This window comes from Balaenoptera acutorostrata, chromosome 11 (genome assembly GCF_949987535.1).
Source record: "Balaenoptera acutorostrata chromosome 11, mBalAcu1.1, whole genome shotgun sequence".
Classification (NCBI taxonomy): domain Eukaryota; kingdom Metazoa; phylum Chordata; class Mammalia; order Artiodactyla; family Balaenopteridae; genus Balaenoptera; species Balaenoptera acutorostrata.
The window spans coordinates 65,396,791-65,954,575 of record NC_080074.1 but is presented as its reverse complement, the minus strand read 5'-3'; the positions used below and the strand labels follow the sequence as shown (position 1 = coordinate 65,954,575).

Genomic DNA, 557,785 nt, shown 5'->3' with positions numbered 1-557,785 from the left:
AAGAGCATTTCATCCCAAGAAAAAGAGGGAAAGGATAAGGTAGGAAGTAACAGTGGGATATGGTATACAGGCCTGGTCTGATTATCTTGGGAAAGCTGTCTCCTTCAGCTGTCATCTACTTCAGTTCCTGGTCAATTTGATTCAGAGGTCTCCAGTGCTTGTACAGGACTGGATGTCAGTTGGAGCCTTCTTTAGCTGTGAAATGTGTACCCAAAGCTTGAGTCTCAAGTTTGGCCGTTCACCTGTGTAGTGAGGAGGACCTATTATAGTCCCTTCCAAGGAGTTAAGGGCAATTGTTGTTTTTATTGATTTGAAATCAGAAGGGTGAGAGAAATTGGAAACGTTAGTTTGGAGATTGGTAGTCAGATATATGATGAAACTAGAAGAGTTTAGGATCCAGTCCAGCTCAGGTGTATAACCTTAAAGATAATTAGCAGGACAAGAATCTAGTATCTACAAAGGTGCAAACATAATTTCTATCTTCATAATTATCCTCCTTTTTGTCAAAGATAATCATAGTAAAACTAATTTGGTTGTATTAAATTTGGCCTGATTATTTACATAAACACAGCGAGAATAGTGATTGATCATATAAGCTCTTTTTAAGCTTACCTTGTTGGAAGCTTGAAAGCAAGGTACTAGGCCAATTTTTACATGTAGTTCCTTAAAACTGTCTGATTATTTCTGAGTCTATGTATATCTCTCTTGAGCATGATAAGCTAGTTAAAGCCTTGGTAAAATAGCCAATATTTCCAATTGTTTTCTGTTACAAGGAGAGTAGATTTTTATTGAACTTATGCAAATACATATGTTGTGATTAACAATAAGAATAATGAGTCTGAATTCTGGAGGGATCAGGAAGGGGAAAAAAAGATATATGTTTGATCTTTGCTTACAAAGATATCTTTTACCAAATTGCTGTTAAGTCATAGATGCTTAAGAGAAAAAGTTTCCTTAAATCCGGAAAAATAAAACATTAGAGAAACAGCATAAGAAGTCAAAATTTATAATCATCCTTATAGGTTCATTTAGTCTCCTGTAATTAATTCTTGTTGATCTTGATCTTGGGTTAGCAACTTTATGAATCAATCAGTTTGCCATTAAAGTCTTAGAAATTTTTATCCACTTCTGTGTTATGATCTTAAAGTTATCAGAAACCTGCATTCCAGGGACTTCCCTGGCGGTCCAGTGGTTAAGACTCTGCACTTTCACTGCAGGGGGCACGGGTTTGATCCCTGGATGGGGGAACTATGCACGGCCAAAAACAAAACAAAACAAAACAAAAAACCCTGCATTCTAGAGTACTTGTCAAGGTCTTTCCCATGAATCTCTTTGAAGATGAAATTCCTTCAGGTTGTGGGAACATTTTTGCAAAGCATCAGAGTAAAACAATAACTATCTATAAATGACAAAAAACAAAAATAGCAAAAGTTAAAGATCTAAGAGTTCATTATAATGCAGGTGACAAGAGAATTTGGTTATTTCTTTGACATACAACATTTAAAGATAATAGCTGAAATTACAAATGATAACGTTATACCAGGACATAATCAGATCATCAGGAATGTCATATAATTTCTGAAACACTTATATACCTATATAGATGTAACGTAAAGAAGGCTTAGTATTATTTCTTTTTTTTTTTTTCAATTTATTTATTTATTTATTTTTGGCTGAGTTGGGTCTTCACTGCTGTGCGCAGTCTTTCTCTAGTTGCCGTGAGCGGGGGCTACTCTTCGTTGCGGTTTGCGGGCTTCTCATTGCGGTGGTTTCTCTTGTTGCGGAGCACGGGCTCTAGGCGTGCGGGCTTCAGTAGTTGTGGCACGTGGACTCAGTGGTTGTGGCTCGCGGGCTCTAGAGCGCAGGCTCAGTAGCTGTGGCGCACGGGCTTAGTTGCTCTGCAGCATGTGGGATCTTCCCGGACCAGGGCTCGAACCCTTGTCCCCTGCATTGGCAGGCGGATTCTTAACCACTGCGCCACCAGGGAAGTACAGTATTATTTCTTATTTGAAAGTGCTTCGCATGTAATTTAACATATCAAATAAGCCTAATTACTTTAATATCTTCCTTTTTATAAGGTAAGAGAACAGATCCTTTGAGATGCTCCAGGGGCCCTCTGGAAAAATCCCAGAGGTAGTGTAAGTTCAAAAAGTCTTCATTTAGAATTTGATTTGGGGGATGATTGTCAAAAAGATCAAAAGGTTTGGACACTTAACTAAATAGGATCATGGATCATTGTGAAATAATATTTAATTATTCATTTAACCCAAGTGACAAAAAGATTTCAAAAGCAATTATAGAAGCTTACCTAGCTGTAAGAAGCCTTAGCTCTTTTACAAACTGATTTTGGCAAGGGATCTTTTATAGCAATCTGTATTTTTTTCTCACAATTTCAATTTTATTAGTTAAAATATTGTTTTCTCAATTTCAAAAACTTACAAAGCTTATCTAGAGAAAAAATGATTCAAGGCAGTTGTTACAGAGTAATTTCAGATTTACTCTTAGAGGATAGCGTAATTGCCTATGCATTACATTAAATGAATATAAACTCCTTCTACATAATATAGTTAAACCATATGCTTTTTGGATATTACAGTGTAGAGGCTCATTCTGACATGGCTCTGCTTTACTGGGAATGATAGAACAGGGAAGGGCAACAGGATCCCTGCATTATTGCTGAAGAGAGTTGCTCTAAGATAAGTAGGCAGAATAAAGATTTGAAAGATGGGACAACAACTTCTAAACTGATGGCAGAGTTATAAATATCTGGTAAGCTACCAGCAGATTTCCCAGCCTTGCAATAGTTATAAGAAAGGAGCGGGGGTGTTCTTTTAAACAAAGATTGCTGCCTGGCTGTCAAGGCAACAAAGTATGAGCCTATCAGAGAGTGATTACCTCCTGGCCTTGAGGAGTTATCATCGATTATGTACAGGGCAGAAAGGGAAGTGGTTCTTGTTTTGGCCTTTTCAGCTGGCTGCATAGACCCTTTTTGTTGCTCAGTTTACTGTGGCATAAGAACAGTGGCTTTTAAATGTGTTGGATCATTTCACAGTAAGAAATGTAGTGTATTTATGGCCCAGCACATACTTACATATATAAAACCATATAAGTAACTGAAATAAAAGTTTAAGGGACTTCCCTGGTGGCACAGTGGTTAAGAATCCGCCTGCCAATTCAGTGGACACAGGTTCAAGCCCTAGTCTGGGAAGATCCCACCTGCTGCAGAGCAACTAAGCCCGTGCACCACAACTACTGAGCCTGCGCTCTGGAGCCCGCGAGCCACAGCTACTGAGCCCGCATGCCACAACTACTGAAGCCCACGCACCTAGAGCCCGTGCTCTGCAACAAGAGAAACCACCGCAATGAGAAGCCCACGCCTGGCAACGACACTCGCCACAACTAGAGAAAAGCACGTGCGCAGCAACAAAGACCCAATGCAGCCAAATAAATAAATAAATAAATTTATTTAAAAAAAAGTTTAATAAGCTGACATGTATTTCCTACTTTAAGTATATGCCATGCATGTATTCTAGTTTGCCTTTTATGAAATTATTCTTTTATTTATAAATAGATAACAAATATAAATCTATAAATTATAGATAAATTAAAGGTACATATTATCCATTTATCTATACAGATTAATATAGAAATATATATATTTTCTATTTAGGTACATGTTAATCATAATTCATCAATGTTCTGTGATCACAGTTTGAAAAACAAGAAATTACAGTAAATCGTCCCACAGTAGGAGAAAGCTTTCATGGGCGTTCCAGTGCTTCTTAGCTTCCAAAGGGGTGCTTGCTGCTTTGCCTGCATTTTCTCAGTATCAATGCACATAGTTTGTGCAGAGTTAATTTACGCTTCTTACTCAAAATGTTTTGACATTTTCTCTTTGTTTCATTTTGTATTCTCAGCTCTCTTTCTGACCTTTTTAACTATTTATAATCTTTGCTTCCCAGTGAAAACTAGAAAGCAGGCAATTGTGAACTGTCTATCATATATGAACATCCTGCAGTAGATTAGCAAACTTATAAATACATTTTAAAATGCTTCTTCATAATAAATTTTTTCAGTGTGGCATAAAACGTTTGTTAATAGACCTAAATATTTTTCATCTCTGTAAAAGTTAAAAAGCCAAAAGTAGATACATTTATGTTTACCATTTAATGTTTATTTTAGTTAGAAATGATTTAGATGTTCAGTGAAAATCCATTATCTAATTTAACTCAATAAACTTATTTTCATTAAAAAAAACACGTTTTTAACAGCGATGCTTGGATTAGACATTAAACAGCTAACCATCATCTTAGGTGTTTTTTTGTTTTGTCTTTTTGCTGTTGACAAATTGTGTAACAAATAGCATGAGCTCATTTGATCAGTAAACTCAGGTAGAAAAAGTTGTGTGTTTGCATTGCATTCAATATTGGTAACTCTGGAGACATGCCTATTTTCATTAAGCCAACAAATTTAAACGAGCTTTTATTTATCGAAGATTATCTCAGATCATGAGAACTTGAAAAACGTTTGGGTTAGTTTCTATATATCTGAGAGTGTACCTGATTTATATAAATACTTAGTTTTTCTTTAAGTCAATTAAATAGAGCTCTTAAGAAATTAATTTTGGCAATATCATCCAGAGGTAGAAAAATATCATATACTTATAATGTACACATATAGACATACATAATATACAGATACAGAGATCTGATAGCTTTTTTAAAAATTTTTTTAAAGTCAATTTATTTATTTATTATAAATTTATTTATTTATTTATTTATTTTTGGCCGCATTGAGTCTTCGTTACTGCACGCAGGCTTTTTCTAGTTGCAGCCAGCGGGGGCTACTCTTTGTTGCAGTGCGCAGGCTTCTCATTGTGGTGGCTTCTCTTGTTGCAGAGCACGGGCTCTAGGCACACAGGCTTCAGTAGTTGTGGTGTGTGGGCTCAGTAGTTGTGGCTCGTGGGCTCTAGAACTCAGGCTCAGTAGTTGTGGTGCATGGCATATGGGATCTTCCCAGACCAGGGATCGAACCTGCATCCCCTGCATTGGCAGGCGGATTCTTAACCACTGCACCACCGGGAAAGTCCTGATAGCCTTTGTTTTTTAAAAAATTAGCCATAAGGAATTCCCTGGCGGTCCAGCGGTTAGGACTCCATGCTTTCATTGCTGAGGGCCTAGGTTCAGTCCCTGGTCGGGGAACTAAGATCCCAAAAGCTGTGCAGCATGGCCCAACAACAACAAAAAAATTAACCATGTCTTAGGTATAAAACTCAAAGGAATAGTTGGATCCGAATTGTGTTTCTGGCAGATGGAATAAGTTAAGGTTACTTGCTCAGATGACCAGTTTTATTTTTTAATTAAAGTAAAAAAATTTTTGGCCATGCAGCGCCGCATGTGGGATCTTAGTTCCCCCGACCAGGGATCGAACCTGTGCCCCTGCAGTGGAAGCCTGGAATCTTAACCACCGGACTGCCAGGGAAGTCCCTCAGATGGCCAGTTTTTTACTAAAAAATTTTTTATTTGCATACTGTAAGTCATTTTGTTTTTTAAAAGCTTCTGCATAACAATCAAATAATGCATTCCACTGTCTCTGAGAGATTTGGGATCCTCTCTTTTAAGGGTGCCCCTTCAGGTGGACTTATCTAAAACATAAGTTCCCCAGAATGGCCATTGCAATTCCAACTTATCCAAAAGTTCACCTATTTTTCCAGAAAGGCACAAGAGCCTGGTCAAGGACCAGGTGAAACCTTTCTTGCCTTTGATTCCCTAAAACATCTTAATTATGAGGGCCCTTTTTTCCAACAGCTGTTCTAAAACACTGGGAATCATGTGTTTTTCCCCATTTTGAACAAAATGGGTGACTTACCAGGAAGCTTCATAAAAACAGATCTTAAATAAAGACAGAGAACTCAAAATGCAAAGAATGTGGAGCTCAGATCCAGAAGAGACTTACCCTCAAACTCCAGGGTTGGTGAGAAAGGAGTGAGCTCAATGGGCTCTATGGGTACTGGCACCCGTTTGCACACCAGCATTGGAGTTGTTGGGGGTCTTCTTTGGATCCCACTTCAGATCACCAAGTAATGTCAATCTCAAAAATAAAGCAGCCAGTTATTTTACCAGCAAAATAGGTTTATTTGGGAATAGCAGAGAATTGCAATTTGGAACAGACAGGCTGTAGGGAATCACAGGCAAGCCCAAAGAACAAAGGAGTGTGGCTGGCTTTTATTAGGTTTTAGGAGGAAATTGGGGAGGGTTGTTCTGAAGAAAAGTTCATTGGAGAGTTCAAGGTTGTGGCTGTTTTTCATTGGCTGCAAGTAGTGGATAGATCGTTGTTGTGGTATGGGGAGAGATCTTCCTTTTTTTTTTTTTTTTTTAAAGCAGGAGATAAAATTCCTCACTTGCACCAGAAGAAAAGTAACAGTTCAATCTTCCTTCTTCATGCTGGTTATGCAGGCTTCAAGGATGGTACTTACAAAAAAAAAAAGAACGGTACTACATGAGAGCTCCCCAGGACTTCAGGGTTTCCCGACTCCATTTAAAATGAGGTTTCCGGACTTCCCTGGTGGTGCAGTGGTTAAGAATCCGCCTGCCAATGCAGGGGACACAGGTTCAAGCCTTCTTCCGGGAAGAACCCACATGCCACGGAGCAGCTAAGCCCGTGCACCACAACTACTGAGCCTGAGTTCTAGAGCCCACGAGCCACAACTACTAAGCCCGCGTGCCTAGAGCCTGTGCTCCGCAACAAGAGAAGCCACCGCAATGAGAAGCCCGCACACTGCAACGAGAAGCCCATGCACCACAACGAAGGGTAGCCCCTGCTCTCCGCAACTAGAGAAAGCCCATGTGCAGCAACAAAGACCCAACGCAGCCATAAATAAATAAATAAATAAAATGAGGTTTATTTTATTTCACATTATGAGATAATCACATTGATAAGTCTAGTTACCATCTGTTACCAGTTAAAATTATTACAGTATCATTGACTAAATTGCCAGTTCTGCATATTACATCCCCATGACTTATAACTGGAAGTTTGTGCCTCTTAATCCCCTTTACCTATTTTGTCCATGCCCTGAACCCCTCTCCTCTCTGGCAACCATCATTGTAAACTGTCTGTATAATAACTGCTTTCTGTTCCTGTCAAGGTGGATTAACAAGTTATAGCTTAGTGCTAGGAGGCCCAGAATAGAGTGAAAAGACTAGTTTTTTTGTTTTGTTTTGTTTTGTTTTTTCTTTCTTTCAGGAAAATCTATTCCCAAACCATAAAATTCATTGTTATCCCTTGGAAATACATAAGGTGGTTAGTTAGGGTTAAAGTGTGGCTTTAAAATGGACCTAGCAGAAACCTATTCCTGTTACTATACTACTGAAAATATCCCCCCAGTGATAGTGTATTAGTAACAAAAAAGGTAAACACAGACTGTAAAAATTCATAGTTCATAGTCAGCTATTTTCTTATTTGCATTTGGTAAAGCTTTCACCCTTCATATCAGACAAATAACAAGCTTACACTGTTAATATGTGTGTAGTATATATATATATAAACATATACATATTATATATATATATATATATATATATATATATACACACATACACACACACACACACACACACACCTGGAATGCAAGCTAGGAGGCTCTTATTTATTTCTAATAAATATTTTTGTAGTTATGTTAAAAGGTTTTCAAGTCAAGATCCAAATTTGTTTTATTCTTTTTTTTTTTCTTTTTTTAAAGTTTTTGGCTGTGTCAGGTCTCTTAGTTGTGGCACGTGGGATCTTTCGCTGTGGTGCGCGGGCTTCTCTAGTTTTGGCGTGTGGGCTCCAGAGTGCGTGGGCTCTCTAGTTGTGGCGTGTGGGGCTTAGTTGCCCCGCGGCATGTGGGATCTTAGTTTCCCCAACCAGGGATCGAACCTGCATCCCTTGCATTGGAAGGAGGATTTTTAACCACTGGACCACCAGGGAAGTCCCAAGATCCAAATCTGTACACGTTTCCCAAACTGGGTCATTGGAGACAGGAATATATTTGAATATTGTCTCCCTTATTCTTAAAAGAAGATGGAAAATAATCAGCTTGCCTTGACTGGAGAAATGAATGTTAGGGAACCACACTGCTGAACTCTATTTTGTTGTCTGCTCTGGATGAAAGCCATTTGAAAGTAGGCACCTCCCTCCTCCTAGCTCTGCAGAACCTTAGAGCTTTCACTGCAGAGAATTTCTCCTGTAGGCCTATGTGTTTCCTCAGGTACCTTTCTAAAACCATTAGCTTTGCTAGCCTTGTTATCTGTGAATTCCCCTGTTGTGAATGAGGAAGTATTTGAGGTTTTTTTAGGTCCCTGATGATACCTTACATTTCAGAGAGTAATAGACCCATAAGGGACCTTTAAATATAATTTAGTCTGGTATCTTTATGCAAGAAAAATATTGAATAATGCTAAGGTATTTTATTTTGCTACCTCTTATAGTACCTGAGAGGAAAGTCTGACTTTTTTTTTTACCCATATTAAACTTACATGGGTCTATTTATGTATATTATATATAGATGTATACACTTTGTCTATATTTAACAACTAAATAGTAGTTATCTATTGCTGGAATAGAAACACAGTATTATCCACTGTCTTAACATTTTATTTATTATTTTTAAATTTATTTAAATTTATTTATTTTTGGCTGTGTTGGGTCTTCGTTGCTGTGCACGGGCTTTCTCTAGTTGCCGTGAGCGGGGGCTACTCTTCGTTGTGGCGCGTGGGCTTCTCATTGGGGGTGGCTTCTGCTGTTGTGGAGCACGGGCTCTAGGCGCCTGGGCTTCAGCAGTTGTGGCATGCGGGCTCAGTAGCTGTGGCTCGCAGGCTCCAGACTGCAGGCTCAGTACTTGTGGCGCACGGGCTTAGTTGTTCCGCGGCATGTGGGATCTTCCCGGGCCATGGCTCAAACCCATGTCCCCTGCATTGGCAGGCGGATTCTTACCACTGTGCCACCAGGGAAGCCCTTAACATTTTAACTGATTGTATAGGTATTTCATTTGTCAGACTGTTTCAAGGCCTGTAACTATTTGCTTTGAGTCTTTGATGTAGTGGGAAAACCCTGTGTTGGTATTTGAGCCTCCCATCTTTCCTACTTAATATCCTGGCCATTTGCTACTGTTCTAACAGTCAGTAACATTTTTGATAGTTCCATTTTGTGGTTTAGACACAAAACTTCACAAAGTATTTTGTTCATTTAACCAGCTCTATAAGGAAAGACAAAAATAATAAATAGAAACAACTCACCAAGCATCAACTATTTTCAAACATTTGGCCTTTTATTCTTATTTATTACATTGTTATAAATTTATATATGCCATTTTGCGTTCTGTTTTTTTCACAGATAGATGTATAGGGGAAAGAAAATGTGCTTTGATTTCAGATAGTACTAATTTCAATTCTGACTTTATCAGTTAATAGTGGTATGACTTTAGACCCTTTATTATCTTTCTCAAGCTTCATTTATGGACGGAAATCAGTATTAGCTTGGACTCATCTTTTTTGTTTGTTTGGAGTTTCGTTGTTGTTGTTGTTGTTTTGGCCCCGTGGTATGCGGGATCTTAGTTCCAGACCGGGGATCGAACCCGTGCCCCCTGCAGTGGAAGCGTGGAGCCCTAACCACTGGAGCGCCAGGGAATTCCCTGTTTGGAGTTTTGTTTGTTTGTTTGTTTTGTTTTGTTTTCTTTTTTTATTATTATTTTTTAAAATTAATTAATTAATTAATTAATTTTTGCTCTGTTGGGTCTTCATTTCTGTACGAGGGCTTTCTCTAGTTGCGGCGAGCGGGGGCCACTCTTCATCGCGGTGTGTGGGCCTCTCACTGTCGCGGCCTCTCTTGTTGCGGAGCACAGGCTCCAGACGCGCAGGCTCAGTAGTTGTGGCTCACGGGCCTAGTTGCTCCGCGGCATGTGGGACCTTCCCAGACCAGGGCTCGAACCCGTGTCCCCTGCATTAGCAGGCATACTCCCAACCACTGCGCCACCAGGGAAGCCCCTGTTTGTTTGTTTTTTATTTATTTATGTTTTCATTTGGAAATGTTTAAATCAGTGCAGTGAAACTGAATTTTAGAGACACTGGATGTCATTAGTTTGGATATCATTAGTTTATTATAAAAGGGAGACATGGAAATTGAAAGATTTCAGAACTTCCATGGAATGGGTGGCTTCACGCTATGCCACTTCAATAGTGATTTATTTCAGTCTACATACTTTCCAAGAATGTCACCATCTCTAGAAATAATCCTTGCTGTCTAGATCTACTTTAGCGCCTCCATATTCTGGGAGAAGGACTTTATCTCCAACTTTCATGCTAACTGGTTTCCTTTAGAGCCCCATCCAATAGCTACTACTGTTGCTTGCAATAATTTTCCTTGAGATTTTTCTGGAAGCATAATCCCTCCTTTGGTTACAGTTTTGGCTGTGCTCCTTTCAACTAATACTTGGTCAAAGAGGGGAAGAAACTTTCCAAATGCCTGTCCTGCCTTGACTGGCCCCTGCTGCAGTTCATACTCTGCGCCTCCACCGCGAGGAGAGACCCGAAGTCGGAATCATCTTTTTATCATGCTGTCACATTCAGTTCCATTAGTAAATTCTATCAGCTTTATCTTCAAAATATGCCTATTACTTTTTATCACATCACCTTATTTCATAGCACTTATAGAATATGAAATTACTTTGTTTGTATATTTATTTACTTGTTTAAAATTTCTCCCTAATTAGAATGCAGGCTCCATGCCTGTTTTTGTGGAAATCAATTTTGATTGCCCTCCCCAAAAACACTTTTTTCCATTATTCTTTGCCAAGATAACCCTCTTTTTTTTTTTTTTTTTTAAGCGTATGCACGTGCTCAATCCCAGGGATTGAGGGAACCCTGTTTCCCTTTGCCAGATACTTGCTTTCTCAGTCTCCTTCATATTTGGACCCAGTTCTGGCCAAAGGGTGTTTCTGGGAATGTTTTTTCTCCCTAATCGAAAAAGATTGCATCCTGAAGAAAGCTCTCTTGCTTCACTCCTATCCCTTGTTTTCTGCTTTTGGAGATGTTCTGTGAGGGTATGATGCCTGGAACCAACTTAAGACCTTGAGGGTCTTAATGCAAAGAGAATCAGAGATGCCAACTCAGTGCTCTCACATTGTGAAGCTGCTTAGCCAACCTTAAAACCACCTTTCTCCAGATGTATTACTACATAGTAGGTGCTTAATATGTAATTTGTTGTTGAAATGTTGAACTTGGTGATTGATTGGATATAGGGTATGAAGAAAACTGAGAAATGAAGGTTAATTTTCAGGTTTTTGGTTTAAATAACTGGTTGAATGGTGGTATTTTTCAATGAGATCAGAATCCTGAAGGAAGAAGTAGGTGGGAACTGAAGAAGGGACACAGGGAAAGCTAACAGTTTAGCTTTAGACACATTTTGAGGTTTAAGTGTTTGTGGTACATATACCTGGAGATATCCATTAGTCAGTCATATATGCAGATATGAAGAGAGGAGAGAGAGATATAGATTTGAAAAGTTTTCAACATAAAGATGATAATTAAGTCATGAGAATGGTTAAGACCACTCAAGGGGGATATGTAGAGCTAGGAGAGTCATGGTCTTAATAGAGAACCTGGCTTTAGTAGGGAATCTGAAGAATGACCATATTTGAAGTAGAGAAAAGGATTCTATAAAAGGAGTCTGAGAAGCAATGATCAGAGAGGGAGAACTGGGGGACTCTCACAATCCAAGGAAAGAGAGAGTTTCAAGATGGAGAAGTGGTACAATGTCAAATGCTGTAGAGAGGTTAAGTAGGATAAAGACTGGAAAGTGTCCACTGTGTGTATGTAGAAAACAATATGGCTTCTATTTTTATTTATTTATTAGACAATATTTATTGAGAGCCTACTATGGCAGGTACTCCTTTTAAGTGTTGGGTAGATATAACAATGAATAAAATATGTCCTTTCCTCATGGAGTTTATATTCTAGGAAGGAGAAAGAAAATGAACATATCCAAAGCAATATGAAATATAATATCAGGTACTAATAGGTGCTATGAAGAAAAATAAGTCTGGAAAAGAGACTGAAGTTACAGAGGGGTGCTATTTTAGATAGAGTAATCTGAGAAGGCCTCTCTGAAGAAGTAGGGTTTTTTGTTGTTGTTGTTGTTTTTTAAATTTTATTTATTTATTTGGTTGTGCCAGGTCTTAGTTGCAGCAGGTGAGCTTCTTAGTTGCAGCTCACCAGCTCCTTAGTTGCAGCATGTGGGCTCCTTAGTTGTGGCATGCGAACTCTTAGTTATGGCATGCATATGGGATCTAGTTCCCTGACCAGGGGTCAAACCCAGGCCCCTTGCATTGGGAGCTCGAAGTCTTACCAACTGCGCCATCAGGGAAGTCCCTGACGAGGTAGTTATTTGAACAAAGACCTGAATAAGTGACAGAATGGGCATTTCAAGCAAAGGGAACATAAGTACAAAAGCTGTGAGGTTGAGGGTGTATGTCTTTTTTAAGCAACATCAGTAAGGTCAATGAGACCAGAGCAGAGTAAGAGGGAGAGTTATGACATGAGCTCAGAGAAGTAGCCATGTAAATAGTCTAGATCATGGTAGGGTCTTTCATGTTAGCCATAGAAAGACTGTGTTTTATTCTAAAAATCATGGGAATCCATTACATAGTTTTGAGCAAAGATGTGACATATTCTATCTTATCTTAAAAGGCTTGTTCTGGCTGCTGTGAGAATAAATCATAGGAGGTTAGGAGTGGAGTAAGGAATATGAGCTGGAAGGGAATGCAGTAATGCAGATAAAATGTGATAGTTGCTTGGACCAGGGTGAGCCAGTCAGTGGGGGAGGTGGTTCAAAGTGGTGGGTTTTGGATGTATTGATATTTTGAAGGTGATGCTGACAGGATTTATTATTAATGCATTGAATGGAGGGTGAGAAAGAAAGAGAGACATCAATCCTGAGCCCAAGGGTTTGGGCCTGAGCAACACTGGGGAATACTGAAGGAGGAACAGGTATAGGGAAATGGAGGGAATCAAAAGTTCAGTTTTGGATGTTAAGTTTGAGATGCAGTATAGAGATGATGATTAGGCAGAAAGCTAAAGTGCAGAGAAGTCACGTTGGAGGTAAATTTAGGAATCATCAGAATAGAAACTGGATGAGGTCACCTAGGAAGAAAGTAGATTAAAAGAAGCCAACGGGACTACCCTGGTGGTCCAGTGGTAAAGAATCTGCAGGGGATGCGGGTTCGAGCCCTGGTCGGGGAACTAAGATTCCACATGCTGAGGGGCAACTAAAGCCCGTGCGCCACAACTACTGAGCCTGCACTCTAGAGCCCACGAGCCACAACTACTGAGCCTGTGTGCCTCAACTAGAGAGCCCTCATACTGCAAACTACAGAGCCCACGCGCTCTGGAGCCCACACGCCACAACTAGAGAGAGAAAACCCGCACGCCACAACTAGAGAGAGAAAACCCGCACGCCACAACTAGAGAGAGAAAACCCGCACACCACAACTAGAGAGAAGCCCACGCGCCTCAAGGAAGAGCCCACGTGCCCCAACAACAACAACAACAGATCCCACATGCCACAATGAAGACCCGACACAGACAAAAAAAAAAAGAGAGAAAAGAGAGGTCCGAGGACTAAATCCTGGAGCACTTCAGCTTTTAAAAATTAGGAAGAGGCTCCAGTAATTGAAAGTGAGAAGGACCAGATAGTGGTGCAGAAAGAAAATCATGAAGAGTGTGATGTTCTGGAAACCAAATGAAGAAAGTGTTTCAAGCAGGAAAGTGATAACGGTGTCAAATTTTTCTGGTAGTCTGGTTAAGATGAAGTCTGAGAACTGGCTAGTAGATTTGGCATTGTGGAGGTCACTGGTGACTTGGGCAAGAGTGGCTTCAGTGCAACAGTAGGGATGAATGAAGGCCTGATTGGGGTGGGTTCAAGAGAGAATGCAAGGTGAGGAAGTGGAGAAAATGAAATAATAACCTCTTCTGAGGAATTTTGCTTTAAGAGAGTAAAGGTAATTTCTCCTCTTTCTCCCCCTATTCCTTAATAAGAACAGAACCTTGATTTTGTTGAGAGCAGGGTTCTGAGCTTCTGTTCCAGCTACTCCATGGGCATCCATGTGACTAAGTTCTGGTAAGTTGTTAGTGGAAGTTGTTTGGTGGGTTTTCTGAGAAACGGGATTAACTGAGCTGGTGTATGTCTTTGGCCCTTTCTCTTTATCTTGCTTAGAATGTGGACATGATGACTGGAGTTCTAGCAACCATCTATGATAATAAAGTGATCTTAAGCCATTGCTAAGGATGGAGGAAAATGGAATCTAGATCCCTGATGACACTGTGGAGCTACCACATAAACCGTGGATTGCCTACCTCTGCACTTCTCATTATGGGAGAAAATAAAACAATTTGTTTATGCCTCACTGATTTTTTCCTTTTTTTCCCTGTGTGTGTGTGTGTGTATGTGTGTCTGTCTGTCTGTCTGTTATTTGCAGCTGTTTGTAATTCATAACTGACATGGTGGTGGGACCTTGTGGAATTTTTCTTCTGAATTTATTTTTCTTTTCTTTTTTTAAAAATGAAATGAGGAGGGGAGAAGTCATTGGCTAAATGTGAGGATTGGGGAGGGAGTGTTGGAGGTTTGAGGAGAGAAAATATATAAATTAGTCATCTCTGAGAGTAAATTAACTAGGGAAATAGAGTAGAATTTCCAGGTATTGTTGAAGGTATAGTAGGCTTTTTAGACATTTGTAGTTGTAAATATATATAAAATGAGATCAGTCATCCTGGTTATGTTTTTCTCTAGTCCGGTTCAGCTGCTCAGGTGAGGTATGAAGTAGGTGGAGAGTTGGATTTATTCAGGATCAGTGTTCTGCTAAAACCTACTGGTCACCATTGTGAAACAGAAGACAAGGTAGACTAGAGTCACTGGGAAGATAACTGAATATCTGAATGGATTTTTAAAAACATGTAATAAAAACAATAGACTAGAAAATAAAACTTAAACACATTTTTCAATAGGTAAAAATTTCCGTGATTCAAAAATTGAAGCGATAAAAAGATATATTGAGAAGTTTTGCTCCTACCCTGCAATGGTTAATTTTATGTGTCAACTTGACTGGGCCACAGGATGCTAAGATAACTGGTTAAATATTATTTCTGGGTGTGTCTGTGAGGACTTTTCTGGAAGAGATTAGCATTTGAATTGGTGGACTGAGTAAAGCAGATGGCCCTCCCTAATATGAGTGGGCATCATCCAATCTGTTGAGGGCCTGAATAGAACAAAAAGGCAGAGGATGGTTGAATTCACTCTCTGCCTGACTAGTGACTGAAGTGGGATCTCCTCCTGTCCTTTGTGCTCCTGGTTCTCAGGCTTCGGGTCCAAACAGGAATCTGCATCATTAGCTCTCCAGCCTTTGAACTACATCACTGGCTTTCCTGGGTCTCCAGCTTGCAGATGGACAGCAGAGTGAGACTTCTCAGCCTCTATAGCCAAAAAATCTCTCTCTCTCTTTCTCTCCCCACCCTCATTCCCATCCCACCAGCAGTTCTGTTTCTCTGGAGAATCCTCACTAATACACACCCATGTGCCCAATCATCCCATTCCTCCCCTCTGCCCCCTATTGATAAGCATTTGTATTATTTGTTGTGAATACTTATGGTTTCTTTATGAAAATACAAATATCAATTGATCAGTCTGTTTATTCTTTTTTTTTTTTTTTAATAAATTTATTTATTTTATTTATTTATTTTTGGCTGCATTGGGCCCTCATTGCTGCGCGCGGGCTCTCTCCAGTTGCGGCAAGCGGGGGCCACTCCCCGCTGCAGTGCGTGGGCCTCTCACCGCGGTGGCCTCTCTTGTTGCGGAGCACGGGCTGTAGGCACGCGGGCTTCAGTAGTTGTGGCACGTGGGCTCAGTAGTTGTGGCTCGCGGGCTCTAGAGCGCAGGCTCAGTAGTTGTGGCGCACGGGCCTAGCCGCTCCGCGGCATGTGGGATCTTCCCAGACCAGGGCTCGAACCCGCGTCCCCCGCACTGGCAGGCGGACTCTCAACCACTGTGCCACCAAGGAAGCCCAGTCTGTTTATTCTTATTTCACTCTGTTCTTACATACAAAAGGGTAGTAGCAAACTATAGTGCATGCTGTTCTGTACCTTGCTTTTTTCACTTGTCAGTATATGCTGGATATCTTTCCATATCAACACCTGGAGAGTATCCTCATTATTTTTATTTTTCATCTACAGAGTATTCTGTTATTATAGGTATATCATGATTTAGTAATATTTTGAAAGCAAGGCCTTTATTTGGAAGAACTAGGTTTTGTTAAGGCTTTGTGGGTTTGAAGGCGCTAGTATAGCAGGACTTCGCATGTATATTTTTTTTTTCTTTTTTTTTTTTTCTTTTGGCCACACCATGCAGCATGCGGGATCCTAGTTCCCCGACCAGGGATCTAACTCACGCATCTCAACCACTGGACCACCGGGGAAGTCCCAGGACTTCATATTTGAAATTTATTCCAGGATCCACAGAAATGTGAAGAATGCATGATGATGAAAAAAATCATTATATCTCCAAAAAGAAGTAAGAATTCAACCAACAGACAGGAAGTGGTGAATCTGAGGCAGAGTGATTAAGGTTTAGCTGCTTGTGGGTTCCCGAGACAAGATCCAGCATTCTTATATCTTACTCCACTGGGCCTTGGCCCTGGCAGTTGAGGTGAGGGTGGATTAGCCAGGTGAGGAGACGTTCTAAGCAGATAAAAGTTTTGCTTTCTAGGATATAGCCTGAAGGACTGCAAGACTCTTCAGGAAGTGCAACATCTAACATATTGCCTGAGCAGGGAAGTAGCCATGGCTGAGGGAGGTGCCTAGGCAGACTAAAAGCAATCTTACAAATTCCTTCACCACACCCCACCAAAGCACCTGAGAGCTCCCAAGTACCCAATGGGATGTGGAAGTTCTGAGAAGGCTGGCAAACTGAAAGAGACTTGGAGCTGGAATAAAAAGGACTTAGTCCAGAGGTCAAGGTAGGAACCCTAGATATCGGCACAAGAAGTCTAAAGATAGGTGGGGCAAACTACAGCTCAACAGAGGCCAGCAAGGACAGAAAGTACAGGGATCAGATTCCCTTCCTCCAATTCAAGAATTATACCCAAGCCCCTCTAGGAACTTAAATCACCTTAGAGAGGATAAGAGAAGGAGAGGGTAGAAGAGTTTAAATCTTGATTTTGACTACATATTCACTCAAATGAGACTATTCTAAACAAGAAGTAACTGATTTATCTTAAAAGTAGTATTTAAGTTTTTTTCAGTTGCTGGGGCTTTGTGAGATGATGAATTTCAGTTATAGAGAAGGGAAACCCAAATGAACTTAAAAAAAAACAGAAAAGGAATTAGTACTACTAATAGGCCTTTGGCAGAGATGTGGGAGCATTTGGAAAATTTTATATGGAAAATCAAGGAAAAGATGAGGCAGTGGACTTCCCTGGTGGTGCAGTGGTTAAGAATCTGCCTGCCAATGCAGGGGACACAGGTTCGAACCCTGGTCCCAGAAGATCCCACATGCTGTGGAGCAACTAAGCCCCTGCACCACAATTACTGAGCCTTTGCTCTAGAGCCCATGGGCCACAACTACTGAAGCCCATGGGCCACAACTACTGAAGCCCGTGTGCCACAACTACTGAAGCCCATGCACCTAGAGCCCTGCTTCGCAACAAGAGAAGCCACCGCAATGAGAAGCCCCTGCATCGCAACAAAGAGTAGCCCCCACTCACCCCACAACTAGAGAAAGCCCGCGTGCAGCAACGAAGACCCAGCACAGCCAAAAATAAATAAATGAATAAATAAATTTGTTTTTTTAAAAAAGGAAGCATGATTACAGTGCACTATTTGCTTCAGCAATGAATAATACTTAAATAATCATAATAATATAAGCACTGGCTTATTTAAATTGAAACTTTGTTGGTGAGATAGCCAGGAGGCAAAATGTGAGGAGTATAAAAGAACTAAGGTCTCAACTAATATGGTGAAAAGTAAATAGGTAATGTCTACAATTGATAAATCAAGACATAGCTGCATAGACACATTATTTAGAAATAAGTAGGTTAATTCCAAGGGAAATGGTTAGATGAATTGAGGGTAATTGCCTGTGGTGAACAGGTCTGGAGTAGAGGAGGAATGATACAGGAAAACCATTGTTTTAAAATAACTACTAGATTTGTGGTTTTCATAAATTTTTTATTGAAATATAACATATATGTAACAACCTACATACAGAAAAGGGTACAACTCATAAAAGTACAGCTTGATAAATTAACCTAAAGTGAACAAACCTGTGTAAATTAGCAACCAGATCAAGAATGTTTCATTTTTAAACCATGTACATATATTCTTTGACAGATATTTAAAATTAATAATACTAAAGAGTTAAGATATCAGGAGAGAGAAAAATGCTTTTGATAATACTGCTTTTGAAAATACTACTAAAATCTGGACCAGTGCTGTTCAATACGGTAACCTCTAACTGCATGTGGCTATTGAACACCTGAAATGTGACTAGTCTGACTGAGGAACTGAATATTTTATTTTTGTAAATTTTAATTTATTTAATTTTTTTCAGTGTTTTTTTCAATTTTTATTTTATATTGGAATGTAGTTGATCTACAGTGTTGTGTTAGTTTCAGGTGTACAGCAAAGTGATTCAGTTATACATATGCATATGTATTCTTTTTCAGATTCTCTTCCCATATAGGTTATTACAGAGTATTGAGTAGAGTTCCCTGTGCTATACAGTGGGTCCTTGTTGATTATCTATTTTATATATAGTAGTGTGTATACGTTAATCCCAACTTCTTAATTTATCCCTCCCTCCCACCTTTCCCCTTTGGTAACCATAAGTTTGTTTTCTAAGTCTGTGAGTCTGTTTCTGTTTTGTAAGTAAGTTCATTTGTCATTTTTTTAGATTCCATGTGTAAGTGATATCATATGATATTTGTCTTTCTCTGTCTGACTTACTTCACTTAGTATGATAATCTCTAGGTCCATCCATGTTGCTGCAAATGGCATTATTTCATTCTTTTTTATGGCTGAGTAATATTCCATTGTATATATGTACCATATCTTCTTTATCCATCCATCTGTTGATGGACATTTAAGTTGCTTCCATGTCTTGGCTATTGTAAATAGTGCTGCAATGAACATTGGTGTACATGTATCTTTCCGAATTATGGTTTTCCCTGGATATATGCCCAGGGGTGGGATTGCTAGATCATATGACAGCTCTATTTTTAGTTTTTTAAGGAACCTCCATACTGTTCTCCATAGTGGCTGTACCAATTTACATTCCCAACAACAGTGTAGGAAGTTTCCCTTTTCTCCACACCCTTTCCAGCATTTATTATTGTTTGTAGACTTTTTGATGATGGCTGTTCTGACAGGTGTGAGGTGATACCTCATTGTAGTTTTGACTTGAATTTCTCTAATAATTAGCAATGTTGAGCATTTTTTCATGCGTTTTTGGGCTATCTGTATGTCTTCTTTGGAGAAATGTCTGTTTAGATCTTCCGCCCATTTTTTGTTGGTTTTTAAAAAAATATTTATTTATGGGCTTCCCTGGTGGTGCAGTGGTTAAGAATCCACCTGCCAATGCAGGGGACACGGGTTCAATCCCTGGTCTGGGAAGATCCCACATGCCGTGGAGCACCTGGGCCCATGAGCCACAACTACTGAGCCTGCGCGTCTGGAACCTGTGCTCCGCAACAAGAGAGGCCACGATAGTGAGAGGCCCGCGCACCACGATGAAGAGTGGCCCCCACTCGCCGCAACTAGAGAAAGCCCTCGCACAGAAACGAAGACCCAACACAGCCAAAAATAAATAAATTTATTTTTTAAAAAAAATTTATTTATTTATTTATTTAGGCTGTGCTGGGTCTTAGTTGAGGCATGCGGGATCTTTGTTGCGGCGTGTTTAGTTGCGGCATGTGGACTCTTAGTTGTGGCACATGGGCTTCTTAGTTGCGGCATGCGGACTTCTTAGTCACAGCATGCAGACTTCTTAGTTGCAGCATGCAGACTTCTTAGCTGCGGCATGCAGACTCGTAGTTGCTGCATGCATGTGGGATCTAGTTCCCTGACCAGGGATCGAACCCGGGCCCCCTGCATTGGGAGCATGGATTCCTACCCACCCACCCACCAGGGAAGTCCCTTTTTTTTTTTTTTTTTTTTTGATATTGAGCTGCACGAGCTGTTGTATATTTTGGAGATTAATCCCTTGTCGGTCACATTGTTTGCAAATATTTTCTCCCATTCTGTGGGTTGTCTTTTTGTTTTGTTTATGGTTTCCTTTGCTGTGAAAAAGCTTTTAAGTTTAATTAGGTCCTATTTGTTTATTTTTGTTTTTTATTTTCATTACTCTAGGAGGTAGATCCAAAAAGATGTTGCTGCGATTAATGTCAAAGAGTGTTCTGCCTGTTTTCCTCTAAGAGTTTTATAGTATCCGCTCTTACATTTAGGTCTTTAATCCATTATGAGTTTACTTTTGTGTGTGGTGTTAGAGAATGTTCTAATTTCATTCTTTTACATGTAGCTGTCCAGTTTTCCCAGAACCACTTATTGAAGAGACTGTCTTTCTCCATTGTATATTCTAATTAATTTAAATTTAAATAGTCACTTGTAGTGGCTACCATATTGCACACTGAACATCTAGAGACTTGAGTATTTAAAGTTTCTGTACAGAGAAGAAAGGAAAGCTCAACTTCCTCAGGTTAAATGAGAACTGGTGACAAGGCATTTTGAAAGTAATGAAAATAAAGTACCAATAACAATTAAAGAGGATTAAGGAGAATATTAAGTAGAGATTAACCATGATCTGAATTTATGTATATGAACTATAGTCTATAAGAAAGGAGTACAGATTCAGAAAATAATTTAAAAATTGAGAAAGCAAATTCCTACAGTAGTTACAAAGGAAATACTTTTTTTTTTTTTTGGCTGCGCAGTATGGCATGCGGGATCTTAGTTCCTAACCAGGGATTGAACCCATGCTCCCTGCAGTGGAAGTGCGGTGCCCTGACCACTGGACTGCCAGGGAATTACCACAAAGGAAATACTTAATAGGCTGATGTTTACCCTGTGAAAAGAAAATGAAATCTCAATATTGACTGGTAAGATTTGTGGTGATTGAAAAAAATTTCCTTCTGCTTTTCTGTATTTAGCAAAATTTCTTTAATCCAAATGCATTACTTTTAAAAAAATTTTTTATAAATTTATTTATTTTTGGCTGCGTTGGGTCTTTGTTGCTGCACACAGGCTTTCTCTAGTTGTGGCGAGTGGGGGCTATCTTCATTGCGGTGTGCAGGCTTCTCATTGTGGTGGCTTCTCTTGTTGCGGAGCACGGGCCTAGGTGTGTGGGCTTCAGTAGTTGTAGCATGCGGGCTCAGTAGTTGTGGCTCGCGGGCTTAGTTGCTCCGCGGCATATGGGATCTTCCAGGACCAGGGCTCGAACCTGTGTCCCTTGCATTAGCAGGTGGGTTCTTAACCACTGCGCCACCAGGGAAGCCCAGGGGGACATCTTTTAATGCCTAAGTTAAGGATTTGCTTTTTCTTCTGCCAGATGCCTGGGGGCACTACCATTGTAGGAAGACTTTAAACTAAACTCGTGGCTTTAGGATTTTTGGAACACCCAAGTTGTGTGAATTAGAGTTGCAAATTCATGGAAGAGCTGGTTATTCTGGCCATTTCTCAGGTATTCTTTTTCGTTTGTTTTTCCCCTTTTACCTGCTTATATCAAGGCAATTTTCATTGCAATCCCCTGAAGAGAGGGTTGGGGTAGATTTACTTCAAGCTCAATGTTACACTGAAGGTTTAACCCTTCAGAGTGCCAACTTTTTATCACTTGAAAATGGACGATGGCAGATATCAAATTACAGTGTTTTAAGATTCTATTAGTTGTAACAGAATAGTGTAAGTTTTACTTTACAATGTCAAAATTTACAGTATGCTTAAAATTACATTCTTTTTTAACCACAAGCTTAACTTGAAAATTTTTAGGTATTTCAAAAAATGTGAAGACCACCAATTTAGAGGAATGGTCACACAATTGTTTAAGAAGACATTTATACCCATCTAATCTCATGGCTTTAAATATTATGTGTATAATGGTGAATACCAAATTTATATCTCCCACCCAGGCTTTTCCCCTATTCCCTGAAGCACATATCCAGCTGCCTACTCATCTCCAATAGGATGCCTTACAGGCATCCTAAATTTATCATGTCCAAAACAGAATTCTTGAATTCTACCCTCTCCCTATACAGTACTCACATGCACACAGTCTGCTCCTTTCCTCTCCTAGTGTTCTCCATCTGCGTACATGTTACCTCTGTTCACTCAGCTGCTCAGGAGTTATTCTTTTTTATTTTTTATTTTTTTTAAATTAATTCATTTATTTATTTATTTTTGGCTGTGTTGGGTCTTCGTTTCTGTGCGAGGGCTTTCTCTAGTTGCGGTGAGCAAGGGCCCCTCTTCATCGCGGTGCGCGGGCCTCTCACTGTCGCGGCCTCTCGTCGCGGAGCACAGGCTCCAGACGCGCAGGCTCAGTAGTTGTGGCTCACGGGCCTAGTTGCTCGGCAGCATGTGGGATCTTCCCAGACCAGGGCTTGAACCCGTGTCCCCTGCACTGGCAGGCAGATTCTCAACCACTGCGCCACCAGGGAAGCCCTCAGGAGTGATTCTTAACTCCTCTTTTTAAAATGTTTTTTATCATCTAATGCATCAGCAAATCGTGTCAGCTCTACCTACAAAATATATCCTAAGTTGTCTGTTATCTCTCTTCTAGATGTAAAAGTGGTCTACTCACTGCTCTCCCTATTTCTATCCTTTTTTTAAAAAAAAAAAAATTATTTATTTATTTATGTATGGCTGCGTTGGGTCTTCGTTGCTATGTGCGGGCTTTCTCTGGTTGTGGCGAGTGGGGGCTACTCTTCGTTGCGGTGCGTGGGCTTCTCATTGCAGTGGCTTCTCTTGTTGCAGAGCACGGACTCTAGGCGCACAGGCCTCAGCAATTGTGGCGCACAGGCTTAGTTGCTCCACAGCATGTGGGATCTTCCTGGACCAGCGCTCGAACCCGTGTCTCCTGCATTGGCAGGCGGATTCTTAAGCACTGCACCACCAGGGAAGCCCCGCTATTTCTATTCTTACCGTCTGTTTTTAAAAAGTGTTCCTTTAAAAATATAACTTTGATCATACCCACTCTGAAGGCTTCTTTTCATTCTTAGAATAATATCCAAATACTATACTTACACTGTTCTGAAAGGTTCTATGTGGTCTGGCTCCTGGCCGCCTTTCTGGCTTCATATTATATCATTTTCCCACTCACTCATTCCACTTCAGTTGCACTGGCCTTCTTACTGCACCTCGAACACAGTAAATATGCTACTTTGCCTCTACTTTTATAGTTCCCTTTGCCTAGTTTGCTCTTCCCCCAGATATCCACTCCTTCATTTCCTTAAAGTTTCTCCTTCCATATTATCACCTCAAACAGGCCTTGACCTTTCTTTGTAAAATAGCATCTTCCATCCCTTCCTGTTCCCCTTAACTTCTTAGCACATTTATTATTTGCTTATTTTCTACCTCCTCACTGGAATATAAGTTATAAAAGGGGAGTATCTTGTCTGTTTTGTTCACTGCCTTAACCCCAGCATCTTCTGTAGTAGGTGGTGAATAAACATGTATTGAATATGAACTGAATGTATAAATATGTATCACCCAATGCCCACCATAGGGCTATTTATATATTTAGTTTTGAAAAGATATTAAATGAATGAATGAATGGATATAGTATCACTCGTGTACTTCATTGTTTTCCTTTATTTGTGAAGATTACATTGTGCATAATGTGAGGACTGTTTCTTTCTCAGTTTGTTAGGTTTTGAGATACCAACCCAGGTTCTCAATCTTAATCCTCAGCACTTCAAATGACTTTATAGGGTCTCCATTCCCTAACTTCTAACAGTATGGACAGGAAGCCTGCCCAGTGAAATTTTAAAGGACAGACAGCGAATTATTTTTTAGATTTTTAGAGTTTAGATTAACTTTGTAAATTTTATTTTTGCCTTTCAACCTAATCAAAATGAGCTTAGGCCACTTTTCTTGCCTATAATATAAACATTTTTGTCCCACAGAAAATATTATAAAGTGATTTCATCTTGCAAAAAAGGAATTACTTGTCATTTTGGCACAATACAGGTTCAAGAACTAATTCTCATGTGTACTATCAAATAACACTCATTTCTGCATGATAGAGAAAACAAGGAATTTTTTTTTAAACAGTAAAAATATCAATCACATTATCAAACATAGTTGCACATAGGTACTATCCTTAGTAACTCAGAAAGAATAGCAATTATGTCGGGTCAGTAGTGAAAAAATGCTGACTTTACCTCTGGTGTTTTTGAAGAGAGGACAAACTGTAAAAATGAATGAGAAGCTGGTAATTTTGAAATATTCACTCAAGTTAAATTTCCATTAATGAAAATTTAAAACAATATATTTTATATATGAAGGAAGGGAATTGATGTTTAGTCCTATATAGTTTTTTGGGGGGAACTATCTGAGTAAGGCTTTTCTTTAAGATGAATGAAATCTATATCTCACTGACTATACTAGCTTCAATACTCCTAAAAAGTATAAATTGGGAGATATAAAATATGTAAGTTATGAAGACTGTTGGCATATTTTCAACCAACCAAAATATGATTCTGTAGGGGAAGCAGACAGATATTCTGCTTCTATATATATTAGGAGAAAATTATGCTGTGTTTAAATTTCCCATCTGGTAGAACTTCAAGTTCAGAATATTAAATAAGGATGCTTTAAAAGCTAACTCTCTCTCTCAAATTAGAACCTACCTTGCCCCTTTTAATACATTCTACAGAAGATGTCTTTTTTTTTAAATATTTATTTGGCTGCATTGGGTCTTAGTTGTGGGATCTTTAGTGCCGCATGCGGATCTTTCATTGCAAAGTACGGGCTCTTCATTGCGGCGCCCAGGCTCCAGAGCGCGCAGGCTCAGTAGTTGCGGCACATGGGCTCTTTAGTTGTGGCGCGCAGGCTCTCTAGTTGTGGCACACAGGCTGTAGAACACGCAGGCTTAGTTGCCCCATGACATGTGGGATCTTAGTTCAACAACCAGGGATCAAACCCGCATCCCCTGCATTGGAAGGCAGATTCTTAACCACTGGACCACCAGGGAAGTCCCTACAGAAGGTGTCTTAATGCTGTTCTCTACTGTAGCTGTAGAATAAAATATTCTACTTAATAAACCCAAGTAGGGAAAAATCCCTGCATCTTATCACAGATGTAAAAAGCCATCCCAGTGGAACGATCATATTGGATCCCTGATGAGTATAGAGAATATGTTGTGCAGCACAATAGTGTTCCTTCAGGGAACATTAATTATAACTAATACTTCTGTCTAACAATGAATAATATTGCATTTAACATCATCAAATAACTATAAAACATTGTTGAAAGAAATTAAAGATGATCTAAATAAATGGAAAAATGTTTAAGTATTGGAAGACTTACTATTGTTAAGATGGCAACATTCCCCAAATTGATATACAGATACAATACAATCCCTATCAAAACCCCCAGCTGGCTTCTTTGCAGAAATTAACAAACTGATCCTAAAATTTATATGAAAGTTCAAGGGACCAAGAATAGCCAAAAAAACTTGAAAAAAAACAAAGTTAGTGGACTCATATTCCCTGGTTTCAAAACTTTCTACAAAGCTACAATAATCAAGACTGTGTGGGACTTCCCTGGTAGCACAGTGGTTAAGAATCTGCCTGCCAATGCAGGCGACACAGGTTCAAGCCCTGGTCGGGGAAGATCCCACATGCCTCGGAGCAACTCAGCCCGTGTGCCACAACTACTGAGCCTGTGCTTTAGAGCCCACGAGCCGCAACTACTGAAGCCCGAGTGCCTAGAGCCCGTGCTCTGCAGCAAGAGAAGCCACCTCAATGAGAAGCCCGCGTACCACAATGAAGAGGAGTCCCACTTGCTGCAACTAGAGAAAGCCCGCATGCAGCAACGAAGACCCAACGCAGCCAAAAATAAGTAAATTAATAATAAAAGACTGTGTGGTGCTGGCATAAGTATAGATGTGTGGAATAGAATTAAGATACCACTTCACACCCACTAGGATGGCTACAATCAAAAAGAAAGATAATAAGTCTTAGCGAGGGTATAGAAAAATTGGAACTCTCCTACACTACTGGTAGGAATGTAAATGGTGCAACCACTTTTGAAAATAGTTGGGCAGTTCCACAAAATATTAAGCATAGAGTTACCTATAAACCAGAAATTCCACTTCTAGGATTATATCAAAGAGAAATGAAAACATATGGCCACACAGAAACTCATATACAATGTTCATAGCAGCTGTAGGGGAGGAAAAAAATATTTTCCTTTTACTCTTCTAAGTTCTTGGCTGGAGTTCTGTAACAAAAGACAGATTAGTAAGGGAAAAACAAATAGAAGTTTATTAACACATATATCTCATATATACATGGGAGAAACTCAGGAATAGTAATTTAAAGGTTTGTTTAAAACTTGGGCTTATATAGCATCTTAGCAAAGGAACAGATTTTTAGAAAAGTGACAAAGACAAAGAAAGGATCTTGAGTCTCTAGGGGTGGCAAATTGTGGGAAGGTAAATATGTGGGGAACTAATGGAAGATAAGGACTCGTCAGTAAAGTTGGCTGTAGAGAACCTCTGGTGCTGTCTCTGGGCTGATAAAGGTCTGGAGTTATCAGTGATTAACTTCTGTGCAAATTTATGTCCTGCCTGCTTTTAGGCAAATCGGGGAAAGCAGAGAGCTCTTTTTTTTTTTTTTTAATTAATTAATTAATTTATTTATGGCTGTGTTGGGTCTTCATTTCTGTGCGAGGGCTTTCTCTAATTGTGGCAAGCGGCGGCCACTCTTCATCGCGGTGCGAGGGCCTCTCACTATCGCGGCCTTTCTTGTTGCGGAGCACAGGTTCCAGACGCGCAGGCTCAGTAATTGTGGCTCACGGGCCCAGTTGCTCCGCGGCATGTGGGATCCTCCCAGATCAGGGCTCAAGCCCGTGTCCCCTGCATTGGCAGGCAGATTCTCAACCACTGCGCCACGAGGGAAGCCCAGAGAGCTTTTTTTTGTATCTGCTTCTTCTCAGTTGCCTTCAGTTCAAAATAACCTTTATGACAAAGTGGCATGTTTTGGGGTGGCAAATTCTGCTATCTTTCACAGCATTATTGTAATAGCCAAAAATTGGAAACACCCAAACGCCCATCAACTGATGAAAGGATAAAGAAAATGTTGTATCTCTATACAATGGAATATTATTTGACAATAAAAAGAAATGAAGTACACACTACAACATAGATGAGCCTTGAAAACATCATGCTAAGTAAAAGAAGCCACATAGTATATGATTCTGTTTACAGGAAATGTCCAGAATAAGCAAATCCATAGGTACAGGAAATAGATTAGTGTTTGCCATAGGCTAGGGGGAGGTTTGAATGGGGAGTGACTGCTAATAGGTACAGAGTTTAGGGGTTTTTTTTTGTAGAATATGAAATTGTTCTGGAATTAGATGGTAATGTTTGCACAACCTGGTGAATATACTAAAAACAAATTGTACACTAAAATTGTACACTAATTAGTGAATTTTATGGTATGTGAAGTATATATTGATTAACAAGGCAGAGAAATTGCTGTATTTTAAAATTTCTTGCCCTACTGGTGTTTCCTAACCCTATAACAGTCTGGAGTACTTTAAAAGAAATATTTCAAAAATATGTCTCCTTGGGACTTCCCTGGTGGTCCAGTGGGTAAGACTGCATGCTCCCAATGCAGGGGGCTCAGGTTCGATCCCTGGTCAGGGAACTAGATCCCACATGCATGCCGCAACTTAGAGCCTGCGTACCACAACTAAAGATCCTGAGTGCAGCAACGAAGATCCCACGTGCCACAATTAAGGCCCGGCACAGCCAAAATAAATAAATAAATAAATATTTTTTTTAAAAAAGTCTACTTGACTTTTTTTTTTTAAAAAAGGAATAAAGAAGCCAGTTACACCTACATATTGTGTACTCCATTTATTCACTTATTTACTTATTTCTTTATTTATTATTTTCCCCCAGGACTTTATTCTGTGCGCGTGGTGGGGAAAGGGAGGTGAGGGAAGGGAGAATGGGGCAAGGAAGACGCCCACCCGTGCTGCACTGGTGGGGTGGTAGCAAAGATTGTTGCCTTGGAGAGGAACATGGCAGGGGAGGGGACCTGTGGGTTGTTCTCTGCAGCCCCAGACGCCCAGAGTGGTGGAGAGAGGAGGAGGGTTCATGTCCATAAGGAACCGTTGGCTGTTGGGGAAACTTTCCTTCCAGGTCAGGCACAGCACTGGGGGCTGTGTTTGGAGCTTGGGTCTTCTTTATGAGTTTACTAATGTTTACAGAACTGCGCAGCAGGAAAATGGAAGACTGGGGGGAGGTGAAAATCAAAAGCTGGCCCGAAGGGCATGGGGAGCCCCTGATGGGAAGGTGTGCCTGTGGGCTTTCAGGACTCCATTATATGAAATGTCCAGAATAGGAAGCTGTAAAGAGACAGGAAGTGGATTAGTGGTTCTTTAGGGGTGGGGGTTGCCTAGGTTACAGAGTTTCTTTGCGTGGGAAGTGGGATGATGAAAATGCTCTAATATTGATTGTGGTGATGGTCACACAACACTGAATATACAGAAAATCATTGAATTGTACACTTTAAATTGTATGACGTGAATTATATTTAAATAAAATTGTTATATTAGGGAAAAAACCTACAAGGGATAAAGTGTGAGGGGCAGGCATTAACCTTGGGGTAGGGAGAATGGATGCTAGTCTATCACTGTGTACTCTGATTTTAATGTCTCAGGATACTTGAAATAGCTACCCAAAATGTCATCTGCTTTGCCTAAGACAGTGCTTAAAATTCTTCTCCTGGTGGTTTTTTTAAAAGTCAAATCTTTAGTTCCTAAAAATTCCCTGTTTAAATGCCAGTACTTTAGTAAAAGATGATATTTTAATTAATCAGTTACTATTTTTATAGATACTAGTAGGCTGTTGATAGAAATTAAAGCTTTGGGTAAGAGAAACAGAATGGGGTATTAGAGTATGGGTAAGGGTTGAGAGTGGCCAGTACCAGAAAGTGAGGTGCTGAATAAGGATTTGAGACTCTTCAGAAGAAAACTTCATTTACATCAGAGTATTCCTAAAGTTGGTGCTATTATTTATGACTACATTGCTTAAAACCTATACTCTTTTGATAAAATTAAGATTTTTTGCTCTTTACCAAAAAAACTGAAAGAATGAGAATTGCTCAGGCTCAAGGTTGCAGGTGAGACATTTGCTTAACATCTTTTTTTCAAATATATTTTTAAAATATTTATTTATTTCATTTATTTATTTGTTTTTTTGGCTGCGTTGGGTCTTAGTTGTGGCGTGTGGGCTTCTCTCTAGTTGTGGCGTGTGGGCTTCAGAGCACATGGGCTCTGTAGTTGTGGCATGCAGGCTTAGCTGCCCCGTGGCAATTCCCTGACCAGGGATTGAACCAGCATCCCCCGCATTGGAAGGCGGATTCTTAACCACTGGACCACTGGGGAAGTCCCATGATTACCACCTCTAATGTGTTCTTTTAAGTAAATTAATTCCTAATTCATTGCCACAAAGTGATTTATAAGATAATGATTTGGAGAGGTTCTTACCTGGGAGTGGCATCTAGAACATGCTAGCCATCAGCTATAAATAGACTTGTAAAACTAAGAGAGTGCATCACTGAGAATACCCTGGACTTTTTTTGACACCCAGCCTATATATCCAGTATAAACAGTTTTTTAAGTTCAAATCAGAAAAATTCCTTTCTTTTTAAACATTTCCTCTTTCCTTTGTTCTGTATACTCATTCTAGAAAATTCAGACAACTTAGAAAGTTATGATGAAAGTAAAGTTTACGTGAAATCTTGTCATTAGTAAAAATACTGTAATATTTGATAAAGATCCTTTTAGATATCTCTCTATGTGTGTACATATACGTACATAATTTTATATAAATGGATTTATACATACTATATATTGTGGAAAAAGAAGACTTGGAATTGTATTTGGTTATGAATCTGTTAGAGGCATTTCTTTTCTTTATTTATAATTTGCAAGCTTGCCAAGAGAAAACTAGATCCAAGATCTGTGATTTTTCTAACTAGGGAATCTATACAGCATACATGGTTATTGGCTAAATTAATATAAAGCTAGTAAGATCATCTTAATAGCTTATTTGATTAACGCTGGTACAATTTATAAACTAACAAAAATCTGTTATAGACATATTTGTGACTCTGTTTAGTTCTCTAAATCATATTGTAAAATTTTGCTGTTAGCCCAAGTCTTGGAGTGAAGGGGCTACATTCCAGAATGGTAAAGATAGACTCTGTAGCGTAACGGTTTGACATACACACACACACAAAATCCTTGTCTCTTTACATGATCTGTCAAGAAAATTGTCATAGCAGAGAAAGTCTGAACACAGAGAACAGAACATAGTCAAATTTAATCTTACCTAAGTCCTTCACCTTAGCCTGAATAGCCAGATAAAAAGGATCTGTATTTAGCTTTCTGAGTAGTAAATATTCTTATCCTTCAACTTTCTTACAGAGAAAGGCAATTTATAGCATAGTGTCTAAATAAACATAGTGCCTATGTAATTGATATTTACCCAAGCCTTAGAAGGATGAGGAATTCTGCTCTAGAAGAGCAGACCCCCTGAAAGCACTTTGTCTCATGATGCCACTATTCCCTGTGTTGTATAAAACAGTCCACAGGAACTTTTATTCATTCTGTATTAAAAAAAATCTGGTATGGTGCCATCTATGATATATGCTGTTTGTCAAGTGCATGCTTAGATGACATGTGCAAATGCACACACGGAACCTTTTGTGATTTTGATTGGAATTGCATTGAATCTATAGGTTGATTTGAGAAGAACTCACATTTTATTAGGTGACTCGTCCAACTCACAGAATAAGTATATAATTCCATGTATTTAAGTGTGTTTTAGTGTTTTTCAATAAAGTTTTATTAAAATATGTCTTGCATATTTTGGGTAATTTTATCCCTAGGCACTTTATATGTTTTTTGATACTGTTATGAACAATATCCTTTGTAAAATTAAAATTTCTAATCATTTTTGGTATGTAAAAATGTAGTTGATTTTTCTATTTTTTTTGTTTGTTTTTACAATATCTTTTATTGGTAATGATGGACTTGAGGTAATCAACAGTTCAGCTACAGTCTATAAAGGGTTTTTGCAAAAATGCATTCATTTTCTGATAATAAATAAATCCAGACTCTGTACAGTTTAGAAAAACTATGATGGTGGCAAATAGCAAAATAGAAAGATAATAAATCTTGGGTTCAAAATGAAATGATTAAATCAAAGAAGAGCGTTAAACATATTTTTGGAGTCCCCTCATTGGGGAGTCATGTAACGGACACCATTCCCTCTCAAGGCTCTCGAGTGGGCACTAGAATAATGTCGACTTTAAAGCCTTCTCCTCTAATGTCCCCTCTGGTTCAATTTTTGATTATGAAACAAATCCTTTTGGCATGAGATGAAAAAATAAAAGTGCAGATTCATTCAGGTGGAATTAGTTCAGTTAGATCTTTTGGTGTCCTAACAATTCAAACTGAAATTAAGGGCTTCCTACAGCATTCCTATAAGCTTCTGAAAACACAGCCAAAGGGCACTCAGAAAGATGAAACATTTTTCCTATTTCTGTAAATATTCAAGGGACTGAAAAATCAACACCTAGAAAAAAACAAGGCATAAATTCATCAGCACCAAGTAGAAAAGATCTTCAAATGTTGCAGGTCTGTTATGTGTCCTGATATCCTTGTGTTGATGAATAGGTTCACAATCTCCCCTCTAGGAAAAGTCCACTGCCTAAGGTTAACACCTTTAGGCAAAAGGTAAAGCTCAGCAAATGACTTCATTTTACATTTTGATTCATCCATAGTTTTTAGAAAAAAGGAATTTCAAGGTTTTGGCACGCCTTTAAACACATTTTCTTTGGAGGACGTATGGTTTCAGGTTAGAGTGTCTTCCTTCCCTACTTCATTATTTGTTCAAGTGGGAACTTTATTACGAGTAGTTTCAGCTACCATTTCAAAAGTTGCACTTAGTCACAATACAACAGCTTACATTTAAATGAGACTCTAGTAGTAGTTAAAACTGTTCAAAGGTGGCCATTACAAAATCCTGGTAGTCTTTCTTGCCTATCAGATATGATTAAATTGTTGGTGGCTAGAACTCAAGTCACATACAGTCAACCACATTATTGGATCCACGACCTACATCTTGAATTTGCCTAGTTAGGCACACACAGCTACACCTGCTCCAGCTCTGCAGTGAGACACAGATCCAACAAGCTCCCACCTGTTCAGCACTGGATCAAATGCATCTACTGTATTTAAGTATGCATTGCCATTATGACGACCAACTGCAAAGATTTTGCCCATCACTGTTGTGATCCCCACTCCACCCCCGGGAGTGGTAAGGGCTGCTACATAATCCCACTTGTTGCTTCGAGGATCATACCGCTCAACTGAACTCAGAGGAGAATTATCATCAAAACCACCAACAACATGTAAGCAACCATGGAGCTCACTAACTCCATTGCCTGCTCTTCGCTGACCCATCTCTTTAACTTCTATCCATTTATCGAGATGTGGATCACACCTCTCCACACTAGATAGAGAAGCTACTCCATCCTTGCCACCTACTGCATAAACATGGTTCACAAGAGTCACAGAGTCAACTCCTCCACGGGGAGTATTCACTGGTGCCACTGTACTCCACTGATCAGATTCTATGTCATATCTCTCAACATCGTTGAAGCAAGTGTTGTCATTTAACCTTCCAATTGCATAAATCGGGCCTCCCAAGGAGGCCAAGGCAATTCCTCACCTCTTTGTGTTCACTGATACCTTCATCATCCATTTAATAGTGAGACAATCAAACATCTCCATACTACCTAAATGTTCATTTCCATCATGTCCACCCACTGCATACACTTTACCTTCCACTGAGATTACACCCACATGTCGCCTTCGACTGTTCGTTTCTGGTCCAAAGAACCAACTGTTTTTGTTGATAGAATAGCATTCGATACTGCGAAAGGGGTCGCCTGATCCACCTTGACCACCTACATAAAAGAGCACACCAGCAGTATGTTTCCTTGGGGTAGTCCGAAAGGAGTATTCAAAGTCAGGTACTGCCCTGCTACTCAAGTGAAGGTGGTAATTTCTTGCTTCATCCAATAAATCTCTACATTTTAGGTTTTCTTTGACAATCTGTTCTTTTGCCACAGCACCCATAAGAAAATCACCTGGCAACAGCGGCAAATGAACAAAGTCTTCACACTCCACCACTTCAGGAAAATGCTCACAGGCATACTGATCCACCATGTCCATTAAGTCTGTACGACTGTGACTTTCTGCAAAGACTCTTACTGCCAGACAACTGGAGGGATGAAAATGTAACTTCATGTATTCACAACAAGCTCTAGCCACCAGTTCAACCTTCAATGTGATATCACAGAGTTCTCCATTTTCATAAAACTGAAGAAGAGAACCATGAAAATCTTTCCAAGCTTCATTTGTTTCAAAGATAAAGGAGTCTTCTCCATCACCATCACCAGGTGAAGATCTGTTCTTTATTTGCTGGTGCTGTTGCCTTTTCCCCTTTGTGAAGCGATTCCTAGCTTGTTTTGCATTCATAGATTCTGAAGCCATTTGTAACAACAGTCTTCTTTTAATACAGCTCTCTTCTCAAACATCCCATTTATTCTTTTGTAAAGGATGGGGAAAAGGCAGAACGTAGATGCAGTTCACTAAACTTAAGACATTTTCCAAAACCTACTTAACTGCCATTGTCCAGTTAGCTCAGTCCTCGGCTTGTCCCTCCGCTCGGTTCCTCCCGGCCTCGCCAAGGCTGCAGCCGTGCTACCAGGTTCCCGCAGCCCTGAGCGGCGCCGTACCAGCCCCACGCGAGCACCCGACGGACGCGCGCTCTTTTGCGCCTTTGTATATTTTTGTATCCAGCAATCTATAGTATTTTTTAAAGTATTGCCATCTGTTGTTCTCTTTTCTCTTCTGGAACTGCCATTATTTGCGTATTAGGTCTCCTGGATCTATCCTCTAAGTCTTGTATTTTCCATCATGATTTCTGTTTGTATTTAAGCTCTTTGCTTTGAGATAGTCCTTCTGCTTAATTTTCCAGCCACAATTCAGATCTGGACAGTAAACATTCTCTCCTTTAATTCATCTGCAAATTGTTTTCCTGGAAGATCATAGCTTTTCATTCCATAAATTCTTTATTTTTACCTGTTCTCATATATCCTTAAATGTCAGCTCAGTAATCTTTAGGATTTACCTTCTTATTTACCCTTTTTATTGCTAAATTTCTTCTTGCATATCTGTGCTTCCATTTAGGATTAGTTTCCTTTTATTCGAAGAATTCCCTTTAGTATTCCTTTAATTCAGGTCTGCCAGTGGCAAGTTCTCTCAGTTTTTGTTTGTCTGAAAATGTATTTAATTTGTCTTCTTCTTCTTTTTTTTTTTTTTTGTCTTTATTTTTGAAGGACATTTTTTTATTGAGTATAGAATTCTAGCTTGGCAGTTATTATCTTGCAACACTTTGAATGTGTCGTTCCATTATCTTTTGCTTTCATCACTTTGTTGAGAAGCCAACTGTTAGCCTTACTGTTGTTCCTTTGCGCAGCTTGCAGGATCTTAGTTCCCCAACCAGGGATTGAACCCAGGCGCCCTGCAGTGGAAGCAAGGAGTCCTAACCACTGGGCCACCAGGGAATTCCCGTTCTTTTTCTTTTTTATCTCTGTGAGCTTCAGTCTAGATGATTTTTCTGACCTGTCTTCTAGTTCACTAATTATCTTTTTATTTGTGTACAGTGTGCTGTTAAGCCCTGTTGAGTTCTTAAATGTGATTATTTTTCAGTTCTAGAATTTCCATTTCATATTTCATACAGTTTCCTCTACGGAATTTCTCCATCTTGTCATTTAATTTCTCAAACCTATTCATTATGGTTATTTTAAAGTTCAAGTCTGATAATTCCAGTATCTGGCTCTTCTGTGGATCTGTTTCTCTTCTCTGATATCTCTTCAGTTTTTGTCATTTGATCTTGTCTGGAATACTAGTAATTTGTTGTTTAATACTGAAAATGGTTTATGAAAAATTAAAGAGATAATTTGAAGCCCTGAATGGTGTAGTCTTCTTCTTGCAAGGGTTTGTTTTTGCTTCTGACAGTCAGTTAGGGTAAGCTTAGACTATCTTAATCAAGCCAGGGATTTTGTAAAGAGAAGTTGAGCTTTAGTATTTATAGGAGCTGGTCTCTCCTTAGGTGTAGGCCTTTGAGGGTTTCAACTAAAAGTAAAGCACGCTTGCCAGGGTTCCTCTATCTTGTTAGGTCCTGAACCTCCAGTTTTTTCCCCCCCACAAGCTCTGTAAGACTACAGGAAAACCAGTTTAGTTTTTCAGCCATTTAGCTACTGCTTTTTGCTCAGCTTCTCAAACTGTCATTACTACTTTTGAATCAGTAATGCCTTAAGGGGAAAAGAGGCACTGAATGTCAGGCTTATCTCTTAGAAGTTCTTTTCTGTCTGAGATTTTAGCCCCTCAAGTCCTTGCTGCCTTGGTACCTCTCTGATATCTACAAATAGATTTTTTAATTTTAAATTTTGTTCATATTTTCCAGTTGTTTTTTTGCTGTAGGCTTGGTCTGCAAGAAACTGCACCATTACTGAGAGCAGAACTCCCTACAGAATAACTTTAAAAATAAGACAATCGAAGCAAAGCAGTGATACTCAGAGCCTACCTTAAGTTATTTGCCTTTATGTAAATATTGTGTCAGTGTCAGCAAAGATGATTTTCTATTTACCTTTGAGACGTCTTGACTTTCAAGGGCATCAAGTGAATTTTTCTTTAAAAATCTCTCCTTTTGTTGGTCTTATTTCTGCTATATCTGTTTTCTTTATTCTCTCCCCCACTACTTCCTTCATAATTCTGAGAGTCTTCTAATTTGACTTAGACAAGATGTGTCTAAATTGTCCCATTAAATTGTCTCTGCAGGTGATAAAATGATGGCTCACTCTCTCCCTTTAGCTCTAGAGAATAAGGCAATCATCAATGAGACTGAGTGAAAACATTCCTTAGCTTGATTTCCCAATACTAAATCTCAAGTAATCTTTTTAGTTTTTATATAGTTGTAATAATAGCTTGATAGTGTATCTTTGTAACAAATTTTCATGTGACTAACAAGTCTACAACAATTTCCTATTCTCTAGAAGTGTCTAAAAATAATAAAATGTATTACATGATCTTGCCCCATCTAGCCAAGGCTAACAGACCCACAGGAGAAATTCTAACCCAAACTGGGCCAGTCAGATCATCACTGCCAGAAATTTGATATTTGTGACAATTAAATATAGGGATAGAGTTTTTAGATCTGAGTAATATGATACACAGCCTCTAAGATGGGGCCTCCATTGTACCCCTTCTTCTAGTATTCATGTCCTGTGTTCTCCCCTTGACAGTAGGCTGGGCCTAGTGAGTCATTTCTAACAGACTACAGCAAAAGTAATAAGATGTTGTTTCTGAGGTTAGGTTGGAAAAAGACTGTGGGTTCTGTTTTGAGGGCTCTCTTTTTCTCTCTTGCTCACTTGCTCTGAGGGAAGCCAATTGCCAGGTTGTGCTGCCCTTTGAAGAGGCCCATGTGTCAAGGAACACATGCATGCAGGAGGTCTCCAGCTAACAGGCAGCAAGGAACTGAGGCCCTCGATTGAACAGCTGTCCAGATACTAAATTCTGCCAACAACCATGGGAGTGAGCTTGGAATAGAATTCTCCCTCAGTTGAGTCTTCAGATTAGACTGCAGCCCTGGCCAACAGCATGACTGAAACCTCATGAGAGATCTTTTCTAGTAGAAGCCATTCTTGGCTGCACCCATATTCCTGACCCTCACTTCATCTCTTCAACTGCTTGCTGCTCTAATCTTTCCATTACGGCATTACAACTGATCAGCTTCCTTGGTTCTCACCATGTTTTCTTGTGTTTCCTTCATCAAGGGTTTCCCCATGAGTTCCAGTATGTAACTCATTTGGTATGCTTTCTTGTATATTGTCACTGGGCTGGGTCATTCCTTCTGTGATATGCTGCAGCAAGGATTTCTATGAATGCCACCCAGAATCCTGGGTTTGTCCTTCCTCTGTAGGTCAGACCTTGGATATCTTGGCCTTCAACATCCTGGACACTTAAAGGAACATTTAGCTGTTGTTTCCCTAAATAATGCCTAACATGGGAGCCAATCTGCCTAGCAGGCCTTGCCTGGGTCCCTGATATATTCTCTTTGAACTATCTGGGTACCTCACCTGATCTCTTCAAGCTCCTTTTTCCAGGGTTAGCTTCTCTTTGCCGTACTATCTTGGACCCTTCTGATTCATTATGCCTGTTACTCGATAAGAACTAGTTGTCTACAGTATTATCATTATCCTTCCAACCCTCTTCTCTACCCCACCCCATTTATCAGATGGAAGCCATGCCCTATGTCTCAGTCATTTTTTATCCAGACTCTACCCAGGTAGATTGTAGCTCAGGTTCAAATCACACTCACTTCCCACCATGGGTGCACTATTTATGATTACAGTTGAATACATTCAGCTGGTTTATGTATGCAACTATATTTTTATGACATTTTATGGTGTAGAACTTTGGGTTTGTTTTTGTTCATTCCTCTGCATATAATTTTTGTGTGTATACTTTCACATGTTCATATGTATATTTTTTTTGTGAAGAGTTTTGAAGAACCTTCAAGCACTACCTAAACTTGCTTCAGAGTAGAGGAGGGATGGTCCAGTAAGTTTTCTCATTTTTCACCTTAGGTTGTCAGTTGCATTAGATTGCTAAAGCATATGACCTTTCATTCAATTGCCAAATTCAGTAGCTATAGTCTACTTACATAGGGCAAAAGATTATAATCTTAAGCACATTACTGCTAATATCTATCAAAAACACTGAAAAAAAAGAATAATTAGGGGCTTCCTTGGTGGTGCAGTGGTTGAGAATCCGCCTGCCAATGCAGGGGACACGGGTTCGAGCCCTGGTCTGGGAAGATCCCACATGCCGCAGAGCAACTAAGACCATGCACCACAACTACTGAGCCTGTGCTCTAGAGCCCACAAGTCACAACTACTGAGCCCACATGCCACAACTACTGAAGCCCGTGAGCCTACAGCCCGTGCTCTGCAACAAGAGAAGCCACCGCGATGAGAAGCCCGTGCACCACAACGAAGAGTAGGCCCCACTTGCTGTAACTAAAGAAAGCCTGCATGCAGCAACGAAGACCCAACACAGCCAAAAAGAAATTTTAAAAAACAAACAAATAAAAACAAACTGTATATTTTCTCTCCAGATGTGTGGGTAAGCCCTGTATCAGATATCTATTGCTGTGTAACAAACTACCCCAAAACTTATTGACTTAAAACAACAATTATTATTTTTTATGATTATGTGGGTTATGGACAGTTCTGTTCCATGTGGTGTCATCTGGCTAACTCATGTAATTGCATTCAGCTGGGATTTCAGCTGGCGCTGGAATGCCTAGGACAGTCACATTCCCATGTTTGGGGTCTTTGTGCTCGCTGTTGGATGGGGTGTCCTGGTTTTTTTCCACATGACCTCTCTGAATGAAAATAAGCTGCCAGACTTCTTAAGGGCTTGACCTAGATCTGGTGTAGCTTCTCTTCTGTCACATCCTATTAGTCAAAGCAGTCATAAGGCCAAATGAGTTTTAAGGAGAGAGGAATAGACTCCACCTCTTTTTTTTTTTTTAATTTTTATTTATTTTTGGCTGTGTTGGGTCTTCGTTTCTGTGCGAGGGCTTTCTCTAGTTGCGGCAAGTGGGAGCCACTCTTCATCGCGGTGCGCGGGCCTCTCACTATCGCGGCCTCTCTTGTTGCAGAGCACAGGCTCCAGACGCGCAGACTCAGTAGTTGTGGCTCACGGGCCTAGTTGCTCCGCAGCATGTGGGATCTTCCCAGACCAGGGCTTGAACCCGTGTCCCCTGCACTGGCAGGCAGATTCTCAACCACTGCACCACCAGGGAAGCCCCTAGACTCCACCTCTTGATGGGAGACATAGCATGTACCTACAGGGATGAGAGAAATAGTTAGTGGCTGTCTTTGGCAATGGTCTACCATGAGTGTATTCACACAGAATTTTGCATACAACATCAGGGAGTTCACCAACCCATGAGAATCCTTTATGAAGTACCTATGTTTTGTTTATTTGTTTGTTTTTAAAATATTTATTTATTTATTTGGCTGCGATGGGTCTTAGTTGTGACACACGGGGTCTTCATTGCCGCGTGCAGAATCTTTAGTTGCGGCATGCGAACTCTTAGTTGAGGCATGTGGGATCTAGTTCCTTGACCAGGGATTGAACTCAGGCCCCCTGCATTGGGAGCACGGAGTCTTAGCCACAGGACCATCAGGCAAGTCCCTAAAGTATCTATGTTTTCCAGAGTCCTAGGTTAAGAATCTCAGCTTTAAAATATAAACCAAGTATAGTGTATCCCAGAAATGCAAGGTTGGTTTCATATTCAAAAGGCAATGAACCCAGTTCACCATATTAGTAGGATAAAGGAAAAAAACCCATGTGATCATTTCAGAAAATATTTTTGACAAAATCCAATATCCACTTATTAAAAAAAAATTCTCAGCAAATTAGGAATAGAAAGAAAGTTTAACCTGATAAAGAGCATATATGAAAAACTGACAGCTAACTTCATGCCTAATGGTGAAATAGTAAACATTCTCTAAGACTGGAAACAAGACGAGGATATCTGCTCTTACTACCTGTAGTCATTGAGAATGACCTCCTGCTTTAGATACTCTAAGTTCTATCTCTGAATTAAGCTTGGTCATCAAAGGCCTACTTACCTGGACTGCAAGATATAGGCTTCTGGTGGAATCACATTTTTTTTTCTGGAATGTACTCTAGTGTGATGTACAGTCTATATTGAAAAATACATAATATGACTCATATGGGGTATTTTTTCTTTTTAGATTGTACTTTATTTGGCAAAACTCGGAAACTAATAACCAATTCACATTCCCCTACCTCCTCTTTGAAGAAGGCAGTTCTCCAGAGACAAAAATTCTGTGGCTTGGGGATCATCCACCATCTCCAGGCTTTAGACTCAGGCAGCTGATGGCCTCGTGGTCAGGCCTCCAGACCCAAAGCTCTCAGAGACAATAGAAGAAAGTAAAAGGAAACTCTCATTTCAAAGACAGTGAAGCCTTCCCATTCCTCCTTCCCCCTGCCCACAACCTCCCACACTCCCAACCTAAATAAAAAGCTAGTAGAGGACAATGTATGAGTGTGAGAGATACTCACACACAGACCTTCCTTTTAGCTAAAAAGCTGCAAAATCCCTCCCTGGAAGGAGGACAATTAGAAACACCAATCAAGGTTTGGTGGCACAAGGTGATAGTTGGAAACATGTGAGACTGGTAAAAATCTAGGGAGAAAATATTTCACCTTCAGCCCATTCTCAGGACTCTAGTGAACTTATATTAAAAATAATATAAGACTCCAAAACATTGCTGGTGGGAGTGAAAATTCACATCATCAGATAGAATCTGGTAGCACATTAGAAGAATGAGTAATCACCATGACCAAGTTTTTTGTATTGGAAATGCAGTGATGACTCAGCATTAGAAAAGCTTTTAGAATAATTCATTATAATGTGCTGAAGGAGAAAAATCATGTCAGCCTCCAAACATTACTGGAAACACATTTAATAAAATTCAATATCCATTCTGATAAAAATTCTTAACATTATATAAATAAGATAGAAATTCTTACATTGAGATATATCCTTTCCATACATTTGATTAAAAAAATTACAAAACATATGTTGTCTCAAGGCCAAGAGTTACATTGCAATTAAAGATAGAGAAAAGGATAGGATGAGCACCATACTTTTTAATATGAAGAAATTGTTACATACAAGATAATTATAAAATTTATATAATGGTCTCAAAATATTCTTTTTGCTGTCAATTTTTTACATTTTGATTTTCTCAAGATTGTTATAACCTCATAGATTAAATAGCAAGATAAATGTGGTTTGTTTTTTTTTAAAATTAATTAATTTATTTATTTATTTATGGCTGTGTTGGGTCTTCGTTTCTGTGCGAGGGCTTTCTCTAGTTGTGGCAAGCGGGGGCCACTCTTCATCGCGGTGCGCGGGCCTCTCACTGTCGCGGCCTCTCCCATTGCGGAGCACAGGCTCCAGACGCGCAGGCTCAGTAATTGTGGCTCACGGGCCCAGCTGCTCCGCGGCATGTGGGATCTTCCCAGACCAGGGCTCGAACCCGTGTCCCCTGCATTGGCAGGCAGATTCTCAACCACTGCACCACCAGGGAAGCCCAAATGTGGTTTTTAAGAAATATTTATTTATCTATTTGGTGGCACTGCGTCAGGGGGGCTCCTTAGTTGTGGTATGTGAACTCTTAGTTGAGGCGTGCATGTTGGATCTAGTTCCCTGACCAGGGATCGAACCTGAGCCCCCTGCATTGGGAGCTCAGAGTCTTAACCACTGCACCATCAGGGAAGTCCCAAGATAAATGTGTTTTATTTTTTTTTTAATAAATTTATTTATTTATTTATTTATTTTTGACTGTGTTGGGTCTTTGCTGCCTCACCAAGGCTTTCTCCAGTTGCAGTGAGCGGGGGCTACTCTTTGCTGTGGTGCGCGGGCTTCTCATTGCAGTGGCTTCTCTTGCTGTGTAGCACAGGGTCTAGGCGTGTGGGCTTCAGTAGCTGTGGCATGCGGGCTCAGTAGTTGTGGCTCATGAGCTCTAGAGTGCAGGCTCAGTAGTTGTGGAACACAAGCTTAGTTGCTCCATGGCATGTGGGAATCTTCCCTGACTAGGGCTTGAACCCGTATCCCTTGCAATGGCCGGCGGATTCTTAACCACTGAGCCACCAGGGAAGTCCCAATAAATGTGTTTTAATACTAACAACCCAATTTAAAAGTGAGCAAAGGACTTGAATAGACATTTCTCCAAAGAAGATATCCAAATGGCCAATAAGGACATTAAGAGATACTAAACATCAGTAATCATTTGGGAAATGCAAATCAAAACCACAATGAGATACCACCTAACACCCACTAGAATGGCTACTGTAAAAAAAAAAAAAAAAGAAAAACAAGAGAAGTTCTCTGGTGGTCTAGTGGTTAGGATTCCGACTTTCACTGCTGTGGCCCAGGTTCAATCCCTGATCGGGGAACTGAGATTCTGCACGCCGTGCAATGCAACCAAAAAAAAAAAGAAAGAAAGAAAAGGAAAGAAAAACAAAACAGAAAATAACAAGTGTTAGCAAGGATATATATAGAAAATGGAACTTTTATACACTGTTGGTAGGAATGTAAAATGGTTTAGTCTACATGGAAAATAGTGTGGCAATTCCTCAAAAAAAATTAAACATAGAATTACCATATATTATGATCCAGCAAATCCACTTCTGGGTATAAAACTCAAAAAATTGAAAGCAGGGTCTGGAAGAGATATTTTATACCCATTTCATGACAGCATTATTCACAATAGCCAAAATGTGGAAGCAACCCTAATGTCCATCAATGGATGAATGGATAAACAAAATGTAGTATATACATATAATGGAATATTATTCAGCCTTAAAAAGGAAGGAAATTTTGAAAAGGAAAGAAATGTTGACTATATTATAACGTGGACAAACCATGAGGTTGTTATGCTAAGTGAAATAAGCTATTCACAAAAAGACAAATATTGTCTGATTCTATTATTTGAGGTACTTAGAATAGACAAATTAAGAGACAGAAAGTGGAATAAGTGGTGTTACTGAGTCTAAGCTTGTACTGCTTGCCATACCACAAGCCAATATATCAAGAGACACTTTGGCGCAAGGAATAGCGACTTTATACAGAAAGCCAGCAGACTGAGAAGATGGTGGACGAGTGTCCCAAAGAACCACTTTCCCCGAGTTAGAATTCAAGCTTCTTTTATACTAAAAGGGGAGGGGGGGTGGTTGGTTGCTGCAAACTTCTTGGTGCCAGAATCCTTTGTTGTTGCAACTGTCCACATAGGTCTGGTCAGAATTTTCCTATAAACCTCTGACAAGACAAATGTTATTCTCTGTTATGCAACTTTTTAAGTTTTTAATAGAAGTATAGGTGATTTACAATGTTGTGTTAGTTTCTGGTGTACAGCAAGTAATTCAGTTATATGTATATATTCTTTTTCATATTCTTTTTCATTATGGTTTATTATGGGATACTGAATATAGTCCCCTGTGCTATATAGAGTAGGACCTCGTTGTTTATCTATTTTATATGTAATAGTTTGTATCTGCTAACCCCGAACTCCTAATTTATCACTACCCCACCTCCTTTCCTCTTTGGTAACCATCAGTTTGTTTTCTATGTCTGTGAGTCTGTTTCTGTTTCATAAATAACTTCATTTGTATCATATTTTAGATTCCACATATAAGTGACATCATATGGTTTTTGTCTTTCTCTTTATTATTTTTTTTCACTGTTTTTTAAGACTGTTTTTATTTTTTTTATTTTTGGCCATGCCACGTGGCTTGTGGGATCTTAGTTCCCTGACCAGGGATGAAACCTGGGCCCTTGGCCGTGGAAGCGCAGAGTCCTAACCACTGGACGGTCAGGGAATTCCCCTGTCTTTCTCTTTCAGACTTACATCACTTAGTATGATAATCTCTAGGTCCATCCATGTTGCTGCAAATGGCACTATTTCATTCTTTTTTTATGGCTGAGTAGTATTCCACTGTGTATATATACACCATATCTTCTTTATCCATTCATCTGTCGATGGACAGTTAGCTTGCTTCCATGCCTTGGCTATTGTGAATAGTGCGGCTATGAACATTGCAGTGCGTATGTCTTTTCGAATTAGAGTTTTCTCCAAATATACGCTCAGGAGTGGGATTGCTGTATTGTATGGCACCTCTATTTTCAGTTTTTTAAGGACCCTCCATACTGTTTTCCATAGTGACTGTACCAATTTACATTCCCACCAACAGTGTAGGAGGGTTCCCTTTTCTCCACGTCCTCTCCAGCATTTGTTATTTGTAACCTTTTTAACGATGGCCATTCTGACTGGTGTGAGGTGGTACCTCATTGTAGTTTTTTTTTTTTTTTTTTTTTTTTTAAATAAAGGCTCTTTTCTTTAATTTTTTTTTTTTTTTTTTATAGCTACTTTATTTATTTATTTATTTATTTATTTTGGCTGTGTTGGGTCTTCGGTTCGTGCGAGGGCTTTCTCTGGTTACGGCAAGTGGGGGCCACTCTTCATCGCGGTGCGGGGACCGCTCTTCATCGCGATGCGCGGGCCTTTCACTGTCGCGGCCCCTCCCGTTGCGGGGCACAGGCTCCAGACGCGCAGGCTCAGTAGTTGTGGCTCACGGGCCCAGCTGCTCCGTGGCATGTGGGATCTTCCCAGACCAGGGCTCGAACCCGTGTCCCCTGCATTAGCAGGCAGATTCTCAACCACTGCGCCACCAGGGAAGCCCCTCATTGTAGTTTTGACTTGCATTTCTCTAATAATTAGTGATGTTGAGCATCTTTTCATGTGCCTATTGACCGTCTGTATGTCTTCTTTGGAGAAATGTCTATTTAGGTCTTCTGCCCATTTTTTGATTGGATTGTTTTTGATTTTTGTTATTGAGCTGTATGAACTATTTGTATATTTTGTTCTGAAACTTTTTATCTCTATAGGAATAGAAAAGATTTATACCTTTGAAAGTAAGAACATTGAGAATGGGCTATCCTGTATATTTCAGGCTATAGGCAACATTCTTTTTTTTTTTTTTTTGCTTGTGGGATCTTAGTTCTGTGACTAGGGATCGAACCCGTGCCCTTGGCAGTGAAAGTGCAGAGTCCTAACCACTGGACAGCCAGGGAATTCCCGCAACATTTTTTTTTTTTTTTTGGCTGCGTTGGGTCTTTGTTGCTGCACATGGGCTTTTCTCTAGTTGCGGCGAGCGGGGGCTACTCTTCATAGTGGTGTGCAAGCTTCTCATTGGGTGGCTTCTCTTGTTGCAGAGCACGGGCTCTAGGCGTGCAGGCTTCAGTAGTTGTGGCTCGCGGGCTCTAGAGTGCAGGCTCAGTAGTTGTGGCACACAGGCTTAGCTGTTCCGCGGCATGCGGGATCTTCCCAGACCAGGGATCGAACCCGGGTCCCCTGCAGTGGCAGGCGGATTCTTAACCACTGCGCCACCAGGGAAGCCCAACATTCTTTCTTTCTTTTTTTTTTTTAATTAATTAATTTATTTATTTATTTCTGGCTGTGTTGGGTCTTCGCTGCTGTGCACAAGCTTTCTTCAGTTGTGGCGAGTGGGGGCCACTCTTCATTGTGGTGCGTGGGCCTCTCATTGTTGTGGCTTCTCGTTGTGGAGCACGGGCTCTAGGCACGCAGGCTTCAGTAGTTGTGGCACATGGGCTCAGTAGTTGTGGCTTGCGGGCTCCAGAGCTCAGGCTCAGCAGTTGTAGTGCACGGGCCCAGTTGCTCCGCGGCATGCAGGATCCTCCCAGGCCAGGGCTCGAACCCATGTCCCCTGCATTAGCAGGCAGACTCCCAACCACTTTGCCACCAGGGAAGCCCCCAACATTCTTAACTTACAGAAAAAGTAATAGAATACAAAGGTTGAAGTAAAAGAAACAGATCCAATATGGAGTCAGATTTGTTCTTCTCTACTACAGTGGTTGCCAGAGGCTAGGGGAGAGTGGAGTGGGGAATTATTGTTCAATGGGTATAGAGTTTTAGTTTTTCAAGGTGAAAAGAATTTAGGAGATTGGTTGCACAACAATGTGAATGCACTTAACACTACTGAACTGTACACTTAAATAATGGTTAAGATAGACAGTAAATTTTATTTATGTGTATTTTACCACAATTAAAAATAAAGTAAAACAGGGAATTCCCTGGTGGTTCAATCCTGGTTGGGGAACTAAGATCCCACAAGCTGTGTGGCAAAAAATAAAATTAAATTAAATTAAAATTAAAAAAATAAAAAATAAAGTAAAATAAATGATATATTAAAAAAGTGTTTTAAAGTTATTTAAATTCTAATCCTAAAAATATTTCCTTATAAATTTATAAAATTTATTTTAAATTTATTTGTAGCAGTGTATTTTATGTGAAAGTAGTTTGTAATTGAGAAAATATAAAAGCCAGAAGTTTAAAATCTCATTCTTGAAGGTTTATAAACTGTTTAAAAATGCTGTGTCATCATCAATGTGCTCCTGCTTACGTTCTATTTAGTATCCATATATTTGTTCATTTTTTCCCTCAGTTTTTGTTGTTCTGTGTTTCATTTTTTTCATTTTGGATACTTTTTATTGTTATGTCTTCAATTCATTAATCTTTTCTTCTGTTGTCTAATCTACTGTTCATCCCTTTTTTTTTCTGGCCTCACTGTGTGGCATGCAGGATCTTAGTTCCCCGACTCCCTGCCCAGGGATCAAACCTGTGCCCCCTGCAGTGGAAACATGGAGTCTTAACCATTGGACTGCCAGGTAAGTCCCCTGTTCATCCCATTTAGTATTTTTTTTTTAAACCTCAGATATATTTTTCATCTCTAGAATTTTGGATTGTTCCTCATATCTCTACTTTTTTTTTTTTTTTTTTTTTTTTTTTTTTACCAGTAACACTTTTATTATATGATTTTGCAGGTAAAGCCAATTTGGGTTTTCAAGTGATGAAAGTAAAACTGCAGCTGTAAAAGAGTGCTGGGTGGGGATGATTTTATTAGTTGAGACTGTTAGAATTAGTGCTTGCCCTGTGGTCTTACGATTGTTTTAGGATTGGCATCTCCTTCCCCTCCCATCTGCATGGCCAATGTGAGTCTTATCCAGTAATTCAATGTCACCTCAAGTACGTAATGTTACCCGATTCCTCCTCCAATCTGGGGCATGTCACTGACCTCTTTCTAATTGTAGGTATAGTGTGTTATTATCTTAGTTACTGTATGTCTTTCCACCTATACAGTAAACTCATGAAAAGCAAGAACTATTTTGATAACCTCAGTACAAAACACAGGACATGGAACATGATTTACTAATTAACCATGTGAAAACTCTCTTTATAGAAGAAAGACTGGTAAAGAATGAACCTTTCTAATTTGCCAGACCTTGTTCTACAACAATTTTTAGTTGATGAATTTTGTTTCATTTCTTTTTTTTTTTTTTCACACACACACACTGTATTTTATTTTTACAAGAGATAAATAGACTGACACCAAGCATTGTACATGGATGACCACAACAAAAGCAACAATGATTGCAATTACCAAACATGAAACACACTCATACTATGTCATAATATTGACATTCAGTCCAGTAATCCTCCACTGTAACAGCTCCTTTACTTTGCAGTGAAAATTGATTTGTATATTCTTTGCCTCTGAGTCCTTGTGGGATTTTTTTTTTTAATTCAGACAGAAAGACACAAAAATTATACTCATCCTCATCAGTTCACTCAGTCCCATGTAATTAATTTTACAGCTTGGTTTTTTGGAGTTCCTTTTCTTCCTTAGGCTATATACTTACTATGGATATACAACCAAATTACTTTCTTTTTTTTTGGCTGTCCCCCCCGCAGCTTGTGGGATTTTAGGTCCCCGACCGGGGATCGAACCTGGGCCCTCGGCAGTGAGAGCACAGAGTCCCAACCACTGAACCGCCAGGGAATTCCCAAATTACTTTGTTTTTAAGTCACTTGAAATAATTTTCCAGTTTGTAATTAAGCCACCAACTTCATACTTGGTTAGATTCACTGGTTTCATTTTGCTTTTAATTATTAGATATTTTTTCCACCTTGATTTAATTCTTTTGTATGATACATAATACAGTCACATGTTTCTACAGTCAAATACAACAAATACATTCAAAGAAGTCTGGTTAGACCATATTCCCTTCCCCTGCAGGTAATTTTTAAAAAAATTTTTGGTTTATGCTTCCATTGTTTATTGAATTGTAGTAAGATATGCAAACATGGGCTTCACTGGTGGTGCAGTGGTTGAGAATCCGCTTGCCAATGCAGGGGACACGGGTTCGAGCCCTGGTCTGGGAAGATCCCACATGCCGCGGAGCAACTGGGCCTGTGAGCCACAATTACTGAGCCTGCGCGTCTGGAGCCTGTGCTCTGCAACAAGAGAGGCCGCGATAGTGAGAGGCCCGCGCACCGCGATGAAGAGTGGACCCCGCTCGCCGCAACTAGAAAAAGCCCTCGCACAGAAACGAAGACCCAACACAGTCAAAAATAAAGAAATAAATAAATAAATTTATAAAAAAAAAAAAAAAGATATGCAAACATAAAGTTTACCATTTTAACCTTTTTAAAAAACTGAAGTATAGTTGATTTACAATATTATACAAGTTTCAGGTGTACAACATAGTGATTCAATATTTTTATAGATTATACTTCATTTAAAGTTATTACAAAATATTGTAAATTAACTATACTTAAAAAATAAAAATTAAAAAGTTATTACAAAATAATGGCTATATTTCCCTCTGCTGTACAATATATCCCTGTTGCTTCCATTTTAACCCATTTTTTATTATTATTATCATAATTTTATTTTTTATTTAACATCTTTATTGGAGTATAATTGCTTTACATTGTTGTGTTAGTTTCTGCTGTATAACAAATTGAATCAGCTATACATATACATATATCCCCATATCCCCTCCCTCTTGCGTCTCCCTCCCACCCTCCCTATCCCTCCCCTCTAGGTGGTCACAAAGCACCGAGCTGATCTCCCTGTGCTATGCGGCTGCTTCCCACTAGCTATCTATTTTACATTTGGTAGTGTATATATGTCAATGCCACTCTCTCACTTCATCCCAGCTAATCCTTCCCCCTCCCCGTGTCCTCAAGTCCATTCTCTACGTGTGCGTCTTTATTCCTGTCCTGCCCCTAGGTTCAATTCAGTAGCATTAAGTACATTCACATCATTGTGCAACCATCACCACTATTCATCATTCCAAACAGATGAAACACTGTATCCAGTAAACAATAACTTCCTATTATATGCTTCCCCCCAGCCCCTGGGAACTCCTATTCTATTTTCTGTCTCTATGAATTTGACTATTCTAGTTACCTCATAAGTGGAATGAGACACTATTTGTCCTTTTGTGTCTGGCTTATGAATGATGTCCTCAAAGTTCATCCATGTTATAGCATGTGTCAAAATTTCCTTCTTTAAGGCTGAATAATATTCCATTGTATGTATATTACATTTTGTTTATTCATTCATTAATTGATGGACATTAGGGTTGCTTCCACCTTTTGGCTATTGTGAATAATGCTGCTATGAGCATGGGTGTACAAATATCTGAGTCCCTACTTTCAATTCTTTTGGGTATTTACCCAGAAATGGAATTTCTGGATCATATGGTCATTCTATTTAATGTTTTTAGTAATTTTTACATTCTTTTTTAAACTAAACAAAAGCCATTATGATCTCATGGATTTTAACAAATTTTGTATGGTTCAATACATTGCAGTCAGTATTGTTTTCAATACTTACGTTGTACCGTCAGTGAGAGCCCCTTCAACCTGACTCCTGTGTCCCTTTGATTTGGCTTTAGTCTTTTATATCTTCCTTCCTTTCTGGAATGAGAAAATACTTGGGCTGAACCTGTATATTTCCCGCTCCAGGCTTGGAATTAGTCATTTCTCTAAAATGTCCTGCTTCCTTTCAGTGAGAAATGATATTTAGCGACCACCATCTGAGTGCTGGGGATACTACTGTTACATTGGTTCTAGGCATTTTCAGTGGACAAAGCTATAAAATGTTTTTTTTTTCTTTCATAATAGAGAATGTATAACAAATTCATACTGATATTTACAATTGAGATTAGGATCATAGGGCTTTTATTTAACTTCTATGATTTTTATATTTGTATCTCTTTTATCCTACATTTTACTCATTCAACCAATAACCATTGTACATCTACCATATCCCTTATATTTTGCTGTGTGCTGGGAATGTACATTAAAAACTGACATTTGATCTAGTTGCCAAATTGTTTTGGGGGCCCTGCCGTGCAGCATGTGGGATCTTGGTTCCCCAACCAGGGATTGAACCCATGCCCTCTGCAGTGGAAGCGTGGAGTCTTAACCACTGGACCACCAGGGAAGTCCCTCCACATTGTTTTTTATCTGAATGAGCAAGACCTTTTACTCTTGTGCATCAGATCTGTTTGCATTAGCTTTAATTAAAACTGAGCAATTCTGAACTGGCTTTCAAATTAGTTGATCTTTTTTTTAAAAAAAAATTTATTTATTTGGTTGCACCTGGTCTTATTTGCAGCAGGTGGGCTCCTTAGTTGTGGTTCACCAGCTCCTTAGTTGTGGCGTGTGAACTCTTAGTTGCAGCATGCATGTGGGAATCTAGTTCCCTGACCAGGGATCGAACCCAGGTTCCTGCATTGGGAGCGTGGAGTCTCATCCACTGCACCACCAGGCAAGTTCCTCAAATTATCTGATCTTGGCTTATTTCTTCTTCTTCATTATCTCCATTAACTTACATTAAACTCAGATTCCAGTACTACAATTCTATTACACCCCTTAGTTGGCAGTGCCAAGGAAAAAACAGATTAAATAGGCGGTTAATACCAAAAAAATCTTTTCATCATCACTGGGTATTATCCCAGAACAAGATAATGTGATGGCACAGAACAACTTGCTGTTCCTGGGTTCTTAGCCTTTTGGTCATTTGGACTGGCAGCTGAACTCTATTGCTGACAAAACCCCTTGGTCCAAAACTGTTTCATTCACTGTGTTGGTTGTTGATGCCTACTATTACACTGTTAGAGTTTTGTCCTTTGAAGTTATTGGCCCATATTAAAATAAGAATATCCTTGGAGAGTTAAAGTTCAGACATATAACTAACACATTAGAGTGAATAAATGTATCAGGCTTTTCCAGTGTGATATTCAGCTGAAAATAAGTTTGGAGAGAAGAAAGTAAAGAACTAGGTCTAGCATAGTAGGAAATTGCTTGGAGAGAAGACTACTTTTGAGAACCCAGGGCAGAGGAAGCATGATGGCACTAGACACTTGCCAAGGAGATGAGGGGCATGAAAATAAGCTTATAAGACCTGATGATGCATTTGGAATATTCACCATTTTATCTGTTAGTTGTATGAGACTCAGCAGTCAACCAGATTTTGGTTGTGCATTAGCAAATATCAATTCTCAAAGTACTAGCAATTTAAGTAACTATTATAATGGAGTAAAAACTTAAAAGTAGCATGGATGTTATCTAATGGTAATCTTTACCGCCTTTTTTTTTTAATCGATTTTTAAAATTGAAGTACGGTTGATTTACATCTAATAGTAATCTTTAGATATGCATGTTATATTTTATACATAAGTTTTATAATATACTAAGACAATTTAAAATTAAAAAATAAATCATTGCATACAATATGTATAAACCACAGTCAATAGTTATTCTTTCTTCTCAATCTACTGAATAGACAAAAATTTTCAGACACCCAAATAGAAAGCACAAGACTGAGCTCATTTAAGACAGGGAATACTTTATTCAAACCCACCAGAGAAATGGATAGCTTGGAACTATAACAAAGCATCGTGTTTTAAAGCATAGGTCAGTAATTGTACATGAGTATACACTGCTACATACAAATTAACTGATCAGACCACAACTTTTCAACGTTTAAAACAGAATAAGTTTCCCTGTAAAAGCAGCACCTTTGTGACATTTTAACTTTAGTATTCCTCTCCTTCTTCCTCTCCCTCTCCTTCAACAGAATCCACACCAACCTCCTCATAATCCTTCTCAAGGGCAGCCATGTCCTCACGGGCCTCAGAAAACTCTCCTTCCTCCATGCCCTCACCCACGTACCAGTGAACAAAGGCACGCTTGGCATACATCAGGTCAAACTTGTGGTCCAGGCGAGCCCAGGCCTCAGCGATGGCTGTGGTGTTGCTCAGCATGCACACAGCTCGCTGTACTTTGGCCAGGTCTCCACCAGGTACCACAGTGGGAGGCTGGTAATTAATGCCAACTTTGAAGCCAGTGGGGCACCAGTCCACAAACTGGATGGTACGCTTGGTCTTGATGGTGGCAATGGCAGCATTGACATCTTTGGGAACCACGTCACCACGGTACAACAGGCAGCAAGCCATGTATTTACCATGGCGAGGGTCGCATTTCACCATCTGGTTGGCTGGCTCAAAGCAAGCATTGGTGATCTCTGCTACAGAAAGCTGTTCATGGTAGGCTTTCTCAGCAGAGATGACAGGGGCATATGTGGCCAGAGGGAAGTGGATGCGGGGATAGGGCACCAGGTTGGTCTGGAATTCTGTCAGATCAACATTCAGGGCTCCATCAAATCGCAGGGAAGCAGTGATGGAGGACACAATTTGACCTATCAACCTATTCAGGTTAGTATATGTTGGGCGCTCAATATCAAGGTTTCTACGACAGATGTCATAGATGGCCTCATTGTCTACCATGAAGGCACAATCAGAGTGCTCCAGGGTGGTGTGGGTGGTGAGGATGGAGTTGTAGGGCTCAACTACAGCTGTGGAAACCTGAGGGGCTGGGTAAATGGAGAACTCCAGCTTGGACTTCTTGCCATAATCGACAGAGAGACGTTCCATCAGCAGGGAGGTGAACCCGGAACCAGTTCCCCCGCCAAAGCTGTGGAAAACCAAGAAGCCCTGAAGACCTGTGCACTGGTCAGCCTGTTAGAAAAGAGGAATAGAAAAAACATAGTTATTGCTCTTTGTGATACCATCATAGTAATCATAGTAAATATTTTCACTTTTCATATTAATTACAAAGATTTAGATCATATTTTGACAAGAAACAGTTTTTTTAAAAATGTAGACCTTCCTTACTCAGCATCTTTATCAAAAATATCTTTATTAATATTTATAAAATGACATCAAATAGTTCATATTTTAACTGAACTTTAAAAAAAACTTTAAAGGAATAATTAACCTCACTATTACATTTCAATTCTGTGTGAAAAAAAGAGCATATTCCAAATATCTCCCTTAGGTTCATTAATTTACTTTATTCTTGAGAATAAACATACCAGTTTCCGAATTCGGTCCAAGACGAGGTCAATGATCTCCTTGCCAATGGTGTAGTGACCTCGGGCATAGTTATTGGCAGCATCTTCCTTGCCTGTGATGAGCTGCTCAGGGTGGAAGAGCTGGCGGTAGGTGCCAGTGCGAACTTCATCTGGAAAAGGAAAACGAAGCAGCCACCCATCACTAACAACCTGCACAAGGCTGCTCGACCCCAGGGCATCAGTGGGGCCCCCAGGACACACCTCCTGTCCCAGACCCCCGGGATCTCATTGGGGTTACTGAGGTCAACTCACCAATGACCGTGGGTTCCAGGTCTACAAACACTGCCCTGGGCACATGCTTGCCAGCGCCTGTCTCACTGAAGAAGGTGTTGAAGGAGTCATCTCCTCCCCCAATAGTCTTGTCACTTGGCATCTGGCCATCAGGCTGGATGCCGTGTTCCAGGCAGTAGAGCTCCCAGCAGGCATTGCCAATCTGGACACCAGCCTGGCCAACGTGGATGGAGATGCACTCACGCTGTGGGAAGGAACAGAGAAAAACTGTAAAATTAGTTATATTAGCATTTTCAGTTTTCAGTAAATTTCTAAAACTAAGTAATGTAGAAGTATTCTTCAAATTTATTTGAGGTCATATCCATAACACAATAGAAACAGTTAAGGAAAACCACCTGCTGTGAATGCTGCAGATGCGTGTGGTCCGAATAATAATGTTGCACTGTTTAGCACATGGTGCAAGCCCATTGTTCCAAAAGCCATGATTGAATAGAAGATTTCTCATATTTAAAAAATATTCAAAGCACAGAATTTGTAAAATGAAGTAAATTCAATCAGTAATTAACTGTAATCAATATTACTGCCTCCTTTCCCTTTAAATAAAGATGAGCATTTCTGCTAAATAGGACTTGGTATTCCAACATGGACATCTGTACTGCAGCTGAGGCTGGAAGCCACACCCTTTTTCAGTCTTTCTGCAGAATCCATCAGTACTAGCGGGTTAGAAGCTAAACAAGGAATGCCTCCTGCATTGCTGCATTGCTGCGTTTGCTGTGCCTGGTGCCAGCCTGTACTGTCTGCTACATTATTTACCAGAACAAGCTCGATTTCCAGCAACTGCCTGCATGATCTCATTGTGCTATTCTGCCAGTTTTCCTCCTCTGACCCAGCCTGGGACCATATGCCTACATTGAAATGAATTAATGAAGATGCACTAGAACAAAAGACAGCTGCACAAGAGTATGTCTTCTTTGTCTGCAGCATTTTCATTACTTAAAAAAAAAAAAAAAGTTTTCCCAGAATCTTCTCCACTGCAAAAAACTGAAAAATTATTAGTATCTTTAAAACAACGGTTCCTAAATTACAAATAAATAGCACATGAGAAGCTACCAAACAAGGACTAAAAGCCCAGTGAAGGGATAATGAAATATTATTTAAAACAAAAAACAGTATTTTCATTCTGAGATTCTGTAACCATCACAGAATACAGAATATTCGTACTCATTACCTTCAACAGAGAGTGTCTTCTCTATGGCTTCTATGGCTACAGCTTCCTTTGTCTATCCGTTGTCTATTCACTGACAAATGGGGGCGGGGGTGGGGGTGGGGGGAGGGAAGGGCGTTTCCCTGGGTCCTCCGCAATACAGCACCCTGGCTCACAAAATCGACTTTCTCTCTCGCTGAACGTGCGGCGAAGACGGACACACACGTGTCAGTCAGGGCTGGGCGGCCCCAGACCAGACATTAAAGGGCTTGTCAAGTGAATTGTGATTTTGCTCCTTAAGAAAAAAAAATTTCATCTAAGTTTTAACAGTGAATGAAAAACCTTTTAACGCCTACGGTTCTGCAAAGATGAAAGGCTTATTAAACGTCTTCTCCTGACAGAGGAGGCTTAGTGAGGGCGAACCCCGCCCTGTGGTTCCAAGGCCAGAGAAGCAAAAAACAAACAACTCCGCCCCTGCGCCGCCGTGACGCCGGCCGCCACGGGTTCCAACAGAAACTAACCATCTTCCCCGTTAATACATGGGTATCTTTCTAAAACGCCAACGAACTGGCGAGGGATCTTTTTATATTAACACGAAGCTCCGCTTTGTTCCTTTCCTTCCCTCCACCTCTTCTTCCCAGCAACACCCCCCGACCCCCGACTTTTTGGTCGACTCCGCCTCTCCCTGTCCCTGGGGAACAACGCGAGGAAGGGCTCTTCGAGTCACACGGATACCGTGCGCACACACAGGGGCCGAGCAGGCGCCGCCAATATCGCCTTCCCTGCCCCAGACCCTTTCATCACCGACAGATGAGCTGCTTGCTGCCACGAAGGGCTCGGATAACAAACACTCCCTCCGCGCCGCCTTTGTTCTCCCCTCACTGTTCCGCTGCGCCCTGGACGCGGTTCTGGCTGGGCTCCTGCACCCCGCACTGCGGCGGCGGCCGGGCTCAAGGATTTGGGGCAAATCTCCACCTCGCAAATAAAGCGTAAAGCTCCACTGATCCAAACGAGTTGTAAAGGAAGAAGGGCTTAAGATTTTCCAAGTAGACCCTGGGAGGCTGACCCCACCCAACGGTCACAAAGAGCCGGAGAAAACATTCTTACCATAGTTGCTGTTTTGTGGCTGCCGAGCAGATGGCGGAGAGGAGGAGGAGAGGTTGTTGCTTCTTACAGCGCGACTCTTAGGCGGTCGATGTAAGAGAACCTGCGGCACATGGGCGGATGCGGCTCCCTATATACAACTCGGTCACCATGGGGATGGGCTGGGGCCTTTTCCTGTTGGTCCAGACCCCTCAATCTGCCCAGAGAAGCCACGACAGAAGAGTGGTGATTGGTGCAAGCGACATGGGATGAGGTAATCTCTCACCCACCCCTTTTTCCCTAGCATCCATAGACTGTTTGCATCCCTCAGACAAAGAGACCGTGCAAAAACAGTCAGCCGAACATCCATTATGGGGTGGGGTTGGGAAGGGGTGAGGGGAGGGAAGAAAGAGAACTGGAGTTGGATGATTTTATATTGTTTAAACCTCAAACTACAGTTAAAATTACCAATGTAAGAGTTTTTTTCCCCAACATGTAATCGCAGAATTTGCGATGAGATATTTAATGGAAAATTATTCCCAGCCTCTCCCTCAAAGTATACTAAACTGCATTCGGTGAGGATTCAACATCTAATTGCTTTAAAAATAAAGTAGAAGAGAAGATGGGAATGTTGCTTAAAATGGCTTGGGTAAATGTAATTTTTTTTAATTAAATAAGATTCAATAATAGGACCATCCAAAATGGTTTCTCAGGTTCAAGTAATTTATTTTCAGACCTTTCGCAACCCTCTCCCTAATAGTTAAACAAAAACAGAAGATGGAAAGAATAATCATACTAAATATGGAAGCACACAAGTAGTTCTAACATGAAGATAATTAAGATCTAATGAACATACCTTACTTAGTCTGCTAGAAATATTCCTTTACCAGAAGTCTATGTAATATATTTTATGTAATGTATTGTTCCTTAAAATGAATCATCTTTCCTAATAAAGAACTGAGAAAATACAAAGAGAAAGAACTGAGTTCAGAAGCTAGTACTACCTGTGCATGCAGTTATATTCTGCATTGTTCTCTCTTCCGGAAAGAGAAAATTAAAAAGGAGGAAAGCTGTATAGTGTAAAAAAGAAAACCGTTTTGTAATATTGTCTCCTTCCACAGATGACCGTGTAGATGTCAGCTCAATAACTGCATTTCTTTTTTATGTAGCTCTTATGTGAATTCAGTAAATTCTCCTCCTCTAAGATTGGGCTTTTAACTGTGGGAATTGTAGCCAGCCTCATACTGTTGCTATTCAACTAGAGACTCTGGTGGTTGCTCAATTGCCTCTTGGGACAAAAGGCTTTGCTTTCAGCCCTAGGAAATGGATTGCAGTAACATTCTTTTGCTATTTAGAAAGGTTCCATTACCAACAAAGATGTGGTATGCAGAATATGACTCTGACTGGGTACCATTTGACGTTGCTAATGAAATTTCATAGGTAAAGAAGTTGGTTATTGCCACCGAAGTTGAAAATTTGTATTTTGGTGGATAATTTTTCCTTTTGGTTTTTAGCAACAGATTTTCAGCGTCTACAGCACCATTTATAGTGCTCTGCAGAGCCCATTCATTCCTGCTGGGCTGGCAGGCAGTGCTTGGGCGTGGGAGGGAGGGACTTGAGACAGCTGCTGCAGGTTGTGGTGTGACAGTGGCGACCATGGATTTTTCTAGCCTGCCAGCCACAGCTCTGCTTTACTTGTTCAAATTTGCTGCAGTAGTCATCCCTACAAAAAAATGAGACCCGACACACAAATAATTTTATCTATTTCTTGCATATTTTACAGGAAAAATAATCTTCATTATCTTGTGTCTATCCCTTTAGCAAATAAAAGTATATTTCAGTAAAGAGACAGAAGGGTTAAGGATGACTTGAATACTTTTTACTGAACCAGGAAATACACTTAACAAAAGTAAGAATTAAATGGCATAGGGAAGTATAAGGATTAATAAGTAGCTCATTGAAAATACTTCTTTCAAAAGTTTAATAAAGAAATAAATTACACACAACTGGACCATGGTAAAGTGTACAAATCTCCTTTTCTGGAATGAGAGGCACAGTCTTGAATTTTATTTTCTTTACAATTCGAAAGCAATATGTCATTTCCCCAATAGTCTCAGTTCTTTATTGCAATTTACAGAGGATTAAATAAAAGAGAGGAGGGTTCATGCAATTGATTCTTTGTAATTCTATCTCAGAAGCATTCATGAAAATTAGGATTTTTTTCCCTCCTCTTGGACATAAGTAACAATAAGATCTAGGTCAGAAATAGACTATGTGAGCACTGTTAATCTTAAATATATAAGTGGGAGAGGAGGGGAAATAATAATCTATTCTTTTTGTTCCTGATTATCTGACTTAATAGCATACAAGCTATGGGAAGCAAAAAAAATTTTTTTTACTAGATCATTTTGTTTTTTAATTTTATTTATTTTTGGCTGCGTTGGGTCTTAGTTGCTGTGTGCGAGCTTTCTCTAGTTGCAGCGAGCAGGGGTTACTTTTCGTTGAGGTGCAAAGGCTTCTCATTGCAGTGGCTTCTCTTGTTGCGGAGCATGGGCTATAGGCAGGTGAGCTTCAGTAGTTGTGGCTCGCGGGCTCTAGAGTGCAGGCTCAGTAGTTGTGTCGCACGGGCTTAGTTGCTCTGCGGCCTGTGGGATCTTCCTGGACCAGGGATCGAACCTGTGTCCCCTGTATTGGCAAGCGGATTCTTAACCACTGCACCACCAGGGAAGTCCTACTAGATCATTTTTTTATATTTACTGCCAAATTCTTTAACTTACATCAGTATACATGTATAAATATTCTACTAATGTATTCTTTCTTGTCCACAGTAAAATTAGTATAAAACATTTTTTCTTTCATAGTATTTGTGGAATTTAAATTATTTATTTGGGTGTCTACATCTCCTCTCCATTAAAATGTGAATCCTAGTCACAGATTGCCTAGCATATTGTAGACATCATATACATGTTTGTTGAATTAAATGAATGATTTCTGTCTGTGCATATTTTCATAACTATTATCATGGTTAATAATTTAAAGGTATTTAATAAAGTATCTTACCTTGCTTATTCAATAAGCATTTACTTGCTGTCTGCAATAAGCCCTGGACCATCCAGTGTAGCATGGAGAATTCAGAGGTAGTAATGTGGTCTCTTTTCTCTAGAATCTTCTGGTCCAATCGAAGAAATAAAAGAAGTACAAGTACATAGTTTTGAGAATGGCATGTGTTTCTGTGTGTGTATGGGGAGGAGCCTTGTAGAATCCATTGCATGACCCCATGTATCATAACTTATGTAGGAAACAAGGGAGTTGTCTAACAATTTTTCTACTTCTTCACCTCCTATTTATCCCTAAATACATTTCAGTCTGGATTCTGCTCCTACCACTTCTTGAAACCAAATGCCCTCTCCATTTGTTGCTAAATCCATCGGACACTTTTTGGTTCTTGTTGACCTGTGATAAGCTTTGTCACAGTTGACTGTTATCTCTTTCTTGAGACGTTTTGTGCCCTTGGCTTCAAAAATTCTCTATTTTCTGTGTTTCACTCCTACTTTTTTGTTTCTTCTCAGCTTCTGCTGGTTCTTCCTCTTCTCCTAATCTTTAAATGTTGGAGTTCCTCAAGGTTCGGTCCTAGACTTTTTCCTAATTTTATTCTATGAATCTTACCCTAGTGTCTAGTAAGTGTGTTCATTCCCAACGCTGCAGATCCTTTCTGTATGCCAATGGCTCCTTGACATCTTCTTTTTTTTTTTTTTTTTTAATTTTTTAAAACATCTTTATTGGAGTGTAATTGCTTTACAATGTTGTGTTAGTTTCTGCTGTATAACAAAGTGAATCAGCTATATGTATATATATATATATATATATATATACTCCCTCTTGCGTCTCCCTCCCACCCTCCCTATCCCACCCCTCTAGGTGGTCACAAAGCACCGAGCTGATCTCCCTGTGCTATGCAGCTGCTTCCCACTAGCTATCTATTTTACATTTGGTAGTGTATATATGTCAGTGCTACTCTCTCACTTCGTCCCAGCTTACCCTTCCCCCTCCTGTGTCCTCAAGTCCATTCTCTACATCTGTGTCTTTATTCCTGTCTTGCTTGACATCTTTTAGATCCAGATCTTATAGTAAACTTCCAATCTCTGGCTGGGTTTCTCACATGTATCCCAAATTGAACTAGTTATCGTCTCACAAATATGCACCTCCTACAAGTTTCTGTTGCTCAGTAAATAAAGCAGCACACATCTGTTTTCTCAAATCAGAAACAAGAATTACTCTTGACATCTCCATCTCCTTTTCTGAACACCATAGAATTAATTATTAAGTCCTGTCAAGTCTACCTCCTAAATATCTCTCAAATATTATTCTTTTCTCTTCATCTCTATTGCCTCCACTCTAATAAGTACATCATCCCTTGCCCAGAAAACCTCAGTGCCCTTCTAGATTTCCTCTACATTCACTCACTCTTACCCCTGTCCAGTTCAGTCTCCATACAATAGCTGGAGTGATCTTATTGTAATACATATCACTGATCATGTCGTAATACAGTTATAATATGTTAATTTTAACAGTATAAACTCATGAGTTCATAAAGTTATCCCCACAAAGCAAAAGAAAATTAAAAAAAGATAAAAGTGAATTAAAAATAATCATCTGATACCATTGCACCATTGGAAATAACTAGGGCACCAACTGCATATTCTATACACTGGCAATCATATAGTCAAATAAAGAATTGAGCATTTGTCCTGCATTTCCTGTACAAATTGTATTTCAAGGTGACCAAATGGCCCTAGTTAACCAGAGAAAATCATTCTTTGCAGAATAATGCCAGCTTGTAAATGTGGAAGTAATAATAGAGTTAGAAAAATCACCCTTTATATCCTCTAATGAAATAATTTATTTAGGCAAAGATTATCAGTGGATGAAAACTCAGATAAAATATTGATGGGGAATGTTTTAATGGAAGGATAGGCTGTTGCCGTCTGAACTCACTAGTCAATCATAGCATCACTAAAAGTGGGACAATCACACCCTGTGAACCTAAGATGTGATCCAGTAGGAAGTACACAGCATCACCTATGAAGTGATCTAGCAGAAACAGTTGTGCTGAATCTAATTAAGCCTTTAGAGCCAACTTCCATTTAGTCTGACAACTTCAACTTCCGTGAAGTCAGATGACATCACGAGGAGGAAAACAGACAACTGCAGAGTGTAGGACATTCTACAGCACAAATTATCTTGTTTCTGCAACAAGTCAATGGTGGGATGGGTGGAAAAGGTGGGAAAGGGGGACAGCTCTAGGTTAGAAGAGATTTTGGAGACTAACTACTAAATGTAACAGCAGATGTTGTTTGGATCCTGATTCAAACAAACCAATGTAAAACATTTTGAAGATAACCAGGGAAATTTGAATATGGACTAGTTATTAGATAATACCAATAAATTATTATTAATTTTATTAAGTGTGATAATGATAGTGTGGTTATGTAAGAAAATTTCCATAATTTTTAGAGTTGCATGCAGAAGTGGTAGGTTAAATGAAATAAGGTCTAAAATTTGCTTTAAAATACTTCAGCAAAGAAAAAGGGAAACGATGATAGATAAAAGATTGTGGCAAAAATCTTGATAGTTGTTGAGTTTTAATAATGAGTATATGGAGTTCATTATACTTTTTCTCTATTTCTGAGTATGTTTGAAAATTTCTTAATAAAATTTTAAAGGATATAAAAAGAAGAAATTGTGAATGCTGAAGACAAATTTTATCTACTTCACAATTTATTCTGTACTGCCTTAAGTGGAAAGTTATAGAAATTTAAGAGGGAGGAAAAAGTCTTTATATTATGATCTATGGTTTATCGTGAAAACCTTTATTGGGAATGGTGGCTTTTAACTGAATGGGTTGGGAGTAGAGTGAGTACTTTATTATTTTATTTTATTTTAAAACTTTATTTATTTTATTTATTTATTTTTGGCTGCGTTGGGTCTTCGTTGCTGCGCACGGGCTTTCTCTAGTTGCGGTGAGTGGGGGCTACTCTTCGTTGCGGTGTGTGGGCTTCTCATTGCAGTGGCTTCTCTTGCTGTGGAGCACGAGCTCTAGGTGTGCGGGTTTCAGTAGTTGTGGCATGCAGGCTCAGTAGTTTTGGCTCGTGGGCTCTAGAGTGCAGGCTCAGTAGTTGTGGCGCATGGGCTTAGTTGCTCCACGGCATGTGGGATCTTCCCGGCCCAGGGCTCAAACCCGTGTCCCCTGCGTTGGCAGGTAGATTCTTAACCACTGCACCACTAGGGAAGCCCAGAGTGAGTACTTTAAATAGGGAAAATAATATTAGCAAAGACATAGTATGATGATGATATGGTGCCTGTATAAGGGAGGGCAAAGAAATTGACTTGATTAGGGCATGCAAGAGAATTGTGGGTGGGCTTCCCTGGTGGCGCAGTGGTTGAGAGTCTGCCTGCCAATGCAGGGGACACGGGTTCGAGCGCTGGTCTGGGAAGATCCCACATGCCGCGGAGCAACTAGGCCCGTGAGCCACAATTACTGAGCCTGCGCGTCTGGAGCCTGTGCTCCGCAACAAGAGAGGCCACGATAGTGAGAGGCCCGCGCACCGCGATGAAGAGTGGCCCCCGCTTGCCGCAACTAGAGAAAGCCCTCGCACAGAAACGAAGACCCAACACAGCCAAAAATAAATAAATAAATAAATAAAATTAAAAAAAAAAAAAAAGAGAATTGTGGGTGATGTGTTATATGAGGAGAGTGGAGCATTTTGAACCCCAGTCTGAAGAAGGAGTTTGGGCTGAGTTCACACACATAGACTGTGTGAAGCCTTTATATTCTTATAGAAAAGAGTGGAGGGAAAGGAACAGCATTTTTGTAAAATTAATCTGACAGGTAAGTGGAGCAGGGAAAGAGACTGGGGATAAGTGGATCAATAAGGAGGTTATGGTAATAATCTAAGCAGAAGGTGTCAAACCATTGTAATTACAGTAAGAATGGGTAGAAGGTAATAATAGAAGAGACCATCCAAAGGAAGAATCCCACTGGTGATTGGTTAGACATGAGGTAAAAAGGAAAGAGTCAAAATTAACCCTTAAAGTTTTGAGCCTGGAGAACTAAGAGAATGAAATGGTAGTGCTGCTTTTTACAGAAATAGGGAAGTTGAGAAGGAATACATGTCTAAGCAGGAAATGCGTTTGTGTGTGTGTTTTGGGGAGGGTATTAAGGGCAGGACCCATCAGTCAATGTGATCTTACAAGTTGAATGTTATACTGTTTGAGGTGATAGGTGGATTGAGTGGAGAAGTCGTAGAGGCCACTGGGAATCTGAGATTGGCACTGCTCAGAGAGAGGTCAGCATCAGAGGTGTGACAATGTATATTTGGAACCTAATGACAACAGCATTATGTGCCAGTGGTGTGGTATAAGAATAGAATTCTCCAAGTGTAACCCAGAATTTCAAGTTGTGCTGTTGAATGGGCAACACAGGTACAGTTATGTTCACCAAGTGAAGAGCCTTTCTTTCTTTTTTATTCTTTATTTTGAAAACTTTTTATTGAAGGATAACATACGTACATAAATTTTCACCAATCATAAATGTACAGTTTTGCAAACTTATGATTACTAGTGTAACCAGTATGCAGATCAAGTAACAGAACTATCTGAGAGGCCTCCCTCTGGTTCCCCTACCCTGTCACTATCTACTCTCAGTAATCCCCACTGACTTTTAGCACAATGGATTTGTTTTGCCTGTTTTTGAAGTTTGTATAAGTGGAATATACTCTTTTATATGTGGGTTCTTTTATTCAATGTTATGTTTGTGAAATTTACTCATACCATTGAATGCAATTGTAAATTGTTCTCATTTCTATGTAGTACCCCATTGTATGAATATACTATAATTTATTTATCTATTTCCCAATGTTAATGGATATCTGCATTGTTTTTTGCTATTACAAATGGCATTGCTATTAGCATTCTTGTACATGTGTTTGGGTGAATATATTTACAAATTTCTGCTGTTTGCATTTCTGCTGCTAGGAATTTCAATTCCTAGGAGTGGAATTGTAGGGTAATAAGGCATGTATATGTTCAGTTTAGTAGAAAAAAATGTTAATTTTTCCAGAGTGGTTGTGGTTATGTACACTCCCACTAGTAGTATGGGAGAGTTCTGGTTATTCCTCATCCTCCTTCACTGTAGCCATTAGGAGAGTTTATAGTATATCTATCACATTGTGACTTAAAGGTTTTTTAATATTTATTTATTTATTTATTGGCTGCATTGGGTCTTAGTTGCGGCACACGGGCTCTTCGTCACGGTTGCATGGGCTTCTCTCTAGTTGTGGCACGTGGGCTCAGTTGCCCCACGGCATGTGGGATCTTAGTTCCCCAACCAGGGATCAAACTGGGGTCCCCTACATTGCAAGATGTATTCTCAGCCACTGGACCACCAAGGAAGTCCCGTGACTTTAATTTTTAACTAATGAGGTTGACACCTTTTCATTTGTTTATTTATTTTTTTATCTGGATATCCTCTTTGCTGAAATGCCTGTTCAAGTCTTTCTCATGTTTTCTCATGGATTGCCTGTTTTTACCAATCTTAAGCGTTGGTAGGAATACATTATATATTATGAATAAGAGTCCTTTGTTGGATTTACAGATTGAAAAAGAAAATCTTTTCCCACTCTGTACCTTCCCTTTTCACTCTCTTAATGATGTCATTTGATGAGCAGATGTTCTTAATTTTAATGTAGTTCAATTTACCATTTTTTCTTTACTGTTAGCATTTTTTGAGTTATAATTAAGAAATCTTTGCCTACCCACAAGGTCATTAACATACTCTCCTAAAGGATTTATTGTTCAACCTTTTATATAGTTCCACAATACACATGGAAATTGATATTTTTATGTGTGTATGGTGCAATGTAGGGATTAAGATTTATTTTTTTCTCCTTATGGATAACGGTTGACCCAGCACTATTTATGTAGAAGACCATCCTTTTCCCACTAGACTGCAGTGACACCTTTGTCATAAATCAAGGTACCATATATATATGGAAAGCCTCCTTTCTTTCTAGCTCATATGTATTCCAACTTAATCATTTTCTAAATTATTAAAATATTTTTTAACCCAAGTGATTAACTCATATGGATGAACAACCCTGTAGGCTTCACATCTTTATTCATTTGTTTTCTTTCTGGAAACATATTGATTGCCTTCTAAGGTGCATATATTGGGCCAAGCATAGTCTAGGGTATTAATAGGTGCTTGTTTGGCTAAGATTTAACTGGACATAATGCATTCTGATAAGTCCCAAGGAAGAGGCATGGCATGATCCTGTGCAAAGAGATATGTATTACTTATAATCTCCAGGTCTTTGGGGGGTGGTGTGGTGTAGAGGATGCAGGAAGGCTTCCTGGAAGAGGTGATACTTGGGGCTGTCTTGAAAAATGAATAGGAGTAGTAGGTACAAATGCGGAGGAGAGTCCACATGGAAATACGCAGACAACTGGGTGAGTTTCGGAAACTGGAAGTGGTTTGTTACATAAAGTATAAGGCGATTGGGGAGTACTAGTGTGGAGGATTATGCAAAGACCTGATTATGAAAGGACCTTATTCCAAACTCAATGAGAGCCATTAAAGGAAAGAGGAATAATGAACTTTGCATTTCAGCAAGATCCTGACTGCTCTGTGCAGAGAGAATAGATAGAACAAAGTTGGGGATGGAGGAACACGAGGCAGGGAGACTGGTTAGAAGGTGGCTGGTTAGTTGATGATAACACTAATTTAAGGAAGTGGTAGTGGCAATGGAAAACAGTGGATATATTTGGGAAATATATGGAAGGTTGAATCTAGAGGAGCTGGTGATATGTAGGAATGAGGAGCAGCAAGGAATGAAGCATGGGGCTACTGCCTCCAGAGCCAGGCAGCCTTGGGCTTAATTCTCCTTTTTGTCATAATTTAGACCAGATTAGAAAGACCATTATGGATTTAAAGAATGAATTGGAAGCATTTGAGATGGAAGACAAGGAGACTAATTAGGAGGCTATTGCAATCATCCAGGTTTTATGATGAAAGTCATGGGGATAGAGGGAAAGAGAGTGGTTGGAAGGAAAGTGATGGATTTGGTGGATATTTTGGAGTTTGACTTACCCGATTTGGGAATAGACTTAGTAAATTAAAAACAGAAACTTTCCTGGTGGCGCAGTAGTTAGGAATCCGCCTGCCAGTGCAGGGGACACGGGTTTGAGCCCTGGTCCGGGAAGATCCTACATGCTGTGGAGCAGCTAAGTAACTAAGTCTGTGCGCCACAACTACTGAGCCCGAGCGCCTAGAGCCCGTGCTCTGCAACATGAGAAGCCACCGCAATGAGAAGCCCGCGCACCGCAATGAAGAGTAGTCCCCACTCGCCGCAACTAGAGGAAGCCCGCGTGCAGCAACAAAGACCCAACGCAGCCAAAAAATTAAATAAATAAATAAATAAATAAATAAATAAAAAACAGTAAAGGACTTCAAGAGAAAGCAGTGTCAGAAAAGGACACACAGATGCACTGGCCAAGAAGGAGGAGAAAAAGCAGAAGACATTGATGTTATAGAAACAAAGGAAGGACAGTGTCAGGATAGAGTGCTGAGTAACAACAAATACTGTAGAGGGGTTGTTAATAAGGACAGTAGAGTGTTCGTTGGATTTAGCTACAAGGAAATAAGTATACAGCAAGGGCTTGGCCAAAAGACATAAAACATGTTTTCTGGCCCAGAGGAGTTCAAGGTCCCAAGAATGGAAACTGTGTTGAGTGCTGTGAGAGAAAGGTCAGTGCAGGAGCTTTCACACACAAAGAACTGTGTCACATTTCCCCACTTCATCCCACTATGGTGTACACTGCCTCTGCATCCTTTTGAAATGACCATACCTGTCCACCTCATGCTGCCTTCCTCATGTAGGTTTGATTGTAAATGGATAAATTCAAACAACTAAGTTTCCCTTGAATTCCACAACAAAAACACACCTCAAATTCTAAACTTAAGCAAGGAGGTGAATATGATTATGCTGACATGCTGAATTTACATTTATCTTTTTTTTTTTACATTTATCTTTATTTTAGGGTTCAGCACTGATCAAGGTATTGAGTGAATTGGCTCTCACTAAGTATGGCCTTTAAAAACTATCTGCTGCAGTCCCCTTGGCAAAATTTCAATGGTAAGGTCTAGGTAAGAATATGACCCTACACCTGAATTCAGAGTTTTATTTAAAGCTTAACATTCACTTTTTCAACCTCTGGGCAACAAATGCACTATTACTAAATAATAGTTTTTTTCTGGATAATGGTGGTTAAGAAAATTATCTGTGGTGATTCTGGTACCTGAGTTTCATCTGTTTTGGGAAGGACGTTTATGTGTAGTATAGCAGAGGTAAATATTAATGAATTTCTGTTCCAGAAGTAAGACTTATAAAATAACACATTAAACACCTGTACTCTGTAATATGAAAAATATATCTCTGGTATTGTAGTGCAATGTTTTGAGGTCACTCACTGATGTTCAGTCATTTACTGAACCACTGTTTTTAACAAAATATTTATGTACTGAGATACACATTTTAATTTGTAATTTTGCTCTGGTACATTGAGGAGGTGCTTTACCCAAGTCTACTGATGGAATCTGACATTTGGAAAAAGGGGACAAAACTTGAAGAGGCTCAAAGGCATCCTGAGAAGAGAAGAAAGAGAAAGAAGTGTAAAAGACAGTAGGTAATCTCAGTTTTCCATGAAACACAATTTATAATTTAGTTGCATTTCATTAACCCAAATTACGTACACTCACAAGAATGCACATTGAACTGCCTCAGTCCTGCCCCTCTACCTCAAAGCAGATGGAAATTAGGTGTCAGACTGGGAAGGTTGCCATGGTGTACTGTCTACAGGGATTTAATAGCAATCAAAAAAAGCTCCAGAGTCCCTTCCCCCAACCATCCAAATGTGCGTTTCTCTTTTTTTCCTCTCAAGTCCTTGTCTTAATTAATTCCATGTTATAGAGAAATCAGGGTGAGACTGATTTACTAGTGAGAAAAAATTTTTATTGCCTCCAAAATTGTTTATAGATGCATTGATATTGTTAGAAGTAAAATACTGATGAATTATAACTGGTCCATTTTTACGTAGAGCTAGCCACACAAAAAGTAAGAATTTATTTTTTAAAAGTCTTATACAACATGCCCCCATCTTTGAGACTTATATTTCTTACTGGTTTTTATCCCCCTGGATGACCAGCAGGCATCTCAAATTCAATATATCTAAGTGAAATTAGTTATTTTTCTCCATTACTCTCCTCAGTATTCTATACTCTCAATTATTCTATTCTCAATATCAGTTCATTGTCACCATCTTTCTACTCTATCAAGTGAGATTAAAATAATAATAACTTCATATAATATTTACTATGTGCCAGGCGCTATTCTTAGCACTTTATATGTATTATTAACTGATTTAAGTTAATCCCAACTAATCACTAAATTCTGTCAATTATATTTCAAAATTATCTTAATAAATATTTGCAGGATGAACAAATGACTAATCATCTAAAGCTTGACCAATTTTATTAGCCAAAGGGCTTAGCTCAAGGGGAGGATGTGGCAGAATATTTAGGAATTGGTCTTTGAAGCTTCCTCTTTAAGCATTACATGTATAAATCCATGAGCCAAAATAGTAGAAGATAACCCTTTGTAACATGTTGGAATCATCCACTACACCAGTGTTTCCTAACTGTGCTGAAGTAACTAGGGTGCTAGTTAAAAATACTGATTCCATTTCCTGCATTGAAGTCTGATGCAGTAGGTCTAATTCAGTAAATAGTATTCTCTTAGAATTAATAATTTACTGCTTGGAACTAAAGAGTTTTAATGCTTTGGAGTAGTGTGATTCAGTTACTTCTAAATTCTGATAACCCCTGGATAAATTGACGGAGAATTACTCTCCAGACAGTCGTAATCCTGAAAGGCGCAACTCCCAGTGATGTCCAGCTGCAAAAGGTTTTGAGAAACATTTCTCCATCTTCCTTTAGATTTAAAAATCAATTATGCATGTGCAGAAGAGAGGAAAGGCTGCTCAGCCTAAAAGATCATTTCTCTATTCCCCTTAAACATTGATTATGCACGTGTTGAAGAGAAAGGATTAGAAAAGGCTGCGGGTTTTTTTCTTCATCTATTTATAAGAACAGCAACCTGTTATTTAGTATACAGATTATAAGAGATGTAGAGGTTTACTCAAGGTAGCATGCCCTGAAATAAGTCCCTCCTCATGGTAAGATTGTCTCTGGATTTAGCATACTTTACTAAATAAGCCCAGTATTAATATTTTTAAATGATTTCAGTATTTTTAGGTATGTAAGAGAGACTTCACTCTCACCCTTCGTGTTACTAAGCAACATATCATACAGTTGCCAGGAGACAGACTAGCAAGCTAGGGGGTAGTTCAGTTTTCCCTCATCACTTTGCATACCACATGACTGTACCCTAGAGAGGTTTACAGGCTTAGAGAAAAGAGAGAAAAGTTAATGGCCCATAGAAAGGATGGAAAAAGAGACCAGGATGAGGGAATAGAATAAGGAAAACAGCAAGGTATTTGAGAAGAGTGTGTGAGGTTGGCCGAGGAAGGCTATTATGCAATTTCCTTAAATGAGTCATGAAAAAACCTTAAATTGCCAGTGCTCTATTTCATATTCTGTATGCTTCTATCTTTTCTAAAAGCATATTAGACAGTAAACTTGGAGAAGAGCTTTCAGATAATATTCCTGAATATTTTCAGAAGGGTGCAAATCAATTGTAACTCTTACAGAAGACTGCCAATTACAAACACATTAAACAAGTCATACATTATTTAAAATTCCAAAGTCAGATATACAACACTATTTCCTTCCATTTCTCCCTCAAAATAGTAAAAAAAAGATAGTAATAAGAGGGAGGTTATAATATAAATGTTCTTGGACAAATTTAGAAACAAGGTGGTTATATAGGCTCCTGGGCGGTATGTATTTCTGTACAAAATTTAACAAATCTAAATAAAGAAGGGAAAGAAGAAGCTATTGTGCTCTACCTAGAGGACTCTGGTATCTGAAATAAGAAACCAGGCTCTAGGTTTCATTGTGTGCATGTGAAAGGTTGAGTCTTTGTGTCTCTGTGGTATTTACTGTTGCTGGCAACCAGGAAGCTCCCTAGCGATTGTTGCTAGGTCCTCAGTGCCTCTGTTTGCCTGAAACCTTAATCAATGCCAGAAAGACCAGAGATAGAAATCGTTGCGCAAAATCCAGAGCCTGTTGTCCCCAGTGGTCCTGCTGCAAACAGTCCATCTTGTGTTCAGTGAAAATCAGTGTAAAATGGAGACTTCACGCAAAGAGTTCATCCTCAGCTTCCTCTTCATGAATGCCAGTGCTCTCAGTGCAGAGCACCAAGAGGACCCTGGGGGGATGGTTTAATAAAATAAGGTTTATATTCTGGTGTCACCAGCTTTGACTAAATACACAGCAAAGAGTCTGAGATAGGGAACACAGACAAGAAAGATTTTGTTAGATTTAGATGACTTCCTATTCTGAGGTAGGGTGGTCCCCTTAATGTTTGCTGACAGCATGACACCGTAGTGACCACAGAAGCCGTGGTGCCAATGATGGCACCATTTCAAATAGGAATCCAGAAGATTCTGTTAAAGATCCATGTCAGCTATATTCAGTATCTTGTAAATATATATATATATCTGAATCACTTTGCTGTACAACTGAAACATTGTAAATCAACTGTACTTCAATTAAAAAAAAAGATCCATGTCAGCTTCACCCCCAGAATAACGGACATTGTCTCTTGAAATTAAACATCAGCTCTTAGATGAACCTCACAATCAATACAGCCCACTTACTTAAGCCATCCTGTACAGATGCAGGGTTTAAATTTTGTTTCCTGTGTAACACCTGCCCAGTCATAGACAGTTTTAGCTCTGAATTTACCTGGAAACAATTATAAATCTGGGGTGAGATTTATTATAATGCTAAGACATGATATCTACTTAAAATCAGGTATCTAGCCTCCAAAAGTAAGACTGAGAGTTATTTATTATTGTCATTATTACTAATTTTTGAGCACCTAATCAAGGCTAAGGACTCTGTATGTATTATCTAACTTAATCCTTAAAATAATTCTAGGAGGTAGGTACAGTTATATTCACTTTTTTCCTCAGTTGAGGAAACTGAGGTTCAGATAAGTTAAATAATATGCCCAAGGTCTCTCACAGCTAGTAAGTGGCAAAATGATAGTTTAAACCTGGACCTATCCTGCTCCAGCTTTTGACTCAGAACTACTATTCTATGTATTCCATTTATTAGAGAATGCTTTTCGTGTGGGAATAAATTGTGTAGTACATCACTGTGTCAAGGTGAAGAGTATAGGCTCTGGTGTTCCTCTGTTCCCTTGTAGGGTAGTTGAAACTCAGAATGTCTGCTCTCTGTGTGGTTGGCTTTGCCATAATGGCCCTACCAGGACAGTCCTCCAGAACCCTGCAATTCCCCATCCTTGCATTTCCCCAAATCTAGGTTATTCCATATGTAATAACACCTAGTGGAGTCTTTAGATGGATGGTTCAGATTGGGCTCTGCAGTCCCAGTCCAGTCAACCTGGCAGTTCTTTTTCAGTGTGAGGAAGGCTTGCCTCTAGAGCCTTCCTGTACTCACCTGATCTCTTCTTCTCATTTCCTTATCTAATAAGAACAGGAGATCATTTTTAGGGGCTGTTTGGTCTGAATTCTAATTTAGAAAAGAAAGCCTTTTAAAAGAACAATCTGGAGAGCTGTAACATTTTACATTATCCAGAGTGGTTTAGTGCCTTGGAGCCACATTGTCTCAAAATCTTCATTCCAGGGACCTCCCTGGCAGTCTAGTGGTTAAGACTCTGTGCTCCCAATGCAGGGGGCATGGGTTCAATCCCTGGTTGGGGAACTAAGATCCCACATGCCGCATGGTGTGGCCAAAGATTTTTTAAAGAAAAAGAAAATATTTTTAAAAATCTTCATTACAGAATAAATCTTTCTCTTTGCATAACCAACTCCATTGAATTGATATTTCAAAGCAAAGAAATATTTGATGATTAAAAAATATTTTATTTAAAAAAGCTTTCATTCTTCCACACGCACTGGGCAAAAAGCTTGAAATAGTTACATGCAGGTGGTGTGCGGTGGTCTGCTTGTAAGGGCTTGTGAGAATTGATTGTATGTACCTCTTCCCAGTTCTGTATTTAGTGATCAGAATCACATTGGTAGCTTGAAATTGGTCATGAGGGAAGAATTTACACCATGGAAACTGGCCAGTGCTACAAATCAGGGCTTTTTTCCCTCTCTGAGAGCTAGTTGTTAAACATTTACTAGAAAACCACTAAGAGAGGAGTTCTCAAAAAGCAATGCATCAACTGTTTAACTTCAGTGAAATATAGTCAATCCTTGTGTTACTGGCATAATGTTGCTGAACTTCTCCTGTATTGTATAAATGAAGTCCTCAGCTCAGTGATGTGTACTAGTACAAGTATTAAATGAGGGCATACAGCTTATACCCTTCAAGCATAAGACTTGGTAGAAATTATGTTCGATATTTGACACAGAACAGGCTATGGTACGATCCACATCTTGTCAGAATGTTGGGTGTATCTGGGAATGTCTAAGAGTGAAAGTAAAAGCAGGTTGCAGGGACAGCATAATTTCTCATAACAACATCTGTAGGTAGCTTTTGGATTCTGAGATGATAGCCCAAAGAGTCTTTATTGAAATCTATAGATGATAGGCCTAGTCTATAGACGATGGGCCTATGTGTGAGAAGCCTATGACCCAACTTAGAATGGTAACTGTCAGAAAAATGGAATTTTCTATTGCTAAATGATGTGAGAATATTTATTTCTTAATTTATTACTATGTGCCAAATATGCACATTTTACAGATGACAAAATTGAGGCACAAAATGTTTATAAGTAAGTTGCTGAAAGACACCAAGTATATATTAGAGCGAGAGTTCAAACCCAAGAAATCTGAGTTCTAATCCTTTATAGGCCTTCTGGTATATATATATATTTTTTTTAAAATATTTATTTATTTATTTATTTATTTATGGCTGTGTTGGGTCTTCGTTTCTGAGCGAGGGCTTTCTCTAGTTGCGGCAAGTGGGGGCCACTCTTCATCGCGGTGTGCGGGCCTCTCATTATCGCGGCCTCTCTTGCTGCGGAGCACAGGCTCCAGACACGCAGGCTCAGTAATTGTGGCTCACGGGCCTAGATGCTCCGCGGCATGTGGGATCCTCCCAGACCAGGGCTTGAACCCGTGTCCCCTTCATCGGCAGGCAGATTCTCAACCACTGCGCCACCAGGGAAGCCCTCTGGTATATTTTTTTATGTTAAATGTAGATCAAGATTAACATTTAGGTTTAACATAATATATAGAATACCACTAGTTCAGTGTTTTCAACCTTTGACCATCGACCCATTGTAAAAAATACATTTTGCATTCATATTATATATCCGAAACAGAATAATACTCTTACTATGCATAATATCATCTGGTATTTTCTACCTAAAATTCTATTCTATTTCACCTTTTAAATGCTGGCCACAATTCACTAAATTGATTTCTCGACCTACTAATGAGTAGTAAACCTACTGTTTGAAATTCACTGTACCAGATTTTTGTATATGTGACTCCATGCCATGGCTCAGTTTACTACTGGGATCTTATTTTAAAACAGAATTTACAGTACTCTTATTTCCTTTCCAGTTACCCTATGTTCTAGTAGCAAAGTCCCTTGAAGATGGACATGATTTTAAAAGATCTAAGAGGTAATGAAACCTAAATGAGGCTGATGGCAGTGAAAATGGAGAAGAATCCAACGTGAGAGATTTAGAAGCAGATTTTTCAGGATTTGGTAACTGATAGGACTTGAGTGTCTAGTGTCCCTCCCCAGATGGTACAACTCATAATGTCCTAAGTGTTGAGGCGGGGCAGGGAGGTGAGATATAGGGTATGGAGTCATGGGGCAATAGCCAGACGCAGTGACCCATCAGGTTTCCAGGCAAGTAGAGCTTAGGTTACCACATTCTAAAGCTGAATTGCTAAATCCAAATGGGTGAAACAAGAGGGGAGGCAAGACCTGAAACAAACAAGATGGAAACCCAGAAGAACCCCTGCCTGCAGAAATTCTAATGATCTGAGAAGACAACAGAAAAGTGAATCTTGAGGAAAAAGCAAGCAGATGATTCCTATCTATGGGTCTGAGTGTTCCCTGAGAGTTTAAGTAAAGGAGAAGGTGGTAGGCTCAAGATGTGCTGGACACTGTCTGGGACTCAAAGATTAATACATGGTTTCACTCCTTTAGGAGCTCAAAGTCTAGTGCAGCATCTTATAAAGGAGCATCATTAAGGAAAAACTTTTACTTTTTTACCATCCCACAACACTAGGAATAATGAATTTGTGTAGTGCCTTATAGTTTACAGAGAGCTTTCACAAGTTATCTCATTTAATCCATTCAACAACCTTGTGAGATAGATATTCTTCTTATCTTCATTTTATACACACAAGAAGACAGAAACTTAGGTCTTGAGCTTAAGTATATCTAAATTTAGGTTTCATTCTCTTTCTACTAATTCAGAGCTGCTTATCAACAATAAACTGTAACCATTAAATGAAATTTACCTGATAAACTTTCCTACCATAGAATATGTGTTGGGAAAAGAGCGTAGTTGCTAGAAGATTCTATGATTAAAAACAAATGTCTAATACCATATCACACACATTAGGATGGCTATAATAAAAAACACAGATAATAACAAGTGCTATTGAGGATGTGGAGAAACTGGAACCTCATACATTGCTGGTGGGATTGTAAAATGGTGCAGCCACTTTGGAAAACAGTTTTGCAGTTCCTCAAAATGTTAAACACAGAGTTACCATATAACCCAGCAGTTCCACTCCTAGCTATATACCCAAGAGAAAAGAAAACAAATGGCCACGCAAAAGCTAGTTCACAAATGTTCATAGCAGCATTATTTGTAATAGCCAAAAAGTGGAAACAACCCAAATGTTAATCAACTGATGAATGAATAAATAAATTGCAGTATATCCTTACTATGGAGTATTATTCAACAATAAAAAGGAATGAAGTACTTATACATGCTACAACATAGATGAACTTTGAAAACATTATGCTAAGTGAAAGAAACCAGACATAAAGAGCCACATATTGTGTGATTTCATTTGTATAAAATGTCCAGAATGGACAAACCCATCCATACATAAAGCAGATTGATGGTTGCCTGGGACTGGTAGGGAGAGGGGGTATGGGAAGTGGTTAGGGGAAATGGAGAGTGACTTCTAATGAATACAGAATTTCTTTGCAGGGTGATGAAAATAATCTAAAATTGATGTGACAGTGGTTGCACAACTCTGTGAATATACGTAAAACCATTAAATTGTGCACTTTAAGTGGGTGAATTTTATGGGTTAGATATAATTGAATGGGTTTATTATATCTAAATAAAGCTTTTTTAAAAAAGAAAGATGGGGCTTCCCTGGTGGCGCAGTGGTTAAGAATCTGCCTGCCAATGCAGGGGACACGGGTTCGTGCCCCGGTCCGGGAAGATCCCACATGCCGCGGAGCGGCTAGGCCCGTGAGCCACAACTACTGAGCCTGCGCGTCTGGAGCCTGTGCTCTGCAACGGGAGAGGCCGCAACAGTGAGAGGCCCGCGCACCGCGATGAAGAGTGGCCCCCGCTCGCCGCAACTGGAGAAAGCCCTCGCACAGAAACGAAGACCCAACACAGCCAAAAATAAATATAAATAAATTAATTAAAAAACAAAAAAATAAAAAGAAAGATGATAGCCTTGAAAAAAATTATTTCCTGGTTCTCACTGAATAGGTCTAGAAATAATTACATGCTAGTAGCAAACAGCTCCCTTAGCACCAAGATTGTAAGTTGGAAAAACCATTTCAGAACATTTAGGAGGTCAGAGAATCCTAGAATAGAATGTGATAAAAGGATCTAGCTGTATGACAAATGTATGAGCCAACCTCTTTGAAAAGCATGGGGAGAAAAGGTGCTGATCTAAGTAACTTTGGAAATGAGTGTAGTCTGTATGACTAAAAGTGAAAGGAGTCGTACATAAGTACTGTACTCTAGTCAATAAAGTTGTTTCCCACAAGGGTACAGGTTAACAATTCCGAAACCAGTATACATCCATACTGGAACTGAACAATCAGGTAAATGGATGGAGAATGGTGAGAGCCAGATTTCTTCCTTAGTGCTGGAGTTGGAGGTTACAGACAGCAAGAGGAGAAAGCTAAAATGATGCATGTGATAATGGATTAGAGTTCGAGACATCAGTGTGAACTCATTTTTAGCTTGATATAGATACAATGGTTACATATAGAAATATTAATAAATATGTGTGTATATATACAGATTAGTATACATACATATATTTCCTTTCTCTGTCAGCTGAGAGTGCCTAGAAGCAATGACACACCCCAATATGAACAAGCACACCTATCTTGTATTTCTAATAACATTCTCTGGTAAAAGGAACCAGAGCTCCTTGGAGAAATGGCTGATTCTAAGACTAGGGCAAGAGGGCTTCCCTGGTGGTGCAGTGGTTAAGAATCCGCCTGCCAATGCAGGGGACACGGGTTCGAGCCCTGGTCCGGGAAGATCCCACATGCCGCAGAGCAACTAAGCCCGTGCGCCACAACTACTGAAGCCCACGCGCCTAGAGCCCATGCTCCGCCGCAACAAGAGAATCCTCTGCAATGAGAAGCCTGCGCACCGCAAGGAAGAGTAGCCCCCGCTCACCGCAACCAGAGGAAGCCCACGCGCAGCAACAAAGACCCAACACAGCCAAAAAAAAAAAAAAAAGACTAGGGCAAGAAATATACAAGATGATCCTGGAGCATCTTGTAGTGCCAGAAAGTAATAAAGTGCTCAAGAAACCCCACAATGATGGGGTTATGTCAAAGGGACATAGGAGTGGACTGGAAGAGCCCAATGGCCAAAGCTGGAGCAATCTGAGCACAAATAAATAAAGTAATATTGGATTAAAATCCAGGATAGGGCTTCCCTGGTGGCGCAGTTGTTGAGAATCTGCCTGCCAATGCAGGGGACACGGGTTCGAGCCCTGGTCTGGGAGGATCCCACGTGCCGCGGAGCAACTGGGCCTGTGACCCACAACTACTGAGCCTGCGCGTCTGGAGCCTGTGCTCCGCAACAAGAGAGGCTGCGACAGTGAGAGGCCCGCGCGCCATGATGAAGAGTGGCCCCCGCTCGCCGCAACTAGAGAAAGCCCTCGCACAGAAACGAAGACCCAACACAGCCAAAAATAAATAAATTAATTAATTAATTTTAAAAAAACCCAAAACACCCAGGATATAAAATCAATATCTGATAATTGAATGAATAAATAAATGGAGGAGAATAGACAAAGTTCCTATGCAGAAGAATTCCAAAGAATTTATGTAGATACTTCCCCCTTAAGGAGATGGAACATACCTTACCACTCCTTAAGTGTGGGTTGTGCATAATAACTTCCTTCCAAAGAGTACAGTATGAAGAGGGAGGAGAGGAGTACCTTTACAGTGGAAAAACCTGACAAACATTACCTCAGCCTAGTGATCAACGTTAACATCATCGGTGATAAGTCATGTTGACAGCATGAACTTCTGTTACGATGTGATGAGAACTGCATTTTACCGCTGTGGTCTTCCTCCTCAAGCCCCACAGTCCCAGGGTAATCATGAGAAAAACATCAGACAAATCCCAATTGTTGGACAGTCTATAAATATCTGACCGTAACTCCTTAAAACTGTCAAGGTCATCACAAAGAAAGTCTGAGAAACTGTCATAGCCAAGAAAAGTCTGAGGAGACATGTTGACTAAATGTAATGTGGTATCATGGATGGGATCCTGGAACAGAAAAAGACATTACATAAAAGCTAAGGAAATCTGAGTAAAGTATGGACTTCAGTTAATAATAATGCAGCAATATTGGTTCATTAATTGTAACAAATATACCATACTAATGTAAGATGCTAATAATAGGGGAAACTGTACGGTGTATATGAGATTTTTCTCTGTACTATCTCTACAATTTTTTCTGTAATCTAAAACTATTCCATAACAAAAAGTTTATTAAAAAAAACACAATTTCCTACTAAAAGGAAGCAGAGCTTTTTGGAGAAATGGCTAATTCCTTGTCTGGGGAATAAAATGGACAGTATGAGCCTGAGATATCTTGTTATTCCAGAAAGCAAGTAAGTTCTCAAAAAATTAGTTGGATTGTGTCAAAAGGACACAGGAGCTAACACGAAAAGACTCTTCTTGGTAAAAAATGGGACACCATAGCATTCAAAAGAACAATTACTGCAATTGATGGAAACACACTGATCATATTTTTAAAATCATGATTTCATGAAGAGATTTTACAGAGAGAAAGTGAAAAACATTCATCGCTATATTCTGAAAATTGGCAATATAAAGGGAAAGAATTAAGCTTTATCCTATCTTTTCCATATAAACTATGTTTCAGGCAACCAAATAGCACTTCTTTACAAAATAATTTTAGCTGATAAATGTAGGGGAAAGTCCAGGATTAGAAAATCACTCTTGCAACTCAATGTCAAATCATTGATTCAGGCAAAGATCACCAAAGGATGATACAATTACAAGAAAGATTGATGGAGAATTTTACAATGGAGGGCTCAGATAGTCACAACCTGAACCTACTGAGGAGTCTTAGTATCACTAACAGTTGAATAACCAGAAATTGTGTGCTTTCTGATGTGGTGCAGTATGAAGCACACAGCACTACCTATGATCTTTGAACCTGGATCTAAGCAAGCATTAGCGCTAGCTTATGATTTACAGGAAACATGGAGGATAGAGGGACAAGTTAAAAGAACCATTAAGAAGCAAATAAACAAGAATGGCCCACATTCTTTTAATTATTCAACAAGAAAATGGCATGGAGATAAAGGGGAAAAGGAATGGCTTTAGATGAAAAGAAATGAGACATAACCAAAATAATGTGTTCCCCTTATTTAGATTCTAGTTGAAACATGCTGATTATAAAAATGAATTTTTTTAGATAATTAGGGAAATCTAAAAATGGACCAAGGAATTGTTATTAATTTATTAGGTATGAAAATGGCATTGAGGTTATGTAAGAAAATGTTCATATTTGTTAGAGATGGATATTGACGTATGCAGGGGTGAAATGACGTGAAGTCAACTTTAAAGTAATAAATCAAAAATGAGAAAGGGATAGATGAAGCAAGTGTTGCAAAATATTGATAATTGAAGTATCTAGATGATGGGTATATAGCAGTTAATTATACTATTCTCTCTACTTTGGAATTGTTTGAAAATAATCATTAACATTTTTGAAAAGCAAGTTGCAGAAGACCTACACCATATTCCATTTTTGTAGCCAGTGTGGTGGGCTCTATGATACACTGACCAGATCTCCCTTTACTGAGGGCTTGTTGCCCCAGCTGCTGGGCGTGCTGTTGGCAGATGCTCTCAGCTGTCAGCCCCTTCAGAGACTGCCTCAGCTATAGAGAACTGCCTCGCCCAAAGTCATGCCACTTCCTGAGGTGGCTAGGTCCAATGACTGACTGATGTGGCAGTATAAAGCCCTGACCATCTCAGCACAACTTAGTACAACTCAGAAGGGCCATTCTTGCTCCAGAGAGCTCTGTGGGGTTGGCTAAGGCAGCTGTGGGACCTGCATGACAACTTGACATCCCTCTGTCTAATCCTGCCTGCTTTCTTTCCCCCACTTCCCCAGATGTTGATCCCAAGGACACGCTTCAATAAACACTGTGCATGCACTATTTACAATAGTCAAGACATGGAAGCAACCTCAATGTCCGTCGACAGATGAATGGATAAAAAAGATGTGGTATATGTATATACAATGGAATACTACTCAGCCATAAAAAAAGAATGAAATAATGCCGTTTGCAGCAACATGGATGGACCTAGAGATTATCATACTAAGTAAGACAGAGAAAGACAAATACGATATATCATTTATATGTGGAATCTAAAATATGACCCAAATGAACTTATCCACGAAACAGAAACAGACTCACAGACATAGAAAACAGACTTGTGGTTGTCAAGGGGGAGGAAGAGTGGAGGAGGAATGGATTGGGAGTTTGGGATTAGCAGATGCAAACTATTATATATAGAATGGATAAACAAGGTCCTACTGTATATAGTACAGGGAACTATATTCAATATCCTGTAATAAAGCATAATGGAAAAGAATATGAAAAAGAATGTGTGTGTGTGTGTGTGTGTGTGTATAACTGAATCACTTTGCTGTACAGCAGAAACTAACACAACATTGTAAATCAACTATACTTCAATAAAATAAATTTAAAATTAAAAAACAGAAAAAACACTGTGCATGCTAAATTCCATCTCAGAGTCTGTTTCCCTGGGAATCCTACTTGTGACAGTCTAATGGGTTGAACTGTATCCCCCCCTAAAATTCATATGTTGAAGTTCTAACCTCCAGTACCTCAGAAGGTGATCTTATTTAGAGATAGAGTCTCTAAGGAGGTAATCAAGTTAAGGTGAGGTCATTAGGGTGGGCCCTAATCCCCTGGGATTTTTATAAAAAAGGAAACTTGTACATATCTGAATTGTGGGAACATGTGCAAAGTTTTCTTGCAGAGTTTGGCATTACAAGTGAGGGAAGTATGGAGGACTTACCTGGCAGTCCAGTGATTAAGACTCTGTGCTTTCACTGCTGAGGGCGCAGGTTCAATCCCTGGTCCGGGAACTGGGGAACTAAAATCCCGCATGTCACACAGCGCAGGGGAAAGAAAAAAAAAAAGGATAATAACAAGAGAAGGAAGTATGCACAAGCACAGAAATCTATGTCCCTTCATAAGGACCAAAGTACAGATAGGAGACTTTCTTTGGTAACATTCACTTCTGGTCCTTCTGGGTTTCTTTCATGGCCAGTGGAATGTGACAGAGGGGAAAAAAATCCCTGCTTCCATTTTTAATGCTTCAGGAAACATGTTGCTCATATGAACTCAGTGATGAATCACCTGAAATGGCTCATTTATGTAGTATTGAGAAGAGATTCTGATTTCTTTAATTCCAATGTTGACTGCAGTAGGAAACAATGTGCTTGACCTCATTCTACATCTTGCCAGAAAATAAGATTAATGTTTACCTCAGAACAGTAATATGAGGCTTAATGTTCCAGAGGAGGTTTGTGACGAGTAGTGTTTAAGATATCCAACCTGTTTGGGCAACAACTGAGATTGCCTGTTTTCTTGTTTAGCTAAACAGGAACCCTATTTTGTTCTTCCTTTAGTACCAGCCTGGGTGCCTGGTACTCCCCCAGGGGCCAACAGTCCGGGACCTCTCACCTTTTGAGGATGATAATTAGGGTTCCTGAAGCCATAGCCAGGTAGGTCACTGCCTCTGCTCCTTGTGTGGTTGCCTTACCGGAGGGTATGCCTTCCCTGCTGCTCAGGTCAAGAGCCCTTCTTCCACAACTAACACTTTCCATACCCAGGAGGGTCGCTTAAGGCTGAGCAGCTTCAAAAAGGCAATTAACATAAAGTGGGAAAGCAGTCCGGTCTCAGAAACTTGGCAACCAGAGGGACTGCAACTCAAATTACACATCTAAATGTTGGGAGTAGGGAACAATGAAAAGGAACAATTGCTTAATGGACATTTAAAACCTATTTTCCTAAAGCAACAATCATTTCTCTTTTTTTTTTTAACCCAAGATAAAGGACACTGTTGAAGCTCTTCTCAGAAAACAGGTGGTATTGAGGAGATTTATTTATGACTTACTGGAAGCACAAACAGAAGCTTTTATTGTTGATAGCTAGGCTGGGTGGATGCCAGGAGACACATCCCAGAGGAGCTGTGCTGCCAAGCACTGACACAGAGAGAGCTGACCTAGTCCTTTTTTATGCTGGCTGCCTACCCAGAAATTATATTAGAGAACGGTATTGAAAGACCCAGTCATTTAAAACAATTATGGAGACTTTAGAGCAATCCTAATTCTAAGGAACCATTTGAAGGGAAATAGAGAAGCAATATAATCATTTGCTTTATGTGGAACTACTGTTCAGCTTGTGTAACGAAACTGCCTTGAGACAGCTCTACATGGCCAGGCATTCAGTATCATCATCCTTCCTGCTCCTTTGAAACTACAAATTTAAATTCAAGCTTTCAGCAAATGCCTCCTAGACACACCCAGGGGAAAACATTGTTGTAACCAATAATTTTAGGTTTGGGAGTATTTTTCAGATTCTGAAGTGAAAGTCAGAGGGAGAAAGGGACAGTGTGTGCATGCTGGGAGGTTTTGGGGAGAAGGGAGAGGGAGGAGGAGGGGAGAGAGAAAGATCAACTTTTTAGGTAAATAGTAATCTACATTGCAGGATAATGCATAGATTTTCTCAGACTCAACAGAATCATAAAATGTCAGGGCTGGAAAGAGTTTTAGCGATGATTTTCCTGTCCCTCACTGGTCATCTTACTGATGAGGAAAAGTGGAGTGACCTGTCCAAAGAGGCAGAGCCAAGTGGTGGCAGAACTGGGCTGGAAGCCAGGTGTGCTCACTCTTCTCATGGCATTCTGACCTCCCATCACATCTGCATTTGATTCCCACCTTGCCTGACAGCTCTGGCCCCTCATCCATCAGAGGTTTTGGACAAAGGGAACAGTCAGCAGATGGGATTGTGATTCAGTGCAATTGCCTTCTAGCCTTGTCTTGTATCATCACATCCTAAAATAAATAAATCAATTCTGATTTTCAACCAGCTCTTATTTTTTTAATCTTTCATTTGGAAAATATGACAAAATAAGTGTAAAAGAAGAGGAATAGCCCCAAAGAATTTTTTTACAAAGCAATTCACATTCTATGATCTTTTTTTAATGGTATGGATCACACACACATCCCACAACTGTCTAGGTAGTATCATCTGCTGCAGTCTCATATCCCCTCCCCCTCCAACAATAATTTTTTTCTCTGTAGCAACCTGAGTCCCAAGGATTTTACCAGGATGCAGTCCAGGGACCACATGGGACTTAAGGTGTTGGCTCTTCCAGATAAGCTGATCGAAGCCATTTAGCTTGTAGAGTATTGGGGGAGGGGCATGCATGGTAATTGGTATAATATAAAATATAATAATAGTGTGTGTCTAGAGCTCAGCCTTGGGTCTTTAACTACCTTCTTCTCACCTTTATTATTGTCTTGTACTCTACTAGACATACTGTCCCCTCAACTACCAATAGGCCAATACAGTAATTTATGTTTATTTCTTTGAGGTACACACAATCAAAAACAAAAAAACTATGCAAATATGGACTCTTTAGTATGAATTCTTAGCAGATGGCTGGTACTTGGCACCCAGAATACTCCAAGCATCTGAGTTTTATCTTGTCATCTAATGCTCATTCCCTATTTCCTTATGAAGTGAGGGAGATAATCCTCTTGCTTTCCTCACCTGGTCTCCAAGACCAGGTGAGAGCATATATGGGGGCAATGGTGAGATGCTCCTCAAAAATGGGGAAGTAAAATTGTCCAGATAAATGTTTAAAGATAATTAGTGTCTATACAAATACACCCTTTTTGTCTTAATACAAGAGTTTCTGATTCTTTTAGGCATCTAAAAGAAATTTATATGTAACCTAATAAATCAGCAACAATTAATTTTTAGGCATCTGCTCAGTGTTCAGTGATATGCTGAGTAATGTGGAGGGTAATAGTAATAGCTAATGTTTATTGAGTTCTTACAACGTGCCAGGTATCTGCTGAGCATTGTACATGAGCCGCCTCATTTAGCCTTATAGCCACTCCTATGAGATAGGTACTTTTACTATGTCTGTCTTAAATATTAGGAACTAAGGCACAGAGGAGTTAGCCATTTGCCCAATGTCATACAGCTGGCAAGTAGGAGAGCCAGGATTTGAGTATATTTTGATTCCAGAACTTATGATCTTAAGGAACTATAAATCATGGTTCCTACCCTAAGTAAATTTATAGTCTAGTTGGGAGAAACATGACTAATACACCAAAAATGTATACCACATGTGTATTGTGCCTTTGCCAAGACTGTTCCCTCCACTGAGGAGGCCAAATTGTGTGTTCAAGGCTTGGCTCATATGCCAAGGGCCTTTTGTCTCCACCACGCTGGAGGTGGTCTGCCTTCCAGGGTATAAGAGGTGACTTTTTTTTTTAGAAACAGACTTTTTTTTTCTTTTCTTTTAATAGATTTATTTATTTTTTGTTTATTTTTGAGGTATTAGTCAAAAATAAATACATTAAAAACAGAAACTTTCCTGGTGGTGCAGTGGTTAGGAATCCGCCTGCCAATGCAGGGGACACGGGTTCAAGCCCTGGTCTGGGAAGATCCCACATGCCGTGGAACAACTAAGACCGTGCACCACAACTACTGAGTCCACGCTCTAGAGCCCGCGAGCCACAACTACTGAGCCCGCGTGCTGCAACTGCTGAAGCCCGTGTGCCTAGAGCATGTGCTCCGCAACAAGAGAAGCCACCACAATGAGAAGCTCGTGCACTGCAACAAAGAGTAGCCCCCGCTCGCCACAACTAGAGAAAGCCTGCGCGCAGCAAAGAAGACCCAACACAGCCAAAAATAAATAAATTAATTAATTAAAATTTTTAATACAGTCTGTTTCTAAAAAAAAAATGTCACCTCTTATACCCTGGAAGGCAGACCACCACCAGTGTGGTGGAGACAAAAGGCCCTTGAAGAGATGACATATGAGCCAGGCCTTGAACACACAATTTGGCCTCCTCAGTGGAGGGAACAGTCTTGGCAAAGGCACAAAGTCTGGTGGCATGAAGGACAAAAATCCTAAATGCCAGACTAAGCTCTGGGAAGATTAATCTGTTTGGGAGGTATAGGGCACTGGGAAATGTGCCTAAGTAGGGATAAACTACATTTAAGGATGAGACCCATTTGGAAACTATTATTTTAGAGATATGTTGAAGAATGAAGTAAGTAAAACTTTTAAATTATCCTTCAGAGTCCAGTGAGAAGTTAGTCCTAGACTCTTTTAAACAATCTTATTGGGATATAATTCATATACCATACAATTCATCTTTTGAAAGTGACAGTTCAATGGTTTTTATTTTTATATATTTTTATTTTTTATAATTTATTTATTTATTTTGGCTGCGTTGGGTCCTCATTGGTGTGCACGGGCTTTCTTTAGTTGCAGCGAGCGGGGGCTACTCTTCGTTGTGGTGTGCGGTCTTCTCATTGCGGCAGCTTTTCTAGTTGCAGAGCACCGGCTCTACGCATGCGGGCTCAGTAATTGTGGCACATGGACTTAGTTGCTCCTCGGAATGTGGGATCTTCCCAGACCAGGGCTCGAACCCATGTCCCCTGCATTGGCAGGTGGATTCTTAACAACTGCACCACCAGGGAAGTCCCCTCAGTGGTTTTTAAATATTTACAGAGTTGTGCAACCATTACCACAATTAATTTTAGAACATTTCATCACCCCCCAAAAGAAACCCGTACCCATTTCCACCCTTTGCCCCAGCTCCTGGTAATTTACTAATCTACTTCTATCACTATGGAGTTGCCTATTCTGGACATTTCATATAAATGGAATCATATGATATGTGGTCTTTTGTGACTGGCTCCTTTCGTGAATGCTAGATTTTGCAACTCTATGATTTGTCATTAAATAACCAATGGTTATACATTTTCAATTGTATTAGGAAGGAATAATAGTAAATATTTGGAAAACAGTCAGTGGGGCAGGATGGTAGTGTAAGAATAAAGACCCTGGTCCAGGAATCAGGAGGCTTGAGTTCTAGACTTGTTTCTGCTTTTAACCAGGTGTGTGATCTTGGGCAAGGCAGCACCTCTCTGGGCCCCAGGTCACCATCTGTAAAATAAGAGGAATGGGATTAGAACAGTGATTCTTAGCCTTTAATGTACAGCAGAATTGCATGTGAAGCTTTTTGAAAAATATACAACCCTGGGACCTCATCCCAAGATGTTTCAAGAGTCCTGAGGTAAGTTTGTTGCTTGACAAAAGTTAAGAATTTCAGGGCTTACATGTTCTTTAGGTTTCCTTCTAGATCTGAAAATTTGTTTACCTATGAGGTTAAATTTATTTACCAATGTATTTTGCCTAGACCCATACCTGTGGCTTTTGGTCAAGTCCCTCTGTCTGTGGTCAGTAATTACATCAAATGGAAGGTCCTTATGAGGATGCTCTGGATGCAGCAGTTGCTGGTGGCAGTGGTCCTGGGCGCCTGACTTGAGCTCATTGTGAGTCATAGTAAAACTAAGAGCAATTTGCCTTCCCGAATGCTTCCCACTTTACCAAGGACAGAAATAACTGAAAATAAGGAACAAGCTATGTGAGTAAATAGCATACATATAGTGTATTGCTAAGCACTGAAATCTGTGAATGTGAATGTGCATGTACGTGCGCGCACGCGCGTGTGTGTGTGTGTGTGTGTGTGTGTGTGAGAGAGAGAGAGAGAGAGAGAGAGAGAGAGAGAGAGAGAGAGGCGGGGGGGGGGGGGGGGGGGAGGGGAAAGAGAGAGAGAGAGAGAATGCTTGACATTTTAAAAGCCCATTTCCCGATAGACAGCTGGTCAAATTCCTAACCTGTGAGGCTACTTTAAAAAAGATGGGAAGAGATACTGAACACTCTTAAGGGGAAGTCTTGAGTTCCCTATATTCTGTTTACATGAAAAATGTAGACATTTGACCTTCTCCTTGAGTATTAGCAATTTGTTGTTCCCATTCTTTTTTATCTCTCTTCAGCTGCCAAACCCCTTCTTAAAGCAGGAGAAGGGGAAGCTAAAATTACAAGCCTGGCCTCCACTTAAGAAAAAGTAGAGAAAGAAACCTCACAAATGTAAATGAATTAACACTCACTATTACCTAATATGCAGTGTTCAAATTATCAGGGAGAGTTACTTGCTTCCGAATTTAGCTTAGTTACAAAATCAACCTTCAGTGCATGTTTTTGTGGCCATCTTACATCCCTCCTCAAAGCTTCCTTTCACTAGGTATAAAATAATTTTATTCTATAAACCTTATAACACTTTTCCTTTTGAGTTTACTGTGTCTGATGATTTTCATGTCCTATTTCCCTTCATCCCATTTATCTCTATGCACAATTTTCTGCTGTATAGTTTTTCACATTTTGATATCTCTGAAATCAGGAAGCATCTCACAACCAAGGGTATCTGAAATTCAGTGAAATATCGTTAAGTTCTTTCTGAGTGAGCTTTTTTACCTCCTACCAGCCACTGAATGATGTTCTTCCTTCCAATCATTTGGTTCTAATTCATAAATCTCATAAAAGTCTTGCCTGATTTTTCTGAAATGATTTGATATTAATATAATTCCAATAGCACTCTGATGTATATATTCATAAGAAGTGGCACATAAATCTACCTTATTTTAATGATTATATGATATTCCATTATTTGAATATATCATAATTTTATTAGCCAATCCCTACGGATATTATAAATAATGTTCAGATAAACATACCTTGTATACTTACCTAATTATTTCCCTAAGATACATTTCTAAAAGTAGAGAATGATTACTAGTATTAATAGTAATATGAGTGCAGCAAGCTTTCCTGACACTATGTTTTCATGTGTTAACTGGGCTATAAACCTTTATTTCTGGTCTAATGATGATCATTTCCTTTCTCTTATTCATTTTTTTAGTGTAGTAAAACATATAACATAAAGTTTACCATTTTAACTATCTTTAAGTGTACAGTTCAGTGGCATTAATTATATTCACATTGTTGTACAAACATCACCATCATCCATCTCCAGAAGGATGATCTTTTTTAAGGCTATATATTGCCAAATTGCCTTGTAGAAGTAAATAATTGCTGTTCCTCACAACAACTTATTTATCTATTAAATACATTTGTTGAATAGTCTCATGTGTCGAGCAATGTACTAGATACCCATAAATATTATATTAGTTAAGATGGTTTTGTTGCAAATGACAGAAAATCCAACACAAACTGACAAGCAATAGTTTTCTTTCCAAGTATGGCTGAATTCAGTTCTTTTTCCATCACCAGGACTCTGTTTCTCTCTCTCTCTCTCTCCTGGTTGTGTTCTCTCCAACTATTGCCTTCATTTTCAAACATATTTGTCTCTTGTGGTATGAAAATAGCCCTGCGCCTAATGACCATGTGCGGAAGAAAGAGAGAGAGGGAGAGAGAGAGAGAGAAGAATCCCTCTTCCAGTAACTGAAGTCAGTCCTGAGATTTACTATGATTGGAAAGGCTTAGAGCACGTGGCTCACCTAAACCAGTGAGGCCACAGGAAACGGACCAATAACTGGCTGATTTAGGCCTGTGTCTTGTCCTCCACCCTGGGGCAAAGTGTTGGGGGAAGCCCCATCCAGATCACAAAGACCAAGAGCAGAGAATTCACAGAGAAAATCAGGCCTGTTGCCAGAAGAACAGGAAGGGACACTGTGGTGACAAAAACAATGTCCACTTCCATTCAGGAGTAGAGTGAGGGTATCATATAAGAAACCATATCACACATCTATAAAAATGCAGTTAAAGAAGAAAGGAAGTGAAGTTTTGTTCAATATATCTTTTTTTTTTTAAGCATATATAGTGCCATGTACTGTACTAGGTACTGATGCTATAAATATGTCCAAAAAAAAAAATTCAGCCATGGCCTTCAGGAAATTTATACTCTAATGAGGAAACAGACATATAAACAGATCTAATAGGCTGAGTGTTAGGAGAGATGGGGGTGCTGCAGAAGCCCAGACAAGGGCACCCACAGTCCAGCCTGAGAACCCAGGAAAGACTTCCTGGAACAGATGACACCTGAGCTGAATCTTGCCGTATGACATGAAGAAAGGTAGAAAGAGACTTCAGGGTAAAGAGAACTTCATGAAATGGTTGGAGGGGAATTATAAATAGTTCAGTATGCAAAAACTAACATCTGTTGAATGCTACTATATGCTAGACACTACTATATGCCCTTTTCCTATAATATTGATGTTTCATATAATTAATATGTTCAGAGAAGAGTGAATACCTGGCATCCTGGAAGGAAGGTTCATGAAAAGGAAAATGAAATAAAACAAAACATAACAAAAACAAACAAATAAACCCAGAAAGATCAGGCTGATAAAAGCTGGTTGGAATCAGATTATGGAAGGGCTTTCAGTATCTATATTATACCTAACTCAGTAGGTATTAGGAGCTAATGAAAGTTTTAGGGCAAGGGTTTGACATGATCAAGGCCGTACTTTATAAACATTTTCCAGATTTGATACCTGCAAGATGGCAGAGAATGGAGAAAATTGTATTTGGAAGACTATTGAAGAGGTTGCTAAAATATTCCAGCCAGAGGACAAGAGTCCCCTTCTACCCTCCTGACTCTCAGACACTGCTGACCTTCTTGTAAACTCTCTCCACAATGCCCTCTGGAATCTTTGCTTCATTGGACCAACCTTATATTCTTAATCTCTACAGAGTATACCCTTCTCCTCCTTGCCCTAACTGAAACTTTTTTTTTTCTCTCAGGAATTCACTTCTACTGAGCCCCCTTCAGCAGAGGTAATTGATCATCCCATTAGACCAGAGCTTGCCCATTTGCAAACCATTTCTAGCCACCTCGCTCCTCCTGTGAGGACCATCCAGCCCTCCCTCATCTTCCAGGCTTCACATACTCTCCCCTCTTACGTTATACTCTACTGAAAGTTCTTTGGCAATTGTCATTTAGACGCTAAATCCAATGGGTTTCATATTTTAACTTGGGGCATTTGATTCTATTGACTACTGTTGCTTGACAGATTCTCTAGAAATTATTTTTTCCTGTTTCTCCTCATACCCCACTGGCCATTCTTCTTAATCTCTTTTGCAAGTTCTTCCTATCCCCACTTCTTAAATGTAAGTGTGCCTTGGGCTTCTTCCTCAGCCATCTTCCCTTCTCACCTGCCATGCTCCTCTAACGGTTTGAATCACCACCCAAGTGTTGGTGAGCTGACAGCTCACAAATCCACACCACCAGCCCCAGGCTCTCTCCTGAGCTTTAAAAATTTACGTGTCCAACTGCCTACTAAGCAGCACTAAGTCAATGTTTCACTGAAAGTCCAATTCCACATGCCTGAAAGAGTAAACTCTTTCCCATCTCCCCAGGCACCCAAGCAAAACCTAGAAGTCACTTCAACTCTTCAATTTCACTAACCACTTATAATCAGTCACTGAGTATTGTTAATTCTGCCTTTTTACTGTCTCTCATAGCTCTCTTCTCCTCTCCGTTTTCAGTATAACTTCTTATTTATTTATTTATTGGCTGCATCAGGTCTTAGTTGCGGCACGCGGGATCTTCATTGAGGCATGCGGGTTCGTCATTGTGGCATACGGGCCTCACTCTAGTTGTGGCACACGGGCTTCTCTAGTTGAGGCGTGCAAGCTCAGCAGTTGTGTTCCGCGGGCATAGTTGCCCCACCTGCATGTGGGATCTTAGTTCCCTGAATAGGGATTGAACCCGAGTCCCCTGCATTGGAAGGAGGATTCTTTACCACTGGACCACCAGGAAGTCCCCATTTTCAGTATAACTTCTTTAATTTAGGATCTCATTATCCTTTGCCTAACATGTTAGCTTTTTATTTTGAAGATTTTCAAATATACATAGAGTATAACAAACTCCTACATATCCATCATCTAGATTGAATAACTATTAACTTTTTGCCATAGCTACTTCATCTATTATTTCTACAATGTTTTAGAGCAAATCCAGACATCATGACAACTCACCCATAAACACTTCAGTATGCTGTTTTATTATGTTACCACAGTAGCATTTTCACACCTAACAATATTAGCAGGCATGCCTTAATATTATCTAATACTCTGTTTTTCTTCCAAATTTTCTCTTTACAGCTGGCCTGTTTGAATCAGGATCCAAACAAGGTCCACACATTTCATGTAGTTGAATCCTCTTGGAAAGTAAAACAGTTCCCTCTCTTTGATCCTTCCCATTGAAATTTTTAAAATTTAATTAATTAATTAATTTTTTGACCACACTGTGCAGCTTGCAAGATCTTACTTCCTCGACCAGGGATTGAACCCAGACCCCCTGTAGTGGAAGTGCAGTCTTAACCACTGGACCACCAGGGAATTCCCTCCACTGACTTTTTTTTTTTTAATTTTATTTATTTATTTATTTATTTATTTATTTATGGCTGTGTTGGGTCTTCGTTTCTGTGCGAGGGCTTTCTCTAGTTGCGGTGAGTGGGGGCCACTCTTCATCACGGTGCACGGGCCTCTCACTGTCGCGGCCTCTCCCGTTGCGGAGCACAGGCTCCAGACGCACAGGCTCAGTAGTTGTGGCTCACGGGCCCAGCCGCTATGCTACGGCATGTGGGATCTTCCCAGACCAGGGCTCGAACCCGTGTCCCCTGCATTGGCAGGCAGATTCTCAACCACTGCGCCACCAGGGAAGCCCCCTTCCACTGACTTTTTGAAGAGACTGAGTCAGCTGTCTTGTCTCACCTAAATTTTTGTATTGTCTATTTGCCTTGGGTCTTGCTTCTTCCTACCTCTTCCCCATTCTATCTTCTACACTGACATTGGAGTCATCTTTCAAAAATGCAGTTTGGATCACGTTACTTCCCTGCTTGAAACTCTTCAAAGGTTCCCATGAGCTGCCACAATAAAATCTAAACTTCTTCCTTTGTCGTATAATGTTTCACATCATACTAAATTTCCAGTTTAGTATGATGCTTCCTCATACGATGCAGACCAAAATTTTCTTTTTTTTCCCCCCAAATGCCAGGCTCACTCTCTATCTGAATGCCATGTACTTGCCTCACTTCCACCTGGAAAATAACCTTCATTTCCCAAAGCTCAGCTCAAGTATCACCTCCTCTATGACATTTTCCTGATTCCTTAAACCCCAACCAAGGCCAATTGACCATCTCCTCCTTCCATCCTAGTGCCCACAGTGCTCTACTGCACATAAGTGTTTACACTGCTGGTTCCTTCTGAGGCTCCTTGAGGCTGGGTCCTACTCGTTGTAGGAGTCTTATCAGCTCTCAGGGAGCTTAGCAAAAAATGGGCTTTTATTAAGTGCTTGTGAGTAAGTGAACGAATGACAAATGAATGGGTTTACATTCCAACCTGGGAAACACTAGATTTGTTCAAAGAAGAAATTCCTAACAATCTCTACTGCTCACGGCTCTTGAAGCTGTGCGAACAGCCAGGCTTAGGTCAAAGACAGGCTTAGGTTAGGCCCACTCATATTTGAGAGCAGGGCCCCAGACCTTCAGCCTGTTGAATTTCATCCTGTGCCCCTACGAGAGGCATGTGGCATTGGGTGACTCAGGTTCTATTACAAGACCATTGGATTCTTAGTAAAGGGAAGCATTTCTGAAAACCTAGTCCTTGGGTGAGGGGAATTCCTTCCTTGGAGAAAGAAAGTTGCTTTCCTGGCCAGTAAGGCTTATTATCAGGCATAGGATAAACTAGGAAAGGGCATGTTAGTGAAAAAGCTGATTAGCAAGCTGTTGTTCAGCACCGTGTGTTTAAAGTCTATGAACTAATTTCATAACACTGCATGTCACTTCCTTCTTTTGGCCTGTGTTTTTCAGTCTTCCAAACAAAGATACTGGACTAGATGATCTCTAAGATCGTTTCCAGCTCTATAATTTTATTCTCTAATTCTTACATAATACCAGTATAACATGTTTTTGATATGATAAAGGTTCAAGAATTATTGGTGGAATTTCACAGACATGGAAACTGAGGGCAGCGGGGCGAGGGATCTGCTTCAGAAACGTGCAGGCAGTGCCAGGGCCTGAATCCTTCCTGTGCTCTGTTTTATGAAGCAATCAATATTTCCTGCTCCTGGGTGGAACTGCAGTATCTTTCCCTTTAGAAAAGGTGGTCTGTTTTTCCCCCCAGGCCTGCAGAAAAAAAAAAACAAAGGTCAGAATATTAGTATGAAAAATTTTACCGTACGCTTATTCCACTCCCACAGCCTACTAGCGTTTGAATCTCACGGTATTGAAAGTAAGAAAAGTCAGTGGTGCTGAGACTGCCAGGGGTTAAGTACAAAAGAGGCTGGAGGAGAAGGGGAACAGATTTGAGCTGCTGGGGATACCTTTCTGTGTTTGTGGACTAGGATGGGGGGTGGGGCACTAATCCCAAGGGCATAAAGACAAGGTCAGCCTCATCTCTTCTCTCTGTTCTTGGCAAGGGCCAGTCTAGCTAGAAAGAGCAATCTGTCAAGTCTAATTAGTGTAGAAGAAAGTGAACAATGGGCACCCAGCTCTAAAATGACAGCCCAGTTTAATGGTGTGGAGGAGCCTGGGAGGGATGTGTGCTTTGTGTGCTTGGAATAGGTTCCTTCAAATGAATCCTTTCTGAACTCAAACTGCAAAACAACTTAAACTGGATTCTTATTTAGTTCACCAGAAATCTTCAGGTCCCTGCGCCTTTTAACACAGGCACATCCAGCAAAAGCAGATGAGAACCCGGCTCTGTTTCAAAGGTGAGGCTGTAATTGAAAACAGTTACATCATGCAGTGTGGACATGGTGCTGTGTGTAGGCAACTGATATTTTTTTAATTTGTTCATATTTCTCTTTTGTGTTTAATTATATTGGTGATAGTATTTCTCTTATTATTTTGGCAACCCTTTTTATCGTAAAGTTTATAATTAGATTCTCAAATTTCAGAACAGCCTGAAATTTTAGTAGGACCACAAATAAACACATTTTAAGATGCAAAAATATTTATTGCATTTTTGGCTTATACTTTAAATGGCCCCTCCGATTTGTATATTTTAGTTCTTGCATCAAAAGTAAGTTTTGCAAGAAAAGAGTATATTTTATAAATAGAATCAAATAGATATATTCCTTAAAATAAATACATGAATACAGGTTATTGAAGCCTAAAAACTATGCATGTGCATAATCTAAAGCTTCAAATAATGGAGGCCCATCTATTATCAGCAAATATTATACTGCAGACTAATGGCTTGTTAATTTAACTCTGCCTCATTGTGGGACATTCAGACATCTTAAAGGTGTGTAAATAAATAATTCTCTGAAGTGGAGGAGAGAGAATGGGAAGAGAGGAAACACAAACACAATTTATAAGTCTCAGTCTGCATGATTTTGCTGTTCTTTCCTGAGCATTATTTTGTTTAATGCTCAAAGCACCCTCTGAAGTATGTTACTATTATCTTGATCGTTAAGGAACCCTGAGAGATTAGCCCAAGGTTACAGAGAAATGCAGAGTCATGCCTTGAACCCAGGTCGTCTGGCTCGAAGCCTAATGTACTTCACAGCTCTGTATTTCTGGTAGAGTCAGACATTACATGTTAAAAATCGTCCAATTGATAATAATAATGCCAACATGAGGACTCTCTTCTAATCTATCGGTCTTTTATGGACATGAACGTGGCAGTGGATTTTAGTTAGTGTATTTGTACCACTTATTTTACTGCATATTGCTAACCTTTTATGTTCTAAAACACCATCACTTGTTTCTTTCCTGTCCTTTCTTTTTCCTTACATACACGTTATTTGAATAAATTATCTCATAGAAAGATAAAGTCTACCAATGTTATGTACCTCACCCCGGACCCAATCCTCTCACCAGAGAAATCAGTTATCAATTTGGGGTGTAACCAACTGTTTATATGTGTGTTTGCATAGGTGTATGTGTTTGTATTATACTGTTTTGTATCTTTCCAAAACATAAATGGTACCATTGTTGTACTTTTTACTCTGCAACTTGCTTGTCTTTCTTTCTTTTTTTTTTTAACTTACTATGCCTTGTGGAGATCTTTTCATGGCAGTACATTTAAATCTAATTTATTCTTTTTAATTGTTACATCACTTAGCATTCCATGCACTCTCACTTTTACTGTTTCCTCTCTACCTTGCCTCTGCTTTGGAAATGGCTTGGTGGCATGGCAAGTCAACATTTAATCATATTTGTATTTATGGGGCAGGTAGAGACAAGCATAAGCTTTATGACTCACTGGAGTGTTAATAAGTAAGAAAGGAAGGAAACATAGGAAGTGCGTACCAACACTCTGAGCTAAGAGGCCTAGGGTAGGCACAGTGTTATCAGAAGATTTGTTGCCTCTCAGCTTCTGAATTTTAGCATTTACTTTTTTAAAAAACCCACCCATTCTCCAGAAATCTATTCCTTATATATAAGAGATAATAGTAACATACTTGACAGCATGCTGTGAGGATTAAATGAGATAACATATAGGAAAGAACATCAAAACCATGCAAACTGAAATGTGTACGTTATGAACTGTGTTTGCTTACCATCTTCCCTCTTTCCCTCCCACTTCAGACATTATGTTGTGAGGCAATCCCTCAAAGAAGGGCAGTTAGTAAATGGAACTATGAATGTCATTATTAGATATTCTGGAGCAGGGATGTACCTAAAAGCATGCACCTTGGAGACTGATCTCTGGATTCAAGTCCTGATGTGGTTATTTATTAGTTGTGTGACTTGGGTAATATCTTGTCATATGTAAAATAAGAGTAGTAATCATAGTAAACTTAGCCTGTGAGATTGTGGTGAGGTCTAAATGAGATAATGTGTATAAAGTATACAGTTTCTGGCATACAGGGAAGTCAGTTGCTGTCACCATTATCAGAGAAGTTGCAATATCCCCACTTCCATTTTCTGTCTACAGAGTATCACTATCCATTTTCTTCAGATGTGACAATAAAGACAGGCCTAATCTCAGGATTAAAGCACAGCCATTGTTCCTTTTATATATATATTTATATATTTATATATATTTTATATATATATATATATATATATATATATTTTTTTTTTTTAAGCAAGTATTCCCTGAGCACCTACTGCATGTCTAATACCCTGCTGGGTATGGTGTGAAGCATAAAGGAAGTGCAAGACAGGGCTCTTGCCGTCACAGTGCTTGTTAGTTACTAAACTGAAGTACCTTAATGTATGAGGTTAACACTGGAAAGAACTTTGAACCTGTCAGATGAAAGGCATTCTGTAATATGCTCTCCAGGTAACAGATAATAACATAAACACAGGGTAGTATTATGACTATACCTGCCCAGTGCTATTTTATCAAAATTTTCTGTTAATGACAAAGGTATATATAACCTTTAACACCTGCTTATTCGTTTCTTGTCTAGCTTCAGAATCATTTTAGAAGTTTACCTGTAGGACTTGAGCCATCAGATCATACACTTATGCTGGGTGGTTTCCTGGCTGGGGGTTGCTCTCACTTCCTCTTTAAAGTGCTGGAAAGAATGAGGTCCCCAGGAGCTGGTAGAGAAGAGCTGCTCTCCACAGGGCCCAAGGCTTGGTTGAGTACAAATGTGCAGATATTGTGTTACTCTGGACAAAATAGCTGATATTTAGTGGGCAGATAAAATCCCCAAAGAGTCAGAATTGTCTTGAAGAGCCTGAGGTTGCCACTTGAAGGGACTGAAGGGACTTTATTTTGGGGGGTAAATTCCCAGGAAATGAACCTACAGTATTTCCAAAATGTCAGCCTAGTCCTTAGCCCAGTAAGCTTTCTCTGACCAACAGAGCCCATTTTCTGTTGTGTGTGCAAACCCATTCCAGCCAGCTCAAATTGAAATTCCAACTGGATATAAAAGGCCACCTCAGCTGTCAAGCACAGAAGCCATGTGTGGCTTTTGGTTTAAGAATCAGTCCAGGGAGCAGATGCTCTGAGTGCCTGGGGAGTGGCAGGCCTATTCCGGACACAAGAACAAATACCCTTTGTCTTGATTCCACACGTAAGTCAGGGATAGACAATTTTGAATGTTTTCACCTTTAAAGGAGCTATAGTAAATCATTCTTATGAGGAAAAAAATCACTTGTAGTGTAAAGAAGTGTGATTTCTCAGAAAGCCGTTTTACTGCTGAAGGGATTTCCTAGCAGACAAAAGAGTATGCTCATTAAATCATATACCTCTGTGAGGAAGAGATTCGTAAGAGTAAGGTGCAGGACATCTATTATTAGGTTAAGAAGGATTCAAAACACTGTCTCTACCACCCCTTTCTGAAGGTGATCTTTTTATTTTTATTTGATAAAGAGAGGCACCTTTCTGAAATTTTTGCCTAGAAACCCAGAATAAAACTCACAGCATGTTAGAATTCTAAAAACAGTTTGACCCTGCAATTTCACAGTCAGAGTTCAGGGCTCCAAAATATGCTGTCCAAATCTTTATTGGGAATTAACTTATTTTGCCCTCCTCTGAGAGATGTAAGCAGCTGTTGTATTAGACTTGAGAGAGAGCCCATTTTCCAAGGAAGAACAAAGAGAAAGCGGGCACCCCTCCCCCTCCGAAAAGCCACTTTGCTTTGTCTGAGCCCACTCCCTCTGAGGACTGCAGCAGGGGAGGTTCAGAGCTGCGTCCCTGCCGAATAGTTTAATAACACTTGGTTCAGCAGTCCTGGGGATATGGGGAGATGTGTGCTTGCCTGCACAGCATTAATGTTATCAGCTGCCCTGTTCATGCGTCCTCTCCCCGAAGGACACTTTTATAACACAGTAACACTTAGGGAGACATTCCCCTCCTTTACTTCTGTTTCTCTGCAGATAAACAAATGTCAGGCATGTCTTGGATCCTGTCCCTGACTCAGTCAAGTTACTGTGTATCCATTACTCTTCTTTGTCCTCCGAACACTGAGCTCTCAGTGTTCATCTGGTTGGGTCCAGATTGTGAAGGCTAGAGTAGTCATGAACAGGACTTGGGGGCCCAACTTTCCTTCTCCAGAACCCTCAAGAAGCTTCTCTTCCAGTTGGGTTCCTAATTTCTGGTGCTACTGCTCAAAAGAGAGGGCATGCTTTGAACTAGAGCCTATAATTAATGCCTACAGCTATGCCTTAATGGGAGACGGGAATTTTCATGTCAGAGAACAGGGACCTGATAAACAGCATGACTAGTCCAAATGAAACCGTCCACCTATGGGCCTTCACTACCTTACAAGAAGAAAAATGGAAATGTACAATTCTTCCGCTTAAGGCACTGAATCTCTGCAAGTGGAAGGAACGAGAAGGTTATTAGCGCATCATTCTGGGGAACGGGAAGGACAGGGCTCTGTAGGAGAAAGCATCAGCTTAATGAAGGGCAACATAAAGCTCTACACCGCATAAAAAGGGGGAAGCTGCGCTTTGGCATCATCTTGCAGGTTACAGTTTCCAGCAATCACGCTGGCTCAAGAGCAGAAGCGCAACCGTCATCTTCTTTCTGTGAGATTCAGCCATAGGTGGAGAAAGGTGGTACCACAGTTCTCTCCCAGTGGATGATGATGACGTTTTCTAGGCAGATGATTGCGGAGGCTCCTGTCAAATGAGAGAAGAGAAAAAGGAAGTGGGGAGAGGAGGAGGGACTCTAGAAATGGAACTGCAACAACCCTGGAATAAAAATGAGGGGCCATAATAAGAAATGATAAGCACAATCACCTTGAAATTCAACCCTCTGCCCTTTTTTTTCCAACTTGCTTCTGATAACCTCTTTTACTATTTTGTAAATAACTTAAAGCAGGATGGGAAATATGAAAGAGAGCCCCTATCAGGTTCTATTTTTCACTCTCCTGTATGATTGCTTTAAATAACAATTATTCCATAAAAATCAAGTCCACCCTTTTTAACTTTAGGAAGGTATTAACAACAGCCAAGCCCTTTGAAACATTGTATCCCCAAACCACGACGGGCCTCTAAGGTGTCTCTTCTCGACAGAAAGACTACTCTGGTTGTGCCCATTACTTTCAGTTTTGTTGGGTAGAGGGCATAACGTGCAGCATCTTGAGTGCAAACGTGTTTGAAATGTCTGTCGGGACCAAGTGTCGGGGGAGCCATACCGCAGCCTCCGACGAGATCCGCGCTTTCTCCCTTTTGACCAGCAGGCGGCGCTGTTTTCCGGGCGCCGAAGGCCGCCGCCCTGCCCGCCTCTAAGGTCACTTCCGCTGCGGCCCCGCGAGGCTATGCCCTGCCACGCCTTGTTGGTCTTTTTCGAGGCAGTCTTTCTAAACCCAGAGCTGCCTACTGACGTTGCTGAACCACTGTGCTCTTGTGACAGTTTATGCTACTTGAAAACTTGCTTCTTGAGTCCTTTGAGACAGTGGAAATTCTTAAAAAAAACATGTATTTGGGATTGCGTAATCACTGATTTTTTTTTTAAAACGTCTCAAATACATTTCAACTTAGTTAAGTAAAAAGAGCCTCTGACCCGACAAAGAAAGCAATATATGTTGAAAATTGGAGTGGTTAAAAAAACAAATTTCCCTTCCTGTTTATTCCAGACTCTTCTGCAGGTTTAGAGAGAGGGTCGCGAAAATTCAGCTGCGGCGCCATCTGCTGGAAGCGCCGCGACGCTGCAAGACCGTGCCGGGGAAGGAGAAAACGGGTTGCAGGTGAAGGTGTGGCCTTTTGCCCAGGAAAGCCTCTGCCACCAAGGTAGCATTTACATGCAGTCCCCTTATCTAAAAAGAGACTAAAATGACCCTACAAGAAAATGGCCTCAGTTTTGAGGAGACTTCCGGCCTAAATGAACTGGCATATGTTATATGGGTGTTCTCAGGAAAACCTGGGGCTTTAGGAGAAGAGGAGGCTTAACTCATTTCATTACTCCCGCACGATTCTCAGGTGCAAAGCTGAAAACTAAAACTGTATTTTCCACCAGTGCACACAGAGAAGTATCAGGCACAGAAGTCACAGTGTATTTGTTCTCTTGAATGGAACCGATTTTGCTGAATGGAAGGAACTTTAAAAGCTGAAGAGGGTGACAGAAATAAAATTAATCTGGGAGTGGGGAGGTGTTAAAATGTGGCCTTGGCCGTGGTTTGATATAAGGTCACTAAACCCTGCTACCATTTTCCAGACTCTTAAGTCAGTTCTGATTTACTTGATGATTTTTCTGTTTAGGAGGCTTCAGGCTCTTTCCACACAAGGGTCTAAACCCGTTTGCAAACACATTTATATTCATACTTCAGAACAAATCTCAATTCACCATTGCTGGAAACTTTGTTAAAGGCCATAATTAGAAAACTCTTGGGGAACTGGAAGAAAGCAGGATTTAGAGCAGAATTACAGTTGGCCCACCCATCTGGAAAAATATGGTATCACTCATAGGAAACATTTGTAATGGAAAAATGTTATCAAACTGACCCTCCAGAGCTTGATAATAACATTCTAACAAAAATGAGTTTTTGTTTTCTGGGATGAGGTTATAATGGTTTTCCTGAAAAAGATGAAGTAACTTTACCAACAATATAACCTTTTGGAACCTAACTGGTTATGTAGTTCTTGGGGTCCATGTCATGTGACTTCCATATACAGTCAGTGTTTTACAAAGACATCCTTTGGTGCTTCGATAACTAAGCCTTCATGGATGAGACCTACCTGATTCTACTGCCACAGTGAATACTTTTATAGAGAAAATGTTAACCCTCCATATGGATGCTTGAAGAAAGTAAACTAGGAAAACAGGATGAGAAATAAGAATCCATTGTGATGATGCATGGATGAACTGTATCAGAGAACTAGAAGACTGAGTACATTTTCTGTTTTGAATGAGCAAAGAGTTATTGGGTACCAAATTGTTACCAGTAGAGGAAATATTTTTTAATTAATTTATTTATTTTTGGCTGCATTGGGTCTTCGTTGCTGCGTGGGCTTTCTCTAGTTGCAGTGAACGGGGGCTACTCTTCGTTGCGGTGCGCGGGCTTCTCATTGCAGTGGCTTCTTCTGTTGCAGAGCACAGGCCCTAGGCGTGCAGGCTTCAGTAGTTGTGGCATGCGGGCACAGTAGTTGTGGCACATGGGCTTAGTTGTTCCGCGGCATGTGGGATCTTCCCGGACCAGGAATGGAACCCATGTCCCCTGCGTTGGCAGGCAGATTCTTAACCACTGCGCCACCAGGGAAGCCCAAGTAGAGGAAATATTTGATAGCTGATGCCACATCTCATACCTCTCTTCTACCAATGTATTTGTGAGGAGTGTCTTTCATAGAAATAAATAGCTTGATAACAAATCAGCAGTGTGAGTGGTGGCATGCAGTGGAATTGAGCATCCCTCGGTGAAGGTACTTTCAGGGTCTCTGGTTTAGGACAGTGCAGGAGGGGATCAGAGGTGGAGCAGTGAGAGCCAGATAACTTAAGCCCTCAAGATCTCTTCTTTCGCGTGGCACAAAGCAGTCCCTGGAAACTGAATTTTTCTCTTCTATGGTTCTTCTTGTTTCATTAGCTTGTTTGTTTAGAGGGTGCCTGCACCCTCAGAACAGAGCCCCATGTACAAACTTCCTGTGGCTTTCTTCACAGATGTCTCAAGAGTATTCACTGAGCACTATTTCTGGTGAACCCAATATAAAAAGTCTACACATTCCCCCAGCAATTGAGCTTGGGGTTCAAATATTTTGCGTTTGGCAAAATGCAAGGGAAATTTTTTCTAGAGATGACCTCTCCCTTGACTTTCAGCCTGTTCTAAATCGGGCTTTAGAGAGAAATGTGACCATTCTTTCAAAAACATGAAACAGATTGAACTTGGTAGAAATTTCTATCTGGACCCTAGAATTAGGTAAGTGTGTCTCTCATGGTCAAAATCCTGACTTCACAGAAGACTTGCCTTAACAATGTCAATTAGCTCACTTCTGTTCTCTCAACGCCAATCAGTCCTCTTCTCCTCACTCCCTGCAAAATGTCAAGCTGACTCCTGCTCATCAGTGGGTCTTGGCTTTCTGGCCACTTCCTCCAAGACTTCCTTGACCTTTCCAGGTGAAGGGAGGGTGTCTCTGCTGAGTTCCCAACACGCTGTGGTTCCCCCTCATAGCTCTGTCATACCATATTCCATTGCTTATCTGTCTCCCATACTAGACTCTTAAACCCTGTGAAAACAGGCTGAGGTTATCATTCTGCATCCTCAATGCCTAATTAGTGCTTCAGTCCAAGCAGATATTAAGTTTTCAACCTACAGAGATGGGAAGAAAGGGTATTTCTGATGGAGGAACTGGCATGAGCACACACACAGGTACAGACTTGGAAGAGTGCCCAGGAGCATGAGTATGGTTTGGCTGAAGCCTGAAAGGGACTGACAGGAGATAAGATGGGAAAGAGTCTGGGGTGGTTATGAATATTGTGAATGTTAGTTTAAGGCAGTGGTCATCAGAAGTTGAAATAGTTGCAAATGGTGACATTTTTGGTGTATTGTATATCGGATAAGTACTTTGCATATATTTTCATTAACAAGGTGGAGTCACAGATCTACCCCTTTTCACTTAAGGAAAATATCACTGAATTGGCAAAACTGGTGTACATGGTCAAACTGGGCAGTTAAATAGACTTATTTTCTATCAGAAAAAGTTTAGCTCCATTTTTAAATTAAAAACACCATATTACGGGACTTCCCTGGTGGTCCATTGGTTAAGAATCTGCCTTCAATGCAGGGGACATGGGTTCAATCCCTGGTTGGGGAACTAAGATCCCACATGCCGCGGGGCAACTAAGCCTGCAAGCCACAACTACTGAGACCGTGTGCCTCAACTACTGAGGCTGCATGCTCTAGAGCCCGAGCGCCACAACTAGAGAGAAGCCTGTGCGCTGCAACAAAAGATTCCGCATGCCTCAATGAAGATCCCACGTGCCGCAGCTAAGACCCGACACAGCCAAATAAATAAACAAATAATTTAAAAATAAAAAAAAAAAAGAACCCAGTATATTACTTCAAGGTCTTCCACCACCCCACTTGTGACTTCTAATTCTAAGATAGCCACTGTGCAAGGCACAGAGGCTTGCCAGGAATTTGTTCAGGGGATGACAGAAGCTGCTGCTCTGTCAGTGTTTCTTACTTGACTCTCAAGAGATTCTCCCTCAGGCATAATGCATTCTCAAATCATCCCTTGCTCTGGGGACAAAACACAGTTCAGGATGGCTGCGGAGTGCCTTTCTGTTGTGAAGGGTCAGAGCAATTGGAAAGAGGAGGCTGGAAAAGAGAAATCAGCTCAATGTCAGCCATTCCTAGGCAGATCACTTTCAGGAAAGGAAACATTTGGTACTTCAGAATCTGGAAATTGAGCCCCTTAATACTATCTATGCTATGTACCCTTAAGTTACCTAGATTCCAGTTTGAAGACTGTGGTTTTAAAGAACCTGGATCTTGGACTTCCCTGGTGGCGCAGTGGTTAAGAATCCGCCTGCCAATGCAGGAGACACAGGTTCGATTCCTGGTCCGGGAAGATCCCACATGTTGTGGAGCAACTAAGCCCGTGTGCCACAACTACTGAGCCCACAGTCTAGAGCCTGCACGCCACAACTACTGAAGCCCACGCTCTCTAGGGCCCATGTGCCACAACTACTGAGCTCGCATGCTGCAACTACTGATGCCTGCGTGCCTAGAGCCTATGCTCCGCAGCAAGAGAAGCCACCGCAATGAGAAGCCCGCGCACCGCAACGAAGAGTAGCCCCCTCTCGCCGCAACTAGAGAAAGCCTGCGCGCAGCAACAAAGACCCAACGAAGCCAAAAAAAACCACAAAAAAACTAAAACCTGCATTTTATCCTACAGAACAGTGGTCTCCAGAGTGGAATATATAAGAGGTACAGAAAGGAAATATTACAAATTCTGTTTATACTTTTTAAATGTCATCCTCTTAAACTTCCTATGTTGGTAGATGTTTACAGTTTATATAAAATGAGCGTAATTGTTGACTGCAGGTGAGAGCAAGGAATAGTGCCAGGCATCAGGGAAGATAAAAGGAGGTATTCCCTGCTTTCAGAGAGCTGGCAGCCTGGCTGACACATGAAAAAGCAAGTAACAGTAGTGAATGCTTGGCTAACTAACGGGAGGACAAACGGGAAAAAATTTAAAAGAATGTGGAAAGAGCAATTGTTTTTTTTGTTTTTTTTTTTTAATTAATTTTTTTTTTTTTTTAATTGTATAGCTACTTTATTTATTTATTTTTGGCTGTGTTGGGTCTTCGGTTCGTGCGAGGGCTTTCTCTAGTTGCGGTAAGTGGGGGCCACTCTTCATCGCGGTGCGGGGACCGCTCTTCATCGCGGTGCGCGGGCCTTTCACTATCGCGGCCCCTCCCGTTGCGGGGCACAGGCTCCAGACGCGCAGGCTCAGTAGTTGTGGCTCACGGGCCCAGCTGCTCCGTGGCATGTGGGATCTTCCCAGACCAGGGCTCGAACCCGTGTCCCCTGCATTAGCAGGCAGATTCTCAACCACTGCGCCACCAGGGAAGCCCGAGCAATTGTTTTTTATTCTGTTTTTAAACATGCATTTCCTGCAGAAAGAGCTGAATTTTCAGTCAGGCCCTAAAATGGTGATAGTCTTGCCACACTATTTTCATTTCAAATTCCAAGCATTCTATTTGGTCATGTTTCTTTTTCTCCATCTTTAACCACCAAATTGATGTTTTATTTCTGAGTCAGGAGACCATGCTCTTCAGTTCTTAGAAGAAGAAATACCTAAAAATGTGAGATTAAAAAGGATTTATCCATAGTCCTGGTCCTTCAGAAGATATCAACATAATGGTTAAAATGTCCAGGGATAAAGGAAGTTAGGGGAGTAATTTCAGTAGCCTCCCTATTTTTAGAAATTCTGTGATCAAAATTTCCCAGGGAGAGGGATTTTTAACAGTTCCCAAAGAACATCATAAGGCATAATGATACATTATAGTTGTGTATAATAGATCCGCTCTCAAAGGAGTTTCATGATCTTATCCTTGCATTCCCACCATTTATGTCTCTATTGAGTGTAAGGGTGATAAAAGAGGTCAGGAGGTATCCCAGACTCAGTCTGAACAGAAGCTCAGGCCTCCTGACAAAAACTGTGTTGGAAAAGAACCCTGAGGTGTACACCCAGATGCTTACTCAGACCCCACCCTCCTCACAATAACTCCATAGGCATTGTTTTAGCCATTTAACAGAAGAAAAGGAAAAAAAAAAAAAAAAACAAGACTTGGAGAAGAACGTATACTTGCCAAATACACAATTGCTAAGTGGCAGAGCTGGAATTCAACCAATGTCTGCTTTACTCAAAGCCTGTTTTACTTCCTGGGAGGCAACTGATAATTTTTGATGGGACAGTCTCAAAAGTGTGGTAGAGGTAGAAGACAGATAACAGGGTTTAGTCACTTATTATTCATCAAATATTTATTGACGAGGGTGGGACTTCCAGGTGTGGCAGAGTGAAGAGGTGGGCAAATCAACTCCCCCCAAAAGCAACTACAAACCTGGAAAAAATTGGTGAGAACCACCATTTTAGCACCTTGAAAATCGACTGACCAAAGGCATAGAATAATCTGAGAAGTGTTTGTGCTTGAACAACTGCTGAAGTTCAGTAATAACAGTGGGACTCTGTGGCATCCTTGCTTGAGGATGCTTCCATTTTCCAGCCCTCTCCCCAGCCCTGTCAGCATGGAGATTTTGCCAGGATGGGGGGATGCTGTGAGGACTGGCAGCTTTGCTGCCACAGTCAAAGAGGGCTCACTTGAATTGGAGCAGGAGAGGGCCAATGGTACTACTAACCGGAGATTGCAGTTGTGGCTGGGGGAAGAGTATTCCTGGCTGAGGTTGTGCACATTAGCAGCTGAGAACAGAGGGTCTAAGATAGCCACATACTCCTAGCTGACTCTGAGGATTTGAGCATGGAGGAGCTGTGAAAGGGCCCAATGAAAAGTAAAAGTAAAAGCCCAAATAGAATTGAAAACAGCCTGAACTTTAAATGTGTTCCCTTGCCCACACACCCATTACCAGAGGACAGAAGCCAATTTCTGTCCCAACACTGGCTAACCGTTAGGCTACTTAGACACAGGAGTGACCCCTAGGAAACCAGACTTAAAAATAAAAACAAGAAAAAAATCAACTGAGCAGAGATACCAACAGCCACACCCTTCAGAGGAGACAGATTTCATAGATTTAACCAAGGCATGTTACTAAACACACAAACACAAAAGACAGCCTTAAGGGAGAAATCAGAATCCAGAGTTGCTACAATATAGTATTTAAAAATCTAGCTTTCAAATAAAATATGCAAAGAGATAGGAAAGTATGACTCATTCTGAGGGAAAGAAAAAATCAATAGACTCTGTCTCCGAGAAGTTGGATTTAGCAGGCAAAGACATCAAAGCAGTTATTATAAATATGTTCAAAGAACTAAAAGAAACCAATGTTTAAAGAATCAAAAGAAATTAGGACAATAATATATCAACAAATAAAGATGCTCAATAAGGAAACACATAATTTAAAAATTTAATTTCTAGAGGTGGAAATAAGCAATACTTGAAACAAAAAATTCACTAGAGGGGCTGAAAAGAAGATTCAAGATAGCAGAGAAAAAGAATCAGTGAACTTGAAGAGAGATCAACCGAAATTATCTACTAAAGAATAGAAAGAATGAAAATGGAAGAAAAGTGAAGACAGCCTCAGAGACTTGTGGGACAACAGACCAACATATGTGTAATGGGAGAGGGAAGAAAAGGTCAGAAAAAAAAAAGTCTGAAAACTTCACAAATTTGATTAAAAACATTAATCTACAAATCCAAGTAGCTCAACCAACCCAACTAGGATAACTACAAAGAGATCCACACCTAAACACAGCAGACAAATTGTTAAAAACCAACAACAGAAAGAAAATCTTTAAAGCATCAAAAGAAAACCCCCATCATGGGACTTCCCTTGTGGCGCAGTGGTTAAGAATCTGCCTGCCAATGCAGGGGATATGGTGTTCGATCCCTGGTCCGGGAAGATCCCACGTGCTGCGGAGCAACTAAGGCCATGCACCACAACTACCGAGCCTGCGCTTTAGAGCCTGTGAGCCGCAACTACTGAAGCCCACGCACCTAGAGCCCGTGCTCCACAACAACAGAAGCCACTGCAATCAGAAGCCTGCACGGCGCAACGAAGACCCAAGGCAGCCAAAAATAAATAAATAAATAAAAATATTTTTAAAAGAGCTTAAAAAAACACTATATTGATGGGTTATAACATGCACATGTGAGATATATGATAACACTTAACAATGTATTATTATGTAATACAGATATAACTATATGATAAATAATATTGTGTTAATACGAGGATATATTTGAGATATATATTATAGCACAAAGGAGGGGCTGGGATAGAGTTATATCAGAACAAAGTTTCTATATTTTACTGAAATTAAGTTGGTATTAATCTGCAATAGATAGTAGTGAATTAAGATGTATATTATCCCTATAGTAACCATTAAGAAAATAATTTTGAAATATATGGTAGGGACTTCCCTGGTGGCACAGTGGTTAAGAATCTGCCTGCCAATGTAGGGGACATGGGTTTGAGCCCTGGTCCGGGAAGATCCCAACATGCCACGGAGCAACTAGGCCCATGTGCCACAACTACTGAGCCTGCGCTCTGGAGCCTGCAAGCCACAACTACTGAGCCCGTGAGCCACAACTACTGAAACCTGCGCACCTAGGGCCTGTGCTCCACAACAAAGAGTAGCCCCCATTCGCTGCAACTAGAGAAAAGCCCACACGCAGCAATGAAGACCCAATGCAGCCAAAAATAAAATAAATAAATAAAATAGTTGACTTAAAAATAAAATAAAATACCAATATTTGGAAATAAAAAGGGGACATCAATGTTTACCCTACAAGAATTAAAATATTGGGACTTCCTGGTGGTCCAGTGGTTAAGAATCTGCCTGCCAATGCAGGGGACATGGGTTCGATTCCTGGTCCAGGAAGATCCCACATGCCGCGGAGCAACTAAGCCTGCGCACCGCAACTACCACTGAGCCTCCATGCCACAACTAGAGATAAGCCCTCGCACTGCATTGAGTGTCCTGCATGCCGCAACTAAGACCCGATGCAGCCAAATAAATTAAAAAATTTAAAAAAGTCTAGGAGGGACTTCCCTGGTGGTTCAGCAGTTAAGAGTCCATGCTTCCACTGCAAGGGGCACAGGTTCGATCTTTGGTCAGGGAACTAAAATTCCACATGCCACGTGGTGCAGCCAAAATAATAATAATAATAATAAATTGTTATAAGAGTTTAGGAGGCCAAGGAGGAAACAACAATGGCAACTGAGAAAGAGCAGCCAGGAGGAAAACCAGAAGGGTCCCAGAAACCTAGTGAAGAAAGTGCTAAGTGAAGTGTTTCACAGTGTCAAATGATGTTGATAGATTAAAATGAGAACTGGGAGCGACCGTTGGATTTGGTAATGTGGACGTCATGGGTGGCCTTTGGAGAAGTGGTGAGGGTTAAAGGCTGATTCCAGCGGGTTCAAAGAATAGGAGGAGGAAACTGGAGGTATTGGTGGTAGATAATTCTTTGCTGTAAAGATGAAGAGAGAAATGGGATAGTAGCCACAGGCAGAAGTGAAATCAAGAGAGGTTGTTTTGGAGATGGAAGAGCATATCTTAATGCTAAAAGTAAACGTAGAATAGAGGGGGAAAATTGATGCAGGAGACAGAAAACAGAATCACTAGAGTGATATCCTCGAGTAGGCAAAAGTGGATGGGATATAATATACAAGTGGAAAGGTTGGCCTTGAATAAGAGCATGGGCAGTTTATTGTCAGTAGCTAGAAGACAGGCAGAAGTGCATGGGGACAGTCACAAATAGGTAGAATGTTAACAAATATCACCCCAAATTTGGAAATAGGCTAACAGGATTACTGGGTATCTTTTTTTTTTTTTTTTTTTTAGCTGTGTTGGGTCTTCGTTTCTGTGCGAGGGCTTTCTCCAGTTGCGGCGAGCGGGGGCCACTCTTCATCGCGGTGCACTGGCCTCTCACTGTCGCGGCCTCTCTCGTTGCGGAGCACGGGCTCCAGACATGCAGGCTCAGCAGTTGTGGCTCATGGGCCCAGTCTCTCCGCGGCATGTGGGATCCTCTCAGACCAGAGCTCGAACCCGTGTCCCCTGCATTAGCAGGCAGACTCTCAACCACTGCACCACCAGGGAAGCCCTGGGTATCTTTTTAGTGAAGAGCTGTGCTCCATCCAGCAGGCCCTCTGGGGATTATCTCATTTTCTAAGGGCCACTACCTTTGCTTGACTTTCTACTTATTATTGATTAGGATATTTAACAATTCAGTTTCTTTTCTTTAATAAATTTATTTCTTTATTTAATTTTGGCTGTGTTGGGTCTTTGTTGCTGCACGTGGGCTTTCTCTAGTTGCGGCGAGTGGGGGCCACTGTTGTGGTGCACGGGCTTCTCATTGCGGTGGCTTCTCTTGTTGCGGAGCAGGGGCTTTAGGCGTGCGGGCTGCAGTAGCTGCGGCACGCAGGTTCAGTAGTTGTGGTGTACGGGCTTAGTTGCTCCGTGGCATGTGGGATCTTTCTGGACCAGAGCTCGAACCCGTGTCCCCTGCACTGGCAGGCGGATTGTTAACCACTGAGCCAACAGAGAAGCCCGATTTTAACTTTTTGAAAATTATATTTTAACAAGGAAGGCATAGTACTAGTTGGAGCTGTGGACAGTCTCTTCTGATTGCTTCTATTTTCTCAGTGAATAAAGATGCAAAGTTATGAACTGAGTGAGAATGGAGGAAATTTGGAAGGTTTGAGGGTCCTGAAGAAGATATAAAAAATTTTTAGGAGAGCAGGAAAGTGAAGAGATTAAGGGAAATATAGTATTACTGCTGAGCAATGGAAGGTCCACTGGAGGTTAGTGGTCATGAATTTTAAGTGGATCTGTCAGCATGCCACAGCCATGCCTGCAGGCGTGGGGTAGGTAGGGTTAGATTTAATCAGGTTTGAAGTTTCGCTAAGTGAGCACAACAAGGAAAATGGAACTAGGGAGTTGCAGGTGTAAGCAAGAGTGTAATTATAGTGATGGACTATGGAAGGAGAGATGTGAGGACATAAGGGGGTAAAGGACAGTAAAAAGGTGGTAGGATCAATGGCTTGTCAGTCTTATTAAGCAGAAGGGTTGTTGGATTGGTTTTCTCTTACTGGAAAGGTGGAGGTGGTGGTTGGATAGTGGGATGCTTAAAATTGAAAACTTGAAGTGATGGGGTCAGTGGGGTGGGGATACTTATTAGAGCTAAGAAGTAAATGGGAGGATGAAAAGAAAAGCCATAAGTGTGAATAAAAGGGAAGAGATACAGGATAGTAACTCAGGCAGGAAATGACACTATGGTGGTTTAGTAGTAATTTGTGTAGACAAAGAGAATTAAGGGTCAAGCAAAGGGGTTAATTAATAAAGCAAGTTCTCAGAGGCTGTGGGCAGGAATAAAAACTAGGGCACAAGTGGATGGGATTAGTATTAATAAAATTGGAGGGGACCCTAATGAGATAAGAGGGAGGATAATATCATGTACAAGAAAGAAAGACATTTTGTGGAGGATAGGATGAAAGCTATTGGAGCTCAGGTTAAATCCTTTAATCCTATCACTAAATTAGGAATCTAGGTTATCTGCTAGGAGTGAACAGGTAAATGTAGATTAGGAGCTTGAAGGATAGAGAAGCAATTGGGAGCATTTCATTTCTTGGGAAATGAGTAAAAGAGATGGATGAAAGAGTCACACAGTAGTGTAGGGTGAAGAAAATTATGAGAAGTTCAAGTCTTTGAGGAAGGTGATAGATTAGTTTAACTTCCTATGTCTCTCTGTAAAAGTGGAAAACACAATGAGCTACTTATGTGGGTTAATTAATATAATTTACACAGGTTACAAAATTGATCACATAGAAATTTTGCTCATGTTTGTCGTGATAAGCACCACAACAATGGGTACTTTAAATCCTTCTTGAGCTCCAGATCCAGATCCCCTTACTTACTAGATCTGCTTGTGTGTTCTGGTGGTGTCCAAAACACTCTCTACTGGAAGGCCAAAAACAATCTCACTTCAGCCTCACATCAAAAAATAAATAAATAAACAGAAGTAACCCCCGCCCTCACCTCCTCTGGTATTTCCTATCATGATTACGAGGCCAGGCTCCAGAGATAGAAAATTCAGAGCCTTTTCATGTCCCTCACTCTCCAATCCAATTAGACACCAATTTCTACAGATTTCTACATTGTAAACACCTCTCAAATCTTGACCCTCCTATTAGGATTGCTCACAGACTGTTGTGAAATAAAATTCATATTATATGACAAGACAAGAAAAATTTAAACAAAAAAATTCTTCCCTGCCCTTTGGCCTCCCCTCTCCCCACTGTGCATTGTGTATCTGCATCATGTGTTGACTAAACCTCCCCAATCAGGCAGGAATACCTGCTCAACCATAAAGAGAAACATTCTCCTGGCATCAGCAAGACAACTCCTTAAATGGTAACATTCCTTCTTGATCTTGCAAGGGGTCACATGACCCACCACAAGGACACCTAGGTATAGATTATGTAGACTGTCAATAATACTTCATTTGATGCATAGCCCTCTGTCTCAAAAAACTTACATAACTGTGCCTTGACTTCTAATGGGCAGAACAGTTCTCAGAGCTTTCTGAGGTGCTCTTCCTGTGTTATAATCCTCAAATTTGGCTTGAATAAAATTTTCCATTTCTTTCTTAGATCAACTGATTAATTTTTTGTCGAAATTGTCCAAAATCTTAGGAGGTTTACATATTCCAAATTGGGGCATAAGGGAGTGAGGCAGATTGGTTGTGTTCTAATTCCAGGCATAGTGGGAACTAGCTCTCCCAAGTCAAATTCTCACACACCCTTGGATGGCTAAACTCTAATGGGCTTGTAGTCTCCAGTTCCAATTTGCACAGGAGCACAATCTGTGGTACCATATCAATACTTGGGGCCTTGTCTTAAAATGCATCTTTAGCCTAGACTTCTTTCCTCCAGATGATTTCATTTTGGGTCTCAGTGTCCTTTTCTGCCACTGGGTTATTGTCAAGCACTCCTAGTTCTACCCAGACTGGATTCCCTAATGTAGACACTTGAGGATCTGGGTTGGAAGTTCTGGTCCCTTCCCACCCTAGGATCCTTATGCTATTGATTCATTTCCTACTTCACTTCTCCACTTGGATGCCTAATGGGCATCTCATCCTTAACATGTCCAAAGCAAACCCTGATCTCCCTGCTCCTTACAACCCTTAAACCCGCTCCTTCCAAAGCATTCCTCATCTTATTATCAACTCCATTTTTCCAGTTGTTCAGGCCCAAACCCTTGGAGTCATTCTTTTTTTTTTAAATAAATTTATTTATTTATTTATTTATTTATTTATTTTTGGCTGTGTTGGGTCTTCGTTGCTGCACGGGGGCTTTCTCTAATTGCGGCGAGCCGGAACTACTCTTCTGGGGTGGCTTCTCTTTGTTGCGGAGCACAGGCTCTAGGTGTGCGGCTTCAGTAGTTGTGGCACGAGGGCTCAGTAGTTGTGGCTCACGGGCTCTAGAGCGCAGACTCACTAGTTGTGGCTCACGGGCTTAGTTGCTCCGCGGCATGTGGGAATCTTCCCGGACTAGGGCTTGAACCCGTGTCCCCTGCATTGGCAGGCGGATTCTTAACCACTGCGCCACCAGGGAAGTCCCCCCTTGGAGTCATTCTTGATTGGTCTTTTTCTCACTACCCAAATCCAATCCATCAAAAACTCCTATCCAGAATCCGGCCACTTCTCATCATCTCCTCTGTAACTACCCTGGGTTCCTGCTCAGATTATTACAGTAGCTGCTTAACTGGTCGCTTGCTTCCATTCTTACCTCCCTACAGTCTATTCTAAGCATAGAGGCCAGAGTGACTCTGTTAAAACAAAAGTCTAATTTTGTCATGACTTTACTCCAATGACTTCCAATCTCATTCAGAGAAAAAGCCAAATTCCTTATGGTGGCCTCTAAGGACCTACGCAGTCTGGACCCCACTCTCTCTAACCTTGTCTTCTACTGCTTTTGCCCTCACTCACACTCTCCAGCCATTCCCTCTGCCTGGAATGCTCTTCCCCCAGACACTCACATGGCTCAGCTCTTCCTTCAAATCAGAGAGGCCTTCTTTGCTACATTAGGTAAAACAGCACTCATTACTCTCTAGCTTTCTCACTAGGTTTTATTTTTCTTCCTACATCGTTTCTCTTCCACAAATGCAGTATGAACTCCTCGAGAGGCTTTGTCTTGTCCTTAGTTCCTAGTACAGTGCCCAGTACACAGTAAGGGCCAGATAAACATTTGTTGAATAAAACAAAGAATAATGTAATTTTGCATTTCTAGACAATCTTAACGTTTTCAGGGCACTATATAAAGTAACTAAATTGTATAAGGAAGTTTAGAAGCTATATTTTATTTTACAAATGATGAAACTAAAATCCACTCAGTCAGTTGTGCTAGAACTAGAATCCAGATCTCCCAAATCCCAATCCAAGGATCTACTTCCGAGGCTGTTTTAAAGCAAGTATTATCCTGCAGATGGGGAAACTCGGATGTAGTACAGCTAGAAACCTTGCCAAAGGTCATGTTATCTACTCACACTAGAAACCAGAATTCCCAGTTCCTAGTAGTTATAAAGGCTCTGAGAGTTTACATTCTTGTCACTGAGGAGTCAATAAAGTCATTATGGGGCTTCCCTGGTGGCTCAGTGGTTAAGAATCCGCCTGCCAATGCAGGGGGACTTGGGTTCGAGCCCTGGTCTCGGAAGATCCCACATGCTGCGGAGCAACTAAGCCCGAGCGCCACAACTACTGAGCCTGTGCTCTAGAGCCCGTGAGCCACAACTATGGAGCCTGTGCTCTAGAACCCGTAAGCCACAACTACTGAGCCCACGTGCTGCAACTACTGAAGCCCGCGTGCCTGGAGCCTGTGCTCCACAACAAGAGAAGCCACCACAATGAGAAGCCCGCACACCACAAGGAAGAGTAACTCCTGCTTGATGCAACTAAAGAAAGCCCGTGTGCAGCAACGAAGACCTAATGCAGCCACAAATTAATTAATTAATTAATTAATTTTAAAAAAATAAATAAATAAAGTCATACTTCAATATTTTGTTATCCTAATCTTTGTTTCCCCTACCCACAAGTGTCTTTCCCTTTGTGTTTTATTCCGTCCTTGTCTCTAGAGATCAGAATGATTATGCTTGCTAAGTAAGTAACCACTACTTTTTCTTTTTTTAAAATATATTTTAAGTATTTATTTATTTATTTATTTATGGCTGTGTTGGGTCTTCGTTTCTGTGTGAGGGCTTTCTCTAGTTGTGGCAAGCGGGGGCCACTCGTCATCGCGGTGCGCGGGCCTCTCACTATCGTGGCCTCTCTTGTTGCGGAGCACACGCTCCAGACGTGCAGGCTCAATAATTGTGGCTCACCGGCCCAGCTGCTCCGTGGCACGTGGGATCTTCCCAGACCAGGGCTCGAACCCGTGTGCCCTGCATTGGCAGGCAGATTCTCAACCACTGCGCCACCAGGGAAGCCCCCACTACTTTTTCTGATACCCGGACTTCGTCTTCTTCAGCTTCCATAGCAACATGCTTGGGGTTAGGCTGTGTCTCCATTCAGGCTGCTATAACAAAATCCCATAAACAGGGTGGCTTATTAACAACAGAAATTTATTTCTCACAGCTCTGGAGGCTGGAAATCCAAGTTCAGGGTGCCAGCATGGTCAAATTCCAGCGAGGACCCTCTTCCGGGTTGCAGACTGCCATTTTATTGTTGTATCCTCAAATGGCAAGAGAGCTCTCTGGGGTCCCTTTTATAAGGGCACTAATTCCATTTATGAGAGCTCCACCTCATGACCAAGTTACTCCCCCAAAGCCCCACTTCCAAATACAATCACAGTGAAGGTTATGATTTCAACTTATGAATTTGGGAGGATACATTCAGTCCATTGCAGGCTCCCTGGGCCCTGACCAGAGGCCATGAAACCCCTCAGTTCAATCAAGCAAACCAGCATCAAGGAAACAGGTTTCATAACTTGTTAGGTGACCTACATTCCAGGGTGTTTTTGCCCCTTTGAAACAACTTTAGTTTACTATCAGTCATTTCAGGCACAATAAAGGAGAAGAGCAGCCTGAATGTAAAATTTGTTTCTTTGTTTTGAAGACAAAGAATTCCCTCCTTCTCCTTTTCTTTTTCCCACAGTTTGTGAACCTGGCTCTTTCCCTTGGGTTCAGAACAAATAAATGGAGCTGCTGAGGGAACAGGGTAAGCAAGTTGATTTTTGTAGTTACAGGCTGTTCCACATAACCCATTTACAACGTCAGTAGGGACCACAACTTACCAAAACAGAGAAGTATGTAATTTTAAATGAGGAACTCTTGATCGATCAGAAACAAGCAAAGACCTTCCAGGGTTTCTAAATGGTTTATATTCCTGACTATATTGGAACAAAATATGCTGGAGAGTAAGGAAAAAAGAACACAGACTAGAGGATCAAAATATTAAAGTGCTACAAAAGTAGAGTTCTATGAGTACAGCCCATGTCTGTTAGAGCTCTGTGCCAGCCTCTTTCCTTCACTGTGTCTTATAACTGAATGGGATCATTACAGGTTTGAATGATTTGGGGAAATAAACATGTAATTAAAGTTGTAGACATAAAAGTGGTTTCATATTAATGTTTTTGGAGAGAAGACAGTGGTTAAGAAATGAGAGCCTTAAAACCAGACTCCTGAGGAAAGGGGTGAGGATCCCAGAGAAGAAGGCTGGACTACAGGCAGCCTGGGCCGGCATGTGCCTTTAGATAAGTTACTTAACCCCACGAACCTCAATTTCCTCTTCTGTAAAATGGAAGTAACAGTAGTTTCTACCTCACAGAGTTATTGTGAAGAGTAAACAAGTGAAAGCATGTAAACTCTTCTGTCTGGGGCTGAAAGCCCAGAGTGGTGACACTGGTACTAGAGGTGGAGATGCTGGGGTGGAAGGGTGGGTAGTAAAGGAGTTGGGGGCTTTTATAATCCAAGAAATAAAAGGACTGGAAAAGAAGGCGTTGATTGGGATTGGAGGGGCTAGGAGGTAACCCTTTCGTAGCCCTGAAAGCCTGAATTGGGAGGAGAAGCCAAGCTGGGCTTTTGGGCTTTGGTTAGCTGTGAGGAGAGGATTCATCCAGAAGCCAGGGAATGAATTAAGCTCTGAGATTTAAAAAAAAAAAAAAAAAAAAAAGTCATTTTTATGCCAGAACTAAAGAACTAAGAGAAATGTCCTGACTTAGACTAGTGTGGAAGTAGGGGCAATGGTAAATGTTTAACAACCAGCTGAGAGTGGAGGTGAGAGCCTAATGTGTACTATTCACCAATTTCCATGGTGTAAATACATCCATCATTGTTGATTTCAAGCTACCAACGTGATGTCCAACTGGCTCACAAAATTCCTAAAAATCTAACAGTTGGCTCTAGCAGGCTCTAACACACCAATGAGTAGGAGGACTAGTACAAAAGAATCATAAAGGGTTCAGATTAGGGAGCAGCCCACTGACTTGTAGTGGGAGAAACAGACAGACACTGGAAAAGACCAAATGCTTTCAGCCAAATTAAACTAACTTCCTGAGTAATACGAGACTGTTTTCATCTCTAAATTTCCCAACTGTGTATAATTTATGCAGTGATATTCCCTCGTATTGAGGTACTATTGGACTAATTAGGTAGGAAAAAACAAATACTTAGTGTACTTGAAAACGGCTGGCTCTGTGTCCTGGGAGGAGGGGGAGGGGCAGCTAAAGACATACCAGGAGAAGTGAAATGGGAAAGATTATCCTGAGATTCACAGTCTCTAAGTAAACCTCCCACCATCTCAGCTGCTGGCAAGAAGTTATAGTCACAGGGAAAGACGACTCTCAGAGGCCCTTCCACTTTGGGCTGCCTGGGTGCTTTTCAGGTACATGAATAAATAAAATTATTAAATAAACATTGCTATAAATAGAAAAGATTTCCAGACTCCAGGATATGGTCTACTTACTGGAATAATAGTGTAAATGATTGAGGAATGTGAGTAGCTCTTTTTAATTTTCTGCAAGAGTATTTTACCTGTCTATCCTAAAGAGATAGGGGAGGAGAATCAAGGGAATGGTTATTAATTACAGGAAAGATTAGAAAGAGTTTAGGGTAAGAAGGATTGGCTGTAGAATATAAAGTGGGAATACAGGGGAAACACAACCTACTCAGTTGCTTCATTTGGTCACTGTGAGGAAACGATCCTAAAATACTGTATTTTTAGGGACTATAAGGCAGATGAGAACCAGCCAAGTGATATCTCAGTGGAAATAAAATGTGAAATTTCAGAGATGAAAGCCAGTCCTCTCTGGTAATCTCCTAGAATGGAGCTCACATTTCACCTAAAGAGTCCTGATGGAAGAGAAGGCCAAAATACTGCTCCAGTCATGGGGGAGGAGAACTTCGAAAGAGTGTGTAAGCAAGTTATAAAGGTTGCAAATATTTGCAGAAAAAGAGCAATAAATGAAAGTTAAAGGATCTGAGAATTATTTTTCCCATAAAAGAAAATAACATATTACCTAGAAGATAATGTCCTGCTCTTCTGTATTTACAAGGGGTAAAAAGATGAAGAAGAAGAAGAAGAAAACTGCCTCAAAATATACAGTTTTTTTTAAATGCTTGTCATAAAGAAGGTGGGTGACTATAACTGCAAGGGGTCCTAGCTGTCCTTTGACGGTCTTGAAAGTAGGACAAATTCTCTTTTTATTTATTTATTTATTTATGGCTGTGTTGGGTTTTCGTTTCTGTGCGAGGGCTTTCTCTAGTTGCGGCGAGCGGGGGCCACTCTTCATCGCGGTGCGCGGGCCTTTCACCATCGCGGCCTCTCTTGTTGCGGAGCACACGCTCCAGACGCGCAGGCTCAGTAGTTGTGGCTCACGGGCCTAGTTGCTCCGCGGCATGTGGGATCTTCCCAGACCAGGGCTCGAACCCGTGTCCCCTGCATTAGCAGGCAGATTCTCAACCACTGCGCCACCAGTGAAGCCCCAAATTCTCTTTTTTCTTGTGATGTTAGCCTTGCCTTAAGAAAAATTCAACAAGTGGCTTTCCTAGGACATCCTTTCCTTGTGAACTAGAGCCAGTAGCAGGCTAATGTAGGGCCAAGAAGTAAAAGAGGCAACTGCCATTTTAGGCGTTTGTTCTGGGTCCCACCTCTTGTGGTTCAAGGTAAATTATTTCAAGTCTCAGGACCTTATTTCCCACAGTTGCAAATAAATACCCTTCTTAAAAACTTATTTTTGAAAACTCTTTCAAGGCACTATTGGAATAGAAAATATTTTGTTCTAAATTGCTATATGAGCACAAAATATCCCCATACCGTTATTATTTGTAACGTGTAATTTGTAACTGGACCGAAATAAATTCTTCAGTATTACTGGAATCCTAGCATAGCAATCAGGAGTTAGACTGAAAAAAACCTAAGGTTTGGTTATATCTGAATTCTTTTCTCTTTACTAATGTTGTGGACATCCTATATGCAGTGATTTAAAGCCCAAGCTCCACGTGCCTAGAGCCCGTGCTCCGCAACAAGAGAAGCCAACGCAATGAGAAGCCCACGAACCGCAACGAAGAGTAGCCCCCGCTCGCCGCAACTGGAGAAAGCACGCACGCAGCAAGGAAGACCCAATGCAGCCAAAAATAAATAAATAAAATAAATAAATAAATGTTAAAGCCCAAGCTCCCCTGGGCCAGAGTAGATATGCAACACTTCTTTCCCTAAAGCATTGTAAGACTCCAACAAAAGCCCCATGTGTAAGTATGTATCTAATGTACTGGTAATTCTTAGAAGACCCGGACTGAATGAAGCATGTTTTGGACTTTGCTCATTTTTGTACAGTTCACGTGTACAGCAGAAGTCTCAAGTCACAGTATTACAGACTATTAGGGCTGGAAGAGGCCTTAGAGATGACCCTGTCCATTCCCCTCATATTGCACACACAAAGCCTGGGGTCCAAGGAGGAGAAATGCCTGTCCAAAGTTATATTGCCAAAAATGGTAGAGCACTGGCTCTGTTAATAACTCAACATATTTGTGGTGAATTCTGAAAACTGTCAACTAGAAAGTAAGCCTCTCCTCACTTAGTAATTTTTAGACCCATAAAGACCTGTTTACATAGAGGTTAAATTTTTAACTGTCCACCCAGGAAAAAGATTCCCCAACCCCCCCCCCCCAAAAAATCTAGCAGGGGGAAGAAAACTTAAATATGGATTCCAATGCTTAAAATGATTTTTTAAAATTAATTAATTTATTTATGGCTGCGTTGGGTCTTCGTTGCTGCACGTGGGCTTTCTCTAGTTGTGGTGAGCGTGGGCTGCTCTTCGTTGGGGTGCCTGGGCTTCTCATTGCGGTGGCTTCTCTTGTTGCAGGGCACAGGCTCTATGAGCGTGGGCTTCAGTAGTTGTGGCACGAGGGCTCAGTAGTTGTGGCTCGCGGGCTCTAGAGTGCAGGCTCAGTAGTTGTGGCGCATGGGCTTAGCTGCTCTGCGGCATGTGGGATCTTCCCGGACCAGGGCTCAAACCCGTGTCCTCTGCATTGGCAGGCGGATTCTTAACCACTGCACCACCAGGGAAGTCCTCAAAATGATTTTAAAATGCAAGAGGATGAATCTTCATCTCTAATTTTGTCTACCACCACCACCTTAGTACCACTTAGTCCTTTTCTATGTGTATGTATTCTGTATTATGTATCTCATTTAGCCCTCGCAACAGTGTATCCACCTATGAATTATATATTATCCCCATTTTATAAGGGAGGAGATTTAGAGACATTAAGAAATTTGCTCAAGGACCCACAGCTAGAAAACAAAACAAAAAAAAGCCAGAATCCAAACTGAAGTAATCAGGACTGCAAAGCCCTTAAACATAGTGTGTTTCCTCAGGGGCAATCTGCTTGAATATGAGGAGGTAGGGAGTTAGAGGAAGAAAAATAAAGGTACTTCGTTAATGAGTCATACGAAAACATAATCTAAAAATAAAATGCCTATTATTTGAAAATTACCACACTGAACTATTCCCATCCAGGTTACTAGTGACTTCTTTTTTTTTTTTTTTTCACACACACACACTGTATTTTATTTTCACAAGAGGTAAAGAAACTGACACCAAGCATTGTAAATGGATGACCACATCACAAGCAACAATGATTGCAATTACCAAACATGAAACACACTCATACTATGTCATAATATTGACATTCAGTCCAGTAATCCTCCACTGTAACAGCTCCTTTACTTTGCAGTGAAAATTGATTTGTATATTTTTTGCCTCTGAGTCCTTGTGGGATTTTTTTTTTTATTCAAACAGAAAGTCACAAAAATTATAATCATCCTCATCAGTTCACTCAGTCCCATGTAATTAATTTTTTTTTCCATCTTGATCTTTTGTTAGCACTTTTATGAATTCATCAGTTTTCCATTAGAGTTCTGAAAATGCTTATTCATTCAGTTCAGCAGTGTAGTCAGTTCCCAGAAACCTGTACTTGTCAGAGTCTTTTCCATGAATTCCTTGAAGATGAAACCCTTTTATAGGAACATTTTTGCAAAAGCATCAGAGTACACCTAGAACTGTCTGTAAATTACTAGTGACTTCTATGTGGCTAAATCCAGCGGTCATTTTTGAGTTCTCCTCTTGCTTGGCCTATTGGTAGCATATGACACTGCTGATCACTCCTTGCTTGGTTTCCAGGACCTCACACTCTCAGGTTTCCTCCTAACTAATTGGCTGTTCCTTCTCAGTGTCCTTCATGGTGTCTGCTTCCTCTCCCAGAACTCAATCCTTGGTCCTCTTCTCTCCTATTTCTATACTCATTCCCTTAGTGATCTTGTCCCATGTCATGACTTTAGGATGGCACTTAGAAGTATATCTCTACCCAGATCTCTCTCCCTTGAGATCCAGACTTTCATATCTAGCTATGTCCTGGGCGTCTCCACCTCTACGTGGACATCAACATCTGGACTTAACGTGACCAAAGACAAACCACTCATGTCATCCCCCTCCAGGCCTACCCCATTCCCAACATTTTGCATCTGTTGATGGCAAAACCATCTCTTACTCATCCAGGCTAAAATCCTGGAGTAATCCTTGGCTTCTCTTTCCCTCACATGTGAGCCTTCAGGAAATCATTCTGGCCCTATCTTCAGAATGTAGCCAGCTCTAACCACTCTTCGCCACTTCCTCTGCTACCACTCTGGTCTGAGTCTCCATCATCTCTCAAAAGGATTACTGCAGTGAGTTATCATCCTGCTTCTACCTGTGCCTTCCTATAATCTATTCTCAACACAACACAAGAGGGATATTTTTAAAAAAAAAGGTAGTCAGGTCATGTCCCTACAATGTTTTGAACCCTACATAGGCTCCCCGTGTCAGGGTTAAAACCACAGGACTTTGTAGTGGTTTACATGAAGCTACAAGATCTGGCTCCCATTGCCTCTCCAACCCTCATCTCCTACTATTCATCTCTTCCAGCCAAGCTGGCCTCCCTGCTCTTCCTTCCAGGAACACTCTTGCCTGGGGGCCTTTGCTCCAGCTGCTCCATGTTCTGGGACCACTCTTCTCCCAGGTAGCTACTTTGGCTAGCCCCTCAGGACCTTCAAGTCTTTGTTCAAATCTCACTTACCATTAAGGCTAACCTTGACCATCTTGTTTACATTGCAACCTCCTCCCACATTCTCCCCTCCCAACACTCTCATTCAACTTTACTTTGCTCTGTTTCTCTATAGCACTCATCACCTTCTAACAAATTATATAGTTTACTTATTATGTTCATTGTCTTTCTTCCCTATCCTCCTCTAGAACATTCACTCCATGAGGCAGAGATCTGTCAGTTTTGTTCACAAACTTTTTTCCAAGCACCTAGAAACTGTGCTAAATATATATTTGTGGAATGAATTAAAAAGTTGGAAAGCACTAATTAAGACTAAAATATCTAGCAACAGACTAAGATGCTAGTTATTCCAAATTTCAGAATATCCTGCCACACAATAGGTGCTCAATGAGCATTTGATGAATGAAGGAACTATGTACTGTAATTTGAAAAGTAATCTCTGCACATATTTCCACAGCCTCCATCTTGTGTGTATGAGTTGGAGTGTATCTTGACTTCTGCCTATTCAGTATCCAAAACCTATTTTGCCTTTTTCTACTTCAGGAAAAAGCCCTGTAACATATTCTACTATTCAGTCACTTTTGTTATCTTTCTTTCTTTCTTTTTAATTGAAGTATAGTTGACTTACAATGTTGTGTTTCAGGTGTACAGCAAAGTGATTCAGTTATACATACATATACATCTAATTTTTTTTTCAGATTCTTTTCCCTTACAGGTTATTACAAAATACTGAGTACAATTCCCTGTGCTCTACAGTAGGTCCTTGTTGGTTATCTATTTTATATATAGTCGTGTGTATATATTAATCCCAGCCTCCTAATTTATCCCCCCACCACTTTCCCCTTTAGCAACCATAAATTTGTTTTCTTTGTCTGCATCTGAGTATTTCCATAAACTCTGTCACCCAGAGATGGCTGCGGAATTTAAGAGCTAGGATAACATGATGAAGCTGCAGAGAAAGAAAAACAAATGAAATAAAGGACGCTTCTGAGGAATGAACTGTTGCAGGGATGGTCAGAGTGAAACTGAGCAGCACCCTTTGGGGCCCTCCCGGCTTCAAAAGCCCCTCTGTGTCCCCTGTTTCTTATCTGTAGAAAAAAGAAACCCAGGCCTTTCCTGAGTTCCAAAGAGCAGGCCCAAGCAGTTATTGATTAGGACAATAGAATCACAGGACACCTAGTTCCTCCTGAAGGGATAAAGATAACAACAGCCTGATGCATATCTTTGAGTTGTTGTACAGAAACTAAGACCCCCACCAAAGTGGAGGATGGTAAATACAAGCCAACCACAAGCACATAGACCCCAGACTGGTTGGAATCAGAAGGTTGAGATTCCAGAAACATCACCCTTTTACCTCACCACCAACCAATGAGAAGAAGGTCCAGGAGCTGATCAAGCAACCTATGACCATTTTCCCTAACAGTCTTTATTTATTTATTTATTTGGCCACACCAGGCAGCTTGTGGGATCTTAGTTCCCTGACCAGGGATTGAACCCAGGCCTCGACAGTGAGAGCGTGGAGTCCTAACCACTGGACCACCAGGGAATTCCCTCCAACAGCCTGTAAACGCCCTTGCCTGGAAGCAATTGGGTAGTTCCGGTCTTTCAAGCACCAGCCATCTGTTCTTGCTTAGCCCTTGCAATAAATCTATCTGTGCTCCAAACTCCCATGTTCTGGTTTGTTTGGCCTCAGTGTGCCTGGGACACAGGAACTTGGGTTCCATAACAAGAGTGGTATATTTAGGATGAGGTAGTACAAGGTAGTGAGGGCCCAAGGGCAGCCCCACCACTCCAGCTGTGTGATCTTCAACTAGTTTAATTCCTCTAAGCCCTAGCTTCCTCATCTCTAAAATGGGGATAACTCACAGGGTTTGTCCAATGGATTAAATGTGATTAATATAGTCTGAAAACCAAACAACTCTGCATAGTATGCAATCGAAGAATAAAAGCTAATATTATAATGAACTGAAAAACAAAACAACAACAAACCTGCTTTTGCACCAAGTGGAAGGAGGTTGCTGTTAGGAACCAAAAGGTTCATTTAAAAGAAGGTAGGTAAATAAATAAAAAAATAAAAGAAGGTAGGAAAATGAATAAAGAAAAGCAACAAAAAAAGGTGAGAAGTGCTCGCTTCGGCAGCACATATACTAAAATTGGAACGATACAGAGAAGATTAGCATGGCCCCTGCGCAAGGATGACACGCAAATTCGTGAAGGGTTCCATATTTTTATAACACTGAAAAATTAAAAAAAAAAAAAAAAAAAGTAAGAAAAAGGGCTTCGGGCCGGTTCGTGGTAATTAAGACCTGGAATGGGGAACCAGGCCCTCTCTCTTGGAAGTCCCTCAGCTGCGAGGGGAGCGGGCGACGGGGCCCCGTGTAGGCTGGGCCCGGTGGGTAGCTGTGCTGCTCGGCCGCCCCTCCAGGGTCCGGGGTCTGGGGCCCCGGGGGCGGAGCAGGCAGCGGGAGGAGCCACGCTCCTGGGGCTCCCGCCGGGGCTCCCTTTAACTCGGTGCCTTTTTTCGCTTAGGCGTTGCCCTCTGACGCCTCCCGCACCCACTGAGGGCTGTGCAGACGCTTCGCCTCCCTTCTCCTTCTAGTCACCGTGTCCACCCTCCTTCCCACCCCACCGGCCCACTCCCCGGCCCCAGGATGCCTCCTCCCCTTCCGGGCTCTTCTGGCTTGTTCCGTAGAGTTCGTTTCGAACTTTTGAACCCACCAATCAGCGCCACGCGCCCCTCCTCTCTCCGCGGGCAGGGTAAAATCGGGCATCCGGCCGGGGACCTTGGGCTCGGAGGCGGGGCCGCGGAGGCCAGGGCGGGTCCGGTGCCCGCCCTTCCGACACGTGGCCAGGGTCGGGGTATATAGGATCCCTCGGGGCCGCCTCCTCTCTCACTACTTCTCCCCCGGACTCCTTGGTAGTCCGTCAGCGGGAGAGCTTCGTGACCGTTCCCTCGCCTCCTCCAGCCCCGCAGAACCCTACAAGTCTCAGTCATGGTGAGTGGGGTCCCCGGGCGGTGGCGTTGGGGGGAGAGTGCGGAGTCCGAAGGGGCGTCGGGACCCCAGTCCACGTGGGGCCACGTTCCGGACGCCTCCAGGCAAACTGGCTTCTGGTGGCCATGCGGAAAGCCGAGTTCACCCGGGATACTCCTCTTCCGGCTCGAAGACGCGGCCTGGGCGCTGCCCTCGGTGGAAGTGGAAAGCCCATTTATTTGATCCTAGTTAGAGGGCACCCATCCCCCCAGGGCCCGCTACCGCCCCAGGAAGGCCAGGGAGCCTTCACACTGGCTCCCAAGGACTTGTGGAACCTGAAAATCCCTCCCATTTCCGCAAATGATCTCACTTTCCCACTGCCTTACGCACAGGACCCTGGAGCATCTCGTGTGCTCCCGCACGGTAGTTGCAAACATTTCTAGGCGTTGCCTCTCCAGCGCCCTATGACTCGCTGCTGAGTCATCTGTGGCCAGACTCTGGCGAGAGCTTTCAATTGCACCATCCTCACCTGTTGTCGGGCTCTGGGGAGCGCTTCCGTTCGCACCCATCCTCACCTGTGGTCGGGCCGGGGTGGGGTGGGGGGGAGCGCTTCCGTTCGCACCAATCCACCTCGAGGGATGTAGGCAGGCTCCTCCTTTGAAGGGAATTACTGTCACGTTGTTTAATCCTGTATTTCTCATGTTAATTTAGTGGGGTGTTTATAGCTGAAGCTTTCTACTTACAGGTTTTAAAAAAAACGAGTCCATAAAGAGAGATTTTCTTATAAAGTCACAGAGTAAACTAGTATTGACAAAGTATTCTTAGTTTTAAAGAAACCTCAAATTACACACAACTTGAGTATTTTCTATATAGCTTCCAGAGGTATTGGAAACAAGTATCTGAGGAAATATCTGTTGGACGTCTACCTTAAGTAGGCTGTGTGTATCAAATGTTTCAAAATAATATCTTTTTAAAAAGCAGTGCAGTGAATAAATAGTTACCTCTTTAGGGACTACCACAGTTATCAAACGTATGTCTGACTGTAACAACTTGCTTGAGTGCTTTTTACCAGGCAAGACCAAAAAGATACTGGTAAAAACGTGTTTCAGAAAATAGTGGGGTAAGACAACTATACCCCAATAAAAAAAGGAAGAAGAAAAAAAAGAAAGTAAGAAGTGGGACTGTTTAAAGGGCAGGAGAGCAGCAGTAGCAGCAGACCTATTAAGGCAAACACTGGTTAGATTAATAGTTCTTTTGGTTTTTTTTGTTTTAAGCAAGGGACAGGGGCTGCTTATCCAGTTAAGGCTAGACTAAGTGACTCCATCACCGGTGTCTCACTTCATCTCCCGAGTGGCCAGGGGAGAGTGGAGGGCAAGCAGTGGCCACAGTCTAAACCATACCGTTGCACAATGAAAGAAACTCAAAAGGCTTCAGTAGAAGTGCTTCATTAGAATGACAGGATCATCTCAGATACTTTATCTCCTTGGGGCCTGGGGCTGTTATGGACAGATCTCTGGTTCTCTCCTGCTTTCTAGGGCTGTGGACTGTCCAAAGTCCAGTTAAAGGTAAACATGATGCAGTTTTAAATAGTCATGGGTTCATTAGAACAAACAACTCCCCTTTCTCCCACGGCCCTAGAGCTGGGCAAGGAGAGGCAGGTAATAGTGAGCTTGCTGATGAGGTCAGCAGACCATGATTGTTTTATGGGGAGTGTAGGTGAGAAGGAGGGGACCATAAATCAAAGGTTGTGAGTGATTGGGGGTTTTATCTTGGGTTATGAAACTAGGCCCTTTGAGATCTGAGGTGGTGTTGAATTTTCTTTAACTAGATTCTTATTAGCAGTTTTTAAAAACTTGAAACCCTCTTATTTGGTGTTGATATTTGAAAGACCTCTGTCTCCAAAGCCGCTAATCTGATTTATGATGGAAATACAATAAAAATCCTTTTATTGTTTTTTCTCTTAAGTCTGTGGGTATAGATTCTATGTTCACTGCCTTATTTTACTAAGCAGAAATGAGTTTGGTAACATCCTAGCATCGTTGCATTTTTGAAATTATAGACTTTTCCACCACGTTGCCAGAGATATATGTACATTCTACTAGAAGACAGCTAATTTCTTAAACTATTAAGTCTTGGTGACACTTCTAGCTTTTATTACCATGTGTCTCCGTCCTCCTCCCACCTTCCCCACCACTCTCCCCGCAAGATGCATTGATAGTGAAGGAAAATGTTTTTCCTTAAGATTAAATTCTTCCACAGGGTTAAAAGGCTGCCTCTGACCACAGTTTTTAAAATACAGGTAACTGCTGTTTATCTGTTGTTTTCTCCATGAGTCATATGGCTGTAGTTTGCTGGTTTAAGCTGGTTTTAAAGGGAGAGGCAGAAGCTCTTGTCTTTAAAGAATAGGATTAAAGAGGGACCAGAATGAGCTCTAGTTACACAGTCATACAGAGAATGAATCAGAGCTGGAAGGAGGAATTTTGCATGCCTTTAAGGAATCAGAAGGCATATTTCCCAGGAGTTGGGGAAAATCTGTTGCTAGAGCAGCTTGTGTCATTCTGAAGGTAGAAACCTGACCTTGAACATCTAATGTGGCTACAAAGCGAAGGTCTGGTCCCTGGTCTTGCCTAGTAGTTCATTAACATATCTATGGTTTTCCAAAGCATTTTCTCTGAGTTAGGCTGTTGCTTGTGAAATAGTCCCTGGGCAGGAGTGGCGTCCAGAAAGGTGCTGATCTCTTCTGAAGGTTAATAGTCATTTACGGTGAATCATTCCTAAATGTCCCATCTGATGTGTCATATTCTGACATTTCCTTTCTTCCTCTCACAGCGTGAGTGCATCTCCATCCACGTTGGCCAGGCTGGTGTCCAGATCGGCAATGCCTGCTGGGAGCTCTACTGCCTGGAACATGGCATCCAGCCCAATGGCCAGATGCCAAGTGACAAGACTATTGGGGGAGGAGATGACTCCTTCAACACCTTCTTCAGTGAGACAGGCGCTGGCAAGCATGTGCCCAGGGCAGTGTTTGTAGACCTGGAACCCACGGTCATTGGTGAGTTGACCTCAGTAACCCCAATGAGATCCCAGGGGTCTGGGACAGGAGGTGTGTCCTGGGGGCTCCACTGATGCCCTGGGGTCGAGCAGACTTGTGCAGGTTGTTAGTGATGGGTGGCTGCTTCGTTTTCCTTTTCCAGATGAAGTTCGCACTGGCACCTACCGCCAGCTCTTCCACCCTGAGCAGCTCATCACAGGCAAGGAAGATGCTGCCAATAACTATGCCCGCGGTCACTACACCATTGGCAAGGAGATCATTGACCTCGTCTTGGACCGAATTCGGAAACTGGTAAACACAGTACTTTATTTAAAGTAGATGAGAGTTTTCTCTTACAGTTTTGAGAGACCAAACTACAAGAATCATTCTTTGCACACTAAAATGAACTTTATACTGCCCACTAAATAACCAGACTTCTAAACCAGATGGTCCTGAGTTATGGGACAACTATTTGGGGTGGGGATAGTGTTCTTTTGCCTCTTTCTGTGTCTTAACAAGGCAGATTTGGGCAATTGCTCATTCAGTGAGGGCAGTTTACCTGAAGTCAAGGTGAGTACCAGGACACCTTAACTGTTTTACTGACATTTAAGACCATTAAACATCCTTGTTCATATTAATCGGGCAGCTTCCCGGCTTCAGGCTGAGACATCCCTTTTTAGGTCATCTTAGTCACAGTGAGTAGGTGGCTGACTGGCATGTAACTAATTGATCAAACTCATAAAAATTGGACTGCTGACATGTTATTACAGAAAGGTCATAGCAAAAGAAGCCAGTGTAACACTGACTAGAAATAGCTGACACTGGAAACTTCCAACAACACTGAAAGTGGAGTCAAGGGAGCTCCCTTGTTACAGAAGCAAGTATAGTCATTGGAACTTTGAAAGTATTAAGATATAATCACAAAAAAGCAGTACCCTCGTTTTCCTCCTAGAGCTCAGGGCAGTGTGGACTGGCCCTGGGGCAGAAAAATCTAAGGCAACTATTCACATCGGTAAAGTTGATAAGTGTTCTGTTTGGATCATTTTAATTAAGAGTCTGGCAATCAGATGACTCTGCTCCTTAGGCATGTGGGCAGCTTGTAAGTAATTAAAAATCAAGAATGAAGGCCTGGGTGGAATAGCTTGTCGGGAAATCACATTATGCTAAGCCCAGCAACAACTGGTCTATTCTAAGAAGAATGGCCTTACATCATTCATGGCTTCATACTTTTTCAGATGTTTATCATAGTCTTCCCAGCAAAACTGGGCTAATGGTTCCTATGTTTGCAAATCAAGCTTCAGCTACAAGTACTGACTTGGAAATCAGGACCTGCCTTTAGGGACAGATAAACCTAGTAAAAGCCATTGAGGGTTCTGGAGTGAAGTTCATTAACTACCAAAACAATTGCATTTGTCCTTGGTGTTATTGCTGTGTCCACATGAGGCTTAATGGGTGAAATTGATAGACTAGGGTCTACCCTGGCATTGATCTCATTCAGAGTATGGACCCACAGGAGAAGTGAACTAGGGGCTCAGTAGAGAATGTCCACAAATCTCTGAGCACCTTGAGAAGTGAAGATTGTCAACAGAATACTTTGTTTGAAATGACAAAATCATCCTTTCATACAATAGCCAGAATAGCTCAGTTAAGTGGTGGAAAGCCCTAATGACACAAGGACATGGAATTGTGACAGTAAATCGCCTTTCCCAGAATGAATAGACTTTCTGGTAACTAGTGCTTGCTGTGCCAAGCACTGTTCCAGATACTCATTTAATTCTCAACAACCTGAAGTAGGTTACTATTCTCCTCATTTAATAAACGAGAAAACTGAGATTGAGAAATGAATTTGGTCAAAGTCACACGGCAAGGAACGGGTAGAGCCAGATCCAGACCCGGCCTTACTCCAGCACCGGGGCATTGGATCTTGGCTATTCTGTTGTGTTCCAGCTCAGAAAGCAGCTGCCGAAATCTGTAAGACATCCATTGTACGGGGCTGGTGGTCCCAGGCCTGCTGTTGGTAGCTCTCCAACTGATAAGAGGTTGCCTTTGTTCTGCGGTCACAGCAAGGGCACCAGAGGTTGCCCTCCCAGTCACCAAAACTTGAGTCCTGCATTCATTCCAGACCTCATGATTCTTCTGCCTGCAGAAGTGAAAACAGTTCATTTAAAATAGCCTTTTAACAGATCCCCTCCCTCCAGCTCCCAAGAGTTGATTGTGAAAAGTTTCTCTGAATCACTTAGCACTTAGAAGCTCTTTAGGACTGTTTCTTAGCAGATATTGTTCAGAAGATTTTTTTTAAAGATCTCAGTCAATGTGATTATGGATTCAAAGAAGTCATTGCACCTTTCACCAAGGCTAAAATTAAAACTCCTTTCTTTTGCAGGCTGACCAGTGCACAGGTCTTCAGGGCTTCTTGGTTTTCCACAGCTTTGGTGGGGGAACTGGTTCTGGGTTCACCTCCCTGCTGATGGAACGTCTCTCTGTTGATTATGGCAAGAAGTCCAAGCTGGAGTTCTCCATTTACCCAGCCCCTCAGGTTTCCACAGCTGTAGTTGAGCCCTACAATTCCATCCTCACCACCCACACCACCCTGGAGCACTCTGATTGTGCCTTCATGGTAGACAATGAGGCCATCTATGACATCTGTCGTAGAAACCTCGATATTGAGCGCCCAACATACACTAATCTTAACCGCCTCATGAGCCAGATTGTGTCCTCCATCACCGCTTCCCTGAGGTTTGATGGAGCCCTGAATGTTGATCTGACAGAATTCCAGACCAATCTGGTGCCATATCCCCGCATCCACTTCCCTCTGGCCACGTATGCCCCTGTTATCTCTGCTGAGAAAGCCTACCATGAACAGCTTACTGTAGCAGAGATCACCAATGCTTGTTTTGAGCCAGCCAACCAGATGGTGAAATGCGACCCTCGCCATGGTAAATACATGGCTTGCTGCCTGTTGTACCGTGGTGACGTGGTTCCCAAAGATGTCAATGCTGCCATTGCCACCATCAAGACCAAGCGCAGTATCCAGTTTGTGGACTGGTGCCCCACTGGCTTCAAAGTTGGCATTAATTACCAGCCTCCCACTGCGGTACCTGGTGGGGACCTGGCCAAAGTACAGCGAGCTGTGTGCATGCTGAGTAACACCACAGCCATTGCTGAGGCCTGGGCTCGCCTGGACCACAAGTTTGACCTGATGTATGCCAAGCGTGCCTTTGTTCACTGGTACGTGGGTGAGGGCATGGAGGAAGGAGAGTTTTCTGAGGCCCGTGAGGATATGGCTGCCCTTGAGAAGGATTATGAGGAGGTTGGAGCTGATAGTGTTGAGGGAGAGGAGGAGGGTGAAGAATATTAACCTGTCTGCTGTAATTTTACACTCTTGTCTTGGGACTGTCTTATTTGTGTTCTGTGGAGCTGCCCATTGTGGCCCTATCTTGTCAATAAAAGTGATATTTCTGTTTTCAGTGTCAAGCTGTATCATAGTAAATATTTACTCTGCTTATTCAAGGCCAGTTTGGGATGGAGGAGGCTGGCAGTTTCCATCTTACCATTTGCTCAGTGTTTCAAGTGGCTTCTGTGTACTGTGCCAAGGGGTTTGTCTATTTCACTTAGACCTGAATTGATGACTGGTTATAAAATCATTTTATGAGGCAACAGGCTCACATTGGGCCAGTGTTCAAACTTCAATGTGGATGTGAATCTCCTGCGGATCTCAATCTGTAGGTCTGAGGTGAAGCTTCAGATACTGCCTTTTTTCTTTTTTTTTTAAAGCTCCCAAGTGTTCTTGGTCGGCTGAGACCATATGTGGAGTAGCAAGGGGTTAGGTAACATAGCTAATAAATGGTGGAGCCAAAATTCAAGTCGCCAGCCAGGCTGCCAGAACTATTGCCGTCATTATTCATAAAATATTGGAGTCATATGGGGAGGGCTTGGAATTGTGCTGATTTATTCCATACTTAGCCAAAACCTACAATGGCAGATAAGATTGTGCTTTAAGAAGTTACTGCTGGGGCTTCCCTGGTGGTGCAGTGGTTGAGAATCTGCCTGCCAATGCAGGGGACATGGGTTCGAGCCCTCGTCTGGGAAGATCCCACATGCTGCGGAGCAACTAGGCCTGTGAGCCACAACTACTGAGCCTGTGCTCTGCAACAAGAGAGGCTGTGATAGTGAGAGGCCCGTGCACCGTGATGAAGAGTGGCCCCCGCTTGCCGCAACTAGTGAAAGCCCTCGCACAGAAACAAAGACCCAACACAGCCAAAAATAAATTAATTAATTAATTTAAAAAAAATGCTACAGTCCTAAAAAAAAAAAAATACGAAGTTACTGCTTGGGGACTTGGCTGGTGGTCCAGTGGCTAAGACTCTGTGCTCCCAATGCAGGGGGCATGGGTTCAATCCCTGGTCAGGGAACTAGATCCCACATGCCACAACTAAGAGTTCGAATGCCACAATTTAAGATCCCAAGTACTGCAATGAAGACCCGGCACAGCTAAATAAATAAGTAGAAGTTACTGCTTGGAGAAAGTGGAGCAGGCCGAGACACAAAATTACAATAGTTTCAGGTTGTTATGGTGTTGGTCCTTGACCCAGTGTATGTCATTGGGAATATTTGAAGTAGGGGAATAATAAGGAAAACTGAAGGAATGTGTGTGTAAGAAAGATTGGAGAGGAGAGCTCCCTAATTCGGACCCTCTTCCGAGAACCTGTTGGAAGCAGTGTGGTTCTTGGGGGTGGGGGCAGGAGGCAACTATGAGAAGATGAGGGTGGGGGAAGAATGCACATGAATGTGCGGGTGGCTGGAGAGTTGGTGATTGGTGCTCAGGGACCAGTGGTGTGGCCTATAATGTTGAACCGAGCAATGAAAAATGACAAGGATGATCAGAGGGCCAGGTCATGCCGAAGGGAGGAGCCAGCTTTGGTGCTTAGGTGCTGGCCTGAGAGGGGAGGCCAAACAAGTGGCAGGAGGGGGGAGCTGGGTGCAGACCTTTTCACCTGAGCTTATTCTGATGGTGCTCCACTACCATCTTTCTTTTCCTCCTGGTGTTTTCACCTCTTACCCATTGCTCACCTCTGCCCCCTTAGTCTTTAAGGAGAGCATTTTATTTTTTAAAATATTTATTTATTTATTTGGTTGCACTAGGTCTTAGTTGGGGCAGGTGGGCTCCTTAGCTGTGGCATGTGAACTCTTAGTTGCGGCATGCATGTGGGATCTAGTTCCCTGACCAGGGGTCGAACCCAGGCCCCCCTGCATTGGGAGCGCGGGGTCCTATCCACCGTGCCAAGGAGAGCATTTTAAAAATGAACATTCTGGGGCTTCCCTGGTGGCGCAGTGGTTAAGAATCCATCTGCCAATGCAGGGGACACAGGTTCGATCCCTGGTCCGGGAGGATCCCACATACTGTGGAGCAACTAAGCCTGTGCGCCACAACTACTGGGCCTGCGCTCTAGAGCCCGCGCGCCACAACTACTGAAGCCCACGTGCCACAACTACTGAAGCCCGCATGCCTAGAGCCCGTGCTCCGCAACAAGAGAAGCCACTGGACTGAGAAGCCCGCGCACCGGAATGAAGAGTAGCCCCCGCTCTCCACAACTAGGGAAAGCCTGCGCACAGCAATGAAGGCACAGCAACGAAGACCCAACGCAGCCAAAAATAAACAAACAAATAAATAAAATGCACATTCTGGGAATTTCCTGGCAGTCCAGTGGTTAGGACTTGGCGCTTTCACTGCCAAGGACCAGGGTTTAATCCCTGGTTGGGGAACGAAGATCCTGCAAGCCATGCAGCACACCAGAAAAAAAAAAGAAAAGAAAAAAAAAAAGCACATTCTGTCTTGGAGCACAGCACAGCTTCCAGCCTGTGCTGTTTCGACTTTGTGCTTGGAAGGGTCTTGCAGCATTCATCATGAGAGCAACCGTGGTCTTATGCCCTTCAGGGCGAGGCCCAGCCCAGCCCCATCCTTGAGTACAAAGTCAGCTATTGCTACTCAAAATGATGGGCCACATTCCTTCTGCAGCCTGAGCATGGGAGTTCTGGGGTGAAAATGAACCTTGGAGTGGCTGGTCACCCCAGCTGTACTCAGAGACCTTCCCAACCTGGGGTATCTGCTGATTGCCACAGTGCGAGCTCTGGAGGGAAGAGGACATTCGGGTGTGAGAAGGAACAGATAAATCATCCAGCTTCAGCTGGGCATGATACCCCACAATACCTGAAAGGTCCATTCTCTGAGCCCACATGTACCAAGCTGGGTGCCCTGAAGTGGGATTCAGGCCTTGCCGATTATCATCCCTCAGCCTTCAGAACAGCCTGGTGGAAACTAAAGAGCCTGAAGCCCCTGGGCCGGTCACCCCTGGCCAGTAGCGAGCCCCTCCAATGACCTCTGTAAGCCTTACAGGTGAATTATCTTCTGCCAAGATGTGAAAAGGGTTGGAAACCTTTAAGCAGCCTCTACGGTGTGGCGGGGAAAGAAGGTGAAAGAAGAGTTTAGCTGAGAAAAAATATTCCGGTAGAACAGAGCCTGAAGAATTGAAAGAGCAAAGTGCCAGAGATTGGGGAGGGATCTGTCCTTGCAGTGATGATTTCAACCTCCTGTGCTGGCAAGAGAGTGAATAGAAGTTAGCCTGCAGCAAGAACAAACATACCCCAAGGTCTAGGTCACTGCTTTGTGGATGACAATCATCTGATCTGCCCTTGAGCACAAATGGAAAGTCTGGGCTCAGAACTGCAGCCATTGCTGAGGCCACTGAGGCTTGATGGGGATAAATGGAGAAAGCCTAAGAGGGTGCAGCTCCAAGACTGGCTAGGGCCCCAGATTCTGGCTGTGCAGCTTATACGCTGCCCTCACCTGACTTGATCCGTGGAGCAATCTGCTTCCACCCCACAGAGGCTGCCCACCCTGGGAGAGGCCAATGGGCACCCCAGCAGAGCTGTGGTTCAAGTTGGGGTGAGGAGGAGGAGAGAATAGCTGCGAGGACCAGTGTGCTGGCTGGTCTACCTGTCACCCCAAGTGTTTGGGAGGCAGCTGGCAGATGTCTCTGCTCCAGTGGGAATCTGTCAAACAGCCCGCTCTCAGGCCAGAGGTGGCCAGGTCGGGTAGAGCTTAAAGAGAGCCTGTCTTCAGGCCTCTGACTCCTGGAAGGTGTGTGGCAGCCCTGCCTGGGGTTGTGGGAGGGAGGGGAGGAGGCTCTGTCAGGGTGGCAGGAAGACCCTTTCACGTCTTGGGTGTTTCATGATCTTCACAGCACCCGTGAGGTGATGTCATCACACCCCTTTCCACAGCTGAGGAAATCAAACCTTGGAGCGATTAAGCATCTAGCTTAAGGCTACAGAGCAAGTGGCCAAACTGAAATCTGAGCCCAGAACTCTGACTCCAAAGCAGCACTCCACTCTGCCGAGCAGCCTCCGAGCACACGGAGGGGAAGTCGTCACCGTGCCTGGCAGCCTGTCCAGTTCTCAGGGAGAAGGGACACAGAGGCCAGCCCTTGTGTGGAGCTCTAGGTGGAACCACCGTTGGAGAAAGGAGATCTCGTTCTGCTATTGTCAGATCGCCTCCCAGGAGCCCCATTCCTGGGACCAGGTGGCAGCACACTGATCCAGAGGGGCAAAGTCAGCTGGTCGCCACTGTCCAGGCTGCAGCTTCCTAGTGAGGGGACCTTTATTTCAGGCCTCCTTCTGATCTCAGGGGATCAATTCTCAGATCGTAGAGATACGGAGTCTGTCCTTGGTGGATAGCTGCTACCACCTGGCTGGACTCGTGCAGACAGGACAGCTCTCACCTGAAGCATGGCTCCCCTAAGCACTGGGGCCAGGATGGTCAGCTCCTGCCAACCAAGGTCACAAGGTGAAGCTGGCAGAGATGACCCAGGCAGATGGCTCCTGCAGCCCACTGCCAGAGTATCTGTCTGGCAGTCACAGGGCAGTAGAAGGTGAAGGGAAAATACACCCAGTGTGTTAGGGTGGGGAAGGTTCCCATCTTCAGCCCCGTGGAGAAAGTCCCCTTTGCTGACATCTTACTAGCCTGTCACTGCCCCATTCATTGCAAGAGATTGGTGTCTCTGAGTTTGTCAGCCCTGACCAGGTTCTGGAAAAACTGTTATTTCCTCCTCTGATGGTCCCTCTGATTCTGCAGCAGGAGAAAACTATTCAGCAGCAGAGTCTTACAGAACTAGAGACATGTCTTCTTTAGTCATAATACAGGAAATGCTTTTGAACACTGGTCTCCCCACCAGAAGACTTCTTTTTCTCTCTCTTATAAAAAAGAGAACAGAATATAAGGCATTCCTAATTACATGGGAATTTTGTCTACATTCACAAATTAGTTTAATTCATTGGGGAGGTGGGTATAGGTACAATCTCATTGCTGTCACACTTCACCCCCTTCCCCCATTCCACTCTCTTCTTATTAAATATTTCATTTGGCTCACTGGAGATGTCTAGCCCAACAGTAAACTAATACTGAAATGTCTTTGACAAAGGTAATCATGTCCAATTATACTATTATAACAATTATTGCAGTTTTTAAGTTTAATTTATTCATTATTTTTGAAGAACCTGTTTGGTGCAAGTCACTGTGCTGGGTTCTATAGGGAATATATTTAGCTTTTTTGTCCCCATCAGTTTTTAGAGACAGATCGCATAGGCACAATCCTAATTCAAGGTAGTATATGCCGCATGTCAGAAGAGGTGGGCAATTGTGGCAGCCATTATCGCATATCTACCCCAAAGCCATTCCCAGCCGGTGGTTTTATCTGCCAACACACCCTCTGGGCCCCTCCACCACCAGGGCAAATCTTAGTCTAAGCTCATCAAGGTAATTCCAGTTCTCTTGCCTGGGACTGGTTAAGGAAGCAGCAGGTGATGCAATTATGCAAATGAGAGGGGAGGTAAAGTCTTCCGGATGGGGATTGATGGGAAGATATTCTTGGAAGAATTTCCTTGCTCTCAAAAAGGAACACAGCGGGGCTTCCCTGATGGCACAGTGGTTAAGAATCCGCCTGCCAATGAAGGGGTCACTGGTTAGAGCCCTGGTCTGGGAAGATCCCACATGCCGTGGAGCAACTGAGCTTGTGTGCCACAACTACTGAGCCTGTGCTCTAGAGCCTGAGCCACGACTACTGAAGCCCGCGTGCCTAGAGCCCGTGCTCCGCAACAAGAGAAGCCACCGCAAGGAGAAGCCCGCGCACCGCAGCGAAGAGTAGCCCCAGCTCGTGGCAGCTAGAGAAAGCCCGCGCGCAGCAATGAGGACGCAACGCAGCCAAAAATAAATGAATAAATAAATTTACTTTTTAAAAAAAAGGAACACAGGGGGCACTTCCCTGGTAGTCCAGTGGGTAAGACTTCTTGCTCCCAATACTGGGGGCCTGGCTTTGATCCCTGGTCGGGGAACTATATCCTGCATGCATGCCGCAACTAAAAGATCCCGTGTGCAGCAACTAAGACCCAGTGCAGCCTAAATAAATAAATAAATAAATATTTTAGAGTTAACAAAAAAAATAGCCTGCTTATATTTAAAAAAAAAAAAAGGAACACGGAAAGGATTTTCTCTTTTGAACCTTTGACATTATTTTGTGAGCACATGATACTTGAACTTGCCACAGTTATCTTGTGACCACAACTGCACAGATATGAGGGCAAAAGCTAACATTCCCAGCCTAACAGAACAGAAAGATGCAAAGAACCTGGGTCCTGGATAGGATGTTGAGCCCCTCAATAACTAGTCCTGAAACCTCTCTCCCTCTGGATTTTTCATCATGTGAGATACTAATCCTTTTATTGTTGGGTCATTTTGAGTTGGGTCTTCTATTGCTTCCTGCCAAAAGTATTCTAACTAATATAAAAGCCTCATGCAATAGTTCATAGAAGCGTTTAGTGAAATAATAAAAATATTAAGACCCTTTTAAAATTGTATAATCCCCTTTCCAGTGCAAACACTGGCCTGGGAGAGTAAAGATTCCACGCCTCCCTTCCTTTCTTTGGTTTTTGGCCTTCCTCTGTCTGCAGTGCCTGGTCAACCAAACTGATCTGCTGCTTCCTTTCAGTCTTTCCAGGAGTCTTGGATGGACTTAAGCCACAGATTAAAAGCACACAGAAAACATCTGCAGGCCTGAAAAACCTTCTTCCCTTTTACATGCAGCGGTGAATGGATCCATAGCCTGATCTGTGGATCAGAAGACATAGATACCTTCTGATACATAAGACCAAGGAGGCCCACTCTGGAAGAACCAGCCAGAAGGAGCTCAGCCCCGGGGCAGTCCCAAATCTTCCAGAGCCTAAGGAGCTTTGAGCTGCCCTTGTAGACAAGGGGGTGGCACTGGGGGACTCTTGGGAGAGGGACCAGGCCAGGTTCTGGGGGCTCCAGGGTATGAACAGGGGTCATTTGACCAGTTATTCTCTTGTGTGGGGGGCCCTTGGATCCTTGAGAGGAAAAAGCCTGAGAGGCTTTTTCTCCTTCTCTGGCCCATTTGGTTTCTTTTACTCTCCCCCACTGCTCCCCTCTCTCCCCACCCTCATCTTCTCCCTCCACTTCCATTTCTCCCTTCCCTGTCTCACTCATCTCCTCCTTCCCCATCCTCATTTCCTCCATCACCTCCTTTCCCTCCGGCCAGGTGCCAACACAACAGTGTGTGGCGGAGAGAATTCACCTGGAGAGTGAGACAACATCTAACAGATGCTGACAATTGGCCCTCAATGGCTGGGAGATCCACAGGCTCTGAAAGCTCTGAAAGCTCGGGCCCAGCCAGACCCAGCTGTCAGATGAGCACCTGTGCGGCCTGCAGGCAGAGGGCAGACAGGGCCATTTGTAGGGCATCAGACTCTTTGAACTTGTCTGTTCAGCTGCCACCTGGCCTCTCCCTGCAGGAGGTGTGGGGAACGTAGATGGCAGAGTGTTACGATTGCAAAGAGGAGTCTCCTGGTGGCTGGTCTGAGGGGCAGGAGCCCTGTCCTGTCTCATCTCAGGCATGAGCATGCGCTCAAGAGATTCGTATCAGGCACAGTCTCTTATAAGAGACCTGCAGAATCAAGTGGAGACCAGGATGAGAAGCCTGGGTTCTATTCTAATAAGCGGTGTGACTAACTCTGCTCCTTCTCGGTCACACTTACCCAGTAGCCAGACCACTGCCTTGCACCATAACAATATCGAGGACAATGGAACTAACCCACTAGAAGGAAGGTTGTGGACAATGTGACACTTCACCCCTAAATGCTCCTGCAGGCACCTCCTAAGAACAAGAACCTTCTCTTATACAACGGCATTCCCGTCTTCACACCTAAAAGCGGTAATAATCATTCCATAGCATATAATACACAAATTTCTCCAGTAGCCTTTTTCTCCTTCAAATCTAGGATCCAATTTAAGTTTGAACATTGAATTTAGTTGTTATGTCTCTTAGTCTCTTGTCTAGAACAATCTCCCACTGTAGTGGGTTGAATGGAGGCCCCCCCAAAAAAGATATGTCCATATCCCAGAACCAGTGAATATGACCTTATTTGGAAAAAGGGTCTTTGCAAGATGTAGTTAAGGACCTTGAGATCGTCCTGGGTTACCTGGGTCCCCAAATCCAGTGACAATTTCTTTATAGGAAGGAAAGAGAAGACATAGACACAGAAGAGGAGAAGGTCATGTGAAGGCAGAGGCAGAGATTAGAACAATACAGCTGCAGCCAGGGATCTCCCGGAGCCACCAGAAGCTGGAAGAGGCAAGGAAGGATTCTCCCCTAGAGGCTTTGGGAATATGCCTTACCAATATCTTGATTTTGGACTTCCAGTCTCCAGAACTGTGAAAGAATAAATTTCTGTTGTTTTAAGCCACCACGTTTGTGGTAACTTCTTATGACGTCCCTAGAAAACTAATACACTCACTTTTTAAAAAAATGGCTTTGACTTCTTAGAGCCTAGGAATCATCTGATAGAATGTCCCAAATCTGAAATTGTCTTCAGATTGACCCTTTAAAGTCATAAACCTGATCAAGTCATTCCTCTGCTTAAAACCCTCCAGTGGGGGCTTCCCTGGTGGCGCAGTGGTTAAGAATCCGCCTGCCAATGCAGGGGACACGGGTTCGAGCCCTGGTCCGGGAAGATCCCACATGCCGCAGAGCAACCAAGCCCATGTGCCGCAACCGCTGAGCCTGCGCTCTAGAGCCTGCGAGCCACAACTACTGAGCCCATGCATCACGACTACTGAAGCCTGCATGCCTAGAGCCCGTGCTCTGCAACAAGAGAAGCCACTGCAATGAGAAGCCTGCGCATTGCAACAAAGAGTAGTCCCTGCTCACCGCAACTAGAGAAAGCCCATGCACAGAAATGAATACTCAACACAGCCAAAAATAAATTTAAAAAATAAATTTATTAAAAATAAATAAATAAATAAAAATAAAATAAAACCCTTCAGTGGCTTTTCATTGCATTTAAAATCAGCTATAGGGACTTCCTTGGTGGTCCGTGCTCCCAATGCAGGGGGTCCGGGTTCGATCCCTGGTTGAGCAACTAGATCCTGCACGCGTGCCGCAGCTAAGAGTCCACATGCCACAGCGAAGATCCAGAGTACCACAGCTAAGACCTGGTGCAGCCTAGATAAATAAATAAGTAAGTAAGTAAGTAAATAAATAAATAAATATTAAAAATAAAGAAATAAATTTATTTTAAAAATAAATTTAAAAAATAAGCTATAAACCCTTTCCTCTGATTTAGAAAGCCTGTGGCCTGACTCCTCCCCACTCGTCTCACGTCACCTTCCCTTCTCGCCTCCCAGCCATCTCACTCCAGCCTCACCTTTCTACAGTCCCGCAAACATGCCAAGCTCATCCCAGACTTATCCCTGTCCAGGTGACAACCAAATACAATTCTTTATCTTTGAGTCCTGGATCAGGCGAAAACAGTTATGAAGGACATTATTGGGATCATTGTAGGGGTAGGGAATATGAATATAAACTATATATTATTAGATAACACTGTTGTATCAATGTTAAGTTTCTTGGGGGGTTAATAGTACTGTGGTTGTATAGGAAAATGTCCTATTCTTAGGAGATGCATGCTGAAGTACTTAGGGGTGAGACATAATGTCTGGAAATTACTTTCAAAGGAACTGTGGCAAAATATTAACAACTGGTAATTGTTATACCCTGGGAAAAGATATATTGGTGTCGATAGCAATATTCTCTTTTTTAAAAATAAATTTATTTATTATCTATTTTTGGCTGCGTTGGGTCTTCGTTGCTGTGCGCAGGCTTTCTCTAGTTGCGACAAGCGGGGGCCCCTCTTCGTTGCGGTGTGTGGGCTTCTCACTGCGGTGGCTTCTCTTGTTGCGGAGCACGGGCTCTAGCGCACCGGCTTCAGTAGTTGTGTCACTCAGGCTCAGGAGTTGTGGCGCACAGGCTTAGTTGTTCCGTGGCATGTGGGATCTTCTCGGACCAGGGCTCGAACCCGTGTCCCTTGCATTGGCAGGCGGATTCTTTTTTTTTTTTTTTTTAATTTATTTTATTTATTTATTTATGGCTGTGTTGGGTCTTCGTTTCTGCGTGAGGGCTTTCTCTAGTTTCAGCAAGCGGGGGCCACTCTTCATCGCGGTGCGTGGGCCTCTCATCATCGCAGTCTCTCCCGCTGCGGAGCACAGGCTCCAGACACGCAGGCCCAGCAATTGTGGCCCACGGGCCCAGCCGCTCCGCGGCATGTGGGATCCTCCCAGACCAGGGCTCGAACCCGCGTCCCCTGCACTGGCAGGCAGACTCTCAACCACTGCGCCACCAGGGAAGCCCCCTGGCAGGCGGATTCTTAACCACTGCACCACCAGGGAAGTCCCAATATTCTCTTGACTTTTCTCTGGGTTTGAAAATCAAAATAAAATGGGAGGGGGGAGGGGGAAATGGACAATTTAAAGAAAAAATCTTAATCCAGTTATGCTCAGATTTTTTTTTAAGATTTTTTTTTTGATGTGGACCATTTTTAAAGTCTTTATTGAATTTGTTACAATATTGCTTCTGTTTTATGTTTTGGTTTTTTGGCAGCGAGGCATGTGGGATCTTAGCTCCCCGACCAGGGATCAAACCAGTACCCCCCTGCATCAGAAGGCAAAGTCTTAACTACCGCCAGGGACATCCCTGCTCAAATTTTCATGTGCATTAAAAATCACCTAGGAAGTTTGTTAAAATGCAGAATTCTAGGGATTCAGAAGATCTAGGTGGAGCACTGAAATCTGCTTTTTAATGGGCCCCCAGGTGATCCTGAGTCAGGTCTCTAGGCCACACCATGAGGAGGAAGGTTCATTTAGCATCCTGTGGCCATAAGCTGCTCTCCTGTTCTCCAGTTGACCGGTAGCTGGTTGGAAGGGTCAGGCAGGCAGATGGACGGAGATGCAATTTTACAGTGAGGGCAGGACAGGAGATTGTGGACAGAGTAGGGGATAAGGGGGGAGTTGAGGACAGACTTTGCCTCCTTCCCTGGCTTTGGGCTTTTGGGGGTGCAGAGGAGGTTCCTAGAGCCCAGGGGAAGAATGAAATCAGGGCTCAGAAGTCCTAATACCAGTGCTGCTATTCTATTTTACACACTCTTGGATAATTCTCCTCTTTATTTTATTTATTTATTTATTTTAAAGAATAGGGAAGTGCTTCTTTTTTTAAAACTATTTATTTATTTGGCTGTGTCGGGTCTTCGTTCCAGCATCCAGGATCTTTAAAATTTATTTATTTTATTATTTATTTATTTTTGGCAGTGCTGGGTTTTCGTTGCTGCGTGTGGGCTTTCTCTAGTTGCAGTGAGCGGGGGCCACTCCTCATTGTGATGCGCAGGCCTCTCATTGCGGTGGCCTCTCTCATTGCGGAGCACGGGCTCCAGGTGCGCGGGCTTCAGTAGTTGTAGCACATGGGCTCAGTAGTTGCGGCTCACAGGCTCCAGAGCGCAGGCTCAGTAGTTGTGGTGCATGGGCCCAGCTGCTCCACAGCATGTGGGATCTTCCCGGACCAGGGCTCGAACCTGTGTCCCCTGCCTTGGCAGGCGGATTCTTAACCACTGCGCCACCAGGGAAGTCCCAGGATCTTTAGTTGCGGCATGTGGACTCTTAGTTGCGGCATGCAGGATCTATTTCCCTGACCAGGGGTCGAACCTGGGCCCCCTGCATCAGGAGCGTGGAGTCTTAACCACTGGACCACCAGGGAAGTCCCCTCATCTTTAAAAAGGAGGTCATAATAAATAGTTTTGGAGCATCCCCCAAATTCCAATATTCCTGAGCCTTGAGTGTTAAACTCAATAAACGTGGATGGATTCAGACTGCAGACGTGTCATTCTAGCATCTGGCCAGAAGGTGGCAGCAACACACCTCTCTATTTTCCTGACTCGACAACCACGGGGAAAAATTTTTTTCAGGTGCCTCTGGGTTCCCTTCAGTTTAACCAACAGCTGTTTGACGTAGGTCCTGTGCTAGACACCACAGACACAAAAGTGAATAAGATCTGATGGCTGCCCTCAAATATCATATTGTCAGGGAGCAGGAGAGTCAGACATATAAACAGATTACTAGTTTACTAGCTGTGTGACGTTGGGCAAGTTGCCTAACCTCTCTGTGCCTCAGTTTCTCCAACTGTAAAATGGGAATAGTAGTAGTACCTATGTCATAGGGTTATTCTGAGGATTAAAAATGATAACACGTGTAAAATGCTTAGCATAGTGCTTGGCACATAGGAAATGTTAGCTATTGCTATATTATACAGTGAGAGAAGTGATGAGATGGAGAAGATACCCAGGGTGCTCCCTAACAGGGATGAGTGGAGCCCCCAAATGGAGATAATGGGAAAGGATTCCACACCAGTGGAGCCACTCTGTCAATAGGGACCCTGCAGCCAGACCAGCCTGGGAGAGCCCACCTCGAATGGAGCTGGACTCCTTCTGGCTGGGGCTCATCTGGGATCCTGCAGGCCCAGAACACAGAACACCAGCAGGCTCTGACCAACCAGGACGTGTCTTCCTGGAGAGGAAGCCATAATTTGCTCACTGTGCAACCTCAGACAGGCAACTTTGTCCCTCTGAGCCTCAGTTCCTACCCAAGTGATGGGAAAGGGGATCACAGGACCCGAGGGACGGTGCCAAGTTCCACATCTGAGACACCGTGGAGAGTTAGCTGTAAAGTCAGCCAGTTCAGGGGCAGCAGGGACCTGGAGCTAGGGATGCAAAGAGGAAGCAACAGGAAGGCAAAGAGATCTTGGGGAGGACATTGGAATTTCCCCAGGATGTGGAGTGGAGGTTGAGCCAATCCTAGACCTCAACGGGCAGGGAGATGCCAGCTAACCCTTAGGTACAAGTAATTGGGGTTATGTCATTGATTCTGTGTGTCTGTTTCCTCTCTGTCACATGGGAGGGGAAGAAGGCAATCAACAGTGTTGAGCACCTACTGTGAGCCTCACAACATGCTAATCGCTTTATGCATAATACCTCATTTAGATCTCATGACACCTCTGGAAGGAAGGTATCATCATTCCTATTTTACAGATGAAGAAACTGAAGCTCAGAGAGGATATGTAACTTGCCCAGGGTCACACAGCTAGTAAGTGCCCAGTCTGATGGCCTGATCTCTTCTCCCATGACCTTTCCCACCATTCCACCTTAGCCGCTCACTCCCTTAGAAACACCCTGGGAATCTTTTTTTTTTTTTTTTTTTAATTTATTATTTTTGGCTGTGTTGGGTCCTCGTTGCTGCACATGGGCTTTCTCTAGCGGCGGCGAGTGGGGGTTACTCTTCGTTGCTGTGCTCAGGCTTCTTATTTCAGTGGCTTCTCTTGTTGCGGAGCACGGGCTCTAGAGCGCAGGCTCAGTAGTTGTGGAGTATGGGCTTAGTTGCTCCGCGGCATGTGGGATCTTCCCGGACCAGGGCTCGAACCTGTGTCCTCTGCATTGACAGGCGGATTCTTAACCACTGCACCACCAGGGAAGCCCCACCCTGGGAATCTTATCCATAAATACCCCAGCTCCAGAATCACAAATTCATGCACCCTGCTCTCTGAAAACAACTTCCTACCCTCTCAGTGCCTCTTGCAGTTCCTTGTACTGTGACTGTTCTTTGGCCTTGCCTGGAAGTCCAGCTATGGACCTCTTTACTCTCCCAATACCCCACCCTCTCTTGTCTACACACCCCTCCTCATCCAGCTTTGAGTCCATGGCCTGTCATTTAGCAGCTCTCTTGCCAGTAACCTAAACTTCATTGCTTACCTGCCTTGCAAACCTCTGAATACAATGGTTATTTCTCTTTGAGCCTTCGCCAGAGCAGCCAAGGACAGCAGAAGGAGGAGGGGTAGTAATAACGCTGGCTAATACTTATATAGCATGTGTTATGTGCCAAGCACTAAGTGCTTCACATACTGGAACTCAATAACTCCTCCAGCACTATGGGCTAGGTACTATTATTATCATCCCCACTGATGGACAAAGAAAGTGGAGCGAATAGAGGTTAAATCACTCAACCAAACTCAAAGCATACAGCTAATTAAGTTGAGGAGCCATGATCAAACCCATGCAGTCAGTCTGTCCAGAGTCCGTGTCTTGATCAGTATACTACTTGCCCGGTGCACTGAGGCCACCCTTCCCTCCTTCCATCAGCCAGGAAGTACTGGGCTCCTGCCACCCTGGTCCAGCACTGCTCTTAGTGGGGACAATCCAAAGGAAGTCCAGATCCTTCTTCACTGTACTTGGGGGCTGACAAATTGTAATAGTAGTAGTAATAAAATTAGTTTAAGTTTTCAGCTTTTATTATGTGCGTCCTAAGTATTTTACATGTATTTATTTAACCCTCCCAACAACACTATGAGGTGGAAACTACAATTTTCCCCCTTTTGCTGGAGCACATGAGAGGACATAGTAATGAGACTACATTTGTACAACTGAGTGTTGGAATCAGATGGGAAGCTTGGTAGCTGGATGCCAGAGCTCTGGCTCTTAACCGGGACCCTTTCCTACTTTTCTTCCGGCCTCAAGACCTCCCAGGCCCAGCTCTTTCTGAGGACAGGGGAGGAGTCTTCTCAGCATTGCCAGCAGGCCTGGTTCCCAAACCCAGGCCAGACCCTGGCCTTGCAGCTCCCAGAGCCCTGCCGAGGTGGTCCTGGTTCCCTCTACTCTGAGGCTTCTGGGTGGTGAGCTGGGAGCTTAAGCAGGGGAGAGGATGGGAACCCCACAGGTAACTCCCCGGGGCCAGCCCTAGAGGCCTCTACTCTGAAAGGCCCAGGTCTGCCAGCAGTTCCCTATAAAGATAAAGCCTGAGCTCATCCTCCCCAGGCCTTACCTGTCCCTTTGCGTGAAGTACCAGCTCAGACTCCCAGTTTGTACCTGGAGGACAGCCGGCAGGGCAGGCCAGGGCCTAGGCTGGAGTGGATGGGGCTTCAATGGCAGCTGGGGCTCAGAGCCCAGGGCTGCAGCAGAAAGCACCTAGGCTTCCCCAGTCCCCTCCTCACACCTATCAAGCCCCCTACCCTAACCCAGGCAGGACCCTCCCCTCCCCACTTCCAAGAGTTAGTGGCGACCCGCCCTGGTTTATCCATCCCACCCCTCTCTCCCATCCTCCCTCTTCCCATTCCCCTGGCAACCAAACCAGATTCATCAAGGAGAAGGACCTGGCAGCTGTTTAGGGAGAGACTAATAGCCCAGAAGGAAGGAGGGGCCTGGAGAGGAGAGGAAGGCAAAGGCGGTAGGGATGTGAGCGTGAGGGCGTTGGCCCATCTCAGAGGACACACAAAGGCGGGGAGGTTTCTCTGCCCTGCAGTGCTGAGGGGATGGCCAGCCAGGGAGCCGCCCTCCTCATCCCCTCAGCCAGAGGTGCAGTCCGGAGTCCCAGACTTGTTTCCCCAGATGCCCAGCTCCTGTCCTCAGGGCCAATCCTACGCGGAACTGTCCTTACTGGAGAGCCCCGGAGTCCCCAGCGGCAGCAGCCCCTTAGCTCCTGGCAAGCCCAACAGGCCTCAGCACCTCGACTCCTGCAGACCATCCAAGCTGCCTCTGTCCACTCCTGGGCAGCCTGTGCCTGCGTTCTGGAAGCCGTTTGACATGCAAAGGCCAGACATCAGCCTCCCTGCTAACTCTGGGGTGGGGGAGGGTATGAAGGGCCCTGTGGTTGGGTGTGTCTAATGTGTGTGCACATAGGTACACGGTGCTATTACGCATATGCATCTGTGTGTGTGCACAGGCTTGTGGCTCTGTTCTGGGCCTTTTTCTCCTCGTTCAGTCCCTGAGCCGCTGGGGATGGGCACTTTCTCTTTCCCCTTCTCTTCCCATCCAGCCCCGCTAATCGCTGGGTACCTGCAGCTCCTCAGTACTGGAAACCGGTTCCTGCCAGTGTGTCTATCTCTCAGCCTTGGCAGCAGCTGCTCCCCTTCAGCCCCCTCCCCTTCCTACTTCAGGAATCGCCCCGGTTCCTGTAAGGCCGTGACTGAGCAGCGGTGGCTGGGGGAAGGGAGAATCCAGTAAAGCCAGACAGCACACGCTAGCTCACTCAGTGCAGCCTCTGGCATGGCACAGACCCTCCCAAGCGGGACCCAGAGCTGGGCCTAGTCACCCTCAGCCCCCTCTGATGTGCCCACCTTGTTGGGGCCTGGGGTAGATTTGGGATCTGTGTCTTTAAGGCTGAGACATCAGCAGGCAACCTCCTGGCCAAGTGTCCAGGGGAGGGGGAGGGGAAGAAGCAAGTCCATTAGCAGCAGGGCTGGCGCCAGGCAGCAACCCTTCACAGAGCCCTGGGGATTACAGGGAGAGCAGCCTTTCCTCACCCACCTCAGCTGCCGCTGCACTCCTGTCCCCCAGATCTCCCTGGGTGTGGTGACAGAGGGGGCAGCTGACAGCATGTGAAAGCAGAGCCTAGCCTTCAGGGGCCATGTGGAGGCACAGCCTCTGGGGCCTAAGCCAGGCCAATTCTCCCTGCACCTGGGCTACCTCCTCCCTGCCCATGTTCCAGAAGCCTGCCCTTTAACCTTCAGTCCACCTAGCCCCCAGCTTTTACCAGCTCTTTCAGGCAGGGGCCCCAGTTGCAGTGAGGCCCTCCCACCCTAGGCTCCAGCTCCGGATGCTTGCTGGAACTCACTGACCCCCCCCCAACACCCCGACCCCCCCGCTCCCGCCTGCCTGTGGCCTGTGGTAGCCATCCCTGTTTCCTTCCCCACCAGCAACTGGGGGAATCAAGTAGGCAGGGCGCCGGCAACCAGGGAGGGAGGGCGCGGCGCTCCCGCTGCACCGCAGGGGTGGGGCGTCCCCCTCCCCACATAGCCCCACAGTCAGGCCAGTGGGAGGAGCAGCCCATGCCCCCACGAGCCCGCAGGGCTATAAAGCCGCCTCGCAGCGGTTTGCGGCTCCTTCCCAGCGCCCGGACAAGCTCTGCCAGCGGTGACTGCCCATCCTCAGCCGCCATGAGCCACCCGTCGGGCTTCCGGTCCGGCGTCAGTTCCACCTACTACCGCCGCGCCTTCGGGCCACCGCCCTCGCTGTCCCCGGGGGCCTTCTCCTACTCTTCCAGCTCCCGCTTCTCGAGCAGCCGCCTGCTGGGCTCGGCGTCCCCCGGCTCCTCCGTGCGCCTGGGCAGCTTCCGCAGTCCCCGGGCGGGCGCGGGCGCCCTCCTGCGCCTGCCCTCGGAGCGCCTCGACTTCTCCATGGCCGAGGCCCTCAACCAGGAGTTCCTGGCCACGCGCAGCAACGAGAAGCAGGAGCTGCAGGAGCTCAACGACCGCTTCGCCAACTTCATCGAGAAGGTGCGCTTCCTGGAGCAGCAGAACGCGGCCTTGCGCGGGGAGCTGAGCCAGGCCCGGGGCCAGGAGCCGGCGCGCACCGACCAGCTGTGCCAGCAGGAGCTGCGCGAGCTGCGGAGGGAGCTAGAGCTGCTGGGCCGCGAGCGCGACCGGGTGCAGGTGGAGCGCGACGGGCTGGCGGAGGACCTGGCGGCGCTCAAGCAGAGGTCAGGGGACAGGGCCGGGGCTGGGCGACGGCCGTCGAGACGGCCGCCAGAGGGAGTGGCCCACCTTATCCACCTGGGCGTGTGCAGACAGCATCCTCGCCAGCGGGCAACACCCCCAACCCCTCCTCTGCCACTTTGCTGAGTCTCTGGGGAGGGGAGGAAGGGGGAGTTACTATGTCTCCCCAGTGTATAAAAGGGCCGCATCTCAGCTCCCAGCAGGTTAAAGGGAAAATGGGGCAAGTCCATCAGGCAGCCTGAAGACCCCTCCTCAGAGTCCTGGGCAGTAGCAGCCTCTGACCCAGATCCTGGGGGTCGCGGTCTTAAGGCTGGGCGGTGACCCCGGAGCTCAGCTTCTGCACACTCCTTCACCAGGTTGGAGGAGGAGACTCGCAAGCGCGAGGATGCGGAGCACAGCCTCGTGCTTTTCCGTAAGGTGAGCTCGGTCTCCCCATTCCTACCCCCGGCCTGGGTATCCAGGGTGGCATCTGTGGGCAAAGGGAGGCGACCAGAAGCCTCCAGAGGCAGACAGGGAGGGCCAGGCTCTTCGTCGACCTAAGCAACCCCTCCCTGCTCTCGAACCCCCACTGCCACCCCGTGAAGGACGTGGACGACGCCACCCTGTCCCGCCTGGAGCTAGAGCGCAAGATTGAGTCTCTGATGGATGAGATTGAGTTCCTCAAGAAGCTGCACGAGGAGGTGGGTGGACCCGGGTGTCAGGAGGTTGGGGGTGGTCTCGTTGGAGCTGGAGTACAAGCTCTGGAAGAGACTGGCGAGTGGACCTGAGGAAGAGAAGTGAGATTCGTAGGGTAGACGCAGGCTCTCAACCCCCTCTACAGGTGGTTTGACTCACACCCCTGCGCCGCCTGGTGGCAAGCAACGGAGCTGCACCCCCGTAACCTGGCCAGAGGCTTAGTACGGGCGTGGCGCGGGCCGTGCAGTACCAGGCGCGCTGCACTCCCTGGCGCCCCCTTCTGTTCATTCAAGTGTTTCTTCTCTTTTCTGTGCACCAACCGCGCGGCCCGCGTGGGATCTGCGCGATGAACTCGGCCTCTCGCCCTGGGCGGCAGGAGCTGAGAGACCTGCAGATGAGCGTGGAGAGCCAGCAGGTGCAGCAGGTCGAGGTGGAGGCGACCGTGAAGCCCGAGCTGACGGCGGCGCTGAGGGACATCCGTGCCCAGTACGAAAGCATCGCGGCGAAGAACCTGCAGGAAGCAGAAGAGTGGTACAAGTCCAAGGTGCGAGGGCACGGGAGGGTTTGGGAGGACCTGGAAGAGTGGGGAGCTGGGGACAGGGCGCATCTGGTCCACTCACGTCCGGATTTCCCCCCTGGCCGCAGTACGCGGACCTGTCCGACGCCGCCAACCGGAACCACGAGGCCCTGCGCCAGGCCAAGCAGGAGATGAACGAGTCGCGACGCCAGATCCAGAGCCTGACGTGCGAGGTGGACGGGCTTCGCGGCACGGTGAGTACCAGGCTGCGCGCCCCCGCCCAGGGGGTGGAGCATGAAGGCTGCTCCCCCCACTGACGCCCCCCCCTTCACCCCCAACCCCCAGAACGAGGCGCTGCTCAGACAGCTGCGGGAGCTGGAGGAGCAGTTTGCCCTGGAAGCTGGCGGGTACCAGGCGGGCACCGCACGGCTCGAGGAGGAGCTGCGGCAGCTAAAGGAGGAGATGGCGCGACACCTGCGGGAGTACCAGGAGCTCCTCAACGTCAAGATGGCCCTGGACATCGAGATCGCCACCTACCGGAAGCTACTTGAGGGCGAGGAGAGCCGGTGAGGGGCGGGTCGGATAGGGTGTGGTCAGGACTGGGGGGGGGGAGAAGTGGGGGGGAGGCCAGCGGCTCAGCGGAGTAGCTGACCGAGTGCTTCACCCCCAGGATCTCCGTGCCAGTCCATTCCTTTGCATCCTTAAGTATAAAGACGACTGGTGAGTCTTTCACGTCTGACTTCCAACTGTCTGTCCCCTTGTCCATTTCTGCCCTGGCTGGACTCTTACTATGGCTCTGCTCAAGGACTGATTCTCTCCGTGAATTTCTGAGTCCTGGTCTACACTCGCCTTCGCTCCTCAGGATCTGCCCCTCCCCACCCCTCCCTCACCTCCCAGACGGAGTGAGGGCTTAAAAGAAGAGAAATCCCAAGCCTCCTCCCTTCCACCTCTCATCTTGCTTTTTCCAGTGCCTGAGGTGGAGCCTCCCCAGGAGAGCCACAGCCGGAAGATGGTTCTGATCAAGACCATTGAGACCCGGAATGGGGAGGTGAGATGGGTCACTTGAGCGTAGGACCTCATCATTTCTCATAGTATTTCTGAGGCCCAGCCTGGCTGCAGGTAATCTTAGGGTGTTTGTGGGTTAGTGATTCTTGGGGTGGGAGTGAGACAGGGAGATGGAGGTGGATGGTCAGACTGGAGCCTCAACTTATGCCAGGGAGGGGGGACACCGTGCCACAAAGGAGCTGGAAGGAGGGTGGTGCTGAATGGTTTGTGCCCCTCACGTGCCTCGGCCCCCAGCAGGTGGTGACAGAGTCTCACAAGGAGCAGCGCAGTGAGCTGGACAAGTCTTCTACTCACAGCTACTGAACTTGTTGGTCCCAAGCTCCCTGACCCTGCCCTAGACCTCTAAGCCCCCATCCTAACACCAGTCCCGAATTCGTCTCCTCCCCCTCTGCATGTGTCCACCAGATGGCTCCAGTCACCCCTTCCCTGGCCGTGGCCAAACCCTACCCAGCACCACAGCGGGGCCTCTCCATGCCCACAGAGACATGATCCGTATGTTTCTCGTTTCTTATCTTGGTAAGAGTCTATATGTTCCCCCATTTCTTGTCCTGCTAAGAGTCTATATGTTCCCCCATTGCTTGTCCTGGTAAGAGTCTATATGTTCCCCCATTGCTTGTCCTGGTAAGAGTCTATATGTTCCCCCATTGCTTGTCCTGGTAAGAGGCCGACCATCCCCAGGATGAGTCTACTCCTGCCACGACCCCAAGATTAGTGGGTGGGTCAGGGTCTGAGTTTCACTTTTAAATCAAATAAAACTGCTATCAAGGGAACCCTCTCCAGTGGTGATCATTTTGTAATGTATAAAAATATGGAATCACTATGTTATACACCTGAAACTAATATAATATTGTAAGTGAATTATACTTCGATTTTTAAAAAATCATAGAATAGTAAATGGGGGTGGGGTGGGGCGGGGCGGGGTGGGGGGGGACCCTCCCTAGTGCACTTGTGCCTGTGTCATGGGAGCGTCAATGCAAAGGAGGCTCAGCAGTATTTTCCCCCTGCCTCAGGTCATTTCTCTTCTGACTCCCACTATCTCGGCATCTATGACTCCTGTCTACCCTTCTGGTTTTCCTCCTACCTCTCTGTCCATTCCTTCTCAACTTCTGTGCCCCATCTGCAGCCCCAAATGTCCGAAGCAGAGCCCCTCACCTCACTTTCCACCTTCTGCAGTCATGTTCTTCCTTCTGGATTCCCTGCCCTAAGATGAAGGCACCACTAGGACTTCCATGGCCCAAATTAGAACTCACCTCATCTTATACTCCTTTCTTTTCTTCACCTACCCCCAATTCTGTTAATTCTACTTCATAACTCTTCCAAGGCTGTCTGGTTCTCCCCGTCTCCACTCCCACCACCCTAGTCCAGGCCACCATCATTTCTTTTTTAAAAAAATTTTTATTTATTTTTGGCTGCGTTGGGTCTTCGTTGCTGCATGCAGGCTTTCTCTAGTTGTGGCGAGCGGGGCCTACTCTTTGTTGCGGTGCGCGGTCTTCTCATTGTGGTGGCTTCTCTTGTTGTGGAGCACGGGCTCTAGGCACGCGGGCTCCAGTAGTTGTGGCACGCGGGCTCAGTAGTTGTGGCTTGTGGGCTCTAGAGCGCAGGCTCAGTAGTTGTGATGTGCAGGCTTAGTTGCTCTGTGGCATGTGGGATCTTCCCAGACCAGGGCTCAAACCCGTGTCCCCTGCATTGGCAGGCGGATTCTTACCCACTGCGCCACCAGGGAAGTCCCGCCACTGTCATCTCTTGCCTGGGTTACATTGTCTGCCTCAGTGGTCTTTTCCCCTGGCCTGGCCCTGCCACCCACCTAAACCTATTCAGCACACTTAGCCAGCAGATCAGATTCTGCTACCAGTACCCCTCCCCTTGCTTGAAAATGTCTATTTCCATGCTGTCCTCCAACTCCATTCCATCCTACCCTTGCCTTGAAGTCAAAATTTACTTCTGAATTTAGAATGATCTTCTTCACTCAATTATAGTGCTAGGTGCAGGGAGTAAGCCAGAGTCCCTGCTCTCAAGGAGCTCACAGTCTGGGTGGGGGACATAGACAAATAAGCATACAATTCCAACCTCATGACGAGTGATGTGATTGGGATAAGGAGATGGTGTTGTGGGAACATGAAGAAGAGCACCTAACCCAGCCTTAGGGTAGAGATGGCCTCCCAAAGGAGGCACCATCACAATGAGCGCTGGAGAATGAACAGCAGTTATTCAGGTGAAGCAGGGAGAGGAGGAGGACTTTCTAGGTAGATACGTCAGCCAGAAGACAAGAGGGAGCATGTCTGGAAAGTGAAAGTAGTTCTACGTTGCTGGAATGAAGGCTAGAAAGGAAGAAATTGCATTGTGGTTGGAAAGATGCAACGAGGGCCAGGTCACTGAGGGCCTTATATGACATATTAAGGCACTTAGAATTTATTCTAAGGAAAAGGGAAAGAAAAGGTTTTAATGGGTGAAGTATTCAGATCTGCATCTTAGAAAGGTCACTCTGGCTGTGGTGTGCAGACACAGTTGGAAGGAGATGGAGGACCAGTTCAGAGACTGTTGCAGTGAAACATGCAAGAGACGGTGGTGGGCAAAGAAGTGGATGGATTTGAGAACTATTCGGGGGGTAGAATCTGCAGTTCCTAAGTGGGGATTGTCAGTGTGAGGGAAAGGGAAATAGCAAAGATTACCCAAGGTTCTGAGTTGAATAACCAGGCAGATGGTGGGACTTTTCACAGAAACAGGGAAGATTGGTATAGGGGGACGAGTGGGCCCAAGACAACAAAGTCAGTTTTAGACTTAGTGAGTGTGAGATGCTATGGAACAGCCCGGGGGAAGGGCTGGCGGGCATTTGGGTCCACAGGTCTGGAGTTCAGGTGTGATGGAATATTTTGAGATGCTGAATCTATCAGGATGCTTTCTGCTACAAGTAACATACAACTTCATTTTTTTAAAAAAAGAAAGTAAACTACCTCATGTAACAAGGAGCCAGAGGTAGGTGGGCTCTGAAGTTGGTTGATTCAGCAGCTCAATAATATCACAGACCCAGGCTCTGTCCATGGTTCTGCTCAGCCTTCATCCTTGGAGGGAAGTTTCATCCTCGGGATGGTTCTCATTGTCTGAAGGTGGGTGCCGGTAGCTACTGCGTGATGCTTCTGTCTTCATATTCAGTGGAAGAAAGAGAAACCCCTCCTCCCAAGTATGAGATATAAATCCTTTCCTTCAGACTGTCTGGCAAGGATCATTGGTGTGTCCGCTCCTGGAGCAGTAACAGTCATCAGGGGAAAGCCACTCACTGACTTGGGCTAATTGTCTGGTATGGAATGGACATTGGGGATCAACCACAATGTCCACTGCAAATATTACTCAAGCTTCCCACCATTTTCACCCTCCACCCCTTGCCTTCTCTCCTTTTCATTCAATAGCATTTTTTATCTCAGAGGAGAAATATCACTGAAGAAAAGCAGACAAAAGCTTTGGAGTTTCAAATATTTAGATTTTCAAGTGAGCAAAATTTCCCGTTTGGAAACTTTCACATCAGAGCCTGTGGCCTATGATTTGTACTGGATAGAAGGAAGAGTTTGAGCTGGGTTTCTCAGGTGTCCCACATGAGAAAAAAATGAAACCACTCAAGAACAGTGTATTAAGTGAGAAAAGAGAAGTGCCTTGCTTGGGGAGACTCGTAGGGGAGCAGAGGAAGTGAATCTTGAGAATTAACTGGCAGAGAGGTAGGAGGCCTCAGGAAGCCAGGGCAAGAGAGAGCTTTCCAGAGGGGGTGGCTAGCTGCGTCACAGGATGCTGGGAACCCAGGTTAAGTAACAGGTGGGAAATGTGGGATTTATCAGCAAGGAAGATGTTAGACCTCAGTGAGGGCAGCTTCAGGGCAGGGTAGGGTCAGAGACAAAACATGGTCAACTGAAAAGCGAATGAGAGATGGGGAAGTGGAGAGCAGACCACTCTCATGAGATGTTTGATTGTTAAAAGAAAAGAAAGAGCCAGAGCCAAGAAAGATCTGTGTTTGAGAAGTGAAATTTTGAAGAAAGGAGAGACTGCACCAATCGTTTTCAAGCTGCGGGTCATGAAACATTGTAATAAAAATTAGTGGGTCAAGACAAACATTTTAAAATAAAAGGAATAGAAAACTTTAGGGTATGGTGAAACTTTTATTTTCAGTGTATATATGTGTGTTCTGGGTTTTCATGTAAAATACATTTTTTAATCTTGGATTGCGGGGTGGGGGCGGGGAAATTGAAAAAGACCAGACTTGGATGAGTTTAAGTGCTAGGGAGAATTGAAAGAATCAATTTGTCACGGGTTGATCCAGCCACCTATTGAAATTACACAACCTCAGACGTGGCTGTGATTGAAGAGTTTTAGGAAAACTCAAAATCCAGTTCTAATCAAGGGATCTGATGTTAACCTCAAGAAGACAGGGCTGGGATTTGATTGTGATTAAGAAAGCCTATACCGTATTGATTTTATTGTATTCTGCTTGTTGGAAGAGGGGAAGTAGTTTCCATGTCATCTGCAAGGTCACCTCAAAAGTGAGGATGTGACCACATTTACTTAGCAGTTCCTAGAGTGAAGCAGTTGTGGTGGGTATCCTGGACCCCAGGGAGGTGCCCACTGTTGTAGTGGAATAATTCCTCAGGGGGCATCTGCCGTGGGTGGAAAAGGGGGTTCAGTTATCTGAGTTGCGAAGAAGAGAGACTAAATGAATATCTCAAGCGAACGGGAGTTCATTGTGAAGTTACACGTGGAAATAAGGGGGACAAGAATTGCAGCTGCCTGGGGTGGAGTGGGAGTCATTTCACAGGAACCCAGAAACACCTGTGTGATGGGGCTCTGCAGCCCCATCAGGCCTCACGGAGCATGCCAGGTGACAGGGAGCGCCCTCCACGGCAGGGGCACATGGCTCCCTGACCAGTGCTCCGACTGCTCCTGTCACAATAAGCAAATGACCTCACCCTCTGCCCTGGCTCTTGCTGACTCAGTTTTTTCTTACTCGTGGCTTCAATCGTCCTACGGCTTCCATGACCAGATAGCAATTGCGCACTGACTTCTGGAGCTTTCTTTGGCTCTGCTCTCACTTCCTATCACAGAAGATGCCCACTTTACCAGCCTCGACAGGTTCATCAACACTCTCCACGTCCTCTACGAGACACACGGACAGATACCCAAAGGCTGATGGGCTTTAGTCCCCTGTGCACTTCCGCCCCCACGGTTAATAAATGTTGTTCGGTGCATACCAAATGTTGGTTGTATTTGTTCCTAAACCTTTGACACTTATACTCGTTATAGAATCCCAGTGTTGAAGCAAATATTTTTTTAACTAATGAAAAAATGTGAAAAGTCCAATTTTAAGAATCTGCATTTAAATCTTGGATCTTCTACTTACTAGATGCATGACCTTGGAAAAGATACTGCACCTCTCTTTGCCTCTGTTTCTTCATCTGTAAAATGGAGACAACAATAGTAGCTACTTCCTAGGCTTGTGAAGATTAAGTGAGATGATTCATGCATAGTTGAGTAGCCTTGGCAATCTTGTAGGCAGGAGAATGAGGTGACATGGTTCAGAATATGGCCTGCTGAACTACTTCCCTCAGCAGGGTAGTGTGGGACCCATCATGAATTGTAAACCAGGGATCACAGTTCTAGTTATCCTTCAACAGTGTAAGCATCAAAGGTGTTTTGTGTTTGAAGGGGACGGCTTGAGCGTGTGTTGCAGACTTTCCTCATAATGTATTGATGTCTTATTGCTGTTGTAACAAATTACCACAAACTCAGTGGCTTAAAATAAATTTATTATCTGACAGTGCTGGGAGTCAGAAGTCTAAAATGGGATGACAGATCTGTGCTCCTGCTGGAAGCTCTAGAGGAGCCTTTTCCAGCTTCTAAAGACTGACTGCCCGAGTTCCTTGTCCTGTGGCCCTCTTCCATGTTCAAAGCCAGCAATCACATCACTCTGATCTCTGCTTCAGTTAGCATATCTTCTCTGACTGATCCTCCTGCTTCCCTCTTACAATAATCCGTTGTATTACATTGATGTAACCAGATAATCTAGGATAATCTTGCCATCTCACAATCTATAATTTACCCACATCATCAGAGTCCTTTTTGCCATGTAATAAAACATTCACAGGTTCTGGGCATTGGGATGTGGACACCTCTTGGGGAGGGCATTATTATGTTTACCATAGTCTGCCCTCTGGCCTCCACAGATTCATGTTGGTCTCACATACAAAATATATGGACCCCATTTCAAGGTTCCTGAAAGTCTCAGTTACAGGAGCAACTGAAGAGCAAAAATCTCATCTAGGTCTCATTGGCTCAAAAGTCCCAAATTTCATCATTTGATCATCTAAATTAGTTATGGGTGAGGCTCTGGATATAACTGATCCTGGGTGGAAATTACTCTCCATCTGTGGACTTGTGAAACTAGAAAACAAGTTATTTGTTCCTAAAATACAATGGTGAGACAGGAATAGGATAACAGTTATAGACATTCCCACTCAAAAAGGAAGAAAATGGAAAGAAAAAAGTTTCTGAAGCAATGTCATACAGAGTGAAGTAAGTCAGAAAGAGAAAAACAAATATCGTATATTAATGCATATGTGTGGAATCTAGAAAAATGGTACAGATGAACCGGTTTGCAAGGCAGAAATGAGACACAGATGTAGAGAACAAACGTATGGACACCAAGGGGGGAAAGCGGGGGTGGGCGGGGGTGGTGGTGGGATGAATTGGGAGATTGGGATTGACATGTATACACTAACATGTATAAAATAGATAACTAATAAGAACCTGCTGTATGAAAAACTAAAATAAAATAAAATTCAAAATGAAAAATCCAGCTGGGAAAACAATGTTAGGTTTCAAGGCCTGGGAATAATCCTTTCTGGTTCCTGGCTCCACCTTCTGGACTCACTGCCCTGCCCTTGGAGTCATCTTTCCTTTTCCATGTGTTTTCATCTGTTTGTTTCCTGGTTGTATAATTCTGGGAGTCTGACAGCTTTCTTTAATTTTGCCCTCTCTCTGTCCCTTTCACTACAAGCTGGCAGTGTCTCTGCTTGTAGGACATCCTTAAGAACTGTGTGTGTTTCTTGTGTATGTCTCTGGGATTTACTCCATTAGACAAGAGGATCTTTTATAAATCTTTTTGGATAATCCCATTTCTATGCTTGGTTTCTGCTCAGATGGCTAAGGAGGTCCATGAGTCGCAGGGCTAATCTCTCCAAATAGCCCTTTGTGTGACTGAATACTCTGACCTTTGATCCTTCCTAGGCACTAACAAAAGATTGCCCAGGTACATCCTTGGATTTCTCTTCAGAGCACACTTTCTTGACAGTGAATGACCTAATTTTAGCATCTTTTGCAATATGGGTAGGGTGAGAATTCCCAAATACCATGTTCTGATTCCTTTTCGCTTAACATTTCTTCCCTCAATTTATCTCTTTCCTTTCAGATTTTACTGTAAGCCACAAGAAACCAGACGCCACCTTCAAAACTTGGCAGCAAAGATAAATACCCAAGTTCATTGTTACAAATTCTGCTTTTCGCATAAATGTAAGACTCAATTCTGCAAAGCTTTCTCCTACTAAATTAAAAAAATCCCCTCTCCTCTATTTTCCACAGCATGTTCCTCATTTTCTTCTGAGCCCTCAACACCAGCAGCACCTTTGACGTTCATATTTCTACCAACAGTCTGTTTGTGATGATTTACATATTCTCTAAGGTAGTATAGGTATTCTCCACCGTGCTCCTCGCTTCCTTCTGAGCTAAGAGAGTTAACATTCATATTTCTACTAACAGTCTGTTCAAGACAAGCTAGGTTCCCACCACCCCCGCCTTTTCTCCCCCAGGCACTGCGTGGCATCCCAGTTCCCTAACCAGGGATTGAACCCACACCCTCAGCAATGAAAGCACAGAGTCCCAACCACTGGACCACCAGGGAACTCCCCCCATTTTTAATAAATTGTTTATTTATCCAACAGTTTCAACCCTGATATTGAAGCCTGTTGCAGAGTTTCTATCATGCTCCTCAGTTTTTCCAGACTCTATCCATAACCAAATTCTAAAGCCGCTTCTACATTTTTAGGTATTTGTTACAATAACACCCATTTTCAGGCATGAAAATCTACACCAGTCAGGGTTCAACCAAAGAAACAGAACCAGTAAGAGATATATATTAAGAGACTTATTGCAAGGAATTAGATTCTACAGTTGCAGGGGCTTGCTAGGCAAGTTCAGAATTCACAGGGCGGCTTCCTGTCCTGGCAGCCGATCTCCCTGCAAAGGTGAGTTATTCAAGAGAGAGCACCCAAGACAGAACAACAGTCTTTCTATGACCTAGCCTTGGAAGTGGCATTCCATCACTTCCGTCATATTCTACATCCAAGCCACCCTAAAGGGGAGGGGATTACACAAGGGCATGTCCACCAGGTAGCAGGGATAATTGTTGCCTATCTTAGAGGCTTTCTGCCACAGGCACTGATTAGTTGGAAAGGTAAACTACAGTGCAGAACTCTTGACAGAAGAGTTCTTCTGTGGAGATGAGGAGTAGCACAAAGGATGTTTCGTGCCCAAAAGGGTGAATGCTAGAAGCAGCAGACCAGGAGCAATAAACAAGATGATTAAATCAAAGCAGCAAGAATCCATTGGCTTGACCCCTGCAGCAGTGATGGAAGCCATGTCCTGCTCCTTCCCTGTTTTCACTGAAAATAGGCTAACAGTGAAATTAGCATGTGAAGCAGCACCCTCCTCACCCCCTGTGGGCTCTTTAAGAGAAATGGAAGACAGTCTAACCAGTAATAACAGTTACAAAGGTAAGCACACAATAAGAATCACTAAATATTTCAAGAAAGCCAAGTCTGTGAAAGAGAGAAGATAAACTTGACTTTAAAAGTAAAAAGAGGGGGACTTCCCTGGTGGTGCAGTGGTTAAGAATCCACCTGCCAATGCAGGGGACACGGGTTCGAGCCCTGGTCTGGGAAGATCCCACATGCCACGGAGCCACTAAGCCCGTGTGCCACAACTACTGAAGCCCGCGCGCCTAGAGCCCATGTTCCGCAACAAGAGAAGCCACTGCAGTGAGAAGCCCGCACACCGCAATGAAGAGCAGCCCCCACTCACCGCAACTAGAGAAAGCCCACGTGCAGCAACGAAGACACAATGCAGCCAAAAATAAATAAATAAATAAATAAATAAGTAAAAAGAGGGATTTCCCTGGTGGTCCAGTGGTTAGGACTCCACGCTTCCACTGCTATGGGGTGCAGGTTCGATCCCTGGTTGGGGAACTAAGATCCCACATGCCACGCGGCATGGCCAAAAGAATTAAAAACAAAAAAGAAGAAGAAGAAGGCAGGACAGGAGAAGGAAAAGCATTAGTAAAAGTCTTTTTCAGAAGTGGATGGAAAAGCTGATCCTCAAATTTGTACGGAATTACAAGGGCCTTGAATAGCCAAAACAATCTCTTTTTTTTTTAAATAAATTTTAAAATTTAATTTAATTTATTTATTTTTGGCTGCGTTTGGTCTTCATTGCTGCACACAGGCTTTCTCTAGTTGGAGCGAGCGGGGGCTACTCTTCATTGCGGTGCACAGGCTTCTCATTGCAGTGGTTTCTCTTGTTGCAGAGCACGGGCTCTAGGCGCGCAGGCTTCAGTAGTTGTGGCATGCGGGCTTCAGTAGTTGTGGCTCGCGGGCTCTAGAGCGCAGGCTCATAAGTTGTGGCGCATGGGCTTAGTTACTCTACAGCATGTGGGATCTTCCCGGACCAGGGCTTGAACCCGTGTCCCACTGCATTGGCAGGCAGATTCCTAACCACTGCGCCACCAGGGAAGTCCCAAAACAATCTTTAAAGAAGAAAAACAAAGTTGGAGGACTCACACTTCTAGATTTCAAAACTTAACTACAATGAAAGTAATCAAAATAGTGTGATACTGACATGGGATAGACATATACACCAGGGGGATAGAACTGAGAGTCCACAAATAAACCCATACATCTATGGTCAATTAATTTTTGACAAAGGTGCCAAATCCTTTTAAAATACTATGACTGGGTAGCATAAACAACAGAAATGAATTTTCTCACAGTTCCAGAGGTGAGAAGTCCAAGATCAAGGTGTCAGCATGGTCAGCTTCTGGTTAGGACTCTTTTTCTGGCTCGTAGACAGCTACCTTCTCACTGTGGCTTCACATGGGATGGGGGGAAAGAAAGAGCAAGTTTTCTGATGTGTTTTCTTGTAAGCACACTAACCTCATCATGAGAGCCCCACCGTTATGCCCTCATGTAAACCTAATTAATCTCCCAAAGGCTCCATCTCCAAATACCATCACATGGGGGGTTAGGTATTCAACATATGAATTTTGGAGGACACAATTCATTCCATAGCACTCCCTTTCCCCACAATACAACCTCCACCACAATCGACATCCTGCACCACAGTGTAGTATTGGATTTTTCAAGTGAAAGATAAATAAATGTATATCTCATTTAAGCCACTGTTACATGGAGTTTCTCCTAGTGGATCCAGCCAGTGTGGCTGGATCACAGTGAGAGAAGAGAGGTGTGAGATGTGGTTGGAGAGGAGGAAGGGCAGGAGACAATACAGGACCTTGTAAACCATGATACTCTGAAAAATCTGGTTGATTCTGACTGCAACTGCAAAGGTCTCTTTAGAATAAACCGTGTTACAATGTTTCCTTTTCTGCAGAAGAAATGGACTGATAAAGTATCACTCCTGTTACTGGATTAAGGTCTGTCTAGTCCAAGAGATAATTTATACGTTTTACAACATACAACAGAATTCTTTTATCTCTTGCCCAGACTAGTATACTTGCTACTTTTAAAGATTTCTGTTAGAGAATAGAAAATGCTTGCTTCTTTTTTCCCCTTTCTTTTCCGTTATGGTTTATTACAGGATATTGAATATAGTTCCCTGTGCTATACAGTAAGACCTTGTTGGTTATCTATTTTATAAATAGTAGTGTGTATCTGTTAATCCCAAACTCCTAATTTATCCCTCCCTCACCCCCTTTCCCCTTTGTTAACCATAAGGTTGTTTTCTATGTCTGTGAGTCTGTTCTGTTCTGTAAATAAGTTCACTTGTATCATATTTTAGATTCCACACATAAATGATATCATGTCTTTCTCTGACTTACTTCACTTAGTACGATAATCTCTAGGTCCATCCATGTTGCTGTAAATGGCATTATTTCATTCTTTGTCATGGCCAAATAGTATTCCATTGTATATATATACCACATCTTCTTTAACCAGTCGTCTGTTGATGGACATTTAGGTCGCTTCCATGTCTTCCTTTTGTAAATAGTGCTGCTATGAACATTGTCTTGCACGTGTCTTTTCAAATTAGAGTTTTCTCCGGATATACACCCAGGGGTAGGATAGCTAGATCATTTGGCAAATCTATTCTTAGTTTTTTAAGGAACTTCCATACTGTTTTCCATAGTGGCTGCACCAATTTACATTCCCACCAACAGTGTTTAGGAGGGTTCCCTTTTCTCCACACCCTCTCCAGTATTTGTTATTTGTAGACATTTTAATGATGGCCATTCTGACTGGTGTGAGGTGGTACCTCATTGTAGTTTTGATTTAGAAAATGCTTGCTTCTTAAACGAGGAAGGAAAAGTTGCAAATGGTTGTCATCATTGTCAGTCATTTCTGTGCTAGTAAAGATTATAAAAGGGGAATACTAACACCCTTCTTCTAGGAAACAGTTACCAGGCCACGCACGTCCATAGAATTTGACCATAAATGAACGTCTCTTTGTTACCTCTTTTAAGACAAAGGAGTCTCAAATATTTGAAATGAAAGACTAAACCTCACCACCAGAGGGCTAAGAAACCACTGTAGGTTATGTCTGATAATTATTTAACACTTGGGTATATTAATTTTTAAATAAAGCAACTATAGAAAATCCTTTTTGGCTGATCTCTGTCTCTTTTTATTGCAAAATTTTAAATCTCGATTCACTACTTGGAGTCTGGCAAAGAGAAGAGAGACTACCTTATTTTGGCAAGTTCCTAAGATATTTGATAAGGACAATAGAAAGCCTTTGATGTATTTTAAAGCAGGTAAATGCCATAGTTTATAAATGCCAGTCTTGAACTCATGGTTTTCAATACATTTAGATATAGAAATACGGATGTAAATGTGCTGAATTTGTGCATGTACGTGTGTGGGTGTGTGTGTAGATTACATGCCCCAGCTCTGTCTACTGAGAGGGCCTGAGGGGCAGAAATACCCTAATAGCAATGAGCACAGCTGGTGTCCAGCTCGTGGTTTCTAAAATACATTCTCCTCTTAAAAGAACCAGAGCTCCTTGGAGAAACGGCTGATTCCAGAGCTGATTGATGCAGGGCAAGTATAAATTGAGCCTGAAACATGTTTCTGTGCCAGAAAGAAAAAAAATGCTAAAAAATGATGAATGCTAAAGGATACAGACATGCTGAAAGGATACAGTGGAAAACCAAACCAGAGACGACTTGTGTAACAGAATGAATAATATTAGTAATGGGATAACAATTCGCTGAATATATCAATAATAGGTATTTATGAATCCATGGTGATATAATTAAGTAAATAAAGTGAAAGTTTGATGAGGAATGGAATATCTACATAATTTTAAAATACTCTGCCCCAAATATTAATTACAAAGGGGAAAGAGTAATTTACAGTGAAGAAACCTGGCAGATACCACTTTAATCAAGTAATCAAAGTTACAGGAAAAATGGAAACAGGCACCACCTGATAGAACGCAGTAGAAAGAAAACAGCATCATTTCTGTGACAGTCCTGCCAGAGATGCATACCCTATGAGGAAACATCAGGACAAACCCAATCTGAAGGACATTCTGCAAATAACTGACATGTAATCCTCAAAAGTGTCAAGGTCACGAAAGTCAAGAATGAAGAACTGTTCCACATTGAAGGAGACTAAAGAGACATGACAGTTAAATGCAACACGTGACTCTTTACCGGATCCTTTTGCTATAAAGGATATCACTTAGAAAACTGGCAGAACTTGAATGGGGTCTGAGGGTTAGATGGCAGGAGTGTATTGGTGTTCTTTTCCTGATTTTAAAAAAATATTTATTTATTATTTATTTAGGCTGCACCAGGTCTTAGTTGCAGCATGTGGGATCTTTAGTTGCAGCATGTGGACTTCTTAGTTGTGGCATCTGAATTCTTAGCTGTGGCATGCAGGATCTAGTTCCCCAACCAGGGATTGAACCCAGGCCCTCTGCATTGGGAATGCAGAGTCTTACCCACTGGACCACCAGGGAAGTCCCTCTTTTCCTGATTTTGATGGTTGTGTTGTGGTCATGTAAGAGAATGTCCTTGTTAGCAGGAAATATGCACTAAAGTACTGGGGGAAGATAAGGCAACATATTGGCAATTTACTCTCAAATGGCTAAGAGAAAAGGGTTTGCGTACTACTCATACAACTTTTCTGTAAGTTTGAGATTGTTTCACACAAAAAAGTGAGAAAAAACAGGCTGGTCTTTGGAGAAACTGTAGATGGTTTCCCACAAGTCAAGGTTGCCCCTGGCACTGTGACTGTTTAATATAATGTTGGAAGTTCTGCACAATGATGTAAGAAAAAAACCAACAAAATCAAACAAAACAATGAAAAACTCAACAAAGTTTAAGACTGAAAGGGAATTTATAAAACTGTTTTGATTTGCAGAAGACATTAATTATGTCTATAGAAAACCCAACAGAATCAGTAGACAAACTAGGAAAACCAAGAGTTCATTAAGGTTGTCAGATAGAAAATCAATTATATTTCACTACAGACCTAAAGGATATATTTGCAATGTTTAAAGCGGACGTGGAATTAATATGCAGAATATACAGTGGAATCTTATAAGTCAACAGGAAAACCAATAGGAAAAAATGCACAAAGTATACAAGTAGGCATTTCACAGAAGGAGAGTTCTATGGGCTAATAAGAATATGAAGTAACAGTCAAACTTACTAGTAATCAGAGAAATGTACTTTAAAATAACCAAGAGTCCACTTAATACCCATTGAATTGTAAACATTAGAAAGTTGTATAATATCAAGTGTTGGAGAGGATAGAGGTAATAACTTTCAAGTAACATTGTTAAGAGTGCAAACAGCTTCAGACTTTCTGAAAAATAATCTGGAGGTACTTAGTGAAATTAAGTTTGCATAAACTTCATGATCCAGAAATTCCATTCCTGGATATATGTCCCAGAGAAATTCTTGAACATGTTCACAGGGGGCAACATAAGATAATTTTCTAGCATTGTTTGTAGAAGTAGGGAATGAATAAGTAAAGTATGATGGATGCCTACCATGGAATCCTATGCAGCTGTTAAAAGCAATGAACTAGATTATATATAGCAATAAGGATGGATTTTAGAAACAGAGTTGGCAAAAAAAAGTAAAAATAAAATCATATGGAGGAGGGGGCTTCTCTGGTGGTGCAGTGGTTAAGAATCCTCCTGCCAATGCAGGGGACATGGGTTCGAGCCCTGGTCCGGGAAGATCCCACATGCTGCTGAGCAACTAAGCCCGTGCACCACAACTACTGAGCCTGAGCTCTAGAGCCCGCAAGCCACAACTACTGAGCCCACGTGCCACAACTACTGAAGCCTGCGTGCCTAGAGCCCGTGCTCTGCAACAAGAGAAGCCACGACAATGAGAAGCCCACGCACCGTGACGAAGAGTAGCCCCCGTTCACCACAACTAGAGAAAGCCCGCGCACAGCAATGAAGACCCAACACAGCCATAAATAAATAAAAAACAAACAAACAAACAAATCATATGGAGGGAATTCCCTGGTGGTCCAGTGGTTAGAACTCAGCGCTTCTACTGCCGGCCCTGGTTCAATCCCTGGTCAGGGAACTAAGATCCCACAAGCCATTCAGCACGGCAAAAAAAAAAAAAAAAAAAAAAAAAAAAAAAAAATCATATGGCAATGCCATTTATGCAAATTAAAAACTTATACACTAAACAACCTGTAGTAGGTTGAATAATGGACCTCCAAAGATGTCCACATCTTAAGCCCCTGAACCTCTGAATGTTAACGTCATATGGCAAAAGAGATTTGCAGATGTGGTTAAGGACTTTGAGATGGGGAGATTATCCGGGATTATATGGGTAGGCCCAATGTAATCACAAGGTCTTCATAAGAGGGAGGCAGGAGATCACAGCGTGTAGTATATGTGATAACAGAAGCAAGAAGTTGTATTACCAAGGCTAAGCTCGTACTGCTCGCCACACAGCAGGCCAATAATCGAGAGACGAGTTGTTGGGCAAGGAATAACAGCTTTATTCAAAGAGCCGGCAAGCCGAGAAGATGGTGGGTTTGTGCCCCCAAAGAACCATCTTGCCTGAGTTAGAATTCAGGCTCCTTTTATACTAAAAGGTGAGGGAGTAAAGTCAAACGCTTCCTGGTTCCCATCTGCCTCAAGAGGGGATGTGTTCATTTCTTCCTCCCTGCAGTCATTCACAGGTGGACCTGGTCAAGATGTTTCCTGTGAGCTAAACAAAGGTATTTTAGCTTAATGCTCATTACCTGGGGAGCAGGGTTCCCAGAGATGGGCCATTATGTATAATTTAAGCTTATAGGCAACATCCCTTTAGTGATTAACTTGTAATAGAATACAAAAGGTTCTTCCCTGTTACAGTTAGAGCGATGGAAGGAGGGGTCACAAGCTAAGGAATGCCGGCAGCCTCTCGAAGCTGAAAAAGGCAAGCAGATTCTCCCCTGAAGCCTCAGAAGGAATGGAACCAGACCAAATTTTAGAATTCAGACCTCCAGACCTGTAAGAGAATAAATTTGTATTGTTTTAAGCCACTAAATTCGTGGCAATTTGTTACAGCAGCAATAGGAAACAAATATACATCCCTACATACTTTATAAGCACACATGCATAGTTAAGAACTTAATATCAATCACATTAGAGTGGTATCTATGGGGGAGAGCAGACAGGGAGTAAAGGGGGATTGATAGAATAAAACAAGAGAGGTGGCTTGCACCTCCCCATATTCGAGGTCCAGCAAAGACAAACAGAAGCAGGTCGCTCTGACTGCTGTATAGAAAACAGGTTGGACGCTATGACAGGCATAGCAGATATTCTGAACATTGGCTTTTTTTTTTTTTTAAGCTTTTAAGTGTTAATATATTTATTTATTTATTTATTTATGGCTGCGTTGGGTCTTCGTTGCTGTGCATGGGCTTTCTCTAGCTGTGGTGAGCGGGGGCTACTCTTTCTTTGCGGTGCACGGGCTTCTCATTGCAGTGGTTTCTCTTACTGTGGAGCACGTTCTCTAGGCGCACAGGCTCAGTAGTTGTGGCGCACGGGCTTAGTTGCTCCACGGCATGTGGGATCTTCCCAGACCAGGGCTTAAACCTGTGTCCCCTGCATTGGCAGGCAGATTCTTAACCACTGTGCCACCAGGGAAGCCCACATTGGCTCTTTGAAAGACTTTTATGATATAAAATCAGTCTCCTTGTACCTTGATTCTGTGAAGGTGGTGCCCTGAGGAGGAGGCATACATATTTTGGTCACCAAAAGGCATATCGCTCATGGTAAATCACTCAATTTCTCTTACGAATTCGATTAGTGTGACTCCAAGATCTACTCTGGGTAGCCTGACAAACTCAAGTTTCCAGGTTTGTGAACTTGGACCTGGACTGTGCTGACTACCTTAAAATCACGTAAAGCCACTGTGCAGCCAACCTCCATCCTGGTGCCTCCCCATCCTTCAAACTTCAGCCTTATTCCTCCATGTACCCCAAATGTGTGACAAAGGGCCTTACACACAGTAGGTGCACAATGTTTGTCAGTAGCCATCCCTGCTAATCTAGTATCAGGATCTGGCACATTCACAGTACCTGTTAGTGGAATCAGGTGACTGTCCCCTTCCTTCCAGTCAGACCATCTTTCTAGTTTTATTTCCTACTATCCTACGTTCCATCTATCCCTAAGGACTTACCCTTCTCTGAACACTCCAAGTTTCCTTGCCTTTGCAAGTGCTGTTCCGAGTGACTAGAAGAGCCTTCTCTCTTTTAAACAGGAAGTTCAAATATTACTTCTTTTTGGAGGTCTTCCCTATCTCTCCAGGTATTCATTTGATCAATCATTCATTCATCCATTGACTCATTCAACAAATAGTGAACACCCTTACAGGCAGGCACAATGCAAGGCATTGAAAATATAATGTAAGCCAAAAATAAAAGGTCACCACCTTCATGGAGGTCTAGCAGGAGAGATCAGGTTTAATAAACATGATATATTAGGTTCACATTGGTGAATATACAATTACCAACTGAGATACATGCTCTGAGGAAACACTGTTCTTTGAGAGCACACAACTAAGGAAACTTTTCTTAGATTAGGGTGGGTTGTGAGTAGAGGGGTTCAAGGAAGGTCTCTACAAGAAAGTAACAGCGAACATCCATTTGGAGGCATGGATAGGCAAAGTGGAAGGTATTCCAGACAGAGAGACTAGAAGGAACATGACAAATTTCAGGGATTGGAAGTGGCAATGGAGTTGAAAAGCAGAGAACAAAGGGGAAAGTGGTACAAGATGGGGAGTTTGAGTGGGGAGAGATCAAGGCACAGTGGTAACATGACCAGATTTGCATTTTGGAAAGATTACTCTAGCTGCTATATGGTGAATGGATTATTGTGGAGAGCAAGAGAGAATGGAGGGTGGGAGGCTTTTGCAATCCTCTAGGTGAGATTAGCGTGGAGATAATGAAGAGGAAGAAGGTAAATGAAATCCAAAGATAATGAAAAGGTGTGAAGGAGAAATTGGAAGGGGAGGGAAAGAGGAATTCAAGAATAACTCCTAGGCTCCTGGCTTGTATAATAGGAAGCACGAGTCAGGGAGAGAACCTATCAGAGTCCTTTACACTTGAAACCATCGCCCATTTCCCATTAGAGGTTAACCCCTTCCATTCTAATCAGAGTGTTCTAGGTTCCCTCATTTTCACACCCCTGCCTGCCAACAACAGGCCACAACTCTCCCCAGTCCTCCAGGCCTGTTGAGTTTCAATGACACTGTTTTGAGTCTTGTTTTCTTATCTGTGAAATGGAGACCACACCTCACCATTCATAAAGCTGGAGCGAAAAAACGATTGTTTCTTTTTATTTTTTTTATTGTTAGCCTCAGTTCAATTTTTTCCAGCCCTCTCCGCCCGTTTGGAGGCAGTTCCTCGGCCTAGGCACAACGTACAGACGTTTCCTACAATGTGTCTGGAGCGGAGTCCCCACAGCTTGACGCCGAACTCTTATCAGAGTCGGGTCAGTGGTTCGGGCCAGCCTCCAACTCCGTCAGTTAGCCTCATTCAGGACGCCAGCCCTTCCCACAATGCCGCGAGACTGGTCCTTCCCACACCAGTCCCGAGACCTCGCGAGAGTACCCGGCGCCCGTTGTCGCCCACACTCCGAGCCCACGCCTTCGCCGGCCTCAGAAAGGTCTCCTCCTTCTTCTTCCACCCCGCGCTCCGCTCTTGGATTGGCTGGTTGAGTCGGGTCAGTTTCTTTCCTGGCCAGAAAGAGGCTCGACAACTAGTCCTTCTTTTGGCCCCGCCTCCGAAGCCTGCGGATTGGACAGCTGAATCCTGTGACACGCGCCTCAGCAGGAGCGCAGACGAGCCAATCAGGAGCTTGGCGTATTTTACAAACTGGGGAAGTATCTGCAGCAGAAGCCGAGAGAGTCCGGGGAAAAAGCGAAGAAAGTGGGGGCGACCCTGAGGAGTTCCTGGGGAGGTGCGGCACCGGGATCTTGGAGGGAATGAGGGCTGCGGGGGCTCGTAGGGAGGAGAAGCAGTTCGGGGTCCTGGGGCTAAAGAATAGGCTCAGAGTGTTAGGAGGAGACACCCAGAAAAGAGGCCTTGCAGGCGCCGGGGCCTCTGGGTGCATGGATTTGGGTGGAGGTGGGAGTATCAGGGATGTCAGGACCGAAGCCCCGAACTGGCTGACCTTTGATCCCTGATCCTGCCTTCTTCTCCGTCTCAGTTGTAGTCGTCATGACTACCCTCCAAGCCACGAAGGATCCTCTACTCCGGGGTGTATCTCCCACCCCCAGCAAGATTCCCGTTCGCTCTCAGAGACGCCCACCTCTCCCCACAGTCAAACCCAGCGCCCTGGACCAGGAGAACCAAGATCCAAGGGTAAGAGGGGCGTGGGGGGTGAAGACAGTAGCTACAAGGAGGCAGCACACACCAGCAATGCACCCCGACGCTGAACCCCAGCTTTTTGTTCTCCCTTCCCCCAGAGATTGGTGCAGAAGCTCAGTAGTCAACGTCCCCTCGTTGACTCAGCAGGCCCCAGGCTGAAAGCCACACGTCAAACAGAGCAATCGGAGAGATTGGTGGGGAGTACTCAGCTTCGGAACCCCTTGGAGGAGCTCAGGCCTAGCCCTGGGAGACAAAATGTGGGACCTAGGCCCCCTCTCCAGAAAGGTACCTGTTGGAGGCTTGAAAACAGTTTCCTTGGCTGGGTAGGAGAATGGGTTGGTGGCAGTGGGGTTTGGGGGCTTTGCAGTCCCTGGGTCTCCTGCTTACTATAATTCCTAGTCCCTGCTCCTGGAAAGCTCTTTGCTCTTAGAAACCCTTTGCTTTCTTCAGCAAAGTGTCATCTCTTCTAAAGCCTTTTCCGCCTCTCCCAGTCACAATCAACTGCTGTGTGTTCGAATGCTTTGCTGTACTTCTTTTATAACATGTCCATACTTTGACTTGAGTCTGTTACCTCTCTATAGTTTGATGATAACTTTCCTGAGTATGGGGGCTTTGTCCTATTTATCTCAGGGTGTCAGTGCCTAGAATAGTGTCTTACACAGAGTAAAGCCCTGTGAACGTTTGGTGAGCTGAGTTCAGTTATATGAGTCTCTTCGGCGCACTCTTGCACCTCAGGGTGACTCTGCTAGGCTCCCTGGCCCCTCAGCCTCCCCGCTTCCTGTTCTTCTCACCTTTCCTTCTCCTCTTCCCTTGCAGAGGCTCCAGGGACCATAGAGTTTGTGGCTGACCCTGCAGCCCTGGCCACCATCCTGTCTGGTGAGGGGGTGAAGAGCTGTCGCCTGGGGCGCCAGCCCAGTCTGGCTCAGAGAGTACTGGTTCGAGGGAACCAGGGAGGCACCATCCGGAGGGGCCAGGTAATGAGCCGGGATAGGAGGAGATCAGGCTGGAGTAGGCTGAGGAGGGAATCCTGAGCCTGTACTGATAGCCTCTCTTGGGGTCCTAGGATGCCCGGGCCTCTGCATATTTGGCCCCCAGAACCCCCACCCACCGACTGGACCCTGCCAGGGCTTCCTGCTTCTCAAGGCTGGAGGGACCAGGACCTCGAGGCCGGACCTTGTGTCCCCAGAGGCTAGAGGCTCTGGTGAGTGCCCTTGAGGGGCTGATACTCAGTGCTTCTGGGAACTCCTTCCAAGGACAGAGCTGGGCCTTAGGAGGGAAGGTACCTCATGATGAGCCAGAGGGTTGGTATGGAGGCCGATGGGGCTCTTGGTGAAGCCTGAAGGTTTGAGGCCTACCTCTGACTCTGTTTTTTCTCTTGCTCCTATGGCTCAGATTCCACCTTCAGGACCTTCCTCTCACCCCTCCGCTCCTCCCCGAATCCAGGAGCTAAGAAGAGAGACAGGTGGCAACAGCAAGTGAGGAGAGGGTCATTTGGAAAAGAATGATTCAATGTCTGATACAGGGGTCCCTCAGAGCTGGGACCTTCCAGTAGCTTTAGGACTTCCCACCAACCCAGGGCGGAAGGGGGAAATCTGTGAGTGCTCAGGGTGAGCCCTTGCAATAGGGGTCAGGCCTTCATAGCCAGGCCTCAATATGACATCAGTTTCTTCAGGTTGTGGGGGAAGAAGGGGACAGAACTGAGAGGTGCCATCTCTTCTGTTTAGTGGCTACAGCATAGACCGTGGCAATAAATGGGATTTGGGTTTGATTCCCGACTCTTAGTACTTATGATTTGTGCAAGCTTGCCTTACCCTCTGAGCTCCAGTTTCTTTTTTTTTTTTTGGCTGTGCTACTGCGTGGACTGTGGGATCTTAGTTCCCCAACCAGGGATTGAACCCGGGCCCTCGGCAGTGAAAGCACAGAGTCCTAACCACTGGACTGCCAGGGAATTCCCACTTCAGTTTCTTTAATCTGTCAAATGAGGATAATGTTTGTATTATCATTTGAGGTTATCGTGAGAATTAAATGAGGTGATGTTTGTAAAGCACTTAGCACAGTGCCCAGCTCATACTTGGTACTCAGTGACTGCTAGCTGCTGTCCTTGTTGTCATCAGGACTTCAGTGAGCCAGGCCTCAGGATTGCTTCTGGAGACCCTTGTCCAGCCTGGTGAGTGTGTCTGGCCATGGGGAGAAAACAGGGGCAGGCGAGCTGCTTGTAGGGAGCAAAACAAGAGAAAGCTCAGCAGGCTGTGGCGGGAAGGCCAGATCAGAAGGAGACAGAGAGGAAGAGATCTTCTTGATAGGCCAGAGGTTGGCCCAGTTGCACTTGTGTCAGAGGAGGTGGTCCCCATCTCTACCCTCTCTCTGCCACTTCCTGTAGGATTTACCTTCCACTCACTGTTCTGTCCTCAGCCCCTAAGAGCCATCACCACACCCCTAGCCCACTCAGGGTATTCAGATTAATGATTTACTACTGGAATAGTGCTGGGCTTCAAAGGGATGCTGGATGGGTCCCCACCCCTGATGGTGCAGTGTGGGCTGTCAAACTGGCATACCCTGTTCGGAGGTTGCAACCTCCGACTAGGGTTGCAAAGCCCTGTGCCAGACTTTGATGTGTGTTCCAGACACTGTAGCAAACTTCCTGTTTCCTCCTAGCTTCCTCTCTCCCTGAAGGAGAATATGAAGTTGTCACTCACTCAGATGAAAGAGGAGGGGGCCCCCTCGGTCTGGCTCAGCGAGTACCATTAAAAGAAACCCGAGAGATAACACACACCAAGGTGAGCTGGGACCTTCCTCCTCTGTGCTGGGGGAAGGTCACAGAGGAGATGCATGGGGGGATTCCCCAGCAGCAGCGGCGCTGAGGATTGTGGGTAGAGCCAGGCAGTCCCAGCCTGGATCTCAGCATGTTAACTGGGTCCTGGTTTGCCCCAGATGGACCCAAGCCCTCTCCAGAGTGGTACTGGCCTCTGTTTACTAGGTGTCCGGGGCCTGCGAGTGAGAGGTCACAGTCTGGTATACATTTGTATCACCATCAGATCAGTGCTGAGAGAAAGACAGATCTGAGAGTTCATTCATTCACTCCACAAGGGTTTATTGACCAGCTACTGTGTGCCAAGCAATGTTCTAGGTTCTGGATATACAGTAGGAAATAAGTTCACATTCTAGAAGAGGGAGACAAAAAATAAACACACGCGTAAAATATATGGTAGGTCAGATGGTGATAAGTTATCTGTTTAAAAAAAAGAAAGTAAGGCACTGAAAGGGAAGGAGAAGTGGAAGGGGGTGATTGGTATTGTAGTTTCAGGTAGATCGGTCAGGGGAATCTCACTGAGGTGCGGCTAAGTGAAGAGCAGAAAGAGTTGAGGGAGTGAGCCACATAGATAATCTGGGGGAAGAACGTTCCAGGCCACAAGAACTGCAGGTGCAAAGATGGCATGTACCTGGTGTGTTTAGGGATCAGCAAAAAAGCGAGACTGAAGCAGAGTAAGAAGGAAAGGAAGTGAGAGGTTAGAGCAATGACAGGATCAGGTTGGGTAAGGATTTATAAACCAGTGTAAGATCTTGGATATTACTTGGAATGAGTGCAAAGCCATGGGGAGGGGGGGATGAACAAGGGAGGGACATGATTTGATTAGATCTTAAAAGAATCACACTGGCTGCTGAAGTGAGGACAAGAAAGAGCAGTGCCGAGCGGGAGGGATCACTCTTCCACCTCGTTCTCCACAGGACGGCCGTGACTCCTGCCTGATGCGCTCCCCTGGCCAAGTGATGCCACCTGCCATCACCCGGCCATCACCCTTTGGACGGGCTCAACGTGTACCTTCCCCTGGCCCCTCAGCTCCAGTTTGTATCCACAACTCCTGGGGGCTGGGCAGGAGCCGAACAGTCCGGCTGGGATCCCTGCTAGGTCTCGGTTTTGTCCCTGCTCAGCCACCCCCATCTCTCCCCAGACCTCATATTCAGTGTTGCGGCGTCTCGCCATCCGCCCCAAAACCCAGTTCACACCCCTCTCATCGGCCCCCAGAGTTCAGCAGGTAAGAGAGGGCAGGGGAGGTAGCTGGCATACGCCAGGGCTGGGGGAGGAAGGGGATGGATGGGTACAGGGAAAGTCATGGCATCTCACTTCTGTCCCAGGCCCAATGGTTGAGTGGCCTCTCCCCTCAGCCTTGCCCTGAAGAGCCTGCCCTTCCCTGGGTAAGTATCTGAAACCTTCCCATGCTGAGATTTCCTCGCTCTGTCCTGTTGGCCTGAGGCCCAGCAGTTTTGAAGCAGGTGGGCTCTTTGGAAAAGCTGCCTAACTCTCCAACTCTCCCTGCTTCTCTGCTGCCCCTCCTAATCCAAGTCTAGGGCCACTCAGTTAAGGACCTGATCCCTTCCTCATGAGGGTGGGACTCAAAGTAGTCTTCCTCCTACTCCAGCTGGCTTCCTCATGTGGCCCCTCTCCTCCCATGTGGCAGGAGCAGATTGCAGTCCGGTTATTTGACCAGGAGAGTTGTATAAGGTTGCAGGAGGGTCCTGGGAAGCCACCCGTGTCAACTCCTTATGGACCCCACTGCAGTAGAACCCCCAACCTCCAGGAAATGAAGATGCAGGTGGGCTGGTGTGGGCAACAGCTTTGATGCCTGATGGGCAGTGACAGGGCTGGGAAAGCGAGAAATGGGCGGGGGGGGCGGGGCATGGAAATAGGACAGTGTGGGTACAAGACTTGCACCCACTTCTTGACATCACACTCTCCCACCCACAGCGCATCAGTATCCTGCAACAGCTTTTGCGACAGGAGGTAGAGGGGCTGGCGGAGGGCAAGTGTGCCCCCCTTAATGGAGGCTCCTCTCTGGATATGGTTGAACTTCAGCCCCTGCTGGCTGAGATTTCTAGAACTCTGAATGTCCCAGAGAATAAATCTGGGGCTTTTCATCTTTCTGGAATGTTACAGCACTCTGGGCTGCCAAAACCCTACCTTCCAGAGGGGTGTGGGGAACCAGAGCCCTGCCCTGGAGCAGAGCCCGAGGTATCTCTGCCCTGCCCTCCAGCAGAACCAGGGCCCCCAGAGTCCTACCATAGGAGGGGGCCTGAAATATCAGAGCTCTCCACCCAGGAACAGCCTGAGGCATCAGAGCCCTGCCCTCTGGGAGAGCCTGGACCCCTTCAGGCCTGCCCCCAGGGGCAGACAGGACTCCCAGAGCCCTCCCCTAGGGTAGAGCCTGGGGTATCAGAGGCCTGCTCCCTGGAACCCAGAAGTCCAGAGTCCAGCCCATGGCCCTGCTGCAGTCAGTGGGCTCCAGCGACCACCAGCCTGACCTTCTCCTCCCAACGCCCACTTTGTGCCAGCCCCCCTATCCACTCACTCCAGTCTCTGAAGCCCCCAACAGGCCAGGCAGGTAAGGAGTTGGTTGGAAGGGGTTGTGAACAAAGGAGGTCCTCATCTCTCGCTGGGAGCAGGGCCTGCCCTGCACCAGGTGATCCTACGCTTTCTTTCCCCTACCTACCTTGCCCCAGTCTGGCTCTCCCGCAGGAAGAAGTGGGGGGCTGCGCCTTCAGCCCTGTGCTCCTAATTGGCTTGGCCCTTGGTCGGGGAGTGGGAAAGGGCAGTATATGGTGGGAGTCTAGGACTCCAGAGTCAGCCCTGATCTCTGTGGCCTTTGGCCCTCAGGCCCCAGCAATCTGGCCCCTCGAACCCTGGCCCTGAGGCAGCGCCTCAAAGCATGTCTGACCGCCATCCACCACTTCCACGAGGTCCGCCTGGACGACGAGTGTGCCTTCTACACCAGCCGAGCCCCTCCCTCAGGCCTCACCCGGGTCTGCACCAACCCTGTGGCCACATTGCTCGAACGGCAGGATGCCCTGGTGAGCCTCCGGTCCACAGCCAGCTATGCCTGTGGGAAGTAGGCAGTGGGGCAGGGGGCCATCCTCGGCTCCTTTACAGAGGTCAGGGGGGAGAGCTGGTTATAGTTCAAGGACGGCTGGGCTGTGACGAGGTCTTCTCTCTCCCCAGTGTTTTATTCCAGTCGGTTCTGCCCCACAGGACTCTCCGTCATGAGGCATACGCCTTCACCCACTCCTGTCCTGCCTTGTACCTTCCTTTTAACCCTTATTTATTTTCCACACCATGGACTGGGAGCTGACACCCTTTTGTCCTTCAATAAAGTTTCTAAAATGTCCAAATGTCTGTTTTCCTCTGGTCCTACCTAGGCCAGCTACTGCTGTTGCTCCTCACTTGTCCACATGGGGGCAGTGTCCTCCAGCTTGGAGGCCAGCCCTGGGTTCTCAGGCTTCCCCAGGCTCCCTCACCTAGAAGCTGTCCAAGTCATCCCACTGCTGCCCACCCCACCCTCCCAGCAAGCACTATGAGTGAGTGTTTTTTTTGGGGGGGGGGCGAATGTGGGCCTTTGGGGAGCTGCTTTTCTCCTTGCTCCCTGAGATCTTGGCCACTCCCAGGAGCCGTCAGCAACTCCTTCATCGCCTGGAGTTCCCTAGAACTCTCCCCCTGCATCAGCAGAAAGCAGAAGCACCAGACCCATATCTCGGGAATCCTCCCTTGTTAGTGTCACTCTGGTTGGTGTCTCCCTACAGTGTAAGGCCTCAAAGCTCTCCTGAAGCTGATACCCTTCCCCGTATCAGAGTAGAAACCCTGGGCTACTCCCCTCCTCTGCTTCCCCAGAGGCAGGCCTTGCCAGGAATAATGCAACCTTTGCCTCTGGCAGAGAGTGATAGGGTAGGGGTCCTTGAGAGGAGTGAGGAAAGGGTCAGCCACTTTCCCCCACTCTGTGCACCAAGTTAAGAGGCACACACATTCTCCCACTTCACTTTATTGGAAGAGGCAACAGCAGCTGTAGCCCCAGGGCCTAACCCCGATGGGGGTGAAATGGGGACTGCAGGATGAGTTTTAAATGCTAGGAAAGAATTCACTGGTTCCTCCAGTTCACAGGGAGGCTGCCAAGGCTAGAGCCTGAAGCCTGAAAATGGAGATGAGGGGAGGAGGGGATGGCAGTGAAGTTGTCATGACAGAGGACCAGCGCTTACCCGCCCTAATGTCTCCTCTCCTCCCGCCTAGAAGGGCTCCTTCTGTTTCTGTTCTCTCCCTCCCCAAAAGCCAGGGCTTCCCTTCTGTTTTCTGCTTTCCGTGCCTCTGTGCTGCAGTTAGTGAAACTGTTTCCTAGCTCCCGACAGAAGAGAGGGCCACGACCTGTGCGCCGCTCCTGCCCCGGCTTTCACAGGCGAGTGCACGGATGCTGGTGGTCCCTTCCAGAGCCGCTCTGCTCCTCCGGCCGGTTTCCTCAGCTCCCCAGCCACTTAGTTATACCCCGGAGCACCAAGAGTCCGCCCATTAAAGGCCACCTCCGGGAGGGGGAGGGTCCGCCCCACCCCCAGTCTCTCAAAGGATGGGGTGGCGCCTTGGGTGGGGCAAGCTGAAGGTGGGTGAGGAGGGGAGAGGGGGGCGGGGGATGGGGCCCGACTCAGTCCGGGTAGATGATGAAGCCAGAGAAGGTGCTGTACTTGTTGGTGTTACCGCCGTGCACCTTCCCGCCGTCCAGCTTGATGAAAACTTCATCTCCCACGTCCAGGTGCAGGATGACGCTGTTGCTGGCGTAGTCGTAGTTCTGGTCCGCGTCCTGAGCAATGGCGCTGGCCCGGACCTAGCGAGGGGGAACAGAACAACCCACTCACGCCCTGTGTGGAGCTGGGGTGATGAGGGGTCGGCGGAGGAGATGCAGCTGGGCCTGTGAAGGTGACGCGAGGGTAGCAGGCTGCAGGGTTTGGGAAGGACAAGGTGCTTCGCAGGCACTGCCATTCACTAGCTGCTGGGACTCGGGCAAGTTTCACGCCTTCTCTGGTCTTTAATTTGAGCTATAAGGTAGGAGGTAGTAATAGAACCTACGTCCTCAGGTTGTTAGGATTAAATGAGTTACTACGTGTGAAGTGTGTTACAGAACAGTGCTTTGCACAAAGAAAACGCTATATAGGTTTTGCTATTATTATTATTTTAAAAATAAAATTAGACTGTAGGATAATTTCTAAGATTCTGAACCCACTCGGACCTTCTAAACTTGTGCTCCCTTCCCCCAGAGATAGGGCACAGGTGTGTCTGTGCGTGTGCAAGCAAGGGTGCAGGCCGTGGGAAGGTGCCATGATGTATTCTCGCCCCTCCTAGATTGTCCCTCCTAGTGCCCGCGGGCGCCCCGACGTGGGGGTCGTCTTCTGCCCCAACAGATAGCGCCTCTTCCCCTCTGGCCTCACTGCTGCACGTCGCCTCAGCGACGCCTCAGCGTCGCAGCCAGCCCCCTCCCCAGCCCCCCTCTTCCTGTCCCGCGGGGGCTGGTTATTAACTGATTAATTATTCATCATTATTCTAATCACTATTTACCGTCCCCAAAGCCGCAGCGCCCGCACCGCGGAATACAGAGTGGGAGCCGCGCGGCCCCCGCCCCCTTGGGAACCGACACACTCTAGATACACACTCACCCCCTCCACCCCTCACAGACACCCCGCACAGACCACACGCACCAACTCAGTGCCACAGGCAAGCAGACACCGCTCTACTCTCACACCTTCGCACCCCGCACCCACAGACACACTTGCATCACGCACACACGCGCTACAGTCTTACACACGTACACTCTCACTCCCTTTCCCTGGGTTCCTGGGGCGGCCCTGCTGGGAGGAGACCTCAGTGTAGTGCCTTCGGTTCTTGGAGCGGAAGGGTGCTGCAGCGGTAGCAAGACCTGGGGTTCGGACAGGTGGGATAAGAAGGCCTGATGCGCCACGGTCAAATCACCCCATCGCGCACGGGGCATTCGGAGGTCACAGCTCAGCCCTAACCTTACACCCTGCGGCTTGCGCGGCCCAGGCACATTTCCCCAGCCCCACCCCTACCCCTGTGGCCTCTGGCTCCCCCTAAGCGTGTCCTAGACCTTGAGCTGAGTCTTTGGGACTTTTCTTCCAAGCTAAGGCAGCAGTGACTCCGACTCCGACCACAGGAGCAGGGACCAGGCCGGGGTCCAAGGCTTCTGCTTTATCTGTCCTTCGCCTCTTTCCTTCTCCCAAATTCGTTCCTGCAAGCCGCCTGGCTGGCCCCTGTGCTGCCTCATTTTCCACATCTGCCTACGGACTCAGTATTAGCTGAGGGTAAGGCCCACTCTAGAATTGACCTCAGGCCCTGGGACTAGTAACAGAGTTGCCTGGAAAATGAGACAGTGTTTTCTTTCTTTTTTTACCTTATCCTTGAAAATCCAAGCTTAATGCCCCCCACACGGGAACAGCTACCAACTGCCCACGGCGTGATACCCGGATTCCATTCTAAATCAAAGGAGCCAGACTCCGGTAACTCGCCCATCAAGTGGCTGGGTAACCCAAAGGCCAGGAGGGCTGCCCAAGACAGGAGAAAAGAGGCTAAGAGGCAGGGTGAGATACCAAAGAGGTTTGGTGTATAGTTGCCTATAGTTGGAGTGTGAGGCTCTGAGTTTTAATTCTAACACCATTCCTAACGCCCCATGAGACCCTGGGCAGGTCGTTTTCTTTCTCTGGCCCCCCAATTCCTTTTGGACTAAATGAAGCGATTTCTAAGTTCTTGGCAACGTGGCCTTCTTGGATTTAGTGACGGTGTTTGGGGAAGAGGTTCGGGTTGCGTAATGAATGCAGGGAGAATTAGAAAGCTACCCTGTCTGGGGCTGGGTGGGAGAGGGGCAGCTCACCTGTCCATTCTTCATCAAGTCCGCCCACATGCTGGTGCCGTCACCGCCGCGCATAAGCACATGGTAAGCGAAGAAGTAGACACCCGGCATGGGGCAGGTGAACTTGCCACTGGCTGCCTCGTAAGCGTTGCCCACGTTGGTCACCACGTCGTCGAAGCGCAGCACTTCGTAACCCTCGTGTGGCCGCCGCAGGCCAGCATAGAAGGCAATTCGAGGCACGTAGCCGGCAGGGGGCGCCACCCCGCCGGGGCCTGGGCCTGGAGGGCCCGGGAGACCTGGCCTGCCCGGCTCTCCTGGAGGTCCTCTGGGACCTGGTGGTCCCGGGGGCCCTCGCAGACCTGCCTTCCCGCGCCGGCCCACCTCTCCCTTGGCGCCCTGAGGGAAGGGGGGTACGGAGGCAGGCGCGCCGTCGGGTCCTGGGCCTTGCGGCCCGTGGGGGTCGCACACCATGCGGCAACGACCCAGCATCTCGTAGTGCGCCGGCCCGCGGGAGCTGTGCACTAGCAGCGGAATGGCCACCAGCAACAGCAGCACCATGGCCACCCCGACGGCCGCGCCCGCCACCCTCTTGCGGCGGCTCAGCCGCGACGCGGCCAGGGCCAGCAGATCCTCCTCACTCTTGGGTGCAATGGTGGCGGAGGCCCGGGGCTTTCCGCGGGCCCCAGAGGTGGTGACCGGGCTCGGGCCTGGGTCGGGATACCCCCGACGGCTGCGCCCGGCCCCCTCGCCCCTATGCGCTCCCGCCTCAGTGGTGCCGTTCCCCAAACCTTCCGTCAAGGCAGAGGTCCCGCCCGTTGGTTGGACCACGGACAGCTCCAGGCAGTTCAGAGTCCGTGGTCCTCTATTACCCTCTCGTTCAGTCTAACGTTCCCGGGCGCCTGAAATCGGTGGCTTCTCGGACGGCTGGTTTCTTACGGATCTAGGATGCCTGCCCTCCGGACAGCTGCTTTCTCGAGGATGACGGCGCCTAGGTCCCCGGCTACCCAGACGGATAGCTCCCGGCCGGAGATGGGACTACTCTCCGCGCTCTGGACGTCCGGGGCTCTGCGCCGCGGGTGGCGCCCACCGGACGCGACCTCCTCGCAGGTTTGCGCTCTGGCTCTTGGCGAGCCTTGACCCACCTTTCTACCCTAGCCGCGGCCCCAGCCCTTGCTGAAGCCCTGGCCCCGCGTCTCTCTCCAGCTAGCGCTCTCCCTCTCTGCGTCCCTAACCTTCCTCCCCTCCCTCCCGGAGCGGCAGTGCGGGTGGTGTGAGCCGCGACGCGGCAGGAGCCGGTCTAAGAGGCCGGGGGGCGGGGCGGGGGGGGGGGTGGGGGGTGGCGGAGCGACCCCTGGCGCCCAGAGAGGGAAGCGTGGAGGCGGGGCAGGCCACGGCCCCCACCCGCGTCCCCCCAGCCTCTCGGTTCCTGACCGGCTCTAAACCAATTCTGCAGGGATTCACTGCCCTTACCCTATCCTTACTTTCACCCTCTACCCTGAGTTTGGTATTCCCAGAGCCCGGAGGAGGCCAGAAACGAGGATGGGATAAAAAGCGGTGGAGATGCACACACACAGAATACAGAGGTGGATTCCAGAGCTAAAAAGAGCCCTCCCCGGCTCCCCCCCCCCTCAAAAAAAGAAAAAAGAAAAAGAAAAAAGCCCACGAGCAAACAGAAAGGACTAGAAAAAAATAGAAATTCGCCACTCAGTGCCCGTGACCGAATAACATATGGTAAAGGGTTCAACGGGTACGGGTTGGCCTGAACTGGAAAAGGCAAATCTCCAGGCACCTCTACCCTCGACCCCCAGTGTTGGGGGAGGGGGCCGCAGAGCAATCGAGAGAGTGAGGAAACAGAAAGAGTGAGAAAACAGACCGGCCTGGGAAAGCGAGCAGGAAACCGACAGGAAAGCAGAGGAGCTACAGAGAAATCAAAGGGATGGAAAGCCAGATAGAGACGCAGAGACAGAGACAAAGCTTGAAAAAGAGACTAAATGACAGCCCCAGAGGGGGAGAAGGAGAGACAGAGACGGAGAGAGAGAGACAGGAGCCAAGACAGGTTGACAGATCGAGAGAGAAATGTAAATGGCGCGCTGCAGAGAGACACCCAGGTCCGTGTTCGGACTCCAATGTGACATATCAACTGTGGGGACGACGCGGAGGCGGGGCGCTTCTTGGAGCAGTGTGGTAGGCTCTGGGCCTGTGCATTGTGACAGTGTGCTGGCAAGTGTGGATGTGTCCCTGGGACCCTGGCCTTGTGCGTCCCTGGGTGAGTGGGATCGTGGATTGTGGATTGCCTTTGTGTGTGTATGTGTGAGGGCTATTTGAAGGGAGGTTTTATATTTGTCTTCCTCTTAGTCCCTAAATGTGGAACCCCATGAATGTCATCTTTCTTATCTCAGGACTGAAGAGTAGAGAGTTTACTGGGGAGAAAGAGTCAGAAGGCAGCTCTTGCCCTGGCAGCCCAGCCCAGTCCCACCCCTGCCCTGGTCCCAGACCTTGTCCAGCCCCAGGATCTCTGCTCCTTCACCCTTCCACAAAGGGCTGTGGTTAGATGGAAACTCAGAGAAGTTGGACCCCACATAATAAACGTTTGGGGGAGGGATTTGAAACTTGAAACTGGTTATGCAAAGTAATATAACTAAAATGCAGTTTCGGTGCTAGGCACCCACCTGTGAGAGGTGGCTGTGTCTGTCATTCGGGTGACCAAGAGGAAACACAAGCTTTGATAGGTCCCTCTCTGTGAGGGGTCTGCATCCTTCCTCAGGGTCTTGCCCCTCTGGGAGAAATTTCTTGCTCACAGGGACTCCAGGGCCAGAGGGCTGGAGAAGAGGTTCCAGGACCTGCAAAAGTGGGGTATTTGGAGGCCCTGGAGGTGGACAACTGCAAAGGATCTCTTAGAGACTAGGGTAAGCCAGTACTGTAATGTATAAGAGTACATTATGTAAAATGGAGAGCACAGGGCACATCAGGGCATAATTATTGGGTGGAAGATGATTTCCTCATCTCTTGTTTCCTGTACTCCTTCCCTGCCCCTCCCAGCCCATAATGGTGCAGGAAGAAGGAGGTTGCTGAGGATGGGCCTGTGTGGAGGGAGGCCCCTACATGCTTGAAAGGGTTGGGAGAGAAAAGATTGGCAGTCAGTGGGGGAGGGGCCTCCTCCAACCATAAATACAAATTTTATTCAAGGTCTTTGTTGCCATTTGTCTTCCTCGGGGGGCTGAGGGCCATGTCGGCCCGTGCATGTCTAATTCCGAATCTGCTCCCCTAGGCTGGATGATGGATGGATCAGAGAGGAGAGAGCAGGCCAGGGCTCACACTGACCTCCCCACCCGATCCCCAAGCCTCATCGGCCCCAGGTCCTGCCATCCCTCTCCCTCCTCCTCCCCCCTCTCCCGCCACCCACTCACTAAAGGCCCTCTCTGCTCAGCCCCGCTCCCCACCCCTCTCTCCTACTAACCAAGCCCCTCTTTTTGAGCCCCTCACCTCAGCCCCTTTCAGGTCCTAGCCCTCTTCTCTCGGAGCTTCCCTTCTCCTCCCATCCCCAGCCCAGGCTGTGAGCTTCGGTGACCAGCAGGGCTGCAGGCGGCAGCGGGTGTGTATGGTGGGGGAAGCAGGCTTAGCTCACAGGGAGCCGAGGGGCCAGCTCCATGAATTTATTCATGTTCTGTTGCTCTTTCCCCACGCTCTGGAATGAAGCTGCCAGCTCACCAGGTCCTTACTGCTTCCCCTGCAGCTGTCAACATTCGGCCGAGAAGGGACCTGGGTAGGGTCAAGGCCAGCTAGTGCCCCTGGGGCCAGAAGCCAAGTGTCTGGGCTCAAGAGGAAATACTGGAGCCCAGGCTGGAGTCTGGGACAACCTACCCAGAGCTCCTTGGGCAGCCAGACTGGGAGGCCCCAGGGAGGTTGTGTGGTAGGGAATGGGATGTAAGCAGAGAGGTGTGCTGCAGGACATAGAATGCGCAGTGGAGGAGGGGAGAGGAGAGGAAGACTTTGAGTTCCCTAGGCTCCTCTATTTAAAAGCACAGCCCAGTCTGAATCCTGCCTTACCCTCTGCCCTTGACTCTGCACTAACCCTGACCCTAATCCCAAAGTATACACTTGACTCCTCTCCAATCCTAAAATGAATCCTAACTCCATAACCTGACTCTAAATAGAACCCATCCCCACCTGTCCTGTCCTGGAACCTAGGGGTCTCCCAAGAATTTCCCCCAGGGCTTAGGGCCAGGTGTGTGTCAGAGTTCTGAGGACCAGACTTTAGATTAGCATGTGATTAGCATATTATTTGCATGTCATATGTGCCTTCTACTCTGAGGAAGTTTTCTTGTTAAAATTTTATGAAGTCTAGCGGAAAGGTCCTGGCTCCTTGAAGTTTTTCTCTTTTTGTTCCTTCTCCCACACTCCTTGTCACTGACCCAGACCCCTTCAAGGGAAGAAAGGGGGTGAGGAAATGAGCAGTAGAAAACTCATGGGAGGAAAGATCCTGGTAGTGTGATCTACCCCTGTCACTTGCAATATAACTTCCACAAGCCTCAGTTTCCTCATCCATAAGAGCAGAGGAACCAGCTGGCTGATGTTACATTAAGATCTAAGGAAATGCACACCACCCCCCGCCGCACCCCGCACTCTCTCCTTCCTCACCTCTCAGGGCCATCCATAGTGTGGTTCTTCTCCACTTCCCTCCACTCCACCCATACACACACTCTGGCTCCCAACTCCTATATGTAAGATCACACAGAACTGGAAGCAACCTGGGTTGCCTGGTACCAGACCCCTGGTATGAAGAGAAAGGAAAAATGCCCACCTGAGAGGACAAGGAATAACATGGATAGGGAAATAACATTATTGAGTGCTTACAGTATTTTAGAGCTTTTACTTGAGAGTTACTGCATCCTCAATGCATCCCTGAGAGGATGTATTGTCTCCATTTTACAGATGAGGAAACTGAGGCCTGGAAATGAGAAATGGCTTGCCCTGTATCACCTTGTAAGTGGCAGCCCTAGAACTGGAGTTCCGATCTCCTGGCTTCCTTCTCACTGCCTTGGAGAAGAGAAATGACACCCAAGGCAGTGGAAGGGTGAGAGAAGCAGGACAGGAGTGGGGAGAGAGATTTGGATTGGTCTCAGGGGAGACCTATGTGTGTGAGGCCAACAGGGCAGGGCCTTGGCTCAGGGTGTCCCCCATCCCCCACCCCCAGCGCTGACACACAACAGGTGCTCGGTTGTTAGCTAAAGGATGTCGGCAGAAGTCAGCTGCGGAGAAAAGCTGTTCAGTCCGAAGAGGAGAGGGAAGAGAAAAGGGAGGGAGAAGGAAACAAGCGAACTGCAGAAAAAATGTGCTCAAGAGGCAAAAGGCAGAAAAGCTGGCCAGAGTGCTGAGGACCTCTCTCCACTCACCACCGGTGGGAAAAGAGTAGCGGCCCAAGAGCCTGCGCACACTTTGCCCTCTAGCGCAGAGGGTTGACAGGCCTCAGCGAGGGGCGAGAGAGCAAATATGCCGCCGGGCCTAGGGCTTCTACTCATCCGCCGCACGGATTCCCTGGCACCGCAGCTCAGTGCAGCCTTAGGTTCTAAGGGCCGCCGCCAGAGCCCACGGGGCTGAGAACAGGCTCCTGGCTCCACAAGGAGGGGCTAGAGATTGCTTCCAAGGTATCTGTCAGGCCAGCCCTTGACCCCTGGCCAGGTGTGGCTCCTCGCCGTAGCCTCTCTCTCCACCTCCTTTTGCTCCCCTCTCCCCGCGCCGTCCACCAACTCCAGCCTCCAGTTAATGAAATGTGGCGAGCGGCCGCACAGACAGCTGTCAGACCCATCATTTCTCCTCCAGGATATTGGATCCCGCCCTGGGAGACCGACAGGTGAGCACAGGAGAGGTGGTGCGGGGAACCCAGGGCTGGGCTCCGGCTGGTGGGAGCCCGGAGCGCAGGAGGCAGCGCCAAGCTGGAATCTTCGAAGGCTCTGCGAAACGAGGTCGGCCGTAGCATGCTTTCTGCCCGGGGCCCCTAGCTCTTTCCTTTTCTCCATCAAGCAGGAGACTTCACACACCCCACAGCCACGGCGCCCTGACCCGCGTCGACCCGGGACTCCTGGTCCCGCACCCTAGGAGGATCTGGCCCCCCTTGTGCGCTGCGCATAGCGGCTCTGAGCCGGCGGCCGCGGCCCGGTGCTTCCTCCCACCTCCTTCCATCTCTTCTTTCGTTCTCCCCCTCCTTCCCGAGCTTCCTCCCCGGCGGCCGCGGCCTTTATTAGGGATTCCGCGGCTGTCGGTCCCGCCATCCATCCTGTCCGCCGGCAATTAGGCGGCCAGACAAAGAGCAGCTTCGGATGGATGAGGGTCCCGGCGGATCGGAAATGTGAAGGGTCAGCGCTGCCGCCCGCGGCGCACCCCGCTCCCCCTCCGCATAATCACCGGCCGCCCGTCACTCAGCCGGCCTCCCGGGGAGCTCCGGGGCCGGGGCTGGGGGAGGCGAGGGCGGGACTGCAGCCTAGGTGCCTAGGGCATGGCGAAGGCGGACCTGCAACAGGGGCGCCTCCTGCTGGAGAATGGAGGACTGCGGGAGGCCGGAGGTACCTGGAGGAGAGAGAGGGCAGGACATGGCCCCACACGATCCCTGAAGGCGGACTGGGGGACTGCTGCTTGGGGGCTTCCTGTACAGAAGCGGGGACTTCAGCTACGGGAGAGAGGAAGATGGTGGCCAACGCGCCCCCTGCTGGGAGGCTGCGGGACGAAGCCCTAGGGCCTCGGGTCTGAAGAAGTGGAACCGAGCCCAGGACGAGCTCCCTAGGGTCTGTAGCCTGGTGCGCCTCCTGTTGGAATAAAATGATACTGCGCTTCTATTCCCGGATCTCTTAAGTGAAATCCAACCCATGCACATCAAATCCAGAAAAGCTGCAAGGCTGGGCGAGTCCGAATGGAGCCAGAGGAAGTTCAAGGAGTCCTGTTTTTACTGCGGGTTCTTTGGCGCTAGCTCCCAGCTGACAAATCAACATCTCAATCTGACAATTATTAGTCGAGGTGGGGGGAGACGGGCTTTCGCCGCCTGGGCCGCTTAGCCCTCCCTGCGGGCGGCAGAGAGGTGGGCGGTGCTGGCAGTGATGAACGACTCCGGGGGGGGGGACCCGGGGCCCCGAGCGCGCATTCATTACTCGACTGACAGGCAGGCGGCGGGCCGGGCGGGCCGCGAGTGGACGTGCCGGGAAAGAGGCAGTGGCAGGAAGGAGAATAAGGGAGGCGTATAGCAGCCCCACTGCCCGGTCAGCTCCCGGTTCTTCACCTCGACCCTGGTACTTGACTTCCTTAAGCTCAGCCTTTTACCTGTTGGAGCTGGCCATGGTTGAAGAATTTGGGGAGCGAGGACGGGGACCTAAGCCCTCTGCTTAGGTTAGGCGATTGAAGATCTAAGATGTCAAGACAGGGTGTAGACAGGCTTTAAGCCTAGGCGCTTGTACCTGACCTAGGAGGAACCGTGCATAACTGTGCACGCAGAGGTGGTGTGTTGTGACAGGGATTGATGGGTGTGGGTCGCGTGTGGGGGTCAGTGATTGTGTGTGTCAGTGTTAGGGACGTGTCGGCCTGATTTTGTCAGTGGAGGTGTGTGCTGCGTGTGTCTGAGCTGCCACCTCTCCGTGCATGACTGTGCCCCCCACACACACATTTGCTGTCAGCCCTCTGTCTCCAGTTCTGTAGGAAACAGCAGTGTGCACGGTGACAGCTGAGGTGTGCTGCAGGGGGGGCGGGGGGGATAGATGTTAACTGTGAGGATGCTGGTTTGCACAACTGCTCCCTTCCACCACCTCCACCCCAACATCATCCCTTTCCCAAGCTTCCTGAAAGTAGTGGATGGTTTCTTCCAAAGTCTGGAGACCCAGTTGCTAAGTCCTGGGGAAGGAAGTGGTTACCACCAGAGTTTTCTGCAGTCCACATACATATCCACATATACGCAGTCGCCATCACATATACAGTCTCCAATAGAAGATGTGAGCCACAACCCATCTGGCTTCCCCAGGCTGGTGGTGGACAGAGAGGAAGAGGTAGATCTCAGGACAGGGAAGGGCAGACCATTAGACCTCTCAGAGAGCCCACCTTTTTGGGGCCTGGGCTATTGCTTCTAGGACCCTTACCTTTTGGATTTCAGGTCCAGTTACTAGTGGACACCTTGGGAGGATAATGCTAATTATATTCTAATTCCTTTTCCTAATAACTTTCTTTCTTCACCTGGCTTTGTCTCCACTCTCAAACACACCAAAGGGGGACCTTCCCAGTCCTGAATCTCCTGGGTCTATAGGTCAGGGAGTTGAGGTGATTCTGGGTCTCTGGTCCCCTGTTTTGTTCAGTGTGTCTTTGAGCCACCTTCCCTTTGCCTCGCTCTTCTTTAAACATAGGGTATCTCTTGGAGCCTCTATATCTTTGTCTCTGCACCCCTCCTTGTATCTGTATGTCTCCACGTTTAGGAATCTCTTCCAAATTTGTCTCCCTACATTTAGGGGTCTCTCTTTGTTGCTCTGGGGCTTCTCCCTCTGGGAATACCCCAGCGCAACAGCGAGGCCCATGGGGATGGGGAAGCCCACGTAGGGCTTCCTTCCTGCCCCCATCCAGAGGGGAATGCAACCTAAGGATGGCTAGGTAATGTCAGGGCCTGGCCACGGCCTGTGCCTAGTAGCTTCTCATTCAGGGCACAGGCACCTGGTCGATGTCCTGCTGTCCGCCTTCCCCCCGCCCCCCCCCCCCACTCCCAAGCAGCCCTCCTCCAAGCCCCCGCCCCCTCCACCCGCCTGGAAAAGGCAAATTTGACATTTTTAAATCCCGAGCCTTAGAGGGATCGATGCGGCCCGGGGGCCCCGCCCGGGGTCGATATTCCTGATTGGGAAGCTGCCGCTGAGCGGAGCCGGAGTGTAAATCACCCGAACTGGGGGAGGGGGCGCGGGAGCCAATTGCTTCCCAGGCTTTCGGAGCTAGGCGAGGTCCCGGCCCGGCCCAACCCCAGGGCAATGGAATGAGGAGACCGATAGACCTTAGAGACCGAGAGACAAGCCCGCCCTTGGGCTCCCCCCTCCCCAGCGCAGCTCTAACTCTGCGGGCCGGCTCTGGTCTCGCTTCAGCGGCCGTCACCCTCCGTTGCCCCTGGAGCCGCCGGGGAGGCCGGTGTCGGAGCCAGCCATGCGGCGGCTCCTCTCCGGCCGCTCCCGCGGGGCCTGGGCTTCGGCGGCGGCTGTCACGAAGCCGACAGGCCAGGCCGGCCGGGAAGGGGAGGGTGGCGGGGGAGAGGTGGGGGGAAGGCTGGCGCGGATCTGGCTCACAGTGGGCGCGCAACAGATGTTTGCGGAATTGAGGGACAGCAAGGTGGCGTGGGCACCGAGCGGCGCGGAGCCGGGGCTGCAGGCGCGGGCGGGGCGGGGGGCGGCCCAGACCTGTCGGAGCCGAGAGTCTGGCCATCCAGCGGGGATGAGCAGGCACCCGAGGGCGCTCTGGGGAGGCCGAGCTGGATAGACCCCCTCTCCATGTGACCAGGGTAGCAGAGAACAAAAGAGAATGGGGTGAGAAGGCAAGTTCGGGCCCCACCTACAGCCTCCTCCGCCGCTCCTGCCCTCCAAGCCTCTCAGTTCTCTCTTGGGGAAACAGAGGCAGCCGAGGCTGAGAAGGGCCAGGAAGGTTAAAAGCAATGTCAGCGACGAGGCTGGGGCAGCAACCAGAATTCCCGCGTGGGTCTCTGGATTCACCTGCCCGCCCCGGGTCCACCTGGGTAAATACACCACCACGTCCCCACCGCAGCTCAGACCCTTCCTTCCCGCTTCAGCTTGTCAGATCCTGCGCCAGTTTATAGAACAACAATTTGGGGAAAACAATCCGGGCCGAGTGACGGCCCCGTAATTGTGACAAAGTGAGTGCGGGCGGCTGGAGAGAGCGCTAGGGCGGGAGCGCAGCGGAGCGAGGCGGAGGTAGGGGCGCCGCCAGCTCGCCCTGCCGCCCTCTCGTTCTCATTCCGGTCATCTCCCATCCCTCTCCTTGACTCTTCTCCAGTTCTTTTTCTCTCGGCTCCCCTCGCCTTCCTTCGCTTGTTCCTCCATCGCTCTTCCCTTTCCTCTGGGTAACGGCTTTTCTCCCGCCCCTGCCCCGCCACAGCCCCTCCCCTTGTGCGCTTTTTCCTCTCTCACGTCTCCCTCTCTCCTCCGCCCTTCACTTGTTTCTCCATCCTCTCCTCTTGCTCAGTAGCCCTTGGGGCCCTGGCTCCCAGCGCACAATCCGCTTCTCTCCCGCCCCAGTCCCGGCTTCCCGATGTCGAGCCCTGAGCCTCCTCCCCGGTCCTCACTTTCTGGGAGGCCAGCGCAGCTGGGCACACGGGGGTTCCTCCTGCCTCACAGCCAGGGGCGCGCGGCGGCCCGGGGACCCAGGCGGCCTGCGTTTTCTCTCCCCCTCCCGCCGCTGCCTCTCCCACCCCTCTCCCTGCGCCCGGAGTCAGTTTGTTTGTCCAGCGGCGGCTGCCGCCGCTGGAGCTATTTGCCGAGCTTAGCGCGCTGCTGCGCAGTGCCTGCCCAATTAAGTCTCATTCATTATTCAGCGCCCCCGTCCGCCCCCGCCCCCCAGCTGGCGGCTCCAGTGTCGCTTTGAGGCCCCTCCCAGCCCTGGCCCCTCAGTGAGCCCTAGGGGGCAACATGGGGAGCCGCGTTCCCTCGCCGGGCGGGGATAAGGACTGAAGGGGCTGGGAATGTAGGAGGGGACAGAAGCACTCGGCCGACTGCGGGGAGGCGACATGGGTGAGGCCCACCGCAACCCCAAGTCAAAGCTGGGGGACCTTGGAGATCCACGCTTTTCCTTTACAGAGGAGGAAACAGGCCCAAAGAAGCGTCAAGACTTGACCGAGGTCACGTAGCAGGGTTGGAGCCCACGACATTAAAACGAAGGCATCTTGCAAACGAAGGCCATTCCAGCATCGAGGCGTGAGGACGCAGACTATTCTCCTCGTGGGGAGGCCCTCACCCCCATCCCTTTTTGCTCCTGGTTCTCCCTCTCGCCAAAGTCGGCGAGATGCAGCTGACTTGGGGTTCCTGGGGGAACGGGAGGCTCCTCAGGTCTCAGGCTCAGATCTAGACGTAGTGCCCCTGACTGGCAGGCCTGGAGGCGGGGCAGTGAGGCAAACTCAGGGGGAGAGCCCCTCTCTGCAGCCTGTCCACTGGTGTCTCTGCCTTAGGGGAATTGGAAGTGGAGCCATCCAAGACAGCCTTGAACGGCAGTGGAACAGGGACAGAGGACTGCAGCCTGAGGTGAGGGAGGAGTCACCCTCCCATTTGCGGGGGTGGAAAGGGGAGATCAAGGGCTTGTTTTTGCTTTTATAGGGGACCGCCCTGGGCTGCTTTGCCCGGGCATCTGGACAAGGTGAGTCCGGGGACCCGCCCGGCACCTCCCGTCCGCAGGCGGCAGCGCCACCTGGCGGTCGTGGTGTCGCTGTGTAGGCGCTCTCGGCCTGGAGTGGGCCCTGCGCCAGCCGGGGTGAGCCTGGGAAGGCGGAATACGCCGGGAACACCTTAAACCGAGTTTACCCGAGAGGGCGGGCGAGAGGAGCCCCAGCCTGAAAGGTGATCCCTAAGGGGCCAGGGAGGGCCTTGGGGAGGGGCCTGGCCAGGACGGCCGGACTTCCGTGACACAGCAAACACAGAAAGACAAAGTCCATTTGGATGGAAGTGGGAGCGGAAAGAGAGGGGCCATTTTGACTCTGTGGTCAAAGGAAATGACTGATCTGATGGGGTCTGGGAGCCGAGGTGCCCAGGTACCGCTGCTCTCCCTGGGACTAGCGGGTACTGGCTGGTGGTCAGGAGGCCCTCTCTGTGTAGAGGCGAGAGACCAGCAGGGGCACTTTACATCTGGTTTGATATTCTGGGGATTCATCGGGCCCCTGTGGAGAGACTTGACAAGTTTGCCCTGGAAGGAGGTGGTTGACTTGCGGGGTGCCAGGGTCTAGGTCAAAATGTAGTTTTTCAGAGCTGGAGGGAACTCAGGACTTCTTTGAAGGTTGACTTGTGGGAAGATGTCCTGGTCTGGACAGATGGGAGGCTGGAGAGGGGCTGAAATCTCCGCCAAGTGTCTTGAGGGCGGCCACAGTCAGAGCTGGGGCCCTGTAGAGCAGGCTGTGTGGCAGGGGACTTTAAAAATGTGTGGGAACTTTTGGGGACATTGTATTCACTCCGATTCATTCCACCTCTCCCCCCCAACCCCACGAGTCATTCCAGGAGGTCAGTGGTCTGAGGGGAGGTCTGAAATTTAAGCTTCTGCTTTTTTTTGTCCATGTGCTGAGTTCTCAGTTACTCAACTGAAAGCATTTCAAACATTCTTCTCCCCTAAATTTGGAGTCACTGTGGTTGTAAAAAACAGAGATGAGGTGCTAGACTTAAGGGTATGGGAGAACCACAATTTCAGGGACACTCAGGAAGATCTGGACTTGACTAATATTGGAAGGAGAAATGGTTACTGTGTGGGGACCTGGATATAATCTTATGACTGCTTTTTTCCATGTCTTAGGGTCTAAGGATAACTCTGGGGCGGTGACTGCCATGATTCTCACAGATGATCCCAGATTTTGGCATTCTGAGCAATGGCAGGTGCCACTGGACTTGTTCTGAAACCCTTTTCCTAGAGGATGGCCAAGGGGCTCCTGATGACCGATGCCCTCTGGGCTGTAGGGGGCCTTGCTGGGCTCCATCACCTGTACCTGGGGCGGGACAGCCACGCACTGCTCTGAATGCTTACCCTGGGGGGCGGGGGGGGGGGTGGCCTAGGCTGGCTCTGGGAATTCTGGAAGCTCACAAGCTTTGTTGCTCAGGCCAACAGACCCCAGGGGCAGAGGCAGAGCTCAGAAGGGGGGACACACCCTTTGAGTCCCATTCACTTTGCTGCCCAGATGATAGTGGGCATTTATTTTGGCCTTGTGGCTCTCATTAGCCTCTCCTTCATGGGCAGCTTCTATATTGTGGGCCTCCCACTGGCAGTTGGCTTAGGGGTTTTGCTGATGGCTGCTGTTGGTAACCAGACCTCAGACTTTAAGAATACTCTAGGAGCAGCATTTCTTACTTCCCCTATTTTCTATGGCCGCCCCATAGCCATCCTGCCCATCATCTTGGCTGCTGGCATCACAGCCCAGAAGCATCTCCTCTACAAAGCTTCAGTTGGGTCAGAGACGCTCAGTGTGAGGCTCTACTGCTTGGGCTTGGCTTACCTTGCTTTCACATGCCCGCTAGCGTACAGTGCCCTCTGCAACACAGCGGCCACCCTTAGCTATGTGGCAGAGGCCCTCGGCTCCTTCTTCAGCTGGTTCAGCTTCTTCCCCGTCCTTGGGCGCCTGATGGAGTCTGTCCTCCTTCTGCCTTGCTGGGTCTAGAAGCTGCTGGTGGGAGATCATGGCTTCAGCAGCGGCTACTTCCAAGAGTGGTAAAAGCTCTATGAGTTTGTTCACAGTTTTCAGGATTAGAAGTGTCAGCTGGCTTACCAGGTAAGTTTTCTTCCCTCTCATTCCTGTCTGGAATGGCTCCGGAAGTTAGGCTAAGCCTTTTTTTAAAAAATAAATTTAGGGCTTCCCTGGTGGCGCAGTGGTTGAGAATCTGCCTGCTAATGCAGGAGACACGGGTTCGAGCCCTGGTCTGGGAAGATCCCACATGCCACGGAGCAGCTGGGCCCGTGAGCCACAGCTGCTGAGCCTGCGCGTCTGGAGCCTGTGCCCCGCAACGGGAGGGGCCGCGATAGTGAAAGGCCCGCGCACCGCGATGAAGAGCGGTCCCCGCACCGCGATGAAGAGTGGCCCCCACTTGCCGCAACTAGAGAAAGCCCTCGCACGAACCGAAGACCCAGCACAGCCAAAAATAAATAAATAAATAAATAAATAAATAAATAATAAATAAAATTTAAAAAAAAAATAAATAAAAATAAAGCCCCATCCTTCCATTCTAAAAAAAAATAAATAAATAAATAAATAAATTTATTTATTTACTTTTGGCTGCCTTAGGTCTTCGTTGCTGCGCGCGGGCTTTCTTTAGTTGCGGTGAGCGGGGGCTACTCTTCGTTGCGGTGCACGGGCTTCTCATTGCAGTGGCTTCTCTTGTTGCGGAGCAGGAGCTCTAGGCTCGCGGGCTTCAGTAGTTGTAGCGCCCGGGCTTAGTTGCTCCGCGGCATGTGGGATCTTCCCAGACCAGGGCTCGAACCCGTGTCCCACTGCATTGGCAGGTGGATTCTTAACCACTGTGCCACCAGGGAAGCCCTAGGCTAAGCCTTATTGGAGCTGGTACCCCTAATGTGGAAGTACTCTTTTCATGTCTGCTGGGTCAGCCCCCAGAAGGGTGTCCTGGCTTCTTTGGGCTTCTGTGTGCAATGGGTGAAGGTTCAGAGGCTCTAATAGGGAGTGGGGAAAGATACATGTATATTATTTACTTTTTATTGAGGTATAACATATATAGAGTACAATAATTTTATATAGATATCTAGGTAACCACCACTCCAATGAAGGTATGGAATATTTCTAGCACTAAGAAGGTTCCCTCATACCCCTTCCCAATCTATACTCCTTTCCTGGGAAAAAACCTCTATTCTGACTTCTATTACCATAGATTAGTTTTGTCTATTCTTGGGCTTCATATAAATGGAATCATTCAGTGTGTACTCTTTTGTGTCTGAGTTCTTTCATTCAACATTATGTTTGTGAGATTTATTCATACTGTTGCATGGGATTATAAACTGTTTGTTTTCATTTTTGTATAGTATCCCATTGTATGAATATACCACAGTTTATCTATCCACTTTTGTCAATGAACATTTGAGTGGTTTCCAGTTTGGGGCTATTCTGAATAAAGCTGTTACAAACATTCTTGTACATGTCTTTGGTGGACATATATCCTTATTTCTCTTGCAAGGAGGAGATCTTGTCAGGGATGCCAAGTTCCAGGTTGGAATATGAGCATCTGTGATTAAAAGCAAATCCTGGTTCTTGCCATGAGATCCAGAGGTTGTCCATGTTTCAAAAGGCTGGAATTCTAATCTGAGGCTGTGTGCCTTTCCTACCGGCAAGTGGAAGCCAATTCCAGCCTGATTTAGGAAGGGAGCAAGGAGAGGCTCAGGAGCCCTGACAACTTATGAGGTTCTAATTTGTTAGCTTGTGTCTCCCTAAGGTTTTGGGTCTCTCAGAGGGGGCAACAAATGAAGAAATACATTGCAGATACCTGGAGCTAGTGAAGACCACAATTGGCACCAGGGGGAGGAAGCTCAGAGGCACTTTCTGGAGATCCAGGCTGCGTATGAAGTCTTGAGTCAGCCCAGGAAGCCAAGGGGATCCTGCGGGTGAGAAGAAACTTCCCTTTGAGGATGGACTCTTCCTGGCACAGCTGGGCAGCTTGTCCCAGCCCAGCTTTGCCCACATGAGGTATCCCAGCAGTGTTAAAGAAACTGTCACTTGCAGTGGAGATGAGAAAATCTTAAAGGGGTGAGAAAGCTTTTGTGGTAGAAGAATGTATTTATGTTTTGAATTTCTGAATTCTTGGCTATCATATTCCTGATTATTTTTTCTTAAAATGAGATAATGCAATGAAAGACATATTATAAAACCAATAAAATATCTTTTAGAGTCTATACCACATTATTTCACCCCTGGTACATTGAAGGATGATGGAGGAATTTTACTTAACAATTTTTTTTTTTTTTAATGTGCAAAGCACTGAGTTAGGTGATTGAAGAAAAATATAAGGGTTCCAATATTTCACAAGGTGTCCTGTGACAAGGGGGATTTGATCTATTCTGTGGGCTACCAAAGGGTAAGACTGGGGTTAAGTTTCAAAATTTCAGAAAAATATTTTAATTCCATTTATAGGAGAACTTTTTAGGAGCTATACTTTTCCCAAGAAGGAACAAGCTGCTGTGGGGTAGGGGGGTAGGGTGAAATCCCCCTATCACAGACTCTTCTGCTTGGTGTATTGTGGAGAGCCCTCAAACTTTACACGGGTGGTTAGACTGGCTGAATTGTCAGGTCTTCCTGAAACTTGGGATTCGATTCTGAGCTACACACCTTGCTCCCTAGTTGTTTACAGTCCAGTGGGGGATAATAACACAGGTACACAGATATCAAAGTCTGCCTCATTCAGTGTTCTGAACTGTGTCCTAAGAGGTGTAAATAGAATGCATTAGAAAATTGCGGAAGGAACAGATGACACTGTTTTATGGGGACTCATGGGAAAATTCATGATTTTATATCTCATATGCCTTTATGGGGACTTTGGGGAAACCCTAGGGAAGCAATAACTTGAGCATCTCAAGGGGGCCTTATTTAATTCCCAAGTGTGGAAGGAACAGCCCAGGATGCCTCAGTTTGCAGAGGAAGACTGGAGACCAGGAACGCGATGTTAAAATTATGTACACTTACTCCAGCTTTCTTGCTTTTCTTTATTTGTGTGTACAACCCTCAGTCTTTTTCTTTTCTTTTTTTCTGGAAGTTAACTCTGAGTGGTATATGTATTCTTTTTTTAATTTATTTTATTTGTTTATTTTTGGCTGCGTTGGGTCTTCGTTGCTGTGCGTGGGCTTTCTCTAGTTGTGGCGAGCGGGGTCTACTCTTCGTTGTGGTGCGCAGGCTTCTCATTGCGGTGGCTTCTCTTGTTCTGGAGCACGCACTCCAGGCGCGCGGGCTTCAGTAGTTGTGGCTCACAGGCTCTAGAGCGCAGGCTCAGTAGCTGTGGCGCACGGGCTTAGTTGCTCCGCGGCAGGTGGGATCTTCCCGGACCAGGGCTCGAACCCATGTCCCCTGCATTGGCAGGCGGATTCTTAACCACTGGGCCACCAGGGAAGCCCCGGTATATGTATTCTTAAAAAGTAAAATTATTTTGACTAGTTTTCCCTACTGATTAAAAAATATGGTCAGATCAATTGAGAGGAATGAATTTGTAGATGTGGTTTTTTTTGCATCTATATATTAAAAAAATTTGCCAATGAATTTATATACCATGATTTTAAGACCAAATTAGGGACTTCCCTGGAGGTCCAGTGATTAATACTCTGCGCTCCCGATGCAGGGCGCCTTGGTTTGATCCCTGGTCAAGGAGCTAGATCCTGCATGCCGCAATCCTGGCGCAGCCAAAAAAAAAAAAAGACCAAATTAACTTTCACACTTTTTTTTTTTTACTATTAATTTACTCAAATGTTTCATCATATCAAGTTATTTTTGGTTTTTTGTCAGTATTTTTAAATTGCAGTATAGTTAATTTACAATGTCACACCTTTTTTAAGTTGTCAGAAATTGATATATATTTCCTTTGAAGAACATAATTTGTCAAATTATCATGTGGCATTTTCATAGTCTATTAATTAGTAATTTATTAACATGATATGTAGTACTACATCTGCAAAATGTAGTATTACAAAATTTTAATGAGACATTTTAATAAGCTATTAATTAATAATTTATTAACATGATATGTAGTACTACATCTGCAAAATGTAAATATATTAAAAAGTCTATAAGGAAAAAGAGACAAAAGAGTGATTGAGGTTTTACTTGATTTGGAAAATTATTTTACTGTTCTCAAATTTTCTTATGAGTTTTTGTTATAAAAATATATTTTAATTTATTCAAACGGGAACTACTGATGAGCAGTTTCTTTTTTTTTTAAAATAAATTTATTTATTTATTTATTTATTTATTTATTTATTTATGGCTGAGTTGGGTCTTTGTTGCTGCGCGCGGGCTTTTCTCTAGTTGCGGCAAGCGGGGGCTACTCTTCGTTGTGGTGCACGGGCTTCTCATTGCGGTGGCTTCTCTTGTTGTGGAACACGGGCTCTAGGCGCATGGGCTTCAGTAGTTGTGGCTTGCAGGCTCTAGAGTGCAGGCTCAGTAGTTGTGGCGCGTGGGCTTAGTTGCTCCACGGCATGTGGGATCTTCCCGGGCCAGGGCTCAAACCCGTGTCCCCTGCATTGGCAGGCGGATTCTTAACCACTGCACCACCAGGGAAGCCCTGATGAGCAGTTTCTATTTTTCCAACATGAGCAATGCTACAATAAATATCTTTAAATATGTGTATTGGTGCTTTTTGTTTTTCTAAGGCTAGATTCCAATAAGTGATAATGCAGGGTCAAACAGAATGTATGCTTTAAATTTTGATTGATACTGTATCAGGTTACTTTTGGAAAAGACTGTAAACAATCTACACTTCCACTAGCAGTACAAGTGGCCCTTTCTTTGTAACCGGTATGGACTGTTATCTTTCTTTTAATTTTTTGCCAACATGATGGGTGAGAAATAGTATCTGATGACTTCAGTTTGCCTTTCCCTGACTCCTAGTAAAGTTCAGCATCTTTTCAAATGTTTATTGGGCCCTTGCATTTCCTCTTCAGTGAATTGCCTGATAATTTCCTCTACCGTTTTTTTTTTTTTAATTGTGTTCCTGTTTGTCTCTGTGAAATCTATTTTCTTGGTATCCTTGCTTGTTAGGAACCTTAGCCCTTCATCGTATGTGTTGGAGATATTTTCCCCCAGTCTATGGATGGTCTCTTTAAGCTTGGGTTTTAGAGTCAGGAGGATTAGGATTAGGATTTGAATCTGGTTCCATGATTTTTTAGCTCTGTGATCTTAGTTTCCTCTAAAATTGAGATAATAGTACGAACTTTTAAAGAGTTGCTGTAATATAGAAGCTAGCATATGTAGAGTAAGCAAATATAACTAGTAGTTCCCTTTCAAACCCTTTTCAGCCTATGTAAGGAAATGGTGCTTGAGTGTCTAGTGAGTTACTGGTATAGAATGAAGGTTCTACCCGTAAGGATGAATTTTCCTAGAGTGTATTAGTGTATTTTGTATTAAAAAAAGTTCCTCTTGGCTTCCTGTAAATCTGTGTATGAATGCTTGCAAATAATGGTTAGAAAGAAATAAATAGGAATGATGGATTGTATTGTGATGGTAGGGTTACAAGTGCTCCCCCCCCCTTCTCTAGACTCTCTTGTTTTATAATTAGGAAAATTCCAGGACTTCCATGGTGGTCCAGTGGTTAAGACTCTGCGCTTCCACTGCAGGGGGCACAGTTCGATCCTGGTCGGGGAGCTAAGATCCCAAATGCCTCACGGTGCAGCAAAAAAAAAAAAAAAAAGAAATTTCCAGCCTTTCTTAGCTGTTTATGGGGAACCAGGGAAGTGGTTTGCGTTTGGTCATTCTCGGACTATCATTTTAAAATGGGGCGGAGCTCCTCTGGGCCAGTGATTATAGCCGAAGGCCTCAGAATGTGAAAACTCTGAGGGTAAGATGAATTTAATGGGAAGGAGATGGGGAGCTGCTTGTAAGATGGCCCTTTTTACCTGCAGATTCTCCTTGCAGAATTCTTGTCATCCTTTGACAGATTCATTTCAATTAGGGAGGCTGTTCCCTGACATCCGGAGTCTCAGTCCTTCTATGAAGAAAAGCAGAGGTATTTATAGTTTATGAAATGCTGCAGCATAGGTCTGCTGCCCAACTCTTACCCCCATTGGTCACTTCAGTGTGGATTGGTATGAAGCTTTCTATAGGAGAGAGTTTGTGGGTGTGGGCTGCGTTACTAGGTAAGAAGTGAGAAAGAGGTTAAAGAATGTTTACCTCTTAGTAGGAAAGACTGTTTGATTAAACCATCTTTGGATTTCATCTTCCCTCTTGTCCTGGCCTGTGAGCAGGTACTGAAATTGAGTGCTTCCCAGGATTAGGCTACCTACCCACCCCCAGAGGACATCTAGATGTTCATGTATCTAATAGCCAGTGGTGTAGCCCAGCCATTTTTTGAAAAGAAAGAAATGGCACAAATCATATGAATTTAGAACTTCTGGAAGGAAATTCTGCTTTGCCACCAACCCTAGAATATTATAATCACTAAGACTTTTCTGGGAATGTGCTTCCTAAAGGACCTGACATAGTGAAAATCAGCTAAAAGCAGAAATTCACTATAAAATAATTATTTTTTAAAAACTAACTAAGATATTAGCAAGTGAGAGGTCTTCCTTATTCTCTACCTGGGTTGATGTAATGAAATCCAATGATGCTGTGCTCTCCCACTCCCACGAATAAAAAGTGTATAGATCCTTTAAAGAGTTGGAAGGGAACTGAGAAGTCCTCTACCCCAAGTACCTATCCATAGCAGGATCTTGAGAATAGCTTGCCTCAGAGATGACCAATTCTGGCTTTTGATTTAATTGGAAATCCCCTACCTGTCCCACCTTTTGGACATCCTTAATTGTTGTTCTTTTATTGGACTGAAATTTGCTTCCCTGAAATTCCTTTCTAGATCTGCCATCTCTCTCTCTTATTATTATTATTATTATTTTGGCTGCGCCACGCCACTTACCGAATCTTAGTTCCCCAACAAGGGATCGAACCAGGGCCCGTGGCAGTGAAAAGTGCCGAGTCCTAACCACTGGACCGCCAGGGAATTCCCTAGGTCTGCCACTTCTTGCTGCAAAGAACAAAAACCAACAAAAAACCCATTCTTGATAAGAACCTGCCCTTCACCTCATATCCTTCTAAAGCTTTCCTTTTCTAGATTAAACATTGCCTTGTTTAAGGAAGCACTGTAATTTGGTAGAAAGAGGACGGGTAGAGAAGTGACAAGGTGGGGTTTTGCTTCTGCCTCTTGCATGAACAGCCTGCTGACTTCGGATGAGCCACTTTACCACTCTGGGCCTCAGTTTTTTCCTTGTAAGGTGAGAAAATTGGACTTAGATGACCTTTAAGATTGCTTTCCACACTGGATTCTGGGTTTCTAACTGTTCGGCTGAGGCTTGTGAGAAATGGTTTGGTTTTTCATCTCTCTGCCCTCTTGTGGACACTGTCTTGGGAAGAAAATAAAATATTTAATTGCTCAAAGAGCAATATAATGGCCACCCCCAATCAAAAATTCACCTGTATCGAACTGTCAGTTTTCATTTATTCATGATGTCTTTTAGTCCTCATCCATAAATGTACATATCATATCAGGAATATAATTTTATAGTTTTTTCTCCTCCCTGATCATAAGCATCATAAGCATTTATATATATTACTAGGAAGACTTCATATATATATACATATATATATCTTACTGAGATATAATTCACATAACATAAAATTTACCCTTTGAAAGTAAAAAGTTAAGTGGTTTTTAGTATATTCATGAGGTTGTACAACCATCAACACTAATTGCAGAACATTTTTACCACCCCAAAAAGAAACCCCATACCTATTAGCAACCATTCTCCATTCTCTCCTCGCCCCCATCCCCTGGCAACTATGAATCTACTTTCTGTCTCTATAGATTTGTCTATTCTAGACATTTTATATAAATGGAATCATAAATGTCTCCTTTTCTGTCTGGCTTCTTTCACTTAGCATAATATTTTCAGGATTCATCCATGTTGTAGTATGCATTATTATATATTTAAAATTTTTTTCAGATAACATAATTATACTGTAATGCTGTATAGTATTACCTTCTTGGGAGACATTTAAGCTATATATACACACATATATACACACACACCCACATATATATATATTTGTTGTTATAAAGAATGCTGCATCGATATTTTCATGCTTCTAATTCATCTATTCTCTTGAATTATTTCAGAATAAATTCCCATGCGTGGGATTACTGGGTCAAAGGGTATGAACATTTTTATGACTGTTGTCAATATTGCTCTTAAATTGTGGTGCCCAGAACTAAATGCAATTCTCAGATGTGTTCAGACAGAACAGGGTACTGTGGAGCTATTAAGTTCTCAAGGTCTGGACAATATATCATCCTTTAAATCAAGCAGTCCAAGAATTTCTTAGCTTGTTTTTTGAGGGGGTGGTTTGCTCATGGAGCTTGTAGCCAACTAAGGCCCTTGGGTCTTTTCCTAGGCTCTGTGTCTTCAAGCTGTGTTTGCATCTACTCTAGGACCTAGGAGGCTTTTGAGGACTCCCTGGATGGAATTTATTTATTTATTTCTTTGTTTTCTTTTTTCTTTAACAGTGGGTGGTCCTAACAAGCTAGCAGGAGGTCTAGGTTTACTGCAGTCTTAGCTGAGAACTGCAGATGGCGCCTGAATGCTGTCACAAGGGTAAAATATGTCCCTTCACTTGTTTTTAGGATCTGGTAGTGGTACCTCCTTAGTTGGTTCATTACCAGAGTTCAGTCCCCTCCTTTTGTCGGGAAGGTGAGAGAAACTGTGAAGTTGTCTTTGGGTGTTATTCAGGTCAAACTCCAAATGAAATATGTTTTCTAGATGTCATTTGATCTCAGAAACTCTGGTGAAATCTCATGTTAGAGCTTTGCTTGAACACAAATTTCATGCCAGTTCACACCCTGAGAAGCTGCTTTTTTTGGTTTCTCTTCATGTTCCTTGCCATCTTTTTCTCTTAGTCATTCCAAGGGATTGAAACTTGTTCAACTAACTGGTTTTGTTTGTTTGTTTTGCTAAGATGGGTTTTGAACAACAAACGCAGAATATTTACATAGGGTTCCAGCTAAATGCAGTTCATTTCTTTCTTTCTTTGGCTGTGTCATGTCTTAGATGCAGCACGTGGGATCTTCATTGCTGCACACAGGCTTCTCTCTAGTTGTGGCGCGCGGGCTCTAGAGTGTACAGGCTTAGTTGCCCCACGGCATGTGGGATCTTAGTTCCCAGACCAGGGATAGAACCTGTGTCCCCTGCATTGGTAAGCAGATTCTTAACCACTGGGCCACCAGGGAGGTCCCTTTTTTTTTTTTTTAAATGACTTTAGTCAAGGTCAATTTTTTTTGTTAATATTTATTTATTTTATTTATTTATTTTCCTTACTTTTTTGGCTGCGTCGAGTCTTAGTTGCAGCACATGGGATCTTCGTTGAGGCATGCAGGATTTTTCCTTGCGGCACGCAGTCTCTTCGTTGTGGTGCTCAGGCTTCTCTGTAGTTGTGGCGTGTGGGTTTTCTCTCTCTAGTTGTGGCGCGCAGGCTCCAGGGCGCATGGGCTCTGTAGTTTGCAGCACGCAGGCTCTCTCCTTGAAGCACGCGAGCTTAGTTGCCCCGGGGCATGTGCGATCTTAGTTCCCTGACCAGGCATCGAACCCGCGTCCCCTGCATTGAAACGTGGATTCTTTACCACTGGACCACCAGGGAAGTCCCAAGGTTTCATTTCAGTAGTTTGTTGCTTTCTTCATTTTCCTTTTCCTTTTCTTCCCAGTTCTCTTCTTTCTCCCCACCTCTCATCCATCTGCTTACTTGCCAACTACTATAACTTTCAGCAAGACCTTTGATTTTCTGGATTTAAACCTCAGTGATAAGTTTCAAAAGAATAGAGCAGTGCCCTATGTGGGAAAGTTGGAAGGGAATGATTTTAACCCATTCTGTGCCAGACCTTAGGTCCATTTCTGGGCTAAGAAAGGTTGTGGCGAACATTCTCTGCTGCGCAGTGACTAAATTAGCATGAGAGCCTGGCTTCCAAGCATCACTTAAAGGGGCATTTTCCTTACCATCAAGAGGTCAGGCACCTTTCAAATGATTTAGTATCAGGAAAGGCATGGGAAGGGCATAGAGGACATATAGACGTCTTCTATTCATATATTTCCCAATCACAGATCTGAGGGCCAGTGAGGCTCTTGTTACTGCCCCACTTCTCCTTCCTACCCATAACCACCAGTTTGGACTTGGCTTCTGTTGCTTTCTCTTTTTCATTCCTGGGGTCCACAACAGAGAGTGTAAGTTTACTGCTTTTCTGTGTAATTTGGGTTGCAAAGTACTCGCTCATTTTATATTCAGTGACTGGGAACTCTGCCTCTTAGCAGTTGACTTTTCTTGTACAGCCAAGAGACTGATCATTTCAGACCCATCTCCCTTCAAACTCTAATTCTTTTCCAGCAGTGTGTTTTTTGTTCTCATGTTTATGTCTTTGCTGATGTCACTCTTCTTTTCTAGAATCCTTTTTCCCCTCTGCTAATCCAAATCTTTACACTTCTTTTATGATCCAGCTTAAGGTTTATCCCTAAATGATGCCTTCGCTGATTAAGTCCATCTCCAGTAACCTTTCCTCCTTGAATTCCTTCAGCAGTCTTGTCCAGTTTGTACCATTCTATCAAGCATTTTCTTACATGTTGCCATATAATCATTCTCTATCTCACGTTTTTAAGTCTTGTCTCCTTGACTATACCAAAGCCCCCTGACAGCAGGACTGTCTTCTCTCAATGCAAATAACAGGACATTTACTAAATATGGTAAATTGCTACTTAAGGGAGTTCAGGTTTTTTGAGCATGAGCCACCCATTTCTTTGCTTGGCCTTTGCAATAAACCTTTCCTCCAAAAACCAAACAAACAAAAAACCCCTGCTATTTAACAATTTAGAGCCTCGGTTTCCTCATTTGTTAAATGAGGGCAATGATGCTTGCATCACAGGGTTGTTGAGACATTCAAATGAGATGTGTTGAGGGCACTTTATAAACCATAAAACATTTTACAGAGGGTGACATTATCACTTTAAAGAGTGGTGACAGACTGTATAAATAAAAGAGCATGCTGAAATTCCATGCATGAACTTTCAGTAAAGCAGTATTAGTTATATGTCTCACACATAGAAAAATTCACTAAAGATCAATTTCAAGTTTTTAATGAACCTGCAAGGCACTTTCACTGAACTGAGTGTTTCAAATCTGAGTTTTGGTTCTGACATTGCCACTAATTTCATGATTTAACAATTCAACCTTTGATAATTTAAGGCCTTTTGCAGCTCTAAGCATCTGATGAACAATTGAATTTGGGTATGTTACCCATGTCTTTGAACCTCAGTTTTGTTATCTATAAAATGGGAAATTACAACCTAATCAAACCCCTTTAATAGAACTTTATGGAGTGGCTGTTCAAAGAAACATTAATCCTGCACAAAAAGTTTCCTTGGGGGAAAGCTGCACACTATATACTACATTCCCTTCAATATTTTTTTAAATTAATTTTTAATTAATTATTTTTTTGGCTGCGTTGGGTCTTTCTTGCTGCACGCGGGCTTTCTCTAGTTGCAGCGAGCAGGGGCTACTCTTTGTTGCCGTGTGTGGGCTTCTCATTGAGGTGGCTTCTCTTGTTGCAGAGCACGGGCCCTAGGCCTGCAGGCTTCAGTAGTTGCAGCACGCAGGCTCAGTAGTTGTGACTCGCGGGCTCAGTAGTTGTGGCTCTGGGCTCTAGAGCGCAGACTCAGTAGTTGTGGCGCACAGGCTTAGGTGCTCTGCGGCATGTGAGATCTTCCCGGACCAGGGATCGAACCTGTGTCCACTGAATTGGCAGGCGGATTCTTAACCACTGCACCACCAGGGAAGTCCCTCCCTTCAGTATTAACAATGCACATTACCATGTTAAATGCTCTGGGAAGTAAACCAATTTATTTTTGTTTTACCCAGTATTTCCCAAACTTACTTGGACCTGGAATAGATTTTTCAGATAACATCTATTCAGCATCCCACAAAACTAAATTTCTAAGACACACAGTGTGGACTGCCAACATAAATATTCTTAGGTATCAGAGGTAGTCCAAGCAAAGGGAAAAGTACACCCTTATGACATATTCTCTGCTGGTCTTCATGCCTGTTGTGGTTTGCAGCTTCAGCTTTAGTCAACAGAGTCTTTAACTTCAGCCTCTTTTTTTTCCCTAATAAAAACATGGAATCTGACAATCCATCACTTCAGATACAAAATATCAACTCAGAGAAAAGCATGATAAAAGTTCTGATCTCAAGAATCTATTTGAAAATATTTTAAATTAGGTCATGTTAATTTCTGCAGAATATATCTGCCAAGGTGACAATTGTGTCATGACTTATCTTTAGTTCTAATTTTGCCTCAGTCATTAGGTAACCTGGGATAAATCAATGCCCTTAAGCCAAACTAAGACATATGGATGTTATTTCTAAATAGTCTTCTGTTGTAATCCATAGCAGTTACTCTAGTCATTTAAAAAATTTGGTTGTTTTTGTGTTTTCTTCAGAGTAGGTCACAGTATTATATGTTGAATTTATTACAGCATTTCCTTTCCTCCAATATAATTTATAGGCAGACTTCAAACAATTTACCACTATTTTAAAGCAGGCAATGCTCACTTTGTTTTATTGTGAAGTATAGCATATAAAATGGAAAATGTATGTGTAGTATAAAGAACAATGATAAAAATAATCTTTATAGCTCAGGTCAAAAAGGTATTTTTGAAACATTTGCTCAATGTCCTTTTAGAGAGGTTGAGTGCTGCATGGAGAAAGGGCGAAGGTGGACCATGAGTTGCAGTACCCCTCTTGCAATTTCCATTCAACAAAACATATGCTCTGTGTGACCCACCCTTCTTGGAGGGCCACTATTTCTTGAGTAAAATCCTTGTGAAGAGTCTACCCTTACTGTCACCCCAGGGACTTAGCAAACTGTTCCTCTCAACAACACTCAGAACTCTCTCTTAGAGGAGATATGATTCCATCTCATTCGATTTCCAGTGATGTTTTGACAACTCTTATAGATCCGACCTAGGCATGCTCTTTTATCCACCTCCCTTCTCTTTGAGTGGCATATCCACATACAAAAACTCTCTCCCATTAGATCAGGGACTCTCTTAGGAAAGGCGTCATGTCTTTCCTAATAGACTGTAAGGTTTCCAAAAGTGGGGATTTAATTTTCCTCCCAAAGAAGAAACTGTTGGTTTGGCAAGCAGCATCAGGCCCTCTAATGAAGGCGTTTCCCAAGTGACTTTTGGTAGGTGAAACCAGTTATGGAATAAGATCTTGGATCCTATTGGTTCAGGCCCCATTCTTTAGTATGAAGTTTCCTATTAACCAGGGTCATAATATCCCATTCCTACACTGTATGGGAAGGAAGGAGAACTGTGGAAGAATTAGTCACTCATTCCTCTTTGTTCCTATACTACTTTGCACTTTTCTGTTTCAGCACTTATCACATGTTATAGTTAATTATTTACTAGCTTTTATCCTCCATTACAACTGGATACTCTCCTTGAGGATAATGATCTAGTTGTTTTTTTAAAAAATTAATTAATTTATTTATTTTTGGCTGTATTGGGTCTTTGTTGCTGCACGTGGGCTTTCACTAGTTGCGGTGTGCGGGTTTCTCATTGTGGTGGCTTCTCTTGTTGGGGAGCACGGGCTCTAGGAACAAGGGCTTCAGTAGTTGTGGCACACGGGCTTAGTTGCTCCGCGGCATGTGGGATCTTCCCAGACCAGCGATCGAACCGGTGTCCCCTACCTTGGCAGGCAGATTCTGAACCACTGCGCCACCAGGGAAGCCCAATGATTTAGTTTTATTCTTTGTAAGTGACCCACACCTAGAACAATGCCTCCCACTCACTGGGTGGTCAATTTAGTAAATGAAGAGAGAGCAGGTATTTGGATGGTTTGCTTCTATTTGAATCTTTGAAAGAAGATTCAATAGTAAGCAACACATGGTGTAGTGCCCTAACTAGTTGGATGAGCTAGTCTTCTGTTTCTTTAGATCTGTAAATGATATATGGTTGTATTAGGTTAGGCATTATTAACCAGGGGCCAGTGGGCTCCAGAGGATTTTTGACCTTTCCACTCCATGCGAGGTTAAAAACCAAAGGACCAGATGACTTCGTAGAGATCTACTAGTACTGCAACTCCAACAGCAAACCTGTGGAAACCAAAACTACATTGTGACTGTGGTGTCTGTACACATTCATATATACTGTCTGGCTTGTTGTTGGTGCCTGTCCAGAGCCCCTTATGCTTTGGCCTCAAAAGATAAGAACATGGGGACAGATTCTGATTAACCTTTTCACTGCTCTGATTGTCTAAATGCCCAGCCTCTAGCCACTCCCAACAGATCGCTGACCAGTTGGCAGTGGGGTGAGAGCTTCATATATGGAGGACACTGCTGGAAAGGCGCGCAAATATTAGAGATGGTTCTGGCCCCGGGGTGCTTGGGAATCTAACCACGAAGACAGAAGAGTATTTAACAGATTCGGGCAATGTGACCACAGCCGCGTAGGGGGATGCAGACATCTTAGTCGGCCAGAAAACCGACGCAGAAATGGACTTGGGCAGTGTGTCTAGCGGACTAGGCTGAGAACCCTCAAGTTACTCCCGAATTTATCTTGTGCCGGGCCTGGGAAGCGCATCTTCCCGCCACCACTCCGCATCTGCCTCTATGGATTCCCAGGAGGCTGAGCGGCCGCGAAGTCCGGATGTCCGGGCGTTTCCCGCAGCTGGTGGCTCTGAAATGGCCTTTTGGAGTAAAACTTGTGTCGGGAAGAAGGCAAAGTGGAAAATGGTGTTAGGTCGTCGGGGCGGAGTCGTAGTGCCGAAATGGACAGTAGCCTGGGAGACAGAATCCCGACCGGGACCTAGTGAGAAAAGCCCCTCGGCAAGGTTCCCCTCGAGGCGGCCGCCTTCGGCAACCTCCGGGAGAGTTTCGGCTCTTTCCGGCAGTTCCAGCTCGGGCCCTCCACTCCCAGCGCGCGCTGTCCCCCCACCCCACGCCGCCCAGCTCTTTCTGGGCACTGGCCATTCTGCACGCAGGCGCGAGCTCGTGTCCCACCCGTCCCCACTTCCATCTAGTTGGTTCCCGACCCACTCTTCCAACCCCTTCCCTTTGTCGTTCTTCCCAATCCCCGGCGACGCCTGAGCTCCCTGAACTCGGGCGCGCGATCTGGCGGGCGGTGCGAGGTGCGAGGGACCCGGTCACGATAGGAGCGGCAACCCGACGGACTGGAGGCGGCCTCCGGCCCCGCGCCTCTCCGCGCGCAGGTCCCCGGCTCGCGGGCCGCCTCGCCCCCGGGCCTCGCTCGCGCGCCCGTCGGCTGCAACGGCCTCGAGCTCGGCGCGCCGCGTTCGCGCCGGCGCGAGCACGCGCCCTGTGCGCTGGCTGGCTGACGCGCACGCGCCCGAGTGGGCTGCGGGGCGGGGCGAAGAGCTCGAGCCCCGGCTAGGTCGGTGTGGATCGGCTGGCCCTCCGGGCCTCAGCCGTGGCTGCGATTCCCAGCCCGCCGCCCGGCAGAGGAGGGAAGAGAGGAAAGGGGCGGTTGGGGCGGGGCGGCGTCCGGCTCCGGGAGAGCTGGGGGAGGAGCGCGGCGGCTCCGGCGGCGGCTCTAGAAGAGGAGGAGGAGGCGGCGGAGGAGCTCCTTTCCTCTTCTCAGACCCGGGAGCGTCCCGGACGCAGAGCCGGAACTGGGGGACGCGGCGACTGCGGGGGCCTGGGGTAGGTGAGGCTGAGGGTGCTGGGTGGAGGGGTTGGTGGGGAATGAAGCGGGGCACAGAGGTGCAGAGAGCGGGCTTGAGGGAAGGCACAGGGGGAGGGGGCAGTTGGTGGGGGTTGGGGTACCGAGAGGAGGGGGACGTGAACCCTTTGGGACCTGGAGTGCCCAGATGGTGAAAGGTTTCTGTGGTCAGTGGGGCGGGCCGAAGCACAAGGGTCCGAGTTGGGGGGTTTCCGGAGGCATAGGCCAGGGAAACAATGGAGCGAGGGGGGACTCTGATGTGAGCGTGTGTGGGTACTGGATTTTAAGAACCAACGAGAGATCGAAAGGAATGAAAGAATGGATCATTTGGTATGAGAAGTACAATGAACTGGGAATTCAACGGGGATGCGTAAGGTCATCTGCGTGGGTGTCCGACGTACTTAGGATTTGGGGGCAAAGTGGGATTTAAAAATAAGAGCTAGGGGGGCATTCTTGGAATGGGGGGCGGGAAACGGAACGGAAAATAAAGCAAAGTGGGGCAGAGACATAAAACAGATGTGGTTTGGGCTTGAATTAAAGCAGAAGGATAAATCCAGTTAGAGAGTATAAGTTAGGTGGACTGGAGTGGCATTTTTCTCCTAATTCATCCAGGATGACTGGGTTCTTTTAGAAGGTGGATCTTTCTCTGGCATGTCCCTCTGCCAAAGACTACAAGCCGCTCTTTTAATAATTGGTTATCATTTATAGTTCATTTCATTGATACAGCATGCTTGTAATATTTATTTTCTCTCTATGTAATTTACCTGCGGTTAATGAAGCAGGAGAGGACAAGTCACTAAAAATAGACATCTTGCTTTGAGTTCGGTTATTGATAATGCAGAGTTTAGCGTGTTTGGTCATTGATAATGCAGAGGTTAGAGTGTTTGGAGGAGAACCGAGAGTTTGTTTTCATTTAGACCAAAAGGTGATGAACAGCCTTGATAAAAATCTAAGTTATCTCTACTTTGTTAGAATTACAGTTTCTCACTGAGAAATGATCATGTACCATCTGCTACTGGTTTTATGCTTGTGGGAGATAGTTTGGGTTCTTCCTCAAGAAATTCTTGATGCTGATTTCAAATTATCAGGCTGCCTTGTACCTTCCAGTTTGAATTAAGGTGATTTGAAAATATTGTGGGAAGGTATATTTGGGGTTATGATCTTTGCATTTCCTTGATACTTGGATTTCCAGACCAAATTTTGAATGGTACTAGATACAAGATTGCTGATTTTGAAGTTGTAGTTACCATTATGTGTTCATAAATAGTCCACATTAAGCTTTTTATTTTGGGGAGCATTAAAGTTTTGCTGACTCATCTAAGATTTCTGCGAATTTTTCGGTTTACATTTCTCAGCTAGGTCTCGGATAGTGGCATTATACTATTTTATAAAAGTCCAAAAATAATGATCTAAACGTCACTTTTCTTCTATGTTATAAAAACTGAACAAAGCAAGAAGTGAGTGCAGTTTCCTCATTAGTGATAATGAGGCTCTTTATTGACCTCTTACGGTAGGCTAGGCAAGGTGCTAAGATTGTTTTGTGTGTATTATCTCATTTAATTTAATCCTCACAATCATTTCCTATTTTATAAATTAAGAGATTAAATAACTTACTAAGGTTACAAAACTAGTAGTAAATAAAGCTGAATTCAGACCCAGCTCTGTTTGATGCCTTCTTTAAATCTTTCCTGTTGTTCTACCTGCTTTCTCCTCCTGATCTTGGTTGAAGTACAAGCATGAATTGGTTGAAACCTGGGTCTGATATAGTGATTTAGACAAAGATTGGGTTGATGGGCTACATCTGTAGAGTTTATGGAAGGTTTATTGCCCCTGTGATTTAACAAATCTTCGGGGGCCCAGATAGTAGGCAAAAACATCTTCTTGTTAAGGGTTTGTCCTGTGAGCACACGTAATTTTCTGTTCAGTCTGGTGTACTGCTGAAGTACTGTGCATACGTGGCACTCTTCCTTGTAGAAGTCAAGACAGCCAGTTGTGGAGCCAAAACCAATTAACTCTGGAAAACAGTCGAAAACTGCTGAGTGCTCAAGTGCCCTCCTAGCACCTGTTGAGTCCACAGTTGGTACTGGCATTATCTCTAAATATAGACAGGATCCTCTTAGAAACCAGGAGTAAAACAACTAGAACCGAGAGAAACAGCTGGGGCCTGAGGGAGGAGCCAGAGCTTAATGGCCAAAACATCAGCATAGCCTGTGGAGGCTGATCCAGGAGCAGCAAAAGCTACAGATACTAGTGAATTGCAGGAGGGGAGGGAATTTTTTTTTTGTTGAGCATTTAGGTATTCTAGGGACTGAACTCACTGTGTTTTATATATATTACTTTATTAGATCTTCAAACAATCCTTATAAGGTAGTTGTAAGCATTTTTCTCATATTTCAGATGAGGCTTAGAAAGGTTAAGTAACTTCATAATGGTGGTGAAAGAAGTTTGTATTATTATTATTATTGTATTGCTGCTTGCAGTTTCCATTGTAGAGCCACCATATTAAAACTGGGAACTTAAAGTCACTCTTTAGGATCCATTCATTGTGCTTCTTTGTTAGAAGTAAAACTGATTATTTCAGTCTTGCTGCTTACATTGGAGACTGGAAGGTAAAGCTTATATTTTTCTGATTTAATTGTTGGGAAGAGGATCCCATTCATTATTTAGCAAACGACCTCCTACAGAATATAATTCACCTTCTAATATATCTTCCCATTTATATATACCAATATATGATATTGATATATATATCTGTAGCAACATGAAAATGGCATGTCCATCCCTCCTATTCTGAGGTCTTGACATTCAGGCAAGTCATCTAGGCTCTGGAGGATGACAGTGAAGCATGCTTGTTGCAGACTCTTACCACTTTTCTTGATATGTTTTTGCCACAAAGGTTTGACCATCATTCTTGCTTGGTTACTTAAAAAAAAATTGTGGTAACATACACATAACATAAAATTTACCATTTAAACCATTTTTAAAGTCTACACGTCAGTGGCATTAAGTACATTCATATTGCTGTGTAACCATCACCACCGTCCAACTCCAGAACATTTTTATATTCCCAAACTGAAACTCCTATTAAACAATAACTTCCCATTCCTCTTTTCCCCCAGCCCCTGGCAACCACTATTCCACTTTCCATCTCTAGGAATACTATTATTCTAGGTACCTCACATAAGTGGAATCATATAGTATTTGTCCATTTGTCTCTGGCTTATTTCACTTAGCACAGTGTCTTCAAGGTTCATCAGTGTTTTAGCCTGTGTCAGAATTTCATTCCTTTTTAGGACTGAGTAATATTCCATTGTAAGCATATACCACATTTTGTTTATCCATTCATCTGTAAATGGACACAGGTTGTTTCCACCTTTTGGCTATTGTGAATAATGCTGCTGTGAACATTGGTGTACAAATATCTGTTTGATATCTGTTCATATGGTGATCCTATGTTTAATTTTTTTGTGGAAGTTTGGTGACTTTTAAACGGTGGTTTTATTGTGTGTTCACCTGAAGGTAGTACTTGACCTTATTATGTTCGAGGGCTGCTGTTTTCTCTACTGACTTTTTATGTACAGTTTGCAGGACACTTGCACTGGAAATGATTCAAAAGGAAATGATTTATCCAGTGTTCATGGCTCTCTCTTAGCTTCTGTCTAATTATATTTATGTGTCAAGACATCTGGCAAGCACATGAAAATACATTTCAACTTAGCAATAAAAGTACTTTTGAAAATCGTGTAGACGGTTCAGTTGATGAAGAAAGTGGGAGTTTCTGTTCTAAAGTATGAAATGTATCCAATGTGGAAGGAACCATTTGTTATATACAGATCTTTCCAGTCATACCTATAAATGTGGATGATCATTTTAAGAATGTTATTTGTATGTATATTTGAAAAATGTGTCAATAGTGTAGAGCATCTTCAGTTCACTTTGCTGCCTTTGATTGAAATTTAGGGTGCTTTTTTCATTTTAAAATGTTTTACATGTATGAGCTGTTGGTTATTGCTTACCTTCTATATCCCTTCTTTATTCATTGAAAAAAGTTTGAGTGCCTACTATTACTTTAAATATTTCAAGAAGGTAGCTGTATTACAGGAAGTACTGTTTGAGTCCATTTTTTCTCCCTCCCTGTATATATTTGAGAGAGAGAGAGTTGTCACATAGTACCAGATATAATAGATTGAAATATCTGCAGGCTGACAGTGAACTGTCTCTTAGGATGGGTCTAACCTCCAATTTCATTTTTTCCAATTGTCGCAGGAGGTTAATTACGCCTGCATCTTGCTTCTTGAGTTACTGGGTTACAAAGGGACTTCAGGCTCACATGCCATTTTCTGGGAGCCTCATAGGAGTCTTAGTGAGCTCACACTTACCTTGGAGGTAGTCTGTTCGTTCTGAAATATTTCCAAAAGATTTAAAGTTTATATACACTTTAGGTTGCTGATATTAAGGATTGGCCAGAAGCCAGCATTTACTCTCTATGTTCAAATCCACCATAGCCGCTGGTTGTGGTGGGTTCCTGAAATATACATCCATCTTCTACACAGATTCTGCAGCAGTGGCCCCAGACCCTTAAAACATTCTGTAGGGTCTGAGAACATAACCATCAGCTTAAAGGCAGTTTCTGCAGTCATTGTCCTATGACTAATTTGTAGTTAGGGTTACACAGGGATTCTTACTAGTTCAAACCTTGAATGACAACCTTGGGTTGTTGGTAAGGATTTTTATATTACTTAATTAACAAGATGACATGATTACTAGTTGTGGAGTGTGTATGTGTGTGTGTGTGTGTGTCTGTGTTCATTTTTAGAGTTGGCTAAAGGGTGTTGGGACTGAGAAGTAGGTTTGTGATGAGGCCATTATATGATTGTAGATGGGTCATGTTAGATAAGTGAAGATATCTTTCGTACCTGAAGGTGCTGCCAGTGATGTTACTTCCTGTTGACCTGTAGAACTGCAAAGACCTGTTTGTAAAACCTACAGTCTTTCCTCTCTTGAGTACATGTCATCTGTCCAGTAGTAAATGATCTGCTGCTGTTTTAAGGCTACCATCAGTAGTAGAGCAATACTTTTCTTTAAATTATCTGCTTAGTCTCTGATTACAACATGTCAGTGTGGTCAGCCCACTGCTGGCTCTTCCTGGCTATCTTCTACTGTTAAACATTGATTCAGAATGTACAGTAGTGTGTGGTGGAAGTGACTCTTCTGCTCACTTTGTTTGGTTATCCTCTTATATCTTTATAGTAAATTGCTGTCATAGCCTACCTGCATATGCTGCACAAGCGCTCAGGACAAGGATCTCATCATTAGAAGCTCCCTCACATTTGATGAGAACAGTGAAACTCGTTTATAACTATGATGGAATGACAGGAAATTAAGGTGTTGTAGGACCTGAATAGTAGGTGGTACAGAACCACCACAGACTAAGGCAGCCATTTAACTCAGATGCAAACTTGATGTTTTGTTACATCTTACTAGTCAGTACACACTAGGTTTCTTTTTTTTTTTTTTTAGTTTATTTATTTATTTATTTATTTATGACTACGTTGGGTCTTAGTTTCTGTGCGAGGGCTTTCTCCAGTTGCAGCAAGCGGGGGCCACTCTTCATCGTGGTGCGCAGGCCTCTCACTATCAGGGCCTCTCTTTGTTGCGGATCACAGGCTCCAGACGCGCAGGCTCAGTAATTGTGGCTCACAGGCCTAGTTGCTCCGCGGCATGTGGGATCTTCCCAGACCAGGGCTCGAACCCGTGTCCCCTGCATTGGCAGGCAGATTCTCAACCACTGCGCCACCAGGGAAGCCCACCATTGCCTTTTAGTGGTTATAAAACACTTACATCACTGAGTGCATGTAGTACGCACTTAATAAATAATCGTTATAATTATTTTTGCTACATGTGACCTGAGTTGGAACGAAACGTTGCCTACCTTTTCCAAATAGGATTGGAGAGGCAACAAAACCTATCATTTGTTGTCAATAAGAGTTTGACTGTGTTAGTGTTGATAATTTGCTTTAAAAAAAATTTATTTATTTTTGACTGTGTTGGGTCTTTGTTGCTGCATGTGGGCTTTCTCTAGTTGTGGCGAGCGGGGTCTGCTCTTCATTGTGGTACGCAGGCTTCTCATTGTGGTGGCTTCTCTTGTTGCGGAGCATGGGCTCTAGGCACGTGGGCTTCAGTAGTTGTGGAACACAGGCTCAGTAGTTGTGGCTCGCGGGCTCTAGAGCACAGGCTTAGTGTTGTGGCGCATGGGCTTAGTTGCTCCGCAGCATGTGGGATCTTCCTGGACCAGGGATCGAACCTGTGTCCCCTGCATTGGCAGGCGGATTCTTAACCTGTGTGCCACCAGGGAAGCCACATTATAAGCTTCTTGTTGGAAGTATATGAGTGTTTCTCTAGGTTGCTAGACGTGAATTGCTGTGTAAAAGGGTATATTATTCTAAAAATTTTGGTGAATCTTGCCAAATTGCTTTTTTCAAAACCTTTTTATTTTGAAATAATTTTAGATTTACAGAAGAGTAAAGATAGTACAGAGAGTTCCCATATATCCTTTCCCTGGCTTCCCCTACTGTTAACATCTTCCATAACCATAGTGTATGTATGAAAACTGAGAAATTAACATTGGTACAATAGTATTAAACTATAGACTTAATTTGGATTTCCCCAGTTTTTCTATTTATGTCCTAAAAAGTTCTAGAGTCCAGTCCAGGATGCAGTTAGCCATCATTTCTCTAGTGTCCTCCAGTCTTTGACAGTTTCTCAGTTTTTCCTTATCTTTTTCACCATCTTGACACGTTTGAAGAGTACTGGTCAGGTATAGGTTTTTCTGATGTTTTCTTGTGATCAGACAGAGGTTATAGATTTTGGGGGAAGAATACCACAGAAGTGTTGTGCCCTTCTCATTGCATTGTATCAGGGGGTAGATGATATCAACATGTCAATACTGGCAGTGTTCACCTTGATTACTTGATTAAGGTGGTGTCTGCCAGGTTTCTTTTTTTTTTCGGACCTCCCTCTCATACCCTCCACCCCCAATCCCACCCATCTAGGTCATCACAGAGCAGCAAACTGAGCTCCCTGTGCTATACAGCAGGTTCCCACTAGCTATCTGTTTTACACATGTTAGTGTATATATGCCAATCCTAATCTCCCAATTCGTCTGCCGGGTTTCTTCACTGTAAAATTTCTGCTTTTCTGTTTCCATACTCTATTTGTTAAAGGTGAGTCACCAAGTCCAGCCCACACTCATGGGGAGAGAAATTAAGTTCCACTTTCCGGGACCTCCCTGGTGGTGCAGTGGTTAAGAATCCACCTGCCAATGTAGGGGACACGGGTTCGAGCCCTGGTCTGGGAAGGTCCCACATGCCGCGGAGCAACGAAGCCCATGTGCCAGAACTACTGAGCCTGTGCTCTAGAGCCCGTGCTCCGCAACAAGAGAAGGCACCGCAATGAGAAGCCCCCGCATCGCAACGAAGAGTGGCCCCTGCTCGCCGCAACGAAAACCCAACGCAGACATAAATAAAATGTAAATAAATAAATAAATTTATTAAAAGAAAAAAAAAGTTCCACCTTCTGGAGGGAGAAGTCTCAGAGAATTTGGACACAGGTTTAAACCTCCACAGTAAATATTTTAGGGCTATATTTTGAGGCTATGCAAATATACTGTTTCTCTTAAAAGTTCACCTGTTAATTTTAACATTCATCAGATCTTGCCTGCAGCAGTTATTACTGTGGTATCCTAATTGTTATTTTCTATTTCTTACTTCTACACTTATTAGTTAGAATTTTTTTGTAAAGAGACTTGTACTTTGTCCCCCATTTATTTATTTAATAATTTATTTACACATTATGGACTCATGGATATTTATTATTCTTTGGATTATAACACTGTTTACTTTGTTGCTCACTAAATTACTTAAAAAAAAAAAAGTACTGGTGCTTCCCTGGTGGCGCAGTGGTTGAGAATCTGCCTGCCAATGCAGGGAACACGGGTTCGAGCCCTGGTCTGGGAAGATCCCACATGCCGCGGCACAACTGGGCCCGTGAGCCACAGTTACTGAGCCTGCGCGTCTGGAGCCTGTGCTCCACAACAAGAGAGGCCGCGATAGTGAGAGGCCCGCGCACCGCGATGAAGAGTGGCCCCCGCTCGCCGCAACGAGAGAAAGCCCTCGCACAGAAACGAAGACCCAACACGTGTTAGCCATAAAAAAAAAAAAAGTACCAATTTGCAGTCCTACCAGTAGTTGTAGGTAACGAACTTATACACTTAAAACATTTGCTATTATCTGGTGAATTAGAAGTGTTTTGTTTTTCTTGATTAAACATGAGGTTGAGTGTGTTGTGTATGTTTATTGACTATATTTCTTTGTAAAATATCTTTTTATGTACTTTGCCCATTGTTTTAAAAAATAATTATTTATTTATTTATTTTTGGTTGTGTTGGGTCTTCGTTTCTGTGCGAGGGCTTTGTCCAGTTGCGGCAAGTGGGGGCCACTCTTCATCGTGGTGCGCGGGCCTCTCACTATTGCGGCCTCTCTTGTTGCGGAGCACGGGCTCCAGACGCGCAGGCTCAGTAGCCGTGGCTCACGGGCCCAGCTGCTCTGCGGCATGTGGGATCTTCCCAGACCAGGGCTCGAACCCGTGGTGCCCTGCATTGGCAGGCAGATTCTCAACCACTGCGCCACCAGGGAAGCCCACTTTGCCCATTTTTAAATTGGTTTTTTTGTTTGTTTTATAGAAGTTTTTTATAGTATGGATGTTAATCTTCTGTTAAATATGTTTTTTTCCCTTTAGGAATTTAGGAAGGAAATTTTTCCGTTTCTCATTTTTAAATTATAAGAGCAATATGCTAATTGTAAAACATGTATAAGGTGAAAAGTGAAAGTCTCCTCACCCTCTCTTCAGTCTCATTCCCCATACATAGCATAGTACTGTTCTTGCCCCACAGGCTAACAGTTTGGTATCTTTCCTTCCAGAACTTCTTCTGTATAGTTGCAGAAACATATATGTATGTGTTGTGTATATGTGCAAGTGTGTATGTATATATAAAAGCATACAGTTTTGATAAAAATCGGATCATAGAATATTCTTCAATTTTGCTTTTATCGTAGATTTAACAAATCATAGAATCCTAATATGTTGTAAATGTATGTTTCAGTGTCTTTCTCTCACTAGATTATAAAGTCCTTTGTATAGAGACTGTGATTCTTCCCCCATTAAGGTATTCTTTTTCTATGTAAATGTCACCACCATCCAACCATTTGCCCATGCCAGAAACAGTTCATTTCTTTAACAAAGTATCAATATTACTGAGTGCCTACTATTTTTCTGATCTGCAGGAGTGAACTAAGCATAAAAATCCTTGTCTGCACGCAGTTATACTCTAGTAGGGGAAGGCAGATATTAAGCAAAGGAGTAAAATGTTTAGTATTTCAGTTGGTGATAACTGGTATTGAAAAAAAAAAAACTCAGAACGAAAACAGGAAAGGAGACACAGACAATCTGTGAACATGTGACTGTGTGACTCTGTGTGTGTGTGTGTGAGAGAGAGAGAGAGAGAGAGAAAGACAGACTGAAAGGTGGTAAGGGAAAGCCTTGTTGAGAAAATAATATTTGAGCAAAGACTTGAAAGTCATCTTTGATCCCTTTCTCTTCCCCATATCTCACATCAGATCCATCTCCAATTCTTGTTGATTTCATCTTCAAAATGTATCTCAAACCCACCATCAAGTAGGTGGATTGCTTTGGCAGTAGGAGTTGGTGAAAGTTTTCTTCTGTTTTAATATTCTCAGTGAGTAAGGAATCAAAGTGCTCAGCTGAGAGTGAGGGTGGGGAGGAGGTGATGCCGGTTTGTGGAGAGTGGAGAAGGTGTGAACTTGATCGGGAGAGTGTAAGAGTGGCTGCAGCAGGGAAATACTGTATGATTGCCAGGTGGCATTAAGGGTCCCTCGAGGTTTGTGGACATGAATTTAAAGTGAGATTAGTCAACATGTTTTTTTCCTCCAGCCACATTCAGCTGCAGGGGTGTATGTTTGGAGTGGATTTAACCAGAGAAAGGTTTTACTCAGATCGTAGAACAAAACATGAGAGGGTCAAGGCAATGGAGAATATGTGTAAGAGAGTGATTGTGATAATACGCTGTGGAATTTAAACCAGGTCAGGAGGGAAGGGAGGACATGAAGTTGCCAAGAGATGGTGAAAAGTTGGTATAATCAATTAATTGAATGTTGTGGTGGGATCAAAAGATGTTGGAATCTGAGTAGGTGAGAGATGGAGCATGGTTATGGAGGCATCATTGTAGGCTGTGTAGGTGAAGGACAAGATCATTGGAAGCAAGGAATTCAGAGAAGTGAGATAGGAATTCAAGGAGATGAGTGTTAGGAAGATTATCTATGTGAAATTGAAGTCACTGAGAGTTAGGACAGGAACAGTGTTGTGGAGAGTCACAGTGTAGGGTTTTCCAGAGAAAAAGAATCCATAGGGGGACTTCCCTGGTGGCGCAGTGGTTAAGAATCCACCTTCCAGGACAGGAATAAAGATGCAGATGTAGAGAATGGACTTGAGGACACAGGGAGAGGGAAGGGATAGCTGAGACGAAGTGAGAGAGTGGCATGGACATATGTACACTACTAAATGTAAAATAGATAGTGGGAAACAACTGCATAGCGCAGGGAGATCAGCTCGGGGCTTTGTGACCACCTAGAGGGGTGGGATAGGGAGGGTGGGAGGGAGACGCAAGAGGGAGTGGATATATATATATACATATAGCTGATTCACTTTGTTATACAGCAGAAACTAACACAACATTGTAAAGTAATTATACTCCAATAATGATGTTAAAAAAAAAAACGAATCCGCCTGCCAATGCAGGGGACACAGGTTCGAACCCTGGTCCGGAAGATCCCACATGCCATGGGGCAACTCAGCCCATGCGTGACAACTACTGAGCCTGCGCTCTAGAGCCCATGAGCCACAACTACTGAGCCTGTGTGCCACAACTACTGAAGCCCGTGTGCCTAGAGCCTGTGCTCTGCAACAAGAGAAGCCACCACAATGAGAAGCCCCGCGCGCAGCAACAAAGACCTGACACAGCCAAAAATAAATAAATAGATAAATAAATTTATTTAAAAAAAAAAGAATAAGATACATCTGTATCTGTATCTATATCTATCTGGAATAAGGTTTCTTTTAAGAATTGGCTCATGCAATTATGGGGGCTGAGAATCTGGGGGCTGTAAGCTGGAGACTTAGGAAAGCCAGCAGTGTAACTTCCGGTCTGAGTCTGAAGGCCTGGGACCCAGGAACACTGATGGTTTAAGTCCAAGTCCAAAAGCGGAAGACCGACAGCTCAGCTCAAGCAGTCAGAGAGAGAGAGAGAGAGAGAGAGAGAGAGAGAGAGAGAGAGAGAGAGAGAGAGAGAGAGAGAGAGAGAATGAATTCTCCCTTCCTCTGCCTTTTTCTTTTTATTTTATTTGGTACCTCAGTGGATTGGATGATCACCTGCTTTACTCAGTCTGCTGATTCAAATGTTAGTCTCATTTGAAAACACCCCCTCAGATATATCCGGATATGATGTTTAGCCCGATATCTGGGCACCCTGTGCTCCAGTCAAGTCGACACATAAAATTAACCATCACAGCCTGGTAATGGGTAATAGAGTTTTCACATGATATTCAAAGTAGAGGTTTTTTAGGGAAGACAGAAGGAGACTAATTTGGAAGCATCAGTGAGGAGCAAGGAGGGCACTCCCCACCCCCAGGTCCAGTGGTATGAGGGGTATGGGAAAAATAACTTCACTGCTTGAGGGCTGCAAGGGAAGTATGGCCTCAGAGGAGAATCAGGTTTCAATTAAAATAAGAAGTTGAAGGGTCCAGAGTAGAGGTTGGAAATGTTGGGCACAAGTGGAAGGGTTTCAAAATTTGGAGAGAGGTGTGTGACACATGGGGACAGAGCAGGGAGTGTGTAGGACTAACTGTGTGGGGATTAGAACATGGGAGATGAGAGGTCTGGAAGTCTGGGGCTTCTTTTGATGGACAATATAAAGATAAAGAACATGAAAAGATTAGGCCTGGTAGATAGCAGGCAGATAGATACTGGAGGTGAGGGTGTGTTAGGAGGGAGGGAAGGGTGAGGAGTCCTGGATCCTGGGGAAGGGCGTTCTTTTAAAATTTTAATTAGTTTTTAAAATAAAAATTGTGTGTATTTAAGATGTACAACATGATATTTTGATATACACGGTATATCACAGCGAAGTGATTACTATAGTCAAGCTAATTAACATATTTTATCACATAGCTAACATTGTTTTGTGTGATGGGAGTACCTGAAATCTACTCTCTTAACAAATGTCCAGTGTCCGATACAGTATTACTGTCATCACTATGCTGTACGTTAGATCTCTAGACTTACTCATCCTACATAATTACAGCTTTGTACCCTTTCACCATCTCCCCGTTTCGCGCACCTCCCTGCCCCTCATAACCACCATTCTACTCTCTGCTTCTAAGTATTTGACTTTTTGAAAAAGATTCCAGATATAGTGAGATCCTGCAGTTTTTTTCTTTCTGTGTCTGGCTTATTTCACTTAGCGTAATGTCCTCCAGGTTCATCCATGTTGTTGCAAATGGCAGGATCTCAGGAAGGTCATTTTTCTTCCAAGTACTTGGACCCTCTTAAATATCTATCCGTGGTGGGGAGGACTGTTTCACTGCAGGAGTAATGGGTACTCTTTTGATGAATGCTGTTGGCTCTCTCTTGATGACTGCATATTAATGATTTTTGCTTTAAGTCTTATTGTCTAATATTAATATTAATTAATGAATAATACTAATATTTCTTTTGATTACTATTTGTATAGCATATCTTTTAATTTTCCTTTAAATTTTCTACCTTTCTGGCTCACTTTGCTTTAAATGTATCTTGGTAATCTGTGAATAGTTGGGTTAAAAAAAAATCAGTGTGACAACATTGTAAATCAACTCTACTCCAATAAAAAATTTTTAAAAATCATACAATAAAAAAAATCAGTCTGATAGTCTGTCTTTTGATAAGTTTAGTCTTTTCATATTTAATGTGATTCCTGATACTTTTAGACTTATTTCTGCCATTTTAGTTTATACCTTTTTTTTTTTAAACCATGCTGCTTATTTGCTCTCATATATATATATTCTTTTTTTCTTTTACTGATTTTCAAGTTGAACATTTTATGTTTATGTATTTTTCTTTTTAGGAGTTAACCTTTACATTTTTAACATGCATACATATTGAACTCTAAAATTAGTATCTCTGCCTTCCTGAACAATACAGGAACCTTAGAATGCTTTAAATCCCATTCCTTCTCTCCACTCCAGTCTTGTTTTTGTTTTTGGTAAATTTATTTTATTTATTTTATTTTTGGCTGTGTTGGGTCTTTGTTGCTGCGCGTGGGCTTTCTCTAGTTGCAGCGAGCGGGGTCTACACTTCGTTGCAGTGCGCGGGCTTCTCATTGTGGTGGCTTCTCTTGTTGCGGGGCACGGACTCTAGGCACTTGGGCTTCAGTAGTTGTGGCACGCGGGCTCAGTAGTTGTGGCTCACTGGGTCTAGAGCGAGGCTCAGTAGTTGTGGCGCACGGGCTTAGTTGCTCCGCGACATGTGGGATCTTCCCGGACCAGGGCTCGAACCTGTGTCCCCTGCATTGGCAGGCGGATTCTTAACCACTGCGCCACCAGGGAAGCCCTGGATCTTTACAACTTTTGCTGATGTTATGTGTGTTATACTATTTTATGGGTTTTTTTTTTTTTAATGGATGAGGGGACTATTTTATTTATTTATTTATTTTGAATTTTTGAGTTTTATTTTTTTATACAGCAGGTTCTTATTAGTTATCCATTTTATACATATTAGTGTATACACGTCAATCGCAGTCTCCCAATTCATCACACCACCACCACCCCCCGCCACTTTCCCTATTTTATGTTCTAATTTGCATTCTCTCCATTGTTAGTGAGTTTGAGCATATTTTAATTTGTTTATTGTCATTTAATTTTTCTCTGTTGTAAGTTATTTGTTCATTACTATTGCTTATTTTTCTATTGAGTTGTTTGTTTGTTTGTTTTAATATCTATTTATTTTACTTATTTATTTTCCTTACTTTTTGTCTGCATCAGGTCTTAGTTGTGGCACATGGGGTCTTCGTTGAGGCATGCGGGTTCTTTCGTTACGGCGTGCTGTCTCTTCATTGAGGCGCTCGGGCTTCAATCTCTAGTTGTGGCACGTGGGTTTTCTCTCTCTAGTTGTGGTGCGAGGGCTCCAGGGCGCATGGGCTCTGTAGTGGAGGCGCTCGAGATCAGTAGTTGTGACGTGCGGGCTTTGTTGCCCTGCAGCATGTGGGATTTTAGTTCCCTGGCCAAGGATCGAACCTGCGTCCCCTGCATTGGAAGGTGGATTCTTTACCACTGGACCACCAGGGAAGTCCCAGTTTTGTTTTAAAGTGAGTTGTAGGTATTAGTAATACATTTGGATACTAATCCTTTGTCAGTATGCATTGCAATTATTCTCCTAATCTGTGGCTCTTCCTGCCTTGTTTTTTTTAATAAAACAACTTCATTGAGGTGTAATTGATGTAGAATAAACTACATGTGTTTAAAGTGGACAGTTTGATAAGTTTTGACATATACCTGTGAAACTGTCCATTACCCCCCAAAAGTTTCCTTGTTTCCTTTGTCATGCCCTTTCTCCTCTACTTCCCTCTCCCCTCCCCCAGGCAATCATTAATCTGCTTTCTGTCACTAGATTGGTTTGCATTTTCTGTTTTATATAAATGGAATCATACTGCATATACTAATTTTTTGTGTATGGGGGTCTGGCTTCTTTCACTCAGCTTAATTATTTTGAGGTTAACCCATGTTTGTGGATAGTGTGTATCTATTACAATTTTTTTTTATGCATTCAGTAACCAGCTGATGGACTTTTGGATTGTTAGCAGTTTTTCACCACTACAAATAAAAACTGCTGGTGAACATTTGTGTGCATGTCTTTGTATGGACATTTATTTTCTCTTGGATAAATACCTAGGAGTAGAATGGCTGGGTCAAATACTTTATTAACTCCTTTAATTTTTTAAGAAATTGTCAAAGTGCTTTCCAAAGTAGTTTTGTCATTTTTACACCCCTATCAGTCTATGAGAGTTCCAGTTGCTTCACATTTTTGCCAGTACTTGATGCGGTCAGTCTTTTTAATTTTTAAAAACTTTAGTCCTTCTAATAGTTGCATAGTGGTACCTGATTGTTTTAATATGCATTTCCCTAATGACTAAGGAAGCTGAAGAGCTTTTCATGTGCGTCTTTGGTGAAGTGTTTTAAAATCATATACCCATTTAAAAAATTGAGTTGTTCATTTGCTAATTGTTGTTTTGAGAGTTCTTTATTCTGGATACAAGTCCTTCATTAGATATATGATTTGCAAACATTTTCTATCACTCTGTGCATTATCTCTTCTCTTAACAATGTCTTTTCAAAGAACAAAAGTTTTGTGCTTTTGGTGTCATGCCTAAGAAATCTTTGTCCAACCCAAGGTTAAAAAGTTTTTCACTTCTGATTTCTTCTAGAAAACGTAATAGTTTTAGGTTTTACATTTAGATCTGCAATCCATTTTGAATTAATTTTTTTATATAATACCAAACTATGGATGAAAGTTCACTTTTTGCATATGGATATCCAATTTTTCAGTACCGTTTGTTGGAAGACTGAATTGCCTTTTATCTTTGTCAAAAATCAATTGTCTGTATATGTGTGGGAATGTTTCTGGACCCTCTGTTCTGTTCCACTGATCTTTGTGCAAGTACCACATGGTCTTTGATTACTATAGCTTTATAATACATCTTGAAATTAGGTAGTGTTCACCCTCCAACTTCTTTTTCAAAGTTGTTTTGGCCATTCTAGGACCTCTGCATCTTCATATAGATTTTAGAACTAGTTTGTCAGTTTCTACAAAAATGTCTGCTGGGATCTTGGTTGAAATTGCTTTAGCTCTATTAAATCAACCTGGAGAGAATTGACATTCTAACAATATCAAGTCTTCCAGCCCAATAACAAATATATGTGTGTATATATATCCATTTATTTAGGTCTTTAATTTCTCTCCACAATGCTGTGTAGTTTTCACTGTACAGATCTTTCACGTCTTTTGTCAGATTTATTCTTTTTTTTTAATTGTTGAGTCTTTTAAAAAAATTTTTGTTGGAGTATAGTTGATTTACAGTGTTGTGTCAGGTGTACAGCAAAGTGAATCAGTTATATATATACATATATCCACTCTTTTTTAGATTCTTTCTCATATAGGTCATTGCAGAGGATTGAGTATAGTTCCCTGTGCTATAAAGTAGGTCCTTATTAGTTATCTATTTTATGTATAGTAGTGTGTATATGTCAATCCCCATCTCCCAATTTATCCTCCTCCCCTTTCCCCCCTGGTACCCATAAGTTTTCTACATCTGTGACTCTATTTCTGTTTTGTAAATAAGTTCATTTGTACCATTTTTTTAGATTCTAAGTATAAGCGATATCATATGATATTTGTCTTTGACTTACTTCACTCAGTATGACAATCTTTAGGTTCATCCATGTTGCTGCAAATGGCATTATTTCGTTCTTTTTTATGGCTGAATAATATTCCATTGTATATATGTACCATATCTTCTTTATCCACTCCTCTGTCAATGGACGTGGTTGCTTCCATGTCTTGGCTATTGTAAATAGTGCTGCAATGACAGATTCATTCTTAAGGGTATTTTTTTTATACTATTGTGTTTTGTTTTTTGGGGTTTTTTTTTTTTTTTGGCTGCACCACGAAGCTTGTGGGATCTTAGTTCCCCAGCCAGGGATCAAACCCAGGCCCACAGCAGTGGAAGCGTGGAGTCCTAATCACTGGACCGCCAGGGAATTTCCTGTACTATTGTGTTTTTAGTTTCAGTTTCTGATTGTTTATTGCTAGTTTATAGAAATACAATTGATTTTTGTGTACTGATTTTGTGTTCTGCAACCTTCCTAAATTCACTTAATCTAGTATGGTTTTTTTGTAGATTTCATCAGACTTTTTCATACAAATAATTATGTCATCTATGAGTAAAGACAGTTTTACTTCTTTCTTTTCAGTCTGGATGCCTTTTAATTCTTTTTCTTGCCTGATTGTGCTGGTTGGAACCTCTAGTACAGTAGTAAAGAGAAGTAGTAAGAATAGATATCCTTGTCTTGTTTCTGATCTTAGGGGGAACCCTATCTTATTTTTAAACCTTCTTTTAAAATGTCTTTTTCAGGTTGTTATATTATTTCTTATTCTTGGGGTGCAGTCTCTGATGGCTGCATCAGCTGATTTCCTTGTGGGAGGTTTGTTTCTCTGTGTTTGTTTGTTTTTTCTTTTTCTTTTTTCTTTTTTGTTTTTTCTTTAAACACTGAACTTGGGAATTCCCTGGTGATCCAGTGGTTGGGGCTCCATGCTTTCACTGCTGGGGGCCCAGGTTTGATCCCTGGTTGAGGAACTAGGATCCCACAGGCCACATGGAGCAGCCAAAAAACAAAAAAAACACAAAAACCAAAAAAACTGAACTTAAGTCCTGTGTGTCTCAGATTGTGGAAGCATCTCTACTGTACAGTTTTTCATTTGCTTCTGTTGTGGTCCTATTTCATTCTTTAGTTCTGAACCTTATTTATGATGAAGTGTCAGATTGAGGTCCTTGTACCATACGTGTAGTGTGAATTTACACTTCACATCTGTGAATGATGCAGGCCTGGGACCCATTTTCCTCCAGGTAACCTTTTCCATCTCTCGGCGCAGGTGCAGTGCTTGCTGTTCTCTCAGTGAGCTGAGTGTTTCTATTTCCTTTTTCATGGATGGAGTAGTCCTTTGTGTTTCTTGAATTTATACCCAGTTCAACTTGTGGGCTTGGCACAGGGACTATGGCCTAGATTCCTTTGCAGTTCGTAGGCATTAAGACATCTGTCTGGTATAGATATTCCTGTGTATCATTTGGCTTCAGCTCTGGACTACTGTAATAGCCTTGTTTTTTTTGGCTGCGCCGCGCAACACGTGGGATCTTGTTCCCCGACCAGGGGTTGAACCTGCGCCCCCTGTGTTGAAAGCGCAGTGTCTTAACCACTGGGCCGCCAGTGAAGTCCCCTGTAATAGCCTTTTAAATGGGCCCCCCAGATTCCACTCTTATACCCCTAATAATCCATTCCCAACACAGTGATCATTTATTTGATTTAAATTTTAGTGCCTGTGTTGTCACCTTCCTTGGGTACCATTCCTACTCTCTGGTTACTCTGGCTTTTTATTTTCCCTAATGCTCTGGTCTCCCACTCATGTCAGGGCCTTGTACAAAGGCTCTTCCCTCTGCCTGGAATGCTCTTCACCACCACAACTCTTTTCCTTGCCATTGCCTCTTCATCTTTGGTTCTTATCTCAGATATCACTCTTGATTTCGGAAGTCTTTCCTGACCCCTCAGATTGGTTCAGGTTTTCCTGTCCTTGTGTATCTCATAGCTTTATTTTAATGGCATTTATCACAGTTTCTCTCAGATATAAACTGTCTGAGGGTAAGGACTTTGTCTTGCTCATCACTGTATTTCCAGCACTGACAAGAGTGCTTATACAGGTAGATACACAAAAAATATTGTTAAATGGATGAATATATTCACTGAGTAATTTCCTCCATTAGACTGTAAGCTTCGAGAGGGTAGGACATTTTATTTTGTTCACTAGAGTATTTCCCAGTGCCTATAGAATCTGCGATATTATAGGTGCTCAGTAAACATTTGGTGACTGACGAATTGAATGAATGAATGAATGAATGAGTGAAAAAAGTAGTTTTAAATAAGGGTGGAGGCCAGAGTAGGGTCATTTAATAAAGAATTTTATTTGCAATGCTGAGAAGCTTAAATTTTAGACTCCTTGGGGAATTTTAAGCAGGAGAGTGACATGTGCAGGCTTACATTCAATCTAGAAGGATCCCTTCAGCAATTATGTGGAGGATAGTTGGAACATTATAAAGCTATTGTTGTAATATAGGAAAGAGATCAAGCCCTGATATAAGGTAGCTGGAATAGAGAAGACAAATTCAAGGAAATTTAGAAATACTGTATGTTAGATTAAGATAATGACTGGATTAAGGTAGGGGAAGAAGGGGAAGAATCTAGCATCACTTCCTGAGTTTCTTATTTGGGAGACCACCTAGAGTAGGCACTCTAAGAAGAAGGGCAGGTTTGGGAGTGGATGAATTTAATTGAGACATGTTAATTTTTTTTTAACATGGGAAATCTGGATAATTTTATTGATTTTTGGTAGTTTTAGCTGGATTATGGATATTCTTTTTTTTCCCCCTCACACATACTTAGTCCTTTATATGTAAATGTACAAAACCTACCACCCCTTGTTTTTTAAGAAACTGATTTGAGTTAAGCAGTTCTTTTACTAGGGACATGTTCCATTTGAGTTTCCTATGGGATATCCAGGTGGAGATGTACATAGGTCATATGGAGCTCAGTTGAGAAGGTCTGTTTCTGTACTATTCCTTATAATTTCAGTTAAAACAACCTGATGGGCACCAACACCCATACATAGGCGCGGACTGGCGTGTCCTTGGGTTTAGAGAGCGGGACGTTCGGCTTGCGAGAGGGAACCTCTTAGTCGTGTATGGAGAAAGAACGATTTAAAAATGGGTGATGTTGAGAAGGGCAAGAAGATTTTTGTTCAGAAGTGTGCCCATTGCCATACTGTGGAAAAGGGAGGCAAGCACAAGACTGGGCCAAATCTCCATGGTCTGTTTGGGTGAAAGACAGGTCAGCCTGTCGGATTCTCTTACACTGATGCCAACAAGAACAAAGGCATCACCGGGGGAGAGGAGACGCTGATGGAGTGTTTGGAGAATCCCAAGAAGTACATCCCTGGAACAAAAATGATCTTCGCTGGCATTAAGAAGAAGGGAGAAAGGGCAGACTTGATAGCTTATCTCAAAAAAGCTACTAATGCGTAATCGTTGGCCACTGCCTTATTTATTATGAAACAAATGTCTCATGACTTTTTATGTGTACCATATTTAAATTGATCTCATACACTAGAATTCAGATCATGAATGGCTGGTGTAATATTTCTGTCCTGATTTAAATAACATTGGCTTGTGGCTAAATGAATATGGTCAGCTTTTTGAATTTTGATAGTAATTCTGGTTCAACAAGTACTATCACTGTTTTCCCTTTCTAAAGAGATGATTAAACGTGAGTAAGGAAATGTTAAACTTTTCAGGGATATGGTGAATGCCTTCTCAAACCCTATAGGAGATTGGTTTTATATTTAGATTTCTATAACTGATTATATTAATATATTTAAATATTGAGACGCTCCCTTCACTGTCTCATAGAACAGCAAGAGTCACCTGTGTTTCAAGCTGTGTTCATTTGCCTGTTAAAGCAAGGGCTGAAGATACAATGACAATGTCCACTTTATCTTTTTGGTCTTAACTATGCCAATTTAATTAAAATTCTCTATCTAAAAAAACAAAACCAAACCAACCTGATGATTTTGACTTTTTCTTTTTTTTTTAATAGTTTTTTTTTTTTTTTGGCCACAAGGCATGTGGGATCTTAGTTCCCTGATCAGGGATCAGGGATCAAACCTGTGCCCCTTGCAGTGGGGGGCACAGAGTCCTAACCACTGGACTGCCAGGGAATTCCCTACTTTTTCTGTCAGGCAGTTTCAGCATGCTTTGTCTCCCATCCTTGCAAAGCTGTAGTAGATTTTTCTTCCCTTTGTTTTTGTCCTTCTTCTTTTTTGGCCCTTGACAGGTAAACTTAAGGGATTGCTGACATCTGACCCCTGCATTTTTCCCATGTCCACGTACATTTTCCTCTCTCCTCTCTTTTTCTCAAAGATCATTTAATTTTTTTCCTTTTAGTTAGGTTTTAGGGTTTTTTTTCTTTTTTTCTTTTAAATTTATTTATTTATTTATTTTTGGCTGTGTTGGGTCTTCGTTACTGCACGCGGTCTTTCTCTAGTTGCGGCGAGCAGGGGCTACTCCTAGTTGCGGTGCGCGGGCTTCTCATTGCGGTGGCTTCTCTTGTTGAGGAGCATGGGCTCTAGGCGCACAGGCTTCAGTAGTTGTGGCACGTGGGCTCAGTAGTTGTGGCTTGCGGGCTCTAGAGCTCAGGCTCAGTAGTTGTGGCGCAGGCTTAGTTGCTCCGCGGCATGTGGCATCTTCCCGGGCCCGGACTCGAATCTGTGTCCCCTGCAGTGGCAGGCGGATTCTTAACCACTGCACCACCACGGAAGCCCTAGGGTTCATTTCTATCAAAGTTATATGTACACATAGTTTGTAGAATTGAATAGTTCTGTAAAGTTTGTTTTAAAAAAAAATACCTTTTCCCCTTTATTTCCCTTCAGAGGCACTTTTAGAGCTTTTTTTTAGTTAATACTTTTTGGTATTTATCTCCATTTCCCTAAATAATATGCTTATATTGCTATTTTGGTACCATCAGTTGTAAGATACACCATTATTTTATGTACTACTAAAAAAGAGAAGTAGGCCCAAGATGGGTAATGTGTAAGAGGCCCTGCTTAAAGCTGGGAAACTACATGAGAATGTAAATGAGAAGAAACTCACCACACAGGAAGGGACAGCAAGGGAGCTCGCATGTCTCAACCCTGGCGTTGTGTAGGAGGGGTAAAAACTTTCTTTGGAATTTGAACTAGTTTTCAGTTTGAATTCACACTACCTATGTTGTACCAAAAACTCAAGCAGAGATTTTTAATTAGAGATTGTTTGAGGTTGGTAGTGTCTTAGGCACTTAGAAGAAACAAATAACAGTTGTCATCAGTTGTGTCTGGATTTCAGAGATGTTAAGATATGAAGAAAAAAAAAAGGCATCTTAGAATCAGTGAAATATGGTTCCAGAAATATGTGCCAGACACTGTTCTTTCTTTTTCTAGGAGTTTTGCTGTCCTGGAGAGCAGAGAAATGGATACATAGCTGGAGGGGAAACGAGTTAAGAGTTGTCTTTTGAAATGGGAGAAATCATTATACACCTGAAACTAATATAATGTTATCTGTCAATTATACCTCAATAAAAAACTAAAAATAAAATGGGAGAAGTAAGAATGTGTTAATACAATGCCAGTAGAGAAGATCCAGTAGAGAGGGAAACAGTGCTGATGCGGAGTGAGAATGAGGAATGACTGGGCAGTAGGGTTCGGGATCTGGTATCCAAGTGGAGGCGTTGGCTTTAGACAGGAGCAGTCAGTTCATTCACAGTAAATAACAGGAGGAAGAAAAGGCAAATGGGAACCGGTGGTGGTAGTGGTGGAGATTGCATCCTATTTCACTGAGAAAATGGAATGAAGGGCAGCAGCTGGAAGTGAAGATGGAGAGGTGTTGATGGCTTGAAGAGGAAGGAAATGACATGAAATGGACCTATAGGGGGGTGTGGGAGAATGAATGGATAAGGCAAAAGTTGTAGGATTGTCATGCTGAGCTATGAGACCATTTAAAGTCAGCAACTGTGAATTTTAAGTGAGACTGTTTGGTATAGGTGTGTTTGTTTTCATCTTTTTCTTTTCAAAGCCATGTTTGGTTGCTTGTTGCAGGCGTAGAGTAGAGAGACAGTTGTATTTTTTACCATGTTATTAGGGAAAAATTTAAATATACAAAAGAAATAGAGCCCTCATGTACTCATCACACAGCTTCAACACATATTAACTCATGGCCAATCTTTTTTTTTTTTTTTTAAAGTCTTTATTGAATTTGTTACAGTATTGCTTCGGGTTTTTTTTATGTTTTAGTTTTTTAGCTGCGAGGTATGTGGGGTCTTAGCTCCCCGACCAGGGGTCGAACCCTCACCCCCTGCATTGGAAAGGGGAAGTCTTAACCACTGGACCACCAGGGAAGTCCCCCAATCTTGGTTTATCTGTTGTCTTACCCACTTCCATCCTTCCCTATTATTTTGAAGCAGTCCCAGACATCATATTTTATGCATAAATATTTCATATTGTATCTCTAAAAAATACGGACACCTGCAAAAAAAATACCATTACCACACCAAAAAATTTTACAATTCCTTAATATCAAATATCCTATCAGTTTTCAAATTTTCAATTGTCTCTCTCTCACTCTCTTTTGGCTTTTGATTTTTTTAAATTATTACTCAAAAAAGCTTCATTTTAAAAGTTTAGTTTTCTGACTCTATGTTTCTGCCTTTAACACTTTCAGAACGATTTTCTGCTCCTCAATAAGAAAAATACACTTGATCCTGCCATGGACACATTTAGTACACATGAACCACAGTAGGCCCTGCTGACATGATTTTTCATTTTAGACAACCTCATAAGAACTTTAGGTCTCACAGCACAAACTCCTAGAAGTCGGCCTGGGTACACGCCACATGTGGACTTTGGTGCTTTCCCAACCTTCTTGGTTTGAAGGTAAACAATTCTATTTCCAGGAGTTTGGGGCAGCCTAGTTTTGTCAGAGGCTGTATTGTAGGATAGTCTACAGCGGTATGTCAAATGCTGGACCACTCTGAATGCCTCTAGATACCGTCCCTGGAAGAGGAAAAAGAAAGCTCTTGTGAGTTCAAAAGTCAGATATGACGCCACTTGTCTCTTGAATGTCCTAAAGGGTTTAGTTGTTTGACAGGGAATTATATTTAACAAGGGTAGGTGTTTTGCCAGGCAAGTATGATAAAGTGTGGGAGGGTGCAAAAGTCTGAGGTGCAGGAAAGGGAGTGATTGTAATGATGGACCTTGAGCTCTAAGCTAAGGTAGGAACTGAGGACAGGAGAGGGGGTGGGATCAATTGCTTGTAAGTTCTGTTGAGGTCAAAATGTTCTTGGAGTTGGGCTGCTAGAAGGAGCAGTCTGCAAAGATGGGAAGTGGTGATTGGAGAGCGGGATGCAGATGAAGTGGAGATCATGGAAAGACTGTAGTTATCATATTGACAAGTTCTAGGATATTGACTAAGGGAGTGAGTGGCTAAAGTAGGGTAGAGGACAAGATCATTGCATGTGAGGAAGTCAAGGAACTGAGAGGTCAGAGTATCACAAGAGTCATCTAGGTGAACATTTGAAATCACCTGGAGTTATGACAGACCAATGAGGTAGGAACTAAAAGCTTTGAGGCTTGAGAAGAAGTGACCCAGCTTATTCGGATAGATGTAGCAGAGGGGTGGGGAGGTGGAGGTATCGTCTGACAGGGGCTTTTTTTAGGAAGGAAGAAAGGGGAATAACCTGGAAGCAGAAAGAAGGTACAAGGTGAGTACCTCCTTCTTCTACCCCCAGGCCCAGTAGTATAACGGGTGTGGGAGAGAAAACAACCACAGATAGGACTGTAGAGAGAGCAGTGGCCTCAGCAGTTAGATTTCAATTAGAGCAAAGAGGTGAAAGGACCATTCAGACAAGAGGTTGAAGATATAGGGGATTTTGCTGATGAGTTCCAGAGGATATGATGGAAGGATTTCAGGAATTGAGGGACGAGTGGGAGAGGGGGGTGGTTCATGAAAGATGATGTACTCAGCCATTTGGGGATGAGAGTTGGAGGATTTGGAATGACTCCAAAGTCCTCGGATTCTTGTAGTGAGTGATATAAGTAGGGTTAGAGATCATAATGAGATTAGTCTTGATGTTTCAAGGCAAATTGTAGTATAAGTAGATGCAGGATAGAGGTATGGGAAGAAGCTGCAGAGTAAAGGGGTTCCTTGACTACTGGTGCTGGTGTAGAGGCTGGGGGGAATGCAGAGCTGGAGCTCTGTTACTTGCTTTCTACTCCTGGGGCCATAGTGATCTCCAGTAAAAAGCTGTTAATCCATCTCTTCAAAAACTAGAATTCCCTGTTCTATTTCCTGTTGTTTACCTTCCCTGCTTCTATTTTCTCCCCTTTCTTACTGAAAAGTAGAATATTTGGATGTTTTCAGTACCCTATTCTTAAATATCCTACATATCCTGGAAACTGGTAAGTGACACTGTTACTAGCTTGCTGGGGAAATGACAGCACGATTACAGTAAGGAAGTGGGGAGGTGTAGCTTTAGAGTTGGAAAAGGAAGGGAGGGAAGAGGTTTCAGGCAGAATTAGCTTTCAGTTCCTTCAGTCGGGCCAAGGAAACAGAGGAGTTAGAAGAGGGAAAGAGTTTGACCTGTGTCCTGGGAGGAGAGAGGAAAGTACTGTTTGGAAGGAGAGAACAGATCCTGTCAGTACCCAAGGATCTGTGTCCTGACAGGTTCCTGAAAGAGCTGTTGCTGGACAGGAGACTCAACTATTGCTGGATTCACTCATTTCAGTGGATATTTCCTAGCATCTACTATGTGCCAGGCACTGAATTAGATGCTTGGGAGATCATGTGGAACAAGTAGACAGGTTCCTCCTTACCTGGATTTACAGTCTAGCAGGAAAGACAGTTAAACAGAGATTACAGTTTAATGTGAAAGCTCTGATATAAGTAGTGAGGGCTTTTTGGAAGCCTGTAGAAAAAGCACTGGATCAGTCTCAGATGGGGGTAAGGAGGGGAAGAATGCAGGTTCTTGAGTTAGTGACATCTGATCAGAGACCTGAAAGATGAGTGGGAATTAGCCAGGCAAAGAGAATAGGGAGGAAAGTTACGTGTCCAGTTACATGTTTGCCTCTGCAACTTCCAAACCTTATCTTAGCCAGGGGAACAGGGCACAGAATAAGCTATTCTGATCACTGTCTTTATCCCCAATATTCCTGTACAGCAGGGGTTGGCAAACTGCTGCTCACAGGCCTGGCCTGCCGCCTGTTTTTGAATGGTCGGCAGGCTAAGCATAGTTAGCAGCTCAAACTGTAAGCCAAGAATGGCGGCAAAATTCAAACCCAGATCTCTTAATCCCAAGTCTGTTTTCATTCCACTGATCACAGTGTATTATAATTAGTTGTTTATGTTTTTATCTCTCAAGAAGAGACTTGAGCTTGAACGATGGCTTGCTTTTTCTTATATCTACCATATCTTATATCTACCATTACTTGGCGAGTCCCAAGTAATGTTTATTAAATGACTTTCATGTGTGTAATTTTATCTGCTCCCTAACAAATCCTGTGAGAATAACACATACATAAAATCTTCAAATAAATTATGTTTACTCTTTTACATACCATTTCTTCCATTTTTGTTAGCAATATTTTAAAAATATGTCATTTAAAACGTTAATAACATTAAATATCGCTAAAGATAATTAGAAATATTTTGTGCTATAACAAACACTTTCAGGAATTGCTGACTTAATGACATATATGTACAGCTGTTTGTTCTTAGAGTAAATGTACGCGACCTTCCGTATCTGTGGGTTCTGCATGGATGGATTCAACCAACTGTAGGTTGAAAATATTAAAAATAAAATTCCAGAAAGTTCCAAAAAGCATAACTTGAATTTGCCACGGGCTGGCAACTATTTACATAGTATTTACACTCTGTTTACAATTAATTTACATAGCATTTTCATTGTATTAGATATTAAAAATAATCTAGAGATGATTTAAAGTATCCAGGAGGATGTGCGTAGGTTATATGCAAATACTGTGACGTTTTATATAAGGGACTTGAGTATCCAAGGATTTTGTTATCTGCAGGGGTCCTGGAACCAATCCCCTGAGTGGATACTGAGGGACGACTAATCTCGGAATGCTGGATATTTCTAGTTTTCGTCAGCATTTTATAATTTCTATGTATTCCTTTGTCAGCTGTCAGTTTTAGCTGCTGTCTTCCACCCCCTGGCACCACCATTTAAAATTTGCTGCTTCTATCATTTATGAATTCAGAAACTAGAAATCTACTCTTATTAAAACTGTGTATAAAGTAAGTAGTCTTGGGGATAATACCTGTGAGTAAAGTGAAAATGAGGTTTCACTGTTTTAAAAAATTTATTTATTTGTTTGTTTATTTATTTATGGCTGCACTGGCTCCTTGTTGCTGCACTCAGGCTTTCTCTAGTTGTGGCGAGCAGGGCTACTTCGTTGCGGCGCACGGGCTTCTCATTGCAGTTGCTTCTCTTGTTGCGGAGCGCGGGCTCTAGGCGCGCGGGCTTCAGTAGTTGTGGCTTGTGGGCTCTAGAGCGCAGGCTCAGTAGTTGTGGCTCACGGGCTTAGTTGCTCTGCAGCGTGTGGGATCTTCCTGGACCAACCTGTGTCCCCTGAATTGGCAGGCGGATTCTTAACCCCTGCGCCACCAGGGAAGTCCAGGGGTTTTATCTTAAGGATTTTATAACCCAGTTGGAGAGATCAGATGTACTGGGAATAATCATAATGTAAAAGTATATTAACTCCAAACTTGTATATCTCATTGCCCACCTAACATCTCTATGTGGTGTCTGTTACGCATCTCGAACTTAATATGCTTCCCTCAAGATTTTTCCCACAGTCGTCCCCATAACAGGAAATAAAGACTCTCCTTCTGGTTACTCGAGCCTTAAACCTAGTTGATGCTTTTCTGTCTGTAACATTTCACATCTAATCTAGTTTTACCTTTAGGATACATGCTGAAGCTGATCACCGTTTCTACTGCTACCACCAAGATTCAAACTGCTGTTCTCTCTTTCCTGGATTATTGCATTAGCCTTCTGACTGATTTCTCTACTTCTGCCCTTATCTCTGTACAGTCTGTTCCCAGCAGACATCCAGAACAATCCCCTAAAAAGTAAGTCAAGTCGGGTTGTCACTCCTTTGCTCAAAGCCTTCCAGGGGCTTTCCATCTCAGAGTAAAAAACAAAGTTCTGACAGTGGCCTTAAAAGATTGTACGGAACCTGGCCTCAGTTTACCTCTCTGGCCTAATTTCCTATGACTCTTTCCTCTGCTCATATCCCTGTAGCCACAGTGACATCCTTGCTGGTTTTTTTAAGATGCCAGTTTGTTTCTTCTTCAGAGCCTTTATACTTGCCATTACCTCTCCCTGAAATGCTTTTTCTATGGAGGTAGCATGGCTTTTCCTCTTCCTTTAGGTGTTGGACTCAGATGTCATCTTATCAGTGAAGCCCTGAGTGTCTTTACCCCCTTGATCCTGCTTTTACTTTTCTCCATAGCACTTATTAGCATCTGACAGGCTGTGTGTATGCAGGTGTATTTTAAGTAATTAATTAGTTAAAAAATTTTAACTTTACTTAAAAAAATTTGTTTCACTGCTGTCTCCCCATAGGCATAGAACAGGGGCTGGCAAGCTAAAAATGGCCTGCTGCCCGTTTTTGTAAGTAAAGTTTAATTAGAACATAGCCATGCACATTCATTATCGTATTGTCTGTGGCTGCTTTCACACTACAACAGCCGAGTTGAGTGTTGCAACAGAGACTGTAAGGCCTGTAGAGCCTAAAATATTTGCTGTCTGGCCCTTTACAGAAAAAGATTGCTGACCCCTGGGCTAGAACAGTGTCTGGTACCTAGTGGGTGATTGAATGGACATAATGTAAGTGCTCATTGGCAGGGTACAGACTGTACATTGCTACTGAGGATATAGATTAATATTTCAAAAGTTGTTATTAGACTTTAATAATTTGGGAATATGTCAATCATCATAATTTGTTCTAGCTGAAGTCCTTGAATTTATCATGCTCATTACTACCTGATAGCAGAGATGTGCCAACTTTTTGAAGGCTACACCAAATTTGGAGTGATAGTGTTCCAAAGGCACAAGGTCCTTTTATTTTTAAAGTTTTAATTTTTTTTGCTACACCACTCGGCTTGCGAGATCTTATTTCCTCGACCAGGGGTTGAACCTGGGCCCTCGGCAGTGAAAGCTCGGAGTCCTAACCACTGGACCTCCAGGGAATTCCCCAAGGTCCTCTTAAATGTAACCTTTTATAACAGTGCTATGGAAAGGACTCTAAATAATGAGTAGGTGGTAGTGTTGGTTGCATGCTGTGAAAAACATGGACTTAAATAAATGGATGTAGCTTTCAGTCATTTATGCTAAAGGATGGGCATATGGAATAGATAATAATAATAATATTTGACTTTGGAATACATTTTTGGATTGCAGATGGATTAACCTGATTATTCCAGGTACTTCTAATAGTGTTTTAAGTAGCATAATAAAATCAAACTGGAATAACACCAATTCAGAAGAATCTGGAAAATTGTATTGCTTCTGGCATCCTGTCTTTGTCCAAATCTTACCTTTCTAAAAGCTGCATCCAGGGGATAAATAATATCAGTCACACAAAGCACCTGTGTGGAGAGGTGGAGAAGATTTTAGAAGTGTTTTGTTTTAAAAGGCCTTTACTGGAACTGATCTCAGTGTAGAGGAGGAGTCTTAAATCTCCTGCTTAGTGGACTATAATACTGTATGCTGAAAAAGCTAAGTTAAAAACGATGAAGAATTATAGGGTCAGGGCTGGAAGAAACTTTTTTAAAAAATATTTATTTATTTATTTGGCTGTGTCAGGTCTTAGTTGTGGCACGCGAGCTTCTCTCTAGTTGTGGCGCGTGGGCTCTAGAGCCCGCAGGCTCAGTAGTTGCAGCGCATGGCCTTGGTTTCCCTGCGGCATGTGGGATCCTAGTTCTCTGACCAGGGATCGAACCCACGTCCCCTGCATTGGAAGGCGGATTCTTAACCACTGGACCACCAGGGAAGTCCTAGAGCTGGAAGAAACTTTGTCCAGTAAATATCTGAATGTGCCCTAGCCACTTTGTTAGACACAGATACAGAGGTGAGTTAAGACAGTCACTGGCCTTATGAGACTTACTATCTAATCCTCATCCCCAGTCCGCACCTCACCTTATTTTATGTTGTGTGATGGAAACTAAAACTTGAGAGATCCAGCACCTTGCCAAAGGTTATGTAGCTCATTACTGATAGAATGGAACTAGAATGCATATTTCTTAAATGGGGAATAAAAGCAAAATATTCATTTATGCAGAGTTTCGAGTGCTTACTAATGTGCTTATCCCTGTACTAGATGCTGAGGGATCCAGTGGTAAATATAATGGCCCCATCTCTTTGATGTAGAGCTTAAAGGAGATTTTTTTGGGGAAACCAGAATTTTTCCCATTATATTGCATTATACTGTTTACAGTCTTTTATCTCATGGAAAGGTTAGGGGCTCTCAGAAATTCATTCTTTAATGTGACTTAGTTGAATGAGTTTAGTGTTTTTCTGACACCTGAAGTCAGTTTTATTGAGGGGCTTTTGAATGAGAAAGGAAGAATTAGGTAGTTGTGGACTCTCTGTGGAAGAATGACCTTTACTTATTTCACAATTTGTATAGAGCCTAAACTTCTGCCCTGTGAGCAAGAGAGAATCTTTCTTCTCCCTTTGTATTAGGTGACTTTCTGCTATCAGGACCCAGAACCCAGACTGATATTTAAAATCAGACATATTATGGGTTAAATAGACTTTTGCACACTGACCTTCCCTTTCCTTTTAGTTACCCGAACTTGGGTATATGTAATGTATATGCTGGGTATGTATATACTTGGGGGTATATGTATTACCCAATGTTCAAAGAATCATATCTAAAGCAGAACATATGTTTTATTCTTTAAAATTTCTTCTCAAAGTGATTATATTTGATTTTTTCTTCTCAATGCTTGCTTGCTAAAAAAAACAAACAAACAAACAAACATGTGACAGTCTAGGAAAGAGTGAAAAAAGGTGAATTAAACTGCTGCTAAATAATTTAGGATGTTTTAGTTATTTGTTTTCATAGAGGATTAAGGCTTTTTTTCCTTAAAATGTCTAGTTGCAAGTGTTTATACAATAGAGAAAGTAATTACATTTTCAGAGTAAGTTATCTTGACCTCAGGCCTCTACTCTTCCTATTCCAGAGTACCTTCTGCCATTCTGCTGGGTCCAATTAGTTCTTGGCTCAGCTGTTATAGTTTCTCTACAGAAGTTGAGCTTAACCATGTTTATAATCTGTGAACATTATATTCCATTGTTTCTTTTAAGAGCTAGAACATTAAATTCCCTGCCAGTGATCTAAAACATATTGAATTGTATATCTTCAAATGCAAAAGATTTATTTTCTCTGAACTTAGATCATGGCATTTAACAATGAAGAGACCTTAGAAATAGTGGTTATTATATATTAGTGACGATTATTCTAGTTCTGCTGCAGGTATGACCACTTTTTAAAACACTACATATTAGTGTTATGTTGCAGAGGAGGTAGTATGACTACCAGTCTCAAATTACTTAATTATTAAAAAACATTTGTAAAATAAGTGAAATAATATGCTAAGAAGCAGCAAACCATTGAGTGTGTGTGTGTGTGTGTGTGTGTGTGTAAATATAGGTGCTTTCAAGTAACATTTAAAGTTAGACTGACATACAGTTTGAAACATAATACTTGTCACATTGTAATTGTATACATTTAAATCAGCCATGAAAATATTTTTTACCGTGGTCAAATCAAATATTTCTACTGTGGGAAGAAGAAGGAGTTGGGGAGAGCATAAAGATGCTGTTTTATGTTATTTGGTTGGTAATATAGAAAGGCAGGCTAAGTTTCACCTCCTAACATTTCAGGCTAGGGTCTCCAGGCATGTTGTTGCAGTTATCTATTGCTAAGGAACAAAACCACTCCAAATTTGGCATAAAACTCTTATGGTTCTGGGTGTTGACTGGGCTCAGCTAAGTGATTGTTGCATGAGTCCTCTTATGTACTGGTAGTTAGATGGGCCTGGGGTTATTTCGGAGGCTTCCTACCAGACTCACATGCATGGCACTTGAGCAGGGAAGTCCAAATAGGTAGAAGCTGGAATAGTTGGGGATCCTTGGTATCTCTCCCTATTTCTGTGTAGTCTTTCCAGCATAGGGGCTTCATGGTAGCCAGACTTCTTACCTGGAGGCTTAGGGCTCTAAAAGTACTTGTTCGGAGTAAGAGAGCCAGAAGGGAACTATATTGTCTTTTATGAGCTAAATTCAGAATCAGTGTCAATTTCCACTGCATTGTATTCATTAGAAGCAAGTCACTGGGGCTTCCCTGGTGGCGCAGTGGTTGAGAATCCGCCTGCCAATGCAGGGGACACAGGTTCGATCCCTGGTCCGGGAAGATCCCACATGCCACCGAGCAACTAAGCCTATGCGCCACAACTACTGAGCCTGTGCTTTAGAGCCTGTGAGCCACAACTACTGAGCCCGCGCGTCGCAGCTACTGAAGCCCGTGCATCTAGAGCCCGTGCTCCGCAGTGAGAAGCCACCGCAATGAGAAGCCCGCGCACTGCAACGAAGAGTAGCCCCCGCTCGCCGCAACTAGAGAAAGCCTGCGCGCAGCAGTGGAAGACCCAACACAGCCAAAAATAAATAAATAAAATAAATAAATTTATTTAAAAAAAGAAAAAGAAAAAGAAGCAAGTCACTAAGGCCGATCCATATTCAAAGGGAAGGGAATTAGACTCCACCTCTTGCTGGGAGGAGTGTCAAGAATATGCAGACTTATTTCAAAGCCACTTTAGTCTTCTCTCTGGCTACAAATTACAGTATTTATCTTCCTCCACATGCAAAACACAAGCACTCCTTCTCAAAGCCTCCAAAGTCTTATCTAGTACAGCATCAGGCTCAGGCTAGAGATCCAGGATCTTGTCATCTAAATCAGATCCAGGTGCAGATAAGGCTATTTGGATATATTAGTTCCTTGGGTATAGCTCCTTGAGTACCCTTGCCTTCACTTTGAAGACCTGTGGACTAAAGAATCACCTTATCTTTCTCCATACCCAGCCCACCCAATATGCAATAATGGATGGGCCTAAGATAACAACTGTAGACACTCCTGTTCAAAAATAAAGAAAAAATGTAAGGAACACAATAGTCACTGGTCAGTACCAGTTCTGAAATCCAGCCAACATATTGCTAGTTTTGTGATTAGGATTCAGCCCCTACTGCCTAGGAACCGTCCTCTACAGCTCTTGGTTTTGCCCTTTGAATTATCATTCCTTTTCCATAAAATGTATTCTCTGTTTGCAGTAAGTAATTTTCCCAGCCTGTGTCCTGCCCACAGAGCTTTGGGCAGGGTGGGGTGGGGGTCCCAAAAGCCTTTTTTCATTTTGTACTGTCTCTGTCCTTTTTAGTCCAAGATGACAATGTTTCTGTACGTAAAATTCTCTGTGACTCTTACTGAGGGGTTCACTCTATTAGACAAAAGCCACATTTACACATTGATATAACCCCTTCTCTCCCTTAGGCTTTGTAAAGGAGAAAAAAGTTTTCCTTGACCCTCTTAGGGTCCCTGGCTGGATTTGAAAATTAAACTGGCAAAGGCTGATTAAGAGGAGAAAAGTATACAGATTTATCTGATATAAATTTTATGTGAAATGGGAGATGTAAATGAAGACTCAAAGAAATGTTTGAACCTGAGTATTTTTATGCTAGGTTTAATGAAGAGTGGACAGTGTGGAGAAAGATAGATCAAAGAGTGTGAAGTAAGTGTAGTAAACTGGGGGAAATTTAGCAAGGCCTGTTTGTTAGGATTCCTTTCCTTGTCCCTTTGTCTTTGGAGATACTGATGTTCCCTTCTTCCAGGTATAGGGAGGGCACCTCTTACATGAGGGTTTTATGACTTGCTTCAGGGGAGAAGGTGGGGGGAAGACCCCCACAGAGTGACCTTCCTGTTTCTGATCTTTTCTCAAGATTCTTCAGCTTAAAATATTCAATATGCTAGAGTGCCATATTTTGGGGTAGCATGTCCTGAACCCTGTCAGCTTCCTTTAAGCCTTTTGTGGGACAACACCTTTAATATTCTTAGAAAGCCTTATGTTTGAAAGCATCTGTGAGACTCTGCCTTAAAATCTCTTTGGAGTCTTAACTAGGGGTAGGCAAACTATGGCCAGTGATCTGAGATTTGTTTTTACTTTTTTTTTTTTTTTGGCTGCGCTGCGCATCTCGCGGGATCTGGTTCCCTGACCAGGGATTGAACCCATGTCCCCTGCAGTGGAAGCGGGGAGCCCTAACCACTGGACAACCAGGGAATTCTCTGTTTTTACATTTTTATTTTTTTAAAAAATTTTATTTATTTATTTTTGGCTGCGTTGGGTCTTCGTTGCTGCGCGTGGGCTTTCTCCAGTTGCGGCGAGCGGGGGCCCCTCTTCACTGCGGTGCACAGGGTTCTCCCTGCGGTGGCTTCTTTTGTAGCGGAGCACAGGCTCCAGGCTCATGGGCTTCAGTAGTTGTGGCTCACGGGCTCCAGAGCGCAGGCTCAGCAGTTGTGGCGCACAGGCTTCGTTGCTCCGCGGCATGTGGAATCTTCCCAGACCAGGGCTTGAACCCGTGTCCCCTGCATTGGCAGGCGCATTCCCAACCACTGCGCCACCAGGGAAGCCCCTGTTTTTACATTTTTAAAGGGCTGTTAAAAAATAAAAGAAGAATGTTCAACAGAGACTGTGTATGGCCCTCAAAGCCTAAAATATTTATCTGGCCCTTTATGGGAAAAGTTTGCCAACCCTTGGTCTAAACAAAAATTTAATCTTTAGGCCATGTTTCCCTGACACTGCCTTGGATTTGATCTTTGCCCAGAGGGCATTTCTTAATTTGAGAAACGTTTGCTATATGGGGAGCCTGGGAATAAGAAACATTTATTTTTGGACCTAGCAAGTCCTGACTCCTTTATATGTCCTCTATATTCTGCTTGAAAATCATATAATTCCTTCTTTTTCTTATCTCTCTCTACCTGTACTTTGTGGCACACAGCTAGAAAAAGCAGTTGATACTTTTGACATTATGCCTGGAAATCTCTTTACCCAGATTCATCAGTTCATTAGTTATATTTTCTATTTTTCACATTACTGCAGGTGAAAGCTTTGCTAAACTTTCCACCATTATCTAATAAGATTCTCCTTTTCTATAGCTTCCAATAAGGCTTTCCTCACTTTCTTTTAAGCCGAGGATTAGCAACCTTTTTCTGTCAAGGGCCAGATCGTAAATATTTTAGGCTTTTTGGACCTTATGATCTTTAGCACACCTACTCAACTCTGCTGTCATAGTGAGAAAGCAGCCATAGACATAGACAGGATGTAAGCAAATGGGTGTTACTGTGTTCCAATAAAATTTTATTTACAAAAACAGGCAGCAGGTTGAATTTTGCCCATAGAATGTAGTTTGGTGATCCCTGTTTTAAGTCTTTGTTGACAGCTTCCTACCAGTGTCCTTAAGACCCTTCAGGCTTTCACTAACACTTTCAAGGCCCTTCTTGCTTTCTCCTGCCATCCAGTCCCAAAACTAAACATTTTAACTTTTTGTTATGGAAGTAACCCACTCCCTATACCAAAATCTGTTTTGGTTATCTTTTGCTGTGTTAACACACCATGCCAAAATTGAGTGATGTAAAACAACCCTCCTTTTATCTTTCATGATTCTGATGTTTGGGCTCAGCTAGGCAGTTCTTTCTCACGGTTTCTCATGAGGATGCAATCAGATGATAGCTGGGGCTGGAATCATCTAAAACGCTTCCTCACCAAAGTCGGTTACGCAGTTAGAGGCAGATGGTAGCTGAGCCTGGGGTCATCTCCAAGGATTCCTCATTCACAAGTCTGGTGGCAGAGCTCGGAAGACTGAAACAGCTGGCACCCCTCGGATGTCTCTAACCCTCTGAGGTCTTGTCCCATGGTTTCTCCAGAATCAGGGATATAGGGTGGCTGGATACCTTATATGGTAATTCAGGACTGCAAACTTGCCTGAACTGGGAAGGTGCCAGGCAGAGATTTTATCACCTTTTATGACCTAATTTCCGAGGTTGCTCAGTGTCACTTCTGCTTCATTCTCTTTGTGGGGAGGAGAATTGGACCTTACCTAATTTTTTTTTTTTTTTCTTTTGGCTGCACCATGTGGCTTGTGGGATCTTAGTTCCCCAACCAGGGATCAAAACCAGGCCCCCAGCAGTGGAAATGTGGAGTCCTAACCACTGGACCACCAGGGAATTCCCAGACTCTGTTTTTTTGATAGGAGTGAAATCAAAGAATTTGCAAAGATGTTTTAAAACACAAAATGCCCCACACATACACCTATCAAAAAATTTTGGAAGCTAGCATATAGTAGGTCACACTTTGTTAGGGCAGGCTTTCTCTTTCCTGTTCATGGGGGTGGTGGAAGTAGGAGATCACCTCCCATGATTTAATGTTGAAGAATGGATTTGTCAAGACCTGTGGAAGGAGACTTCACAGTAACAAATGCCTCTTTTCTTCAGTAGAGATAGGACATGGGAACTTTGGACTTGGCATTTTTTTCTCTCTCTCTTCTTTCTTCTGTATGAGAGTAGGTATAACGGTCCCTCCATCCCAAAAAGAGAAAACAAAAGGAACAAAGAAAGAAAGAAGAAAAACTCTCAAACTATTAAAAATTCTGCCACAGAGATTTGTTTGAATCGATGAGTAACGTTTTTCCAAGGGTTAAAGAGTATGTGTACCTGTTTGTCATTTACACTTTCAGTTGAATTTAATTAGTTTTCTTAAGGGATACCTTCAAGGGAGATTTTGAAAAGGGGGTAGGTGATAGAAGTAATTTTAAATTTGGGGGCTCTAGAGCAGGTGGTAAAGCAGGTTATAAGAAACTTTGAATAGCATTAGGGCATGGTCTTTAGAAGCACTCTACTGCCTGACCCCATCTGAAGAGACTTTGCTCACCTTAGCACAGTGATCTGGCTCTGGAGGTAAAATATTTGGAAAAGTTGGGGTACTGTATGATATATATTTGTAGAGGCTATTGTGTTATTTTTTTCCTTTTCTCTCTAGATGAAAAGAAGGTGGCAGTGAATACATTTTGCTTTATTGTTTATGGTCAACCAGGCAATGTGAATACTGCATTTTTGTGTTCTTCCCACTTTGTTTTCTTTTTCTTCCGGTGTTTCTTTTTTTACCTTGCTCTCTGGATTTGTACATCATGAGAAATTTACCCAAATTCTCTGATGATCTGAAAAAAGAAGATGGCTTAGTTAAAGAAATAGCTCCCTGCCATATTGCTCTTCCTACTCTGGGAAGAAGAAATGCCTGTATTTAATCATCTACCTTTTTTTTTTCCTTGGTATCCAGATCTATACATTGTTGAATTGGGGGTAGAGAGAAAAGCCTGTTAACTTTTTTTTTTTTTTTTTTTTTTCAATTTATGGCTGTGTTGGGTCTTCGTTTCTGTGCAAGGGCTTTCTCTAGTTGCGGCAAGTGGGGGCCACTCTTCATCACGGTGCGCGGGCCTCTCATTATCACGGCCCCTCTTGTTGCGGAGCACAGACTCCAGACGCGCAGGCTCAGTAATTGTGGCTCACGGGACCAGTTGCTCCGCGGCATGTGGGATCTTCCCAGACCAGGGCTCGAACCCGTGTCCCCTGCATTGGCAGGCAGATTCTCAACCACTGTGCCACCAGGGAAGCCCCCTGTTAACTTTTATCTTAAATGATTTGGTTATTTTTTTTACTTGGTATTTGAACAATACTCTTACGAAGCTTTAATAGAATCCTACAACACATGCTCGAGGTTTAAGAGCCGCGAGAAGAGTCAGAAAAGAAAGTTTTGGAATGAGTTACATTCCCAAGGAGGAGGACAATACGTACCTTATTTTGAATTACTGAAAATGGTGAAGACTTCTCACTATAGTTCTTTAACTTCAGTTGCAACTTGGAAGTGGTAACATCTCTTTTGGGGCGTGGCCTTCTGTACCTTTTCCAGTTGTTTTGTTTATCCGCATTCTCTTTACTTCTAATTGACACACGTTACCATCTGAAATGTTCCTGTTGGTTTGGAGGGAGTAGAGATGGGGAGAGAGAAGGAAGAGTTAACTTTTCATGCATTTTAATCGGCCAGTATTTACTTAACTAATTTCAACAGGATGAAAACTTATCTTTTCGAATATTTAATGCCTGATATGCTACATGCATTATCCATTCATATCAAGAATTATAGTAGCGTGGATTTATGAATGACATGGGCAGCAAATTATTTCCAATTTAAATTGCTCTGTTCATTTTTGGACAAAATAATTACTTGCTAGAGTAATATTTTTCTGGCATGTTACAAGCCATGAAAGTGGTTTGTAAGATGAGAATGAATGCTGAGTGTAAAGATTTTTGGTGCAACTTGATTTTACTCTTTCTTTCCTCAGAGTGTCTGGGGATTAGTTTGATCCTGAGTGAGGATAAAAGCTGCTTCCACAGAGACTACTGGTTTCAGAGCTGTTTTAAATTTGGGACTTGGAAGCCAGAAGATCTGAGCATTGATATGCCTTTTCCCCCTACATTAATGAATTTAAAATATGTTGTTGATTTGATGTTTGGTTTGTGTATTGATTTCTGGCTTTGGCTTCTTTAAGCTGTTTATGTATATTTGAATCAAGTTAGTTAAAAAAATATTTAATTTTTCGTGTGACATAACCAATAGAAGACAACTATTATTTTGAAAACAACAAATGTATTTAATATTTTTATGATTGTACAGTTGTTGACTGGCAAAAAAAATCTTTTGGATCAGAAAAAGCATTTGTCAAATGTAGATTTTTAGCTTAATATGAAGATGTACCATCTTTTTTTTAATTGAATGTAAATTTTATTTATGTATTTATTTTTTTAATTTAATTTTTATTTTATAGTTGATTTACAGTGTTGTGTTAGTTTCAGGTGTACAGCAAAGTGATTCAGTTATACATATACATATATCCATTCTTTTTCATATTCTTTTCCCATATAGGTTATTACAGAATATTGAGTAACCATCTATTTTTTTAAGTGACTGTAATTAACAAAAGTAGTTCAGACAAAAGATTCTAAGCATTTCTGAAATGATGAAGCTCTGTTCCTGAGACAGTGCTTTGTTTACACTATGCATTAGGGGAAAAAAGCAGCTGGAAATATAATTTTCAAAGAATTCTTTTGTGAATTATGGGCTCTTTCAAGAATGATCAACAATGACTGTGCTTCTTAGAGTCTTAAAATTTCAGAACTGGGAAGAGACAGGGCCTAAGTTTTGTCTGGCCTTCCTTAAATATGTGTATGAGTGGAAAAGGATGATTCCTTCCCTTGAGCTTTTGTATTAAAGTTTTCATCTTCCATGGTATATACTACATGTTGTATAAAATTCATTGTTAAAGGATTAAAAAGTTAGACAGAATCATGATTTTCATATAAATGTAAAATGAACACATGTAAAAGATGTTATTTAACTCATTAATTAATGGGATAACCTGTAAGATGTTAAAAGTAGTTCAAAGGAGAATTCAAAATACTGCACATGTATAGGATCAGGTATGCTGAAATGAATTTACAAATCTGTGCAAAACTGTCTTTTTCCATAGGGACATGGGGAAAATCATTCCTCTCTCACTGGACAGAATTTGTTTGTAAGTGTATGGACAAGAATCCTTTGTATTGGTATCATTTAACTATAACTTACAATTATAAAACAGCTCAAAGGTCATGAAGAGTGCAGACCTTATAGAATCAGGTAACTAGGGAAGGTGCACATTACATAGTGCCTAGTTTTCCATTGAAGATGCCAGGTGATCTTCTTGGTTCATTTCAAAGCCTCTCACAGTCTGTCATAAAAGAACAAAATAAATGGGTCTGCATTCTGGTTTTTGACAACAATCCTATGTCTGTTAGTCTTAGGGACTTAACTCTCATTCCTTGTAAAAAAAAGTCAGTTTTCAAAATGAAAGAAAATTAAGTTATTCTTAGATGGATATTTTCTGGTATTTTGATCAACATTAGAACACTTACTCAGGTTAGTGTTGAATTTTGGACCGTTGGCAGATACTTAAACTGTAGCTTCGAATGGTTAGGTAGCAAGTTCGATGAGACTACCAAGTGCATAATATTTTGTAGATATTCAGTTAGTAAAGAACAATAGTAATAATTTGAAGGAAAGTGGGAGTCTCCTGCCCAATTTTAATTCTTAAAAGTGTATATTATTACACCTTTAACAACTTCCCAATGTTAAATACTTTTTACCTGGGCAGTTGAACCCAGGGGGAGAGGGGACAAAGTTGGCATTATCTACTCCAAATTCATGCTGTCTGCTTCTAACTGGACCTTTGCTGCTTCATGACCTTTTTATTCCTCTCATATTTATTCTCTTGCACTTTCCTGATTTTGAAGCAGCAGTGTGGTATAGAGAAAGAGATAGAATTTGTAGTCTTATAGACCTGGGTTTGAATCACCACCCTACCACTTACCGGCTGTTAGATCTTGGGGAATTCTCACAGTCTCAAGTTCTTCAATTAAATGAGTCATAAATACTAAACAGGATTACATGAAATTTGTATATAAATGATGTAATAGCACATAGTAGGCAGTAAGTATTAGTTTTCTTATCTCTTCTTCTCAGGCCTTCAAGCTTCCCTGCTTCCTCTCCTCTTGTTTCTATTACTGAAACAATTGGAGTCATTTGGTATGACCTCCCTCATCTTCCCCTCTTCTGTCTCTATACAGAGGTGTGTATCTTCCTGTGTTTTTTGTTTCAGAAGTATGTTTCTTTTACCTCACAAGGTTGTTGTGAGGATTAAATAAGATAATGTGTATGAAATTGCTTATTTAGTACATTTCCTAGCACATATTAGACATCAAAGGAAGATTAATTGGATCTGAATGTAAGGTTAATTTTATCTTTGATATTACCTCTCCTTTAGGTTATTTTCTATTTCTGTAAGTATTACTCTCCTTTGTAGTATTTTTTATTTTTTTAAATTTTATTTATTTATTTATTTATTTTGGCTGCACTGGGTCTCTGTTGCTGCGCGTGGGCTTTCTGTAGTTGCAGTGAGCGAGGGCTACTCTTTGTTGTGGTGCATGGGCTTCTCATTGCGGTGGCTTCTCTTGTTGTGGAGCGCGGGCTCTAGGCATGTGGGCTTCAGTAGTTGTGGCACACGGGCTCAGTAGTTGTGGCTCACGGGCTCTAGAGCACAGGCTCAGCAGTTGTGGCACACGGGCTTAGTTGCTCCGCGGCATGTGGGATCTTCCTGGACCAGGGCTCGAACCCTTGTCCCCTGCATTGGCAGGCAGATTCTTAACCACTGAGCCACCAAGGAAGCCCTTCTTTGTAGTATTAATATGTTTGATTTTTCCTTCTCCTCTTTTTTTTTTTTTTTTTTTTTTTTACATATACATACATCCACTCTTTTTAAAATTCTTTTCCCATAAAGGTCATTACAGAGTATTGAGAAGAGTTCCCTGTGCTATACAGTAGGTCCTTATTAGTTATCTGTATTATATATAGTAGTGTGTATATGTCAATCCCCATCTCCCCCCACTTCCCCCCTGGTAACCATAAGTTTGTTTTCTGCATCTGTGACTCTATTTCTGTTTTGTAAATAAGTTCATTTGTACCTTTTTTTTAGATTCCACATATAGGTATAAGTGATATCATATGATATTTGTTTTTCTCTGTCTGACTTACTTCACTCAGTATGACAATCTCTAGGTCCATCCATGTTGCTGCAAATGACATTACTTCATTCTTTTTTATGGCTGAGTAATATTCTATTGTGTATATGTACCACATCTTCTTTTTCCATTCCTCTGTCGATGGACATTTAGGTTGCTTCCTCGTCCTGGCTATTGTAAATAGTGCTGCAGTGAACATTGGGGTGCATGTATGTTTTCGAATTATGGTTTTCTCCGGGTATATGCCCAGGAGTGGGATTGCAGGATGATATGGTAGCTCAATTTTTAGTTTTTAAAGGAACCTCCGTACTGTTCTCCATGATGGTTGTACCAATTTACATTCCCACCAACAGTGGAGGAGGGTTCCTTCCTTCTCCTCTTTCAAAAAGCATTCCTTTTTAAGGGGTAAACACTTGAGGGGAAAACCCCTTTTGCTTGGCCTTGCTAGAACTCTGCCTAATACTCTATTTCGTTCATTCCTTTATTGTCGGACTGCTCAGTTGAATAGGTAAGGGGTTTGGCTGCCACTTTTCCACCACCTGCTCTCATTAAACCCCTGCATTCTGATATACCATAATTTTCCCCTGAATCTGAAACAGCACCCTCCCAATCAGACTCACACAAGGCTTAGAATGTAGTAGGCATTCAATGAATATTAGTTGAATAATGAGTGAAATGAGAAGCTTTAGAGTACTCTCACTGAGGGCTCTCTAATGCTTTTGATCAATGCTTTTAAAGAAATCTGGTAAGAAACCATTATGCCGGAATTCAGTCTAACTGGATGCTAATGTATAACAAGAATTTTTTTTTTAAAAAACCCATGGTTTGTATCAGATTCCAGAAAGAAATTTTACATACTGTGTTTTAGAGAAAGTTTAACTCTCAAGACAAATTTATTAGCAAAAGCATCTTTTCTGTTTTTTTCTATCAAGAGCACTCAGACCGTTGTTTTTCCAGTTCAGTGATACTCAGACCTTGGTCCTTGAGCCCCAGGTAGTCCTTTCAGCAACTGTCTTCTTCTAAGACCTTTATTATATTAACCAGACTATGCTGAGATAGGGTAACTGTGCTGCCATTTTGTTAACAATACTAGCTAATATGACACCAGAGGCATATTCTTTTATTTTATTTATTTATTTATTTATTTAATTTATTTTTGTTTGTGTTGGGTCTTAGTTGTGGCATGAGGGATCTTTTGTTGCGGCACGCGGGCTTCTCTCTAGTTGTGGCGTGTGGGTTTTCTCTCTCTAGTTGCGGTGCATGGGCTCCAGAGCACGTGGGCTCTGTAGTTTGCGGCACATGGCATGTGGGATCTTAGTTCCCGGACCAGGGATCGAACCCCCGTCCCCTGCATTGGAAGGTGGATTCTTTACCACTGGACCACCAGGGAAGTCCTGGCATATTCTTTTTTTTTTTTTTTTTTTTGGCATATTCTTTTAAATATAGCATCTCAGCTTTGGTGAATTTGATTTCTCTTTTGCCGTTTTAATAAGTAGACTTGTTTACAGTTAATTTTTTTTTTTTTTGGCCATGCGTCTGGTGGCATCTTAGTTCCCCAACTAGGGATGGAACCCATACCCCCTGCAGTGAAAGTGCAGAGTCCTAACCACTGGACCTCCAGGGAATTCCCTACAGTTAAAATTCTAGCTTTATCTATCTAGTAGATAGTATTCGTTTGCCAAAAGTAATTAAAGCAAGCTTTCTTGGATTATAGTAGAAGTCTTCTTATTCAATACCATCCAATCTTATACAGTTTACTATTAACTGAAAAAGTTGGTTAAAGCAATTTATAAAAATGATACATACATATCATAAGCATTTTATTTTTGCTTAAAACAAATAAATGTACATTTGTTCACCAGCCTTTTGATATATTATGTTATGAGTCTGCTGATGAGAGTTCTTCATCTATTTGGCATTAATTGCACCCCGTGATGCATTGCTTACAACTTCCAATTACAGTTTTTCTAAGTGGAGTGAGAACTCTTAAAGACTTGAAGCAATGAGTATAGACTCCTCCTAGATTTCTAATTTTTCCCCAAGGTTATTTATGTGTCTCACCCACACTTAAGTTGAGGACGGTTTTTCAAATGATTTATACTCAATCTTCCAGAGCCTTCAACTTAGTTTTCAAAGAAATAGCAACTTTTCTTACATTCGTAGTTCATTAATGTATTTAGTATTTCATTACAATCATGTAATTGTAATTATGGACACAACTGGAATTAAGTAGGTTTGAGAACAAATACATCAGACTCAGTATAGTATAGGGGGAGCAGAAATGCCCCAATGTCAGTGTTACCTGTTAGCTGCCAGTATTCAGCCAGGGATACTAGTCAGTGCCTGGCAGAGGGAATGAAGAGTATCAGTTAAATTGCGCCGTTAAGAGGCAAAAGGATGTCTTTAGTTTATTTTCTTTTTTGTTAAAGTTTTATGTAATATACATAAAGTAAAATGCAAAATGCTTAAGGGTACAACTTGATGAATTTTTTCACAGTGAACAGACCTGGATAATAAATACTCAGATCATGATAATAGAATAGTACCAGGATCCTAGAAGCCTTCCTGTACCCTGACCCAGTTTCTTTCCCATTACTATTGTGACCGCTATCACTATCGATTAGTTTGGCTTATGTATGAACTTCATATAAATGGAATCATACAACATACACTCTTTTGCATCTGACATTTTTCTCTTAGCATTGGTTTTTTTTTTTTAACATCTTTATTGGAGTATAATTGCTTTACAATGGTGTGTTAGTTTCTGCTTTATAACAAAGTGAATCAGCTATACACATACATATATCCCCATATCTCCCCCATCTTGCGTCTCCCTCCCACCCTCCCTATCCCACCCCTCTAGGTGGACACAAAGCACCGAGCTGATCTCCCTATGCTATGCAGCTGCTTCTTACTAGCTATCTATTTTACATTTGGTAGTGTATGTATGTCCTTTAGCATTGGTTTTGAAATTGATCCATGTTATGTCAGTAGCTTGTTCTTTTTCTGTATTGCGGTATATAGTATTCTGTTCTGGAAATATACCACCATTTATTTATCCATTCTGTCATTGATAGATGTCTAGGTTTGTTTCTAGTTTTGGACTCTTAAAAATAGTGCTGCTATAAACATTCTCGTACATGTCTCTGGTGCACATATACATGCATTTTGTTGAGCATATACTTAGGAGTAGGACATCTGGTTGTAGGATATGCTTATGTTCAGCCTTAGTAGATTTTACTAAATAGATTTTTACACTCCCACTAGCAGTGTGTGAGAATCAGTTATTCCACATCCCTCGATGGCCCTTTAAAAAAAAAACTTTACTATGTATTTATTTTTATCATTTTGTTTATGTCGTGTATTTGGTTTTAAAAAATACCATATAGAATATTCATGAACCCACCATTTAACCTGAGAAGTTTAATATTGAATATTGACAGTCTTACATGTTCTCCTCTCGCCTTTCAAGGTAAATACTATTCTAATTTTTTTTTTTTTAATCTTTCCATTGCCTTTTCAAAAAATAGTTTTGGTTTTTTTTTAACATCTTTATTGGAGTATAATTGCTACAACAAAGTGAATCAGTTATACATATACATATGTTCCCATATCTCTTCCCTCTTGCATCTCCCTCCCTCCCACTCTCCCTATCCCACCCCTCTAGGTGGTCACAAAGCACAGAGCTGATCTCCCTGTGCTACGCGGTTGCTTCCCACTAGCTATCTATTTTACGTTTGGTAGTGTATATATGTCCATGCCACTCTCTCACTTTGTCACATCTTACCCTTCCCCCTCCCCATATCCTCAAGTCCATTCTCTAGTAGATCTGTGTCTTTATTCCCGTCTTGCCACTAGGTTCTTCATGACCTTTTTTTTTTTTCCTTAGATTCCATATACATGTGTTAGCATACTGTATTTGTTTTTCTCTTTCTGACTTACTTCACTCTGTATGACAGACTCTCCATCCACCTCACTACAAATACCTCCATTTCGTTCCTTTTTATGGCTGAGTAATATTCCATTGTATATATGTGCCACATCTTCTTTATCCATTCATCCAATGATGGACATTTAGGTTGCTTCCATGTCCTGGCTATTGTAAATAGAGCTGCAATGAACATTTTGGTACATGACTCTTTTTGAATTATGGTTTTCTCAGGGTATATGCCCAGTAGTGGGATTGCTGGGTCGTATGGTTTTATCAGGTGTATATGTGTGTCTAAATAATATATGTCTAGTGTTAGTTGTATTTAGGGTTTTTTTTTTTTAAAGAATATGATGTGTATGCAATCTGGGAATTGATTTTCTTTTCTTTCTTTTTTTAATGCTTTACATTATATTGCTAAGATTTATCTATATTGTTGTGTACCGTTGTAATAGTTGACTCATTTTTCTCTGCCATATAATACTTCATTTAGCGGATTCATCACAGTTTATTCATTTCCTGTTGATGACATTTGGGTTGTTTCCATTTCTTACTGTTACGAATTCTACATGTTTTCTGGTGTGCCGTGAGCAAGAATTTCTCTTGGTACTTAGGAATGTAATCTCTGGGTCATAGGATTGATAAATGTTCTAGTTTACAAAATAATGCCTATATTCCAAAGAAGTTGTACCAGTTTATACTCCTATCATCAATAGATCAGAGATGAGAGCCTTTTCCTTATGAGAGAATTTAAAATTATAACCTCAGTTACTTTTAGAGATAGTTACTATTTACATTTTCTATTTTTTGCCTGTGTTTGGTAACTGTGTTTTTTAAGAAATTTGTTACCTACGTTTTCAAATGTATTGACATAAGGTTGTCTCTATTTTTGTCTTGTATTTTAATGTCTGTAAGATCTATACTTTTTAAAAAAAATTCCTGATATTGATAATATTGATATTTGTGCTTTTGTGCTTTTTTTTCCCCCCTTCTTTTAGGAGTTTCTTGCTGGGTCAAGCAATCAGTTTTTTTCTCTCATAATTTTTTTTCTTATTGCATTAAAATTTTTAAAAATCATGGTAAAATACACATAACATAAAATTGACCATTTTAACCATTTTAAAGTGTACAGTTCAGTGACGTTAAGTACATTCACATTGTTGTACAACTATCACTACCGTTCATCTCCAGAAATTTTTCATCTCCCCAAGTTGAAACTCTGTACCATTAAACAATAATTCCTCATTCTCCTACCCCACAGCACCTGGCAACTTTGTCTCTATGAATTTGACTACTCTAAGTTCCTCATATAAGTAGAATCATATAGTATTTGTCTTTTTTGTGACTGGCTTATTTCACTAAGCATAATGTCCTCAAGGTTTATCCATGTTTTAGTATGTGTCAAGTATTGGCACATAGTAATTTATCTTAAATACTTATTAATTGATCAGTTAATAATTTTTTTAATTTAGAAAGTGTATTAGAAATCACTTTTTCTATATGCATGAAATTTCCCTTTATGGATTAGAATCAGTGAATATAGCTCTTAATTGCCTTATTTTGTTTTTGCTTAATAGCTGCCTCCATTCCCTTGTGCTGTTTGTGCATCTGTGCTTTGGGGAGATGGGAGGAATGGAGATTATATGTGTGTGGAGGGGGTGAGGATTAAATGATCAGTATTGTCTAAAACCATTATTGAAGGATTTATACAGCTGAGGATAATTTGGCTTGATTGGGCTTGGGTAACAGCCACCTGCATGAGAAGGAGGGTACAGACAACGCACCAGGCAGCTAGCAGTGAAATAGGAAAAGACAAACTTGTATGTATTCCTGCTCTGCTCCTTTTGAGCCCCCTCTACTCCCACACTTACAGCTGCCACTGATGACTAATGTTAAGCAATTTGGAGGGTCCTGTGTCTTTTAATAGTAGTAAGAGGAGTTGTGCTATCACATGGTTTCTGATTTTCCACTTAGAATGTATTTTAAATTTCCAGAAATCCTATTTTGTTCCAATTTCCAATTCTGTGTTGTTCCAATTCAAGGTTTATATTTTAAAAAAGGAATTTATTGGTTTTTCTAAATGAAAATTCCATTTTCCAAAATAAAATTTGTGGTGATCAGACCTTATAATTATGGGAGTTTTGGGGTTAGAATGACATATGGATTGGAAAGTTAGTGCCAATGAATAAAGACTTTGTTGAGAAAACAGACTTATGGAAATGTCTCACATTCACCTTTTTGACCTAAGGAAATCATCTCCTTTGCTCCTAATTATTTTTTAGAATATATCATTGCATTACTTTGGGTCTCTCTCCTTTTTCTTTTTTTTTCTTCTCCTTTTTCATATTCCTTTATAAAGCTAATGAGAATAATTATTGGCAAACTGATGATATTGTGGAATAAGAACTCTTGGTTACTTTCTCATAACCAAAACCTTTAAAAGTCAGGAAAAATATTTTTATTTGGAACTCCCCATTTTCTTGTTTTTGGTTATTATTCTGCAGGTCTAGAAGTTAGTGTTTGTAGGTTCTTACTGACACATTTCTTGAACCCGTTGATTGGATTTCTAAGTTGAAACAAATATTATTTAGGTTCAAATGAGGGTTTTCAGCTTTGGTTTAATTTACTAGGAAGGGATCTTTTTTAAAAAAAGTATTACAATTTTTTTGAATAGATAAGATGCTTGTATGGTCCCAATGCCAAAATAGAAAAAGGCCGATTGAAAAGTCTTTCTTACCCTAGTTTCCTATTTTTTCAGTTTCCATTCCTCAACGGATCATCACTGTTGCTAGTTTCTTGTTTATCCTTCCAGATATACAATATTTATGTATATATGATAGTATAAATATATTCTCCCCATCATATTCATTTAACAATATATCATATCAATACGTAAAAGAACGTTCTCTTTCCTCAGAAACATTTGCATAGTATCTCATTGTATGAATAAACCATAATTCATTAAACTAGTGTTCCATTGATGGACAATTAGGTTGTTTCCAATCTTTTGCTCTAGTAAATATTGTTTCATTTGATAACCTTGAACATACCTTTCCACACATTTGCAGATATGCTTGTAGGGTAAATTCCTAGAAATTATTTTGCTGGGTCAAATAGTATATGTATTTAAAAAAAATTTTTTTTTTTGGTATAAATTTATTTATTTATTTATTTTTGGCTGTGTTGGGTCTTCGCTTCTACGCCCGGGCTTTCTCTAGTTGCGGCGAGCGGGGTCTACGCTTCATTGTGGCGCGTGGGCTTCTCATTGTGGTGGCTTCTCTTGTTGTGGAACATGGGCTTCAGTAGTTGTGGCTACTTGGGCTCAGTAGTTGTGGCTCGTGGGCTCTAGAGTGCAGGCTCAGCAGTTGTGGCGCACAGGTTTAGTTGCTTTGCGGCATGTGGGATCTTCCCGGACCAGGAATCAAATCCGTGTCCCCTGCATTGGCAGGCGGAGTCTCAACCACTGCGCCACCAGGGAAGTGCCTGTATTTAAAATCTTGATAACTACTGTCTAGTTGTTTTTCATAGGTATTGTACAAATTTACATTCTCACTTCGATGTGAGGTAGCCTGTTTTCTCCATAGTCTTACTACCAGTGTGTGTAATCATTTTGGACATTTGTCAGGGTAAAAAACAGTGTTTTAGTAGTTTCAAAGTGCATAAAATAAGCTAAGTATTTTTTAATCTAAGTATAAACATATAGTCCTCCCTCAGTATCTGCTGAGGACTGGTTCCAAGACCCCCCACAGATACTAAAATCTGCAGATGCTCAAGTCCCTTTATATAAAATGGCATAGTATTTGCATATAACCTAAACATTTCCTCCTGTATATTTTAAATCATCTCTAGATTACTTATAATACCCAATACAATGTAAATGTTATGTAAATAGTTGCTGGCGTGTGGCAAAATCAAGTTTTTCTTTCTGGAACTTTTTGGATTTTTTTTCCCTTGAATATTTTTGATTTCGGTTGGTTGAATCCGAGAATGCAGAAACTGCAGATATGGAGGACTGGACTGTACATGGTATATGAAGTCAAATAGTGAGCTTCCCTCGTGGCGCAGTGGTTAAGAATCCGCCTGTCAATGCAGGGGACACGGGTTGGAGCCCTGGTCCAGGAAGATCCTACATGCCACGGAGCAACTAAACCTGTGCGCCACAACTACTGAGCCTGCGCTCTAGAGCTTGCGAGTCACAACTACTGAGCCCAAGTGCTGCAACTACGGAAGCCCGCACACCTAGAGCCCATGCTCCACAACGAGAGAAGCCACCGCAACGAAGAGTAGCCCCCACTCACTGCAACTAGAGAAAGCCAGCGCACAGCAACGAAGACCCAACACAGCCAAAAATAAAAATAAGTAAAATAAATAAATTTATTTTTTAAAAAAGTCAAATAGTATCACAAAGCTTATAATAATTTAAAAAAAAAAGTCTTCTGCTTTCTCTGCCCTCTCCCCCACGATTCCCTATTCTAGCTGTCCATGGGTAATTACGAGCATTTTTTCTGGTATTAAACTCCATATTTCTTCATAGCACGGCTGTACTGACTTTTTAATCTTTTTAGGGGCAATCCTATTATGGAAGATGAGCATTTAGTTTTCTTATGTTTCCTTCCTTCCTCACCCTTCCTTCCTTTTTCCCTGGTTCTATTCATAGGTACATTTTGTAACAATCTGTATTTTCAATTTAAAATAACTATAAGTACCTTTGTGTACAGCCCAGTTTACCTCTTATTTGCTAGTGTTGTCAGGTCCTTATAATGCATGCCAGTGTGAAAAGTTATATACCCCAAGACTTGAAAATTATACCCGCTATATCTTTAGAGTACTTTGGATCATTCTGATTTCCTAATTATACATCATCTAAATTTGACGGAGTTGCCATTCTAAAGCTCTAACAATACCTGAAATTATGACCTACTGCTAGTAACCCATAGTCTTGGTAAAGTTCCCATTAATTTTTGTTAAGTAACTTGTATAATCTATGATTCTTAAAACCTTTTAGTTTTAGGAGACACATCTTTCATTGCAGTTAATATCAGCCAATGTTTATTGACTGGTTGTCAATAAGTGTCAGGCATTCTTTTAAGTGCTACATCTGTATCAACTCATTTAAACCATATAACAGTCCTGTGAGGAAGATGCTAGCATTATTTGCATCTTACAGATAAAGAAATGGAGACACAGAGAAGATAAGTAGCTTGCTTGTAGTCATTTAGCTAGGAGACGGTGGAGCTGGGATGGGAACCCAGGCAGTCTGGCTTTTAAGCCCTAACTTATCCACTTGCTACACTTCATCTATACTAAGGCTATATATTCAACCTCAGTGGAGCATGTGCTTTGGCTTGGATTTCCATGAGTAGTGATGGATTTATGCTAATCCATCCACGTTTAACATTTTTCATCTCTTTTTCTTTTTTTTTCCAAATCAGTATATTCCTGAAAATTAAGAAAAAAATTAAAATACGTAATATAAAATTTACCGTCTTAGCCATTTTTAAATGTACAGGTCAGTAGTGTTAAGTATATTTACATAGTTGTTGAACAGATCTCTAGAAATTTTTTGTCTTGTAAAATGGAAACTTTCTGCAGGCATCCCTTCGTTTTATTGCACTTTGCTTTATTGCACTTTGCAGATATTGCATTTTTTACAAATTGAAGGTTCGTGGCAACCCTGCATTAAGCAAATCTCTCAGTGCCATTTTTCCAGCAGCATTGCTCACTTTGTGTCTCTGTGTCACATTGTGAGAATTCTCCCAATATTTCAAACATTTTCATTTTTACTGTATTTGGGTTTTTTTGTCTCTCAAAATATTTATTTCAAGTAGAAACTGGGAATACAACCAAATGTAAAATAGTTAAGTAAAAAACCTTGACGAATACACTCATTTGGTCAACAAAATATTAAAAGCTGAAAATAATATTACATTAGGTACCTTGATTGAAAACAGTGTTATTCTATTCAAGTAATAAGCCCAAAGCAGTCCCCAACTAAGAGTTAAAGCTTGTCTCTCTATTCATACACACAGCCCTTAGACAAGAATCATATATGTTTTTATCCAGAATGGTCCCCCCACCCAAATCCTTGTCTTTTTATTTTTGTTACTTTTATGGAAATTATTCAGTGTGTTTGTGTGTTTTTCATAAATAAATTTTTTTTTTCAGAATGCCACTAAGCAACCACATCAATCTTGGACAATATCTGAATCATTTTTACAAAAGTAGAAATAGCCAAATAAAGGGTCTCAGGTTAATTGAGAGGCGTGGGTGAGTTATTAATCGATATGGACTAATTTGTCGTTTGATCGGCACAGTGACATTGCTGAACGTGCTTTGAAAGTTGGCCCCACCTGATAACAACCCATGTGGACACAAACCTCTTGGTCCTAGAATCCTTTCTCAAAGGTATAAATGAGGCACAAAGAATCACTAATAGAAGGATGAGTAAAAGCTGAGTCTTTGCCAGAGTGGGGTGCTGGCCAGAGGAAGTCAAGTCCTTGTATACCCAGTTGAAAGGCAAAGTGTCCTGGCAAGGCTGTCCCCAAGGGCTGTCCCGCAGGGCACATGTGAGGTGGGTCTGGTGTAGGAGAGACAGGCTTATTGGGATGAAGGGCACCCAGCATCCTCCGGAGAGTCAGGGTTGGGGAGCAGACCCTTACCACCAAGGCCACCGCGCCCTCCGGGTTGCCGTCCTGGCTTTGTCAGCCGGTCTCTGCCCTTTCCTCCTAGGCTGTCTTCCGCCTCCTGGCACTGAAGGTCAGAGGGCTGGGTTTCTTTTTCCTGCTCCTCATCTGAATCTGACTCATCACTGTAGAGGTGAATGGTGGCTTGCGCAGGGAAACTGGCCAGCACCTTCTCCCCGGAACTCTGCAGATACTCTTGACGCTTAGAAAGAGGTAAATAAAGTCTTACAGGATGCTGAAACCCAAAGGCCCCACTTCGATCCAAAGGTTTGTTGGTCACCTCCAGGCTCAAGCTTAACAGTATTTGATAAGCTCCTCTTCCTCTTACTGTTGTCATGATGTCCCAGGCACTGTGAGGGATCCCAAGATGGAAAGATGAGTCGGACACAGTCCCCCAGTTCATGCATTTTAAATCTCGCTTCCAGTTCTGGTGGGCTCAGTATCCTGGGGGGTCAGGATGGTCTCCATGGTCTCCATGGTGTTTGGCTCTTGGGCCCTCGAGGTGGCGGTGGTGCCCGGGGACCGTCCCTGGGGCAGTGACAGACGTGTCCCCGCGCCTCCCGGGCTCCGGCTGCCACCTCAGGTCTCATGGCGCCCCTCCAGCGGCGCGCACGACCGGCCGCGCCTTTAACCCATCTGGCGAGGGCGCTCACCCTACTGTATTTGTTATGGTGATCTGTGATCAGTGATTTTTGATGTTACGACGGTAATTGTTTTGGAGCGCCACAGACCACGCCCATATGGGAGGCAAATTTAATGGATAAATGTTGTGTGTGTTCTGACTGCTCCACCAACTGGCCATTCCCCTGTCTCTCTCCCTCTCCTCAGGCCTCCCTATTCCCTGAGACACAACAGTACTGAAATTATAGGCATACTTTGTTTTATTGTGTTCTTCTTTATTACACTTCGCAGATAATTGCTTTTTTTTTTTTTTTTTTTTTTACAAATTGAAGGTTTGTGGCAATCTCGCATTATCAGATGATGGTTAACATTCTTTTAGCAATAAAGTCTTTTTAAATTAAGGTATGTACTTTTTTTTAGACATAATGCTATTGCACACTTAATAGACTACAGTATAGTGTAAACATAACTTTTATATGCACTGGGAAACCAAAAATATTTCTGTGACTTGCTTTATTGAGATGTTCACTTTATTGCGGTGGTCTGGAACTGAACCTGGAGTATCTCCAAGGTATGCTTGTACCTATGAAATCACAATATCCCACTTCCCTCTCCCTACAGCCTCTGGCATCCACCATTCTACTTTCTGTTTCTGTGAATTTCACTACTTTAGATACCTCATGTAAGTGGAATCTTAACAATATTTTTCTTTTTTATGACTGAAACTTCATTTAGCATAATGTCCTCAGGGTTCATTTACATGGTGGCACGTATCAAGATTTCCTTCTTTTTAAAGGCCAAATAATATTCCATTGTATGTATATGCCACATTTTGTTTATCCAGTCATCCATCAATGGACATTTGGGTTGTTTCCACCTCTTGTCTATTATATTGATAAATAGTGCTATGGTGAACGTGGATGTGCAAATATTTCTTCGACATCCTGCTTTCATTTCTTTTGGATATATACCCAGAGGTGGGATTGTTGCATCTTATGGTAGTTCTATTTTTAAATTTTGAGGAAGCTTCATATTATTTTCTATAGTGGCTACACCATTTTATATTCCCACCAATAGTGCACAAGAGTTCCAATTTCTCCACATCCTCAGCAACACTTATTTTCTGGGTTTTGTGTGTGTGTGTGTTTGTGTGTGTGTGTTGTTGTTGGTTTTGGTAGCAGCCATCCGAATGGGTATGAGATGATATCTCATTGTGGTTTTAATTTGTGTTTCTCTAATGATGAGTGATGTTAAGCATCTTTTCATGTGTTTTTTGGCCATTTGCATATCTCCTTTGGAGAATGTCTGTTCAAGTTCTTTGCCCATTTTTAAGTTGGTCATTTATTTTTCTGTTGTTAAGTTGTAGGGGTTCTTTATATCTTCTGGATATTAGCCTCTTATCAGATATATGATTTACAAATATTTTCTCCCATTCCATAGATTGCTTTTTCACTCTGTTGATTCTTTCCTTTGATGTACAGAAGTTTTTAATGTTCACATGGTCCTGTTTGTCTATTTTTGCTTTTTTAACTGTGCTTTTGGTGTCATATTCAAGAAATCATTGCCAAATTCAACGTCATGAAGCTTTTCCTCTGTGTTTTTTTCTAGGAGTTTCAGATCTTATGTTTAGGTCTTTAATCCATTTTGAGTTGGCTTTTGTATATGGTGTAAGTGATGGGTCCAGCTTCATTCTTTTGCATGTAGATATCCAGTTTTCCAAACATCATTTGTTGGAGAGACTATTCTTTCCCCATTGAATGGTCTTGGTGCCTTTGTTAAAAATTATTTGACCATACATGTGACAGTTTATTTCTGGGCTCTGTATTCTATTCCATTTATCTAAATGTCAGTCTTTATGCCAATACCATACTGGTGTTTTTTGTGTTTTTTTTGGCCGCGTTGGATCTTCATTTGCTGCATGTGGGCTTTCTCTAGTTGCAGCGAGCAGGAGCTACTCTTTGATGCGGCGCCCAGGCTTCGTATTGTGGTGGCTTCTCTTGTTGTGGAGCACGGGCTCTAGGCACGCGGGCTTCAGTAGTTGTGGCTCGCGGGCTTAGTTGCTCTGAGGCATGTGGGATCTTCCCGGACCAGGGATCGAACCAGTGTCCCCTGCATTGTTAGGCGGATTCTTAACCACTGCGCCACCAGGTTAAGTCCCCACAGTCTACTTTAGATTAGTACTAGTTTAATTCTATAAGATAGCTTGTCTTTCCCCCTCCTTTGTGCAGTTATTGTCATATATATTATCTATATTTGTTACAAACCCAACAATACAGTGTTGTTATTACTGCTTTATACAATCTTGTCTTTTAAGTAATTTAAGAGAATAATTTTTTTATTCTTTTTTTAATTGGAGTATAGTTGCTGTACAATATTGTGTTAGTTTATACTGTACAGCGAAGTGAATCAGCTATACGTGTGTGTGTGTATATATATATATATATATATATATATATATATGCCCTCTTTGTTGGATTTCCTTCTCATTTAGGTCACCACAGAGCATTGAGTAGAGTTCCCTGTGCTATACAGTAGGTTCTCATTACTTATCTATTTTATACATACTATCAATAGTCAGTCTCAATTTCCCAATTCATCCAACCCCCGCCCCCACTTGCCCATTGGTATCCATACGTTTGTTCTCTACGTCTGGGTCTCTGTTTCTGCTTTGTAATTAAGATCATCTATACTAATTTTTTTCAGATTCCACATATATGCGTTAATGTACGATATTTGTTTTTCTCTTTCTGACTTCACTCTGAGAGAATAAAATTTTTAAAACGCATTCTTTTTTTAAAAAATTTATTTATTTATTTATTTATGGCTGTGTTGGGTCTTCGTTTCTGTGCGAGGGCTTTCTCTAGTTGCGGCAAGTGAGGGCCACTCTTCATCGCGGTGCGCGGGCCTCTCACTATCGCGGCCTCTCTTGTTGCGGAGCACAGGCTCCAGACGCGCAAGCTCAGCAATTGTGGCCCACGGGCCCAGTTGCTCCGCGGCATGTGGGATCTTCCCAGACCAGGGCTCGAACCCGTGTCCCCTGCATTGGCAGGCAGATTCTCAACCACTGCGCCACCAGGGAAGCCCAAGACGCATTCTTTTATATTTACCCATGTATTTACTTTTTCCAGTGCTCTTCATTTCTTTGTGTAGATTCAAGTTACCAGCTGGTGTCAGTGGATTCTCTAAGTTATTGGGATTGTCTTTATTTCACCTTCATTTTTGAAAGACAATTTAGCTATCTGGATACAGAATTCTTGCCTGACAGTATTTCCTTTCAGCATTTTGAATATGTCATCTTGCTGCCTTCTAGCCTCCCTTGTTTCTGATGAGAAGTTAGCCACTAGTTATATCTTTGCTTCCCTGTAAATGATGGGTTGTTTTTTTCTTACTACTCCCAAGATTGTCTGTTTGGGGCTTTCATCAATTTTACTATATGTCTAGGTATGGATTTCTGTGTTTTTGTAGTTGTGGTTCATTGAGCTTCTTAATGTGTAGATTAATTTTAAAAATCAGTTTGTATTGTTTTTGGTCACTTTCTATCCTTTCTCTCCACTTCTTCTGGAACTCCTAATTCGTGTATGTTGGTACACTTGTTCCACAGGTCTTTAAGGCTCTGTTTGCTTTTCTTTATTCTTTTCTCTCTCTTCAGATTAGATAATTTCTATTGCTCTTTCTTCAGGTTTATTTTTTATTCTGCTCTAGTATTCAACTCTAGAGTTCCATTTGGCTCTTTTTTATGATTCCTGTCTTTTTGTTGAGATTTTCTATTTGTTTAAGGCATTGTTCATATAATTTTCTTTATTCTTTTAAAGCACTTTGAAGTCTGTGTTTGCTAAGTCTGGCATTGAGCCTACACAGGGATGTTTGCAATCACATGGGGTCTTTTTTCCCTTCTCAGTTTGGGTCACACTTTCTTGCATCTTTACATCTCATAAGTTTTTGTTGAAACTGTGGACATTTTACATAATATGTTGTAGCAATTTTGGATTCTGAATTTTTTCCCTTTTGAGGGTTGTTGTTGCTTTGTTATTATTGTTGTTTTTTTTTTTTTTTTTTTTTAAAGGATTTTCTTATTTATTTATTTATTTATTTATTTATTTTTGGCTGTGTTGGGTCTTCGGTTCGTGCGAGGGCTTTCTCCAGTTGCGGCAAGCGGGGGCCACTCTTCATCGCGGTGCGGGGACCGCCCTTCATCGCGGTGCGCGGGCCTTTCTCTATCGCGGCCCCTCCCGTCGCGGGGCACAGGCTCCAGACGCGCAGGCTCAGCAATTGTGGCTCACGGGCCCAGCTGCTCCGTGGCATGTGGGATCTTCCCAGACCAGGGCTCGAACCCGTGTCCGCTGCATTAGCAGGCAGATTCTCAACCACTGCGCCACCAGGGAAGCCCATTATTGTTGTTTTTTAAGTAACCTGCCTGGACTCAATCTGTAGAATTTTTCTCCTTGGTGTGTGACTGCTGATATTTGCTCAGTTTTGTTTTTGTTTTTTTAATTTCTGTTTTAATTTTTAAGTTTGGCTTCCTGGAGTGACACCTGTATCTGCGTTGCTTAGTGGTCAGTTAATGATCGGTCAAAGATTGTGCTAAACACCTTGAGCCAGTTAAGGCTTCCTCTCTCTGCTGATCTTTGTGTGTGTTGGGGAAGCTCCTTCAGAGTTCAGACAGTTTAAAAGTCTGCCCTAACTTTTATTTTCCACTGGGCCCTTTTGTGTCTTCTCTGCCTGTGTATGCAGGCTCCTGGTGGACCCTTTTGCAATCTCTCCAGTGCGGATGTGTAGAGCATTTATCAAGGTCCCTTAAGTTTCGTTTCCAGAGTCCCTTTTTAAATTTCTGTCTAGTCTGCTGGTCCATTGCTTGCACTATGACAGCAACCTCAGGCTAGCTGAGCCCTTGGTCTTGCTTTTTCATTTGCCACCAAGAATGCAAACTCTTACTGACAATGCGGATAGGCATGGGGTTTTTCTGTGCTTTGCTTTAAATCAAGTCAGCCCTCTCTGTCAGTGAAGCTGCTGGTTTTCATGGCTTTCGCCACCTTGGTAGAACTACCTTTCCCACTGACCTCTGGGGATGGGAATAGCTTTAGGCAATAATGCCACAGACTCTCTCTGTTCTTACCCTAAGTTCAGTAGTTTCTCATGAATAACCACAGAGAAGGGAACATTTGAGAAAAGACCTCAAGGAGGTGAGGAAGTATTCCATGTAGATATCTAGGGGAAGAACATTCCTGGCAGAGGCAACACCTTAAGGGCCTTAAGGTGAGAACATATCTTAAGTTATAAAAGGGACAGTAAGGAGGCCAGTGTGGCTGGTGTGGAGTACCTGAGAGGAAGAGTAGTAGGACGTGAGGTCAGAGAGATAAAGCAAGGATGGGGACAGGGTGTTAGAGCAGATAAGACCTTTTAGGCCACTCTAAGGGCTCTGGCTTTTACCTTGAATGAAATGGGGAGCTGCTGGAGGGCTTTGAACAGTGGAGTTGGGACATAATGTCTTATAATTTTAAAAGCAGCCATGTGAAATAGAAGCCAGAGAGTGGCAGAATAGAAGGCTCAGGATGCCAGTTAGGAGACTATTACAGTCTTGATTATAGCAATGCAGGTCAGAAATGATTGTGGCTTAGACAAGGGTGGTAGCAAGTGGAGAAGGTAAGAAGCGGTCCAGTTCTGGTATATGCAAAAGGTAGAACAGATAGGATTTCTTCTGATGGATTGGCAGTGGGGAGTGAATGATACTGGTCCCTTGTTTTAAGGGAATTTTCCTGTATATTATCTGTGAATGTTTTTTCTGTTCCCTTTATTGAGTCCTATGTTTTTTGAGTCTGTTATATTTATTCTAATTATCCTTAGATTGGATCATTTTTATGTTCTAATATTATCTTCCAATTGCTTTAATATCTGTTTCTGTTTTTTTTTTAATTCTGAAAGCCTTTCTCCACTCCATTCATTCTGTTTTCTCTGTATCTGTTCTTTTTCTTGCTGTTTCTGACATCTTATTGAATCTTTAATTGTGGTGTTTTGTTTTTCAGGTTTTCTTCAGTTTTGCAGACATCTTTCTTTTCATTCTATTTAATCTTATTCATTCTTTTTTTTTTAAATAAATTTATTTATTTATTTATTTATTTATTTATTTTTGGCTGCATTGGGTCTTTGTTGCTGCGCGAGGGCTTTCTCTAGTTGCGGCGAGCGGGGGCTACTCTTCATTGCAGTGTGTGGGCTTCTCACTGTGGTGGCTTCTCTTGTTGCGGAGCACGGGCTCTAGGCACGCGTGCTTCAGTAGTTGTGGCACGCGGGCTCAGTAGTTGTGACTCGCGGGCTGTAGAGCACAGGCTCAGTAGTTGTGGTACGTGGGTTTAGTTGCTCCGCGGCATGTGGGGACTAGGGCTCGAACCTGTGTCCCCTGCATTGGCAGGCGGATTCTTAACCACTGCGCCACCAGGGAAGCCCCTATTCTTATTCATTCTTTCACTTATTTCCTAGCTCTTATTTTATTGTATCTAAATTCTTTTTTTAAAAATTTATTTGTTTTATTTATTTATTTTTTTGGCCGCATTGAGTCTTCATTGCTGCGCGCGGGCTTTCTCTAGTTGCGGCGAGTGGGGGCTACTCTTCGTTGCGGTGCGTGGGCTTCTCATTGCAGTGGCTTCTCTTTTTGTGGAGCACAGGCTGTAGGCGTGCGGGCTTCAGCAGTTGTGGCATGAGGGCTCAGTAGTTGTGGCTCACGGGCTCTAGAGCGTGGGCTCAGTAGTTGTGGCGCACGGGCTTAGTTGCTCCGTGGCATGTGGGATCTTTGCAGACCAGGGCTCGAACCCATGTCCCCAGCATTGCCAGGCAGATTCTTAACCACTGCGCCACCAGGGAAGCCCTGTATCTAAATTCTTATTTGAAGTATTCAAATAAGTATTCAAGGGAGAATCTCTTTTGGTTTTGCGGGATTAGATTGTTTTCCAGGTTGGGTTCTTCATCTGCTGCGTAGTAATTTCTTCTCTCTCATTGTCTTTCTCTTTTGTTATTGGAGATTTGATAGTTGCTGTGTCATTTTTATTGATCTTCTTTATGTTTTATGTGGAACAGTTCTGTTTATACCTTTTGTTTGACAGAGATCGTTGAAATATCCTTGATATGTTTCCCACCTAATTTGAGACCTATCCCCACCCAATCTTGCTTATCAACTATGGTTAGTGGTTGATTGTTGCTTTCATCCTTTTTTCAAGCTAAGGGCATGAAGGTAGAGAAGAGCTTGCCATTGAAGAGTTTAATCATTTTTGATGATTTGAATTCTGTTCTTTTTTCTAAAATCTCATAAAATGTTTTCTATCAAGCCTACTTTATCCAGTGGTAAATTCCATGTATTAACATAAGCTTTGGCAGATTCTCCCAATGTGGCTTAATGCCCTGGAAGATGGCAAGCCCCAGAGGTTCAGCCTCCTTTTCCTGAGGTCCCATAGTGGTTTATAGAGTTTTGTGAGGTTTTTTCCACACTGTGCGGCTTGCGGGATCTCAATTCCCTGATCAGTGATTGAACCTGGGCCCATGGCAGTGAAAGCGCAGAGTCCTAACCACTGGACCACCAGGGAATGCCCTAAGAGGCTCTTACTCTTGATGGATTTTTTTTTTTAAACTTACCCATGACTATCCCTTTCATTCTCCTTCTTCCACATTGGAAAGTATTTCATATAAGGTCACTCTCATTTCCTTCTTGGGTTGCATTTTGTAAAATGTTTATCCTATCAGGTGTCCAGGTATAAGAGTTCTATGATCCTCCTCCTGCTTTCTTTACCCAGAAATCTTGGACATGTATTTTTATTTATTTATTTATTTATTTATTTATTTATTTATTCATTCATTTATTATTTGGCTGCGTTGGGTCTTCGTTGCTGCACACAGGCTTTCTCTAGTTGCAGCAAGCGGGAGCTACTCTTGGTTGTGGTGCGTGGGCTTCTCACTACGGTGGCTTCTCTTGTTGTGGAGCACGGGCTCTAGGCACGTGGGCTTCAGTAGTTGTGGGACACGGGCTTCAGTAGTTGTGGCACACAGGCTCAGTAGTTGTGGTTCGTGGGCTCTAGAGCGCAGGCTCCGTAGTTGTGGCGTGTGGACTTATTTGCTCAACGGTATGTGGGATCTTCCCAGACCAGGGCTCGAACCCGTGTCCCCTGCATTGGCAGGCGGATTCTTAACCACTGCCCCACCAGGGAAGTCCCTGGGCATGTATTTTTTAAATGTTCAGTAATATGGGAGAAAAAACATTTGTATCTTTGTAACTTATAAAAGCTTTCTGTAGTATTGACTAATCCAAATTTTGATGTTTCAGTTTTCCTTATTAAATTAAATTCCCCTTATCCTCTCCTCTCCCCACTCACCCCCTCCCCACCCTAAGTGTCTTGCAACTATATGTGAGCTGGGAAACCTGAGGAGCAGTTAGATAAAGGAAATTCTAGAAGAAGAGAAAAGACCCTTGATTTGGACAGGAAGAGCAGGTGGTAAGAGAGATCTTAGGGAATGATAAGAAGTAATTATTTTAGTCTGTGAAGCAGAGATGGGGATAAGATTTTTTTTTATATCTTATTGGAGTATAATTGCTTTACAATGTTGTGTTAGTTTCTTCTGCACAACAAAGTGAATCAGCTATAAGTATACATATATCCCCATGTCCCCTCCCTCTTGCATCTCCCTCCCACCATCCCTATCCCACCCCTCTAGGTGGTCACAGAGCATCAAGCTGATCTCCCTGTGCGATGCAGCAGCTTCCCACTAGCTATCCATTTTACATTTGGTAGTGTATTTATGTCAGTGCTACTCTCACACTTTGTCCCAGCTTCCCCTTCCCCCCTCCACGTCCTCAAGTCCATTCTCTACATCTGCGTCTTTATTCCTGCCCTGCCACTAGGTTCATCAGTACCGTTTTTTTAGACTTCATATATGTGCATTAGCATACGGTATTTGTTTTTCTCTTTCTGACTTACTTCACTCTGTATGGCAGACTCTAGGTCCATCCACCTATTACGTTCCTTTTTATGGACACTTAGGTTGGGGATAAGATTTTGAGTTAGATACAAGCTAAGAAGAATAAGAAAACATGCTTTCTGAACTAAGAAGATGGTTTGATTCTAAGATTAAAGTTTCTTAAAGAGCAAAATATTGCCTTTTTTTTAAGGTTTACAGTGATTTCTTATTTTTTGAGAAACTTTTTTTAAATTGAAGTATAGTTGATTTAAAATGTTGTGTTAATTAAAATATTGCTTTTTACAACTGTATTCTTTCTAGAGTACTTTCTTTTAATAACTAGTTTCATTTAGAAAAAGTATAAAATAAAGCCTGTGGATATCTCTTAGAAATTTTGTACAACTGTTACTGTAATAGTGAATATGTGTGTGTGTGTGTTTTCCCCCCAGAATCTCCCTGGAAAAAGAGACATGAATGTCTGCAATGATATTTCCTGACAAGAAGTTGATACGAGAGAAGAAAAGGAGACCAACAGCTAGTGAACAGAATTTCGAATAACCAGGATTTTTATATTTATCACCTCCAACTACAGCCTTCTGTTGCCTGTTTTTAAATCAGAGATCACTACAATCAGAACCAAGACAAGGCAAAAGGATACTTTTCTTCTGTATTTTTTGAGATTAAAAAAACCTGAAATGTCCAGGAAACAAAGCCAGAAGGGTAAGATTCCATGTGGGCATAAATTGTTAAAAGCATAGTTGTGGAGTAATGATCACCATTTCTATCTGTACATAGTTTTGAGTGATGTTATGCTTTTCCTCACCTAGTGCAGTACTACTGATAGTTATAACTTATCTTTCTGTCATGACTGCAATTAATTTTAGAAGAGTATGGAACATTCACAGCTTTATCTGTTGTGCCTTTAACTACCTAAGGATTTGTGGATATTAGATTATAGCTTTTTGTGTTACTAGTTTGGGAATTAATTCATATAACAGTTCCTTTTCTACTCTTATAAACTTATTAATATACTTTTAGGAAAGCCAAATGCATCTTGAAAGTGCACTTTTTGGAGAGTGAACATATGTTATAAGGGGTAGGAGATAACTTACTACAGGATATTCTATATCCTGTGAGTTGATGTTTCTTCGGAGGCAGGAAATGAAGCAAGAGTAAATGCTTCTAGTCATCGATTCCTTCTTTAGCTTTCCTTCCGGGATTATGACTCTAGCTTTTTGTATAAAGTAAAATATAAGTTGCAAAGAGTCGAGAAATATCAAGAGTAGTTATAAGGAGGAAGGGACAACAAAGACTATGAAGTCACTTTTTCAGCTTTCCAAGAATAGCTGCGAAAATGTAAAGGGATACATAGCACTAGAACTGTCACACGTAACTGGAATATGTTTGTTAAAAGAATGACCATAGCTATCCTGGATTTTTTTCCCCTCACTCAATTTAATTTTCAATTTAAAGTCAATGTTTTTTAATTCAAAACAAAGCTGTGGACCCAGGTCTCACGTGTTAAATATGAAGGAAATGTTTAAAAAAAATTTTTTTTAATTGAGTAGAGTTTATTTACAATGTTGTGTTAGTGTCAAGTGTACAGCAAAGTGATTCAGGTATATACAGACACATGCACACGCACACCCACTATTCTTTTCCATTAGGTTGTTATAAGATATTAAGTATAGTTCCCTGTGCTATAATTAGGTCCTGTTGTTTACCTGTTTTATAGGTATAGTAGTGTGTATCTGTTAATCCCAAACTCCTAATTTATCTCTCCCCACCACTATCCCCTTTGGTAACCATAAGTTAGTTTTCTATGTATGTGAGTCTTTTTTGTTTTGTAAATAAGTTCATTGTATCATTTTTTTAGATTCTACATATAAGTGATATCATATGCTATTTGTCTTTCTCTGACTTACTTTACTTAGTATGATAATCTCTAGGTCCATCCATGTTGCTGCAAATGACATTATTTCATTCTTTTTTTATGGCTGAGTAGTATTCCATTGTGTGTGTGTGTGTGTGTGTATCACATCTTTTTTATCCATTCATCTGTTGATGGACATTTAGGTTGAAGGAAATGCTTTTAAACTTAATTTTGACTGGCCAAATCAAAAATCTCATTATAAGAAAACAATACACCAGAGCTGCTTGTGGTTTTGAAAGCTGTAGTTTCATTGTATAGAAAACCTGTATAAAGAAAATCTGAGATCTAAGGAATGGTTAGATTACTAAAGAAGCTGAAATCTTCTGTGGAGTGAGATTTATCAACTGAAAAGTTTTTAAAATTTCATCTAAAAAGTTTAGCATTTAATTTTTCCTAAAAAAGTTAACTTCAGATTGCTTTGACCTTTTAAAAACTATAGAGTCTTTGTTTATTTCATGCCTGTGTTGTTCCAGAGCTATAAAAAAGTATCATTGCTTTCTATAACTGCTATCCAGTTGCTGTAAAATGAATATAAATTTTAGATCACATCATAGGCATTAAGTGCTAACAAATTTCGATTGAACATAGCCTAGATTTACACTTAGTTGAAACAAAAGAAAGCTTATATGTTGTTAGGACTTTCTCTGAAACAAATATATACATACATATAACTGATATTTGAACCCCCCAAAATACAAAATACTTATAAAATTCTATCTCATTTAATTCATTTATATATTTAAAATTTCATTGTTTTGGGTTTTATTAGTCCAAATAATTATACTGACTTTATCAGCTTAGTTAAAATACATTAAAAAGATAGATACTATGGTAGTTTCTGTTCTCTAGTGACAACTCATTTACTAAGTGTCATTTTGTAATGAGTTATGTTTTTATTCCACAGTAGACTATGTTTCCATATTTTCCTATATCAGTAGTACTGGTAAATTTCTTATTTAATGAAATATTTAGTGGAGTTAAACTTGTATGGCTTAAATTAAGGTCAATTTCAGCTGCAGCTATTGATTGCTCCAAGCCTTTTAGCCAACACCTAGCAGAAGTCAGTTAGATCAGTGCTTCTCAAAGTATGATCTGTGAACTAGAGAAATATTTTAAAATGGAGAGTGTTTAGAAAGTTTTTTTTTTTTTGATGTGGACCATTTTTAAAGTCTTTATTGAATTTATCACAATATTGCTTCTGTTTTATGTCTTGTTTTTTTGGCCACGAGGCATATGGGATCTTAGCTCCCCGACCAGGGATTGAACCAGCACCCCCTGTATTGGAAGGTGAAGTCCCAACCACTGGACCGCCAGGGAAGTCCCTAGAAACTCTTTTATAGTGATTTGACAGTGCTGTAACATCCAAACCCTTTCAAAACAGTTTTATTGAGTTATAATTTAAATACTATAAAATTCATCGATTATAAATGGTCAATGTTATTATTTTTAGTAAAAAAAAATTTTTTTGGCCTCGCCGCGAGGCTTACAGGATCTTAGTTCCCCGACCAGGGACTGAACCCAGGCCCTCGGCAGTGAAAGCACCGAGTCCTAACCACTGGACTGCTAGGGAATATCCTGTTTTTAGTAAATTTATGCAGTTGTGCAACCATCACCACAATCCTATTTTAAAACACCTTCCTCACCCCCAAAAGTTTACTCTTACCTGTTTACAATCAATTCCTGCTTTCAACCCCAGGCAAACACTGATCTACTTTCTGTGTCTTTAGTTTTGCCTTTTCTAGAGATTTCATATAAACAGATTAATACAGTACGGTTTTGTGTCTGGTTTCTTTCACTTAGTGCAATGTTTTTGAGGTTCCTTAATGTTTTTTAATGTATCAGTAGCTTGCCCCTTTTTACTGCTGAGTAGCATTAAGGTATAAAAAGGAAAAACCCTGTTTCTTTTTACACTCTGCTACTCATGATGTTTGTGTGACCAGAAGTGTGGATGTTTTTCCCACGTTGACCAATTCTCTGATACCAGCTGGGTGTCCCTACAATCCAATTCAATTCTGACACTGTCTACTTGGAGTTAGTGTTAGATCCCACAGGTTAAGGGCTCAGTCCCTCAAGACTGCTCCCACTTCAGACACCAATCACGAGTAGTGGATTCCCAAGTTATCCACCCCTCTGTCCAACTTGGCTACAAACGGGTGGTTTCCACGACCCCCTCCTCAGGTTCAGTAATTTGCTATAATGCTCACAGAACTCAGGGAAACACTTACTACTTTTACTGGTTTATATACATAAAAGAGAAAGTGATAAAGAATACAGATGAACAGCCAGATGAAGAGGTATATAGGGTGAGGTCTGGAAGGGTCCCCAGTGCAGGAGCTTCTGTCTCCACGAAGTTGAGGTGTACTACCCTTCTAGCACATGGATGGGTTCACTAACCTGGAAGCTCTCTGAACCCCATACTTCAGAGATTTTTTTCAAGGTTTCATCACATAAATGTTATTGAGTATTATTAACTCATCTCTAACTCCTCTCTTTTCCCTTACCCAACGGATGGGGGTGGGGCTGAAAGTTCCAAGCCTTAATCATGGCTTGATCTTTCTGGTGACCATGCCCCCGTCCTGAAGCTGTCCAGGAACCCACCAAGTTGCTTCATTAGAACTAGAGACGCTCCTATCACCCAGTAAATTTCAAGGCATTTATGATCTCTTAGGAACTGGAGTCAAATACCAAATATTAGAACAAAAGATGCTCCTAGCACCTTTATTGCTTAGGGAGTTACAAAGGTTTTAGGAGTACTAGCCAGGAGCTGGGGATGAAGACCAAAATATTTATTTCTTATTATACTACAGTATCACAGGTTATATCACATTTTGTTTCTCCATTTACCAGTAGATTATTCATTTGGATTATTTCCAGTCTTGACTATTATGAATAATTATAGATCATGAACATTTGCTTACAAGTCTTTGTGTGGACATATGTTTTTGTTTCTCTTGGGGAAACACCTTGGAGCACAATTGGTTAATTTTCAAAGAAATTGCCATGCCGGACTGTTTTCCAAAGTGGCTGACCATTTTATAATCCCACCAGCCATAAATGTTGGTTTTGGACGCTTCATATCCTTGCCAACACTTGGTATGGTGTCTTTTTTATTATAGCTATTTTACTAGGTGTGTACTGATATTTCATTGTGGTTTTGATTTGTACTTCCTTAATGACTAATAATGTTGACTGTTTCTTCATGTGATTATTAACCATTTGTGTATCTTTTTGGGTGAAACGTCTATTTAAATTCTTTATTCATTTTTACAAATTGGGTTGTAGGTCTTCTTCCCCCCCCACACAAATTTTTTTTTATTGAGGTATAGTTGATTTATAATATTATATAAATTTCAGGTGTACAACATAGTGATTCACAATTTTTAAAGGTTATACTCCATTTATAGTTGTAAGAATTTTTTATTCTGAATACAAGTCCATTATCAGGTACATGATTTGCAAATATATTTATATATTTTCTCAATCTGTGATTTGTTTTTTCATTTTCTTAATGGTGTCTTGCCCCCACCCCCGCACCATGTGGCTTGTGGGATCTTAGTTCCCCCGACGAGGGGGCGAACCCGGTCCCTCGGCAGTGAAAGCGCAGAGTCCTAACTACTGGACCGCCAGGGAATTCCCAATGGTGTCTTTTTAAAAGTGAAAGTTTTTAATTTTGATAAAACCCAGTTTATCTTTTCTTAAAGTATAGTATGATAAGTAAGGTGTAGGGTAAATCCTCCAACCTTTTTTCCCCCAAAGCTTTATTGGCTATCCTGGTTTCTTCATGTTTCCTTGGAAATTTAGAATCAGCTTGTCAACTCGTACAAAAATATCTGCTTGGAATCTGATAGAGATTGCACTAATCAATTGATCAATTTGTGGAGAATTGTTATCTTAACAATAGTGAGTCTTTCAATTCATGAATGTAGCATATCTCTACATTTATTTAGATCTTACTTTCTCTCCGTAATGTCTTATAGATTTAGGCGCAGACCTTGCAGTTCCTTTTTTGAGTTTATTCCTAAGTAATTTATTCTTTTTTTTTTTTTGGTTGCACCAGGTCTTAGTTGCAGCAGGTAGGCTCCTTAGTTGCAGCTCGCCGGCTCCTTAGTTGTGGCGCACGAAATCTTAGTTGAGGCATGCATATGGGATCTAGTTCCCTGACCAGGGCTTGAACCCGTGTCCCCTGAATTGGAAGTCGGATTCTTAACCACTGCGCCACCAGGGAAGTCCCAGTAATTTATTCTTTTTGATGCTGTTGTGAATGGGACATTTGATTTTTGTTGTTGTTAAACTCACTTATTAGTTCAAGTAGTTTTTAGTAGATAACTTAGATTTTCAATATATAATGCTATGTCCTCTGTAAATAAAGTTCGTTTTCCTCCTCTCCTCCATTCTAGATGACTGTAATTTCTTTTTTCTTGCCTTTTGCATGGGCTTGAACTTCCAGTACATTGTTGCAAAGAAGTGTGAGGGCAGGCATCTTTGTCTTGTTCTCACTCTTGAGGAGAAGCATTTAGTCTTTTACCATTAAGTATGATGTTACCTGTAGGTTTTTCCTAGATGCCCTTTATCAGTTTGAAGAAGTTCCTCTCTCTTCTTACCTTGCACCTTGCTGAGTTTTTACATGAATGGGTATTGGGATTTTGTCAGATGTTTTTTTATGCATCTATTTCAGTGGTTCTCAAACAGGGATGATTTTGCTGCCTAGGGGATATTTGGCAATGTCTGGAGACATTTTTAGTGGTCACAGCTTGGGGCTAGGGTTCTATTGGCATCTAGTGGATTTAGGTCTAGGATGCTGTAAACATTCTGCACTACACAGGACAGCTCTACACAACAAAGATGTGCTTGTCTTTATTTAAAGTGTCAATACCGCTGAAGTTGAGAAACTCTGATCTATTGTTATGATCATGCGTTTTTGCCCTTTATTTATATAGAGCATTATATTAATTAATTTTCATATGTTAAACCAATTCTGCATTCCTGGTATGAATCCTACTTGGTCATAGTATATATCTTTTTTTATGTTACTGGTTTCTGTTTGCTAATACTTTGTCATAGATTTCTACACCTGTATTCATGAGAAATATTAGTCTGTAGTTTTCCATTCTTGTGATGTGTTTGTCTAGTATATGATTCGTTCTGGAGAATATGCTATGTGTGCTTTAAAAGAATGTGTATTGATTTGTTGTTGGGTGGAGTGTTCCATCTATGTCAGTTAGGTTGGGTGATCATGATGTTCAAGTCATTTATATCCTTACTAATTTTCTGTTTAGTTGTTCTGTCATTTACTAAGAGAAAAGTATAGAAATCTTCAGCTATAATTGTTGAATTGTGTATTGTTCCTTTCTATTCTGTCAGTTTTTAATTCACATATTTTACGACTCTGTTATTAAGTGTATATAGATTAATAATTGTTATATTCTGCTGATGTATTGATTTTCTTATCATTACAAAATGTTCTTTTTTATCTCTAGTAATAGTTTTTATCTTTAAAGTTTTAGTTTTTCTGCTAGTAATATAGCTGTTCCAGCTCTCTTACAGTTACTGTTTGCAGGGAATATATTTTTCATCCTTTTACTTTCAATCTTTTTGTGTCTTGGAGTCTAAGGGGTGTCTCTTGTAGGCACCATATAGTTAGATCTTGCTTTTTATCTAGTCTAACAACTCTACCTTTTGATTATTTAGTCCTTCACATTTAAAGTATTTATCAGTATGATTGGGTTTATGCCTGCCATCTGTTGTTTTCTATATGTCTCATTTTTATTCCTTTGTTACTCCTTTATTTCCTTCCTTTGTGTTAAACATATTTTTTAGTGTGTTTTAATTCCTCTGATTTTTTTTTTTTTTTTTTTTTGGCTGCGTTGGGTCTTCGTTGCTGCACGCGGGCTTTCTCTAGTTGCGGCGAGCAGGGGCTGCTCTTCATTGTGGTGCGCAGGCTTCTCATTGCAGAGGCTTCTCTTGTTGCAGAGCATGGGCTGTAGGTGCGCAGGTTTCAGTAGTTGCAGCACACAGGCTCGGTATTTGTGGCCCACGAGCTCAATAGTTGTGGCTCACAGGCTCTAGAGCACAGGCTCAGTAGTTGTGGTGTACGGGCTTAGTTGCTCTGCAGCATGTGGGTTCTTCCTGGACCAGGGATTGAACCCGTGTCCCTTGCATTGGCAGGCGGATTCTTAACCACTGTACCACCAGGGAAGTCCTTCCTCTGATTTTTTTAAAGCTATTTTAAAAATAGTTATTTTATTAGTGATTGCTCTAGGTTGCAATATGCACCTTTAACTTTCCACAAGCTACTTCAGGCTAATACTGACTTAATTCTGGTAAAATATAGTAACTTTGTTCTAGTATAGCCTCATTGCCTCTCCTCCTGTTTTGTTTTGTTTTGTTTTGTTTTATTCTTCTTTTTACAGGGTAATTTTATTTTATTTTGTTTTAAATTTTTATGGAGTATAGTTGATTTACAATGTTAGTTTCAGGTATACAGCAAAGTGAATCAGTTATACATATACACTCTTTTTTTTTTTAAGAGATGTTACTCTTAATCTGAAAATAGTACTTCAAGACCAATAAGTACACGAATCATCTATTAAAAACATGGATAATATATTTAAAAAAGCAGTTCTCAGAAGATGAAAAGCAAATCATAAATAAACATATAACAAGCTAGTCAACCTCTTTTATACTCACAAAAAGAAACTGCTTAGCCCATGGGCTTTGCAAATGTTAAATGATATAACCCAGAATTTGAGAGGATGTGAAGAAACAGACTGTCTTGTTTTTACTGGCTAGACTGTGAATTGGTTACATCAGAAGAGTAGAAGCTTCCCGTGATCCTGAAAAGAGGCTTTTTTAAAAAATTGAGAGGATGTGAAGAAACAGACTGTCTTGTTCTTACTGGCTAGACTGTGGATTGGTTACATCAGTAGGGTAGAAACTTCCCATGATCCTGAAAAGAGGCTTTTTAAAAAATTAATCCTTCCCTACCAGATGAGGTAGGGAATCCTTCCCTATCCTACTGAATAATATATAAGCCCTAGTTTGTTGTCCAAACATTTATTTCTTTCTTATTTTTTTAAAAATGCAATGAAATAAATATGAGTTTCAAACAAGCCTGGGGAACTGGCTTCAAAACACATGCAAAGCCGTGCAAGAATCACAGCAACATTTATAATCAGTTGTTGCAGACATTACAACAAAAGCTGAGGCAAGACTCATCCTCAGAGGGCTGGAACCCAAGCCAGGCTTGTCACTTGTGACTTCCACCTTGGCCTGAGTGAAGATGTAGACACGTTGAGAATGAACAGAGTATTTTCAGTCAGAAAGACCTGAATTGGGGACCCATTTTCCCTCTCAATGGGAAATAATAATAGTTTCCTTTTTTAAAATTAATTAATTAATTAATTTGGTTGCACCGGGTCTTAGTTGCAGCAGGCAGGCTCCTTAGTTGCGGCAGGCATGCTCCTTAGTTGTGGTTCCAGGGCTCCTTAGTTGCAGCTTGCTGGCTCCTTAGTTGCGGCACGTGTAATAGTTTCTATTTCATAGCAGTGTTTGAAGTTCAAGAGATGACAGTGTACAGAAATAAGATATGCATATGTCATTTGTTTAGATATCATCTCATGAATAATACTATTTAACACAAAATATTTGGAGACACAGTTCTAAGGTTTATGTATATTACCTTGTTTAATTCCTCACAAAAATACCCTCTAACGTAGTTACTTTTCTTATCTCTATTCTACAAATGAGGAAACTGAGGCACGGGGATACTAAATTATTTCCCCAAAGCCTCAGAGCTACTAAGGACCAAATCTGGAATTTGGTGCCAGACTGCGATTTGGTATCCTTAAACAGTCTGCTATATTGCTTCACTTGCCAGGCTTACAATAATAGCTTCATAAACAGCTTAGCAAACTGCAGTTTCTCCTTCTGTTTTGTACTGTTATTTTCACATATATTATATCTATGTATGATATAACTATATATGATAATTATAACAATATCATGTTATTTATTGCTTTAAACAATCTTATACTTTTGGGAGAAATTTGGAGAAGAAAAGAGAAAAAAATATATACATAGTCTCTTTTTTTTTTAATTAATTAATTTATTTATTTATTTTTGCCTGTACTGGGTCTTCGTTGCAGCGTGCGGGCTTTCTCTAGTTGCGGCGAGTGGGGGCTACTCTTCGTTGCGGTGCGCAGGCTTCTCATTGTGGTGGCTTCTCTTGTTGTGGAGCACGGGCTCTAGGCGCGGGAGCTTCAGTAGTTGAGGCACACGGGCTCAGTAGTTGTGGCTCGCGGGCTCTAGAGCGCAGGCTCAGTAGTTGCAGTGCACGGGCTTAGTTGCTCCATGGCATGTGGAATCTTCCTGGACCAGGGCTCAGACCCGTGTCCCCTGCATTGGCAGGCGGATTCTTAACCACTGGGCCACCAGGGAAGTCCCCATAGTCTCTTATATTTACCCAACTATTTACCATTTTGAGTACCCTTAACTCCTTCCTCTGGACTTGAGTTCCTGTCTGGTTTTATTTCCTTTCAGCCTGAAGAATTTCCTTTAGTTTTTCTTGTAGGGCAGACCTGACAGGAATGGATTCTTTTAGCCTTTTTAAAACTCTGGAATGTTTGTATTTTAACCTTCATCTTTGAAGGATAGTTTTGCTGGATATAGACTTCTTCTTTGACATTTTTTTTTTCTTTTAGCACTTAGAATATGCCATTCCACTGAATATGTCATATTATTCTTTGTTTGTGATGAGTCATTTTTCTACTGTTACTGTTAAGATTTTCTCCTTGTCTTTAACAGTTTGACTGTCATACAGCTTGGTATGGCCCTTTTGGGAATTTCATCAAACGTTGGCCATAATTTCATCAAAAAAATTTTTTTTCTGCTCCTTTCACTCTCTCCTCTCCTGCTAGGAATCCTATTATATGTATAGTGGTAAGCTTGGTGTTATCCCACAGGTGACTGAGGCTCTGTTCATTTCTCTTGTTTTTTTTCTATTTTTCAGATTGTTTAATTTCTGTTGATTTCTTTTAAACTTCACTGATTCTTCTGCCATCTGAGATCTGCTATTAGGTCTATGTAGTAAGCTTTTCATTTGGGTATTGTATTTTCAGTTAGACTTTCTTTTTAGCTCCTTTTCATACTTTCTATTTCTCTATTGAGATTCTCTATTTGCTGAGTTGGTGTGACCATATTTTCCTTTAATTCTTTGAATATATTTATATTAACTGTTTTGAAGTCTTTGTTAAGTGCACCAACTGAGCCCTCTCAGAATAAGTTTCTATTGACAGGTGTTTGGGTTTTTTCCTGTATATGAGTGAATCTTTCTTTTCTTAAAGCTTTTTTAAAAAGTGGATAGTTTAGATAATATATAGTGTTAACTCTGGATTGGTATTAATTTTCTGAGGGTATTTAAAGAATTAGTCTGGACTTAAAACTGAAGAATCTACCTCCTCCATGTGTACAGCCACTAATATATCTGCACATTTTTAAATTCTAATTTTTATTTTTTAGCTTTGTTTTTTTAGGGGTTGTCCCTGTGTCTGCAATGTTTAGTGCTCAGCCAATGATTTGGACCAAGGTTGTGCTCAAACATCTCAAACCTATAGACTCTTATCCTCTGCTGATCTATGTGGGTTGGGGAGCACATTCAAAATTCAGACAGTTCTCAATTTTGCTTTGACTTTTACTTTCCACTGGTCTCCCCTGTACATGTACAAAGTTTCTCATTTAGTTAGGGATGTGTAGAAAGTTTATCCAGCTTTTCTTTCTTCCGTTTTTTTTTTTTTTTTTTTTTTTTGGCTGCACCATGTGGCTTGCAGGATATCAGGTCCCCAACCTGGGATGGAACCTAGGCCCTCTGTAGTGAAAGCATGGAGTCCTAACCACTGGACCGGCAGGGAATTCCCTATCTAGCTTTTCTATGGCTCTTTCATTTCCAGGATTTCCCTGTTAAATTTCCCATTTGTTTACCACTCAGTCAACCAAGACTCCAGCTTCAGAGTAGCAAAGCAGCAAGTTTTTCTATTCATTTCCTACTGAGTTCTGCACTTGAGCTGATGGAGCTGTGAGGTTTTGCCCTCCTCTCCAGATCAAGGTAGCTTTCTTTGGCAGTAAAGCTGCTGATTTTCATGGTTTGCCCTGCCCTGATAAAGCTATTGTTCCCCAGGGAGCTGGAGATAGGAGAATGGGAGCAGTCCTAGGCAAGAAGGGTACAGACTCCACTGTTTTGACATAAGGCCCTAGCAGGTTCTCAGTAATTTGTTGTGTGCCTTTGGTTGATTTCCATAGCCCTGAAATGGTTGTTTTTGGCAGTTTTGTTCAGTTTAATACTTGCATTTTAAGGAGAGGACTTGCTGCACCCCTCATGCCATCCTAGCCCTTCAGCCCGGTTTTATTGTATTTTATAAAAGCATTGGTCCTCAAAGGATTAGAAATTAAAACAACAACTAGTTCTTTATCATAGATTGTTTGACTAGCACTGAGTTAAGTAGTGGCAACAGAGAGTGGGCCTTTAGACCTTAAATGGTCTACTGGTTCATGTGGCTTATTAGTTAACTAGGTAAAAAATGTTTCTGCCAGAAATCTCCCGTGGGCCTTACCCTTGGTTTATGTATACTGTTTGTTGGACACCTAAATGTCGAAAATCACGAGATAAACAAAAGAACCTGTGAGTAGAACCCAAGGCAAATATTTGAGAACCTATCAGGTTTATAATGTGAATTTATAGTGGAATAGATATACATAACTTTTTACCTTTTCCTGACTGATCTCTGAATCCAGCACTGGATTATAGAAAGCCAACTCTAGGGGTAACCCAAGGTTGGGAATATAGGCTTAGTTGTGATTCCCACAGGTTACTAGTGTATCTTATGTTATTCCTAATTGGCCTTTAGAGACTAGAGAAGGGTGAGACCAAACGTAATTTTTTAAATATTTTAAGAGTACTGACTTTGTCAGATAATTTTGTCTCTCAAACTTAACCATGTATCAGAATCATCCTGGATATGGGAAGAAACAAAATTCTGAATCACTATCTCTGGGGGTGATATATTAGACTCTTTTTAACAGTCAGGTTTGCTAATATTGTTCTAGACGTAAAAACTGTTTGCCTATCAGTGTCTAACTATATCAAGTTACAATGATAAGAGCAAATTCATAAGTAGTTTTTTTGTCGACTTCATCTTGCATTTAAATTTGGTTCTCTCTCTTCCTCTTTTCTCCTTTGTAAAACTATTCAGCTATAAAATACCTCCACATTTGATAGTTAAACCTCCGAAACACTAAAACAGCTCACTCAAATTTGGTGGTTGATCATGAATGACCATTTCTTTATCCTGTGGTACCATGCTATCACTTAATTCCTTTGGTACTTTTCATCTTATACAGAGCTACCTATATGTTTCTCTCTTCCCCTCCCTTCCTCAACTTTTTTTACTTTGTAAAACTGAAATTCTGTACCCACTGAACAGTAACTCCCTATTCTCCCTTCCCCCAGCCCGTGACAGCCACCATCCTACTTTCTGTCTCTGTGAATTTGACTGCTGTTGATAACTCATATAAAAGTGGCAGTCCCTTGGGTGAAGCAAAGAGAATAGAGCAGCTGAGAAGCTGAAAGCTGACAAATCCTGGAACCAAGTGGACTGCAGTTGATATAGAAGGTCTTCTGGGGTGTGAGGGGCACTTGTGATCCCCTTTGCTCTGGGATAGGTTTGAGGTAATGTAGGTGCCTTGGTACAAGCAAACAAATTCTCTCTGGAAGAAGGTAACCTCACAAATTACTTTTACCATAAATTTTAAAAAGAGTGTTTAGTACACAATAAAAAAATAATTAGAAACATGAGGCAATGAAACAATAACAATATGGAACAAGAAACAATAGAAATAGAAATGATACACAGGAGACCCAAATATTGGAATTATCCAAAACAGACTTAAAATAACTATTCTTAAAAGGTTCAGTGAAATAAAGACAACTTGGAGAAATTCAACAGAGAACTGGAAATCTTGAAAATCCTACAATCTTGCAAGGATCACATGAGCTAAGTTCTCAACAGAAACAGTAGAAGCCAGAAGACAGTGGAATGATATCTTTAAAGGGCTGAGTAAAAATAGCTGCCAGTCTACAGTTCTATACACATCGTCTACAGTGAAAATATCCTTCTGGAATAAAGAGGAAATAAATGGTTTGAACAACAACAAAACACCAAAAATGAACCAAAATAGAAATCATCACTCTCAGAACCCCATTGAAAAAAGTACTAAAGGTATTCTGAATACAGAAGAAAGACTACCCAGTTGGAAGGTTGGAGATGCAAGAAGGCATGAACAGCAATGAAAACCACAAATTTGTGGGCAAATGTAAATGAATATTGATTGTATAAAACAATAAGAATGTTTTATTAAGATTTAAAAATATATAAAGAATAATACAAAATCGATGGCCCATAAGTTTGGAGGGGCATAAGCTTTCTTGCTTTGTCAAGGAAGAGGGTAAAGCTACCAATTAATATTAGAAGTTTCAAGTCAATAATAGATATTATAATCTCCAGGGAAACTATTAAATTGAAAGTATAGTTACTACATGCTACAACACAGATGTACTTTGAAGATATTATGCTAAGTGAAATAAGCCCATCACAAAAATATAAATATTGTCTGATTCCACCTGTATGAGGTACCTAGATTAGTAAAATTCAGAAAAACAGAAAGAAGAACGATGGTTGCCAGAGGCTGGGGGATATGGGGTGTTGTTGAATAGATAACAGAGTTTTAACTTTGCAAGATGAAAAAATTCTGGAGATTGGTTGCACAACAATGTGAATGCACTTAACACTACTGCACCATACATTTAGAAATGGTTAAGATGGTAAATTTTATGTTATGCTTTTTTTTTTTTTTACCACAATAATAAAAAAATAGTGACTAAGCAAAAGAAAACTGTTCTGGATATGGATGTATTAATATCAGCCAAAGTAGACTTTAAGGAAGAAAAGCATGATTAGGGATAAAGGAGGAGCAGTTCATAATGATAAAGGATTTAATTTAACAGAAAAATTAATTCTAATAACAGCTTTAAAACAAAAATTGACAGAATTTAAAGAACTACACAAATTCAGTCATAGTACATTCTTTTTTCAAAAATAAATTTTCCTCTTAATTTTGCAACTCTATCCTAAAATGACTGTTCCTCATATTAGAAAATTATAAGGATACATAAAATATTTTAAAAAATAAAATAAAAATAAATTTTCAAAAATTTATTTATTTATTTTTTGGCTGCTTTGGCTCTTCATTGCTGAGCGTGGGCTTTTCTCTAGTTGTGGTGAGTGGGGGCCGCTCTTCGTTGCGGTGCATGGGCTTCTCATTGTGGTGGCTTCTCTTGTTGTGGAGCACGGGCTCTAGGTGCGCGGGCTTCAGTAGTTGCAGCACACGGGCTCAGTAGTTGTGGCTCGCGGGTTCTAGGGCCTGCGGGCTTCAGTAGTTGTGGTGCGTGGGCTCAGTAGTCGTGGTTCGCGGGCTCTAGAGCACAGGCTCAGTAGTTGTGGTGCACGGGCTTAGTTGTTGCGCGGCATGTGGGATCTTCCTGGACCAGGGATCGGATCCATGTCCCCTGTATTGGCAGGCAGATTCTTAACCACTGTGCCACCAGGGAAGTCCCAGTCATAGTACATTCTTAACACAGATCCCTTAGTAACTGATAAAACAAGTAAATGAGGGATTAATAAGGATATAAAAGATTTGACTCATATGATTAGCAAATGTAATTTGCTAGTATTTAATCGCCATATTTAGAACAGTACCTCCAACAACTGTTTGTTTATTACTTTCTTTTCCAGTGCATCTAGAACATTTTCAAATATTAACCATATACTGGGTCATAAAGCAAGCTGCCACAATTTTTAAAATATAGTTAAAATCATATAGGTTATTATGCACACAATACATTTAAGCTAGTTATCCAAAAGATAATTAGAAAGTCTCCAAATGTTTGAGTATTAAGAAATATTTCTAAATAACAGTTGGATCAAAAAAAGAAATCAAAATAGAAATTAATATTTTAAACAGAAAAATATATATAAAAACTTGTAGGATACAGCTAAAACCATGCTTAGAGAGAATTTTTTTTTAGCTTTAAGTGTCCAGGCATATCTCGTTTTACTGCACTTTGCTTTATTGCACTGCACAGATACATTTTTTTGTTTTGTTTTGTTTTATAAATTTATTTTATTTTTTTAGTTTTGGCTGCGTTGGGTCTTCTTTGTTGTGTGCAGGCTTTCTCTAGTTGCAGTGAGTGGGGGCTACTCTTCGTTGCAGTTTGCGGGCTTCTCATTGCAGTGGCTTCTCTTGTTTCAGAGCACGGGCTCTAGGCGCACAGGCTTCAGTAGTTGTGGCTTACGGGCTCTAGAGCGCAGGCTCAGTAGTTGTGATGCATGGGATTAGTTGCTCCGCGGCATGTGGGATCTTCCCGGACCAGGGCTTGAACCCGTGTCCCCTGCCATGGCAGGCGGATTCCTAACCCCTGTGCCAACAGAGAAGCCCGATACTACGTTTTTTATAAGTTGAAGGTTTATGTCAACCCTGTATTGTCAGATGATGGTTGATAAAGTATTTTTTAAATTAAGGTATGTACATTGATTTTTTTAGACATAATTAGACATAAATATGCATAGACTACTGCACACTTAACAGACTACAGCATAGTGTAAACATAACTTTTATATGCATTGAGAACCAAAAAATTTGTGTGACTCACTTTATTGCAATATTCACTTTATTGCAGTGATCTGGAACTGAACCCGCAATATCTCTGAGGTATGCCTGAAAATAGTCTGCAAATCAGTGAGCTAAGTGTCTATCTTAGGAAGTTAGGAAAAGAAAAATCATCAAAAATGTAAATGAAAGCAAATAAGATGACCCATGAATAATAGAGTTCTAATATTTATGATAGTTCTTTTTCTTGCTTTATTGTAGTTGCTAGGACCACCAGTTGACTAGGAGTAGTGAAGCAAGAAAGTTAACTATGTGAGATGATGCATGTGTTAATTATCTTGATCTTGGTAATCATTCCACAGTGTATAAGCATATCAGATCATCACACTGTACACTTTAAATATATACAGTTATATTTGTCAGTTATTCCTCAATAAAGTTGGGAAGAATAAAAAAGTAATGAAGCAAGCATCTTGTCTTGTTTTCTGGTCTCAAAGGAAAAGCTCTCTCAGCATTTCACCCTGTGTTGATGTTTGCTGTGGGATTTTTGTAGATACCATACATGGAAAGTCCAAAAGAATCTAAACTACTAGAATTAGTGATTTTAACAATGTTGCTGAATATAAGATCATTTTACAAAAAGCAGTCACACCTATTTATATCAGAAATAAGTAGTTAGAAAATGAAATATAAAAATAGATGCCATTTACAACTGTACCAAAAGTATAAAATAGAAAGAAATTTAATGAAAAATGTGTAAGAACACTATCAGAAAATGATAAAGCATTATTGAAAGAAATGAAAGAACATTTAGATAGAAGGATATACCATATTCATGGATTGGAAGACTCAACATCTTGAACAAAACAGTCCTCCAAAATGGATTTATAGATTTAATGCAATTCCCATTAAAAAAAAAACATTATTTTTCTGTAGCTTGACAAAGTGATTCTGAAATGTATATAACAATGCAGAGTGCCAAGAATAGCCAAAGAATTCTTGATGGTCAGATAATCTGCTGTATCAGATATTAAGACACCATAAAGCTACAGTAATTAAGACTATATGGGATAGAGACGTCCCTGGTGGTCCAATGGGTAAGACTCCGTGCTCCCAATGCAGGGGGCCCGGGTTTGATCCCTGGTTGGGGAACTAGATCCCACATGCATGCCACAACTAAGAAGTCTGCATGCTGCAACTAAAGATCCCACATGCCGCAACAAAGACCTGGCACAGCCCAGATACATAGATAGATAGATAGATAGATAATAAAAAAAGACTATGTGGGATAGCCTTAAGATAGAATTATAGACAAATGAAACACAGAGCCTAGAAACACATCTATTCATATATGGAGTTTTAGTCATTTAAAAGGTAATACTGAAGAGCACTGAGGAAAGGGGGGTCTTTTTTCTGTTAGTTCTGAGACATTTAGAAATCCATGTGGAAAAAATATATCTCTTGTTCCTTACTTTACTGCGTACCTATAAATCAATTCCAAGGTTTAGGTTATAGACCCAAATGTGAATGGCAAGACAATAAAGCTCATAAATGATAATTTAGAAGAATATCTTCGGGCTTCCCTGGTGGCGCAGTGGTTAGGAATCCACCTGCCAGTGCAGGGGACACGGGTTCGAGCCCTGGATCCCACATGCCGTGGAGCAACTAAGCCCGTGCACCACAACTACTGAGCCTGCGCTCTAGAGCCTGCGGGCCACAACTACTGAGCCCACGTGTGACAACTACTGAAGCCTGCATGCCTAGAGCCCGTGCTCTGCAGCAAGAGAGGCTACCGCAATGAGAAGTCCATGCACTGCAACGAAGAGTAACCCCAACTCGCCACAACTGGAGAAAGCCCACACGCGGCAACAAAGACTCAATGCAGCCAAAAATAAATAAATAAATAAATTTATTAAAAAGAAGAATATCTTCAAGACCTAAGAATAAGAAATACTGTTTTTTGTTGTTGTTGTTTTTACTTTTTTCCTTAATAGCATTTTTTAAGTGTTTTAATAGACTATTTTTTAGAGCAGTTGTAGATTTACAGCAAAATTGAGCAGAAGGTACAGAGATTTCTCATATACCTCCTGCCCCTACACATATATAGCCTTCCCCATTATCAACATCCTTCACCAGAGTAACACATTTGTTACAATTGATGAACCTATACTGACACATCATTATCACTGAAATTCCATAGTTTACATTAGTATTCACTCCTGGTGTTGCACATTCTTTGGGTTTGGACAAATGTACAATCACATGTATCTACTATTATTGTATCATTCAGGGTAGTTTAACTGTCCTAAAAATCTTGTGTTCTGCTTTTTCATCTTTCATTCCCCTCACCTCTGGCAACCACTGATCTTTTTACTATCTCCATAGTTTTGCCTTATCCAGAGTGTCATATAACTGGAATCATACAGTATGTAACCTTTTCAGATTGCCCTCTTTCACTTAGTAATATGTGTTTAAGATTCCTCTGTGTCTTTTCATGGCTCATTAGCTCATTCCTTTTTAGCACTGGCCAATATTCCATTGCCTGAATGTATCGCAGTTTATCCATTTACCTACTGAAATACATCTTGGTTGCTTCCAATTTTTGGTAGTCATAAGTAAAGCTGCTCTAAACATCCACGTGCAGGTTTTTCTGTGGGAATAACTTTTCAGCTTCTTTGAGTAAATACTAAGGAGTGCAGTTGCGGAATCATAGGGTGAGAGGATCCTTAGTTTTGTAAGAAAGTGCCAAATTGTCTTCCAAAGATGACTGTACCATTTTGCATTCCCACCAGTGATGAATGAGGGTTCCTATTGCTCCGCATCCTTGCCAGCTTTGGTGTTGTCAGTATTCTGGATTTCTGGCTATTCTAAGAGATGTGTGGTGGTTCTCATTTTAATTTGCATTTCCCTAATGACACATGATGTGGCACATCTTTTCGTACGCTTATTTGCCATCTATATGTCTCCTTTGGTGAGATGTTTATTAAGGTCATTGGCCCATTTTTTAATTGTGTTGTTTCTTATTGTTGAGTTTTAAGAGTTCTTTGTAATTTTTGAGTCTTTTGCAAATATTTTCTCCCAGGCTGTGGCTTGTCTTTCATTCTCTTGACAGTGTCTTTTGCAGAGCAGTTTTTAATTTTAATGAAGTCCAGCTTATCAATTCTTTCATGGATTGTACCTTTGGTGTTATATTTAAAAAGTCATTGCCAAACCCAAGGTCATCTAAATTTTCTCCTAAGTTATTGTCTAGAAGTTGTACAGTTTTGCATTACAGCTGGGTCTGTGATCCATTCTAAGTTAATTTTTGTGAAGGGTATAAGGGCTGTGTCTAGATTCATTTTTTGGCATGTGGATGTCCAGTGGTTCCAGCACCATTTGTTGAAAAGACTGTCTTTGGTCCATTGTATGCCTTTGTTCCTTTGTCAAAGATCAGTTGACTATAATTCATATATATGGGTCTATTTCTGAACTCTCTATTCTGTTCCATTGATCATTTTGTCTATTTTTTTCACCAGTACTACACTGTCTTGATGACTGTAGCTTTATAGTGTGTCTTGAAGTTGGTTAGTATCAGTTTTTGAGCATTGTTCTCTTTCATATTATTGTGTTGGCTATTCTGTGTCTTTTGCTTCTCTACAGAAACTTTAGAATCAGTTCGTCAATATTCACAAAATAAATTGCTGGGATTTTGATTGGGTTTGCATTTAATCTGTAGACCTAGACCAAGTTGGGAAGAACTGAAATCTTGACAATGTTGAATCTTCCTATCCATGAACATAGAATATCTCTCCATTTATTTAGTTCTTTCATTTCTTTCCTCAGAGGTTTGCAGTGTGTAGTTTTCCTCATATATATCTTATACATCCTTTGTTAGATTTATAACTAAATATTTTTTTGGTATGTTAATGTAGATGGTATTGTATTTTTAATTTCAAATTTCACTTGTTCATTGCAGTTATATATTAACCTTGTATCCTGCAACCTTGCTATAATCACTTATTCCAGGAGTTTTTAATAACATTTAAAAATTTTTATTATAGAAATTTAAAATTTTTTATATAAAAGGTAGAGAGAATAATACAATGAACTCCCATAAACCCATAACTCAAGTCCATAATTAACAACACATGTCCACCCCCAGTGGATTATTTCCAAGCAAGTTTTTTTTTTTTTTTGGCTGTGTTGGGTCTTCGTTGCTGCACGCACACTTTCTCTAGTTGTGGTGAGTGGGGGCTACTCTTTGTTGTAGTGCATGGGTTTCTCGTTGCGGTGGCTTCTCTTGTTGCAGAGCATGGGCTCCAGGCACATGAGCTTTAGTAGGTGCAGCGCACGAGCTCAGTAGTTGTGGCACACGGGCCCTAGAGTGCAGGCTCAGTAGTAGCGACACATGGGCTTAGTTGCTCTGAGGCATGTGGGATCTTCCCAGACCAGGGATTGAATCTGTGTCCCCTGCATTGGCAGGCGGATTCTTAACCACTGTGCCACCAGGGAAGTCCCTCGAAGCAAGTTTTTGACATCATCTCAGGGAAGGACTTTTTTAAAGCAAGCATTTTTTTAAAATTAATTAATTTATTTATTTATGGCTCTGTTGGGTCTTCGTTTCTGTGCGAGGGCCTTCTCTAGTTGCGGCAAGCGGGGGCCACTCTTCATCGCGGTGCGCGGGCCTCTCACTATCGCGGCCTCTCTTGTTGCGGAGCACAGGCTCCAGACGCGCAGGCTCAGTAATTGTGGCTCACGGGCCCAGCTGCTCCGCGGCATGTGGGATCTTCCCAGACCAGGGCTCGAACCCGTGTCCCCTGCATTGGCAGGCAGATTCTCAACCACTGCACCACCAGGGAAGCCCCGGAATTATTCCTTTTAAAAGTAAAACTATACCATAATATTTAGTCAAATGTGTTTAGGGGGTGTCAACTATAAAGAAAAGAAGTTTGGAGCGCAGTTTCCTTTGGCGGATGGGAAGAGATAGTGATGAATGGGGTCATAAGGAGGACTTCTGGGATACTAGCGTTTTATTTCTTAACTGAGGTAATAGTATTTGGGTGTTTATTTTGTGATAAATGATCAAGCTGTAATACTTTTATGTGTGTGTGCACTGTAAATGCACATACACATAAAGTATTCCATTCTATAATTGTAATTTCATATATAATAATTCCATATATTTCACAATAAAAAATTTTTTAAAAGACATTTCATTAAGGCAGAATGGGTTTAAACAAGTGTGCTGTTTAGGTAGCATGTTTCTTACATTCACAAGTATAATGCTTAAAAGCTAGTGTCCACTTTCTGATAATTGTAACAACTATTTAGAAATAGAAATATTTATAATCAAAGTAGATTATTGATCCGTAAGTCAGTTTAAGAAAGAAAAGCTGACAGATTTAATTCTTATTTGCATGAAGGTTGATGAATGAAGAGTGACAGATTTTGCGGTGCTGTGTATTATGAGAAGAGTCATTGTTTGGTTGGAGACAGAAGCGTGCAATTAGGATTGCCTTGTTCATTTCTGTACTTTGAAGCAAGGGGGATGAGATGGGGTGGAGAGGGAAGACAGTCACTGTTTTACAGTGCTAGAATGAACATCCAAAGCAAAGTCTTTTATAATGACAAACAGAATATCTCTCAGATCTAAACTGAAATTAGTTCTACCACATATGAAATGAAATGCAGTTAAAAAAAAAAATCGCTCCTCCTTACTCTCCTTCAGATTCTTAGGAATTCTGCCAGCTAGTGTGCACTGATTTAGTATTTGATGGTTTGTTCTACTTTTAAATATCACAGTTCATAAGTGTTTTAATTTTTTTGACTTATGAAATTGAGTTTCTTTCCTGGATTAGCTGGCAGAATTCTTGAGAATCTGAAGGACCATGAGGAATAGAAAATAATTTAAAAAACAAAAATAAACACCTATGCATTCAACTCACCCAGTGCACGAAATAAGCCCAGAACTATGGCATATATTGTAAGGACATCCAAGAGTAATGATCCCATAAAATAGAAGATCCATTAAACAGAGAAATATTAGTGAAACCTAAAAAGAGGGTTTGACTTGTAAGAGACTGAATATAGGCCCTTAGCAGTGGAAAGTATGTTTTTCTTCAGACTTAATGTTTTTCTTCAGACTCAGCTCACACAGAGGCATATTAGAAGACTTGATTTATTCGCAGACTGACTTTCTGCTTTTTAGATTATCTAGTTTCCTTGATTCTCCCCCCGCCACCCCTGTTTTTACTGGCTGTTCATCTTTTAGCCACATCACAATTTATTTCTTCCTTTCACAAAAGGCTGGGAGAGATTAACAAGTAGTAAGGTAAAACTCAGTCCTTCTCACTGCTTGGAAATAAAGAAGGACTTAACTAGATATTTTACTTTTTATTCTATTTTAGTGCCGCATTCCTTTAAAAAAGCCTGAAAGTTGGCTATAAATAGATATCAGAATAATCATCATGTGGCTTCATAATTTTCTAAGTAACTATTTGAATTCATGTAATCCCTGGAACTACATACAAAGTTTTGCGTATAAAACATTAACTCAGGGGGCTTCCCTGGTGGCGCAGTGGTTGAGAATCTGCCTGCCAATGCAGCGGACACGGGTTCGAGCCCTGGTCTGGGAAGATCCCACATGCCGCGGAGCAACTAGGCCCGTGAGCCACAACTACTGAGCCTGCGCGTCTGGAGCATGTGCTCCGCAACAAGAGAGGCCGGATAGTGAGAGGCCCGCGCACCGCGGTGAAGAGTGGCCCCCGCTTGCCGCAACTGGAGAAAGCCCTCGCACAGAAACGAAGACCCAACACAGCCAAAAATAAATAAATAAAAATTAAATAATGTATAATTCAGGTGTACTTTAAAAAAAAAAAAGAAAACTTTAAAACAAAAAAAAAAACTAACTCAGAGATAATCTAGAATCAGCAAATAACATGTACTGATCTTAGTAATTAAAGATTTGAGTTCTTTATTTTAAAAAAAATCACAGTTTTTAAGTGCTTTAAATTTTTTTGACTTATGAAATTGAGTTTCTTTTTTGAAACAGCTGGCAGAATTCTGAGAATTTGAAGGACAGTATGGAGTAGGAAAGAATTTTTTTAAATTATGCATTTTATTTCACATGTGGGAGAACTAATTCCAGACTAATGAGAGATGGCATTGAGATAGAAGAAGTTTGGCATTAAAATCAATATCATTGTCTCCTGGCTATTCTCTAGAATACATTACTGAGAAAGTTTTGAAAGGTGGACTGAATTTCCTATCTACCATTCAACCATCGAACCTTTTAAATAATGAGACACTCAAGAACTTTTGGAACTTAAAAAATAGAAGCTTATTCTGTTGCATCTGCTTGAAACCTGGGAAAATCTATTGGTGAGAGTAAAGTAGGATTTAATTGCTTGCATAATAAAAACCGTGACTTCCCATCAAGCTCTACCTTGAAAAATCAGAACTTATTCTAGATGTTAGGAAATTTCCCAGTGTAAGCACTTTGTCTATAAAAAGAGGTACAACATACTTCAGAATGTAGCTGAAGAAGCACTCAAAGGAGCAAAGTAAAGAAAAAATTTAATCAGCTCTTAAGACTAGATGACAAGGGAATTCCCTGGTGGTCCAGTGGTTAGGACTCCGCACTTTCACTGTCGAGGGCACAGATTCAGTCCCTGGTTGGGGAACTAAGATCCCACAAGCTGCACAGTGCGACCAGAAAAAGAAAAAAGACTAGATGACAAGTGAAAGCAGAAGTAACAGGAAGATAAAAGGCTGCTTTCTTTTTCTTTCTTTTTTTTAATTAATTATTTATTTATTTATTTATTTATTTATTTATGGCTGTGTTGGGTCTTCGTTTCTGTGCGAGGGCTTTCTCTAGTTGCGGTAAGTGGGGGCCACTCTTCATTGCGGTGCGCGGGCCTCTCACTATCGCAGCCTCTCTTGTTACGGAGCACAGGCTCCAGACGCGCAGGCTCAGTAGTTGTGGCTCACGGGCCTAGTTGCTCCGCGGCATGTGGAATCTTCCCAGACCAGGGCTCGAACCCGTGTCCCCTGCATTGGCAGGCAGATTCTCAACCACTGCGCCACCAGGGAAGCCCAAGGCTGCTTTCTTTCATTGAAGACCCACTGAGCAGATTGGTAGTTGAAGTGTGGATTTTTCTGGACATTGAAGCCACATTAGTCATCCGAAATGGCTAGGAAGACCAATCGATGAGACTCCTTACAACCTACTAAGAGGATTGGCAACTAAGATGGAAGTTTCTTAAATAACTTTTAAACAACTAAACATATAAAAGTGCTAGCATTACAGAAAGCTACAATAGTATACTATAGTAGAATTACTTAAAGCAAACTAGAAATCTTACAAAATGGCATTTTGACATAGTTGCCTTTCTAAATTTCTCATCTCTGATTTGCTTCCCTTCTAAGCCTGATTCTCCTTTATTTACACATATCCCCACCTTTTTAAATAAGTATCTTATTTCTTACCAAAACAGTCATAATTCTTCTAAGCTTAGAAGGTAAATTGACAGAAGAGAGAATTACCACCTAGGAAACTGAAGTTGGTGGCATCTTCAGTTTTGAAGTTGTGAATGTACTCTAGGCTTTAGCTAGTAGTGCCTGTGACAATAACTTTCTTTTCCTTGCACTCACATTTGTGCAACATAACCCCTGTCCCTATGTTTGCCATTAGTGCACATGAAGAAACTGAACTTCACTTGTAATTTTAAGGGTGATTTATATGTGGATTATTCTCAAAATTGGCATGAGAAAAAGCAATTGCAAGAGACTAGTTATTTTCTTTTAGGTGGTTGAGTACTGGCTGTGTTCAGTCTAAAGGAGAACTTCAGATTGTTTAATTGTTCATGAGATACCACTTCTGGCATTCGGCCTCTGCTTCTGAGTTTGCTTTTTAATTTTTAAAAGGAAGTTGATACAGTCTGAGAAAATATGACAAGTGATCATCACACTTGTTAGGTTATCTGTATGTCTAGGGTTCTTCACCTCTGGGCTTACCTGCATTTAATTGGCTGTTAACTGTATGGCCTGTCTTTGACCATGGTGAAATGTGAATAATTTTGTTATCCAACTTGTTTCATGTATGTATGAGGAACATCAGTGAGTAATAACAAAAATCTGAGATCCTTAGAGGAAAGGTGATATACCACCTTTTTGTTAAAATAATGGAAACTTGAGAACTAGTATATTTGATGAGTTACGGCACTTTGTGTATAGCATAAAACTTGGACTCTGTCCTTGATTCTGCAGTAGGTTTCTTACTGTATGAGTTTGGGTAAAGAATAGTACCATGACTGACTTTTCTCATCATTGTAAAGTGAAGAGAAGGTATTCTGGAAGGGATTATATTTCCACCTTTCTCCTCACTTGTCAGATTGGATAATATAATAATTTGCCATCATGTCAATGAAAAAAAATACATAAACAATCTAAAACCATAAGTTTTTAGTTGTTAAATTCAAAGACACAAATGCATTAGCCCCTGTAAGAATCCTTAGACTTACTCCATGTCTGGGTTGAGCCCCCTCGATGCTTCTCTCTACTGTAAGCAGCCTGGAATTTGGGGGGACAGACTTTTCCATGAAGGAAACAATCTTCTCATTGATAATCAGATTGAATTCACTTTAGTACTTTCAAAGAGCCTTACTGTGCCTTAATAATATTAGCTCTGCTAAATCTTTTTAGGTAGGACCCTAAATAGTAAAGCTTTCAACAATCTCCACCTTGGGCTTCCCTGGTGGCTCAGTGGTTAAGAATCTGCCTGCCAATGCAGGGGACAGGGGTTCGAGCCCTGGTCTGGGAAGATCCCACGTGCCGTGGAGCACCTAAGCCCGTGGGCCACAACTACTGAGCCTGCGCTCTAGAAACAGCGAGCCAAAACTACTGAGCCCACATGCCATAACTACTGACGCCCGTGTGCCTAGAGCCTGTGCTCTGCAACAAGAGAAGCTACCGCAATGAGAAGCCCATGCACCACAACAAAGAGTAGCCCTGCTCACCACAACTAGAGAAAGCCCACGCGCAGCAACGAAGACACAACGCAGCCAAAAAAAAAAAAAAACAACCTCTACCTCAAAATAGTGCTATGGTGGGCATCTAGTATATGTATTTAGTACTGTGCAATTTAATAAGCTATGCATAGTTGCTGTCATTATTAGAGAGATTGTTTATTTTTACTGGTCTCTTGCACTAGACTATAAAACTCAGAGCAGGAACCATAGACGTCTTGTTTGCCAATGTATCCTCAATGCCTAGCTTGGCTCATGGTAGGTGCTTACCAAATATTTTTTGCAGAGATTAATTTGGAATCTCAGTAAGGGATCCTTACATTTAAAATTTTACATTAGAAAACAATGCTATTTTCTTTTCTTAACGTTCTTTATAATTAGAACTTAAATTTTTTTTAATTGTGATAAAATTTACATGACATAAAATTTACTATTTTAACCATGTTTAAGTGTGCAGTTCAGTGGCGTATTTTCACACTGCCGTGCAACCATCACCACTGTCCATCTCCACACTTTTCCAACTTGCAAAACTGAAACTCTGTTATCTATTCAACAAGATCTTGCATTCCCCCTTCCTCCCCAGCCCATAGCAACCACCATTCTACTTTCCCTTCTTTTAATTTGACTCTCTAGTCACCTCATATGAGTGGAATCATACAGTATTTGTCCTTTTGTAACTGACTTAATTCACTTAGCATAATATCTTCAAGCTTCATCCACGTTGTAGCATGTGTCAGAATTTCGTTCCTTTTTAATGCTGAATAATATTCCATTGTGTATATATATACACACCACATTTTCTTTATCCATTTATCTGATGATGGACATTTTGTTTCTTCTACCTTTTGGCTATCGTGAATAATGCTGGTATGAACATGGGTATACAAATATTGGGTTGGCCAAAAAGTTCGTTCAGTTTTAAGTAAACCTAAAAGACACATTTTTCATTTTCACCAAGAATTTTATTGAACAATGTATTCACTAACTGAATGAACTTTTTGGCCAACCCAATATTTGTTCCAGTTGCTGCTTTCGGTTTTTTGTGTGTATACCCAGACGTGGAATCGCTGTATCATATGATAATTCTATCTTTAATTATTGTATTTAAGGAGACATCATATAGCTTTCCACAGCAGCTATACCATTTTACATTCCCACCAGCAAGGTATGACGGTTCCAGTTTCTCCACATCCTCACCAATACTGTTTTCTCTCTTCCTTTCTTCCTTTCCTCCCTCCTTCCCTTCCTTCCTTCCTGCCTGCCTGCCTGCCTGCCTTTCTTCCTTCCATCCTGAGAGTTGTGAATATAATCAGACCTTTTAACCAAATTAATTATGAAACATTGAATACAATATGGTCTTCAGGTTAAATTATAAATTAAAAACAGAATTAGACTATGTTTCAAAGTTTGTTGAGATATGTGTTCAATTACAAAGAAGATGACCAACAGGTACATGAAAAGGTGCTTAACATCACTAATCAGGAAAATGCCATCAAAACCATAATGCGATATCACCTCACACCTGTTAAAATGGTTATTATCAAAAAGACAAGAAATAACAAGTGTTGGCCAGGATGTGGAAAAAAGGGAACCCTGTGCACTGTTAGTGGGAATATAAATTGGTGCAGCCACTATGGAAAACAGTATGGAGGTTCCTCAAAATATTAAATATAGAACTACCATATGATCCAGCAATTCCACTTCTGGATATTTATCCAAAGAAAGCAAAAACATTAACTCAAAAAGACACATGTACCCCCATGTTCATTGTGGCATGATTTACAATAGTCAAGGTATGGAAACAACCTAAGTGTCTATTGATGGATGAATGGATAAAGAAAATGTGGTGTATATATACAATGGAATATTATTCAGCCATAAAAAAGAAAATCTTGCCATTTGTGACAACATGGATGGACCTTGAGGACATTATGCTAAGTGAAATAAGTCAGTGAAAGACAAACCGTATGATCTGACATACATGTGGGATCTAAAATTTGAAAATAAAAGAGCTCATAGATACAGAGAACAGATTGGTGGTTACCAAAGATGGGGGGTGGGGGGAGGACCAAATGGGTAAAGGGGGTCAAAAGGTACAAACTTCCAGTTATAAAATAAATAAGTCCTGGGAATGTAATGTACAGCATGGTGACTATAGTTAATAATACCGTATTGCTTGTTTGAAAGTTGCTGAGAGAGTGTATCTTAAAAGTTCTTATCACAAGAAAAAAATACTAATTATGTATGGTGATGGATGTTAACTAGACTTATTGTGGCGATCATTTCACAATATATACAAATATCAAATCATTATGCTATATACCTGAAACTACGTAATATAATGTTACATATATGTGTCAATTATACCTCAATTTAAAAAAAAACTTGCTCAAGTCTGGTTTGATATATGTGACAGTCAGATATTTCTATGTTGTCCTCATTGAAATAACTTTTGCCTGATTTTTGAAGCCAGTGAAAGCAATAACAAAGCCTGCAATATTTACAAGTATGTCAGTGATACTGTAAATAGCATACTTTTTCCAAAATGTTCCTAAATGTGTGCTATTTGAAATAATTCCAAGAAACCTGTGAGATGGTTCCTGATAGAATGAAATAAATGATAATAAGAAAGCTCAGGGCTTCCCTGGTGGCACAGTGGTTGAGAATCTGCCTGCCAATGCAGGGGACACGGGTTCGAGCCCTGGTCTGGGAAGATCCCACATGCCACGGAGCAACTGGGCCCGTGAGCCACAATTACTGAGCCTGCGCGTCTGGAGCCTGTGCTCCGCAACAAGAGAGGCCGCGATGGTGAGAGGCCCGCGCACCGCGATGAAGAGTGGTCCCCACTTGCCGCAACTAGAGAAAGCCCTCACACAGAAACGAAGACTCAACACAGTCATAAATAAATAAATAAATAAATAAAAGACCGTGAATTTCTTAAAAAAAAAAAAAAAAAAGAAAGCTCAGTGTCAAGGGTTCCTCATATCCTTTATGAATCTTGCCTGAGTATAGTATTTAACTTCATTTTTTTTTCTTTAAAAATTTATTTCTAAATAAAAAAAATTTATTTCTGATAGAGTATACATGACCTTCTATCATAGAGCAGTTATAAAAGGATGAGATCCTGCCTTATTTCCTACCAATGGAATTAAGTAAATCTTAGGCTTTCTTTGCACGAAAAAATAAGAGAATTGTTAAATCACTAAATGTTGTTGGCGGGAATTAAAAATGACTTTCCCTATCATGTTGAGAGGCACTTAAGCTCCAGTTCATTGAAGCAGGGTTTTGAATCTACTTGAGTTGTTGGTTTAAGTAAAAAGAGGCAATATTAGCTGGTGAATAGACAAGTTAAGATGTTAAATTATTGCTGCCCTTTTTGGCGAACTCATGATTTAGAATATAAATACAAAATGGGCATTTGTGCCCTGGGAGGCTGACCTGTACAGACTATAGGTCAGACTACAGGTTTCTTGCCCTCGGGCTTCTGGTTGAGTTTGGCTATTGGGCAGCATAGACAGGAGACCAGAGAAAAGGAGGAGAGTGAGGTAGGAGTATCTGTTCCCCCAATCTTTCCCTGAGGGGTCACTGTGGGCTTACTGTGTCCTTTGCCTAAAGGACTATTATCCTATGGCTGTCTCCACACCAGATGAAACAAAGATGAAAGAGCCTGCTCTCTCTGGGTTCCAGTAATTGCTCCCTCCTTACCTTCTTTAAAACCTCCAGTAGCAATATACATTGCTATTATTAGCCAAGGAGTACTGTGCTCTATCTTGTACTTTCCCTACTCCCTACCAGCACCTTCGAAAATAGTCCCTTCATTAAACTCTCTTCAGATTTCCCAGTCTAAGTGTGCTGTCTGTTTCCTGCTGGGATCCTGACTGAAATAGCTGCTTTATGTATTTTTTTTAATGTCTTTAATTGGAGTATAATTGCTTTACAATGGTGTGTTAGTTTCTGCTTTATAACAAAGTGAATCAGCTATACATATACATATATCCCCATATCTCCTCCCTCTTGCGTCTCCCTCCCTCCCTCCCTATCCCACCCCTCTAGGTGGTCTCAAAGCACTGAGCTGATCTCCCAGTGCTATGTGGCTGCTTCCCACTAGCTATAGGTTTTACATTTGGTAGTGTGTGTATGTCCATGCCACTCTCTCACTTCGTCCCAGCTTACCCTTCCCCTTCCCCATGTCCTCAAGTCCATTCTCTAGTCTGCGTCTTTATTCCTGTCCTGCCCCTAGGTTCTTATGCTTTATGTATTTTTTTTTTTTTTTAAAGATTTTTTTTTTTTTTTTAAGGATTTTCTTTTTTTTTTTTTTTTTAATTAATTAATTAATTTATTTTTGTCTGTATTGGGTCTTCGGTTCGTGCGAGGGCTTTCTCCAGTTGCGGCAAGCGGGGGCCACTCTTCATCGCGGTGCGGGGACCGCTCTTCATCGCGGTGCGCGGGCCTTTCTCCATCGCGGCCCCTCCCGTTGCGGGGCACAGGCTCCAGACGCGCAGGCTCAGCAATTGTGGCTCACGGGCCTAGCCGCTCCGCGGCATGTGGGATCTTCCCAGACCAGGGCTCGAACCCGTGTCCCCTGCATTAGCAGGCAGATTCTCAACCACTGCGCCACCAGGGAAGCCCTGCTTTATGTATTTTTAATCATTATCCCAACTGGTATGCCAAACAAACCCTAATAATACTTATGCTAATTTGAGGGGGCAGTAACTGAAGGTGTTTGCAGAACTACCCTTTGTTTTCCCTGCACTTGGTTTCATCCAGCATGTTGTTAAAGGAAAAAAAATAAAAAGTGTTAGATGATGTAGAAGTTAGAAATACCAATAGTTCATTTAAATATAGATTCCAAAATGCTGTTTTACCTTAAGTATCCCCTCTTTTCCCTAAAAGAGATTGGTGGTTTGATTCCTTAACAAGATTACTGATGTCCTTTGTATCATCTCAGTGCTCATTAATGTGTCTTCGGGAGAGAGTACAGTTGACCCTTGAACAACACGGGGGTTAGGGGTGCTGACCCCTGAGTGCAGTGGAAAATCCTTACAATTGGGCCTCAGTGTCCACAGTTCTGCATCTATGGATCCAACCAACCACAGATTGTGTAGTACTGTAGTATATTTACTGTTGAAAAAAATCTGCGTATGAGTAGCTCCAGGCGGTTGAAACCCATGTTGTTCAAGGGTCATCTGTACTTACAACAGTCAGGTTATATCATCTGGATAACCTAAAGCAATTCTGAGAAGGTTGCTGGGTAGTGTTTTGGCTGTGTAAGATTTTTATCTGTACTGTGTCTCTTTTCAATTAATAAAGATAATTGGGAGTTAACCATATTATGTTATCATCTGGAAAACTCAGGCTTTAAATACTGAGTTTGTGTAAATGTGACCTGATTTTTCATTCGGGGAACAATCATGATATTGCCAATATTACAGAGGTTAAATCTAAATTAATTCTCAGTTCAATGGTAATTGGCAAACACAGTTTCTCTTTGAATGACATAGGCTCTATTCATATCCTATTTTCCACTTTTAGTACCAAAATATTGTTATCATTCTAACTTATAAATTATCAGTCTTCCATAGCAACTAGGAGGTATTTTAAAACACAGGATAACAATTGAGCTGTAAAAGAGGCTTTAATTAACCGGGACAAAGTGAGAGAGTGGCATGTACATATATACACTACCAAATGTAAAACCGATAGCTAGCGGGAAGCAGCCCCGTAGCACAGGGAGATCAGCTCGGTGCTTTGTGACCACCTAGAGGGGTGGGATAGGGAGGGAGGGAGGGAGACGCAAGAGGGAAGGGATATGGGGATATATGTATGTGTATAGCTGATACACTTCGTTATAAAGCAGAAACTAACACACCATTGTAAAGCAATTATACTCCAATAAAGATGTTTAAAAAAATTAAAAATTAAAAAAAAACATCTGAAATAATAGTAGAAGAATTTGGAAAGTGCACTAGAATATTACTGTATTTTTTTACCCCCATCTTATTCCGTTCAGACTGCTGTAACAAAATACCACAGACTGGGTAGCTTATAAACAACAGAAATTTACTTCTCACAGTTCTAGAGGCTGGAAATCTGAGATCAGAGTGCCAGCATGGTCTGGTAAGGGCCTTCTTCTGGGTTTCAGACTTCTCATTGTGTCCTCACATGGTGGCAGGGGCTAGAGAGCTCTGTAGAATCTTTTTTATAAGAGCACTTATCCTGGGACTTCCCTGGTGGTCCAGTGGTTAAGAATCCGCTTTCCAATGCAGGGGACGCGGGTTCAAACCCTGGTCGGAGAAGTAAGATCCCACATGCCGTGGGGCAACTAAGCCCACGCGCCACAACTACTGAGCCCTCACACTCTGGAGTCCGCACTCCGCAAGGAAGAGCCCACCGCAGCCACATAAGTAAATAAAATTAAAAAAAAAAAAAAGAGCACTAATCCCATTCATGAGGACTCCACTCTCCAAAGGCCTCACCTACTAATACCATCACTGTAGGATTTCATATATGAATTTGGAGGGGAGAACACAAACATTCAGACCACAGCAACCCCTTTTCTCAAAATTTCCCCTTTTACTTGCTTTGTTGAAATTCTAACCCCCAAGCTACTCCCAAGTATGGTGCATGGATCTGCAATGTTGATACCACTTGGGAGTAAAAACCTCAGGCCACACGCCAGACTCCTGAGTCAGAACCTGCGTTTTAGCTGGAGATTTCCCCAGATGTTAAGTATACACATCAGAATTTGAGAAGCACTCTAACCATGTCGTAGGATCGCATCTCCTTAGATTAAAACAAAGTTGTCAAGTGTTAAAGCTGAGGTAATTTGTTGATCATATAGTCACAGGTAAAGAAACTGATTAAATTCATAGATAGCCTTTTCTTTATAAGTGCAGGGAAGCCAAACTCTTTTCTGTAATTACGTACATTGAACTAAGTTTTCCCATTTGTGCTGGTAATGTAAACTCAGGTACATTGCCTTATCAAGTATTATATTGGGAACACAAACAAATGTATTCATGGAGTTCATAGTCTAAGAACATGGTGTGTGTGTGTTGCAGTCTGGAAGATGGAAAGTACTTTTATGTGTTGTTATTATTAATGCCACAGAAGATCTCATTCTCACATTTTCATAGTTGTTAGTATTAAATTTTACCTTGAGGAGCTATTTACTTACAACATTTTTAGAGGGTCTTTTAAATTAAGATAGGATAGTTAACAAAGATACCAAGGATTACTGGACAGTCTAATATAGGTGATGTACTTAGTGTTTTTCTCAAGCTGTGACAGTTTCTATTAAAATCAAATTAATTTTATAATTTTAATGCAAATGTAGTTATCAGTTATCTATATAATAGAATTTGCAAAATAACAACTTCCTTCTTGTTAGCTGTTTATGGGAGAAAAGCAGCTAGTATTGGCCCTTCCATTTTGCGGGATAGATTATATGTTAGCTTTGGACCATGTTGAATATATTTTTTCCTTCTCATTGTTTCAGATTCATCAGGATTCATTTTTGATTTGCAGTCCAATACTGTACTGGCCCAGGGAGGAGTTTTTGAGAACATGAAAGAGAAGGTATGACTAGTTACTGTGGATAAGAAACTTGAATGTTTTGTTAAAATTTAGGTACTAATAAAATCAATGGCTATAAAAACTCATTAAGAAAGTGAAATTTGGGGCTTCCCTGGTGGCGTAGTGGTTGAGAATCTGCCTGCCAATGCAGGGGACACGGGTTCAAGCCCTGGTCTGGGAAGATCCCACATGCCACGGAGCAACTGGGCCCGTGAGCCACAACTGCTGAGCCTGCGCATCTGGAGCCTGTGCTCCGCAACAAGAGAGGCCGCGATAGTGAGAGGCCCGCGCACCGCGCTGAAGAGTGGCCCCCGCTTGCCGCAACTAGAGAAAGCCCTTGCGCAGAAACGAAGACCCAACACAGCCAAAAATAAATAAATTAATTAATTAATTTTTTAAAAAAAAGTGAAATTTGAAGAACAAAACTGTATGAATGCCACTGTATATCAGAGAGTAACCACCATGAAGGTTTTGAGGAATCAGAGCCTATACGTGCAATTTGCCTTGCATGTATACATATACATATATTTATTCTAAATTCTCTTGAAGACATCTTAATATTAATTAATTAATATTATAACAATATTTATGTGACTAAGTGTGTATCTCATTTAGCAACATTCTTTAAAGAACAATCTGAGTAGGATCTTCCCTTTTTTTTTTTTTTAAGACAACCCAATTTTTATTTTTTGATTTTTATTTATTTATTTATTTGGCCATGCCGGGTCTTGGTTGCAGCACGTGGGATCTTCGTTGCGGCACGCGGGGTCTTTTAGTTGCAGCATGCGGACTCGTAGTTGCGACATGCATGTGGGATCTAGTTCTCTGCCCAGGGATCGAACCCCGGCCCCCTGCATTGGGAGCATGGTGTCTTAACCACTGGACCACCAGGGAAGTCCCAGGATCTACCTGTTCACTTGAAGAGGATTTTTAAGTCCAGGAGACTTTAGAGCAAGAAGAGGAATAAATTATCTAAGTAATATACCTTTGGAAGAAAAGGTTGTTTTTAGTAATATAACCCTTAATGAGCTATACTGAGAAAAACATTAAAAAAAAGCTTTATGTGTGTTCTCTGTCTTATTTAAAAAGTATATTGTTGATTATGGAGTCATAGATATATATTGGTTCAGTAATATAAACACTTTCACATTTTAAGTTATCAGAATTTTACCTTTATCATTGAATCTGTTATTTTTGCCTGAAGCCCATTTCTAGTCATCAGTGCTAAGTTTTTTGCTCATTTCAAAAATTTGCCCTCTTTGTATTATAGATTATATACCTTCCCATTTGTATGGTTTTAAACCTTATCATTGTTCAATTAAGCCTGAAACAAAAGAAGTATAGAATGATATGAAAGCAAGTGTACTAAGAAAGAGTTAGGTTCTAATACAGATTCTGCTAATTACTTGAACAAGATACTTTACTTCTCTTCGTCTATAAAAGGGCTTCCTTTTCAAGCAGTATGGCTGACTAGATACCCTGAAAACATTTCTAATATACAATGCTTACAAATACAGAATGAAAAATAACATACATCATTTTAAATGCATAGCTGGGGAATTCCCTGGTGGTCCAGTGGTTAGGACTCTGTGCTTTCATTGCAGAGGGCCTGGGTTTGATCCCTGGTCGGGGAACTAAGATCCTGCAAGCCACATGGCATGCAAAAAAAACAAACCTGGGCTTCCCTGGTGGCGCAGTGGTTGAGAATCTGCCTGCCAATGCAGGGGACGCGGGTTCGAGCCCTGGTCTGGGAGGGTCCCACATGCCGCGGAGCAACTGGGCCTGTGAGCCACAACTACTGAGCCTGCGCGTCTGGAGCCTGTGCTCCGCGACAAGAGAGGCCGTGATAGTGAGAGGCCCATGCACTGTGATGAAGAGTGGCCCCCGCTCGCCGCAACTGGAGAAAGCCCTCGCACAGAAACGAAGACCCAACACAGCAAAAATAAATAAATAAATAAATTTATTAAAAAACAAAAAACCTTTTAATACTATATTTGAACTTTTATTATTATATATGAACTTATGTTGTAAGAAACAAAATTTCCTAGCTCTATCCACTGAAAGGACCTAGAAATAATGACTCCCTGGTAGCAATAAACACACCTAGCTCTTAGATCTTGGTTTCTAACTACCACTTTCTACCGAAAAGAATCAGGTCTTCTTGAAGAAATAACCAATTTCACATTGTGCAGTAAGACAAGAAATGAAAATTATAAGGATTAGAAAGGAAGAAAAAAAACTGCCGTTATTTATAGACAATACTGTTGTCTACATAGAAAAACCAAGAAAGCAACAAATTATTAGGAATAATGAAGTCATCAAAATAGCTGGATATAAAATCGATATACAAAAATGAAAACAGAATATGCAGTTATTGTAAAGTATATATTTTTAATCTCAAAAGATATAAAATACCTTAGGAATAACTGACAAAATTGGAATTCCCTGTTTTAAAGGGAAATTTGGCATTTCTAATGAAACTGTAGATGCCCTACGGTTCAGGAATTCTACTAGTGGTTATATACAATAGAGGCATCCTCTCAGTGTTCACAGAAGACCCTTTTGGTTTTTTGTTTTTTTTTTTTAACAATTTGCTAAACATTGTCATAGGCACTGAGTATTCAGCAAGTAAGCATAAGCATAGGAATATTTATTGTAACATTTTTCATAGTAGCCAAACATTGGAAAGAACGTAAATGTCCATCAACAGGAGAATGAATAAACTGACTATATTCATACAATGGAAATGCTATGTAGCAGTTAAAATAAATGAATAAGATCCATTTATCAACATGAAAAATAAACCTAAAAAAAATTGTTACATGAAAAAGCAAATTGAATATAGACATGTACGATATAATATTTTTTTTTTTTTTTTTTTTTTTTTTTTTTTTGGCTGTGTTGGGTCTTCGTTTCTTTTTTTTTTTTTTTTTTTTCTTTTTAATTTTATAGCTACTTTATTTATTTATTTATTTATTTTTGGCTGTGTTGGGTCTTCGGTTCGTGCGAGGGCTTTCTCTGGTTACGGCAAGCGGGGGCCACTCTTCATCGCGGTGCGCGGGCCCCTCACTATCGCGGCCCCTCCCGTTGCGGGGCACAGGCTCCAGACGCGCAGGCTCAGCAGCTGTGGCTCACGGGCCCAGCCGCTCCGCGGCATGTGGGATCTTCCCAGACCAGGGCTCGAACCCGTGTCCCCTGCATTAGCAGGCAGATTCTCAACCACTGCGCCACCAGGGAAGCCCGATATAATATTTATGTTATGCAAAACAGTAATATGTATTACCTGTGGATACATACATACATCATAAAAGTATAAAAACATGTATCAAAATAACACCCAATTCAAGGTAGAGATCTCTGTGGAGAGGAGGGAAATGGGATTTAGGAGAGACTTCGTGGGCACTTCACTTGCATATATTTTATTTTATTAAACTGGCTGTCATATAGTGAGTGTTCATTATGTTTTATATGCCTGAAATAGTTTATAATAATTTAAATTATCTTTAAGCATTATTATGCAATTAAATGATATGAAGTAAATGTTTTGAAAAATGCTATACAAAAATCTGTTATTGTTGGTGGCTCATTAAACTTCCCACCTTTCTCTATAGTTTGCTAAAAATGAGGAAATGTTGATGCTAAATTAATACCTGATACCTAAATTAAACAACCCTTTCTTGAAATAAAATCTGGCACAAATCTTCTTTTTAAATTAATTAATTAGGTTGCACTGGGTCTTAGTTGCGGCATGCGGGCTCCTTAGTTGTGACATGCGAACTCTTTAGTTGCAACAAGCATGTGGGATCTAGTTCCCTGACCAGGGATCGAACCTGGGCCCCCTGCGTTGGGAGCGTGGTGTCTTAAACACTGTGCCACCAGGGAAATCCCCTGGCACAAATCTGTTTCTAGAAATGTTCTGCTTTTCTAAGTTTTGAAATTAATTTTTATGTACTGTTATCACTCATCTATTAATCATTCCCAGTGAGTTGGTTGTATGTACTCACACTGACACTAAAGAGTGATATATCTTGTTAAAAATGAAATGGTACCCTTTCCGTTATTCTCTGTATTAGATCTCAGTTTCCAACTGACCTACTGATATTAGAATTAAATGAACTTGTCTTCTTTTCCAGATAAATGCAGTACGTGCAATAGTTCCCAATAAGAGTAACAATGAAATTATCCTGGTTTTGCAGCACTTTGATAATTGTGTGGACAAAACAGTACAAGCATTCATGGAAGGTAATCCTAGCTCAACATTTTTATAAGTTTGTATTTGTTCAAATAGAAGTTGCTTCAGCATTCTATAACATTCATTCGGCAATCTGGTGTTTCATAGATGATATAGCAGACGCCATGATAACATAACATACCATGCCATTTTTAAAGATATCTCTTAAAGCTCCCTATTTCAGCCCTAGAAGTAATTCGTTCATAAGCTATATAATACCTGGAATAAGAGACAAGCTGAGAAGACTCCATCATTTTATTCAGAACGTTCTCTAATGGTAGTTAAGAAGAAATTAGGTGGCCAGTGGTATAAGGGACTTGATTGAAGTTGGGTTTAATAAGAATTTAAGAAACAATGACAAAGTAGTGGTCCAGTAGCTCAGCCACAGATGGCAGATTCAGGGACTCAACATTCTTTTTCAGGCTCCAGTACCATTTAGTTTGGCTCTGGCAAGTGATTCAAATATATGGGTTTGAGTGTCCTTATCTACCATACAAAAAATGGTAGGCTTAGCCAAGCCTTCTGATTTATAGAGTTGAGGAGTGTTTTACAAACTTCTTTCCACATAACTTGTTTGGGAAAAAATGCCTAAAGCTATCGCATCATTGAACAGTGACAGCGACATCAGAATAGGTCTCCCTGTTTCTATTTTTCTGAATTTACCAGTATAGAATAAACATGTCCAAATACTGTAAGGTTTTTCTTCATCTTCATCTGTTTTCTTTATAATGTTAATATTTGGGTCTAGAGTAGTATACAGTTCTCTCTGAAACAGTGTAGCTAAGGTGGTGTGTAATCTTCTGGAGGAGAGAGGATACCATACTTGGGCTGAAACCAGTCATCTTTGTATTCGGTCAAAGATATATAAATAAAAGAATCTTTAAAATGGTCAGGCTACATTAGTCTCTTCTTGGAAGAACTTACTGAGGAAATTGAATGGAGAAGGGGGATCTAAATGGGCAGGTATTCTAAAAGGTAAGCATGATATGATTATCTCATTACATTAGCTTAGAGACTTGAACCTTAACTTTTCCTGTTGGGAACTTTGGAGATTTTCCAGCAGTTACAAAATTCAGGGACACTAATTTCTGCTTGAGCATGCATGTGGTGGAAAAAATATGTAATTGGTTTCTCTTACAGGTAGTGCCAGTGAAGTACTCAAAGAATGGACAGTAACAGGCAAGAAAAAGGTAAAAATGAATTAAATTTAGAAGTCTGATATCGATATTTGTATTATAAAAAAATTTAGGCTCTGCAAAAATATTTGAAAGATTTACATATGCATCTTCAGTTTACCTGGTTAAGAAAAGTTTTCTTCTATGACATTGAAACACAGCTATGTACATAGAATACCACACATTCTCCTCCATGTGATTTTAGGCAGGAAGCAGAATGACTCTGCCATGGTACAATTGTGGAGGGTATTAATATTATTAATATTAATATTAGGCAGGGATGAAACTAGAGAGCATGTCAAGGAAAGCAGAGCTCCTCTAGAGAAAGTGATCTAGTCCAGCGGTTTTCAACATAATTCATATCATAGGTCAGTTAAAATAGTTCAGATTTTTAGGTCAGACCACTTGTGTTGTAATCTCTGATACTAATGAGCTTTGGCTTAAAGCCTAAAGAGGGGCTTTGCTACTATTAGCTATGCAGAGGGGTCTGATGGTCCAATTCAGGGAGGTAGAAGGCACTTGGGCTGTGGAGTCAGTCAAAACTGGATTTATATCCTTTTTCACTACTTACTGGCTTTATTTCCTGGGAATATTGTTTAACCTTAGTGTGCCTTAGTTTGCTTATCTCTAAAATAGGAAAATAATGTTAACAAATGCAAGTACTTAATACAGTGTCTAACATATTAGTTCTCCTTATCCACTTAAAACCAAAATGCTTTCCCCTAAGGATACTAGCTGGCCTCAGAATGCTTCCCATAGCTCTTTACTCTAAATCTGGTTTCTTTAGGAAGTGCTTGAAGTGTGAATTTCAATCAAGTATTTGTATGAAATCTCTTTAGGGTCTATATTAGGTTAGTGCTGGAGTTCTGGAATACTTTCTTGATGACTCCACATCACTTCATTAGGAGTTCTGTTAAGTCTTGATTAAACCAGGCTTAACCTCAATGACCCTTGAGAATTTTTTCCAAGAAGAACTTAATACTACTATAGATTCCCCTGAAGCTCTCCATACCTGTAGCTTTGAATATTTGCTTAACTTCTTCCCATTGCTTTCACCTAACGTGAGTGTGTGTTCTGGAGAACAGCAGCTTATTAATTTATTGGCCCAGGATAATAGGTTATTAGTGATGTGAGATATGCATGAAGCTGGAAAAGTATGTGTTGGAGACATAAATTTCTTAAAATTTGGAGAAAGAAAAATGGCTTCAGTTTGGCAGTCCCAAACACCCAAATCTAGTTCAGTTAACTGCTGGGATTAGTTCAATAGGATGTGACCATGAACAGTTACTGGGACAGGTATTATATACATAGGACAGTGATATGAAAACTTAGCCAGTTCACATGGGAGAAAGTATTTAAGAGAAAGAGAGATGAGAGCTGTGGAGAGGAAAAAATTATATCTAGCGTTACAGTAGTATTCCTGTTAGGGCTGTGAAGGAGGTTTAGGGTAAAATTAATTCAGTCATGTCAGTCTAGCCTTAGAAATAGAATTAAGTGTTTCTAGTAGAGCTGTGGTTTGACAAAATAAAAGGTAAAGGATTTTTGTTTGTTTTAATTTTAGTATTTGCATAGGTAATATATTCATGTGGCTCAAAATTCAAAGCTATAAAAGTGAATATACTGAAACATCTTTATCCCTGGGGATAGTTCCCAGCCATTTGGTTCCACACACCAGACGCAAACTGTATTATCAATTTCTTATGTATCTTATGGGATATTTTATGCATATATATAAGCAAATATGAATATATATTCTCCTCTTTGCTTGCTCCTTTTTCATGTAATATATCTTGGAGCTTATTCCATGTCAATATATAAAGAGCTTTCGTGGTTTTTTTATGAATGTATACTCATCCTACTGTTTAGATGTACCATAACTTACATAACCGTTCCTTTATTGATCAACATTTGGGTTGTTTGCAATCCTTTGCTATTATTAACAATACTTCAGTGAATAACCTTGTACATATATTACTTTGCATGTGTTAGGTATCACCTAGGATAAACTCCTAGAAGTGGAATTGCTGGGTCAAAGTGTATATGTATTTGTAGTTTTGATAAGTATTACCAGATTGCTATAGAGAGAGTACCACTTTGCACTCCCACAAGTGATATATAAAAATGCCTGTTTCTTTATACCCTCAGCCCTACAGTGTTCTGAAACATTTTGAACTTCGCTAATCCAATAGCTGAAAAATGATATTATAGTGCAGTTTTTTTCCAAATGTTTTTTTACTGTGGTAAAGTACACATAAAATTTACCATCTTAACCATTCCAGATCTCTCTCTCTCCATTTCTTTTTTGTTTTTGTTTTTGTTTTTGTTTTTGGCTTTTATTCTAAGTCAATATCTGGACTAATATGCCAATGAAGGGTTTATATTTTACTTCTTTTTTTTTAAAAATTGCGGTAACATACCGGATTGACATCTACATACTACTATATATAAAATAGATAACTAATAAGAACCTACTGTATAGCACAGGGAACTCTACTCAATACTCTGTAATGACCTATATGGCAATAGAATCTAAAAAAGAGTGGATATATGTATATGTATAACTGATTAACTTTGCTGTACAGCAGAAACGAACACAACTTTGTAAATCAACTATACTCCAATAAAAATTAATTTTAAAAAATTGAGGTATAATTGACACATAAAATTATATTAGTTTGAGGTGTACAATATAATGATTCAGTATTTATATGTATTGTGAAATGATCACCACAATAAGTCTAGTTAACATTCAGCACCATAATGGTATCAAAAAACTTTTTTTTGTCATGATGAGAACTCTTAAGATCTACTCTTAGCATCTTTCAAATATACATCTCCAGAACTCCTTTCATTTTATAAAACTGAAACTCTATACTTATTAAAAAGTAACTCTCATTCCCACCTCCCTTCTGCCCCTGGCAACCACCACTCTACTTTCTGTCTCTATGATTTTGACTACTTTAGATAACTCATATAAGTGAAATCATACAGTAATTGTCTTTTTGTGACTAGCTTATTCAATTAGCATAATGTTCTCAAGTTTCATCCATCTTGTAGCATATTAGAGAATTTCCTTCCTTTTAAAGGCTGAATTATATTCCATTGTATGTATGTATCATATTTTGTTTATCCATTCATCCATCAGTGGACACTTGGGTTGCTTCCATATTTTAGCTGTTGTGAATAAATGGATGTACAAATAGGTCTTCGAGACCCTGTTTTCAGGTCTTTGGGGTCTATAGCCAAAAACGGAATTGTTGGATCATATGATAATTCTAATTTTTTTTTTTTTTAAGGAATTCCTTATTTTTATTATTTATTTATTTATCCATTTATTTTTGGCTGTGTTGGGTCTTCGTTTCTGTGCGAGGGCTTTCTCTAGTTGCGGCAAGTGGGGGCCACTCTTCATCGCGGTGTGCGGGCCTCTCACTGTCACGGCCTCTCTTGTCGCGGAGCACAGGCTCCAGACGTGCAGGCTCAGTAATTGTGGCTCACGGGCCTAGTTGCTCCGTGGCATGTGGGATCCTCCCAGACCAGGGCTCGAACCCGTGTCCCCTGCATCGGCAGGCAGACTCTCAACCACTGCGCCACCAGGGAAGCCCAATTCTAAATTTTTGAGGAACCACAGCAGCTGTACCATTTTATATGCCTACCAACAGTGCACAAGAGTCCCAGTTTATCAACAGCCTAACACTTGTTTTCTGTTTTTTCTGATAATAGCCATTCTAATGAGTATGAGATGATATCTCATTGTAGTTTTGATTTTCATTTCCCTTATGATTAGTGACATTGAGCATTTTCATGTGTTTGACCATTTGTATATCTTCTTTGGAGAAATGTCTATTCAAGTCCTTTGCCTATTTTTTAATCAGGTGGTTTTTGTTGTTGTTGTTGTTGAGTTTAAATTCTCTATATATTCTGGATATTAATCCCTTAGATATATGATTTGCAAATATCTTCTCACATTCTGTGTGTTGCCTTTTTTCTCATGAAGTCCAATTTGTCTGTTTTTTTCTTTTGTTAACTGTGCCTTTGATGTCATATCCAAGAAATCATTGCCAAATCCAGTATTGTGAAGCTTTTGTCCTACATCATTTTCTTCTAACAGTTTTATTGTTTTAGGTCTTACATTTAAATGTTTGATCCATTTTGAGTTAATTTTTGTATAATGTTTTAGGTAAAGGTCCAACTTTATTCTTTTACACGTGGACATTCCAGTTTCCCCAGCATTATTTGTTGAAAAGACTGTCGTTTTCCCATTGAGTGGTTTTGGCACCCTTGTCAAAAATCATTTAGGCATATAGCATATATATGAGAGTTTATTTCTCGGCTCTCTATTCTATTCCGTTGGCCTATATGTTTGTCTTTTTTTTTTTTTTTCTTTCTTTCCTTTTTAAAGTTTTTTGGCCATGCTGTGCGGCATGTAGCATCTTAGTTCTCTGACCAGGGATCGAACTCACTCCCCCTACAGTGAAAGGGCAGAGTCTTAACCACTGGACCTCCAGGGAAGTCCCTATATGTCTGTCTTTATACCAGTACTACACTGTTTTGATTATTGTAGCTTTGTAGTAAGTTTTGAAATCAAGTTGTGTAAGTCTTCGTGTTTTGTTCCTCTTTTTCTTTTTTTAAAAAAATTTTTATTGAAATGTAGTTGATTTACAGTGTTGTGTTAATTTCAGGCATATAGCAAAGTGATTCAGTTATACACACACACACATATACTTTTTTAGATTCTTTTCAATTGTAGGTTATTACAAGATATTGAGTATAGTTCCCTGTCCTTGTTGGTTATCTATTTTATATATAGTCGTGTATATATTTTAAGCCCAAACTTCTGATTTATCCCTCCCCGCCCCCCACACCTTTCCCCTTTGGTGACCATAAGTTTGTTTTCTATGTCTGTGAGTCTGTTTCTGTTTTGTAAATAAGTTCATTTGTATCATTTTTTTAGATTCCACATATAAGAGTTATCATATGATATTTGTCCTTCTCTGTCTGACTTCACTTAGTATGATAATCTCTAGGTCCTCTTTTTCAAGATTGTTTTGGTCCCTTGAGATTCCATATGAATTTTAAGATGGGTTTTTCTATTTCTGCAAAAAATATCATTGGGATTTTGATATGGATTGCACTGAATCTGTAGATCACTTTGGGTACTATTGACATTTTAATATTAAGTCTTCCAGTTCATGAACATGTAATGTGTTTCCATTTATTTATGTCTTCTTTAATTTCTGTCCACAGTGTTTTATAGTTTTCATTGTACAAGTCTTTCACTTCCTTGTATTAAGTTAATTCCTAAGTATTTTATTCATTTTGATGCTATTGTAAATTGACTTATTTTGTAATTTACTTTTTAGATTGTTAGTTCATGTATTGAAGTACAACTGATTTTTTTTATTTTTGGATTCTTTGGTCCCGCCCCCACTTCTTATTTTTATTTTTTTATTTTTTAAATTTTTAATTTTTAAATATTTATTTATTTATTCATTTATTTATTAGGCTGCATTGGGTCTTAGTTGTGGCGTGTGGGATCTTCATTGCAGCACATGGGATCTTTCATTGCGGCGCGCAGGCTCTTCATTGTGGTGTGCGGGCTTCTCTCTAGTTGTGGTGTGTGGGCTCCAGAGCACGTGGGCTCAGTAGTCGCAGTGTACGGGCTTAGTTGCCTCACAGCATGTAGGATCTTAGTTTCTTGACCAGGGGTCGAACCCACGTCCCCTGCATTGGAAGGTAGATTCTTAACCACTGGACCACGAGGGAAGTCCCCCGAAGTACAACTGATTTTTGTGTGTTGACTTTGTATCCTGCTGCTTTGCTGAATTTATCTATTTGTTCTAACTGTGTGTGTGTGTGTGTGTGTCTGTGTGTGTGTGTGTGTGTGTGTAATCTTTAGCGTTTTCTACATATAAGATCATATCATCTGCAAACATATTTTACTTTTTCCTTTCCCACTTAGATGCCTTTTATTTCTTTTTCTTTCCTAATTGCCCTGGCTATAACTTTCAGTACTGTGTGGAATAGAAGTGGCAAAAGTGGGCATTCTTACCTTGTTCCTGATCTTTGAGGAAAAGCTCTAGTCTTTGACCATTGTTCACTGTGGGTTTTCGTATATGGCTTTTATTATTTTGAAGTAGGTTTCTTCTAATCCCCATTTTTTAGTGTTTTTATCATAAGAAGGTATTGAATTTTGTCACATATTTTTTCTGCATCAATTAAGATGATCATGTGGGGGTTTTTTTTCCCTTTATTCTGTTAATATGGTGTATTACATTGATCGATTTCCTTAAGTTGAACCATTCTTGTGTTCAGGGAATAAATCCTACTTGGTCATGGTGTATAATCCTTTTAGTATGCTGCGGAATTTGATTTGGTACTGTTTTGTTGAGAATTTTTGCATCAGTGTTCATAAGGGATATTGCTTTGTAGTGTTTTTGTCTGGCTAAGTATCAGGGTAATGCTGGCCTCATAGAAAGAGTTAGATAATGTTCCCTTCTCTTCAGCCATTTTTTGTTTTGTTTTGTTTTTGTTTTTTAAAGTTTGACAAGAGTAAGTGTTTGGTAGAATTCACTAGTAAAGCCATTGGGTCCAGCGCTTTTCTTTGTCAGGAAATTTTTGATTACCGATTCAATCTCCTTACTAGTTAGATTTTCTGTTTCTTCATGATTTAGTATTGGTAGGTTTTATGTTTCTAGGAATTTAAACATTTCATCTAGGTTATACAATTTGTTGGTATACAGTTGTTCATAGTATTTTCTTAAAATCCTTTTTATTTCCATAGAATTGGTAGTAATGTACCCACTTCCATTTCTTATTTTAATAATTTGAATCTTCCCTCTTTTTTTCTTAGTCCATCTAGCTAAATGTTTGTCAATTTTGTTGATCTTTTCGAAGAACCAGCTTTTGCTTTTATTGATTTTCTCTACTTTTCTGTTCTCTATTTCATTTATCTCTGCTCTAATCTTTATTATTTTCTTCCTTCTGCTAGCTTTGGGTTTACTTTGTTCTTTTTATTTATTTTTTTCCTAGTTCCTTAAGTTATAAAGCTAGGTTGTTAATTTGAGATCTTAGTTTTTAAGGTAAGCATTTGTAAATTTCTTCCTTAGCACTGCTTGTAAGTTTTGGTATATTGTATTTTCATTTTCATTTATCTCTAAGTATTTTCTAATTGCCCTTGTTATTTCTTCTTTGATCCAGTCATTGTTTTAAAATGTGTTGTTTAATTTTCACAATATCGTAGATTTTCAAGTTTTTCTTCTGTTATTGATTTCTAACCTTATCCCATTGTGGTCAGAGAAGACACTTTGTATGATACCTATCTTTTAAAATCTGTTGAGACTTCATTTGTGCCCCAGCATATCATCTATCCTGGAAAATGTCACATGTGCACTTGTGAAGAATATGTATTCTATTGTTGTTAGGTAGAGTGTTCTGTATACGTCTGTTAGATCTAGTGGGTCTGTTGCATTCTTTAAATTCTTTATTTCTTTACTTATCTTCTGTCTAGTTATTCTGTCCATTACTGTGTGTAGGGTATTGAAGTCTCCAAGTATTATTGTAGAACTGTCTATTTCTTCCTTCAATTCTGTCAGTTCTTGCTCCATATATATAATTCTTAAAAGATTTATTATTTATTTACTTACTTACTTATTTTTGTCTGCATCAGGTCTTAGTTGCGGCACGTGGGATCTTTGTTGAGGCATGCAGGATCTTTCATTGTGGCGCGCAGGCTTCTCTCTAGTTGTGGCGTGCGGGTTTTCTCTTCTCTAGTTGTGGCATGCAGGCTGGGCGGGTGGGCTCTGTAGTTGTGGCATGCGGGTTCCAGAGCACATGGGTTCTGTAGTTTGCAGCACGCAGGCTCTGTAGTTGAGGCACACAAGCTCAGTAGTTGTGGCTTGTGGGCTTAGTTGCCCTGCGGCATGTGGGATCTTAGTTCTCTGACCAGGGATTGAACCTGCATCCCCTGCATTGCAAGGCAGATTCTTTACCACTGGACCACCAGGGAAGCCCCTGCTCCATATATTTTGATGGTCTGGGTTTGTCAGGTGCATAAATGTTTCTAATTGTTAAATCTTCTTTCTGTATTGAACTTTTTATTAATGTGTAATGTCCTTCTTTGTCTCTTGTAAGCTTTTTTCATTTAAAGTCTATTTTTGTCTGATATGAGTCCAGCCATCCCTGCTCTCTTTTGGTTGCTATTTGCATGGAATATATTTTTCCATTCTTTCACTTTCAATCTATTTGTGATTTTAAATATAAAGTGAGTCTCTTGTAGACAGCATATAGTTAGATAGTGTGTATTTATCCATTCTGCCATTCTCAGTCTTTCGATTATAGAGTTTAATCCATTTGCATTTAAAGTAATGACTGATAGGGAGGGACTTCTTTCATTGTGCTATTTGTTTTCAATGTTTTTAGATTTTTTGACCCTCATTTTCTACATTACTGTATTTTTGTGTGTTTAATCAATTTTTTGTAGTGAAATGTTTAAATTCCTGTCTCATTTCCTTTTGTGTATAAGCTGTAGCTATTTTCTTTATGGTTACCATGGGGACTCCATTTAACATCCTAAAGTTATAACACTCTAATTAAATTTATACCAACTTAACTTCAATAACATACAAAATTTTTGTTCCTTTACAGCTCCATCCCCACCCTTTTTGGTTGTTGATGTCACAAAATTACATCTTTATACATTGTGTGCCCAAAAATATAAACTAATAATGCTTTTAACTGCATTAGTCTCTTAATTATGTAGAGAACAAGATCTGGAGTTATGAACCAAAGTTGCAGTAATATTAGGTTTTAGACTGATAGTTGGTTTTGTTTTTTTTTAATGTATTAGTCTTTTAAATAATGTAGAAAACAAAAAGTACAGTTACAAAACATTGTTACAATAATACTAGCTTTTGTAATTGCTTACGTATTTTACCTTTATCAAGTTCTTTATTTCTCCATATGCCTTCAAATTACCATCTAGTGTTCTTTCATTTCATGTTACAGGACTCCCTTGAGCATTTCCGGCAGGGCAGGTCTGGTGGTTATGAACTCCCTCAGCTTTTGTTTATCTGGGAATGTCTTAATTTACCCCTCAGTTTTGAAAGACAGTTTTGCCACATATAGGATTCTTGGTTGACAGGTTTTTTTTTTTTTTTTTTTTTTTTTAGTGCTTTGATTATATCTGCCTTCTGGCCTCCAAAGTTTCTGATGAGAAATCTGCTAATAATCTCACTGATGATCTCTTGTGTGTGACAAGTAGCTTCTCTATTGTTGCTTTCAAGATTCTCTCTTTTGTCTTTTGAAAGTTTGATTACAATGTGTCTCACTGTCTCTTGGAGTTCATTAAGCTTCTTGGATGTTTATAGTCTTGTCTTTCACCAGATTTGGGAAGTTTTCAGCCATTATTTCTTCAAACATTCTTCCCTTTCCCTCCTCCCCTTCTGCAGTTTACACGATGCTATGTTGGTTTGCTTGATGGAGCCCCACAGGTCCCTTAGGCTCTGTTCACTTTTCTTCAGTCTTTTCTTTCTCTTCCTCAGAGTCAATAATTTCAATTGTGCTATCTTCAAATTCACTGATTCTTTCTTCTGCCTTTGAATCCCTTTAGTGATTTTTTAAAAATTTAAGTTATCATACTCTTCAGCTCCAGAATTTCTTTTTTGATTTCTTTTTAGGTTTTCTAATATTTCCATTTTGTTCATACTTTGTTTTCTTGACTTTTCCCACATCTTCCTTCAGTTCTTGGAGCATCTTTAAGACTGTTGTTTTAAAGACTTTAAATTAAAAACAAAAACAAAACAAAAAATGCACTAGGCATTTGAGGAAAAAGAATTCTCCTTACAGAAACTGCTAGCTTAGGAACATATTACGAATCCAAGTTTACATAATTAAAGTGAATCTTTGGATGAAAAAATAAATAAATTCTTTTTTTTTTAAATTTATTTATTTATTTTTGGCTGCATTGGGTCTTTGTTGCTGCACGTGGGCTTTCTCTAGTTGCCGCGAGCAGGGGCTACTCTTCATTGCAGTATGTGTGCTTCTCATTGCGGTGGCTTCTCTTGTTGTGGAGCACAGGCTCTAGGTGCACGGGGTTCAGCAGTTGTGGCATACAGGCTCAGTAGTTGTGGCTCACGGGCTCTAGAGCACAGGCTCAGTAGTTGTGGTGCACGGGCTTAGTTGCTCCGCAGCATGTGGGATCTTCCTGCACCAGGGCTCGAACCCATGTCCCCTGCATTGGCAGGAAGATTCTTAACCACTGCACCACCAGGGAAGTCCCTAAATTCTTTAATATATCTCCCAACAGGTCTTTTTCAGGGAAAGTTTCTGTTGATTTATTTTTTTCCTTTGTATTGGCCACACTTTCTTGTTTCTTTGTGTGCCTTGCGATATTTTTGTTGAAAACTAGACATTTTAATCTAATAATTTGATCACTCTGGAAATCAGATTCTCCCCCTTTCTCCAGATTTGCTGGTTTTTGTTATTACTATATTTTTAAATTGTTGTAAGCTGTCTCTGAACCAAGGGTCAGCCTAAGGTGTAAACTTAAGGTCTTCTCAGGTCTTTTCTAAGCTTTTCCCTGGGCATGCATTGGTTACTTTGAAATTTTTTCTATATATGCAGTTGTTTTTGAACGTCCTAGTCTTTGATGTCCGGCTCCCAAAAGGGAATAAAGAAAAATGAAGTGGGGAGGAAGGGGACCACCCCTTTAATTCCCCTGAAGGTCACTTCAGCCAGAGGGGGAGGGGCTTGCAACAGTGGGAGGAGGTACAACAACAGTGGTTGCCTTCCTCTTTGTCTCTACCTTTGTAATCAAAAGCAGCAGTCAGTGATCACAACACAGATCCCAGATATTTGAAGGACAGGTTCCTTTTTGCCTACCCTGGCTTCAGCAAGCTACGTGCCAGCTGTTCCAAGAACAGGTGCACAGCTGCCTGTTCCCTAGCTGGGGGTGGGGAGTGAGTATCTGCTACAGAGCTCAGATCTGAAATTGACTGAAATTAACCACAATTTACCATCCAAGTCTTCTCCTGGAAATTATAAGCCTTCAGTAGACTCCAGAGTTCCAAAATAGTTAGACAGACTCTGCCAGTGTAATTGTTGTCTAGGTGGGGAGACAGATTTCTGATGCAGCATCCTCTGCAGTGCAGATTTAATTTGTCTTTATTAGACTGAAGTTTCACTTCATTCCATATGTTTATATCCTACACCACTTTTTCTGTCGGGTTATTGTTTTGTTTGTTTTTTGTTAGAGCTCTCTCTTTATATTTAGCTCTGTATATATTACACATTTTTTTCACATTTTTTAATTTATCTTTTGATCTTTCTTATGGTGGGTTTTGCCATGCTTTAATATTTTATTTTTATGTGTTTGAGTTTATCCAAAGTATCTTACATAGTTATGTTAGTCAGTAGTTGAACATACACAAAAATGTGTTCAGTTTCTGGAAGAGCAAATGAGAAGTTGGTAACATTGGTTGCCTTTGGGTAGCTGGAGTTACCTCTCTGGATTGTGGGGGGTGTTCTTTTTCTTTTCTTTTTTTCAAATCTTTAATAACCATTAGAACAAAAAGAAGAAAAGCAAACCAAAACCTGCAGCAGAACCAAGTAACAGTATCCCAGATTCCAATAAACTGGTTTCCATTCAAGAGGAACAGTCTGCGCCTTCCTCAGAGAAAGGTGGTATTAATGGTTACCATGTCAACGGCGCCATCAATGATACTGAGTCTGTGGACTCACTCAGTGAAGGTATGGAGGCACTTTCAATAGATGCCAGAGAATTGGAGGATCCTGAGTCTGCCACACAAGATATGCTGGATAGAACAGGTGAGTATATTAACAACAGATCTTTGAAAAGTTCCATTCTATTGAAAAATACAGGGACTTCCTCGTTGAGAAACCAATCAATAAATTAAATCTAGTTAGTCTTTTACTTTTTAGTTTTGTTACCTCTTATGTGAAAGAGTCATATTTTGTAATTATCAAAGGCCTAGAAAAATATAGTTCTTGTTTCATTGTCTCAAATTTTAATTTTAGTCTAAATCAGCCTTATGGAAATCTTCTAATTTAATAGTCCTGTAGTACTTAGAGATTATAGAACATGACCTTAAGATGTTTTTTTAATTTCACACTTATTAAGGAAAATGATGATGATGAGTTGATGTTGATATTATTATTCTAAGACCCAACACAATGAGGAATATAGAAGCATAACTGTAATCCCATGGCTTTCATTAGAAGTAGACTGTTGGTTTTTTTAGTCCCACATTTGTTTTTTAGTAAAGAATTAAGATTAGTTTTATTTGTAAATTCAGGTATCTTGTACCTTTTGTTTCATTAACCATTTTGATGAGTGCTGGGAAGATATTGGGAATATATTTTTTAAAATAGGCTTTGTATAAAAAAAAATGTTCTAAAAAAAAAAATAGGCTTTGTAATTACTTGTTTGTTAATCCAGTTCCCCTTGCTCTGTTGCTGCTGGCTTTATAAATGTAATGCCAATTTTAAAATTATGCTGTACTTTTCAGATGTTCTTCTATTGATTAGTTCACATGCACACACACACAAAGACTTAGAGAAAAACATAGCACCTCAAACAAACCAAAGATAGTCAATGGCTTTCATTTTTTTCTGAACTAGCTTTCCTCTAATTTCCTAACTCTTTGCCCTCTCTATTCCCTAAAGCTTTTAAAACTCTTCTTTCCCTGGGACAGTGTAAAACTCTTTTCCTCGACATAACTTACAGAAGCTTGTCAGAAGGTGGTGATATTGACTCTCTTCACTTCCTTGTGCCCAGAACTACAAGGAAGTTACCAAGGTACAGGGAATGAGCTAGCCTATCTGGAGATGGGTTAACAAAGAATCCTCCTCTTCAATTAGGACTGAAGCCTTTTAGGGCTAAGCCAGATAATACTCATAGCCTCACTGACTCTGCTCTTTGTTCTATTCTGTCAGTTGATTCTGTTCACAACTTTTAAAGAGGCATCGTTTTGGCGCATTTTTACCTTTTTTCTTTGTGTATACTTAAGACTGCTTGATTTACCCCTAAATTGTGCTCTAATATACTGGCCTCTTCCTTTGACAGGATGCATGCTGGAGAATGGTGTCTCTGATTTTGAGTCCAGGCCTTTGACTGTGCACTCTGCTCAGAATTCTCAACAGAATAGAAATGCTGCCAAATCTCTCTCAAGACCTACCACAGGACCTCAGCTTTCAAATCTAGGAATAGAAGATGTTCCACTCTCTTCCACCCACAGAAAGCTAGGTAAATCAGAGGCCTTCCTTTGAGAGAAAACAATAAAATCTGTGTTTTTAGCTAAAGAGGGCAAATTATCTTTGTTCTCATACGTAAGGTTTCAGAATGGGCAGCAGGTAATACTTTTTCTGTTTTCCAGGCAGTGTCTATCCACCCTTTCCCCGTTTTGTGTACACAGTTGGAGTCTGATAGTAGTTTAGATGCTGTACAGTCTTGCTACAATAATGGGGATCGTTTTTGTGAGCGAAAGTCAAGGATGCCAGGATGACTTTTCTGCTAACATTAACCTGTTTGTTTTATTTGCTTTACTGCAACATTTCTGTGCTATTTTCTTCACTTTTATCTCCTGGTTGACTCAACAGTAAAAAGCTCTGCCATCTTTGAAATGACCCTTTGAAGAAATATTTTAATTTCTCTTCACAACTTCATGCTCTTACTGATACCTGTAAGACTATAGCTTTAAACAAGGTCATTTTTTCTTAAGCATTTACTTAGCATTGACTGATGGTAGCCATTTGCTTTTTTTTTAAACTATAATAGTTATTTAAATAATCAGCCAATAATTAAACCAATAGAGATAATAGCCCTTCTGCCATCTAAGCATGGCAGTCCACTCACCTGAACAAATGAAACAGAGAAATGTAAAAGACACTTGTAACCTGTAGCTCTTTATTGAATTATTTATTCCACATGAGCCAAATTTAATTAGCGAAGCTCTCCTTTTTCATCTTTCTAACGTAGCCCTCAACTTGGTGCAGAAAGGCAAGTCAGAGACGATTTAGTCAAGCAAAAATAAAGGCACAGGGCTTGAAAGCTTTTAGGTAGATTTTAAAGAAATCAAGTTGAGATGAGGAAGGATTTAAATAAAAAATTGAAAATCTGTATCTTGGCACATTACAGATCTTGGCAATTTGCTAGATCAGTTATTCCAACTACCAACTACTTACAGAAGCTTGTCAGAAGGTGGTGATATTGACTCTCTTCACTTCCTTGTGCCCAGAACTACAAGGAAGTTACCAAGGTACAGGGAATGAGCTAGCCTATCTGGAGATGGGTTAACAAAGAATCCTCCTCTTCAATTAGGACTGAAGCCTTTTAGGGCTAAGCCAGATAATACTCATAGCCTCACTGACTCTGCTCTTTGTTCTATTCTGTCAGTTGATTCTGTTCACAACTTTTAAAGAGGCATCGTTTTGGCGCATTTTTGTAATAATTGTAATAATTTTGACATTGGTGAATATAAAAAGGTTAATAGAACTCTCAGAAACTGGTTAAAATGTGTTGGGTAGGTAAATATATTTCATCTTTATCTACAGTGTTGGCTTACCCACATATAATGCTTCAAACTGTACTACCGAGAGAGAATTTTACCAATTTTGTAATGTCTACATGGTGAATTGTATTCTACTAAATCCTGTTATTTAGAGAGTTTTGAAAATCTGGTACCTACTGACAGGTCTTCTTTTAGTCTTTTTCTCTCTGTGTTTCATTTCATTTTGGATAGTTTCTAAAATTGACATCTTCAACTGTATTAATCTTTTTTTCTTTAATAGTTTTTAATCTGCTGTTAATCCAATCCAGTGTATTTTTCATCTCAGACATTGTGGGTTTTTGGGTTTTTTTTTCATCTCTAGAGGTTCAGTTGGGGTCTTTTTAAATATCTTCCATGTCTCTCCTTAACATGCTTATGCTTTTCCTCTACGTTCTTGAACATATGGTATCTGATTATATTAGCTGTTTTGATGTCCTTACCTACTTGATTCTACATCTGTGTCATTTCTGCACCTGTTTCTATTCATTGATTTTTCTCTTCATTATGGATCAGTCATACTTTTTTCTGCCTCTAGTAATTTTTTATGGGATGCCAGACATTGTGAATTTCTCTTTGTTGATTGCTAGATATTTTTGTATTTCTTTAAATATTCTTGTGATTTATTCTGGGACTGTTATTTGGAAACAATCTGAAGCTTGCTTTTTTAAGCTTTGTTAGATGGAAGTAGAGCAGCCTTTAGTCTAGAGCTAATTACTGAGGCAGTACCCTTCTAAGTACTCTACCTGGTACCCCACTCTGGCTGGTATGAACATGAACTATTCCTGGTCTGGGTAAGCTCTGAGTATTATTCCCCCTGCTGCTTTCAAGTGGTTCTTTTCCCTGTTTCGGGTAGTTTCTGCACACCCATGCACTCAGAATCCTCTGTAGATCTTTGTACAATTTTTTCATTTTTGTGTAGCTTTCTCCTCTCCAGTATTCTGCCATGAGAATTCTAGCCACCTTGGCCTCATTGAATTCTCAACTCTGTCCCCTCAATTCAGGGAGACTTCCAGGCTCAGTTTAGGATTTCTCCTCCTTGCATTGCAGCCTGGAAACTCTCTTATGGCAGTAAGTTGGGGCAGTCATAGGCCTCACTTCTTTTGTGTCTGTTTTCTTCGCAGGGGAGTGTGGGGTAGTGGGTGAGAAGTACTGCCTATTGTTCATTGTCTGAAAACCATTGTTTCATATATTTTGTGTGTGTCTGAAGTTTTTTAAGACAGAAAGGTAAATCCAATTCCTATTACTCCATCTTGGCCACGATACTTATTTAAAAAAAAAAATCTATGAAAACATTAGTTTTTTGTTGAGGAGTGTGGCCATTTAGGAAGTATTCTTAGTCCACGTGACATTTGTTACGTTACATGCTTAGGTGTTCAGATCCAGCTTTCAAGTCACCTGTGCTCCTTTTTTTATTGGGGTTTTTTCCAAGGTTCTAATATTGAAAAATCTGTGAAAGACCTCCAGCGCTGCACAGTGTCTCTTGCACGATATCGAGTTGTAGTTAAAGAAGAGATGGATGCTTCCATTAAGAAAATGAAACAAGCTTTTGCTGAATTGCAGAGCTGGTAAGTTAAGTTGCTTTTGATATCAGTACACAAAAATGATCGTTTATAAAAGATGGTTAGCCATTCACCAAATTCTTTAATTCCTAACTCTTAACTACTCTACATAGTGGAGAAAGACTTAAAAATCCTATGCTATATTTAGCTTTCTGATTCATTCTACTTGTGGTCACAGTGTGGGAATGAGTGGTAGAGAGAACTCATAATGCTTTAGGAATGGGCCTAAATTAATATTAACTTAACATTGTTTGGAAAGGGACAAATAATTATAGAGTAGGTCATGCATCCTTACATTAGGGTCTGTCTTTTAAACCGGGAATCTGTAACCAATGACATAATGTTTTTGAACAAAGTTATAAAGTAGAAAAGATGTCTTTGTTTTCCTGATGCACCCCACCCTAATGGTCTCTTCTGTGCCCTATTATTAATCATTGATTTATTTTAATTTTGTGTTTTTTAAACTTGTTTTAAAAAATTCTATCTTAAAATGTATGTGTTCTGTAGGGGAAATAGGGTTTAGTAGTTAAAGAGGTTTGGGTTTAGTAGTTAAAGAGGTTTGAAAATACTTAAAATTTTTTTTACTACTGGACTTCTTAATGCCTTTTCAGTGCTAATCTGCATTGTGAATTTACAAGAGGGAGCTATTTATCAAATATATTTGATTATAGATTATAGAATCTTTGGGAGGAGAAATATATTCTAATTTTTTTTCTAGAACACTGAAGCTGTTTTAACTATTAGATAGTAAAGTGGTAACTAATTTTTAAACCATAACTCCTTTCGGGGGGGTATTTGCACTTTATAAGGGACTTTTTTGAAAACGGAAAAGACCTAAGGACCAAATTAAGTAAAATGATAGGAAGACAAGCAGCTAGATTGATATTTGGGGATTTAAGACTGTCCATTCTGCTTACTTGTAAGACTTGCGTGGATCTGAAATGTGAGAGGAAGTTTTCATGAATAGGGAGGACCTACACCACTCTTCTTCCCAACCATCCATCCGTTTTCTTGCCTGTCTATGGGCTGTTTCCTGAGGTCATATTCAGCCATGTCTCTGTTCACAAACTTAGTCTGGTCACTTCATGCCACAGCAGACAAAAGATAGAGGGAGTGTGGGTAGCCTCAGTCCTCCTGTTCTGTGGAATTGAAGAAAGGAGTGAATTAATGAAGATGTAGAATAAAGCCTCCCAAAATTTGCTGACCACTGCTTTTATCATTTGCAAAGTGTGGAGTGGTCCATGAACCAAAAAGTACTTTTAGGATAGATAATTCATCTGCTAGTCTACCCATGCTTTGTCCTGAATCCCAAGTTTCCCCTTTCAGGTTTTATAGCTAGAAATTCAATGTCGTATCTTCTGTTTTTCTTCTATACATTTTTGCTCTAGCCAGATTACTCGTCTCAAAACTTAACATACACATTTCCTCTTCCATATACTAGTTAAGGCCACTTTTCCAGCCTGGTAATGCTCTCCTATATTTTCTGCTTATCTAAATCCAACCAATTCTCCGAAATTCACCTTAAATAAACTCTAACTTCCCCTGGAAATTTTTCTAGGTAACTGATTTCTCCTCTTTCTGACCCTCTGGGGGAAAGCCCCATGCCCTTTGCTCTGGATTATTATCATATCAGATATTGTTGGCTCAAGAAAAGAATAAAGAGCTAAGGGTAGAGCATCACAACTTTGCCTTGACAAACCTCCAGTCTCCATGATTATTTAGTTTACTGATTACTTAGCCACAGGATCTGATTCCATTCAGAACCAGCCTGAACCAGGAAATACAGTTCCGGGAGAGAGATTTGTGAGTCCGTGTTGACTTGGAACCCAGTCAGGGGGAGCCTCCTTTAATAAATGACAAGTGAAATGGTTTCCTGCCTAGAAACTGTGTATTTAGGATTGATTAGCAGGCGTAGCAACCAGGTCAATTTAACTTGAGGAAAGACATTACCTGCCCTTTCCTGCTGGTGTAAAGCCTTCTCTCTGGATGATTGTGTTTTTAAACTGGCTTATTTCAATGCCCCTGTAGTTTCTACTTCAAGATATAATTGGCAGGTGAGCTAACTCTCTTTGGCACTGAACCAGAGCTTGGAGTTAACGTCACTTAGGAAGCCATTTTTTGTGTTGGTTACAGTATTAAAGAAAAGAAAAGCGTTCTAACAAATTTGCAACAGTAAGATTACATTACACCTGACGGGGCACTAGGAGAATTACGCCGATAACTGCTTTCACATCGAGGCCAAATGAAAGCTGACATTTACCTGTGGGAAGGTAAAAGCAGAGGCTTCCCAGGATGTAAAACGTCAAACCTGTTCTTATTGGTGATCCAGTAATAATCATCTCTAGACCCAGGTTTACTTTTCTTGTTAATTAATAAAATTTGTCTGACACATTGTTGGAGCTCCTAGCTGACTTAAGTTTAAGGCTGTTAAGGAGCAGGATATGAAGTAGAACATGAAGCTGGAGTGTGTAAACTACTTCGGACAGTTGTCATAATATGTGTCGGTGAAAAGTGCCAACAAAATACACACTCAGCCTGCCTTTTAAATAAAATTTCTGTTTTATTGAAAGTCAAAAGGTACTTACTAAAAGGAGAAAATGGGTAATAAATTTGGGATTCTACAGCACACAAAGTCAATGTAAGCCTGTGCTTAAGACTAAAGTTTTTCCTGGCTGATTCCTCATTCACCTGAGAAAAGTTATTTCCTTTTATTTGAGCTTCTCTTTTCTTCTTATAATAAACTTAACAAAGGCTTTTAGATCCTTAAATTTAAAGCCCATCTGTAGAGATGCTGAAAATTTAGAAAATAATTTTATTAATGAAAGCACTTTCAAAAATGTCTAAAAACCATAGAAATAAAGGAATGGGCTACTGTTATAATGTGTTATCAGAAAGGTACCTAGCACTCTTTAGTTTTAAATTATTCTTCAGTTTTCGCATGTTTAGTACACTGATATCTTATTTCTACTAGTTCTTGCCTCCATGGCTCTCGATATTTTTTGATTTAAAATTCTAACCCTTTAACCATCTATGAAAATAACTAAATAACATACGAAGATTACTTTACAGTACCAAACATGTTCAATCATACTATCTGATTTATTCATCCAGATTTCTGTCCTGTGCAGAGGGAACTTTATATTTTACTTTACTATTAAAAGGAATTTGAGCCTTAGGTTAAGCTGTTTGCCTAACATGACATCGTAAGTTGCAGACTCATTATTTGAATCTGTGTGTTCTGACTCCCAGTAACCTATATGCTCTTCACCCCACCCATCACTGATGGCTCACTTCCCCACTAAAGCTTGAGAAGAAGGCTAGAGACTCTTGGTACATATCTCATACGTTATCTCCTCCTCAGCTTAAAGGCTGTGTCACAGAGAAACCCCACTGCAGGAGAATTTAGGGACTAAGGAATTCAGTTGTTATAGAATAGGGTTAGAATGAAGAGGACCAGGATTTTGACTGAGCCTATGAACGCCTTTAAAGGATTTTTTTAGTTCAATAAGACAAAACTATAAGAAGGACCATTCCATCCAAAATATTTAATGTTCTTTTTATTTTGTAATTCATAAGGGCCTAAATCACTCTTCTTAAGTCACAATTTGGAGTGACTTGCAATTCAGATATTCTTCAGGTCAGATCTTAGTTGTGGGAAAGGCATGAAGATTTTAAGAGAAAGGTTACTGTGGAGGGGGTCAATTAGAAAAGATTTCTTGGAGGAAATGAATCATTATCAAGCCTTGAAACCGCATGGAATTTACACTGGCAGAAATGGTAGGGATCCTTTAAGAGTTATGATATAAGCAAAGGCATAGAAGGGACATATAGGGACTTCACAGTGTAGCTAGAGCTAAGGGGCAATAGTTGAAAGTAGTGAGAGAGAAGTCAGAGGCTAAAGTAGAATGAGAGCATTTGATGAAGGAATCTGAATTTTGTTTTTCTTTTTTTTAAAGTTTCCTTTATTCCCTCTTATTTTTACTATATTCCCATAATTATAACAATTGTTTTAAAAAAAATAGAAGTCATATAACTCTACCACCTTAACACATAATTAATTTTTTATTTTTTGTGTTCCCTGTGTCCCTTATCTATAAGCATGCGTAATCTTAATAGATATAATCATAGTGAGATTGTAATTTTGTAGTGTATTCTTTTCACTTAAATTATCTTTGATTCACCTCTGTATAACTGCCTGCACTGTGTTAGTATGTGTATGTGTTTATTTAAGAATTTCTAGGGACTTCCCCAGTGGTCCAGTGGTTAAGGCTTCACCTTCCAATGCAGGGGGTGCGGGTTCGATCCCCGGTCAGGGAGCTAAGATCCCACATGCCTCACGGCCAAAAAACCAAGACATAAAACAGAAGAACAAATTCAATAAAGACTTTAAAAATGGTCCACATCGGAAAAAAAAATAAGAAGAAAAAAAGGGACTTCCCTGGCGGTCCAGTAGTTAGGACTCTGTGCTTCCACTGCAGGGGGCACAGGTTCAATCCCTGGTCCGAGAACTAGCATCCTGCATGCCGTGAGGCGTGGCAAAAAAAAAGAATTTCTAGACAGTGGATCTGGAATGTATAATGATTTACCAGAGTAATATGAGGGCATTTTACTAAACAGATATTCTGCTGAAACTGAGAAATCAACATGACTACAGAAATTAGAATAATAATTGCTGTTGCCATTTATTGAGGTATTATTGTATGTCAGAAACTTTTATGCACAGTATCTATATATAACAATATCATTTGTAATATTATACTCATTTTATAGATGAAAAAAATGGGCACAGAAAAAAATAATTTGCCGAAAGTCGTACTTGTTGTTAAGTGATACTTTTCCACTCTATCATGCTCCCTTTTTTGTGTCTTACCAGATATCTCTGTTTGCCTTTATTTTTTCAGTCTTCGCCTTCCTGGTCCATATATGTCTCCCTTTAGACGTTGCTATCATATCCAGAGAGAAGGTTCAAAAAAACAAGTCCCGGTTTAGGATCAAGTCAGCCACTCGTTATGTGGCTTAACACTCCAACTAGTTTTCCTTACCAGCTAGAAACTTGAACAATGAGCTCCTTGGTAATCTAGATTGCTACTGTTTCTTTTTCCCAAAACATACTGTAAAATATCATCGAATCATATGGTCTCTAGTATTACTTTAGAACTGAGATGCTTTGACCACTGGAGAAGAACAGAAAGAAAGGTTTTCCATTAAGGGCCCGTCCCCCAAGAACAGCTTATATCCACATTCTAACTTCTTAAAAGCTACTTGAGATTCTTGAAATGTGAAAATTACATTACATGCTTTGTAAAGGCCTCCGAACAGAGAGGAACCGAGCTTTCATAAGATCCAAATTTGATTTAATAAACGGATTCTTTCCATTCATTTTACCCCAGTTGTTCAGCTCAACATGATGACCTGGCTGCCTAACTGGTGTTTTTCGTTTCTCTTTTGAGCCCGGACGTGTGTACCATACTCATACAACCAGCTCTGGGAGTACGGAGTTTCATGAAACACTTGAAGCATCATTAATTCTCTGCTAACAAAAACTACTGAAAATTCTATTTTTTGGTTGTTTTATATGGGAAGGGAGATGTGTCTTCAGAGAAACAAAGGTGTTTGCACTGGCTTGGCTTGGCTTGGATTTCTGCTTTAGTGGAATTCGAATAAATAGGTTTTAGGTTTTCAGCAAATAAAATCAAGTTCAAATGTTTTGTAAGAACATTATTGAGTGGTTTAGAGTATAAACCCTTGAAATAATTAGTTGGCTCAGGAATTGCCAGAGTCGTTTCTATTATAACATTGTCTTCTAATGCAACAACCATAAACAAATGATCGTTAACAGTTTTTTGGTACCAAGGAATTACTGAAGGCAATAGCTTTAATCAGTAAGCTACATGTTAAATATATTAATTAAAGGGCTTGTTTCAAATGATGGATATATAATGTATCTTAGAGATATGAATGGTGATGCTACAGGAACAACTATTCTGACCAACTGAATTACGCAAAAGCTTTAGAGTAAGTTGAGGAAATGTGAAGATGGTAAAAAGTCTTGGTAAGGAGGGAAGGAAATAGAGAACATTCAGACATTTACCAGTCTTTTTCCTTAACAGCGACAGGACATCTAAAACCATCTTTCATGGTCAAAGAAAGGATATGGAAATTCTCTATGCTATATAAGGCCCAGGCTTAATAAGACCTAGTGTCTTTCTAAACAGAGTCCCAGCAATATTTAGTGGATTTTCATTATCACTTTCTGAGTCCAGTGTTATCAGATGCTCATCATCATGTATTTCCATTCAGGAAAGCCATTTATTGAGGTATTATTGTATGTCAGTACCCTCAAGTACTGAGTAAGAAAGGTAACAGAAAGTCTGGCAGCCTGAATGAGCCTTTGATCACTCTCTGAGAGGACTCATTGCTTGTAGCTATGGCATCTGAAAACTATTACCTCAAACCACAGGTACTTTTGAATCTCTTGGCCACAGATCCATACTGGGACCACCATACAGCTTAGAACAGGTGGAAACTTTAGCTTAAGTTTCCTCATTGTCAGAAAGTTGTATTACATTAAATTACTATTTTTAATTGTAAAAAATGCCTCTGCTGTTTATCTTATGCTTAGCCTACTTTCCACCTTTGCACTCTTCTCACCTTCTCTGTTTATTTTGTGATGCGCATGTTTCCGCACTTAAACTTTCAACATACAGAAAAGTTGAAGGGATAGTACAGTGATCGGTGTATTTGCTCTGTGTGTGTGTGTGTGTGTGTGTGTGTGTCTTGGTGGAACCATTTGGAAGTTGCAGACATAACATGCCATCCCTAAATGCTTTAGCATTAATTACCTAAAATACAGTCATTCTTCTACACAACTGTAATACATTATGTGATGTACTTTTAAGAAAGTTCTTAATAGTGTTTTGTGTTGGTCTCAGCCTATCTTTAGTGATGCTCTCAGCTAGGAATGCCTGGGGGCACTCACCTGGGCCCCATACTGCTTGTGGCCCCTGCCCCCCATGAGCCAGTGTTGCGGCGGACTGGCCCTTGTGGTTCTTACGATTGCCAGATGCACCTCAGCAGCAACCATCAGGGGATTCTGAAGAAAAAAACAGGTTTATTACTCACAAGTCGTGGAGGGTACATGGCATGCCTGGAACCACACAGCGAAGTGAGCCTAAGGAGAGTACAGACCTGGGGTCATGCCTTTATTGGGGTTGAGGGTGGGGTGCCTAGGGTTTTGCGGGTTCATTCTTTATTAGTAAATTTAAAACATAAGAGCAAGAAAGCGTGGGAAGGAAAAGTAGGATCACTCAAGTGGGTCAGTTATCTAGGTCGCCCAGGGCCTTCTAAAAGGGGAACCTCATAGGTGGGGTGGCCTGGCTCTTTATGAATGTCGGCAACCGAAAGCTTAATGTTGGGCACTTACATTATAATCAAAAAAGCTGATCGCCAGGCACTTACACTACATATAATTTAACATTTATTCATTTTTCTATTTTAAAGACTTGTAAAGAATTTAATGAAAAATTGCAAAGATTCATCAGGCTTTTCTCTGAGAAAATATCCCAACAGTTAACCAATAGATTCCTCTGTTTAATGCTTGGCTGACATCACAGGACCTTTCAGTAGGTGTTACCAATAGATGGTAACATGACAAACAACAAACAAAAAGAAATAGAAGTGCTTACTGCTTTTCAGTGTTTTTTGGCATGAAAAGGTAAGCTTTTGTTTCTTTTTTAATTGGAGTGGTCATACGGTTGCGCACACACTGCCCTGTGAATTTCTTATGAAATGAGTTATTCAAGAAACAAAGGTTATGTAAATGGATGCTAATCATTCTTACAGGGAAAAAAAAGTACCATCACGATGTAGTAGCTCGTACGGACACAAAAAGTCTTATTGTGACCGTGCAGAACTTTTTTTCCTAATAAAGATTGTAAGCTGCAAAAATCTTACTTGTTTGCTGAGCTCTTTTAATAAACATTTTACAAGCTTTGTCAGAGACAAATTTGTCATCTGATGGACACAGTGTCTGCATCTTAAGGTGATTCAGCGACAGAATAGAGGTAATGATAAACTCGAAGCCTGGTAGCTCCTGTCTCAGATGTGCTTCTGTTTTGCCTTTTAGGTATTCCAAATGCTGCTAGAGTTCTTGGAGCAAAATATTTGCCAAGGTTTGGGGAATGCTTTCTTAGCAAAACTATTGCTACCCTATCACAATAGTTGTATCTTCTCTCTAGTCTGGTGCTTTGGGATTAATATGCCAACCAAATTTGTTTCGTTACAAGTCTGTGTGTTAACATCATGCATAATGATGATCAAACCTGTGTTCTCCAGCACTTGACTATAACGGATTTTGCTCCTTGAGGAAATGTCCCTGCCTTATACTTTTTTGTATATCTCACTATAGTCTCCATAGTAACTACTTTGTGCCAGCATAACAACATATTGAGCTAAGTTGAATTAGACTCTGTGTGTGTGTGTGTGTGTGTGTGTGTATGCATATGTGTGTGATTAGTTTTACAACCAGGAACAAGAGGAGAACTTTTATTAACCCTGTAGTTATATTGCCACTCAAAAGGAGAAATTAGAATGAATTTCAAATATGAAGAGATTTGGAACATTTCATGTGTGTGCAGGTATTAAAGTTTTAGTTTTGTGTTTTTGCTTTTGGGGTTTTGTTTGTTTGTTTGTTTGTTTGCCACCGCTAAGCAAAACTGATATGGTAAGGAAAATTATTTTCATCCAGAGGTTTAACCCTAGGGCAGCCTATTATTTCTTTACATGTTCGCTGAAGGTGGTGGGCTCTTTTCTAAGAACATAGAAAAGCTTTCCCATGCTTACAAACCATTTACATTGGCAGGGGAGAATATTCTAATTGCCCATTTAATGTTCTTTTTCTGTAAAAAGCCTTCCAAAAACCTTTGATTCCATCTTTTCTGGATTACTATTAAACGTTTACCTGAAACCAGCACAGTATATGTATGTCTTTTGACTACTCTGCATTCTTGAGACTAAAGCACCAGTGGACTTGGTGCAACTGTGCTAAAATGTTGAAGATGTATAAAACCTAATCGTGGGTAAATTTATCATGCCCTAGCAGGAGTATTGCCTGGTAAAAATTCATTAGAAGCAAAGCTGTCCAATTTTATAGACCGAAATATAAAATAAAAAATATGCACATATGTAGAAATATGTAATTTCCATGAGGACTTCCGCTTTAGCACAACTTACCAAGAAATGTTTTGTAGCTTGCTACTGCCATCTACTGGTTCTCAACTCTTAGATGAGTAGCTACTGGTTTACTGTAATATATAGAAATAAAAGGGAATTAGATTTCTTTATTGGAATCTTTAAAAGAGTCTTTGCTGAGGGTGAGATAGGATTTTCATGTGGTATATACAGTGTTTATTTTGTAGTATGCTTTTAGGGAACAAACTTATAAGTCTTTCTCCACTATTAGCAATGTGCTGTGTTCCTGTTTGAGTTTCTGATCAAACCTTTTTTCCCTTTGTCATCCCTTCCTAGTTTAATGGATCGAGAAGTGACATTGCTTGCTGAAATGGACAAAGTGAAAGCTGAAGCAAGTAAGACTGATCTTTATTAAAGCTATTACCTGCCTCTCAACCCCCATTAAAAAAGCTCAATATAGGGCTTCCCTGGTGGCGCAGTGGTTGAGAGTCTGCCTGCTAATGCAGGAGACACGGGTTCGAGCCCTGGTCTGGGAGGATCCCACATGCCACGGAGCGGCTGGGCCCGTGAGCCACAGCTACTGAGCCTGCGCGTCTGGAGCCTGTGCCCCGCAACGGGAGGGGCCGCGATAGTGAGAGGCCCGCGCACCGCGATGAAGAGCGGTCCCCGCACCGCGATGAAGAGTGGCCCCCACTTGCCGCAACTGGAGAAAGCCCTCGCACGAACCGAAGACCCAGCACAGCCAAAAATAAATAAATAAATAAAATAAATAAATTTAAAAAAAAAAAAAAAAAAAAAAAGCTCAATATAAATGCCACAATAAGAGTTTATATATTTGGTTAAACAGTCTTGAGCAGTTGTACTATGCTGGCATAGGAATCCTTTCAGGTGAAACAACTTTACAAGAGGCTGTTTTTCAATATTTCCAAATTTCAATATTTTGAATATAGAGTTCAGTGTCTAAGAGACTAGACTACTTCATGGTATCTGCCACCACAGCACCAATTAAGGAAAATAAAGTATCTTGCAGGTGCCTGGGTTTTATTTTGTTTTTTTCCTCCAGTGATTGAACAATTCCATTGGATATTTTTCTACTTGGAAAAAAACCTTTGGCATAATCAGAGGAGACGTCATCAGGTTGCCTACAATCAGTGTATCCATTCCTGTCATTACCTCTTTCAGAACTTTCTTTGTTTTCTCCGGTTGTAGAAACTTCACTCAGTGTCTGTTATCATTGGGTAGGGAAAAAGTCAATTAATTGAAGGTTCAGGATACCCATGACGAGGGTTCTTTGAAAGCTTACTAAAATGGAGTCTGGAGGAATAGTCTAACTTGGATAATTTGTGGGGTTTTATACAGAAGAACCAGATATCTGTTTTCTGTCATTTCTATTAAGGGTTAGGTTAAAGATACACAGCTATATGAAAAGAAGGGAATGCCAACTGCACCTTGTACAATGGCATTGATTTGGGGCTTTTCAACAGTTTTTCCTTCGTGCATTGAATGCCAGATTTGTAATTAGGAAGGTTGTTTCTTTTAACCTACTCTCAAACTGGTGAGAATGGAAATAGGTTGAGATGATGACTCACAATTAAATAATTTGTGTCTGTGGTCATGGGCCAGAGGAGGCAGCTTTGAAGCACTGAGCTGAATTCAGTTTTGATCCATTTTAATGAAATTTTGAGTACGTAACAGAGATGCTATACATTGTTTTTCAGAGGTGAGATTTCATTTAAATTGAGTGGTATATCCTGAAATTTCCAGTGACAGTTTCAGTCCATTCTTGTACCTATGTGTTCTCTTTTTGAAGTTGAAGTTTCAGAGAAAATAAAATTAGTAAGAAGACATAGCCCCTAAAAAAAAAAAAAAAGACATAGTCCTTACTGTTGAGAAGAAGGTGGTTTTTGGGGGGGCTACATTGGGTCTTTGTTGCTGAGCGCGGGCTTTCTCTAGTTGTGGTGAGCAGGGGCTACTCTTCATTGTGGTGGGTGGGCTTTTCATTGTGGTGGCTTCTCTTGTTGCGGAGCACGGGCTCTAGGCGCGCGGGCTTCAGTAGTTGCAGCAAGTGGGCCCTAGAGTGCGTGGGCTTATTAGTTGCGGTGGGTGGGCTCCAGGGCGCGCGGGCTTCAGTAGTTGTGGTGCCCGGGCTCAGTTGTTGTGGCTTGCAGGCTCTAGAGCGCAGGCTCAGTAGTTGTGGCACACGGGCTTAGTTGCTCCGCGACATGTGGGATCTTCCCAGACCAGGGCTTGAACCCGTGTCCCCTGCATTGGCAGGTGGATTCTTAACCACTGCACCATCAGGGAAGTCCGAAGGTGCTTTTTAAAATGCATCTTTTATAGAAAATTTTGAACATATTTCAAATAGAGAGGCTAATATAATTAACCCCCAGCACCCAGCCTCAATCAGTTATCAATTCATGGTCAATCTTATATTATCAAATACAGTCCACCCTTCTCATGCTAAAAATCCTAGTTCTCAATGACACTAATGTAATTACTCATTTACCAATAATATCAAAAAGGTGTTTCTTTTTCTTTTCTTTACACATTATAGTTTATTAATTATATGTTCATAGTACTTCACAGTTCCAAGTTTTTTTGCACTCATTCATATGTGATGATGATGATCAACCTTATGGGAGGGTTAGGTTTTTGGATTTTATTTTGTTTTATTTTTTTCATTTCATAAACAAAGAAACAAGTTCCTTGGAAAAATGTGACTTGTCCAAGGTCATATAGTTAGGCCCTCTGAGTTATATGGTATGTGTAGAAATCTTTACTTGACACATCTTGAGATCTGTAATTTTATCTTAGAATCGTAGAATGCTGGAGCTGAGAGAAAGTGAATTTGATACAAATGGCAAATAGGTTTTATCTTGGGAGCCAGACCAACAGATCATTTGTATTTGTTGGGCCTTTGTATTGAGAAACTTTTGTATGCATGTTCCTAACTTATTGGGAAAGTGTACCCTTATCGATTAACCTGACATAGGTATGAGCAGCCCATGGGTGGCATATATGTGGCAAATTGGACTAAGTAAACTTGCTAAAGACATTCAGCTCTACACCTGATGTAGCTCTTTAAAAATTCTATTTTTTTCTAACGTAAATTTGGCTGGTTTCTCAGTAGGTTACAGGATTCTGTGTATAAGTTGGGAATTGAGTTTGACTGCATGCCACAGAATGGCCTAAAGAAATGTGAGTTTCTTTTTCTCTCATGAAATGAAAGGTGCAGAGGTAAGCAGTCCAGGGCTGTAGGGCATCGCCAAAATGATATGAGGGACCCAGGCTTCTCTATCCTTCTCCCCAGCCATCCTTACATTGTGCTTATGGTCAAAAGATACATCCTACGGCTCCAGTCAGGGAAGGGCAAAATGTTACATGCAGGCTAAGACTCCTTTAGAGAGCTTTCTAGTAAGCCTCGCCTCTGAATTCTGCTTAGATCTCAATGGCCAAACTATACCACATAATACAGTTATGTGTAGCAAAGCCAGGAAATGTAGCTTTTTTTACCTAAGCACACTGGTACCCAACAACATTAGACTTCTGATAGAGGAGAATGGATATTCAGTCACTAACAGTCTTTGCTACAGTCCACCCCTCAGCTACCCTGCAGTCCTCTTTTTTCCAAAATGAGGACACACTCACCTCCTGCTTGATGGCAACACCTCCACAGTCTCCTCTAGTTCACGTATTCAGCTGAAAGTCCAGGACTTCTGGGTAGTTTCAGATCTTCCAACAGCTCTGGTTATGGTATATTGTGGTCTGGCATCCCATAAACTGAAAGAAACGTTATTACATAGATAGGCAGAGAAGACGATAATTATAGTAAAAATTCCCACTTGGACATGCAATGATCAAAGCTTACTGGACAGGAATAGTAGAGTCCCTGCCCCAGTGGTAGAGAAAGTTCCTTGGTTCATTTGGCAGCCCCTAGATCTACTTCCTGAGAGGATTTCTTTTGCCCTTTGTCCTCCATAGCCCCTGGCTCTCTGCTCTGAGAGAATTTTTATTGTCTGTCATTCTTCGTGGCCATACCTGAGTTACACATCTGGGAGCAAGCCAGAGAAGATGCTTCTTGAAAGGCTGTAAATAATCTAATGTCCATCATTAGGGAACTTGGTAAATAATTGTGGTATATCCACATAGTAGAATACTAGGTGGCTATTAAACAGAGTGAGGGGAATCCAATGTATTAATAAGGAATGAACTTCAAGACATAGTAAGTAAAAATAGCTAAGGTAAAGGAGGGACCATTGTGAGGGGAAAAAAGAGAGAGAGAGATTGTATATGCAGAGAGTATAATGGAAAGTATACATAAGAAATTGTTACCAGTGGTTTCCTCTGGAAGTCAGAAGTAGGAGGGACAGTTTTCTTTTTCATTTTATACCCATTTATTCTAGATGTATTCTTTACCTTGTGCATATTTTTGTTTTAATTTACATGCGTCTTGATAAAATTTTTTTTTAAGTGGGAAGAGGAGAAAGAGAAATGACAAGTGATGTATGAGTCTTTATGATTCATAAAAAGCATTTACCATGTAAACTGCCTTCAGAGTCCCTCAAGAAGGTGGAAACTGGACCTTTGGTATTTTCCCTTTCTGGATGGGTGGGCAGCTAAGCCTTTGGCTGTTCAAGTACATACTGCAAGGCCTATACTTCTAGTTCTTCTTTGTCCTATTTAGCAGACCATAAGAGTCATACTCCCTTTCCTCTACAGTGGAAATTTTGCTCAGCCGTCAGAAGAAAGCCGAACTTCTGAAGAAGATGACTGATGTGGCTGTTCGGATGTCAGAGGAGCAGCTGGTTGAGCTCAGAGCTGATATCAAGGTAGAACTTCCTTCTCCTTTCCGCCTTTCTTCTTACCCTCGGGGACTAAAGTAGCAAATCTCCGTAATTCATGGCTGTATCTAATATATTTAACTCATGATCTCCTCTTCCCAAACCTGGCCCTTTTCCTGGCCCTTTCCCTTTCTCTGTAAATGGTACTGTCATCTATCCAGTGTCCAAGCTGGAAACCTTAGGGAATTTCTCCTTTTCCCACAGTTAAATCTATCAGCAGACCCTGTCCCTTTGACCTCCTGCGAAATCTCCGATCTGACCTTTTCTCTTTGTCTCCACCACCACCATCATGATCAAGCTACAGTGATCTCTTGCTTGGACTTTGCGGTAGCCTCTTAATTGATTCCACTCCTCCACTTTGCCACTGCCCCGGCCTCCCCACCCCTTCGTATCTGTCCCTCGCATTACAGAACCTACTTCAAACTTCCCGTTGCTTTCAGGATAGGCTATAATCCTTAACGGCCTGTAGGGCTCTGTATGGTCTGGCCCTGCTGCCGTGCTTTGCACAGCGTCCCCCTTGTCCCCTCTGCTCCAGCCATACTAGCTCTCCTTTCCACAGGCATACCCTGTTCCCTCCTGTGAGGGCTGCTGCACATGCTTTTCCATCTGTCTAGAACGTTCTTTTCCCTCCCCCTGCCACTCCCAGCACACACCTCACTGCTGACCTCATCCTTCCTGACTTTCCTGACGTGTCCCCCCTGTTTGTGCCTTCCTAGCACACTTATAATTGTATGTGCATTTGGTTAATCTGTCTTTCCCACTCGATAGTGAACTTTACAGTGACAGGAACTGCTGTGTCTCCTGTGCCCTGGCGCAGAGTAGGCGTTCAGTAGATAGTTAAATAGTTGGTTGGTCAATTCTGATTTTATAAGAGAAAAATGAGCAATCTGAGGTGTCGATTATATTGTAAACTGTTTATAAAGATTACTTGGATTCAGCACTCAGATGTTTTAAATTCTTATATAAAGAACAGTGTTTCTGAGACTAAGATGGGAACCTGAGAGAGGCTGGGTTATCCTTGGGTAGTTGTGGACACTGACATTCTAATTAATTGTTTCTAAACCGTGAACTGTATGGCCTTCTCTACTCCTGTGCCCTAACTCTGCTCTTTCTGAACGTGTGAGATTTATTGCCATATTTAAGAGGAATACATGCTGGGGAGGCTATATAACAGCCTCTGTAAAATAAAAGCATAGATGGAAGATCATCTGAGACCTTACAGGCATCCCTGTTACCATCCTGACCCAGGCTTTCACACAAACCTATGTCGTGTTATTATTCTCTCACTCCTTCCCCTTAGGCTATATTGGGGAGAAATAGTGAAACCAACAATGCAAGTTTTTTTTTTTTTTTTTTTTTTTTTTTTTTTTTTTTTTTTTTTTTTTTAAAGGATTTTCTTATTTATTTATTTATTTATTTATTTATTTTTGGCTGTGTTGGGTCTTCGGTTCGTGCGAGGGCTTTCTCCAGTTGCGGCAAGCGGGGGCCACTCTTCATCGCGGTGCGGGGACCGCTCTTCATCGCGGTGCGCGGGCCTTTCTCTATCGCGGCCCCTCCCGTCACGGGGCACAGGCTCCAGACGCGCAGGCTCAGCAATTGTGGCTCACGGGCCCAGCTGCTCCGTGGCATGTGGGATCTTCCCAGACCAGGGCTCGAACCCGTGTCCCCTGCATTAGCAGGCAGATTCTCAACCACTGCGCCACCAGGGAAGCCCAACAATGCAAGTTTTAAATTACCATTTTCTGATTAACTAAGACTATATTGCTAAATTTTATAGAAAGTCTTCCTCGCATTGATGCCAGTCAGTCTCATTCAACTATCTGGGAGAAGCCAGAAACCCCTTTGGAATTAGATAAGAATTCTGGCTCTCACAGGCTTCATCTGTTCCCCTTCCCACGTGGTTGAAGAGCTGCTAGAAATATTTCTGCAGACTGACTAAGGATCTGTTTCTCTCCACGTTTTCAGTGTACTGAAGTGGGTGCTGTGCAATTTAAATGTCTTATTTCCAGATCATTTTATTTCCGTCATTCCTGTTATGTCTTTGGCTCAGGAAACCCTAGAATGTGTTTCAGAATTAATCTCAGACTGATATTACATGTCTGAAGGCTTTGTTATAGAGATTCATGTGCTTTCCTAAGCCACAGTATACTCTGACGCTTTAGGACTTCAAGTCCCAGAGGTAATTTTTGTTTCTCCTCTCCCATTTATTGCTTCTAGGTGCATCCCGAGGATTCTGATGCACTTGATTCTACCCCTTGAAAATCCAAAGTGGAATTAGGCCACCCCCAGTTAGAGGACTGCTCTGAATTCAGTTCTTCTAAATTATATCTAGGCCTTTAACTTTCTTTCTTACTCTCTTGTACATCTGAAAAAATGATTCCAGACTACCTTAGAAATTGTTTATTGAAACAGACCCCCAGAAGCACTTTATTCCTGACATGTTTCTAGCCCCACTATTTCTATAGTATAGTTAGTTTTTGACCCAAGGGGATGGTTACTTCTCAGCTCAGTCTGCTTAAAAGGATTAAATTACTTGCAGCATAAACTCTTCTCATTTGCAAAGCTGACTTTTCACATGAATGATTTTCCATCTCAAGAAATTGTTCCTATTACAAGGACTAACAAATCCTACTTTATGAAGCGGTGAAGTGGGTTTACTAAGGAAGTTTATATTAAAGAACACCAAATCATCTATTTAAATTAAGGAATCATTGTTGTAGCTTATGAGCATTTCTGCTGCCTCTGCCTGTGTATAAAATGGAACAATGTGGAGAGTAGCTAACAGTGGAGAGAAAGGTGGTCCTCCATCATGAGTTCCTTCTTTCTCCAGAGTTTCTCTTGATTTACACCTAATGACCATTAGCATTTCATAAAGCTCCCAAATGGACTTATCTTTGGGCCCTTAAGGAAAATGACTGAATTTTGTCAATCACCCAGCATTGGTAATATGATGGCCATGTAGTGAACTTTGAAGCACAAAAAGAAAACAATTGAAAGTAATTGTTTCGTCTCTTTATCGCAAGCTATAAATCCCACATATATTGTTTGTCTCACCTGGAGGCTTTTCTTTGTCTTTTCTCCAGCACTTTGTTAGTGAACGTAAATATGATGAGGATCTGGGACGAGTGGCCCGATTCACCTGTGATGTAGAGACCCTAAAGAAGAACATAGATTCATTTGGACAAGGTGAGGTGCTGAGAGATTCAGGGCACCAGAGATGGTGATAAGAAGGCCGCCCTCTACTAACTAGAAACTGAAGTGCCGATTGGCTTCTCCCCCTGATTCTTCCTCAGTCCCTCTTGGGTTTTGGTTTGTTTGCTTGTTTTTATGAAAAGGAACTCTGAGATACTTAATAAGTCAGCGGACACAGATGCTTTGAGCTTTGAGGATGGGCATTTTCCAGCTGCCTAAATTTGCAGTCCTATTTTTTCATCATTTCCTGCTGAGCTGAGAGGTGTTTGGTATACAGTATAAAGAGCATGTGGCCTTGGAGTCAGACCAAGTTTGAATCCTTGCCTCTGCACTCTACATTGGGCCGCTCGTTTTACTCCTCGGTGGAGATAACAATACCTGCTTTGCCTAGCGCATAATAGGAGTGTGTGGAGGCGGGGCACGGAGGTGCCTCTGTGGTGAGAGCTTGTAGCGACACATCAGTCAAACCCAGACCCCAAGCTCGGCTCCTCCGTTCTTTCTGTCTTGGTGTAAAAGTGAAATAAAGGTTGGACCTAGGGCAGTGATCGTGAGCTCAACATTAGCCCAGGCTTAAAGCCAAGGAAAAAGATCTAGGGAGTACTTTTAGACCGTTGAATTCTGACCAAACTTGAATTGAAAATATTAGTATTTTTCAGCTAGATTGATATTTTGAATTTGGAGTTATTTTTGCAGAAAGAGCCTTGGGAAGATAGATATTTGTTGTAAAGACTAGTTCTGTTCATATGTAACTCATCTTGCCTCATTCAAATTTTTAAAAAAGAATTTGGCTTTTTATTTAACTTTTTCTTTCTTTTTGAAGTCTGTACTTTAGAATGTTCCTTGCATAGGAAAGCGAACATATGGCCTATACTATTGTTCCTAGGCTTAGTCAGCCGCTGGAGCCAAAGCCAGGAGTTTAGGTGGTAGGAAATGCCAAGAAGTCATTAGTTGGTGGGGGGATGGGCCACTTACAAAGCGGTGGGGATTTGGCAGGAGTGGAGGAAGAGGGCAGAAGGGAGATTTTCCTTCCCGTTACCTATTTATAAGCTTATCTTTACAAATACTCAGATAGACAGTTCTTTATCCTAAATTGCTCATTGTAAGATGGAGAAATAGGGAAAAGGTTACCCGTCATGCTCTTCTATCATCTGACCACATATTGCTCATATTTCTGTCTCAGTGTCCCATCCAAAGAACAGCTATTCAACCAGATCTCGATGTAGCTCGGTTACAGCTGTGTCTTTGAGGAGCCCGTGTGATGCCTCCGCTGCTTCCCCTTCCACCTGTGCCTCTGCTCCCAGCCTTACAAGTGCTAACAAGAAAAACTCGGCACCAGGGGAGACTCCTGCCGCCACAGCAAACTCCAGTGGCCGGCCCTACCAGCCTCATCGAGAGGTAACCTAGCTTCCACACTGAGCAAGTTACGAAGAAATGCTGCCAGGTTGTCACAGCTTAAACACTGACTGCTCAGTACATTACCTTCCTCTCTTTATGCCCATTCCACACCTATTTTGAATCCCTCCAGCCTCAGTTATTTCCAGGGAAAGCATTTGGTATGTATGTTCCAAATCACCAGCCAGTTTAGATTTCCTGTCGCCAAGACTGCTGACTTTCTGATGTTGGCAGTGATCCTAGCTTTGTAGGTAGTAGCATTGCCTGGTAATTGGTCACACTGGGAGTCATGTACCCATCTTGAGGTAGAAAAGCACCACAGTGGCAGGTTCACCAGAATGCCTCTGAAGCTGCAACTCCCTAGAAGCACAGTGTAGATTATATCAGGGAAAGAGAGAGAGAGAGCATGAACCTGGCAGGGCGGGAGTGAACACTAGAAAGTTGAAGCATAATCCACAGTTTCTTTTCCTTGGTTTGAAGGAGATACATAAGAGCAGTCCAAGGCAGTGCTGTCAGTAATTCTTCAGACTGGTATTACATTGGAATTGGAGGACAAAAATAAAATCCTACGCCATAAGCTTTCTGGGTTGTAATGTGAAAGGTGTGTTAAATGTCACAGCAGCGTGATTTAATCTGTGGTTCATGATATATAGCAGAGTAGATCATAGTGATGTTTATTTTATTATTCCAGATGTTCATTATCTTTACAAATGGCTTATGATCTACAAAATTCAGACACGTGATAAGATACCTGCCCAACTGAGGGCTTGTAACAACTTCAGAGGATGCTCTTTCTTCCTTTTCTGCCCAGCTAAAGAAAAGCTCTTCAGTGGAGAAGAGCCTAGGGGTGAAAGGCAGGGGGTAAATAGTGAAAGATTTATTAATTCTGATTAGTGTCTAGATTGGATTGGCTGATCAAACTCTGTGAGTCTTAAGAGAGAACTGAGTCCCAAGCCTGGGATACCGCTCTTAGGCTTTCGGAATACTCCTAAATAAACTGAACTGGAACAAACGGGGTGCCCTGATGCCACAGTGCTCTGAACATTGTCTTCTTTTATCCTTAGGTGTTGCCGGGGAACAGACGAGGAGGCCAAGGCTACAGGCCACAAGGCCCGAAGTCCAATGACCCCACGAACCAAGGGCGACATGACAGTGGGGGTCGTTACAGAAACAGCTCATGGTATTCATCTGGTTCCAGGTACCCGAGTGCTCCATCCCAGGCGCCAGGAAACACTAGTGAACGGGGCCAGACTCACTCTGCAGGGACCAGTGGGATTGGAGCCAGCACGGAGCCCAGCCCACCCAAGCCCTCATTCAAAAAGGGGCTCCCCCAGCGCAAACCCAGGACCTCTCAGCCTGAAGCCGTGAACTCTTGAGGGAAATTCCAGCTGGCCTGTCTCTTCTATCCCACACAGTTCAACTTGGTAACTGGACTTTAGGAAACTTGTAGTTAGATTTAATAACAAAAAGAAGTTTGCGCATTCACTTTTGATGCCATTCTAAATATTTTGGTTTCTTCTCTCCTCGTTTCCGCTTTACCATTTTTTTTGGAAGGGAAGCTGTTTTTTCCCTTGACCTCTCCCAGTGATATGGATTGATTCTGACTGGTCATTTCCACCAGGAATCACCGGCACCTGTTGCCAGTTTTCCCAAGGGTAAGCAGTGTTCTTCCCAGTGCTCCAGGCCTTTCAGGGGCCTGAAGAGGCCCTCCTCAGCAACCCCTACTGTCCAGGCTTTCAGGAGGAGATGGATCAAGCAGCTGGTCTTGCTGCCTTTCCAGTCTAAGCAGAAGCCACACGTGCCAGTCAGGTTCCCTGTAAACAACAGCATGACCAAGAGAGGCAATGAGGGGGTTGGGTACTGTCCTGGATCAGCCAGAGAAGGGGAAACTGCATCGGTGAAAAGGAAAGAACACTAGGAAACATTTGAGAATCTGCCTGCGCTCCCAGAACGTGCCTGAGATTGATACTCAGATCGGGGTTTCAGTCTCTTGCTTGGCACTGTAGCTTAACCTGCAGTTTCTTCCAAATGCCCAAGCCTTGTTTCCTATTACCTTAGACTGCAAACCAGTCTAGGGAAGTCTATGGGAAAGTAGCATTTAATTAAAGGAAAAAAAAGTATTTCTTTGTTTCAGTGTTTGAAGATTTTTGTTGTTGTTCTCCCTCTTTCCTGATTCCTATTCTGACCCTGAACCAAATTTATAGCAATATAATTAGTGTTAATCTAAGGTGTTAACCATCAAAAAATTGCCTCTGTCAATCTTTAGAGTTGAATAAATAAAAACAACTGCATAAACGTTCCCATGTTTGTTTCACAGCAGGAAGTGACTTCATTTCATTATCTGTTTTTCTTTGGGCCTCATGGGGTAGAAGTCACTCGAACAGCTTGTTCGGGGCTTTAAATGAGGGTGTCCAATTCCTAAGTCATTTGTCCACTGCTTACCTTCAGAACCAAATTAAATGTAAAAGCCAGGATGAGCAGATGCAGCGGTTCCTCTTGGGAAAAGGTCTGTAGGAGAGGGAATGGTGACTTTCCGGAGGAGCGCCTACCAGTTCAGAAAACCCACAGCTGCCAGCAGCTCACCCAGGCAGCCAAAGGTTCTGTCCACACCCCTGTCTTCCACTGCCTGTCCCTTCACAGGAGTAGTGGATGTCACAGTGTAATGGGGTTCCTGCGTGTAGCAGCTGGTGCTGGTGCCAGAGCGCCACACCCACCCCAGCCTCTACGATTTAATAACAGCTGAGCTTTTTCTTCCCCAGCATTTGTTCTCCCAAGGCTGAAGCCCAGGCTGTAAGTGGCAGTGGTGCAGAACTTAGCTGCCTCAGGGCTTCCCCTAGCTCTTTGGCTGAAGATGAGCTGCCGGGGTTCAGGTTGGTTGCACAGATTGAGAGAGAAAGAGAGAAAAAGAGTGTGTGTGTGTGTGTGTGTGTCTTTCAGTAAAGAAAACAATAGTCAAGGAGTACTAGGAAGCCATTTTCTAAGGGGCTGGCCACCTCATTTGGGGGAATTTACCCAACATCACCATCAGCCTGCTGGTATCAGGAAAAAGCCCTGCTTTTCTGATTAATTGCTTACCTACACTTTATAGGAAATCCAGAGACTGAAGTGGCCTTGAAGGATTATGAGGTCTATGCCCGTATCCAGGCAAGACTGTATTTAACCACCTAAACAGATGGGAAGCCACATGTTTGTCAAAACTGCCTTGAAGGGCTTCCCTGGTGGCGCAGTGGTTGAGAATCTGCCTGCCAGTGCAGGGGACACGGGTTCGAGCCCTGGTCTGGGAAGATCCCACATGCCGCGGAGCAACTGGGCCCGTGAGCCACAATTACTGAGCCTGCGCGTCTGGAGCCTGTGCTCCGCAACGAGAGAGGCCGCGATAGTGAGAGGCCCGCGCACCGCGATGAAGAATGGCCCCCGCTTGCCGCAACTAGAGAAAGCCTTCACAGAAACGAAGACCCAACACAGTCAAAAATAAATAAATAAATAAATAAATTAAAAAAAAAAAAAAAACTGCCTTGAAGTTGAAGTTGAAATCTCCTTATAGAAAAATATTTGAAGACTTTTTTCTATGACCACAAAAAGTTTGAAAATTATGAAGTTTTTTTTTTTTACACATTGTTTTTAATTGCAAAAGTAGCATTTAAAATATCAAATAATACAGAAATGTAAAAGGAAAAAGTTACTTTTCCACTTTTCCATTCTGTTCCTCAGGGGTAATAACTGTTAATAATTTGGCATATATCCTTATAAACCTTTTCAAAGCATATATGTGCTTATACACATAGATATGTAGGCTTTTTTTAAAATAAATTTATTTTATTTTTGGCTGTGTTGGGTCTTCCTTGCGGTGCGCAGGCTTCTCACTGCGGAGGCTTCTCTTGTTGTGGAGCACGGCCTCTAGGTGTGTGGGCTTCAGTAGTTGTGGCACGTGGGCTCAGTAGTTGTGGCACGCGGCCTCAGTAGTTGTGGCTCGCGGGCTCTAGAGCACAGGCTCAGTAGCTGTGGCGCACGGGCTTAGTTGCTCCGCGGCATGTGGGATCTTCCCAGACCAGGGCTTGAACCTGTGTCCCCTGCCTTGGCAGGCGGACTCCCAACCACTGCACCACCAGGGAAGCCCGATATATAGGCTTTTAATTTTTTGTTTTGTTTTTTACAAAAAAGGGAGCATACTATATGCATTCTACAATCCTTTTTTTAGATATGTCTAAACCATAATTCATTTAGGGTCTCACATTGTAGATATTCTCCTAAATTTGCCATTTGACTTTCTTCAGTGAAGAGAAGTGAGGTTTATCTGAAGTTTGAACTGTGCAGCTCATCCTTTGCTCCCCGCAGCATCTCTTCCTTCCGAGAGGAGGGAGGCTGTGTACCCTGGGCAGTTCCTGCTGTGCGTTCAGAGACATCCTTCCTAACCATCATTTCTCCTTCCCTTTCCATTTCCTCTTAGAGATCAATGTCCTGTCCTTTCCCAGCCTAAGAGTTAAGATTGAAACTTCAGGTTTACCTTTGTCAGTTATGTGCCACTTGAGAGAGAAAATTTAAATTAGCGTGGCCTCATTAGGAACATCAGATATTCCGTAGGCCCCTTATTTGCGGCAGTTTTTTAAATTCACTTTTTAAAAAAGTAATACAGGCTAATTTTTTTAAAGGTACAAAAGGATACATGATGTGAAAGTGAAAAATACTCCCCTACCTTGTCCCACTCCCTAGAAGAAATCACTGATAAGTTTCTTGTTTATCTTTTCACAAATTTTCTAAATCCAAACATGCAAATATGTTTTTTCTTTCTTTTACATAAATGGAAATCATATTATGCGTATTCCTAAGCAATTTGCTTTTTTTTAACTTGTCCTCACTTTTTATAACTAGTTTTTGTTTGGTTTTAAGAAAAATCAAAATATGTAAATGGTTTTTAAAAAAAACAGTTCAAAAGGATATATGATGAAAAATAAGCCTCCATCCCACTCTGGACTATTTATTCCCTCCCCAGAGGCAACCACTGTTAAGTTTCTTATGTATCCCTCCAGAAATTTTCTATATTTATATACATATATCAGAAGAATGTATGCTGCTTAGACCTCTTTCCATGTCAGTATACATAAATGTACCTTGTTCTTTCTATGGCTGCATAGTATCCCATTGTATAAATTTATCATAATTAGTTTTATCAGTCCCTAATGATGATTTTCAGTTTTTTGCTATTATAAGTATTGATGAAATGAGCATATTTCATCAATATAATACATACATCACTCATTACATGTGAGAGTGTATCTTCAGGATAAATTCCTAGGAGTGGAATTGTTGGATCATACAGTTACTGATAAAGTACTCTTAAAAGATGCATGGATTCTCACCAACAGTGTTTGGGAGTGCTTTGTACAGTTGCTGAGCTGGAAGCTAAGGAGAGATAAAGATAACTAAAACACAGCCCTTTGTGGGGCTGATAAACTAGTTGGGGCAACTGACACATACAGATCAAAGAGTACAAGGTAATAGTATTGCATGAAAGAGCCTCGCTGTCTTCTGTGAGTAAAATGGAGGAGCACTGCTCAAAGGGCCTGTGCTTGAACTAGAACTATACCAGCGGTGATCAGGCATTTGCTCAGTGGTGTATAGACAGGGTGACCTCGTATTTCAGAATCCCAAACCAGGGTACAGTCTTGTGAGTATGAAGGTATGTGTGGGGAACAACAGGAAAAACTGCTTTAGGTTGGGAGTGGCCTAGAAAAGCCAGGACACATGGTTATCAATCTGTGAACCTCTTCTTTGGAGAAGGTCAGTAGAGTAATGGCTTGTTGCCGTTGGAAATTCTGCCATTTGACCTAACAAAATGAGGGTTTGTCTTGCCTGATCTACAGGGTTCATCCCACCTTATCCCACCTGGAGAGGATTATATGCATACGGAAGCACACTTAAATGGAAGAAATGGCTATCCAAAATGGTACATGTTTGGAGGTTAGCAGCTGATACAAGGAGCTGTTTTGTCACTCTTTTAACCAGTTCAGAGTACCAGACCGTAACGCTGGTAGCCAGAACATCATACTGTAAAGTCAGCCCAGCTGGACTTCTGGTGGCTTTAGCCACCTGCGCACATTCTTTGCTTCAAACATTGAGGCACCTGCTGGGTGCCAGGCACTGTGCTGAGTTCTGAGGCAAAGATAAATGGTTCCAGCTCTTTCCTCAACCACTTTGCAGGTGAAGGAACTAGAGCTCTTAGAGCTCTTAAACTCTCGGAAGCAGTGTCTGGTGGCTGGGCAGTGTGGTCGAGTAGAAAGACCCTGGACTTTTGAGACCGATACTTGGATTTTAACTCTGGCTTCACAACTTGGTAGCTATGTGATCAACTAACCTTGGGCAAATAACGTAACATCTTTGAACCTCTTCTTGAACTGGGAAGTGGAGACTGGTAACTACTTCATGGAGTGGTAAGGTAGGTATCAAGCAGGTGCTGAGAACAGTACCCTGGTGTCCAAGCTAACCTGTGACTAGTTAAACGTTCACTCACCATAACTCCTTTACTTTTCTGTCTCTCGTGCCCTGTTAAAAAGTGCATGGGGGCTTCCCTGGTGGCGCGGTGGTTGAGAGTCTGCCTGCTAATGCAGGGGACACGGGTTCGAGCCCTGGTCTGGGAGGATCCCACATGCCACGGAGCGGCTGGGCCCGTGAGCCACAACTACTGAGCCTGCGCGTCTGGAGCCTGTGCCCCGCAACGGGAGGGGCTGCGATAGTGAAAGGCCCGCGCACCGCGATGAAGAGCGGTCCCTGCACCGCGATGAAGAGTGGCCCCCACTTGCCGTAACTAGAGAAAGCCCTCGCACGAACCGAAGACCCAACACAGCCAAAAATAAATAAAATAAATAAATAAAGTAGCTATAAAATTTAAAAAAAAAGCATCTGATTCCACTGGGAAAGAGCTGAGATGCTAACCAAATCCGGAATTGGAAAGTAATCTCTTGTAAAGACTATGATGGGAATACTGAGTGAAGTAAATCAGACAGAGAAAGACAAATACCGTACAATATCACTTATATGTGGAATCTAAAAAAATGGTCCAAATGAACCTAGTTATAAAACAGAAATAGAGTCACAGAGGTAGAAAAAAAAAAAAACTTGTAGTTAAAAAAAAAAAAAAAAAAAAAAAAAAAAAAAAAGTGCATGAAAGACCTCCCTGATCTCCAGCCTTACAGACCTAATTAACCAAAAATAAAAATAAAAAATAAAACCAAAAATAACCAAAAAAATAAAACCAGAAATTAACCAAAAATGAAAAAGTAATACTTCAGTCACCCTATTCCTTCTGTAGCTTTTCTCCCCTGAGTGCATATCCCCCCAGCGTGGTGAGATCTGTGCCCCCTTGTCCTGACAACTGTCAGGAAGCCACCCCCCACCCCCCCACCCCCGTTTCTGAGCTCTTTGGGTGGCACAGGCCAGATGCTGACGGCACCAACATGGGCAAACAGGGAGCAAGGCTGTAGCAGAGTCCAAGGAGAGCCAGGGAACATCATTTCCATACAGGCGCTGAGGGAGTTTTGTTACTAGTCTGTGACTCCCTACCAAGGGGAACCGCTATTTGAAGATTTTTCTGGGTGAGGAAACTCACCCACCATCACCACCACCAGCAAAACTGTTCTCCAGCCCACCTGCCCCTTCACAGCCGTCAAAACAGCAGGAACAAATACCACCCACTCTGATTCCCCAGGGAAAAGTCAGGTCTCCTTTTTATGTCTCTCTTCAACTTAACCCAGTTAGGCTTTCTCTGGAACTAGATTTCAGACAAACCCATTTTCTGGTGCTGCTAGAACACGCAGGTTGAGAGACTGAGAAGATTTTTCAGACTCACTCCCTTGCTGACTGCAGGCAGGACTGATAAACTGCCCTTCCGGCAGGCGGGGCCAGCGGTCGACTGCAGTGTGTCCCCATGGCCTGAAGTCCGGTGGCTGTTCACAGTGGGCACTCATCAAAATGACCATACCGTCCCCTTTTAATAGGCTGTTTACCGAAGGATAGGACAGGGCACCCCAGCATTGTGGCACGGTAGCAAACTGCTGTCAACCTAGTTAACTCCCGGTTCAGATCTCTTTCCTCCACGTAACTAGCCATGCGATATACAACAGCTTATCCAGGATTCCCTTTTAGAAAGTTTATTGTGGTTTCCTCACACTAGCTAGGATCCTCCACTAAAAGAAAAGGGACGGCTTAGAATGAGACAGCTGAGGGGCGGCCAAGTACTGGAGGCCTCAGAGTATTCCAAGATGTTGTGTTTGTTTTGGTGAGAATGGGGAACTTCAGCGAGGCTTCATGCTGAGCTCATTTCTGTGGTCCCAGCACCCAGGGGCAGGACAAGTGCTCAGGGGGACTTTCAATAACAACCACAACCACTTACTAAGCTCATCTCACTCTCTCCACAATCCTCTGAGAAAGGATCATTTCACAAATGAAGGAACTAATGCTCTTCGAGATTAGCGCCCATCCCCCATCCCCATTCCCCATCCCTGCCCAAGGTCACTCAGTGGCAGAGCTAGAATTGAAACCTAGACTAGTTTGACTTGAAAGCCTGAGATTTCCCCACCACACCACACAGCCTGAGAAGGAGAGACAGACCTGGGGACCTCCGGAAATGAGGGTGGAGAGAGTAGGAAGAGGAGAGGAGAGGGGAGGGGCCCTGAACTCTGTTCCTCGACAGCCACCTGTTCTCAGCGGCTGCACACAGCAACTGACTCCGCCTGCACTTGGCAGGGGGGCTTTTTCCATCTTTTGTGTCTTGAGTGGTTTTTTCCTCGCTTTGCTCTTCCCTCCTCTCTCTCCTTGTTCCTTTTGTAGATAACACTCCCACAGGCCTCCCACGGCAGCTCCAAAACGCAGCCTCCTGAGTTCCTCCTTGTTGACAATGGCTCTGAGCTATCTCTGAACAGGGCTCCTCCTCAACCTTCCCTTCCCTGTGACTCCCCACTGAGGCCAGTGAGTCAAGAACTGGGGAAAGGGGCGAGGAAGAGGAGATTGTAGCGAGGAGCCCAGTGGTCCCTAACCTCCCCCCACACACCCTGCCGTGCCCTGTTGTCTTCTCAACTCCTCCCGACCCCCACCTTACTGTCTCCTAAATGTGGGCCCCTGCCCCGTGCGTGCGTGCGTGTGTGTGTGTGTGTGCGCATGTGTGTGTACGCATGGGGGGTGGGTGCGGGGGTTCTGTGGGTGGAACGAGGAGGCAAGGAATTCACTATAAGCCAGGTCTGGCAGGAAGACCTGAGGGACTAGGTAAAGTGAAAGAGTGAAGTGGGTTGAGATCTAGACACTCATCTAGACGGAAAAGGCACCTTAAATCAGGCCAGGCCAAAGCAAAAGGTCAGTGGCTGCATCTCTACCCCATACACACTTTCACACAAATTCTTTGAAGGGCAATGGGGGAAGGGGTTTAAAGCCCAAAACATTGCTGTTTCATTCTGTGATAAGAAGAGTGATCATGACATTCAATAAATGTTAGTATATTTTCTTCTCCCAGAAATGGGGACCAGGGCACCAAAACAGTGACACAGGCATTGTGCTTTGAGCTTCTGGAGGAGGCAGTGCATCTTAACCTCTCCGCCTCAGTGTTTTCACCTGTAAATTGGCAATTATAACAGTGACTACCTCACAGTTATGGTAAAGATTAACCGGATAATCCAAGGAAAGCACTTAGCACAGTGCTTTGGCACCAAGTCGATCTCAGCTATGGTAATTCTTTGGGGCACCCCACGTATTCTGTCTACCGCCTGCTCACCCTGACCCAAGCATCTGGTTTGGCTTGATGTTCAAAACCAGCACAGGCGGATGAGCTTGAAGACTGAAAGTCTGAACACTTGGGCTTCCGCGGGAGGATCATCTGGATCTGATGCACAACCCCAGATGACCAGTCCTTGTGAGTGCCACACAGCTAGCCTGGGGTAGTTTCTGAGTCCTCACAGTGGGAGACAGCTATGCTGGAGTGAGGTAGACTCTGGACCTGGGGTTGGGAGTGTGTCAGGGTTGGAACCTTAGCCATTTACCACCTTGGTTACCTTGAGCAAGTCTCTCCTTTATCTCTGCCTCTGTTTACTCATTTGTGAGATGGAGAGTAAGTAGCATCTACTCTGCATATTTCACGGGGCTCCTGTAAGATTCAAAATCAGAGAATAATGTTTACATGCTGCATATGTCACACACTGTTCTAGATCCTTTAATCTTTTAATCCTAACAACCCTCTGATGTAGTTATTGTCCCCGTTTCACAGAGGAGAAAATTGAGTCACGCACGGAAAATCACAACAGCAAGTGGCAGAACTATATTCGAACCTGGGTAAGTAGCCTGGTTCTCAAGTTGGGTGCTTTCCACCATAGCCTCATCCTTTCTCTCAAAGTGAGCCGATTCCTAAACTGCACCCGCCCCTCAGCAGTGTGCTTGAACATCGCCTGGAGGGGCAAAGAGGAGCCTTGGGGGAGGGGTTACTGTGCAGCCCTGGACCCAGAGAGGGTGGGAGGTCGGGAGTCGGAAGCAAAATCTGCAGCCTCCTCAGGGTCTTGCTTCCTGGGAGCGGGATTCCAGGATTCAGAGGACTGGGGGAGGGGGACGCTTCCTCTTCTTCCTGCCCAAGCACCAGCTCATTTTAATACAGGTGCCTGGGGCTTTGGCCCTTGTCACAGATGAGGGGTGGGTGGAGCGGGGGACACTCCTTCCTTTCCGATGCTGCTGACTACGGTTGTGTCTCCTAGAGGGGTGGGGGCGCTGAGCCTTCCGCATCACTCGTTCGGGAACAAATTGCTGTTTTGGCCACGGCGGTTCCTCTGGGCGCGGGCGGTAGCCGCGCTCGCTGGCAAATCGTGGGAGGGAGGAGGAGCGGCGCTGGCAGCGCGAGGCTGGTGGGACCGACGCAGCGCTGGAGACCAGTGAGAGACTGCCGCCCAGTGCCCGGCTCCGCACCGCCCGCCGGCCCCTCCTCCCCACCCCCTCGCTGGAGGTGGGGGTCCCTGCAGCCCCCGCTCCCCCTTCAGCGCAGAGCCTAGTTCTCTAGGACTAAAGGCGCTGGGGCAGCGGAGACTCGGTCCTCTCATTCCCCGCCCGCAAAGACCCACTAGCGCACGGTTAGGAAGTTTCCCCCAGCGTCTGACATCTACTGTACCCTGTATTTGCAACCTGACCCTTCAGCGCAGCCTGGGAGCGGCAAAGGGGGACACAGAGAAACACAGGGGAAAGACAAAGGATCTGGGGCGCCCCCATCCCCACACACCTCATTTCCACTCCCCACCCCTCCACCTCCCGGGCACACACGGAGAGCGTCTAAACCTTATTTCCAGGACTACCCACCCTCCAATTTCCTGGCAGCTCCAGCCAGCAGCGGCGTCGCTTAGTGACGGATCGATCCATTCCCTGGAGGGTCAAGTTGAGGCTAAGAAAGGCTTGGATGCCCAAAAGCTTGGTTTAGACCCCCTCCCCCAAATCTCCTTTTAGACTTCCCCTGCCCCAACCTCCGCCAACCACCGGTCTTCACCACCTCCACCTGCTGGCCCAGCCCCCTTTCCCATTACATTTTTCTTAGGGGAAATCTTCTAAACCACGCACCCCCCGCTCATCCCCCGCCTGAGCTCTCCTCAGGTCCCTCCGGGGGAGGAGAGGCTGCCAGGCTCTCTGAGAACCCCCATGCTGCAGAGAAAGACGCCTCGCCCCTGCGGCTGAGTCTGCCCGAGCGGGACCAGGCGCTTGCCCGTCGTTCTCCGAGGGGCGGGCGGGGCGGCTCGGGGTGGCCCGGGCGACCTGCGTGCCGCGGGTAGGGAGGGAGGGCGCCGCTTCCCCTGCCCCCGCGAGGTCCCGAGGGGAGGGGGGGATCCCTCGGCAGGAGGCCTGTCCCTTTAAGGAGGCAGCCCTGCCTGGGTGTGCCCCGTCTCCATGGTTACCCCGGTGCTGGCTGCGGGCGCCGGAGGGAGGGAGGGAGGCTGCCGCTTCTCCCCGACAGACGGAGGTAGCTGCGGGGATCTGGTGCCCAACGGAGCCCGAGCCGGAGCCGACCCGCAGCCGAAACGGGAGCCCCTGCTGCAGCCACCTCGAGCCGAGGGTGCCGAGAGAACAGCGCGCGCGGAGCCGGGAGTCCGGGAATCGTGGGCGGCCAGGGCGCGAGGAGCCGCGCGACATGCTCCGGGCCCCGACGGCGGGGACGCCCCCTTGCGCGCGGGCGGCTGGCGGGACCTGCGAGCCCGGGGTGGGCATTGCTCCCCGACGGCTGCGCTAGGGGGCGCGGGGCCCGGCGGGGGGCGGCCGAGTTGGGCGCCCTCTCCCGGCGCTGAGCCCCCGCGCCCCGGAGGGATGGGGCAGGCGGCCACAGCCGCCTAAGATGCCGGCCATGCGGGGACTCCTGGCGCCGCAGAACACCTTCCTGGACACCATCGCCACGCGCTTCGACGGCACGCGTGAGTCCCGACCCTCGCCCCACTGGCTCCCGGACCAGCTGTCCCTGGCCAGTGTTCCCGTCAGTCCTGCACCCAGACATCTCAGCCTGGAGCCCTCCTGCTCTCGCCCTCCCTTCCCTGAGCCCCACTTTTAGCTGGGACCACCGTCTCCTTCCAGACGCCGTTTCCGAAAAATTCAGAGTCAACACTGCCCCGGGCCAGGCAAAATGGCTAGAACTCTCTGGGTTTGGGGGCCGGTCATGTCGTCTGTTCCTGGGGTCGCGAACCCCGACCTAGTCAGTCTAACCCATCCCATCCCTGCGTCTGGCGCTATCCCACCGACACTACCCTCGAACTGGCGGGTTGGGAAGTGAGGCAAGGAAGCGGTGCTCAAGGGACAGCCTAGAGGCTAAAAAAACAGATTTAGAAAAGAGGTTTGCAAACCGAGATAGAGTAGGCGGGACTCAGGAGAGCACTGTTAGTCCAACCTCACCTCACCACCTAAACCCACCAGCCTAAACCCACTGAGCTCTCTAGCCCCAAAAAGATAGGTTTGGGGACTCCCACTAAGACTGGGGAAGTTTGGAGAAGGTGACCGGAGCTTCTGGATCCTGGTTTTCCGGGGCTCTGAGCACTGGGAAAGTCGTGAAAACCCCCTCCCTTCTTCTCCTCCCTCAAACTCACCCCCAGTGGGGCTTCCCAGCTCTCTGCTTCTGTCTCTGGTTCCTGATAGGGGTGGAAGCCCATCTCTGAGACCACCCCCACCCCAGGCTTCTCCATCTGCTTTGCCTGCACTTGGCTCCTGCAGCCTGCTGATTCAGCGCCCCCCACTCCCCAATACACTCCTGGCTCCAGGCTGCCAGAGCTCAGCTACCGTTCTTACACCCCCATTGTGGATCACATTCACTAGTTCCTGAGCCAGGGGCTCAGGCAACTGGGGCTCAAACAGAGTGCAGAATAGATGGTGGCTTGGATTGCCTCTCCGTCCAAGTGTGTCTCGGTGGGAGGAGCCAAATAGCCAACCTGAGTACCTGGCTGGTGAGTGAACCTGGCAGAGGCTGGCGGGGCGGGGGGAGGGGGGCTGAGGCTGGCCTAGAACTGGTCCTGCAGTCCTCCTTTGGACATCCCTAACCCCACACCTTACCCCAAGCTGCTCAGGTCACACTCCAGAGGGCACAGCACCCACACGGGGCTGCATTCACCAACCTCAGGGCTCACACATGCCAATTCTTGAATGCACTTATACACACGATGCTAGGAGTGGGACCTTGCAGGGCACCGACACACAGGTGACACTCTAATTCCTGTTCATAAACAGCTCCTGTCCTAACCCTCCCCCAACCCCCCATCCCAAACACCCACACACAAGATTCCTGGGATTTGTAACACCTGCCCTTTGATTGCAGGAAATTGGGAAAGGAGGGGTAGTAGACCCTGTGCCCCTTCACCCCACACCTCCTCTGAGAGGTGCTCTCTTGCAGATAGTAACTTCGTGCTGGGCAACGCCCAGGTGGCGGGGCTCTTCCCCGTGGTCTACTGCTCTGATGGCTTCTGCGACCTCACGGGTTTCTCCCGGGCCGAGGTCATGCAGCGGGGCTGTGCCTGCTCCTTCCTTTATGGGCCAGACACCAGTGAGCTCGTCCGCCACCAGATCCGCAAGGCCCTGGATGAGCACAAGGAGTTCAAGGCCGAGCTGATCCTGTACCGGAAGAGCGGTGAGGGGCCACCTGGCCAGCCTGCCTTACTTTCGTGGTCTCACCCAGCCTGGTACCCACCCCATCCACAGTCCCTCCTTTCTGATCCCATCTTCTCCATCTCATCCCATCTTCCCACATTCCCCTCTCCTCTTTCTCCACCCCTCCTCTTGTTCCTGGCCCCTCCTTCCTTCGGTCCTCACCTCAATCTCAGCTGGTACTCAATTTCCCATCTTGGATTTCCGACCCCAGCAGAAAAATGTCCCCATCTTACTTAGCAGGACAGATCTATGAACACACATGTCTGACTGTCGTCTTTGCTCTCCCTTGCCTTCCCCCGCCCTGTTGGATCGAGTCTAAGTGTCCTAAGTGGAGCTGGCATGTGCCTTGACCAGGGGTGTCAATGGCCCCTCTGTCACCTTGGCTCGGGTGTAGAGTGGGAGCTGGGCTGAGTCTGCCTTTGTGCCCAGGGCTCCCGTTCTGGTGTCTCCTGGATGTGATACCCATAAAGAATGAGAAAGGGGAGGTGGCCCTCTTCCTGGTCTCTCACAAGGACATCAGTGATACCAAGAACCGAGGGGGCCCCGACAGCTGGAAGGAGACAGGTGGGTGCCTGTGGGGTGCCGATTTGGCTGCTGCGGCTGGGGTGTTGGGTACCTCAAGCCTTGGCGGGGCCATGGTGCACAGTGTGGGTCTGTGGGCCCCCCACCCCGCCTGCACGCACTGACTCCTGCTCTGCTGGCCGAGGAGCCTGTGCCGCTCTCACCTCCCCAGGCCCAGGTACAGAGAGCTTGTGGAGACAAAGTTGGACTTCTAAAGTCAACTTTACTAAGAAACTGAAAGAAACAAATTCCACTAGTGCCCATGAAGTACCATTTTCCCACCGATTAGTGAGGCTGAGCACAGACCCACCTGGCTCCTTGTCCTCATGCAAACCTGTCTGGGGAGTCCTGGCCAAAGCCCTCTTTTAAGTCCTTGTGGTCTTTCCCCTCTTGCATCCTCTAAGGGCTGGCGTGGGGGGGGTTGCCTTTGGACAGCTCACAAAGCCGTCATCAGAAGCTGTTCCAAGACCTCTTTGCCATTTGGGGGTGTTGGGGGTACTCTCTGTTCCCCATCCCCGCCCCCAGCCCTGGGCGGCCTCGACTCTGCCCAATGGCCTCCTGCTAGCTCTGCACTCCCCACCCTGGGAACCGCCTCCCACTCCTCTGTCAGGCCTTTCCCTGTGGTGTTCCTCTCTTGCCTTGCCTGGGTCCAAACCTCCTTCTCCTAGAAGCAGGCACTGGGAGGAGTGTCTGTAAGCACCCCCAGGACTGCCCATTGCTGGTGTTGGCAAGTGACTCCAGGAAGTGAGAAACGCTGGAGCCCCCAGCTCTAAATAGACTAACTAGTCAGTGAGCCAGACCATTCCGTGGGCCAGCAACTGGTGTCCTACCCGCAAGCCCCTGGGCTGAGGCGCGTGAGTGCTTTGCCCATCATTCTCTCCCCCCCTCTTCTTTTGCAGGTGGTGGCCGACGCCGATATGGCCGGGCAGGGGCCAAAGGCTTCAATGCCAACCGGCGACGGAGCCGGGCTGTGCTCTACCACCTGTCTGGGCACCTGCAGAAGCAGCCCAAGGGCAAGCACAAGCTCAATAAGGTGGATTGGCACTAGGGTGTGTGTTTGGGGGGTGGGGCAGGGTAGGGGCCGGTTGAGGAGATGGAGAAGGGGAACCGAGCCCACCACAGAGAGAATGTCCAGGGGGCTACTGAGGCCCCACCAGCACTTTGGGGCTTGTGGTGAGAATGTCACACGCCTGATCTGTCAAAGGTATAGCGGAGAGTTTTGGCCCTGGAGTCAGATGGGCCTTGGCTCAATCTTGGCTCCTCCCCTAAGCAGCTGTGTGACCTCACCTAAGTCACTTGAGCTCACCGATCCTCCGTCTTCTGATCTATAACAAGGGGGCTCTGATGCCTGTGTCAGAGGTTGTTTTGAGAATGCAGGGAGAGAAAGGAGGCAGATGCCTGTCCCAGACCCTCTCCAAACTCAGCCTGTGCCAATTTCCTGTCCTCCCTGCCTGGACCTGCCCTGCCTCTCATTCAGGGGGTGTTTGGAGAGAAGCCAAATTTGCCCGAGTACAAAGTAGCTGCCATCCGGAAGTCACCCTTCATCCTGCTGCACTGTGGGTCACTGAGGGCCACTTGGGACGGCTTCATCCTGCTCGCCACCCTCTACGTGGCTGTCACCGTGCCCTACAGCGTGTGCGTGAGCACAGCCCGGGAGCCCAGTGCCGCCCGTGGCCCCCCCAGCGTCTGCGACCTGGCCGTGGAGGTCCTCTTCATTCTTGGTATGTGTGCTCTGTGCCTCCCGCCCCTCCCTGGGCTGGTGACCCCCCGGGCTTTGATGGGGATAGTCTGCATGGCTTCCACTGCCCCCCAGTGTCCCCCTTGCTCTCCCCCGTTTATGACTTGTGGGCCTTGAAATCAGACCTAGGTTCCAAATGTGTCTTCATCACTAATGGGTTACTTGGCCCTGAGCTAGTCATAGCCTCTCCAAGCTGGTTTCTCCCTCCATCACATAGGCACAACAATATCCACCCTCTGGTTTACTGCGAAAACTAAGACAATGCAGGTAAAGGGCCCAGGACAGTGTTACACACTGAGCAGGTGCCCCGGAAAATGTGGCTCCTCCCCACCGGTGCTGACTCCCGCCCCAACTTCCCCCAGACATTGTGCTGAATTTCCGCACCACGTTCGTGTCCAAGTCGGGCCAGGTGGTGTTTGCCCCAAAGTCCATTTGCCTCCACTACGTTAGCACCTGGTTCCTGCTGGATGTCATTGCGGCGCTGCCCTTCGACCTGCTGCACGCCTTCAAGGTCAACGTGGTCAGTGCGGCTGGGCTGGGTGGGCTTTGGGGCAGGACAGGGGGGCCGGCCCTGGGGTGACCTCCCGCCTCCCCCCACCTCAGTACTTCGGGGCGCATCTGCTGAAGACGGTGCGCCTGCTGCGCCTGCTGCGCCTGCTCCCGCGGTTGGACCGCTACTCGCAGTACAGCGCCGTGGTGCTGACCCTGCTCATGGCCGTGTTCGCCCTGCTCGCCCACTGGGTGGCCTGCATCTGGTTCTACATCGGCCAGCGGGAAATTGAGAGCAGCGCCTCCGAGCTGCCTGAGATCGGTACTGGAGGCTGCCTCTGTGTGTGTGTGTGTGTGTGTGTGTGTGTGTGTGTGTGTGTACATACGTGCCCAAGGAATCCGTTCACTTGAGGGTGCGTGCATCAGGGAAATGTGAGTCCAAGTGTGTGTCTGTCAGGGGATGTCCGTGAGCTGATATCAGGTATCAGAGAGATGTGTGCAAGTCTGCATGTGTACATGCTCATAGGTGTGTATCAGGGGCATGTGTGCCAGTAGGTGTGTGTTTGTAAGGAGAATGAGGGGGCTGGCGCGTGTGTGTGCAGGTGGGAGCGTGACAGAGCCACCACCTCGAGGCAGGCCTGCTCTCCTGCAGGCCCACATTGTGGAGGAAGCCTGGTGGGCTGCCTGGGGGAGTCTATTCACCCATCATGGCCTCCTCGTGGTCAAGCTTGTGTCACATTCACATTCGCCCACTCCCTGCCCAGCTGGGAACCCCACCCCTCTCAGAAGACCTCTCCAGGGTTGCTCCGATGCCTGGCGCTTTCCTGCCACCCTCTCAAAAGCTCATCCCTCACCATCTTGGCTCCTAAGGCCCCTTGCCCACTCTTGTCACCTCCGGCAGCATGTTTCTCAGCTGCTTCAGCCCTCCCCCAGCCCGAAATGCAGCCTTTCTCTGCGTCCCACCAGTGTCTTCACTCTCCTTCATTTCACCTCCACTCTTGCAGCTCCTCCCTCTGCTCGCCTCCCACTCAAGTCTTAACTCCTGCCAGGAGGGCTTCCACCTCCACCTCTCAACCCCAAATGTCACCCTGCAGGTCACAGTGACCTTCTGGGGCCAAACTCTTTCCCTTTGAAGTCCCTGTAGCACCTGACCCTGCCAGCCATCTCTCTGCCCTGTGAGGAGGCCTCCTCCTGTCCTGGCCACCCCCCCCCCACCGCCGCCTTGCTCTCCCTGGGCGATTCCACTGGCACCACGGTGTGAACATCTCAACTTCCATCCTCTCCCTCTGTCTCCAGACCGTTCTGTTCCAACAACGTCTAACTCTCCACGCCCGCAGCTCCAAAATTGGACACACCTTCTTCCTCCCATGCCCTCCAGCCCTCTGGCAACTTCCCCGTAACTGGCCTTTAGCCCCCATTTCCAGTCAGTGGGCAAGAGGCCAGCTGCTCAGATGCCCCCCCCATGACTGTCTGCTCCTTGATGGGGTCGGTCACCAGGAGTCCAGGTTGGCCTTAGAAACATGCTCTGCTCAGTTCCCAGGGATGAGGAGACTCCTGCGAATCCTCCCTCCCTCGCCAAGCCCACGGAGACTGGTGTGTAGCCCAGAGGCCCACTTGGATATTCCCCAAAGCTCTAGCTGCCGAGCACAGGAACCAAGACGTTGCAGGCAGTATGTCAGCTCCTTGGCGCCCGCCCTTCCCAGAGGAAGGCTGTGGTGGAGGCGGCTCTGGGGTCAGACGGCCCCCCAACGAACATGCTCAGAGGACTGGGAGATGGGTAATGGTGATGCCAGAGCCCTGACCCCTAAGTGGGTGAGACACCAAATCATCAGGTCAGTCCCCTGCCACACAGAACCCAGACACCCCGTGTCTTGAGTCCATGTGGATCCTCCATTCTGACCACCTCACAGGGGCTGCTGAGCTGACATGAAGAACACCTTTGGCTCCCAGAGGGGCTCTGAGCCCCTCCATGGAGAGCATGGGGCTTGTAAGGGGCTGTCTGACTGTTGGGCAGATCACACCCTTGAACCCTAAGTTCCACAGGGGCTGGTACTAGTTCACATTAGGGGAGTTTCCAAGTCCTTCACATCATCATCTGCCCCTTCATTCTCCAGGGAAACTACCCCCAACTGGGTGGGAGCCACACCCAGACCTCCCAAAGTCCACCTTGGGAGGGATGTCCATGGGTGAGAGTGGCGCCTCTTGTTGGCCCAGCTCTGTCTGGTGGGAGGTGCCTTCCCTTTCCCTCCTTGCCTTGGTTCTACTGCTCCGCTGCCCCTGGTGTGGACATAGAGTTCCAGCCCCAGAATCCCATTAGCCCAGTGGAGGTGGGCTGGATTTTCAAAAGACTGTGCTAAATACTGAGGGAGGTCGCTCGGAGCATTTCTCAGTATGAAAACCACCAGCCTCCAGAACGGCCTCTGCAGCCGACACTCCCCACGCAGAGGGACCATCCGCCACCAGGTCCAGGGGCTGCCAATGCCCCATGACCAAGACTGAGTGAGGAGGGACCCCTCTGCATCCTCCCCTCATCCTCCTGCTTCTCCACCCTCCAGCCCCCTCCTCCTCACCCAGCTACCGGCTTCACCTCAGAGGCCCAACTAAATGACGACTGAAGAGTTTTGTGTACTTCCTTGCGTTCTCACAGCACATCTCAAATAACAGGAGGGTGAGTCCTCACCTTGGCTCAGGACTTTGCACATCCCCCCAACTCCTTAGCCTGGAGTTTGCTCCCTCAGTGCGGACCCCACACTCTAGCTAAGCTAAGCTACTCGCCTGTACTTGTCTCCAGCTCTAGGTTTAGCCCACACCTTTCCCTAGATCAGGAATGACCCCCCTCTCAGTTTGTCTCAAAACTACCCATCCTCTGAGACCAACCACCAGTGTCCCCTTTTCCGGGAAGCCTTCTAGCTCTAGCCAATAGCATGTGGGTTTGAGCCCCATCCCGGGACCCTTGGGTGCTGTATACCTCTGAGATATCGCTGCAGTAAGCTTCTGGGGGGTCCCCCGGCTCCTGGCACACGTGAGTGAGATTGCTGAATGAATGGGTGGGTGGTGAGAGGAGGTGTGTGAGGGTCACAGAGAGCAGCAGCATGTGCGATGTTAGGGTGAGTGTGGAGTCGGGAGCTGGGGAGGGGCACGTGGAGAGGTGGGTCTCACCACAGCCTGTGATCCTGAGCCCACCCTCTGGACTTCTATGCTAGATCCTCTCTCTCTCCCTTGCTCCCCATGGCCCCCAGCTCTGCCAGGACCCCTGGGACCTCTGTGGACCCTGGGAACCCGCATCTAACACCCTAGAATTCCCACAGCCCTCCAGCTGGGCTGAGTGACTCTGGGAGGCTGTGGGCTCCTGAGAGACCCCAGTACGCAGCCCCACCTCCTCCAAGGCCAGACCAGAGAATGGGGGGTTGATGAGGAGACTGGGACGATCTTTATTCTCTCTCCTCTCAGTGTCCCAGGCTGGCTTGTGTCTGCGTGTGTACAGAGCTGTGTGCACGGTGGTGGCCTGCCTGTCTGTGGCCTCCAAGTGCACTCACCTGTGTGCTCGTGTCCATGCAGGTGTGTCCCTCTCCTACCTGGGTGTCAGTGTGCAAGCGCCTGCGTACCCTTGTCTCTCTCCCAAGCGTGCACAGGCCGTGGCTGTGCTCCTGCGACTGTGCTCACACACGTGTGTCCTTGTTCTCTCGACTGCGTCTGTAGCCTTACTGGTGTGTGCACGCGTCCACATCGGTGTGCCTGAGAACGTGTGCATGAGGTTGGGTGGTGTGTGTGGTTGTGGGGGGGGGGATGAGGCTGAATGCGGGGTGGCTTTCCGGAGCTCAGAGAAAAAGCAAGAGGAGTCTGGGAGGACAAGGCAGAGGAGGGGGCCCTGGGGATGAGGCTGTGGCTGGTGCAATGAGCCCCCCAGTCCCTCTGCCCCCTCCAGCTGGGCCCACGGCCCGGGATTAGCGCCAGCACAGGGAGGAGGGTGCAGAGCTCCTCGCTCCAGCCTCGGCACCCAGAGACACCGTCTGGGGAGATGACAGTCTCGACCTCGTGTGCTTGTCTTGGGGAGGGGTGAGGGGGTGCACAGGGGCGCGCAGGGCTGGCAGAGGAGGGACGGACGTGGCAGGAAGCGTTGGGGGTGGATTTGCAGCCGTGTGTGTCCCCCCCCGGGGGTACCAGCAGGCACACCTGCGCCCGCAGTGCAGCAGTGCTGTCCTGCCCCCTCCCCAGGCTGGCTGCAGGAGCTGGCCCGCCGACTGGAGACCCCCTACTATCTGGTGGGCCGGAGCCCAGCTATAGGGAACAGCTCTGGCCAGAGTGACAACTGTAGCAGCAGCGGCAGCGAGGCCAACAGGACGGGGCCCGAGCTCCTGGGCGGCCCCTCACTGCGCAGCGCCTACATCACCTCCCTCTACTTCGCACTCAGCAGCCTCACCAGCGTGGGCTTCGGCAACGTGTCTGCCAACACGGACACGGAGAAGATCTTCTCCATCTGCACCATGCTCATCGGCGGTGAGGCCTGCCCCGCTCCCGGTCCAGGGCCCGCTCCCCGACTCATGCCCTGGGCCACCCGTCCCTCCGCACCTCCCACAGGGCCCTGACGTCCTTCCCAGAGGTGCTTCTGCCTAGGGGCCCCAAGGAACCCGAGCCCAGGGCCAGGAGAGCCCACCTGGCCGCAGGACTCCACCCCGCACAGCGGCCGGGGGCCTTGCCCAGCGCGGGGCTGCGGGTGGGGAGGACAGATGTGTCCCGCACGGTGTCCGGCCGGGCCAGGCTGGTCCTGGAGGTGACCCCTCTCGCCACCCTCCCCAGCCCTGATGCACGCGGTGGTGTTTGGGAACGTGACGGCCATCATCCAGCGCATGTACGCCCGCCGCTTTCTGTACCACAGCCGCACCCGCGACCTGCGCGACTACATCCGCATCCACCGCATCCCCAAGCCCCTCAAGCAGCGCATGCTCGAGTACTTCCAGGCGACCTGGGCGGTGAACAACGGTATCGACACCACCGAGGTGCGCAGGCCTCCAGGGCCGGCCCTTCTTCCAGCCTTTACTCCTTCAAGGAGTGTGCGCTCGGCCTAAGATTCCCAGGAGCAGCGGGCTGGAGGGCAAGAGATGCAGAATTCTGACCCCCCTGCCTCCACTCTCTCCTGGGCGGCCAGCGGCATGGAGCGGAGGCAGCCGGGCCAGCTCGGAGGCCCGTCTCCACGCTCGCTAGGCCTAGAGGCCCTGCTCACTGACAGCCACGTCTAAGGCCTGGAGGAGGAAAGCAGGGCTGCCCATGGGGGGCGGGGAGGATAAAGTGATTGAGAGGGAGGCAGAGGCGGCCCCCCTCACTGATTGGACCCTGTGTGGAGCTGGATGCTGTGCGGGGGCGGGGGGGGGGGGCTCAAGGCCCCTCCCACGCCTGCCCTCGCTCTGAGGCCCTCGGGGTGGAAAGGGCAGGCGGGAGGCTGCCTCCCACTCCACCCTAACCTTCGGCACCTGTTCCCACCCGCAGCTGCTGCAGAGCCTCCCGGACGAGCTCCGCGCAGACATTGCCATGCACCTTCACAAGGAGGTCCTGCAGCTGCCCCTGTTTGAGGCGGCGAGCCGCGGCTGCCTGCGGGCGCTGTCCCTGGCCCTGCGGCCCGCCTTCTGCACGCCTGGCGAGTACCTCATCCACCAAGGCGACGCCCTCCAGGCCCTCTACTTCGTCTGCTCTGGCTCCATGGAGGTGCTCAAGGGCGGCACCGTGCTCGCCATCCTAGGTTTGTGAGGGTGGGACGGAGGACGCCAGGGCTTGCGGGGAGGCGGGTGGAACCAGGGCCCCATCTGCAGAAAACGCGGAGAGAAGACGCAGGCAAGGCCACCAGGGAGAAACAGCCAGGGTGGGGTCAGGAGTAGCCATGGGGCCCTGGGCGAAGCTCAGAGCGGACCCAGTGACCACAAGGCGGCAACACAGGAGGTGAACTCAATCTTGCGGGTGCTGGAGGCCAGACTGAGCGAAGGACCGGCTTCGGTCTGTGAGGGGACAGAGGGGAGCACTTCCTGTCAAGGAGGAAAATCAAATGCTAAGGATGAAAGTGCTGGAAAGAGTGTTCAGGCAGGAGAAAGGGAGGCATGGGCGCCATTCTTTTTTTTTTTCTTTTTAATTTATTGAAGTAGAGTTGATTTACAACGCTGTGTTAATTTCTGCTGTACAGCAAAGTGATTCAGTTGTACATATATATACGTTCTTTTTTTATATTCTTTTCCATTCTGGTTTATCACAGAATATTGAATATAGTTCCCTTTGTTATACAGCAGGACTTGTGTATCCATTCTATGTATAATAGTTTGCATCTGCTAACCCCAAACTCCCACTCCAACCCTCCCCCACCCCCCTCCCCCTTGGCAACCACAAGTCTGTTCTCTATGCCTGTGAGTCTGTTTCTGTTTTGTAGATATGTTCATGTGTGTCATATTTTAGATTCCACATATAAGTGATAACATGTGGTATTTGTCTTTCTCTGTCTGACTGACTTCACTTAGTATGACAATCTCTAGTTCTACCCACGTTGCTGCAAATGGCATTATTTCATTCCTTTTTATGGCCGAGTAGTATTCCATTATATATATATATACCACATCTTTTTTGTTGTTTTTTAAAAAAATTATTTTATTTATTTATTTATTTTTGGCTGCATTGGGTCTTTGTTGCTGTGCATGGGCTTTCTCTAGTTGTGGCGAGTGGGGGCTACTCTTCATTGCGGTGCACCGGCTTCTCATTGTGGTGGCTTCTCTTGCTGCGGAGCACAGGCTCTAGGTGCACGGGCGTCAGTAGTTGTGGCTCACAGGCTCTAGAGCGCAGGCTCAGTAGTTGTGGTGCATGGGCTTAGTTGCTCTGCGGCATATGGGATCTTCCCAGACCAGGGCTTGAACCCATGTCCCCTGCATTGGCAGGCGAATTCTTAACCACTGCGCCACCAGGGAAGCCCAACCACATCTTCTTTATCCATTTGTATGTCGATGAGCATTTAGGTTGTTTCCATGTCTTGGCTATTGTACATACTGCTGCTATGAACATAGGGGTGCTTATATCTTTTTGAATTAGAGTTTTGTCTGGATATATGCCCAGGAGTGGGATTGCTGGATCATACGGCAACTCCCTTTTTAGTTTTTTGAGGAACCTCCATTCTGTTTTCCACAGTGGCTGCACCAACTTACATTCCCACCGACAGTGTAGGAGGGTTCCCTTTTCTCCACGCCCTCTCCAGCATTTGTTATTTGTAGACTTTTTAATGATGGCCATTCTGACTGGTGTGACATGGTACCTCACTGTGATTTGGGTTTGCATTTCTCTAATAATTAGCGATGTTGAGCATCTTTTCATATGCCTCTTGGCCATCTGTATGTCTTCTTTGGAGAAATGTCTATTTGGTTCTTTTTCGATTGGGTTGTTTGTTTTTTTGTTGTTGAGTTGTATGAGCTGTTTGTATATTTTGGGAATTAAACCCTGGTCGGTCGCATCGTTTGCAAATATTTTCTCCCATTCCGCAGGTTGTCTTTTCACTTTGTTTATGGTTTCCTTTGCTATGCAAAAGCTTGTATTTGATTAGGTCCATTCGTTTATTTTTGCTTTTATTTCTATTGCCTTCGGAGACTGATCTAAGAAAACATTGATACGATTTATATCAGAGAATGTTTTGCCTATGTCCCCTTCTAGGGGTTTTATGGTGTACTCTTATGTTTAAGTTTTTGAGCCGTTTTGAGTTTATTTTTGTGTATGGTGAGAGGGTGTGTTCTAATATACATGAGGCTGTCCAACTTTCCCAACATCCCTTGCTGAAAAGACTGTCTTTTTCTCATTGTAAATTCTTGCCTCCTTTGTTGAAGATTAATTGACCGTAGGTGTGTGTGAACGCCATGCTTGTTCACCACAACCTCCCCCACCCACCCCGGCCAGGCCCAAGAGGGGAGATGCTACTTTCCTAGGGAAGGTCCTAGAGCAAGCCCAGGGTTGCGATGGGTGACAGCAGAGCTCAGACTCTGAATACACTTCCCTTCTTGGCAAAAGAAAGAGGTGAAGATGAGGGATCAATTCCCTAGACAAGGAAGGGGAGATTGCGGTTTCAGAACTGACATGATAATAATGCTGGCCCCAGGGGTCCCGCAGCGGGGCCAGCCCTGTGTCCCGGCTCTTACATGCTTCAACTCACACAAACCTCACAAAACCCAGTGCGGAGGAACGATCGCTATTCCATTTTGCATAGAAGGAGACTGAGGCTCCAAGAGGTTAATGAACAGGCAGGCTTGGGCTAGAACCTGGTCTGCTAACTCTAAACCTCAGGCTTCTTAACATTGTGTTCTTAGGTGCTCTGCTCTGGGGAGACTCATCCTGCAGAAAGGGCGCGATTTCAGGGTGGCAGGCAACACGGGGCTGCAGGCTTCAGGGCTGTGGGAGGCTTTCAGCACGGACCCCAGAGGGCGGGGACGCTGTGATCTGCGTGGGTCACGGAGGGCCTCACACACTGATGGAAGGCACCCGGACCACAGCCAAATCCTCAGGCAGCAGCACTTGCAGACTCCCTGTGGGGACAGCTGACGCCTGGAGGGGCTGAAGTTTGTCATGAACCTGGAGAACCAGCAAGACCACATGCCCAGCAGCGACTGCGTGTCCATCCTCTCTTCCTTGAGGAGGATGGTCTTCCAACAGGAAACAGAAGAAAGAAATACCATGCGAGCTGAGAGAGGTGTCGTTCATGAGTTTGACTTCTGGCCCTACGTGGAGTTAATGCCAGGACTCTGAACAAACGGAGTTGTGGCCACTCACATATGGCTGGCAATCCTTGAGAAATGATGGGGAACTGGAGAGATTCAGAAGGGCAAAAAGGCAGATTTTGACAGTGGCAGACTGGTCACTCCAAAGCAAGATTGTCTAGTGGATTATTAAACAGATGGTTTTCAGCTGGGAGCTGAGGAAGCAGCGTGGCTGGGAGCTGGCATGGGTCCTGAAAGAATATCTCTTTTCTGATGCCAGGCACCAGGTCTCAGAATATCCACGTTCAGTATTAAGACAGCTTCACGGGTGGCCACCGCCTGTGCCGTGGCCTTTGCCTCCAGAATTCCCCAGCACTGGGACTTATGCCACCTTTGATCCATCCTGTCCCTACCCACACGTTCTGGATGAACTGTTTCCTCTGTTGACGTGGCCCTTCTGGATGCCCTGATGGATGCCTGGTTCCCCAGCCTCATCATGGCCTGGTTTTCTGCTTTGCCTTCACCCCATCCCCCACCTGCCTCCTTAGTTGAACATCCAGGTGCTTCCTGCCTGCTCCTTGCAGCTAAGGCCCACGGCACATCTAGCAGTGTCAATTCTGGCCCCTACCTCTGTGTATGAACTAACAGCTAAGTGTGCAAAGTTAGGTGGGGAGGAAAGAGGCAAGACGAAGAGAGGTGAGCTGGGCGACAGTGCAGGGAGGACCTTACAGGCCTTGGTGAGCTGAGCTGGAGGCTCTGGCTGAGAGGCCAGCCTGGAGGGCAGGCTCTGGTCCCTGAGACCAGTGGCATGGAACTCCGTCCTTGGTCCTGTCCTATTTCTCGTTTTTATCTCCCCTCTTGGATGAAGACAAGAAATACATACTTATCCTATTTCCAGATGACACACGTGAGGACAGAGCTCATTCATCAGATGATCACACTGAGATCCAAACAGCTCTCCGAAGGAACCAGAAGGATGGCCTGAAACCAAGAAAATAAGATTTAACGACGATGCGTTCTACACTTAAATTTGAGCAAAAGTCCATGAACATTTAGAGGAGGCCTTTAAGCTCAGTGAGTTCTGCTGGCAGCGTGAGGCAGCCCACAGCGGGGGCGGCAGCGAGCCATCCTTTTCCTTAGGGATAAGGAAACGCTGTCTAATCTCGTGAAATGTCTGGCCGTGGGTTGAGCTGCCTTGTGAGGGCCGTGAGTGCTCTGCCCAAGCCCTGGTGGCATGCTATCCCTCTTGGGAATGATGTATAGGGGACTCTTTTTGGGAGGGAAGGGAAGGAAATGAACTTTAATTGGCCGTCTATGTGTCAGGCACTTTATCTACACTAACTTATCACCATGTCCCTGATTGGAGACATCCTATTTCATCGATTCTAAGTCACACATTTTTTCCCCACAATTTAACATGTCTGAGATTAGGATGCGGACTCGAGTCGATGCCATTTTACAATCGCTGTCAGCCAGGTGGCAGTCTCAGCCGGGTGGTGGGAAAACCCTCCATTGACACCTTCTGGTAAGATCGGGAAAGCACCACAGACTCAGTTCAATACAGGATCTCTCATATAGATGAGGCACCAGGGCTCAGGGAGGTGAAATAACGCGGCCCCCTGCTTTTTTCACTGTGCCACACAGCACTAACTTGCTGATTCCACATACTGGTTCCTGAACACGCTCTACCTGAGTCACCTGCAGGGCTTAACAATTGTGGGGTCTCCAGTAGATATTGATTCTGTAGGTAGTGATGGGCCCCGGGGAGTCTGGTTGGTTTAACTTTCCCGGAGGATTCTGATCCACAGGCAACCTGGGAACCACTAGAACTGGTGTCTCAGATCTGAAATTCGGGTTGTTTCAGCACAGTGCTTTGATCCCGACTGTGCTTGAGCACCTGGGTCACAATGCTCTTCACCCCGAGCCTGTCTGAGGAGCCAGTGAGGCAGGCAGCAGGGGTCAGCCAGGGCCCGGGCCCCGCTGCTCCCCTCGTGTCCTGGCTGGAGAGGCCCCACTCGACCCCCCTCTCGGGTGGCTGAGGGGCAGGGCTTGCTGACCTCTGCTTCCTCTTCCCAGGGAAGGGTGATCTGATTGGCTGTGAGCTGCCCCGGCGTGAGCAGGTGGTCAAGGCCAACGCCGATGTGAAGGGGCTGACGTACTGCGTCCTGCAGTGTCTACAGCTGGCTGGCCTGCACGAGAGCCTCGCGCTGTACCCCGAGTTCGCCCCCCGCTTCAGCAGGGGCCTCCGAGGGGAGCTCAGCTACAACCTGGGTGCTGGCGGAGGCCCCGCAGAGGTGAGGGAGCTGGGTCCGTGCGGGGAGGGGCGGGAGTGCTGGGGGGCCTGGTGAGGCGGGCAGAGAAGGGGTTTGTGGGGGTGCCGTGTGAGCACCCCGCACGTGGTGGTGGGGGGGCGCTACGCCCTGCTGCCCCTTCACACTCTCACACTGTCCTTTAGAGCCCAGCCCAGCTCTGCTCAGCCGCCACTCCCAGCTCTCCCGGCCCATGAGACGGCCCGCGAGCCCACCGGTACCAGACGAGGAGGCTGTGAGGGCACAGATGAGGGGTGGTGCCCATGGTCGGGGCCAGGCAGGCCGCACACTAGTCTCCACACTAGCCCTGCAGTGCCCCCTGCTTCTTCACAGTGACACAGGACTGCTCTGAGGGGCTTTTGAATTTTCCTGCCTCATATTACTAATTCCAAACCGGTTTTTGTTACCAGGTCTTCCTGGATCATTCAGTTAGCCTGAGGGACCAAGTAGAGGGACAGCGTGTCCACACTTGGCTAGCATTTTGAGGGACAGCGAACGCCTCCGGGGCTTGGTGGCTTTGTGGTGGCAGCAGAAAAGCCCCCCTTCCCCTGCCGAGTCCTTCCTTGGGAGGTGGGAGACACTGGGCATCCTGTTTAACAAAATCGGCTTCTCCCATCTAGGGCGATGAGACCGGGTTGGGGGGTGTGAGTGGGACATAGCGGGGGCTCTCCATGATGATTCCCTGTCCCCCACTATCCCCAGGTGGACACCAGCTCCCTGAGTGGTGACAACACCCTCATGTCCACACTGGAGGAGAAGGAGACGGACGGGGAGCAGGGCCCCGCAGCCTCGCCAGCCCCAGCTGATGAGCCCTCCAGCCCCCTGCTGTCCCCGAGCTGCACCTCATCCTCCTCGGCCGCCAAGCTGCTATCACCGCGTCGAACGGCGCCCCGGCCCCCGCTGGGCGGCAGAGGGCGGCCGGGCAGGGCAGGAGCTTTGCAGGCTGAGGCTGGCCCCTCTGCTCACCCTCGGAGCTTAGAGGGGCTGCAGCTGCCCTCTGTGCCATGGAATGTACCCCCAGATCTGAGCCCCAGGTGAGCGAGCTCTGGGCCACTAAACTCTGGGCAGAGCTGCAGTGATAGGGCTGGGGCCCCGGCCAGGCACACCCCTGCCCTGGTTGCCCATCCGTCCCTCCAGCCTCCTCCAAGAAGCCTTCCTTGACTCCTCCTCCTCCCTGCTGCCCCCATTCCACCATTCATGCCATGCACTGCTCAGAACTCTCTTGCTGTTTCACCTCATTCAAGCTTGAATCCCCAGTGAAACTGCGAGCTCCTAGAAGAAGGGACCACGTGTTACCCTCGCTTGGGGCCCCAAGCCCCCGGCCCAGCTCCAAGCTTCTGCAGCCTCTGCGGACAGTGGGGCATCTTGTCCCATGAAACACTGCAGTGGCTGTCTGTCAACTGATTTGTCATCCTGGCGCCTGCATCCACAGGGTAGTAGATGGCATTGAGGACGGCTGTGGCTCTGACCAGCCCAAGTTCTCTTTCCGGGTGAGGCGGTCTGGCCCAGAATGTAGCAGCAGCCCCTCTCCCGGACCAGGTACTGGGGCCCGGGTCCGGGGGGAAGTTGGCAGGGCAGCCCCTTTGCCCTGGGAGCCTCTGAGAAAGTGGCAGGGCAGACTTTGGGTGCCCTCTTGCCCTCACCCACCTGCATGGTTTGGGCAGGGCAGTGGGTAAGACCAGCACCTTGGTGTTGGAAGGTAGCTGGAATGGAGCTTGGTGAGATCTCTGCTGCCAGGTCTCTGTGTGACCTTGGTTCTCACCCCAGCTTCCCGTCTGTTAAAAGGTGGTTGTGCATGTTAAATGAGATAATGGTGCTGAAACCCTCAGCACCGTGTCTGGCCCAGTGGGGGGATACAGGACTGGGGAAGCAGAGTTGAAAGTGGCCCCTGGGCAGGCCAGGCGGCCCAGGGAGTGTCCCCTTGCCTGGAGGACAGAACAAGAGACAGGCACAAAGGCAGCTTCCTGAGGGGGAAGCACAAGCCAGTGTGCCCGAGGCCCCCTGGCGGTTTGCACATAATTCAGCAACTCAGGTAAGGTTGTAGTAAGTGGCTGTTCCTGGCGGCAGCAGGCCCGGCCAGGCCAGTGTGGTCTGCGCTAAGTGGGCGGAGGCCTGGACCCCGCGCTGTCTTCGTTCACCAGCCCTGGCTGGTAACCCCACCCTACTGTCCACAGAGAACAGCCTGCGCACTGTCCCCCTTGGGCCCAGCGAGGTGAGGAACACAGACATGCTGGACAAGCTTCGGCAGGCGGTGGGTGAGGGGCAAGGTGGGGGGCGCCTGCTGTTGTGAGGTCCCCACCCCACTGACCACGCCCTCCTCCCACCCTCCTCCCTTCCCTGCAGGTGATGGAGCTGTCTGAGCAGGTGCAGCAGATGCGGGAGGGGCTGCAGTCCCTTCGCCAGGCTGTGCAGCTCATCCTGGCACCCCAGGGGGAGGGCCCGTGCCCTCGGGCGTCAGCAGAGGGGCCCTGCCCCGCCAGCGCCTCTGGGCTCCTGCAGCCTCTGTGTGTGGACACTGGGACGTCCTCCTACTGCCTGCAGCCCCCAGCTGGCTCTGTCTTGAGTGGGACCCGGCCCCACCCTCGTCCAGGGCCCCCTCCCCTCGTGGCACCCTGGCCCTGGGGCCCCCCGGCGTCTCAGAGCTCCCCCTGGCCTCAAGCCACAGCTTTTTGGACCTCCACCTCTGACTCAGAGCCCCCAGGCTCAGGAGAACTCTGCCCCGAGCCCAGCACCCCAGGCCCACCGCCTCCTGAGGAAGGGGCTAGGACTGGGCCCCCGGAGCCCATGAACCAGGCCGAGGCTGCCAGTACTGGAGAGCCCCCGCCAGGGTCAGGGGGTCTGGCCTTGCCCTGGGAACCCCATAGCCTGGAGATGGTGCTTATTGGCTGCCACGGCTCTGGCACAGTCCAGTGGACCCAGGAAGAAGGCACAGGGGTCTGACCGCCAGCCCCAAAGCTCAGTGTTGCCAGACATGCTGCCATCTGCCCAGCCTCAGGGTGGAGGAAGGGTGGCAGCCACCCCTGGGACTCCGTGCTGCCCGCTGGCTCAGGGCAGGGAGCTTGAGAGCAAACAAACAAGGGCCTGGCCCCGGACTCTCACAGGGAGGGCTAGAACTTCTTCAGCCGCAGGCCCCAGGCTAGGAATCTTTGGGCTCCTACTCCTGGGGCCCTTCCTCACCTCAGCCTGCTCCTCTGATGTCTCATCTCCCTCTTCAGGCTGGGGGACAGTGGCCTGAGGCCAAGGAGGGGTTCTGCTATCCCCTGCATGTGCCCCTGCCTCACCTGTCCCCACATTTTTTATATTAAAAAAAGAAAAATAAAAGAAACTACTTTGGAACTCAGTGCTTTGTATTTACAAAAGAAAAATAATAAAGGAAAAGTCTGAAGCTAATCAGCTGGAGACATGGAGCAAAGGTGGGAATCTGGGGGAAAGGGTAGGGGGCCTCTGCAGAGAGAGAAAGGGAGGGGCTCTGGCACTAAGGCAGCCTGAGGGTCCCAGCCTGAGGGTCCCTTTCCCAGGGCCAGCCCCGCCCTCCCGCAGAGGCTCAGATCAAGGGGCCAGGAGCTGAGTCTCCCACAGCCCCCTCTGGTTTTTCCAGGAGCCTGAGTTGCCAGCTCCAGGGGTCTGGGAGGGCAGGGGAAACTGAGGCCAGAGAGAGCCCATGGGTCCTGCTACCACTTCTCACTGTGGCGTGATCTTGGCAGCCTCGGCCCGAATAAGGGCAATGAGGTCCTGGTTGATGAGGAAGACGAATCGCAGGCTGGCAATCTGCGGGCGGGAGAGAAGGGTGGCTAAGGACAGAGGTGAGACTGGGGGCCGGGGCCAGGCCCACACGCTGCCTCACCACACCACGGGGCTCGTCCTGGCCTTTCCACCTCCCCCCAGCTCACCTCCACCACGGAGTTGTTGCTAAGGCGCCATTTGGAGCCACACAGCACAGGTCGTCCATCGATGTAGATGGGCCGCCGGCCCTCATTGGCAATGAAGAAATCACCGTTGTTCTTCAGCTTGATGACACCTATGGGAATAGAGAGGAACAGGGGTATGATGGGATGGGGGGAAGGCCAGAAGAGGGCCTGAAACCCCCACGTACCCTCTGCTTCCTGGGGCCGCTAGAAGGCACCCAGGACTCCCAAGTTAGAGATCTTAAAATGCGAACTCCTCAGCCCCACCCAGTCCCTGAGGTTCCCATGGAGACCTATCCCCAGGGCTGGAGGGCAGCGAGAGGCTGGGAGCAACATCCTCACACTGCTTCCCGCTGGTACCTTGCTTCCGGGAGATCTTCCAGGCCGGACCCTCCAGAGACAGGTCCACGTCAATCTGGTTATCCTTGGTTGCTCTGCCTAGGGTGATCTGGGGAAATGGGGCAGGTGAGGGCTGGAACCTGAGGAATGGGGAGGAGTCCACACAGGCCCGGGAAAGATGAGAAATCAGGGACCAGACATAGAAAGGGCAGTGAGGGGAAGATCGACGGAGATGGGGAACCTAGGAAGGGGGAGGTAGGGGTGGGGACGGGGATGAGGACAGGGAGGGCTGGGCTGGCCTCACCTCTCTCGAGCGCATCAGGTACCGCACCATGCGGCCCCGCAGCACTGCCAGGGTCTGGTTGTCAAAGTCCGGAGAGCTCATGCCTGGGGGAGAGCAGCTCATGTCAGAGAAGAGCCCACTCTTTAGAGCCACAGCATGGAAGGCAGGGAGCCAGGGCAAGATCCACTGAGGGAAAGGAGCTAGAGGTCTGGGAAATGAGGGTGAACCCAGCCAAGCAACTACAGGGGCTCAGGGAGGGGCAAAGGGATTTGGAGCACGACCCTGCTGGTCCCCTGGCCTCCTCACCTGTGATGCTATCTACTAGCACCTGCCACTTATGCAGTTCCTGTTCCAGCTGCCGAATCTCTCGTTTCTGGCGCCGGTCAGCCACTGTCAGCTCTGGGGTGGAGTGGGGTGGTAAGGAAGGACTCTCTGAGGTCACCAGCACCTTGTACTGTTTCTCTCTGTTCCAGCAGGAGCTCCCACCCCCTCACTGTCCCCACCAAGGCACACTCACCATGTTCTAGGACTTCATCTCGCATGTCCCTGGGGGGCGAGAAGAGAAGGATGAACCAGGCTCCAATTTGAGCTCACCTGCCATCACCATTAGGTGCTACTGGGCTCAGCAGGATCCCTCAGTCCCTCAGTCCAGTGGCCCCGTGGGCTGTTCCTCTGGCCTTAGCCTAGCTTCCCTCTCTAGGGTGGGGGTAAGGTACAACGGGGCAGGAGGGACGGAGAGGGCGCTTAGCAGGGAGACCAACAGCTACAACTGGAGCTCCAGGCCGAGTCTGGGCTGGGCTCCGTTCCCTGCAGCAGGAGAGGCAGGGCCGGGCAGCACAGGGAGCTCTGTCCTGGGGAGACACTCAGCTCTCTGTGCCCTGCCTGTGGCCCCAGCCACTCACTTGAGCTTACTGTCATCAATCAAGTCCTCTGCGTCGGAGAAATTCAGCACTTGGTCCCCCTTGGGCAGCGGCTGCACTGAACGAAGGAGAGAGGGAGGGTCAGCGCCAATGCTCCTACTCAACCACAAGCTGCTGAGCAGACAAATGAACTAAGAGGACAAACTGTAAAGACAGCCCATGGGGACGGTCTCGTACTGAAATCAACAAAAGTTAACCTGATACAGGTAATAGCATGCATGCAGATCAGACTGCACGCTACTTTGGCACAAAGCATTCCTGGGGTTAGCTGAGGGGAAGAGGTGGTTCTAGAAAGGGAAGGGAATTAAAATTGACCTTTGGGGCTTCCCTGGTGGCGCAGTAGTTAAGAGTCCGCCGGCCAACGCAGGGGACACGGGTTTGAATCCTGGTCCGGGAAGATCCCACATGCCGCGGAGCAACTAAGCCCGTGCGTCACAACTACTGAGCCTGCACTCTAGAGCCCGCGCTCCACAACTACTGAAGCCCATGTGCTACAACTACTGAAGCCCATGCGCCTAGAGCCCATGCTCTGCAACAAGAGAAGCCACTGCAATGAGAAGCTCGTGCACTGCAACGAAGAGTAGTCCCCGCTCGCCGCAACTAGAGAAAGCCCGTGTGCAGCAACAAAGACCCAATGCAGCCAAAAATAAATAAAAATAAATTTAAAAAAAAAAAGTTGACCTTTGCATGGTCTTTTCAGTATGCGAAGAGTTCTCACTTACAAAGCCTTGAACTACGTAGGGAAGACATTACTATTAGCTGCACGTTACAGATGAGGAAACAGATACAGGAGGGTTAAACTATGTGACTAGTTCAGGACACAGCTAGGAATCAAGGCCTGCTTTCCTGATTCCAAATCCAAACTGCCTCTTCTACCACATCACATGCTCCCAAACATTTTCTGCCACATTCGGCAAGGGGCTGAGAGGCACATGCCAGTCAAGTCTCACTCAGGATGTATCAGAAGGGAGCCTTAAGCCAGTGTTTTCAAACTGTGGGTCATGACACGTTAACAGGTCATGAAATTCACTTTTTTCCAAAAAAAAAAAAAAAAGAAAGGGAATGCAGTAATATCAGAATCCATCAGATGCATTCAGGATAAATATTGTTTCATGCAAGTTTTTCAGTTCTTTTCTAGTCAAAATGTAAAAGCGATTGGGGTCCCCAAATCTGAGAACTCCTGCCTTAGTGTCAGTTGTTCCCAGGACTGCAGCGTCTGCTCAGCAGCTGCTCTGACTAGCTAGTGAGACTGCTGGTTGAGGAGTCTGACAACCCCTGAGGTGTCATCACTGCCAGGGATGCTGCATAGGGGCCACAGATGCTCCACCACCACCACCCTCCACCTTAGTTCAGACTGTGGGGAGACGGGGTTGGGGCAGTCACCTCACCAGAGCTGCCTGAATCCTACCAACCTAATATTCAGCTGACTTGATAGGTAAGCAGTGTATACTCCCTGTTCCTAGGGACTCCAAGCATGAAATAGCAAAGGAGAAGTCAAATATCCACATAAGACGACTCCTGAAGAGAAAAATTATACCTTTACGTTAACAAATATACACAATAGGGGCTTCCCTGGTGGCGCAGTGGTTAAGAACCCGCCTGCCAATGCAGGGGACACGGGTTCAAGCCCTGGTCCGGGAAGATACCACATGCTGCGGAGCAATTAAGCCCGGGCACCACAGCTACTGAAGCCCGCGCGCCTACAGCCCGTGCTCCACAACAAGAAAAGCCACCGCAACGAGAAGCCCGCACTCCGCAACGGAGAGTAGCCCCCGCTTGCCACAACTAGAGAAAGCCCGTGCGCAGCAACGAAGACCCAATGCAGCCAAAAATAAAATAAACTTATTAAAAACAAACAAAAAACCAAATATACACAAGGCAACTTTTAAAATAGTGACAAAGGAGCTAGCTACAGCAGTAAAAATAAACTTTATCCAGTGTCTGTTCTCTCTGTGGGAGGTCAGTGATAGCTGAGCCTGAGGAAGCAGCAGAGATCTGGAATAAAGTGGGCTGCCCACTGGGCACTAAATTCAGAGATCCTCAGGAAGGAAAGATGGGGCCTCCCCTGACAAGATTTCCTAAAATCCTCTGGTAGGGGCTTCCCTGGTGGCGCAGTGGTTGAGAATCTGCCTGCCAATGCAGGGGACAGGGGTTCGAGCCCTGGTCTGGGAAGATCCCACATGCCACGGAGCGACTGGGCCCATGAGCCACAATTACTGAGCCTGCGCGTCTGGAGCCTGTGCTCCGCAACAAGAGAGGCCGCGATAGTGAGAAGCCCGTGCACCGTGATGAAGAGTGGCCCCCACTTGCCACAACTAGAGAAAGCCCTCGCACAGAAACGAAGACCCAACAACCATAAATAAATAAATTAATTAATTAATTTAAAAAATAATAAAATCCTCTGGTAGGAATCTTTTATTATCCAGAAGCTGCAGGACCTAGTGAGTAAGGTGACAGGCAGAACTGAAGCTTCATTTTCAGAACAGTATGAACAACTACATAGTAGCCAACATGCAATAATCTTTAGGAAGTAAAAGTAAAGTGTGCTTGGACTATGGAAGTCTGACTCTGAAACCCAAATCTAACTGAAGAGCTTCCTGCAGTTTAATCAGACTGCTTTCCTAATATCTGTTATTAGGAGAGTGAGAGTTTTGCTGGTGAGGGAAGAAAGGAAGCTTTCTGGCCCTAGGGAAAGGAGAAAGACAGGCGGCCTGGGTTAAAGTCCCTGCAGGGATTTGGGAATGGCCTGATGGCAGCCCCACAGCACAAATGCTTGGTGGAAGGAGAGGCAGTGAGAAGGAGTGTGGAGAGAGGGAAGGGGCAGAAAGCCTTAGAGAAAGTGGGTGGGAAAGGGGGAAGGGTGAGCGGTGAAGGGACTTTCACATTTTACTCATGTTTGAATGTTACTTGTGAAGAATGTACTATTATTTATGTAATGGTAAAACATGTCAAAAAACACAAAAAAGTCAAGAAGTGGGAGATAACTCTGCCATTTAGTTCTTTTGTTCAGGATTCTAGGCAATTTTGGCTACCCTCACCATGATCCTGAAGACCATTCCAGCCACTTTCTCTCCCTCTGGAAGGAAGTGGTTTTTGCTGCAAAGAGAGGTGAACAAGACACTGGGGGCCACGGAGGGATTTGTTACAGGGCACCTGAGGGGAGCTGTGTCCAGCCCCCTTCACACTCACATACACGCACCCTCACTCTGCCAGTTCCTGGGCCCAGTTACCTGTCTGGTCCTCCAACAGGTAATACTGCTTCATGAGCTGCCAATGGGCCTGCAGAGCCTTGGCAGTACGGGCCAGGTAGAAGGCATCAGGGTGTCTGTGCAGCAAGTCCTGGAAGGTCTCCAAGGTAGGCTGGCTGGTCTGGAGGGCAAGAAGCACACTCTGGGCATCTGGGTTTCCCTGCTCCTGTCTCTGCCATACCATCCATGCCCCCTGTCCCAGTCCCCAGCAGGAGCTGGAAAAAGCGATAGCTACTGCCGCCCAGGAAGCCAGGCTTGGCTCTCCCTGAGGACCCGGTCCACAAAGGCCTTGCAGGTGTACATGCGTCTCCAAGCAGTGGAGCCTCCCCGCAGTCAGTTTTCCAGGTTAGCCGGCTCCCGCCCTGCCCCTCAGCATTACCAGCCCTCAGCCTTACCGATCCCACTTTGCTCAGCAGCTGCTCTTCAGCCTTGCTAAACAGGGCCTTGCTCGTGTACATGCGTCTCCAAGCAGTGGAGCCTCCCCGCAGTCAGTTTTCCAGGTTAGCCGGCTCCCGCCCTGCCCCTCAGCATTACCAGCCCTCAGCCTTACCGATCCCACTTTGCTCAGCAGCTGCTCTTCAGCCTTGCTAAACAGGGCCTTGCTCTGGATGGCGGCAATAGCCTCTGGGTGCAGCTGTCTCATGGCCTGGCAGGCCAGCCTGGGCAGGAGGGAGATAGATGGCAGGGCAGGGTTGAAGGAAGGGTGTCAAGCAATCTGGGGTTCCTACTTCTCCAAAGCCTGCAGGCCTTTGAGATCCAGAACTCAAAGATCCAGGCCCTCAACAGGAAGAGCCCAAGGCTTAGCACAGGACCTGTGACCTCGTGCATCTGCCGAAAACATTAACAGGCAACTCAGAAAACTCAGGTTCCTGTGTTCAACCCCGTGAAGAGGCTCAAGGGCACAGCCGCCTACAGGCCAGTCCGGAGGGAGATCCTGAGACCGGCTGCTGCTCCTGCCCCAAGAACTTTCTCCTTACTTGGCCAAAGCTGCCACCCACTAGCCACCTCCTCTTTCCCGAGCTGTGCCCTGCCCATTTCCTGGTATGTCAGGGCTGTGGCTATAGCTTAAGTGGTGACAGGGGCTGTGGAGTAGAAGATGGGTGTTAAGCATTCGACCAAATTCTGATGATGTCAAACGAAGTGACTGAGGAGGAAGAGTGTGTGTTGTGTGTGTGCATAGGTGTATTTGGACTGTTGGAGCTGGAAGAGGCCCTGGTGTTCTTCTGTTCCAACTCCTTCTTCTGGAGGAAGAAACTGTGGGAGGTCAGTGTGGGAAGGCTGGGAGGTGACCGCCCCAAACCACAATGCACACGGTGGTAGAACAGGGCTCCTGGCACTCATGTAGTGTTTTCTCTCATGCTACTTCCTTGGCTTCCAGGTCCTTGCTCCTGACATCCAGCCTGGATTAGCAGGGTTGGTAGCAGGAAGCAGCTTCCCCCTGAAGCCTGGCAGGTCTTCAGTATCATCTCAGAAGATACAAGGCCCCAGGGAGCCCTGCCTCCCAGGCCCCTCCCCTGTACAATTCTTTCTGTTCAGGAGCCAAATTCTGGTGTCCCCAGTACCACGCCGCTTCTGGGGCCAGCCCACTCACTTGGAGATGACAGGATCGTACAGCAGGGCGTACCAGCGCTCCTGGACTTCCCTCAGGGTGAAGCGGCAGCTGAACTTCACGCCCAGGTGGACAGATGTCAGGTCATTGGTCTGCAAGGCCCCAGAGTGGTTTGCTCCAGCCTTAGAGCTGGGAGGAACCCTCCCGTGCCACCTACAGGACACTGCCGGGCTAGATGGGGGGCTGGGAACTGGAGGCTGCAGGGAGAAGGCGAACACAACCCCTGTGGTGGGAAGCACTACCTGCAACACGGCATTGATGAGCAGGAGGTCGTCCGCAGGCTTCCAGCGGCCCAGATCCTTGGTCACCTGGAGTGGCTGTTTGCTCTTCTTCACACGTTTCGTGAGTCCAGGGGCTGGGGCTGGGCTGGGCGGCACAGGGGTGCTGGGGGCCTTGGACACCTGGGCAGAAGGCAGGAGCAGAGTGAGCTCATCAGGGCAGCTAGGGCTTCAGGCCTAGAGCTTCGCACACTGTGTGGCAGCTCCAGCCCCACCCAATAACAAACCACAGGCAGGGGGCTCAGCTTCCTAGTGCCCCTCCCTCCCCTTTCCCGCCCCCATCAAAGTACTTCTACACAGTCCTTGACCATATGGGGTCTTCTTTTTGCTGGTGGCGCCCCCCAACCCCAGCATGGAGGGTGGGTGGGGAGGATACCAGGAAAACACTCTTGCTGGTACAGCGTCTGGGGCCAGAGCAATGCCACCTGGGGGTTATTTTTACAGCCAGCAATGCTCGGAACAGGCTGTCTGCTCCCAGAATAGATGCACACTCTATGCCTCCTACACAGAATGTGATACAGGATGCACTGACAGGGTGGTGATGGGTGCAGCAAGAAAAGCGGAGTAGCGAGGGATGGGCTCCCAGGAGGGAGGCATCTGAGGTGGGCCGGGGCAGCTTGATCCTCTCATAAGCCTCCTCTGCAGGGCTCTTGCCAGCTGGCAAAGGTTGTGGGGAAACACAAAATCTGGCACTGGCCCCCACCCCTCTCCATTCCCCACGTCTCCCAATCCTCACCTTCTTCTTCTCACTGGAGGAGGGTTCACTCCCCGAACAGCGCCCTGGTTCCACCCCACTGGCCCCCTTCGCCCGGGTAGAGGACTTAGCCAGGCTGCTCTCCACCAGCTCATCGTCAAACTTTTTTCTCTTGATGAACCTGAGAAGAGTCCTACCCAGTGAGCGCTCTGTGCCCCATCCCCAGTACCCACTCACACACACCCAGCTCCTAAAGTAGAGCAGGTTCCCAGCAGGCAGGATGCTAACTGCTCTGGCTCAGTGGGTGGGGCATGGAACTGCTATGCTCCACCCCTGAGATGACAGCATACTGCACCACAAAGATTTCCTGTCCAAGACCTAAGATCTCCCTCCCTTGCTCTCAGTCTCATAGGGAGGGACTTAGTAGGGACAGGAAAAGCACAAGGGTCTGCCAACAGTTGGGCCCCAGAGGGGCTCAGGGAGCCATTCCCAACAGGGGTGAAAGCATGCAGCAGTCTTAGTCTCTGGCCCTTCAAACCCTAGTACCTGGAGGAGCTTCTTCGTTTAGGGATGGTGCCCAAAGCCTGTGAGGAGGCCCGCTTCTGCCCTGCCAGTGACTCCTCATCCTCTGAGCGGCTGGCAGTGCCTGATGCCATCAGGGATGAATCTAGCAGCCCCTGAGAATCTAGAAAAAGAGAAGTGGTGAACCCAGGCCTCCTAAATGCCTAGCAGAGCCCTGAGCCTCTGCACATGGGACCCCTCCTCAGCCCCCCTTCCCCTACCAGCCCTCTTGGTCCCTCCCCTGCTTCCTTGACACTTGAAGTTTTAAGGTGGGAGTTCCTTGGCCATCCAGATCCCATCTGGGCCCAGACCTTCCACGCTGGGCAGTTCTCCCGGTGCCACGTGTCATGTCGTGCAGCACATGGTGCTCAGGTCAGACTGGTGATGCCGACACACCGGGCTCTGGGCATAACTGCTCCCTCTGCCATCAAAATGCAGCCATGCCAAAGAGCGTCAGCTCAACAGCAAGTCAGTCAATTGTGGCCTCTGCCGAGAGGTACGTGGGTGGTGCTGGCCCAGGGGGAGGTGGCAATGCCCAGCCAGGACCGAAAGACACACGTGCCAGGCACGGGCTGGAATCAGCAGATGCTTGGCGCCTGAGCGTTTGGGGAGCTGGCCCGGCCTCATACTACCTTTGTCCATCCTCTCACAATCCCAAAGCCACTGGTTCCAAACCACAGGGCTAGAAGGAAGGGTCGCACAGGTTCATCCAAGGATTCTGACCAGGTGAGCTTAGAGGCTGAGAAGAGATTCTGCAAAGGAGAAATGAGGCTCCCTGAGGCTCAGGTTTCGAACTGGCCAGCCTCACCTCCTTATACTGGAACAGGTCCCCAGGATCCCATAAGCTAGGGGAAACACCAGGAGAAGAGACACAATATATTCTGCCAATATGACCCTGATAAACCAGTAGCCTTTCGAAGGTCACCGACATCTCTGAGACAGTGATAAAAGCTATGGACCCTAGAAAAATGTACACATTTTAGGAGGTTCACAAACCACTCTAATTCTACTCATAGCCCCTAGATTAAGGGCCTTGACTATAAACTAGCAAGAAACAAGGGATTCTTGGCTCACTTTTTCTTTGTCAGCTGCTCATTCAGCTCCCCTCCCAGCCCAAAGCAGGGAAAAGGAAACGGAGATTGAACTCCAACCAGTCCATCTCACTTTTTTTCATCTGAAGCTCTGGCTGAAGATTTAGTGGGTGGTACCTCGTGGAAGCTAGAAAACGCGGCTTGGGAACTGAGCAAATATCAACCGCCCTGGGGGGGCCCTCGCCTAATTCCGGAGAACTCAGGTATTAGGGACTCTGCGGAGCGCGCCGCTTCGGAGAGTCCCGCCCCTTCTGACCAGGGCGTCTCTCCGCGCAGCGTTCCAGCCCTGCCCCCAGGTGCGCTCCTCGCGCCGTACCATTTGATACGGCTGGGAATCTTGCCACCTGGGGAGAGGGTGAAGGGCCCGATTCCGCGGGTAGACTGAGGCAGGGTCAGCGCCCCCTGCCTTCTCCGGCCCTCCGCCCCTCGTTCTCCCCGCAAGGGCACACCCACAGTAGGGGATTAGTCCAGGTCTGTTTCAGGGGCTCGGGATAGGAGTGGTGACGAAGTCAGCCCTGCAACTCAAAAGCAAAGCACCGAGTGAACCCCGATGCCCTCGCAGCCTTGGTTTAAGCCCCACGGGCCGGTGGCGGGGAAAGGGAGTCAACTCCCAGACCAATTCTCACCCCACCTTCGGCATGCCACCTTTGCGCATGCGTAACTTCTCGGACCAGATTCTGGCCCGGTCCGGCCCACGCATGCGCAGATTTTCGGGGCGCTCCCGGGGCGGGGCCCCAAACCTGGCGGGGTGTCGTCCCCGGCGGCACTCTGGGGAACTCCATTTCTCCCCCAACTCTGCTCAGAACACTCAGAGGCGAACCGCGAGGTCTCACCATTCCTAGGCTGCCAGCTCCAACAATTTCTCCGCGGCGACTGCAGCAGCCGCAGGGCCAAAGCCGGCTTCCGTGAGGCCCGTCTACTTCCGGGTCTACAAACTAAGGGCTGCGCAACCCCTTCCGGTTCGCCCGGGTAACGTGGGCAAGGGGGCGTGGCCGTGGTAGCGAAGGTGTCGCTGTTTTGTTAACAGCCGAAATTAAAGGCTTTCCCAATTGGGACAACATATAGGGAGGCATCAGGGATTATAGGATCCAGGTTGGTGGAAGTGATTAAAGGGAAAGGCGAGACTTGGGGCGGGATAGCCTGAGTAGCGAGATGAGGCAACGCTGGAAGGGGCGGGCCCGAGGGTGGGGCCGGGCGGCTGACTAGATTTCGGCTTCCGAATCTTGCAGCCTCCTGAGACATCTAGGACTCTTTGATAGTTTCTCAGGACCAATTATGGATTGTTTGATTCCACCAAAGGTTTTAGAGAAACTACTCTGTGGCGGGCGCTGTGCTAGGCACAATACGGGGAGATGATGTTGAGCTCCCTCCAGCCGGAGAGATGCATATAGAAGGGGCACGGAGGTTGATGTCTAAGGAACGGAGGGAGGGTTGTAGGCCGCGGTTCTAGAAGGTAGAGGCCCTGGGAGAAGGAGTGCCCTTCCCATCAGCCCGACCCCACCTGGATTGCTGGAGGCAGCTGTGGGCCCCGGGAGGTAAGACGACCAAAGGAAGCACCTTCAGAGGAGAGTGCCCTGGAGATGGGAGGACAAAACTACAGGAAAAGTTGGGAGTTTGGGGCTGTGAGAGCTGTCTTGAGAAACCAGAAAGACTGTTCTCTAAAAGAGGGTTTCTATTTGTTTTATGCTTCCTTGGAGGGGCACAAAAGGGTAATAGCCTTAGAGAAACACACTGTGGCTCAGAATAAGAAAGATACAATTCCAAAGCTGTCCAGCAGCTAGGGTGGTCCCCTCAGTGGAGGTGGCAAGCACACATCACCTGGACATTGCCAGCGATTCAAGTGTCAGATGGGAGGCTAGCCCTTCTGGGCCTGACAGTGTATGATAGCCTTCTGCTTTAAGAGTCCCCTGTTCATTTGTGATCTTGCTTAATGAGTATTAACCTATTTTATTTCCCCTGAAAGACTGTGTTTTCTGATACAAGGTGTGATGGACTATACTAGATATAGCATAGTAGCTATACTAGGTGAGAGTTATCAGGGAGGTCTCTAAGGAGGTGACAATTGAATTGAGATTTGACAGCTGATAAGGGACCAGTTAGGCAAAGAGCTGGGGTAAGATGACCTAGTCAGAGGGGACAGCATAACTCCAAAGCAGAAAAGAGCTTGGTGAGTTTGAGGAGGAGGAAGGAGTTTAGTGTGGCTGGAACAGGATGATCAAGAAAAAGAGGGAGGGAGATGAGAATAGAGAGGTCATCAGGGCAGATCACATTAGGCCTTGTAGTTCATGGTATAGATTTTGTTCTTTATTCTTTTTTAAAACAATTTTATTGATTGATTGATTGCCATGCCGCACAGCATGCAGGATCTTAGTTCGCCCACCAGGGATTGAACCCATGCCCCCTGCAGTGGAAGCACAGAGTCTCAACCACTGGACCCCTAGGGAAGTCCCCTTGGCCTTTATTCTTAATGCATTAGGAAGCCCTTAAAGGATGGCAAGCAAAAGCATCCATCCTGTGATATGATTTAATTTTTTAAATGATCCCTTTGTCTACTTGTGGAGAACGGATTGTAGGGGGGCAAAAGAGGAAGGAGAGAGATCAGATGAAGAGGCTATTGTAGCAATCCAAGTGAGAGAGGTAAACTCGGGTGGTTTAGCTGGGTTGTGGGGGCAGTGAAGACGGACAAAAGTAGTGACTTTGATGTATATTTTGCAGGTAGAACCACAAGGACTTAGTGATAGATTGAATATAGGATATGAGGGAAAAGGAAGAATCAAGGATAAGATCTAGATTTTTGGCCTGAGTACCTGGATGGATATGAGACAACCCCGCCTCTTTACAATATATCCAGAATCTGGTCATATCTCACCAGCTCCAACACTATTTCCTGATCCAGATACCCTGGATTCACCTTCCCTCACCTGGACTATTGCAAGAGCTCCCTAACTAGTCTCCCAGCTTTCATCTTTACCGCCTCTCCTCCAGTTTCTTCACAGCAGCTAAAAGAAATGGAAACCCACTCATGTCAAGCCTCTGTTCAAAATCCTCCATCATCCTTGGAGTAAAAGCTCATGAGGTCACGACCTCATCTCCTGCTCCTCTCACTTGGTCTTTTAAAAGTTTCAGGGCTTCCCTGGTGGCCCAGTGGTTAAGAATCCGCCTGCCAATGCAGGGGACACGGGTTCGAGCCCTGCTCTGGGAAGATCCCACATGCCGCGGAGCAACTAAGCCCATGAGCCACAGATACTGTGCCTGCGCATGTGGAGCCTGTGCTCCGCAACAGGAGAGGCCGCGACAGTGAGAGGCCCGCGCACCGCGATGAAGAGTGGCCCCCGCTTGCCGCAACTAGAGAAAGCCCTCGCACAGAAACGAAGACCCAACACAGCCATAAATAAATAAATTTATAAAAAAAAAAAGTTTCAGTCTCCATCCCCTGCATTCTGTATCCCTTCCCTGCTTTGTTTTTTCGTTAGCATTTATTTTCTCCTAATGTGTGATGTAATTTACTTATTTTTTTCCTGTTTATTATATGTCCCCCAGCAGTAGAATATAAGCTCTATGAGGGCAGGGGGGTTTGTCTGTTTTGTTCACTGCTATAGTAGGTACTTAATAAATATTTGTTGAATAAGCATGTTAAATAAACCTAGGGGAAAGGGGAAGTCTGTGGGAGGAGGAGGTTTGTATAGGCGCAGAAATGAAGAGTTCTGTTTAGACATGTTAAGTATGAGATGCCTGTGAGGTATTCTGGTGGAGGTGTTGAGTAGAGAGGTGGGCACACTAGTCCAGTCAGGGAGGAGACCTGGGCGGGAGATATACATTAGGGAATCATTCTCATGAAGATAATGCCAATGCCTAGGGAGAGAGTGTACACAGAGAATAGGAAGGTCCAAGACCCATGCCTGGGGCACTCCAACATTTAAGTTAAGGTAGAGGAGGAGCCAGTAAAGGAACAAAAGGAAGAGTGTGGATAAAAAGAAAAGTTAGCAATGGCATCAGTCATCTAACCTCCAGTTAACTGTCCCTGGCTCCAGGGTAATCTTTCACAGTGCAGCACTATCCCTGGGATAGACGTGGCTTACCGTGGAGGCCACGATCATCATGGTTTCTCCTGGATCTTTGCTCAGGGCCCCAGGCTCCTTCATCTGGGGGATTAGGACATGGTGGTTAAGAATACAGGCTCTGCCTGACTTTAAACCTTAGCTCTATCACCTACCATCTTGTGACCTTGAGAAGTTAATATATTTCTTTGCCTCAGTTCGCCATCATCTGCGGGGAAATAATAGTACCCACTTTGTAGGATGGTTCTGAGGAGTAAATCACTCACTGTTTAAACAAGTATGTCGTATATAGCAAGTGCTTAAAAAATGTTAGCTGTTGGTACTGTTCTTAGGGCTTGGGTCTTGGTGTCTCCTGCCAGGTGGTCAGTCTAGGACCCAGACTTTGATAGCACAGCCCCTCCCGGCTCCCATCCACTAGAGCAGGACCAGTTTTTCTTTCACCTAAGGCTGTTACCTTCTGGGCACTCGGTCAGAGGACATAGGATCTCTCTGCTGTTGGCTCAAATATACCTTCTTAGGAAGGCAAGTTTAATAAAGCTGTTGAGGGCTTCCCTGGTGGCGCAGTGGTTGAGAATCTGCCTGCTAATGCAGGGGACACGGGTTCGAGCCCTGGTCTGGGAAGATCCCACATGCCACGGAGCAGCTGGGCCCGTGAGCCACAACTACTGAGCCTGCGCGTCTGGAGCCTGTGCCCCGCAGCGGGAGGGGCCGCGATAGTGAAAGGCCCGCGCACCGCGATGAAGAGCGGTCCCCGCACCGCGATGAGGAGTGGCCCCCACTTGCCGTAACCAGAGAAAGCCCTCGCACGAACCGAAGACCCAACACAGCCAAAAATAAATAAATAAATAAATAAATAAAATAAATAAAGGGAAAATAATTTAAAAAAAAAAAAAAAAAATAAAGCTGTTGACCAGTACAAAGTTGCCTTTGGATTCACAATGCATTTTAAGTCAACATGAACTCCACTTGATATCTGTACACTTTTTTTTTTTCTCTAAGGGAGGAGAAACCATTTGCAAAGGATGAGTCTCATACACAGACTGAATCTCTCTGAAATATCAACCCCCAAGGTAGAGAATGACAAACTTTATGAAACATCCGACTTATTTAACATGACAAAATGTATATATCTCAGTCTGAAAGCCAGAATCACACTTAATGAGGAAACCTAAATTATTCACATTGAAGTTAGGTATTCCACAAGGATGGCCCCTGTGACTGTTTTTATTTAACACTGCTTTGGAAGTACTAGCCTACTTAATTGCAGAAGAGAGAGGAATGAGATAAAAAAACTAGAGAAGAGGTGAAATTACCATTATTTATTTATGATATAATAGCCTAACTGGAAAATCCAAGGATATCAACTGAAAAACTAATACAAATAAGACATTTTAGCAAAGTGGGTACAAATTAATATATAAAAAGTCAATCAACAACAGCCAATTAGAAAGTATATGAGGGGCTTCCCTGGTGGTGCAGCGGTTGAGAATCTGCCTGCCAATGCAGGGGACGCGGGTTCGAGCCCTGGTCTGGGAAGATCCCACATGCCGCGGAGCGACTAGGCCCGTGAGCCACAATTGCTGAGCCTGCGCGTCTGGAGCCTGTGCTCCGCAATGGGAGAGGCCGCGACAGTGAGAGGCCCGCGCACCGCGATGAAGAGTGGCCCCCGCTTGCCGCAACTAGAGAAAGCCCTCGCACAGAAACGAAGACCCAACACAGCCATAAATAAATAAATAAACAAATAAATAAAATTTTAAAAAAAAGAAAGTATATGAGAATAAAATGTATCATTTACAATAGCAATGAAAATTTAATGTAACCAAGAGTAATCTTAACAATGTGCTAGATCTAGGTGCCCAAAACTAAAAATGCTATTGAAGGACACAAAAGGAGACATGAATAAATGGAAAGGCATACTCTATTTTTGGGTAGAAAGACTCACTGTCATAAAGACGTCAGCTCTCATTAATCTATAAATGTAACACAATCTAATACCAACAGACTACATAACCTGAATATAAAGTTCATATGGAAATTTTTGCATCAAGAATAACCATGAACATTCTGAAAAAGTTAATGAAAGGGGAATAGCTCTATTGGATATTAAATCAATAAAAGCTACAATATCTAAAATAGTAAAATCCAGAGGACACTAGTGCAAGCATGGACAATTTGATCAAGAGAACAAAATAAAGAGTCCAGAAATAGACCCAAGACATTTAAAATGTTAGTATATGATAAAGATGGCATTCTCTATCAGTAGGGAAAAGATGGATTATACAGTAAGTGGTATTGAGACAATTGTGTAGCCACCTGAAAAAAAATAATGTGGTATCTCTACTTTAGTCCTTACGCTAAAATAAATCCATATGAATCAATTGTGTTTAAATAAATGTAAAATAGTAAAACTATAAATTTGTATGTCGTAGTGGAGAAAATATCTCAGAATAGCACAAAGTTTCCCAAAGCATTAAAAAAGACAATTCTGTCAACATAAAAATCTATAATTTCTGCAGAGCAAAAAACACCATAAACAAAGACAAATGGCAAACTGGGGGAAATGTTTGCAGCTCATACCACAGACAAAAGGACTAATTTGCTCGGTATATACAAAATCCCTTCAAATCAATATGAAAAAGAACAAAAATCCAATAACAAAATGGGATGGTTAACATAAAAGGAAAGATAAATGGCTCTTAGACATATGAAAAAATGCTCAATCTCATACACAAGAAAATTGAAACTACATTTAGATATCATTTTTCACCTATAGACAGGCAAAAAAATCTGAATGTTTGACAATATGCCCTTGGCCTGGTTATGGAGAAACAGGCCCTCATATATGTTACCGGTAGAACCGTAAATTGTCAGTACTTGCCAAAATTACAAATGAATATAATTTCTAATCCAATATACTTGCACACATGCAAAATAAACTATATATAAAATTTTCAACTATAGCATTATTTACGGTAGCAAAAGTTTACAAACAATTCAAACATTTATCACTAGAGAACTAGTTAAATAAATTATGGTCCATCCATACAATGGAATATCATACAGCCAGGCTGAAGAGCTGTCACACAAATCTTTATAGGCCGTGATTAAATTCATGAAAAGCTATTCAGTTTTTAAACGGGCATGGTATGAGATCTGGATTTTAGAAAGATCTCTCTGGCTTAGTATGGAGCATAGACTGACAGAGTAAAACTAGAGACAGGGAGATCAGTCAGTAGCTTAAATTAGGGTAGTCACCAAGGAGAAGACACATAAAATGTAGACTGGATAGGGCTTGATAATAGACTGGGTTTAGGGGTACAAGAGATGAGGCACTGATGATACCCTGGTTTCTGGCTTTGGCAGTAAATGGAGAGTGATGTTTATGCATTGAGATAGGGAGTGTTAAGTGGAGAAGCTCGTTTGGGTAAGAAGGAAAGATGATGAGTTCTATTTGGATGAATTGAGTTGGAGGTGCCAGTGGGCAATCAGTTGAGATGCTTGGTTGGGTGTTTGGGTATACAGCTCTATGACTCCGGGGAGAGATTGGGACTAGGGATAAATTGGGGAATCATCATCATATAGCTGATGTTTAAAGCCATAAGGGAAGATGAAGTCATCTTGGGATATCCTGAGGCATGAGGAGAGGAGAGTGTCCAGGCCCTGGAGCGACCCCTGGAGTACAGGCGGAAGACTGTGCACTCCTACTAGAGCCAGAGGAGTGTGGGGAACAGGAGGGAAACCAAGTATCACATGACAGAAGCAAGGGAAGACTGTGGTAGGGTTTTAGTGGTCCATGTCTCTCACTTGGTTATAATATCCTTAAGGACATAAACTGGGTCTTATTTTTGTTTTCTCCCTGTCTGCTCCATCCCTACCTTCAGTCAATACAAGGTTTTGCACATAATCGAGATGTCTGTGAACAAAATAAGGGCACGAATGAGTAAATCCATTCAAAGCTGGGTCTTTACACTACTTTAGTTCAAATCTTCATTACTGTTCCTCTGATTGGTCTCCCTGCATCCATTCTCTAACCTCTCCACATTGCCACGGCTGCCTCTCTAAAGTGCAGATCTAGTAACATCACTCTTTTCCTTGAAAATCATCAGTGGCTTTCCACTGCTGAGGAAAATCCTCAGCTTGGCCTTCAAGCTCATCCAAACCCAATCTCAGCCCAGCTTTCCTCCTGTAACACCTGGCTTCTTACCCATGAACTACGCCACACTGACTACTTTTTGGCCCATAAACATGCTCTGTGCTTATAGTATTCTATTCTCCCAGATTCCCCACCCCACCCCCGCCACCTGCGTTAGTTCTATCCATCCTTCAGCTTTCTGTTGAAATCCCACTTAGACTTGAAGCCCTTTCCAGACCCTCACTGCAATGAACATCTCCTTCTCCTGTTCTCCAATTATTTTGCATCTGTATTACATCACCTGCCCTGTACTGTGTTTGTGTTTGTTACATATGCCAGCTCCCCCTTATTTACTACTCTGTCTCCACACTGGACTGTGAAAAGGGATTGTGTCTCAGTGTCATCATTACATCCAGCCTTCACACAGTGCACTAAGTAATTGCTCAATAAGTGCTGGGTTGATGGGTGGACGGTAAGTCCTTGGGAGTACAAGGACCTAGTTCTATTTATTTTTATTCCCTCTCCAGTGCTTTGCATGTGGTGTGTATCCTATGTTTGCAGTAAGCTCCTTAGAAGTTTGTTTTATTGACTTTTATACCCTTACTGCCTAGTACAGAGCATAACATCACAGTGGGTGCTCAATAAATATTTAAGGACTCAATAATTACTCATTTAATTTGCTCTCAGTAGCCTCCAGAGAGGCCAATGGCTTTGGCAAACAGTGTTTGGTATGTGCTTCCTGCCAGCTCTGACAGGCTGCCTTTGCAGGCCATTGACAAGCTACGTCGTGTAGTATGGCTAACAGACTGAATTAGGGCTGTCATGATGGTTAAGCGTTTAACACAAAGAGATGTGGCTCTCCAGGCAGAAACACAGCCCGGAAGAAGCCTCAGAGGTAAGAGCAAGGCAGCTCAACTAAGGAGGGATGGGATCACTTATTCCTTAGAGAAAATTCTGACTTGGTTTCTACTATGTGCACAGCACTCTGTACTGGGGGCAGCTACAGCTGTGAAAGCAACTGGGCATCTGCTCTTAAGGAGTTTAAGATCTGGGGGGATGAGGACAGCCCACCAATAATCCCAGAACAAAGACAAGACTGACCATTGCTGGAAGAGATGCATGAACAAAGGTTGAGAGAGCCTCCAGGAGAAGGGGGCATCTTAGGGAGGATTAGGAGAGGCATCTTGGTAGGGAGAATAGCATTTGCCCTCATTTACTAAACTTCCCTGAATGGAAAAGGAATTGTCAGTGTTCAGCTGGTCTCCCTGTTTCCCCCTTCCCAGATTTCAGTCTGTTCGCATCACTATGGCCAGAGCAATGCTCTTGAAGGTGAGGTCCGATTATGTCACTTCTCTGCTCAAAATTCTGCAATGGTTTCCATTTTATTCAGAGTAAAAAACGGCTCCTATTCTTTCAGAGTGAAAAAAAAGTCCTTACAGTGGCCTACAAGGCCTTATGTGATCTGTCCCCCCAGTCATTCTCCAACACTTTCCTTGCTTTTCTCCTCCCACTCACTTACCTGGCACCAGTCACAATGGAGACATGGCCATTCCTTGAATATGCCAGGCATGCTCCCACCTCAGACTGTTCCCTCGGCCTGCACACCCTTCCCCATGGCTCGCTTCTTCATCTCCTTCAAGTCTTTACTCAAGTGTCACCTCAGTGAGGCCTATTTTATGCCCTGTTTTAAATGGTAACCTGGGGACTTCCCTGGCTGTCCAGTGGTTAGGACTTGGCGCTTTCACTACCATGGGCATGGGTTCGACCCCTGGTCGGGGAACTAAGATCCCAAAAGCCTAGCGGTGTGACCAAAAAAAAAAAAAAGGTAAACTCTACATTCTGGTACCTTACCCCTCCGTTGAAATTTGTGTTTCTCCGTGGCATCTTTTACCATCTGACATACTGTGTATTTTACTAATTTTTTATTTGTCTATTTTTGCCCAATAGAATGTAAGCTCTGCAAAATCACTTTAAAAAAAAACAAACAATTTTCTTCAGCACTGTATCCCTAATGCCTACAATAGTGCCTAGTATTAGTTACCCAATAGGTATTTGTTGAATGAATGAGGACGTGATAACATGTTTGAAGAAGTCTTCAGGAAGGGCTTTCTGGAGGGGTTCCTAAAAAATAGTTGCCTGAAGAATCATTTACAAGGAGAGATCTCTGAACTGCACAGCTGAGGACCCTGCTGGGGGTGAGTGGTCAAGTGCGGAGGAAGTGGCCCTAGGCTGAAGCCACCAAGAATTGTCTGGAGGATCCAGATATCCAAAGGATGGGTCAGGAATCCCTTGTCTCATTCCCCTACCTTTGTCATACTAGCTTTCCTCACTCAGCCAAGCACCTTCTCAGATGAACTCCACCCAGCTTCAGCTGTGTCCGTCCTTCAGCAGTTCTGATACTTTTAATTTGGCCCTCCCGTTCTCCAGGCCAGCCGAGGCCCTTAAGCACTTTGCTGCCTCCTTGTGGCTCCTGCAGTAAAGGAACTCTTCTGAAAGTGAGGTGACAGAGGCCTACACAGGGACTCTTAGAATGGGGGTTGTGGGAGAGGAAACCTGAATCTTCTTGACCACCATGGCAACCCTGAATTATTGGCAGCTGCTCTCCCGCCCCCAGACATTACTGCTAATAGTGATGACCATCCTCTCAGCAGACAGCAGAGCCCTGACAGGTATGCCAGCTGGACTCAGCTTTGGTTGTTCCAGGTTAGGTCACCTTTGGGGGAAGATATTTATTTACTTATTTATTCATTCATTCATTTATTTAGCTGCATCATGGGATCTTCACTGTGGTGCAAGGGCTTCTCTTTAGTTGTGGCTCACAGGCTCAGTTGCCCTGTGGCATGTGGGATCCTAGTTCCCCGACCAGGGATAGAACCCGTGTCCCTTGCATTGGAAGGCAGATTCTTAACCACTGGCCCACTAGGGAAGTCCCCTGGGGAAAGAATTTGAGGCAACAGTCAGATCCCAGGGCCTACCTTGAGGGGCATTCAGGCCAGTCAACTAGTATATCTAGTCTCTACCTACTCGGCCTCCTCCCAGCTCACAGCCAATAGTCTTTAAGGAGTGATGCAGCCACCAGCCAGCTCAGGGCCGGGTGTGTGTAAAGAGAGGAGGGGGCTGGGTGTGACATGAGTAGGAGGGCTGGGCACTGTGGAGAACTGGAGCCCATGCCCTGGAGGACACTGCTTAGCTGAGCCACTGCTCAGTTCCAGCCTGTTACTGTTTCTGCAGGTAACTGAAACCCACCTAAGCTAATATCAGCCCCTAAACAGGGGAATGTCCTGGAATACCACTGGGTTATCTTGTAGACCTATAAGGCAGGGATACAGCCAGGCCTCAGTAACCATCTGGCTGGCAAAGTTTCTGATGAGAAGACTTCTTTCTTACTTTCCTATGTAATTTGTTTTTCTTTCTGGCTGCTTTCAAGGTGTTCTCTTATCTTTGGTTTCAGCAGTTAGACTATGCTATGCTTAGGTGTGTTTTGTGTTTATCCTGTTTGGAGTTCTCTGACATCCTTGGATCTGTGGTTTGTTCTCTTTCATTAATTTGGGAAATTCTTGGTGATTATCTCTTCATATATTTCTTCTGCCCCATTCTGTCTCCCCTCTTCTAGGACTTCAATTATGTGTGTTAGACCATTTGTCATTGTCCCACTCAACTTGGTGCTTAGTTTTGGGTTTGCTCAATTGCTCCTTTGTTTACTCTTTGTGTTACAGTTTGTTTACATTTCTTCTGACTTAGCTTCAAGCTCACAGATTTTTTTCCTCTGCTTTTGTCCAGTTTGTTGATTAACTGGTTGAGGGAATTCTTCATCTCTGATATTAAGGTTTTCACTTCTAGCATTTCCATTTTTCCATTTCTTTTTTACAGTTTCCTATTCTCTTCTCAATTTCCCCATCTGTTCATGTATGTTGTTCACCTTTTCCACTAGACTAGATCCTTTAACATGGTAAATATAGCTATCTCAAAGTCCCCAGTTGATAGTTTCATCTTAGCCATGCTCATATATATATATATTTTTTAAAGAAGATGACTCCTCCAATCATAGCCATGCTCATTCTTTTTCTGACTTTTTCTAAGTTGGCCTCCCCAGCACATGGAACACACCAGACCCCGCATGGCCTTCCCCTCCCTGGCTCTTTGGCTGGGTTGTTTACAAAAGGTTTTTATCCCTTCCACTTCACCGATGCCTCCTTGAAGGTCACAGTCAGGGCTAAAGTAGACCCTTCTCTCATGCCCCCTTTCATATTAGTGTTGATTCCTCATCTTGGAGAACCCTGAGGCCATGAGCCATGTAAGCAGAGATATGGCCAACTCCCAAATCTGGCTTGAAGAAATATGCTAAGAAGTACTCCTTCTCATGCCCTGGCTTCCCCAAGTTTTTTTGAGGCAATATCTTGTTTGACCAAATACATCAGCTTTGCTCTGAAAAAAAAAATGAGCCTCTTGTATAGTATTAAATAACCTCATTACCAGAAAAACACCATATACTATATCTATATATCTCCTTGGGTTTCAACCCAGCTTGGCCACCTATCAGACACTCCGCTTGTTTGCCAGAGAGCTTGCTAGAGGACATCCAAAAAGTCAAAGTCCTCCATCACCAGGGCAGGTTTAGCTGCTGGGCACCTTAATTTAAGCACAGTGCCAAAAGCCTACGGAAACATACGAAACCTTTAAAAATGTCATTGGTGGGGCTTCCCTGGCGGTCCAGTGGTTAGGACTTCACACTTCCACTATGGGGGGCCCGGGTTTGATCCCTGATCAAGGAACTAAGATCCCACATGACGAGGCTTAAAGAATAGATAAGTAAAAATAAATAAATAAATAAATAAATAAATAAATAATGTCATTGGCACCAAAATACAAAAATATATGTAATTAAATGTTTATAAAACATAATATTGTCAGTTTCATTATTCTGTCAAATTTAATATTCAGAATATTCTCATCTTATTTACAAAACTTGTTAGATTTCATCTCTATGCATGATGATTGCTGAGAAGTCACAGCCAACTATACATTAAAAAAACTTACTCATAATCATTTAATTTCGAAAGCAAAGTTATAAAAATCCCTTCAAATTATTTATAAAGCAATATATTTAGTATGAGGGCATTTTAATTTGTTGGCTACAATGGGGTAAGCCTCCAGAAAATAAGCCTGAAAGGCTAGACATGGCCCTTCCCTGCCACAGCTGTCCCATGTGTGTGACCTGCATCAGAAATGCCTCTCACGTTCCTCCCTCGGCCAGGCTTCCTTGTGATACGTTGAGCTGTGGCTCAGAAATTAAATCCTACTCTGGCATCATCCAAGGGCCATCAGTTTGCATCCTACATCCTCTTCTTCCTTCCAGAATTTCAACCTTAAGCTGGGAGCAAGGATGGGTGTTCCATTCCTAAGAAACAGAATCACTGGACTGTGGGGCCTCTGAGAACAGGGTAATTTCCTAGCTAACGTTTTATCATGCCTGGTCCCTAGGTCTGGTCTGGCTAGGTGGGAGGAGAGGGAGGGGAGTGCGAGGGAGAGCGAGGATGGGGTGGTGCTCATAAGCTGTATGAACCAACCAAAGTAGTGTCTTCCCTGAATTAAGACAATTAATTAACGGACAGGGATGGCCTCCTAAGCCCACACCGTCTAGATTTGGAACCTCTGTGTCTCTATTTCTTCCATCTTTGTCCTCACTTCTTAGAGATGCACTCACCTTTGCTCCCACACCCAGTCACACCTGGCTCTGACTTGTACTCAGTATCTTCTTTTGTTCTTATCTTCTGAGCTTTCACGCTCATCATCAGTATATCAGTTACTTATTTGTCTGTGTCTCTGATTTTAGAGTTACTGAGCCCTGCTGTGTGCCAGGCACTAATCATGGCTGTCTTGGCTGGTCGGCTCCCGGAGGGCAGACACAACACTGGGGGGATCCTCTGTGACTGGTGTCTAAGTCAGTGGCCAGGTGGTCATGCACCTGGTTCCAAAAATGAGTGAGTTGGTGTGGGTTTTAGCAATGAGGCAGAAAATTTAAAAAATAAACACATCTCTATTTTATTAAAAATGTACAGTTTGGGGACTGAAGGAGGAATGTAGTGTTTCTCAAAGTTCTAGGATTACTTAGCAGTACCCAGAGTGTTTGTTTAAAAACACCAGCTGGGAATCTGCATTTGGAACAAATTTGAGACCCACTGGCTAAGGCATGGAGCGAGAACTGGGATTGTCTCGATCCTTCTGGCTTTTTAGGGTTCCGGGGAAGGACTCGTTTGACTTTCTACAAACAAGCTCAGCTGACTCCTCTAGGTGTTCCTGGCCTTCCTTCCTTTGGGTCACTGAGGCACTGAAACAGTTAATACAGTTACCGGTTGGGGAGCAGCTGAAACAAGGCCCTGAGATGTGAGTACCCACCCAGCCCACCCGAGAGCTTCCCTGGTCATCTCTGGGAGACCAGTCCAGGGCTGGGCCCAGACTGACCCCAATGCAGAACTGCTTAACACAACATTTCTGCCACATCCCAGGGGCTCTGCTTCTTTTCTTGTGAATCTTCCTCCTGTTTCACGTTACAGAATACTCCCTCTTCCCTCCCCTCACTCTTTCCTGCTCCTTCCTACCCATCCACGTTTCTTCCTCTCCACCCCCATCTTGGTTCCTTCCCAGAAACCAAGTTATAAGCTCTCTCTTCTGTCAGCACCACGTCGGAAGTCTGTGAATCCATGCTCACTGCATCTCAGCACACACATGTGAACCATTGTGTACTTTGTGCAGAAATAGGCTCTGAGCAAGGGAGGGCAGGGCAGTTAGAGTCGAGGTTAAGATACTTCTCTAACTGCAGACAGTGCTTGGTGTGTACAGGCACATAGCTATCTTACCTGTCGGACAGAGAGCCCAGGGGAGACACTTGTAAGACAAAGCAGAAAAAGATCTTGGAGAAGGGCGTCGGCTGGTTTTTGAAGGACATGGTCCCAAATCACAGAGGGAAGATTAATAGCCCTTCCCCACATGCTGAGAGGACACCCCAGCGGGCGTTTGATGAGACAGGTTGCCAATGCCAGGCAGACCAGGAGAATGGGACTGTCGGTGCGAGGCTGGCCCTAGTTATGAAACTAGCTGGTGCTGTGAACTGGACAACATGGCCAGGGGAGCTGGTGAGGTCGGCAGGATCATGAAGAGGTGAGTGACCTGGACCCACACAACAGGTGGACCTGCAGATTTGAGGTGGGCCAGGGGCAGGCGGCCAAAGAGAGGGTGCACGTTTGGGAGTGGAAGCAGTGTGTCTCCAGAGGTGCACACGCACGGAGAATGCACAAAGAAAGCAGCACGACCACCACCCTAGGGCAGCAGTAGCCTGGGCAGCGGCAGATTCTCATGCCACAGCAGCAAGATCCCAAGACAATGTAGGCAGCACCCACACTAAAATCTCGAGGACCAGCTTGACACACAGGTAGGTGGTGCCAACCTGGCATGTGGATAAAGAAGACAGAAGCAGCAGGGCTTGGTCTCCACACCTGGTAGTGTGATAAACTGAAAAAACTTGGGTAGAGTTTGAAAAAGGGGAAGAAAATTGTATTCACCTAAATTCCCCTGGAAAGGAGAAACTGTCTTTGCTGGGAACAATATTTTGATTAGTGTTTAAGTCTGAAGCTGAGATCCCAGTGGCGGCCTGGGTGTAGGTGGAACAGCTCTGCATGAGAGATGGGAAAGAGTTTTTGAATTTTGCATGTTAAACCAAAGAGAGAGGGGAAGAAAGGAGGCTGCTCTTTGGTACTGCTCACTGTGAATCCCTTTCCCTATCACCCCGCTAAATTTTCAGAAAGTTACCAAGATCATGAAATGCTTGGGGTCAAGTGGAGTGTGTATACTTGATATTTATGTGCACATATTCACGTGTGCGGGGTTGGTGTCTCAGGTTGAAACAGATGCCGAGCAGAGCCCAGGCACTGGCAGGGATGCAGAGGGAGAGAAGGAGCTCAGAGAGGAGAGATACCACTATGGGGGTGCTAGAGTCAGGGGCAAGTTTAGCCAAATCTCAGCAGGGTGCGGCCCCAGTTGATTTCTGGGTTACTAAACTCTGCCAGAGTTGTTTTGGTTATTCTCAGTTCTGTTTGCTGTATCCAAATCAACTAATAACAACAATAACAACAACACACACACACACACACACACACACACACACACACACACGGGGGAACGCTTCAGGAACTGAAAACCAGGTATCTATGTACTAGGTGGGCTATAATGTTGATGTCCAGCTGGGACTCTCAGGCCCACTTCAGAGCGGAACCAGAGCCAAGGACCAGCCTCCTTTGATGCTGCCATGCCACCCTGTCTTCCCTAAGTTCCTGTCGAGAGGATGGGGGCAGCACCAGCATTTTGCAGCCTTGGTTCTGGTTAGGTCTACACTGGCAGGCATCAGTGCCCTCTCCCTGTCAAAGATATTATTGATTGATTGATTGATTGATTGCTGGATCTTAGTTCCCCAACCAGGGATCCAACCTGGGCCCTGGCAGTGAAAGCACCGAATCCTAACCACTAGACTGCCAGGGAATTCCCATCCCTGTCAAAGATCTTTAACTGGGGCAGGGCCAGGGCCACAAGAGGCAGCTGGGGTTAGTAATCTAGAAAGGCTCCTTGAAAGAGCCTTGAGTCTTCAATATTGACATCTTCAAGCCAAGGGAGGCAGAGTTGAACCTTCCTAACCAGAAAAGTCCCTTGTTGGCCCATTGAGTCCTGCCCGCCTCCCCTCAGCTGCTCTTCCCAGGGGCAGTTCCAGAAGGCAATAAGGAAATGACAATGCCAAAGACGGGCCCAGTTTATCCTGGGATTTTTGGTCTCTCTTATCTCTCCATACCTGCACCTGGCTCTCCTTGACAATAACCCCCAGGCCTAGGGCAAGAAACACCTCTTGAGCAATTCATGTGCAGCCCAGGAAGCAAGTGGGAAGGAAGGACTTCTGTCGTGATCTTCTGAGACGCCGTGTGGAGTCCTTTGAGAGAACTAGAATGGTGCTGGCATGGGGACCCAAGCTCATGGCCAATGAGGCAGGTAAGCATCTCTCTGTCTGATGTGGTACAGTAAATGAGGTCATTATTAATGTTTGGAAAGATAGCTGTTGGGCGGTTGGACACAGGAAGTGTGTACCCTGGCCCCGGCCCTTGGTGGGCAGATCTCCCTGAATCCAGATTAACCGTCCAGCCTTGCATCTTACCGGGCCTTGAGGGACCTCAAGCTTTTGTGGTAGGAGGAATGCACATCCAATGCCAACAGCCGGGGAATATCTGGGTACCCCCCTAGCTGGTCCCAGGACAGGCTGGTGGGGGTCTTCTTTTCTACTGGGTGACTGGAGGAGGCCAAATCAGTCTTCCAGATGGCCTCCAGCTGGTTCCCCTGTTGGCTGGGGTGTGAAGGTTGAAAGTGTAAGAAGAGATGAGGAGGTAGACTTACAGAAAGGGAGAGACTGGGAAGCAACAAGCTCTGCAGGGTTTTCTTCCCTTCTCAAATAGTTGTCACTGCCTTCCTCGCCGCATCTCTTCCCTTCCCAACTCTAAATCTCACCTCCTTGGGTCTCCTCTAGCTGAGGAACTACTGGAAGAGGCTGCCGAGACAGCCCCTGTTCCTCCAGGCACATGCCCTGGGCCTGAAGCCCTGAACTGGCCACACTAGGGGGGTGTGGATGTGGCTCTTCTTGGCTGCCCAGAGACTCGTGGTGTCTCTCTTTGAGCCCAGGGGTCACATGGTGGGAAGGATCAGGTTGATTTATATGGATGGACCAGTGGCAGGTGCCAGACCAATGCTCAGGGTAGAAATGGTTGTAAGTTCTCAGCTGTGGGTCCCAGGAGTCTTTCAGTTGCATAGTTTGAAACATACTTGGTCAGGCTGTGCTGTGAAGCCCACACACCACATACACACATACCCCCATCTGGGCCAATGGCCAGAGCTGGGCGGGCAGCTAAGAAGCCAGGTTCCTTGCAACTCATGGGGTGAGCTTTGCCTGTCTGTACCTTCACTGAGCTGCCAGCCCCCCCCCCAAGTCTGGTCACCCCTGCTCCCTGCCTCCCTCACCCACCTAGCCAGCTGCCCCCGGCTTCCGTGCACCTACTGGGCCATCCGCAGGGGCACACATTGCTGGTGCTTGGTCATGAAGAGCTCCAGGTGTCGCTTGCATGAGGGGCTGCTGGAATGGATGTGACGCAGTAAGGATGAGGGAGGCTTGCTTTTCCTTGACTTTGGGGAGGTGACCACAGGGGTGTTCAGGTTAATGTTCCACTCCTGCTGGAGCTAAGAGGAACCAGCAGAGAGGCATCAGGGAGACAGGAATTCATCCTCTCTCTAGTGCCAGAGGAGGCGTTGCCTGACTTGGGGCAGAGCAGAAAGGGTGAGGCCCAGGGAATGCCTCCAATTAGATAAGCCTGGGACCTCAGGGTATTGCATTTCCCAGAAATTCCTTGAATTGTTCTTTGCTAGTTTAGTTCCTGTTTTCTCCTTTGTTGTGGAGAATCTGGACAATGGGCAAAACAGCAAGGAAAAAACTAAAGGAAACCAGAGCAGCTGGAACTGTGAGAGACTCATGTTACGGGGCCAGGTTGTGTCAGGAATGCTCTCCGTGTCTTGTCATTCAGCCTCTGCCCTGGCGCTGGGGAAGGAGCTGGAGGAACCCTCACAGCCACCTAAAGAATTATTATATATATGTTCCCTTTCCTTCTCAACCTCAAAACCAATTTAGCAAGTCAAGACACCTACAGGAGGTGATCAGGACTAATATAAGGTGATAGGAAACTGAATTGGGAGATATCCCCATGGCCAAGGCTCTTCCAACTGCCTGATGCCGGCACTTAACACTGAATCCCTCAGGACACTGCTTCCCCCAGACTCTGGCCATGGCTGCTCAGGACTCAGGGGGTTAACCTCCTGGCCCAACCCTAGAGGAGATCTCAGCAGATTCTGAGTCACTGCTGTGGGATTCTCCAATCCCTCCAAGCCATCAGCTAGCCTCCTGTGGACCATGTCAGCACTCGCTGCTTTTCTGACCCTGGTAGCAGGGGAAAGAGTAGAGGAAACTGAAGGCAGACCTTAGAGAATAAAAATAGGGCAAACCCAATGGATTAAGACTCTGCATGACTTTGGACTCTCAACAGCAACACCAAAACCTAGAAGGCAATGAATGAGCAGTGCCTTCAAAATTGTGAGGGAAAATGAATTCTAACCTACACTTCTGTATCCAGGCAAACTGTCAATTAAGAGTCAAGGGTAGGGGGACTTTCCTGGTGGTGCAGTGGTTAAGAATCCGCCTGCTGGGCTTCCCTGGTGGCGCAGTGGTTGAGAATCTGCCTGCCAATACAGGGGACACGGGTTCGAGCCCTGGTCTGGGAGGATCCCACATGCCGCAGAGCAACTAGGCCCGTGAGCCACAACTACTGAGCCTGCGCGTCTGGAGCCTGTGCTCCACAACAAGAGAGGCCGCAATAGTGAGAGGCCCACGCACTGCGATGAAGAGTGGCCCCTGCTTGCCGCAACTAGAGAAAGCCCTTGCACAGAAACGAAGACCCAACGCAGCCAAAAATAAATAAATAAATAAAAATAAATAAATTTAAATTACACTATTAAAAAAAGAGAAAAAAAAAAAGAATCCACCTTCCAGTGCAGGAGACACAGGTTCAAGCCCTGGTCTGGGAAGATCCCACATGCTGCGGAGCAACTAAGCCCATGCACCACAACTACTGAAGCCCACGTGCCTAGAGCCCGTGCTCCATAACAAGAGAAGCCACCGCAATGAGAAGCCCGCGCACCGCACCGCGACGAAGAGCAGTCCCCGCTAGCTGCTACTAGAGAAAGCCCGTGCACAGCAACGAAGACCCAATGCAGCCAAAAAGTTCTACCTCGTAACAACAAAAACAAAGCACATTAAAAAAAAAAAAGAGAGAGAGAAAGTAGGCGAGCTGTCCCCAGAGAGAAGCAAAGGGAGTCGCAAGCACGAGGGTGAAGAAGACAGCTGTGACCAAGCCTGGAGAGCAACCAGATCAGACAAGAGCAGGACAGGGAGACCCACAGGGGAGGGAGAATCTGAGCACAGAGTCGGGACTGCAGGCTCCAACTACCTCCCCTCCAGAAGAAGTTTTCTTGTCCAGCTCCTTTAGAGGGTCCCTCCCTCTCTTGCTCTCCCCATATATGGAGATTGGAAAACTGGCCTTCCTTACACTCAGGCTGTCTCCTGCCTTCCCCTCTTCCTGGTTCAGAGGCTTTAATCTGCTCTCTTATTTCCCAACTGCTCCCCCGCGCCCAGGTACACCCCACAACCCCATGGCTCCACCCTGGCCCCATCCCTGCTGGCTGTGCTGACCCCTGAGAAGGTCGCCGGGTGGGAGGCCCACCTTGGGGAACATGGTCACCATGCTGCTCAGGCACTCTCGGCGCTTCTCCTCCAGGTCCTTCTGCTTGTCTGTCCAGGCCTGCAGCTGGAGGTTCTGCAGGCGGTCAATGTTTTCCAGGAAGAGGTAGAGGTTCTGGGCCTTGTAGGCAGCCCCAGCTTCTCGCACAACTTGTACATGGTTGATCACTTCTTGTCTGGGAAGAGAGGAAGTGATTTAGTGGGTGAAGGAGCCTCCTCCTGCCCCCAAGTCTCTGTTAACCAAGATGACTCTGTGTCTGTGAGAGCTGGGGAAAACAGAGAGCAGAGAAGCAGGAGGTGGTGTCAGGTGAGGAGGCTCGGGCTGGGCTGGAAACAGGAATAGAAAGTAAGGCAAATGGGGGAGCATAGGTGGGTTACGGACAGGGCAGTAGGAAGATAGGAAGAAAGGCTTACAGGAAAGCTCACTAGAGGGAGAGCAGTGTGTAAGTGCTTGACCTCCCACACCTTCAGGGCTGCCCAAGGCTCCGAGGTCAGGTGTCCTTCGCAGGTACCCTCCCTCAGGGGGACCTTGTCCAGGCCTGGGGTGATTCTCCCCATCCCACTTGCCCCATGCTCCTCCTTTCTCACTGGGTTCTGGCTCTGCCCATATATTGCAGCAGTGTGGGTGGGTGCCGATGGGTGCCAGGGAGGACCTACCGGAGGCTCCGGAAATGTCTGTAGAGGATGTACTTATGGCACAGGCACCACAGCTTGAGCGCGTTCGGCTCCATGGCGGTGGTGGTGAGCTCCCGCACCTTGTTGCGCAGGTGGCGGGGCAGCCCCAGCTGATCCTCCTCAGTCAGGAGCCGCAGGTTCTTCCTCTGGGACTCCGCATCCACGTGGTATACCTTCCCCTTCAGAGTTACTGGAGATATATGCAAAGGGGGCTGGGTCACCTTTCGGAGGGATGTCCCCGTGACAGGAAGGGAGGCCGTCTTCTTGGGCTTCGTGGGAACACAGCGGGCCCGTGGTTTCTGAGTAAACTTGGCTGAACTCATGGTCCTCTGGTTTCTGGGGGCAGGCTGCTGGGTCTTAGGGGGCCTGGGCAAGTGTGGCCTCCTGCCTTGGTGAGCAGATTGGGCCCGGCTTGGGGGAGGTGCCAGTGATGCCTCCTCCAAGTCCCTCCATTGACTGGTGGGCATGAAGCCCATTCTCTCCACGTCCTCTCCTGTCTGCTCCGGCCCCCTCCACGGGCCCCCGTGCTCCTGGTCCGATCTCTGCTGCCGCCCCCTTGCTGCCTCCCCCTGCTGCCACTGCCGCCGCTTCTCCCGCTCCAGCAGGGCCCACTTCTCTTGCCACTGCAGCCACATCTCCTCCTCCTCCAGCCACTGCTGCCTTCGCCTCTCCCAGCTGAGTTCCTCTCCCCAGTGCTCTGGCTTGCTCTCCAAGGCCACCTTCCTAGAGCTCTCTGAGGACAGCTGCTTCTGAAAATGGGACTTCATCTGGAGTCCTTCCTTCTCCTGGGTCACTTCCTGGAAGAAGTCCTTCTGGTCTTTGACTTTGTGGCCTGGGCTTTCTGCTGACGGTCTTTCCCATTTCTTAGGAAACTTGTGATCCATGGAGGATGGCAACACAGGCTGAAGATTTTCAGTGTCCTTGCTCCTGTACACATCTGCAATCCTTGAATGCACGGTCATGGTGGAAAGTGGTTGACATGTGGAAGGCCTAGCACTACTATCCCAGGCCATGGCCAGGGGACTTGGGGAGAGTGGTGAAAACTGCTCCTCCTTCTTGGGTTCCTGTTGGGTTTCCTCTATGACTGTTTCTTTCTTTGGGAGGGCCTCTTTCGTGGCAGGGGCTGGGGAGTCAACCAAGATCTTGACTGAGTATTCTGCCTGACCTCTAGCAGACTGAGCCTTCTTCAGCTGGAACTCTAAGGCATGCTTCATCAGGAGAAGGTCATGGTACTTTCCCCCTAGAATTTCTACCTGCTTTAGTAGGGCATCTCTCTTACTCTTGAGGACTTGGAGGGACTTCTGGAAGTACAGCCTCTGGCTGCTGAGTTCTTTGGTCATCTCTATTTTCAGGTGCCTGTATTTGGCCTCCAGGCTTCTGTTCTCCTTGTGCTGGAGCATCAAGGCCTTGTTGAGGTTCTCGACCACAGCAGACATGTACCTGATGGCCCGAACCTCCCCCTGGTTGAACATCGTGGAGTCCAGGAGTTCCTGCAGCATGGACTTCACCTCGGAGACCCTAATGCAGGTAGTGTGCTTGTCCTGGAGCATCTGTTCTGGGCTCAGTGGCTGAGGGCAGGATATCACTTTTTGTGGGCTTTGTTCCCGCCAGCCCTGCCAGAAGGTGCGTTTGGACACTAGGAGAGGTGGAGAGAACAAAGGCAATAAACTCGCATGGATCCAAGAATTATACTGATTCTCCACACCCTGCTTGGCCAAATTCCTATCCAACCTTCTTAGGGCTTTGGCAATAAGGAGCTGGGGCATTATATGAGGCCAGGGGAGATACTGTCAGGAGAGATCTCTGCTGGGCTCAGAGCTTGCTCAGAGCTTACTTGTCAGGGTCTGTCAGCTCCACAGCACCTGCAGGACCCAGAGAGGTGTGGACCTATTCAATCCAGTTCAACCCAATTCAACACACTCCTGATCCTCCATATTTCCCTGGAGTAGAGTGATTTTTCTTATCATGCTACTTCCCAGTCTCAATATCTCTGTTTGGCTACCTATTGCCAACTATCTAAATTCTGGAAGCCCATCTGGCACTTAGACTCTAGATCACCTGAGAAGTTGTATTTCCCTTTCCTGTTACCACTGGACTGTGTTTGTAGAGAATTTATCACATGGTCCTGCAACGGTTCACATTCTTTTATAATGACTAATGTTTTTTTCCATTTTGGGGCTCATAAACTCCTTTGATACTTTGATGAAACCAGGAAAATGTACATAAACACCGATTGTGCACTTTGTGTTCAAACCCATTCATATGCAGACTTCAGCTCCTCAGGGATAGTCCATGGTCATAGTTGTATCCCCTTGGATCTACCATGTGTAGAGCTGCTGGAGTGATTATCTTGGAGCATCCATTCATTTCTCATTCAGTGAACATCACTGGCAGACAAAACACTGGCTAACTTTGGAAGAGGGGCTAAAGGAAATATGGAAATTAAATGACACTGAAATCAAGCTAGCATTTAGCTAATACTGTCAGAGAGGCCATACGCTCTAACGGTTCAGAGCATGGATTCTAGAGTCAGATAACTCGGGCCTGAATCCCATCCTTACCACTTGTTTTAGGCAAGTTTCCTAACTTCTCAGCACCTCTATTTCTGAAAAATGGGGATAATCATAGCATTTACTTCATGGGACGTAAGTAGATTATGCATGTTTAGTACCAGGCACTGTACCAGGCACCTAGAAAGTGCTCAATAACTAATCCCTAAAAAAATGAATAAGACACAGCCTTTGCCCTCCAGAAATTTATAACCTAGCAAGGAAATAAATCAAGTAAACAAATAACTATATTTCAAGACATAATATGACAAGGATAGTAGAAGAGATTGTCTCCTTCTCCTCCACCTTTCCTTGCTTCCTCCCTCCCCCAGCTATCGACCTTGCTTGACTGGTAAGGAACCTGGCCATGAAATCAATGGTAAAATGATAATGTTAGCTCTTGTTTATTAAGCCCTGAGTGTGTGTTCTAAGCACGGTGCCAGATGCCTCACACCACGTGAAACCCTGTAAAGTAGGCAATGCTCTCCTCACTTTGCATATGAGGAAAGTGAGGTTCAGAGAGATGAAGTAACTTGCCCAAAGTCACACAGCTAGAAATTGGGATTCAAACTCAGGTTTGTCTGACTCCGAAGCCCATGCTCTTGATTAAGATTAAGAAGCCAGAAAACCTATGCGTGGGGCCTAGGTTTGCCACAGGCTTTCCTTGTGGATCCTTCTCTTCTCTGAGCTTCAGTGTTCTCATCTACAAGATGTGGCAGTTAGATAATCTCGGGCCCCTTCTAGTGCTGAGAGGAGTAATATTTCAAGGTTGAGCCATGTTGTTGACTGGCTACTTCTGGAGTAGCCACAATCGAGAAGGTTCTAGAGGGCCTCCAGCTGAGTCTCACCAGACTGCTTGGCTCTGCATCTGGGTTTGGTTTAAGGAAAGGATGTTTCTCTAGCTCTAGCTATAAACTCCACCCTTTCTGACTTTCCAGCCTTGTTCCCCAGAACCTGCATGAGGCCACAGCTCCAGGAAGCACCAATGAGGACCTGTCTCCACATCACACCTTCCTTCAGCCCTGAGGGACAGCCCGGAACTGCTCACTTCTCAGCTTGGGTCCACCACCCCAACCTCTTACCACTGACCATCCATCTCAGCTAAAGCTTTTGTTATGGAGGAGAATCAGAAAGACTCCCACAGACCCTGGTGTGTGACTTCTTTCCTTGAGATGGCATCCACCCCACCCAGCTCCCCTGCCAGGTGCTCCTGGAACCTACCTTGTGCTCCTTTTCTTTGTCCTTCAATGAGAGTGGAGCAGAGGGAAATGAGAGACTCGATGCCTCCTTTGGTGGCGATGAGGGAGAGAGGTAACACCTTCTCCATCACCTCGATCCGTTCATCCAGGGCTTCCTCTTCCTCCTCACTCTTCCTGTTCCTGATCTCATAGGTCAGACTGTCACCTGGAGAGAGAGTGGGAGATGCAGGCTGAGAATAGTATGTCCTCTAGGGAGCCCCAAATAGCTCTATAGCACAGGGATTACACCAGCAGTCTTTGAGGGTGGATTGGTTTAACCTCTTATTATCTGTATGATGTTGAGCAAGTCACTTATTCCCCTGAGTCTTAGTATCCTTGCCAGAAAAGGGTTGGGTATGGATTAAATGAGATAATACAAGTGAAATGATTAACATGAGACCTGCCACATAGAAAATATGCATAGACATAGAACAGCACTGTTGTACTACAAGGCCAGGAATGTGCCTATCTTGTTATTGCTCTATCCTCATTGCCTAGTCCAATATCTGGACAATTAAATGAATTAACTGCAGTCAACAGCCCTGCTTAGTTCTTGCGGGCAGCTGAAGGACCACTGAACCGAGAGCTCCTCATGGGCAGGGCAGTGTGAGTAGGGGTAGGGCATATCCCTATACCACCTCCCTCCAACACTGCAGCATCCACCATACCTCACACCAGACTGAGGTCTCCTGATCGGATAACTCTGATCTTAACGGGGGTAGCATCTGGCTCCAGGGCTGCATGCAGCTGGTCCACACCCAAATGGCTATACCAGTTGCTTACAGCTGGCATCAGTGCTGTTTGGCTCAGTATCCATTCAGTACTTTGAATATCAACCTTGAGTCCCTCTATAAAATAGCTAGTGTGCTCCACAAAAAACAATTAGAACTAATAAACAAATTCAATAAAGTTACAGGATCCAAAATCAACATATAAAAGTCAGTTGCATTTTTACACACTAACAATTAACTATCCAAGAAAGAAATAAAGAAAACAATCCCATTTACAATAGCATCAGAACAATAAAATAATACTTAGGAATAAATTTAACAAGGGAGGTGAAGGATCTCTACAGTGAAAACCATAAGACATTAATGAAAGAAATTAAAGAAGACACATGTAAATGGAAAGATAACCCATGTTCATGGATCAGAAGAATTAATATTGTTAAAATGTCTATACTACCCAAAGTCATCCATAGATTCAGTGCAATCCCTATCAAAATCTGAATGGCATTTTCCACGGAACTAGGAAGAACAATCCTGAAATTCATACAGAACCACAAAAGACCCCAAATAGCCAAAGCATTCTCGAGAAAGAAAAACAAAGCTGGAGGCATCACACTACCTGATTTTAAGCTATATTACAAAGCTATAGTAAACAAAACACTATGACACTGGCGTATAAACGGACACATAGATAAATGGGCCAGAATCAAGAGCTCAGAAATAAACCCATGCACATACGGTCAGCTAATATTTGACAAGGGAGCCAAGAACACTCAATGGGGAAAGGATAATCTCTTCAATAAGTGGTGCTGGTAAACCTGTACATTTACATGCAAAAAAATGAAATTGGACTCCTATCTTACACCACTCACAAAAATTAACTCTAAATTAATTAAAAACTTAAATACAAGCCCAGAAACCATAAAACTCCTAAAAGAAAACATAGGGGAAGAGCTTCTTGATATTGGTCTTGGCAATGACTTTTTTTGGATATGACACCAAAAGCAAAGGCAACAAAAGCAAAAATAAATAAGTGGAACTACATCAAATTAAAAAGTTTCTGCACAGTAAAAGAAATGATCATCAAAGTGAAAAGCCTCAACCTACAGAACGGGAGAAAATACATGCAAACCATGTATTTAATAAGGAGTTAATATCCAAAATCTATAAGGAACTCACACAACTTAATAGCAAAAAAACAAATAATCTGATTAAAAAATGGGCAAAGGATATGAATAGACATTTTTCTAAAGAAGATATACAAATGGCCAACAGGTATATGAAAAGGTGTTCAACATCACTAATCATCAGGGAAATGCAAATCAAAGCCACAACGAGATAGTACCTCAGACCTGTTAGGATAGCTATTATGTATAAAAGACGAGATAACAAGCAATGGTGAGGACCTGAAGAAAAGGGGACCCTTGTGCACTGTTGGTGGGAATGTAAATTGGTATAACCATTTTGGAAACCAGTATGGAGGTTTCTCAAAAAATTAAAAATAGAATTACCATATAGTCCAGCAATCCCACTTCTGGGTATATATCCATAGGAAACAAAATCACTGTCTCCAAGAGATTTCTGCATGCCCATGTTCACTGAAGTATTATTTACAACAGTCAAGACATGGAAACAACCTAAGTGTCAGTCAGTGGATGAATGGATAGAGAAAATGTAGTATATATAATGAAATACAGATAGTCCCCAACTTATGATGGTTCAACTTATGATTTATTGACTTTACAATGATGCGAAAGTGATACGTATTCAGTAGAAGTCATACTTCGAATTTTGAATTTTGATCTTTTCCCACGCTAGTGATATATGGTACAATATTCTCTCATGATGCTAGGCCGTAACAGCAAGCTACATCTCTAAGTGGCCACAAAATCACAGGGGTAAACAACGGATACACTTACAACCATCTGTATGCATACAGCCATTCTGTTTTTCACTTTCAGTATAGTCTTCAATAAATTACATGAGATATTAAACACTTTATTATAAAATAGGCTTTGTGTTAGATGATCTTGCCCAACTGTAGGCTAATGCAAGTGTTCTGAACACATTTAAGGTAGGCTAGGCTAAGCTGTGATGTTTGGTAGGTTAGGTGTATTAAACACATTTTCAATTTACGGTATTTTCAACTTATGATAGGGTTATTGGGACATAACCCCATCATAAGCTAAGGAAGATCTATATAACCCCATCATAAGCTAAGGAAGATCTATATTATTAAGTCATAACACAGAAGGAAATCCTGCCATTTGCAACAACATGAATGGACCTTGAGGGTATTACACTAAGTGAAATAAGTCAGACAGAGAAAGAAAGACAAATACCCTACGATCTCACTTACATGTGGAATCTTAAAAAAGTTGAACTCACAGAAACAGAGAGTAAATTGGTGGTTATCAGAGGCTGGGAGGTGAGAGAAATGGGGAGATGTTGGTCAAAGGGTACAAACTTTCAATTAAAAGATGAATAAGTTCTGGAGATCTAATGTACAGCATGGTGACTACAGTTAATAATACTGTATTGTATACAGGCATACCTCATTTTATCGTGCTTTGCTTTATTGTTGTTTGCAAATACTGCATTTTTTAAAAATTGAAAGTTTGTGCAAACCCTGCATTGTCAGATGATGGTTAGCACTTTTTAGCAATAAAGTATATTTAATGTACATTGTTTTCTTAGACATAATGCTATTGCACACTTAATAGACTACAGTAGAGTATAAACATAACTTTTACATGTACTGGGAAGCCAAAAAATTCGCATGATTCACTTTGTTATGATATCCACTTTATTGTGGTGGTCTAGAACTGAACCTGCAATATCCAAGGTATGCCTGTATTTGAAATTTGCTAAGAGAGTAGATCTTAAATATTCTCACCACACACACAACAAAGGGTGACTATGTGAGGTGATATGTTATTGTGATAATCATTTCACTATATACATGTATATGTTTATATATAAAATAATCACATGTACACTTTAAATTTACACAATGTTGTTTGTCAATTATATCTCAATAAAGCTGGAAAAATAAAAAATAAAACAGCTAGTGTGAGTTTGTATTTAGGTTCTATCTTACTAAAAAATGAGATGTAATAATGAACCCATGACTTAGGCTTCATCACATATGCACCTAATATCACAATCTACTATGTTTTGGACAATGACTTGTTTGCCTGTCTAGGGAATAGAGGTGATATGCTACGACATGAGTGGGACAATGTTTCACTGGAGAGGCGCTGCGATGTGTCTTTTGCGCCTTCTGCACCCACCACCCTGCCCTCCCCTCCCAGCAAATGCCGACCTAGGGTAGGGGAAAGGAGGAGGCTGAGTGAGTTGGGACCAGTGTCTTGGGGGGAAGGCACCCGCCCTCAGGACTGCACCCAGACTGCAAACTCACCCCAGTCACCTAGCCAGTGGAGAATTTCATACAAGTGCTTCTCTTTAGTCTTAGCATCATTGGCGAATGAGGTAATTTTCTCCAGCAAGATGAATCTGTTCTTGCCCTTTTGCTCTGTCTGGTGAGATTTTGCCTTTTTTTTGAAATCATATCCTAATTCTTCCTGGAAGCGGTTGATGACACAGTTGACATTGTCCAAGATGTCTGAGAGCTGGGAAGAAATATCCTATATGGGAGGCAGCAGATTGTGGTGTTTTGGGGTGTGAACTCTGGCGCTGGATGCCATGTCCTAGTAGTGTGATCTTAGACAAGTCAGTTAATTTCTTGGGGCCTCAGTTTTCTTATTTGTAAAGTGGAGATATAGTACCTATGTCACCGGGTTTTTGTAAAGATTAAATGAACCAGTATTTGTAAAGCACTAAGGACAGCGCCTGGCACATAAAATAAGTGTTAGCTCTAATTACTGTCATTTTGATTATTAAGACCAGTTCAGGGAGAGAATACTAAAAATCCACAGCGAACATTTCTTCAGAATTTCAGAATTTGCTGGGGACTTCTGGACATCTCTCCTCACAAGGATCCAGAGGCAACAGACTAGAAAAATGAGGCCCCAAGAAACCCTCAGGATCAGAGGCTCCCATTAAAAAAATGCACCAGAGGCTCACATGCAGGGTGATTTGAATCTTTGGCCATTTCCCTGCGAGTTTCTAGGGCTCAGCTTGGGGCACTCGGACAGGTTGCCAAGAACAGACCCCAATCATGAACTCTGGGCCCCTCCTCCTGCCCTGGTAGGACCCACCATGATGTGTCTCAGGGCCAACCTAGGGCTTCCCTGTGGGCTGCCTGCTTCCTGGGCCGATCCCTGCCTTGGGGGCGGTTTGATTCCAGCTCACCCTCCACTAGTCTGTCCACAAACCCAGCTTGCTGAGGATCCCAGGACCCCTGAGGGCCCAGAGCTGGAATCTTACCCAAATCTGGGCTCAGTCCCCAGCCTCCACACCAGACCCCAACAGAAGGGTGACACCCTCATCTCAAGGGGTTACCTCCTGAGCCCGAGTTAGTTGGGCAGCCTCAATTCTTGAGATGATGGCTTTCACTGACGCAGGGGTCACCAACAGTGGGGGTTCGTCTTTCTCCATTTTTGATCACTCTGTCAGTCACAAAGAGGTCCTGTGTCTCTGGTACAGGGGCCTGGACACACGATGTTGGCTGCTTGGGGGTTAAGGACTCCAGGGCAGCTCCTGAGTACCCTCTTCCTAGCCACAGCTCCCTGTAACTGCCAGACATCACGTTCCAACTGATCTTCTTTTCTCCAGTGACATCATCAGATTGATTGGAAGAATGACTCCCTGTCGTCTATCTGCTTGATTATCTAGCTTTTTAATCCATCACCTAATATATATTAACTTGACCTGTTGCTTTTTAAAAATCATTAAATGTTATGCTCCCAAACTAAATATTAACGGCTAAAAGTAGAAAACAGCAATTAGAAAAAGTTCGTTTCCCAAAGAACTTTTAATTAAAAAAAAATTACAGCCAATCAATAACTAATGAGAATATATTTCAATTTGCACCAGGGGTCAGGGCTTAACCAACACTGTCACTGAAGGTAATCATCAGTGCCAGAGGCCTTTTTAAAACAAATGATTAAAATGGACATCATTGTATGCCCAGGACTAGAACTTTGCCTGGTATATAGTAGGCACTTAATAAACATTTGTTGAATTAATGAATATGTAAGTAAAAATACATATATGTGCAAATTATTCTTCCATGTTACTGAAACATTTAACAGATAAGGAATTAAACATTGTAAGTTCAGTTCTTAGCAATGCCATAGCCACTTAACAACTTGTCACCTGACACCCACTTGTCTTTTATATACTATCATTCATTCACTTATTCAAAGTTAATTCTTTCATTGCCTCATTTACTCAATGAACACTTATTGGTAACGTTCTATGTTCCAGGCATGGGGCTAGATGCTAGAAATACAAAAAAGAGTGAGATCTAGTTCCGTCTTTGAGGCAGTCACACCCTGGTTTATGGATACCTGTCTGTCTATACATCTGGCACTGGATGGTCCTTTAATCCCTTATGATTTCAGAGCATGTTGTAGGTTACAAATAACTTATTTATCCTTACAAACATGTAGAGCCAGCTGAGGCTCAGAGTTATGAGACTTATCTAAAGTTATAGAGCTGGGAAGTACAGAGTCAGGACTTCAACCTGCTTTTCTGATTCCCAATCTGGGGTCCTTTCCCCTTTTTTCCCTTTCTCTCCCTCCCCACTTCTTCCTTCTTTTACACATAATCATACTGATAATTAGATCACAAATAGGCACTTCCCTGGTGGTCCAGTGGTTAAATCTGCCTTCCAATGCAGGGAATGTGGGTTCAATCCCTGGGCAGGGAACTAAGATGCCACATGCTGCGGGACATCTAAGCTGGCGAGCTCTAGAGCCCAAGTACCACAACTAGAGAGCCCGCGTACTGCAATTACTGAGCCTGCGCACTCTGGAGCCTGTGTGCCACATCTAGAGAGAAGCCCGTGCACCACAACGAAGAGCCCGTGTGCCGCAACAAAAGATCCCACATGCCGCAACTAAGACCCGATGCAGCCAAATAAATAAATTAATTTTTTAAAACCCATACATTTATTTAAAAAATTAGATCACAAATAAATGATCTAAACAAGCCAATTAAAAGATAGATTATAAGATTCAATTAAGAAAAGCCCAATACTCAATTATGTTCTGTCTACAAGAAACACACTTTAAATAAAAAGATACATATATGTTAAAAGATGGAAAGAAATAAACCATGCTAATACTAATCAAAAGAAAGCTAGAGTGGCTATATTAATTTCAGATTTTAGAACAAGAAAGATTAGCAAAGATAAAAAGGGAGGGATATTCCATAATGATAAAGGTGTTAACTAATAAAGGTGACATAATCTCATATATATATATATATATATATATATATATATATATATATAAACCTAATAACATAGCTTCAAAATACATGAAGTGAAAAACTTATAGAAGTGAAAGGAGAAATGGATAAATCCACAATTAGAGTTAGAGATTTCAACACTTTTCTTTCAGGAATTGGAAAAAGTAGAAAAAAAAAAAAGTAAGGATATAGAGGTTTTGAAAAACACTATCAACCAGCTTGACTCGATTGACATTTATAGAACATCTCACCCAACAACAGCAGGATGCATTATTTCCAAATGTATATGGAATAATAATCTGGACCATAAAACAAATATCAATAAACTTAAGATTAGAATCATATAAAATATGTTCTCTGATCACAATGGAATTAAACTATACATCAATAATTGAGAGATATCTGGGAAAATTCCCAAATATTTGTAAATTAAACAACACACTTCTATATAATCCATGAATCAAAGCAGAAATGACAAGGAAAATTATGAAATTTTGAACTGAGTGAAAATGAAAACATGACATATCAAGATTTGTAGGATGCTGCCAAAGCAGTGCTTAGAGGAAGAAACTAGATAAGGAAGAACAGAGAAACTCAAGCAGAAGGAAATAATATGGTTAAGAATAAAATAAATAAAACAGAAAACAAACAAAAATGGAGAAAATCAATGCAATTACCAAAACCTGGTTTTTTGAAAAGATTAATAAATTGATAAAGCTCTAGCCAGCTTTTACCAGGGGAAAAAAAAGAGAAGACACAATTTACAAACATCAGGAATAACAAGGGGACACCATTACAGACTCTACAGTGGGAATAATAAGAGAGTATTATGAAAAAACGTTATGCCAATAAACTTGGTGAATTAGACAAATTCCTTTAATAGATACAATCTATTAAAGCTCAATAAAAAAGAAAACCTGAAAAGCCCTCAATCAATTAAAGATATTAAATTAATAATTAAAAACCTTTCCTTCAAGGAAAACTCCAGCCCCAGACAGCTTTATTGGTAAATTTTTTGCCAAACATTTAAGGAAAACATAATACAACTCTATATAAACTCTTTGAGAAAACTGAACAGTATGGAACACTTCTCAAATCATTTTATTCGGTTAGCATTACCTTGCTACAAAAACCAGACAAAATATTACAAGAAAAACACAGACATAACATAGACATAAAAGAAAATAAAATGGAAGCTGCTGACAGGAAAAAAAAATATCTGCAAAACATGTATTTGATAAAGGACTTGTATCCAGAATACATAAAGAACCACCATAACTCCATTACAGGAAGGAAAACAATCCAGTTTTTAAATGCGTAGAAGATTTGAATAGACACATCACTAAAGAAGATATTCAAATGGTAAATAAGCACATGAAAAGATTCTCAACGTCATTAGGGAAACAAAACCACGACTTGTTAACCTCAGTAAAAAGTGTGCCGATACCAAGTGTTGAGGATGTTGGGAAAGTGAAACCCTTGTATATTACTGGTGAGAATGTAAAATGGTACAGCCACTTTAGAAAACTGTTTGGCAGTTTTTTAAAAGTTAAATATACATTACCACACAATTCCCATTCCTAAGTATATACCCAAGAGAAATGAAATTTACCCAAGAGAAATGAAAACATATGTCCACACTCAGATCTATATGCACAAATATTTATAAACAGCTCTATTTGTTATAGCTCAAACCTACAAACAACCTAAATGTCCATCAACTGGTGAACGCATAAACAAACTGCAGTATGTCCATGCAATGAAATATACTACTTCACATTAAAAAAGAATGAACTACTGATACATGCAACAACATGGATAATCTCAAAAGCTTTATACCAAGTGAAAGAAGGCAGACACAAACTACCACACACTGTATGACTCCATTCATATGAAATTCTAGAGATGCAAAACTATAGTGACAGAAAGCAGATCAGTAGATGACAGGAGCCAGATGAGGGAGAAGCGACTGACTGCAAAAGGGAACAAAGAACGTTTCTGAGGGAAGGAAATGTTTTATGTCATGATTATGGTGGTGTTTACATGACTGTACCATTTGTGAAAATTCACTGTACCCTACACTTAAAATTGGTGAATTTTATTATGTGTAAACTATACCTCAATAAAGCTGATTTTTTAAAATGCAATGTTTTATAATGCCCAAGACTGTGGAGGGATTGTGTGCAGACAGTGCAAGGGGCTGGAAGTTAGGAGGGTATAAGGAAATAACTCCTTCTCTTTTCTCGGGTGGCAAGTCTTCTCTATTTTCCTTCCCTTTACCCTTGGGGCTGGGATGCTCGCTCCTCCAAGCCCCTCTCCCATGCAGTTCAGGCCAGTAGCAGCACCTTCACCACAGTTCAAGGGTCACACTAGTTGATCACTAGCCCAGAAGAGATGTTTCTAAACCTTTTTTTAAAAAGCAGCTAACCCCCTTTTGCAAGCAAAGCCTTCTGTAGAACCTCACTATCTAAAACAGATAAAAGCAATGTCTTATTAGAATACATTTGTAAGTTCAACTTCATGATATCTCTGTATTATAAAATCATTCGATGTCAACAAGCTTGTTTTGACAAACCCAAAAATTTGATATGTAGGACATTTGAGTGTATATATTTTTAAACTACCGTTTTAAAACTATTTAAAATATATTTAAAGTTTCTGGGTAAAAATGGTAGATTGAACACACGTATCTAATTTTGTTCTACTAAAAATATACTAAAACTATAGCAAAGGGATTTTTTTAAGGCATAAGTGCACAAAGACAGGGAAACAGGAGAGGAGACGAGCAAAATACTTTAGGAAGCTGTTAAGCATATGGATGAGTGGTTGCTGACAGACTAGAGAAGGATGAATCCTAAGGCAGAAGTGGGGCAACCATACGGCAAATGGAATTAGTTGTGCCAGATTGCTGACCACCCCAAGAAGGAAGGCCTAAAGATGTGACATCAGAGGTTCCCTGCAGTGAAGCTCTTGGAGACAAGCCCCACCCATGTACCTCAGCCCACAGAGCACAAACGCTCCTCACTGGGATTTTGGTAACCCATCCTTAAATGTGAGCAGACAACCAGGGATTATAAGACCTTCAACCAAAGAATCTAACATGAAAGAGATCAAAACCACAGAAAAAGAAATTTAGAGAAAACAGTGATTATGCAAGAGAAGAAAACTTAAACCATCATTAATAGTGTCAGAGATAAGCTATTACAACTTTGAAACAAAATAAGATGCTATAAAAAGGAATAGCTGGAGAACAAAAATAAAGTGAGAGTAATAAAACTCTTTAAAATATTGAAAAACTCAGTAGAAGAATAGGAAGATAAACGTTGAGGACATCTCCCAAAGACAAAAAAGATGAAAAGTAGGAGAGAAAAACAAGAAATGTGAAGGACCAGTCTAGCAGATCCATCATCTGAATTATAGGAGTTCCAAAAAAGAAATAAGAAAGAAAATGGAAGCGAAGAAATCACTAATGGGATGATTCAAGATTATTTCCCAGAAGTTAGGGGCACTGAGTGCCCAGCACTACAAATAGCTTCTCTAAGACATATCACTGCCATTTTAGAACACTGGAGACAAGGAGAGGTTCAGAGAGGGGGAAAAAGTCACTTACAAAGGATAAGGAGTTAAAAGACTTCAGACATCTCAAGAGCAATGACCAAAGCTAGAAGGTCACGTTGCAATGCCGTCATAATTCCAAAGAAATTCAAGTCCCAGCGAAACAATGGATCATGTCAGAATAGAATAATGGTGTTGTCAAACATGCAAAGTTTGAAAACAATTTACCTCCTCCTTTCTGAGGAAGCTTCCGGAAGATGGTCTCCTCCAAAAAGAGGGAATAAGTCAAGAAAGAGGAAGATATGGAAACTGGCAAATAAAAGATCCAGCAAAGGAGAAAGGCAAAGAAAATGCCCAGCAATGAGAAAGGAGATAGTAGGTTGCAGATGTGTGTCGGGGGAGGGGCGGGGGAATAAACTCAGACTGGTGTTGGTCAGAAGTCTCCAGCAGAGATGTCCTCAAGAAGATGAAGTTGATAGAATATCTCCTGTGTCTAGATATTCTGAGAAGGGATTTAGGCAACTGGGGGAAGATTTTGAGATAAATACATAGAAAACTAAACAAATGAAAAATACCAAGGTAATTATTAATTCCAGGAAACATAAAAAGTGCAGGAAAGGAAGAATAATCAAAGTTTTCTACATGGCTCAACTCTGAATAGCATATGCAGTCACAGTGTTGTGAGAACTGAAAATTGAACTACCAAAAAGGAGCAAATTAAATTTGGCAGATAGGAGATGAGAATAAGGTATAAGCACTGGAAAGAGAGGCAGGGAAGAGTTCAATCCTCAAATCTGCCCCTATTACTTGTGAGGGCTGGGGCAGACTACAGATGGAGACTCTCATACACTACATATCTTAATGTTACAAATTAAGGTAACACACTGTTAAATAAAATACCTCTAAACCAACTTCACAAATATACTTTCATAAGGACCTACCTAAAAGGCCAGGTTCTAAATTAGAATTTTTGGACTCCTCAGAGTTCTACAGTAGAAAATAGCAGCCCCTAGCCCCTGGCTCTTGCCTGACCCCCTTCCTTTCTGCCCTTGCTTCTGTCCTGCAATGAGCGAGCCTTACACAGGGTCCTGTGGACACCCCAGCTTGTGCTCACTCCTCTTGCTGTGCATAGCTGCCCCTTGGCTACCCCTCAGGCCTAGGGATGCCCACACTATCAGCAAGGTCTCCCTGGGGAGGAAAGATCCAAGGAAGAAGCTGGTACAGGCCCAGGAAGCAAGCTGGGCAGGGAATTCCAGGGTCCCAGGTATTCAGAATATCACCTATAAGGTGGGAAGTGGGCTTTGGATGGACATATCCCCTCGGACTCCTCACCCCGAGGGGAGGGACACAGCTGGAGGAGGGCCAGAGATATGAAGGTAAATGCCAGAAGAAACAGTTGAAAAGAGCTGAATATGGCTGCCTCCCAGGAGGGAGAGAGAATGGAGGCAGGGCTCTTCTGTTTTTCTTAACAAATCTTATATAATTATTTGAGTCTTTAAAATAATTATATAAGATTTATATATAGACACACAGGTGTCTATGTGTTCTAAAAAATACCTCATTAAAAAAAGAAAAACTGGGCTTCCCTGGTGGCACGGTGGTTAAGAATCTGCCTGCCAATGCAGGGGATGTGGGTTTGAGCCCTGGTCCAGGAAGATCCCACAAGCCGCGGAGCAACTAAGCCCGTGCGCCACATCTACTGAGCCTGCGCTCTAGAGCCTGTGAGCCATAACTACTGAGCCCACGTGCCACAACTACTGAAGCCCGCGCAGCTAGAGCCCGTGCTCCACAAGAGAAACCACCGCAATGAGAAGCCCGAGCACTGCGACGAAGACCCAACACAGCCAAAAATAAAAATAAATAAGTAAATTTTTAAAAAAAACTGTAAAAATAAAATGTGACTGATAAAAGTTTATGGAACCTCTGAACCACTTCTGCTGTGCCTAGAGGTCTCAATAATAATGTTTGAAAACAACAGGACTAGGCCCTCATTTGAGACCATCTAGGTATTACAATGAAAACCAGATGAAGTTTGGGAATTCCCTGGTGGTCCAGCGGTTAGGACTCCACCCTTCCACTACAGAGGGCATGGGTTCCATCCCTGGTTGGGGAGCTAAGATCCCCCCAAGTCACACGGCGCTGCCAAAATCAAAAACAAAAACAAAACACCCACATGAAGTTTCTCTCTATGGTGGCCCCAAGAATGACTCTCTTCCTTTCCTCCCATTTGTCACCTTTAATTTAGGACTTCTACTTCGTGTTGGTTGTTTTCCTACCTCTCCCCTGCTAGACTCTAAGCGCCCTGGAATTGGACCCAGGTGAGACTTCTTTGTATCTTCAGGACCTAGCACAGTACCAAGCACGGAGCACAGGCTCAATTAAGTGTTGATAAATAAAGGAAAAAAGAAACACCTTTACCCGGGCCTTGGACAGAAGGTGCTCGACCTTTCTGCACCCGTATGCCTGAAGCTCTGTAAGTTACTAGCCCTGAGACGTTCAGCAGTCATTAAATAGCTTTAGGTTATAACTCCCTTACCTATACAACATAACATTTATCTCACATCTTTATTCCTAAAATAAATTGGGCCCCTCGCCTCACGATTTCACAGCTTGGTGGGAGCCAAATCTCAAAAGAAGTAACTTTGGGGTCACGTAAGAAGCACTTGTACGCCGCACAAGGGCAGGAGTTTCCCGGGATCTGTCTGCTTTTTTTCCCCACTGCTATTTGCCCAGTGCCTGGAACACTTCCTGGCACATAACAGGTGCTCAGTAGTTGCTGAATGAGTGAATTAGTTAAAGTGCTAAAAACAACTACGCATCGAACCAAAAAAACGCTTTGTGAAATGTAAAGATATCCCTACATTCGGAATGAATACTTGGGTCCAGCCTCTGGTCCTGGGAGCGAGCGCGTGGGATCCAGCCGCTCCGCGCGCCCTTGCAGTCGAGCCGCGAAGGCGGAGAAGCGGCGGGAAGAGGTCTGGAGGCGGCCGGCGGGAAGGGTGGGAAGGGCGGGAAGGCAGGAGAGTCCCGGGCGCGCGCTAAGGGGTCGGGACCCAAGCTCAGGCCGCGAACCGCAGCCTAGCGTCGGCCCTCCGGCCGTCACTCACAGCGCGGAGCGGGCGTGCCCCGCGCCCCGCCCCCGGTAGGCGGACCCCGAACCAGGAGGCGCAGGGGCGGGGCCTTGCTCTCCGCGCCGGGGGCGGGGCCGGGCCGGGGCTCTCTGGGCCGGTGGAGGACCCGGCTGGTCGGCGGGAGCGACCGGAGCCCCGGCCACCAGGGCGTGCGACCCCCATTGGCCCCGCCTTCCCGGCTGCGGCCGGCCAATCAGAGCGGCTTTTACTGGTGGGTGGGCCGAGCCGGCCCAGCTGCTCGGAGGCTCTGGCATGGTAACGTCCCCGCGCGGGTGTGGAGGGGCCCGGGTCGGTCCCACAGCGCCCCCGGCGGCCCGGGCCGGGGCCGGGGGGGCGGGGAGGCCGCCGGGGGTACCCGGGACCCCGGGGCAGAGCTAGGGGATTGAGGGGTTAGGGAGAGAAGCCAGGGAGGGGGGAGGGGGCGGGGATTTGGGGGAGAAGGGGCGGGGGAGGCCATGATGGAGGATGGCGGAGGGTGGGGGTGTTGAGGGGAACTAGGGTTGCGGGACTGGGTGAGGAGGAGGAAGGGATGATGCGAAGAGTGCGTTTGTGGAGAAAGGTCGAGAAAGAAGAGGGGGCGAGAGATGTGGGAACCGGTGGACTAGGGGAAAGCTGGGGGCCACAGTTTCCCCTCCTGGGATATTTGGCGTGCGACATGCCCCTTACCCAGACTCAGTGCTTGAACCCTTTGGAATCCCTGGGTGCCCCATAAGACCTCTTGGAGACCCCCTCCTTCATTTCCCCGCATTGTCTCCTGAGGTGAGGAGGGGGCATTGTTTCCTGAGGAAAGAGAGGCTTCCGGCCCCCACGCAGTGCTGGACAGTCCAAGAAATGGGAGAGCAGAGGCCCCTTGGTCCCAACCCTGGCTCTGCCGTCAACAAACTCTGTAACAACTCTGTGTGACCTTGGGCAAGTCACTACCTTTCTTTGGGCCTTAGATTTACTATCGATTTAAAAAAAAAAAAAAAAAAAAAAGGAAGATGCATGGGAATGATATCCCAGATCTCTTTCTGCTCCAAAATGGGGTGGTTCTTGAGAGAGTTCAGGAGAATGGGTTCTAGGATGTGGGGAAGCAAAAGAAAGGAGGACGAAGATGGAGGCTAGGCCTTCAGCTGGGGCTGTAGAAAATCCCCAGGGATGTGGGGGGATGGTAGGCACAAAGCATGGCTGGGGCAGGCTAGCCAGCGCCTCTGGAATCCTGTTGGAGGGATGGGAGAACTCTCAGTAGAGGAGGGGTTGAGACCTAACCCAAGAAAGATGAAGACCAGAAGTAACATTCTGTTCATCAGAAGGAGAGTGATGAGATGGCAGGATCAGAGAGAAGCAACGGAAGATATTTTCTAGTATCTTTGGGGAACAGGATGAATAATGAGGCTGGTACAGGGGAGTGGGAACTAGAATGGTCTCGAAAACAGGGAGGGAGAGGCTGGTGCAGTTTGGGGCAGCTGAAGAAGGGCAGCAGGTAGATATTAGAGCACAGGGTAATCAGCTGGTCTCTCAGCCTCCATGATACTTTTCTTTCTGATGATGGCTACCTCTTTCTGAGAGGTGTGCCTCCCAGCCTTCATTTTCCAGCACAAATCCCTTCAGGGAGTGAGTCAGACCTGGCCAACCTTGGGATCCCCTGGCTGTCTCAGGATTTCAGGATTGTGTGAGGACTGGGGTAAAAAAGAAAAGAGGGAACGAATTTGAATGTGAGAAATACCTGTGGCACTATCGTCCTTGCTGGGAGGCCGCTTTGTGGAGTAGTTGAAAGCACAGGCGTTGGGGTCAGACTGCTTGGATTCCAAACTTGCCTCTGCCATTTAATCTCTTGGAACCTTGGTCAAGTTACTTGATCTCTGAACCTCAGTTTCTTTATCTGTAAAATGGGGATAATAACCTCTAATATAGTTGCAAGGATTAAATGCGTGTTTGGCATGGTATCTGGCTCATAATAAGCACTCAGTTAAATGTTATTTTTCCCTCTTTCCATTCTCTTCCTTCTGTCTCTCCAGTCTTCTCCTTTTCTCCTTTCGTTCTTTCCTCTGAATCTTCAGTTCTGAGATGCCCCTCAGATGTGGAGGCTGAGAAAAAACTGATTGTATCTGTCAGGGCCGGGGGTGGGGGGTGGGGTGGAAAAAAAAAAAAAATCCTTCAACTGGCCCAGGTGAACACGATGATCAGATGATCAGTTATCTCTTCACTGTCTGTCCCCAGCCTACAAATGTGTTTTTGTTCAAGGGAAGACACATGATCTGCTTCTCTTTCAGTCCCCTTTCCTATGTCCCTCTCTCACACAAGTTACGTCTTCAGATTCTCACACAGAAGTATAATAAGACCTGAAGTTGTGTAGGCACTGCAGCAAGTGAGATAGGGGCAGGGGTGTTTCAGGAAAGACAGCATACACGTTGCACAGGGGAGGCTTAGGGAAGGCAGGGCTTTGGAAGTTCCATAGTAATTTATGTTCATTCCATTGCTGTGTCCTCTCTGGGGAACTGTCCAAAACAGGCTAGTGTCTGGATCCTGGCCAGGGGTCTCCATTCCAAGTTAAAGATGGTCATATACAGTTAGTTTTTAAAATTGTTTAGGTTTTCCCGTGCCAGTATTTGGTTCTAGTTCACTTTCCCCAGCCACACAGACCTCTGCCAAACTGCCTCTCTCTCACATCACGGTCAGCTTTTACCCAGAGAATTTATACAAATGTACCTGGGTACGTGTGCACACACATACACATTTGTCTGTTTTAGGATATTCCAGTATGCAAAAATAAGTTTAGGGGTGAGTCTGCATCTTGTCACAGCACTTTGTGTGCAGGGCCTTGACTAGACACTTCAGAGGAGGCTTAAAAGGAGAAAACGCAATCCCTAAATGTAGAGAAATCCCCACCTGAGTAGGGAGACAGGCAGTCCCATGTGAAACACCCAGCAGACATCCACAGAGTAGCACGTCACTCTGTGCAAAGTAGTGCAGCATTTATCCTGAGGGGACACAGGTAGGAGTGTGTGTATGTGTGGAGGATAGTCATAAAGGTAACCTGAAGGAGGTGACTATTGGATCATCTTGAACAAAATAAGAGACAAAGAGTAAAAGAAACACATGGAGTAATCTAACAGTTTCTGTGCAAAGAGGAGGAGGGGAGCCATTGAGTCAGGGTAAGCCAAGGAGAGTGTAGAATGGGTCTTGTTTAAAGGCTTTGAATGAGATGAGATGAGAGATTCTGTAGGGTGGGCAATAGGGACCCACCACTGGTTTTCAAGCAAGAAAATGTTGGAACCTTCCTGGTTTAACCACATGGGTCTCAGTGGATATGCTAGAGTGAAGAAAACAGACCTGCTTCCTGTGGTAAGGACTGTGCATTTAAGGGAGTAGGGCTAGAGGGCAGATTGGATCCAGCCCTGGGACCAATTAATCCCCCTTAGTTTTTTATCTGAAAAAAGAGGACTGCCTAGGGTGGTTGCCAGCGTCCTCTCCAGTTCTGACATTCTGTGTTCCCTGAATAACTGCTAGACCTTAAGATGGCTTTGTTTTGTGGGACTTGCCAAGACCAGTCAGTAAGTCAAGAAATAATAGCACATACTGTGTGCCAATAGGGGGTGGTGAGGAAAATACAATGGGCATGGGATATTGGAGTAAGCAAAACCAGAGTCCCTGCCCCTTAGAGTTTTCAGCCTAGTGGAGGTGTCAGATACTTCATTGATTCTAAGACTCACATTTTAACATTTCTGAAGTCAAGATGCATCTTAAAATCAGTGGAGTATCATAATTTAATTGGCAGCATTTGTTTTTTATTAGTGCCACATAAAATAAGAATACAATCAGAACTGTACAAATAACTGTAAAATTCCAGTGGATAATTGCTGAAGGAGGAGGTAACATGGTGTCTGAGTGTGTAAAAGAGGGCTCTGACTAGTCCGCTGGGTTGGAGAAAGGCATTCCTGAAGAAATGATGACTGCCAGATGTGAAGGATATGTAGGCGAGTTGTGTGGGGTTGGAAGGAAGCTTGCCCCAGGCAGAGGTGAATGTCTGAGGTGGGAGGATTGAGAGAAGGAGCCCAGCATGGGTGAAGTAGGCAAGGCAGTTGGGGAGCAAACGTGCCACAGCCTCCCAGACCCATTAAAGAGTTTTAAGCAGGGGAGTAACGTGCGTGGCCTGAGGTTGGAGTGGGTGTTGGGAGACCAGTCAAGAGGCCACTGAAGTAGGTCAGATGAAAACAGAGGGTGGTAGGGGTGGAGGAGGAAACGGAGAGAAATAGATGGATTCAAGAAATCTTTAGGAGGTAAAATTAACAGGACTCATTGATGTATTGACAAGAAAGAAGGAGGTGTAGTGAGTGGCTCACAGATTTCTGTCTTGGACAACTGTATGAATGGTGGCAGCAGTCTCTGAGATGGGTGACCCTGGAGCCTGGGAAGACCCAAAGATGGTTATGTAGCATCTGGGAGGTTAGAGAGGATCCTGAGGCAGCTTGGGTGGGAAAGCGTGGCACAGAGAATTGGATTTCCTCCCGTATTGATTGGTTTCTGACTTCCACGTGGAAGAAAGTTTCAGGGGGCAAGAGCAGGTCTGAATACAGGGCTTAGAGTATGTGAACCCTGTGAAAAGGTGATCCAAATTGGAGTAGTTTGACTTACCCTTCTTTTCTTAGGACAAGATGGGTGGGAAGAGAGGAAAGACAGATATTGCTAAAAGTAGAGATTAGAAGCATTTTTAAATGCTGAGCCTTCATACCATAGGGATAATTGGGAAAGTAGGGAAATTGGGCAGCAGTGAGCCAGCTCCCACCTTTCTATGGGATTCCTCCCTACCACCCCCCACCTTCCAAGCAAAGAGGAGGAAGGGCAGAGCCTTTTAGCTGTATCTCTGTGCCCTAGTTTACTTTAAAAAAATTTTTGAAAGGGTAAATATAGTCATATTCAAAGTTACAAAAGGGCAAACAGAATTCTCCTTTCCACCTGTGTCCCCATTCTCATTTCTTGTGTGCCATCTTTTGTCTCCCACTTTTATACAAGTAATAAAACTTTGCTGCACTTTGCTTTTTTTTCCCCCACTTGTTTATGTATCTTAGAGATTATTCCCTATCAAGACAATGAGCCTCTTCGTTCTTTTTATGACTGCATAGTATTCCATTTTATGTTTGTGTAAAATTCCATAGTTCCTTGCTGATATTTAGGCTATTATAGTCTTCTGGTTTTACAAATAATGTGGATCTGAAAACCTTGTACACACATGTAGGGCTATATCTATAGGATGAATTTTTAGAATCGGAAGGTTCTGTATAAAGAGGATTTGTTCCTTCATTTGTTCGTTCATTCACTTAATATTTGTTGAGTACCTATTATGTGCCAGACACTGTGGCAGATACCAGGAATCCAGCTTTCAACAAGTCAGATACGATCTCTGCCCTCATGGAATGTTATTATTCTCTGGTAAGGGGAAACATATCCAAGCAAACATAATAATTACAAAATTGTTTATGTAAGGAAACTAAAAAGGGGATCAGAATAAATTGGAAGTGCTTTAAATGGAGTCAAGAAGGCTTTTTAGAGCAAGTGATATTTAGGCTGAGAACTAAGTGGGGTGATGTGGCTAGCCATTAGGTGTAGGATAGGGAGACCTAGGCTGTTCAAAGCTTCATGCACTGGGACGTGAGCTCAGAATCTGTAGGGGAGGTGATGGCCACTGAGTGGGGGGGCTGGGGAGTAAAGCTAAAGAGAAGAGGGAGGGAATGGGAATGGAAGATATCAGAGTGAGTGAGTGACTAAAGATGAGGCCAATTAGGGGAGGGGGCTGGTAGTAAAGAGAGGAGAGTTAGGGAAACTAGTACTTAGGAAGGACTAGTGACTATGTTTAGAGACCTTTGGGTTGAGTCTCTGTACTGGGTGAATTCAGGTAGGCGAACAGGAAAAGAGGCCACTTCCTCCCTGAGTACTTTGGGAATGAGAGACCTCTGTTTGCCTGGTTTAAGGGAAGCACAGCCTTGCCCACAGGCAGGAGGGTGGGTGAAAAGCCTTGGGAAGAGCCCATCTGTGCCTGTAGTAGAGCCTCCTCCATCTTTTCTTGGCTTTGGCAAAGTGGAAACTTCCAAAATAAAGATGACATTGAAGGAGCTCAGCCAGCTGGCTCTGAGCTAGCAGAAGAGAGAGCAGAGCTACCCAGGGCTCAGAGCTGGGGGCGGGCAGGAAGATGGGCTTGGAGACCCTTCCTCTGAACTTTTGCTCCTTTTTCATCCTCACCCCTCTGCTTCCCTTCTGCAAAAGCCCATCTCTTTGCCCATCCTGGGTCCTATGACTTTTCTCTCCCTCAACAGTCGGTTCCCGATTCTGGTCCCCGGCCCCCAGCAGCGCCTGCCCCCTTCCCACCGGGGCCCCCCATGATGCCACCACCCTTCGTAAGTTTTATGTCTTTCCCTGGGCTTGGCTTTTCCAGCCTGCACCCCCAACTCCCTAGTCCCTAGCACTGCTGCATCGCCAGTATGGTTTTTGTGTAATGCCCCCTTCTGTTGCCCTTGGATGAGGGATGGTTTTGCTTGGGCATCCGGGTGGGAGGAGCTGCTTTTAAGCTCTCAGTCCATAAAGTTGACAGTTCTCCCTTTGTCTTTTTGTCCTTGGGACACACAGGGGCTGGGGAAAGGAGAAGTGGATGGGAAAAGACCCTTTTAGTGTGAGGGCAGGGTGGGGCTGTCTTTCTCTTTCACTGCTCCTTGTCTATATTCTTTTTTTTTTTTTGGCCGTGCCTCACGGCTTGTGGGATCTCAGTTCCCCGACCAGGGATTGAACCCGCACCCTCAGCAGTGAAAGTGCCGAGTCCCAACCACTGGATTGTCAGGGAATTCCCCTTGTCTGTATTCTTTATACAAAAAAGTAAGGCTGGAATAGCAACTGGTGGTCACCAAACTTGGGAAAAAGAGGTAGGAGGCAGGGGACTGGGGGATTTGGGACTGGACACCTGCCTCTGGCCCTGCATCTGAAAGGCCTCTTTGGGGACAGTCATTGAAGCAGTGGAGCCTTCCAGTTGCAGTCTGGTGGCAGTTCTGCCTCCGTTTTCCCTCTCCCTTCCCTGCCTCAAGAAGCTGCGTGCTTCCTGTTATACCCAGAGGGACCCCCTGTTATCAGTCTCAGTGGTGAGGAGGGAGGTGGTTTCATGCCTCTCAAACCGAAACCTTGGAATTATCTCAGAGCCAGGGTGGAGGGTTGGGGTGGGAGCCGAGTGGCTCTTTCCTGACAGGTGCAAAGCAGTGTCTTCTCTGCTCAGGATCTCTTCCTTTCCTCATTTTCAGATGCCTCCTCCAGGAATCCCCCCACCTTTTCCTCCAATGGGGCTCCCCCCGATGAGTCAGAGACCACCGGCCATCCCCCCCATGCCACCTGGCATCATGCCCCCAATGCTTCCACCAATAGGGGCGCCACCACCACTCACACAGGTAATCCTCTCCCCTGTACCAGGGCCTCAGAAAACCCTTGTCATTTTAGCTGCGGGTAGAGGTGAGAGTGGATATCTGGACTTGAGAAGCTGGGGTGGGGAGGGAGGGAACGTGGGGCCAGGCCCAGGTGGATTTGTCTGCTGAATGGCTGGAGGACACTCTGAGGCTCAGCTAAGATCCCAGAGCCTGGGGATTGCCTGCGGAGGTGCCCATGTGAGGGTCACAGCCCCGACAGGATCTCTCAGGACCCTTCACAGCCTGTGCTTACCTTCACCTCGGTAGCTGGTTTTTGTCTTCTTTGTATCCATAGATACCAGGAATGGTACCACCCATGATGCCAGGAATGCTGATGCCAGCGGTGCCCGTCACCGCAGCGGTAAGCACTGGGGGACAGGAAGTAGGTTCTGCCCTGCAGCCCAGTGGGCCTGACTTGGAGAACAGGGACATGGCTTCCATTCTTTCCCTCTTCTCATCGCATCCACCCTCGGCCCAGCTGCACTCCCCACACTGAGTCCTCCTCTCCAGTCCAGCCATGTACTCAGCTCTTCTAGTTTCTCACTCTTCCCCAAAGCCACATACATTCTCTCTTTTTACTCCCTCTGCTATACCCAGCTCCCTTAAGGAAACACACTCATGCCAGACACTGCTTACCCTCACAGAGTTAGCACTGTGGACACTTGAATTCAATTTCGTCTTCATCTTCTGTGTCTCTGGAGGAAGCAGCAGTACCTGGGGGTCTCTCTGTGCCTTCTTATGCTGTTGTTCAGTGTAGCAGAGTCTGGGTAGGATGTGGCCTTTGGTATTCGCTGTGGAAAAGATGGGCCATGGAGGTTTACTCAACAAAATACTCTCACTTGAAAACGAAGAAAGGAGCTGCTGTGCAATTTCCCTCTGGGGTCTAGAGCCATGGCCCCAGAGGGCAGGGGAAGCCTGTTAGGGAGCAGAGATCCCTGGGAGCAGGATACTTGGATCCTGGCCTGGCCTGCTTCTTCATCCCCCATGGCCTGGGTCTTGGGGGCCACTGGGCTTGGCCCCAACCCTTCCCCCTCTTTCTTCGGCAGACGGCTCCAGGTGCGGACACCGCCAGCTGTGAGTCTTCTGGGGGTCTGTTCCCCCCAGGCTCGGAGGTTGGGGGGTAGAGGGGACCATGGACTAGAGCCCACCCCGGATCATGCCTGTTGGGATGCCAGGGATCCTGGGATGTTGATGGGACCAGGGGATATTTACTGGGGATGGAATAAGGGAGGAATAGATGGGGATCAGATAGGGGTTGGAGAAAGGACTTAATATGTTTCCTTTGGCTTCTTTTCCAGCTGCTGTGGCTGGGACGGGCCCTCCGGTGAGTTCTTTCAGCTCAGGGGTCTCTGGGTAGAAAGGCTGAAAAGGGGTGCTAATCGTTAAATTTTTGGGGTGAGGAGAAGAAGCTTTGGGAAAGGGGCCTTGACCACCATTCTGTGCACCCTCCCCTCCCCCAGAGGGCCCTGTGGAGTGAGCATGTGGCCCCTGATGGGCGCATCTACTACTACAATGCTGACGACAAGCAGTCCGTGTGGGAGAAGCCCAGCGTGCTCAAGTCCAAGGCAGAGGTCCTGAGTGGGGCTTTCTGTCCCTTCCTTTCAGCTGCCCTGACCTTTCCACGTCCTTGGCTTCCCCTGAGTCTCTAACCATACACGTGGTTCCTCTGAACCCGCGATTCCTGACCATTCCCCGACCTCCCTAGGATCACAGGAAGTCCACCTTCCCCCATGATGAGCCAGGCCAGGTGGTCGCTAAACACTCCTGTGTCCCCTACTCACTGGGTCCCCTTAGCTCCCCCAACTGTGGCTGGAAGGTATGCCCAGCCCACTGATGTTCCCTGGCCCATCCTCTTACAGCTCCTGCTATCCCAGTGTCCCTGGAAAGAGTACAAGTCGGACACAGGCAAACCTTACTACTATAACAACCAGAGTAAGGAGTCCCGCTGGACCCGGCCCAAGGACCTGGATGACCTGGAGGGTGAGGAGGGGGTGGGCCCAGGCAGGGGCTCTGGGTGTGGCCCTTGCTACCCTATAACCATGTTATCCTTTCCTGTTGCAGCTCTAGTCAAACAAGAGGCTGCAGGGTGAGTGACTTGACCACCTTGCCTACCTATCCACCCGTACCTGGGACCACCTAAGGGGTGGGAGTGGCCTCTCCCCATGATCCCTACTCTGTGGGAGGAAGAGCCAGCTCTCAGTCTCCTTGTGGAGTGGTCTGCTCTGGCCCCAGTCCTTCACAGGATAGAAAGACCAGCCAGCCCCTGACCACCTCTGTCCCTGCTCTACTGGACACTGCCCTTCCGGCTCACCTGCAGGAAACGGCAGCAGCCACGGACACTACAGCCTCAGCCTCCTCAGCCACAGCCTGACCCCCCACCTGTGCCGCCTGGCCCCACCTTGGTGCCCACGGGCCTCCTAGAACCTGAGCCAGGTGGGAGTGAAGATTGCGATGTGTCAGAGGCTGCCCAGCCCCTGGAGCAGGGGTTCCTGCAGCAGCCGGAGGAGGGCCCCAGCAGGTGAGGGCTGCCCCCCATGGCATTCCAGACGCTGGCCTCAGGCTCCCAGCTGGGTTCAACCTTTGACCTCTGCCAGGTTTCTCGGGAAGGGTGTGAAGATCTGGGCATGACCTCTGAGGAGCAGAAAATGGCTTCCCTGGGGAGCAAGGGGGAGTGTCCTGATCACGCAGGGCACTGAAAGCTATAGGGACTGGGGGTCACTGTGGCTGAGTCCCCTTTGCCCCCCAGTTCTGCTGGACAGCATCAGCCACCACAGCAGGAGGAAGAGGAATCAAAGCCAGAACCGGAGAGGTCTGGCCTCAGTTGGAGCAATCGGGAGAAGGCAAAGCAGGCCTTCAAGGAGCTGCTGAGGGATAAGGTGCTGAGAGTGGGGCTCCCAGGGTAGGCCTGGAGGGGGCAAGAGATGGGCAGGCCCCATGACCCCTGCCTGCTCCATTCCAGGCTGTCCCCTCCAATGCTTCGTGGGAACAGGCCATGAAGATGGTGGTCACCGACCCCCGTTACAGGTAGGTCTGGGCAGGCCCTCCAGACCTTGTTCATGGGGGCAGCTGAGCCAGGGATTCCCCAGGAAACCCCAAGGGGGCCAGAGTGAGGAGAGTGATAGATTGGTGAGTGTGCTGGGAAAGAGAAGCTGGAGAGCCTCCAGGAGAAGGAGGGGAAAGGGATCTGACATGAGACATTCAATAAATGCTTGTTGAATTGAATTGATTTGAATTGAATTAATTGGGGAAACAGGGGGCTGGATAGGGCAGGGGCCTGACTGCAACTTGAGAACCCCAAAGCAAAAGGGACCAGTGTTAGCAGTGTCTTAGAGCCCCGTCTTGTCCCCTCACTGCTTCTTACCCCTCCCCACATCCCAGAGACCTACCTGTCTTGCCTCCCTGTGCCCTTGGAGCTCCTGCAGCCTGCTGTGCCCATGCATGGACACCTCAGTTAGTTCTATGAGACCTGTCCCCAGTGTGCCATGACCCTGCTTTGTGGGCTGTGCAGCGTGGTTCAGGCTGACTCCTCTGTCCCCATCCCACTCCCACCCTGTCCACCCCAGTGCCTTGCCCAAACTGAGTGAGAAAAAGCAGGCATTCAATGCCTACAAGGCGCAGCGGGAGAAGGAGGAGAAGGAAGAGGCCCGGCTAAAAGCCAAGGAGGCCAAGCAGACCTTGCAGCATTTCTTGGAGCGGCATGAGCGCATGACCTCCACCACCCGCTACCGGTCAGGGGGCCGGGCTGGGGTGGGGCCTGGGAACCCTGAGAACCCGCGGGCCCAGTCTCTGTTCTCTGCCTGCCTACTCACAGCCCATATGCTCCACAGGCGGGCAGAACAGACCTTTGGGGAGCTGGAGGTCTGGGCTGTGGTCCCCGAGAGGGATCGAAAAGAGGTTTATGATGATGTCCTTTTCTTCCTGGCCAAGAAGGAGAAGGTAACAGTCACTGGGCTGGATCCATCAGTCACAGTCTCATCTAAGACCTTCCATGTCTTTGCTTCCTTGTGGACCCAGCCATTCACTTCTCGCTGCCCCAGGGTCCCAGCTCCTTACTCAGAAGCTGGTGTGGCACTTACACATCCCGCATTTATGCTTTGGGCCTACAGCTCTGGGTGTGGGAGGACAGGAAGGTCTCTGAGGGTTTGGTCTATAACCTGTTTCCTTCCCCTTTCCGGGGACATGAAGGCCTCGAGTCTGGCCATCCCAGAGTCCCCAAGCTGCCTGCCTTTCCCCAGGTGTTCCTCTGCCCAGGCCCACTTGAGTAGCTCCGGCCTGCCCTGCCTCACCCTGACCCTGTGGCTCCCTAGGAACAGGCCAAGCAGCTCCGGCGCCGCAACATCCAGGCCCTGAAGAGCATCCTGGATGGGATGAGTAGCGTCAACTTCCAAACCACATGGTCCCAGGCCCAGCAGTACCTCATGGATAACCCCAGCTTTGCTCAGGACCATCAGCTGCAGAGTAAGCCTGGGTCTCCACTCCTTCCTGTCCCTTCCCTTTTCCTCACTGACCCCCAGCACCAGCCTCAAACCACTCCCCTGCACCTCCTGCCCTCCTGGATGTCTAGGAGTCCCCAGCACTTAGTCCAGAACCTCTCTGGACTCTGGAGATCCCAGAATGCTTCAGGACACCTCCTTTCTCCCTCCAGGGTCCACTGTTGACCTGGACAATGTGTGTCCTTGTAGGAAGAGCACTGGGGTAGGAATCAGAAGACTTGGAGATGATTTTTGTAGCTCATGTGAATATGGTCTTAAATTGCTTGGTAGGGTGGGTCTTAAGTGGTCACACATGTTGCAATAAGCTGCTGTTGGCCTGTCATCACAGGCAGTATCTTCAGATATTCACCTTCTGAAGCTGTATCAAAGCCTGATTGATTCCCAGTCCCATAAAAAATAAAATCTCAGATCCTGAGATAACTGTTTTCGTATGATGACTTCTAGTAACCAAATTCACAAGAGCTGAACACTTCTAACTTTTTCTCATATAATCAAGGAACCCTCCTCAAGAACCATCATTCCAATAGCCTCTCCTGCAGAGTCCCCTGCTCCCCTAACCCCACCACCCTGGGTGTCCCCAACACCTACAGGGGCAGCATCTTTGAAGCACTGGGGGTTCGGGGTCTGAGAGGGTGTCGCGCTGGTGCGGTGCCCACTGAGCCTCCTCCCTGTGGTTAGACATGGACAAGGAAGATGCGCTGATCTGCTTTGAGGAGCACATCCGTGCTTTGGAGAGGGAGGAGGAGGAGGAGCGGGAGAGGGCCCGGCTTCGGGAGCGGCGCCAGCAGCGCAAGAACCGGGAGGCCTTTCAGGTATCTTTGCCGCCCTCTGGATCAGAGCTCAGCTCTGCCCCAGACCGTCACCTCTTCACCCATGCCCTGCCTCCTCTCGGCCAGTCCCACTGCTTTCTCTATGCCCAGCCCTGTCCCAGCTCCACAAGGCCTCTCTGTGCCTGCACTTTTGCTCCCGCTGTGTCCCCTCAACCTTGGGCTGTGCTCCTCTAGGGAGACTAGATGTATGCACCACCCAGAAACTGCCAGCAGAGAGCGCCCTACAAGCATGGCTCGCCAGCTAGGCCAAGTTTATTTCCCTTCACTGGGGAGCCAGACAGGCATAGCTAGCTTGTCCCCCAGCTTGGAGGTGGCATTGGTGTTGGTAGTGGTGGGGGTTACTTGGCTGTAACACATTTGGGAAGTTGAAACCAAGTCATGGGAAGATAATGCTGCAGGCAAGTTTCCGCTTCTTTGCCTCCCGGTCCGGCTCATTTTCATTTTAAGTCTGTCCCCTTCTGTTTTACACTCTCTGCTTTCACATTGCTCTCTGCCTCCCCATCTGTATCTCTTCATCTCTGCCTCTTGCCTGCATTTCCTCAGTCTGGGTTGTCCCTGCCTCTCTCTGCCAGCTCTTGTCTTCTTCCCCAGTCTTTGGCTCTGCCTCCCTCCCTTTCTCACTCTCCCTGTAACTGGCCTCTCCCTGCTTAGACCTTCCTGGATGAGCTGCACGAGACAGGGCAGCTGCACTCCATGTCCACCTGGATGGAGCTGTACCCAGCAGTCAGCACTGATGTCCGCTTTGCCAACATGCTGGGCCAGCCGGGTAAGGCAGCCGGGCTCCCCCTCCTCTGGCCTGGCGTTCTGCCCTGCCAGCCTCTCTGCACTCCCACTCCCTGGTCCTGTCCTCAACCCCACCCTCAAGCCTTGGGAAGCTGCCGCCCGCCAGGCCCCCCTCCCTCCCTTCCCCGCAGGCTCCACCCCTCTGGACTTATTCAAGTTCTATGTGGAGGAGTTGAAGGCACGATTCCATGATGAGAAGAAGATCATTAAGGACATCCTTAAGGTGAGGGAAGCCTGGGCCTGTGGATGGAGGCAGGCTGGGTGCAGGGCAAGCTTCCAGGACAGAACTCCCCAGTAAGGCCTGTTTTGTGGGAGCATTGCAGCTCGGTTTAGGAGATAGCTACTGTGATCCTTTACTGTGCGCTGGGGACACACAAATGAATAAGATACAGTTTCTGCCCATAAGGAGCTCATGGTCTAGTAGGAAGATAGACATGACAATGGCTATACAGAGGGGCAAGTGTTACTACAGAGAATGGAAAGAATTGCCATTTGAACTGCACCTCTAAGAACGAGTAGGTGGAGGAGGGTGGAGGTCCTGGGCGTAGGGTACCACAGGAGCAAAGAGGAGCAAGAAGCACAGCTAATCATAAACTCGTAGCCCACAGATATGTTCCTTCTGCCTGTACAGAGTTTTAGAAAAATTTGGAATTTGATGCTAACATTTTAAAATCAAGAGATTACAATTAAAATCTGGATCTTCAGCGTCTCTTGGAAATTTGGATTATCTAGCAGCACTAGGCTGGTTTTGTGAGGCATTCAGTGGACTTGAGCTGAGATGCCACTGCCTTTTAGAAGGGGCCTGTCCTCCTTATCTATCCTCACTCCTCCCTATCACCTCCGTGATGTGGGAGCTAATTCACCTGCCATTTCCTATCGCACATGCACGTTGGAGAATTCTCAATATCCATGTCTATCAAAGGGGGAAAAGTGAGTGATGGACTAAGAGAGCCCCATGTTTCAGAAAAAGATAACAAAGAGAAGCATGTTTCTTTGTGGAAGTGAAGACCATTCTCATGGGTTTGAGAGGGCAGTGTGAATAGTGGTTAGGAGCAAGACTGTGAAGGCAGACTGCAGGGGTACAAGTGCAGCTTAACCACTTACAAATTATGTGACCTTGAGCAGATTACTTAATCTTTCTGAGCATGTTTCCTCATCTGAAAAATGGGGAGTATTCCTTCAGACTTCACCTGATTACCAAGGGGAGTAACTTGGTACCTGAGGTGGAGAGGGTCTGAGAATAAAGCGAGGAATGTCCCACTGCACACACATTTCTTTAAAGTCCTGTGTCTTGCCTTAAAAATTCATGCAGGTGTTGCATTTTAATACCGTAATACTTCTCTGTTAATATAAACTTAATATTTTAAAATTACTTACCATTAGGTAAGATGTATCGTATTGTCCTGTGGCTTCCTCTGTTTCCCTGGAACCACATGCCCCAGTTGGGAAGGAGAGCCCTGCCTGTAAAATTCCTTGAATGCTAAAATAAGGAATTTGGATTTTTATCTTGTAAGTAATGGGGAGCTGGGAATGATGTGATCAGCTGATGTCTTGGAAAAGCCCAGGTGGTTGTGTAGAGCAGCGCTTGCAGCCAGAGTGCTTGTATGCTTAGGGATAGGCGTGGTAGGAGGACAGGACTCGAAGCCTCAGGATACTAGAAGTGTTAGTGACCAGTGATCAAGATAAATTCTGAGCTTGAGTCATCCTCTTCTGACTCACCCCCAGACCACTTTCCTGCTGTTGGGGCCATTTGCTAGAAAAATCCGGGCAGCATGGACTCAAGGCAGGGTTCGAAGCATGGGGGGTGAGTAGGGAGACCAGGCAGGAGCTGCTGCAGTGATCTAGGTGGGAGTGAGCTCGGCGGGGGCAGTGGGGATGGCCAGTGAGCAGAACTGTGATGTTCCAGTAGTTTCTGAAACTCCCTAGGTCTCCTCAGAGGGGCCTTGGGACAAGCTGGAGGGGGTGGGGGAGTGGGGGGCACTTTATGCTCCTTCCTCTATTTTCAAGTGTAACACAGCTTGTTTCTCTTTTATACATCGAGGTTCTGCATAAGATTTTTATGGAAAAAAATGTTTCTGCTGTTAAAAAAGAAAGTTTAAAACCAGTAGGCTAGAGTCACGCAGAAGTAGAATTGACGGATTTTTCTGTGAAACTGAGGGAAGGAAGGAGTGAGTCGGAGATGTCAGGAGTGGATCGATGGCACCATTGGTAAGGATTAAGCAGGAAGAACAGGGCTGGAGAAAATAGGAATTCCACTTCTGGAATTATTCTCAAAAGCAACCTGGGGCAGGGAGGAATAAAGCATGTACCAAATTTTAAATAGGATAATTATATAAAGTAGAAATATCTAATCCAAGGAGAGCTAAATTTTATTGGACTCTTAACTTTTAGCCACAGAGCGGCCGGTACTGCTGACAGGCCTGTGGGAGTCCTATCCTTGCTGAGTCCTGTGTCTCTACACCTTCTGAGAAAGAATCTTCTTTAGACAATTCCTCCTTCCTCTTCCCCGTTTTGGGCTCCTGCCTATGGAAGGCAGATGAACCCAGGGCTCCCTGAGACCATCTACCAGCCAGGCAGACTGTGATGGTACCTCGCATCCCATAGGGTAGTGCAGAGTCCTGGACTTGGAATAGCTGAAAGACAGAAGATCTGGGCCTGAGAGATCCATGGGAGTAGGGTGGGGGGGCTCCCAGGAAATGAATTCTCTTGGGATCTGCTGAATTTGAAGTGTCTGCGAAATATCCAGTCTAGTATGGGTCTGAAAATCAGGAGAGAGGCAGGGAATGAGATTGCGAGGGACAGTGTAGATTGAAAAGACTAACTGCAGGTCTCAGGGGAACAAGCATATGCAAGAGAGGTGGTAAAAGAGGTCAGAGACAGGAGGGGACCCTGGAGAGGGGAGCACTGAAGAAGTGAACAGAGGACGAGAAGAGTGGGGAACAAGAAGGGGTCCTTGGAGTTGACTCTTGGGACGTGAGCAACCTCTAGGAGAGCAGTGTCCGTGAAGAGGGCAGAGTGAGTGCAGCACAGGCTTTAGAGTTGGGTAACTCCTGGCTGTTTATTGGTTGAGACCTCTGCAAGTTATATAATGTCTCTGAGCCTCAGTTTCCTAATCTGTAAAATGGGGGTGATACACGTGCAAGGTCGTGAAATTAAATAACATTTGAGTGTCTTGCTTATAGTAGGCTTAACAAATGTTTGTTTTCCTTTGCGCTGCATTTAAAGATTTTGAAACAAAGGGAAAGAAGCAGAGGTTGTTAGCTTGAGGAAGGTGAGAGCAGGGTGTTCCAGGTTAGGTGAGCTGTGTACTTGATGGAAGGAGCCAGTGAAGAGGTGAGACTGAAGCTTGCAGTTCCCTAAGTGAGAGAGATTGGTATGTTTGAGGAGAAGGGCTGGAGAGCATGGGTTGAGGAAATCCTCTTGGAAGAAGCAAGAAGAGTGCACCTCTGCCATCAGCAGGAAGGCCGGGGCAAGTTCGAGCTGAGTGGAGGGAGAGGGAGGGAACCTGGGCCCGTGCCCCAGACCTCGCACGCCATTGGCTCCGCTTTCCACTGAGTCATCTTGGGCCAAGTGAGAGAACTCTCCTAAGCCTCTGCTTCACTGGGGTGTTTTGAGGCTTAGGTGAGAAGCACAGCGTCAGGTCTGTGTGTGGTGTTTTTAATAGTGTTTTGGGAGTTGTACACCTGATGGCCTCTATTTTTCCCGTGGATGAAGTGATCTGTGTGGGTGTAGTGCTGAAAAGTAGGGGCTTTGTTGTTAGAAAGACCTGACGTAGAATTCTCGTTCAGCCGTATATTAGCCCTGAAGACCTTGGGCAATTGCTCTAGTTCCTCCAAACCTTGGTTTCTTCTTCTGCATAAAATTAGGATACTAGGACTTGTGCTTAAATTCAGATACGTGCGGATTAAATGAGATAGTGTGTGTGAAACACTCAGCATGGTACCTGGTACATAGTAAGCACTCAATAAATACAGCCAATGGGTGGGACCTGCAGATGCTGGAATGCAAGGAACTTACTGAGCAGCAGGAGGACCCAGCAGGGGCTCAAGCTTTAAGCCAAAGGGACAAAGAATTAATTGTGAGAAACACAGGCATCAATCACACAGGGAACACACACACCCTGCACACCCGCCCCTGTGATCCAACCCCCGCCTCCAGTTCCCTGTGACAACCGAGCCAAGGGTGGGCATGGGAGTCTTAATTATCAGATGGTGAGGACTTGGACGACTTGGTCTCCAAGTGCATCCCGTTCCTGTGGATCCCTTCTGGGGGAGGGGGCTACTTGAGCATCCTGTAGTCTGACCCTTGCCTGCCCTGGAGGCCAGCCAGCTTCAGGTTCAGGCCTGTGGTGCCCCCTGCTTCATGCGCTGCTGTGCCCACAGGACCGGGGCTTCTGCGTGGAGGTGAACACAGCCTTTGAGGACTTCGCCCACGTCATAAGCTTTGACAAGAGGGCTGCTGCGCTGGATGCAGGCAACATCAAGCTGACTTTCAATAGTGTGAGGGGCCGCGTGGGGTGGGGCTGTAGCCAGGGCTCCGTTCTCGAACTCGTCCTTCACTCTTGTTCCATGCCTTTTCACTCACTGCCCCAGTGTGACTCTCCCCCCAGTTCAGGGAATGATAGTAGGAGCCCAGGCTCCAACTTCCCACCTTTTAAGGTATGTCTGGGTGAGTCGGGGCGCCCACCCTCCTGGGTGACGCTGTTCTGTGTCCTGTCTGCCCTCAGCTGCTGGAGAAAGCAGAGGCGCGGGAGAGAGAGCGGGAGAAGGAGGAGGCACGAAGGCTGCGGCGCAGAGAAGCTGCCTTTCGAAGCATGCTGAGGCAGGCTGTGCCTGCTGTGGAGCTGGGCACTGCCTGGGAAGAGGTCAGGACTGCAGCCTGGCACCAAACACCACCCCCTCAGTCCTGAGGGCAGCGGTGCTTCTCCACCACCGGGGACCCACCCCAGTCATAGCACAGCTCGGGGCCAGCTTCGGCTCCCTTCCTTCCTCTGCCCCAGCCCTGCCCTGTGCTCATGGCGGCATCCATGCTGTGCTGGGGCTGGTCTGATCAGCAGTGCTCTCCTGTTCAAGGTCCGTGAGCGCTTTGTGTGCGACTCAGCCTTTGAGCAGATCACCCTGGAGTCGGAGCGGATCCGGCTCTTCCGGGAGTTCCTGCAGGTACTGGAGGTGAGGCAGAGCTTCTCGTCCTCTGCACCTGCCCCAGGCTCTTGAACACCTGAGGCTAGCTTAACAGAAGCCTCGGTAACCTCTTATCACCAGGGCTCTCCTTTCCCGGACAACTAAGGAAGGGGAGGTCTTAGGGTACCCTGGATAGACCTAAGGCCCTAGCCTCAGAAGAGGAGGCAAAACCGTATTGTAGAATGCAGGGTCCTTCCTGGGGCTAACCTTCCTCACCCCTCCCTCTGCCTCCACCAGACTGAATGCCAGCACCTCCACAGCAAAGGCCGGAAACACGGCAGAAAGGGCAAGAAGCACCATCGCAAGCGTTCCCACTCGCCCTCAGTGAGTTGGCGGGTAGAAAGGATGTGGGGTGAGGCTGGATTGTCTGGGGGAAATAAGAGCCACTTTTCTTGCTTTTCCCCTACATCACCTCCCCTGGAGGAAGATTTGAGGATTCCTTTGGCCCTGGATTCTCCTCTCTGTCCCCAGTTCCCATACTTGAGGGCCTCTGGAGCCCAGGTAACCTCTGTGCTGACACGTGTCTGCCGATCTCCCCAGGGCTCTGAGTCAGAAGATGAGGAGCTGCCCCCACCATCTCTCCGGCCCCCCAGGCGGAGGCGGCGGAACCCCTCGGAGTCAGGCTCTGAGCCCTCTTCCTCACTTGATTCTGTTGAAAGTGGGGGTGCTGCCCTTGGGGGACGGGGTTCCCCATCCTCCCGCCTTCTCCTTGGATCAGGTAAGCTGTTGGGAGCTGAAGAGGAGGCCTTCGGGGAGCCCCACCCTCTGAGGGTAGAGTGGATTGGGAGGGCTGCACCTGTCGGAGAGTAAGGAGAACTTCCTGTCCCTGCCCAGGCAGGAAACGGAGAGAAGGAAGGAAAACCAGACTGAGACTTCCTCAGACAGGTCCCTGTCTGTGAAGAATGAGCAGAGAAAAGGATGAGGCCTCCCTTCTCCCATGGGACTTAGTGGGGCTTTTTCTGTCTCCAGATCATGGCCTTCGGAAAGTCAAGAAACCAAAAAAGAGAACTAAGAAGAGAAGACACAAGTCGGTGCGTAGAGAAGGAACTTCCGTCCAAGGCCCTGCTATTTTATGAGATGTCTTCACCCGCCTCCTGGGCTGTTCTCCACAGGAACTGAGGAGGCGGGCTCTGGGCTCTTACAGAACAGTCCTGAGAGCGAGACAGACCCTGAGGAGAAAGCGGGCAAGGAGAGTGATGAGAAAGAACCAGAGCAGGACAAGGACAGGGACCTCCGGCGGGCAGAGCTCCCTAACCGCTCCGCAGGCTTTGGAATCAAGAAGGAGAAGGTGAGAGGCAGGCACCCGGCCCCAGCCCAGTCAGCGCTGTGCCCAGGCCTCGGCAGCCCTCGGGGGGAAGCTGTGGGTGAGCTGTGCCTTTGCTCCACCAGACGGGCTGGGACACGTCAGAAAGCGAGCTGAGCGAGGGTGAGCTGGAAAGACGGCGGCGGACGCTCCTGCAGCAGCTGGATGACCACCAGTGACCTGATGAGGCACCGTGCCTCGGGTCTGTGTGAGGCTGTGGCCTAGTTTACCCTCGCTGTCTGCCCCAGACTTCTTCCTTAGTTGGGTCCGTGTCCGCTTTTCCTCAAGTAGCCCCAACCCCAGCACACCATCGCCAGCACCTCCCAAGGCTGCTCGCGGTGTTCAAGGGTCCTCCCAGCTTCCCGGACAGCTAGTGCGGTCCTTGCCCTCAGCCCCAGACCAGCGATTGGTGGTGAATGCCACGTGGGTGGGTGGTGCCAGTAGATAAAATGTGAGAAGGGGCCCCCAGGAAGAGTGACAGGCTGGGGGACACAGCCTGGGTGGCAGAGGGTGGGGACCTTACCCTCTAGCATCAGTACCTGCTCCTGCCTGCCCGGGTCCTTGGGGCACCACCACTCCTTCCTCCAGCCCCGGGGCCCAGTGTATGTGTGTTTCATTTTGGTTTTGTTTTTGTTTTTTAAATAACAATATTTATAACGTCACCAGTGGCTCTTTTGTCTTCTCCATGTGCTTGCACTGGGGCTGGCTGGGGCCGGACAGGTGCCCGCATGGCCAGCAGGGGGCACTGGTGCCTCACAGCAGGCCTGCCTCCCTTTGTGTGGCTGGAGCCCATCTAGCCAGGTTCTCCTTCTCCAGGCTTCCGCACTCACCTCCCCCAAGCGTGGCAGCTCTGCCCAGCCTCCTTTCTATCCCCGTGGCTTGGGTCAGCCTAAACGGCCAGCTTAGCCCCCCACACTCAGAAAGAGGAGACAGAGTCAGGCCTGGTATTTCAAGCCTTTGTTGAGAGAAGGAAAGTCTGGAGTTTATGTACAAGAGAGAAGGAAGTGGTACATGTACAAAAAGGAGTGGGCCCCTGTATTCCCTCCCAGGGGCCGAGAAGAAACCAGCAGGGGACGGAGAAAATAGCTAAGACCGACATGACCCCTCCCCTGCCAACAAAACCTAGCTGGGGGAAGGAGGTGAGGACATTCTTGGCACACCCTTTCTCTAGGCAGAGAAAACTAGTCCTCTGCCCATCTCGGCATGGGTAGTCAGCCTAGAACGCAAAGGGCCAAGGGCAGGGAGCATGGCGTCTCTCCTCTCCCCTTATCACTAGGGCACACGGCCCAGGCTTAGGAGAGCCTTGCTCCTGGTAAAAGACGATCTGAGACTGGCAGGGCCCCAGGGCTCCCTAAGCTTGGACACTTCTAGATCGCAGCTGACCATCGGGTTGCAAAAAGTAAGGGGGAAAAAAAGAAGGGAAAATTGCTTTCTCCTCTCGTCCCTCTGGCTCTAGTGATGGTGGGCCTAGGTGCCCATACATAGCCTAAAGCTGGAAATGGTTTTCTCCAGCCCTGAGCTGACCCTTGAGGAAATGATGTTGAAGACCTTGGGAGCAAAGTGCAGTACTGGAGGCACCAGGGAAGTGCCAGGCCCTGGAAGACCTAGTGCCCACAGTGGCGGCAGGCAGATGCAGCTTTGAGAGCTAGGGTGGACACCGGGTTGAGAGCAGCATAGCCCTCTGCTGGGCCCTTGGCCAACTCCAGGGCTTCAGGTCCACTGGTTGGACTTGAAGGACTCAGGGTTGAAGTGCTTCTGCCTCCAAGAAGGTCTCAGTGGGGGCCTGGAGCCCGAGGGGGGCCAGCAGGCGGTGCGGCACTCCTGGCTTGGTGGCAAACGACAAGGGGCTGGTGGTGGAGGCCTGTAGGGGAAACAGAGGCCTGTGAACAGGCAGGGAGGCTGGGCCAGGCCCACCTTCTGAGGGCCTAGCCACACAGGCAGGGCCAATGAAGAGCCAGCCGTGAGGTCGAGAGAGACTGGAGGGGATGGTCAGAGAGATTTCTGGGGCGGGCTCTGCACGTTCAGAAGAACAGGTGGGGGTACTAGAGGCCACTGGGGAGTGACAGAAACAAGATGGACTCAGCAAGATCTAGAAGCTAGGAAGAGACCCCAGGCAGATTGGATATCAGGAAACAGGTCAAGGGTCATCTGATGCCCCTGGGCAGAAGCCACTGCCAGAGCTCTTACAGGAGGCAAGGACAAATGATACCTGGGCCCAGGACCAGAGACTGCCTCAGTGATCAGTGGCGGCACGCCTGGTCCTGCCTGTTTTGGCAACTCCCTACCCCTTGGGTCTTAGTTGAAGCCAGACAGCATTAGTGGGAGAGAGAACCACTTCCCTGAGGGCACATGCAGGGGATAAGCCATGCTTCTCAGAGCATGGGGCATGCAAGGGAAGGAGTATGTGTCCCCATCACGAGGCTGCCAGAGAATGGTTCCAAGTCATGCAGGAGAGGAGGCACCTGTGGGACCCAGCAGGAGTCCTGGGAGGTGGGCATGCAGAGAGGGCAGCTGTGGTGCCCAGTACCTGTCAAGGGCCCCAGCCTTGGGGGTTAACAGTTTGACTCATCATGATGGGCTGCATCACAGAAGAAGCGTGAGCCCCGCTTGGCAGTACGGGCCGTGAAAGGGACACTCTTCAGCACTGTGGCCCAGGAGAGAGACACAGTGGTCAGGCCCCATGGGGGTGGGGTGGGAGGAGGAGGGCCCAAAGGCCTGTGGTTGGGGTTTGGGAGCTGGGCCCAGTGGCCAGGCACCAGGGACGGAAAAGGGCCCCACCTGTGATGATGTCCTCAATGGTACCATCCTTCCCCTCGTAAACAGGCCGGTGCTCCTTGGCCTGGCGCCGCCTCAGCTCTGCAATTAGCTCCTGCTGTTGCCACTTGTTCCGCTGGGATGGGGTCTAGAGCCGAGCATTTGAAAGGAAAGGGAGTCACCGCTAACGTACCACGGGGCTAGTTCCTGCCCCAAGATGCAGTCTGAGGATGCCCTTGATTGTGCTCGCCAGCCCAGCCCCCATCATTGCCTAGGAATCCCCTCTCATAGCCCCCCTCTCCATCCCTTTGGACTCCATCATCAGGCCCTCTGGGTGGTCTGTGGGCTCCAGTTCTCCATCTCCTCTCCAGCTCTCTGCTCCACCCTCTCCTAATCCTTTGCCGTGTTTTCCAGGCCCCAGTTCTTGGTCCCACCCACCTTGGCATCCAGTTTCTTGGCTTCCTGAGCCAGCTGCTTCTCCCGCATTACCTCCTCCTGCTTCTTGCGGGCTTCGTTCTCTTGTTCTGCTTCCTAAGAACCATGAAAGATGGGGGCGGGGTGTGTGTGTGTGTGTGTATGTGTATGTGTGTGGCTCACACGGGCTGTGAGGGGAGGGGCTGACACTGAGGGTGGAGAGTGGGTGTCGGTGGGACCAGCAACCCCAGGTGGCCACTCTCTGGAGGGGCACTTCCTGCCCCAAACAATGACAGGAAGGGCCTGGGCCCCCACCCTGCCCACCAGTTCACAGCTAAGAGGCCTGTGGCCAGCTTCCATCGCTCCCTCGCAGGACTCAGAGGAGGAGACGGAAAAGGCCCAAGCTTGAAGCCCAGCCCTCTCTCCCCCTACCAGTTTTCTCTCAGCCAAACTCCTCTTTAAAAGCCTCTCTTCTGCTCACCTTGTAAGAACGAATGAATCGGACAAATACTGGGAAGAATACAGAAGGAGGCGTGGTCTTGGGACTCTCACCGAAGTAGCGCACAACAGCATTGTAGGCCTCCTGGGGAGGGGGTGGGCAGAAGGGGTCAGCCTGGTGGGGAAGGAGAAGCCCGGCTCCCAGCAGGGGCAGGAGGCCCACAGGAAGCCGCAGCCCCCCACAGCCCCTGTGGGAGGGCAAAGAACTAGGGGCTCGCCAAGCCTTCTGGAGTGCGTCTTCAGAGGCAGCTGCCTGCCACCCCCAGCGCCCCCTCTCCCCCACGATCAGCCAGCCAGCTGCTTGACGAAAGTTCTTTGAGCCAAGAACCAGAACTAAGCCCGCCAGAGGCGCACGGCACCTTGGCCCCAGCCTCTCCCACCCACCTCCACCCTGTGCTCACCTCGGCTGTCTTGGCATCGCGCTGGAGCTTGTCCAGTTTGCCTTCGTTGGTGCTAAGGAAGTTGCGCAGGACGCTGTTGTCATGTATGCTGCACTCCCGCCGAATCAGCTCCATGCCCCGGCCCAGCTCCTTCACGTCTAGCAGCACGTTCTCCAGGGACACTGTTGTCACCAGAGTCCGGGCTGAGGACTACAGCAAGCTCCAGCCCTCCCGCTCAGCATGGGAGCCCCACTTCCAGAGCTACCAGCGTGGACAGAGAGGGGCGAACCAAGCTAGCCAAGCTCTCACAGGGGCAAGGAAAAGGAAAAGAGGCCGCGGGCTCCTGACCCCGAAGGTAGCAAGGGAAGGTGAGCCGCAGACTGCTGGGCTCCAAAACAGAGCTGCCCCAGGCCTGCCCCAGTTTCACGAGGGGGGCAAAAATAACAGCCACCCTAGGTCTGTGGGGGGGGTTCATGGGTTTTCTAAGCACTGCACATACATCACAGAGACACAGGCTCTGGGGCCAGCTTGGGGGAGTTGGCAGTGAAGAGCCTCCACTGCCTTTCCCGTCCAGCTCCCACAGCACCCAAGTGGAAAGGGCCGGGTGGGGCCTGGTGCCTGTAGGAAAGCTCCCTCTGGGGTGGCCCCTGCCCACGGCCCCAGCGGAAAACTTTGAAGTGGTCAGAAAAAAGAAAACAAAAGCAAGAAAGAAAGGCACCCAAGTGCTCCCCCTCCTCATAGCTTCCAGGGATTGTCCTGAGCTGGACACGAGGCAGGCTTGCTGGGCCAGGCTCCCCTCACCTGCTGCAGCTTTCTCCACAAAGTGCAGCTCATGCCAGAAGTTAGCCAGGTCTGGGTATTTCTCCTTTACCGTCAGGGCGATGAAATGCAGCAGTGTCATCTTCCTGTCAGTGGACTTGGTGTCCAGCAGCTGGCAGAGGGGGACAGGGGTCAGTGCAAGAGGGCTGAACACCCTGGCTCCACAGCCGCTGCCCCCTCCAGCTTCCTGGCCACTTGCTGTCCCCACCATCTTACCAGATCCAGGCTCTGGAGCTTGAAGCCATACACAGCGCCCCGCTTGCTGCTGTTCATGTAGTTCCCCAGGGCAAGTATGATCTGTCCAAAAGAGGCACGGGAGGAACTCAGGGCAAGACCCGAGGGCTCCTTCCTCCTCTCTGTATAGCGCCAGGCCCCCACCCAGGACCTGGGAACCCCCGGCACCTCCATCCCAACCTCTCCCCACCTCCAACATCTGCTTCAGCTTCTGTGAGGACTTGACGGAGGCAGAGGCTGCAATGATGGCATTGAGTTGCTGGAAGGCAAGATGAATAGCTGAGTGGCCCCATGCTGGGATGCGGCAAAGTCAGGGAGGGGCTGGCAGGGGAGGCGACCAGCAGGTAAAGGGCGGAGGGGCGGCCGCAGACAACCATGATACAGGTGGGGGCCGTACCGGCGTGAGCATCTGCAGGTTGTCCTGGAAGTTGCCCAGGAAGGCCATGCCAGCCATTCGCTGGGTCAGCCGCTCCACCTTGCTGAAGAGCAGCATGAAGCGGTCCTCGGCCGCCAGCTCCTCCAGGGGCTGCCGCTCCCGCTCGTATTGCCGCAGCAGCTTCACCTCAGCCTCTGTGGGCAGGAAGCGCATCAGGCACTCCACGAAGTCCACGGGTAGTGTCTGGAGGTCAAACCTGTGTAGGAGGGAGGGACCACCTCAGGTCTTGCCTTTGCCCACATTATCTGTCATCCCTTCATTTTTCAGCTCCTATAAGGACGGAGGGTGGGGTCTTGAGCAGCACACAGCCAGAGGCAGAGGACTCACTGTCTCACCTCCAGTAACTCCAGGACTGGTGTTACTCAGCACCAGTAGCAATCCTAGGGTCACATTCCATGCCCTGTTTAAGAGCCCTTCGATGTCTTCCCTCTGCAACTAGGGAGAAGTCTTAACACCTGGACGTGGCTTAGGAGGCCCAGCCTGCAAGACTTCCACTCGCCTCTCTACTCTGTCTCTCCTACTCCCCTCCTTACACTAAAGCCAGAGTCAATTTTCAGTACTCAGGGTACCATGCCTCTCCCTCCAGGCCCTGACCTGGAGTTCATATACATCCTTCAGGTCGCAAGTGAGACATCACCTCCTCCAGGAAGCCTTCCCTGATCACCAAGCTCAGCTACCTGGCCCTCCCTGTTCTCCCAAAGCTGCCTGTACCTCCACTACCTTGGTGTTGTCACCCAGTGTTACTGGACTGTTCCCATTAGACTGGGAGCTCCTTGAATGAAGGTCTGGGCTTACTCCCCAGCACCTCACACAGTACCTGGCACACAGCACAGATGCAGTAAGTTCTGGCCAAGCCACTGGATGACTGAGGGAGTTCTGTCAATGGACTCCAGGGAAGGCTAGGATCCTAGGTGGAGATCCTAGGTGGGTTACCAACTAGCTGGGGACCAAGGCAAGGTCAGTGGGAGCCTCACGTGTGGATGGCCCTGCAGATCTCCTCAGCTGAGCGGCCAGCCTTGCGGAGGGTGATGGCCAGGTTCTTGGCACGATTGGCTTCCAGCAGGGTCACCTTGCTGGCAGCCTTTTGTGCTGTCTTGTTCTTGGAGCAGATGAGGTCAAGGGCAGGGCCCTGGGCTTTTGTCTTGAACAGTTCTTCAAACTTGTCCAGATCCAGGTCCTGGCAGGAGTTGATGAGAAGGGAAAATGCTGTGGCCTCACCCTACAAGAGGACCCCCTGGCAGCACACCAGCATCAGCTCAGCTCTGGTACATGGAGGGCTGAGTCTGAGGGCTCTTCCAAAGCCAAGAGATCTACCTTAAAGGGCAACCTGGTCCCCAGCTCCCAGCCCCAGCCCTGAGGGCCCCAGGCCCCGCTACCTCCAAGATCTTCTCATCATCAAGTTCGCTAAAGACAGTGCCGCTGATCTGGTTGGGTTTCAGTGCGGTCCAGTTGAAGACAGGCAGCCGGAACTTGGTCTTGATAGGTTTCTTAATGCGAATGGCTAATTTGGAAGGAGGATCAGTGAGGCAGGAGCCAAGGACACACTCCCTCGGTCCCACCAGCCCTGCCCAGAGCCCTAGGGACACTCACCTGACAGGCCTACTGTCAACACCACAGAGGGAGCAGCGCCGGGGAGAGGTGGGGCTGGGGGACACTTGTCTGGGAAAAGAAGAAATAGCACAGTGACCCAGGGGCCAAGAGACTCCCCTCTGTTCGCCCTACCTGTCCTTAAAGACTATCAGGGAAGGAGGCTGCATGAACTCCCTGCCCAAGTGGCTCCCAGGGGTCCTAACTGACGGGGCAGGTCGTGCTGTCTCTGACCCACTCTCTCCTGCTTTGGTCTAAGCCCTTTCCTTGCATGTCTTCAGAGGAATCAGGAGCGGCATCTTTACGCTCCTTAAAACAGATCCACATCTGCTTGTAGACATCCCTTCCCTAGTAATCTGAGCCTCCCTCGGATTCTAACCCTCCCTCAGCCTCTCCCACCTGACTTTACATCCTTCCAGCCACATCCCCAGTTTCTCCCTGTGGAGATGCTGCTGACTGGGCTTTTGGTCTGGCCCCACAATAAGGCTGCACCTCTTGCCTTTTACCAGGTAAGGGTCCTGCTTACCTGGTAACGGGGGAGGTGGAGGGGGCAAGGGAGGAGCTGGCGGCGGAGGCAGAGGTAGGGCCTCCTCGGGGGGTGGGGCCGGAGCCAGGAGGTCCAGGTCGGAGGGGGGCATGCCCTCATTCAGTTCCTCAGGGCCCACCCGGGCCAGGGCCTCGCTGCCCACTGACTCTAGGTCCCGGGCGGTGGGCTCCAAGTGGCATCGGCGCTGGAAGGCCTCCTCCTTCTCTTTAATGAGCCGCCGCAGGGTGTGTACCTGGTGGCTCGTGTTCTCGTAAGTCTCCTATTGGGCAGATAGCACCATTAAGAAAAGAGCGCCTGAAGGCGCAGCAGGCGATGCTCCTGGGAGTGAGACTTCCTACCCAGGGGTCTCTGGGAGGGCGCTCAGAGGCAGAGGGCGGCAGAAACCCAGGGAAAACTGGAACGCAGCAGAACCAAAGGGGGGGGGGGGGGGCGGAAGAGCAAGCCTGCTTGGCTGGCACCCTGCAGTGTCCTTCCTCACTGCTCCAGCCCAGTCTCACTGGTCCCTCAAGGCCCAGGTAGAAGGCTGCCCTTGTGAAACTCTCCTTGACCCACCAGCAGCCTGCTATGGCGGCTCTCAGCCCTCTGTGCCTCAGTCCTGCTCTCATTTCATTTGGTTTGTATAGTCGCTCAATTGGAAGCCCCCTACAGACAAGACCCTGCCTTAGCCACCTCTGTATCCTCCATATTCCCAATTCAGCGCTTCAGACTCTTAGCAGGGGTTTGGCAGATATGTACTGAGCTCAACAGACCCAGCATAATTGTATTCCTGTGGAAGAAGAGATGGGTTGGGGCATGATTTTATAACTAACAAAAAGTTAGGTGAGGGACAGAGAAGACACTGAAATGTGAGGAGGCCCTGCTCTCCAATTTGGGATACCTGGTGGATATCCTAATAAACAGCCCCAAGTACCCGGGCTATTCTGAGCCTGTTCATTACGCTGGGCTGGGGAAGCACGTGGAGGTGCGGGTGAGGGAGAAGCAAGGGGGTGGGCTGGCAGGAGGAGACAGGGGCTCCAGAGGTGCCCCACCTGCTCCCACCCTCCTGTGTGTGTGTCTGGCCCACTCTGGCTCCAGCTTCCCTCTCCAGCTAAAACATGGGGTGAAATCATCAGCCCACCCTCATCTGAGTGCCTCAGGGGTGAATTAATATCTGGATTCTCGAGGACTTGACATGATTCAGGAACGAAAAGCAAGATCCCCAGGCCCCAGCACCCAGTACCAGTCAGGGGCTCCCTTCCCCACGTAACCTGGTACCTTGATGCTCTCGAGTTCCTTCTCCCGCTGCAGCAGCTGCTTCTCTAGCTCTGCCACACGCATCATGTTCTCATTCTCTAGGTCCAGAAGCTTCTCTGTGAGCTGCAGGATGAGAACGGCAGGTTTGGGGATGGCCCTGAAGTCTGGGCACTCAGTACAGTCTGAACCCCAGTCAGGACCCAGGCCCGACCCCTCCACCCAGGGCCCCAAAGGTAGCTTGGCCCAGTGGCTTCCCTATGTCACTACTGTGGGCCCAGGGTCTGAGACCACATGAAATAGTACAAGGCAAATGGCCACATCTGCCTCTCTCGAGCCTGAGGCCACCTCACACCCAGTCCTGAGGTCCATGTGTGTTCCACCGCGGATGAACTAGTGCCTCAGCCAGAGCATGTGCTAGAGAGCCCCAGTGGATTCTGAGGCTTCCCTGAGGCTCAATCGGGAGGTAAGTAGGTCAGCTCAGGATTCCTGGGACTCGGATGTCCCCACTCTCTCCCCACCCTCAACAGTGGTTCTGGCAGCAAAGGAGGACCACCTACATGGGACACATGCTCCTCCAGCTCTTCCACCTTCTCCAGGGCCACATTCTTGGTCTCGGCATCCTCCAGCAAACCCCCCACATCAAACACGTTGTCCAGGTATGCCTGGATCTGCACCTGCAGCTTCTCACTCTCTGTGTGCCTTGACTTCTGGGGAAAAGCAGAGAGAGTAGTAGTTGGGGGAGCCTCCTCATCAGCCTCCATGACCCCTTCCTAGAGCCTAGGACCCAGGGAGCTCCTACTGTAGCCGTGTCAGATTCTCGCCCTGTGGAGCTGACTGACTGAGGAGCCCTCTGCGCAAAGGCCAGAGTCCCAGGTCACAGAAGACAGCCCGGGTGCCGGGAGCATCCGTGACTAGCCTCTTGTAAAAGAAAAACTCCTTGTGATACAGCTAAACTGGTCCTCTTCCCCGAAGCGCCTCACCCCGTGAGGACTCCAGCCCAGCTCACCTGCAGGAACTCCTCCAGCCCCAGCTTTGTAAACTCATACTGCAGGTGGACCCGGAAGTTCATATCCTCCACCGAGTGCACCACGATGTTGATAAACTGCATGCAGGCCACCTGGGGAAGGAGCAGCCCAGAGGGGCAGAGAGAGCCGAGACATGGAGGGGAGGCAGCTGTTAGAGCCAGCATCATCAGGTGGATAATCAAAAGGAGTAAAAAAGGTAAGTCTTTCAGGGAGCAATAAGAGAATTTTAACTTAAAAAACGTCAAACTTAATATTCATTTTATGAAGACAAGTAAATTACATGAGAAATAGGTGTAAATGAAGATTTGGCTGATTTCCTTTGCACACCAGCAGGTATTCCTTGAGACAACCCTACTAGCTGTATACCCTAGACTGAAGGGAAGTGAAGCTAGAGGAAAAGCTGGGGAAGAGGAAAGCAGCTCAGAAAGGATCCAAATCAGGGACAGTACGGCCACACAAAGGGGGAAAGGAGGTAGACCCAAGACAGAAATTGTCCTGGAGTTTCTCAAAGCTTTCTGGGGTGAGTGAGTGAGTGGACAAGGAGCACTTACTGAGTAGAGAACCACTCGAGGTCCTACACAGAACATCAAAGTATGCTGTCGGCCCAGCCCCTGTTCTCAAGGAGTAGGCGGCCCTGCTGGGCATGCACCTGACCCAGGACCAGCTCCTCACCATGAAGTCGATGTTGCTGTCCTCATTCCGGAAATACTCCATCAGCTTCTCAAAGCGGTGCAGCTCCTTGCATACCTGAACAAGCAAACTTTCTCAGTAACAGGATCTGTCCCATGCAGAACCCAAGCCCCTGAGTCCTGGTTCCCAGGAACATCCAGCAAAGGGACTGGTTCAGACCAAGTGTAACCACAATTCTTTCTATGTAACGGGTCACTTGGGACATGATAGAAGAAAGCCTGGGACCTGGCATCTGCTCTGGGTCCCTGAGGGAGCTCAGTAAAGCGTGGGCCCTTAGTCTGGGCTCTGGGTGCCTCTGAGGGTAGGCCAAGAAGAAACACAGGGGTCTGGTGTTGCCGAGCTATTGAAGGAAAGAGGGAGGGTGGAGGAAGGTTGGAGGCCATGGCCGAGGCAGGAGGCTGAAGTCCTAGTGGGGACGCAGGAGAGAGGCCTGGGTGCAGGAAAGCCTCTGTGCTGAGAGGGGTCCAGAGACTCCTCTGAGCCTCTGGCTTCAAGGAGGAAAAGCCATTTCCTGGCTTGAACAATGGATGCTAGGGAAGAGGTCCAAAAAGGAGGAAGAGGTGGGACCAGCAGCTGCAGCTGTATGTCGAGGAATCCTACGTTCAAGCAGATGGGGGTTTCAAAGCCAGGCCCAGAGTCTGGGGAATTCCAAGTCGGAGCTCCCTCTCCCCTCACCAACGACAGCCAACACCCCAGGAGGATCCCTGCTTGCCTTCTCCTCCCACTACAAATATAACTGCCTCGGGTTCTACCAGTGGGTTCACTGCCTCAGAACGACCTGGGGAGCCTGTTAAAGCACAGATGGCCAGGCCTCCCAGGGGTCTGTGCATTTAACACAGGCTCTTCAGGTATTCTGCTGCACAGCAGGTTAGAACTGCTGGACTATAGCCCTCAAGTGAGGGTATCCTTCGCTGGCCAATCAGGAGCTTTCCCGACACAAGATCTAGTAAGACTGAAGTTTGGGTTTTGGTTTAAAAAAGCAGGGGGCAGACTACCTAGCTAAAAGCACTAGGCTGTTAAAATCCCTAGGCTGTGTGAGATCACAGGAAAGGGCGCTTACCTACCTGGCTCATGCCTCCTCCCCGCCAAACACACACACACACGCACGCACGCACACGCGCGGGTATAGGAAACTGACCTCTTTGAAATTGTCAAAGGCAGCAAGAATGATTTCGTGACCTCCCCGTACCAAACACACGGCTGCCAGGAGCTCTAAGACAAGTGCTTTGGTCCTAAGGGGTGGAGAATGAAGATTAACACCCTAGCCCCTGACCCTGGCCACCCACACAGCTCACTTCCACAACAGGGTGAGTCCTTTCAAGAGAGTAGAGACAGCCTCGGTGGTGAGGGAGAGGGTGGGTTTGGGAAAGAAGGCAGGGGAAGGCAGGCCTTCTCCCTCCCTGAGCTGTGTAGACCAGAAGAGAGCAGAACACTCCTCCTCCAGCAGAGGTGAGGGGCCAAACCAAGACGCTGACCTAGGCCACAGGACCTGAGGCCAGGCAGGACTTCTTGGCAGGGACAAGTGCAGCCCAGTTCTCCAGAGTCCTGGGCAGAGCGGGGAGGAAAGGGGAGGGAAGGAACTCACCTTGGATTCTTGTTGTTGAGGCTGAGCGCAATCTCATTGACAGCGTGAGGGTGGGACATGACCAGGTTGAATCCATACTGTAGCAAGGGGAAAGGACAGAAGGAGGGGAGACCGTGACGGTGGGGAAGGCAGATCCCAGCCGGAGCTCCCTGACTGCAGGCCCACCAGCAAACTTGTCTTTTACAAGCTGGTGCCTTCCTAGCTCTCCTGGTGTGGGAGATGAGGCAGAAGAGGCAGAGCACCCGTGGCTAGTGCTGTCGCCTTACCTGATAGTTCATGATGGCTCTGAGACAAAGGATACAGACGTGGACATCATCCTTCTGGCTCACCAGGCGGGAGTTCTTCAGCGCCCTGCGCCCAGGGAGAGTGCTATACCTGGGGGAGAGGGGCTGCTGGTGAAGGGTCTAGAAGCACCTGCCATCACCCAGACAGCAGGCTGCCCCTCAGCAGCAGAAGAAAAGGGGGATGGAGGACCTTGCACCAGCAGCCCAGAGAGATGCAGGGGGTGCAGGTGCAGGGGGCAGGGCGCTCCACTGTTTTCACCTCCCTGGAACAGGTCTTTGTCAGTTAACTATCCAGGATCCCAGCATTACAACCAGTGCCCAAACCATCCTAAGCCCAGACGTCCTCCAAAATACAACACGAGGTGTGTAGGCCTTCCTAGACCTCAAGGTGGGTCCAGGAGACATTCATTTGAGCCATCCTTCCTCTTCCTTCTAGTCACTGCATCTTTAACACATTCCCTGGGGCAGGGGCTTCTTAGCTCCCATCCCACATCTATGTCCTAGAAAAGACAGAGCAGACCCCAAAGGCTATAGAAGGGCTAGGGACTACATCTGACTTTGCCCCTAGTGATGTTTCATGGAAAAAAAAGGAAACACAAGTGGTATCTGCTCGTGCATGACTAGAATGGGCAAAACCCAAAGAGGACTAGGAGAAAAGCATGGCTGAGAGACAGAGGCCATGGAAAGGGCCATAGGACCCAAAGGAAAGCCTCCCTCTGTAGGAGGGGCTCTCAGACATCATCCGGTCCGTCCACCTGCCTCCGGGCAGGATGGCTCTTCAGATACTACAGACAAATGAACACGCTACAGCCTTGGAGGGAAAAAAAAGGCCTAAAGGAAGAAGTGAAGGGAAGGTGAGCAGCAGCAGGTTGGGTGGGAGCTAGTCTCTGGGCAGCTGATGGGGCTGCGTGCAGAGCAGAGGGAAACAGACATGAGGGCAGGTGCTGGACCAGCTGGTGAAGACTAAGGAGCTCGGTGAGGACAAGCCCTGCCCAGAGGCCTGGAGGAACGGCAGAGTGAGAATGGTGAACGGAGGGGCCCCCAGAGACGGGGAGAGGAGAGGGGAGGGCTGGAACCCCAGATGGGGTGGGCACAGCCGAGGGTGATGTACTTACCCAGGACAGATCGCTGGGCAGAGTCAAGGAGACAGAGAGGACAGACCAGAGACAGACTGGCAGGCAGAGGGCAAGAGAGCTGAGCCTGGAAGCAAGAGTGAAGGGAGGAGCATGAGCACTCACCGCTGTCACCCAAGACCTGGACGGGGACGAGGGTGGGAGGCAGGCGGGCAGAGCGAGAGCACACATACCGGAGCACAGACTGGCGCGCAGAGCGAGCGAGGCTGTTGGTGAAGGGGGCTGACAGGGCGCTGGGTGGCTGCAGGTCCTCGATGGACCTGCTCCAGGACCGGAGCTTGTCAAATGCACCATCGTCACCACTCTCCAGAGCCTCAAAGTCAAACCTGGAGCAGGAAAGGACACAAGCGCACACACAGGAGAAATTCAGTGCCAAGCCGCCCGGCGAGCCCACCCCCGCCCTTTAGACGTCTAGGGCAACAAGAAGCAAGGGCAGCAGAAGAGAAAGCGGAATTGGGCAGCAGAGACCCAACCCTGGTCAGGAGGGCTGAGTAGGGCAGAGTAGTCACCAGCAGCAACCAGGAGGGGGATCTGAGGAGATGCGGGTGCTGACCGAGGCCAGCCGCTGCCCCCCACTGGCCTCCAGGAGTCACCTCCCCACGGGCCCGAAGGGACGCGGGGAGCTGGCAGTCTTTCTGCACTCCCAGCCATAGAGGGGCATCTCAGAGAAGCTGCCGCTCCCCTTGGAGAGTCCGCCCTGCAGAGCAGTGGTGGGGAACAGGCCAACTGAAGGGATTACTAGGGGGCAAATGGCAGCAGCCAAAGGGGCCTCTCAGTGCCCTGAGGGTGGGGCCCGGGTGGCTCTGGACTAGGTTCACGAGGCCAGGTCTGAGTGGAAGGGAACGGGAGTCCCGACAAAGACAGAGTGGGACAGGCCTCTATGTTCAGGAAAAGCACCATGGTCTCATCCTAGCACTGGGTTTTAATGACCGGGTTTTCTTTCCATGGTTCTACTTAAGGCTTCTAGGTTTTTCTGGTTTAGAGGCTCCTTGGGCTTCAGCTTCCCTCGGGGAAGAAATCACAGGTCGAGGGTGTGAACTGGGGTCCTTAGTCCCCACAGGAGTTGGGATGGTTTCTATGTCACTTCCTGCTTCTGGGACCAGACATCTCCCACCATCAGCAGTTCGGGAGTGTAGCCAGGGCAAGGAGGACAGCTCAAGATCACAAACCCACAAGGCCTTCTCCTTTACATATCCCCACATCGGGATCTACCCTCTCTGAGAAACAAGCCCCACTCCTCTTTCCTGTCCTCTTCCCCCAGTAGGTCACCCAGGACTGAGCAAGCATTTCCTACAGGCTCTTCCCCCAAGGAGGCTTCTGCTCAGACACGCACAGCCCCAGGGTCAAAGGCACAGAGGCCGAGGCTTTCTGAAATAGGAAGCGGTATCTGCAGATGCCTGAGTGTTCCCAAGGAAGCAGGAGCAGACTTCAGGATCCTGACGATCACATGCTTAACGGGGCTCTCAAGCAGACATCAGGGGAGTCTCCCGGACAGGGAAACCACTTGCCAGTGGTTTCCCTCCGTGAATAATAGTATTCCCCAGAGCTGGGATGTGCAGTTTACAAATAAGTGCCTTCACTCAAACTCTACTTGGCTTTGCTCTTTTCCCCTCAACCCTTCCCAAAACACACACTCTTACCTCACCTGCTCCGAGTCTTTCTTTTAAAAACAGTCAAAGGTACTGCTGTGGACACTACAATACTGAGGTTCCAGTGTATTTTGGTTTCAAGCAGCTGGAATTTATTTGCTTTTGAAACAAGATATGCTTATTTGGAAAAATAATCTACATCTTTTGCTATAAAAGCTCTGAATTTAAAAAAAAATCGCTTCAGCAAATGTTTTTCATTTCTTTCTATAAAAAGAGTGAGTTTCTTTTAAGGGATAGGAGGATCATGAGGCTTGACTTCTGTAGGGACGGGAATGGGGAGTGGGCCACTCTTGGTTTTAACAGGGGATGACCTGGAAAAAATGACAAAGGCCAAACCTAGGAGAGGCATTAGTTCGAAACCCTAAGGAGATGAGGGTGAAAACCTGCTGAGGAAGGAGAACAGCCCAGGGGCAAAGACAGTAGCAAGAAAAGTGGAAGTCGAGGCTGGGGCTGAGTCCCGGAACTGAGGAGTTCCCCAGGATGCGGGACTTTCAGCGCTAACACTCGGGAAAGTCACGGGCAAACCGGGATGATCAGTCACCCGAGGGCTGACGAAAGCCTTGGGTCTAAGTCTGAATGTGTTGGCCATGCCATGAACGATCAATATAATCCCTCTTTCCATATATTCAGGTAATTATGGAGGGAACAACACCTTAAATAATAACAATTAACAAATAAAAAGCAGCTACCACAGTATAGACTATGTTCCAAATACTACAACTGCTTTACACACATTATCATCTAATCCTTATGGCAACCCTGGAGTATGGATCTCCTCTTACATAAGAGGCCCTCAGCAAACCTGCCTGAGGTCACGCAGACAGTAAAGGACAGAAGAGACCCACACCCAGCTTTGGGCTTTGTCTTAACTTGAAAGCCCTCGTTCCTTCCACTACCCCACACTGCCTTCTCCTCTGCGCTAATTCACTTCCAGCTGCCTCCAAACCCCCCACCTGCTTGAAAAAGGTTACTGAATGCTTCACTTTCAGTCTGCGTCAAAGGTCATGCTCACTGCTCCTGGGGTGACCTGGAGTAACCCTCTCACAACTGGAGACCCAAAGTTGCTTCCTGAAGACTTAGCTCTCCCAAAGCAAACGAATCCCACAGGGCATCTCTCCCAGAAGCCAGGACATTTCCTTGGACGGCTCCCAGCATGGAGTCTGGATCCTTTGGGCTCGGATTCTGAGCTCCCGTTCCACATCTCTCCTCCTGCTCCCCAAAATGCACCTTCTACTCCAGTCACCTGGCATTCTTCACTGATCTCAGACAGCCCCTTGGCCGCCTGTCCACTCCCACGCTGCTGCCTGGGTCCTCCCCTCCTGCCTGGGGTTCCCATTCCCATCTTCACTACTGCAAGCTCACCCTTCCTCGTCAAAGCAGAATGGGACCATGTCCTTCCTCACCGTTCCCCAACCCTAGTCCCAGGTGGTACTCACATGACGGAACATTGGGCAAATGACAGGTAATCCACCAGCACGTCCAGGCCTTTGTTTTCATCATTCAGAAACTCCCGCACCCACCTACAGATAAAGGAAACATAGTGGAGGGGTCTGCTAAAGTGGATTGAGGGGGAGGAGGAAAAGGTGCCTCTGACAAAACGACACCCCCTCCTGGATCCTCTGGAACTCAGCACCAGGCTGGGAGAATTCTGAAGATCAAAGCCTGTGGCAGACCCAGCCATGGTCACGTCACCGGCCTGGACCGTCCCTAGGCGGGAGAGCCAGGGATGAGGAAAGGTACAGGCCTTCCAACACCATGTTAGCCAAACCAGCTTTCAGGAGCCCCCTCCTCAAGGGCCAGGGCCCCACTCAATCATTTTCTAGGTCTCTGGTGTCCAGCACGTGGCTGGGCGCACCGCCCTGATGCCACGTTCCTGGGAGGAATTGAGGGTTAGACAGAGCATTTACTGTAGCCCTTGTGCAGAGCTGTTTCTGACAGAAGCCAGCAGGTCCCCGACTTGACAGAAGTCTCAGTTAAAAGACAGGCAGGGAGGGTCAAAGAGAGTCTGGAACAGAGGCATATTGGGCCAAAAGGCTCTCCACCAAGTTCAAGGAAAGGTATTTTGGGAAGTAGTGAGCAGAGGGATACGTGGGACTTCAGTGTTTTGTCAGGGTGAGTCTGGCAGAATAGGAAAAGGATGCGGGGACAGTCAGGAACTCAAGTAACCCCAGAATGGCTCTGGCCACTAACAGGGTGAACCAGGGAGGCAGAAGGGAAGACAACTAGGCACCCTAAAGACAGTGGACCGGGGCATTTTCACCCTTCTGCCTTCAGGCCTTTTGAACTCAGACATCCCTGGAAGGAAAGTCAGGAGCGAGTCCCAGGACTGTTACAGGACAGGCTCATTCTCGTCCTATAGATATACAGGACCCAGAGAGACATAAAACTCTCAGGATGAACCCTGACTCTCCTGTGCTCTGTTCCCTCTGAGCGTCCAGGTGTCCTTCTAGGCCAGCTGCGCCAAACAGCCCTGCAAGGCCGCTTCTCCCCCCACAGCTGGAACACCAGCGCCATGTTTGATGGCCACACCCCGGGCTACAGAGAGGCCGGGCCAGAGCACCAGGCCCGGCTCAGATCTGGCAGCAAGCAGGCTCTGGCTGAGGCTGACTGACACCGGAGCTGCCTGAAGTTAGCTTCCTCTCTGGGGGCCGACAGGCCTCCCGTTTCCTGTCTGTCTGCGCTCCAGCTCCCCACCCCCTTCTCATTTCCTGTCTGAGTCTACACTGCTATTTTCGGGATCTTGACACTTTGAGGAGAGGTTAAAGGGCACTTAGGCAAGGCCGCAAAACCAATACAAACCAGGGAGAGGAGGAGCAGGAGAGGCTCTGGAATCCTACTTCCCAGCCCGCCCACTCCAGGCCCGAGCTCCCATCTCTGCAGGCCTGGGGCTGATCGGGCTGCTGCCGAAGCAAGACCCTCCTCTCCCTACCTTGCCCTGGGCTCCTACTGCCCTGAAGCACCCACACCCCAGCCTGACAGCCTGACAAACTCTTCCTGCCCCAGAATCCGGGACGGATCCGGGCCCTCCCACATAACTCTCCCAGAGAAGCCACAGTCCGGATGACAGGAGCTCCTAAAATGCCAGACACTAAGCTGCTCCTGGGAACCAAGGACCAGGTCCAGACCTCTAGCTTGTGTGCCAACTGCCAAGAGGCCCGGGCCTGGGAACCATGCTGCTCTGGCCCCAGCTCCTGGCCAACGGCCAGGGCGGATGGTACCAGGTAGAAGGGGCAGGCAGAGGGGACTGCCCCGCACTGCTCTGTGGCCCTCTCCTGAGAAAAGCAGACCCCCATCCTCACGTAGCAGGACTTAATAAGGAAGGCAGGAGGGCCTGAGAGAGAAGGGAGCGGGGAGGGGTAAAGGCCCTGTGGAGCAATGCAGGGTGGTAGACGGTGTCTGGAGCTGCCATCTGTGTCACTCTTGCTCTCTCACGTGGGGTAGCTGATGAGGCTTCTGCAGTTCTTCCTTTCCTTCTGAGGAGCTTCACCAAATAAAGGTGAAGCCTTAGTTACACATTTCCAAGCAGGTCAGTTCTCAATGTCTGGTTCACAGATGAGGTGTGAAAGCCAACTCTGGCCATCAAGCACAGCTACTGAGGCCAGGAACTGTCCCTTTCCTGTTCTTTCCTGTGCCATTTCCCCTACAACTGTTGCTGAGGCAGCTGGCTGCATACAGGTAGCCTCCATAAGAACCCCAGGCAGCCTCAGCCCTGGGAGGGGACAGGAGGGGAAGGTGTATGATGTCATTTTGCTCTTTCTACCCTTGCTCTCAGGAAGCCCAGGACCCTGGGGCTGGAACCTGCCCAGAAACCTCCACCCCGACCCCAGGCTCGACTTCTCACTTGTGTAAGCTCTCAATGTTCATGCCAGGCCCCTCGGTCAGGCCTGTAGCCCTGCCTGCAGTTCTCCATCAGGTGTCCCTCACTGTCCTTTGTGTACACACACACACACACACACACACACACACTCTCTCTCTCTCTCTCTCTCTCTCTCTCTCTCACTTTCACTATATTTACTCTGGCTGGTTACAGTTTTATAAAACTGAGACCACAGCCGTCTTTCACTGTATCTCACGCATTAGCCCTCTGTCTGTTCAGCAGGTCCCGGTTCCCCACTTCTCTGGCAAAAAAGACTCATGTAGTTTCTAGGGGCCCAGTCAATGGGTTGGCAGTACCCTGGTCAGTGAATACGGAAGATGTTCAGCTCCTGGCCCCCACTGCCTTAGATCTTCCCTGGTACTTCAGGAAGCTGCTTCTGCTCATGAACTAAAATTGTCTTATAATCAAGCAAATAATCTTCCGGGCACCAAACAGTCCATGAACTAGGTCTCGGCTACCCAATGCAGCACACTCCCCCATCCCCAGCCTTCTCTGGGCCTCCCCTGGCCCAGCCCCAGGCCACAGGCAGACTCCAGTCTCAGCTGCTGTGGGAATGTCTTCCACTCAAAGCCACAGGCTGAGGACCCCAGGAGAGGCCCCAAGCTTGCCAGCAGCATCCAGTCAGCAGCTGGCAGAGCTGAGGGGGAGAAGAGCCAGAAAAGGAACAGTCTGAAGCTCTCTGGGGAAATAAAAGCCATTCAAGAGGCAAATCTGCCCCATGGCAGGGAGATGAAACAGGCAAACTATCCTCAGTGGACACCAGGTCCTAAGAGGCCAGGTGAAAAGGCTCTGATGGTCAAATCTGACTCACCCAATGTGGTTGGTACGAAGTGAGATCTCCAGCTCTCTCAGTACTTTGGTTGACTCCTGCACTCTTCTCCTGAACTTCTGTAAACATGGAATTTTCTGTCACTGATGGAGGTCCCCAAGCCAACTTTACAATACAAGCAAAAGGGGTAGGAAAGGAAAGGGAAGGCGTACAAGAGGGCAGTTAGAGTCCTGCCCTCTGTTACTAGCCAGCCACTCCAGGGCCATGGCCTCAGAACACAGAAACCCAACTCCCATTGCTCAGAAGCAGTCCCAACCCAAGTCAAACGGTCTGCCCCTAAACCCCACAGGACTGTAAAGGGCAGCAAAACGGGGCCTCCCTGCCTCGCACTTCACCTTCCGAGTTACGCTGGGGTCCAAGAAGCTCTGGAGTTTCTGGATGTAAGTGTGGGGAGGATTCTTCACCTGGAATCGTTCCTGTAAGGGAAACACGTGTGTGTACACAGACACCCAAGGTTCTGAGGGGGTTGTTGAGGAAGTAGGGCACTCACAGTGTTTGATGTGAGGGGACGCCTAAAGTTATCACCTGGCCCTTAACATCACCCAAACCATAGGTTCCCCTTCTTGACTTATCCTCAGCTACTTCTCATCTGTTGCCATCTTCTCCTCTTTCAGTTAGTACTCCCTGAGCCTAAAATATTTTTCTACATTAAAAATTATTTTAAGAGCCTGCTGCTTGCTAAGAAGATGCGGGGATTACGTAGCTCTAAACAGCACCCAAAATAAAGACATGATTGGGAAATGTTGTGTACTTCCTAGCCAGCTAATGGACAGGGGTTAGGAAGGTGAAGGGGAGGGGAGCTAGGCCTTGTAGAAGCCAACTTTCTCAGCCCTGAGTCCAGACTTGGGACTGGACTGGTTTTGCTGTGTTAACACAGCTCAGGAGTGCAAACACACTTTCTGCTCCTTGCCCAGGTCCCAGGCCCCAACAATCCAAGCAACCCCAAATGCTGCAGGCTGCTTTCAGCAAGATCACTGCTCCATCCCCTTCCACACCGGGCACAGGCTCCCCATTGTGGCCCAACCCCCCTCATCTGACCCAAGGGAAAACTCTTAAGCATTCTGGTCCTGTAAGGGCCTCCACAACGGAGATATCTGAAGAGTTAGGGGCCGGAGAGGGTCCAGGAGAATGATATAATGTTAGGAAACAGAACCTAAAAACAAATGAAAGAAAAAAAGGAAAGGTTTGAGAAAGAGCTGACATTATGTGACCTAGAAAAGACTGAGAGATTATCAATTAAAGAAACTCAGCACCAAAGGGCTACTGTTCTCCAAACCCCAGGTAGCTGCTCACCGTGCTCACCAACTCCTCTTAATGCAGAACTCAAGGAAATGGGCCTTCCCTGGAGAAGGAGCGACCTGGACTAGGTTCTCTGAAGCATGATTCTACCTTAGGTCAAGCAGCATGACTTGGGAAGCAGAGGAATAGTTAGCAGAGATGGAGTTGGCGGCCTGAGCCCTGGCTCCATCACCTACCAGTGAAAGGCAAGTTACTGAGCCTCAGGTTCTGCTTCTATATAATGTAACAGTGCCTTCCTCAGAGGATTTTTGTGAGGATTAAATATTTCTACATATATGTGTGTGTGTGTGTGTGTGTGTGTGTGTGTGTGTGTGTGTATATAAAGTGCTTGGTCCATAATAAGTACTCAGTAAATGTTAGCTACTGTGATTTTGTTCAGGGCTTGAAAAAAATTATGTTTATGACAAAACTCCATCAGAAAGTGCTGGGTAAACAGACTGCCTCCACTCTGTGCCAGGTGCTTCCATACCTCCCAAGAGGTAAGGAACTAAAAGCCAACTCTCCAGCAGTGCAGACAGGCCTGTCTGAGTTCAGAAACTCATGACTTGTGATCTTCAAATGTGTGCAGGGGAAAGAGCAAGGCCGCGGGCATTAGTTCTTGATTCTGAGCTAAGTGATAATCTCTATTTTCTCTTCTGGCTCTAAACACTTGCATGTAGGGAGAGCTTCCAATCCTCATGTTCTGAGATTTGGGAACAGGAGACTAGAGGACTGGGGCTTCTCATTCCTAGAGGCCTGTAAATAATGGGGAAAATCCTGCTATTTGCCAGGTCTGGAGCAGAGTGAGAGAAAAATGGTGCTTTGGATTTCCCAGCCAGGGACAGCCCTCACCCTGGGGAAAGGCAGAAACAAGCTCTGCTGGGAAAAACACCAAACTCCTCCACAGCAGACCCTATACCTCAGACCTACACAAACCTCCTCGAGGCTGCTGCTCACTGGGAAGAAATCAAGACAATGCTTTGTGGCAGCTATTGGCCTACCAGCCCTGTCTCTGTTAGGAGAGGCGTTTTGGAACAGGAAGTAAGCATGGACTGAGGCTACGCCCAGGGTTCCTCAAGGAACCCCAGAGCTGCAGTCAATGCCCACGGTCCTGCTGCCTCGTCCAGCTCAAGACACACCCCCACTTCCGGACCCACCACAAGCCCCGTACCTGGTCACAGATCAGATCCCACTTCTTCTCGTTGTCATACTGCCGCAGGAGCCGGGCTTTGTCAGGAGGCAGGTTCATGGAGCTCTGAGGAGAGAACCTGAGTCAACAGGCTGACAGGCTTCCCTCAGGCCTGGTCCCTCAGGCTTCACCCTGACACTCTGTGGCTGATAAGGAAGGCTCAGAGAGGCATGACCATCCTCCTGCTTCCCCTTCATATTTGCTTCAGCTTGGTTGAGCAATGTTTTCCAAACCACAGGTCGTGGAATCAATTTAGTCAGTCAAGAGTAACTTTATTTTAAATGAAAATGAACAGATTGGTTATCAGGGGGTGGGGGGGAGGGATAAACTGGGAGATTGGGACTGACATATACACACTACTATACATAAAATAGATAACTAGTAAGAACTGGCTGTATAGCACAGGGAACTCTACTCAATACTCTGTAATGGCCTATATGGGAAAAGAATTTAAAAAAAAAAAAGAGTGGATATATGTGTATTTATAACTGATTCACTTTGCTGTACACCTGAAACTAACATGACATTGTAAATCAACTATACTCCAATAAAAATAATATTTTAAAAAAGAAAATGAACAGATTAAAATAGAATAGAATTGAAGATATCAGAATTCATTGCAAGTAGGAAGTATAAATAATGTTTCATGGACTTCCCTGGTGGCACAGTGGTTAAGAATCCACCTGCCAGTGGAGGGGACGCAGGTTCGATCCCTGGTCCAGGAAGATCCCACATGCCGCGGAGCAACTAAGCCCATGCACCACAACTACTGAGCCTGTGCTCTAGAGCCTGCGAGCCACAACTACTGAGCCTGCGAGCCACAACTACTGAAGCCTGTGTGCTCTAGGGCCTGCGTACTGCAACTACTGAGCCCGAGTGCTGCAACTACTGAAGCTCGCGCGCCTAGAAGCCCATGCATGCTCCAAGAGAAGCCACCACAATGAGAAGCCCGTGCACTGCAACAAAGAGTAGCCCCCGCTCACCGCAACCAGAGAAAAGCCCCACGGGCAGCAACAAAGACCCAACACAGCCAAAAATAGATAAATAAAATAAGTTTCATGAAGTTTTGTTTCTTTTTATATGTTATGTATACACATACACACACACACACACACACACACACACACACACATCACACTGTAAGATGTGTTTCTTAACACGGGACCGGGCAAAAAAGTTTGAAAGCTACCAGTCTAAACTGACAACCTTCAATCGATTTTCCCCCACGGTCTGAGAGCTGAGCGGGCTTCCTGCACCACGTATGCCCACGAGTGAGTCCTGAGCCATCCACAGCCTGTGCAGATGCCACAAGTCTACCCCTTTCCCTCATATCAGGATACAAGTGAATGAGTAGAACATTAACATAAAGGTAACTGCTCAAATTTTTAAGGAAATAATTTACAAAATTTCAGGACTTTAATTATTAGCATCAATTACTTATGACACAGCTCCCAATTACTTAAGACACAGTAAAGTGTCCCAACCCCTCGTTGAGACACTCTAACCTAGAGTACAGGACAGACCAGGAGTCATTTTATTTTGTTCACTACTGTTTGCTGAGTGAACAAATGAATACAAGTGTAAGTGAGTAAAAGCCAAGGCATCCATGGGCGAGCTCCACCCAGACCAGCAGCCCTACCTTCCCCTTTTTACCTCCGTCCAGCCAAGGCCCTCCTCTAACCAGTCTGGCGGCTGCCTTGGTGGCAGGTCACAGCCCTTGCCTCCAAAGGCAGATCACTCACCTGCACCCCACCCCCAACTCCTGAATCAGATATGATCTCCTACCTGAAGTATCAGAGCTGTCTGATGACCCACGTGACTGCCCACAAATCCGGCCTCTTCCCCCAGCACACTCAGGCCACCTGGAAGGTCTTCCTCGCATCTTTTTCTCCTTTACCTACTGCTCCAAGTTCAGCTCTTAACTCCCGGGTAAACGAAGCGTGACCACTTGGTTTACCTCTGCCCACTCCTTGACATCCTCATCCCTGGGAACATGAATCATGCGTGCCCGGGATCCCAAGGAGTCACACAGGCCCTGCATTATTCCAAAAGCAGCAGGAGTATCCTGGGAGTGGGGCCTCCATTTTCTAAGAAACTAAAAGAAAATCCTTAAACATCATTTATTTCTGTTACATGTATCTATTTATTATGCATTTATTTACATACATACTATTAAGCCAGTTGTATGCTCATCTAGCTCCTAAAGGACTGTGTCTATTCATACGATCTCCAACCCCCAATAATGTCTAACCCTGTGACAGGCACTGAGTGGAGAGTAAGTTGATGGTAAACCTATGGTTAAGATGTCCCGGTTCTGAGCTCTGGGCCCAGCTCCTTGCTGGAAACAGGGTCACTATGGTTCAAAAAAGGAAGTAGCGTTGGCATCTCTGCTCAGTGTTTAGAAGTGGAAGAACTTAGGAATACAGAAGAGGTTAAGAGAAGAAAAGAAGGGGAAGAGACCACCACTTCACACCTCTCCCCATGGTTTCTGCTGCCCTGTTAACCTGCCTGAGCTTCCGCAGGCAAGAGGGGCTAACCGAATCCTCCCGACTGCCGATGTAGCAGGGATGGCCGGACGGGCAAATACAACCCCAGATGTTCTCTCTGGAATTACTTTGCTAAGGGCCAATCTCAGCATGTCTCTGTGGGTAACAGGACAGGAGCAGGAGGCCACAACAGAACAGGGACCCAAAGATCAAAGGTGGCCCAGAGCAAGTTCTCCCACCTAACCAGGGCCAGGCTGCTGCCAGCTGAGCCCAAGTGAGACCAGGCCTGGTTCTGGCTCTGTGTGCGTCCTGAGATGACTTCACTGTCATCTGCTCCTTTCTCCCAAGTCTGTGCCGTGAAGATAGAAAACAGTTGTCTGTCTCCCTTGGAAGAACGCGACTGGGCCGGGGGCGGGAGCTTGTCGCTACTGTGGCAGACATCACATCCCGTCTACACCAACTTCCTCCCTCAGCCACCCACTGTCAGCTGCTGTGGCCTCACACTTCCCCACCAGGTGAACTGGTGAGAAAACGTCCCCCCATGGCTTCAAAGACGAAGCAGAGTCACCACCTTTGGGAACCCTAGCCTAAGAGCATGGAGGAGGAACCTCAGGGACCTGGCCAAACTTTAGATGCCCAGGAGAGAGGGACACCAGTGTATGGAAATGGGTGGCAGAAGCATGAATCAGCTCCGACCACAGGCCCACATCCTCCAGTCCAGAGTTCTCGGTGGCACTTTCTGGATAGTGATGGTGGTCTTCTCTGCTCCTTTGGGGCCGAAGTGTGATGGGGAAGGAGGTGGGTGGGGGAATTCCCAGCCTCCAACACTCACAAGAAGTCCATCACTGACTGGGGGGTGGGAGCCACTGGCTAGGGGGCAGGACCAGGGCCTGGCAGTTCTCCACCTGCCAGACCAGGGCATCAGGGCTTCTGCCTCCACCAGAAAACGTGCGTGAGGCCAGCAGGGCTCAACGCCCTGAGGAAGGGCAGCTTCCTGAGTTCCGGGGACAGCCAGGGAGCAAATCTGACACGGTTCCTTCTGGTCTCGGTCAGAGGTTTGTTTCCTTGACATTTTCCTGCCGTGGTTCCGCAGAGACCTCAGGCTCTCTTGAGGCAGAAGCTGGGCTGAGTTCTTGCTAACTCCTCTCTGAGATCCTTGCTGAACAGAAAGGTGGTTCAGCTGTCTCGGAGCAGGGGGCACTGAAGGAGGAATCAGAGAGCCCAAGATCAACTTTGGGCTCTTCAGAGTCACAGAACCTCAGTGAGCTCGTCCATAAGATGGAGACAATCTCACGACTTCACAGGGTTTTATGAGGATTAAATGATAAATACTTTGGGTCCGTATGTGTCTGGAACACACAGTTCCCTCCCCGCTCTTCCTAGAAACCTTGAGTAATGTTCTGACATCCCAAGGACCTGCCCTCTTGCTCCTGGCTTGTCCCTCTATCTCTGCCTCTGTCCCTCCTCCTTCAGCACTGCTTCTCCACACGCTGGGGACAGAGCAATCCCTTACCCCTCCTTTGATCCCTCTCTGGTTTCCTCTAAGCCTAGGAGGCAATGAAATACCACCATCCTTGGGGAGGGAAGGGGAGACCCCAGGGAGATGGGAAGAGAAGGGGAAGAGGAACTCAGACTGAAAGCAACTCTGGGACTGATTCCTAAATCAGAGGGAACCAGCCAGAAGTCTAATAATAAAAACCTACAACAGGAAGAAGCAGAAAGGGGTGGATCTGATGCTTCTCCGGCAAGGCCGCTCCGGTTTACTGCCAGTTTGAGGCCAGGCAGAGTGCCCTGCTCAGGGACCAACCCCCTCCTGGGCTCTGTGGGAGCAAAAGGGCCCAGTCCCCCCAGCAAGGCTTCCTTACTCCCCACCGGACCCCTGTTGGCCCCAGAGAAGCAGAGGAGGAGGGAGGTGGCTCTGGTCGCAGAGGTTCCTTTCCCTTTCCTGCTCTGCACCCCTGGTCAGTTGGCCCCTCCTCGTTTCCTTCCCACTGCAGGGGAAGGGAAATGCCAGTAGGGTTGGAGTTTCCTTCAAAGCTGTTGCTCCTGTGCTGGGACTCACCCCTGCCTCTGTCAGTCTCCTTGGGCCAGGCCTGGGGAAAACCCAACAAACAGAAACAAGAACCACCCAAAATTCCCAGCTGCTTCTATTGGTCCCGGTCAATCATGATAAATCTCAGGAATAGAGACAAAAATGGCATAGCTCCTCTGAGGAGAGGGAGAGAGGTGTCTGAAACTTTCCTGTGAGGGGGATTCTGGAGGCTTGAGGGAAGGCAGGCAAGGGCTGTCTATTTTGAGCAAATACAGAATGTGAGTTGGTGGTTTTCTTGATGTTTTCCCTCTCAGAACCACCTCCCCACAAAGTCCCCTACGGCTGGCCACTTCTCCCCAGTGTGGTAGCCCCAGCCGCCAGGCTCAGCCCATGGGGGTGGGGAGCCCTGGGAAGCTGAGTCCAGAACTTCCCCAGAGATGAAATGAGGCACTGTCCCGGGCACTACATGCTGCTGAGCCCCAGCTCCGGGTCACAGCGGCCAGCAAAGCCTCTCGGGCATCCACAGATCAGCCCATTATACAGATGGCAGAGGAGAATGCGGTGAGGTCCCAGCTTTGGGAGTCCAGGAGACTGCTGTAGGAGCAGCTGGAGCCCTGCGTTCCCGCCCTGTGTTCCTGCCAGGATCCCCTCACATCTCTTGCCCCCAAGTCAATGGCGAAACAGGCAACACTGGGCACAAAGGGCCACGTCCAGCCACCAAAAGGACAGAGTGTTTGGAGTGGCCCGGCCTACTCTCCACGTGTCTCTCCTGGTGGGCAGTAGACGCAGCTGTGGCCAGCTGGGCACTGCTCCCAAAGGGCAAGAGCCCAAGGAGGTGGGAGGTACCAGCCCCTGCTGCCTCGGCCCCCTTGGCGGCCACAGCCAGACCTGCCAGCCCTGCGCAGTAGCAGCTCCCAGACAATGAGAGTTATTTTCAGCCAGCGCTTTAACACAAGCCAGCTGGCCAGTGTGCAGGGCGGGAGTCCTCCTCCACCCAGCCGGCCCAGACGGCAGGCCCAGCCTGTTGCTTACGCTGCTGCCGCCTCTGCGTCACTGTTTGTTTATCTCGTTGTTTCAGCACAGCTCCTCCTAATTGCCCCCCAGAAGTACAATCCTGGCAAAAGGAAACCAAAAAAATCAGAGAGTTTGATCAAAGGTCCAAGAACTAAAATTAAGAAGGTCCAGACATGGGAAACACAGCAGTCCCTGCAAACACCCACACCTTCCCCCAGCCCCGTGACTGGCGGGAGTAGTGCAGGGGAGGAAGCAGACCAGGTCGGTGGCCAGGTCTCACTGCAGCTCCCACAGACCGAGCCCAAGCCTGGCTTTGCTGCCAACCTGGGAGACGAAGCTCAGGACGGCTCTCCTCACCTGCCTCCCTCCCATCCTTCTTTTCAGAGCTCAGGTTTGGAGAAGATAACTTGAGACAGAGTCTGGAATGAGCCTGAGCCAACTGGGAAAGGCTCTGGGAGAAGAACTGTATCCTGCAGCAGAAAGGAAATCACAAGAACAGTTCATGACACTTGGCTGGAGGAAGAGGTAGCCCTGCCCGTGACGGAGTGGGATGGACACTTCAAGAATAGGAAGGGGTGGACAGCAGCAGTCACCTCCCTGGACTCGAGGCTTCCTGCCCTGGTGCTACCAAACCCCACAGCCTCAATGGTGCAGCTCCCCCTCCCTCCTCACCTCCCGCCATCTGCAGACCCATGCACAGGGGCTCATGGGTGTGACACAGCTCTAGCCACACGCACGGTTTCCTCAAGGCCTAAGCTACCATACTAGACTTATGGGAAAATTGCTAGGGTACCTTATGACAAAAGACATCAGAAAAGTGGGTGCTCCTTGACTTAAGTGTCTGTAATGGCTTAGGTCTGGCTTTCTGGTTTTGTTTACTTGAAGCTATCACTTTGGGGACAAGCTGCCAGGGAAAAACCAGCTTTCAGAGCCCTGTCTGGAGAACGTGCTTCTGTGGTCACTGATGACTCTATAACCAGAAATGACTTGTTGAGCAGTTACGGGCCAAGTCCCTGAGCAGCCTGGAGGAAAAAGAGATGGATTCGCCAGATGTCTCAGGCTGAGCTCTGCAACTCACACCAGGGAAGTCGGGTAAAGGAGAGGTCCTAGAAGGCCAGCATCAATCAAAGAGGTGGCTTTATCCAAATACAACTATACCCCCCGAGGCCTCTTCTTCACCCTGGAACACTGCTGCGTCGGATCCTGAGCAGGCACAGGAAGTTGGCCATGTCCCCAGTGCCAGCAAAGCCCCCCAGCTCTACCCTCTGCCACACTGTCGGCCTCACACCTGACATCAGGTAACCTTGGCAGGTAACCTGGCCCTAAGGACACCTTTCTGGCCTACTCAATCAAGAAGCACACAGCCTCAGATAGAAGAACTTTTGTTAGCTAGGGGCCCCAAGCCCCAGCTTGAAAAGTCACTGCCACAGCAACTTGATCTATCTGCTGGCTCCTCAGCCCCTCCTCGCGGTTAGCCAGACCCACACAGTCCCCAGTTACGCAGAATGGAAACTATTCTGCTGGGGGCAGCTGGCTTTCCAAAGCTAAGGAGTCTTGGGGCAGAGCCTCACATTATCCCGGTAGCCAACCAAAGTCGACCCTTCTCTTCATGACATTCTGCCCTCCCGCCAGGGGAGCCCTAATAGGCAGCGCTACCTCACAGAGGACACAACATTTCTGGGGTAACATCCTACAAAAGGCATCTTCTTCTCTCTCCTCAGACCACAGCCCATTACCACTAGGACCCAGGGCGTGTCCTTCCCAGGGTCTCTCATCCATACCTTCCCTTCCCTTCCATTCCCCCTGCCACCATCGGATAGGCCCTTGTTGTTCACTCCTGACCTTCTGGGATAACCTTCTAGCTGGCATCCCTACTTCCAAACTGCATGTGGATGAAATTTCTAAACTTCCTAGCACATAAGATAAATCATGATTCTTTTCAGTTCAGAAATCTTCTCTGACTCCTTACCATTTACACAAGAAAACCTAAACTCCTTGGCCTACTGTTCTTAGAATCTTAAATAAGAAAGAGCTTCACAGGTAAGATTCTCCCTGGGTTGGCCCCAGCATCTCTGACCAGCTCATTCTCTCCTGGACTCTCTCTTGGAACAGCCACTCTTGCCATAGGATTTGCTTGTAACTGACGTTTCCCCAATCTTCTGAATCCCTACCTATTACTACCTGACTCAAAATCCAACTCTGTGACTACCCAAAACAGCTCAGTCCCTCTTCTGAGCTCCAAAGCATAATCATATGCGAAGAATGATATGGCAGAGACCTGCTTGTTATCCCCAACCTCTTCTCACCTTTCTTATTAATGAACCTCCAATGTTCAGCTGAGCACTTAGCAACCCAGAATTAATATATTTCTATAAACAACAAGGTCCTACTGTATAGCACAGGGAACTATATTCAATATCCTGGGATAAACCATAATGGAAAATAATATAAAAAAGAATGTATATATGTGTATAAGTGAGTCACTTTGCTGTACAGCAGAAATTAACACAACATTGTAAATCAACTATACTTGAACTTAAAAAATAAATTTAAAAAATTAAAAGAATTAATATATTTCTCATCTTCTGTAGCATTCAGGTGTGGCTATGTGACCATGTGGGACGCAAGTAGAAGTAGTGTGCACAACTTCTGAGAAGTATCATTAAAGGGAGGGAGTATACCCTTTTCTCCTTCCTCCTTCCAGCTGGTTGCAATGCAGAGGTAATGGCTGGAACTTCAGCAGCTATTCTGGATCATGAGGTGACCTTGGAAATGAAATCCAGATGAGTGAAGCAAAGAGGAAAAAAATAGCTGGTCACTGATACCATGGATCTTAACACAAATTGAATGAAGTCATATAGTGTCTTTTCATGTGTGTATTTCCTTTATTTACAACTAGAACATGAACTCCTGGAGGGTAGGGGTCATGCCTTATCCTTCTTTGAATCATGTGCAGGTGCTTAATAAATAACTGATTGATCCTGCTACTACCTCTCCCATCACCAAGTCCCTGGTTCAGTCCCTGGTTATTTCTGGAGGGGATTATCCAAATTCTTACAATTGTCCTTGCTATTTCTGGTCCCTCTCCTATAATCTGCCTTATGTGCTACAGCCCAAATCACTTTCCTTAATGCTGCTTCTCCCTCAGCAAACTCCCACTTCTCATTCTGAGTTTCAACTCTGTCCTTCAGTTCACGCTATAAATCTAAGACACTCCCCTGACTCATCTTCTAACCAGACTCATCTTCTTAAAGCCCGCTAGACCACAAGCTCCTGAGCACAGGGACCATCATCACCAGCTTGTTTATCACTGTAGTAGGTGCTCAATAAATTTTGGGCAAATTGAATTTCCCCATACATATACTCCTCTATTTCCTGCCCCTAAGATTTCTACTCTACATTATCCTCAGAGATCATCTCCTTCACAATTGCCAGCCATGCCCCATATCCAATTCACAACATCCAATCCCACCTTCTCTAGCAAATCTTTCATAAGTGAGACCGGTAAGGTCTACACTCGCCCCCTAATAGTGTCTCCACACATTTACTAACGCCTTTAAAATATGTTCATGGAGTTGTAATTTACAGCTAATGTCTCTTCACCTTTTCTTGGGTGTTCAATAAATATCCTATCACAAATCTCACAGGGTGCTTAAAGCACAGAATGAGGAGCCACACTGCCCTGGTATGAATCTTGGCTCTACCACTTACTAGTGTGGCCTTGGGAGACTTACTTAATCTCTATGAGCCTCAGTTTCCTCATCTATAAAATGGAGGTAGAAATGATACTTACTTCATAGGGTTGCTATGATAATTAAAGTTAATATATGTAAAACATTTAAGTCAGAAGTAGGTAGTAAATGTTACACATAAAGCTAGCTATGGTTTTTTTGGGGGGATGGGGTTTGGATTTCTTATTCAACAATTAGCTGGAAAATAACAATATGTCAATCATTAAGCTAGGAGCTGGGGATATAAAAATAAATAGGACAGGATCCTTACATTCAGGAAGTTTATATCCAGAGGGCAAGGTAGACAAGCAAACCACGGATGAGTGCATACAGCACAGCTGTGAAACAGGTGCACATGGCACTGTAGGATCCCAAGGACGCAAAATCTAATAGACAGAAGAGTCGAGTAAGGCTTCCTGGAAGAAATGCTATAGGATTTAGTCTTAAAACATCAAGCCGGAGGAAGGCAGGAAAAGCAATGAAGCAGGGGAAGATGGTGATATGCTAGGCAAGGACATAGCAATTTCAAGTACACAGACACACAAAACACCATAAAAAGTCTGGGAGTCCCTGATTTACAATAATGGAATAAAAGTATATATGAGGAAATTACAGCAGGCAGGGAACAGCCAGATGACACAAGGTCTAGGGAACTAAGGTAAGTAGGTGGGCATGAGTAGGATAATAATGATACTACTATTAAAATGATAAAATAATGACAAAAGCTAACATTTATTGGCAAAACTTTGATAAGAACTCTATATGAGGGACATCCCTGGTGGTCCAGTGGTTAAGAATCCGTCTTGCAATGCAGGGGACGCTAGTTCGATCCTTGGTCAGGGAACTGAGATCCCACATGCTGCAGGGCTACTGAGTCCTCGTGTCACAACTAGCGAGCCCTCACGTCACAACTAATGAGGCTGCGTGCCACAGCTAGAGAGAAGCCCTTGCACTGCCATCAAGAGCCCACGCGCCGCAACAAAAGATCCGACATGCCACAACTAAGACCTGATGCAGCCCCAAAATAAATAAATATTAAAAAAAAAAGGAAGAACTTTATACGATTATCTCATTTAATTCTCACAAGAATCCTATGAAGTTGGGACTAACATCATTCCTATTTTACAGGTGAGGAAACAAAGGCTTCGAAAGGCAGGCCGTGGAACTTACCCAGGGTCACACAGCCAGTATGCAATAGAGCTGAGATTTGAATCCAGGTCTGACCCTGAGTTTGTATTCCCATACAATGCCTCTTCTGAGACAACCAATTGTTTTAGCCCTTCTCTGAACCTTTTCAAACTGCATGCATCCTTCAGGATCAATACGATCAATGCTCCTCATGAAGCCCCCTCCAAACAACCCATACCTCTGCACACTCCTTCCCCTGAACTTCTGTGGAGCTTCCTGCCCTTGCTTCCCATCCACAATTATATTCAATCATTCCTTCAATACTAGCGTCTTCTAGGCATCATACACTGTGCCAACTGGAAGTCCTACTTTGCCTTGCGATAACTCTTGTATATTTACCAAAAAAGGGAAAACTATGGCTTATAAACGTCTACCCTGGGCCAAGCACTATGCTAGATCTTTTAATTATAAGATTTCACAAAAAAAATTACTGCACGCTCATATTACTACTCACATTCTGTATTATTTCCTGAACTAGACTGTAAGCTTTGTGAGGGCATAGACTTTCCTTGACCACACCTGTTCCTAGAGAAGGATGTCTGACACACTGAAAAAGCTTAATAGGTGCTGTGAGCTGCCTGTGTGGATGGCAGAGGCCGGCTGGGGGCAGCACTCCATCTCACCCAGTGTACCAGCTGGGGGCCCGGCTTGGGCTTTCTAGGAGTCTCATAAACCCAGGAGCTTATTATCAAAACATAAAACTTAATGAATCCCTTCCTACATCCAGACTACATGTGGGAGGGGCATGACTCCTGCTTTATGCCCCGGCATGGGCTCACATCTGTCACCAGTCATGTCAGCTGGGGAGAGGCACTACAAGTCCTTCGTCTCTCCTTGCTTTTTCAATTGCTCTCAAAGGGAGGTCCATCTCAGTGCCTCAGTGCTCCTCTCCTCTTTGGGGAGGAATCGTAAAGACCCCAGTCTGCTCTTGATCCACAAGCTACCCTCCCAACATTGTCCCTCCTCATGACTTTAAGGCCAGAGCTCGACACAGAGGTTATGACTGCCCACACCCTACCCCATCTTTGAATGCCCCAGCTTTTTTACATCTCATTTGATTGTCCAGCTAGAAAAACACCTCTTTGGAAGTAGCCTTCTGAGAGTTCCCACCCCAGAGAGACCCTAAATCTTGTCTGCTTCTCTCAATGTCTGGTGTCCTAGGTACCATATTCACTCAGGGCCACAGATGGGGAGGAAAACATTACTGAGCGTCTCTTATATGCCAGGCACTTTTCTCACAAAATCTCACTTACTGTTCTTGATAACCAGTGGAGGTAAGTGGTATTATGCCTGTTTAACTGGTGAGAGAATTAAGAATCTGAGACCAACTGGCTCAAAGTCATACAGAAAGTGGCAGAACCCAGATTCAAACCCAGATATGTGGCCTCCAATAGAACTTTTGCCAGGGCATGGCTTTTTCCACCCTACCCTGCCATCTCCTTACAAAGAAATCAAATCTCCATTTCTAACTTGGGAAGGTCCACCTGTATTTGTCTGACTGGCTTTGGTTGATCATTAAATGGTGCCTCCCTGTCCAGCAAGACTGGGTGAAACTAGCTGAACGAGGTATGTGTGCCGAACACCTGAAGTTCAAGGCTTCTGTCTCAGAGTAAGAGGGACACCGTGCAGAGCAAAAACACAAGGGAACTCCCCTCTTGGACACCACAAGGTGACAATTCCCTCATACCTGAACGGCATTTTAAACATTCAGAGAGCTATAAATAACAGCATGGGCTTTGGAACAGAGAGGACCTAGATTTGAATCCTGGTACTTTTCATGAGACAGTGGGAAAGTTACTAGCCTTCTCTGAATCTCAGTTTCTTTATCTATAAAATGTGAATCATAATCTCTACCTCCTATAAGAATTAAGTGAAGGGGCGAAAGAATGAAAAGGAGTTTGCACGGTGCCTGGCCCAGGAGAAGGGTTCTATAAATGGTAACTGGGAGGAGCTACTCCAAGGAGTTGCAGGTGACTCAAAGACAGCTTCTAAGCACATACGTAAAATATAATTTCACAGTACTTTAAAATGCATAAAAGAGAGAGTATATACATGTAGCTGAAGAGTATAGGTTAAATATATTTATACGCTTATTAATTCTCTAGGTTAGAGCAGTTGCACACACGCCCCTCCGAAAGGTAAGACTGCAAACACCAACAGCCACCCAGAGGATTCACAGGAAAGCTGGGACCAGAATCTGGGGAGACAGAATTGAGGCACTGACTAACTAAGGTGCTCTGCTGAGTGATCTGGGACAATTCCTCTAACCTTTGGGATGAGATTTTGCAAGAAAGTTGTTTTTCGTGTTCCGCCTTATCTCAACTCCCTCACCTCCCCGTTGTCTCCCAACTTCTGCAGGTTAAACTTGCCGTCTGCAAACCTGAGGTTTGATCTACCACAAATCTCTGTTTTCGGTCCCCTCAGCTAACTACTCTTCTCAACAACTGTTTCTCCCCTTGTGACCTTGCATAAGTCTCAGGAGTTGTCCCTCCCAGTCCCTGAAGGGCTGTGCTGTCTGTGGGAATATAGAGAGAGGCATGAGAATGTTTTGGCCCCAAATTTTATTTGACCCGTAGACACCAATGACTCTCAAATATGCATTTCTATCTCAAGCTAGAAATCTGGGTGTCATCCTGAATTCCTCCCTTTTCCCTTATCTCTACCTTTCCAATGTCAAATCTAATCCATCATTGAGTCCCCAAATTTAATCTTTTAAACTATTTATTGAGTCTGTCCTATCATCTCCACCATGCAAACCAGCTCTGGTTCAGGCTCCCAGCATCATCACCACACTACAAGGCCTCCCACTCGGCTGCCCACCTCCAATTCTGATTCCCCTCCCATGGCTGCCACACTGACCCACTCACACCTCAAAATCTGACCATGCCACTCTCCAACAAAAAGCATGATGTATGGTCCATCCGCATGGCATTCAAAGCCCTCCTTACTACTCTAGCCACCCCCACCCCGCCACCACTGTCTGCCTTACACCTTACACTCCAAGAGCCCCGAGCAGCTGCGGGAGGATTCTCTGAATACATCACTCTGTCTCACCCTGATGCCGCCACTCTACCTGCTTTCTCTTCCACACTTTTCTCCAACTCCTAATTATCCCTTTAGGCAGCAGAGATTTCCTCCTACAGGCAGTATTCCCCAAGCCCTTCCCTGTGCTCCCCAGATGCTCCTGCATGTCTACACCATTGTGCTTCCCAAGCTGAAGACTGCAATTAGACGTTTAATGTGTTTGTCTTCCCCTCCAGACTGAACTCCTAGGGGCAGACACTGTCTCAGTCATCTTTATTTCTCTGGCACTTAACACAATCCTAAGTGCTCAATAAGTGCTTGCTGAGCGAATGAACACCATGCTGCACTCGGGAGTCTCTGAGGGCTGGTATTGCATTCCTCTCCCTTCCTTGTCTCCAGGCGAGGAAGATGACACCTGCGCCATTCTCAGTTCGCAGCCTCCAGAGGCCCTCCAGAGTCCTGAGTAAATTTTCACCTCGCCATAGGATAAGGCTGGAATAACCTCTTTGCTCTCTCACCTCCAAGACAGTTAGAAGCAGCTAGTAGTGCTTTTACAACATTATGACACCATTTGACATTTCCCTACAGGCATCTGTAGGCTACAAGTACTAGATGGTTTCTTTACAATTCTTAGAGGGAATCAACTGAGAAGCCAAATGCCACCCAATACTGTCTGGCTGGTTACCCTTCAATTCCTGAGGTTTTGCTCACAACTTTTAACAAGGGTATTCTGGGGAAATGACAGATAAACGCTTTGGGAGCTCACCAGGCCCTGCTGCCCCGTAAAAGCATAAGAGATTCTTAATTCCTTACATACGATGCCAGCAGTAATTAGCCAAGCCCAAAGGGAGCAATTGATAGTTGCTATTGCACTATCAATCTGGAAATCATGCCAGATGCATCAGAAAATAATCTGTAGACGTGAGCACTTTACAAGGGACTCACCAAGTGCCCTGACTGCCAAGGGCCTGAGGATAATGAGTGTTTGTGTGAGGCTGATTCTGCTGAGCGGCAAGTAAAAACAAAATAACCACAACCATTAACAAGAAGTCTGTCCAAAGTAAGGGGCCCAAGCATACTCTGGACACAGAAGGTTCAAACTAAGATGCTCTTTCCCACTTAGCTATCTTTCATCCATCAATTCTAGAACATTGTCTGGGCCTCATTCTGAGGCTGGTTTTGAGGGGAAGGGAGTCTGTGATCCCTTCAATCTGCAAATGAACCCACATAACAGTGGCCACCACCACCCCAGAGTTCAATACAGTCCCAGGAGCAGAGGTCTGGACCTCAGTAGCCTTACGTTGCCTATTCTGGCCTTGGTAAGTTCCCCAGTCCAGAAGACTCTTAAAGGCCGATCCTTCCATGGCTGTACTAGAGACAAAATGTGCTAAAGGATAGGCCAAGGGCTACGTTAGTTCCTGGAGATCCTAAGGCCCATGCAGAGGTCATGACAAGGCCAACATGGAGTAGGAAAGCAAGGTGACTAATATGTGGTGTGCAATTTAGTGATTTTACAACTTTGAGGTACACAGAACCAGTCTCTTACCCATCAATAATAATCCATATTTCTTGAATATTTTCGCTGGACTCCTTAATACCAGACCCCTGACTTTAAGAGGTTAGTGGTCTTAGAATATTTCAACTTAAAATTTATTGAGCACCCACTATGCCAGACACTGCCCTGGATCCTTTATATATGTTATTTAATCCTCACCAAATCCCTAGAAGTCAAGTATTCTTATCCTGATTATACAGATAAAGAAAACAGAGGCTTGAGAAAGTTACAGCACTGGCCCAAGGTCACAGAACTAATAAATGGCAGAGGCGGGATTCAAATCCAAATCCATTGAGCCCCAAAGCCCCTGAAAAAGGCCTGGTGAGCAGCAGTCACAGGCAGAAGGAACCCCTGCACTCCTTGCAGCTTCCCAGGCCAGATTTTTAGTACTCCTCTAGCCAAGAACACACGGTGACTTCAGGAAATCTTGAGAGGATCAGGCTTGAGGAGCCCTGGAAAGACAAGTATCTATTTACAGTTAATCAGCACCCTGTCCAGCCCTGCAGACAGTTCTGACAAGTGGAGCCGGGAAGAGGCAACCACAGGCTCTGACTGGGCCCACCTGGGCTAGGAACCAGCCAGGCCCCCCCGATGAGCACGGACCTAACCCTGCCCTGCTCAGAGAGCCCCTGTCCTGAGGGACTCTCGGGAGCTGGGGTCCAGAGTCCACAGAAAGTTGTCTTCACTATTTCACTTTTCTCCTGTACTTCAACCCCTCAAACTGCCACTTCATTAAAATAGTGCCCCTCTTACTCTCCACCCCTTTACCTTCTTTTTCTTCATGGCACTTATCCCTACTCAACATTCTATGACAGACCTGTATATGTGTTTATTGTTGTCCCCAACAAAAACGTGAACTCTGTGGGGCAAGTCCCTTTGTCTCTTTTGTTCACTGTGGGATCCCTAATGTCTAAAACACAGAGTAAACACTCAATACATTTGTGTTGAATGAATAAATGAGTGATCACTCAATCAAACATTTAAAAACTCTACTTCCTTCCAAGCGGGTTATATGAGAGGCAAGACTGAATAATGCCAACCTCCCAGGAAGCACCATCAAACCTGTTGTTGGACCCTAACTTCCCTTCGAAATATCTCCCTAAAGCTCACTCCCAGGCCCAAAAACCCTAACTCACTGCAGAGCAGGTACTCAAGGGAGAAAATGGAGCAGCGCTTAGGGAGGAGACACATTTCTCCTCCAGTTAAATACAGCCCAGGACCCCTGCAAATTAAAAGCTCCCTCTTTACTGAATCCACTCAGCTTTAGTTATAGGTCACACTTTTTATTTTTGTAACCAGCCAACCCACCAAATTATAGGCTCAGACCATGGACAGGCACGCCAAACACTGGGGCCAGCCTAGCAGAGGCACTGCCCTTTCTGGCCTGAGGAGGGTGTAGGAAGGAGGGGTGAACACCAGTCAAACCTGAAAGAGCAGAGGCCATGATCACTCTGCTGGGCAGAGTTGACTGAGGAGCCCGGTCTCACTCAGGCCAACATGGTGCCCAGAGGGAAGCCAGATTCCAGGGCTCTCCACATGGCAGACACAGTGAACTCTTAACACTATAAAGCAGATCGGGTCACTCCCCAAACTCCTTATCAAGGCTGATAAGGTTCCATAACCCGAGCCCTGCTCACCTTTCTTCTGCCTTCCCCGACTCTCTTTAGCATCCCTGCTGACCAATCTGGCATTCCTTCAGTTTCTCGAATGTGCAAAGTTCTTTCCCATCCTAAGGTTTACTCTCTCTTCCTAGAAAACCTCTCACCCAGATCTTTACACATGGCTATGAGGATGAATGGGGGATGGGGGGCAGGAAGGTGGAGCTGGGTCTGCAAGACTGGAGTAGAGTGACCACTAAGGAGTCTACTACAATGGACCAGGCAAGAGATGAGGATCCTCTACCCCAGCAGGTGGGGCTCCTGGCTGTCCTTCATATACCTGGCTAATTCTTCCTCTTTAATCCCCTCCCACACTGCTCTGGCCTTCAGTCTCCTCTCTCCTGATCCACACCTGTCCCCTGTAAGACCTGACACAGTCCATGTCTTCCTGAGAGCACTGCCTGATTCGCAGTCCCACGCCACGCTAATCCTTCCCTAACCCTCTAGTCCTTCTGTGCTTGGAGCTGTGTGGCACCTCGTCACTTCATGATCTCACTTGGTCTCCACAAAAACATGTGATTGGGCAAGACAAATAACCCCATGTTATGGATAAAATAACTGAGGCACATAGAGAGCCTCACGGATAATCTGAGGACACCCACTTGTTTTAATTCTCTAGTTGTTCAAAGTACAGTTCTATTTTGTCTCTCCAACTTGCACTATCTTCTATTTCTTTGGTATTCTCCAAAGCACTCGAGAAAGTGCTGTATATACAGTAGGCACCTAAGACCTGTTTCCTTAATAAATCAAGAAAGGAAGGAAAATGAAATGAAAGTAGAAAGTCTCTCAGAGATTCCAAGGCTGCCTCTGGCCTTCATTTAGAGGGGAGCCTTGGTTATACTCTCTCGTAACAACCTGTTCTTTGCCTCCCGAGGACATATAACTTGTAGTTAAGTATTTATTTGTTTAATATCTGCATTCCCATAAACTCCATGAAAGCAGAGGTGATATTTTTCACCACTGTATACCCAGTGCTATCACTGGCACACAGTAAATAAAAAAGGAAATACTGGGCTTCCCTGGTGGTGCAGTGGTTTAGAATCTGCCTGCCAATGCAGGGGACACGGGTTCGAGCCTTGGTCTGGGAAGATCCCACATGCCGCGGAGCAACTGGGCCCGTGAGCCACAACTACTGAGCCTGCGCGTCTGGAGCCTGTGCTCCACAACAAGAGAGGCCGCGATAGTGAGAGGCCTGCGCACCGCGATGAAGAGTGGCCCCCGCTTGCCACAACTAGAGAAAGCCCTCGCACAGAAACGAAGACCCAACACAGCCATAAATAAAATAAATAAATAAACATAGAACAAAAACCTGTTTAAAAAAAAAAAAAAAAAAAGGAAATACTTGTTGAATAGTGAAAGTCCTAGTGCGATAGCTGGGATTCAAACCCAAGTCTGGCTGACTCCAAAGCACTAATCTTCCCACCACACCTCTTAGCAAAGGAAGGCTTGTTCTACTTTCCCTGTATTCTGCCGTAATGTACACAATCCCCACCAAAGCAGTACTGAAGGCGGGCGGAGGGGGGGATGGGGGGGGGACGGGGGGTGGGGGGGGTGAGGGCGGGTGGTGATCCTGGAAAGAGAAGGAGATTGTGGTTAAGGATGTGGGTTTTGGAGTCAAACTGCTTGGATTCAAATTCTGACGTCACCACCTACTAGCTGTGTGATCCCAGGTGAGCTATTTAACCTCCCTGGACCTCCATTTCCTCATCTATAAAATGGAGATAATTATAACTACTTCATAGTTATGGTGATTAAATGAGATAATGTGTATAAAGAGCTTTGCCAGATGCTTGGCATACCATTAGCATGCAATGAACATCATCTGTGAAAATGATTAACTATCCATATTTCTGGGAGACAAGAATCTAGAGAACATAGTTTCCTTGGGGGTTGGGGCTGCTGAACTGACTTAACTTTGAGAAGCGTAGCTGCAGTGAAGCCCAGAGCTCGTTTATTCTCTTTGCTGACTTCACCTGCTAAACTGAGGCTGGAGGTGCAGCTTTCACTAGCCTAGAAATGAAACAGGCTAAAAATATACAACTTGGCTGTGTCTGGGAGACCAAGGTTGGGCCTACATTTAAGAATTTAAAATATAGCCTCAGGGCATAAGGGCATCTCTTAGGATTCTTTCTACTATGAAAACTAGTGCCAAGCTCAGTACAGGGCAGGGAATGACCTCACTGGTGTCCTTTCTCCCTGCTGCTCTCTTCTTTTGGGTCAGCGCAGAGAGTAAGAGAGAGGAGCTTTCTTTTTTGCAATAGAAGTTGAGTCCTCCTCCCCTATTTTTATTCCTCCTTTTCCCTTAAAGGAGGAACAAATACATGGGTACATATTGTTAAAAAATTAATCAACTCAAAAGCCTATAGAATAAAAAAGGAGTCACTGTTCGGCCCCCAACCCTATCCATCCCCCTCCGTAGGTCACCACAGGGACTAACAGCTTGGTGTTGACTGTTCCAGGCCTTTTTTCTAAACATTTACATACAAACATGTGGCTTTACAAAGCATTATATATACTCTTCTTTTAATTCCCTTTTTAGACGATTATATTTATACATACACACACACACACACACACACACACACACACATCTTCGAGATTCCCATCAGCCGCAACCATTTATTGAGTGCCTGGCCAGTGCCAGGCATTTGGCTGGACAGTGATAAGCATACAGAAAGTCTCCACCCTCATGGAGTCAATAGTCTGGGGAGACAGATAATAAGCAAGTAATTAAACAAATAATTTTAAAATGGAAAATAATACAAAAGCAGTTAAAAGGATGCTAAGAGAATAATAAAGAAGAGAGGCCTCTCTGAGAGGTGGCATTATTAAAACTGAGCCCTGAAGCACAAACTAGATTGAGCCATTTGAAGATCCAGGGACAAGGCATTCCAGGAGAGGAAACAGCTTGTGCAAAGGCCCTGAGACAAGAAAGGAACTTGTCCTGAACTAAAGGAAGGCTAATGTGGAGGTTGGCAATCAGGAGGGTGAGTAAGGTTAAAGAAGTCAGCAGGAGCCAAATAATGCAGTCTTAAGGGCCAAGGCCAGGAGTTTGCTTTTTTTTTTTTTTTAGTGCAAAAGGAAGCCATTAAAGATTTCTAGGTAGGAAAATGATGCTATTTGACTTATATTTTAAATTTGGCTGTTTTGCAAAGAATGGTTGGGAGAATGGAGAAAGGAGCAGTAGAGGAAATTGGGAGGCCAATTGTTTGGATGTAATACAAGCCAGAGTTGACATCGGCTTGGACTGAGGCAGTGGCAGTAGAGAAGAGAGAATGGGTAGATCTGAGACATATTTTGGAGATGGAATTGGCAGAGTACTAGACTGAGTATGGAGAAGGAAGAAGGAAAAATTAAGGATAACTCCCAGTAGTTGCCTGGAGTAACCAGATGAATGGAAGAGAAACAGATATGGACAAGAAATGGACAATCAGGTTTTTCCCAGGTGTTTACTGTTAAACAATGCAGCCCTGAGGATCCTTTCCATGCACCTTCCTGCCCATGTATAAACAGTTCTGTAGGACAGTTTCCTGGAAGTGAGATGACCAAGTTAAAGGGTATGCACATTTGAAACTGGTAGACCCTATAAAATGTCTTCTAAAATGTCTGTACCAAATTACACTACCACTAATGGTGTATTAATGTACCACTAATGACAACCATAGACGTTGTCAATCTTTAAAAATTTGCCCAAAAAAAAAAAAAAAAAAAAAAAAAAAAAAAAAAAAAAAAAAAAAAAAAAAAAAAATTTGCCCAGATGATTAGTATAAAAGTGTATCATTGAAATGTTCATTTCCTTGATTTCTAATGAGGTTAACAGTTTTTTATTTAACTTTTAATTACATAACTGACATATAAATACATTCTCCTTGTAAGAAATGTTAACGTTATAGATAAAGCTAAATTCCCTTTGACTATCCTGTTCCTCTTATTATGATTCCTTCCCTACATTTCAGAGGTAATCATTGTTATTAGATTTACTTGTATTCTTCCAGAAATTTTTCTAGGCATTTTAAAATATATACATATAATCAAGGATTAAGCATCTTTTAGAAGTTGTGGAATTCCCTGGCGGCACAGTGGTTAAGAATCCACCTGCCAATGCAGGGGACATGGGTTCAATCCCTGGTCCAGGAAGATCCCACATGCCGCGGAGCAGCTAAGGCTGCGAGCCACAACTACTGAGCCCACACGCCACAACTACTGAAGCCTGCGAGCTGCAACTACTGAAGCCCGCACGCCTAGAGCCCATGCTCCGCAACAAGAAGCCACCGCAGTGAGAAGCCCGCGCACTGCAACGAAGAGTAGCCCCCGCTCGCCACAACTAGAGAAAGCCTGTACATAGCAACAAAGATCCAACACAGCCAAAAAAAAAAAAGTTGTATTTCTAGCAGTCCTTTTAGCATTAACAAAAAATCTAACCAAAAATTTTTACTTAAGGCCTCTCTAAGTGACATCTAAGCTGAGGCCTTCTCAAGGTTACTTAACCCCTCTGAGCCCTGTTTTCATCACCTGTAAAACAGAAATAAAAACCGCATTCAAAAAGATACATGCACCCCAATGTTCATTGCAGCACTATTTACAATAGCCAAGGCATGGAGACACCCTAAATGTCCATCAACGGAGGAATGGATAAAGAAGATGTGGTACATATATACAATGGAATACTACTCAGCCATAGAAAGGAACGAAATAGTGCTATTTGCAGACATGTGAATAGACCTAGAGACTGTCATACAGAGCGAAGTAAGTCAGAAAGAGAAAAATATCGTATAATATCACTTATATGTGGAATATAGAAAAACGGTACAGATGAACAATTGCAAAGCAGAAATAGAGACACAGATGTAGAAAACAAACTTATGTATACCAAGGGGGGAAGGGGGAGTGGGATGAATTGGGAGATTGGGATTTACATATATACACTAGTATGTATAAAATAGATAACTAATGAGAACCTACTGTATAGCACAGGAAACTCTACTCAATGCTCTGTGGTGACCAAAATGGGAAGGAAATCTAAAAAACAGGGGATATATGTATATGTATACCTGATTCACTTTGCTGTACAGCAGAAACAACACTGTAAAGCAACTATACTCCAATAAAAATTAATTAAAAAAAGTAAAATAACTGCCTTACAGTATTGTTGTCAAGTTTAATGAGATAATACATGTAAAAGCATGTGGCATATACCCGACAAATGCTGAATTCTCTTTCCTTAACCTATACAAGTTAAATCTAGGCATTTGGTGGAGACCAGAAACTGAGCCATTCCTATAAGGATGAGATGGGAGACTCCACCCATAAAAAAACAACATTTTTAATGTTGTTCTGAAAAAAACTTTTTTTCATAATAAAGCCCCCAAAAGATCTGAATTTTTCTTCAAAAATTTTGGTATGAAATATTCTGAGCAGTCAAAAAAAGTATAGGTAATTTTTGTTTGTTTGTTTGTAAGGTAGAAAGCAAAAGGATTTAAGCATAGAAGTAACTGCTAGAGACTGGATGTCGAAGTCCTCTTTAAGGCACACCCTGGGAAGCCACAACTGCCTGGATTTTCCCAGAGACCTTAGGCCTGCTGGAGAGAGTTGCGGCTTTGGGCAGATAGTACCTCAAAACATAGGATATGACCTAACCTTTGGGCTTCACTGCAAGGATGCCACTGGTTCCCCTGGCTTGTCAAAGTACATCCTGTCATCCCTACCTGGATGTTCCTGGAGGTTGAGGGTCTGGCTCGAAGGGGAAGAGCTCACCACAAAGTGTCCTTAGTCAAAGTTAAATTAAGGCATCGGGCTTCCCTGGTGGTGCAGTGGTTAAGAATCTGCCTGCCAATGCAGAGGACACAGGTTTGAGCCCTGGTCCGGGAGGATCCCACATGCCGCGGAGCAGCTAAGCCCGTGCACCACAACTACTGAAGCCCACACACCTAGAGCCCATGCTCCGCATTAAGAGAAGCCACCACAATGAGAAGACTGAGCACCGCAATGAAGAGTACCCCCCACTCGCCACAACTAGAGAAAGCCCTCGTGCAGCAACAAAGACCCAACTTAGCCAAAAATAAATAAATGAATAAATAAATAAATTTATTTTTTAATTAATTAATTAATTAAGGCATCATCAGAAAATCTACAAACAACAAATGCTGGAGCGGGTGTGGAGAAAAGGGAACCCTCTTGCACTGTTGGTGGGAATGTAAATTGATACAGCCATTATGGAAAACAGTATGGAGGTTCCTTAAAAAACTAAAACTGGAATTACCATATGATCCAGCAATCCCACTACTGGGCATATACCCAGAGAAAACCATAATTCAAAAAGACACATGCACCCCAATGTTCACTGCAGCACTATTTACAATAGCCAGGTCATGGAAGCAACCTAAATGCCCATCGACAGACGAATGGATAAAGAAGATGTGGTACATATACACAATGGAACATTACTCAGCCATAAAAAGAAACGAAATTGGATCATTTGTAGAAATGTGGATGGATCTAGAGACTGTCATACAGAGTGAAGTAAGTCAGAAGGAGAAAAACAAATATCGTATATTAACGCATATATGTGGAATATAGAAAAATGGTACAGATGAACCGGTTTGCAATGCAGAAATAGAGACACAGATGTAGAGAACAAACATATGGACACCAAGGGGGGAAGCGGGGCGGGGTGGGGGGGATGAATTGGGAGATTAGGATTAACATATATACACTAATATGTATAAAACAGATAATTAATAAGAACCTGCTGTATAAAAAATAAATTAATTAAATTTTTTTTAAAAAGTTAAATTAAGATGTCCAAGGGCCAGAGTATCTCCCTCTGAATGGCAGTCAACCAAGTTTCAACAAGCTCTCTTTTTTGGAACCACCAACAGAGGCATCATTTTATCTGAACTGATAGCCCTTTTGTAAGGGCTCCATTCCCCTTACAAAAATATTGAGTACTGTTTGTGTCAAGGAGCTCCTGCAGTGGCTTCTCCTCGCCCAGCTCTCCCTTCCCATTCCTCTAGGCTCAAAGCCAGGGATTCCCTAGCAGATCCAAGAACGGGTTTTAAACCCCCAAAGGACTGTATGTGTGCACAGAATTAGGGGTCACAAGTTTAATCAGATTTTCAAAAGAGTCTTTTACTCAAAAGATCCAGAAGCACTGTCTAAAAAGCTCTCAAACATATTCGCAACCTAAAAGAACGTTTACCCTGGCTTGAGGAGCTGATGGGGTTAGTAAAGGTCAGCAGTGAAGTGTGTATTCCCCAAACTGCTCCTTGACAAGTTTTAGGGTACAGCCCACAGTACAGAAGGAACCAGGGAATCAGTCCTTAAACCTACAGACAGAGGTAATAAAAAGATGGAGGTCCACTTCTTGCTTGGAGGTGTAATAGGAAATGGGAAAACCAAGAAAGCACCAAAAACTGTTGCTCTGCCTTTACTTTTACTGCTCTTAAAGCTTCATCCCCAACTGGGACACAAGACAACGGAGGTACAGAAGAAACTCCAGGGACTTCCCTGGTGGCGCAGTGGTTAAGAATCCACCTGCCAATGCAGGGGACATGGGTTCGAGCCCTGGTCCAGGAAGATCCCACATGCCGCAGAGCAGCTAAGCCCGTGCGCCACAACTACTGAGCCTGCCCTCTAGAGCCCGCGACCCACAACTCCTGAGCCCACGTGCCTACAGCTCGTGCTCCGCAACAAGAGAAGCCATTGCAATGAGAAGGCCGTGCATTGCAACAAAGAGTAGCCCCCGCTCGTCGCAACTAGAGAAAGCCCGCACGCAGCAACAGACCCAACGCAGCCAAAAATAAATAAAGTAAATTTATAAAACAAAAAAAAGAAAATCCAAAAAAGAGGGGATATATGTATATGTATAGCTGATTCACCTTGCTGTACAGTAGAAACTAACAGAACATTGTAAAGCAACTATACTCCAATAAAAATTTTAAAAAAAAACAAAAAACACCGGGCTTCCCTGGTGGCACAGTGGTTAAGAATCTGCCTGCCAATGCAAGGGACATGGGTTCGAGCCCTGGTCCGGGAAGATCCCACATGCCGCAGAGCAACTAAGCCCGTGCGCCACAACTACTAAGCCTGCGCTCTAGAGCCCATGAGCCACAACTACCGAGCCCACGTGCCACAACTACTGAAGCCCGCACGCCTAGAGCCTGTGCTCCGCAACAAGAGAAGCCACTGCAATGAGAAGCCCACGCACTGCAACGAAGAGTAGCCCCCGCTTGCTGCAACTAGAGAAAGTCCGCGCACAGCAACTAAGACCCAATGCAGCCAAAAATAAATAAATAAATAAATTTTTAAAAAACCAAAAAAACAGAGTTATCCAAAAAAAAAAAAGAAAAAAAGACAACAGAGGTACAGATTAGTAGAAGATAATTCTCAGCAGAAGCGCTATCAGCATTTTGGGTAAGATCATTCTTTACTGTGTGGGACTGACCCAAACGCTGTAGGATGGTTAACATCCCCAGCCCTTGGGCACTAAATGTCAGAAGCAACTCCTCCCTCCCCACTCCAAGTCAGTGTGATAACCAAAAATCCTCACTTGCCAAAAGCTCCCTTCTGGGACAGTACCTCCCCCAGCTGAAAACCACTTTAACTGATGGGAATAGGGGTGGTATACAGTGTATAATGTATATGCCACAAACATTTAATTGTAGAACCTTTATAAACTATTTTCACTACGTTGTCTACTTTAAACATCTTCAAAACCCTGTAAAGTAGGTATTATCATCACCAATTTCATGAGGATGAAATTGGCTCAGAAAAGTTATAGACTTTGCCTAATGTCATCAGCTGGGGGAAAAGAAAAAAAAAAAAAAAAAAGCCTATCAAGCTGGACCAGAACCCAAGTCTTCTGATTCCAAAACTGATGTTTTTTCTTTCAAAACATCCTAAGCCTGCAAGGGTCTCAAACCAGCTACTTCCTTCCAGGACAGCTTTTTTTTTTAAGGTTTCACGGGAAATACTGGGAAGATCTAGGGACTGGCTCTCCAGCTCCCTGCAAGGAAACTGGTAAAAACTGAGCAGAAACTAACTCTGCTCTAAACTGTAGCTAGTCCTTAAAACAAGATAACCATCTCCGAAAGTACCCAAACACAAGGCTCATGCCCAGCTCTTAGAGATGGGATGAGCAATTGGAGGAGGGCTATGACACTCTCTAGTCTAGATCTGAGTAGAAATGAGCAAGCAGGGGAAGAAGAGAGTATATTCCTTCCCCGTTAATGTTTTTAGGGACCCAGAGGCAGGACCACCAGCCTATCCAGCCCTGTCAATAACCTGAGTGAGGGTGAGAAAGTGGTAAAAGAGATGGGGAGGGAACGAGGAAAGAGATGAGGACAAGAATTGAACCATCGCGAGCATACAACAGCCTAAATCCTTCCTCTACTTGCAAAATTTGTCACATAAATAATTCTGATACGCCCTCATGGTTCTGAACATTGTTTAGAACACCCTTCAAGTACCTCAAAGTACTTTATAAACTGAGAAGAGTATGCATATTAGTAAAGGGGGTGGGGGAAACTGCTCCGCCAAAACCCTGTCCAGGTCCTCCCCTACCCACCACACAAACTTCCAACCCACAACTTCGTTGTAAAGTGATGGAAGACAGAAAGCATAAGAGATTCTGGAAAGAGGATTCTGAAAGATGAAAACAGAAGTAGAGAAGAGTGTGGGAGGCACAGACAGAGTATTTCAAGGACACAGAGGCAGCCTAATACCTTTGTATCTTTCTTGGGGGACTCACTCTCCCATGGAAGGAAAACAAGATAGAAATATGTGGCTCTGCTGAGGGAGGCGGAGAGACTGGAAATGGGAACTCAGGGATTCTAGCTGCCTAGTTCATCTCTATTCTGGAAGCCTCTTCTTCATGGATGACAACCTCGAAACCCTTCAGTTCCCATGTGGTGCTATTCAAAGAGGGGGCCCTAGAGTACCCAGCAAGGAGCAGGGGGTGGGGGCTGTGTAGAGACAGCACCCTCTCTTATCTTCAAAGAAAAAGGTCCTTCCTCTTCTCTGAAGTGCATTTCCGAACTGGAATGAACCCCCGGCCTTTCCCTGGCGCTGCTTCAGCTCAGCGCAGACTTAGGAGAAACATTCCCCAGAATGGAGGTGACCAGCCTGGCTGAGCAGATAACACGCTGACTTCAGGCCGCCAGCACTGCTGTCCCCTGGGCTGACTACAGTCAGCTCTGGGGCAGATTCTTTGGTCTCGACCACGGAACTGGGGCCTTGGCTCCGACCAGCCTTCCCAGGCAACCCCAGGGGCAGGGGAGGATCTGTGGTCTCATTTCCTCTCCACCTTGGCTTCTTTTTTCACTTCATTGAAGACTAGCTATTTCCACCACGACCAGTTCCTGTTCTCACCAGCTGCAGCGGTTGTTTCCCCACAGACAGAGCTATGAAGCACTGGTGTGGCTGCCACCTGGACTGTTCCAGCTGCAGAAACAGACCCAATAAGTCCTGAGCTAAAGGGCTTTTTCATCCCAGATAAAATAGCAGGGAGAAGAAATTAAGGGGCAGGAAGCAATTCCAAGAACTCTCCAGTGGATACACTGTTATCCATTTCATTATTATTTTAATCTAACATAATAGTTATATATGCTCTTTCATATATGAAAAATATTTTATAATGAACAAGTGTGGAAGCATATACATTTATTACATAGAAATATGTATGTATAATAAATCCCCAGCAGAGAGCTAAGAACACATAAAAAAGATGGCCAAGTGCTCGCTTCGGCAGCACACATACTAAAATTGGAACGATACAGAGAAGATTAGCAGGGCCCCTGCGCAAGGATGATACGCAAATTCGTGATGCGTTCCATATTTTTAAAGATGTTTAAAAAAAAAAAAAAGATGGCCAAAACACTTATGATGAAATGTTAAAAGAAATACAAATTAAAACAAAATACAATTGCTCACTAATTAAACTGGCAAAGGTGTTCAAAGTTAAACCATTCAGTAATGGTTAGCTTATGGAGAAAGGGAGACACACTATCAGTGGAAAAGACAACTGGTACAACTTTTTTAGAAGGCATACTTCTCAAAGGCCTTTAAAAGCAATTTATCCCAAGGAAATAATCAGAGATGCCCACAACTATTTATGCACAGAAAATTCATCACAGTGTTAATTACAGTAGCAAAAAGCGGAGACAGAGAGAAATATAAGGCAGTAATAAAATATATAAGTACATCAAAACGTTAATAGTAAATGGAGAGATTACAGGTTATTTTAATGCTCTTCTTCATACTTTTCCATATGTTTTATACTTTTCATACTTTTTACTTCTAAATTTGCTTAATAAATATGTCTCATTTTCATAATCAGGAGAAAAGAAGCTATCCTCAATCCTCCAACCTCCCTTTAAGGACACTCACATGAACTACTCTCTTTTTAAAAAAAATTTGTAAATATGTATTTAGGACCTTAAAAACATTATATCCTACAATCTAGGAAGTTCAATTTTGGGTTTCTAGCCCAAGGAAAACTCTAACTATTGAAAAGGTACACCAAGATGTTCATCACAGCATTGTTTATGATGGCAAACAGAGGCAAACAACCTAAATGTCCAACAATAGGAGGAGAGTTAAGTAAACAATGGTACATTCACTTGATGGACCATTGTACAAGCATTTAAAAATGTTTACAGTGACTATCCTGGGAAAACTAATGAAATAACAAAAGAAAAAAAAAAGCCATGTTGGATAAATATATGTGTGTGTGTATACACACACACACACACACACACACACACACACGTTACTATCACAACACTGTACAAAACCCTGTGCAGAGGGCTTCCCTGATGGCGCAGTGGTTAAGAATCTGCCTGCCAATGCAGGGGACACTGGTTCAAGCCCTGGTCTGGGAAGATCCCACATGCCGTGGAGCAACTAAGCCCGTGCGCCACAACTACTGAGCCTGCGCTCTAGAGCCCTCAAGCCACAACTGCTGAAGCCCATGCGCCTAGAGCTTGTGCTCTGCAACAAGAGAAGCCACCGCAATGAGAAGCCCACGCACTGCAACAAAGAGTAGCCCCTGCTCTCGGCAACTAGAGAAAGCCCTCGCGCAGCAACAAAGACCCAACGCAGCCAAAAATAAATAAATAAAATTAATTTTAAAAAAAAACCCTATGCAGAGACAAAAACATGAAAAGTTTTAAAACACATTGTCTCCATTTGCTAAAGGAATGGAGAAAATATGGACTTTTTCCTTCAACCTAAATCTTCAATCTTTTCTTTTCTAAATTCCCCAAACTTGTTTTTAGAGAATGAATATTACTTTAAGAGAAAAAAGGAAAAAAGCTGAGTTTCCCTTTGAGCCATGAAAACATTCCCAAATCACAAGGAGTCCACTGCATCAGTTCCATCTCCCTCCCACCTACCCCTACACTTCCCCAATCTAAAGCAGGGTCATATGGGAAAGTCAAGGAATGAGGTTTCTCTGTGCCCTAGGGTCTTCTCAGTGGGGTCTCTAAACAAGGGGGTTGCTCTGACAGCTGTCAAGGGCCCTTACCCTCCCCCAAGTCCTATCCCAGCCTGAACTAATTCACCACAATCCCCAGGGCTGGGAAAAACATTTCCACCATGGCGATTTGGAACTTGATATTTAGTCCAAGTTTTTCCCAGCCCCTTTCTATGTCAAAGGAGGCCTCTCAAAGCCTCTTGACAACTAGCACCCAGGCCAGCTTAGCTCCCACATCAACGCTACACTTATAGCAAAACCCCAAGTCATCAGTCTACCAGGGAAATGTGAAAGGAGGGGCCACGGCAGGGACAGCCTGTCACACAGCCCCACCCTCATGCCCTGAGAGCCTCCTCTTGAGGGATATCCAGGGCTTTTTCTGGCATTAGAACCTTTAGACTTCATTTCAAATCTGTAGTAAGCCAGTAAACAGAAAAATCAGGGTGCAAACACAGCAAAGGCAGACAGCTATCCTTTTAAAGTCATTAAAGCCCTCTGCCTCCCCTCTCTATCTAAGGAAAGGCCAGTACTGGCCAGCATACTAGCTTCTGAGCAACTAAGGTAGTAGACTAGTCGGGACCAAAACACAGAGGGGGGCTTTACCGGACCAGAGATCGGCTCTCATCCTGGTATTAATAAAGAGGAGCTCCAATAACTGACCATCCTAAACTTATCAGTCCTCAACAGAATAGGGGCTGCTGCCAAGACAGGGGGTAAGGAAGGATCCCAAGGAAACAGTGTAACACAGCAGCTTCACAACCTTTTTAATATCAGGGCACACCTAGAAAATACTATTTGCACAGTACACAGGGTAAATGGTGGAAGCTGATCCAGCCAGACGGGACCAATCTGGGACCTGAGCTGCTGCCAGGGCTGAGGGGATCAGTATCCCAGCATACCAGTAGGAAAGCCCTGGATTAGGGCACTGGGCTGGGGTAGGACTATGTCCTGCACAAATCACCTCATGGCTTCAGACCTCGAGTTCTCCAACCTCAGCTGACAGGCTGTGGGTCAGATCATGTGTCTGCACCAGAAAGCTGGGAGCCTGTGGTCTTGACTCAGCAATGATACAACTTCCCCAGCCAGGGTGCTTTTCAGGGGGGGTTTCCATAGATACACTGGGACTGGGGAAGCCCTTCATGTGACAGCAGCAGCATATCCTGAGTCTGGCTATACAGAATGGGGTAACTGGTTTCATCAGATCTCTGAACTTAAAATACCTTTTTGGGAATACAAGTGATCTCAGATCTGAGTCACTGCAGAGAGTTACACATTTAAAAACTACCATTCACCAAGCATACAGTAGATGCCAGACTGCTAACTAAGTACTTAACTTCTAGTTTCATTAAATTCACACAATAACCTCATGTGGCAAATACTATTATTATCCTCATTTATAAGAGGAAACTGGGACTCAAAGAGATTAAGTAACTTGATTGAGGTCAAACACTTTTCTAACTGGAGACTGTGAGGAGCCAGTATTTGAGCCCACTTTGACTTGAAAATCCATATGCTTAACCAGGACACCAGTACATCACTTCAGCAAAACCAACAAATAGCTTGTCCATAAACCAAATCTATCTGGGGAAGAAAATGGTGTAAAAGCAACAACCTGTCTGACTCTTTTACACAATCAAGAAAAGAAACTAGGGCTTCCCTGGTGGTGCAGTGGTTGAGAATCTGCCTGCCAATGCAGGGGACACGGGTTTGAGCCCTGGTCTGGGAAGATCCCACATGCCACGGAGCAACTGGGCCCGTGAGCCACAACTACTGAGCCTGCGCGTCTGGAGCCTGTGCCCCGCAACGGGAGGGGCCGCGATAGTGAAAGGCCCGCGCACCGCGATGAAGAGCGGCCCCCGCACCGCGATGAAGAGTGGCCCCCACTTGCCGCAACTAGAGAAAGCCCTCACACGAAAACTAAGAGACCCAACACAGTCATAAATAAATAAATAAATAAAAATAAATAAAGTATTTAAAAAAAGAAAAATGCTTTAAAAAAAAAAAGAAAAGAAAAGAAACTAATCTATACTGAGTACCTACTGGGTGCCAAGCACCTTATATACACACCTCACTTAATTCTCAAAATCCCACCAGGATGGGAATCATTAGCCTCATTGTACAGATGAGCAAACTTAGGCTCAGAGAGGTTAAGACGATTGCTAAGACAGAGCTCCTGCTTTTTCTACTGTACTATGCTTCTCCTGACTGTCAGGAAATATATCTGAGCCTGTTCCAGGGTCAAACATCCAATAGCCAGTACTGTTCCCAAAGGATAGTGGAAAGGACATGTTTTAGGAACAGAGGAAAGAGGGATCTTTAAGAGTCCCTAGTGAAGAACTCAAATCCCCAAGAAAGCATGATTTCCCTGTGTTGGAAAACTGAGGTAAAATCTCCTCCTTTCCTAAGACAGCTAACTAGCCCTGGCCTGCCCTGTTCCAACTCCCCGTCAGCAGCGGCTCAGGCACACAGTAACAAGACCAAAACAAAACCCACGAGGAAACAAATCAAAACTTTATGCTGAAAGTTAGGCTTGCAAGTGGGTGGTACGGTCCCCGGTTTGACCTAGGCTCTCTGGCTAGTAATCAGGATACCATACGCATTTTGTAAATATTAAGCCATTAATCTGCCAACTAAACAAATGTGTCAGCCAAACTCCAGTGAGGACATGACCAACTCTGGTTCTGAGCTCTCACAACACACAGCCTGGTAGCCCCTACCTAAGGCAGCCCCCTACCCAGTCCACCTCTGAACATCCCTTTACATCCCTTTTTCTCCAATTTCTGTAGCTACCTCATGCCACTCCATGGGGGTTTTCACACCCCCACTGGAGGGCAGATTCCCTCCCACTCTTTTCCCCCAACAGTTGAGCTCTTGTTTGCAAGGGCATCAAGTCCCAGGCTCTCCTCAACCTCTGAGATGGCCACAGCACATTAGTAATCACTGACTCACCCCATCCCCCTGAGGATGCTGGAGGAAATGCAGAGGGCCACAAGACATGTGGCCCAGATCCCTTCGGCCCTTCACAGAGCTGATGGGCAGATAGGTGCCAGCTTCCCCTTGGAACCCCGTGAACCCTCTCTGATCTGGCTATGGTGCCAGTGGGGTGATGTCAGGCTCTGCACCATCGGAGAGGCCAGGATCTCTAGACAGCTTCATTGGTGCCAACAGATCTAATCTTCCTATTCCAAAGCAGATGAAATCCAATAAGGCTGCTAAGTCACAACTTAACCCTCCTCACAGGCAAAGGCAAAGTCAGCCCTTCAGGCCATAGTAACAATAACGGCAGCATTAACACTGCCTCTTAGAGAGTTCTTTGAGGAACTGGGAACTATTTCCCCAAGTTTCTCTAAGATTTACCTCTGTTAGCAAACGTTCCTTCACCTAGCTCACTTTCTTTCTCCAAAACTTCATTTTTAGCTCCGACATATTCTCTGCCTCCATCTCAGTGATACCAGCTCAGATGCTCTCTGTCCACAGAGCCACCGACATCAATGTCCAGTTCCCACATCAAAGAAGAATCCCAAAGTCAGCTCTAAAAACTCATCCATACAGATCATTTAGGAACCTACAGAAAGACTAAAAAGAAGCACAGGCAAAAAATACAAACCAGCCACTAGGGCTTAACATAAAAGGGGTGGGGGGGGGAGGAGGCAGGATGGTTTGTGTATTGTTTCAATTGGAAAAATACACTAGTGAAATGGCTTATCCACATGTTCAGCTCTTTTAGGCAAACCCACTGTAACTTTGCAGGATGCCTGCAGGCCGTTCTGAAAATAAGTAGAATGGCATCACTCTTTATTCCACCCCCTTCACGAGCTGCCAGTCCCCCTCCATTCCCCCTCCTCTCCCCCAAACATCTGGTCTGGGCTGGGAGTAGGACCCACTCCCTGGAAAGCCTCCATGTTAACACGAGAGGCGGTCTCCCCAGTCAGAGAACCCGGACTTAGGCTGGGGAGTGGACCGGCCCTGAGCTTCTGAATTCCCCCGCACCAGCCAGAGGTTTAGGAATGAGAATCCTAGGGACCTGCGGAGACTGTCAGGGAAGTGAGGAGAAGTGCGAAGGGCGGCAGAAGGGGGAGGGCAGAGGAAGAAGTCTGGATCCTGGGGCGGTCCCGGGCTGGGGACCCCTCCTCCTAAGTGTCCAGCGGTTGAGGCGTCGGTCGGGAGGTCCCCGACGGGACTGCTCAGAGGTTCCTGGGAAGGCGCTGGGGGCCGAGACCCATCGGGGGCCCTGACTGAAGGGGTGGGCCGGACCAAGGAACCCACCCGGGGCGCTGGGACCTGCGGGGCGGTAGGAGGGGGAAGGGACTAGGCTCAGCTCTCACCAGCACCAAGGCGAACCTCTCTTCCAGCTCACAGGGCTCAGGCATCGGCATTTTGCCGGGCGGCGGCAGCAGCGAGACAGAGGGAGGCTCGCCCTGGCCGCCCTCGGCGCTCTCCAGGTTGCCCATAGCGGCGGGGCCCCCTCGGGGGCCTCAGCCCCCCACCTCCACGCCCGGGGGTCTTTGGCGCGGCCGTTCGGACCCGACTCCTCCCTCAGCGCCGGCTACCCCAGTCCCGACTCCTTCGCCGGGTCGGGGGCTTCTCGGGGTCCGGCAGGAGGCGGCGCAGCGGACAGCGGCACCGAAGCGACAGGAACCACGGCCACGGCTCTGGCTCACACCCGCCGCCTCGCCGCTCTCGGCGCGCCGCCCCGGCGCTGCCCCTCCCCGCCCCCCGCGTTCTTTCCCTCCCCTCCCCACCTCGCTTCCTCCCACCCACTCCCGGCCGGGACTCCCGCTTCCCCCCCGAGCGCCGACTGCAGCCGCGCGCCTCGCGCCCCATTCATGCAGGCCCCGCCTCTCGCCCACGGGCCTCTCGGACGGCCCGCCCCGCCCTGCCCCCGCCTGAGCCCGATTGACTGCCGCAACTGCCAATCACAGCGCCTCCAGCCCCCGGCTGCCTCGCGCCTGGCGCTTGGCGCGCCCTGGCGGCCCTGGTGCGTATCTAATCACCGCAGTTGCTGAGGGCGTGAGGTGTCGGCTTGGGCGCGGGAAACGGCCCTTTTCCAGAACAGCTCATAATGTGTACAAATAAGTAAGATATAGGGTACCGTGTGAAAAGATAACGACAAGAGAAGTAGAAACAACTGGGATGCTCAGAAGTGGGAGAGAGACCACATCTGTTAAAGAGTCATGGTAAGGGAGATCATATTTGAACCGGGCATTTAGGGACGGGGAATACCTTAACTGACAGATACAGGTGAAAAGGCATTTAGGAGGAGAGGATCTTACCAACGTTCAGGGGTTGATCTAGTTGGAGGTGAAAATGGAGGGGCAGGAGAAGAATGCTGTTCTGGACTAGGTCTGCTGGGTGGGTCATCATTTATGATGTGATGGACATCTGTTGTTTCTGCCGGCCAAATCTACATCCCTCTTCTTCAAGTGATAGCACCCCATTTCCTTTTAGGGAACTACATTCCCCTGTTCTCAGTCTACGTAGAGCTGAACTTCACCCCCATCCCAGGAAGCCCCATGACCCAGACCTGGCCAATCACAGCATTTTCTTGCTCTACCTTTAGAGACTGTTTTAGGGATTGACACTTGACCCAAGCCAGAATATAAAACTCATTTCTAAGGCTTTCACTGGAATAATCAGGAAAGAGGCACTCTCTTCCCATTAAGGCTGCTGAATTGTGAGAATGTAAATCTGGAGCTGCTGGTAGCCATCATGCCATTACCCGTAACACCTCAAGCCTGTTTGAGAATGAAGTCAATGCAGAGGAAAGCGAAGCTAAGAGATAGAGAGTTCTAATAGCATGCTGAGAACCTGACTCCAACCATTTTCATTCATTTATTCAACAAATATTTACTGAAAAGTTCATTATAGGTCAGATACTGTTTTAGGCATTGAAGATACATCTGTGAACAAAAAAAGGTATACAGGGAATTCCCTGGTGGCCCAGTGGTTGGGACTCTGTGCTTCCACTGCTGGGGGCCAGGGTTTGATCCCTGGTTGGGGAACTAGGATCCTGCAAGCCGCGCTGCACGGCCGAAGGAAAAAAAAAAGAAAAGAAAAAAAAAGGCATACATCTTGCTCTCCTGGAATTTACATTCTGGGTAGGAGAAGAGGTAAACAATAAACTAAATAAGTAAAATGTACAGATGTTAGTGATCCATGTTAATAAAAATAAAATTGAAAGGGGATAGAGGTGGAAGGGGGTTACAATTTTAAATAGGACGATCAGAGCAGACCTCACTATTAAGATAACATTTAGATAAAGATCTGAAGAAAGTGAGGAATTAAGCCATGTGACTATCTGGAGGAAGAATGATCCAAACAGAGGGAATGACGGGTACACACTATGCCTGATGTGTTAGAGGAACAGAAAGGAGGCCAATGTGGCTGGAGTGCATTGAGCAAGGGAAAGAGTAGTAAAAGATGAGGTCAGAAAGGTAACGAGAAGCCATATTGTGCAGGGCATTGTAGGCTGTTGCAATGACTTTGGTTTTTCTCTAAGTAGGATCAGTAGCCATTGGAAGATTTTGAGCAGAGGAGTGACATGATCTAACTTATGTTTTAAAGGATCTTCTGGCTCTTGCATGGAAAATAAACTGAATAGAGGCATGGGCAGGAAGACCAGTTAGGTTAGGTGAGAGATGATGGTGATTTGGAGTGAGGTAGTAGCTGTACAGGTAGAGAGAAATGGTCAGATTTTCAATGGATTGAAAGTAGAGCCAATAGAATTATTTGACAGTTTGGAATGTGGAGGGCGAATGAAAGTTAACTCCAAAGCATTTGACCTGAGCAACTGGGAGAGTGGAGTTTTCATTAACTGAAATGGAGAAAGATTGTGGGAGGAGTAGATTTGGTGAGGGACAGCCAGAAAGGGAAGATCAGGAACAGTGTTTCGGCCATGTTGAGCTTGATTTGCTGATTGGACATCCGAGTAGAGTTAGCCACTAGGCATTTGGATATGTATGAGACTGGAGATCCAGGCTGGCAATATCAATTTAAAAATCATCAGGGGGTACTTCCCTGGTGGCGCAGTGGTTAAGAATCTGCCTGCCGATGCAGGGACACGGGTTCGATCCCTGGTCCAGGAAGATCCCACATGCCGTGGAGCAACTAAGCCCATGAGCCTAGAGACCATGCTCCGCAACAAGAGAAGCCACCACGATGAGAAGCCCGTGCACCACAACGAAGAGTAGCCCTTGCTCACCGCAACTAGAGAAAGCCTGCACACAGCAACGAAGACCCAACACAGCCAAAAATAAATAAACTTATAAAAATTATCAGGACAGGGCTTCCCTGGTGGCGCAGTGGTTGAGAGTCTGCCTGCTAATGCAGGCGACACGGGTTCGAGCCCTGGTCTGGGAAGATCCCGCGTGCCGCGGAGCAACTAGGCCCGTGAGCCACAACTACTGAGCCTGCGCGTCTGGAGCCTGTGCTCCGCAACAAGAGAGGCCGCGATAGTGAGAGGCCCGCGCACCGCGATGAAGAGTGGCCCCCGCTTGCCGCAGCTGGAGAAAGCCCTCGCACAGAAACGAAGACCCAACACAGCCAGAAAGAAAGAAAGAAAGAAAGAAAGAAAGAAAGAAAGAAAGGAAGAAAGAAAGAAAGAAAGGAAGGAAGGAAGGAAAGGAAGGAAGGAAGGAAGGAAGGAAGAAATGAGGCAACTGCTGTAATGACGTAAAATTCTAAAAAAAAAAAAAAAAAAAAATTATCAGGACACTTCCTTGGTGGTGCAGTGGTTAAGACTCTGAGCTCCCAATGCAGTGGGCCCGGGTTCGATCCCTGGTCAGGGAACTAGATCCCACATGCTGCGGAGCAACTTAGAGTTTGCATGCCACAACTGAGCCCACCTGCCGCAACTAAGACCCAGCACAAACGCCCCCGCCCCCAAAAAAATTGCTTAAAAATAAAAATCATCAGCATATTGATACAATTTAAAGCTGGTAGATTCTACTTTTTTGTAAGTCAGTCTGAGTTAGGTTTCTATTGTTTACAACCAAAAAGTGAAATCCCTGTCTTTGCAAACCATTGAAACTCCCGAAAAGCTCAGCCTCCTCCAGTCAGTTGGACAAATCAATTAACTCACATCTTATCCCCTCTCCTCCTCCCCCCAACCCCAAACACACTTTCCCAATTGCTGTAGCAGACTCTTCTAGGACAGATGAGTTATAGCACAACTGAAGACTTCCACTGGACAAAAAATTTAGAATTCAAGAGAGGAAATAACTCATCAGTCATTTATTATGGATTCTCAAGGAACATGTAGCAGAAAGGAGACTTGAGAGTAAACAGCAATGTATTCACTTTGGTGCAGTTTCTTGGTCCCAAACCTTTTATTTTTGTTTTTATTTGATCACCAAATATACATACTCTAGCGTCTTCTGGAGTCTGCTAGATTACTTCTTTCATTGTTAACTCTCTGCTCACCCACCTTCAAAGCTTTCTTACTTTATACAGATAAAGCCAAAACTTAATCTGGTCTTCAGTGATCTGTATCATCTCCAAACCCCAATGCCTCTTCAATCTACTTTTCCTACCTTACCTGGCTCTAATATTCAGAAACCCTTTGCTTCAACTGGAAAGGTCTATCTCCTAACATTAGCTGTGCATTCTTATGTCTTCAGCTTTGTTCTAGACAGAATAATGGCTCCCCAAAGTACCACATCCTAATCCCCAGAACCTGTGAATATGTTATTTTATGTGGCAAAAGGGACTTTGCAGATAAGATTAAGTTAAGGATCTTGAGATGAGAAGATTATCCTGGATTATCTGGGTGGGCTCAATGTAGCCACAAGGGTCCTTAAAGGGGGAGGCAGGAGGGTCAGAATGAGAGAAGGAGATGTGACAACAGAAGCAGAGGTTAGAGTGATGCAGGGTCACCAGCCAAAGAATGCAGCAACCTCTAGAAACTGGAAAAGGTAAGGAAGCAGATTCTCCCCTAGAGCTCTTAGAAGGAACACAGCCCTAACACTTTAATAGCCCTGTAGGACCTGTTTTCAGACTTCTAACCTCTAGAACTGTAAGATAATAAATCTGTATTGTTTTAACCCACTAAGTTTGTGGTAATTTGTTAGAACAACAATAGGAAACACATACACTCCTGCTGTGTCCTTGATCTGGATTTCTGCTTTCTTCTGTGCGGCCTATTCAAATCCACCCCCACCCCAGGTTCAGCATAATCTTTGGTATTTAAGAAAATGCAACAAACTCTATTGGATGCTTATCACATGCAAAGCATCTGGCTAAATACCAGTAGATAAAGAAGGCAAGATACAAAGATGAGTGAGAGACTCCCCCTTCCCCACTTCAAAAGAGCTCAGAGTCTGGAGCAGAGGAGGTAAGGTAGAGAGGAGGAGGAGTATGGATGAAGTTTGAAGGTACCAGATAGGATAATTGGTGTTATTTTAGTGGATACCAGCTTTTAAATCCCATCCTGGATTTCTCCCAGATTTAAATGATCATAATTCTTATTTTCTCTACTTTTCCTTTGGAACCTAATTCAGTGATATTACTGAGAGTCTACTACATGCAAGACACTGGGCTAGGTGCCATGGAGGATACCTGTGATAAATAACTCGTGGTTCCTCTACTGCCTTTTGTTGTTTAATTTTTTGGTGTATGTCTTGTCTGGGCTGTGGGGTTTTTTGGTTTGTTTATGTAAGACATTCGTATTCAGTACCTGCTTTGTTTCAAGTACAAAAGAAGACTCAGTGATGAATAAGTGTCTTTCTTTCAGGTTCTCAGAATCTAGTAGGAAAGACTCTGAAAATAGTGTTTACAAAACAATGTGATAAGTTTTGTAATAGAAGGGTGTGCAAAAAAAAAAAAAGAAGGGTGTGCAAAGTGCTGCTGCTTCAGGAAGCAGATGACATTTGATCCAGGGCTGAAGGATAAATAGAGGTGCCAGTGGAAAAAGTGAGACAGTGTGAATGAGAAGGTGATGGAAGGAGGGGTGATCAGGAAGGGGAAAAGGCATTTCAGGAAGGAGGAACCATACAGGTGAAAACGGAGAACTGTGAAAAGAGCACAGAATGTCTGAGCAAGGGTAAGAATTTCATTGAGGCTGGGGCATAGGGTATGTAGTGGGAGGACAGGAGACAAAGCTAGAAAGGCATGGGAATCAAGTTTAGAGGAGTCTCATGCTCAGCTGAGTCTTTTATGCTGTAGATAGTCCTGTGTCCTAGTCAGTTTTTAAGTATACTCTTTGGAAGGATTCCTTTAGCAGCATTTGAGAATACAGAGAGGTCTGCAGAGATGATACGGAGAAGACAAGGGCCTGAACAGAATCAGGACGGGGGATGAAGAGAAGTGAAACAAGCTGGGGTGGGGCGCGGGGAGGGGAGAGGCGGAGATTACATTAATCTCCTCAGGCTGCTGTAGTAAAATACCAGAGACTGGGTGTCTTAAACAACAGAGATTTATTTTCTCACAGTCTTGGAGGCTAGAAATCCAAGATCAAGGTGCCATCAGGGTTGGTTTCTGGTGAGACCTCTCTTCCTGGCTTGTAGGTGTCTGCCTTCTCGCTGTGCCCTCACCTGCCTGGGCTTTCCTCTGTGCTCATATGGAGAGAGGGCTCTAGTGTCTCTTCCTCTTCTTTATAAAGACACCGTCCTGTCGGATTAGCACCCCACCTTTATGACCTCCTTTAACCTTAATTGCCTCCTTAAAGGCCCTGTCACCAAATACAGTCACATTGTCCACGTACAAATTTGGGGAGGACACAATTCAGTCTATAACAGAGATATACCTGCGATAGAATCAACAAGACTTAGGTACCTATTTGATAATAGTGACTAATATTTTTATAGTGCTTTATAATTTACAACATTTTTTTTCACATCCACTATCTGGTTTGACCTTCGCAACACTGTGGGAGGGAGATACTATCATTATCCTCACTGCATAGATGAGTAAACAGACTAAAAGAAGTTAAATAATATGTCCAAGACCTTACAGCTAGTGAGCAGACCCTGGCACTGAACCTGGCTGTGGACTCGGAATCCCATGCCATTCTGATTCTCTTGTGAGAAGTGAGGGGGTAAAGAGGACTGAAAAGTTGAGGCCAGCTTGAGGTTGCCTTACCCTTCGTCTCTAGGGAAGCCCAGAATCTCTCTTAGGTCAACTGCTTCCACCCCCTTACTCAAAACGCTTTCAAACTCCTGCCTCCGCCTGCTCTCTCCCCATCTAGGAAGCGCCTGCATTATCCCCAGCCGCCTCCTCTAAGGTCTTTAGAGACACACATCTGCTCTCTCCTTCTCTCTCCTGGGGAGGTTTGTGTGTGTGTGTGTGTGTGTGAAGGGGATGTGAATACAGAAATTTAAAACTTTTTCATAATAACTTAAACTGTTAATGATAGAAGGATCTTCCCCTTCCTCTTGGCTGGCTAATTCCTATTCATCCATCAAAACTAGGCTTACAGGTCACCTCTTTCATGACTTCTCCAAATTTGATGAGAACATGTCTGTGAGCACATAGTTTCCTAATATATCTCTATCATCAGATCATGAATCATCAGATTGTGTAAGCTCCTTCAGGGCAGGCTGATATTCCTAGTGTCTAGCAACAGCGCCCACTTTGTGTCTGTTACATGCTCATTGAACAAATGAATGATTTCATACATTGTGACATTCTTCCCACACCACTGAGCCCTTTTACTCTTCATCATTCCTCCCAGATACAGTCTGACTGCTTGTATGACTGAGGGTTCAATGCAGGAAACAAAAAAGCCCTCCAAGTAGTACAAGGATATGAAGACATAGGTGCTTACAAAATCAATTGGAAAGTCTAGAGGGGCCCACTCTGGGCTGAAACTCTAGCAATGAGCTCCAGAACATGATAAAAGTGCTCTGCCAGGGAAGGTGCTACCTCTGCCATAGTCAGAGAGGGTGGGGCACCTAGAGGTCTCCACTGATGATGGGGCTTGAGAACAAGTGGTTGCCAGCTGTGATCCAAGGATCTGGAATCTATGATCAGGACACTGCCGCTGCTACACTCTGATGCAACCACCTCTCAATATTTGCAAAGCTTGAGACATCATTGGATTACTGCAGTAGAAATAGATCACATCTCTACGGGCTTGCTTGCCTGGAGAAATAGCCCAAGCAGCAGCGTGATGGCCTTTGTCTCACTTCTGCCTTCTAAATCTCACCCGCGTACATCTGACTGGCTACAGGGTGTTCTGAGAAATATAATCCATATTTTTTCAGCCTCTGCAGTATAGGAAAGCACACTAGAAGGAAAATACATGCTGGGAATGTGGGAATATATGCTGAATGCTAATAAACCATATCCACTACTCTGCTTGTGCGAAAATCCACCCAATGTCTTAATCACCTGCAACTGGGTCTCTTCCTCCTCCCCCACCCCCCTTGCCCAGGGCCCCCCCTGGTGACTGTCTCTGGCCCTGTCTCTTCAGTCTTCTCCTTCAGGCTACAGTTTGCCCTTTTCTGTGACCTGGGTGAGGTAAAATTTCTTAGTTATCCTTAGCACAATCCTTAAAAAGACAAATGGATATACTGGACTTCATCAAAATTAAAAACTAATGCTCTTTGAAAGGCATTGTTAAGAGAACTAAAAATAAGCCACGAACTAGGAGAAACTATTGCAAATCACATATCTGACAAAGGACTTGTATCCAGAACATAGAAATAGCTCTCAAAAATCAATAATAAGAGAAATGGGAACATATTGTATATGTATAACTGATTCACTTTGTTATAAAGCAGAAGCTAACACACCATCGTAAGGCAATTATACTTCAATAAAGATGTTTAAAAAAAAAAATCAGTAATAAGAATGGGACTTCCCTGATGGTCCAGTGGTTAAGACTCTGCGCTCCCAATGCAGGGGGCCTGGGTTTGATCCGTGGCCGGGGAACTAAGATCCCACATACTGCATCTAGAGAAGCCCCTGGGCCGCAGCTAGAGAGCCCGCACGCTGTAATGAAGACCCAGCACAGCCAAAATAATTAATTAATTTTAAAAAAACAAAAATGTTTTTAAAACATCAATAATAAGAAAACAAACAGCCCAATAAAAAAATTGGGCAAAAGATTTAGAGGACTGCTCAGCAAAGAAGATATATGGATGACAAATAAACACATGAAAAGATATTCAACATCATTAGTCATTAGGGAAATGCAAATAAAACCACAGTGAGAAACCACTATACATACACCTAAAATTCACAAGTCTGATCTGAGTGTTGATGAGGATGTGGAGAAACTGGATTTCTCATACGCTGCTGGTGGGAGTGTAAAATGAATGGTACAACCACTTTGGAAACAATTTGGCAATTTTTAAAAAAATTAAACATATATCTACCATATGATTCAACCATTCTACTCCTAGATACTTACCCCAGGGAAGAAGAAACAGATGAGCACAGAAAGACTTGTACACAAATATTCTTGGCACCATATTTATAATGACAAAAAAAAACTCACAAAAAAACTGGAAACAATCCCAGAATTCATCACCAGGTAAATGAATAAACAATTTATGGTAATCCATACAATGGGATACTTCTCAGGAATAAAAAGAAATGAACTATGGTACCACACAATGAATGAATCTCAAATTTATGCTGAGAAAAAAGAGGCCAAAGAAAAAAAGTATATATTGTATGATTCCACTTACATAAAATTCAAACTAATCTATAGTGATAGAAAGCAGATCAGTGGTTGCCTGGGGATAAGGGAGGGTGAAAGCAAGAGAGATTACAAAGGGGCATGAGGAAGTTTGGGGGGGTAAGGATATGTTCATTATCTTGATTATAATGATGGTTTCGTGTCAAAAACTCACGAAATTATACACTTTAAATGTGTGCAGTTTATTATATACCAATTATACCTAAATAAAGTTATTTAAGTATTAAAGCAGAGACATTTGGACTGGGGGGAAAAAACCCTATACTCCTTGTGTATATTCACTTACGTGATTTGTTGTTGTTTTTGCCACACCACGTGGCTTGCGGGATCTTAGTTCCCCGACCACGGATCAAACCCCACCTGCCCAGCCCAACCCCCCCTCCAACCCCCCCAACCCATTCCCTCCGGCCCCAGCAGAGAAAGAGCGGAGTCCTAGCCACTGGACCACCAGGGAACTCCCTCACTTCCCTCACTTATGTGATTGTTTGATGTCTGTCTTCCCCAGTAGAGTGAAAACTCCTTAACGGCTGAGGCCGTGCCTATTTGCATCTCTAATGTTTAACATAGAATCTGGTGCATGTTAGGGATTTGACAGATATTTGTTGAAGAAAGAAAAGAGAGAGAGAACAGTTGAGAATAACTTCAAGTTTCAACCCTGAGTGAAAGAGAGACTGCGTTGTTGTTGATAGATGTGGAGGAATGAGGAGGAAAGGCAGAGATAGTACAGTCTGAGAGGGTGAAGGGGAGCCAGGTAACACTGTGCCAGCAAAGCCAAAGGAACACGGAGTTTCAGGGAGGAGAAGAATTAGGAAAAGGCCTTTGGATTTTTGGATTCAGCAGTTAGAAGGCATTGGCTTCCCCGAAGAAAGTGATTTCAGACAGAAGCCAGGTTGTTTTTCCTTCCCCCAGTCTTCCCCAAACACAAAACTTCCCTATACAGTAAAATATGCATTTGGTTCCCTCCATCTTCACAAATTGACATTTTAGTCCAAGCCCTCATTCTCTCTCACTTTTTCTGTTCCAATAGCTTAACTCCTTTCTTGGATGCCACTCTTGTTCTCTTTTGTTAGAATGTTGGTTTTAAAACACTAATCAGGTCATGTGCCTAGTTCTTCCACAGAATCTCCTTGTCATTTAGTTCCTCTCTTTACCCCAAGGATTGGCACCCAAATGTGTCCAAGCTGTGAAACTCTCAAGCTATGTCACATCATCAGCTGGAATCAAGAATGGAAACTAAGTAAGCGTATTAGTTATATATTTCTGCCTAACAAATAACCCCAAAACTTTGAGGCTTGAAACAAAAACAACCAAAGCAACGTTTATTATCCTACAGTTTCTGAGAGTCAGGAATCTGGGAGAGGCTTTGCTGGGTACTTCTGACTCAGGGTCTCTCATGAGGTTGCAATAAAGCTATCGACTGGAGCTCCAGTCATCTGAAGGCTTGACTACCTTTTTATTTTTGGCTGCGTTGAGTCTTCGTTGCTGCGCTCGGGCTTTCTCTAGTTGCGGCGAGCGGGGGCTACTCTTGGTTGTGGTGCACAGGCTTCTCATTGCGGTGGCTTCTCTTGTTGCGGAGCATGGGCTTTAGGTGCACGGGCCCAGTAGTTGTGGCTCGTGAGCTCTAGAGCGCAGGCTCAGTAGTTGTGGTGCATGGGCTTAGTTGCTCCACAGCATGTGGGATCTTCCCGGACCAGGGCTTGAACCCATGTCCCCTGCATTGACAGGCATATTCTTAACCACTGCACCACCAGGGAAGTGGTGTATTTTATTATTTTTTTATTTTTTGGCTGCACCGCGTGACTTGCGGGATCTTAGTTCCCCGACCCTCACCCTCGGCAGTGAAAGCACAATTCTTAGCCACTGGACCACCAGGGAATTCCCTTGACTCCTTTTAAGATGCCTCACTCACATGGCTGTTGGCAGGATGCCTTGGTTCCTTGCTAGTTGTTGGCAAAAGACCTCAGTTCCTCACCACCTGGGCCTTTCCACAGGGCTGCTTGAGTGTCCTCCTGACATGGCAGCTGGTCATGAGTGATCAGAGAGAGAGCACAGAGGAAGCTGCTGTGCTTTTTCTGACTTAGTCTTCCTAATCTTCATCACTTCCACTTTATAGGTAGTCCCCAACTTACCATTGTTAAACTTACAATTTTTCAACTTTATGATGTTGTGAAAGTGATACATACTCATTAGAAACTGTAGTTAGAATTTTCAATTTTAATCTTTTCCTAGGCTATTGATATGCAGTACCATACTCTTTCCTGATGCTGGGCAGAAGCAGGGAGCTGCAGCTCTCAGTCAGCCATGTGATCATGAGGATAAACAACTGATACACTTACAACCATTCTGTACCCATACAACTGTTATATTTTTCACTTTCAGTATGGCATTCAATAAATTACATGAGATATTCAAAATTTTATTATAAAATAGACCTTGTGTTAGATGATTTTGCCCAACTGTAGGCTAATAATATAAGTGTTCTGAGCACATTTAAGGTAAGCCAGTCTATGATGCTGGGTAGGTTAGATATATTAAGTGCATTTTCTACTTAAAATATTTTCAATTCTTGGAGTTTATTGGGATATAGCCCCACTGTAAGTTGAGGAAGATCTATATTCTATTTATTAGAAGCAACTCATTAAGTCCAGCTTGTGCTTGAAGGGAGGAGACTTAAGCTCCACCTCTTGAAGGGAGGAGTGTCAAGGAACTTGTGGACCTATTTTATTTTATTTTATTTTATTTTTTATTTATTTATTTTTTTAATGAACTACTGCCCATGGAGTCATTTCACACTACAGTTTGATTTTTGAGTTCCATATTTTAAATTTATTGATTTATTTATTTTTATTTTTGGCTGTGTTGGGTCTTCGTTTCTGTGAGGGCTCTCTCTAGTTGCGGCGAGCGGGGACCACTCTTCATCGCGGTGCGCGGGCCTCTCACCACCGTGGCCTCTCTTGTTGCGGAGCACAGGCTCCAGACGCGCAGGCTCAGCAGTTGTGGCTCACGGGCCTAGTCGCTCCGCGGCATGTGGGATCCCCCCAGACCAGGGCTCGAACCCGTGTCCCCTGCATTGGCAGGCAGACTCTCAACCACTGCGCCACCAGGGAAGCCCGTGGACCTATTTTAAAACCATCACAGTAAGCCAAAGAAAAAAAGATATGTTAAAGCCTTAAGGAAGAAAAGATTTGTGTCATTTTGTGAATAGTGATTCAAGAAGTCAGTGCAGTAAGCAACAGTTATACAAATGTAGTGCCTTTCTACTGAAACCGAGTTCCCCTAAAACCGAGTTTCCCTATGGAGTTTATGATTAACTTCTCTATCCAAAACTTTATTCCCTTTCCGGTCCCCTCTGACCTCAATCCTGTACTAACTGAGTGCTAGTCAGTCAGAGTCAGATGGCTAAAATTGCTGTTGTCAATAACAGCGTTAATGACTAAAATTGCTGTTGTAGATAATATCACTACTGTACAAACTCAGATTGTTTCTCCAGGGCAAGATGAGCTAACAGACCCCCAAGCCATGGACCACCTGGCCAGAGACTCATAAACCAGAGATATCCTGGCTTCCAAAACTATGCTTAAGAAGAGTCACAGAACTGTCACAAGATGATGATTAATCCCAGCCTCTTTGCTCTCCCCCTTTAAAAAGCCCCTAACTCAGAGACTGAGTGGGAAAGGATCTGAAGCTTGTCTCCCATTCCCTTGCTTGGCACCCTGCAATAAATCCTTACTTTGCTGCACACTCCTGCTGTCAGAGGTTGGCTTTCTGCACCTTGGGTACACAAGCCCTTTGCTCTGTTTCACTACCTGCACTACATGTCAGAGGCAGGACCAGGGAAAGCAGATGAAGAGGTTGGCCAAGTGTTCGGGGCTTGGACGTGGTGATTGGATAGAAGAGTGTAGACTTTAGAGTGCTGGGAGATACTAAAGTAATTGATCTGGAACTCAGACTGAAGCGCCACAGTAAAACAGAGAGAGCTAATTACTTCTAAGAATGAAGCATCTCTCATAGCTCTTTACAGAAACTAACTTAATCTATTTGAGTTTCAGATTCCTCCTCTGTAAAATGGAACTAATAATATCTGCATTACCTTCTCCACTGAGTTGTTATACAGATAAAGTGAAATGACAGATGGAAAATTACTCTGAAAAGAGTAAAGCATTCTTCTAATACTCTTGTTACTGTTAATCAGTGCACTCTGAAAAGTTAAAAGGGACTGAGTTGATAGTAAAAAATCTTGCAAACTATATTTTTTAGTTTTTTTCTCCTGCCAGTCTTCAGTAATAATAGCCCACAATACTGTAATTGGAAAAAGAAAGCTCAATTTTCTTCACTCCTGTCCTTCAGATGTCAGTGGAAATGCAAATGAGATCTGGGAAGTGAAAAGGCTCCTCCTGAATCTTAAACAGAATGTTAAATACTCACACATTTATAGGTGATGATGTGGATTTTAATGTGTTTTTTTCCTGTTACCTGCTTGTTCTCATAACCATAGAGCAGAACAAGGTCAGTGAGTTTGAAGGAGGGACTGGAGCTATAAAAGTAGACAAGGAAAGGTGTAAGATTCAGAAGACGTGACCTCAGGGAAGCCATGTTTATCGCCATTTGTTGGGGAACCACTCAGCCTCCCTACGGTTAAGCTGAGAGTAGGGCCCCCAGTCATTTCAAGTTGTCCTGCTTCTGCTCCTCTCCATCCTTGCCCTAGGCTGAGGAATCCAGCCTGCTTTTCACCTCCTCCCTAACTTCTGGGATGAAGAGTCTGTTGCTGTCTTCCCACCTCCCCACCATTTCTTAATCTCCCTTAGCCCTTAAAGTCAAGTACAACTGCTATTTTATTTCAAAGATTTTATTTAAAAAAAAAAAAGACAAAACTTTACAAAATTGCATTAACATGCAAATACATGCCAATTTTACAGTGAGAGGCAGTATAGCTTAACGATTAAAAGTACGGGCTTCAGTGAGGTACATATATACAGTGGAATATTACTCAGCCATAAAAAGGAATGAAATTGGGTCATTTGTAGAGACGTGGATGGATCTAGAGATGGTCATACAGAGTGAAGTAAGTCAGAAAGAGAAAAACAAGTATCATATATTAACACATATATGTGGAATCCAGAAAAATGGTACAGATGAACTGGTTAGCAAGGCAGAAATAGAGACACAGATGTAGAGAACAAATGTATGGACACCAAGGGGGGAAAGTAGGGGGTGGTGGGGGGTGGTGGGATGAATTGGGAGATTGGGATTGACATGTATACACTAATATGTATAAAACAGATAACTAATAAGAACCTGCTGTATAATAAATAAATAAACACATGGGAAAAAAAATGATTGAGGGACTTCCCTGGTGGTCCAGTGGTTAAGATTCCATGCTCCCAATGCAGGGGACCCAAGTTGAATCCCTGGTCAGGGAACTAGATCCCGTATGCCATGACTAAGAGCCTGAATGCCGCAACTAAAGATCCCGAGTGTAAAAATAAAATACAGTGTGTGTGTGTGGAAAAAAAAAAAAAATAAAGATCCCGAGTGCCACAACTAAGACCCAGCACAGCCAAAAAAAAAAAAAAAAAAAAAAAAGTATGGGCTTCAGAATGAGGTGCCCAGAGCTCAAATTTGAGCTCTGTGACCTTGGGTGGACTGAGTCTTAGTTTCCTCATCTTAAGTGTAATACATGCTCCTGCCTTGCAGGGTGTCTGCAAGGATTGAATTAGTTTATACATATAAAGCATCTTAAACACTGTCTAGCATACAAAAAGCAGCACACAATACATATTAACTAGTATTATTACAGAAAGCAAAGTAAAAACAAAAAAATTAACCTATAATTACACGTTTTGCTTCTGCTCACTAATAAAAACAGACAAACAATAACATTACAAATATGAGGAAGTTACAGGGTTTAAGAGATCTTCCTGAGGTCCTTTGCTTCTTGGTCATTATTTGCATATATGCTCTTTGAAATAATTGGAAACTCAACAGAGTTTTCCTTCAAATTTATTTCTGTGGGAGGAGGTCACTTAGCTTTCTCTTCTCCTGCCATGTTCCCTGCCTAGCCCTCCATCCTACACCCCAATTCTGTCCCAGGTTTAGGGCTGCCAATCATCCCAATTTGCCTGTCCTACTTTTAGCACTGAAAGTCCTGCATCCTGGGAAACCTCTCAGACCCAGGTAAATGCTCCCTTAACTTTAGGTTGGACATATACACACTGAGGATCTTCAGGTGAGCTGGGTGATGGCCATTTCCCTGGGCCTCTGTCCTATATAGAAACAGTCTCCTTGAGCCATTTCCTAAGAATATTTCTATGCTTTCTAAAAGCCAAGTTCCAGGCTCTCCTGGGAGGTGCCTTTTATGTAATTGAGCTTGTCATTGGTGGGTAGAATGGGAACCAAAGGGTAGACAGTGATGTGGACAAATAAAGAAGCAAGGGGGAAAAAAACAAAGTCTAATTTAGGAATCTTGTCAGTTTAAATTTCACAATGTTGTGGGACTTCCCTGGTGGTGCAGTGGTTAAGTCTCCGTGCTCCCAGTGCAGGGAGCCCAGGTTCGATCCATGATAAGGGAACTAGATTCCACATGCATGCCACAACTAAGAGTTCGCATGCCACAACTAAGGAGCCCAACTGCCGCAACTAAGACCCGGTGCAACCAAATAAATAAATAAATATTTAAAAATTTTTTCACAACGTTGTAAAAGGATCTAAAGTACAGTGCCTATCAGATAGTAAGTACTCCAAACATGGCAGCTATGGCTGAGTGCCTTAAATCACATTTTAAGATGTTCCCCTTTATTTTTCCCCTAGTTTCCCCTATCAAGCAGTTAGTTTGCTTTATGCTTATTGCCTTGGGGGAAAATATGGCAAGTACGACAGGGTCGGTGTACAAATAATGCCTGCCAAGCATTTCGCTCATTGGCAAAATACTCAAGGGCGTGGGCATAGTGTCTTGGCCAGATAAGAAAAGAGAAGGATCTTCATTTCACCAAACCAAGAAGAATTTCCCTCCCCTGGATTAGAGACAGGATGGAGGGGAGGTCTGTAGGGGCCTGAGAGCAGAGGGTGAAGCAGGCAGGGTTTTTAAAAACTATTTGTTTTATATGCAAACCTTGTCTGCTTCATCCATTCATATTCTATCTTGCTAAATTGGATTTCACTGACAAAGACCCACTCAAAACAGATGCACTGCACATACACCTAAAACAAAAAGGATTTTTTAATATTGAAATTTTCATTTTCTTTCAATTTGAAAAGTTTGGGAGAAAAAAACCCCAGAAAAGTGCAGAGAATAAAAATAAATGCCCACATTCCTATTGGTTAGAATTAATGAATGTTAAGATTTCATAACTTTTTCTTCAGATAATTTCTCATAAAGATAGGATATTATAGGGCTTCCCTGGTGGCGCAGTGGTTAAGAATCCGCCTGCCAATGCAGGGGACACGGGTTCAAGCCCTGGCACGGGAAGATAGCACATGCCAAAGAGCAACTAAGCCTGTGTGCCGCAACTACTGAGCCTGCGCTCTAGAGCCCATGAGCCACAACTACTGAGCCCATGTGCCACAACTACTGAGCCTGTATGCCTAGAGCCGGTGCTCTGCAACAAGAGAAGCCACCACAATGAGAAGCCCACGCACTGCAACGAACAGTAGCCCCCAATCGCTGCAACTAGAGAAAGCCCGCGCGCAGCAATGAAGACCGAACACAGCCAAAAATAAATAAATAAAATAACTAAATTTATTTTAAAAAAAGATAGGATATTATAAATATGTTGAAACTTCCTTTCCCTAATCTCATTCACCAAGCATTCTCCTCTGAGACCCCTATTGTCACGAATCTAATGTTTATACAGCCCGTTTTTTTTTTTTAAACTTTGCTATGTATATATTTAAGCAATATATAGTATTGTTCTGGGTGTTATTTTACATTAAAGTCAATTGCACCATTTTGCATGTAACATTATGTAATTTGTTTTCATTCACATTGTGTTCAAGAGGAGTCCATGTTGATATATATAAACGTACTACATTTGTTGTAGTAGCAGCACGGTTTTTCACTGTATTAATCTGTTTTTCAACCTTTATTTTGTAATTTCCCCCAAAGGGAAAATTTCACTAATTATGAGTTATTAAATGAATAACATTTAATTTTAATTTCTCCCAACAACAGAAATTAAATACTAAGGAATAAGATTTTTGTTGGATAGGATTGAACTTTGGAGGGTCACGACCACAAACCACATCTAATTTTTGGCACCCCTAAGAACCAATTTTCACCCCTGTCAGGGTGATATTGCCCCTGTTGAGAATGCATGGTATAAATATACCGTGTTTCTAATTTTTTTCTTTCAAGAAATGTTGCAATAAATAGCCTTAGTTTTGTATCTTTATACATATGCCTTAAAATATATACTTAGAAGTTATGAGGTATGTTCATTTCAGCTTTGCTAGATCTTGTCAAATTGTTCTCCAAAATGTTTATGCTAGTTTTTCATTACACCAATAGCATATGATTTCCTGTTTTTCCACTTCTTCACCAATACTGGAGTTGTCAGACTTTTTGATTTTGTCAATCTTGTGTAAAATGGTATACCATTGTTTCAATTTGCATTTTTCTAGTTACTAGTGAGAATGAACATATATTTTCATGTGTTTATTGGCCATTTGGGTTTTCTCTTGGGTGAACTGCCTGTTTATACCCTTTGCCCATTTTTCTGTTGGTTTGGTCTTTTTCTTACTTATTTGTAGAAAGACCACATTTATCCACGCCACCCCAAAGTTGGCATAAACCAACAATCACTTGATTAGGCCTGTGGAGTCTATGAGATAGGAATTTGGATAGGGCACAGCAGGGTATCAGCTGGGAAGACTTGGATTGCTGGAATCATCTGGAGGCTGGAATCATCTGAAGACTCCTTTGCTCACATGTGTAACATCTGGGCTAGGATGACTCAGACGTTGGATTCAATTGCAACTGTTGGTGGGAGAACCTTTACATGGCCTCTTCAAATAGCTTAGACTCACAAGCTAGCAGCTGGGTTCTAAGAGAGTCTCCAGAGAGTATTCCAAGTAGAAGCGCTCCAAGAGAAACAGGCAGAAGCTGCACAGCATTTATGAGCTAGTCCTGGCAGTTATACAGCACTACTTCTTCTGTAGTCTATTATGGGAAGCAGTCATAAGATTGCCCAGATCCAAGGGAGAGGAAATAGACTTAATCTCTTGATAAGTGTCAAGCATTCAAGGCCATTTTAGAAAAACCACCCCAATTATGGCTCCAGATCCAGCAATTCCACTCCGAGGAATAGACCGAAGAGAAATTAAAACATGTTCACACAAAAACTTGTGCATGAATGTTCACAGCAGCATTATTCATAATAGCCAAAAAGTGGAAACAACCCAAATGTCAATGGATGAATGGACAAACAAAATGTGGTATTGCCATACAATGAAATGTAATTCAGCCATGAAAAGGAATGAATTACTGATACATGCTACAACTTGAATGAACCTTGAATATATTATGCTAAGTTAAAGAAATTAGACACAAAAGGCCACGTATTGTATGATTCTAATACATGGAATGTCCAGAATAGGCAAATTCATAGAGAAAGGGAGTTAATGGTTGCCAACACTGTGGAGAAAGGGGAATGGGGAGGACTGCTCACAGGTACAGGGTTTCTTTTGGGGGTAACAAAAATGTTTTAGAATTAGATAGTGGTGATGGTTGCGCAACCTTGTTAATATACTAAAAAAATAATACTGAATTGTACGAGCTCCAAAAGGAGGAATTTTATAGTATGAGAATTATATCTCATTTTTAAAATGGATTACCAAATTTATGAGCCTATACGAGGTATAATGACTTATTGATGAAGATTTAGAATAATGGATAGCAATCAGTTTATTGTACACATCAGAGGATGTGGTGATTCTTCAGTGTCCAGGTATCATCTCTTCTTGTTCAGGTTCAGAAATCATGTTCTTCATGTTCTTTACTGTCAAATGTGTCGTTGCTGGCTAATTTCACATCTCCTACAAGGAGAAAAGTAATAGTAACACTTTTTTTTTTAATTAATTAATTAATTTATTTATTTATGGCTGTGTTGGGTCTTCGTTTCTGTGCGAGGGCTTTCTCTAGTTGCGGCGAGCAGGGGCCACTCTTCATCGCGGTGCGCGGGCCTCTCACTATCGCGGCCTCTCTTGTTGCGGAGCACAGGCTCCAGATGTGCAGGCTCAGTAGTTGTGGCTCACGGGCCCAGTTGCTCCGCGGCATGTGGGATCTTCCCAGACCAGGGCTCGAACCCGTGTCCCCTGCATTAGCAGGCAGATTCTCAACCACTGCGCCACCAGGGAAGCCCAACACTTTTTTAAAAATTGAAGTATAGTTGATTTATAATATTGTGTTAGTTTCATGTGTATAGCAAAGTGATTCAATTATATATATATTTTTTCAGATTATTTTACATTATAGTTTATTACAAGATATTAAATATAGTTCCCTGTGTTACACAGTAAATCCTTATTGCTTATCTATTTTATATATAGTAGTGTATTGGTCCCATACTCCTAATTTATCCATCCCCCCTCCCTTTCCCCTTTGGTAACCATACGTTTGTTTTCTAAGTCTGTGAATCTGTTTCTGTTTTGTAAATAAGTTCATTTGTATCATTTTTTAGATTCTACATATATAAGTGATATCATATGATATTTGTCTTTATCTGACTTACTTCACTTGGCATGATAATCTCTAGGTTCAACCATGTTGCTACAAATGGCATTATTTCATTCTTTTTTTATGGCTGAGTAATATTCCATTGTATATATGTACCACATCTTCTTTATCCATTCCTCTGTCGATGGACATTTAGGTTGCTTCCATGACCTGGCTATTGTAAATAGTGCTGCAATGAACATTGGGGTGCATGTGTCTTTTTCAATTATGGTTTTCTCTGGGTATATGCTCAGTAGTGGGATTGCTGGGTCATATGGTAATTCTATTTTTAGTTTTTTAAGGAACCTCCATACTGTTCTCCATAGTGGCTGTACCAATTTACATTCCCACCAACAGTATAGGAGGGTTCCCTTTTCTCCACATCCTTTCCAGCATGTATTGTTTGTAGACATTTTTTTTTAAACCTTATTTTTTGTATTTTTTAATTTTTGGCTGCATTGGGTCTTCACTGCTTCACACGGGCTTTCTCTAGTTGCGGTGAGTGGGGGCTACTCTGTGTTGCGGTGCGCCGGCTTCTCATTACCGTGGCTTCTCTTGTTGTGGAGCACAGGCTTAGTTGCTCTGTGGCATGTGCTATCTTCTCGGACCAGTGATTGAATCCGTATCCTCTGCATTGGCAGGCGGATTCTTAACCACTGCACCACCAGGGAAGCTCTGTTTGTAGACTTTTTGATGATGGCCATTTTGACCAGCGTGAGGTGATACCTCATCATAGTCTTGATTTGCATTTCTCTAATAATTAACAATGCTGAGCATCTTTTCATGGCTTTTTGGCTATCTGTATGTCTTTGGAGAAATGTCTATTTAGATCTTCTGCCAATTTTTTGATTGGGTTGTTTAGTAACACTGTTAATACAATGCCAAGGGTCTTTGTACTCTGTTTATAGTGAAACAATATAGATATTCTTGTTCCTGTAGTTCCCTTATACTATTGTTTTCTCCAGGTTATATCATTACCCATGACACCACGTTATCCACATGTCACCCATGACTCTCTCAAAAATTATTACTGTGCTTTGTTTATGGTGACCACAAATGCAAGTCTTACCCAGAATATGCAAGAAGATTTGAACAGTAATTTGTTTTATGGTCATGTTAAATTTTCATTCAGAATTTTATACCATAAGCATAGAACAACACCTCTTCTAACCATATCTTCTCTTATACTTTTTAAACCATAATCACAGCATTCCCAGACTGTGATTTCTTTCAGTGTTAACCACATCCTTATCTTCCACACATTATGGATAGAGCAAGAGGAGTGATGTCATTTGTGCATGTCTCCTTTGGCATGACTTAAGACTGACATGGGTGAGAACATTGTATCACCACAGCATTCAGAAGCAAAAGAGGACATTAGTTGGGAAGGGCCTGTTGGCACTGTGCAGCAACAGTCTCAAAAACATCCAGAAGTGATCTTGGAGGAGGAAGGGGGGGCTACTCCCAGAGGACTGCCTGACATACATCCCAGAGTCTTTGGAGGAGATGGAGTGACTACCCTGGGTGCCAGTGGTGGGGTGGGCAGCGGGTGGGGGTGGGAGTGGCTTGAGTGTAGTGATGTACAGGATAAAAGATGCCCGCTGTCATTCTGTTGTCCTCTGGTGCTATGGACCACACACAGCTCCACAGTCAGAACACTGACAGGAGAGGATCAATACAGGGACCCATACATACAACTCAAGCCCAAAGGTTAGTAGAAGACTGTTGGTAGCCCAGAGGCCTGAGCTCATCTTCTGTCTGACCCACAAGTAGGCATGTCAGCATGATCCTGGAGACCCAATCTCATGCGATTCCACAAAAGAAATACTGTGCTGGCTAGCACGAGTGATAGCTCACCAGGATGCCCTCTTGGAATTGAGACCTGATCACAGGGCCTTGGGATAATGACACAGGCATGAGTTTCAGAGTTCCTTGGGCACCCTGGAATTGGAGAACCCCATGAAGGGGAGAAATTGGGACAAGGGCTCAGCAGGAACTGGTCTGGGCTGAGCCTTGATGGCACTACTGGCCCAGGTTGGTCCCAGGCACATAAGGGAGACTTAGAAAAATTCCAGGAAGGCCTTCCAAAGCATGAGGCCCTCTGAGGCACATGACCCAGGACAGGGGTCTGGGAATAAGGGTATTATTATAAGTGATTGCTCTGCAACTTGTGAAGATAAGTTGTAAAAAAAGCTTCCACCTAGTTCTCTCTACCACTGGGACTGCTCACTCTGGGAGAAGCCAGCCCTCATGCTGTGAGGACATTCAAACAGCCCTATGGAGGAGCCCATCTGGAGAGGATCTAAGGCCTCCTACCAATAGCCAGCACCAAATTGTCAGCCATACCTTGGAAGTAATTCCTCTAGCTCCAGTCAAGCCTTTGGATAACTGCATCCTTGGCTGACATCTGATTGCAACCTCATGAGAGACCCTGAGTCAGAAATGGAGGGAATAATCTATGTCATCAATGAACGAATGAACTATGTCGGTCAACACTGTACAGGCCAAACTCTTAGCAACCTCTTGTTCTAGGTGGAGAATTCAATATTAGCTTGACAAAAGATTTCTTGTGGCTTAAGTATGGCAAGGAAATAGCTACTGCTGTACCTGAAAGGGCCACACCAGTACAAAGGTAAAAACTTCTGCAGCAACCTGTGTGAACTGATGACCAGGAACCAGATAGGCCCTGTTCCCAAGCACTTTAGCCCCAGAAATGTGGCAGAAATTAGGGTGGGGTAGGGAGAGAAACCTCAAGGAAGACTGATAATGTATTTTCTCCCACTCCAGTGGAATAAGGTTCAGAGTAAACATTAGGTTGCACTATAGAAAATAAAATGTTTATTGCATATCTGCATTTGTGTACCGAGAATCATACCCTGTCCATTTGTATTCTTAACTGAAAAGATAGTTATGCTAGCCTTCTAGGGAATTCCCTGGCAGTCCAGTGGTTAGGACTGCGCGCTTTCACTGCTGAGGGCCCGGGTTCCGGGTTCCATTCCTGGTCGGGGAGATGCCGCCAAAAAAAAAAAAAAGCTATTCTATCCTTCTAGAAAGCAGTTTCCTAAATCCTGCATTCTGATTTGATCTTCACTGATCAAATGCTTAATCTAAGTTTCTTCTCTTATTTTGCCAGAACATTTTCTGTCCATGGGCCTGTTTCCTTATCTGTAAAATGAGGGGCAGGGGTGGATCTATGTTTTGTGCAGCCCCAAACATCTACAATTATAATGCTGTATTTAAGAAAAAGAATACAAAATTATGTAATAAAGTCAATATTTATTTAGAATAAGAAATCATTACAGATTTTAAAATGCTGACAAAACCACAAACATAACACAATTCAAAAAACCCACATTATTATTACCAACTTGCCTGTCAACCACTATAAGCTTTTTTATCTTTTTCTACTTTTTTTGGCTGCATACTCTTTGCCTCTTCGTATGACCATGTTGTATTATTTTTATAAGATATTAAGCGATACTAGAAAGATAAATTAGCAAAAAAAGTTTTTGAAAAAAATTGATAGTGCAGAAACTTTTTTTTTTTAATCAGTCTCAGAACTCCTTACTATAAGTTCTTGCGCAAGTATTGCTTCTTGTCCTCGGGGAGCTCCAGTCCTTTGATCTTCCTTGGCTTAGTTTCTTCAGGGCTGCCAGAGCAGCTCAGCCAGATAGCCACACTGGTTCCCCTCCCACCCACTGCACTAATACCCACCTCCCCCAAGCAAGGTGGATGGGGAGGTGGTCCTTGCAACCCGCTGGCCCCGCCCAAGACCCCAGGACCACCACTTAGGCTTAGAGGGTGATCTCCAGGGTGGGGTCCGTGCGTCCGATGCAGGACTGGGGCTGCTAATTCCTCCTCGAGTTCCTGGAGAATTCGCTGAGCCTTCTAAGCTTCACTAGATTCACGGTAAATTGGCCCTTGTGAGAGCGCTTTTCTATGTGTTCTCTGAATCTCTTTCCCCCTTTAACATTCCATGACCAGCCTAAACCAGAATCCCGGGACTTTGCGGTGCTATCCTACCGCGCGTACTGGAGGCTGAATTACTTGCCCTGTGTCTTGGGTGGGGCCTGCCCCTCTTCTTTTTGTCCACTAGAGGCGGCTTTGGACCGCGACCCTTTCTTACTATGAGAGAAGAAGGCGGATATCTTTCGCTACGACGCTGGTTGGCGGCTAGAGTCTTGATCGACACGGGCGTTAAGCAAATGGCTCTGAAGTAAGCAGCCGTTGTTTATGCAAGTACAGCCAATGGAAAGGCAGAAGTGCAACCAACGGCCAATGAGGACTTGCCTTAAGCGGAACGCGGGGGCGGGGCTTCCCTCGAGGGGCGGACGCGAGGTAAAGAGTCCGGAGCGGACCCTGGGAGAGTCAGAAGCACATCCGGTGATAAGGAGAGCTGTCTGGGCTCCTGAGCGGCGAGTCAGAAGGTACGTCTGAAGCTAGGACTGTGCAAGCCGGGAGTGAGAAATGGAAAGAGGGTTAGCAGTTATTGCTTGAGCAAGAGTGGGAGTAGTCTCCGTTTTCGGACTGATTGCATCCTGGGGAAAGTGGGCCCTGGTCGACAACTGGACTCCGGAAAGCTAGGCGGGGAGGGGAGGAAAACGAGAACTACTACCGCGCATGCGCAACCGTACCGGAGCGGGGGAGGGGCGGGGACGAGTCCAAGGGGTCTCTGGGGGGCGTCGAGGCGCGGATTCTGCACGGTAGCGCTAGGGAAGACTCTTGCTTGGCCTTTCCCCCCCCCCCATTGCGCGTCCCTCTTCTTCCTTCTCCACCCGGTGTAGACGGCCCAGGCCCAGCCTCGATCCCTTGAATTCAGGGCACGTCCCCCGCACCTTCCTTCCGAGGAGAATGAAAGCGAAACCTTACGGGTTTGTGGTCATCGCCGCCCCACCCGACAGATCCCTGGCCTGCTGGGGGTCCTCTGGCCGGGCCCCATTTGGGTGAGCGGCGGGGACTGGGACTCAGGAGGGCCTGGTCCGGCAGGCTGCCCTGTCACGGCGGGGCGGGTGATGTCACACTCCTCTGTGACCCGCGAGGCTCCTTAGTTTCTTGGAAGCCAACAGCAGAGGCGGGAGGTGAGGAGAGACCGGGGCCAGGCCTGGCTTGCCAGCCCCTCAGGGCAGCCCCGCGCAGGTCTGATTGGTTACTTTTGGACAGGTGAGGTGGCTTTGGCTTTGCTTGGTCCTGGGCCTTGTGGGCGTCTTTCTCAAAGTCCGCTCAGGAAAGGCGTCGTTGGGCGGTTGTTTTTCTTTTTTTCTTGGACGTACTTGCTGGAGCTGTGGTATTTTTGTGTGTTTATTAAGTGAGGAATTGCAGCCCGGTGCCAGCCCAGGTTGCATTGCCTGCCGCATGAGCCTTTCATTGACCAGACAACAACAAAAACCTGTCTGAACTTGAATCTCTGTTCCAGCAATAGTTAACTTGTGAATGTGTAATCACGTAGAAGAGCTGACCGTGCCTGAAACGTAGACAAAAATTTCAAGGTTAAAGGTTAATGGCGAATGGGCTTTTCTAGTTACTTATTTATTTCAAGTTTATCTTTTGGTTGTATGTGTAGTTTAAGAATTAAGTTCAAGAAAGATAAAAGTTTCATAGCTACATTTCTTACGGCTTCTGCAAACACATTTCTGTAATTATTTGATTTACCCTCTTTGGTGTTTTATTATTCCTCCTTGTCTAATATTTTTTTTGGCCTGGCTTCAGGAGTATGTTGACATTTAGATTCTCTGCCATTTTCCTCCAGTGGGGTCAGAATGGTTGAATCCTTGAGAAATGCAGTCTGTAATTTGGATTCAGAGTTTCCTTCTTCCATTATTCATTTTGTTGTGGAAACCTGGCTTAGTACCCTCTTTCTTCCCTTCTCTCCCTTCCCCACTATTGATCCAGTGAAGTCTCACTCTCCTGAAGAATAGGAAAGGTAAAATTAATCCAGATATTTGGTCAGCATTTCCACATCTTTTCTTGATTTATGCATATGGTTCGTACTTACTGTAGAAATGCTGAAAAATACAGAAAAGTATAATAGGAATCAACATATGTTTGTTGTTGTTTTACAATTTCTCTTGACCTATAGCTGAAACTGCTTTAAGGAAAACTTGCTTTTCTACTGTAGGGTGTAATAGTAAAAAGAGCACCAGGCTTGAGAGGACCCCTAACCTGGTTCTGGCTCTACTATTTTTTTTAAAAAATTAATTAATTAATTTATTTTTGGCTGCATTAGGGGTCTTCGTTGCTGCGTGCAGGCTTTCTCTAGTTGCGGCGAGCGGGGGCTATTCTTCGTTGCGGTGCGCGGGCTTCTCCTTGCGGTGGCTTCTCTTGTTGCGGAGCACAGGCTCTAGGCGCGCGGGCTTCAGTAGTTGCTCCGCGGCATATTGGATCTTCCCGTACCAGGGCTCGAATCCGTGTCCCCTGCATTGGCAGGCGGATTCCTAACCACTGCGCCACCAGGGAAGTCCGTGGCTCTACTATTTATTTCAACTTTCTGATGTTGGTCAGTACTAATGTCCATTTAATGTCCATTGTAAAGTGTTTAGCACTTTACAATAATTTCACACAGATTTTCTTATTGGCATTCAATGAGCTTAGTAGAGCAGGTGTTAATCATCCTTCCAGATGAGGAAGCCTAGATGACCTTAGGTAAAATGATTTCCCCAAAGTTATGTGGTAGACTATGGCAGGACTTGTGACTCCAAATCGAGTGCTCGTGCCACTATTATGCTGCCTTTTTGAACTTACTTTTTAATCTTTAAAGTGGGACTAATCATTCTTGCCCTTTCTTCATGTGTGTGATGATCAAAGGGAATAGTGTATATAATAAAACACTTTGAAATTTGTTTAATTTCATATAAATGTAGTCAATGGTATTGTTATAAAAGGTACTATTGCTAGCCTGAAGAGTTTCACTTTATTTCATAAACTACCCAAGGGTATTAGTCTCCTGGGAAAACATTGAATATTCTCTTGATGCACTATCCTGCTAAATTTTCCTTTGCTACTTTGACTTGGCTATAGAATCTGCTAGAAGTGTCTTTTACTCCACCTTGTTTTCCTATAGAGTTTCTAACCAAATTTCATGAAGTAGTTTTTATATTATACATACTCATTTTTGTTTTCAAAAACAATATTCAAACCAAGGAGAGAAAAACTGTAGAGACTGCTTTTAGGGCCACTTCAGTGACCCTCTATTAAGGTAGGCTCCTCTCTGAGCCAGCTGGGGAATGTTGATTTGTGGTCGCAACACTTGATTAGATGATGGGGGTCTAGATTTATTCTAGAGACTTAAGTGTGGGGCTGCTTACAGTGAAAAGTGTGAGAAAAGTTCCTGAACAATTAACTGGAATCCAAAACACTTGGGGGAAAAAGAGCTTCAAGGATGAGGGCTGAGTGAGTGTGCTGTTTGTCCTAATCTATGTCTACTCTTATTTGGGCTAAATATGGTTTTATTGGGCAGGGATTGCTGGTTTATACTGGAGGATGATTATGTATTTAGGACATTGGGACCATTCTGCGATTCACTGTCTGTCAAACAGTTGTGCTTATAGAGAGGGAGATTCAGCAGTGTCCGTTTGATGCAAAAAATAATAATTTATTGAAGGAAGTAGGCATTCCATCTCCAGTTACTGGTTTGGTTCTGAGGCAGCCTCCTAGAGATTCAGGGTTACCTAATCCAGGGATTTTGGTTCAAGTTAAGGGATGGGCTGGGACATCTGGAGTCCATATCTAGGACAATCAAAGCCCAGCCCTAGTCGAGACAGAATTTCTTGGATTTCTTGAAATCAAACTGACTTACTTCCTAGGGGTGGCAAGGAAAGCATCAAGCTAATAAACAAACATTTATGTCATCAAATTCTCTACCCCATCAGATTATCACTTAGTGGTCATTAGGCTGTCTCAAAACACCTTTGTGGTCCTGGGGGACAGGAGGTACAGTGTAAATGTGCCAGAGGAGAGGCATGGCATTTAAACAAAAGTCGTTTTAATCAGTAGTAAGATTTACCAAGTTCCTTTAAATTCCAGTTTATAATTTTCTTAGACTCCCCCTCCCCCCCCATGTAATTTTACTCTCTCATTTGGGTAAATATTATGCCTTGAGAATATAGCTAGCTCTGAATTAGTGATTCAATTATATATATATATATATATTAACATCTTTATTGGAGTATAATTGCTTTACAATGGTGTGTTAGTTTCTGTTTTATAACAAAGTGAATCAGCTATACATACACATACATCCCCATATCTCCTCCCTCTTGCATCTCCCTCCACCCTCCCTATCCCACCCCTCTAGGTGGTCACAAAGCACTGAGCTGATCTCCCTCTGCTATGTGGCTGCTTCCCACTAGCTATCTATTTTACGTTTGGTAGTGTAATATGTCCATGCCACTCTCTCACTTTGTCCCAGCTTACCCTTCCCCCTCCCCGTGTCCTCAAGTCCATTCTCTACATCTGCGTCTTTATTCCTGTCCTGCCCCTAGGTTCTTGAGAACCAATTTTTTTTTTTAAATTCCATATACATGTGTTAGCATACGGTATTTGTTTTTCTCTTTCTGACTTACTTCACTCTGTATGACAGACTCTAGGTCCATCCACCTCACTACAAATAACTCAATTTCGTTTCTTTTTATGGCTGAGTAATATTCCATTGTATAAATGTGCCACAACTTCTTTATCTATTCATCCATTGATGGACACTTAGGTTGCTTCCATGTCCTGGCTGTTGTAAATAGTGCTGCAATGAACATTGTGGTACATGATTCTTTTTGAATTATGGTTTTCTCAGGGTATATGCCCAGTAGTGGGGTTGCTGGGTCGTATGGTAGTTCTATTTTTAAGGAACCTCCATACTATTCTCCATAGTGGCTGTATCAGTTTACATTCCCACCAACAGTGCAAGAGGATTCCCTTTTCTCCACACCCTCTCCAGCATTTATTGTTTGTAGATTTTTTTGATGGCCATTCTGGCTGGTGTGAGGTGATACCTCATTGTAGTTTTGATTTGCATTACTCTAATGATTAGTGATGTTGAGCGTCCTTTCATGTGTTTGTTGGCAATTTGTATATCTTCTTTGGAGAAATGTCTGTTTAGATCTTCTGCCCATTTTTGGATTGGGTTGTTTGTTTTTTTGATATTGAGCTGCATGAGCTGCTTGTAAATTTTGGAGATTAATTCTTTGTCAGTTGCTTCATTTGTAAATATTTTCTCCCATTCTGAGGGTTGTCTTTTCGTCTTGTTTATGGTTTGCTTTGCTGTGCAAAAGCTTTTAAGTTTCATTAGGTCCCATTTGTTTTTGTTTTTATTTCCATTTCTCTAGGAGGTGGGTCAAAAAGGATCTTGCTGTGATTTATGTTATAGAGCGTTCTGCCTATGTTTTCCTCTAAGAGTTTTATAGTGTCTGGCCTTACATTTAGGTCTTTAATCCATTTTGATTTATTTTTGTGTATGGTGTTAGGGAGTGTTCTAATTTCATTCACACATGTAGCTGTCCAGTTTTCCTTGCACCACTTATTGAAGAGGCTGTCTTTTCTCCATTGTATATTCTTGTCTCCTTTATAAAAAATAAGGTGACCATATGTGCGTGGGTTTATCTCTGGGCTTTCTATCCTGTTCCATTGATCTAAATTTCTGTTTTTGTGCCAGTACCACACTGTCTTAATTACTGTAGTTTTGTAGTATAGTCTGAAGTCCAGGAGCCTGATTCCTCCAGCTCCGTTTTTCTTTCTCAAGATTGCTTTGGCTATTCAGGGTCTTTTGTGTTTCCATGCAAATGGTGAAATTTTTTGTTCTAGTTCTGTGAAAAATGCCATTGGTAGTTTGATAGGGATTGCATTGAATCTGTAGATTGTTTTGGGTAGTATAGTCATTTTCAGTGTTGATTCTTCCAATCCAAGAACATTGTATGTCTCTCCACCTGTTTGTATCATCTTTAGTTTCTTTCATCAGTTTCTTATAGTTTTCTGCATACAGGTCTTTTGTCTCCTTAGGTAGGTTTATTCCAAGGTACTTTATTCTTTTTGTTGTAGTGGTAAATGGGAGTGTTTCCTTAATTTCTTTTTCAGATTTTTCATCATTATTGTACAGGAATGCAAGAGATCTCTGTGCATTAATTTTGTGTCCTGCTACTTTACCAAATTCATTGATTAGCTCTGGTAGTTTTCTGATAGCATCTTTAGGATTCTCTATGTATAGTATCATGTCATCTGCAAACAGTGACAGCTTTACTCCTTCTTTTCCGATTTGGATTCCTTTTATTTCATTTTCTTCTCTGATTGCTGTGGCTAAAACTTCCAAAACTATGTTGAATAATGGTGGTGAGAGTTGACAACCTTGTCTTGTTCCTGATCTTAGAGGAAATGGTTTCAGTTTTTCACCATTGAGAACGATGTTGGCTGTGCGTTTGTCATATATGGCCTTTATTATGTTGAGGTAAGTTCCCTCTATGCCTACTTTCTGGAGGGTTTTTATCATAAATGGGTGTTGAATTTTGTCAAAAGCTTTTTCTGCATCTATTGAGATGATCATATGGTTTTTCTCCTTCAATTTGTTAATGTGGTGTATCACATTGATTTGTGTATACTGAAGAATCCTTGCATTCCTGGGATAAACCCCACTTGCTCATGGTGTACGATCCTTTTAATGTGCTGTTGGATTCTGTTTGCTAGTATTTTGTTGAGGATTTTTGCATCTATGTTCATTAGTGTTATTGGCCTGTAGTTTCCTTTCTTTGTGACATCTTTGTCTGGTTTTGGTATCAGGGTGATGGTGGCCTCGTAGAATGAGTTTGGGAGTGTTCCTCCCTCTGCTGTATTTTGGAAGAGTTTGAGGAGGATAGGTGTTAGCTCTTCTGTAAATGTTTGTTAGAATTTGCTTGTGAAGCCATCTGGTCCTGGGCTTTTGTTTGTTGGAAGATTTTTAATCAGTTTCAGTTTTAGTGCTTGTGATTGGTCTGTTTATATTTTCTGTTTCTTCCTGGTTCAGTCTCAGAGGTTGTGCTTTTCTCAGAATTTGTCCATTTCTTCCAGGCTGTCCATTTTATTGGCATATAGTTGCTTGTAGTAATCTCTCATGATCCTTTGTATTTCTGCAGTGTTAGTTGTTACTCTCCTTTTTCATTTCTAATTCTTGAGTAATACATTTTTAAAATTAAAATACAGAGCATATGTATATTAGGCCTATGATAAATGTCTTCTAAAACTAGATTTTTTTTTAAATGTGGACCATGTTTAAAGTCTTTGTTACAATATTGCTTCTGTTTTATGTTTTGGTTTTTTGGCCACTAGGCATGTGGGATCTTAGCTCCCAGTCAGGGATTGAACCCTCACCCCCTGCATTGGAAAGCGAAGTCTTAACCACTGGACTGCCAGGGAAGTCCCTAAAACTAGACTTCTAATAGGGAAAATCATCACCTGTAGCCTGTGAAAGGTGTGTTTGGAACGTTCATTAAATGATTATAAACAACAACAAAAATTTAAGAAAAGGGGGAAAATTGTGCACTGAGGACATGAGAGTAATGAATTACACTAGTAAAAACAATGGTTAATATACTGAGCTGTTCTTATGTACGAAGCACTATTCTTAGCATGTTGTATTATCTCACTTAGTCCTCATCCGTATGAAGTAGGGAATATTAAATGTTATTATTTTACAAATGAGGAAACTGAAGCACAGTGACGTTAAGTGCCAGAGACTTGCTCCATCACACAGCTAAGGAAGTAGCCAAGATTCAAACGCAGCAGGCTGTGCTCTTAACCACTATGCTAGGGACATGGTTGTAGACTCTACAAACTATTCAGTAGAAAGAACTACTAAAAAAATTACAATCCCCCCCACCACCACCTTTTTTTTTTAACCACATGAGATTTTTCTTCTCTCAAGTATCAATTTGGTCCCTTTTGGGTGTGTGGGAACAGGATTCAAGATGTTTGAATTACTACAACGGGAATGAACCATATAATTCATGCACTGTATGTTTAATTAAATGCGTGAACAGTGTTTCTTTGGTTGGTTTAATGTTGTTAAATTGTGTACACTGAGGCAGCTTCTGGGCTGGGCTCCAGGAGTCAGTAAGCTTTTCTTTTTCAAAGGCAAGGATTTTTTAAAAATGAAGACTAAAATGCATGATTGTTTTGCATAGCTTTTGGCCACTTGGCCATGTTTCATATGCATTGTACTTAATAGGTGCTGGAATAAGATTGAGGAGAATTTTTTTTTTTTTTTTTAATTTAAGGCTTGGCTGTTGATAATAATATTTTGTTTTAGGACATGGGTAAGGAAGGTTCTTAGAAAACAACAAGAGATTTAACAATATGTAAGAAGACAAAGATGTTAATTGATAAGAATATTTGTCTCCTCCTACCTGCCCCTGCTGCCCTTCCCTCCTCAAACAAAAGCAGACCCCAGGAATACCTAACTCAAAACAGTGTGTTTACTTGAGTTTTTCTATCTTGATAAACCTATGCAGTAAGGGTTTTTTTGTTTTTGTTTTTTTGGCAGCGTTGGGTCTTCGTTGCTTCACGCGGGCTTTCTCTAGTTGTGGCTAGCTGGGGCTACTCTTTGTTACGGTGTGTGTGCTTCTTGTGGTGGCTTCTCGTTGCGGAGCACGGGCTCTAGGAGTACGGGCTCTAGGCGCACGGGCTCCAGTAGTTGTGGCGTGTGGGTTCTAGAGCGCAGGCTCAGTAGTTGTGGCACATGGGCTTAGTTGCTCCGTGGCATGTGGGATCTTCCCAGACCAGGGCTCGAACCCGTGTCCCCTGCATTGACAGGGGGATTCTTATCCACTGCGCCACCAGGGAAGTCCTATTGTGCGATAAGTTTTTTGTTTTGTTTTTGGGTGGCTCTGGCAGAGAGGGTGGCCTGGGGAACCACGGATGGTGACACTTCCAACAAAGCTTGAGCAATATATGCATGACAAATTTTGACAAGTTTTGGTATTCTGCCTTTCAAAGGATGAAGGCATTAAATGAGTCTCTAAACTAAATAAAAGGAATTTGGTTATGTAACACCTGAACATTTACTTCTCATTTACAAATGCAGTGCAGGCAAATTTCCCATGAGTCTCTGAGGCACTGTCCACCTCCCTATTTTAGATTTGCGTATAGAACTCTGTACGTGTTGGGGTCCAGGGTGAGACAGACCAATGCTGGTATCCGTTCCGTAGTGGGCTTCAGTGTATGTTAGGGGGAGTCCTATAATGAATAATTTTTGAGTAACTTGTAGTATACGTTTTCCCTTTATTTTGGTAAAATATATATAACATAAAATTTATCATTTTAATGTACTTTTACATTTATTTTTATTTTTTATTTTGTTTATTTATTTTTTTGGCCGCGCTGCACGGCTTGCAGGATCCTAGTTCCTTGACCAGGGACTGAACCTGTTCTCTCCGGCAGTGAAAATGCAGAGTCCCAACCACTGGACTGCCAGGGAATTCCCTGTACTTTTTTTTAAAACCAAGATTTTTGCTTAACTATGGGGGCCCCTCTGGAATGTTAGCTGAGTTACTTGGTTAACGGTTTTGAATACTTCAAGCCCTGTTGAGAGCTGACTGTCCCTGGGACTGAAAATACTTTTGGTATGGGAGCTGCTATTTTTGAGTTATGAATGCAATTTAATCTTGTTCAGCTGAGTTGGCATATGAACCATTGAAATGTAGATATCTTTTCTCTACAGCTTCTGAGCACAAGCAGTTGAGGCTAAGATAGAAAACTGGTAAGTTTAGTCTATCTGGCCAAAGTTATAAGAACAGTTTTAACTCATTACTTGTCTGTATGTTAGTTCTTGTCTGTTTGGAACAGACCGAGAGCAAACTGTCATATATTTCCTTGATTCTAAGACCTAACTTTTTCCCCTTCTAATTTTAATAGTTCTGAAATTATGTCATATATACATCATGTCATAATTATTAAATGTATACTTTATTGCATTTTTCCCCATGAAGCTGCTGCTACTAAAATTGCTGTGTACCTTTGCATCTAGAAAATTTGGTGATTACATATTTCACTTAAATTTTAGAGTTGGTAGTAATGTTGGAAAACTGGTTTTAATTAATTTTTTAATGATTTTAAATTGCAAGGCACTAAATCATGGAGAAATTCATATTTGATACCTCTGTCCCTATCCTCACAACCTTTGATGGTTTTGGTTTTTCCATCAGCAGTTGTAAGAGAGACAGTCAGTACCCCCTGGAAAATGCCAGAGAGCAAACCGCCATTCTCCCCTCCCACAGTTTCCATTCAGGGGGGTCTGGTTACAGAGTGTTGCCCCTTTCTGACTAATAATCCCCAGGGTATTTGAGGATTTAACACACACCCTCCCACACACACACTTGAACTCTTGAAATTGGAGGCACTCTAGCTTTGTTGTGAATACTGAGAAACTTGGCTCTGAAGGTTGCTTCAGTGCTGTTGCAAGTTCTGTCTAGGGATGTCATTAAGGCTGTTAATGGAAGCTTTAAACAAAGACACTTTCCAGGTGCTGGATTCTGCCATTCTGTAAGTGTGTTCTCTAGAGGACGGATTCATCATGGTTTTGGAAAGCTTTGGTTGGCCGTGCAATAGCCTGCAACCATTGCATCATCTAGATCAAGAGGGCCCAGAGCCCCGTGATTTAGAGGTGAGAGGAACAGCTTTAGTAGGTTCTGCAGCTTCTCACTGTATCTATCCTTCAGAACAAAACTAACAGTGCAACTGAGGTGAGTAGGGATGTTGGTGAGAAAGGAAAGAGGAAATCAGAGAAAGCAAGCCAGCCATTGTAATTGTTCCATATATGAGAGAGAGCCTCAGGAAACAAGCGGTAGTGATGCTTGTGAACTCTAAGGATGGCATCTTTCCACTGGCCCAGGATTCCTCGGGAAGTCAGTTTGGGGATTGTAACTTTTATTGCCTGGATTAATTTTGCTGAGTATTGGGCTAGGTGCTGATAGAATGGGTGTGAGTAATAGGCCTGTCTTTCAAACAGCTTAGCTTTAATCCCCTCCTCTCCCCCGTTTTTGGCTGATTTGAAATGAATGGGTATTATGGGTCTAATAAGAATCTGGAGCATTGATACTTAGGAAGGATGAAAGCTCTTGATTAGATTTTTAGTTCTATAGGTTAAATGTGTTTATTTAGGATTGCATGTGCGATACGGGAGGGAGCAAAACTTAAGATCCTGACTTTATGGTATTGATGTAATGTAACCTGGCTGTAGTTCAGTTTTAAAATGCCCTTTCTGACAATTGGGACAGTTGACAAGATCTGAATAAGATCTGTAGATTAGAGAATGGTATTGTATTATTGTTAATTTACTGATTTTGATCATTGTTTTCAGGATATACATACTGAAGTGTTTAGGTGTAAAGAGGCATTGTGTCTTGCATAGTTAGGAAAAGGTCTCCATATATTGCTATATAGAGAGGGGGGGATAAAGCAAATATGGTGACATACTAACATTTAGGAAATCTGGGTGAAGTGTGCAGAAATTCCTTGTACTATTCCAACTCTTCTGTAAGAAAGGTTCTGAAATTGTGTTTTAAAAAATTCTCTCTGCACAAATTTCTTTTTCATGGAGGAACTTTCCTCTTTTTAAAATTGTGGCTCCCTTACAGTTCAGTTCTAAATTGCATTGGGTGGAAAGTTTCTAAATGTATATTTAAGAAATGCAAGCCCTAGTGCCAGACCCAGCTTTATAGTTTTTCTTTTTTATCTTTAAGCTTCTGTGCCTTTGCTGAGGGAATTCTCTGGCATCTTGAAAAAATGACAAGTTGCTTTATGTTCCAGTAAGACTGGGTCCCTTTAACTAGCTTGCTAATAGAGAATTTCTCAAAGAAACAAACTGTCTTTTAAAGGGGCAGGTTATCTTCTGAAAGAATAGAAATCAAAGGCTAGTAATGAAACAGTTTGGGGAGAAGAAGATGGGTTCCTCTGTCCCCTTTAAAATGGTTGCGTATGATTGCAAATGTATTCTAGAAGGAAATACATAAAAATGCAAATGGTGGTGTTAGGGCAGTGGGATTTTAGATATAACTTTCATTTTTCCAAACTTGTATGTTGCTATTTTTCATAAGAAAGTTGTTTGTTATTTTGTGTGTCCTTGTATCTTTAAAATAACTTTTCTTATTTCCTTGATTCCACAGAGTGGAGGCTGTGTCCCACAGACTCTAGCATCATGAACATATTTGATCGGAAGATCAACTTTGATGCACTCCTTAAATTTTCCCACATGTAAGTGCTTTGACCTTGACTGTACTTCCTTATTACATTTCCTTTTATATCTTGTTTCTTTTTCTTTTCCTGATGTATTAACTTTTGTACGTACAAACTAACATATTAACTTTGCTAGAATCCAGAGGATCTGATAAAAGCACCCAAATTCTAAGGGCTGCGGTATGGTCGCTGGAAAGCCATTTAGTTATTATAGTTTGGGTAATGATTGTTCATAGTTTGGGCATTGGGGCCTTGCTCAGCATTTAAAATTTTCTGTTTGTTAACCTAGTTTTCAAAGCATTCTTTTTTTATTGTACCAAAACTTTCACATATTCTCTGGGAAGAAGAAGGAAAATTATTCTTAGCTTAGAGATGAGATTGGTCCTGGAGTAATGGCCATTATTAACATTCTTTCCTAGAACCCCCTCGACACAGCAGCACCTGAAGAAGGTCTATGCCAGTTTTGCCCTCTGTATGTTTGTGGCGGCTGCCGGGGCCTATGTCCATGTGGTCACCCATTTCATTCAGGTAAGTGGTTTTCTCCTCTAGTTGCTGTGGCACAAATCGCATTAGGAAGAAACTAGCTCAGCAGTGTGGTACAAGCCTATGTCCTTCCTTAATACTTTTCAGTAGTTTGGGATCTGAACCCAGCCAGAGCCAGTTGTAAATCAGGACATGCAGAACCATTTAATTTTTCTGGCAACTCTGCCCTCTCTAAATACTGAAAACAGGATGTTTTGACCCTGACACTGAACGGTGTGCTGCTGACACACAAGACCCCCACCCACTGGGGAGAGGTATGCGTTCTGGGCTGGTTTTGCACAGTAACCTTTTTATCTTTTCTTCCATTCCTCCTCTTTTTTTGCCTGAATGACTGTGTAGTAGTTGGATACAGAACACTGATTGTATGATTATCAGGAGAGACAGGGTTGAGACCTTTAAGGATTTGGCCCATTTTATTCTTTGATAAACTCATTTTCCTTTGTTGAGTGAGAGTTTGAGTTTGGGTAGAAACAATAAAAGGGATGGTTGAGGAATAATCAAAAAGTTTGAAGCTCACTAACCAAGACTTGTCCCTTTTGGAGTGACCTTTTTAGTGTAAGTACAGGGGTGTGCCTGTGTTGGCATTTGCCACTGGCAGAGGTTGTGTGAAAAATTACTCTAGACACTCAAAGATAGGGCTTTGATCCCTCAAGTTCAGACTAAAACATTTTCTACCTTTTAGGCAAAAGTGGCCCTTTTGGTTTCTGGTTGGGTTTTGTTTGTTTTTTTAAGTAATATAGTCATCCTCATTATTCATGGATTCCGTATTTGTGATTTACCTACTCAGCAAAATTCATTTGTAACCCTAAAATCAGTTCTCATGGTGCTTTTGTGGACATTTGCAGCCATACACAGAGTGGCAAAAAATTCGAGTTGTCCATTGCACCATGTTCTGGCTGAGGTTGAACAAGGCAACACTGCCTTCTTTCAAGCTCTCATACTGTAAACAAGTGTCTTTTTCATAGTCTGTTTAGTGCCACCTGCGTTCTTACAATTTTTCTGGGTGATTTTGATGTTTAAAATGGCCTCAGGCGTAGTGCTAAAAAGTGCTGAGCGGTATTGCTAAGGGCAAGGCTGTGATGTGCCTCATAGAGAAAGTACGTGTGTTACGTAAGCTTTGTTCAGGCATGAATTACGTGCGGCTGGGCACGAGTTCTGTGTTGATGAGCCACCAGTATATATCCAAGTGTCTTTAAACAGAAAAGACATACACGACAAGGCTTTGTATTGACCAGTTGATAAAAATGTGACAAGAGGCTCGAAAGAGCTTAAACCTTTGTTTCCTCCAGGAGCATTTGTTCAGTATCACTGATTCATTGCTTACAGTGGCTGTATAGAGCAGAACTACTGTGAAAACTGAGGATTGACTACCTTTGAAAGAAGGAAGGGACTTTGGTGTCTACATACATCCTTGATGATTTTCCTCTCTTTCTAAGGCTTGTAACTTTTCCCACTTGCTTTAAAACAAAAATTTTTTTTTTCTTATAAAACTAATGCATGTTCATTGTAGAGAATTTAGAAAACAGACTAGTGATAAGAAGGAAATATAAAACTCCATAATCCCATCACCCTAAATTAACTTAACATTTTGGTTCTTACCCTCTGTCTCAGTTCATTCAGGCTGCTGTAACAGAATACCATAAACTGGGTGGCTTAAACAACAAACGTTTCTCAGAGTTTGGGAGGCTGGGAAGTCCAAGATCATGATAGGTGCTGGCAGATTTGTTCTGTGGTGAGGGCCAGCTTCCTATGTAAACAGCCATCTTCTCCGGTGTCGTCACATGGTAGAAGGGGCAAGGGAGCTCTCTGGGATCTCTTTTATAAGGTCACTAACCTCCCTTTGTGAAGGCTCCACCCTTATGATCTAATCACGTTCCAAAGACCCCACCTCCAAATACCATTAAATTGGGGGTTAGGATTTAAACATGAATTTGAGGGAGGGGGGCACAATCATTCAGTTTTTTCTGTGTGTGTGTATATACATTTGTGTGTGTGTGTGTGTGTGTGTGTGTGTGTTTTAAAGTGATAAAAAAGAGGTCATTCCTACTTGTTCTGCAGATTGGAATATGCTTCAAGCACTTGTCACTTTGATTCATCTTTTCTGTTTCTTGGGTCAGACTCATAATTTGACTTGGGCAGTTACAGTTGATGGACTGCCTCCAGCATCCACCATGGTCCTGACCTTGTCCTCCAAGCTTCTGGTTTTTCTCCTCAGCCCTCACTGCCTTTTCTGCTGCCTCCAGGTTAGAAGCAAATATTAGGAAGTCCAGGTGAATATTTGAACCCAATAAGGTCTCTTGCAAAATAAATTTGATACTTTCAAGTGTTTAATTATTGACTGGATCTAACAGGCTGGCCTGCTCTCTGCCTTGGGCTCCCTGGGGTTGATGATTTGGCTGATGGCAACACCTCATAGCCATGAAACTGAGCAAAAAAGACTGGGACTTCTTGCTGGATTTGCTTTCCTTACAGGTATGTTAAGGGATTGGTTTAATTTTGAGGGAGGGACACTGTATTTTTATTATCTCTTTAGATTAAGGCCCAAGATATATATTTATTTTGATGCACCCCAACTGGCACACTGTACCATCCTATCTTGTATTTGAGTGTGCCTTGTATTGCTTTCTTATTTCATAGAGGTGCATCCTGCTTCCCCATCTAGAGGGCTCTTTGTGACTAGTGTCTGTGACTTCTACTTTTGTATCCAAAAATAAGCATTTGTATGCTTGAATGAATGAGGTTTAAGAGCTTAGGTAGCGTAACTTGTTAATGGTGGACATGGGACTAAACTAGGCCAAGAATCTGACTTAGTTGAACTCACACTGGCAACTATCATAGGAGCATCTGTTCTGAATCTTGTGGACAGTTAATTAAAGTCATACATTGAGATCCATCCTACAGGGCACTTTGCTGATTCTCAAGGAAAGAATTAAAAGTGCAGATCTTCTAGAATTGTCATTAAGGAAAACAGGTCTCAAGGTACATAGTAAAAATACTTGCAAAGCAACATTTGAGTTAGTACAACTTGTTCTGAGTGTCTAATCTATACAGTGTTGAAGAAATTGTAGAAAGGAAGGGATTTAGAGATTAAGATTTTTAGATCAGGGAAAGCTAGTTTTTGAAGGTATTAAAGGGGTGGGATTATCGGAAGGAGAGAAAAGCCAGAGGAGAGATTGGAGCTGGAACAGGTTGCCGCCGCACCCTCCTGTTGGCAGGTGTCCACCTGCAGAACCGGTCTGGCCTTTTCTGCTACAGAGGGAGTCAGCCTGCATGACTACAGGTTGTTGGCCACAAGGCACTGCTTTGCTCTTTATCCTTTTCATCTAATTCCTGATCTGGCCCACATTACAGTCTCACATCACTGCTCTTCAGAGTTTTGCAGCCTTATAATTTAGCTGGAAAATGTTTGACATGCCTGCTTCATTTTTCCTAATGTCTATTCCTCCTGGGTCATCTATGATTTTCAGCCAAGGGGACAGTTGTGCAGGTCTGTCCATAAATAACTCAGTCAAGTATTTGTTCTCTGGAAAACAGTTGAGGATGGAAGAGAGAGAGATTTAATTACGTTAGTCCACTTGTTTTGTTGTTTTCTAGGACTGTAGGCATGCCCATGCTATTGATGATCAGCTTTTGGATGAGAGTCCTCTTCAAAAATCGGTGTTAATGCTGTGTTCTGGGGCTTTTTGTTTTCTAGGAGTTGGCCTGGGCCCTGCTCTGGACTTGTGCATTGCCATCAACCCCAGGTAACTATGTTACTAGTGTCTTACGAATATATACCTTCTAAATATACCTTCTAAATATAGGTTATATACCTGTAGCCTTTGATATGATGGTCTTTTCCCTTAACAGCATCCTTCCCACCGCCTTCCTGGGCACAGCAATGATCTTCACCTGCTTCACCCTGAGTGCACTCTATGCCAGGCGCCGTAGCTACCTCTTTCTGGGAGGTATGTGTGGACTGGAAAATAGGGCGAGGGTCTCCACTTTAGCCAGAATTCTCACTAGGACCTTTCCCCTCACCTCCAACTTGTGACTGTTGGGTTGAAATTGAAAGCCTTCATTTTGGGGGGAAAGTAATGAATGCCCTTAATGGGATTGCTTTGCTTTACTTTGCTTTGGCTTTTCTCAAGATGGCTTTTTGTCTTCTCTTACAGGTATCTTGATGTCAGCCATGAGCCTGATGCTCTTGTCTTCCCTGGGGAACCTTTTCTTCGGATCCATTTGGCTTTTCCAGGTGAGATTTGCATATAACTTTGCAGCAGCCATTTACCTTGCATTTCTTTTTCTTGCTTAACCCCCTATACCCAAGATAGACTAAGAATTCTCATCTTTGTGGGGCAGTGCTCTTGAAGCCTCGCCACTCACCCTCCCAGGACGGAGCCTTCTGAAGTGCAGAATTGTGCCTAGGGAAGTAATATGGTCTTCACTGTGGCTTCAGTTCCCATGAATGTTAATGTCAGTAGGGTTAGCGTTCGATGTACTTTCAAGTGGCCAAGGGCCAGAAGGAGGTATGGCTGTTTTTGCTTTACAATCTCTACCACGTGGTAACCTCATCTCATTCTTCTTTTGTTAGGCAAACCTGTATGTGGGACTGGTGGTCATGTGTGGCTTTGTCCTTTTTGATACTCAACTCATTATTGAAAAGGCTGAAAGTGGAGATAAAGATTATATCTGGTGAGTGTGAAACCTGGTCTTTAATGAGTATGAAGCGGGGAGGCATACTCTTCCATTCGACGACTCTTTTCTGATCTCTGGGATGATCTTTTGCTTGACTCACCTTTCTTTCCACATCGGTAGGAATAAGAAGGACCAGATGGCACTGGCTGACTTATGTGGCCAGCCTTCAGGGGCATACATGATAGGATATCCATGGTTTTGGAACTATGCACCAAAAAGCATCGTTTCCCTCAATTCCTGAAAGACATCAGATTTTTAAAAGTTGGACTAATAATATGTATTTAATTATCCATACTTTGAATAGTGGTTACCTCTAGGCAGAGGAGAGGGAAAGGGGTCTTTCACCTTTTACTCTTTATACTACTGTATTCTTTAAACCTTTAACAATGAGAAGAAGATACGCATATAATTTTTTTAATGTAGTAATCCTCTCGAAGTCTCAACTAGTTAATGGTAGTTCCAGGTTCAGACTCAGGCCTCTGCAGAGTCTAAATTTTCTTTTCTCTATGCTCCATGGCTTCGCTGAGTTGAAGAGGATCTCAGACACTAGAGTTTTACTTAGTTGGTGGTGGAGTGCTGGTGAAGTTGACTCTTGGAGTTGGGGCAGGGTTTCTATGTTCTGCACCTTTGTGGGCTTGTGGATAAAGGAAAGTGGGAAGTGCAGTTTGTGACCTGGTTCTTCTCTTTCAGGCACTGCGTTGACCTCTTCTTAGATTTCGTTACTCTCTTCAGAAAACTCATGATGATCCTGGCTATGAATGAGAAGGTTAGCACCACCTAAAGATGAAAGACTGGCTCCTGAGCTCGGCATCTATGTGTACTTAAAGCTTGAGAACTTGCTCACACTGTGTGGGTCTAGGGTAACCGTAAGGCAGGCCACTGAGTAAGAGTTCAACTAGAAGTCTTTAGCTGTTGGAGAAAAAGGAACAAGTAAAAATCATCCTTTTTTTTTTTTTCTTTTTTAAATGAATCCCTGAGATTAGTATCAAAAGGAAAAGAGCTTCAGTGGCAACAAGAAACAGTCTACTATATGAAGGATTTAAAGGCTGTAAAGATAGTTGTGACTCAAAAAGATAATCTAGAGGATTTATATAATACCACCAGCTTTTGTATATATATTTTAGAAATAGGCCAATTTTACCCATTTGTTAGTCTTAATTTTTTTCAAGAGAGGCATTCTGTATGGGGTTAGTGAGTGGCAAACATCATCCACTCCAGCAGTAGGGGAACAAATAGAAGCACAGGCCTTTCTTTACAGAACTTAAGGTGGAATGTGAGTCGGTGCAGTGGTGATGGAAGCAGTTGACCAGATGGGATTGGTGGTCCTCTGGTCTGTACTGCGATTGGACTGAGGACCAAGCAGTTTCAGTCAAAACAACATCCCTTTCATCCATGTAATGATACCCTGGGCTTCCCCCCAGTGCAATGAAGAGTTCAACTGGACTATATTATTTCGAATGTTGATTTATGCTGAGGATTTATGCTTTCTTCTCAGGCCTAATGGAAAGTTGATCTTGGCTTGGTCCTGGCCTCTCGTTTAGTTATTTTAGGGTAGACCGCTGGTCTGCAGCCTTCAGTGGTTGGGATCTGAGCTGTCGTGGTCGTGAGTAGCCAGGAGTGGTTAGGCAGCCCACCTAGCTACTCATGGGGTAGCAACGGGAGCAACTGCTTAACCTTTATTGTTGTCAAGTCTGTAGCGACTTGGGGGACCACCAGCAGAAGATGGTTAAGATTTAGTTCCTCCTATACTGAAGGAGCACCTCTCCTCCCTTTTTACTGTCCGGATCCCTTCCAATCACTAACCAAAGGCAGTGAGGTATCGGCTGACTCCAGAGTTTTAGCTTAAATGTCAATGCCAGAAGTTAATTGGGTAATTTTCCTCCATTTCTAGGATAAGAAGAAGGAGAAGAAGTGAAATGACCATCCAGGCTTCCCCAATTTGACTTCCTCTCCCTCCGCCCCTCATTTCCTCTTTGCACACATTACATACAGGTTGCGTGTTCTGTGATAATGAAAAGCATCAGAAAAGCTTTTGTACTTTGTGGTTTTCTCTATTTTGAATTTTTTGATCAAAAAAATGATTAGCAAAATATAGTTTGGAGTTTGGCTTCATATTTCTGGGATTCTTCCCCACTCCCTTTTCTGTCATCCCCCATCCCTAGCCTCTTCCTCTGCTCAGGCAGCCAGTCTGCCGTGATGAGGAGCTGGATCTGCAGAGGAAGCAAACTCCAGGAGTCCGCTTTACAGCTGAGCTTCACCGAGTGGACCTGAACTGTTTGGTAGAGACGCCTTGCTCGGCCCTTCTTCCCTCAGCTTCGTATGGGACTAGGCAGTGTGTTTTCCATTGGAAAGACGTTTGCTGGTCCCATTGTTACTCAGGCTTATTACGTCTGAGCTGCCAACCCCTACAGAGAACATGAAAAGCCTCTTCTGGTGGATGCTTTGCTTCCCCTGAGCTGCCCGAGTCACTGCTGGTCTGGCAGACATGCCTTTCTGCCTTGCTGTCACGAAAGGAGTGTGGATTTGTGTGGGTTCCCTTTCCAATCCCTTGCCTGGCCCTCGGAATCTGCCTGCTTTCCATCCGTGGGGTGGGAGGGTTTCAGCACAAAGGGAAATTCTTGTCAGGCATCTATGAAATGGCTGATTATGTATGGCAAGATATAATGTAGAGTTCCCAGACTTCCCCATTTTTTTGTTAAATTGATCACTACCTTAGTTACTGAGTGGCCTCTACCACGTGGCTGTGATTAAGGGTCCCGGGAGAGGAAGGATAGAGGAGGGGCATGGCTGAGCCTCTGAGGTACTTGTGACTAATCCTGCCAGACAGACCCAGATGAGGACCTGTTTGGGGCAGGGGAGAGTAGTATCTCCCCCACTAACTGAGTGGGTCTTTGTTCACACCAGTGGCACGGGCTGTGATGGCTTGGGAGGCAGCATTCATAACAGTCCTTAGGTGCGTTTTTGTCTTATCTTGGGCACTGATAGGTAGTGTCAGGCCAGAGATTTGGGGCAGTAGGTAAATGTCCATCTTACAGATGCACTTCAGGTTTTGGTCTATTCACCTGTTTGCAGAAATCTGCAGCCTTCTTTAGGCAGGGGCTGGGCGACCAAACCTGCAAGACTTCTGCTTTCCTACAGTTCTGTGTTTGCAAGTGTAGGGGGGCAGTACTAATGGGGTCACCAGCTCCTTCCTTGGGAGCTGCCACAGCCAGCTGGCACAGAAGGTCAGGCAGCCTTGGGAGCATCTGTGGCTCTGGCTACTCACAGGGCTTCAACGTAAGGGGAACTGAGCCATCGAAAACTCATTGCTGGTAGGACACCGTTTTTGGCTTCCCCTGTTCACAACCAGTACACAGTTTGACCCAGTGGCTGCTGGTTCACAGCACACCACGTCACTGTGCCATCCCATGAAACAGTTTTGTTCCCAGGCTGTGTGGTTCCTGGAGTGGCATGCCACTCAGAATGTCTCGCTTCTGCAGAGGATGCTGCCCTCTGATTCAGCTGCTGTCTCCAGCCTGTGGCTTGAGAATTTACTAAAAGGGATTTCCTTCCCATTCAGCCCCCAATAGCAACTCTCCATACATTTGTTGATTCTCTGCTAGGCCTGAGAATATACGTTACATCTCCTGAAGCCAAACTCCACCTCTTGTGCTTTTTTTGCTTGGGATGAAGGAGTTTTTCTTTAGAAACAGTGCCAAGAATGACAAGATATAAAAAACTACTTTTAAAGAAAATGCCTAACAGGTTTTTAATACAGTAATCACTGTAATTATCACTTTCTTTTCTAGTTCCTTGGTTTCCAGCTCAGGCTGTATTCTCTAACTCATACTGTGAAGACAAAGGTGTTTTTGATTCAGAAATATATGGAATCTACATAGTCTTAATTTGTAAAAAATAAAGAAAATTCCTTAACCTTTCCTTGTGTAAGTGTGTGTGAAATTCAGGGCCACAGCTGAACGGGAGGTTTGGGGGGCTGTCTGACTTCTTGTTCTTGGGGCTGGGAGTAGGACAGGATTAAGTTTGCTCTAGGTATGAATAGAAATAAAGAGACCCCCACTTGGGCCTCTCAGTCTGTAGCCCCAGCTTGCCACAAATGTTGGGGATATTCTCTGTTCCATACACAGCCCAGGCCTTTTTCTGGTCCTCCTCCTACCCAGCCTTTATCATAGGGGGTTCATGGTAGCAGCACGTGTAGTTGGTTCCAGTATACAGCCAAGCTTTGACATTTGGGGATGCATAATGGAAAAAGCATGACAATTGACTCATTTTGCAAGTATCGTGGTCTGCAATATCTGTGGTCACCCACTGGGCCCGGCTCTGTTCTCGACGGTAGAAATCAGTGAAAATATAAAAATCCTTGTCCTCGTAGAGTTTATATATGTGATTATAAACCAAAATTTGCATTACAGTCAGGTTACTCCATTTTGGCACGCTTGCCCTCTGGTTGTCACCCTCATTGTAAACAGCTTCCTGTTACTCTGACTCCTGGCTGAGGCCCCAGCTGAGGTGGAGCAGGAAATGTGAGGTGTTTCAGGTACTGTCTTCGCACCCTCAATCTTTGTAACCAGAGCAGGGCAGTGAGCTCCCTTTTAGTCTTCTCCCAACTAGCCCACCAGTCACAAGTTAAACAGAAGAGGTTAACACGTAGCTCGTTCCACGCCTAGCAGACCTGCAGGCTGAGCTAGAGTGGGGAAGGCATCGGTGGGCGGCGGGAGTGGAAGGATGTCTGTGCTGGGAGAATAGACAGTCTGTTCTGCGAAGCAGGGGGTCAGATGGGGGCGCCCACTTGGCGCCAGGTAACGTGCTCCATGCTGGGGCCAGAGGTGGATATAGTTACTGCTTTTCAGTCATCATGGCGGAGCAGTGCAGGAGAGCTACATGCAGACATTAAGTTCTTACAGGTAAACACAGGGCCGTGGACAACAGAGACAGCCCTGCTCCTGGTTCAGGGAAAAGTGTGTTGGAGATGATACCTGAACTAAGGTGAAATCTCGAAGATTGAGTCAAGTGAGACAAGTGGTGAGGTTAGAAAGGCAGTGGTAGGAGTGGGTGTTTTCAGGTCAAGGGATTAGTATGAGAAAAGGCACAGGAGCGTGATTCAGCATGGGGAGTGCTGGGAGTGCAATTGCTGGGTTGTAAATTTTACGGAGGGGACCAGTAGGAAATGAGAAGGAGGGGGTAAACAATAACTGAGGGCCTGCTGTTCGGTGCTAAGGAGCTGGCCTTGTCCTGACGGCAGCAGAGAGCATGGAAGGGCTTTGAGCAAGGGAATGGTCAGATTTAAGTCCTCACATCTCAGGTGACTAGAGAGTAGACTGGGGGAAAGGGGCTAGTTGAAAGGCAATTATACACTAATGCCCAGATGTGGTCCCTCTCCTGTCTCACTAAAAGGAAGCAGAGCTCCTTGGAGAAATGGCCCAGGAAATGTACAAGATGAACCTGGAACATAATGTTATGCCAGAAAGCAAAGGAGCTGTCAAAGATGACTAGTATCATTCAGAAGGACTCGGGGGCTAATCTAAAGAGGCTCCTCCTGGCCGAAGATGGGATAATTTGAGCATCAATAAACTCATAAGTTCATGATATTTTAAAAATATTGGTCAGCTTTGGTGGATGCTAGAAACCAGTCACTTTGTCAATAAACAGCAGCATTTATCCTTTCTTGTCTGTATAAACTGTACTTCAGGGTAATCAAAAAGTAAGTAAAAGTTTCTCTCTATAGAAGTACTCCAGCTATTACATGAAGGAATTATAGGATTAGTATCACTATTGTAAACCTCTGACGGAATAATGAAGCTAGGAGATGATAATAGCCACCAACATCATATTAAGAGACAACCTGACATATGCCTCCTGATGCAAGTAAGCAACACTTCCAAAAAAAAGTTGACTCTCAGGCATATTACATTCTAGATCAAGTACCAGTTTACAGGGAAGACGGGTCAGAGGACTATGTTAAATGACGTAATGGGGCTGCAAGCAGCAAAACCTAGTAAAACTCTAAGGACAAACAACCTAGAGTCTTTTTTAAGAAAAAGAAAAGGCAAAGAAGGAAGAACGAAATAAAAAAAAACAATAGAGGGAAAGGAACCTAGAGGTTAAGACTTACGAGCCATATCAAGAAAATGCAATGATGTAGACCTGAATTGGATCCTGATTCAAATAAACCAACTGTAAATGAGAGAGGGAGAGAGAGGGAGAACTGGGGCAATTTGAACCTGTGGTAACCATTCTCCAGGATGCCCACCCACCCCTCAAAAATCCTGGCCTCCTGGTATTCATACCCTCTACGTGGAAGCAGGCTGGTACATATAATGGGATGAATGCTGCTGAACTGTGTGTGATTTACGAAGCTTGGTCATGAAGGGCATTGCAGCTTCCTCCTTGGCTCTCTGGTGCACTTGCTCTGAGGGAAACCAGGCATGGGTTCTGAGGCCGTTCAAGCTGCCCGGTGGAGAGTGCTTGCAGAGAGGACCCAAGCCACAGCCAGCACTGAATTGCCAGCCAGTGTGATTGAGCAACCTGGAAAGCAGATCCTCCAGGAACTGTCAAGCTTTCAAGTGACTGCAATCTCAGGAGACACTGAGCCGAAACTAGCTAAGCTGCTCCCGAAATCCTGACCCACAGAAACTGAGTGACAATAAATGTTTATTGTTATTTTAAACCACTAAGTTACACAGCAAGAGATAACTAATACCAACACGAACTAGATAGTTGAGGATTTAAAGAAGTATTGCTGGTGCTTCCCCGGTGGCGCAGTGGTTAAGAATCTGCCTGCCAATGCAGGGGTCACAGGTTCAAGCCCTGGTCCAGGAAGATCCCACATGCCGCGGAGCAACTAAGCCCGTGCACCACAACTACTGAGCCTGCGCTCTAGAGCCCGCGAGCCACAACTACTGAGCCCACATGCTACAACTACTGAAGCCTGCGTGCCTAGAGCCCGTGCTCCGCAACAAGAGAAGCCACCGCAATGAGAAGCCTGCGCACCGCAATGAAGAGTAGCCCCTGCTCGCCGCAACTAGAGAAAGTATGTGCACAGCAACGAAGACCCAATGCAGCCCAAAATAAATAAATAAGAGTAACTTTAAAAAAAAAAAGTATTGCTAATGCTAAGTATATAATATAATTAATATAAATACTGCTAATCATGTAATTGTGATGATGTTCTTTAAAACATCTTTTAGAGGTGCATACTGAAATATCTATAGATGTATTAATATGCTGTCTGAGATTCGCTTCAAAATAATGCAGTTAGGGACTTCCCTGGTGGTGCAGTGGTTAAGAATCCACCTGCCAATGCAGGGGACACGGGTTTGAGCCCTGGTCCCGGAAGATCCCACATGCCATGGAGCAACAAAGCCCGTGCGCCACAACTACTGAGGCCTCCTGCCGCAAGTACTGAAGCCCGCACACCTAGAGCCTGGGCTCCGCAAAAAAAGAAGCCACCGCAATGAGAAGCCCGTGCACCGCAACAAAGAGTAGCCCCTGCTCGCTGCAACTAGAGAAAGCCCGCACGCAGCAACGAAGACCCAACGCAGCCATAAATAAATAAATAAATAATGAGGTTGGGTGGCAGGAGGGAGTGGAGGGTATAGATGAAGTGAATGGTCATGAGTTTATATTGGTCGTAGCTGGGCAATGGACATATTCGCTGTATTATTCTCTCTACTTTTTTGTACGGTTGAAATTTTCTATAATAGAAAGTTAAAAAAAACGGTACTTAACAATTGTCCAGGCAAGAGAAAAGATGGTCTGAAATAGAGCAGTAGTTATAAGGATAGGAAGGTAGACAGTGAAATAAAATATTCATGAGGTGAAATGTCCAGGCCTTAGTGAATGAATAGATGCAGAGAGGAGAGAGAGAAGAATCTAGGGTAACTCTCAGGTGTCTGGACGGTCCTACCAGCCACTTGCCAGCTCTGCAAACTTGGGAGAGTCAGTCAGCCTTTCTGTCTCTCATTTTCCCCTGTGTAAAATGGAGGTAAAAATAGACTTACCTCATAGAATAAACAGACTTACCTCATAGGATAATACCCCATAGGATTAAGTTAATTAAAACATGTAAAGAAAGCACTTAGTACAGTGTTTGGCACATAGTAGTAAATCCTCCAAGCGTTACCTCTTCCATTGGGGAAGCCCAGGACTGGGGGTGGGATGGCACTTTTGGTTTTGAACATGCTGAGAAGGCCACCATCAGGGACTTCCACAAAGGTGCCAGGAGGCCTTTGCATATAAATCTGAAGCTCAGGGGAGAAGTCAGGGATAGAGATGTGGATGATTTGACACATTTTAAACCCATACAAACGAGTCAGCTCCTTGAACAGACACTTCACCAGAAAAGATACACAAATAGCAGACAAGCACATGAAAAGCTCTTAAACCTCATTAGGTATTAGGCAAATGCAAATGAAGTCAACCATGAAATACCACTTTACACTGATGAGAATGGCTAAAATTTTTTTTGTTAATTGTGATAAAACCAAGTACTGGTGAGAATGTGGAGCAACTGGATCCCTCACACTGCCAAGTGGTGAGGTAACATGGTACAACCTCTGGAAAACAATTGGCAGTTTCTTATAAAATTAAACATGTATTAACCATATAACGTAGCAATTGCACTACTGGGTATTTATCCTATAGAAATAAACATTTGTATCCACGCAAAAGTCTGGACAGAATGTTCAGAGAAGCTTTATTTGTAATAGCCAAAAACTGGAAACAATCCAAACATCCTTCAACAGGGGAATGTACAAACTAACAGTAATACATGCATGTAAATACATGCAGAGTAGCGATGGAATGCTACTCTGCAATGAAAAGGAAAAGTTATAGATACATACAACTCAGGTGGATCTCAAAGGCATTATTTTATGAAGATTGAGTGAGCCCAGTGGAACTCCAGGAACCTCACCATTTAAGGAGCATATGGAAATCTTTTTTTTTTTAATTTATTTATTATTTATTAAATTTATTTATTATTATTTATTAAGTAGGCTCTTATTTATTTTTGGCTATGTTGGGTCTTCGTTTCTGTGCGAGGGCTTTCTCTAGTTGTGGCGAGCGGGGGCCACTCTTCATCGCGGTGCGCGGGCCTCTCACTATCGCGGCCTCTCTTGTTGTGGAGCACAGGCTCCAGACGCGCAGGCTCAGTAGTTGTGGCTCACGGGCCTAGTTGCTCCGCGGCATGTGGGATCTTCCCAGACCAGGGCTCGAACCCGTGTCCCCTGCATTAGCAGGCAGATTCTCAACCACTGCGCCACCAGGGAAGCCCTGGAAATCTTTTAAATCTGTGCACTACCCTCAAACCCAACTCCTGCTGCCTAGGTGCAGGCCCTATTGAATCTTGCCTGGAATATTGCTCCAGCCTCCTCACCGGCCTCCCAGTGCCCCAGCCTTGGGTCTCTCCCGTGCACTCTGCACACTACTTCTAAATGAATCTTTCTGATGGCGAACACTGGACTTTTCAATGACTCATTTTTGCTGTCAGGATAAAGTCCAAACTTCCCATCATACATTCAAGTCTCCTGCTTACCTCTGTCCTCTCATCTTGTAGTCCTCCAGCCATTATAAACTCGTATTTATGCTAGAATGTTCCATTTGATCCCTCACTGCTAGGCCTTGGTATTTTTATTTTTCTGCCTAGAACTCTCACCCACACCCACTTGGTCTGACTCATCATACCCACCCTGCAGTTCTTAGTTTTGATACCACCTCATCTAGGAAGCCTTCTCTGAGCCCCCAAGACTGGGTTTTAGCCCCTTCTGGGGCCTCCACAGCATCCGGGCACCCTCCATCAGAGCGCTACCCATGCTCTCCTATGATCCATCACCCAGTGACTGGCATCACCCACTAGAACTGTGAGTCCCAAGGGCTGGGACATGCCACATTTATCCCTGGGTCCCTGGTTCAGTTAGCTCAGTGTTCACACATACTAGGTGCCCAATGAATGTTCCTTGTGTGAACGACAATATGGGTGCATGAGGAAATGAAGGAGTGAAAGGGGAGGCCCGGCGTGGGGCGGAAGGGCCCCTGCAGAGTGTCCTGACTTCAGAAGGGGCAGGAAGAGAGAGGCAAACCAGGCCCAGAGTCCCTTCTGCTCCCTTGCCAACGCTGCCTGCCTTGGGACTGGCTGTGGGAAAAGTGCCCACCCTGAGGTCCAGCTGGGGCTGGACTGGTGAGGGAGGTTCCAGGTGAAACAGACTCTGACAGGGACAGTTTACGTCCGTCCAAGTCCGCATATTCATGTTCTCTGTACTTTGCAACGCGTGTACTGGGTGTGGGGAGAGAGCAGCCAGGATGCGGTGTGTGGTGAAGGGAGGGCACCCTGCATCTCGTCTTCTCGCCACAGGGTGGCACTTCAGGCCTGCAAACCTCTTAGATGGGCGCTGCCGCTATTGCGCCACCTGGTGGCCATTTATTTTCCGACTGTTCCGTAGGAAATGATTTTTTTCTTTTCAAGTTAAAGAATCTCAAACAAAGAACATATGCGGCATACTTGAATTTGAGGCTTTTCAATAACTCCTTGGATTGCTTCCGCCTTAGAGAAGGCCCCCAGTGCTACCCTGTTAGCTACCCTACGAGTTAACGACGGAAACCCGATTTTCTGGTGGCTTGTGCCACCTTAGGTCCCAGCTGCCCTCTGCTCAGACTCTTCCCTGCCCACTCACTCTCCCGCAGGAATCATCCGCGGCACTTATCAGAGACCTGTGTTCAACTGTGCTCCCGTGGATGGTCCTCCACCACCCACTCCCCGGTTCCTCGACCTTCACCCCTCCCAGGACTTTCACTTCTGGCTCATTTCAACTAGCCTCAGAGTATAGACGTCTACTCTTCCACTCTCAGACCACAGCCCACATCATCCCAGCTCCCCCATGCTCTCTCCCTTGCATTCTGGGTGCATTGAAACTCCAGTCCTGCCCCTTAACCCCTCCACTTTATCCTGCTCCTTTCAAGGCCCCTCAGGCATCACCTCTGTCTTTGTTTAATGCAGACTCTGGAGCTGGACTGCCTGGGTTTGAATCACAGGTCTTCCACAGACAAGCTTTGACCTTGGGCAGCTTACGTAAGCTCTCTGAGCCTCACTCTCATATTAAAATGGGGATAAAAATAATACCTACCTAAAAAGGTTGTGGTGAGGATGAACTGAATTAATATGTGTGAGCACTTAGAACAGTGCCTGGCACACTGTAAATGCTGTGTATGTGTTCGCTCTTATATGTTATTATTATTGCTCAAGCTGGAGCCTATGGTGGATGACATCACCAGCCACCTCAACAAAGCCCATCCTTGCACTAAGCCCACAATCCTCCTTTTCTAGTCCTAGAACCAGGCCTCTGCACCCTGCTAAGAGAAGAAACAGGAACCACAAAAATCCCACTTTCCTGCAGATTGTGCCACTGGACATTTCTGCTTCTCAGCCTCCATTGGGCTCCAGCCTCCTCTGAAAAATCCTTGACTTTACCTTACCTTGGTCCCTCTCCTCTGTCTGCAGTGACCATTCCACATCGCCACCATTTCCCCATACACATGGTATGAAATTCAAAAGGTATAAAAGGTTACAGTGAAAAAAGAGTCCCTCTGTGGTAACTTGATAAACATGCCACCATATTTTGTAGTCTTCCATGCATGTATCTTCGATTCCCTTGCCTCTCTCTCTTTGTTGCAATTATTTAGCAAATTGGCAGCCCTGGCTAATCCAACTTGCTCCCTATTCTGTACCTAATATGGCAGGAGAAAACCCCCCAACACATTCATATTAGTAAGTCTCACTTTTAATTCCTAATCACCTCAAGTGGACCCTTCATGCTGCCTGGTAATCCTACTATATTCTCTAGCCTATTCACTAACTTTTGAGCTCCTAGATGACTACTCATTCTATCTCCTTTCTTCTCAAACCTCCAACAACTCTTTCTCCCATCCTTCCTCTTGGCCAATGACCGTGATTATTTCCTTGAGAAAATAAAAGCAATCAGAAAAGTTCTTCTGGGACTTCCCTGGTGGCACAGTGGTTAAGAATCCACCTGCCAATGCAGGGGACATGGGTTCGAGCCCTGGTCCCGGAAGATCCCACTTGCCGTGGAGCAACTAAGCCTGTGCACCACAACTGCTGAGCCCGCATGTTACAACTACTGAGCCCACGCGCCACAACTGCTGAAGCCTGCACACCTAGAGCCGGTGCTCCGCAACAAGGGAAGCCACTGCAATGAGAAGCATGCGCACTGCAACGAAGAGTAGCCCCCACTCGCCGCAACTAGAGAAAGCCCGTGCGCAGCAACGAAGACCCAACGCAGCCAAAAAATAATAAATAAAGTTTTTCTGTAAGTAGACACCACCACATACACTCACCTACCTGCCTTCCTGTACCTGTGGATGCTGCTTAAGTCCACTTGTGCACTGAAGCCCAACAATTTCCTCTTTTCTCTCCTGCGTCATCAAATTTTCTCTATTTTGTCATCCCCATAAGTATAAGAAAATGCTTTAACTTCTATCTTTAAGAAACCCTCTCTTAGAGCCTGGGAACAGCAACTCCCCCATAATAATGAGCACACCCAGCCCCCAGATCTTGGTTTCTAGAGATTGTTCCCCACTGAAAGAAACCAGGGCTCTTTGGAAAAATGGCTGATTTCAGGGCTGGGTTTGGGAAGATGAACCTTGAACATGTTACACCAGAAAGTATGTACTCAAAAAGAATGATGGAGATTTGTCAAAAGACAAAACAAAACAAAAGCCAGTTTTAAAGGGATTCTACTGGCCAAATCATGGACAATTTGAGCACCAAAGTAAATAATGGTAGTAATGGATTATAAACTATTGAATAAAATAGGACACCATGAGTCCACACTGATTAAATAAATGCATAAATAGAAAGTTTGATGAAAGTGAAATATTTACATAGTTTCAAAGTACCTTACCACTATGTTCTGTGCTGCTTCTGCTTCATTTCCTCTGACCTCTAAAGAGATGGAGTATCCCAGGGCTTAGGACTCAGACCTTTCCTCTTCTGACTCTCTTGGGGATCTCATACAGTCCCCTGGTTTTAAATAACATCCATATGCTGATGACTTACCAATTTATATCTCCAGCCCGGGCTTCTTTTCTGAACTCTAGACTTCTATAACCCACTGCTTACTCCACATTTTCCATTGGATATTGTCCAACAGACATCTCAAATTTAACACATCCACTACTTAACTCCTGATCTTCCCTCCCTCAAGTCTGCTCTATCCACAGTCTTTTCCATATCAGTTAACGGCAACTTCTTCCTACCAATTGCTCCAAAAACCTTAGAGTTAACCTTTTTTAAAAAAAAATTATTTATTTGTTTATTCACTTATTTTTGGCTGCTTTGGGTTTTCATTGCTGCGCGCAGGCTTTCTATAGTTGCGGAAAGCCGGAGGCTACTCTTCGTTGCTCTGCAGCATGTGGGATCTTCCTGGACCAGGGCTCGAACCCGTGTCCCCTGCATTGGCAGGCAGATTCTTAACCACTGCACCACCAGGGAAGCCCCCCTCAATGTAGTTTTGATTTGCATTTCTCTAATAATTAGGGATGTTGAGCATCTTTTCATGTGCCTATTGGCCATCTGTATGTCGTAGTTATCCTTGACTCTCCTCTTTTCCCCACATCAATTACATTAGCAAATCTTGTTGTTTATAGTGCCTCTGCCCTGGAACAGGCCCCCATCTCTCACTGGAATTGCCCAAGAGGCTTTCTTACTGGTCTGCTTCCAGACTTGCCCTCTACAGTTTATTCTTATCACTCTCTAATTGCTCTCCATTTCACTCTGAGTAAAAGCCAAAGTCCCTACACTGGGCTCCAAGACTCCAAGACATGATCACTAAATCCTACCAAACTGGCTAAGGATAAAAAGTTTGATACTACTCAATGATGTAGAAGATAGTCTCACTTATACATTGTTGATGAAGCACAATTTGTTAATACCTATAAAAGTTCTTTAATTAAGCATATTCTGTAACGCAGCAATTCCATTTATAGGAATTTATCTTATGGAAATACACAAGTGGCCAAAGACACATATGCATACGTTCACTGCAGCATTGTTTGTCATGGTAAAACACATAAACATTGCACACCCATACAATGGAAGACCGTGTAGGATAATGGATATTCATGGGCTTTGGAAAGATCTCCAAGATACATTAGTAAGTGCTAAAAGAAGCAGATCAGTAATTATAGAATAATCTCATTGTCTAATAAAAGGTCAACATAAACATGCTCTGTGTGTTTGCGTGTGTGTGCATTTAAAAAGCAATTTGAGGGAGCTGTCCCTTAGAGCTATCTGAGAGACTGTCTCCTGGGCTTGAAGTCCTCAGAATGTCCACCGAATAAAACATAATTCTCAAAGAAAAAAAAAGTGATTTGAAAGGAATTCCAATCAACTTGGGTTATGTCTGGAGAGTAAGACTGGGAGTTGGAATATGAGAGGCTCTTCCTCTTCCTTATATGAATATTCTATTCAATCTCAATTATTTTTTAAACCATGAACATGCACTTTTATAATCTATGTCTTTAATAATTACAAAAGGTTTTTAAAAAAGGTCTTCCTTACCCAAGATCAAAGAAATGCTCACCTATACTTACTTTAAATTCATATGTCTTAAAAAAAATTACTTATATGCTTGAATTAACTTACCCAGCACTATAGAAGGGGATATATACCTAGAATTTGCTGCAGAGAATGATTGTTTCCTTTAAAACCTTTTTGACAAAGGAAACAAAACACTATTTGTAGAAAATCTAGAAGAGGGTGAAGAAGAAAAAACCACTGGCAACCCACAGAAAACCTCAGATAACATTTTGGGATATTTCCTGCAAGAGACAGGGTACCCATTAAGGTGGAATCTGGAACCTTTTTATAGTCTTTTGCTGATGACTTGATGCCATTTATGGGGGACAAGGAAGGGGGGTCTGGAAGTTTGGGCTTCTTTTGTTTGGGAAATCCAGCAGAAAGGGTCATACACAATGGTGAGGCAAACATTCACCCATTGTTCATGGAGAAAAAAGTGAGGTCACCTTAATCCTGCAAGCAGATGTTGCAAACTGAGATATCAAGTGTCCTGCCATAGTGAGGATCAAGTGGTCTTTTAGCCAAACCCTTCCCTGAAGTACAAAGAGAAATTGGTTTCCTGGGAGTGTCTTGAACTAACCTGTGTGTACCCTGCCACAGAATTATTTCAGATGGAATATTCTGTTTGTGTGGAGGGCACACACAGTCATGTGCGCCAGGGGTGGCTTGTCTGGGCCCAGCACCCCTTAGTAGCACACTGGGGGACCTAGGGACGAGAGCTGCCCACCTTGGAAGAGTTGGTAGGGAAGGGCTGGCTCCAGGTACCAGGTGTGGCTGATGCTACTCTGCCCTGGTGACTGGCACTGAGCTTTTTCTCAGGTGGCCCACATTGCCCTGGGGCCTAAGAGGCCACCTTGCATTTGCAAACACTGCAGGACACAGCCCAGCAGCAGACTGAGCAGACCCTGGTGACAGAAACATGCACAGATCCTTGGTCTCAGCTTGTAGGAGGTGGAGTTCAGAGTCGAACCCACCATGCCAAGCTCCTTCCCGGAAAGGAAGTAGGATAAATATCCTGTAGGCGAACAATTCTGTTTTAACAAGGAAATGAGGTAATCTATCAGGTTCAAACAGAATAAAGGGCTTAAGAAACCAAGAAATAAAAAGTTAAGAGAAGGATGTAGACTTCTTTGAGCCCGCCTGGCAAGAGGCAGAGATCAGCAGCTTGGTAATAACATCCTTAAGCCCCTAAAAGCAGAAGGGACAGTGGGATAGCTACCTGGAAGCAGAAGATAGAAGAAAATGCGATCCTGACATCTGAAGAAAATCAAGACGTCTGACTCGACCCTTCTCTAAGTCGTGTTAATTTCCTCCATGACGACATCAACTTAGGGAAACAGGAGGGAGAACGGCCTGGATGGGAGAGGGGTGGGAAGAGCTGAGAGCTGAGGAGAAAGCTGGTCTGGTCCAATTTCCCAATCGTCCATAGATAAGGAAAACCAAGGTCCAGAGAAGGGATGTAACTTTCCCCACAGAACCAGACTCAGTGGCTAAGAAAGACTCTTGACGCCCAGTCTAGTGCTCTCCAGCCCTGCCCTTCAGAAGTGATCCAAGGCCAAAAAGGGAGGAGGAGATTAAAGTCCTGGCAGAAGAGAGCAAAGTTACACACCCAAAAAGAATCACTCCCACCAGGCTCCATCACTTCTCAGCCTTGGAAAACCACTGAATGTTTTTTTTTTTTTTTTGGCTGTGCCATGTGGCATGCAGGATCTTAGTTCCCCCACCAGGTATCAAACCCACGCCCCTGCACTGGGAGCACAGAGTCTTAACCACTGGACCACCA

At 44.5% G+C, this 557,785-nt stretch overlaps 14 protein-coding genes, 1 long non-coding RNA gene, 3 other non-coding genes and 2 pseudogenes across 37 annotated transcripts; 12 read left to right on the top strand and 8 right to left on the bottom strand.

The window, feature by feature from the left end:
* Window positions 1-32,391: 32,391 nt before the first annotated feature.
* Window positions 32,392-33,869, bottom strand: LOC103019391 (kelch-like protein 8). The gene is given in 2 exon segments (XM_057556167.1): window positions 32,392-32,456; window positions 32,459-33,869. Coding segments are annotated over 2 exon segments (1,476 nt in total).
* Window positions 33,870-51,750: 17,881 nt separating this feature from the next.
* TUBA1A (tubulin alpha 1a) lies at window positions 51,751-56,027 on the bottom strand. The gene is made up of 4 exons (XM_007198387.3): window positions 55,879-56,027; window positions 53,589-53,811; window positions 53,298-53,446; window positions 51,751-52,941 (listed from the first exon to the last, which is right to left on the bottom strand). Exons 1-4 carry the CDS (start codon window positions 55,879-55,881, stop codon window positions 51,961-51,963), a joined length of 1,356 nt encoding a protein of 451 aa, XP_007198449.2. The 5' UTR covers window positions 55,882-56,027; the 3' UTR covers window positions 51,751-51,960.
* A 19-nt stretch (window positions 56,028-56,046) lies between these two features.
* Window positions 56,047-80,188, top strand: LOC103019662 (uncharacterized). Its single transcript, XR_450756.3, has 4 exons — window positions 56,047-56,128; window positions 66,952-67,046; window positions 67,477-67,596; window positions 79,693-80,188. It is a non-coding gene; the product is annotated as an uncharacterized LOC103019662 (long non-coding RNA).
* A 43,286-nt stretch (window positions 80,189-123,474) lies between these two features.
* On the top strand, window positions 123,475-123,581 carry LOC114237651 (U6 spliceosomal RNA). Its single transcript, XR_003623190.1, has one exon. It is a non-coding gene; the product is annotated as a U6 spliceosomal RNA (small nuclear RNA).
* A 605-nt stretch (window positions 123,582-124,186) lies between these two features.
* Window positions 124,187-130,828, top strand: TUBA1C (tubulin alpha 1c). The gene is made up of 4 exons (XM_007179295.3): window positions 124,187-124,347; window positions 127,153-127,375; window positions 127,518-127,666; window positions 129,738-130,828. The coding sequence occupies exons 1-4, from the start codon at window positions 124,345-124,347 to the stop codon at window positions 130,710-130,712; spliced, it is 1,350 nt and encodes a 449-aa protein (XP_007179357.1). The 5' UTR covers window positions 124,187-124,344; the 3' UTR covers window positions 130,713-130,828.
* An 11,599-nt stretch (window positions 130,829-142,427) lies between these two features.
* Window positions 142,428-142,500, bottom strand: TRNAQ-CUG (transfer RNA glutamine (anticodon CUG)). The gene has a single exon. It is a non-coding gene; the product is annotated as a tRNA-Gln (tRNA).
* A 5,152-nt stretch (window positions 142,501-147,652) lies between these two features.
* Window positions 147,653-151,278, top strand: PRPH (peripherin). Of its 4 annotated transcripts, none has more exons than XM_007179297.2 (9): window positions 147,656-148,262; window positions 148,635-148,695; window positions 148,863-148,958; window positions 149,330-149,497; window positions 149,599-149,724; window positions 149,816-150,036; window positions 150,141-150,190; window positions 150,439-150,518; window positions 150,773-151,278. In XM_007179297.2, the coding sequence occupies exons 1-9, from the start codon at window positions 147,721-147,723 to the stop codon at window positions 150,836-150,838; spliced, it is 1,410 nt and encodes a 469-aa protein (XP_007179359.1). In that variant the 5' UTR covers window positions 147,656-147,720; the 3' UTR covers window positions 150,839-151,278. The 4 variants fall into 4 exon arrangements, 3 of the variants coding, with proteins under 3 accessions (XP_007179360.1, XP_007179359.1, XP_007179358.1); XM_007179296.2 differs by having other exon boundaries at window positions 150,770-151,278; XM_007179298.2 differs by lacking the exon at window positions 148,863-148,958 and having other exon boundaries at window positions 147,653-148,262; window positions 150,770-151,278.
* Window positions 151,279-169,176: 17,898 nt separating this feature from the next.
* On the top strand, window positions 169,177-175,853 carry TROAP (trophinin associated protein). Of its 3 annotated transcripts, none has more exons than XM_057556165.1 (15): window positions 169,177-169,291; window positions 169,541-169,695; window positions 169,800-169,986; window positions 170,518-170,675; window positions 170,765-170,902; window positions 171,094-171,176; window positions 171,816-171,868; window positions 172,357-172,478; window positions 173,428-173,544; window positions 173,652-173,735; window positions 173,836-173,895; window positions 174,159-174,293; window positions 174,446-175,079; window positions 175,352-175,545; window positions 175,694-175,853. In XM_057556165.1, the coding sequence occupies exons 2-15, from the start codon at window positions 169,552-169,554 to the stop codon at window positions 175,736-175,738; spliced, it is 2,154 nt and encodes a 717-aa protein (XP_057412148.1). In that variant the 5' UTR covers window positions 169,177-169,291; window positions 169,541-169,551; the 3' UTR covers window positions 175,739-175,853. The 3 variants fall into 3 exon arrangements, with proteins under 3 accessions (XP_057412148.1, XP_057412149.1, XP_057412147.1); XM_057556166.1 differs by having other exon boundaries at window positions 175,724-175,849; XM_057556164.1 differs by lacking the exon at window positions 175,694-175,853 and having other exon boundaries at window positions 174,446-175,529.
* A 1,302-nt stretch (window positions 175,854-177,155) lies between these two features.
* On the bottom strand, window positions 177,156-179,927 carry C1QL4 (complement C1q like 4). The gene is made up of 2 exons (XM_007179301.1): window positions 179,391-179,927; window positions 177,156-177,335 (listed from the first exon to the last, which is right to left on the bottom strand). The coding sequence occupies exons 1-2, from the start codon at window positions 179,925-179,927 to the stop codon at window positions 177,156-177,158; spliced, it is 717 nt and encodes a 238-aa protein (XP_007179363.1).
* Window positions 179,928-191,991: 12,064 nt separating this feature from the next.
* On the top strand, window positions 191,992-194,811 carry DNAJC22 (DnaJ heat shock protein family (Hsp40) member C22). The gene is given in 3 exon segments (XM_007179302.2): window positions 191,992-192,840; window positions 194,507-194,567; window positions 194,570-194,811. Coding segments are annotated over 3 exon segments (1,020 nt in total). The 3' UTR covers window positions 194,680-194,811.
* Window positions 194,812-207,928: 13,117 nt separating this feature from the next.
* SPATS2 (spermatogenesis associated serine rich 2) lies at window positions 207,929-346,680 on the top strand. Of its 2 annotated transcripts, none has more exons than XM_007179303.3 (13): window positions 207,929-208,522; window positions 270,464-270,734; window positions 304,165-304,244; window positions 308,375-308,483; window positions 309,613-309,662; window positions 321,209-321,470; window positions 322,729-322,908; window positions 325,641-325,776; window positions 335,296-335,354; window positions 339,679-339,788; window positions 342,884-342,986; window positions 344,173-344,387; window positions 345,449-346,680. In XM_007179303.3, exons 2-13 carry the CDS (start codon window positions 270,710-270,712, stop codon window positions 345,758-345,760), a joined length of 1,641 nt encoding a protein of 546 aa, XP_007179365.1. In that variant the 5' UTR covers window positions 207,929-208,522; window positions 270,464-270,709; the 3' UTR covers window positions 345,761-346,680. The 2 variants fall into 2 exon arrangements, with proteins under 2 accessions (XP_007179365.1, XP_007179366.1); XM_007179304.3 differs by having other exon boundaries at window positions 207,929-208,526.
* LOC102998070 (cytochrome c-like) lies at window positions 228,219-228,649 on the top strand (annotated as a pseudogene).
* Window positions 231,721-234,339, bottom strand: LOC103005546 (60S ribosomal protein L34-like; annotated as a pseudogene).
* A 9,961-nt stretch (window positions 346,681-356,641) lies between the features above and the next one.
* Window positions 356,642-375,546, top strand: KCNH3 (potassium voltage-gated channel subfamily H member 3). The gene is made up of 15 exons (XM_057556704.1): window positions 356,642-356,797; window positions 358,258-358,491; window positions 358,941-359,075; window positions 359,972-360,105; window positions 360,550-360,793; window positions 361,173-361,330; window positions 361,414-361,621; window positions 365,515-365,796; window positions 366,097-366,296; window positions 366,784-367,033; window positions 372,081-372,298; window positions 373,016-373,347; window positions 373,746-373,852; window positions 374,488-374,564; window positions 374,657-375,546. Exons 1-15 carry the CDS (start codon window positions 356,722-356,724, stop codon window positions 375,251-375,253), a joined length of 3,252 nt encoding a protein of 1,083 aa, XP_057412687.1. The 5' UTR covers window positions 356,642-356,721; the 3' UTR covers window positions 375,254-375,546.
* Window positions 375,547-375,639: 93 nt separating this feature from the next.
* Window positions 375,640-386,225, bottom strand: MCRS1 (microspherule protein 1). Of its 3 annotated transcripts, none has more exons than XM_057556705.1 (15): window positions 386,075-386,225; window positions 384,783-384,902; window positions 384,136-384,274; window positions 383,632-383,770; window positions 382,860-383,018; window positions 382,600-382,709; window positions 381,559-381,667; window positions 380,991-381,129; window positions 377,743-377,818; window positions 377,358-377,386; window positions 377,147-377,239; window positions 376,862-376,944; window positions 376,579-376,666; window positions 376,204-376,331; window positions 375,640-376,081 (listed from the first exon to the last, which is right to left on the bottom strand). In XM_057556705.1, exons 2-15 carry the CDS (start codon window positions 384,790-384,792, stop codon window positions 375,995-375,997), a joined length of 1,389 nt encoding a protein of 462 aa, XP_057412688.1. In that variant the 5' UTR covers window positions 384,793-384,902; window positions 386,075-386,225; the 3' UTR covers window positions 375,640-375,994. The 3 variants fall into 3 exon arrangements, with proteins under 3 accessions (XP_057412688.1, XP_057412689.1, XP_057412690.1); XM_057556706.1 differs by lacking the exon at window positions 386,075-386,225 and adding an exon at window positions 385,558-385,870; XM_057556707.1 differs by lacking the exons at window positions 384,783-384,902; window positions 386,075-386,225 and adding an exon at window positions 384,462-384,776.
* Window positions 386,226-398,397: 12,172 nt separating this feature from the next.
* On the bottom strand, window positions 398,398-424,309 carry FAM186B (family with sequence similarity 186 member B). The gene is made up of 7 exons (XM_057557546.1): window positions 424,084-424,309; window positions 423,786-423,962; window positions 410,247-410,429; window positions 406,459-408,112; window positions 405,785-405,977; window positions 403,516-403,694; window positions 398,398-402,810 (listed from the first exon to the last, which is right to left on the bottom strand). The coding sequence occupies exons 1-7, from the start codon at window positions 424,307-424,309 to the stop codon at window positions 402,621-402,623; spliced, it is 2,802 nt and encodes a 933-aa protein (XP_057413529.1). The 3' UTR covers window positions 398,398-402,620.
* PRPF40B (pre-mRNA processing factor 40 homolog B) lies at window positions 424,129-444,724 on the top strand. Of its 8 annotated transcripts, none has more exons than XM_057556098.1 (26): window positions 424,129-424,310; window positions 430,346-430,426; window positions 431,315-431,458; window positions 431,769-431,834; window positions 432,520-432,547; window positions 432,772-432,797; window positions 432,934-433,044; window positions 433,333-433,405; window positions 433,535-433,559; window positions 433,791-433,991; window positions 434,220-434,349; window positions 434,433-434,497; window positions 435,037-435,201; window positions 435,301-435,409; window positions 435,781-435,931; window positions 436,645-436,778; window positions 437,448-437,562; window positions 437,711-437,802; window positions 441,962-442,078; window positions 442,306-442,443; window positions 442,652-442,747; window positions 442,997-443,083; window positions 443,300-443,477; window positions 443,729-443,790; window positions 443,904-444,047; window positions 444,149-444,724. In XM_057556098.1, exons 1-26 carry the CDS (start codon window positions 424,308-424,310, stop codon window positions 444,239-444,241), a joined length of 2,634 nt encoding a protein of 877 aa, XP_057412081.1. In that variant the 5' UTR covers window positions 424,129-424,307; the 3' UTR covers window positions 444,242-444,724. The 8 variants fall into 8 exon arrangements, with proteins under 8 accessions (XP_057412081.1, XP_057412080.1, XP_057412079.1 ...); XM_057556097.1 differs by having other exon boundaries at window positions 433,333-433,453; window positions 442,652-442,738; XM_057556096.1 differs by having other exon boundaries at window positions 433,333-433,453.
* A 280-nt stretch (window positions 444,725-445,004) lies between these two features.
* Window positions 445,005-500,370, bottom strand: FMNL3 (formin like 3). Of its 3 annotated transcripts, none has more exons than XM_007179312.3 (27): window positions 499,989-500,370; window positions 466,486-466,569; window positions 464,372-464,452; window positions 464,019-464,095; window positions 460,767-460,850; window positions 457,855-458,007; window positions 456,531-456,639; window positions 456,265-456,341; window positions 455,818-455,911; window positions 454,662-454,736; window positions 453,971-454,081; window positions 453,522-453,671; window positions 452,986-453,087; window positions 451,711-451,990; window positions 451,188-451,256; window positions 450,974-451,098; window positions 450,572-450,774; window positions 449,559-449,793; window positions 449,352-449,420; window positions 449,144-449,224; window positions 448,910-449,039; window positions 448,130-448,290; window positions 447,712-447,813; window positions 447,255-447,347; window positions 446,841-446,964; window positions 446,590-446,706; window positions 445,005-445,923 (listed from the first exon to the last, which is right to left on the bottom strand). In XM_007179312.3, the coding sequence occupies exons 1-26, from the start codon at window positions 500,112-500,114 to the stop codon at window positions 446,615-446,617; spliced, it is 3,087 nt and encodes a 1,028-aa protein (XP_007179374.2). In that variant the 5' UTR covers window positions 500,115-500,370; the 3' UTR covers window positions 445,005-445,923; window positions 446,590-446,614. The 3 variants fall into 3 exon arrangements, with proteins under 3 accessions (XP_007179374.2, XP_007179378.3, XP_028021666.2); XM_007179316.3 differs by having other exon boundaries at window positions 453,522-453,668; XM_028165865.2 differs by lacking the exon at window positions 457,855-458,007.
* LOC114237637 (U6 spliceosomal RNA) lies at window positions 493,923-494,029 on the top strand. The gene has a single exon (XR_003623177.1). It is a non-coding gene; the product is annotated as a U6 spliceosomal RNA (small nuclear RNA).
* A 23,956-nt stretch (window positions 500,371-524,326) lies between the features above and the next one.
* TMBIM6 (transmembrane BAX inhibitor motif containing 6) lies at window positions 524,327-545,332 on the top strand. Of its 3 annotated transcripts, XM_007179318.2 has the most exons (11): window positions 524,347-524,440; window positions 533,683-533,721; window positions 536,126-536,213; window positions 536,615-536,723; window positions 539,090-539,210; window positions 540,433-540,481; window positions 540,588-540,685; window positions 540,893-540,972; window positions 541,312-541,412; window positions 542,106-542,181; window positions 543,307-545,332. In XM_007179318.2, exons 3-11 carry the CDS (start codon window positions 536,158-536,160, stop codon window positions 543,328-543,330), a joined length of 714 nt encoding a protein of 237 aa, XP_007179380.1. In that variant the 5' UTR covers window positions 524,347-524,440; window positions 533,683-533,721; window positions 536,126-536,157; the 3' UTR covers window positions 543,331-545,332. The 3 variants fall into 3 exon arrangements, with proteins under 3 accessions (XP_007179379.1, XP_007179380.1, XP_057412528.1); XM_007179317.2 differs by lacking the exon at window positions 533,683-533,721 and having other exon boundaries at window positions 524,327-524,440; XM_057556545.1 differs by lacking the exons at window positions 524,347-524,440; window positions 533,683-533,721 and adding an exon at window positions 534,574-534,703.
* Window positions 545,333-557,785: the final 12,453 nt, after the last annotated feature.

Excerpts from the sequence above, each read along its gene's own strand:
- FMNL3 (XM_007179312.3), bottom strand. The coding sequence starts at position 500,114 with ATGGGCAACCTGGAGAGCGCCGAGGGCGGCCAGGGCGAGCCTCCCTCT. Across the intron at positions 449,421-449,558 it reads ACCTGCAGATGCTCACGCCG|CAACTCAATGCCATCATTGC; the intron begins GTACGGCCCCCA and ends CTTGCCTTCCAG. Across the intron at positions 446,707-446,840 it reads CATTGAGGACATCATCACAG|TGCTGAAGAGTGTCCCTTTC; the intron begins GTGGGGCCCTTT and ends CCTGGGCCACAG.
- TUBA1A (XM_007198387.3), bottom strand. Across the intron at positions 53,447-53,588 it reads CCTGGAACCCACGGTCATTG|ATGAAGTTCGCACTGGCACC; the intron begins GTGAGTTGACCT and ends TTCCTTTTCCAG. Across the intron at positions 52,942-53,297 it reads TGGACCGAATTCGGAAACTG|GCTGACCAGTGCACAGGTCT; the intron begins GTATGTTTATTC and ends CTTTTCTAACAG.
- TUBA1C (XM_007179295.3), top strand. Across the intron at positions 127,376-127,517 it reads CCTGGAACCCACGGTCATTG|ATGAAGTTCGCACTGGCACC; the intron begins GTGAGTTGACCT and ends TTCCTTTTCCAG. Across the intron at positions 127,667-129,737 it reads TGGACCGAATTCGGAAACTG|GCTGACCAGTGCACAGGTCT; the intron begins GTAAACACAGTA and ends TTTCTTTTGCAG.
- KCNH3 (XM_057556704.1), top strand. The coding sequence starts at position 356,722 with ATGCCGGCCATGCGGGGACTCCTGGCGCCGCAGAACACCTTCCTGGAC. Across the intron at positions 361,622-365,514 it reads CTCCGAGCTGCCTGAGATCG|GCTGGCTGCAGGAGCTGGCC; the intron begins GTACTGGAGGCT and ends CCCCCTCCCCAG. Across the intron at positions 365,797-366,096 it reads CTGCACCATGCTCATCGGCG|CCCTGATGCACGCGGTGGTG; the intron begins GTGAGGCCTGCC and ends CACCCTCCCCAG.
- PRPH (XM_007179296.2), top strand. The coding sequence starts at position 147,721 with ATGAGCCACCCGTCGGGCTTCCGGTCCGGCGTCAGTTCCACCTACTAC. Across the intron at positions 148,696-148,862 it reads GCCTCGTGCTTTTCCGTAAG|GACGTGGACGACGCCACCCT; the intron begins GTGAGCTCGGTC and ends CACCCCGTGAAG. Across the intron at positions 150,519-150,769 it reads TTGAGACCCGGAATGGGGAG|CAGGTGGTGACAGAGTCTCA; the intron begins GTGAGATGGGTC and ends CTCGGCCCCCAG.
- PRPF40B (XM_057556096.1), top strand. Across the intron at positions 435,410-435,780 it reads TCCTGGCCAAGAAGGAGAAG|GAACAGGCCAAGCAGCTCCG; the intron begins GTAACAGTCACT and ends GTGGCTCCCTAG. Across the intron at positions 442,079-442,305 it reads TCAAGCTGACTTTCAATAGT|CTGCTGGAGAAAGCAGAGGC; the intron begins GTGAGGGGCCGC and ends GTCTGCCCTCAG.
- C1QL4 (XM_007179301.1), bottom strand. The coding sequence starts at position 179,927 with ATGGTGCTGCTGTTGCTGGTGGCCATTCCGCTGCTAGTGCACAGCTCC. Across the intron at positions 177,336-179,390 it reads ACTTGATGAAGAATGGACAG|GTCCGGGCCAGCGCCATTGC; the intron begins GTGAGCTGCCCC and ends CCCCCTCGCTAG.
- TMBIM6 (XM_007179317.2), top strand. The coding sequence starts at position 536,158 with ATGAACATATTTGATCGGAAGATCAACTTTGATGCACTCCTTAAATTT. Across the intron at positions 540,973-541,311 it reads GATCCATTTGGCTTTTCCAG|GCAAACCTGTATGTGGGACT; the intron begins GTGAGATTTGCA and ends TTCTTTTGTTAG. Across the intron at positions 541,413-542,105 it reads GGAGATAAAGATTATATCTG|GCACTGCGTTGACCTCTTCT; the intron begins GTGAGTGTGAAA and ends CTTCTCTTTCAG.
- TROAP (XM_057556164.1), top strand. The coding sequence starts at position 169,552 with ATGACTACCCTCCAAGCCACGAAGGATCCTCTACTCCGGGGTGTATCT. Across the intron at positions 170,676-170,764 it reads GCACCATCCGGAGGGGCCAG|GATGCCCGGGCCTCTGCATA; the intron begins GTAATGAGCCGG and ends TTGGGGTCCTAG. Across the intron at positions 170,903-171,093 it reads CCCAGAGGCTAGAGGCTCTG|ATTCCACCTTCAGGACCTTC; the intron begins GTGAGTGCCCTT and ends CCTATGGCTCAG.
- MCRS1 (XM_057556705.1), bottom strand. Across the intron at positions 382,710-382,859 it reads TCATCAATGCCGTGTTGCAG|ACCAATGACCTGACATCTGT; the intron begins GTAGTGCTTCCC and ends GGGGCCTTGCAG. Across the intron at positions 381,668-382,599 it reads TACGATCCTGTCATCTCCAA|GCTGGCCTGCCAGGCCATGA; the intron begins GTGAGTGGGCTG and ends CCTCCTGCCCAG.
- FAM186B (XM_057557546.1), bottom strand. The coding sequence starts at position 424,309 with ATGCCAGAGCCTCCGAGCAGCTGGGCCGGCTCGGCCCACCCACCAGTA. Across the intron at positions 408,113-410,246 it reads ACAAAGAAAAGGAGCACAAG|TGTCCAAACGCACCTTCTGG; the intron begins GTAGGTTCCAGG and ends CACCTCTCCTAG. Across the intron at positions 402,811-403,515 it reads GTGCCCCTGCGGATGGCCCA|CCAACAGGGGAACCAGCTGG; the intron begins GTAGGTGCACGG and ends TTCACACCCCAG.
- SPATS2 (XM_007179303.3), top strand. The coding sequence starts at position 270,710 with ATGTCCAGGAAACAAAGCCAGAAGG. Across the intron at positions 308,484-309,612 it reads AGTACAAGCATTCATGGAAG|GTAGTGCCAGTGAAGTACTC; the intron begins GTAATCCTAGCT and ends TTTCTCTTACAG. Across the intron at positions 321,471-322,728 it reads AGATATGCTGGATAGAACAG|GATGCATGCTGGAGAATGGT; the intron begins GTGAGTATATTA and ends TTCCTTTGACAG.